This window comes from Balaenoptera physalus, assembly GCF_965194825.1.
Source record: "Balaenoptera physalus genome assembly, chromosome: 12".
Lineage (NCBI taxonomy): Eukaryota > Metazoa > Chordata > Mammalia > Artiodactyla > Balaenopteridae > Balaenoptera > Balaenoptera physalus.
In genome coordinates, this window is record NC_138897.1 from 40271958 (window position 1) to 40848673 (window position 576716).

The window sequence follows — 576716 nt, forward strand, 5'->3', positions numbered from 1 at the left end:
ATTACAAGAACAGGATAGATGTGCCATTTTGGGTATTTAGTAGGGTAAAATCCAAGGTGTTATATATGTAAGAGTGTGTTTAAAGAATTCCACGTGAAAAATTTATATCTGCGGACTTCAGTGGTGCCCCAAAGCCTCTAAGAATGAACAGTTGTGACTCTGATAAAACATGATGTGCATGGACTTGGGAGATAAGAGAAACTCACTGGAAGCCAAGTTGTCCTTAAAAAATAAAAACAAACAGATACAAACAAAAACCCAAACCTACAAGTGATGAAGGCCTGATGGACCAGACTTAGCAACAGACAGTACTTGGGTATGGGAAGGGCTTTGGTTCTCAATGAACTTAGAAGCTGTATTTGAACCCTCCCTGATCCAGACACCAGTAACTCAAATATTTAGGGAAAGAAAAAAATGAGCAGTAAAACTGACAAAAAGACTCAGTAAAGGTGAAGCTTGTAACAAAGCAATATGTGAGAAAGGCAAAGTGTTTTCTCATCAGAGGGAAAGAGAGGTGAGTGTGAGATATGCAGAACAAGTGGCAGTGGCACTTTAGGGGAGAGTAATAGAGAGAATTGCTGGCCCCAAAGACTATGGGTACTAAGAAGAGGTGAGAGTCACCATGTGGGCAACCCTGGAGGAGCAGGTGATATAGGAAGACAATTTTTGACCAGCGGGCAAAAATTGAAAGATTATCTTAAGGTAAGAAAGCAATAATGATGGTAGGAGAGAAAACTGATATATTTGGTCATGTTGGAGGATTGAACCCAGTCCCACCATGTGGACGCTTCTGTCAGAAAATCAGTGGTTCACGCACTGCTAAAGTTACCTCACAGTCTTGGCAGCCTAGAGAGAGGAAATAGCAGCTGCAGCAGAGGGGTTAGCAGAACCACTGCAGGGAAATATCATGCCCTGCCTGCCCCATCTGCTGCTCTGGAGCCTCTGAGAAGGTATTAAAAAAGAGGAAAATATTGAGCTCCAGAATTTGCTGGCTAGCAATATTGATTCCAGTTATTGAGGGGTCAGTTACTAAGGTGGATTTATCTATGATCCATAGGCACACTCTTTTTCAGATATGCACATTTACTTCCCCAAAGTTAGCTTATCAGTACTGTTTGCATGAGGTAGTTGATTTCATAAATCTTTTCTTGTATTTTTATTTTGGAAAAGATGCAATTTAAAATTCCAAGAAAACCAACTTAATTATATAATTTTGTCATCTGTTCCTCTTACTAATGTGTCAAAACACTTTCAAGAATGGCTATCGTCAAGTAGAGGCCCAGGTGGTTTCCAGGAAATGGATGCATCGAGAGACTTCTGGCATTGAGTCATGTATAATGTTGGAAAAATGTAGAAGTTTATCCCTTTGGGAAAGGTGCCTGAAGGGAAACACTCGCATTTGTTTCCTTTCTGTGTTGAGTAGAATGCCCAGAAATTACAATAGCTCAGAGACTTTTTCATACTGCCTTTGTCAAATAGATAAAGATAGGTACTTCTTGTATGACTAGGCTTTGACTAGTGGGCAGTGAGAGAGGGGTACCCATGAGAAGAACACTGCTTAGTTTTGTTTGCATTTCAGTTGGAAGAGACCAATACCTCAGAGCCAGCTTGTTACTATAAGAGTGACTGTGGGAAGATGCTCAAATTTGACAAACAGAAGTAAGGCTAAATATTAAGGCATCTTAGACAAATGAGCTACAATTTTTGTTTCTCATAACTGTACATTTCCCATCTGATAAAACACTCATTAACATAATATATCACTTATTATATTAGAGCTGCCAAATTTATCTTGTAATGTGAACTAATCACACACATAACTTTGTTTAGGAGTTAAAGTTCTGTCCAACACACACACACAGACACACATACATGCACAAACACACACAAGACAAACTGAAGTCTTTCAAGAAGGGGGCATGTCTTCTAGCTCTTTGGATGCTTTAATTCACTTATGTATTTAATTATTTAACAGATAATTTTTGAATGCCTATTATATGTTAAACACTATATTTAGGTTCTTGGTATACAAAATAAATGGATATCAGCCCTCACAGAGCTTGAAATTTATGGAGAGAGTAGACAAGTAAATAAGCAAGAGATGGATATGTACTTCAATGAGGAAACCATGAGATGCTAAGAAAGTGCACAGGAGAGACATTGAACTTGGTTGCAGGCACTCAGAGAAGACTTCCTGAGGGTGATGAAATGGGGAAATAAAGTATGAATAGAAATTATTCAAATGAGGATTTTGGAGAGAAATATTCCAGAAAGAGGAAACATCTTGTGTGATGGCTCAGCAACAAGTGAAAGTATGGTCTATGACAGGATCTTAGAGAAATGCATTGTGGCTGGAGTGTAGAGAGCAGGTGGGGAAAGTAGGAGGGAAAGATGAGAAAAGAGAGAAAAATCAAGGGAAGGGTAATCTCAGTTATGAAAGTCCTTATAGGAGAAGTTAAGGATCCTGGACTTTATCTTAGACATTGTGCCATCTGCCTGTACCACTTTCTTACAATTCATGAGAACTTGAACAAGTTACTTAACCATTCTTGTCTACTTCCACAACTCTACGATGGATCAAGTGATCTAAATGACTGTGTCTTCACATGACTCTGTCAGGATTTGCTCTCAGAGCCTCTGACATCAACGCACCAAGGCTTTGTGTATCATACTACAGGTCTTTAACTTATGAGTAAATTAAATTATACACTTTTTCAATATCCCTAATATATAAAATATGGGTCTACTTGTATTTTTACTTTTGTCCAAAGAATGATGATTAGAATATTTAATTTAGAGAGGAAAGTCTTAGGGGAAATATAACTTTTTCAACTATGTGAAATCCTGTCATTTTAAGATATAATGAGAATTTACTGCCCCAGAGGGCATAGTAGGATATATAGATCAAATTTACAAGTAGATTTCATCTCAACTGAAGTTTTGAATAATTTGTCGTATTCTCAAGTGCAATAGGCTTCTTCAAAGATAATGAACTTCCCATCATGGGAAGTGTCTAAATAGAGGCTAGATGACCATCTGGCAAATATGTAATAGGGAAATGGGAATTTGGAATAGGTGACCCTTATGGTAGACAGATAGTGGAGTTACTGCCTTGACTAAGTATTTCTCAGAGAAATTGATTTTACCCACAATTTCAGCAGAGTGGTCAAAAGGCCACATTATTGCCTCTATTTCCCATGACCACCACCTAACGTCAAAGTTAGGTCACAGATAATTGAATACAGGTACCTAAATAGTACCAATCATATTGCACTTTAAGAAAGCAAGTTAATAGATTATCTGAATTATCACGGGATGGTCCATTCTCAAACAAAATTCCCTATGATGTTAGAACCACATAGAAACATGGTACCAAAGCCAGGTAAGGTTCGAGGAAGACAGAGAAACCATACATAAACTGGGGACTTCCCTGGTGGTACAGTGGTTAAGAATCCGCCTGCCAACGCAGAGGACACGGATTCGATCCCTATTCCAGGAAGATCCCACATACCACAGAGCAACAAAACCCGTGTGCCGCCACTACAGAGCCTGTGCTCTAGAGCCCACGAGCCACAACTACTGAGCCTTTGTGCCACAATTACTGAAGCCTACACACCTAGAGCCCGTGCTCCACAACAAGAGAAGCCACTGCAATGAGAAGCCCGAGCACCGCAACGAAGAGTAGTCCCCACTTGACGCAACTAGAGAAAGCCCACACACAGCAACGAAGACCAAATGCAGCCAAAAATAAAATAAATAAATGTAAAAAAAATTTTAAAAAGCATACATAAATTGAAAAAAAAAGGACTCCAGAGGTAAGCAGGGAACGACACAACCATGCAATGGAATTCCAAGCAGCCCCATGAGAGACTAGGAGAACTTTTAGTTCCTGATATCCTGAATTTTTATCACATTCAATTCATTTTTAAGATCTGGCCTATTATAGAAGAAAGCTTAATTTAGAAGTTAGTGCAAAAACTAAAGAGGCAGAGGTCATAATACTCATAAACTGTTTGTTCCTTTTATATCTTCTCTTCCTTACCCTTAAACCTTAAAAATAAGGGAGGACAAGGAGGGAAGGAAAAAGAAGGAAAGGGAAAGACATATGGGCATAATCCTTTGCACTGGAAAGAAATGGAGACTACTCCACTTGCAGGAAGTATTTGGACCACTGGAAGGTCCTTTCGAGGTGGATGGTAGACTTTCCAATGATATCTGTCCTACTTGGGTTGGCCTAACCACTGCTTTTATCCTCTCCTTTGGGTCTAGTTTTGCCATGGACATTAACATTCAGACCATGGTCCCGTCATCTCAGTGCTCATGAGGACTTCCTTCCTGCCCTGTTAGCATGTTGGTTTTCAATAATGACACATAGTTCTTGTTTATTTCTACAGATAGTTCCTTCTGGTGTACAAAGCACATAATATAATAAAATAATAACCCAAAAAATGTTTTTAAACAAATTTTTTCCCTGGTTAGGGGCATGGGAAGTGGTCAGCAAATATCAAAGTAACTGCAAAGGAATTTTTCTTGCTCAAATACTCCTATACTTGATTTTTCTACTTTCATTGCTTATGTGGTCCACTTATATTTAATTTCCTATTTTTGCATGTCCATGAGATTAAATCCTAGGTCCTCTAAAATATATATATATTTTTAAAAGCTTGGTTGGTATATGAAAGTTTCATTCCTTACCAAAATATTTCCATAATTGAACAATCTCAACATTCAGAAATTTCAACCTAGAAACTTCTGGCATTGCAAAAGTAATTTGATGTTTAAATATGCCTGAACAACAATAATAATATCTTACATTCACATGGTGTTTTAAACTTTATACAATAAATTCTTAGCAACTACTGCCTTACTATTGACAATCACAATTAGAGGCTATCTTTATAAATAAAGCCCTATGATTTTGGACTATAAGCAGTCATAGAGGTTTAAGGGTCTAGAAGTTCAAGCCCATTATTTAGAGGTGAGAAAGCTGAGATATTTTACTTATGTGACCATACACACTATAAGTAAAATATTGAAATGGTAAATGTTGAATTTTTGTTAAAAAATTTCAACAAAATATAGATTCAATGATTTTTACTTTAGCCCACATTACATTTTAATTAAATCATGGTGAGTGGATGTTGTTTCAATGATTTGAGTTACTGGATAAGACTGGTTCATTTGGTTGGGGGACCTTTTAGAGGCAATGACCGTGAAAATACTGGACCTGCTTCTAAAACCATCCAACATCCCTAGTCCTGACATTCCTTGCCTGAGCTTCCCTGGTTCTGCCATGGTAGTCTCCTTCCTTTGATTCTACACAAGTACAATGTTTATTAACCTCTCCACTCCCCATCTTGATAAATCTTTTAGAGTTTGAGACTTTGTGTCATGACTTAATATTACAGAGATTCCATAAAGTATGCAAAGTGGTAGTAATGGAGGAGGTATAGGTAGGGAAGCCTGCCGTTGCTACCAACATTATCACTCTCTTTGTTGTGCTCAAATGATACCTGATGTACATTCAAAATGTAAATTCCATCTCTGTTCAATGGTTTAAAGCTAGGAGTGGCTTAAAATTGATCTTCAAATATGTTAAGAATTGTCTGAAATAAATATTCCACCTTTCCTCTGAACTGGAGAGTGGTCACACTGAAACATGAGATACTCTAGTCAGACACATAGTACATGAGATACTCTAGTCAGACACATAATACAAGATCTATCACATGTATTTTTATCTTTTTCTTCTTCACCAATCTTGCTAATTGTTCTATAATCCCTTTTAGCTTAGGTTCAAATTTTCTGACTGATGTCAATGTGTCCCAACCTATTTAGTTTTTTGTACGACTTAAAAATCTCTGAAAAGAGAGAAAAGCAAGTTAGAAAGGAAGGAGGGTAAGATAGAAATGTAGCCCTAGAGAAGGACAAAAGTTTGAGAGAGAGGTATAAGCTGAGGTATAATGACAAAGGTATTTCCCAGCATCATGAAAGATCTAAGGGCAAGTTAATAGAAGGACTGTGGAGAGAAACACGAGTGTGAAGTCAGTCAGGAAGAAGGAACACTGGTTTTTACATTCATATTATTCATTTAATAGATCTTAGCATCTTTGATGGGTTGGCTGTTAGGAAGTTTTATTGATTATTCCTCTTTTGTATCCCTGTGTTTGAGTGTTAATCTGATATATTTCCAGTGTCTTGCATTTCAAGATTTAATTGGGTCACCAAAGTTCTGCTCAAAATGAGAAAAACAAACACAGTATAAAATACAATACTGATATTGTAGGTAAATTCATTTTGCCTTCCTGCAGTGTGCTAACTTAAACCACAAGGAATTATTTCAGTGCATTATATTTATAATTTATTTGACTATTTTTAAAACTCTATTTTAATTTGTTCCTCTAAGGCAATGCAATCATAGAATTATTTAGATTTTCCTTTACATTCCTTCTTCAATTTAGATGACTGCTAATTAGATATTTTTCTCTTCCGTGCCCCAGAACATAACTGTCTAAATTGTATATGGAAATATACATGAATATATAAGAGCTAAGAGTTTTTGATTAATATACATAGATTTTTATATGAGAAATGCAGTTTTGATATTTAAGTAAGTATTTCAGTTTAGAAAATTTATTTTTGTAATAGTTGATTAAGATTTTCCATTGTTGTTGTTACAGGTGACTTGGAGTTCAGGCAAGGGAAAACACTGTCCAAATGCCAGGTGGAGGGATAGAAAGGGAAGCTTAGCCTTTATTTGATTGCCTCATGTAAATATGTAGACTTATTCTACCTCTGATCAGTTTCACTGACCAAGATGAACTGGTAGATCAGTGAAAAGAAAGATCATAAGCACCATTTTGCCCAAAGGTACCTACATAACTAAAGGAGACGAAATATTCCTCCCAATTTTCCCTTCTAGTCTGTCTGGCTTTTGGGAGAGTCAACCAGTGAAACCATGTCCCCCTGAAACCAAGTTCATCTGTTGAGTGTATGATTAACCTCTCTATCCAAAATGTCATTCTCTTTCTTGTCCAATACCTATTCTCCTCAAGACTGAGGAGTATCAAAGAAAATGGGGAACTGAAACCGAGCTGGACACTGTGGGGCCATCTCAGTACCATTCTACCATCTCAAAAACCTTTCCATGTCCCCCGTTTCTTGTTTTTGTAGGGAAAAAGTTTCAGCCTCCTAGACCTTCCCTGAGTTTCAAAGGGCAGATTCAAAAAGTTGCTAATCAGGAAAGTGAGGGTATGCAGAAACAAAAGAAAAACAGTCAAACAGTTGTGCAGTGAAGAAGCAGAGTTCCTCCTCAAGGGATATACATGACAATATATCTTTCAGTTTTTCTACAAGAACCCCAACCCCCAGGTAGAGAGGGTGACTTCAGGCTGAGCACACAATTTCTGGAACACCACCTGGTTACCTCACCACTAAACAATCAGAAGAAAGTCACAGACCATATAGCCCTCATCTCCAATTTTGCCTATAAAAGCTCTTCCCCCAAAACCATTGCTTGGCCCTTGTTATAAAAAGTTCTTTGCTCCAAACTCCAATGTTTTGGTTTGTTTGGCCTCACTGTGGGTCAGGCACATGAATTTGTGTTCAACAACACCAGTTTAACTCATGTAACCCAGTTAAACTCCCTGTAATCCATCTCCATATTTTAATACTTACATTGCCTTGATTGACGGTACAGTGCTCTCTCACACCATAACACAGCTCATTCTAATTCCTCCTTTGTAGTTTCTATTTAGTAGAATTGGAAAGTAGCTGGTCTGCAGACTCTGTAAAGCTACCTCTTGTGTTCTTGAGGATCATTATAGAGCCATTACATTAAACTCACATAAATTTGACATTGTTGAGAATGATACAGATAGCATTTTTGCATTAAAATAAAAGCATCATTCAAACTATATACATACTTGGAAAGGATAAGTAAGAATTAGTAATATAGTAGTAACATGAGAGGATGAAATAGTATGGAAAATAAACCATTTTGCTTTGTACAACATCCTGTTTGCTCACAAAAATTTCATAATTATGTATTGGAAATATTACTATGAATGTCCTTACTTGTTACTCACTACATACCCTCTTGTAGCAAATTTTCATTCAGGGGAAATGAATTGTCTGGAGAAGTTAAGCAACTTATTAAAAAGTATACTCTATATAGATTGCAAAATTCATTTGCCCTTTGCCCACTATTTAAGTTTTCTTGACTCATTATCTTGTAAAGATGCTCATATTGCATATGGATTATTTCTCTAGCTTCAAATATCACAAGAGAGAGCAAAATAAAGTTGTAAGAACTTAGCTTTGTGCTCAGAGAGCCTGGATTCAAATCCCAGCTCTGTCACTTACCAGCTGTGTGACCTTGGGCAAGCTACTTAACCTTTCTGAGCTTCAGTTCTATATGTGAAATTGGAATGAAGATAACATTTACCTTTTTTTTTTTTTTTTTTTTGGTTATGGCCAAACTTTTTATTTAGTATTCTGTAGTTGCTTAACACACACTTAAATGCTCTTATTGGGGAGGGGGAAAGGGGAGGTTCTTGTAGATTCCCAAGGAAATGTCAGAAAAGCAAAATATGGCCAGCATTATCCATTTGCTTTTTTGGGTTTACTGGGCGAATAGCATTTTCCTTACAATATAAGCATCTGATCTCAGGTTTTTCATACTGAGAACACTGAGATTTCAGTTTGAAGACACTCTGAAATCCTAAGAGTAGCATACCCCGACCATCCTCTAATAGCTAGCTTGTTTGTATAGGCAGGAGGATTCATCTCTCCATTTTAGATGAATAGATATTTTGTGAAAGACCTTAGAATTGCTTGCCCCATCATTTACTGGGGAAAATCTTATAGAAAGTGGCCATTAGGAACACTTTTACTTGGAAAATTACAATACTAGTACACATGTCATAGTGGCTATATCAGTTTACATTCCCACCAACAGTGCAAGAGTGTTCGCTTTTCTCCACAACCTCTCCAGCATTTATTGTTTCTAGGTTTTTGATGATGGCCATTCTGACCACTGTGAGATGATATCTCATTATAGTTTTGATTCGCATTTCTGTAATGATTAATGATGTTGAGCATTCTTTCATGTGTTTGTTCGCAATCTGTATATCTTCTTTGGAGAAATGTCTGTTTAGGTCTTCTGCCCATTTTAGGATTGGGTTGTTTGTTTTTTTGTTATTGAACTGAATGAGCTGCTTGTAAATTTTGGAGATTAATCCTTTGTCAGTTGCTTCATTGGCAAATATTTTCTCCCATTCTGAGGGTTGTCTTTTGGTCTTGTTTATCGTTTCCCTTGCTGTGCAAAAGCTTTTAAGTTTCATTAGGTCCCATTTGTTTATTTTTGTTTTTATTTCCATTTCTCTAGAGGCTGGGTCAAAAAGGATCTTGCTGTGATTTATGTCATACAGTGTTCTGCCTATGTTTTCCTCTAAGAGTTTGATACTGTCTGGCCTTACATTTAGGTCTTTAATCCATTTTGAGTTTATTTTCTGTAAGGTGTTAGAGAGTGTTCTGACTTCATACTTTTACATGTAGCTGTCCAGTTTGCCCAGCACCACTTATTGAAGAGGCTGTCTTTTCTCCACTGTATATGCTTGCCTCCTCTATCAAAGATAAGGTGACCATATGTGCGTGGGTTTAGCTCTGGTCTTTCTATCCTGTTCCATTGATCGATGTTTCTGTTTTTGTGCCAGTACCATACTGTCTTGATTACTATAGCTTTGTAGTATAGTCTGAAGTCAGGGAGCCTGATTCCTCCAGCTCCATTTTTCGTTCTCAAGATTGCTTTGGCTATTTGAGATCTTTTGTGTTTCCATACAAATTGTGAAATCTTTTGTTCTAGTTCTGTGAAAAATGCCAGTGGTAGTTTGATAGGGATTGCATTGAATCTGTAGATTGCTTTGGGTAGTAGAGTCATTTTCACAATGTTGATTCTTCCAATCCAAGAACATGGTATATCTCTCCATCTATTTGTATTATCTTTAATTTCTTTCATCAGTATCTTATAATTTTCTGCATACAGGTCTTTTGTCTCCTTAGGTAGGTTTATTCCTAGATATTTTATTCTTTTTGTTGCAATGGTAAACGGGAGTGTTTTTTTAATTTCACTTTCAGATTTTTCATCAATAGTGTATAGCAATGCAAGAGATTTCTGTGCATTAAATTTGTATCCTGCTACTTTACCAAATTCATTGATTAGCTCTAGTAGTTTTCTGGTAACATCTTTAGGATTCTCTATGTATAGTATCATGTTATCTGCAAACAGTGACAGCTTTACTTCTTCTTTTCCGATTTGGATTCCTTTTATTTCTTTTTCTTCTCTGATTGCTGTGGCTAACACTTCCAAAACTATGTTGAATAATAGTGGTGAGAGTGGGCAACCTTGTCTAGTTCCTGATCTTAGTGGAAATGGTTTCAGTTTTTCACCATTGAGGACGATGTTGGCTGTGGGTTTGTCATATATGGCCTTTATTATGTTGAGGAAAGTTCCCTCTATGCCTACTTTCTGCAGGGCTTTTATCATAAATGGGTGTTGAATTTTGTCGAAAGCTTTCTCTGCATCGATTGAGATGATCATATGGTTTTTCTCCTTCAATTTGTTAATATGGTGTATCACGTTGATTGATTTGTGTATATTGAAGAATTCCTGCATTCCTGTAATAAACCCCACTTGATCATGGTGTATGATCCTTTTAATGTGCTGTTGGATTCTGTTTGCTAATATTTTGTTGAGGATTTTGCATCTATGTTCATCAGTGATATTGGCCTGTAGTTTTCTTTCTTTGTGACATCTTTGTCTGGTTTTCGTATCTGGGTGATGGTGGCCTCGTAGAATGAGTTGGGGAGTGTTCCTCCCTCTGTAATATTTTGGAAGAGTTTGAGAAGGATAGGTGTTAGCTCTTCTCTAAATGTTTGATAGAATTCCCCTGTGAAGCCATCTGGTCCTGGGCTTTTGTTTGTTGGAAGGTTTTTAATCACAGTTTCAATTTCAGTGCTTGTGTTTGGTCTGTTCATATTTTCTATTTCTTCCTGGTTCAGTCTCAGCAGGTTGTGCATTTCTAAGAATTTGTCCATTTCTTCCAGGTTGTCCATTTTATTGACATAGAGTTGCTTGTAGTAATCTCTCATGATCGTTTTTATTTCTGCAGTGTCAGTTGTTACTTCTCCTTTTTCATTTCTAATTCTATTGATTTGAGTCATCTCCCTTTTTTTCCTGATGAGTCTGGTTAATGGTTTTTCAATTTTGTTTATCTTCTCAAAGAACCAGCTTTTAGTTTTATTGATCTTTGTTATTGTCTCCTTCATTTCTTTTTCATTTATTTCTGACCTGAACTTTATGATTTCTTTCCTTCTGCTAGCTTTGGGGTTTTTTGTTCTTCTTTTTCTAATTGCTTTAGATGTAAGGTTAGGTTGTTTATTTGAGATGTTTCTTGTTTCTTGAGGTAGGATTGTATTGCTATAAACTTCCCTCTTAGAACTGCTTTTGCTGCATCCCATAGGTTTTGTGTCGTCGTGTCTCCATTGTCATTTGTTTCTTGGTAATTTTTTATTCTCTCTTTGATTTCTTCAGTGATCACCTCGTTATTAAGTAGTGTATTGTATAGCCTCCCTGTGTTTGTATTTTTTACAGATCTTTTCCTGTAATTGATATCTAGTCTCATAACGTTGTTGTCGGAAAAGATACTTGATACAATTTCAATTTTCTTAAATCTACCAAGGCTTGATTTGTGACCCAAGATATGATCTATCCTGGAGAATGTTCCATGAGCACTTGAGAAAAATGTGTATTCTGTTGTTTTTGGATGGAATGTCCTATAAATGTCAATTAAAACCATCTTTTTAAATGTATCATTTAAACCTTGTGTTTCCTTATTTATTTTCATTTTGGATGATCTGTCCATTGGTGAAAGTGGCGTGTTAAACTCCCCTTCTATGATTGTGTTACTTTCGATTTCCCCTTTTATGGCTGTTAGTATTTTCCTTATGCATTGAGTTGCTCCTATGTTGGGTGCCTAAATATTTACAATTGTTATATCTTCTTCTTGGACCAATCCCTTGATCATTATATATTGTCCTTCTTTGTCTCTTGTAATAGTCTTTATTTTAAAGTCTATTTTATATGATATGAAAATTGTTACTTCAGCTTTCTTTTGATTTCCTTTGCATGGAATATCTTTTTCCATCCCCTCACTTTCAGTCTGTATGTGTTCCTAGGTCTGAAGTGGGTCTCTTGTAGACAGCATATATATGGGTCTTGTTTTTGTATCCATTCAGCCAGTCTGTGTCTTTTGGTGGGAGCATTTAATCCATTTACATTTAAGGTAATTATCAATATGTATGTTCCTAGTCCCATTTTCTTAAATGTTTTGTGTTTGTTATTGTAGGTGTTCTCCTTCTCTTGTGTTTCTTGCCTAGAGAAGTTCCTTTAGCATTTGTTGTAAGGCTGGTTTGGTGGTGCTGAACTCTCTCAGCTTTTGCTTGTCTGTAAAGGTTTTAATTTATCCATCAAATCTGAATGAGATCCTTGCTGAGCAGATTAATCTTGTTTGTAGGTTTTTCTTCTTCATCACTTTAAATATATCCTGGCACTCCCTTCTAGCTTGCAGAGTTTCTGCTGAAAGATCAGCCTTTAACCTAAAGGGGATTCCCTTGTGTGTTATTTGTTGTTTTTCCCTTGCTGCTTTTAATATGTTTTCTTTATATTTAATTTTTGATAGTTTGATTAGTATGTGTCTTGGCGTGTTTCTCCTTGGATTTATCCTGTATGGAACTCTCTGTGCCTCCAGGACTTGCTTAACTATTTCCTTTCCCATATTAGGGAAGTTTTCAACTATAATCTCTTCAAATATTTTCTCAGTCCCTTTCTTTTTCTCTTCTTCTTCTGGGACCCCTGTAATTCGAATGCTGGTGTGTTTAATGTTGTTCCAGAGGTCTCTGAGACTGTCCTCAGTTCTTTTCTTTCTTTTTTCTTTATTCTGCTCTGCAGTAGTTATTTGCACTATTTTATCTTCCAGGTCACTCTTCCATTCTTCTGCCTCAGTTATTCTGCTATTGATCCCTTCTAGAGTATTTTTAATTTCATTTATTGTGTTGTTCATCATTGCTTGATTCCTCTTTATTTCTTCTACGTCCTTGTTAAATGTTTCTTGTATTTTGTCTATTCCATTTCCAAGATTTTGGATCATATTTACTATCATTATTCTGAATTCTTTTTCAGGTAGACTGCCTATTTCCTCTTCATTTGTTAGGTCTGGTGTGTTTTAACCCTGTTCCTTCATCTGCTGTGTGTTTTTCTGTCTTCTCCTTTTGCTTATCTTACTGTGTTTGGAGTCTCCTTTTCGCAGGCTGCAGGTTCGTAGTTCCTGTTGTTTTTGTTATCTGTCCCCAGTGGCTAAGGTTGGTTCAGCGGGTTGCGTAGGCTTCCTGGTGGAGGGGACTAGTGCCTGTGTTCTGGTGGATGAGGCTGGATCTTGTCTTTCTGGTGGGCACGTCCACGTCTGGTGGTGTGTTTTGGGGTGTCTGTGGCCTTATTATGATTTCAGGAAGTCTCTCTGCTAATGGATGGGGCTGTGTTCCTGTCTTGCTAGTTGTATGGCATAGGGTGTCCAGCACTGTAGCTTGCTGGTCATTGAGTTAAGCTGGGTCTTGGTGTTGAGATGGAGATCTCTTGGAGATTTTTGCCTTTTGGTATTACGTGGAGCTGGGAGGTCTCTTGTGGACCAGTGTCCTGAAGTTGGCTCTCCCACCTCAGAGGCACAGCCCTGATGCCTAGCTGGAGCACCAAGAGCCTTTCATCCACATAACTCAGAATAAAAGGGAGAAAAAATAGAAAGAAAAAAAGAAAGAGGATAAAATAAAATAAAGTAAGATAAAATAAAGTTATTAAAATAAAATATAATTATTAAGAAAAAAAAGAAAAAAAATTTAAGTAAAAGAACAAACAAACAAAAAAAAACGGACGGACAGAACCCTAGGACAAATGGTGAAAGCAAAGCTATACAGACAAAATCTCACACAGAAGCATACACATACACACTCACAAAAAGAGGAAAAGGGGAAAAAATAATATATCTTGCTCCCAAAGTCCACCTCCTCAATTTGGGATGATTCATTGTCTATTCAGGTATTCCACAGATGCAGGTACATCACGTTGTTTGTGGAGCTTTAATCCGCTGCTTCTGATGCTGCTGGGTGAAATTTCCCTTTCTAGTCTGTGTTTGCACAGCTCCCAGGGTTCAGCTTTGGATTTGGACCCGCCTCTGCGTGTAGGTCTCCTGAGGGCGTCTGTTCTTTACTCACACAGGACGGGGTTAAAGAAGCAGCTGCTTCCAGGGCTCTGGCTCTCTGAGGCCGGGGGAGGGAGGGGTATGGATGTGGGGAGAGCCTGCGGCATCAGATTCCGCCATGATGTTGCAGCAGCCTGAGGCGCACCGTGTGTTCTCTCAGGGAAGTTGTCCCTGGATCATGGGATGCTGGCCGTGGCGGGCTGCACAGGCTCCCGGGAGGGGAGGTGTGGTAGTGACCTGTGCTTGCACACAGGCTTCTTGGTGGCGGCAGCAGCAGCCTTAGCATTTCATGCCCGTCTCTGGGGTCCACGCTGATAGCCGCGGCTGGCGCCCGTCTCTGGAGCTCATTTAGGCGGCGCTCTGAATCCCCTCTCCTCTCGCACCAGGAAACAAAGAGGCAAGAAAAAGTCTCTTGCCTGTTTGGCAGCTCCAGACCTTTTTCCGGACTCCCTCCCGGCTAGCTGTGGTGCGCTAACCCCTTCAGGCTGTGTTCACGCCACCAACCCCAGTCATCTCCCTGCGACCTGACCAAAGCCCAAGCCTCAGCTCCCAGCCCCCGCCAGTCCTGGCCGGTGAGCAGAGAAGCCTCGCGGGCTGGTGAGTGCTGGTCGGCACCGATCCTCTGGGCTGGAATCTATCTGCTTTGCTCTCTGCACCCCTGTTGCTGCGTTCTCCTCCGTGGCTCCGAAGCTTCCCCCCGTGCCACCCACAGTCTCTGCCCATGAAGGGGTTTCCTATTCTGTGGAAACCTTTCCTACTTCACAGTTCCCTCCCACTCATGCAGGTCCCATCCCTATTCTTTTGTTTCTGTTGTTTTTTTCTTTTGCCCTACCCAGCTACGTGGGGAGTTTCTTGCCTTTTGGGAGGTCTGACGTCTTCTGCCGGTGTTCAGTGTGTGTTCTATAGGAGCAGTTCCACGTGTAGATGTATTTCTGATGTATCTGTGGGGAGGAAGTTGATCTCTGCATCTTACTCTTCCGCCATCTTCTCCTCTCAGCATTTACTTTTTGGATTAAATGAGTTCTAGTCCATAAAGTGTTTAGATCAGAGCCTGGATTATTTGTAATCACTCAATAAACATTGGCTATAACAATTGTTATTATTATGTTAAAATTAAAAAAAAGCCTTTGTTGAATGTAAGAAGGAATGTGACCTCTAAAAATCTTCATTATGAAATTGTAGGGGAGAAACAAGATAATTTTCACTCTTACCTTCTAAGTTATCTGCTAGAAATCCTGTAACAAAAGACAGATTAACAAGAGAAAAACAGAAAATTATTAACATGTATACCTCATGTCTACATAGGAGATATTCAGGAAAAAAATGAGTAACTCTCAGAGCTGGCTTAGAATGTAGGCTTAAATACATTCTTCAGCTAAAGGCAAAAGAGAGAAAAGTAGGGGTAGGCCAGTTATGGGGTGTGTGGGGGGTGTTAGGAAAAGTATTGTAAATAAAAATAAGGTTTGTTATGCAGATTTATGTCAGTGTCTTCTCCACTGTTAAGTTTCATGTATCCTTTTCTTCTTGGTACAGAGGGGGAGACACCCCTACAAATGGAGATTTAGAAATAAATAAGATTTATTAATAAATGGAGAAATATAAATAAATGTAGTTTTCCCTTACAAAAGAGTTATATTTGGGGGAGACATATTCTGCCACTCTACAAAATGATGGAATTGAAGAAATGGTATATAACCCAAAGACCTGCTTTTTAGTTATACAGCCATACCCTGGGGGTTAGGATTATAATATATTATCAAAATGTAAATATATTTTTGGATCTTCAAACTGAGTACTGGGTAAATTGTTATTTTCCTTACCCATCTTGAGGTGATGGAAATTTGTTTTTTGTTTTTTCTTCTGGCCATCTTTGACTTATTTTGCCTAATTTTCTAGCCAAGGACAGTTTTGACCTAATTCCTAGAGTTACAGTATGGAAGAGTCTTGTAGGCTGAAAATTGATATTGACAACCTGCCTGAATGATTACTGTAAATCCAAAAAAGCAACTAATTTTCAACTTCTCAACCCTCCAAATACTAGGTGGCTGAGCCTTATCACACACACACAAAAAAGAAGAATTAAAGAGAAAAACCTTGATTAGTTAACACTTGGGTACCTAAAAATGTAAATTAATTTGATGTAATTTCCCCTTTTGTTAATTAAACAAATTGGGTATGCTTAAAAAGAGCAAAATACACAAGACTAAGATATAACATATGAATGATGACAAGAGGGACTTAAAGTCAATGTTTTCCATACTTGTAACACAAAACTGTTACCCATATATGCTCAGCCATGGCACGAAATACCTTCCCTTTAATGTGAACTTATTGGATATTATAAAAAGATGTCTTCAAATTTTCAAGGTGGAAATAATCTCAGAGATCACCTAAAATGTTCTTTATTTTACACAGGAGGAAATTGTGCCTTTAAAAAGAATGCTATGGTTAATTTGGGAGAATCCAGGTCTCAACAATCCAGCTCACTTTTCAGAGTCCCTTCCTGTTAAGTAAGCAAATGATACACACTTTCTTCCCTGTTTGAGTTTTGCAAGCGGGCACTCCTTAACTCTTTGTCAGCTTTATTAAGCTGGGCTAACTTCCTAGGGCTAAACATACAACCATTTTTCATTTCTTGGCAATCTGTTCTATTAAATTTCCATATTCAAATATGCAGCATTTATGTCTGATCTCTAAAAGAAAACTCACTAAATTCCTAGTAGGATTATTCACTCTCTTTCTCTTTGGCTAGGGACAAAGGTTTGAGTAACAACTGAGAGAGAAAGCAGAAGTTAGGCATTGCTTTCATAAATGAAATTAGCAAGTTTCTACAATTTAAAGGTTCTATTTGTAATTCAAAAAACATTTTTCCTTCCTCCCTGCTTAGCTTCAGGCATGAATAAAAGTTTTGGGAGGGAGGAATGTTTGCTTTTCTTCCCCTTAATGGGTAAGAGATAACTAAATGCTGAATTTACAAAATACTTTGCTGGTTTGGATATTATGCATAAGCACAAGATGAATATCATGGCTTGGATCTTAACTGAGTACTATCTGCAAAGTCACTTTGCTGTATACATGAAAAATCTACATTGTTTAATTTGACAATCTTCTCAAATGATATCCACAAGTATTTAGCATTAAAAAGCTCAGTTTAGAATTTGAATTTCTAATGTTGAGTTTCCAATTCAAGGTTCTACAGTCCAAAACAGGCTTGAAAAGGAAAAACAAAAAAGAACAAGCATAATTGAAGAGAAACGGTAACATTGGCTCCCACTTGGTTAAGTTGCTTCCAGGAAACCTAAGGGGTCCTCACTCTGTGTGACTTCCAATTGCCTTACATTCTACCATGCTCTGGGGTGGAACATCCTAAAGAAAATATTGATGTTATGTTATCCAAGCTGAAAGAGAAAAAATGCACTCATACCAATACATATTAAACTAAACAAAATCCCAACATGAATTTTAAGAGGGAAGAAATCAGTCAGCTTCTCACACAAATTCACTGTTAATCATCAACTTTTGTTCTCTCATCTTCCTCTCTTTCTTCCTGCACCCCATGTTAGGAATAAAACCTCTGTGCTTGTTCAGAGTTGTGTGTAAAAAATGCAAAGTCTGAACATTTTCTTTGTGTTCTACTTTTTTTTCCTTCTCTATAGATTTTTCTTCTTTCTGTGGACATACTTCCTTCCTAGAATTTGCCTTACGAAGAGGATTTTGCATTAAGTTTATTCTTCATTTCTCTGTAGAGAAAAAAAAGTTTCTTGCCTTTCCAATCTGCAAAGATCAAGTCACTAGCCACTGCAGGTGCAGACCTGTAGTATACACTGAAAGGAATTCTAGATAAGGCACTCTGTGCTTTGCGAAAACAGGAAAAACAAACCCTTAGATAGTTAGATATATTTCAGGAGAAATTTCTATGAACCCAAATTCTTGCATCTTCCCATACTTAGCAAAGTACTAAAACTATTAACTGCTATCTGACTAGCAGTGACCTTTTATGGAGAAGCATATTTGACTGCATGGATCCCCTAGCCAAAATCGCATATATACTGGCCTTTCCCCATACCTCTTTGGAGCAGTCCCTGATAGCTATCAGAGAGGCTGTCTCCCAGGCTGTAGTACTCAGTAAGACACTGAATAAAACTCAACTCATAGCTCTTACATTATACTTTATTTTTCCCCCCAGTCAATGTCTCTAAGAGTAATGATATTACTTTTAGGAGTTTAGTTATCATCACCAAATTTCTTATTTAGAATCATTCAAGAAACTCTGTAGCTAATTGCAATGGAAATGAAAAGCATTCTGTGATTAGTCAGTCTATAGAATGAATTGTTTCTAAATTCAAAGACAACTGAAAAATGATAGATGATAGCAGACAATACAACAGGGAAAAGATCACATAGGAACCTTATTTTGTATTCCTTTATCCATGTTAAAGGGCAATTTCCAAAAAAAAAGTAAAATCATGACTCTCAAAGAAATATAAAATGAATGTGAGTCAAAGATTTTATTTAACTCATTAATTAATGAGTGTAGTAGTAAGGTGTTAAAACTAGATCAAAGAACACCTGAAGAACAAATATATATATATATATATATACTATATATATATATATAGAACATATATATATACTATATATATATATAGTATATATATATATAGAACATATATATATACTATATATATATATAGTATATATATATATATATATATATATATATATATATATATCTCAAGAATATTCAAAGACCAAAGAAAGTTTTGTCTTGGTTCAAAGAACAAACTTTAATCAGTCTCCTCTAAGTCCTCTTCACAACTATGGTTCAATATTGGGCTTCTGTGTCTGTAGTTGTTTGACATCTGTCCCCCAATGGTAGCAAGAATCCTGCTGAGTAAGTTTAGAGAAGCTTCCTCACCCTTGATATCTAATCACCCTCCATATCATGTTAAGTTTATCACCCCCTACCCCTGGCATCTGATCACCCTAGTTGGCTTTCAACAAGAATTCTGTCAAGTAGTTTTAGCCAGAATCCCCCCTTACCCCTGATGTTTTCTCTTAGAATTTTCCATCCAGTGACAGTCTCCTCGACCATGCACTTGTCTATGTTGTATTAGGAATTTAACCTAGTTTTATACTGAGGTCTCTATTCAACTATTGTGATAATTCCTGAATAAAATCTGGTTTTTACCACTTAAACTACTGTTCAGCTCCAGTTTTCTTTAGCAGAAGTGAAAATCAATTGTATCTCTATTGGACAAATTCACATTTTTCAGGACAAAATTGATTTGTGTTGACATCAGTTTTGTACAGTTTGCAGAATTGTGAAATTTGTCAAAGATGATGAAAACAGTAGACCCCCTTATAGAAACACATAACCCTGAAAGGTCTACTAGACTATGCTCTACATTCCATTAAAAGGATATCCAGTAATCATTATGCCCATGTCAAAAACTTTCCCAATTTTTCCTTACCTCAGATCCTAGAATATCTGCCATAGTGAAAGCTAGGTAGTCATCTCTCCTCTTCATTTCCGTTCAGTAGCTGTTTCCTTCAAAAGGCTACACTTGTTTCCTTTAGCTCATTGGTCACTCTTTCTAAATTCATCTGAGAGACTCTCCCTGAAACAACGTTTATTGAAATGAATTATACACTTTGTAAAGGTGGAAGCACATGTTGGTAACCATTTAAGGTTCAGTTCTCTCAGAATACTCTCAGGATTCTTATATATTTTTGAAACATTGCACTTAGCAAAAGAGAAATCATAAAATTTCGATTATTGATAGAAAATAATTACTACCTATGGTAGGCAGAATAATACCTGTCAACTAGCCCCTAGATTTTGTAAATATGTTAAGTACATGGAAATTAAGGTCACTGATGGAATTAAATTAGCTAATCAACTAACCTTAAGAAAGGAGAGTATCCTGGATTATCCTAGTAGGCTTGAAGTAATCCAAGCATTCTTAAAAGTGGAGATGAGGGGAGGAAGAGATGAATTAGAGTGACATATGACTATGGAAAAATGGTCAGAGAGATGTAAGTCGCTGCTTAAAATGGAGGAGGAATCCAGGAGCTAAGGAATGTGGGTGGTTTCTTCCCTAGAATCTTGAGAAAGGAATGTAGTCTTGTCGACAACTTTTGATTTTAGCTCAGTGAGGTAATATAGATCTTATAAATCTAAACAACAGATTTATAAGATAATATGTTTGTGTGTTTAAGCTTTTAATTTTGTGGTAAGGTGTTATAGCAGTAACAGGAAACTAATGCACTATCCCATAGTTAGATAATAAGGCAATGGTAGACGGTGGTGATGCACCCTCAGAATAGTGGCTCTAGTCTAGAAAATCAGTTATGATCTGTGTCCTCCAATTTGCAAATAAGGTATGAGAGTGAGAATCCAATAACACTTGGATGAGCAGATAGGCATATTATAATGTAATTTTTGGAAAAGTAAACTCGTATCTCTCAGGGAAATAGAAAATAAACACATGTCAAATCTGTTCTTTAAATCATTATTTAGTGTGATAACAAAGAAGATGTTAGAACCTACTAGAAGAACACCTGAGAATATTGGATATTTAGAGGTACGTTAGCAAATAAATGTTAGTATAATATTGCTGAGTTAGATATAAATTCGTTAGTGTCCAACAAGCCATACATCACTGAAATCCTCTCTTCTACCAACATGAAATGATTGCATCTTGACTGGACAAAATTCTCCAAGTTAACAAGTCACTTCACTGAATCTGGAACCTTCAGTCTAATATTATAAACAATGAGATAAACTCTATATATTCTCCCCCAGATGTCAATGGGAGGAATTTGCATCTGTATAACAAAATATGCCACCCAAATTTTTCATTTCCAACTTTTAGATACATTTTCTGAAAGGGGCAGTAAAGAACATATTGTCAGTTGGAAAAGTACAATATTGAATAGCTATTTTGAAGTCAAGAATTGCTAAATAGCAAAATAAACAAATAAATAAATAAATATACTTTAAGTAAGTGCATAGCAGAAAGAAGGAAATGGACTATCCTGTAAGTAGAAAGAAAAAGACAACTATGAAAATATTTCACGCCCTTAAAGAATATTTTATAATTTATTTATTTTGTGTTTTTAAAGAAATGAAAGAGAACTGGACTATATAGAAAATGGAATAATTAAGAGGAAAAAAGAATCTAGGAAAATTAAAAATACACTGGTCACCCTCTTTCAATTTTAACACATAGAAATATTGAAGAAATATTTTGAATAGTTATAAAATATACATAGTAAAGCTTGAAAGAAATGGAAACAGCAGTGCCCCAGAAACAAAGAGATAGTCCATAGTTGTGAGTTTATATTTCACTTAAATTGAAGATAAAGTGACCACAGTGGGACCAGGATAAAACACCAGCTTTAGGAGCTAGGGTTTATATGCCTCTATGGCAATAATAGTAAATGACACAGAAGCGCTACAAGGAAAGAACCTTTTTAAATGAATACAGAAGCTTCAAAACACTCCCTATGTAAATGGGAAACTTACAATTTCTGCAAACCAGCCCATGGTCATAGTTAGAATAAAGATACGTGGACTATGCCATAGATAAAAAACAAATCAGTAACCGAAGATTAGAATTCCAAGTCAGGAATATATTTGTCTTGAAGATGGAATGGTTGGTGAGGCAGAGACATAAACTGTAGACTCTAATAAATTAACATGAAATCCAGATTGGACCTGGTGAAACTCATAGATACCAGAAAGATGAAAATGTGAGTTGGTCCTACAGGAATACAGAAATGCTTCCATAATGTAGTGCAACCCCGGTCTATGGCCAATGCTAATCCTTGATGGAAATAAGAATATAGACAAAAAAAAAAAAAGAAAGAAACTTGTTAGACAGTGCAATTCCATGAGCAGCACAATGCCATTAAAAATGTTTATTAACTAGATTAATTTCTGTGTTACTAGAGACAATATCAAACTCATAGGGATTTTAATACTTAAGAAATGTATCCATACAAATTTAAACAGATGTGTAAAAGCTGATTACATAGGAATCTTGGAAATGTGAAAATATTATCAATAATTTTTTTTTAATTATTATATAGGGTAAGTTGTAAGAGTATTAAACAGCAAACCTGGCCCTGCAGAGGCTAGAATTGGTGAATTAGAAGATGGAAGAGAAGGAGCATGACCAAGATGGCAGAGTAGAAAGACCCTGAGCTCACTTCCTCTCATGAGCACACCAAAATTATAACTATCTGCAGAACAGCCATTGATGAAAAAGACTGGAACATACCAGAAAAGATCTACAACTAAAGACATTAAGAAGGAATCACAATGAGATGGGGGGGGGGTACTCACAATATAATCAAATCCCATACCCTTAGGTGAGCAAACCAAAAACTGGAGAATAATTATACTGCAGAGATTCTCTCATGAGAGTGAGAGTTCTAAGTCCCACGTCAGCTTCCACAGCCCAGGGGTCCTGCACTGGGAAGACAAGTCCCCAGAGTATTTGTCTTTGAAGGCCAGTGAGGCTTAACTTCAGGAAGCCCACAAGACTGGGGGAAAGAGATTTCAGGCTTAAAGGGCACACACAGAATCTCACGCACTGGGACCCAGGGCAAAAGCAGTAATTTGATAGCAGCCTAGGCCAGACCTACTTGTTGGTCTTGAGAGTCTCCCAGGGAGGTGAGTGTGTGGTTGTGGCTCACCCTGGGAACATGGACACTGGTGGCAACAATATTTGGGAAAATTCTACTGTGTGAACACTGCTGCTGGTGTCTGCCATCTTGGCTCATTAGCATCAAGACCTGGCCACACCCAAAATCCTGTAGTTGTCAGTGCTGGGACGTCTTAGGTCAAAAAACTAACCAGGCAAAGACAGCCCCACCCATCAGCAGATAGGCTGCCTAAAGACTTCCTGAGCCCATAGCTACTTCTACATGTGCCCCTAGTCATGATGCTACCCACCAGAAGGCCAAGACCCAGTTCCACACACTGGTGGGCAGACCCTGGCCCATCCCTCCAGGAAGCCTGCAGTAGCCTCTAGACCAGCCTTCTCCACCAGGGGGCAGACATCAGATGCAAGAAAACTATGATCCCACAGCCTGCAGACTCAGCCCACTCACAGCAGGCCAGATCCTACCCTGGGGTCAGCTGGGCTCTGGCCCTGTCCACTAGCAGTCCAATACAAGTGTCACAACACGCTAGATCCCATACCCTACTGTGTCAGGAACTCCTGCCCCACCCCTCCCCCCACCACACACACACACACACACACACACACACACACACACACACACACACACACACCAACGATTTGAAATGAGTTCTGGGATCTCTGGAACCTGCAGCCAGACTCCAGTAACCAGTTCTCCCTACCAGTAGTCCAGCACTAACTCCAGAACTTGGCTTCACCTGCCAGTGAGTAGGCAACAGTTCTGGAATCTTTAGGACCCTGACTCTAACCACCAGTGAGCCAGAACTACCCTGGGGCTCCCAAGGGTTTTGCAGCCAGCTGCCTCATAACCTGACCCCACTAAACAGCATCCAAGAGCATCTGCACAAGGCAAGGCCTGGCAACCAACAAGGTTAGGGGCCAACCAAGCCTGCAGACTGCCTACATAATCAGCCTGCCACAACAGAAGGATCCACACAGCCCTCTTATGGGGAAGACCTAGAACATATAGCTTGGGTGATGATGAGAGGGAGGGCACTGTTGGGATACATAGAACATCTCCTACAGAAGGCCTTTTCTCCAAGGATGAGAAATATAACTAAACTACCACATACATAAAAAAACAAATAGCAACTTAGACAAAATGAGGTGGCTGAGGAACATGTTTCAGACGAAGGAATGATATAAAACCCCAGCAGATAACTCAGTTTCGATGGACCTAGAGTCTATCATACAGAATGAAGTAAGTCAGAAAGAGAAAAACAAATACCATATGCTAACACATATATAGAGAGTCTAAAAAAAATGTGGTACTGATGAACCTAGTTGCAGGGCAGGAATAAAGAGGTAGACATAGAAAATGGACTTGTGGACATGGGGTGGGAGGGCAAAGCTGGGGCAAAGTGAGAGTAGCATCAATATATATACACTACTGAATGTAAAATAGTTGGCTGGTGGGAAGCAGCAGCATAGCACAGGGAGATTGGCTCAGTGCTTTGGTGTATGTATATGGCGATTCACTTTGTTGGGCAACAGAAACTAACACAGTATTGTGAAGCAGTTATACTCCAATAAAGATCTATTAAAAAAAAATTAAAAGAAAACCCGGCAGAATTAAGCGAACTGGAGATAGGCAATCTACCCAAGAAAGTGTTCAGGGTAATGATTGCAAAGATAATCAAAGAACTGGGAAGGAGAATAGATGCACAGAGTGAGACGTTAGAAGTTTTTAACAAAGAGAAAAGGTAAAGAACAACCAAACAGAGATGAAGAGTACAATAACTGAAATGAAAATACACTAGCAGGAATCAATAGTAAACTAAATTATACACATGAAGAGATCAGTGAGGTGGAAGATAGAGTAGTGGAAATCACTCCTACTGAACAGAAAAAAAGAAAAAAATACCTAAAAAGAAAGGAAGACAGTTTAAGAGACCTCTTGGACAGCATCAAGCACACTAATATTTGCATTATAGGGGTCTCAGAAGGAGAAGAGAGAGAGAAAGGGCCTGAGAATATATTTGAATACAAAATAGCTGAAAAATTCCCTAACCTGGGGAAAGAAACAGTCACCCAAGTCCAGGAAGCACAGATAGTCCCATAGAGGATTAACCCAAAGAGGAACACACCAAGACACATTGTAATCAAAATTACAAAAATTAAAGATGAAGAGAAAATATTAAAAATAACAAGGAAAAAGGAACAAATAATGTACAAGGGAACTCCCATGAGGCTATCAGCTGATTTTTCAGCAGAAACTCTGCAGGACAAAAGGGAGTGGCATGATATACTTAAAGTGATGAAAGGGAGAAACCTACAACCAACAATATTCTACCCAGCAAGGCTCTCTTTCAGCTTTGATGGAGAAATCAAAAGCTTTACAGACAAGCAAAAGCTGAAAGAGTTCAGCACTGTCAAACAAACATTACAACAAATATTATAGGAATTCCTCTAGGCAAAAGAGTAAAGGACACAACTAGAAATAAGAAAAATATGAAATGAAAAATCACAGCACTAAAGGTAAACATAAATGTAGAAATCATCCACACACAAAGCCAGCAGGGAGGTTAAAAGACAAAAGTAGTAAAATACTCTATATCCATGATAAGAAGTTAAGGGATACACAAAAGAGTTAAATGTAAAATATGATATCAAAAACAGTAATTGTGAAGCAAGGAGAGTATAAATGGACAGTTTCTAAAATGCATTTGAAATTAAGAGATCAGCAACTTAATCACACACACACACACACACACACACACACACACACACACTTATAGTTTTCCAAAACCTCACGGTAACTGCAAATCAAAAATCTATAACAGATATATACAAAAAAGGAAAGAAAAAGGAAACCAAACATAACACTAAATATAGTCATCAAATCACAAAAGAAGAGCACAAAAGCAGAAAGAGCAAAAAAGACCTACCAAAACAACAAAATGGCAGTAAGAACATACATACTGATAATTACCTTAAATGTAAATGGACTAAATGATCCAATCAAAAGTCATAGAGTGGATGAATGGATACAACAAAAGATTTGTATATATGATGCCTACAAGAGTCACACATCAGGTCTGGAGACACATAAAGACTGAAAGTGAAGAGATGGAAAAAGATATTCTATGCAAATGGAAATCAAAAGTAAACCAGAGCAGCAATACTTATATTAGACAAAATACACCTTAAAATAAAGACTTTTGCAAGAGACAAAGAAGGACACTATATAATGATCAAGGGATCAATCCAAGAAGAATATAAAACAGTTGTAAAGTATGCACTCAACATAGGAGCACCTTAATATATAAGGCAAGTATTAACAGACATAAAAGGAGAAATCAGTAATTACACAATAATAGTAGGGAACTTTAACACCCTACTTACATCAATGGGCAGATCATTCAGAGAAAAAATCAAATAAGAAAACACAGGCCTTAAATAACACATCAGACTAAATGGACTTAATTGATATTTATAGAGCATTCTGTCCAAAAGCAGCAGAATACACTTTTCAAATGCACATGAAGCATTATCCAGGATATATTACATGCTAGGCCATAAAATGAGCCTCAGTAAATTTAAGAAAATTGAAATCATATCAAACATCTTTTCTGACCACAATGCCATGAGACTAAAAGTTAACTACAAGAAAAAAAAAAAGAAAACTGCAAAAAATCCCACAAACACATGGAGCCTAAACAATACACTACTAAACAACCAATAGATCACTGTAGAAATCAAACAGGAGCTTTAAAAAAAATACCTAAAGACAAATGAAAATGAAAACACTGTGATCCAAAACCTATGGGACGCTACTAGAGCTAATCAATGTCTTTGGTAAAGTTGCAGAATAAAAAATTAATATACAGAAATCTACTGAATTTCTATACATTAACAATGAACTATCAGAAAAAGAAATGAAGGGAACAATCCTATTTACCATCACATTAGAAACAAATTAAATACCTAGGAATAAACTTACTTAAGGAGGCAAAAAACCTATACTCCAAAAACTATAAGACACTGAAGAAAGGAATTGAAGATTACACAAACAGATGGAAAGATATACTGTGTTCTTGGATAGGAAGAATTAATATTGTTAAAGTGACCATACTACCCTAAGCAATCTACAGATTCAATGCAAGTCCTAACCAAATACCAATGGCATTTTTCACAGAACTAGAGCAAATAACTTTAAAATTTGTATGGGAAGAGAGAGGACCTAAATAGCCAAAACAGTCTTGAGAAAGAAGTACAGAGCCAGAGGAATCACACTTCCTGACTTCAGAATATACTACAAAGCTACATTAATCCAAACATTATGCTACTGGCACAAAAACAGACACATAGATCAATGAAACAGGATAGAGAACCCAGAAATAAACCCAGGCTCTCATGGTCAATTAATCTATGACAAAGGAGGCAAGAATAAACAATGGAGAAAGGACAGTCTCTTCAATAAGTGGTGCCAGGAAAACTGGACAGCTACATGTAAAAGAATGAAATTAAAACATTCTCTAACACCATATGCAAAAATAAACTCAAAATGGATTAAAGACCTAAATATAAGAACAGATACTATAAAACTCCTAGAGGAAAACATAGACCAAACACTCTTCAACATAAATCAAAGCAGTATTTTTTTGGATCTATTTCCTAGAGTAAAAGTGGGGGGGGAAGCAAAAATAAACAAATGGTATCTAATTAAACTTAAAAACTTTTGCACAGCAAAGGAAACCATCAGCAAAACAAAATCACAACCTACTGAATGGGAAAAAAAAAATTTGCAAATAATACGAGTGATAAGAGGTTACTATCCAACATGTATAAATAGCTCATACAACTCAACATCAAAAAAACAAACAACCGATATAAAAAAAATACGCAGAAGAACTGAACAGACATTTTTCCAATGAGGAAATGCAGATGGCCAACAGTCACATGAAAAGGTGTTCAACATTGTTAATCATCAGGGAAATGCCAATCAAAACCACAGTGAGATATCATCCCACACTTGTCAGAATGACTATAATCAGAAAGAACACAAATAACAAAAGTTGGCAAGGAGGTAGAGAAAAGGAAATCATCCTACATTGTTGGTGGAGAAGTAAATTGTTACAGTTACTATTGAAAAATCTCAGAGTAGAACTACCATATGACCTAGCAATTCTACTCCTGGATGTATCCAAAAAAAAGTAAAAAACAACAACCAGACAAACAAACAAAAAAAACTACTGATTTTAAAAGATACATGCACCCCAATGTTCATAGCAGCACTATTTACAATTGCTAAGATATGGAAGCAACCCCAGTGTCCATCAACAGATGACTGAAATGAATGGTTAAAGAAAAAGCAGATGTGGTGTATATACCAAAATGGAATATTACCCAGCCATAAAAAAGAATGAAATTTTGTCATTTGCAGCAATATAGATGGACTTGGAAAGTATTATGCTAAGTGAAATAAGTCAGAGAAAGAAAAATACTATATGATATCACTTATATGTGAAATCTATACAATACAACAAACTAGTGAACATAAGGAAAAGGAAGCCAACTCATAGAGAACAAACTAGTTGTTACAAGTGGGGAGGTTGTGGAGGAGCAATACAGCAGTGGTGGACTAGGAGACACAAACTATTGGTTGTAAGATAGCCTCAAGGAATATAGCCAATATTTTGTTATAACTGTAAATGGGAAGTAATCTTTAAAAATTTTATAAAAATTAAAAGGAAAAAGATGGAAGAGAAAAACTATTCCAAAGGTCAGCACAATGAAATTAAGGAAAGAAAAAGATTGAAAAAATAGATATTAGAAGACATAGAGGATAGATTGAGAAATTCCAACATAATTCTAATAGGAGATCCAGAAGGAAAACTTAGATTAAGTAAAGGTAATAATTGAAGAAATACTGGTGATAATGTTTTGGAAATGAGAAAAGACAAATCCCCAAATTGAAAAGTATCATTGGGTGATGATTAAAATTAAAAAAATAAAATGTATACCTAGAAACACAAGAGTGAAAATGTAGGATACTAAGAATGAAGAGAAAATCACCAGAACTACCATAATGAAATACTATCCATATAGGAACAAAAATATTGAAAGTAGATTTTTATTAGCAACAGCAGAAGAGTTAAGAGAAAGAGAAGGGAGAAGATAAGTAAGAGATGAAATATATTAATTCTTCTTGTGATTTTAGCCACAAGCTGGAAATAAAATAATAGACAAGCTTTACCATGAGAATTAATATGATTGGTGGGAAAATGGCAGGTTTCTTATTTTGTTTGGAAAGAAAATAAAGACATCAGCTAATTTTAGATTTGTTACCCACACACATACCTAATCATATAAAGAAGCATACTAAAATGTTAAGGGTAACCAGTAAAATAATAGTAAAGAATTGGTAGCATTCAACCTGTTATACTTTGTAGAACAAAGTACATTTGATTACTCCAAGAGAAAGCAAGAAAGAGGAAAAAATTAGGAGAAAACATGGCACAGTTAAAACAAAAAATAATCAAAATAACTACAAACAGATTATATTCATGAGGTTAAACTTACTATAGTAGATTAGAAAAGCTACTTTTTTGTCACATTTTTTAAAAGACCTATTTTTTATAAAGGACATATATAAAACAAAATAACACTATATGTTAAAAATAATCATATAATGCTTCGATAAAATGTGAATATCAGTTAAAATTGAATTTCAGCTGATATTATTAAAAGTGAGAAGAGGAGCATTTCATACTAAGAAAATATCACAAAGTGAGTATATTAGCCATAATCTAATATGAACCTGAATACATAGTTTCAAATCTAGGGAGAAAAAAAAAACATTAAAAATAGTATGTTGGAGGATAACAATGAATTTATATTCATATTGAGGCATTTTAACCAGGAAATAGTAGTGCAATAAGACGCAAAGCAGGTAAGTAAAGAAGACCTGAAAATGCAATTTATAATTTTAATTTAATATAATCCAATAATGGGAATGTACATTTGGTAGTCATTCAAGAATATTTACCAAAATAGACCAATGCAACAAATAGCTAGCAAGAACCAACTTTATACATGCTTTGTTCTCTGACCACAGTGCAATACACTCAGACATAGCCAATCAAAACATTCCTTTAAAAATCAATCATATATTTATATTAAGGAGTTAACTAAAGAATCATATTAAGTGGAAATAATGAGTTCAGTAGGAAATTATGAAGCATTTAAAAATTAAATCACCATAATAGCAAAAACTGTGGAATAAAACTTGACCAGTGTTAGGTGAAAGTTTTATTGTCTTAAATGTATTAATTAGAAGAGATGAGTGACTGAAAAGAAATGAATTGAAGCTATAAAGTTTATGAGGGTGATTGTGTCCAGCTCTATAAACACCAGATATTTTTTGTTGTATAATCAATGAAAAAGTTGGATCAATCAAATGTTGTTGTATAATCAAATGTTAGATCATTTGATGAGTTAGCATCTGTGCAACAATATTGAAGGCTCTGAGAATCTCAACAATATAAACACTATGCACAAAGTGTATAGTTCACTTTTAAAACAGATGCCAAGAGGGCCCAAGTCAAATCAAGAGAACAGATTCAATTCCTGATCTAAAAAGCCCATAGAACCAGATAGAAAATAGTGACCATTAAGTTATATAATTGTCTGATTACTTTGTTTTCCACATCTTTTAGTAATATTAAAGATACCAGGGGCAGAGTCAAGATAGTGCTGTGGGAAGACACTGAGTTAGTGTCTCCCCACAGCTAGGGCACATGCCGGGAACTGGTGGGTGACCCTGATGCTCAAGGAGATGGGAGGAACCCCCAAGTGAACTGGTAGGACATGGGGGGACAGAGGGGGGAGGAGAAGTGGAGGGCAGATAGGATCAGCTTCCCTGAGTCCCGGGAGATCAGGAGAGGTAGGTGGGAGGGGCCCTCCTGGGAGTAGTGGGAGAGGAGTAGAGGTCAATTGTCCTACCCTCTCAGGCACTGGGGAGCCTGCTGAGCTCCCAGGCCAGTCCCGTGTCATCCAAGACACCCTCTTCCCCTGGGTGCATTTGTCCTGGGGACATAGGAAGGAGGCTGAGGGGAGTTCAAGAGAAACAGGCAGGAGGGGCCCACCAGGAGGGAGGAGCAGGGGAGGAGAGGAGGGTGTTTGCCCCGCCTCCTCGGGCCCTGGGTGCCTGCTGAGTTCCCCTGCCCTCCATGACCCCTCCCTCCCTCCCAGATGCATTGGTCCTGGAAGCATAGGGAGGAGGCTGAGGGGAGAACAGGAGAGGCAGGTGGAAGGGGCCCTCTGGGATGGAGGAACAGAGAGGAGAGGAGGTCCTTTGCCCCACCCACTCGAGCCCAGGAAGCCTGCTGGGGTCCCAGGTGAGGTCCCCCACCCACTGAAACCAGGGGTGGGGGCACGCCTGGACCCCTTCTGTTCTTTGAGCCTAAGCTCCATCCCCCATAGGCCCCAGGACATTTTCCAGCCTTGTGGGTCTTAAGCATAGGTCTGTCCACTGCCCAAACCTTGCCTTTGCTTAGGACCCTCCCTCCACAGCCAAAGCCTTTCCTCCCTTTTTTTTTTTTTCTTTATTTTTCTTTCTTACTTTTTTTTTTTTTTTTTTCTCTTTCCCCTCCTCCTCTTTTCTACTGTTTTTGTGCTGTTGTACCTTCTGGTTGTTGATTTATATATATTTTTATTTTTATATTCTTTCTAACATATCAGTTAGTTTCCTAGTATAATTTTATTTTTTACTTTGTTATTGTTTTCTCTTTTATTTTTTTGTTTTTTTTTTTTTTGCAACCCCACGTGTCTTGCAGGATCTTTGTTCACGAGCTGGGGGTTGGGCCAAAGCTCCTGCAGTAGGAGCTCTGTGTTGGAACAACTGGAATAACAGAGAACCTCAGACTCCAGGGAATATTCAACTGAGTGAGGTCACAGAGGTCCTCATATCAGCACCGAGACCCAGCTGTACCCAACAGGCTAAAAACTCCAGTGTTGGAAGCCTCAGGCCAAACAACTAGTAGGAGGGGAACACAATCCCACTCATTACAAAAAAGAAAAATGAGACAGCAAAAAAATATGTCATGGATGAAGGAGCAAGGTAAAAACCTTCAAGACCAAATAAATGATGAGGAAATAGGCAATCTACCCAAAAAAGAATTCAGAGTAATGATAGTAAATATAATCCAGTATCTCGGAAATAGAATCGAGGCACGGACTGAGAAAATACAAGAAATGTTTAACAAAGATCTAGAAGATCTAAACAAGAAACAAACAGAGATGAACAACATAATAACTGAAATGAAAAATACACTAGAAGGAATCAATAACAGAATAACAGAGGCAAAAGAACGAATAATTGAGCTGGAAGACAAAATGGTGGAAATAACTGCAGAGGAGCAAAATAAAGAAAAAAGAATGAAAAGAATTGAAGACAATCTCATAGACTTCTGGTACAACACTAAACACACCAACATTCGAATTATAGGGGTTCCAGAAGAAGAAGAGAAAAAAAAAGAAAGGGTCTGAGAAAATATTTTAAGAAATTATAGTCAAAAACTTCCCTAACATGGGAAAGTAAATAGTCACCCAAGTCCAGGAAGCACAGAGTCCCATACAGGATAAACTCTAGGAAAAATACAGCAAGACACATATTATTCAAATGAACAAAAATTAAATGCAAAGAAAAAATATTAAAAGCAGCAAGGGAAAACCAACAAATAATATACAAGGGAATCCCCATACAATTAACAGCTGCTCTTTCAGCAGAAACTCTACAAGCCAGAAGGGAGTGGAAGGACATATTTAAAGTGAAGAAAGCGAAAAAACTACAACCAAGATTACTCTACACAGCAAGGATCTCATTCAGATTTGATGGAGAAATTAAAACCTTTACAGACAAAAAACAGCTAAGAGAATTCAGCACCACCAAACCAGCTTTACAACAAATGCTAAAGAAACTTCTCTATGCAGGAAACACAAGAGAAGGAAAAGACCTACAAAAACAAACCCAAAATAATTAACAAAATGATAATAGGAACATACAAATTGATAATTACCTTCAATGTGAATGGATTAAATGCTCCAACCAAAACACACAGGCTCACTGAATGGAAAGAAAAGCAAGACCTATATATATGCTGTCTAGAAGAGACCCACTTCAGACATAGGGACACATACAGAATGAAGGTGAAGGGATGGAAAAAAGATATTCCATACAAATGGAAATCAAAAGAAAACTGGAGTAGCAATACTTGTATAGGATAAAATAGAGTTTAAAATAAAGACTGTTATAAGAGATAAGGAGGGGCACTACATAATGATCAAAAGATCAACCCAAGAAGAAGATATAATAATTATAAATGTTTATGCACCTAACAAAGGAGCAACACAATACATAAGGCAAATGCTAATAACCACATAAGGAGAAAACAACAGTAACACAATAAGAGTAGGGGACTTTAACGCACCACTTAGACCAATGGACAGATCATCCAAACAGAAAATAAATAAGGAAGCACAAGCTTTAAGTGACACAATAGACCAAATAGATTTAATTGATATTTATAGAACATTCCACCCAAAAGTGGCAGAATGCACTTTCTTCTCAAGTGCACAAGGATCATTCTCCAGGATAGATCACATCTTGGGTCACAAATCAAGCCTCAGAAAATTTAAGGAAATTGAAATCATATCAAGAATATTTTCTGACCTCAGCACTATGAGACTGGAAATCAATTACAGGTAAAACATTACAAAAAACACAAATACATGGAGGCTAAACAGTGCACTAATAAATAACCAAGAGATCACTGAAGAAATCAAAGAAGAAATAAAAAAATACATAGAAACAAATGACAATGAAAACACGGCCACCCAAAACCTATGGGATGCAGCAAAAGCTCTTCTAACAGGGAAGTTTATAGAAATTCAATTTCACATCAAGGAACAAAAAAATCTCAAGTAAACAATCTAACCCTACACTTAAGACAACTAGAAAAAGAAGAACAAAGAAAACCCAAAGGCAGTAGAAGGAAAGAAATCATAAAAATCAGAGCACAAATAAATGAAAACAATAGCAAAGATCAATAAAAGTAAAAGCTGCTTCTTTCAGAAGATAAACAAAATTGATAAACCCTTAGCCAGACTCTTCAAGAAAATAAGGAAGAAGATGCAAATCAATAAAATTAGAAATGAAAAATAAATCACAACTGACACTGCAGAAATACAAAGGATTATAAGGGACTACTAAAAACAACTGTATGCCAATAAAATGGACAACCATGAAGAAATGGAAAAATTCTTGGAAAGATACAATTTTCCAAGACTGAACCAGGAAGAATTAGAAACTATAAACAGACCTATCAGAAGTAATGAAATTGAAACTGTAATTAAAAATCTTCCAACAAATAAAAGTCCTGGACCAGATGGCTTAACAGGTGAATTCTATCAAACATTTCGAGAAGAGCTAACACCAATACTTCTCAAACTCTTCTAAAAAATTGCAGAGGGAGGAACACTCCCAAACTCATTCTATGAAGCCACCATCACCCTGATACCAAAATCATGAAAAGATATCACAAAAAAAGAAAATTATGGATCAATATCACTGATGATCATAGATGCAAAAATCCTGAATATAATACTAGCAAACAGAATCCAACAACACATTAAAAGGATCATACACCACGATCAAGTGGGATTTATCCCAGATATGCAAGGATTACTCAATATATGCAAATCAATCAATGTGATACACCACATTAACAAATTAAGGAATAAAAACAATATGATCATCTCAATAGATGCAGAAAAAGCTTTTGATAAAATTCCACACTGATATACGACAAAAACTCTCCAGGAAAAGGGTATATAGGGAACCTACCTCAACATAATAAAGGCCATATATGACAAACTCACAGCAAGCATCATACTCAATGATGAAAAACTGAAAACACTTCCACTAAGATCAGGAACAAGACAAGGAGGTCCACTCTCACCACTATTATTCAACATAGAATTGGAAGTCCTAGCCACAAAAATCAGAGAAGAAAAAGAAATAAAAGGAATCCAAATTGGAAAAGAAGAAGTAAAACTGTCACTGTTTGCCAAAGACATGATACTATACATAGAAAATCCTAAAGATGCCACCAGAAAACTACTAGAGCTAATCAATGAATTTGATAAGGTTGCAGGATACAAAATTAACTCACAGAAATTTCTGTCATTCCTATACACCAACAAAGAAAAATCAGAAAGAGAAATTAAGGAAACAATCCCATTTACCATTGCAACAAAAAGAATTAAATACCTCTGAATAAACCTGCCTAAGGAGGCAAAAGACTTGTACTCAGAAAACTATAAAACACTGTTGAAAGAAATCAAAGAAGACACAAACAGATGGAGAGATATACCATGTTCTTGGATTGGAAGAATCAATATTGTGAAAATGACTATACTACCCAAAGCAATCTACAGATTCAATGCAATCCCTATCAAATTACCAATGGCATTCTTCACAGAATTAGAACAAAATAGTTTACAATTCGTACGGAAACACAAAAGACCCCAAATAAACAAAGCAATCTTGAGAAAGAAAAACAAAGCTGGAGGAATCAGCCTCCCTGACTTCAGACTATACTACAAAGCCACAATAATCAAGAGAGTATGGTACTGGCACAAGAACAGAAATATAGATCAATGGAACAGAATAGAAAGCCCAGAGATAAATCCACACACATATGGTCACCTTATCTTTGATAAAGGAGGAAAGAATATACAGTGGAGAAAAGACTCTTCAATATGTGGTGCTGGGAAAACTGGACAGCTACATGTAAAAGTATGAAATTGGAACTCTCCCTAACACCATATACAAAAATAAACTCCAAATGGATTAAAGACCTAAATGTAAGACCAGACACTATAAAACTCCTACAGGAAAACACAGGAAAAACACTCTTTGACATAAACCACAGCAAGATCTTTTTTGACCCACCTCCTAGAGTAATGAAAATAAAAACAAAAATAAACAAATGGGGCTTAATTAAACTTAAAAGCTTTTGTACAGCAAAGGAAATCATAAACAAGACAAAAAGACAACCCTCAGAATGGGAGAAAATATTTGCAAACAAAGCAACTTGTAAAGGATTAATCTCCAAAATGTACAAACAGCTCATGGAACTCAATATCAAAAAAACAAACAATCCAGTTAAAAACTGGGCAGGAGACCTAAATAGACATTTCACCAAGGAAGACATACAGATGACCAAGAGGGACATGAAAAGATGCTCAACATCACTAATTTTTAGAGAAATGCAAATCAAAACTACAATGAGGTTTCACATCATGCTGGTCAGAATGACTATTATCAGAATTCTAGAAACAATAAATGCTGGAAAGGGTGTGGTGAAAAGGGAACCCTCCTGCACTGTTGGTGGGAATGTAAATTGATACAACTGCTATGGAAAACAGTATTGCAGTTTCTTAAAAAGCTAAAAATAGAACTAGCCTATGACCCAGCAATCCCACTATTGGGCATATACCCTGAGAAAACCATAATTCAAAAAGAGACGTGTACCACAATGTTCATTGCAGCACTATTTACAATAGCCAGGACATGGAACCAACCTAAATGTCCATCAACAGATGAAAGGATAAAGAAGATGTGGCATATTTATACAATGGAATATTACTCAGCCATAAAAAGAAATGAAATTGAGTTATTTGTAGAGATGCGGATGGACGTAGAGACTGTCATACAGAGTGAAATAAGTCAGAAAGAGAAAAACAAATACAGTATTCTAATGCATATATATGGAATCTAAAAAAAAAAAAAAAGGTACTGATGAACCTATTTCCAGGGCAGCAATAAAGATGTAGACATAGAGAAGGGACTTGAGGACATGGGGTGGGAGGGGGAAGCTGGGGCAAAGTGAGAGTAGCATAGACATATATACACTACTGAATGTAAAATAGCTAGTGGGAAGCAGCAGCATAGCACTGGGAGATCAGCTCGATGCTTTGCGATGACCTAAAGGGGTGGGATAGGGAGGATGGGAGGGAGACACAAGAGGGAGGGGATATGTGGGTTTATGTATGTATATAGCTGATTCACTTTGTTATACAGCAGAAACTAACACAGTATTGTGAAGCAATTATACTCCAATAAAGATCTACTAAAAAAAAAAGATACTAGAGGGCCTGCAGGAATGTAAGTTCAACACTTTTTTTTCTTATGGCCATAGATATTCTCCTTCCAGAGTATAGTGTTTTATCTAAGAGAATAGTTTGCAATACTACCTTTCTGATTTTTTTTAACATGTTATTTCAAAAAAAAAAGTTAGAGATTCTCAGGAATTGGCAAATAAATGTGCAGTGAGATCCTGTGCATCTTTTACTCAGCCTCACCCAGTGTTAATATCTCATCACTGTAGCAAAATATCAAAACCAAGAAATTGGCATTGGTGCAATTCACAATTTTTATTCATATTTCAATATTTATACATGCACTCACCTCATTTGTGTGTGTGTGTATGTGTGTGTAGCCACCACTTCCCTTCTGTCCCTAACTCTTCCTCTTTGTCTGTAACCAGTAATCTATAATTATGTTATTTCATTAATATTATTCAAATGGAATCATGTATTATGTACACTTTTGAGATTTGTTTTTTCATTCAGCATAATTTCCTTGTGGTTCATCCAAGTGTTTGCTTGTATCAATAGTTTATTTTTGCTGCTAAGTATTATTCCACAGTATGAATATACTACAGCTTCTTTAGAAACCCTGTTATTTTTCAATGAGCATCCATCCTCAAAGTAACTTTCATTTGGAGGGCAACACTTTATGCCCAAAACCATTAAACATAAAAAAATATTGTGAGGTTAAGCTAAATTATTTGTCTGCAATTTTTTGTGTAGCCCTTGACTAGCTATTATCTATAAAGTTCATAAATTGTACCATTTTCCATTTTATGCTTTTTTTAAAGTGTGTTACCTTTAGAGCTTTGTATTCCAGAATTTTCAATTTTATTTTGCTTGAATACAACAGATTTCTGATTGGTGGCTTTCTTCACAGTTGACCAGCTAAATCTGCTTTTTTAAATGACCAATTTAATTTAGTAATATAATTGATGTGTTAACATCAATATATTAAGAGTTAATCTAATCAAGAAAGTAAATGGAGTTATGGACACAAATCAAGTTATCCACTTTTTAATACTAGGTTTGTAGGACCACAAAAATGGACAATTCAATTAGATTTATTTTACCAGATAGGTTTTAGAGCAGGGAACAGCAAACTTTTTCTGTAAAGGCCAGATAGTAAATATTTTCATTGTGTCATTATAGCCAGAATGCATCCATAGACAATATGTAAACAAAGGTACACATCTGGATTTGGCCCACAGGAGGTAGTTTGCTGACCCTTGTTTTAGGGTCATTGCAATATGTAGTGCTAACTACAATGGGGAGTGAAAAGTTACCCAATATGTTGCTCATATATTCTGAGGAGTTACTACAATGCAAAAATGTTTATGGAGTGAATAGGCATTGACTCTGATATTGGAAATAATCTGTAAAATCTTATATCTTGTCACCATATTTACAATTGTTTCCTCTGGCCTTATAAATTTATAATTTAGTTTGGATATGAAGATATAACTCAATTAAATAAAACTGAAAGATCAAATGAATTATGTAGATAAGTTTCATAGGTATTCAAGACAGGGGGAGGTCATTTGAAGTGAATGGATCGAGAGAAGATTAAATGGGAACTGGAACATGAAGGACAGACAGCATCTGGACTGGAAGAAGAGAGATAATAGATAGTCTAGAGAGACTCCTGGCACGTCTGAGTAAATCTCTTCATACAGTACCCTGCACAAAGTTAAGTAAACAAAATTGTATACTTTTGCTGCTCTTGTTATTATGAATAAAATGATTATGGAAGAGAAGCTTCTAAGGAACTAGAGTTGAGTGTATCAAAGGTTGATGCTACTCAAACAAAATATGAAAACATGAATTTGATTCTCACTTTTGATTCTCAAACAATATGCTGTTTATATGTGGTCATGGCTCAAATGGGGACCAAGTTTCTAGAATTTATACCATCTTTCTTAGCTGTAAGATCCTAAGAATATATCAGTGTAACTTTCTCTGACCTAGCATTTAAACCTCATTTTTTAAGGTTTCTTGAATTTATTCTCAGAGTGCTATCAAAATATATGACCATAAAAATCACATTCTTTTAATTCACCTACTCATATTTTATGCTTTATTGTTTATCTTCATAAAGAAAGATGAACAATAAATATTCATGTTTTGATGTTTTGCTAACCTTGTTTACCTTTTCCAGCAGAAAAAAAACAAGCCAAAAACAATGGCTTGCTGCCTAAGTGAAGAAGCATAGTCTAGAGACACAGGGGAATGCTGCCGTGAATAACAGATGGACTTTTTTCCTTTGGTTAATTGCCCTTAATTTGTAGTGCTTTTTAAGGGCTTGAAAAAAATAGATCTTTTCTCGTGTGCCAAGTATTCAGAACCAATGTATTAGTCACTATATTCAGAACTATGCCTCTGTATCTGAGAGAAGAGCAGTCAGGAGGATGAAATTCTTCAATATCTGTTGTGGTTCTTTCAGTTTCACCCCAGACATAAACATAGAAAGGCTCAATAATTTGTTTGTAGTTCTGCATCTGTCTCAACACAGTGTTCTTCTCAATATATATCCTTATTCTCACCCCTTCTCCTGTTCCTTTTCTTCCTCTTTCTTCTTATTTATACCACCACCACTACCACAATGATCATCTTTAACAGTCATTGATTCCTGCAGTTTTAGGAACCTAGGGATGAAAAATGCCATAAGACTTGGCTTTTAAATACCTTTAAGGATTATACACCATGGTGGGAGAGAGATCTTATACAAAAAATAGATCTATTGCAAAACAAGGTTACTAAACTAAGTCAAATGAATATTAAAATCAATACATCAGAAGGCAAATGGCTCACTGATTGCTCTAGGTGTTGGGGTGATTTTATGCTCTCTCTCTCTTATCTCTGTGCCATCCCTTGACCTAGAGCATCATTTCTTCTCATACTATCAGTCTGAATCTCCTCTAAGAAGAATTTTTCTTCCTTCCGTCTTCCTTCCTGTCTCTGTTAGGTATACCTCTTACGTGCTTTTAAAACACAATACGCAGAACCCCAACAATATACTTATTTCTTAATGCTTATATATTTCTTACCAAATAAATAGTAATATTCTTGAAGACAGAAATGACATCATTCTATTCTAAGTACAGTGCCTCAGACTAGAAACTACTTAATAAAGAGTTATTGAGTGAATGAATGCTTTTGGATGAAGGAGAACTTTCTTTAAATGGTGGCTTCATAAAGAAGAACAATAAATATTTAGCAAGGAACTTATACATAGAGAATGCATGCATTCTAGATAGGAAACAATGACTACATATTAGAGAAAATAATATATGGTAGTGATTAAGAACTTGTATTCTGAAATTACTTAGACTTTGGTTTGTACTTCAGCTGACACTTACTAGGTATATGTAGCCCTTTTATAAATTACTCAAATTTATAAGTCTTTAAGTAATCTGTATACTGAGAATAATAATATCAACCTCACAGATATTTGTGAGGATTACATTTAAATATGCTTTAAAAGTGTTTAATAAAGCATATAGTGAAAAAATCATGGCCTTAATAACTAAATAAAAACTTAAGCCACATGGTATGTCATTGTCATGGTCACATCCACATTTGGCTGACTGAATTTTCCTATCCCTTATATTACCACTGCAGTTTACAACATAGAAGGGGCCTTTTTAAGACTACTTTAAGAATTACAACTGATTCTTATCATTTCTAAAATATCTAGACCCCCAAACCATGAAGCTCCATTTAAAATATAGATTTCAAGAGTACACACACCAGACCTATTGCTCCAAGTGGCACCAGGACAATAGCATTCCCTTTTACAGTGATTAGAAAACAAAGCATGAATATCTTATAGTTAAATTTCTGCAAGTTTCAAAGAGCAAAGCCAAATGATGAGAGATTTGGCAGGTGTCTGGTCTAAACCAGAAGGATAAAGAGAAAAGGGCCAAAATTGACCATGATCATGCCAACTGGTTCCTTCGATGTTAGGAGGGGCATAGTAATGTGTGCCAGGGCACATGGGATATTGTTCATTCCCTGCATGTGAAAAAATGAGAACTTTAGGCCCCTAAACAGCTGTGGTCTCCCAGCTTGGAGTCAAAGATGGTGCTGGATGAAAATTCAGTTGTGCTCTAGGTCTGAAGGAAAGGTTTCAGGCCCTCACATGCACAGTAAACTGTTGTGTCTTCCTTTGCTTTTGAAAGAGTTCTAAAATATGGAATAAACATTTCCAAAATGCATCTGTCCACCCTCAAAATTACCTAAAATATAAAATAAATATCACTAGGAAGTCAGGAAGCAAAGAATTTAGAGAACAGAATGACTCCCAAATTGGTGAAAAGAAGACAAGGAACAAATGCAAAGCAGTCTGCTCTCAGTGAAACCAAACTGCAACGTTCTATTTTGCCTTGGTACAAGAATCAACAGCGGAACATAGGACATATTCAGTGCACACAGAACAATGTCATGCATTTTTTATTTTTTTAATTTAATTTTATTTATTTTTTTATACAGCAGGTTCTTATTAGTTATCCATTTTATACATATTAGTGTATATATGTCAATCAACAATGCTATATTAATGTGTGCTTCAGAGACCAGTACTGTAGAAGCTCAGATCAGGGAATGATGAATAAGGGTTCTGAGCAGCATTCATAGAACAAGACACTGAGGGATGGAGAAGATGGGGCAGAGAGGACAAGAACTCTATAAACACAGGAGAACTGGAGAGAAAGCACACAGAAAGGAACAAATATAATATTTGTTTCCAGGATTGACTGAAAGCTGGAGAAAGCTACTGGATGCCTTAGGAATTCTGGATACTTGCCTGGCATCTCTGTTCCCTGAGATTGCACCTACTTTTTATAGTGGCCAAGGATTCCCTTTGGAAATCACAACTTTTTTCTGCCTAGTTTGTTCTTTGGGATTGGCTTTCTTAATGGATTCTTTGACCCCCATTTTCTCTTTCTTCAGTTAATAGGGTGCAGTGGGAAATCTGGAGTGTGGAACATGAGATCCTTGGCTTGAGTCCTGACTGCCACTGTTTGCTGATTTCTCTGAACTTCACTTTCTTCATCTATAAACTTAAAATGAATGTAACAATAATACAACAAAATATGTGTCTACTAGATTGAATTCTGCTATTTAAAACTCAAAAGAACTTAAGTGTGTTAAATTTCTCCATATTTAAGTATATATTTTTTTCTAGATTCCATATATATGTGTTAGCATACGGTACTTGTTTTGCTTTTTCTGACTTACTTCAATATGTATGACAGACTCTAACTCTATCCACCTCACTACAAATAACTCAATTTTGTTTCTTTTTTGGCTGAGTAATATTCCATTGTATATATGTGCCACATCTTCTTTATCCATTCATTTGTCGATGGATACTTAGGTTGCTTCCATGTCCTGGCTATTGTAAATAGAGCTGCAATGAATATTTTGGTACATGACTCTTTTTGAATTATGGTTTGCTCAGGGTATATGCCCAGTAGTAGGATTGCTAGGTCATATGGTAGTTCTATTTTTAGTTTTTTAAGGAACCTCCATACTGTTCTCCATAGTGGCTGTATGAATTTACATTCCCACCAACAGTGCAAGAGGGTTCCCTTTTCTCCACACCCTCTCCAGCATTTGTTGTTTGTAGATTTTCTGATGATGCTCATTCTAACTGGTGTGAGGAGATACCTCATTGTAGTTTTGATTTGCATTTCTCTAATAATTAGTGATGTTGAGCATCTTTTCATGTGCTTCTTGGCCATCTGTATGTCTTCTTTGGGGAAATGTCTATTTAGATCTTCTGCTCATTTTTGGGTTGGGTTATTTGTTTCTTTAATATTGAGCTGAATGAGCTGTTTATATATTTTGGAGATTAATCCTTTGTCCGTTGATTTGTTTGCAAATATTTTCTCCCATTCTGAGGGTTGTCTTTTTGTCTTGTTTATGGTTTCCTTTGCTGTGCAAAAGCTTTGAAGTTTCATTAGGTCCCACTTGTTTATTTTTGTTTTTATTTCCATTACTCTAGGAGGTGGATCAAAAAAGATCTTGCTGTGATTTATGTCAAAGAGTGTTCTTCCTATGTTTTTCTCTAAGAGTTTTATAGTGTCTGGTCTTACATTTAGGTCTCGAATCCATTTTGAGTTTATTTTTATGTATGCTGTTAGGGAGTGTTCTAATTTCATTCTTTTACATGTAGCTGTCCAGTTTTCCCAGCACCAATTATTGAAGAGACTGTCTTTTCTCCATTGTATATCTTTGCCTCCTTTGTCATAGATTAGTTGATCATAGGTGAGTGGGTTTATCTCTGGGCTTTCTATCTTGTTCCATTGATCTATGTTTCTGTTTTTGTGCCAGTACCATATTGTCTTGATTACTGTAGCTTTGTAGTTTAGTCTGAAGTCATGGAGTCTGATTCCTCCAGCTCTGTTTTTTTCCCTCAAGACTGCTTTGGCTATTCGGGGTCTTTTGTGTCTCCATACAAATTTTAAGATGATTTGTTCTAGTTCCATAAAAAAATGCCATTGGTAATTTGATAGGGATTGCATTGAATCTGTAGATTGCTTTGGGTAGTATAGTCATTTTCACAATATTGATTCTTCCAATCCAAGTACATGGTATATCTCTCCATCTGTTGGTATCATCTTTAACTTCTTTCATCAGTGTCTTATAGTTTTCTGCATACAGGTCTTTTGTCTCCTTAGGTAGGTTTATTCCTAGGTATTCTTTTTGTTGTAATGGTAAATGGGAGTGTTTCAATAATTTCTCTTTCAGATTTTTCATCATTAGTGTATAGGAATGCAAGAGATTTCTGTGCATTAATTTTGTATCCTGCAACTTTACCAAATTCATTGATTAGCTCTAGTGGTTTTCTGGTGGCATCTTTAGGATTGCCTATGTATAATACCATGTCATCTGCAAACAGTGACAGTTTTACTTCTTCTTTTCCAATTTGTATTCCTTTTATTTCTTTTTATTCTCTGATTGCCGTAGCTAGGACTTCCAAAACTATGTTGAATAATAGTGGTGAGACTGGACATCCTTGTCTCGTTCCTGATCTTAGAGGAAATGCTTCCAGTTTTTCACCATTGAGAATGATGCTTGCCATGGGTTTGTCATATATGGCCTTTATTATGTTGAGGTAGGTTCCCTCTATGCCCACTTTCTGGAGAGTTTTTATCATAACTGGGTGTTGAATTTTGTCAAAAGCTTTTTCTGCGTCTATTGAGGTGATCATCCGGTTTTTATTCTTCAATTTGTTAATATGGTGTATCACATTGATTGATTTGCATATATTGAAGAATCCTTGCATCCCAGGGATAAATCCCACTTGATCGTGTATGATCCTTTTAATGTGTGGTTGGATTCTGTTTGCTAGTATTTTGTTGAGGATTTTTGCATCTTTATTCATCCGTGATATTGGTCTGTAATTTCCTTTTTTTGTAGTATCTTTGTCTGGTTTTGGTATCAGGGTGATGGTGGCCTCATAGAATGAGTTTGGGAGTGTTCCTTCCTCTGTAATTTTTTGGAAGAGTTTGAGAAGGATGGGCGTTAACTCTTCTCTAAATGTTTGATAGAATTCACCTGTGAAGCCATCTGGTCCTGGACTTTCGTTTGTTGGAAGATTTTTAATCACAGTTTCAATTTCATTACTTGTGATTGGTCTGTTCATATTTTCTGTTTCTTCCTAGTTCAGTCTTGGAAGGTTATACCTGTCTAAGAATTTGTCCATTTCTTCCAGGTTGTCCATTTTATTGGCATAGAGTTGCTTGTAGTAGTCTCTTACGATGCTTTGTATTTCTGCGGTGTCTGTTGTAACTTCTCCGTTTTCATTTCTAATTTTATTGATTTGAGTCCTCTCCCTCTTTTTCTTGATGAGTCTGGCTAATGGCTTATCAATTTTGTTTATCTTCTCAAAGAACCAGCTTTTAGTTTTATTGATCTTGGCTGTTGTTTTCTTTGTTTCTATTTCATTTATTTCCACTCTGATCTTTATGATTTCTTTCCTTCTGTTAACTTTGGGTTTTGTTTCTTCTTTCTCTAGTTCCTTTAGGTGTAAGGTGAGATTGTTTACTTGAGATTTTTCTTGTTTCTTGAGGTAGGCTTGTATAGCTATAAACTTCCCTCTTAAAACTGCTTTTGCTGCATCCCATAAATTTTGGATTGTCATGTTTTCATTGTCATTTGTCTCTAGGTATTTTTTGATTTCTTCTTTGATTTCTTCAGTGATCTCTTGGCTATTTAGTAACGTATTGTTTAGCCTCCACGTGTTTGTGTTTTTTACATTTTTTTCCCTGTAATTCATTTCTAATCTCATAGCATTGTGGTCAGAAAAGATGCTTGATATGATTTCAATTTTCTTAAGTTCACTGAGGCTTGATCTGTGACCCAAGATGTGATCTATCCTGGAGAATGTTCCGTGCACACTTGAGAAGAAAGTGTAATCTGCTGTTTTTGGGTGGAATGTCCTATAAATATTAATTAAATCTATCTGGTCTATTGTGTCATTTAAAGCTTCTGTTTCCTTATTTATTGTCATTTTGGATGATTTGTCCATTGGTGTAAGTGAGGTGTTAAAGTCCCCCACCATTATTGTGTTATTGTCGATTTCCTCTTTTATAGCTGTTAGCAGTTGCCTTATGTATTGAGGTGCTCCTATGTTGGGTACATATATATTTATAATTGTTATATCTTCTTCTTGGATTGATCCCTTGATCATTATGTAGTGTCCTTCCTTGTCTCTTGTAATAGTCTTTATTTTAAAGTCTATTTTATCTGATATGAGTATAGCTACTCCAGCTTTGTTTTGATTTCCATTTTCATGGAATATGTTTTTCCATTCCCTCACTTTCAGTCTGAATCTGTCGCTAGGTCTAAAGTGGGTCTCTTGTAGACAGCATATATATGGGTCTTGTTTTTGTATCCTTTCAGCCAGCCTGTGTCTTTTGGTTGGAGCATTTAATCCATTCACGTTTAAGGTAATTATCGATATGTATGTTCCTATGACCATTTTCTTAATTGTTTTGGGTTTGTTTTTGTAGGTCCTTTTCTTCTCTTTTGTTTCCCACTTAGAGAAGTTCCTTTAGCATTTGTTGTAGAGCTGGTTTGGTGGTGCTGAATTCTCTTAGCTTTTGCTTGTCTGTAAAGCTTTTAATTTATCCGTCAAGTCTGAATGAGATCCTTGCCGGCTAGAGTAGTCTTGGTTGTAGGTTCTTCCCTTTCATCACTTTAAGTATATCATGCCACTCCCTTCTGGCTTGTAGAGTTTCTGCTGAGAAATCAGCCGTTAACCTTATGGGAGTTCCCTTGTATGTTATTTGTCATTTTTCCCTTGCTGCTTTCAATAATTTTTCTTTGTCTTTCATTTTTGCCAATTTGATTACTATGTGTCTCGGCATGTTTCTCCTTGGGTTTATCTTGTATGGGACTCTCTGCACTTCCTGGACTTGGGTGGATATTTCCTTTCCCATGTTAGGGAAGTTTTCAACTATAATCTCTTCAAATATTTTCTCTGGTCTTTCTCTCTCTCTTCTCCTTCTGGGACCCCTATAATGTGAATGTTGTTGCGTTTAATGTTGTCCCAGAGGTCTCTTAGGCTGTCTTCATTTCTTTTCATTCTTTATTCTTTAGTCTGTTCCGCTGCAATGAATTCCACCATTCTGTCTTCCAGGTCACTTATCCGTTCTTCTGCCTCAGTTATTCTGCTATTGATTCCTTCTAGTGTAGTTTTCATTTCAGTTATTGTATTGTTCATCTCTGTTTGTTTGTTCTTTAATTCTTCTAGGTCTTTGTTAAACATTTCTTGCATCTTCTCGATCTTTGTCTCCATTCTTATTCTGAGGTCCTGGATCATCTTCACTATCATTATTCTGAATTCTTTTTCTGGAAGGTTGCCTATCTCCACTTCATTTAATTGTTTTTCGGGGTTTTTTTCTTGTTCCTTCATCTGGTATATAGCCCTCTGCCTTTTTATCTTGTCTGTCTTTCTGTGAATGTGGTTTTTGTTCTACAGGCTGCAGGATTATAGTTTTTCTTGCTTCTGCTGTCTGCCCTGTGGTGGTTGAGGCTATCTAAGAGGCTTGATGGGAGGCTCTGGTGGTGGGTAGAGCTGACTGTTGCTGTGGCGGTCAGAGCTCAGTAAAACTTTAATCCACTTGACTGTTGATAGGTGGGGCTGGGTTTCTTCCCTGTTGGTTGTTTTGCCTGAGGCAACCCAACACTGGAGCCTAACTGGGCTCTTTGGTGGGGCTAATAACAGACTCTGGGAGGGCTTACGCCAAGGAGTACTTCCCAGAACTTCTGCTGCCAGTGTCCTTGTCCCCATGTTGAAACAGAGCCACCCCCCGCCTCTGCAGGAGACCTTCCAACACTTGCAGGTAAGTCTGGTTCAGTGTCCCCTGGGGTCACTGTTCCTTCCCCTGCGTCCTGATGTGCACACTATTTTATGTGTGCCCTTTATGAGTGGGGTCTCTGTTTCCCCCAGTCCTTTTGAAGTCCAGCAATCAATTCCCACTAGGCTTCAAAGTCTGATTCTCTATGAATTCCTCCTCCTGTTGCCAGACCCCCAGATTGGGAAGCCTGACCTGGGGCTCAGAACCTTCACTCCAGTGGGTGGACTTCTGTGGTATAAGTGTTTGCCAGTCTGTGAGTCACCCACCCACCAGTTATGGGATTTGATTTTACTCTGATTGTGCCCCTCATACCGTCTCATTGTGGCCTCTCCCTTGTCTTTGGATGTGGGGTATCTTTTTTGGTGAATTCCAGCATCCTCCTGTCGATGATTGTCCAGCGGCTAGTTGTAATTCTGGTGTTCTCGCAAGAGGGAGTGAGAGCACGTCCTTCTCCTCCGCCATCTTGGTTCCTCTTCCCATATTTAAGTTTTATTATCTACAATTTGGAAATTATAATATTGCCCAGTTTATCTCCAAAATTAGTCATGATGATTAAATGAGATGATATAAATACAAGTACTTTGAAAAGTATAACATTTTATATAAACATTGTGTAATTGCATTGTGTCTTCATAATTTCAGTTCTTTTGCTTCTTTCTTAAAATATTGGCTCTTCCCATTACACATTCCTTTCTTATCCACATTTCAAATCCCAGCTTAATAAACACCCCTTCCTTGAAGCATTCCAGGGTAGCTCAGAACCCAGTGCTGTCTCTTAGATGGGTAATTACATGAGATCATACTAGCAATTACTGTACCTTATCTGTCATCTTTTGTTAAATGCTTTATAACATTCCTCTATTCCTAAGAAAAGCTGGTCTTTCTCTCCTTACACTCACCTGGGCATGGCACTCACTGGCCCCTTTCTCTAGTAACCAAGTGGTCTGGGCATCAGCCAAGGGAATTCCCTAAACCCGAAAGGAGGTTTTCTGGGGTGTCAGGGAGGAGAACTTCAGTCATTAGGAGACAGTCCTCCTTGTAACATACAGTCATGCTTCCCAGCTCCTCCTTTGCTCAGCTAGAGTAGTCCATAGTGACTCAAGATGGAGTCTGTAGAGATTCAGATTATTTTAAAAACCCACCTCTTTTATACTTTTTTTCTTTTAGGCTGACACAATTTATTATATAGAAATACATCTATAAACTATGTGTGTCACTATATTAATGTATTATTATATTATCAAACATACACTGATGTAGTAGGAAAGCTGATATTTTCCCCACACATATAGCTGATTCACTTTGTTATACAGCAGAAACTAACACAACATTGTAAAGCAATTATACTCCAATAAAGATGTTAAAAATAAACCCCAACACATTAGGTTACTATTGTATGCTTTTTATATTCTATCCTTTTCTATTGATACCTTGATGTTGGTAAAATTTCACCTCAGTTTGCAAATATTCTCATATTGTGTTTTTTTCTAGTAACAGACTTCATGTCACACTTGCTTGTTACTGATGGGAGTGACTTACAGGGTGTACCCAGACCACACAATGGGTGAGAGGAAATGGTCATTTTGACTTGCAGAGTTGCATTCAGATGGAAAAATAAAACTGGATGTGTACAAATACTTTCCTAAGGGATGTCCAGTTTAGGGGAAAAAAACTCTTGTGTCGTTCAGCAATTGGATACTTGACCTTTGATTCTTTCTCAAGTTACTATCTAAAGGACTCATGATAAATTACTTGGAGACTTGGCAGCAGTGGTGAAGTTTGAGTGTCCAGCAAGTCCAATTATTGACTAGCTGACCCTGAACATCACCCTGACTACAATTGACATATACTGTATCTCATTTGCATTGTATTCATTTCTGTTAAATAAATCAATTCCTTCTTTTTTAAAAAAGACCAAAAATTAGTCTACACCATTTGGAAGGTTAATTCCACAGACCCAGACCAGGAATCGTGTCCCAGATTCATGAGCTGACATAGGAGCCTGTTGTCTTCTGGGATTGTGTCTGTTAGAGTTAAGTTAAGCACACAAATTAGCACCCAAGTTACTCCTGAGCAATGCACCTATATTGTGCACTCAATGTAGAGTGACCAGGAGTCGTGGTATACTAGGGGCAGTCCTGTCTTACAGTTGCTCTCCTGGAATAATTATTAACAGTGGCTCCTTTCACTATCGTAAGTGTCCTAGTTTAGGAAATAAATTATGTGGTCGCCCCTGTTCTAGGTGCCCAATCTGAAAATCAAAAATTGAAAAGGAAACTCTGTACATGCCCAGACAGAAATCTCTTTGAGTTTCTTAAAATGTGTCCATACATTATCAGCCTATACAAAAGTTCAAACTTTACTCATTCCTTTTGGGGGCCAATGACATTTGGTATCAGTGGCTAATAGTAACTCTTCTTGTTCAGAACAAGTAAGAAGACTGAGAAATATAAGTAACTTATTTTCAAATGGTTTTGTAAATATAGTGGAGAGAGAGCAAGAGAATGCAAGCAAATGTTGCAAGATGTTAACATTAGTGGGTTCAAGTAATGGCTATGTAAGTATTCATTATATTGGTCTTTCAAATTTGCTTGTAGAATTGGAAGTCTTCAAAATTAAAACTGGGTAAATGTAGGGGAAGTAGCCTTGGGACTAAAATGGCATACCAGGTACCAGGGCGTCCTTAAGTGGTTGACAAATGAGACACTACCTCTGGATTATACTCAGGGAAACATGTTTGATAACATCGGTATGTATTAATAGCAGGGGCTGCACCCCTTGACTCTTGTTGATCCCTCATAGTTCTGATTGTAGAATTGTGATAATGTATTTTGAAACGACAATAAAATGGATTTCCAATGAAATTTTGGCAAATTCAACAATATGTGTATGACCAGTTCTGTTAACATTGCATTGTTTATTTTTTTTTCCTTCCCAAATTGTGACTCCCAACTTCCCTAATTTCTACGATTATTTTCTTTTTCTTGTCAAACATTAAAACATAAAGCTACCACAACTAAACTATGGGAGAGGGGTTCTCCTCATAATACTGTATCATAAGCTGTTATCATTCTAATGAAACAGGTAAATGAATTAGCTATATTCAACCCAAAGAACTTAAATTGATATTGAAGAGAGTTGCACGTGAGGAATTGAGGTGATGGGTTTGAATATAAATTGAAATTTACTAACACTGTGAAAGGAATAATGATGGCAGTCTTCCAAAATATTTGTTCAAAGCAGGTTTGATATTAATGGATGTATAAATTTATGTACACTTTACAGTTAGCATTTTGCGAAGTGTTCTTTGAAGTAATTATCAGTCCAACACCATACCCTAGCTAATAACATTTAATAACAATAATAATGCTTTGTGCTTTTGCCAAAGATCACAATAAGTTATCAAGCAATTCATTATCCTGCAACATCCTGGCTGCATGAAAATGCCTCTATAACTTGATTTTGCAAATGGAGAAACTGACATCCAAAGTGTAATGAGGAATATTCTCAAAAGTCTTTAAAATTCCAAGGACAAACAATTGATATCTGATGACAGGTGTCCCTCCCTTGCAGCAAGTATAAAATTTAGAGTAAGATAAATTGGAGGTAATTATTCCTTATGCTAATTATTGTACAGTTTTCCCTTGAACAACATGAGTTTGAATTGCCATGGGTCCATTTATATGTGGATTTTTTTCAACAAATATGTACTAAGTACTATAGGATCTGTGGTTGGTTGAATCCATACATTCAGAACCACATACACAAAAGGCCAACTGCAACATTATACATGGTTTTTCAACTGCATGGAGGGTCAGCATCTCTAACCCCTGCATTTTTCAAGGGTCAACTTTAATATATTTTAATCCAAATATTCTGAAACATTAGAAATGAATATTGATTGAACCCCTCTTTGAGGTAAAGCCAGTTTTACCTGCATACAGAGCAATTGCTTACATTAGCTCTGAATGACTGCAATACATCTCCCATAGCTTTTTTGGAGAACCTCACTAGGTTTAAGGTTTTCTACTTTAACTGGACCTATACCAATTATGGAGATCAAAGAAAGGATAGAAGACCTCAATAATTTATACTATATCAAACACTGAATATACATATCCTCTTTCTCTTTTTCTGTCTCGATCTCTTTATCTCATGCTCTTTTTCTTATATGTGTAGCAATTTTACTCCAGTCCTTATAATTTTCCTACTTTTGAAGTGTAGATTTTATCCATGATGACCACAGGAGCTAAATATTCACTTCTCTCCTCTCTCCTCAGTGTGTGTGTATGTGTGTGTGTTTTATAGCTATATGGTGGTATAATTGATATGCATTAAATTGCACATATTTAAAGTATACAGTTTGATAAATTGACATACATCTGTGAAACCATCAACAACATCAAGATAACAAACATATCCATCACTTCCAAGAGTGTTCTTGTGACCCTTTGTAATCCCGCCCTATTGCCCTTCGTTAGTCCCCCACTCCCAGGCAACAATTGATCTGCTTTCTATCACTATAGTTTTCATTTTCTAGAATTTCATATAAATAGAATCATGCAATATGTACTTTTGATGTTGTTCAGTTTCTTTCACTTAGCAGCAGTATTTTGAGATTCACCAATATCTTTAGATATATCAATACTTCATTCCTTTTATTTCTGAATAGTATTTCAGTGTGTGTATGTGTATGTATATATTTATATATATGTATGTATATATATATCACAATTTGGTTATTTATTTCAAAGAACAGAAGATCCTAATACTACTGGTCTGTTTTAGGATAAAGATTATTATTTTATGAATCATGATTTTAGTTTCATAGCTAATAACTTTGCCTACACAAGTTCACGAAGATTTTTCTCCTATGTGTCTTCTAAAATGTTATAGTTTTAGCTTTTACATTTAGATATATTATGAGTATTTTTTTTTATCTTGGAGCAAATTGTGGCTTAAAAGTTTATATTTTTATGTATGGGTATCCAATTTACTCAGCACTTTTGTTTTAAACACTTCCAATTCTCCAATGAATTGTCTTCACATCTTTTTTTAATATCTCTCTCTCTCTATCTATCTATCTATGGTTTATTGACTCTTTTCCATTGATTTTTTTCTGCCTTGCCAATACCTCACTGTCTTAAATACTGTAGTTTTCTATTAAATCTTAGAGTCAGATCATTTAAATTCTCCAATTTCATTCCTCTCTTTCAAAGTTGTTTTGATTATTCTAGGACCTTTGCATTTACATATGGATTTTAGACCTGACTTGTCAATTTCTCAAATAAAGCCTGCTGGGATTTTGATTGGGATTGAGTTGAATATATGGACAAATTTAGGAAGAATTAGCATCTTAAAAATATTGAACCTTTCGATCCATGAAAATGGTATATTCATCTATTTATTTAGGTCTTCTTTAATTTATTTCAGAAATATATTGTAGTTATTAATTTACAGGCCTTTCATATCTGTCAGAATTTCTCTTTGGTTTACATATTTTTGCTACTACTTTAAATAGCATTTAAAAATAATTTTCAGTTATTCATTGCCATCATAGAGAAATAAAGTTGTTTTTGGTTACAGTTATTTTATCCTACAACATTGACAAAATCGTTTATTAGTGTTAGCAGTATTTTAATTAATTAATTAATTAAAGCTTTTCCCCCTGGCTTTGTACAACAAGCTCAGTAGAGGGGCTGAGCGCCTACAGCCATCCTGCCATTGTCACCACGCTCACTGTCAGTATTAAGGTACAGCAGCCTGTTGATAAGCTCTGTTTGGTAGAGTACGCTGTGGGGTCAGGGACAGGGCAGGTCCCTGGGAGAGAACTGACCACAGGCATATGGTGCTGGAACTGGTGCTCACAGCTTGCTAGCCTATGGGAAGCAGGCCAAGGTCATGACCTAGAACCTGGATTTACCACATTTGGGCTTGGGAAGAGGACAGCATTTTTTATTTGTTCCATAATGCTGCTTAGAACCACATCCCAGATAATCGTGGAAAACTTTTCAGAACCTGGAAAATGTTGAAAGCAGCCATTCCTATTGAAAATAGTGACACTTTTACTTCTTCCCTTCCAATTTGGATGCCTTTTATTTCTTTTTCTTCTCTGATTGCTGTGGCTAAGATTTCCAATCCTAAGTTAAATAGAAGTGGCAAGAGTGTGCACATTTGTCTTGTTTCTGATTTCAGAGGAAAGGCTTTCAGTTTTTCACTCTTGGATATGATGTTATCTGTGGATTTGTCATAAATGACCTTTATTGTTTTGAGATATGTTCCCTCTATACCAACTTTGAAGAGAGTTTTTTTCACTTTATACACTAATAATAAGCTATCAAAAAGAGAAAGCAAAAAAACATAATCTTGTTTAAAATCACATCAAAAAGAATAAAATACCTAAGACTAAACTTAACCAAGGAGGTGAAAGACCTACACTCTGAAAACTATAAAACTTTGATGAAGGAAACTGATGACACAAAGAAATGCAAAGATATCTTACGCTCTTGGATTGGAAGAATTCATATTGTTTAAATGGCCACATTACCCAAAGCAATCTACAGATTTAATACAATCCCTATCAAAATACCAATGGCATTTTTCACAGAGCTAGAACAAATAATCTTAAAATTTATATAGAACCACCAAAGACTATGAATTGCCAAAACAATCTTAAAAATAAAAAACAAAGCTGGAGGTGGAACACTTCTTAACTTCAACCTATACTACAAAGATACACAATAAAATTAACAGGATACTGACACAAAGACAGACACATAGAACAATGGAACAAAATAAAGAGTACAGAAATAAACCCATCCACCTATGGTCAATCAAACTATGATGAAGGAGGCAAGAATATACAATGGAGAAAAACAGTCTTTTCAATAAGTGGTGCTGGGAAAACTGGACAGCTGTATGTAAAACAATGAAACTAGAACATTTCCTCACACTGTATACAAAAATAAATTCAAAATGTATTAAAGACCTAAATGTAAGACCTGAAACCATAAAACCCCTAGAAGAAAACAGGCAGAACACATTTTGACATAAATCGTAGTACTAATTTTTTTGGATCTGACTCCTAAGGCAAAATAAAAAAAGCAAAAAAAAAGAAAAAATAGGACCAAATTAAACTTAAAAGCTTTTGAACAGCAAAGGAAACCATCTACAAAACAAAAAGACACCCTACTTATTGGGAGAAAATATTTGCAAATTAGACGACTGATAAGGGTTTATATCCAAAACATATAAACAACTCATACAACTCAATATCAGAAAAACAAGCAACCTAATTAAAAATTAGGCAGAAGACTTGAACAGATATTTTTCCAAAGAAGACATACAAATGGATAACAGGCAATTGAAAAGATGCTCAACATTGCTAATTATTAGAAATATGTAAGTCAAAACAACAATGAGATATCACCTCACACCTGTTAGAATGGCTATCATTAAAAAGTCCACAAGTAACAAATGTTAGTGAGGATGTGGAGAAAGAGAATCCTTATATACTGTTGGTGGGAATGTAACTTGATGCAGCCACTATGGAAAAAAGTATGGAGATTCTTCAAAAAAACTAAGACTAGAACTACCGTATGATCCAGCAAATCCACTACTGGTATATATCCAAAAATAAAAACAAAAACACTAATTTTTAAAAGATGCATGCACCCCAATATTCATAACAGCATTATTTACAATAACGAACATTTGGAACCAAAGCAAGTGTCCATCAACAGATGAATGGGTAAAGAAGATACAGTATATATATACTATATACAATGGAATATTACTCAGCTATAAAAAAGAATGAAATTGTACTCTTTGCAACAATGTGGATGGACCTAGAGAGTATTAGGCTTGGTGAAATAAGTCAGACAGAAAATGACAAATATTGTATAGTGTCACTTACATGTGGAATCTAAAAAAAATAAACAAACAAATATATATAAGAAAAAAGAAACATGCTCACAGATACAGAAAACATCCTAGTAGAAACCAGTGGGGAGAGGAAAGGCTGGAGGGGCAAGAACAGAGTATGAGATTAAGAGGTACAAACTACTATGTATAAAATAGATAAGCAACAAGGATATATTGTACAGAACATGAAAATATAGTCATTATTTTGTAATAAATTTAAATTCGGTATCATCTACAAAAGTATTGAATCACTATGCTGTGTACCTTAAACTAACACAATATTAGAAATCAACTATACTTCAATTAAAGAAAAAAAAAAAAAAAAAAAAGAAGTAGTGAGAACAGGTATCCTGGCCTTGTTTCAGATCTAAGTGGAAAGAATTTTCTTCCACCAATAAATTGAGTTTTAATTCTAGGTTTTTAAAGGTCTGTTTTATTAGGTTGAGGATGTTCCATTTTTTTCCTAATTTGTTGAAAGTTTTTATCATATATGGGTGTTTGATTTTGTCAGGTTTTGTGCCTATGTGTGTCTATGAAGATGGTCATATGGATTTTGTCCTTTATTCTATTAATACAGTATGTTATGTTAATTGATTTTTGGATGTTAAACCACTGTGCATTCTGAGATAAGTCTGACTACCTCATGCTATATATTTCTTTTCATATATTGCAAGATTTGGTTTGCTAATATTTTGTTGAGACTATTTCAATTCTAAATTTGTTATTTTATTTTACTTTTTGATGTCTTTTTCTGGATTATATTTTAAGATAATGCTAGTTTCATAGATGAGATGGAAACTGTTTCCTTTTCCTCTAATTTCTGAAAGAGTTTGTTAAAAATCTATTAGTGATGCCATATGAGCCTGAGTTTTTTATGATGGGGAAATTTTACTTAGTATTTCACTTTTTGTTGTTGCTATAGTTCTATTAAGAATATCTAATTCTTCTTGAGATAATTTTAGTAATTTTGCAACTTTCTTTCTATGTTTTTCACTTTAAAAATCTCTTTACCGCCTTCCTTTATGTTAAAAAGATGTAAAATGTACTGTTTTAATTCTTTCTTTTTTTTTTTTTTTTTTTGAAATTTTGAGTTATTTTCTTAGTGGTTCCTTTGGGAATACAGTATAGATGTACATTTTGTCTACATTACTGCCATGAAGCCATTCATAATTTTCCTTTAAAATACATATTATTCTGAAGGTTTTGAGAGTGATGTCCCCTCTTTCTTTTCTAATTTTGGTAACTTTTATCTTCTCTTATTTTCTTGTTTAATCTAGCTTAATGTTTATCAACTTTGTTCATTGTTTTTAAGAATAAAATTTTGGTTTTGTTTTGTTTATTTTCTCTATTGATTTTATTATTTTTCATTCCAATTTTTGCAATTTTCCTATTATTTTCTTCTTCTGCTTAGTTTTGTTTTAATATGTTCTCCATTTTCTAGTTTCTCAAGGTGGACATTTAAGCTTTTGATCTGAGACTTTTCCTTTTTTCTGATATAGGGATTTAAAGAAATTTTTTTTCAAACATGCTATAGTTGCATCTTATAAATGTAGACATTATTTGATTCATTGGTTATTTAAGACGATGTTGATTAATTTCTAAGTATTTCTGAATTTCCAGAGTTTTCTTATGTTATTGACTTACAATTTGATTCCATTGTAGTTAGAGGATATACCTTCCATTGTTTCAATCCCTTTAAATTTACTGAGATTGTTTTATGGCTTAAAATACAGTCTATCCTAGAGACTGTTCCATATTCACTTGAGAAGAATGTGTATTCTTCCTTTGTTAGGCAGACTGTTCTATAGGTATGTAAGCCTTCATTTATAGTGTTATTTAAATACTCCTTATGCATGCTCATTTTCTGTGTACTATTCCTACTCATTATTGAGAGTGGGGTATTTAAATTTCAAACTATTATTTTTGAATTGTCTAATTTCACTTTGAATTTTGCAAATTTTTGCTTCACAAAATTTGGGTCAATATAGTTAAGTATATAAACGTTTATAACTGTTATATATTCCTGATGAATTGATACATTTTATCTTAATAAAATATATAGTTTTCTTCCCAGTAATATCTCTTGAATTAGAGTCTATTTTGTATAATATTAATATAGCCATTCCAATTCTCATAGGGTTACTGATTTCAAGTTTTTCATTTTTTACATCCTTTTATCTTTTATTTATTTGTTCCTGTGAATTTAAGGTGTGTCTCTTATGCACAATACTTAGTTAGGTCTTGTTTTTATTCAATCTGACGAGCTCTTTTGTTTGTTGTATTTAGTCCATTCACTTTTCATGCAAACATAGCTTTGGTTGAATTTATGCCTGTTATTTACCTCTTGCTTTCTATTGTTCTTATGTTTAAAAATATTACTGTAATTCTATTTTACTACCATGTTATGTGTTAAATAAATATATTTCAAGAATGCCATTTTATTTTATTAAAAAATTTTTTTAACATTTTATTGGAGAATAATTGTTTTAAAATGGTGTGTTAGTTTTTGCAGTATAACAAAGTGAATCAGCTATACATATACATATATCCCCATATCCCTTCCCTCTTGTGTCTCCCTCCCACCCTCCCTATCTCACCCCTCTAGGGGGGTCACAAAGCACCAAGCTGATCTCCCTGTGCTATGAGGCTGCTTCCCACTAGCTATCTATTTTACATTTGGTAGTGTATATATGTCCATGTCACTCTGTTACTTCATCCCATCTTACCCTTCCCCCTCCCTGTGTCCTCAGGTCCATTCTCTATGTCTGCATCTTTATTCCTGTCCTGCCCCTAGGTTCTTCAGAACCATATTTATTTGTTTTTGTTTTTGTTTTTTGTTTTGTTCCAGATGTAGGTGTCAACATACGGTATTTGTTTTTCTCTTTCTGACTTACTTCATCTCTGTATGACAGTCTCTAGTTCCATCCATCCCACTACAAGTAACTCAATTTTGTTTCTTTTTATGGCTGAGTAATAGTCCATTGTGTCTATGTGCCATTTCTTCTTTACCAGTTAATCTATCGTAGGACACTTAGGGTGCTTCCATGTCCTGGCTATTGTAAGTAGGGCTGCAGTGAACATTGTGGTACATGACTCTTTTTGAATTATGATTTCTATCTTTAGTTTTTTGAGGAACTTCCATATTGTTCTTCATAGAGGCTGTATTAATTTACATTCCCACCAGCACTGCAAGAGGGTTCACTTTTCTCCACACCCTCTCCAGCATTTCTTGTTTGTAGATTTCTTGATGATGGCCATTCTGACTGGTGTGAGGTGATATCTCATTGTAGTTTTGATTTACATTTCTCTAATGATTAGTGATGCTGAGCATCCTTTCATGTGTTTGTTAGCAATCTTTGTATCTTCTTTGAAGAAATAGATATTTAGGTCTTCTGCCCATTTTTGGATTCGGTTGTTTGTTTTTTGATATTGAGCTGCATGAGCTGCTTGTATATTTTGGAGATTATTCCTTTGTCAGTTGCTTCATTTGCAAATATTTTCTCCCATTCTGAGGGTTGTTTTTTGTCTTCTTTATGGTTTCCTTTGTTGTGAAAAAGCTTTTAAGTTTCATTAGGTCCCATTTGTGTATTTTTGTTTTTATTTCCATTTCTCTAGGAGGTGGGTCTAAAAAGATATTGCTGTTATTTATATCATGGAGTGTTCTGTCTAAGTTTTCTTCTAAGACTTTTATAGTGTCTGGCCTTATATTTAGATCTTTAATCCATTTTGAGTTTATTTTTGTGTATGGTGTTAGGGAGTGTTCTAATTTCATTCTTTCACATGTAGCTGTGCAGTTTTCCCAGCACCACTTATTGAAGAGGCTGTCTTTTCTCCACTGTATATTCTTGCCTCCTTTATCAAAGATAAGGTGACCATATGTGTGTGGATTTATCTCTGGGTTTTCTATCCTGTTCCACTGATCTATATTTCTGTTTCTGTGTCAGTACCATACTGTCTTGATTACTGTAGCATTGTAGTATAGTCTGAAATCAGGGAGCCTATTCCACCTGCTCTGTTTCTCTTTCTCAACTTTGCTTTGGCTATTCGGTTTCTTTTGTGTTTCTATACAAATTGTGAAACTTTTTGTTCTAGTTCTGTGAAAAGTGGCTTTGGTAGTTTGGTAGGGATTGCATTAAATCTGTAGATTGGTTTGGGTAGTAGAGTCATTTTCACAATGTTGGTTCTTCCAATCCAAGAGCATGGTATATCTCTCCATCTGTTTGTATCATGTTTCATTTCTTTCATCCGTGTCTTGTAGCTTTCTGCATACAGGTCCTTTGTCTCCATAGGTAGGTTTATTCCTAGGTATTTTATTCATTTGTTGCAGTGGTAAATGGCAGTGTTTCCTTAATTTCTCTTTCAGATTATTCATCATTAGCATATAGGAATGCAAGAGATTTCTGTGCATTAATTTTATATCCTGTTACTTTACCAAATTCAATGGTTAACTCCAGTAGCTTTTGGTAGCATCTTTAGGATTCTCTATGTATAGTATCATGTCAGCTGCAAACAGTGACACTTTTATTTCTTCTTTTCTGATTTGGATTCCTTTTATTTCTTTTTCTTCTCCAATTGATGAGGCTAAAACTTCCAAAACTATGTTGCATAATAGTGGTGAGAGTGGACAAACGTGTCTTGTTCCTGATCTTAGTGGAAATGGTTTCAGTTTTTCACCATTGAGAACAATGTTGGCTGTGGGTTTGTTATATATGGCCTTTACTATGTTGAGTAAGTTCCCTATATGCTTACTTTCTGGAGACTTTTATCATGAATGGGTGTTGAAATTTGTCAAAAGTTTTTTATGCATCTATTGAGATGATCATATGTTTTTTCTCCTTCAGTTTGTTAATATGGTTTATCACATTGATTGATATGGGTATATTGAAGAATCCTTGCATTCCTGGGATAAATCCCACTTGATCACGGTGTATGATCCTTTTAATGTGCTGTTGGATTCCGTTAGCTAGTATTTTGTTGAGGATTTTGGCATCTATGTTCATCCATTATATTGGCCTATAGTTTTCTTTTTTTGTGGCATCTTTGCCTGGTTTTGGTATCAGGGTGACAGTGGCCTCATAGAATGAGTTTGGGAGTCTTCCTCCCTCTGCTATATTTTGGAAGAGTTTGAGAATGATTGTTGGTAGCTCTTCTCTAAATGTTTGATAGAATTCCCCTGTGAATCCATCTGGTCCTGGATTTTTGTTTGGTGGAAGATTTTTAATCACAGTTTCATTTTCAGTGCCTGTGATTGGTCTGTTTATATATTTTTTTCTTCGTGGTTCTGTCTCAGAAGGTTGTGCTTTTCTAAGAATTTGGCCATTTCTTCCAGGTTGTCCATTTTATTGGCATATTGTTCCTTGTAGTAATCTCTCATGATCCTTTGTATTTCTGCAGTGTCAGTTGTTAATTCTCCTTTTTTCATTTCTAATTCTATTCATTTGAGTCTTCTCCCTTCTTTTTTTGATGAGTCTGGCTAATGGTTTATCAATTTTGTTTATCTTCTCAAGTAACCAGCTTTTAGTTTTATTGATCTTTGCTATTGTTTCCTTCATTTCTTTTTCATTTATTTCTGATCTGATCTTTATGATTTTTTTCCTTCTGCTAACTTTGGGGATTTTTTTGTTCTTCTTTCTCTAATTGCTTTAGGTGTAAGGTTAGGTTGTTTATTTGAGAAGCTTCTTGTTCCTTGTGGTAGGATTTTATTGCTATAAACTTCCCTCTTAGAACTTTTTTTGCTGTATCCTATAGGTTTTGGGTTGTCATGTTTTCATTGTCATTTGTTTCTATGTATTTTTTAATTTCCTCTTTGATTTCTTCAGTGATCCCTTGGTTATTTAGTAGTGTATTGTTTAGCCTCCATGTGTTTGTATTTTTTACATTTCTTTTTTCCTGTAATTGATATCTAGTCTCATAGCACTGTGGTCAGAAAAGACACTTGATAAGATTTCTATTTTCATAAATTTACCAACGCTTGATTTGTGATTGAAGATATGATCTATCCTGGAGAATGTTCCATGAGCACTTGTGAAGAAAGTGTAATCTTCTGATTTTGGATGGAATATTGTATAAATATCAATTAAGTTGATCTTGTTTAACGTACCTTTAAGGCTTGTGTTTCCTTATATATTTTCATTTTGGAATGATATGTCCATTGGTAAAAGTGGGGTGTTACAATCCCCTACTATGACTGTATTACTGTCAATTTCCCCTTTTATGGCTGTTAGCATTTGCCTTATATATTGAGGTGATCTTATGTTGGGTACATAAATATTTATAATTGTTATATCTTCTTCTTGGATTGATCTGTTGATCATTATGTAGTGTCCTTTGTCTCTTGTAATAGTCTTTATTTTAAAGTCTATTTTGTTTTATGTGAGTATTGCTACTCCAGCTTTCTTTTGATTTCAATTTGCATGGAATATCTTTTTCCATCCCCTCACTTTCAGTCTGTATGTGTCCCTAGGTCTGAAGTGGGTCTCTTAGACAGCATATGTACTGGTATTGCGTTTGTATCCTTTCAGCCAGTCTATGTCTTTTGGTTCGAGCATTTAATCCATTTACATTTAAGGTAGTTATTGATATGTGTGTTCCTATTACCATTTTCTTAATTGTTTTGGGTTTGTTATTGTAGGTGTTTTCCTTCTCTTGTGTTTCCTGCCTCGAGAAGTTCCTTTAGCATTTGTTGTAGAGCTGGTTTTGTTGTGCTGAATTCTCTTAGTTTTGCTTGTCTTTAAAAGTTTTTAATTTCTCCGTCGAATCTGCATGAGATCCTTGCTGTGTAGAGTAATCTTGGTTGTATGTTTTTCCCTTTCATCACTTTAAATATGTCCTGCCACTCCCTTCTGGCTTGCACAGTTTCTGTTGAAAGATCAGCTGTTAACCTTATTGGGATTCCCTTGTATGTTAATTGTTGCTTTTCCCTTGCTGCTTTTAATATCTTTTCTTTGTATTTATTTTTTGGTAGTTTGATTAATATATGTCTTGGCATGTTTCTTTTTGGTTTTATCCTTTATGGGACAGTCTGCATTTCTTTGACTTGACAGACTATTCCTTTCCCATATTAGGGGAGTTTTCAACTAAAATCTCTTCAAATATTTTCTCAGTCCCTTTCTTTTTCTCTTCTTCTTCTGGAACCCCTATAATTCGAATGTTGGTGTGTTTAATGTTGTCCCAGAAGTCTCTGAATGTGTCCTCAATTCTTTTCATTCTTTTTCTTTATTCTGCTCTGTGGTAGTTGTTTCCACTATTTTATCTTCCAGGTCACTTATCCATTCTTCTGCTTCAGTTATTTGGCTATTGATTCCTTCTAGAAAATTTTTAATTTCATTTATTGTGTTGTACATTATTGTTTGTTTACTCTTTAGTTCTTCTATGTCCTGGTTAAACGTTTCTTTTATTTTCTCCATTCTATTTCCAAGATTTTGGATCATCTTTACTATCATTACTCTGAATTCTTTTTCAGGTAAGCTTCCTATTTCCTCTTCATTTGTTTGGTGTGGTGGGTTTTTACCTTGCTCCTTCATCTGCTGTGTATATCTCTGTTTTCTCATTTTGCTTAACTTACTGTGTTTTGGGTCTCCTTTTTGCAGGCTGCAGGTTCGTAGTCCCGTTGTTTTTGGTGTCTGCCCCTAGTGGGTAAGGTTGATTCAGTGTGTTGTGTAGTCTTCCTGGTAGAGGGGACTGGTGCCTGTGTTCTGGTGGATGAGGCTGGATCTTGTCTTTCTGATGGGCTGGACCATGTCTGGTGGTGTGTTTTGGTGTGTCTGTGAACTGATTTTGATTTTAGGAAGCCTCTCTGCTGATGGATGGGGTTGTGTTCCTGTCTTTCTAGTTGTTTGGCAAAGGGTGTACAACACTGTAGCTTGCTGCTTGTTGAGTGGAGCTGGGTCTTAGCACTGAGATGGAGATCTCTGGGAGAGCTTTCACCATTTGATATTATGTGGGGCTGGGAGGTCTCTGGTAGACCAATGTCCTGAACTCGGCTCTCCCACCTCAGAAGCTCAGACCTGACACCTGGCCAGAGCACCAACACCCTGTCAGCCACACCACTCAGAAGAAAAGAGAGAAATAGAAAGAAAGGAAAAATAAATAAGTAGAATTAAATAAAATAAAGTTTTTAAAATAGAAAAAAAAATTAAAAAGTTAATAAAAAAATGAAAGACAGAAAGACAGAAGAGAGCAACCAAACCAAAAAAACAAATTCACCAATGATGACAAGTGCTAAAAACTATATTAAAAAAAAAAAAAAAAGAAAAGACAGACAATTCTAACCTTAGGACAAATGGCAAAAGCAAAGATTTACAGACAAAATCACACAAAATACACATACACACTCACAAAAAGAGAAAAAGGAAAATATATATATATATATATATATATTTTATATATATATATGAGAAAGGAAGAGAGCAACCAAATCAATAAACAAATCTACCAATGATAATAATCTCTAAATACTAAACTAAAATAAACATAAAATCAGAAACAAATTAGATGCAGAAAGCAAACTCCAAGTCTACAGTTGCTCCCAAAGCCCACCACCTCAATTTTGGGATGATTTGTTATCTATTCAGGTATTCCAGAGGTACAGGGTACATCAAGTTGATTGTGGAGATTTCATCCACTTCTCCTGAGGCTGCTGGGAGAAATTTCCCTTTCTCTCCTTTTTTCGCACAGCTCCCAGGGTTCAGCTTTGGATTTGGCCCCACCTCTGTGTGTAGGTCACCTGAGGTCATCTCTTTCCAGACCAGACTGTACGTGGTTAATGGAGCAGCTGATTAGGGGGTTCTGGCTCACTCGGGCAGGAGGGAGGGAGGGGTATGGAATACAGAGCGAGCCTGCAGTGGCAGAAGCCAGCGTGATGTTGCACCAGCCTGAGGTGTGCTATGTGTTCTCCCGGGGAAGTTGTCCCTGGATCACAGGACCCTGGCAGTGGTGGGCTGCACAGGCTCCCAGGAGAGGAGAGGTGGATAGTGACCCTTGCTTGCACACAGGCTTCTTGGTGGCTGCAGCAGCAGCCTTAGCATCTCATGCCCATCTCTGGTGTCCACACTGTTAGCTACAGTTCGTGCTTGTCTCTGGAGCTCGTTTAGGTGGGGCTCTGAATCCCCTCTCCTCACACACCCCGAAACATGGTCTCTTGCTTCTTAGGCAGGTCCAGACTTTTTTCCCGGACTCCCTCCTGGCTAGGTGTGGTGCACTAACTCCCTTCAGGCTATGTTCATGCAGCCAACCCCAAGCGTCAGCTCTCAGCCCCCACCAACCCCGGTGGGTGAGCAGACAAGCCTCTCAGGCTGGTGAGTGTTGGTCGGCACTGATACTCTGTACGGGAATCTCTCACTTTGCCCTCTGCACCCCTGTGACTGTGCTCTCCTCCATGGCTCCGAAGCTTCCTCCCTGCCCACCACTGGTTGCTGCCAGTGAAAGGCTTCTTTGTGTGTGGAAACTTTTCCTCCTTCACAGCTCCTTCCCAGAGGAGCAGGTCCTGTCCCTATTCCTTTGTCTCTGTTTTTTCTTTTTTCTTTTGACCTACCCAGGTACGTGGGGAGTTTCTTGTCTTTTGGGAGGTCTGAGGTCTTCTGCCAGCATCCAGTATGTGTTCTGTAGGAGTTGTTCCACATGTAGATGTAGTTTTGATGTATTTGTGGGGAGGAAGGTGATCTCCACGTCTTACTCCTTTGCCATCTTGAAGGCCCCCAGAGGCTTCTAGAATGCCATTTTAATCCCTTTGTTGATTGTGTTATTATTACTTCAAGTTATTTTCTTAGTGACAGCTCTAAGATTGCATAGTCATCTCAACTGATCACAATCTACTTTAGAGCAGTACCCGTGCTCTCACCTGTGCGATTCCAGATAAGATGATTTTCCCCCTTTGGTTTCTTTTAAGATTTTTTTTTTCTTACCTTTGATTTCTGAAGTTTCAGTATGATATTCCTAGGTGCTTATTTTATTTTATTTTATTTTTTTATATTTCTCCTGCTTGGTCTTCTTTGAGCTTTTCAGTTCTGTGGTTGATGCCCAACATTAATTTGGGGAAATAGACTTAATTTCTTCAAACACTGCTTCTTTTCCTTTTTCTTTTTTCTCCTTCTTGTGTTGCTACTATGTGTACATTACATCCTCTGTAGTTGCCCAACAGTTCTTGGATATTCTACTCTCTTCTTTCAAATTTTTCCTTTGCTTACCAGTTTTGGAGGTTTCTATTGTCATATCCTCAGCCCAATGATTCTTGTCTCAGCCATATCCAGTCCACTAATGAAGGCATTCTTCATTTCTATTACAATGTTTTTGCTTTCTTGTATTTCTTTTAGATTCTTTCTTAGAATTATTTTTTTCTCTCTGCTTAACATTATCCACATGTTCTTGGTCTACTTTCCCCATTAAAGCTCTTAGCATATTAATCATAGTTTTAAAAACTTCCTGGTGTTATAATTCCAACATTTCTGACATATCTGACTGGCTCTGAGGCTTGATTGGTCTCTTCAAATTGTGATTTTGCCTTTCAATATATCTTGTAATTTTTGTTGAAAGGTGGTTGTCATATGCTGAGTAAAAGGAACTACAGTAAAAATTCCTTTAGTAATGTAGTGGTAAAGTGTGGAGGGAGAGGAAGTGTTCTATAGTCCTGTGGTTAGATCTCAGTCTTTTGATGAACCTATGCTCTTGCTTGTGAACTTTACTAGTACTTTTCAGTGTCCCCCACCCCATATTAGGTGGAACAGGATGTCTAGAGGGAAGTGGAGTTGGATATTTCCCTTCTTTTATGTAAGTTAGGCTCTGATAATACCCCAATAAATTATGTTCTGGCAAAATTGTTTCTCCTGAGGGAAGGCCTGCTTAGGAAAAAGCAGAATGCTCTGGTATATTTCAAAATGTTTCCTTTTTCCCTCTTCCTGCCAAAAGCCTGAGGGTTTTTTTTTTTTTTTTTTTTCCAATCTCTTATGTCAGAATCTGGTAGAGCTCATGGAGGCATAACTCACAAAACATAGGGCCTCCAGGACTGTGTTGCCATGGTGCTTTTACCTCTCAGATTGTCCACACTGAGACTCCAGCCATTCCTCAGTTACAGGCCTGGTTCCTGAGGAAGTTTCTGCTCCTGAGTTTCTGCTCTGGTAAATTCTGATTTTTCTATCTGCCTGTTTATCTCTCCAATTTTAGGGGAAATTATTTGCCCAGTGACCTCATGTCACTGACAGATCTAAGTAGAGTTGTTTTTTTAGTAAAAAACTTTGACAAGATTTTACTCGTTAGGTCATAATGGTCACTTCTAAGCTCTTTATATGCCAAATTGGAACCTGGAAGTCTTTGCTGTTTTTTAATTATTATTATTGTACTTCTGGTCCCTTTGTTTGCATTTAGTGTTTTGTTATTTCTAGGAACCATATAGTTTACCCTCTCTTTCACTAATATTCATCATTCCTCCCAACAGGAGTTGTTCTTTGAGGTGAAAGAAAAACTGGGTTATTTTAATGCATACTGAACCAAATCCTGTGAGACTGCAGCAAATTAATCTATAATTAGATAACACATTTCTTATGTTCTGAAGTTCCTAATTTTCCTATTTTGAATTAAGGGATTAATTTATTTATTCATTCAACAATAAATTATTGAGAACCTGATATATATGATGTTCTGTTATGGATGCTTTGGATAACTTTTCTAAACACTCCTACCCAAATACAGTATCTGTCACTGAATAAATGCAAATTTAAGTCTGACTACTTAATTGAAATATGAAAAAATATTTTGATTGAATATGAGGAAGTAAAAATAATACTTTTAAAAAATAATAGCATATATATCATGGGCATGTCTGGAAATATACATATTTTATTTTTTATTGTTTACTTTGCTACTTGTTAAGAATTCATATAATCACTGATGTATTAAGATAAATAGAAACCTGGCATTATATAACATTATATTTTAAATATGGTTTAGTCAAAATGAATTCTGACAAGCTTTAATAACAGAATATTCTTAAATCAATTTGATTAGATTATTTTCTAACATATACCAACTACAGATGTTTCTCCATCCTAAATCACCATTTAAAACTTTCATCTGCAGTTTGATTTTCACACTCCAAATGCCTGCTGGGCATACCTACTTTACCAAATTCATCCTGTTTAAAAGCAAGAAAGTTGCCTCCATGCTTAAACCCTCTTTTGCTTCTAACTTGGCTGTTTGTTAATGGCACTGACATAACTCAGTCACTCAGCATCAAAACCTCAGATTCATTATGGACTTGTACCCACTCTCCATGTCCCAATTCTAAGAAAGAATCTTTATTACTTCGGTCTTAGTTTTAAGTAATAGAAACTTTAGAGGGGGTAATGTAGGAAACTGGGGAGGAAAAGAGAGCACAGTCTCTAGTCACTGGTGCATCGCCAGCTAGATGTTCTTGAAAAAAAAGAAAAGAACAAAGATTATTTCATTGCCTAGAGCAGCACTGTCCAATAGAAATATATTGTGAGTCACAAACATAAGCCACATGTGTAATTTTAAATTTATGAGTAGCCTCATTAAAAAGAAAATTTAAAAAGAAACAAGTAAAATTAATTTTAATATATATTTTATTTAACCCAATATATCAGAAATAGTATTTCTACATGTAGTCAGTGTATAATTATTAATGAGATATTTTAAATTATTTTCTTCTCACTAAGTCTTGGAAACATGGCAAGTATTTTATACTTACAGCATGTCTCAGTGTCCTTTAGTCACACTTCAAGTGCCCTAAAGTCAGATCTGGTTAGTGATAACTCTATAAAATAGGCCTAGAGTGTATCTCACCATTCTGAAATGTAGTAGCCTAAAACATGGGGTTTATGAGAGCAGGGCCTGAAAAGGAACATCAGAGAATGTAAAAACAATGAGTTGTTCTGGAGTTAACAGTTAGATTCAGTCTCAGAAGATGTGGAATCAACCCAGGCTCATGAGCAGGTAAGACCTGAAAGATAGTTATTAAACCAAAGTGGAAAATCTGCATTTCTTCCCCTTAGAGACACATCCCAATTCCTTCAGAATATTGAATCATACTTCTCACTCTGGAGTCTAGACTCCTTTGACTATATATATATCTGTGTGTATGTGTGCGTGTGCATGTGCATGTGTGTGTGTGTGTGTGTGAGAGAGAGAGAGAGACAGAGGAGAGAGAAAAAAACATTGCATGTGTATGGGTAAATGTATGTTTATAGTAGTTTTAAAGAAAAAATAGGATTGTTTTCTAATTTGCTTTTGTCACTTGGCCATACATGTTGGAAAATTTTTCATATTGCTGCATAGAAGTCTATCTTAACATTTTTTTTTAATTTAATTATTTTTATTTATTTATGGCTGTGTTGGAACTTCGTTTCTGTGCGAGGGCTTTCTCTAGTTGTGGCAAGCGGGGGCCACTCTTCATCACGGTGCGCGGGCCTCTCACTATCGCGGCCTCTCTTGTTGCGGAGCACAGGCTCCAGGCGCGCAGGCTCAGTAATTGTGGCTCATGGGCCCTGTTGCTCCGCGGCATGTGGAATCTTCCCAGACCAGGGCTCGAACCTGTGTCCCCTGCATTGGCAGGAAGATTCTCAACCACTGCGCCACCAGGGAAGCCTATCTTAACATTTTTAATGGTAGCTTTAACTAATATATAGTTTCTGCCATTCTGTTAATCAATACCCTGTCAATATATGTTTAAGTTATTTTGAGGGTTCCCACAGCTAAATAAATTGTGGTCATGTATATTCTTGTCTACATTGTAAATGTGTCTTACAGAATATATTCTTAAAATGTAAGTTGCTGTTTGAAAGACTATGGGCATTTCAGTTTTTGTTACATTGACAAATTGCTTTCCAAAATAAACATGTTTATACCCCACCTACACGGCAGCACCTGTCAATTTCCCTGCATTTTACTTGTAGCATGGGATACTAATCTTCAACACTTTTGCCAATCTAGTGGGCAAAAATAGTATTATCTTATGGTTTTGATTTAATTAAAATTTTTTTTTTTACTATTTCTTAAGATGAATAAGTCTTTTTATATTTGTATTGGAAATTAATAGTTTTACTGAAAATTGTTTAGTTTTATATTTGATTGCTTTTTCATGTACTTCAAAAGCACTTCATAGATATTAATACTTTATGTATTATAAATGTTACAAACATTTTACCCTAGATTGTCATTTGTCTTTTATTTTTGCTTACAATATATCTTTTATAGATTTCCATATTTAGACCTTTATTCTATTGAGAACTTGCTTTGAAATATGTAGGGACCTAACTTTAATTATTTTTTCTAATGTACAACCAATTTTCCTGGTACCATTTAATTTATTTTGTGTTGTTCTTTTAATGATCTATTATATAATCTTAGACATGCAATATTTTGATTCCTCAGTGAGTTTTATGTATTTCCTAGATGTTGTATCTTTCCGTGGTCTCCACAGCTCACACTTAAATTGTACTTGGCTCATAGAATGTAATAAATATTTTCTCACTGACAGAATAAGCAAGGTGATTAAATTCTGAATATTAATAATAATAGTGCCTCACATTTACATAGTCCTTTGTCATATACAAAACAATTACACATATATATTTAATTCTCATAACAACCCTGTGAGTTAAATGGGGCAGGTATTATATTCTCCAATTTACAATTGAAAAAAACCAAGGCTGAGGAAATGAAGGAATTTGTTCAAGTCACACTGATACTGTAGGATGAGTAATGATCCAGAAAACAATTCCACATTCAGTGCTTTTATTCCCTTCCCCAATCAAACCTGCTCAGAAATCATTCACATTTAGTCATTTGTTTTTTCAACAATCACTGACTGAGGACTAGAACAGAGACTCAGTAGCCTCTCCAGCATCCATCTTTCCCCTCACTTCTAAAAGAATTTTCATTATATTCAGGTATCTACCTTTCTCAGGACATAGCTCAGAGGAAGAGTGGATCCTGTTAGGATCATCTATCATGATAATCCCATTCTTTCCATGTTCAGAACCAGTATATGATTTTTTTCAGTCAGTGTGTTGTATAAGGAAGTGTACTTGGGTTAAGGGGTAAATCTTTACAATATTCAAATCTGAGAAACACTGTCTTGTAGTATAAGTCTTCTTGAGGAAATTTATGTTTAACAAAAACCAAAGCCTTCATCTTTAAGGATGGAGACACACCATCTACTAATAACTAAGAGAGGGCTTTCCAACCTTGAGACCCACCATGCTACAACAAGGTGGAAGAGTCTGAGTGTCAGAGTGGCTCAAGTTGAAATCGCAGCTCTCACATACTTGCTGTGTGATCTTGGTCTAGCTCCATATTGTCTCTTAAACTCAATTTTCTCAAGTTAAAAACAATAGCAGTGTCATGCAATTGCTGCCATGGGATTGGATAAGATAACATATGTAAAAGGTCTGACAGAACCTGACTTATGGAAAACACCTAAAAAAATGAAATTTCTCTCCATTTTCCCCTTTTCTTAAAATTTTACCTGGTTGGCTAAGTAGTCTGCTTTGTAATTGGCCTCTGCTTTCTCCATTATTGTCACCAGATAGCATTTTTCTGAGGTCCCTCGGGACAAGGATCAATGCATGCAGTGCAAATATTTCTGAAGTGGGGGTTTGTAACAGGCACCCTGACTGCCGAGACTGCACATTCTTGGGGTCACACCTCTTGGTTGCCTATGGCCCCACTAACTGCTTGGCCTTGCTCCAGGGTAATGAGGTTCTTTCCTCAATGCTTTTCCCAGGTAAGGCATGCCCGGTGTCCTCACTGCTGTTGCATGTCACTTGCCTGCTGTCCTCTTGCCCCGTAGAACTGCCTTCTATTATTACCCTCCTGCTACCCTTTCCCCTGATAATTGTCAGTGAATGACCTCTATCGGCCTTCTCCCCCTGGCTAATTGCCTTCTATTTCCCCTCCTCATTGGTCACATGCCTGGTCTGCCCTCCTGTCACCCTTTTTACCTGCTAACCTCTGCTTGATTTGATGCCTGGACTAGGCAGCAAGAGCCTTTCTGCCCTTCAGACTGCCTGCTGCCTGCTGATTTCCTGCGCTGCTCGCCCCACCTGCTGTGTGCCTGGGGTCACCTTCCTGCTGCCTGCTCCACCTGTCCCAGGGCTGTTTGATTTCGCCCCCTGAAATGCACAGATGGGATCTCTCCAGCTTCCCTGTGATTGTCTAATGGGGAAGTGGGATGCAAATGACTGTGTAGAATAAATGGAAAGAAAATAAACAACAACAACAAAACAAAATGAAACAGAAAAAGGCAAACACCCAGATAGTTATTAAGAATACAGTGTATTTTAGCTAAAAAAAGTTATGTCTATCTCTGAATCCAGCACACAGACACAAGATGGAAAGCGGGAAAACGTAATTGGGAATTGGTTAAAATAACCTCTCCACTGTGTGGGAAGCAGCCAAATGTTGCAGGTAAGTGCCCAGAGGGTAACGGTTCCTCTTCCATGTCTAACCCTGAAAATAAGAATCAAGCTTTAGGACACAGAGGTCTGTTCATGGAAAGTGATTGAATTTCATTGCATGGCATAATTTAACTGAACACTGGGGACCCTTAAAACTACCGCTGAATATTTGCAACCTGTATCTGGAGTATAGATTTCCATATCTATTTTATATCCTCTATTGGTACAATGAGCAGGAATCTCTTTTCAGAATGATGTTTTCCTTTGATTTTTTCCGATTGTTTGTTTAAACTGGCACTAAACACTCACAAATTGGGCACAGTTGAGAATTAATAGAATCTTTTATTGAGAACTTTAGTCTCAAAGACAGAGTTCCATTTACAGCAGAGAAACTTCTCTTAGGCCCAAAATTAATTATATTATCCAGAATACAGAGATTTTTTATATTTGAGAGAGAAGGTGCCGCAGAGATCAGATGGCGGGTCCTCAAACTAGGCTAAGAACACAAAGAGCTTGTGAGGAAGGGTAGGTGTGAAAGCTGGCTTTGGACGTTATGTCTGAAATATGTTTTTCTTTAAGACTAATGGCTAGTTCTTCATTTGTAGCCTTCTCAAGCAGGAGAGATTTGAAGATGCATATATCCACATACTTAGAGGTTGCACTATCTGTTACTCTCTGTTTGTTCAAAAAGTTCTACTTTGAAATAAAATCAATTTGTTACTTCTAACCAAAAAACTTGTTACCTTTCTCCTTAAGCTGACAACCAGACCAACCTGATTATTATCACATTATTTAATTGTTAAAGTGATTTCCCTTCCTTAAAAGCAGTGATTCCTTGGTAGCGATCTTAATAATGACAACTGTCTTCAAGCTGCCTCCTCAGTTTCCTCATTTGTAAAATGCGGTAAAGGTCAGAGAAAACCAGACATTCTCTTGAGATTCTACTGAGCTTGAAGATACTGGAATAGTTTTGTATTCTGAAACTCATGAGACAAAATTATTGAGTTATTTCTGAAATATGCCCGTAGTCCCCATTGATAATGATTAGATACTGACCCCTACATTTGACAGATTTCCTAGTTTTGATAGTCCTAAAATGTGAGGAAACAAGGCTGCAGCAGATCCAGCTAGTTTCTCTGGGAGATGAACATGCATAAAATTAAATCTCCAAGGATACAAGGAGAGATGCTGAATATGTCAATACAAATCATAGAAAGTCAGGTGAAGGAAACATCAGTGATATCTAATCCTGTTTCTTTATGGCGTAGTGAAAGTAATCAAAGTCTCAAGAATGCAAGTGACTTGCCTGGTGTTGATACCAGAATAGAACTAGAGCCTTTGCTCTCTAGTTTTGGTCCATATTCTTAACATAATTTCTTTATGTAGGATTTTCAGATAACCCCTTTCTACTTGACCCTTTGTATTTGGGCTGGTGACAGTAATAATTATTGAAATAAATCAAAAGGTCTTGCTGATTTGGCAGATGCGAAAGGAAAAAAACATTTTATAATTTTACTCCTTGGCTTAATTGAATAAATGCGAGATCAGGTCACAGTCCATAGCATATGAGAAATATGTGTGCTGACGCCTTCAACTTGACACAAGAGTCATTTACCATCTATCTCCCATCTCACAGTAATTAAGCACATTGCTTCCATTGCTCAGCACTATTTCAATTTTCCACAACAGGTATTTTTAATTGTCTGTATCCTTAAACGAAAGGAGAAATAAGAAAATAATGGAGCCAATAACTTGTTCCAGTGAATGACTCTTGAGAGAGAGAGAGAGAAAGCGATACTTAATTGTCATAGTTTTCAATTAAAATTAGATTTAAATAATTTAAACAATGCTTTTAGAGGTTCCTAGTCATACGTACTGTGTAAAACCTTGCCATAACCATTCATTCCTGGAACACTGTTGTGCAGAACATGGTGCTATCGCTCACCAAAAGATAATCAGAAATAAATAAACAGTTTATTAGGTAAAGCTAAGTTTATTAGACTTGCTGCAGTAAGGGAAAACACCAAGTAAATAGTGTCTCAAAGTGGAAAAATTAGGGGGAGGTAATTATAGGGCCTTGACTGGCTGATTGTGACAGTGGTCTTGTGAGGTGAGCTGACCAAAGTTGGGCAGAGATTATGACCTAATAGTTTTGGATTGGTGGGTCCAGCAAGGTGAGTGCCTCCAAGTAAGCCTGGATGAGAAGCTATTTTTGTTATTTTGAAGCTTTATCTTCTAGGAGTAAGTACAGTTAATCCTCATTTTTCACAGATCCGGTATTTGTGAATTTGCCTACTAGTTAAAAATTTATTTATAATCCCCAAATCAATACTTCTTGTGCTTTCACCATCATTTGTGAATATGTACAGAATGACAACAAATTTGACTTGCTCAATGCACATGTTCCAAGTGGAGATTAAATGAGGTGACATTCTGCCTTCTGTTTCATCTCTCGTCATGTAAACAAGTGTCTTTTTTTGTGTTCTATTTAATGCCACATTTTGATCAGTTTACAAAAATGTATTGACCAGAGGCTATATTTCCCCTAGGAACAGTGGTTCGGTATTCCCTAAATCAGTGCTTGCAGAGAATTTATTGAACATAACTGCTGCAAATAATGAGAATCAACTTGATTTTTTGCTAAGTGTTTTTTTAATGTCCTGTTCCAGTATTGTTTAATGCAGGAATAGTAAATGATGTTCTCAGTTCTCAGTGACTTTTTAGCCATGTCATGAGGCAGCAGTTCCTTTAGCCCTCAAGTGCTTGTTCAGGGCATGGGGTGTCATGGACCTTTGGTTTGTTAATTTCCTAAAGTGAGTAGCCATATTTAAGGCTTCCGGTAAGGTGATTTTCAGTGGAGTGGGGTTCAGAATATGTGTCCAGTTGTCTCTCAGGTGTTGGGCTTTGTGATTAACACTGCATTGAGCACAACCAAAGATGTGCTCTACCACACAGTCACCTGTTTCAGGATCTGCTTTCAGGGACGACCAAACCAGCTGCCAGGTGACTACTAAAAACAGAACCACTTTCTGCAAATTGGAACTCTACCTTTATTTTGAATTATTTTTATGACAAAAGTTCAATTATATTTGAAATCATTTCACATTTTCATAAGAACACTCAACACTACATTTTTCAATGGGAAAATAACTCTTTTATAATATATAAGTATAATTTCAACTTGAAAATTTTTCTGAAGTTACAAAAATACGATATAATACTTTTATCACTAGTGCAAAGTTTCACATTGTATGTATCTATGACTAATTTGAAGAGATTATCGTTAAAAAACAATTACATTAACAATCACAAATATATAACCTAATAAAAAAAGTTACATCCACAGATGCACACTCAAGCTTCTCATTAAAATGAAAACATTTTATATGGGAGTTTTATACAAATTCAATATTTAATATCTTTCCTGATACTTTATATTTAATAATTTTATTTTAGTGGATATGTTATTTCTCCCCCTTAAGACCACACCCCTTACTCCATCCAAACTCCTATTCTGTCAAGTGTGTTGCCTGCTGATGGCTCTTAGCTGAGTCCCTCCTTAAAAATTGTCCTTCTCCAAAGGGAGTTGCCTCGGCCAAGGTTATATCCTCTTCTCAGAGAGCGTTTAACTCCAATAACTTGTTGATGTAAGGGTACAAAAGCCTAGCCCCCTTGCCACAATTTGGAAAACTCTGAGGGACTACTCCAGCTCCGAAGCTCTCTACAGGTAGGATTGGCCAAGACCTCTGCTAGACCACATCAGAGTTTAAATTCTCCTCCTGCCCAATTCTGCTTCTCTAACTCCCTTGCATGTATTGACCCAGAGAACATGCCCCAATAAACCTTCACCTCAACGTCTGCTTCCCAGTGAACTCAACCTATGACTCTTACCATAATTATATACTGCAAAGCAAAAGTAGTGAACTTATTTTACTAAGTCTCATATAGCCCTAATTCACCCAAGCTTACCACAATGTGCTTTTCAGATTTTATCATTTTGTATAGGTGCTATTTCATACAAAGATTAAGGAAGAATTGCTCTAAGGGAAAGTAACACAAAGAAACATTATCCATTTTTATAATTCAATACTCTCTGACTTCCAAATGTATATATATATAGCCCAATTTTCTCTTACAATATCCAGTCTAAATTTGCATATCGAATTGCCCTTTTGACATCTTCCTGTACATTTACCATACAGTTACTAAACTTACTATGTTAACTGAAACTCCTGATTCTCTCAGAACTTGAACCTCCACGAGCTACTCAGCCTACCATTCTTTATCACAAGAGTAAAAGGTTCTGCCACCAGCCAGTTGTTAGAGACAGAAATCTAGACCCAATCTCTAATTCATCCCTTTCACTTATGCTCTCACTCCCTGACCCATCAGCAAGCTCTGTCTATAGAAAAATGAAAATTTTCTATTCTTTTATTTTTTCACTAGGTCACCACAGCTCTAGGTATAGGACAATTACAGCAACTTCTTGAACGGTCTCCTTTCTTCTACTCATCCCCTTCTAACTTTTTTTTTTCATATGGCAGAAATAGTGATTTTTAAATGCTAATTAGATTAGGCAGACCTTATGCTTAATATTGCTTAATATGCTTAATATTTGCCTTAGGTCAAACCCCTCACAATGACCTATAATGCCGTGCACATCTGGTACTTGCCTGCCTTTCCCACTCAGCTCCTACCACTCTGTACTTCCTTTCCTCTGTCCACTGGTCTTTTCTTGGTCCCATGAACAAGCCAAGCTTCTTTCCTGCCCCTAAAGCCTTTGCACATGTTTTTCTTTCTGCTTGATGGTGCCCAGCACATTCACACTTAGTATATTATTTACTTTTTATAATCCTTGCTTAATTGAGCATAAATGTCTTTCATTATGTGGTTTTCCTCAATCAGCATCTCTAGAAGTATTACTTATTATTTGTTATCTATTTCAGTCAAATTTGTTGTTACCTTTATACAATTCCTCACAGTTTGAAATGATCTCTTTTGTTCATTTGTTTATTGTCTCTCTGCTCTATTACAATGCTACATGAGGGAGGAGCTTTATCTGATTTATATACTATCATATCCCTAGTGCCAAGCACAAGACTTGACACAGAGTTGGCATTTGCTAAGTATATTTTGGGTTAATGAATGATTAATTAAGTGAATTATGCAACTCATGGCTATATGAGATACTTACTCTCTAGACCCTGACTTAACTGGTCTGACTTATAAACTAATCAGGACAAAACACTCTCAAACCTTGAAAACAAAATTTCTCATATAAAGTCACACTAATTTGATACCTTCTTTTAGTGAGAGACACAAAATGTTTAGAGAAAAATATGTTTCAAAATATAGAATTTAATAACACTTCTGAGGAATCAACTGGGCATGATGTTTTCTCATAATTTAAATCTTGTTTGGGATTTGAATTCCAAAGAAGAAATTCAGTAAATAGCAGACATGAACCAAGCAAGAAAAATATAACATAATATTAAGTGGAAATGGACTGATGAAGTTCAGCTACAATTTCAACTCAACTGTGTCTTTTGACTATGATCAGCAAATCAGCTATTTAAGTATGGCCATTAGTTGATCAACATTACCTATGAATTACTACTGCCTGCAAGTCATTGAGTAAGTAACTGGAGATATCAACATTAAATACAAAAGCCCCAACTCTCTAGGAACTCAAACTTAAATACATGAGAAACTCATAGTCACCCTGAGACCTCATCAAGAAAATTTAGAAGATCCTGCATTGGATCCACGAAATATGTTCAATCTAATATTAAGTCTTAATACATGTCAGACACTATATCCAAGGAGTCTCATCCTCACTTGGACCTGATTTAGATGATGAGCTCTGAACTATGAGTAGATACTGTAATGGGATGAGACCCTTGGATGCTTTACAAGAGTATCAGTGTGTACTCTTTACAAGAGTATCAATGATCCAGATGGGGGAATGGATCATTGGAGGCCATAGGATGCACAGTAGCAGACAGATGTTAGGGTAGACACTCATGATTTTTGCCTCCTGGTGCTCAATCCCTTGTATGATTGCTTCCTCTTAGTGTGGGTAGGACCTGTGACTTCCTTCTAACAAATAGATTGTGGCAAAGGTAATAGGATGTACATGATTACATGTGTGTGATTACATGGTTATGTACATAAAATTATAGAGCCCATCTTGCTGGAGTCTCTCTCTCTCTCTCTCCCTGACTTGATGAAGCAAGCACCTATGTTGGTGGCTCACATGGCAAAGAATTGAGGGGACTAAGGATTGAGGGTTGCCTCTGGTTGACAGTCAGCAAGAAACTGAAGCCCGCACTCCTACAACAAGAAACTCTAAAAACAATATGGAAAAGCAATTGCAGAGAGAGGAAGTTTAGTGGTAAAGTAAAAACCAAGTATGTTATTATCATAGTCCAGGGAGAGATAGATTCAGTTTCAACTAAGGAGCATGGGGGAAGAGAGAAGGAGATAGAGACACTTCAGAGGTAGACTGTTAGGATTAAATGACTGGAATAGTGGCTATGGGAAGGATGGAGATTTTGATCATTATTTAGCAAGTTTTTAAAATTACAAAATGGCATGGATGTAATTTAGTTTCCTGAATCTAATAAGTGCCTCCTTAGGCTTCCGTTCAGAGAGTTTGACAGAGAGGTCAGGATTTTCTCTTTCCTTCTCTTCTTACCACTTTAGCATAGGTAACAGGAAGGAAGAAGAAGCATAGGCGATCCTGAAGATAAAGCAAGGGTTGGTATATAGGTATTACTGGAAAGAACAGTGATAAAAAATGAAATTTCAGGTACAGACTGAGGAATATCTTTTCCTTTGAGATGAAAGCCTAATGTTTTTGACAAATTTAGATGTAAAGAGTTTAATAACTTTGGAGAAGTAAAAGCATTCATATATTTTTCATTGGAATGTAAAATGGTGCAGCCTCTTTGGAAAACATTTTAGAATTTCCTCAAAAAATTAATAATATAGTTTCCACATGACCCAGGAATTCTAAGTATATATCCAATGAAATAAAAATGTATGTTCAGACAATGACTTTTCACAAATTTTTGTAGCCCCACTATAATGAAATATAATGAAAACATTATGCTAAGTGAAAAAAGCTAGACTCAACAGATCACATATTATATAATTCCATTGATATGAGATGTCCAGAAAAGCCAAGTCCACAGGGACAGAAAGTAGATTAATAGATACAGGGGCTAGGGACAAAGGAGAAGAGGGAGTGACTGATAGTGGGTATGGTTTTTTTGTGAGGGATGGTGAAAATGTTTAAAAATTAATGGTTATGGTTGCATAACTCTGTAAATATGTTAGAAATCACTTTAAAGGGTGAAATTTATAATATGTAAATTATATTTTAATAAAGCTGTTATATACATGAAAAAAAGGAGATATATTAAAAGATCACCCTTTTGATGAGCTCCGTTTTCTCTAAAAATGTATATCAAAACTACAGTGGTAAAAATTCTAAGAATTTTCAGGCATTCTTGTCAACATATGTGCATTAAGAGAAAACATAATATTTCCTCTCCTGGCTAAATCTCAGTAGGTGAGAACTGAGTTTTGTAGGACCTACTCTTTTCTTGTGTCCAGACTCTTTGGAATGTTGCTGCTTCTTGTGATACATATATGAAGACAATCTCTCGTTATGTTTCTCATGTCTTTAAGATAGGGTTATCTGTGTTTCAAATGTTTCCCATGTCCTTAGAGTGATCTGTACTTAGAAATCTCATATTCACACACATTTGAGGTGGATTTGACCCAGGAAGCACAGTGTTTTAAAATAGTAAACAAAGGTTTCATTAGCCTCTGAGAATAAATTTCACTCTCTTTTATATGAGTTAGCCTTATGTACTTAATCTGTAAAGTGGAATTCAGGAGAGTTCTCTAATTTAGTAATGAGTCACTGACTCTTCCCCATTTTGACATTGGTATGTTATAAACTAACCACCCAACCAACCAACAAATGGTTCAGAGATATTTAGAAAGTAAAACCAAATTTCTTATCAGGGCTCTCAGATTTGATCAAAAATGTCTAACAGGGTCACTTTAGTTTACACTGTTTTTTAGATTTTTTGTCAAGATGGAATAGTGGTAGGAGGACTAGGTTATGTGGAAGGGTAAAAATTCACTGTCTAACCAAGAGAGGAGAGAAAAAAATAAATCAACATTTTTCTGAACACTAAGTGAGAACTTAAACGGTTTATTTTCTAAGAATACTCTTTTCAATATTCTACTCTTGTGTTCTTTTAATATGGTCATTAAAGTAAGTGTGCTCCTTGTTTAGTCACCCAGAGAACAATCTTCACATGGCATTCTCTGGGTACAGAACAGTGTCATAATGAATCTCTTCCTTCCCATTAATGTCTTTTACTAAATGTATAAAACATTTTACTTCTTACTAATGTCATTTATTAAATTAAAAAAGAGAATTTGTATATTTCTAATAAAACTGGTGGGATCCAAAATTCACTAAAAAAACCCCACTCATGATAATATATATGCTACATATTTTTATCAGTGTACCCTAATCATAACAAAGTAGAAATAGTTTCACTTGATAACATCAAGACAAATTGTGCAAAGAGGGAAAAAAAAAAAAAAACTGTTTTGGAAATTAACTCTGAAGAACCCAAATCCCCTCCTCTACATCTTCTCTAGTAAGCAGAGACTTTGGCAAAAACTCCACTGGAAGTTAATTTTCAAATCACCGCTTCACCAAGTTAAGTACACCAGTGTATGTATTCCCACACAGGAAGGTGCACTGATCCACCATAAGTTTGTGAGAGTTTATCTCCTATTTTTTATTGTTTTTGGCTCAAATCTGCTGTCAACTGTCCCCTTGTCTCTTCCAAAAGAGGAGAGATAAGGAGCCTGAAACCATCTCTGTAGGCCAGGATACTGCTAGCCCTAGATTTTAGGATTCTCTGTTCCTCTTGGATTAGAATTATTACAATTATAATTATGTGTGTAATATTTACATTCTCAACTACAGGATAAGCTCCAAGAAGACAGTGCCAAATCTGGTTTGCTCAGCATAACATAAAGCACATTGCGATTCCCAATACATATATGCAGATTGACTGACTTGGATAAATGACATGGAAGTCACACTGATAACTTCTTGTCCACTTACACAATATCCCCAAATTCACATCTGGTTTTCACTGCCATCACTCCAGGATGGCCTCATTCACCTTGCCAAAAAGTGAGGAGTGGTATCAGATAGTGGGATCTGACCTCTAAACCCTAAAGATGGGTGGTGACATACACCCCTTATATGGGCAGAATCCTTATTCCTACTCTATGAGATTTACACTGTATCTTCCTCAGAACTCCTTTTACATTTTCTATATTTTTCTTTTCTATGATTTTGAACCTCAACTGATTTGGGATTGTCTTATATATTTCCATGACATCAGAGCTCAACCAAGAGTTCATAAAGAGGCAGCAAAAGTGAATTTGACAGTTCTAGTTGGGTATCTGTGGCTTCTGAGAGTGACTATGCCCTAACTCCAATTTTCCTTATATGAACAAAGTTCTGGTAAAGAATCATCAATGTTCTCTGGGAATTTGGCTTCATTATTTGGTCTATTGTAGACAGGTCTTATCAACCCCACCTTGATATGTACCCAAAATAGGACAATGAGGCAATTTTTATAGACTTATTTTCTGTTTTTAAAGAGTGTTTGGATTTAACAGCATTATAACTTTCAGAACAGTTTTCTTCCTCACTTTTTAAAAATTTTATCCTTAGAATTGAAAATCCTGCTGCATTTCAGACCTTCTTATAGCTTCATTGATTAGTCTTCTAGGAAGTGCAGCTGTGGCAATAATCCCATCTCTGCATCTTTGCAAGCAGGAGGGAAGGCAGGAGATAAGAGTTGCCACAGGGAGTCTATATTTAATCTACAACTGACTTATCCAAGTGTTTCATTGCTCCCTGAGGGACTCAACACATGCACTATTGTTAGAAAAAAATGATAGAGAAGGAAGGAAAGAAAAGTTCACCCAATATTGGTCTTCAACTAATTAATTCATTTCAGAATTGGCACAGGAGAAGTTTTTACTTTGCTGGTAATGCAGACTCTGAGAAGACTAGTACTTCTTGATACCAGCACAGCTCACCTTTCTGGCTTTTCCCTGTGGCTGCTATTGGGGGATGGCTGAGCTTTTTCTTGGCAGCTACTGTCAAGGCTGCTGGGAGACATCTGTAAATGGTAACTTCAGTAGCTCTATCAAGGAAACCCCACCGATCTACACTGCAGATTTTTATGGGCATTCACACAGTGGAGTAAAGTGGGTACCTGAGACAATTATAAAATTAATTACAAAATAAATAAATACCTAAATAAAATGCAAAACAAAGTAAGTAAACCTTCAGCCTCAAAGGGAGAAGTAGAAGAAAGTTATTCTTCTTTAACACAGCTTTTCTTATCATTCCATTTCTTACAAGTCTACAGTGATTATCTACCTTTTTGACATCAAATCCAAAACGTGCTTGACTTTGCCAGTCCTCTATCATCTGGCGTATTCTAAAATGAAACCTCAGTCCAATATCATTGTCATAAAATCACACCCCATTTGTACCTACCTGAGAAACTCTGTGTCTGAGAATCTCCTAGAATGGCCTTCCTCTTGTGTGTCTATCATAATTTCTTAAGAATGAACTCAAATGCATTTCTTCCTTAAAACTTACATTGACTTATTACCCTTTCCTTCTATGAACATTTTTAGCACATATATGTTATTATTTTTATTATTAGTCCACAGAATTAGAATGCAGTGGGTGGGAGGTTGGGAACCAGTTGGGAAAAAATTAAGGTCAGTTAAGGCTGCACAATTAAGGTGCTTGTCCTGATTCACTGGGTGCTATCTGCGCTGATTATGCACAGAAAAGAATTAAATGAGAAGATCTCAGTTCTTTCCTTTTATGAGTCACCAACAATTATAATATATCTATTTTTTTAGACTATGTTTATATTTTATTTCTCTAGAACAAAAAGTAAGACATCTTAAAATCACTGAATAAAACTTTCATAGGAACTAAAACTCACTACCATCTCTTATTCCTAGAAGAGACTGCAGGGAACAGAGGCAATAGAGCTCTTCTTTGGAGCCAGCAGAAGCTAAACAAAATAAACCGTTGACATCTGCAGGTATAGAATTCACAAAACACAGGAAAGGACCAAGACTATAGATCCTGTCATTGAAGTCATGAACTTCTCTATTAATTATGCTGTAGAGCAGATGATGCACCTGAAAAGAGAGGGGGTAGGTACTGGATAAAGTAAATATGAAAAGACTGGTAGTATAGAAGGATGAGAGAGTAGGATGTCTTCCCTCTTGGTAAAGTGCAAAAGGTTTTGAAGAGCTCCACACATGACACTCCCCAGCTACACTTAAGTTCAGCATTGGGACAATTGTCTGGACTTTACACTCTTAAGGGTACTGAATTGGGATATTTACCTGCAGAAGACACCATAGGAGAAACATTGGTGAAAATGAGACTCTGCCTTTCTTCTCTGTGTATAAGGAGGTCCTATCTCAGGGTAACAAGGAGAGAGTATCTCCAACTTTCTGAATACTAAACTAAGGACATCAATATATTTGGTCAAGGCTATTTATTTGGTCAATCCAATGATATTTAAGGAAACCTGCTTCCTTAAAAAAAGATTTCATGTTGTATAAATTAGACCCAGATATTCCCCCACCAAATTCATTATGAGCAGGTTTCGATAGTTTTAAGAATGGACAACATTTTCTCAAGTTTCAATTTTTCTCTCATAAACCACAAATATTTGATGTCTGTCATAACTTGTTTTTCTAGCAAAAAAAGCAGGCAACCAACCAAAACAAACAAAGAAACAAAACAAGAATAAGAAGCAAACATTGAAAATAGTGGATCATACTTAGATTGATGTACTTTAATGAAAACAATGTAATATGATTAGTTTCTGATTGGTGGTTTATAAGATGAAATAGTACTCACCAAAAAGAGTATCATAGACTTTGCCAGATGATCAAACTTGGAAATTAATTTCCAGAATTTTCATTAAGTATGTGTAATTTAGATGTTCCTATTAGCTAAGCATTATTTAGAAGCTCTGGCCATAATAGTCTGTGAATGTGCTTGCATGTAGATATAATCTAAGCCAAAATCCATTTCTTCTCCCTAAACACTATACTGCCAAAGATCTTTAGTATCATAATCACCATCATTAATCAAAATGAAGATTTCTTTGTCCACATACTGTATATATCATACAGAGCAGCTCTTCTTGCTCTAAGCTGAAGGTCCTCAAACTTCTGTCTCACTTTTCTTCTGGTAAGACTCATTTGAATGGTGTTTCCTAGTGTCTTTCAGGTGCCTCATCTGCAGTTAGTTAGTTTAGTTTGGTTTGGTTAAAAATAATCAGCATTGTGTAAAGAGAATACTCATCAAAAATCCTGTATTTTTGGATAAAGAAAATATAGAACCAAATAAAAAGCAAGAGAGTATGCTTGCAGGTGTGGGTGATGGTGTTGGGTGTTTCTATTATCACCTTTGCACAGATAAAATTGCACTTGCCTGGTTGGCTCCTTCATTACTGAACTACTCTTCCCTTTGCTTTCCATAGGCCTACTTTTCTTCTCATCTAACACCACTTTCTACAATACAAGCATACTTCATTATATTGAGCTTCACTTTATTGTGCTTCTCAGATACTGTAGTTTTTACAAATTGAAGATTTGTGGCAACCCTGAGTTAAGCAAGTCTATGGGAGCTATATTTCTAACTGCATTTGCTCACTTCTTGTCTCTGTGTCACATTTTGGTAATTCTCACAATATACCAAAATTTTCGTTATTATTATATTTCTTAAGATGATCTGTGATCAGTAACCTTTGATGTTACTACTGCAAAAATATTGACTTGTTGAAGGCTCAGATAATCGTTAACATTTTTTAACAATAAAATTAAGAAATTTATATTGCTTTTTATATGTAATGCTATTGAGCAATTAATAGACTACAGCATAGTGTTAACATAACTTTTATATGCACTGGGAAACCAAACACTTTGTGGGACTCGCTTTATTGAGATATTCAGTTTATCATGATGATCTGAAACCAAACCCACAATATCTGCGACGTATACCTGTATTTTCTGACAATGGGACTAGATTAAGATCTATCTGGTATTCACCGATATTCTCTACTTTTCTTTTGTAGCAATCAACATACTTAGGATTATTTAATTATTTAAGAAAGGAGTAAAATAATCAATGTATGGTTATTCACAGCCTTCTTGTCTGCTTTCACACACCAAAGCAAATTCAGTTTTTGCTTGCTCATCAGCTTTTAAACTTGTATTCTGCTGATTGTAGAATTCGGTGAAATGGAGAATTGGGGACGTAGGTGAAACAAGCTTGATTTATATTGCAGAGGGAAGACTTACTCTAGAGAAAGGAAACAAAATTTATTGCCACCCAGAACAAGGGAGGCGTGTTTCAAGATGGGCTATTGGGTTGGAGATAGTTTTGGGGGCATAGACGGGCAGTTTGGAAGGAGAAGGAAGAGATTTTAGAGTATCTGCCATATATGGGAGTTATTAAGAATGAGATAGGTGGCTTAGTTTCTTTGAGTCCTAATTTACTTACTTATTGAATGTCTTTCTTTTCTAATCAAGTATGAAGTTACATTAATGGAGAAACAATGATCACACTCCTCCACACTATACTGTCAGCACTTTATCAAGTTCTGAATTATTAGAGGTACTTGCTAACAATTCTCGATTGATATTTAACTTTCTGTATGTGTGTTTCTAAGTTACTTAATAATCTATAACCATGAGCTTCATTCAGTATATACTATTAGGACACAGATAAATTATGGAAAGAGTTCTGACTCCTTGAAGTGAAGTTATACACATATAACCTACTAGATTTTGATTTAAGTTCAACTGGTTGAGTGACATTATTTCCAAAATAATGAATTAAGTGAATTTGTGCTGAAGTTGTCAAAGAAGTATTCTCAGAAAGGATAAGTGTTAAATGTAGAAAGACCACAAGAAATAGAACAGGAAGGAAAAAAAATTTTCATTCTTTAAGTAAGAGAAGGCATTTTATGTATAATTTCAAGAGTTTGTATTTCTTTCAGTTCAACATTTCCTTATTGCAATAGGTTAAACCAAACAATTATTTTGTCTTAAGTCATGGGGCACAGGAATTAATTAAGAGGACTTTAAGTGTATGACAGATTTGTGTTTAATTTGATTTTGTTCAAAATAAATAATCTCTTCAGGCCACATTTTCCTTTTGTGGAAAAGAATATACAACAGGGTTTGGCAAATTTTTTCTATAAAGGACCAGATAGTAAATAAGCTATTTATTTATTTATTATTTATTTATTTATTTATTTATTTATTTATTTATGTTTTTCAAACTCTTTTTACTGTGATGAAATGGAAGAAATATATTTTGCAGTACAACTTAGCACATGCACAGACATACAAACAAAAAATAAAATAAATTTATCCCTATCATGAATGAAGTGCTCAGTTTTATTCTTTACTTTCTATTTTATTCTGTTACAGTCAATTGCATTTTTTCCTTATTTTATTGTTAACATCTTTATTGGAGTATATTTGTTTTAAAATGTTGTGTTAGTTTCTGCTGTATAACAAAGTGAATCAGCTATATGTATATATATATCCCCATATCCCCTCCCTCTTGTGTCTCCCTCCCACCCTCCATATCCCACCCCTCTGCTTACTGCAAAGCACAAAGCCTATCTCCCTGTGCTATGTGGTTGCTTCCCACTAGCTACCTACTTTATATTTGATAGTGTGTATATGTCAATGCTAATCACTCAGTTGGTCCCAGCTTACCCTTCTCCCTCTTCAAGTGTCCTCAAGTCCATTCTCTACATCTCCGTCTTTATTCCTGTCCTGCCGCTAGGTTCATCAGAACTTTTGTTTTTAGATTCCATATATATGTGTTAGCATAAGTTATTTGTTTTTCTCTTTCTGACTTACTTCACTCTGTATGACACTCTCTAGGTCCATCCACTTCACTACAAATAACTCAGTTTCATTTCATTTTAGGGCTGAGTAATATTCCACTGTATATATGTGCCACATCGTCTTTATCCATTCATCTTTTGAGGGACACTTAAGTTACTTCCATGTCCTGGCTATTGTAAATAGAGCTGCAATGAACATCGTGGTACATGACTCTTTTTGAATTATAGTTTTCTCAGGGTATATGCACAGTAGTGGGATTGCTGGGTCATATGGTAGTTCTATTTTTAGCTTTTTAAGGAACCTCCATACTCTTCTCTATATTGGCTGTATCAGTTTACATTCCCATCAACAGTGCAAGAGGGTTCCCTTTTCTCCACACCCTTTCTAGCATTTATTGTTTGCAGATTTTTTGATGATGGCCATTCTGACCGGTGTGAGATGATATCTCATTGTAGTTTTGATTTGCATTTCTCTAATGATTAGTGATGTTGAGCATTCTTTCGTGTATTTCTTGGCAATCTTTATATCTTCTTTGGAGAAATGTCTATTTAGCTCTTCTGTCCATTTTAGGATTGGGTTGTTTGTTTTTTTGATATTGAACTGCATGAACTAATTGTATATTTTGGAGATTAATCCTTTGTCAGTTGCTTTGTTTGCAAATATTTTCTCCCATTCTGAGAGTTTTCTTATCGTCTTGTTTATGGTTTCCTTTGCTGAGCAAAAGTTTTTACATTTCATTAGGCCCTATTTGTTTATTTTTGTTTTTATATCCATTTCTCTAGAAGGTGGGTCAAAAAGGATATTGCTGTGATTTATGTCAAAGAGTGTTCTTCCTATGTTTTCCTCTAAGACTTTTATAGTGTCTGGCCTTACATATAGGTCTTTAATCCATTTTGAGTTTATTTTTGTGTATGTTGTTAGGGAGTGTTCTAATTTCATTCTTTTACATGTGGCTGTCCAGTTTTCCCAGTGCAAGTTATTGAAGAGGCTGTCTTTTCTCCTTTGTATATTCTTGCCTCCTTTATCAAGCATAAGGTGAACATATGTGTGTGGGTTTATCTCTGGGCTTTCTATCCTGTTCCATTGATCTATATTTCTGTTTTTGTGCCAGTACCATAATGTCTTGATTACTGTAGCTTTGTAGTATAGCCTGAAGGCAGGGAGACTGTTTCCTCCAGCTCCGTTTTTCTTTTTCAAAATACCTTTGACTATTCACAGTCTTTTGTGTTTCCATACAAATTGTGAAATTTTTTGTTCTAGTTCTGTGAAAAATTCCATTGGTAGTGTAATAGGGATTGCATTGAATCTGTAGATTGCTTTGCTAAGTATAGTCATTTTCACAATGTTGGTTCTTCCAATCCAAGAACATGGTATATCTCTTCATCTTTTTGTATCATCTTTAATTTCTTTCATCAGTGTTTTATAATTTTCTGCATACAGGTTTTTTGTCTACTTAAGTACGTTTATTCCTAGGTATTTTATTCTTTTTGTTACAATGGTAAATGGGAGTGTTTCCTTAATTTCTCTTTCAGATTTTTCACCATTACTGTATAGGACTGCAAGAGCTTTCTGTACATTAATTTTGTATCCTGCTACTTTACCAAATTCATTGATTAGCTCTAGTAGCTTTCTGGTAGCATCTTTAGGATTCTCTAAGTACAGTATCATGTCATATGCAAACAGTGACAATTTACTCTTTATTTTCCAATTTGGATTCCTTTTATTTATTTTTCTTCTCTGATTACTGTAGCTAAAACTGCCAAAACTATGTTGAATAATAGTGGTGAGATTGGGCAACCTTGTCTTGTTCCTGATCTTTTCGGAAATTGTTTCAATTTTTCGCCATTGAGAATGATGTTGGCTGTGTGTTTGTCATATATGGTCTTTATTACGTTTAGGGTAGTTCCCTCTATGCCTACTTTCTGTATGGTTTTTATCATAAATGGGAGTTGAATTTTGTCGAAAGTTTTTTCTGCATCTACTGAGATGGTCATATGATTTTTCTCCTTCAATCTGTTAATATGGTTTATCACATTTTTTGTTTTGCATATATTGAAGAATCCTTGCATCCCTGGGATAAACCCCACTCGATCATGATGTATAATCCTTTTAATATGCTGTTGGATTCTTTTTGTTAGTATTTTGTTCAGGATTTTTGCATCTATGTCCTTCAGTGATATTGGCCTATAGTTCTCTCTTTGTGATATCTTTGTCTGGTTTTTGTATCACTGTGACAGTGGCCTAGTAGAATGAGTTTGGGAGTGTTCCTCCTCTGCTATAGTTTGGAAGAGTTTGAGAAGGATGGGTGTTAGCTCTTCTCGAAATGTTTGATAGAATTCGCCTTTGAAGTTATCTGGTCCTAGGTTTTTGTTTGTTGGAAGATTTTTAATCACAGTTTCAATTTCATTGCTTGTGATTGATCTGTTTACATTTTCTATTTCTTCCTGGTTCAGTCTAGGAAATTTGTACTTATTTTTTATTAAATATTTTATTCTGTTGATTCTATATCCCTTCTCTCTTTTTTTTTTAATCAGTCATCAATTTTATACACATCACTGTATACCTGCCAATCCCAATCGCCCAATTCGAAATTTGTACTTTTTTAAGAATTTGTCCATTTCTTCCTGGTTGTCCATTTTATTGGCATATACTTGCTTTTAATAATCTCTCATGATCCTTTGTATTTCTGCTGTATCAGTTGTAACTTCTCCTTTTTCATTTCTATTGAATTGAGTCTTCTCCCTTTCTTTCTTGATGAGTCTGGCTAATGGTTTATCAATTTTGTTTATCTTCACAAAGAACCAGCTTTTAGTTTTATTGATCTTTGCTAGTGTTTCCTTCATTTCTTTTTCATTTCTTTCTGATCTGATCTTTATGATTTCTTTCCATCTGCCAACTTTGGGTTTTGTTTGTTCTTCTTTCTCTAGTTCCTTTAAGTGTAAGGTTAGATTTTTTATTTGATGTTTTTCTTGTTTCTTGATGTAGGCTTGTATTGCTATAAACTTCCCTCTTAGAACTGCTTTTGCCACATCCCATAGGTTTTGGGTCGTCGTGTTTTCATTGTCATTTGTTTCTAGGTATTTTTTCATTTCCTTTTTTATTTCTCAGTGATCTCTTGGTTATTTAGTAGTGTATTGTTTAACCTCCCTGTGTTTGTATTTTTTACATATATTTTTCCAGCAATTGATATCTAGTCTCATAGCGTTGTGGTCGGAAATGATACTTTATATGATTTCAATTTTCTTAAATTTACCAAAGTTTGATTTGTGACCCATGATATGATTTATCCTGAAGAATGTTCCATGAGCACTTGAGAAGAAATTTTTTTCTGTTTTCTTTGGAAGGAATGTCCTATAAATACCAGTTAAGTACATCTTGTTTAATGTATCATTTAAACCTTGAGTTTCCTTATTTATTTTCATTTTGGATGATCTTTCCATTGGTGAAAGGGTGTGCTAATGTCCTCTAGTATGATTGTGTTACTGCCGATTTCCCCTTTTATGGCTGTTAGCATTTGCCTTATGTATTGAGGTGCTCCTATTTTGGGTGCATACATATTTACAACTGTTTTATCTTCTTCTTGGATTGATCCATTGATGATTATGTAGTGTCCTTCTTTTTCTCATGTAATAGTCTTTATTTTAAAGTCTATTTTTTCTGATATGAGACTTGCTACTCCAGCTTTCTTTTACTTTCCATTTGCATGGAACATCTTTTTCCATCTGCTCACTTTCAGTCTGTATGTATCCCCAGGTCTGAAGAGTGTCTCTTTTAGAGAGCATATATACAGGTCTTGTTGTTGTATCCATTCAGCCAGTTTATGTCTTTTGGTTGGAGCATTTAATCCGTTTACATTTAAGGTTTTTATCGATATGTATGTTCCTATTACCATTTTCTTAATTGTTTTGGGTTTGTTATTGTAAGTCTTTTCCTTCTCTTGGGTTTTCTACCTAGACGAGTCCTTTTAACATTTGTTGTAGTGCTGGTTTGGTGATACTGAATTCTCTTAGCTTTAGTTGTCTGTAAAGTTTTTAGTTTCTCTGTCGAATCTGAATGAGATCCTTCCTGGAGAGAGTAATCTTGGTTTTAGGTTTTTCCCTTTCATCACTTTAAATATGTCCTGCCACTGCCTTCTGTATTGCAGAGTTTCTGCTGAAAGATCAGCTGTTAACCTTATGGGGATTCCCTTTTATGTTAATTGTTTCTTTTCCTTTGCTGCTTTTAATATTTTTTCTTTGTATTTAATTTTTGTTAGTTTGATTAATATGTGTCTTGGTGTGTTTCTCCTGAGATTTATCCTGTATAGGACTCTCTGTTCTTCCTGGACTTAACTATTTCCTTTCCCATATTAGGGAAGTTTTCAACTATAATCTCTTGAAATATTTTCTCAGTCCTTTTCTTTTTCTCTTCTTCTAGGACCCCTATAATTCGAATGTTGGTGGGTTTAATGTTGTCCCAGAGGTCTCTGAGACTGTCCTCAATTCTTTTCATTCTTCTTTCTTTATTCTGCTCTGCAGTAGTTATTTCCACTGTTTTAACTTCCAGGTCACTTATCCACTCTTCTGCCTCTGTTATTCTCCTCTTGATTCCTTCTAGAGAATTTAAAATTGCATTTATTGTGTTGTTCATCATTGTTTTTTTGCTCTTTAGTTTTTCTAGGTCCTTTTTAAATGTTTCTTGTATTTTCTCCATTCTATTTCCAAGATTTTGGATCATCTTTACTATCATTACTCTGAGTTCTTTTTCAGGTAGACTGCCTATTTTCTATTCATTTATTTTTACCTTGCTCCTTCATCTGCAGTTTATTTCTCTGTCTTCTCAGTTTTCTTAACTTACTGTGTTTGGGCTCGAGTTTTTGCCAGCTGCAGGTTTGTAGTTCCCATTGTTTTTGGTGTCTGCCTGAAGTGGGTGAGTTTGGTTCAGTGGCTTGTGTAGGCTTCCTGGTTGAGGGGACTGCTGCCTGTGTTCTCTTGTGTGAGGCTAGATTTTGTCTTTCTGGTGGGCAGGGCCGAATCAGGTGGTGTGTTTTAGGATGTCTGTGAACTTAGTATGGCTTAGACAGCCTCTCTGCTACTGGATGGGTTTGTTGTCCTGTCTTGCTAGTTGTTTGGCATGGGACGTCCAGCACTGGAACTTGCTGGCCATTGGGTGGAGCTGGGTCTTAATGTTGAGATGGAGATATCTTGGAGATCTTTTGTCAATTGATATTACATGGGGCCACAAAGTCTCTGGTGTCCCTATGTCCTGGGCTCGGCTCTCCGACCTCAGTGGTTTGGGCCTGACACCTGGCCAGATATCCAAGACCCTGCTAGCCACACGACTCAGAAGAAAAGGTAGAAAAAAAAAAGGAAAAAATAATAATAAAATTTAAAAAATTAAAATTAAAAAATAAAATAAAAAAAGAAGAGAGCCACCAAACCAATAAACAAATCCACCAATGATAACAAGCTCTAAAAACTAAACTAGGATAAACATAAAAATCAGAAACAAATCAGTTGCAGAAAACAAACCCCAAATCTACAAGTGCTCCCAAAGTCTACTGCCTCAATTTTGGGAACATTGGTTGTCTATTCAGGTATTCCACAGATGCAGAGATCATCAGGTTGTTTGTGGGGATTTAATCCACTGCTCCTGAGGCTGCATGGAGAAATTTCCCTTTCTCTTCTTTGTTTGCCCAACTCCTGGTGTTCAGCCTTGGTTTTGGTCCTGCTTCTGTGTGTAGGTCGCCCTCAGACATCTGTTCCCTGCCCAGACAGAAAAGGGTTAAAGCAGCAGCTGATTAGTGCTCTCTGGATCACTCAGGCCTTGGGGAGGGCAGGGTATTGTAGTCATAATTGTAATGCGGGGCAAGCCTGTGGTGGAAGTGTCTGGAATGATATTGCAACAGCCTGAGGCATGCCATGTGTTCTCCTGGGGACATTGTCCATGGATCTAAGGATCCTGGCAGTGGTGTCCTGCACATGCTCCCAGAGGGGTTTGGGTAGTGACCTGTGTTTGCACACAGGATTCTTCGTGACAGCGGCAGCAGCAGCGTTAGCATTTCATGCCCGCCTCTGGGATCTGAGCTGATAACTGTGGCTTGCACCCATCTCTGGAGCTTGCTTAGGCAGTGCTCTGCCTTCTGTGGGCACAAGGGAAAGGAATCCCCTCTCCTCGCACACCCCGAAACAATGGTCTCTTGCCTTTTTGGCAGTTCCAGACTATTTCCCTGACTCCCTCCCAGCTAGTTGTTGTGCACTAGCCCCCTTCAGGCTGTCTTCATGCAGCCAACTCTAGTCCTCTCCCTGGGATCTTACCTCCAAAGCCTAAGCCTCAGCTCCCAGCCACCACCTGCCCTGGTGGGTGAGCAGGCAAGCGTCTCAGGTTGGCGAGTGCTGATCAGCACTCATCCTTTGTGCGGCGATCTCTCCGCTTTGTCTCCTGCACCTCTGTTGCTGTGCTCTCCTCCATGACTTTTCCCTTGCCCACACTCCGTCCCTGCCAGTGAAGGGGCTCCCTAGTGTGCGGAAACGTTTCCTACTTCACAGCTCCCTCCCAGAGGCGCAGGTCCTGTCCTTATATTTTGTCTCTGATTTTTCTTTCTTCTTTTGCCCTACCCAGGTATGTGGGTGTTTTCTTGCCTTTTGGGAAGTCTGAGGTCTTCTGCCAGTGTTCAGAAGGTGTTCTGTAGGAGCTATTCCACATGTAGATGTAGTTTTGATGTATTTGTGGGGAGGAAGTTGATCTCCACGTCTTATGCCTCTACCATCTTGAAGGTCTCCCCTAGACTATTTATTTTTAAATAAATAGTATAAAGACTTTCCAGACCATATGGTCTCTATTGCAACTACTCCTCTTTGCCATTGTAGTGTGAAAACAGTTACAGGCAATATGTACACAACTTAGTGTGGCTGTGTTCTAATAAAACATTAATTACAAAAACAAGTGATTGGTCAGATTTGGCCTGTAGGCTATAATTTGCTGACCACAGATATATAACAATAAATATTTAATGGATTGGTCATATTGAATAAATAATTGAAAAAATGACTAGCATAATGCCTGGAGCATAGTATAACCACTGAATAAATTATATTATGGTCATTAGGCAAAATGTGTTTTATATGGCATGTATTTACTTATTAATTTAATTATATATTAATATTTACTTAGTTTTTATTTTATTTTATTTTAGGTTCTGTATAGTAAAATGTAGTCATGAGAGATAATAATTAAAAAATCAAGCATATTAAATAAATCATGAAAATAAAAACAGTACAAAGAAAATTATGCTTATAAAAGAAGAACTGGTATCGTATTTGTCCTCTCACCTTAAACAATTAGAGAACTGAGTACAAGATATGAAACAACTACTTGCAGACAATGGACATCAGGCAGCACACAACTTTGATATTTTTTTAGAAAAACAAAACAAATAAAATGAACCCTTTGATTACCACAAAGTTGTTTTTTTCAAAAAGATTCACAAGATTTATAAGATCCTAGCTAAACTGATTGAGAGAAATACAAATTACAGATATTAATAACACAACAGATCCTAAAAACATTAAAAGGATGAAAAGAAAGTATTATAAACAATTTCACACCAACAAATTTACCACTTAGAATAAAACTTTTTCTTTCAAATTATTTTCAGTTAACCTAATTCTTCTTTCATTTATGTCTAATCTGCAGTTAAATTTATAAGGGAAGTTTTTGTCTGAATTTTTTTGTTTGTTTCCAAAGTTCTATTTTCTTTCTAAATTTGGGTCATTTAAAAAAGTTTCTATTCTCTAGTTATTTTTACCTCACATTTTATTTATGTAAATATAGTGATACTGAACAGGACACTGTGGGACTCCTGGGCACAAAAGCCTTTCTTTGTCCCCTTTTTCTTGATTACAGGAAATAGGCTTCATTTAGCCTCCATGACCTTCCATAATTAAGGAAGGGAGGGGTGCAGAGGCAAGGGAGGAACAGTCAAAAGAAACAATAGTGCAGGTTTGGAGCAGGGTCTTTTTTCCCCCATCAAGGTGTATACATGACAATATTTTTGAGCTGTTTTGATATACTGAAACTCCCACCAGGGGGGGAAATTAATGGTATGCTGGCCAATGGTATGCTGGCTCCTGGACTAGTTGAAACCAGGTTGATGATGCTGACTCCCACTTACCTCACTATCAACCATTCAGAAGAATGTCCATGAGCTGATCATGCCCTATTTGAACCATTACTGTAAAACTTCTCACTACCCCCTCCAGGTTGGGACACACAGTTTTGAAGGCATTAGCCCACTGTGGTCCCCTTTGCCTGGCAAAGCAATAAAACTATCCTTTTCTACTTCACTCAAGACCCTCCAAGATTTAATTCGGTGTCAGGGTACAGAGGCTGGATTCAGCTTCAATAGTAAACAGTTGTTTAAAATCTGTGTTTGATTATACAAAATCTTAAATTCCTTTCCAACTTTTGTTTCTACTTGTCCTCACTCATAGTATCTTGTTTCCTTTCGAGTGAAAACTTATTTTTCTTAGAAAGTTATATAATTATTTGAAGCCTAACATGAAAATATGCTCTTCTAGAAAGCACTTTCATCTGTTTCTCGCAAGCACATGTTGTATCCATTGTCCACTTTAAACTAAATTCATGGCTTGAACTTATTTGGACAACCCTGGAGATAGGAATTTGTGTTTCAATCTCAGCACTGCAAGCTGTGATTATGAACTCTTAGGATATAATTTCTCTTTTGATCTTCTCGGATGCAAGACACTTTCCTTTGTAGCACATACATGTGCTGAATGGGGAGTGAGAAACTCTTTATTCTGATTCAGTCTCAAATTGAGGGTGAAGCCTTTTGAGATACAATTTTTTCAAGGAAGTATGTTGTAGTTAGACTCCTTCCTTTTGGCAGGCCTTGAGCTATGCCTTGTTTCTCACGCTCTTCATAAAATGCATGGATGGGTTTTGAAGTCAAGTTTTTGAGTCAGCTTTGCTACTTACTAACCATGAGTCCTTGGTCAAGTTAACTTTTCTGTGCTTCAGTTACCTCAACTGTAAGATCGAGGAAACAGTATATCTAATGAATATGATCATTTGCATTAAATGGGATAATATATATAAAGCTTATAGAAAATTCTGGGCATATGAATAGTATTCAATTAACAATAAATGAATGGATATAGGCTTTCACCCAAAGTAATTTATGGTCTAGGAGGAGAGTTGCAAGATGCATATAAATAATTCTAATAAATCTAATCTGTTATGCTCTAATAAAAGTGATACAATAAAGTTGTAAAAGTTTAAAAGAAGGAAAGGATATTTCATGAAAAATACCACAAAATACTTGTGGAAAAAAATCCATCACTATAAAAAATAGTTATATTTTTATGCATTAAAATATTATAGAGACAAAAATAGATTAGTCACTTGCCCTTTCCCCAGAACTATTTAACAAGTCACACAGACAAACAGACACAACAGATTTACAGGCAAACAGACCCTCACTCACATATGTGTTCTAAATGGTTGCTGTGGATATCATGCTGTGGCCTGCAGTTTGTTTATTTTGTGGTCTTTGTATCTATGAAATTTATATATATATAAAAGAGTATTGGAGTCTTTCCCCAAATGTATAAAAACATTTGTACTTTAAGCTTTTAGAAAAGTCATGGGTATCTACCCTTAAATATGGGGAAGAAGGCAAATTGTCTTATTTTATTATGATTATTATTATTATTACTTTTGGTCACAGCTTTGAAATTGCCAAGGGATAGTTCTAATGCAGCTCTGGCCACAATACCCTGGATGCCCTCCTCCAGCATCTGCCTTTAATCACAGACAATATGCTTTGTGTTTAGAATCGAATGACTGCCATCATCTAGCATTAATGTTCTCTGTCACAGGGAGTTAACAACCCATTTGGGGAACACTCTCAGAGACTTTCAAATTCAATATTCTCTCCAAACTCCTGGCTTTTCATTAACCGTGCCATGTGGGTTTCCAAGGCACGATGCCCAATGGTATTATTTTATTTTTCCAAAGAGGTCATTGGAGAGAAGTTTTTTTTTTTTCTTTCAAATGTATATTTCAGCACATCTAAACATGCAAACCCACCCTAGTCCCTATGTAGAAGTCTGAGTTCACAGATAGCCTACATTCAGGACTCAGATTTTACAATAGAAAGTGCACATTCTTTTGGATTGCATAATATGTAATTACCCAGCACATGATTGAACTGAATTACAAACTGTTGTTGATTTTCTGCATGGCGCTTACTTGGCCCTTTGATATATATTTTCTCATTAGCTTTCCCCTGATTTATTTATGATATTGTTATGCATATAAAGGGCAGATTGCTGAAGTTCACATTGCAATGACCGAATTAGCAGTTGAAAAATTCACGGTTATGATGTGCAAATGATTCCTTGAGTGTTCTGAAGGTGTGTTCCAGTCTCTTCTGTAATTGTGAAGCTGTCAATTCTATATTTACAACACCTCTCACATCTATCTTCTCTTTACCTTTCTCACGACCACCATTTCAGAACCTCATCATCTCTTACCTGGAAAATCTCCTGCCTGTAATAATTTTCTAATCATTTCCATGCATACAGTCTAATCCCCTTGAAGTTTATGCTTCTTAGTGATGCAAGATTGATCGTCCCAAATCACTATCCTGGTTATGTTACTTTCAAATCCAAGAGGAAAGATTTAAAAAGAGAGACACAGGAGAAAAGAAGGTAAAGCAGAAGGAATGAAATAAAGTTAAAGGTGAGAGGAGAGCAAGGAAGTTCTCTAAGGAGAAAATAGGGTGGCAAATAGGAAGGGAGAGGGTAGGGAAAGAAACAAAGGCTGAGAGAAAGGGACATGTGATAGTGGAAAAAGAGAAATGTTCTGTACAGTTGATTTCTGTCTGATACCACCTTTTTCTAAATAGGATTCATTTTTATGCAATAGGAATATAGGCCGATGATGGCTTCTGCAGTTACACTCTTATGTGGAACGTTTCTATTTAATCTGCCTAACTAGGTATTTCTCCACCTAGTTAGGGGTGTCTAGGTGTATGTCTCTTCTCATCTAAATGGAAGGCTATTGTCACTGCATCCAAACACAAGACATTATAATTAAGCCAATTTCAAGTATTTATGGGAAAAAGAAAGGCATCCTTCTCTCACCCCTTCTCAGCAGGGGCCGTTATTGATTGGATAGTGATGAATTAGTGAGATGTGCTGGGAGGATTGGTAGGGGGTGCAGAGAACTTTGTTGTTAGTGCCAATTATGCCACATGCATTTAAAATCTAAGGCACACAATGAGAGAAGAAAGTTGGTTAACAGCTTTAATTTTCCCATAGCCTAGGTAATTGACTGCATCAGGATATGGGAGAAAATAAAGAGACCATCACACGTTGGAGGTGGAGGTGATGTTTCTTTCTTTTTTATGATTTTCAAGGCCAATTTATGAAGAAGAGCTATATAAGCAGCTTTAAAAATTCTGAATTGTAAGATCAAGATTTAGTGCCTCACAAAATTAAATTGGAGAAGTAGAAATCTTAATAACTACATTTTTTTTTTTAAATGAAGGAAACAAGGAACTGAAAATGTTATAGGAATTCACTAATATTTGTATTTATGAAACAGAAAACAATGAAATATCTGAAAAGAGATCAGCAAACTGTCAGTTTCTTTTTTGAGAAAAGTGATGGGTGAACAAGTTAAATCATGTGGCTTTACGTATCTTTCCATAAAATCATATTTCAAATAATAGAAACACAAACCAAGAATAAGAATATAGAAAGGAAAAGAACATATTTCCTTAATTAAAATAAATATTACTACCTTTATCATCTTCATTCTAATGACACAAATTCCTGAACATAAGGATTAAATATATGTTTATTTTTTCACCACAGTATCTCTATTAGCTCAAAGACAAGAATGTACCATTTACTCAATTATTGCTATTTGCATGAATAAATAATTTTGTGAGCTGCATTGTGTCCTCACCTTTCTCAGGGACAGATGAAGAATGGGATCGAGCATTACTTTTATTTATGATACACTGATTAGCTTAAAACCCTTGCTGAAAAAATTTTATATACAAATTATATTTGAAAGTTAAAGAAGAGGGAATGTATAATTCTACAGATTTTTTTAAGGGAACGTATTTGGGTATTAGTGATGGACACCAGTAGATCTTAAAATGAAAGTGATCTATTGATTCTAATTTAGGATTAAAAAGTGAGGTCACAACAACCAAGATGTCCTTTAATATGTGGATGAATAAACAAACTGAAGTATATCTATACAATGGAATATTATTCAGTGATAACAAGAAATAAGCTATCATGCTATGAAAAAACATGGAGGAAATTTCAATTCCTATTGCTAAGTGAAAGATGCCAGTAAGAAAAGGTTAAATACTGTATGATTCCAACTCTATAGTATTCTGAAAAAAGGCGAAGACAGTTAAAATATCAGTGGTTGCCAGGGGGTTAAAGGGGGGACTTGTGTCAGTACTGCCCATGACCAGTAGATGCCAAAACATGTTTTCCCCTGCATGAGCACTACATTACCAATCCAGAGTCAGCTGAGTTTGTGCAACGTCTTAATTATACCAGTTGTACTCAAAAACTGCAAGTCTTAAAAAAGTAGTGTCCAACTGTGAGAGAGACACTGTATAAGAAAAAGAAAGAATCTAGGCACCTTAAAATTTTTCTCTTCATTTTAAAGGAATTATCAATAATGAGTGTGGCATTTAAAAAACAAAAAAAACTCCAGTCAGAAAACGCACCATTCAAGTAAAGGCTTTGGTTCTACATTGAAAATCTGGCAAATGAAAGTTGATGCCTATACTTAAAATTAAAATATGCAAGGAACACAGGTATATTTTCCATCGTTCCCAACTTATCTTAACTTTTTCTATTATTTGACCAAATATAGGTCTCAAATATGTTGAATAAGAAAAAGAACTTCTATTACACGTTGGTATCTAATGTTTATCTTGTTGAACAAAGCCAAACAGAAATGTCCATAGTATGTGTGTGTGTGTGGGGGGGGCGGCTGGGAAGAGTACATTTCTCAGTTTTCTGCCTTTTATTCCTGGGGAAAATTAGAACACACAGATTTGTTCCATGACCAAAGATAGTACCATTTGCTTAGTGACAGATAGTAAAATTGAAGGAAAATGGCTAATAGGAACTAGCTTCTATAATAGTTGCCTTCACGTTGTGACCAAAAAAATTCCAGGACATCTTAGGAACTTTCTTGTGGGACAAAAGTGGGGGGACAAAAGGAACAGAGAGCTTGTGCAGGATGCTGAGGACATGGCATCTACTATACCAAAACAGCTCCATTTACTTATTTTAATATTTTATATGTATGCATATGATTTTGGTCAAATCAATGCTTTCTTGGCAAAAAATAATTAGAAAAGGTTGGTTTTATGCTTTGAAAATTCAGCCTAGTATATTAAAGGCATATGTCACAAAATCAACTGTAGGAACAACCACGTAGTAAAATGAAAAGAACAGTGTGAGATAATGCTAATAAAAGTGGGATAAAGGTGGAAAATGTTAAATGGGTTTTACAAATGTATACTGAAGAAAAAATATTGTAGAAAAATAGGTCTTCTAACAAATGAGAACAGTCACTGAAAAGCAATAATTTTTAAACTGTTGCAATATTAGACTTACTTAAATCAATTTAACAGTAATATAAATTTAAATTTTATCCATTGGGAGGATCTTTTAAAATATATTTTATTATATACTTGTAGAAATTTATACCTGTATAATTCCATATGATATTTTTATATAAACAATAAAATTTGGTTTCATTTTAAATAAATCATTTAAAATTTAATTTATAGATATTTTTTCTAATTTAAAGGATACACTAAAAGGTACACTCCAGAATAAAGAAAAAATAAGTTTGAAGTGTGTTGAAAGTGGCATTACTGTAACAGGCAATTATTGTAATAGGCAAGAAACATAAGATATATTCCAAAGCTTTTAGAATCAAAGACATTTAAGGCTAAGGTGAAGCAATATGTATATATTACATACTGTCTTTGGGGCCAGTTTAAAACTCCTTAGCCTCATATATGTTTTTTTCTACTAACTGACCCAACATTCATTCTTTGTTCTCACTATGTACAGGGCAGTGTATGGAATGATATGCATATTATTTTAAGTTTTCATTTTGTTATTCATTTTATATAAAATGTGTGCCACTTACTCTTTTCTCATTTTGAATTCTGTTAATTCTTTAAAATCTATCTCCGGTCTTGTTCCATGGAGTTCTCTCAGAACACTAAGGCTCACAGAGATTGTTCCTTCTTCTGAATTCCTAAAACAATGAAAACATGACTGTTACATGGTGTTTGACTATGTTATTTCATGTTCTCTAGCAATTTCATTTATGTCTTATCTCCAACTGAGTTTTAAGTATTTGCTGAATGTTTAATGAATAAATATTTGTTGTGTTGAATGAATTATAATTCCTCGAGATTAAGGTCTTTGTCTTTTCTTTTTATTTCTTCAAAAAACTGCTACATTACATGGCTACTATAATGGTGAAGAACATGGAGCCATGGGTGAAGAACATGGAGCCAAGCTCATTTGGCAGAGGGTATGGTGCAGTTACACGTGATGAGGATGCAGGACCAAAGAAGGACCCAGTGACTGGGTGAGGGAAAGGACTCTAGAGTTGACATAAGATGAGGCTGGAGAAGTAAACAGGGACCAGATTGTGCATGGACTCCTGGGTTTGGGGAAATGGGTAGGTTCTATGGTTCCATTGCAAAGGTCATGGAAAGCTTTTAATGGCTTTAGGCAGAGGAGTAACCTGATCTAGTATCTGTTTTTTAAAGATTACTCTGACTGCTGTGGGAAGTACTGATAGGAAGGAGGAAAGTGTGGCTGTCACATGGCACCCCTCACTGGCCTCTGATAACATCTCTGACTGTTATGTTGATTCCTTCCACCTGACTCCTAGACATGGGTTTCTTTATGTTTTGTTTTCAAGGCAAGTTTTTTGTTTGTTTGTATTTATTTTTCTTTTTTTCTCTTCTTGCACTATCCCTTGAAAATCCCACCTAGTGTCATGGTTTTAGAACACACTGACAGCATAGTGATTTCTAAATCTAAATCTTCTAGATGAACATCCTCCTGGCTTCTGTCATATACATCTGCTTTCTGCCTGAACATATTTATTTGAATATCCATGGATGGCTAAAATTCAAATGCCCAGAATAGAATTAATTCTTTTGTCTTACTTAGTCTGACTCTTTATCATTTACTTTCTGTCACAATTTCAGGAAAGCAAAATAACAATTGTCAGTTCAAACTCAAACATGAAATTCATTCGGACTTCACCCTCCCACCATATCTGTTAAATCATGAATTCCAATGTAATTCTTCTTGAATCCTTCTGCTTTTCTTCAACCCCAGCATAACAACTCTAGTTCAGGTACTTATGCCTCTCTTTGGGCTTGGAAGCACTCATGCTTTTCTTGTGTTCCTTTGCATCTAGGCTCACTGTTCTCAATCAGATTCTTCACAAAACTTTTGAGCTTTCAAAACTCAACTTTGGAAACAAAGATCAAGCAGAAGGAATCCACAAAGCAGTTCAAGATTTATCAGAGGCAGTGGTGGTAGTGGGAGGGTTATCTAGAAAAAGAAAATCACTAGAGTATCTCCCAAACATCTCTAGTGAGCCCCCTTTTCCTTTTCCCTGATGTTGCTGCCTTTGTGTAGGTTTGGATCTTCTCCCTCCAGGACTCTTGCCTGGATACACTGGATCAGTTTATCCCATTGCCAATACACTCTTTATGCAGTCTTTCTAATACATAATTTTGATTATAACAACCCTCCGTTTAAAATTTTATTTTATGGTTTCTTATTTTATACAGGTTCAGGTCCAAACACCTTAGCTTCTCTCTAGGATAAACTTTATCTTATAGTCCCAGTCTTGGATTCTGACTCTCCTGACTTGCATTGTTCTCTTCACTCAGACCAAACCAGAGGCCCATTGTTACTTGAGACTTCCTGTTCATTCATTCCTATCTGAATGTGCTCTCATCCTATAGACAAACATATAATCATATGTCAAGAGGAACTCAAATTCGACTTCCACTGTGGAACTCTTCCTCTCATCAGAGTATGTACAGACTGCCATGGAGTCATAGACAAAGCAGCAGCCAACACTGTATAGCACAGCTCACTGTGAAATGCACAATGGAATTACAGTGAGATCAAGGACCATGTCGTATCTTATTTGTACTTCTGTACTTGCATAGCACAAATTTAACATTTTAAGTGTATAATATGTGTTTGTGGATTGAATGAATAAATGAATGGAAAAATAAACAAATGAATAAAAATGTAATCATAGAGTTAGGAATAAATTTCAATATTACTTGGTTAAAAGGGATAGAGAAAATAATGAGAATATTAAAAATGAGATTCATTATGTGAAAAAAATGCCTATCAGTGGGGAAAATCAAAACCAAGATAAAAGCAAATATGACAGAAAGAATTTAATGCTTTTACCAGGTGAGATAAAACAGAATGGTGGGGGTAGGTATAACAAGTTGATCACACAGGAACCTTATGGCATGTAAGCAGAAATTCCAAATATATCAGAAAGAGGCAAAATTTGAGAGTAGAGGAAGAAAAAAGGAACGTGAAGAAATACTCTAAGGGAGGACACAGCATCGCTGAGAGAGAACACCTGAATTACAGGAGTTTAAGATGAGGTATTTTAAAAAGCAACATAAATCAATTTTGATTAGGATTTTTCACAGAGTAATTTGTTCTCCGTCTCTAATGAGATGCAAACCCTCTTCTAGCTTTGACTGGCACTCCAGTTTCTAAGAAAGACCTCTGCAGAGTGAAAATTGGATTAAACTTTTAAGAATAATTTTTGTTTTTTAAAAAATTACCACTACAGAAAAGTTTGTTATAGTACAAATAAAATAAAATAAATGTCATGGTCTGAGTTCGGGTTGGAAAAGAATTTCCGGACACAAGGCAGAATGTAAGGAAGATAGAGGTTATTAAAGAAAAGGGTCACGACAAGAACAGTGGGCTGACTTCCTGGTAGCCAGATGAAGAGCATGGGTTGCTTGTCTGTTTTTATAGCCAGGGAACAAAGGGACTTGTGAGTCACCTGCTGATTGGGTAAGGTCTGCATATTTCCAGAGGGTTGAATACCTTTCTTTATATAGGATGGGAAAGGAGCAAGGCATGCTGCTTGGGAAAGCTCAAGCATGTTGCAGTGGTTGCTGCATGATAGAGTGATAAGTGTCTGGTAATTCTCTGTTCCAGCGACGTTGGCCCTTTGAATTTATCTTGTTCTTTGTCCTTGAAGCACGCCACATTCCCCCCTCTCTTTATTTAAAGGGCCAGTTCTTTGACCCTGTTGGATACCCTGCTCATGTCTCTAACTGCCTAGCTCCCTCTCAGGAGTTCGGTAACCTTTTTGTAAGGAAAAGAGGTGACGATCTCTCTGGTTACTTCCTGCTGGGCAGGGGCATCATAGGGGCCCTGCTCTCTGCCAGGGTATATCTAGAGAGGGATAGAGGCTCCATGGAACGTGATGGCAGCTTGTTCAAGTGTTGCCCAAGTATTGACTGGCTGGTATTCTTGTCACCTTACCATTTGGACTTTCATTTGTTGTATTCTAGAAGAGATAAACTTAACAAGGAGGTTAAATATATATGGCCTGAAGATCAGTAGAAGTAGGAAGGCTATAATAAGACCTAGGAAAGGGGTTAGCCAAGAGAACCAGGACCAGATATTAGTCTTGAAATGATAAAGTAGCTTTAAGTTTTCTTAAAAGTCCTGGCCTAACGGAAGTGTAGGACAGGCCAGGAGGTCTAGGAAGGAGTGTGTGAATAAAGTATTTTCAAGAGAACAGGGTAAGGGAGGTGTTAAATGGCCGTAAGAGGGTTGTCCATCTATCCCTGTTAGGAGGATTGAGGAAAGGCGAGTGGGAACAGAGAAGGATGTCAGGACTGAATAAGTAGCCCCAGTGTCAATTAGAAATGTTAGAGTAACCCCTGCCACATCCAGGGTTACTCAGGGCTCCTCCAGTCTTACGGGGAACATGGGGCCTGTAGGTTGAGCCCAGGCATCTTCAAGAGCCCTAGATCTAGAGTGCAATCCGGTTCTTGCTCTTTATAGTTAACTGCCACCGACAGAGGCAATTGGCCTTGATTTTGTCCCGGGGGTCCAGGTCCTGAAGTACCCAGGTATTGGATCGTTCTGGTGTTGACCTACCTGCTTGAGGGCAGGAGGGATAACTCCTTCTCCAATGGCCCTTTTGGCGACAGTAAGAGCATGGGGTATCAGGTGGTGGGGTGTGGCATTTCCTGACAGTGTGCCCCTGCTGACTGCACTTATAGCAAGTCAGTAGTGGTTTCTGAGAAGAAGGAGGGATTCCTGTGGTTCCCTGTTGGGGTGGGACTGAGTAATGGCAAGGACCATATATTGAGTGTGTCGCTTTAGTTTTTCTTCCTCTCTTAGTTCTCGCCTTTACCTGGAAACTTCCTCCCTGTTGTTAAAGATCTTAAAGGCCGTGTCAAGTAGGACAGACAATGGGGTTTGTGGGTCCAGTTCTAATTTCTGTAGTTTTTGCCTGATGTCAGGCAGAGGTTGCTTGGCTTATAAAGTGAGCTGCAAGTATAGCCTGACCTTCAGGGATCTCAGGGTCTAGGTTGGTGTATTTCCTCATAGCCTCTGCTAATCGGGCCTGAAAAAGGGCTGGGTTCTCAGAAGGTTCCTGTGTAACTTCTCTGAGTTTATTATAATTGACAGGTTTGGTGACTGGCTTTTTCATATCTTCTAATAGACAGGTAATCATGTAATTTCTCCTAGTGCGCCCTCCTGTTGGCCCATATTCATTTGCTTGGTATTTGCATCCTGGGTCCACCCATGGGACTGCTTCTCCCCCCACTCGGTTCTCATTAGGATTTTGAGCGTGTGCCTCATCTGCCCAGGCCTGAGCCATGGCCCAGATCCTGGTCTTTTCTTCATGAGTACAGCAGGTAGTTAGGAGCACATGACTATCTTGCCAGGTTATGTCAAAGGCTATGGTAAGGGCCTGAAATTCCCTGATAAAAGTGGAGGGTTCCTGGCTGAAGGAGCCTAGTTCCCCTTGGATATGAGAGAGATCAGACATGGGGAAGGGTACATGAACTCTGATAGTGTCTAGGTCTCTGTTAACGACCTCTCATAAGGGAAGTATATTGGGACTTGGCTCGGAGCATTGGGCTGTCCATGACCGAGTGTGGGTAGGGGAAAGAGGGTCCGTGTTCTGGTAAGGAGGTGGGGGTTGGGGAGCAGAAAGTTGAGAAGGAAGTGGTTGAGAGCCTGGACAAGAAGAGTTTTCTAAAATATCTGATGGAAGGGGAGATGGAGAAGGGCGAGGCGGTAAAACTGATGAAGGGAGAGAAGGGGGTGAGCGAGACAGTAGAGCAGCAATGGAGAGACATATGCAGCAGGAGTCCCTCAGGCTCCGATTCTGACTGAGGACCATGAAGGCCTGGATGTACAGAACCTCAGAATCCTTTCCCAGCCTCCAACAATAAAGATCAAGTTGGAGGATGGTGTTATAATTTAGTGTTCCGTTAAGAGGCCATTGTTCTTGGTCCCCCAGTTTGTACTGGTGCCAAGTCGTGTTACAAAAGAAAATGAATCTCTTCTTTTTGGGATTGTCTGAGTCTAATTCCTTCTAATTCCTGAGAATACAACCAAGAGGTGTGCCTATGGGAATAGACATAACTGAACCCATTCTTAGCCCCACTGCTGTAGAATGAGGGTACTGAGAAACACTGATGGGCAAAAGGCATCCCTCTTTGTCTCAGTGACATCTCCGTGCAACTAAGGCACCATTGAGAACTGTGCAACTAAGGCACCAGTGAACAGAGAGGGGAATTCCCGGTGGTCAGCCAGGAATTGAAGAAGTTCTCAGGATGATCTAGAGATGATGAGGTCATTTGAAGTCAGTCCGGGTCAGAGGAGAGGAAACGGAAGTAACAGGAAAAGAGGGGTGAGGATTCTGCCTTCTCATCCTACTGAGGAGGCAGTGGCCAAGGGACTGTGGGCTTTGTGTTTTGTTTCAACCTTTATGTGCCTCACATTGCATGGAAGTTGTCTTGATGGGGGCAGATGCTCTAATAGCCTGGTCTGTTCCCTGACCCCCTTTTCCTTTCATGGGAGTCTTCAATTGGCAGGCACCTTAATGGCTTTGAAATGCCTGACCCGTGCCCACACAATATCAATTGACCTAGTCTTCAGTCAGAAGGAAGACAGAGGGGCCCTCACCCATTCTGGGTGGCAGTTACTGGGGCCAAGTGAGCTGTGGAGCCTTCAGAACACACGAGGATGTGGCTCTGGCCAGAGTTCCTTTGTTGTTTCCACAGCCACTCACCTGTTTGCAAAGGGTCCCAAGGAATGAGAGGAGGAGGTGGGGGAGGAGATCCCCCCAAGAGATATCCCCATACAGGCTACCAAAATGTTGTGGTCCGAGTATGGGTTGGAAAAGAATTTCCAGACACAAGGCAGAATGTAAGGAAGATAGAGTTTGTTAAAGAGAAGGGTCGCTGTAAGAACAGCGGGCCGACATCCTGGTAGCCAAGGAAAGTCGATGATGAGCATGGGTTGCTTGTCTGCTTTTATAGCCAGGGAACAAAGGGGCTTGTGAGTCACCTGCTGATTGGGTAGGGTCTGCATATTTCCAGTGGGATGAATACTTTTCTTTATATGGGATGGGAAAGGAGCAAGGCATGCTGCTTGGAAAAGCTCAGAGATATGCAATGGTTGCTTCGTGAAAGAGTGATAAGAGTCCAATAACTCTCTGTTCCGGCAATGTTGGCCTTTGAATTTATCTGGTTCTTTGTGCTTGGATCACACCACAATAAACGTTATTATTTTCCTAAATCATTTGATAGCAAGTTGTCAACCTGATGCCCGCAAATGTTTTGATGTGTAATGCCTGTAGACAAGGCTATCTTCCTTCATAGCCACGATATAACATTTAAAATAAAGAATTAGCATTGGTACATTTCTGCCATCTACTCCTCAGACTCATTCAAATTTTGCCAGTTGTCCCAGATCCTGCCTGGGGAAAGGACCCACTCAGTATCATGGACTAAGTTTTCATATCTCTTTAGTCTACTTCAGTCTGGAAGAGTTCTGTAGGGTTTTTTTGTTTGCTTGTTTGTTTGTTTTTGTTGTGTTCTGTTTGTTTGGTTTTGACTTTTAGAACCCTGAGGCCTTTGAAGATTATTTTTGAGATTATTTTGTAAAATGTAGGTTTGTATGATGTTTCCTTGTGATTGGGCTCATGTTATGATTCTTTGGCAGGAAAATCACTGTAGAGTTGTCAGCTTCTCAATGTGCCCTATCAAGTGGTGCATAATTTTATTTGCCCCATAACTGATGATGTTCACTTTTCGTTTTTTTTTTTTTTTTGACCACACCTCACAGCATGTGGAACTTCCCTGACCAGGGATCAAACCTGCGCCCCCTGCAGTGGAAGTGAGGAGTCTTAACCACTAGACAACCAGGAAAGTCCTGATGTTCATTTTGATCACTTGATTAAGGTGTTGTCATCCTTGTTTCTCCTAGTAGTTATTCTTTTCCCTTTTGCAATTAATAATTATTTTGTGAGAAAGTACATTGTAACCATATTGTTCCTCATCAAACTTGCACATTTATTTTTACTTATATCTGTATGCACTCACAGTTTATTCTTTTATGATTTTATTGAACAGAATCATCAACATTCATCTGAGAACTTGTTATAGATACAAATTCCCTTGCCACATCCTGAATTTACCTAATTATAAACTCTGGTGATGGGGGCCAAAAATCTGCATTTTAACTGTCCCTCTAGGTGGTTGTGAAGCATACATAAGTCTAAGAACCACTCAAATACTGGATTTCAACCCTAGCTGTACATTAAAAATCACCTGCTGGAACCTTTAAAAACTATCGATTCTTGGGTCACATCCCTAGAGATAGGCAGAAATTGCTCTAGGATGGGGCTTCACCATCAATATTTTTTATTTCCTAAAATGATTCTCATGTGCAGCCAAAGTTTAAAACCAACTGAGGATTTTAAATGAGGCAGTGGTTCTCAAACTTAGCTCCACATTGTAATCATATAGGGTGCTCTAAAAAATACTGGTGCCTGGGTCTCACCCATAGAAATTCTGATTTAATTAGTCTGGAATGCAGCAAGAACATCATAATTTTAAAATATTACAGTTACCTGGAGAATTTTCAAACCTGCTGATGCCCAGTTCAGACCACTCCTTATACGAATTAAATCAGAAGCTCTAGTAGTTGGATACAGCATCAGTGGTATTAAAAACTGCCCAGGTGATTTTTTCAGTCCCTTCTTTATCTGCAGGGGATGCACTCCAAGATTTTCAGTGGATGCCTGAAACCACGCATTCTATTGAACCCTATATATGCCATGTTTTTTTCCTATACATGCTTGTGATAAATTTTAATTTATAAATTAGGCACAGTAACAGATTAACAAGAATAGTAATAAAATAGAACATATATAACAATATACTGTAACAAAAATTACGTGAATGTGAAGTTACTTTGTCTGTCTCTCAGAATAACTTATTGTACAAATTCAATGCCTTTTCTAACTTAACTAAGCACTTAACATGACTGTGACCGTAACTTCTACAGTTTAATGTGTGACAGCAAAACTAGCATGAATTTCTTTTTCATTCTTCCCAATATTATGGATAGAAGATTCATTCTCAAAGTAGATCTTAGGAACCTCAGCATATTATTTTTTTTTCTTCCATATTAAGTTGAGAACTTTCACTTTTTCACATAAAAGTAGGACTTTACAGCTTCTCTTTGGCAGATTCAAATTGCCAGCATTGCTACTCTTGCACTTTGGGTTCATTATTAAGTAAAATAAGGGTCATTTGAACATAGCCATTGTGATACCACCACAGTGGATCTGATAATCAAGACAGCTACTAAGTGACCAACTAGAAACACTAGACAACAGGATGATTCATGTCCCAGGTGGACGGAGTGGCACTGTGAGAGATTTAATCCGCTACTCAGAACAACTTGCAATTTAAAACTTACGAAAATTTCTGAAATTTTCCATTTGACCTTTACAGATCAAAGTTGACCAAAAGTAACTGAAAACGGGGAAAGTGAAATCACAGATACAGAAGGACCACTGTACAATACTTAGCAAGTTTGAGAACCAGTACTCTGGGTCCTCTACACCTCGCAGTGTCCTATTCCATAATGAGGCTACTCCCTTATAATAATAAAACTATCCCTTATTGCAACCATAATGTGTGCTAGCATGATGCTAAAAACCTCACACTTAAATAAAATTATCACAATAACTACTTGCAATTTATGGTATTTTCACACCATACAAATGAGGAAATTGAGACTCAGGCAAAGACTTATCTTAGCTCAATTCATACAACCAATCAGTGGAAAAGCAAACATTCAAACTTAGCCTCTGCAACGCTACAACATTTGCTCCTAGCAGTTACACTCCATCTCTTTTCACCCCTTATGTGTGAATCTTGTCTTTTGTGGGCTCATTTAGTTCACTTTAACAAACATAGTTTGATTACAATATGTATTGAACTAGTTTTCAGATATGCAGGAATTAAGAGAACAAAGTAACATGGACAAAGATTCAGAGGTACAAGGAGCTTCGCTTCAAATGGGAAGAGCCCTGGTTTGTGTGGCATCTTAAAAGTCTAATACCACATTGTGACTCAGCAAGGATGAGTGGAGTTAATAGCTCAGGATTTGGAGTCAGGCAGAAATAGGACCAATCCTGCCTTTGCCAATATCTCTATGATTTCTTCAACTCTTAAATAGGAAAAGAATAACCATTGCCCAGGATTTATGTGAGATTTAAATGATGAATAATAGTTAATGCATCATGCCTGGCATGTAGAAGATGCTTATTAAATTAGCGTGGCTCCAAGTCTTCTTGTATGAAATTGCTCTCTCCCAGGTGTAAGGGAGATTGGAGGGGTAGGAGAAACAGACACTTGGATAAACTTAAGCATCCTCTTCAGACCAGCAACATTGGTATCACCTAAGAGATTATTAGAAATGCAGACTCCGTGTTCCACCCCAGATTTTGTATTTCAGCAAGAACCCCTGGTGATTTGTATGTTCAATAAAGTTTAAGCAGCTGTCCTAGCAAATCCTGGATAGAACAAAGCACATATTGGTTAAGTTTTGATGGAACATGCGGGGAGGTTGGACATGAGGATGGGGTGGATTTGGAAGAGAGTTTATAAAGATTTCAGGATATTAAATTTAAGCCTCAATTACACAAAATTCTCCTTCAAGGCAGTCCTAAGCCACTATCTTCTTTTTTCAAGAATCTGCCTACAGGTTTTAAATTTCTTTTCTTATTACTATAAAGTTAATAAAGTTCTACCCCAATTCTATTGTGATTAGCCAACAAATCATGTTGACTGGTTGCTGAGGGTTTTCCTTTAAACTTTTGAATTAAGTTGATGTTTACTTTGTTTATTCCTCCCAAAATAAAATGTTGGAGGAGGAAATGAATTAGTCAGGTGTTTTTATTTCCCTATGTGGTAAGGATAGTTCAGCAGTGACAGAATGTATATCTTAGAAGGAATTGTATACCATCCTGGGGCCACGTCCTTGTGATAGAAAAGAGAATATCATCCAGTCCCAAGATAATGACTGTCATAAATAAGGGAAAGAGAATGGCAGGGACAATTAACCTGCATTCTCTTTATAATGTTAAGTGGTTTTTCTCTGTTAAGGTTGCTCTATGTCTATAGACTTGTACACTTTCAAGGTAGAATTTTCAAAATTGTAATTATGAAATTTCTAGTATTGTGTTTGCAACTACTTGAAATTTTGATCACTCATGTTCCAGTTATATCTATTGCCTTGTGTGTGGTTCTTTTTTTTTTTTTTTTCAAGTGGCATTAAATGTTTCTCTTTGTAGAATATTTATTAGGGAAGAGAAAATGTCATCAGAGAAGAACCTCAATATAACACCAAGAAAAGGATAGCATATTGTAAGAGGCACTGATATGGTAGATGGTCCTTATTCAATGAAGAATGAATCTAGGCCTAATGACCAGATGGCAGAGCTGAACACAGAAATTCCATATGTGTGATGGCAGTGAGGGATGGCCATTGACATACTTGCTTTTCCAGCCAAATGCCTCAGCAGATGCAGAGTTTTACACTTTAACATGACAATATGGCAGTAAAACCCAGGAGAAGAGTTAGATGCAAGACTGAAAGCTGATTTAAAGTGGCAGAGTTTAAATCAGATCGGATCCTATTAGGGTGAATGCTATGAAGAGAAAGTGAGGGGAGATTAGCACTCTCTAGGATTGTAGTTTAGATCTGCTGTTTTCACCACATTGTCTAAAGAAGAGCTAAACCTGGGCATATTAGTTATAGGTTTCTTCCTGTCCCCAAGCCTTCCTAAAATAAATAATTAAATAAAAATCTAGTATCAAAAATGGATTATTAAAGGAAAGCAGTATTAATGTGTTTTGCCTGGAGAATGAGAGCTCATAATGTGAGTTATTCTCCACTCTGAATAAACTGTGAGATGTACTTGAATTAGATGTACTTAAATTAGATTTTAATTTAATTGCGTTTTTCTGTGTGAGGGGATAGAAGCAGCCATCTTTGTGGAAAAGGGATTGTGTCCGTGTTGCACTGCTTAGTAAGCCCTAAGAAAATGTTAGCTTAAAAAAATTAACAGCACCCAAAGACTTTTACTGTTTTAATACATATATTTTTGGGAATATTGACAAACATCAAAGTTTTTTGAAATTGTTAAGCTGTGGGCCAGAAAGTCACTTTCAACCTCTCTCCTCAGGTGTCACTTGTCTTCCACAGGAAGATGACTGCCAAAGGCAGCAACAGCAAACTCATTTTCCCAAACATATCTTAAGTTGAGCAAGGAAAGAAATTATCTTCCATGCTCTTTGATGTGTTGTACAAACTTCATTGAAGGCAATAATGTGAGTATCTAAGGTCCTATTTCACTTGTTTCTGCAATGAGTCCTAATCGTCTGCTGAGAGTAGTAAATGTCTTCTGTGACCACTGCCTTCCCTTTTTAACTAACTCCCTCTATTTTCCTATGTGAATCTTAAGATTCAGGGGTGCAAAACTGCTATCCATTCACTGGACATACTTGGTATTTTCACATCATTGCGTTTTTCTTCATGGTAGTCCACTGAATGTTATACCCACTCTTCCGTATTTTATTGTTTTTGTGTTTTTTTTTTTTTTTTTTTAAACATGAATAAATGTGACCATGGTTCCTTGGAGGACAGGAATCAAGACTTTAGTTCTTATTTCCCCATGGTGCCAGGGGCACTGATATTTAATTAGTATTTGTGGAATTGCGTTAATGATCATGAGACTTATTGGCTCCATATGGTACACTATGAAAACCTAAGGGAGGGAAGGGAAATGGCAAGAAATAAAGTTGTGTTAGTATGATTAACATGGTAGGGGACACTAGGGTACAGCTGGATGGTACAGATCATCTGCTGCTGCCTGCCGTAGGTTTGATGCCTACTAGGAGCAATGCACTCACCATGCTTATTACACTATTCCCAGTTCAAGTTTCATCTCCTGCAAAAGCAATCTCTGGTGACACTAATGAGTGATTATTTCTGTCTTCTATAACCTCCCAAAATAAATGGTTTAAGAATAACAAGCAACAACAGTAAGTGTGCTCATAGTAATAATAGCAATAATTAATATTTATGAGCATGTACTACATGCCAGATACTGCAGTATAATGCATTATCTCATTTAATCTACCCCAAAATTCTATTTGATAGGCATTATTATTTTCTTTAATTTTAAAGATTAAAAATCTTAGATTTAAGGGATACACATTAGGGAGATTACCTGATATATATTAAGTAGATTATGTAATCTCTCTGTGGTTGCAGATCTGGTAAATAATAATACTGAGAATTAAAGCTTGCTCTATTTAATTCTATAACCCAAATCTTAATTGTATAGCATTATAGAAAAATATAATCATTGGGCACTTTTAACCAAATTTGTGTTGAAATCCTTTTAGGCTAAGTTTCATAGCCTGTTTTAGTCTATTTAGGCTGATGTTCAAGGCCTTCCAAGTCACATGAACACAACCAAACACTTCTATTTATTAGCTCCAGAACATGGCCTTAGCACATTCCAATGTGCATTTGTTTTCATAGCCTCTTTTAGTCTATTTAGGCTGATGTTCAAGGCCTTCCAAGTCACATGAACACAACCAAACACTTCTATTTATTAGCTCCAGAACATGGCCTTAGCACATTCCAATGTGCATTTGTTTTCATAAGCTGTTTTCCTTACCTGAGATTTTTTTTACCCCCTCCCCAGCCATATAGTTGTTTTTTGTCTATTTCTCAACATTCAACTCAACTTCCAAATCTACATAAAAACTTTTTCTGACCACTTAAGCCCAGAATGATCAATTTATCTGAAGTAGCTTTAAATCTCTTTACCTCCCTTGACCTCCTTAGCCATTGCCCTAATCCATACTGCTGTGATTTCTCACCTAGACCATTATATATACCCCTTAATTGAGTACATTGTTTCTATACTGTCTTCTCTCACTCTGATCTGTTATCTATTCTTCTTCCAAAATAATCTTTTCAAACTATGTCACCCACCCTGCACCCATATTCTAGTGGCTTCCCACTGCCTTTATGCTATAGGATGAAGACTTGTATCATTAACCTAGGCTATATCTCCTGGCTCCTGGCTTTCTGGGTTCAGCTGCCCTAGGCATAACACCTCACTCTTTGTGCTCACTCACACAGACCTTTTTTTCTTGGGTCTTCCTGCTTCCCTTTCTGTCACTTACCCCAAGACTGTACACAGGCTATTCATTCTCCCTGGATTTGTTACACCTCTTGCCTAGTTTACTCATGAGCATCCTTCAAATTCAGAACACTTTGGGTATAAAGGAGAAGAACCAACAACTTCAAAGACATATGCTAATTTTGGCCCCAAACTAAAGCCAGTAGTAACACTGAAATTTTTTTCTAGCTTGAGTTAGTAAGTTTTTAGTAAGTTGCCCAATATTTTAGAGTGAGGATTGAGAATCAGCAGCTTTCCCCCTCCTTGGAGGGTTACATAGACATCAGGACTCATAATATTAGCATGTATTGCCTGATTCCTTGTTCTCTATACCTACATATCTTAGCACGTTGCCTAAAACAATATCTGATATATCAAATGCTCTTCTTACCATGTGACCTTGACATTCCTCCCATTCAGTGATGGGGTTTATGACCCATTTCATTGATCCTGGGCAGAGTTCTGTGACTGCTTTAACCAATAGAGTACAGTGAAAGTTAAAGTGACGCCCTGTGACATTAAATTAATCAAACACCTATATTTAGCTTCAAAACATGGCCTTAGTACAGGAGTAATGGCATACATTTCTCCGTTTCATTTTTGGGAGCCTCATTCTTGGAACCCAGTTGCCATTGCTGTGAACAGGACCACAGGAAAGTTATGTGACGAGACCACAAGTAGGAGTTCCAATTTTCAACCCATTTGAGGTCCCAGTTAACAGTCAGCACCAACCACCAAGTATATGAGTAAGGATACTGAAAAATGACTCTAGCCGCCTGGCTTTGAGCCACTCCACCAACATAAGGGGGACATAGATTAGTTAACCCCATTGAGCCCTGCTTAAATTCTTTATAGAATGTGTGAATATAGTAAAATGGTGATTTTATATCAGTTATTTTGGGGCTGCTTTGTTATGTAGAGAGAGTAACAACACCTAACTTTAGTAGTGATCCCTGAGTTCACTGTCCTCCCTCAAACAGGTCAAAGTCATAAAACTCCTAAGGAAAGTACTATGGGTCCAAGACCAGTGATAATGATTTCATTCAGAAAGATACTTCCAGAAAATTCCCTCTTCTAGTATTATGTTCTCCTTTAATATTTTCTTTTCCTCTTCTATGGTGTCTTTTCTGTGTTGCTGCTCTGTTAATACAGACCTAGAGCCAAGATCCACTTTGGAAACCCTAGCAGGCCCACATTGGGGTCCAGGTAAAGAGGAATGAATTTGATACCTTAAGTCAGCTTGGCTTTAGGGAAGAAGCCTGGTTATCCTTGGCATCATTTTTTTTTCTTTTCCTTGCTCTCTATTTATCATGAAAAAGATTTATCTTTAAAGTCAGCTTTTTGTTAGGTAACTACAATTAATTTGCTTTGGAGTTTAAAACAGAATTATCAGTCAATGTTGTCTTAATTTGGGCTGATATAAAGAACTGTAGGCTGAGTGGCTTTCACACAACAGAAATATATTTCTGACAGTTCTGGTGGCTAGAAGTCTGATATCGGAGCGTCAGCATGATCAGATTCTGGTGAGGACCCTCTTCCGGTTGAAGGCTGTTGACTTCTCATTGTACCATTGATGACAGAAAGAGGGCAAGAGAGATCTTTGGGGTCTCCTTTATAAAGGTCCTAATCTCATTAAGACGGCTCCACACTCATGACAGAATTACTTCTCAAGGGCCCCACTTCCTAACGCCATCACATTCAGGGCAAAAATTTTGACAGACGAATTGGTGGGTGGAGGTGGTGCACAAATATTCAGCCCATGACAGATATGCAGGCTAGGATTGGAATGTTTATTTACCTGGAGTATCTTTTCTTACATAAACTCCTGTGAAAGCTACAGCTAAGATGGACAAATGGATATCCACTGGTCACGTGTTCATGGAGTCTGTTTTATGACTTTCCTCATCTTGAATACATGTTTAAAGTTACACTGTTCCTTTTTCTTTGCTTTTGCACACAGACACCATTTTTGTTTAAGCTTTATGTTTTCTATCCAGGATACTGGAAACAACAAATGAACGAACAAATAACAAATAAGTCCTGATCTCCACACTTCATTTAATTTTGTCATATGACAGAAACCAAGGTTACATAAAAATGATTAAAAGCATAAGAGTAAGAATACCTGAGGTGAAATTCTGGTTTTGCCTCTTATAAGATAGATAAGTTTAATAAAATTTTATAACCACACTGAGTCTAAGCTTAATCATGTGTAATATAGAGTGAAAAATAGTGCCAACCTTATAAGGTTGTTGGGAAGATTAGACAAGCTAAAGCAGGTAAATTGGCTAGAAGAGTGCCTCACCCACAGTAAGAGAACTAGCTATATAGTAAAACTTAGGATGTGTGGAGATCAAGAGGTAAGAATACAAAAGTGTCAGATGTAAAAGATTAATAATTGTGTCAATATACATGATGTATCTGCTCTAATCCAGGAACTTAGCTAGGAATATAAAAATTAATTCTACAGTTTCCCTACCTATAACGTTCAAGAGTTTCAACCCTAAGAGACAGACTCTATGGTGGAAATGTTAGATAAGATTTTAGCTATGGACACCTTGATTTGCGATCTCATTGATTCATCAATGTAGAATTGTGAAGAATTAAAATTTCTTTCTCATTGATTGTCTGCTAGAGTTCCTCTACTTCTTTTCACTGCAGCTGAAGAATGTATTTAACTATTAAATATTAATTGCATTAATTACAGCTATTTATGTTGTTCTGTACTTGATTCTTGTCTTGCTTTACAAACTACATTGAGAATGCTTGGAGACAGGATTACGCTTCCTTTGTTGCACCTGCCACAGCACTTTAAAATTTTTGAATGCTGTGTCAAGAAAAGTCATCCAAAGTTTGGCTATAAGGCAAAAAACAAAAGAGCTAGTGTTTTCAGTGTCATTCTGGTGTCACGCTCACATAAAAAATTATTTAATTCTTTAGGAAATTGCACCTGAATTTAACTTTGCTCTTTATCGTTTACTTAAAGTCCAAAGATTTTGAACTTATATATTTACTAGTAGATTCTGTCTGATAGAAAAGAGAAATTCACAGATTATTACCTTGTAGGAATTAACCAATTTTGTATTTAATCTACTAATTTTATTTATAATATTCATTTTAAAATTACCTATACTATCCCGTTTCTCAAATGTTTTTGTAACCAGCTTTATCAACTTACTTGTTCCCTTACTAGTAACTTAAGGAATCTTTAACATATATTCACTCTATATTTGTATTGGAGTTGTATTTTTAACCTTTTAAAAATCATGTTCTAACTATTGTGAATTATATGTGAACCAAGAGTTAAAAAGGTATTGAAGATTATTGACTATAGCTATATATCAATACTTATGACTATAAATTTCCCTCTAAGCACATTTTTAGCTGCACTTTTTGAGTTGCAGAATTTTCATTATCATTCAGATTCAAATATATTCTAATTTTGATTTTGAATTCATCAATAGAACTGGGGACTATTAAGAAGTACATTTTTAAATTTCCAAACATAGAGTGATTCTGTAGTTCCTTTTTATTACTGATTTCTAGCTAAATTGCATTGTGGTCACAGAATGAACTATGCATGACTTCAATCATTTTAATGTTGATGGGACTGATTTTATTTGCCAGCATATATTTTAATTTTAGAATAATTCTGTGTGCACATAAAAATGTACGTTCTACTGTTGTAGATCATGAAATTAAATTCTCACTATATGTTAATTCAAAAGTAATTATGAGTTTTGTATTATTAAGACAATATTTAGAACAATTTATCAGTTTCCTTGCTCCTGTTGCATTTCCAGCCACCATTTGGAATGATTTTTCTTCGCCTAAAGAAAACTCTATTTCCTTTAATACAATTCTGATGATTTTCTTTTTTTTCAGTTTTTTCCCCATGTTTAATTTTCTTTCAGTCTGGAAGGGTAAGTTTTTCTGGATTTAGATTCTAGGTTGGAAGTTAGTTTTTTCAATGCTCTACAGATATTTCATGTATTTTGGCTATATTGTTTCTTTGCTGAAGTCAGATGCTGTTTGGGAAATCTTTTTTTTTTTTTTTTTTTCTGATGATTTTAAGATTTTCTATTTGTTTTTAGTTTTTAGCAGTTAATACTAATGAGCTTAGATGTGGATTTATATCTTACTTAAGCTTTTTAGGGCTTCTTGTGTGTGTGGCTTGCTGTCTTTCTCAGTTTTGAAAATTATGAGCCATTATATCTCATCCTTATATTACTTTTATATATTGCTATGTTACTTTTGCTTCATTCTCACTCCTCTTCTTCTAGGACTCCAAGTACAAATAAGTAAAACGTTCTTGCTGTATTCCATGTCCATTTTATACTATATTTTAAATCTATTTTTTCTCTATTCTTCATTCTAGGTATTATTTTCTAGTTCATTAATTATCTCTTCAGCTGTATGTAATTTGTTAAATTCATTCCCTGAGTTTCTGTTTTCAATTATTGCACTTTTCAGTTTTAGGATTTAATAAAAGTTGTTAGATTTCCAGTTCTCTGAAAAATATTCTCCATCTTTCTTGGAGTAGTGACAGATATTTTAAAGGTCACAACTAAAATCCAAATCTAGAGCATTTGAAAACTTTTTTCTGACTAAAATGTTTACATTTTATTTTTAAATCTCCAAATAAGTCTTGCTGTGGTTAACTGTATGCTGGAGATGGCATTAGTAAAAGCATTCACAGATATATTAATACATAGTATGAAGTTTTTCTCCAAAATTATTTACATTTCCTCCTGCTAGGTACCTGGGTCCACTAGAAATCCAAGGTCTTCTTTGTCCAACTTGAGAAGGAAAGGTATATGGAACTGAACTGCAGTCTTTAAAAGGGTCTTTCTACTTTTGAAGTTCATAATTATTTTTCAATGCTATTCTTTTGTGGGATCCCAAAAGACGGGGCCTCACACCCTCTTTGGAGTGCCGTGGATATCAATATTTCTATCCCTAGCTTCTCTTAGCTGTTGAAAGTGCTCCTCTATCTCCTAGGTTCCATCTCTGGAACGTATAATTCCCTACAGGAAAAACAGACACAAATTCTTCATTTGCTTCCACTCTTCCTTCATACCCAGAGGGGAATTTCTCACAATTTTGTTAGCTCTTTGTACTTTGCGTTTTAAACACACACACACGCAAACACACACATGCATGCACACACATAAATGTACACACACCACTACACATATCAAGTATATTTAAATTTTGTCCAGTATTTCTAGTTGTAGTCAGGTGGAATATTGGTCTGAATTATCTAGTATACTCTTACTAGAAAGGAAAATTTCCCTTCCCCACTTTTCCATAAGTCTCTTGTCTGATAAATTGCACTTTCTCAAAATCAGAAATGCAATCTAAAATCTATAAGCACTCAAAATAAATATCACAAAGTTGCACATTCATTTCTTTTATTCACAGTAGGTTAACCTCAGACCATGATGTGATTCACAGATTGTACTGTATCTACCTTAATATTACACACATATGTAAAAACTTTGCAATCTAGTTTTCTAGTCTATAAAACAAAGTAACAAATTCAGTAGGAGAAATGGTAAGTAGAGTGACTTTGCTAGAGTTAAACATAAAAATTGCATCTTGAAGTAATGGTTGTCAAGGAAGAATTAGTCAAACTTCAAGAGAATAGTCAAAGTTCAAAACATATAGCTATGAAAGAAAAAGCAGTTGTTCCTACTTCAATACCATCTAAGAGCATTAATGGGCAATACTGAAAATTATAATAGTGTCTCCATGTCCTGTAACAAAATACCAAAAGCTGCTTAGTAAGTTCTACCTTTAAAAGGTAGTGAGGTTTGTGATGAATTGATTATGAATTTTGTTATGAATTTCTAAACTTAGATTGGAAATTTCAATTGTATTTACCTATTTGAGCAACTCTTTTTATGATTGCTATTGAAAAAAGTTACTTTCTTTTCATTATCTTCCTTTCCATTACCTTCTTACATTTCCAATACTAACTAACCCTTTAGAATACGTTTCTTTATTAGTTGTAATAAAATAATTTAATTTCTATTTACTGTGTGGCTATATTTTAAATCTTTAACTATTCTTGAAGTTGGAATACATTTTTCAAGGCTTTTTTTTAACTTTATAAAAACTAGCACTGAGCTGTTTTCATTGCAGAGAGAGGAAATAAAATATTGCTGATATAGCAAATCTCTTTTTCTGCTGAGTCTTTTATCCATTTTGGCCAGTGGTACACAGTGGAGTCTCTAAATTATTACTTTCCAGTTCACATAACCATGATGTATAATGAATTGGACATTAAGCTGAATGAATGTACTTACTTATAAATGTATTTATTTATTTAGATCACTAACTAAACCAATCTAGTACCCTAACTGACCTCAACTAAACTCCTAGGGAACTGGATATATTTCTAAACAGATGGGAATTTGGCCAAGAAACACTCTTAGGTTTGCTCTACCAAGCATATTTATAAATGGAAATGTAAAAGAAAAAGAAAAAAAAAAGGAAGGCAAGAATAATATTTGCAAGCCCAGCATATTTTGCTGGCATACACCAGTAGTCATCCATGCTTCAAGAAGTTGGCCTTTTGCTCCTATCCAAAAGGTCACTTTATACTTGGGATTATCTAAAAACTGTTGCATAAGTGCTTGGAATAACAGTGTATAATGTAACTGTAATACTTGAAAAAGACATTTGAGATTTGTATTTTCCCCCTCTATTTTACTGAGTTTAAACACTATTATTTTGAGAAACTTAGGCAAGTCTACAATTCCAGTTTAAAAGTTATGCATTTTAAAAAGGCTAATTAAAGTTATCCAATCCCCACCTTCAACTCCTAAACATTACATCTTCTTCAAACACATGTGCATTTCAAGTTGGAAGGGTAGACAACTTCAAAATATCTACTGTGAGGATTGTCTGAGGCTTGCTGCTGGTATTTAGTGCCCAGACATTAAGGATGCTAGTCACCTTGCAACATGTGCAACAGTCACTTATAAGAAAAGAATCAAACAAAACCCCAAATTAATAGGTGGATGGAACAAGATTTTTGAAAGAAAGGAAGAAATTCAAGAACATAGAATCTATGGGAGAAAATTATGGGCATTGAAATATCTTGAACACTCAGGAGATAGAACAAGTGTTTCTGGGAATATAAAAATAGAGCAAAAGGTATGGGAATAGAACCCTGAGCTGCAAGGACACTGAAGACAAAACGCTCGCCCAAGACTGACTTCACTTACTGGAATTTGAAAGAGGGTTAAAAGTTTGGATTTTGAGAAGGCTGCCGCTCACCTCCCTGGACAGATGGTCCCACAACAGTCACCACCACCACTGCTGGCACAACAAAGAGTGAAGGAACGTGAGGGCCTGAAATCTGCTCGTGTTCCCAACAGTGTTTCCCCATTAACTGTAAAGACCAAGGTCTGAGGCATACAGTGTCCCAGAAAAAGACTGATTAAAGTAACTTCATGGGTGAAGCTTCAAGATGGTGGAGAAGTGAGACATGGAGATCACCTTCCTCGCCACAAATACATCAAAAATACATCTACATGTGGAACAACTCCTACAGAACACCAACTGAACGCTGGCAGAAGACCTCAGACTTCCCAAAAGATGCCTGAGGATGACCTACATGCAGAGGTGGGACCCAAACCAAAACTGAACCCCAGGAGCTGGGCGAACAAAGAAGAAAAAGGGAAATTTTTCTGTGCAGCCTCAGGAGTAGTGGATTAAATTTCCACAATCAACTTGATGCACCCTGCATCTGTGGAATATCTGAATACACAACAAATCATCCGAAAATTGAGGTGGTGGACTTTGGGAGCAACTATAGACTTGGGGTTTGCTTCTGCATCTAATTTGTTTCTAGTTTTATTTTTATCTTAATTTAGTATTTAGAGCTTATTCTCATTGGTAGATTTGTTTATTGATTTGGTTGCCCTCTTCCTTTATATATATATATATATATATATATATATATATATATATATATATATATTTGTCTCCCCTTTTTCTCTTTTTCTGAGTGTGTATGTGTATGCTTCTTTGTGAGATTTTGTCTGTATAGCTTTGTTTTGCCATTTGCCCTAGGATTCTGATTGTCTCTCTTTTTTTTCTTTTTTTTTGTATAGTTTTTAGCACTTGTTATCATTGGGAGATTTTGTTGCTCTCTTCTTTTTTTTTATCACTTTTTAATTTTTTAATTTTTAATAATTTTTAAATTCTTTTATTTTAATAACTTAATTTTTTTTTTCTTTCTTTTTTTCTCCCTTTTCTTCTGAGCCATGTGGCTGACAGGGTCTTGGTGCTCTGGCTGGGTGTCAGTCCAGTACCTGTGAAGTGGGAGAGCCAAGTTCAGGACAGTGGTCGACCAGAGACTTCCCAGCTTCACATAATATCAAACAGCAAAAGCAATCTTGAGAAGAAAAACAGCTGGAGTAATGAGGCTCCCTGACTTCAGACTATACTACAAAGCTACAATAATCAAGACAGTATGGTACTGGCACAAAAACAGAAATATAGATCAATGGAACAGGACAGAAAGCCCAGAGATAAACCCATACACCTATATGGTCACCTTCTTTTTGATAAAGGAGGCAAGAGTATACAATAGAGAAAAGACAGCCTCTTCAATAAGTGGTGCTGGGAAAACTGGACAGCTACATGTAAAAGAATGAAATTAGAAAACTTCTTAACACCATACACAAAAATAAACTCAAAATGTATTAAAGACCTAAATGTAAGGCCAGATATTATAAAAGTCTTAGAGGAAAACATAGGAAGAACACTCTTTGACGTAAATCACAGCAAGATCCTTTTTGACCTACCTCCTAAAGAAATGGAAATAAAAACAAAATAAACAAATGAGACCTAATGAAACTTAAAACCTTTTGCACAGCAAAGGAAACCATAAACAAGACAAAAAGCCAACCCTCAGAATGGGAGAAAATATTTGCAAATGAAGCAACTGACAAAGGATTAGTCTCCAAAATTTACAAGCAGCTAATGCAGCTCAATATCAAAAAAACAAACAACCTAATCCAAAAATGGGCAGAAGACCTAAATAGACATTTCTCCAAAGAAGATATACAGATTGCCAACAAATACATGAAAGGATGCTCAACATCACTAATCATTAGAGAAATGCAAATCAAAACTACAATGAGGTATCACCTCACACCGGTCAGAATGGCCTTCATCAAATAATTTACAAATAATTAATGCTGAAGAGGGTGTGGAGAAAAGGGCACCCTCTTGCACTGTTGGTGGGAATGTAAATTGATACAGTCACTATGGAGAATAGTATAGAGTTTCCTTAAAAAATTAAGAATAGAACTACATATGACCCAGCAATCCCACTACTAGGCATATACCCTGAGAAAATCATAATTCAAAAAGAAACATGTACCACAATGTTCATTGCAGCACTATTTACAATAGCCAGGAGATGGAAGCAACCTAAGTGTCCATAGACAGATGAATGGATAAAGAAGGTGTGGCACATATATACAATGGAATATTACTCAGCCCTAAAAAGAAATGAAATTGAGTTATTTGTTGTGAGGTGGATGGACATAGAGTCTGTCATGTAGTATGAAGTAAGTCAGAAAGAGAAAAACAAATACCATATGCTAACACATATATATGGAATCTTAAAAAAAAAAAAAAAAAGGTTCTGATGAACCTAGAGGCAGGACAGCAATAAAGATGCAGATGTAGAGAATGGACTTGAGGACATGGGGAGGGGAATGTGTAATTTGGGACGAAGTGAGAGAGTAGCATTGACATATATACACTACCAAATGTAAAATAAATAGCTAGTAGGAAGCAGCTGCATTGCACAGAGAGATCAGCTCAGTGCTTTGTGACCACCTAGAGGGGTGGGATAAGGAGTGTGGGAGAGAGACGCAATAAGGAGCATTATGGGGATATATGTATACATATATTTGATTCACTTTGTTATACAGCAGAAACTAACAGAACATTGTAAGGCAATTATACTCCAATAAAGATGTTAAAAAAAAAAAAAAGTTTGGATTTCAAAAGGTTTTTTCTGCCAAAAACAGAATTAAAGTGAGAGAGTGTATGAGATCTAAGTAGAATGACTACTTACTGACAATGGCTGTGAAAGTAAATTCTAATCCAAATAAACTCTTGGGGAAGTTTCTGTCTTCAGATAATTAGTGTTCTCTTAGTTCCACTAACTGTTATCCCAAAGGTAGGATACCCTTATCCTGAAGTACTGCATCTGGTCCCTGGAATTCTTAACAGCAAAATTCTATGAAATTCAAGGGCTTAAAAACAGCATCCAGGGAATACCTCTTGCAGTAATAGCAAACTAGATGTTTTGGACTGCTATTTCTTTTAGAGCAACTAGAAATGTTAAGCAAAATATTAAGAGTAAATTTGTAGGAAGACATTAGGGAACATACAAAGTAGTGACAATTTGGGGTAATTTTACCTTGGAGAAAAGTAAAACCCAGAAAGGTGAGCCCAGATTTTGGCATTCTGTTTTCTCTTCATTTTCTTATTCCTAAATCTACAGCTGAGGGTCCAATGAAGCTGAACAGTGTTTTCTGTAGACTCATGGGGACAAACATTGAAATTTGGGACTTCCAAGAAGTTATTTTTGAAAATAATCTGTCACACTTCCTGATAATTGCTTGAATGTTTCTCTTTCAGTTGGATTGAAAGTATGTGAAATTATTGAATTTCAGATAGTTTTTGTTTGTTCATTTTTTGTTTTGTTTTGTTTTGCTTACTCCTCTATTTAAAAACTGTTCCTATGTAAATTCCCAAGAGTACAACCGCTTTCTCAGGTTAACAAGTTCTATTCTTCTTCACGTTTTCACTGTTTGATTATTACCTAATTTTTTCACTTAGTTTCCACTGTAATTTATGGTAACTGACATCTGGTCCAGTGCCCTCACAATATTTCTCAATTTCTTCCTTAATTTTCTCTAAATGTTAGCTAATAGAAGACTGATATTGCATTGCTGTTTCTTAATGGGCTTAGTGATGTACAAGACTGAGTACAACATATGTCATCAATAAATATTTCTTTAATTTTTGATTAGTTAATCCTTTGGTCCTCTCACACATCACTTATTGTCTCTACGATCTATTCTAGGGTGATATCACATAGTTTCCTAAATTCTCTTATCCAATACACATTTATTGAATTCCTACTGTATTCCTGGCACTGTGCAATTATCTGGAATGTAAAAAACATTAAAAAAACAGTGAAATACTCCAAGAATCTCATAGCCTAGTGAAGAGATAAAACATATAAATACCACCTAGAATACAATTTTTAATTACGTTGAGCCAAATGAATATAAAAATATCCTTTAATAATGTGGTAGAGATCGATGTAAAGTGGTCTCTTAGGGACAGAACATAAAGCCTAGAAAATGAGATACATAATTGGTGAAGACATGGTGTCCATACCAGACCCCAAACCGAATAAATCATCCAATCATCAAAATCATGGTATTTTGAAACGTGATTATTTAAATTATTAAAAGGATTATAAATTATGAAACCTTCAAATAATCTATGTTTTCTCTTCAAAATTGACAGTAAATGTTTGTTATGTATATTTAATGGGCAGCAAAATGTTAGGTTTGGACCAAACCCAAAGAAACATATGACATAACCTCTGTTGGGTTTAGTTTTCTTTGGAAGAAACATAGATAATTATTTGAAAATGGTTCAAGATGTACCAAGCCCTTTGTGATCTTACTTTTGCCTGTCACCACCCATTACTTTCACTTAGTAGTCATACTGAGTCTCTAGAAGTTCCTTGAACACTGTTCTGTCTCATATTCCACGATTTTTGTCTCTGCTCCTTCTTTTGCATAGAATCCTTTCTCCTTGTCTTCATCCCACTCCTAACCCCTTTTCTCAGCTCACTCTACATATCAGTCAAAACTCAGACAGCAACTACAGCAATTTTTTTTTTACCCACCCTTACTGGGCACATATATAAGAGTTTTCTCTGTTTGGATCATGGAGTGAGGATGAGAGAGTGGTAAGAGATAATCCTAGAGTGATAAGAAGGGGTTATATAATGGATAGTCTTTTAAGTCATTTTAACCAATTGGATCCCATCTTGCAAGTAATGATAAGACACTGAATAGTTTTCAGCATGGCAGAACATTCCAGCCAATTATACTCTACCTTCCTCTTACATTGTCACGATCAAGTTCATATTTTCCTAAAATACCAGTGAGAATATTTTGAGGATTGGAATCAAAAGGTTATCTAAATTAACCTCATGGGAATGTAAATTGATACAGCCCCTATGGAGAACAGTATGGAGGTTCCTTAAAAAACTACAAAGAGAACTACTATATGACCCAGCAATCCCACTACTGGGCATATACTCTGAGAAAACCATAATTCAAAAAGAGTCATGTACCACAATGTTCATTGCAGCTCTATACAATAGCCAGGATATTGAAGCAACCTATGTGTCCATCAACAGATGAATGGATAAAGAAGATGTGGCACATATATACAATGGAATATTACTCAGCCATAAAAAGGAACGAAATTGAGTTATTTGTAGTGAGGTGGATGGACCTAGAGTCTGTCATACAAAGTGAAGTAAGTCAGAAAGAGTAAAACAAATACCGTATGCTAACACATATATATGGAATCTAAAAAAAAAAAAAAAAAAAAAAAATGGTCATGAAGAACCTAGGGGCAAGATGGGAATAAAGATGCAGACCTACTAGAAAATGGATTTGAGGACACGGGGAGGGGGAAGGGTAAGCTGGGACAAAGTGAGAGAGTGGTAGTGTATATATGGACATATATACACTACGAAATGTAAAATAGATAGCTAATGGGAAGGAGTCGCATAGTACAGGGAGATCAGCTCGGTGTTTTGTGACCAGCTAGAAGGGTGGGATAGGGAGGGTTGGAGGTAGGGAGACGCAAGAAGGAAGAGATATGGGGATATATGTATATGTATAGCTGATTCACTTCATTATAAAGCAGAAACTAACACACCATTGTAAAGCAATTATACTCCAATAAAAACGTTAAAAAATAAAAAAATAAATTAACCTCAATACATATTCATATTGTTAATCTCTCTTTTGTATTTTTAAAATTTTTTTATTGAACTATAGTCGATTTGCAGTGTTGTGTTAGTTTCAGGTGAACAGCAAAGTGATTCAAATATATATATATATATATATATGTATATATATTCTTTTTTAGATTCTCTACTGTGTTTTAATCTCTCATTTCTATCTGCTTGCTTTGCTTATGGGCAATTTCCACTTAAATATTGTTTCACATCAAGATAGGCCTATGTTATGTAAACTCATTAATGCTGTCCTTGTATGGCCCTATTTCAGTTAAAAGTAGTTCTCTATTTCTGATATTCCAGGACTGAATTTGTTGTTGTTTTTGTTGTTGAAGTATAGAAAAATCATAAACTGAAAAGCAGAAAACCTACTTAAATTACTTAAATTGTTGTGCTGCTACCCAGGCAAATTGTTTAGGTTTTCTGAACCTCACTATTATTATCTACATAATGAAGACTTGAAGTAGAAAACTGATACCATGGCTGCCAAGACTGCTATATTTTTTATTCTATAACTACTATTCCTTCATCATCCTTATTCAACTCTCTCAGTTTTTTTTTTTTTCAGTTCTATTTATAACTATTCAAGTCTATTTCATTCTCATTGCAACTGTTCCCTGCCTATAGCCCTGACTGCCCGTGATCTCACTCCCTATTAAAATTGGAACTATTATTATCCCATCCTTGGACAATCACACTAGTTTCCACAATGGATCCCTGGGTTCTTTTTAACCTCTGTTTCAAGCGCGTGTACCTTATGTCATTATTCTTGTCAAAAGGATTTCCTTGCTTATAGAATAAAATTAAAATCTGTAAATTGGATTCATATCCTTCTGAGAAGCATTGTTTCCTTTCACATTTTCCAAAATGCTTCTTATACAAATCTCTATACCAACCTCAAAGAGACCCAGATGCTTTTACTTTTTATGAAAATATTCTCAATTCCTTCTTTCTGCAGATTGAAGTCCTTCCCATTGGCTAAGGACCTGGTAATTTCTAAATCTCCAGGGAAGTCTCCACTGATGAGGAACCCTATCCAGGAAAACTATTTCAATCCTTTGTCCCTTTATGGCAGTGATTCTCTCTTCTCCTAGCTTCACTTTGTTAATCTGAAGGAAATAATTGATGTCCAGTATTATCTCTGGACACATAATGCTGATGGTGGGTTTTCAGGGTTGACAGATGATGAAGCAAGTAGACAATATTTATTTTCTGTGGCAACAACTCCCAACTACATACTGTTTTACAGATTATGAAAATATAGATATCACTTAAATGATACACATGGCCCGACGATAAGATGTTGTTAGATGAAGAAACTGAGCTTCAGAGAAGTTGTGTGGTTTGCCCACAGAGTCACAGATAGTAAAGCAGAGCCAACACTTGAACCCTGATCTCCTGACATGAACGTTTAGGGCTTTCATGGTAACCAGTCCATATATGTATCAAAGAACTTGCCATTTTGTACGAATAGAATCTTTGAGGCCAATAACTATGCCTTAATTCTTATATGATCAGACACAATAACAGTGTCTGAAAACATTTCCAGTTGTTCTCTGTTAGAATCTTTGTCTTGTTGCCCCTTCTTTCCTGAGGCCCAATGACTTTCCTTAAATACCCAGTATTTTAAACTGAATCCAGGATGTCACTTGTCTTAAACCTCTCATTATCTCCTCTTTTCAAGTCACATCTCACCTGTGGATTTCCTTTTTGAAGAGGCCGATATTAGGTAGGTATAATGGGAAAGAACTGAATCCCAATCACATTAAGTGTTAATTGTTGATTGGGTTTATTGTGTTTCACTTTCAGTTTAACTAGACATAGTCCTGTAACTTGCAGGAAACAATTTCTTATAAAGCAATACTAGATAATTTAGTAAAGAGACAGGGGAGATGTTTTTGAGTGAGATTCCTTTAAATCACATTCATAATGATTACCTATTTGGCCTCAATCTAAAGTCAGACATGGTTTCAATGTTAATTTTTTTCTTTTCTGTTTTCAAACAATCGTGTACATATTGTGCATGAAGATAAAACAATTGGGATTTTAAAAGTTTAAAGAAAGAGACAGGCTGATTATATTTTTAGATAGTTTAGTTCATTCTTGCACAGTTTCACTTCAACAGCAGTAGTCGCTATCTCCACTAACCCTACATCTGCAGAAGGAGAGGGCTACTTTTCTACCTACTCAATTTGCATACTATCAGAGCCTCATTCTTTCACTTTCTTTTGTGTCCTCTCTTAAAATACATAACAATTTGGGGATGGTTGCATGTGTATTTGCTGGTGAATAAGGTTTAGGAAGAGAGTGTCTACACTTTAAGTGAGGCCAAATATTTACACACAAATTAAAATAATAAACAGTAAATTTTTTAATAGACAGTAAATTTTGAGAAAGAAGTCACAAAGCACTAGTAGAGGCAGAAACAAGTGGTTTGATGGAATTGAATAAAGCATTTAAGAAGGAAGGGAAAATGAGAGACCCTGGAAGAGAACATTTGCTTTAGCCTTGAGCTGGCAAAATTTCACCACTGATAATACAAGATGGTTCCATGAAATCAAGAGGGTGACCAAGAAAAGTCAAATAGTATGTTTTTTCTGTTCAATACATCATCTCTCATTCTTTATTTTCTCTCAAATACATTTTCTGTGACAAAGCACACATTCTAGAAAATAAAATGTTCAAGCTACAAAATGACCTCTCAATTACTTGCACATTCAGTCATTCTTACAAGTAAAACAAAATTGATCAATAATTTTTGCTGCAGTGTGCTCCATTAAGCAGCTTTTCTTCCTACCATATTTGCATAAAGCTTTCTATTCCCAGAAGGACAAAGATTGAAAGAATAACAACAAATATATATCAAGGAGAAGGAGAGTATATGGTATGTTATATCTCTTTATGCTAATCCTAAATTATCCCTTCCAAAGTGAATAAAATGAAATTCTGAGAATGTGTACTTCTTCTTCATATCTTTAATTTCTACTCTGAAAGTTTTCTTTCCTGGGATGCATTTGGAGGAGACAACAGTTACTGACTTGATATACCAAATGTTCACTTTGCTCTTGATTTCTCTGACCTTTGTATATTAATTTTGACTAGTCATTTTGACTGTTTCTTAATTTATATAATATAAAATTTCCACTTCTCTCTCTCTTTCCCCAATATCTTTTACTGCAATTTTAGCTATGGTTTTGCAGAAATATCAAAAAGTAACTTTAAACTTGGTAGGTGATCCAAAAATAAATTTTTTTCATCCTCTCCACTTTTCCCTTCCCTCTGCCATTCTGTTCACACACAATATATATTCTTTAATACAACTGTAAAAAGAAAACAATAATAGCAAGGGATATTTTTTTGATTGACTTTATAACTCTAGTAAATGAGAAGGAATAGTATTATCTATCATATTTATTTTTGTTTCATTACTTTTCTGTTCTTTCTCTTTTTCATTCTTTTTTCCTCTCTCTCTTTTGTGACTATGAGCTTCTAAAGGTCACTAATCCCAGTACCAGGTATATAGTGTGTGCTCAAGAACTGATTGTTTGCTAGGAGTTTTTTAATTACAAATTCAATTTCATTACCATTGACTGGTCTGTTGATTGTTGAATCAGTGAATAAACTCTATATTGTAACACGACATAGGCCTCTTTGCCATTGTTTTCTAACCTTTATTAACCTCTTCTTATCCCTTCTGAAATTTATAAGGTCTATGATAACATTATATTGAACATGATTTATACTTATTGGGCACTTAATAATGTGCTAGGTATTAAGGATATGGCAATTAACAAAACAATAATCTTTGCTATCTTGATATTTCTTTCCAGTGAGGAAAGAGAAGAAATAAGCACAATTAACAAGTAAACTACACAGTATGTAAATTGGATTAAATATAAAAGAGAAAAGCAGGGAAAATGGATAAGGAGTATTGAAGGGGGTTGCAATCTAAAATGATCAGTGAAGTCTTCACTAAGAAAGTGCCATTTGCAAAATAGAAGAAAGTGACGGGTGAGCTGTGCTGGTTATGGGGTACACGGCAAACACAGTGGCCTGTAGCATGTGTCTGCTTGGCACATATAATCAATATGGTCAGAGTGAGTCCGCAAAGGGGAGTATAGTCGGAGAGCAGATCATGCCCTTAGGGTCTCTTCAGTGATTAAAGCCTGTTTTAGTCAGCTAAGGCCACCATAACAAACTACCATAGACTGAGAGGCTAAACAACAGAGATTTCTTTTCTCACAATTCTGGAGGCTGGTGAGTCCAAGCAAGGTGCCGGCTGGTTCAGTTCCTGAGGAGCACTCTTTTCCTGCTTTGCCACCTTCTCTCTGTGTCCTCACTTGGCAGATAGAGAGAGCTCTCTGGTATCTCTCCTTAGAAGGCCACCATTCCTATCAAAACAGGACCCTACTGTGATGATTTTATTTATCTTTAATTACCAACTTAGAGGCCCTATCTCCAAATACAGCCACATTGGTGGTTAGAGTTTCTACATATGAATGTTGGGGGAACACAATTCAATGATAGCAAAGCCCAAAGGAGGAGCACAAGCCCTGGGCCAGTGTTACTCTGGAATTCTCTGTGCACTGGGCAAATAGTCACTAAATGGCTCCTGCATCTCCAAAGGCTAGGCAGCTAGAGATCAATTTCTGTCTTGCCTCAGTGATTTGTCTGGAGCTGCTTGTACATGTGCACATTCACAACAGAATCTGCTATCCTGTGTTAATTATTAAAACACCTGTAGTGCCCTATTGAGCACATGTTGTGTTTCTTACATGTATATCTTGATTCTCTGTTGAAGTGTACAGTCCTTAAGAAGCATCTTTTATTATTTTCCTAACCACCACAGTTCCCAGGCCAGGGTTAAGTTCACAATAGAAAGTCAATAAAGGCCTTCAGTATAGGGATTCTTTATTTTTATTTTTTTATTAGGAAAGCTTTAATAGCCAGGATATAGTGAAAGATTCATAAAATACAATTAGAGCTCTAAATGTGTTTTTAATCTCATATATTCATATTCACATGTGAATCTGTGTGTATATATAACACAACAACAGCTATGAAAGAAGCAAACGTTTATGTATAATTTTGCTGCCTGAGATATTACAATGATCATTCCAAATTTGTCTTTTCCAAGGATAAGTTTGGATAAATAAAAATGCTCCATGAATATTCAGCTGTGCTTTTGGATCAAAATTTCTACAGTTCTGAAAAAATTCCAAGAGTATTTCTACGTTTAAGGTTCTATTACATCTTGAAAGTCTAGCTCACTGTAGGGAATAGAGTTTGATTTACTGATTATTTTAAGGCAGGTCTGTGAGGTGAGTCAAAGATATCAGCTGGAGAAATAGTTGTGTTATAGGCATATTTTATGCCTTTGGGCATTTCTAAAGAGTTAAATCTTTTTACTTTTAAGATATGGGAAATTCATTCTTACCATTAATTTTCTAGCAATCAAGCAGTTATGGCATGAGTTGATAAATATATTTTATAATTCATAAAGAGCATATCATTTGTTAGATCCCCAAACCTAACAATTTTGGAGCTACTACACTGGATCCCAGAAGAAAATTATAATGAATGATAACCCAGTTAACACAGGTAAAATTGCTTGAGATCATTTGACTTGAGAAGAAGAAAAGATTTGGGTTCTACTCCTCTTAAAAACCAGGTGAGTGGCTTTGGGCAAGTCATTTCTGTTTCTTTGAGATGCTTTATCTGGAAAGAAAATAGAAAATGATATTTCCCTGATGATGATCTTAGGAAGATTCAATAAAATGACATAATGTGTAAAATAACATTTAGTAAACTGAGTAATACTATTCAAACTAAGATATTTTAAAAATCATCCAAAGTAAGAATCTCACCTTCAATGTAAAGTTCGCCCTCTTACTGCTGGGAAGGGAGACAATTCAAATCTATAATTTAAATACAGATCCAGAAAATGGAAGGTTGTACATACTGAAATAAAGGTTCAAGTGGCTCCTTATCACTTTCAAAATTGACTATTGAAAGTCATCACCCATTAAAAACTTCTATATAAACTTTTCTTTTTAAAATTTCTGAACTTTCCTTGTGCAGTAGGAATGGGATTGGACAGACATCTGGAATCACCCATTATCTTGGCTTTGATTTGGCATCTCCCAGGATGGCTCATATTAACATATTCCTGGATGGCAGGAGTCATCATATGCCTTCATAGTATAACTTTCATATTTTGGAAGTCATTTCTGAGAACAGATTTTTTTTGACAATGAACATGCCAAAGGCTTGACATGAAAAGTACTATGCCTAATGTCTGTCATTCTCTCTCTGCCAGTTTATCTTTCCTGGGCTGGCCCTCTGCCACACTGGCACCTGAAATGCAGCAAACAATGTCATTGGATGCTGAAGGCGTAACCGTAAGTTGTGGTTATCTTCCAAGCAATTACCATATGGTGTGCAATTCAGCTATTCATCTCCTTGTTTGATGAGAGAATAATAACAGTAACAATAATGTCATTTAATAATGTATTTTATCTTTATGGTCTATTTCATTCCCATATTTCTGTGTGTTTGAATAAATTGATGTAGGGGGACCTAAGGCAACCATTAAAGTTTAGTCACCTCTCCAGTGTGGGAGGCTATTGTATATAAAACTATTCTAAAGCAGACTTAATGAAGAAACCAGGGAGATTAGCATATTCAAACAGGATTAGGGAGAAATTTAAGAAAAATAAATTACCAAGTGAAGCATGCCTTTTTACAAAGCCGACCCTCTGTCCCAGCTTCTTTTTGTCACCATCATTCCTGAGAAATATTTTGTAAAGTGTCTGTAGGACAAAATAGAAAAGAAAAGCTTTCTGGAGGTAAGATGCCCTCATAAATATGCATTGGGCTCTCTATCAGACCCCAGACTCAAGGTCTACTAATGTCAATTTTATGAAACTGGACCACAGTTTTCACAAAATTGCAAACAAGGAGATTATTATACCCAACTCATAGAAGACTGACTCAAGTCTGAAAGATCATTCAAAGTTTATTTAGCCAGTAAATATTTAGTGAACACCAATGTGTTGAAGATATAATGGTTATATAGGTTCTGGTCCCCACAATGAAGGATTTTGCATCATCGTAATGGAGACTGAAAATCAAATCAAGAATTCTGATCCAGCACAAGAAAGGCTATGGTAGAGCATATAGCAAGTGTGGGCATCCATGAAGTCTTCCTAGATAAGATGATCACTGTGCTGTATTTTATAAAGAAAATTCGAATTCATCATATAAAAGAAGAGAATAGATTTTTACACACAGAAAACAGCATGCACATAGTTATGGAGAATTAATCTCCACTATATATTCAAGAAACTAAAAAAAAAAAATAGATGGAATAAAATATATGATTTGTTTTTAAATATTTTATCTCTACTGATTTGTAAAAGAGCCTTGTCAATGGAAAGCATAGGCATTCTTCTTCCCTTTTTATGGAAGAGAACATGGTCGTTCAAGAGGTTAAGTTACCTGCCCAAGTTAAACTATAATGGAGAGGAGAACCTGGTCCTAGAATACTGGTCTTCAGATTTCCCATGTAGTATTGTGTGTATACATTACCTTCACAAGGAAGATGGGCTATGATAAAGGGATGCGGGATGAGTAGTTTATAAAATGGGAATAGACTTTTAAGAAATCTCCAGAGAAAAATATGCACGCCTTCTCCCTATTGCAATCTACTGAGAAATTCTTCCTTGCCCCCATAGACACTGTTTATTTGTATTATCCTATTTATGGCATTAAAAATTAATTTCAGTGAAGCCCTTCATATATTTAAGCACTGATAAGTAACAGCATAGCCTTCTCTACCAAGTGACTGGAATTATACATTCAATACAATTTCACAAAGTACTATTGAATTACTTGTATCTACAAAACATTTTGGAGTTACTAGGAGAAGTGTATGAGAAAGTAACAAGTATGAGCATGTAACTATCCCTTCCTGTAGTAGCTGGTAATCTAATAAGAAATACTGGTTGACAAGGAGTTCGAAGTGAAGACAGAATAGGCACAAAGAGCATAAATATACTCTCAGGATTTGAAGAAAGATGATTCTAGATTAATTGTGAGGAAACATGGAAGATTTCTTAGAGGAAGGAGTGTTTATACTGGAATCTAAGGGATAGCCATAACTTTAATAGATGTCATGACATCAGAACAGTTGCAGAGAGAAGGCACAAAGTGAGGAAAAACTAGGGATCAAGAAAACCTAGGTTATATTGCATAAATAGAGTAAGTGGGACTATATGGTGATAGAGCCACCTGGAAAGCTTAGATATTATAGAAATATTTATATTCCAGATAATTATTAGGAATTGAAATCTATAGTTGTATTAGAACTTATTATTTTCCTTCAGAAGATGTGTGCATGCGTGTGTGTGTGTGTAGGTAAATATGTCATACACACACACACAAAACATAGAAAGAGTTTTTGTCTGACTTCCATCATTTATAGATGTCTAAACTGATGCCAGAATAAGTAAAGGGGGTCATACAAATTTATACAGGTTGTGAGCAACGAAAATATTCTATAAACCAAGTGTGAATTATCCAGCCTCTGGATGGCATTGTGCTCAGGATAAAGTCCCCAACATAGCAAAGAAGCTCCTCCTTCTCAAACTCATCTGAATTTGCATTCCTGGTCTCATCTCACCTCAACACACTCACCGCTCTCCTCACGTTTAAATCACAGTGTAACAGCTCCCCAGGCCTCTTTTCAATATCTTCAAGCCCTTGAACATACCATACTGTTCCTTTCCCCAGGAAGTTCTTCTTTTGCATGGGTATTCACATATATCCACTCAGTTTTGTGAAGAAAAAAAGCCTTGATGTGAAGAAAGCTTTGACCCTAAGTATGCAGGATGGAATGGGGATGGGGTGGGCAAACCTTGAACTGGGTGATATCTGGATATTACCATGAGATTTATTAATTTATGTAGTTATAATTTATAACCTGATTACTTCCAGAAAGGATTTGAGTCAGCTAGCTAAAAGTTAAAATACTGGCACAAATCCTATTTTGAAGTTCTTTGATGTGAAGATTACTGCACAAGTTGGCATACTGAGAGTTTTTCATCTGATTTCTGCCTCATGTCTGATCCATTTCAGCAGTGCAATTGCTTGATGATTTTTTTTAAGCAAATTTAACTGAACAATTCACACTCTCAGCAATGCTTTGATTTTACTTTGGTTTGTGCTCAGGGCAAAGATTTTTGGCTTCAGTTTTCCCATCCACAATTGAGAATTCACTTTAAGTGAAATGCAAGGAGAAATCAATGTCCAGTGTCTTGGCTGAAAATTAAATGAAAACAAACATTCTGGATGCACTAAGCATCCGGGTTTCTGTAACTAAACTCAATCAAAAGACCAAATGTGAGGAACCTGGGGGAGTCTATTTTTCTCCATTAGGAAAAGCCCAAGGGCTAGTAATTAGAGAGCTAAGATGCTCTTCCTCCCCAGTGCCAGCCCTAACACTTTGTGCATGAGGTGAGAGATCTTAAGTTGTCCTAAAAGTGGTTCTCTGTATATTGGACATTTAAAGTGTTTTAAAGCTCTCTCTTCACATTTCTCCTTCTCTCCTTACTCTTGAATTTGGGTTAAGGTTATTGAAGGACCCTCCTGATGTAATATATTTTTCCAGTGAAGGGACTTATAATGAAGAAAATTAAAACCTGGATTAATTTTTGCACTAAATTCTGTAACAATCTAATTATATAACATAAAATTTACTTTTGTGGAGTCTTAAGAAAGAAGCATGGCTTTCAGGTGCATCTAAAAGCTGCAATAATAAGTAATTTGTAGCTATTTTATTTAAAAAGAAAAGCATCCAATGAGGAGAGCTTTAGAATGACCAACTCATAGTAACACCACACACCCACCCAAAAAAAGAAAAATAACCAATCACAGTTGAAAAATTAAAGAGCAATTTGGAATTTTTGAACATGTCAAAGGAAGTGGTGAGAATTCATTAGAAGATCTGAGAGAAAGAGATGAGAAACCTGGAGAACAGAGGCTAAAGACTAAAAGGAGCTATGAAAGAATCACTTGAATCTGAACTTGAGTTAAAATAACAAGTCCTGCTAGTAAGTCTTTTGTTCTTGATTTCAGGTTTTTTTGCTACATAAAGTAATCTTCCAAGTTCCTGCCTAATTCCTGGTGCATTCATTCTGTCCTTCTCTGTCACAGGCATTGCGTCCGAATTAACTTCCAAACATCTAGGCCAAACTACCAAACATGTCTGCTGAATAGAATTTATGCTTCTAAACTTTTGTTCCTTCCACAGGTTTTCACAGCTTTTCCTCTCCTATCTTCTAAAGAGAATTCTGGAATAGAAAGTGCCAAATGATGAGAAAAGCTATGTTGGTTTGGATTAGAAAGAATAAGGAAAAGTCAATTTGGACTGGAGTTGAAGAAGAGAAGCAAGAGATTTAGAGGGAGTAGACTGTGAGAAAGAATAAGGAGAAAGGCTAAAATGGTCTCTGGGGCATGTGTCAAAGAATTTAGCTCCCTCTTCAATATGCCTTTGAGAGATGTCCATTGTATTTCAGTATTTTTTGGAAATTATATTTTGTGTTGTGTTTCTGCATCACCATATAGGTCTAAGAACACTGATCAGAAGAGACATAGTTCTTGACCTTATGGAAATTGAGATACAAATAAATGATAACAACCACCCCACAGCTATAATGACAACATGCCAATAAAGTTCTTGACACTTTATATTCATTATCTCATTTAATATGTTCTGTAATTTTTTTCATTAATGTCTAGATATGTAATATCTTTTTTATTTTATTTTATTTTTTTTGTCACACTGCATGGTATATGAGATCTCAGTTCCCCAACCAGGGATCAAACCCATGCCCCCTGCAATGGAAGTGCAGGGTCTTTACCACTGGACCACCAGGGGAGTTCCTAGATCTGTATTGTCTTTAAGGTTCTGTCAATCAGAGGGAAATGTCCATGGAGCAGGGTTAGGGAGTGTGAGTTCTCCTTATTCCTAACATACTTTGCTCTGTATCTTATTTATTGCCCAATATCTTCTTTATTGCTCAAAGATTTGAAAATGTCAAGACAGAACATCCTGATTCAAGTCTTGAATTCTCATCTTTACTCCCAAGCTTAAAACATTTACTTAAGTGCATAATATTAATTATCACTTAGATTTGTCCACTGCTTTTAAGTAAACCATCCATAGCTTTGGAAAAGGAGTAATGCATAAAAATATCAAAAGTTGTTCTTCCCTGTCACATAGTGTGGACTGTACAAATTCTATATTTGTCTGCCACATTAGTTATGGCCTGGTTTTTAACAATCATAATCTCAACCAGTTGCCATATGCTCCATAACACGTGCTAATTGATACCAATAACAGTGAACAGCACAGAGCACTTACTATTTGTCAAGCCTGCTTATGAGCATTTTAAATATATTAACTCATTAAATTCTCCCAATAACCCTATGAGGTAGGTTATTACTAACTTTTTACAGGAGGGAAATGAGGCAAAATGAGTCAAAATAACTTGCATATAGTAGCACAGCTAATGATAGAGGTAGAACTCAAACCCAGGCTTTATGGCTCTAGATTGTTTTTAATGATTGAATTCATTCCCTTATTAATGCATCAGTTGACCTTGGGATCATCCTCACTCTTATTCTAAGAGGACAGGCGTCAGTCAGATTGATATGTGCTAATATGTTTAACAGAGATCCTGGTTATGGCCAGTCCCCATCTCCTAAACAACCATTTCTCCCCTCTTTATATTTTAATAATGGCCTCTTGGAGACAATTTATATTAGGTTCAGAGTTGATAAGAGCATCTTAATGTAATTTCTTCATTTGAATCCTTTTCATGATCAGCTAGTGAGGTGGGTACCAATACCCTTCTATGTCAGTGATGGAGCTTAAATATCAGAACTTTTACATAATACCTTTGGTCACAGAGTTGGTCTGTTCTATAGCCCAGAATCAGACTGCACTTTTTTAAAAGATTTTCTTTTAATGTGGACCATTTTTACAGTCTTTATTGAATTTGTTACAATATTGCTTCCGTTTTATGTTTTGGTTTTTTGGCCATGAAGCATGTGGGATCCTATCTCTCCAACCAGGGATTGAACCCGCACCCCTGCATTGGAAGGCAAAGTTTCAACTACTGGACTGCTAGGGAAGTCTCAGACTGTATTTTTTAATTCTTGAGCTCTGCTATGGTCTGAATATTTATGTCCCCCCAAATTCATATGTTGAAATCCTGACCCCCAAGGTGACAGAACTTGGAGGTGGCAGCTGGCAGGGGGATGAATGGGATTAGTGAACGTGATTAGTGCTCTTATAAGGGAGCCCTCAAAGAGCTCTCTTGCCCCTTCTGCCATGTGAAGGTAGAGCAAATAGACAGCTATCTATAAAGTGCGGTCTTGCCAGATATCAGACCTGCTGTCACCTTGATCTTGGACTCCAGAACTATAAGCAATAAATTTGTGCTGTTTACAAGCCACCCAGTCTGTAGTATTTTGTTAGAGCAGCCCAAATGGACTAAGACAGGCTCTTTCTTCCATCTTATATCCATAGTTTAATATCTGATAAATATACTAATTGAAAACCTAGCAGAAGATACAACTAATAATTAAATGCGAGGCAAATGTTGTTGTAATAATGTAACTCTTTTTTCTTAGCTCAGCCTCAGATATTTAGCTATAAAGTTAAGATAGGTCTCAACATGACCATGAGTTTTTTCTTCACAAAGGAAGTTTGATACACTAATAAGTTAAAGTATGAATTATTTCAAGTTGATTGATTGAATCAAATTATAGTAATGTGGTGGTAATGAGTTGATAGGACTAAGCAAAGAAAATTTTACTAAGAATACCACCAGCAAAATTTTCAGACCTAGCTGCCAAAATATAAGCAGAAGACAACTTCCATCAATGAAAAACAAGAAACAGAAAATGTTGATGCATACGTTTTCAGCTGACAAAACAAATTAGCAAATATTATATGATAGCATCTTCATCTGTGACCTTACCTCTTACAGAATCCAGAAGATTTTCAACTATGACCATAATCTTGATCTTAAAGAAAGTAATGTGGGACTTTTTCAATCTTTCATTATTTGATTAATTTCTAAATAAATATTTTTATCTGTCTAATGATTTTGAGAAAGAGGTCATAATAAATTCTACCACAACTGCAATCCCCTCAACCCCTGTATTTTGGTTCCAGAAATAAATAAATAGAACTTGTTCCCTTCCTGTCAAGTCAAAATTGAAAAATTTAGCAGAACTTGAGATGTGGAAGATATGTTATACTTTATACTCAGATTTAACTGAAATAAGCATGAGATTGAATTAATTCTCCTTTTTTTTGAGGGTATATGTGTATGTATGCATGACCATAGAAATATTGATGTAATTAGATTTGTGATTTAGCATTTTCAAAGGATCTTATTTGATAGATACACATAAATACATAGAAAGATATTTTGCATAAGTAAAGGTAAAAGAAAATCACAGTAGCTGAGTCAAGCAAATCTACTTAAGTGACTATGATACAAGTTAAAATTAAATACATGATTTGCTTATAAGGAATTGGTCTGTGCAGCAACGGGGATCATAACTCATAAATTATTAATTATTGATTTATCTTAAAGTCAGAATGATGTTTTTTTTTTGAAAAAGGGAGGAATAAATGTAGAATACAAGTGATTATTAGAAGTAAACATAGCTTACAACTGGTTACTTTAGAATGTTTCGTAGTTTGAGAAAGAAGTTTCAGTTATGGACCACAGAGACTGACTTTTGAGATTGAAGGACAGAATGGCTCAGAGATAGGGTGAAGTTAACAAAACTTTATTTAAAAAAAAAGAGAAGACAGAAAAGTATAGAAAGTTAGGTTTGCATAATAGAAGTTACTGAATAATTTTACTTAAAAAATAAGATATCTTATCAATGATACTCAGAGATACTAAGTAACCAACATATCTCCACTTCATCTTACATTGAATAAGCATGGCTTCAAAGGCAATATTACATTGAGAAATGAAGTTTGCTATAGGAAAATAACAGTGGTCAAGGCTGCTATTCGGGGTTTCAACAACAAAGGAGCCAGGAGATAATTACATAGGCAGATTTTCTCTACTCTGTCTCATGTTGAATAAAAGCTATACCCACCACAGTCCTTTGTGGCTATGTGGAACTTACATTTTAGTTTTATCATGAGTCTTTGCTCTTCTACCTCTCATACACTTAATTCTGGTTAGACTGGAGAATTTAGTATAGGGGTGTGTGTGCACACGCGCACACCCCCTGAAAGGGGTGGTGTGGGTGGAACTGATATGAGGGTTGGGTGGAGAGGTTTGACGTGGCAAGAAATAAAATAGAAAAGGAAGCAAGGGTAAAGAGGTTCTGTAGCCTGTAGTATAGAAAAAAGCAGAGCCTTCGAGGTCACCTGTGAAATTACAAGCAGCCCTGAAGGACGAGAGAAGGAGGAACTTAACTTGGTGGAAAGGGCCAGGAGGAAAAGGCACCTTCCCCAGACCCCCTTCTTAGTGCAGAGGCACTGCTGCAGCCAAGGACCTCACCAATTTTAGCAAAACAAAGTTCTGTTAGATTAGCCATTTTAATTGCATTGATCAGCAAATTCAGTATAACATCAGTTTATCTGACTTTTAACACCTACCTCTCTTAATCAACCAGTGTTTTAGGTGGAGTGGCTGGTCATATACATTAAAATTGCTGAGCCAGCAGCAATTTTTCAAATGATTTGAAAGACGTTGTGGATATATCAAGTGGCAAATTAAAGAGTTGAGAGTCTTGTTAAAGAGATGAGAGCATTTTTACATGACTCAGTTCATAAGAATGTATTAGAGTTTGCTTTTATAGTGAGTGAGATGAAGAATGCCCAGGTTTTCAGTCAACCATGTTAGATAAGGTTGTGTTTTCAGGGATATGATTTGCCTGACTGGAGAAGCAGAGTTACAGGATGAACTATCTAAAATGAAAAGAAAATTCAACTGAGCTCGCAGTCATTTGTAAATAATGATCAAAGTGAGGAACATTTTTTGTTCAAACCAAGGAGAAGGACACCATGTTCAGAAGGGCCTCCTATTCCATTTAATGTTCTGCTGTTGCCATTTCAAAATTCTTAATATTTTTTGAACAAGGGACTCCACATTTTCACTTTACACTGGGCTCTACACGTTTTATAACCAGTTTTGCAGCTGTAAGAAGTGTAGGAAAGAAGATCTTGATATAGAAACCTTGCTTAATTTCTTTCCTTTTTAAAAAATATTTTATTGATGTATAGTTGATTTACAAAGTTGTGTTTAGGTTCAGGTGTGCAGCAATGTGATTCAGTTATGCATATATACATCTATATGATAGGGACAGAGTAAAGGGACAAAGTAAGTGAAAAAATAATTAACCCCACTAGGGATTGTAAGTAAAGGAAAAGTATGGGAGACCCCTGTAAGTTAATGATCACTCAAGAAAGCAGGTTTGCTTAACCACAAAACCAAGCAGTAAAAAAAACATGCAACAGAAACATGAGACATGCCCCCAAATAATAAAATAACGGTGGCATGAGACTCACATCCTGCCCAGTGAGCTCAGTAAGTTAATGACCCCTAGGACATGCTCTCTGCATACATAAAATGCAATAATTTATGGAAAGGTGACATTTCAAAGTGAAAGACCCTCATTGTATTGAGACCTGAAATAATTTTTCCATAGTGCCATGACAGTCCTGGATTGACCATGTAGGGACAAGAAAACTCCCCTGCCCAAACTGTGGGAGAAGTTGATGATGGAAGCATGACATCTACGCAAGAATGAGGAAGAAGGTGGTCTTTTCCCCCTCCCCATTTTTCCTTTGATTATAAAACTAGCCAGCTAAGTTCATGGGGTGAGGCACCCTCTCACACACCCACTTGTCAGCCTCAACAAGTGTTCTATTCTAATAAATCACTTCTTCTCTATCACTTTCCCTCTTGCTGAATTCTTTCTGCTCTGAGACATAAAGGACTGGAGCTCCTTGGAGCCCCCCAAAATACCACTTAGAGTTTCTATATATATATAGAAAAAATATATATTCTTTTTTAGATTCTTTTCCATTATTGGTTATTACAAGATATTAAGTATAGTTCCCTGTGCTATACAGAAGGTCCTTGTTGGTTATCTATTTTATATATAGTAGTATGTATATTTTAATCCCAAACTCCTAATTTATCCCTCCCCTTCTCTTTCCCCTTTGGTAACCATAAGTTTGTTTTCTATGTCTGAAACCATGCTTAATTTCAAATTACAGTTTCTAAAATGATGGAACTGGCTTAGAAATCTATACCACTCCCTCCCAGACCTAAACACTTATTTTTACTTATAAAATTAAGGAATTTCCTGGGCTTATTTTTGAAATGATATTCTGGTCCATGTGTGGGGGAAACAAAACAGGAATTATGAATGTAAAATTTCATTAAGATCCTCCCTTTAAACTTTATACAGTAGCAGTTCTTTGTTTGGCAGAATACCAGAGAGAAAGTTGCACAACCTGGACAGTTCACATTCACTTTCCTTGTACCAAGCAGGGAAACTGGTTATTTCATTTTCCAGGATATTGAATTGTTATAATTACATTGCATGTTATAATAATATTTAAAGAGCTCCCAGTGTTTGGCAGGTGTTTATCTTTTTTTCTTTTTTTTTTTCTTCAAGGGTTTGTGAATGTTGTTCTACCCAAGAATACTTTGTGTAGCAAGTTGTGAGAATGTTTGGGAGTCCTTGGGAAGGGTTGTTCCTTGACCTACTAAACACACAAATCATCATTCAATTAAAATAACAAATGGGATAATGTTCTCCATTTTCATGACTCTAAGAAAACCACTTTCATCATCAGTGTAGATTGTGTCCTATCAAAATTAAGAGACTAATTATTAACATTTTTCTCTGTGATTAAGGGCAAAAACTAGAAACCAATATTTTTGTTAAGTAGGGAATTTGGAATTGACCTTTTCTTTATCTGAAGATCAACACAACTTTTTTCTCATTCCCACATTAAAAAACAAAAACTGTATTGTGTTGATTTTATTTCTGAAGCATCCCTAGATCTTTCTGTTCATTATTCCAACTGCCATCCTCTTGGTCCAAACCAGATCCATATCTCAACTAGGCTACTGGCTAACATGGGTGTCATTGTCCTTCAGTCTCCCTTCTCTCTAAGCTATTCTTCACATTGCAGCTGATGTGCTCCTCTTAAGCCACAAATCTGATCAGGTGACTTCCCTACTAAAGTCAAACAACTAATGTCTTTTTACTCTGCTTGTAATAAAATCCAAACTCCCCAGTTCAGTATCTAACACCTGTCTACTTCATGATCCTCATATTTTATCTTTGGTATTTTCACATTCTATTTTCTTGCTTTACTGAAACTCTTACAGTTTCCCAACTGTGCTATACATTGTTTCCTTATTCACAAAAGATACAATGTTTTTTGTCAATTCTGCTTCCTTTTTCACCTCAGATCCACCCTCCAAATGTGGTTGGCTGATACTTGCTCTTCAAGTATAACATTCATGGATCCATTCAACTTATATTCATAAGCTTTTCAATCTCTAGAACTTTATAGACACTGTTTTACAGTGAGGATCAAGAAAGAAAAGCCTTTGTTGCATGGAGAATATATTCTAGTGCTTAAGAGATTAATATAACAGAGAAGTAATATAATAATATCTGGTAATGATTAGCGATATGACAAAAATTTAAATTAATCAAAATAGAAGGTGACGTTTTAGATTGATGACTAAGATGAATTTTCTGAGATGTTTACATTTGAATGTACAAAATATGCCAATTAAAATAACAAAAAAATGAGCATTCCTGGGATAGAAAACAACAAGAAAAGAGACAAAAACTGCAAGAATTCCTGCATGGTCAGAATGGAGTAAACACAGGCAAGAAGGGTTAAGGAATGCAACTGAGAATCCGAATTTGTAGGAACTGGGAGGTCATGGAGAAGACTTTAAATTTTAGTCTTAAGTGTAATGGGGAACCACTGGTAGGATGAAAGTGGGATCATCATATGACGTTTTCAGGTTTTTGAAGCTGCCTCTGACTCCTCTGAGGAGAATATAGTGTAAAGAAAAGAGTGGCAGCAGGGAGGCCAACTAGAAATTAAGTATTCATTGAGATAGTCCAAGGCAGAGGTTCATGTGGCTTAGACAAAGAGTAAGGTAGTTAGATTTGCAAAAAACTTCACTGATAGAGTTGAAGCTTAAGAGAGCCAGGCATTATGAATGACTACAAGGTTTTTGCCTGATAAATGGTAAATGATTGTAACATCTACTGAGAAAGAGATAAAGGATGGGGAAGATTTGTGGGTGGTGGAGAAAGGTATTATATACTTCAGTTTAGAACATAAGAAGTTTCATATGTTGTTGCAGAGACTGGCTAGAAGCTTATCAAGCCCATTCCTTCTTCCTGGGAATATAGTACTAAAATATTAGTCAGCCTCCCTTGCACCTAGGTTGGGACCTAAAGTGTGGGAAGAAGTCACATAAGCCACTTCTGAGCTATTTATCTTGTTTCTATGTTTCTCTGTCTCTCTTCTGAACACCTGGAAGTGAAAGACTCAATATAGAAGAGGCAAATTATGGAAGGGGTCCTCATGAGGAGAGCTACTTGAGGGAGGAGAAGGGGATCCTGAATCTATGCTATATTGTATCAATCAGGGTTGATAACATGACAAAAAACACAGTGATATGAACAGGTAAATTTTGATATAAAGAATTATTAGCTTATAAAAGAGAATCAGAGGAACAAGAGTTTGGATAGGAAGAATTAAGAGAATTGTAAAGACTATAGAAATAACAACTATAGGGAGTAGTGTCTATCCCTAGGGATGAGATAAAACACAGAAGGAAGAACCTTCATCGTTGGACTAAGATCCAGAATTATTGGTGATTTCATGATTTTGGCTCACTGAATGTAAAAAGAATATATATGGTGCTGCTTTGGCAGAATGTAATGGAAATTTACTATCTGGACCTTTCTAGAAATATGGCCTCTAGGGTGTCAGGAAAGGTTGCTCACAACAAGTATCTCACTGAAGATATTCTGCTATTAAACATCCCAACAGAGTTGCTGGAGGAAGCTCCAAGCTGCTTGGTGTTGCTGATGACTATTCACATCAGTAGCCGTATGGAGGAAAAGTCATCCACACATTAGGAGATGAGCACAGGAAAAGCCATGGGCACTGCAAGAACCTACTAAGAACTCATTGGAGTCCCAAAATTACTTCCTTCTAAAAGGAAGTAATTTCCTCTGATGTCTTCTGTGGAAAAAACTTAGCATCATACTGACAAGCAAAGGAAAAATAAAGGGCCCAGTTCAATTTTCATAGATAAAGATATTAAGGGTCACTTTGGAACTGAGAGAAAATAAATTGATAACAGAACATTACTCCATTTTCTTCTAGCTTGCTGGGTTTCTGACAAGAAGTTGGCTGTAAGTCCTGCCTTGTCCTCTAATTAAAATGTTCCTTTTTTTCCCTGTGATTGTCTTCAAGATATTCTTTGTTTTTTGTTTTCAGCAATGAGTAAGATATGTCCAGGAGGATTTTTTGGAGGCTGGAGTGATATTTATCCTATCCTGCTTGGTGTTCTTTGAGTATCCAGGATTTGTTGTTTGGTGTCTGTTGTTAATTTTGAAAAATTCTCAGACATTATACCTTCAAATATTTTTAACCTATTTTCTCTCTTTTCATTCTGAGAATACAATCACATATATATTAGAGTATTTGATACTGTCCACAACTCTTGGATGCTCTTTTTTCCCTTTTAAAATATTTTTCACCCTTTCTATCTCTTTACATTTCAGTTTTGGTAATTTCTATTGATCTATCTTCAAGTTCTTTGATTCTCTCCTCCATTGTGTTGAGTTTATTGATAATCCCATGGAAGGCATTTTTCATCTCTGACACTGTGTGTTTTTAGTTCTAGGACTTCCATCTGTCCCTTTCTTATAGTTTCTATCCCTTCCACTGACACTAACCCTCTGATTTGCATGTTGTTCCATATTTCCATTAGAGCCTTTAACACGTTAGTCATAATTACTTTAAATTTCTTGTACAGTAGTTCCAACATCTTTGTCATACCTGAGTTCAGTTGTGATAATTGTTTTCTTTTTCTGAGTATCATTTTCTTGCACTTTCTATGCCTTGTTGTTTTTTGTTGAAAGTTAGACATGTTATATAAATCAGTAGAGACTGAGATAACAAGGTTTTAAGCCTGGAAATAAGCATAAGTTCTGCTAGTCTTCTGATGGAGGCTTTGAATTAGTTTAGATAAGAATTGGGCTGGGTTTAAAATTTGTTGTTTCTGTTGTTGCTGTAGTTCACCTTTGTGAACTGTCACAGGCTTCAGTTAGTGTAGGTGTTGGTTTGTCAGGATAATGTCTATTCAGTTTTGAATTTTAAGTCTTCCTTTTGTGCTGTGCCTTGGAGTGGGTCTCTTTGTTCATTCTTTTACCTCTCCTGTGTTTTTTTCCTGCAGTATTTGTTGTCTTGAAGATCATTAACTTGATGGTAGAGGCTATGAGGGAGTGTGTTCCTTGTCATTTTGATTAAATCTTTAGGAAGCATTGTGTTCCTTGATCTTGGGGATACAGGCTTCTCAACTCTCCTGCCCTTCCCTCATTTGTAGCTGTGGGTCCAGTCTACAATCTTGTCCTTTTGTTTTTCCCCTCCTGTTCTTTTCTCCCAGAAACAGTGATTTTTCCTCAAGGCTTTATGATATCAGCACTTGTTGTCTTTTCCCTCACAGTGTAAGATTTTGTTCTACAGTAGAGATAGGGGAAAAGAGTCTAAGCAGAATTTCCTACTGTTCCTGCATGGCTGCTATTTCATTTTCTAACTCTGTACCACAATAGGTACTTTTTAACTTTCTATCTGGTGGTGTTTGTGAATAAAGAGCTTATGACCTCCCAAATTTTGCTGCTCTCAGGTTTTCATGCTGTCCTGTCAACACACGCTTGGCCTTAAAATCAAATTATCATATCTTAAAGCTTAAATATTTAGCAGTCTCTATTGCTTCTTCCCAGTATAAGAACATGCTTGCATCATTTCTGTCCCTACAGGTACCAACTCTTTTTAGATTTTTGGGACAGTTGTTTGCTCTCCAAATTTGGTACTCTAATTGGTTCAAATAAATGCATGAATTTGAAGTTAGTCTGGCTCTTTTCCCCTGCAAGGGTTAGAGTGAATCTTCTTCCATTTCTGCAACCTGGGTCAGAAGCCCAAAATTCCACGTCAGGTTTTTTAAATAAACATTAAATGTATACCTAAGATGGGTAGCTCTCTAAACATTAAGAAAATATAATGTGCTAAGCAAAACAAATAGTATGACAGAAATTATATAATTTTTAAAACACACTGAGCAATACAAGATAATGTTTATGTATATAGTCATATACTAAAAGTGTAAAAAAAGACTGAAAGGGTCCACAACAAATTTATGGTAGTGATTACTCTTAAGGAGAAGGTAATAAAATAAATTTCAACTTTATCTGCAATATTCTATTTCTTTTATTTAAGAAAAATAACTTTAATGTCCAACTACCACATGAAATGAAGTATCCCTAAGGCCAAAAGCATCATCTATTCCTTATGATGTGCCACTATGAGCTTAATTAGTAGCTCAGCTACAGAAGCCATTCTGCAAGCAGTCGATAGACAGTTGTCTTTAATACATAGTGTTGAAGGTATTCCAACTTTATCAGCATAGACCATACAGCATAGACCATACAAGAATTTCATATATTTTAATTTTATGCTCAAGCTCAGCATTATCCCAATAAACCTCACATTTTTCTTCAGACTCTGAAAAGGACAGTAAGGGAACATTTTTTTCTTAAGTGCATGTCATAAGTATACAGGAATTATGTTAAAAATATATAGTTTTAAATATATATATATATATATATATATATATATATATATATATATATATATATATATTTCTATTTTCCTGACAAGATAAAAGAGACCCAGAGAAGTTAAATAACTCATCTAAGATATGTTTAATAAGATAATAATAATAACGACAACAAGAACAACAACACACATCAGAATCAATTGGAAGACTTGTTAAAATACAGATTGCTGGGCCACATCCCCAAAGCTAGTCTGGGGACCACACTTTCACAAGTACTGTTTTAGGATAGCTTGATTCTCTCACTTATCTCACCTATGATATGTGAAATATGGACTCCTTACATATTGAGATATTGTGATTTATAATAAAAAAATATATATTTTGTCTTTGTCCCTGTTTCTGGCACTGAGCTCCTAAAGCTCTTGGAATTTCCTAATTGGTTAGAAAGTAACAAAGCTGTCTTTTGTTATGCTAATGAAGCAACTTTTGGACTACACCTAAGGATGGGTTCTGGTTGCCAGGAGACTCAACCACATGATTAGAGGGTTGGAACTTTTGGTCCCAACCTCTGACCTCCAAGGAGGGGAGAAGGTCTGGAGGCTGATTAATTGCCAGTGGCCAGTGATTTAGTCAATCATGCCTATGTCATGAAATATCCATAAAAATCCAAAAGGATAGAGTTCAAAGAGTTTCTGGGTTGGTGAACACCTGCATACTTGGGGAGATTGGCAGTTTAGAGAGGGCATGAAAACTCTGTGGCTTTTCCCAATACCTTGCTCTATGTATCTTTTTCATCTGGCTATTCCCAAGTTATATTATTTTATAATAAACCAGTAATCTAGTAAATAAAATGTTTCTCTTAATTCTGTGACCTACTCTAGCAAATTAATCAAAACCAAGGTGGGGGGCTTTGGAACCTCCAAGGAGAAGGACAGACACACAGATGGTAACCTGGGCTTTCAACCAGTGTCTGAAATTGGGGGAAGCAGTCTTACAGGACTGAGTCCTTAACCTGTGGGATCTGATGCTATCTCTAGGTAGATAGTGTCAGAATTAAGTAGACTTGTAGGACACTGCTGGTATCTGGAGAATTACTGGCGTGGGGAAAACCTTCTTCCCCAACAGTAGAACTGGGTCTCAGAATCACCTGTTAAATAGGTACCAAGACAGAACAACAATGTCAATCAATGTATTAAAACATTTTTGATATTTTATCTAAGAGATAAATAGAAGTTTTTCCCACAGGCACCTAAATGTCTTGTACATTTTCTAGGGTGCATTTTTTCCACTTTGAAGCCCACATGATACACATCTGCAGACCCTAGACCTCCAGAGAGTGCTCCACATGAAAGTTCCCTCCTTTCTTACAGCTACAGCTTTCCTATCATCTCCCTGCATTTCCTCTCTTTGTAACTACTTTAACTCCCTGAAAATGCTTCCTTCTCTTTCTAGTCATTTGAGGATGCTTCCTCAGAATTAATTAGCTTTCCAGGCTCCTGTGGGTCTTATAAACTCCATGTTATTTGTTGCCAGGAAAAATGGGTGGGCTGAGTTTGGCCACTAGTTGAGTCAGATAAAATGCCAGAGAGGCCCTCCATACAAGGTCACTGTTAAAAGTCAGATACATTTCAGAGATATAGGATTAATATCCTGGTTAAAACTCATACAGTTCCTTTGTAAGCTATTATTATTCCTACTCTAAACTTTGACTTCACATTAATTAATTAATTAATTCACCTCTTGATGTGGGTTCTACTGCAGAACTCTCTTGCATTAATGTGATGAAAAAGCACCATGCCCAATAGCTACTCATTGCTAAGAGTCTGCATTCTTGCTGAGGAGAAAAAGTTTACAAATATTAAACCATTACACAACCATAGGAGGCAAAATTAGAAATATGTTGGAAAGAATGTGTTATTCAGTAAGTAGTAAAAATATCACATTTTAGTCCACAGAAAGTTCAAGACATCAGAAGAGGGATACATGTGGGTAAGCAAAGCTCTTAAGAGAGTCTTCAAAAGCTGAAATGTAGTACTAGAAGTTGTCCTCAGGATCTCCTCAAAGGAAAGATATAAGACCTTTCTCCATCATTATAACTCTCACTCTTTTTCAGTGGTATATAGTTAAAGACATTAGAGAATGGTTGATGATTATGAAAAAGTAAAAATTTAAGTAGGAAAGTTAAATAATAACTATTTTCTTTACTCATTGTATTTTTATCTAGGAATATTGGAATGATATAATTATATTATAGAGTAAACCAAATTATTAAAAGTTCATAAAATAATCATTAGTTTTATCTAAATAAGTTAGGCCAGTTTTGTCATTGATTTATACTGAAGATTCATTGCAGTGGTGGAAAGGGCAGTGCATAGTTACAGCTATAATAAATTAAACAAATTAGTTTATTTTAAAGTACTTTGAATGTTTTTAAAACAACTCATTAATTAAGTAACTGTGAAAACAACTCTGCTTTTCTGTGTATGATGAAGCAGATACCAAGTACTTTAGGTTTTGAGAAAATGGACCAACTCAACCAAGGAAAGCCAAAATAACCTGAATTCCTTAAACTTTTAGAAAAAATAAAAATGAGGTGAAGGGAAACATTATCAGTGAAGGCTTTGCCTCTGTTTCTCCTCTTATCTTCTCTTACCCAGGAATGCATGGGCCACAACAGGAGTTAGATGTCCAGTTTTATACTCTTTTAATTATTTTGTTTCAGAACTTAATCTTTATTACTGTGCCCCTCAAAAATAATAACAATAAATAAAAACAACAAAAATAAGGGGAGAAAAAGGAAAGCCCTGCCAAAATCCATTTTCTTCTCTTTGTTGAACTCCTGGTGGGACATTTGTATTCATGTCATCCTTGGTTCCTCTCAACTCTTTTCCTTGCAGGAGTGCCTGTTTTGTCCCTGTGCAGAAAAGATAGCACATTAAGTGCTAAAATGGGAGATGCCTCACATCTCAGATGATTATTGTGTCAGTATTACTAGGAAACATAGTCAGTAAGAATCAAACCCCAATGATTTCACCTCTTCCCCACAAGCCCGCCTTGCCTCCTGCCTGAAAGAATTCACTCCAGCAGCTCCCTCTAGTACTTGAATCACATGGGTCAGTGCTGAGAGTGACAAGTCTGTGTGTTGTCCTGTTATAAGGGGTGAGCTCTTATCCACAGTCAAGAGCATTAATATGTCTCAAGGGTTTTATATTTCTGGAGAGCAAAGAATAAAATGTAACTACAGAATCATTTTTCAGTGAGCTTGAAACCCACACTACACTCTATTTCCTCTATGGAGTAAATACACAATTAAGTGGAAGACAAAGAAATAAAAACAACAAGGAAAATTTATTGTTCCTTAAATGTGGGAAATTGACAACAAAAAACACAATGTGTTCAGCCAATTCAATTAATTGTCTATAATGTAATGGGAAGATTCCTAACTGGCCATAATAAAATAAATCTGCCTTCTCTAGTGACCAAATAAATTAAAGGGAAGGAGAGTCCACAATCAAGTTAAGGTTATTATTGTTGAATGGTATAGATAAAAGATAATTTAAGGCCAATTAACTATACCATCGTCATCCTTGTCTCAATTAGTCAGGTAAGAGTGATGAGATATCACCTTGATTTGCATGATAATTATGTTGGTAGAACACATGATATGGATAACAGCCTTCATGACCTCCAATAAAATTGTTACTTGAATCTGCCACATCAGTAATTAAAATGTTTTTCTATCAACAACCAAGTCAGAGCTTTTTCTTCCAAATAAGATGGACAAATATCATATGATATGCTTATATGTGGAATCTAAAAATATATATATATATATATATATATATATATATTACAAATGAATTTATTTACAAAACAGAAATAGAGCCAGATGTAGAAAACAAACTTATGGTTACCAAAGAGGAAAGAGGGGTAAGGGATAAATTAGGAGTTTGGGATTAACATATACACACTTCTATATATAAAATAGATAACCAACAAGGTTCTACTGTATAGCACAGGGAACAATACTAAATATTTTGCAATAACCTACAAGGGAACAGAGTCTGAAAAAGAATATATATATATGTAAAATGGATTTATATTATTTTTATTTACTCATATATTTATTCATTTTATAACCTGAATCACTTTGCTGTACACCTGAAAATAACACAACATTGTAAATCAACTATACATCAATAAAAAAAAAAAAAGATGGAGTAATAGGGACTGGATTTAAATTTCCACATGAAATAACAGAAAATGAAAGAAGAAGAAGAAAAAAAGAAACCACAGTTTCCAAGATATTAGACATCAAGTAATGAAGGACAGTGATATCTGAGAGATGAGGGCAGGAAAGGAAGTTGAACCCTATGACTACTCCAGTTTACTGCCTGGCACATATTTCTAGGCTGTAGTGCAGGCAGGAGAAACCCAGGCAATGGCTAGCTGTCTCTCAGAGCTTAGGAGACAGACCTGGGAATTTAGAGAGACCAGTATGTCCAGGGTATAAAGAGCATATTACCAGAGAAGATAAAGTGGCACAGAGAGACAACTCTGGACATATGAACGGGATTCACCTTGAGTAATAGAGTACTGGTCAGAGCATGTGTGTGAAGAAATTACACAAGGCCAGAAAAAGAGACCAATAAGATAAAAGGAAACAATAATCAAAGCACAGATATGGCTGGTCATAGTGTCTGTTCTCTGTAGCCAGAGTGGTAAACCTCATAATTCATGGGACCTCTTTGACCACTAAGAAGTTATTGCCATAAAAGTGGGGGGAAATTTAACCTAGACCAAATGTTGCTTTAGTACTACCCAACAAAGCACTTAAAAATCATGATCAAAAATGATCAAATAACTTCATCCAGTACACACAAAAATAATATCTATAAAAATACAAAAATATCCAGCACCCAACAAGGTAAAATTCATAAATTTTTACATTGAATAAAAAAGTACTGGGCATGAAAACTTGGAAATAAATTCCATAAAGGAGGGAAAACATGATCCATCAAAACTGAGCCATAAATTAAACAGATGACAAAACTGATAGAAAATGGCATTAAAATGGTTATTATAACTATATTCTATATGCTCAAGAAGATAAAGACAGAACATATTAAGGAGAGACATGGAAAATATAAAAAGACAAATCAAACACTAAGACATGAAAATTATTATGTCTGAGATCAAAAATACAATATATAGGATTACTCAGTAGATTAGATAAGCAGAAAAAAGTGGTGTACTTGAAGACATAACAATAGAAACTATGCAAAATAACAAGAAATATGGAGAACAAATTAGTTGTCACCAGTGGGGATAAGAAAGTGGGGAGGAACAATATAAGGGTAGGAGATTAAGAGCTGCAAAATACTGTGTATAAAATAAGCTACAAAGATATATCATACAACACAGAAAATATAGCCAATATTTAATAATAACCATAAATGGAGTATAATCTATAAAAATTTTGAATCACTATATTGTACACTTGAAACTAATATAATGTTTTAAATCAACTACACCTCAATAAAAAAGGAAAAGAAAAAGAGCTGAAAAACAAACCAGCAAACTAAAAAGTGCAAGTAGCCAGAAAATCAAAAATATAGACAATTTGAACAACATTATTAATCAACTTGGCCTAATTGACATTTATAGAACATTTCATTCCAAAACAACAGAAGTCTCAAGTGCATAGGCAACGTTTACAAAATGAGTTCATATTCTTTGCCATAAAACAACTTTGAATCAATTTAAAAGGAATCAAGTCATACAAAATGTATTCTTGGACCACAATGCCATTAAGTGAGATATGAATAAAAGAAAGAAAATGAGGAAATGTAAAATATTTGTAAACTAAATAACACATTTATAAACAAGCTAAGATTAAAAACTTAAATAAAAAAGAAAATCAGAATTTAGTTAATTCTAGTTAGAATTTACTCAAAAGTAGTATTTTGAACTGATGAGTAGCAGAAACTCAATATATCAAAATTTGTGGTATACAACTAAGGAAGTACTTAGAGGGAAATTTATAGCAATAAATGACTATTTTAGAGAAGAAGAAACTCTCAAATCACTAACTTCAATTTCCACCTTAGGAATCTAGGAAAAGAAAGAAAGTAAATAAAGCACCAAAAAACAGAAAAAAAGAAAAATCCTTAACAAAGTCTAGACAACATATTCCTAGGTTCCAAGGATTAGGATGTGGACATCTTTAGGAGTCATTTTTCAGCTATGAGTAATTACTTTCATATACTAGAAGGACTTATTTAAATCTGTCTCATCAGTGATACAATATGGTAAAGGTCAATTAAATGGTGCTTTCAGTGTTCTAAATGAACCACTCCATGAACCAAGAATTTTATACTCAACCAAAATATAAACAAATTATAAGATTTAAAAAACTATTGTCAGACATGTAAGAAGTGAAATTTTTTTCATGGATTGCTTAAAAATTTGTAGTATTTCCAGGAAAAAAAAGTTTAAAAATCCAAGAAAGAAAGTGACATAGAAATCACAAAAATACATACTACACTGAAAGTACAATATGAAGAAATCCTGTGACTGAGAATATTCCTAAAATATAATTGGAACACACTAGAACAGAAAGTCAGGTCTCTGGAAAGGATGGCTTTAGGAAAGAAGCACCCAGTGCATAGTGAAAATGGTTGGAGGATGGACCAACTCAGGGATCTAATAGAGGAGATTGACCCTAATATTTTAGGATGAGAGTGTTGAAACTAATGTTCCAAATATAAATGTAATCAATAAACTTGGGCTATATCTTCACAAACAAGTGAGAGGACTTCTATGCATCTCAAATACTCATGTATTAATTACCAAAGAGTCAAGAAAGCAGGCTATAAAGGAAGCCTCAATAGTTCAAAATGTTAATATCACAATTATTATGTATTTTAATCACAATCCAATAAAATCAAAAAATAAAAACACAGCTAAGTAGATCCCATATGTTGGGGCAGCTAAATAGCATATAATTAAATAATTCTTGTATTTAAAAGAAATTATAAAAGAATTAAGAAATACATAGAAGTAATTGGTAATAATAAAACACAACCTGTCAAGATCTGCAGAATGCAGAAGAAGATTTACTTAGATGGAAAAGCATAAGTAACAAGAAAAAGTAAAAACAAAAAACAAAAAAAAAGTAGGCACTCAAATATTTGAAGGAGAACAATAATGCTAATCCACAAAAAGAAAACAGAAGAGGGCTTCCCTGGTGGCGCAGTGGTTGAGAATCTGCCTGCCAATGCAGGGGACACGGGTTCGAGCCCTGGTCTGGGAAGATCCCACGTGCCGCAGAGCAACTGGGCCCGTGAGCCATAATTACTGAGCCTGCGCGTCTGGAGCCTGTGCTCTGCAACAAGAGAGGCCACTATAGTGAGAGGCCCGCGCACCGCGATGAAGAGTGGCTCCCACTTGCCACAACTAGAGAAAGCCCTCGCACAGAAACGAAGACCCAACACAGCCATAAGTAAATAAATAAATAAATTTTAAAAAATTAAAAAAAAAAAAAAAAAAGAAAACAGAAGAAAGAAAATAACAAAGAAATAAAGGAATAAATCAACAAAATAAAGAATAAAAGTGATAAGAAAGTTAATAAAATTCTGGTCTTTTGAAAAGTTTAGCAAAATAGGAAGAACTCTCATAAGACTGAGAAAGAAGGCAGACAATGCAAATTAAACGAAATACTAAAATGAAATGCAAAATAAAGAGGACAATTATAAAAATTTTAGGCCTTACATTTGGAACCCTAAAAAGAAATGGATAAATTCCTAAAAAATATATAAAATACTCATCTTGATGAAAGAAAAATTAGTGAAAAGTAATAAAGAAATTAAAATCTTAATCAAAATTTTGCCTTTCCTCTGAATTCAGGCACAACTGACTGCTACCATATTTTAAGTAACAGATAATATCATATGTTTATTATTTACATGATAGATAGATAGATAGATAGATAGATAGATAGATAGATAGATTTACTTATATTTCTTCCCCCTAGAAATACAGTAAAAATTGTGCAGCTCATTTGTGAGGCTAATATAATTTTTATCCTACAGTAAGTAGATAAAGTCAATGAAACAAAATAGAAATACAGGCTTATTTACCTATGAAGATAATGGAAATTATACTAAATAAAAGAAACCAACAGTATATTAAAACTGTATTTCACAATCATGCTTGGGATTAGTGTTTTCCTTACATAGAATAGAGTATAAACAAGAGTGAGGGGGAAGGGAGGATGCTACTTTACAGTGGAAAAAACCTGGCAACAGAACCTTAACTGAGTGATCCAAGTTAGCATCACCAGTGAGAGCATGTGGTTATTATATACCCTGGATATATGTTAACCTAGCCACTCATGAGAAAATAAATCAGACAAACCCTAATTAGGAAAAATTCTACAAAATATCTGACCAATACTCCTCAAAACCAACAAGATCATGAAAAACAAATCATGACTGACAAACTATCACCAACCAAAGGAGATCAAGTAGACAAGGCAACTAAATACAACGCAGCATCCTGCATTGGGTCCTGGAACAGGAAAAAGATGTCAATGGAAAACTGTTGATATTTGAATAAAAGTTGAAGTCTAGACAATAGTTATGCAATATTGGTCTTTAATTTTGACAAATGTTCCATGATAATTAAGATCTTAAAATTAGAGAATATTTGGAAATTCTCTGTACTATCTTTGCAACTTTTATATAAACATAAAATTGTTCTAAATAAAGATTTTATTTAAAAATAAAACATTTTATTGGCATGTAGTTGTTCATAGTAGTCTCTTATGATCCTTTGTATTTCTGTGGTGTTGGTTGTAACTTCTTTTTCATTTCCAATGTTATTGATTTGGGCCCCCTCGTTTTTTTTCTTGGTGAGTTGCTATTGTTTTCTTAGTCTCTATTTAATTTATTGCTTTATTGCTCTATTTCATTTATTTACTGCTCTGATCTTTATTTCTTTCCTTCTACTAACTTTGGGGTTATTTTTTTTTGTTGTTCTTCTTTCTCTAATTCATTGCTAATCATCAGAGCAATGCTAATCAACACCATAATGAGGTATCACCTCACACCTTTCAGAATGACTATCTTCAAAAAGAAGACAAATAACAAATGTTGGCAAGGATTTGGAGAAAAGGGAACCCTCCTACACTGTTAGTGGGAATGTAGATTGGTACAGTCACTATGGAAAACAGTGTGGAGATTTCTCAAAAAACTAAAAATAGAACTAGCATATAACCCAGCAATTTCACTCCTGGATATATATCTGAAAGAAGCAAAAACACTAATTTGAACAGATACATATACTACAATTCATAGCAGCAATATTTTCAATTACCATGGTATGGAAGCAACCTGTTTTCATCAACAGACAAATGGATAAAAAGGAGGTGATATATATATATATATATATATATATATATATATATATATATATATATATATATATACACACACACACACACATACGTATACATACAATGGGATGTATAGATACAATGGGATACTACTCAGCCATAAAAAGAATGACATTTTGCCACCTGCAGAAATATGGAGGGACTTGGAGGGTGTTATGCTAAGTGAAATGTCAGACAGAGAAAGACAAATACTGTATGATATCACTTATATGTGGGATCTAAAAAATAAAACAAACTAGAGACTACAACAAAAAAGAAACAGACTCACAGATATAGAGAACAAACTAGTGGGTAACATTGGGGAGATGGAAGAGGAGGGGCTATGTAAGTGTAGGGGAGAAAAAGGCTTAATATGGCATTACATGAAATCATGTGTGTGAAACTTTTGAAAATTGTAAAGCAGTATAGAATTTATGGGTGAGTAATATTCCATTGTATATATGTACCACATCTTCTTTTTCCATTCGTCTGTTGATGGACATTTAGGTTGTTTCCATGTCCTGACTACTGTAAATAGTGCTGCAATGATTATCAGGGTGCATGTGTCTTTTTGAATTACAGTTTTCTCTGGGTATATGCCAAGTAGTGGGATTGCAGGGTCATCTGGGAGTTCTATTTTTAGATTTTTAAGGGACCTCCATACTGTTTTCCATAGTGGTTCTATCAATTTACATTTCCACCAGCAGTGCAAGAGGTTTCCCTTTTCTCCATACCTTCTCCAGCATTTATTGTTTCTAGATTTTTTTGATGATGGACATTCTGACCAGTGTGAGGTAATACCTCATGGTAGTTTTGATCTGTATTTCTCTAATAATTAGTGATGTTGAGCATCTTTTCATGTACCTTTGGCTATCTGTATGTCTTCTTTGGAGAAATGTCTATTTAAGTCTTCTGCCCATTTTTGGATTTTTTTTTCTTTTTTTGATATTGAGCTACATGAACTGTTTGTATATTTTGCAGATTAATCCCTTGTCAGTTGCTTCATTTGCAAATATGGAATATTATTCAGTCATAAAAAGGAATGAAACTGGGTCATTTGTAGAGATGTGGATGGACCTAGAGTCTGTCATACAGAGTGAAGTAAGTCAGAAAGAGAAAAACAAGTATCATATATTAACACATATATGTGGAATCTAGAAAAATGGTACAGATGAATTTATTTGCAGGGCAGGAATAGAGATGCAGATGTAGAGAACAGATATGTAGACATGGGAGGGAAGCAGGGGTGGGATGAATTGGGAGATTGGGATTGACATTTATACACTACCATGTGTAAAACGGATAGCTAGTGGGAACTTGTATAGCGCAGGGAGCTCAGATCAGGGATCTGGGGTGACCTAGATGGGTGGGATTGGTGGGGAGGGTGGGAGGGAGGTACAAGAGGGAGGAGTATATGTATACATATAACTGATTCACCTCGTTATACAACAGAAGCTAACACAACATTGTAAAGCAACTATACTCCAAATTAAAAAATTTAAAGAATCTTTCATTCAATAAAAAGTAAGTTAAAAAATAAATAAAATTCTTGAGTTTTGCTCTTGTGATTTGTCCATTTTTCTAAATGTATATTTCAATTAAATGTTTACTTTAAAAATTCAATATCTATTTATGATTTAAAAAGCACTATTTAACAAACAAGAATAGAAATGACTGCCTTAACTTGGCAAGGGTTCTATATCAAAAAATTACAGTAAAATATTTATAGACAAAACATTAGATTATCTCTTAAGGTTAGGATCAATATACAGATGACATTATCACCACTGTTTAACATAATGTAATATTGGCGGTAGAGCCTTTGTCGTAATAATGGTCTAACCAGAAATCAGTGTACAAAAAAATATTTTTCATAAAAGCAGCATGAATTATCAATTACTTACAATTTATCCTAATCAAAAATATAAAATAATTTCTTTGGAGAAAAATTTAATATCCCAATAAAAGACATAAAATATCAAACTAACACAATATTGCAAAGCACCTATAGTCCAATAAAAATTAATTCAAAAAAGTTCAAAATTAATTCCATACTCTTGGATGAGATGATTTAAGGTTTTAAGATGCTGGTTCTAACAAGTTATCTGTATAGCAATATTAAAAGCCATTTCCATCAGATTTTCAATTGAACTTTTTTAAGAGCTTGATAAATTCATTCTGAAATTATATATGGAAGAATAATGCAACTTTGAAAAAGTATACATCGGGATAGGGAGATTGCCTCTCAGAAATTATGACCTACTATAATGACATAGCAATAAAAATTAGTCTGATATTAGCACAAAAATAGACAAATAGACCAAGAGAACAGAGTAGAAAGTTTAGAGACAGACCATTTATGTATGGGAAATTTGGGAACTTAACACATAATAAAACTGATACTTAAATCAATAGGGAAAATAAAGGCTGTTTCTCTATCTCACCATATTGAGATAAATAAATTTAGATAACTGATAATGACCATTTACAAATGAAATTCAGGTGGATTAAGGACAAATATGAAAAGTAACAGTTTTAAATTAATGGGGGCAAATATACAAAAATATCTTTGTGATCTTGTTGTGGGGAAAGGCATTAAAAATTCCCAAACCATGAAATATAAAGTTTGTTTAAAACTGTTTTTTTGTTCCCAGTGGACAAAGCTTACAAATGAATAACAAATTGGGAAAAGATATTTTCTATTTCTAAAAATAGCAGGGGACTAATATCTAGAACATAAAGGATTTCCTGAGAATAAACAAGAAAAAGACAATAACCACAAAAGAAAAATGGCCAGAGAACGCAACATGTAGTGTGGGAAGAGGAAACACTAAGCATATGAAGAAATGCTCAAGCTCATTACCAAAGAATATCACTTTGCCCATGTGTATAGATATTAGGGCTTTTTTGTTTGTTTAGTTTTTTGTCAGTGGTCTCATGTTTAATTGAGAGTGCAGAGGTGCTGCATTGCCACTCAAAGAGAAGCCCAAGGCAGCCTAGGTTCCAAGCTGAGCATTTGTTTTTTTCAATTGAATAAAAGAACATGGCATTACTTAAACAACTTAAGGCCCTCCTGCCCCAGTCCTGGACTTGAGGGGAACACAGGGAGTGGCTAGGCTTTCTCTTTGGGACATGTCACCCTCAGCCCTGGGTCTGGGAGTCCTGGGAGCCTCTCCACCCAAGCTGGACTTCTGAAGTCAGTTCCTAAATGGGGAAGGGATTATGGCAGGGACAGCCCCCAACCAGTGATGGGTAGGGAGCTGGGATCCCAGATACCCACAGTGGTGAATCCCCTGCTTCCAGCCATTTTGGGAACAAGTGAGGCCAGGATGAGGTAATATTAGAGTGGACGTGTGCACAGGTGCAATTGTCCCCAGCAGCATTCTGGCAGAAATTCATCAATTAGTAGGCACTTTATGAGCTAGTAGTTTTCCTCCTAGATATACATTCCAAAGGATATACATTGCTAAAGGGGATAAGCAAGTAGATGCTCACCACAACATTATTGTACAAGCTAGTGGGAGGTCAGAGAGCATCCACAGCCTGGGGAGTGACTAGGTGGAATGTGATGGAGGACCATGCAGTTAGATGCAATAGACTAGATATTCACAAAGCAACATTGGGTGCCTGGTGATATAAGTAACAAACTGAGATCTATAGCAGAGTATAAAATGCACTCATGCTCATGTAGCAATAATAAACATTTCACAAAAGAATTTACCAACAAAAAGGTACACTTTAGCTATTAGAATGATTGTCCATGATGAAAAAAATTGTCAGGAGGCAATGGTAATAACAGGGAAAATTAAATTACAGTAGTCTCGCCTTATCTGTGGGGAATAAGTTCCAAGACCATTGTTGGATGTCTGAAACCACGGGTAGTACGAACCCTATGTAGACTATGTTTTTTCCTATACCCACACCCTTATGATAAAGTTTAATTTATAAAATAGGCACAGGAAAAGAGGAACAAAAATAACTTATAATAAAATAGAACAATTATAACACACTGTAATAAAAGTTATGTTAATGAGGTTTCTCTCTATCTCAAAATATCTTATTGTAAAAATGTAAAGACTTTTTCATCCTAAGTACGTATCATGAACTGTGGCCATAACTTTTGCACCTGAGGTATGACAGCAAAATTAACACAGATTTTTTTCCTTCTTCACAATTTCTGTTAGAAGATTTGTTCTTACTGTAGATTTTATCAACGTCAGCATACAATTTTTTTCTTTCTTTGTCACCTTTTCACTAAAAGGAAAGACTTTGGGTCTTCTCTTTGACAGATTCGAGTTGTCAGCATTACCACTCTATCACTGTGTGTTCATTATTAAGTAGAATAAGGGTCACTAGACACAAGCACTGTGATACCAAGATTGCCAAGTGACTATGGGAGGGTAGTGACTATGGGCTGGAAAGAGGAATGATTCACATCTGGGTCCCGATGGAGTGGGATGAGATGAGATTTCATCTCACTACTCAGAAAAGAGGACAAATTTAAATTTATAAATTGTTTATTTCTGGAATTTTCCGTTTAATATTTTCAGACCAATGTTGACCACAGAAAGCAAGACTATGGACAAGGGGGGCTACTCTATCTGTAAAAAAAAATAGATGTCTGAGGGAAGAAAATGTTAGCAAAAAGAGCAGCTTTCTCTAAGAAAATAGTGATGATAGTCGTCAATGCTTCTACATTTTATTGCAATACAGGCATACCTCATTTTATTAAACTTCATTTTTTTAAAAATTACTCTTCAAAGATATTGTGTTTTATACAAATTGAAGGTTGTGGCAATCCTGCATTGTCAGATGATGGTTAGCATTTTTTAGCATAAAGGGGTTTTTAATTGAGATATATGCATTGTTTTTTTTAAAGACATATGCTATTGCACACTCAATATACTATAGTACAGCATAAATATAACTTTTATATGCACTTGGGAAACCAAAAAAGTCATGTGACTTGCTTTATTGCAATATTCACTTTACTGAAGTAGTCTGGAACAGAACCCACAATAGCTCCAAAGTATGCCTGTGTAATAGGGAAGAACAAATCTGACTCCGTATTGGATCTACTTTTACTTTAACCTTTCTGTTCTATTGTTTTTGCTACAAGTTCATCACTAAAGGGGTGTTTCCTATAGCTTAAAGTATACATAATTGCCCATCTCCAGGAAACCTGTCTCCCATGCCTGAGTGTGAAGCTAAAATACCTTTGTTTAAGCTTGCAGGAAACATCCTGACCAGGTCCACTTATAAATGGCTGCAGGAAAGAAGATATTAACACATCCCCTCTGGAGTCCGGCCAGAACAAGGAAATATTTATCACCTTATCAACTTTTTTACTTTACCTCCTTACCTCCCCCTCTTTGTTCTATAAAAGAAACTAGCATCCAAACCCAGGCAGGATGGTTCTTTGGGACACAAGTCCACCATCTTCTCAGCCTGCTGGCTTTCTGAATAATGTCGCTATTCTTTGTCCCAACAACTGGATTTATTGGCCTGTCATGCTTCAAGCATTGTGAGCTTAGACTCAGTAACACCTGTACATAACAATGTTTGTGTTGTTTTGGCTCCCATGAACTGTGTGATGGTTAAGAATATATCCAGCTATTTATTTGCTTACTTCATCCTTAAATCCTTGAAAACCCCTGACTCAGTCCAGGAGTCATGATGCAACTCCTCATTAAGCAGTTTAAGAAAGAACTTTAATTAGGTGGTTCAATAAAAATTCTGACTCATAATAGAATATGTAGGCTTTCTGCTCTGTAATAATTTTAACGACTAAGTGAATCTGTTGAGATTAGCTCTCTCTGGTAGCTTAATAAATAAAACATGCATCAGAGAAGCACTTCCTTTATCCACTCCTCTAACTCATTTACCCAAATGTGACAACTCTGTGAACAGTTTTGCAAAAGCTTCAGAAGTGCTTATTTATTTTGCTTTGATACTATTTTATGATCATAACAGGTATCTCCTCACCTCTCTATTTGTGAAAGTCTAAAATTCCTAATTAGATTTTTTAAAAAATTTGAACCCCCAGAATTATCTTTCATATAATATTTGTTACATATTTTTATGAAAGTTCTATGCTTTCTATAAAGAATTAGATATACACATCTAAGAGGTATAAAATGGACTGTCATAAATAACAGTGGGCAAAAATTTTCCTTGTTTTTCTATAAATTATCTACTCATGTATTTTGGTAGGTAACATATTCTATTTCATTTCAAGTTATGCATTTTATCCTAGAAATACTTCTTTTCCCCCCCAGGAAAACTTAAATATTCTAATCATTGACATGTTTGAAGCTTAGTCACTTTGGTTTAAATACTATATCTTTCAGATTTTATCTACTATGTCCCCCAACCTGGCCCCAAATCTTAAATGTTTTCTCTTTCTTCTACTTCCCAGGGTGATGTTAGGCCGGTATTCCCACCAAGTTCTGCAGAGGCAAGTATGCCAATCCATATCATTCTTGTCCCAACTACACATATGCCAGGTCTTTCAGCAGATTTTTCCATATCACACATAAGTGTTTGAACCTTATAATTTTATAATACCGCTTAATGTATAGTAGTAAAAATTTCTTCTTTCCAAACTATCCTTACCCACTGATCCTCCCATATGAATTTTATAATCATCTTATCAATTTCCAAAATAATCCTTTTTAATTTGTATTGAAATTGCATTGTACTTATAAATTCGTTTGTGAGACTGACATCTTTACAACATTTTATTTTCAATTTATTTAGGACAAAATTTATATCCCTCAGGCAAGTTTAGTATTTTCTTAGATACCTTCAAATTGATTTTTTGTTAAGATTTTTTTCTTAGTTATGTTTTTTTGTTCACTTGCAAATGTAATTTTATTATATTTTTGAATCAGTTGTTCCTACTTCTCATAAATACAATTATCTTTATATACTTTCTGTACTTGTCCACCATATTATGCTTTTTCAATAGGTTATTTTAGCTTTTTTGAAAGATAACTGTATTGTCTAAAAGGTGACAATTTTTCCCTCTCTGTTATATGCCGATATTTTTCCTGTCATATATACTAGAGCTTCCAAAAACTTTCAAATATGCTAGTAGATAAATATTTTGATCATAAATTTTAATGTAACTGGCTGTAGAGATTTATGATTACATGTAATATTGGAGGTAAGTCTGAGTGGTAATTCTTAATCATATTATTGAATTACTAGTGGTATCTGATTTTAATTTCCCCAAAGCCTTGGGAGTCACTGAGGGTGAGGTGGGGGTTTATGGGAAGTAAATGCAGGAGGTGAGAATATATTCATAAGCTTGTTTTTGTTTGTTTGTTTGCTTTGTTTTTAAAGAGGGGAGCCCTGATCTGAACCATGCTTCTTTCTCTTCAGAACCTTTAGCAAACAACCACAAAGAAATACTTGGTTTGGTTAACTAACTCTACAGTTTGCTAGGTAAACAGTGAGGCTTACTAAATCTGTACAAACTACTCATTGGGCATAAAAAGATAAAACATAAATAAACAATATAGCTGTCATCAAACATTTGAAAGTTTAGTGTTGACATGTGTTTTCTTTAATTCCTCCCCTCACACACACACACACACACTCACGCATGCACACACATATGCACACACATACTCCTGAGAGGTAATTACTATTCCCTTTTTACAGGAAACTGTGCCAACAAGACATTAAAGTAACTTGTACACAGTTACTTAGCTATTAATACTGGTATTTGGATGCAAAATTCTGTCATTTTCACTGTAAGATAAGGTTCCTGACACTGCACCACTTTTGACTTATACAATAACCAGAATACAAATAGCACTATGGAGATATCTGGGAGAAAGAGAAACATTTCAGCTGAGGAAATTCAAGAAGGCTTCCTATGTACAATTTAAGATGCTAAAAATGATTTCAGCAATGGACATAATTAGATCATATTCAAGGACATTCTTCTTTTTAAATCTTTATAATGTTAGAATTCCATTAACTTACATTTAGATCAAGAGAATAATGTTGTGTTTGAGAAGTCCATGTAGCATCTGTAAAATCTGATAAGTAGATCCAGCCTGATAAGTACCACAGATTTCTGTAACTTAACTGCCCTTCCCTTATAAATTTCTAAAACATCTAGGCTGATTTGTTTCAAATGGTGTTATACTAAATAGTGAATCTGCTATAACTCTATAGTAATTTCAAGACAGTACCTGCTGCGAATCTGATTCTGTCGACTCAAGAAATATATATATATGTTGTCCTCATTCACCATCAATTTCTAATTACTGAAAATCCACTTTAGGTCTGAATAAAATCCTAGAAGCGGTTCCTAATGTCATATACTGTACAAATTGTTCTTGTTCCTTTCCTTACATATGTAATGTGTGTGTGCGTGTATGTGTGTGTGTATGTGTGTGTGTGTGTGTTGTTAATAGAGACATGTGGAAACATTTAGACTACGTTAATAGAAACAGAAATACGATGTCCAGGAAAAAGTTTGCATTTGTTCAACTCTCTTAGTTGGTTGGCACATTTAGATTATCTTATTTAATTCTGGAAGATACAATTCACAAGTAATATTGACAAACATTGATGCATAGAGTCACTGCACAGTATGCAGGGATCTTATCAATAGTTCTCTGCCCAGGGATGGAACCCGTGCCCCCTGCAGTGGAAGTGCAGAGTCTTAACCACTGGACCACCAGTAAGTCCCCAGGATTCCCTTAGCTTTGGATAGACATAAAACTTGGCCATATGACTAGTGTAATGAATTTGGCATTTTATACTGCGAGAACATGAGAATCAGGGAGATGACATAGCTGTCTTCAAACTTTGAAAGGCTGTCATGTAGCAGAAGAAAAACATGGATTCTGTGTGTCCCAGCAAGGCATATTAAAGCCAAAGGATAGAAATTACAGGGGAGAGAGAGGGAGATTATGGGAATAGGTCATCAGAGAGAGGAATCCTGGGGACACCAATCAGAGAGAGGGATACTGGAAAAACCCTCAGAGGAAGGAATGTCAGGAACATATCACCAGAGGGAGGAATCCTGGGAACACAAAGTAAGAGAGAGGGATGTTGGGAACACTCGTCAGATAGAGGGATGAAAAAAGGCTACAGTGGCAAAGAATTCAAGTCTATCCCTCCTGATTTATTGAGAAAAAAGATATGCTGATCTTAGCAGGCACTGAGTTTTTTGTTATCAGAGGTATTCAGACCAAGCCATGAAATGACATGTTGGAGAGATTCATTCCTTCAGTGGAGGATGGAGTTAGATAACTCATGATATTTTCTGACACTGCATCCATGATTATATTAAAAAATCCACTCATAATCAGTTTCCTAATTTCCATGATGATACTTTCAATCATGTTCAGCAATGATTCAAACCTCAAGGCTTTTTCAACCAGAACCAACACCTTTTTCAAAATTCAAAGGTTTTCTCCTCTCTTTTATCCCCTTGGCTAACGTAACTTCCTGTTTTGAAGAGGGGGAGAAAAACCCAAAGGTATCATACACATCAAAGAGCTCTTGAAATATAACATTTTGATGAGTTAAGAAGTAAAGCAGTAAGAAATAAGAATGGATTAAATGTCTCTTAAAAAATGGGTGTTAAAAATTGATGGAACAGCACCTAGCAAACCACACTGCAGATTTTGCCAAGCCCCAATGTTTGAAATATTCTTTGTTACACTTGACAAAGTCAACCCTGCTGGGTGTCTCAAAAGATATTGCCACTACAAGTTGGCAAAGCAACCCATAAATACACAGTTCAAGTTTTGAAACAATCTCTTCAGTCCAGAAACAAAATACAGTCCAATTCCTTTGAAGTAAAAGACGGTTTCCTGGACCATTTCCAATTGGGGGAAATAAATTTGGAAGAACACAGCTTTTGAAAATAGCATTGCTAAAAAAAAAAAAAAAAAAAAAAAAGAAAATAGCATTGCTGATATAATTATTGCCCTTCTAATCAATGAAAAACTCATACTTCAGTTTTAAATAGTACACTGTGTACTTGTTAGTTTTGTTGTTGTTGTTTTTTTAATCCAAAGAGAATATATTGCTCTGTATATATTGTTCTTTCTAAAATCACAGCATTACTGTTATGGCCACCATCTTGCTCCTTCCCTCAATTTCTTCTTTTTTGTCTTCTTTCTTGTATCTTCTATGTTCTCCTCTCCCTATCCACTGACCCATCCCCTATATTCTATATTGTACCCATTTTCCCCATTTAACCTTTTCTTTTTCTGTTGCCTGAACTACAGACATGACAGTAGGATCTTCAGCAGCCATACTGTGCTCTGAAGTGAACTTAAGGATGGAAACCAAGCACTGAGAATGACAGAGAAGGAATCCTCGTCATTGGCGACTATGGAGCCACTGTATCAGTCATAGACTCACCCTTCCAAATTCTTTTTATTTGTGAGAAAATTAATACTTCTTTGTTTAAAGTACTGTTGAGTTTTCAGTTAAATATAGCCAAAATTCATTCTAATTGATTTATCAATGGGATCAGAGAATAAGCTAGAGATAATCCCAATTTATTTCTCAAGCTCAAACCAAGTGACTTCTGCTCTGGGAAACATTAATTGATCCCAGAAAACAAGTAGCATTCCCCTTTCTCTGTTCTCTTATATCACCTCTGTGACAAGATTTACAGAAGTATTGTGATTTTTGGATTATTTGTCTCTCTCATTTACTGTAGAGGACTGGTATACCCAGAGAACTGAAAAAGTGACAGAGAACCTGTAATGCAGGAGGTAATGAATATACAATAAATTAATGTATTAATAGAAAGATCCAAGAAGGTAGGCAAGCCAATGGTCCATAACAGGAAAATGTGGTAGCCAATAATGTGGCTTACTTACAATGCTGGTAAGACAGTGCCAGTGAGGAAACAAGGGCCTGGGAGGGAGAACCAGAATGTCAAGAAGGCTAGCAAGTCAGCTCTTGGGCAAAGTCGAAAGGCAGAGACCCAGACATGGGGACTGACATATGAGAGGACACCTGGTTACAGAACAAAGGCAGCAGCACATCGATGGCAACCAGAGTAGAAGTTTATGCAAAAATTGATTCAGCTTTAGTAAGGGATTCTTTAATTCCTCCAAGGGTCAGGATGTTGGAATGTGATTGGTACAAAATGAGAGCACTGAAGATAAGAAATATCCCAAAATTTTCGTAGCATTTTTGTTTTTGCCTGCTGTAATCCCACTCTGCTTATATCAATGATAAACTGATAACAAAAACTCCTTCTTAATCCATTCCCTAAACTATCAGAAACCAATATTTTTTAGGCTTCTAAAATATTAGGGTACTTTGGAATTCTGCCCTAATTCCTTTTCACTTTCATTTAATATACATGCTGTACATAATCCTATATATCCCATGGCATCAATTACTATCCAGATCAGGATAAATGAATGTTGCAAATATATTGATACTTACACTCCCACTCTTCTCTGTATGTATGCCATACCTCACTAATCAATTAACTCATTTTTACAACTATGAAAACATTTCACCTCAAAGTCCTTGTCAACATAGCACTCTAGAAAAATGCCAGATTATTTCGAGATAGAAACTCAGGATAAAATCTTTTTGCCATTCCTGTGCCATATATTGAAAGCCACCAAATTTGCATCTCCATTGGATCTCCATTCTTAGCTTGAGAGACACAGAGCCAATTGCTTGTGTGCCCAAAATTAATGCCTGAAACTGAAATCAGTCTTTCTCCTTCACCCCAACACTCTCCTCCTATGTTCTCTGTCTTGCCACCACTAATGGCACCACCATCCTTTCTGTTGTCCAACACAAATTTCAACTTTAACTTTGTCTCATCTTTTCCCTTCATCCCCACCTATAATCAATTATAGGATTGTGTTAGTTCCACCTTCTAAATATATACTTAGTCCTTCCCCTACTCTTCTGTTAGTACCCTAATTCAGGGTTCTGGAATTGCTTGCTTAGATTACTAAAGCAGACTGAAGTTTTGGTTATTTACAGTTGGTCCTCCATGTTGAAGCCACAGTGATATTTCTAAAATAAACTCCTCTGCTTTTTGTTCTGAAAAATTTTCCCGCTGACTTTAAAGTCCAACTCCGTAATAATGTGCATAAGTATCTTTATGATCCTCTTACCTCTCTACATTTCCTCTGTCTTTCCCATCCTCATCCAACTCTACACTACAGAGACTTCCAATATTTGGTGCATTCTATTCCTTCTACCTACTAACTCTTCTTCATATTTTGATGCATAGTTTATGTGTCATAGATCTATACTTTCCTCATTAATTTATTCAACTAACACATTTTGAACTTATATCATGTGCCTGGGCATTGGGCTGGTGAACAAGTGTAAGAATAATACTGTTCCTTCATGCACACAACTATTATTTACTGAAAAGTCAATAATTGCATAAGTAGCTATTTATAATAACTACTGGATAAAATATATTTTAAACATTATACCAGTAATCTTTTTATCTACTGACTTTGGAACAGATGATCTTTGATAAAAGAAAAAACAAAAACACACACTTACATGACCTCCCATAAGTATATAAACCCAATGCCAGTCAGCGGCCCCTTGCATGGAGAAAGGATATAAACGGATCTTGATTCTCTGTGTGTGTGTGTGTGTGTGTGTCCTTAAAAAAGACCCTAATCTGGTATTTAAAGCTCAGTGGAAGGGTTGGAACTTTTTTTTTTTTCCTATGAAATTGAAGACGTTGATAATAAGAAATGGAACTGAATATCATCCTCTTCTCTTTAGGTATGAAAATTCATGAAACTTGCCAGAGTTCGCTGGGTGATCCTGGCTAATGTTCACTAGCAGAAGAAGATCTTAAAGGGGAACTCACAGTGAGGGAACAGAGTCCAAGTTGTTAACCTGGTCACTACATAAGGGCTCAGAATTCATGAAAATCAACTAATTCTGCAAGAACATAGACATGAAGTGTGAAGAGTCTCTGTGCCCAGCTCTAGTGTCATTTAAAACTGAGCTTTGGGAATATGAATGGAATATTGTATCTCAATTATGGACTAGAAGAAACCAGAACAAGAGGGACATAGCCCTTCTGTGTATGACCCGTATTTAACAGGGATACCAAGTGTCACAACCAAATTCATGCTGTGGGAGTATTGCTTTTACATCCCACTTATCTCTCCTTTCAAACCTGACCTTTGGAATCACTCCTTCGGACCGACTAATCCTTGAGGGACTTGGTTATTTCAAATAAGAGTTCTCAAGAGAAAGATAGGAAACTTCCTATAAAGAAAAGCATGTGAGATAATAATTGTGATATGATGGTTTTTGTATTCCAAATTAGCGAAGTATTTTACACCAGTTTCAGTATGAATTGTGAAAATTTCTATAAAAAAAAAAGTTACAAAGAGCCACAAATGAGTATCAGTTTTTCTCTAGAAAGTGGGGAGCCAGAGATTTGCTTGAGCAGGGGATTGTTGTGATTAGACGTGCATGTAAGGTGTATAAATCTGTGCATAAAGGATGGATTTGCAAGGGATGAATCATAGGGACACCCAGCATTGGAATGAATAAGGGAGGGTTATTTCTGTAGTCACAAGGTAATATAGCTTGTATTAGTCTACTGTCCTATTAAGAAAATCACCTCTTTTCCCTGTAACATCTAACATATAAGTTAGTTATAAAAATAAGACAAACAAAAAAAGAATAAAGTAAACAAGTGATCAAAGACAGAACAAAACCAAAACAAATGTTGTACAACTTAAACAAATATGAGAATCATCCTAGGGTTTATCCCTGTACTTCCCTCTGTTCTCACTCAATCTCAAAAAGAAGAGCTATGGAGAAGTTTATCTATACTTGTCAGAGGTAAATGAAGAGTATAAATTTAAAGACTGATAAAGTTCAACAAAATCTCCAGATCATCTATTTCAAGTCTCTCATTTACAAAATAAGAGCCAACCTCTAGGATAAAAGTGGCAGATCTGGAACCAGAACCAAAATCTTTTACTTCTCAATAAAACAATGCTGCAAGGGATTCTTTGGAGGAGGCAGAGTGAATCTTTGCAGAGGCTTCACAGAGAAAGTGCTGATCTTTTGCTTTCTCAGGGGCCAAGCTCCATAAACTGTAATTGGGCTGATCTGGAACTGCTCTCAATCTTTCTGTTGCAGCGAAAGGCATAGCAGAGCTACTCTGTTGACACTGATGATCAGAACACTAGCAGAGGGCAGCGAGAGGCGCTTCTCTAAGCCTCTCCTGAGACAAAACATAACAGGCCTTCCTGGGCAAAAGGAAAAAAATCCAGCCCATTAAAAAAAGAAAGTTTTCTCTGACATTTTGTACCCCTCCTTGCACATTTCCCCTCTTGTCTTCGTTTCTCAGCCTGACTGCCTCATCTCACCTTTGCCAGGAAGGTCAACATAACTTCATGGTTGACACTGATTTTTCTAACAGCAACAATTTTAACCCAGTAAAAAGTATCCCCAAAGCACAAACGTTAGCAAATTAAAGCACTTCTCTAACAACTTGATACCGTGACTAATTCACAAAGGCCTAAAGTGAGGGAGGTGTTGTTTTGTTCCTGGCTTTTGCAATCAAGTGGGTGTTCACCTGCCCTTGTCCACCACTTAGCTTTTATGAACAATCTTTTTTTAAATGGGATGCTTCTGAATCCAAGAGTCACATCTGTGCATTTGTTCTATAGTCTAATATCTGTCTTCATATTTTTGCTGCTATAATTATCTTTCTAGATGATGCATATAAGTTCAAATGCACTCAAGGATCCACCTCCCTGCATTAACTTTAGCTTTATCATGGAAAGTTTCAAACCTAATCAAAATTACAGAGAATAGTATAATTAATAACCATGAATATTTCATCTATGTTCAACTTTCATCAACTCTTAGCCAATCCTTTTTCATCTATACTGCTCTCCCTCCTTTACCTCATTCCATATTATTTTAAAGCGAAACCCAGATATTATATCTTTTCATCTGTAGATATTTCAATAAGGCATATTGGAAAGATAAGAAGTCTTAAAAAATAAATTATCATACATCTAGGCTACCTAAAAATTAGTAAGAAGTGCTTCTTATGATCATATATGCCAATTATATAAATAAATACTTTAAAAATTTTTTGTTTAATCCAAATTCAAGAAGGGTTTATTTACTGTGATACTTGATATGTCTTTAGTTCTCTTCCAATTTGTAGATTGCTCCTTCATTATTTTTTTCATTGAAAATTACTTATGAAACTGAAACTTTGGCCTATAGAGTTTCCCACAGTATCACTTTTGATAATCATGTTTTTCATATCATTGTTTCATATTTTCTCTGTCTCCTTCATTTTCTAAAAATTGACCAAGTTTTGATCAAAAGATTTAATCATATTTAGATTTGATCTTTCTGAAAATTTTACTTGTTTAAGTGGTATCATGTATTTCCATTAGGAAGTATATAATACCTAGTTGTCTTTCTTTTTAAAACTATGTTTTCTTCCCCAATATTGAATTTGTCTACAACCTAGATTATTTAAATTATATCAATTTAAATTAAAATTTCTTATAAAAAAATTCTTATGACAATACTTAATTGCTAATTTTACACAATGAATTATATTGCTGAACCTGTCCTCTTCTGCAACAATCAAAGAGATGTAAATGATGGAGAATGGAGAGGCAGAAATAATAAGGGAGGCAATGAAATAAGTATCTTGAAGGAATTGATATTTCAAATCCTAACTCTTGAAAAATTAATATGCAAGTAAAAATGGTACTAGTAACTCTGAGGTTGGCATTGAAAGTGTCTGCATGGACCATGCTCATTGATCTAATCATAGTTCATCTTACACTTTAATCACATCCCTAAGGAAAACAGCTCTGTGTTGATGTTGGAGATAAATAATGTCCAATGTCCAATAATATATACTTTTGAATACCTGGAAAAAAATACACACACACATACATGCATGTGTATAAATTAATGCAGGCTTTTAATTAAAGTATAGCATACATTGACAAGAGTATATAAATTATATCAGAGCTTGATGAATTTTTTTGTGAATTTGAAGATGTCATATAACCAGCACTTAAATAAAAAACACAATATTAATATCCACCCAGGTGCCTCCTCATGTCCCCTGCTAATCACCATTTTCCTTTCAAGGGTAAACACTATTCGGACTTCTAATACCATACATTGTTTTACTTGTTTTTGAACATTATATAAATCGAATCATATATTATATGTTTTTTGTGTCTGCTCAACAATTTTATTGTGAAAGTAATTTATGATGTTACATGTAGTTGTGTAGCATTGCTGTATGTATAGTGTTCTGTTGTGTAATTATATCAAAATTTATCCATCCTTCTATTGATTGAGAATTGTGCTGTCTCTAGTTTTTTCTTATTACAAATAGTACTGTAGTAAACATTTTTTATGTATCATTTGGTGAAAAAATGTATAGATTTCTTTTTTTAATTAATTTTTATTGGAGTATAGTTGCTTTACAATGTTGTGTTAGTTTCTACTGTACAGTAAAATGAATCAGCCATACATATACATATATCCCCTCCCTTTTGGACTTCCTTCCCATTCAGGTCACCACAGTGCATTAGGTAGAGTTCCCTGTGCTATTCGGTATGTTCTCATTAGCTATCTATTTTATACACAGTATCAGTAGTGTATATGTGTCAGTCCCATCTCCCAATTCCTCCCACCCACCCACATTGCCCCTTGGTATCCATACATTTGTTCTCTATGTCTGTGTCTCTATTTCTCCTTTGCAAATAGGATCATCTATACCATTTTTCTAGATTCCACATATATGTGTTAATATACAATGTTTGTTTTTCTCTTTCTGACTTACTTCACTTTGTATGACAGTCTCTAGGTCCATCCACATCTCTACAAATGACCCAGTTTTGTTCCTTTTTATGGCTGAGTAATATTCCATTGTATATATGTACCACATCTTCTTTAGCCATTCCTCTGTTGATGGACATTTAGGTTGCTTCCATGTCCTGGCTATTGTAAATAGTGCTGCTAAGAATATTGGGGTGCATGTATCTTTTTGAATTATGGTTTTCTCTGGGTATATGCCCAGTAGTGGGATTGCTGCATCATATGGTAGTTCTATTTTTAGTTCTTTAAGGAACGTCCATACTGTTTTCCATAGTGGCTGTATCAATTTACACTCCCACTGACTGCTGGGAACACTGGACAGCTACATGTAAAAGAATGAAATTAGATTTCTTTTAGATATATATCCAGAAGTGAGATTTGTGAACAGAAAGATATGCATAAGTTCAGGTTTACTATATATTGCCAAAGAGTTTTCTGAAGCAGTTATGTCAAGTTAAACTTCCACCAGACATGTATGAGAATGCAAGTTGATTCATATCCTTGCCTTTGTTTGGTACACCTATTTTACATTGTAGGCACTCTGGCAAGGTTTTTTCTGGTATCACATTATGGTTTTTATTTTTCCTTTTTCTGGTGCCTAGTAAAGTTAAATCCTTATGTTTACCTCTCTTGCTAATTACCTGTTCAAGTCTTTTGCCCATTTTACTGTTGAGTTGTTTTTGTTTTCATCAATTTTTCTTAAGACTCTCTTTATATGTTTGGCATTACTTTCTAACCTAGAGGTAAAGAAATATGAGGTGATATAAGAAAGAGCAAGACTATTAGTTTTTATAACTTTTATCAGTTTTTGCACTGCCAAATTTAGCTGAGCGCATTAGCTGTAATTCTAAAACATACTTGAAACATTGTTCTTCAGTGATAAAGGGTGTTTTCTCCTCAATGTGATCTATTACACTGATGTGCTACTGTAAAGATTTGATAGAAGAAAATAAAATCATAGGTACAGAATAATAGCAACAGTGGTAAGAACAGTTCAGGCAAAAGGAGTTTTATTTATTATAAAAACAATTTATTTAAATATTGTGAGATTCAAGCGAATGTTTACCACCAGAATATATATGGAGAGAGCCATCCCTGCAAATGACCTGCCTGGCTATCAGAAAGGCTGAACAGAGACAAGGACAAGGGAGACAGCTAGCAATGAGAATGTCTCTCTTCATCTATTGTAATCTTTAGTGAGGAGAGAGGATCACATGGGAACTGTCCCTGTGATACATATTTTCCCATCAACTACTTATGTAACTATTTTGTCATCATTTATATATGGGTTTAATTTACTTTTAACAATTGGCATATTGCTTGTTTTTGTTTGTTTGTTTTTGGTTTGTTTTTGATCCAGCTCTTGGGTTCACACTTACCACTTAAAATGTCCCATTCAAATATGAGTAAAGTTATCATATATTGGCTACCTATGTGTCTGTCAAAACACAAATTAAAAGAATGCTAACTGGAATATCCAAAATGGTTAGCTGTTTTCAATATTACAAGGTAGTTATCCCCCTCTCCTTCCTCCATAAAACACAGCTCTCAATAGGTGAGTCAAGTCTTATATTAGTATATTATAATCATCTCTTAATAGGATATAAATCTTTTGGTTTTGAAATACCATTTTAAAATTGTCATTAAAACATGATAGAGTACCAGTTCTTAAGATATTTAACGACTCAGTGTGAAATTGACCCAGTTGCTGGGTTGATAAGGGAGCAATTTATTTATACCTCCTTAATGAACATTAAATGTCTTTCTGGAGTGATGAAGTAAGGGATAGTAATACAAGAGGTCTGAAGATGGCAAAGGAAACTGGGCATTCCTGAAAGGGTCATGCCCTCCTCTGGGCTCTGTGTGCTACAAGTAGGACTTAGTACCTTGATCATCTTTTTCAGAGATGTTTACGTATTCATGAGAATAGGTAAATTACCCCTAATTTAAGTTAACCTATACCAGCCTCCCAACACCAGGATTTGAAATCTGAACAGTATTTTAAAATATTTTCTCCAACTTAATCCCTATATGCAATGAGGCATTAAGTTCTGTCCATAACACTACCATGACATTACTCCTTTTCCTTTTCTTTCAATTCCCACTGCACCTTCCACAACACAGGCGTTTAGCTCTGTCTTATACCATTTTTGAAATCTTCTTTTTAACTTGTCTAATTCATGTCTCTCCCCTACCCACTCATTTTCAATAAAGCAAGTCTAATGTCTGACTTTGACATTGATCACATCAATCTTTGTGTAAAAGCTTTACTTAACTCCTTATTGTCTGAAGAGTAAAATTCAAATTCTTGACCATGCATTCTCTCTAGCTTCACTTATCTCCACCCCTTCACGCACTCTAGTATCCAAATAAGCGTATCCAACTTTTTGGTGTTTTTGTTCAAACGTGCTCAAGGAATATGCAACTCCCATCTGTACTGGTGCCTCACTATCAGAGAGGGATGGGCAAAAAAGATCCAATTTCTAGAGAGGTGTATCTCTTCTTCACATCAAACAGATCCCTCTTTCTCTTTCTTCCTACCCTTCTCTCTTTCATCAAATTTCCTCTTTTCCTGCAGCCTACAATGACCTTTTCTCCCCATCCAAATGTAAGACTCACTTCAAATGCCTCATTGAATGATAAAATAAGAAATATAAAATGAAAATTACTCAATATAAACACAATTTTACAAATATTGTCTTACAGATCACGTTACTGAAAATTTTGGTAGAGACTACTAGCTCTTTACCAAAACCAGCTTTCTATTTTGGGGCCCAGACAGGTGACATTTCTTAGTTTCTCCAGCATTTAGGTATAACCAGGTGACCAAGTATTTCTCAAGGAGTGTAAACAGATAATGTTCTGTGGCACTTCCGGATCTATAAAACCTTCAGGTATGTTTCTCTTTGCACACTCTTTCTGTGTTCTTTCTCCTCTGCCAGTGAAAAGAGGAAGATGAAAATGGAAGGAGTTGGAGAGTCTGTATCAGGATTCTCCAGAGAAACAGAAATATATATATGCTTACATTTTATAGTCATTCATATAAAATATAAACATATATAAAGTGATTTATTTCAAGAAATTTGCTCATGCCATTGTGGGAGCTGGCAAGTCCAGAATTAGTAGGGCAGGCCTGCAGGCTAGAAACTTGGGAGCAGATGCTTTAATCTTAAGGCAGAATGTCTTCTCCTTTGGGGAAAACTCAGTTTTTTTCTTAAGGCCTTTACACTGAGTAGATGAAACCCAACACATTACAAAAGATAATCTCCTTTACTTAAAGTTAACTCACGGTAGATGTTAACCACATCTACAAAGTACCTTCACAACAGCACGTGGATTAGGTTTGATTGAATAACTGGATATTACAGCCTAGCCAAGTTGACACATAAAATTATTCCAGAGTTTCTACATGACTACGTGGAAGTAGGCTCCCTTGACAATCTGGGCATGCATACAGAAATGTTATGTAAGTAAGAAGTGAAAGCTTATTGTTTTAAGCCATTGAAATTTTGAGATTTGTTTCCTCAACTAAACTGACTCCAAATAATATACAATATATTACTAGATAGAGATCTTTCCAGTCCTACTTCAAAGAATAGATGAAAGTAGCCCATAATTAAGCATTGAATGTTGATATGCTAGTAAATTTTACTCTGATATTGAAGTTGGTTTGTTATCTTTAGCAAGTTAAACACTTGTTAAAATGTGGATGATGCTTTAATTGGTCCAAGATGAACATATTTTTCATGGTACTATTTAAAGGTGAATATCCACCAAGCTTCATTTTGGATTATCGCCTCTTTGAAATTAGTGGAGTGAATTTTACTGAGGTTTTAAAAATGTTGTGATTTTTGGATTAAATATTTCCAGAAGAGAGATAGCTATTAGCTTGGCCCTAAACTCTTGATGTAGTCCTCAGCAGTTAAAGGGGCAAAGTTGCAGTAGCCACGTGGTTTTAGGATGTAAACCTCAAAATCGCCGAGGCAATTACTTGCTTGATTTGGTTGATATTTAGCCAAAATCTATGAGCTCATGTTCACTGCCATTGACTATATTTACTACTACCAGAATGATATTCAAATCATTCAGTGTGTAGCCCTAATAACAATCCTGTATGACTAGGGGCTGCTTCTTCAACATTATTTCCACGTAATTTATAATCAAGATGTTCAATTAATAATTTCAGCACTTTATGCAGTGTTAAGTCAGCTGAAAATATGTGATTTTTCCACTTTTCATTTTTCACAATGCTGAGGAATGCATAATAACATGACAAAATAGGGATGCCAGGAAAGCAACGATTATTAACAGACTAATGGGAAAAGGAAAGGATTTGAAGAGAAAAGCTGAAAAGTTGATTGAGTTCCGTAAAAATGTAAAGGCACAAATCTATTGCAAAAATAAAGCAGCCATGTCTGTAACACTTTATTATAATTATTAAAGATTGCTTTGGAAAAGAAAATTGATCCACGTAGGTAGGACAGTGACCATTTTTGGTGCTTTCTCAGTGGAATCTGACAGAGATTTGCTGAAATCCCTTCATTTGTCTTGACTCAGTCCGTGTTTATTTAGACTATTGTTGTTGCTTTCCCCATCCACCTTCTTGGGTGCTATTTTTCTTTATTTTTAATCTAACCAATTAACAAGTGTTAATCCAGTTTAATTCAACTCATTATTAATTTGACTAATACTTATGTAAAATATTTGTCTCAGTGCTAAAGGGATGAAAAGAGAAAATATAACAAGTAATGTAATAATGGTTACCATTTCACTGTGCTAAGTGCTTTACATTGAATTCTCATAATCCTATAAGGTAGGTACAAATAAAATTCTATGAAAGTGAAGATTCAGAAAAGTTAAATTTAAGCTGTGTTTTAAACCTGAGTATGTGGGAGCAGTGACTAGTCTAGTTTGAGTGGTGGGTAGAGACAGTATATGGAATTTTAAGAGATAAACCTTCAAGAGAACTGGAGGGCTATATACTGTATATACTACCACAAGACAAATCAGCACTTGGCTCAAAATAATATATTGACAACACTGTTAGGTCTTTCGACAGCTGAATCATTTGAGCTAAGGTGACACACAGCTGCAGTTTTAGCATTTCAGGGAGAGTAAATAAGACTTATTCCAACATTCATCATTTATATTATATTAGGAACATATTTCCATTTACCTAGGATAATTAATCAGGGTTCTTGAGGGAATGGTACACAGAGGCAGTTCCCTTAAGGGAATTGCTCATGTCTTGGCAAACCTAGATGAAACATCATCTGTGGGGGCCACAGGAGTGAGAGTGAGGGCTGGGAGGCATGGAGTGAAGAGTCTCCTCTGCACTAGATACTTGACAGAGGGGTAGTAATAATGAGATAAAGGTCATTGGAAAAAGGAGACATAACAGATTTAAGCTGTCACAGTGCATCCACATTCTGTTCTGCTTTCTTGTGAACATCAAGGTCTGTCAGAAGAAGAAGGCCAAAATATACAAAATCTGTTCTTAAAAAAGGAGATAAAACCAACTTTCCCAAAAAAGGTGATATTGTTCACTGTTGGTATACAGGAACACTACAAGACTGGACTGTTTTTGATACTAATACTGAAACGAATTCGAAGAAGAAGAAAAATGCCAAGTTTTAAGGTTGGGATAGGCAAAGTTATCAGAGGATGGGATGAAGCACTCTTGACTATGAGTAAAGTAGAAAAGGATCAACTGGAGATTGAACCAGAATGGGCTTATGGAAAGAAAGGACAGCTTGATGCCAAAATTCCACCAAATGCAAAACTTATTTTTGAAGTGGAATTAGTGGATATTGACCGAAATAGTAAAGACATCAGCAACAATAAAACACAGTCTTGAAGAAATTTAGGTGTCTAATTATAACTGGTTACTATTGTAAGGGAAGAATCAACTGGAAAATTCAAGAAGTTAAGTTAGAACTTGTTTACTTGATCCCCAACTTTTAAGAAATGTAATCCATTATAAATCCTTGAAGTTTAAAATATTTTACTATAGCTGTGTAGAATATCACTTAAAGGGAACTGACTTGTCTTTTACCTCATGTTGTAAACTAAAAGGCTCAATAAAAATTTATCCAATGTCCTGAAAAAAAAAAAAAAAAGAAGGCCCCTTCAAAGGAGGACTAAATTAGGAACAGTATCCTTACTTCACAGATCTAAGCTGGGATGGGAGATTCAGACGTTATTTCCTTCTTCTGGATCTAGATTTAGAGCAGTGCTAGATTACATAAACTGCTTCTGGGGCACAGGCACTACTTGAGCAAAAGATTAATAAGCAAATGAGATAATGGCACATGATCCCCAGAATTAATAAGCTTTCCATTTTTTTTTTTTTTTAAGAGGGAGAATTTTAGAACTGTTAGAGTCCAGAGAAGTGACATATCCATGTGGACCAAAGGAAATTTTTGAGATCATTACCCAACTCTCCATTTAGTTTTATATTGAAGAAAATTATATACTTATAAATGAGGAAATTGAGGCACAAGCTTAGTAGTTTGCATAAAGTAACATCAAATTAGTAACAGTGTTTTCCAACAAATACTCCATTATGCTCTACTACCTCTTAAATAAGTCTAAAGAAAGAATTTTGTTTTTTTTTCTAAAGATATGAAGACAACATGAGAGTTTTAAGTCAAAGCTATAAAACTTTCTGCTGACACTGCATCAATCTTGTACATGATTAGTTCTTACTGATGAAGCAGGAAATTCCTGATGAAAATTAATTCCCTTGGTATCTAAGAAGCCAGAAACTCCTTGGAGGGTGAAACAAGAGATACCATTGACTTTGTTGAATATACTCCAATGCTTACTGTACTAAGTCCAAAACTTTGAATGAGGAGGGACTGCTATGGATTTTTATTTTATTAGAAAGAAAAAAAATCATTTTTAATAGACATTTCCAGAGGTGGAAATGACTTTTTATGTAAACTCAGCTAAGCTTTTGGAGTTAGTTATTGAAAGATGGCCTTAATCATTTTCAAGGTCAATTGAGAGTGAAATGTAATTCCCCAAATATTAATAATTTCTATTCTGTTAACAGACTGTTAGGTAGACTTGGAGCACCTATAAGGTATGATCTGGGTTTGCCAAAAGTCTTCATCATTTCCAGATATTTTCCCCACCATTTTCACCAATGTTTGAGAAGAAGATGTGGCACATATATACACTGAGATTAAATCTTTGCACATTTCCCCTTTGGATCTCAAAGTTTAGTCTTCCTAAATTCCTTCTTGAAATACAAATATCTACTATGAGCTAATACTTTAAACCCTTATCAGCTAAAAATCCCCTGGAATTACTTAAGTGTTAGTTGGAAACACATAAGGAAAGAGGGGCACCAAGTGTAGGAAGGGAAATACTGAAAACCGGGAGCTAGTGCTATCAAAAATGAACCTTCAGGACAGCATTATTTTGCCTGGGCTTATTCTGACCTCAGAAAGGACAATATGGGTTGTTAGGTGTATCATAGTGTTAGCATTTTTTCACAACTGTCCTGAGTGGTATTAAATATCACAAATGTTTTAAATTAATTTCTTCCCCTATGAAAAATATTTAACAATTGCTTATACTATATATGCCTTGACATTTTGAAGGATTATTTTAAATCTTTTTGTATTCAGGATAATGACTTCCAAAGCACTTACCATCTTGTGTTAATCAAACAAAAACACTTTGTTCATCACTTGGTGGTATTAAATATTGAATATGTAAAAATCATAGGTAAATGGTGACGTAAAATGAAGAAAAACTTAATATTTAGAATTGAGTAACCCCAATCTCGGTCTCTAATGACTCCTAAGTGGTTAGATGTCCTGAATTTTAAGTGAGATCCTATATCTTTCTTAATTTTTAGGAGGCTACTACCATATATCTATCTATCTATCTATCTATCTATCTATCTATCTATCTATCTATCTATCTATCTCATCATGGCTTTTGAAGACTCCAGAGAGGTGGGTGGTAGATGCATGCCAAGGCAAACAGAATGATTAATGAGGCCTCTCACATGCTGTTTTATGCTCCATTGCACCCAGGGGTCTGACTTTTGTACCAATCACTTGACTGCTACTGGTTTCACAAAGATTGCTTGTGACTTTTTAGTCACCTAAATACCTGTGGCAAATATATTTACATCTCTCTTCTTTCCTTTATCTCCTTGTCTTCCCTCTTGCATCTTCTATATATGGCTTTGTTCACAATGTTTGCGTCTTGAGTATTCCACTTTTATGAGAAATCATAAAGTCTTAATCCTAAATTTTACATTGAGGAGGTATTATTTTGTAAATGCAACTGAAATCAGGGAGGGGGAAAAGAATTTTTGGAAGTGAAAGAAGAGTAATTTTCAATTGGTCATCTACCATTCAACCTCATGATTTTAACCACTACATTTATAGTAACAAGTAACCCCCAAATTGTCTCTTTTTTCCAGATTTCCTTTCCAATTATATCCATGGAACTTTCATCTTGGATGTCCTAAAACGATCTCAAAATGTTGGTTAATATAAGCATACTGTCTTCATAATTCTCCACGAGGCTCAAGCCGTTGAAATGTTCCTTTCTTTCTATGTCTCCCACATTAATTCACTGAATCTTTTCAATAACTGATTTGTAAGGTTTCTTGTAGCCTTATTTTTTCCACTGCCAGAATACTAGTTCCAGTCCTTATATCTTTGTGTCTAGATAAATTATGTGAAAGATATTTATTGAACACTGAAAACATATACCATAGTTCTAGATGACATTGACTTTAATATAGACACAGATCCTATGCTTTAAGGAGCTTGTAGTCTGAGAGACATTTGACTCCTTTTTCCACTTACCTTCTTTCTAATACATTTTGCTTACTACTTCCTTGTTTATTTGATCAATATACCTCTTGAATCTTGCTCCTTTCATGCTTTAAACACCTTCAATATTTACCTATTTCAGAGAGGTGGACCTTAGGTTTTGAAGGCTTCTACAGTTTTACCCAAATATATCTCTTTAATGTTATCACCTCTTTTTATTTTCCATAAAATCTGAAGTCATCAGACTTTTTTATTCCTTGTCCCTCAAAGATATCATATGTACTTTGTTCTCCACAGTCCTTCTTGACTGTCTCATCATCACTGTTGTGAGTCTAAAACTCTTGCATCTTCCATGGAGCTCTCCCTTCCTACCGTATACAACTTTAATAATCTTCTTCCCAGTAATTCCTTGATCATCCTCCAGACACCACCCAACACTGAGCCTTCTCTTTTATTTATTTATTTTTTGGAATAAGTCACCATTTAAAAATCTATACTTTTCAATTATTTATCTTGTTTATGGTGTATCTCTCCATGAACAAGGTCAGTAGGATGTGAGCTTTAGGAAAGCAGGAAGTTTTTGCTCACTGCTAATCACCAGTGCCTGAAATAGTTTTTTATCACATACTAGTCACTCAATAAATTCTTTTTGGAAAGAATTAGTGGATTAATTAATTCAATCTTTCAGGTGTTTGATTTTCTTTTGTTTTTTTTTTTTTTGCCTCTGTAAAACAGCCTTTATTTATTTATTTATTGAAAGTCTTTATTGAATTTGTTACAGTATTGTTTCTTTTTTTTTTTTTAGGATTTGAACAAATGTTTATTGGAATCGAAAGCTTGTAACTTTTAACTACAAGATATTACAAAATGTTAGTTGTCATTGATATTGGTATTACATTTAGACCTCCTGGGTTTTTTTTTTTTTTATTCAAACAGAAAGTCACAAAAATTATAATCATGCTCATCAGTTCACTCAGTCCCATGTAATTAATTTTTTTTTCACCTTGATCTTTTGTTAGCACTTTTATGAATTCATCACTTTCCATTAGAGTTCTGAAAATGCTTATTCATTCAGTTCAGCAGTATAGTCAGCTACCAGAAACCTGTACTTATCAGAGTCTTTTCCATAAATTCCTTGAAGATGAAACACTTTTATAGGAACATTTTTGCAAAACCGTCAGAGTACACTCAGAACTCTCTGTAAATGACAAAAGACTTAAAAATGACCACGGTTAAAGATTTGAAGAAAGTTCGTAATAATGCAATTGACAGGGAAATTTAGTTATTTCTGAGATATACATTTTAAAGTAATAACTAGAATTATGACATAACATTATACCAGAACATATTAGATTTTTAGAAATTTCATGTAATGTCTGAAACGTTTATATTAACATATATCCATACAAATAATCCAAAGAAAGTTTAGTATTAGTTGTTTTTTTGTTTGTTTTTTATACTGCAGGTCTCATTAGTCAACAATTTTATACACATCAGTGTATACATGTCAATCCCAATCGCCCAATTCAGCACACCACCATCCCCATCCCACCGTGGTTTTCCCCCCTTGGTGTCCATACGATTGTTCTCTACATCTGTGTCTCAACTTCTGCCCTGGAGATCGGTTCATCTGTACCATTTTTCTAGGTTCCACATACATGTGTTAATAAACGATACTTGTTTTTCTCTTTCTGACTTACTTCACTCTGTATGACAGTCTCAGGATCAATCCACGTCTCAACAAATGACTCAATTTCATTCCATTTATGGCTGAGTGATATTCCATCGTATATATGTACCATAACTTCTTTATCCATTCGCCCGTCAATGGACATATAGGTTGCTTCCATGACATGGCTACTGTAAATAGTGCAGCAATGAACATTGGGGTGCATATGTCTTTTTGAATTATGGTTTTCTCTGGGTATATGGCCAGTAGTGGGATTGCTGGATCATACAGTAAATCTATTTTTAGTTTTTTAAGGAACCTCCATACTGTTCTCCATAGTGGCTGTATCAATTTACATTCCCACCAACAGTGCAAGAGGGTTTCCTTTTCTCCACACCCTCTCCAGCATTTGTTTGTAGATTTTCTGATGATGCCCATTCTAACTGGTGTGAGGTGATATCTCATTGTAGTTTTGATTTGCATTTCTCTAATAATTAGTGATGTTGAGCAGCTTTTCATGGGCTTCATGGCAATCTGTATGTCTTCTTTGGAGAAATGTCTATTTAGATTTTCTGCCCATTTTTGGATTGGGTTGTTTGTTTCTCTAATATTGAGCTGAATGAGCTGTTTATATATTGTGGAGATTAATCCTTTGTCCGTTGATTCATTTGCAAATATTTTCTCCCATTCTGAGGGTTGTCTTTTTGTCTTGATTATGGTTTCCTTTGCTGTGCAAAAGCTTTGAAGTTTCATTAGGTCCCATTTGTTTATTTTTGTTTTTACTTTCATTACTCTAGGAGGTGGATCGAAAAAGATCTTGCTGTGATTTATGTCAAAGAGTGTTCTTCCTGTGTTTTCCTCTAAGAGTTTTACAGTGTCCAGTCTTACATTTAGTTCTCAAATCCATTTTGAGTTTATTTTTGTGTATGGTGTTAGGGAGTGTTCTAATTTCATTCTTTTACATGTAGCTCTCCTGTTTTCCCAGCACCACTTATTGAAGAGACTGTCTTTTCTCCATTGTATATCTTTGCCTCCTTTGTCATAGATTAGTTGACCATAGGTGCATGGGTTCATCTCTGGGCTTTCTATCTTGTTCCATTGATCTATATTTCTGTTTTTGTGCCAGTACCGTATTGTCTTGATTACCGTAGCTTTGTAGTTTAGTCTGAAGTCAGGGAGTCTGATTCCTCGAGGTCTGTTTTTTTTCCTCAAGACTGCTTTGGCTATTCGGGGTCTTTTGTGTCTCCATACAAATTTTAAGATGATTTGTTCTAGCTCCGTAAAAAATGCCATTGGTAATTTGATAGGGATTGCACTGAATCTGTAGATTGCTTTGGGTAGTATACTCATTTTCACAATGTTGATTCTTCCAGTCCAAGAACATGGTATAGCTCTCCATCTGTTGGTATCATCTTTAATTTCTTTCATCAGTGTCTTATAGTTTTCTGCATACAAGTGTTTTGTCTCCATAGGTAGGTTTATCCCTAGGTATTTTATTCTCTTTGTTGCAATGGTAAATGGGAGTGTTTCCATAATTTCTGTTTCAGATTTTTCATCATGAGTGTATAGGAATGCAAGAGATTTCTGTGCATTAATTTTGTACCCTGCAACTTTACCACATTCTTTGATTACCTCTAGTAGTTTTCTGGTGGCATTTTTAGGATTCTGTAGGTATAGTATCATGTCATCTGCAAAGAGTGACAGTTTTACTTCATCTTTTCCAATTTGGATTCCTTTTTTTTCTTTTTCTTCTCTGATTGCCATGGCTAGGACTTCCAAAGCTATGTTGAATAATAGTGGTGATAGTGGACATCCTTTTCTCGTTCCTTCTCTTAGAGGAAATTATTTCAGTTTTTCACCATTGAGAATGATGTTTGCTGTTGGTTTGCCATATATGACCTTTATTATGTTGAGGTAGCTTCCCTCTTTGCCCACTTTCTGGAGAGCTTTTATCATAAATGGGTGTTGAATTTTGTCAAAAGCTTTTTCTGCATCTATTGAGATGATCATATGGTTTTTATTCTTCAATTCGTTAACATGGTGTATCACATTGATTGATTTGTGTATATTGAAGAATCCTTGCATCCCTGGGATAAATCCCACTTGATTGTGGTGTATGATCCTTTTAATGTGTGGTTGGATTCTGTTTGCTAGTATTTTGTTAAGGATTTTTGCATCTTTATTCATCCATGATATTGGTCTGTAATTTCCTTTTTTTGTAGTATCTTTTTCTGGTTTTGTTTTCAGGGTGATGGTGGCCTCATAGAATGAGTTTGGGAGTGTTCCTTCCTCTGCAATTGTTTGGAAGAGTTTGAGAAGGATGGGTGTTAGCTCTTCTCTAAATGTTTCATAGAATTCACTGTGAAACCATCTGGTCCTGGACTTTTGTTTGTTGGAAGATTTATAATCACAGTTTCAATTTCATTACTTGTGATTGGTCTGTTCATATTTTCTGTTTCTTCCTGGTTCAGTCTTGAAAGGTTATACCTGTCTAAGAATTTGTCCATTTCTTCCAGGTTGTCCATTTTATTGGCATAGAGTTGCTTGTAGTAGTCTCTTAGGATGCTTCGTATTTCTGCGGTGTCTGTTTTAAATTCTCTTTTTCATTTCTAATTTTATTGATTTGAGTCCTCTCCCTCTTTTTCTTGATGAGTCTGGCTAATGGTTTATCAATTTTGTGTATCTTCTCAAAGAACCATCTTTTAGTTTTATTGATCTTTGTTATTGTTTTCTTTGTTTCTATTTCATTTTTTTCTGCTCTGATCTTTATGATTTCTTTCCTTCTGCTAACTTTGGGTTTTGTTTGTTCTTCTTTCTCTATTTCCTTTAGGTGTAAGGTTAGATTGTCTACTTGAGATTTTTCTTGTTTCTTGAGGTAAGCTTGTATAGCTATAAACTTCCCTCTTAGAACTGCTTTTGCTGAATCCCATAGGTTTTGGATCGTCATGTTTTCATTGCCATTTGTCTCTAGGTATTTTTTGATTTCCTCTTTCATTTCTGCAGTGATCTCTTGGTTATTTAGTGACATATTGTTTAGCCTCGATGTGTTTTTTCTTTTACGTTTTTTTCCGTGTAATTCATTTCTAATCTCATAGCATTGTGGCCAGAGAAGATGCTTGATATGATTTCAATTTTCTTAAATTTACTGTGGCTTGATTTGTGACCCAAGATGTGATCAATCCTGGAGAATGTTCCGTGCGCACTTGAGAAGAAAGTGTAAACTGCTGTTTATGGATGGAATGTCCTATAAATATCAATTAAATCTATCTGGTTTATTGTGTCATTTAAAGATTCTGTTTCCTTATTTATTTTCATTTTGGATGATCTGTCCATTGGTGTAAGTGAGGTATTAAAGTTTCCCACTATTATTGTGTTACTGTTGATTTCCTCTTTTATAGATGTTAGCAGTTACCTTATGTATTGAGGTGCTCCTATGTTGGGTGCATATATATTTATAATTGTTACACCTTCTTCTTGGATTGATCCCTTGATCATTATGTAGTGTCCTTCTTTGTCTCTTGTAACATTCTTTATTTTAAAGTCTATTTTATCTGATATGAGTATAGCTACTCCAGCTTTCTTTTGATTTCCATTTGTATGGAATATCTTTTTCCATCCCCTCACTTTCAGTCTGTATGTGTCGCTAAGTCTGAAGTGGGTCTCTTTTCGACAGCATATATATGGGTCTCTTATTTTTTTTTTTTTAACATCTTTATTGAAGTGTAATTGCTTCACAATGGTGTGTTAGTTTCTGCTTTATAACAAAGTGAATCAGCTATACTTATACATATATCCCCATATCTCCTCCCTCCCGCATCTCCCTCCCTCCCACCCTCCCCATCCCACCCCCCCAGGCAGTCACAAAGCACCAAACTCATCTCCCTGTGCTATGTGGCTGCTTCCCACTAGCTATCTATTTTACATTTGGTAGTGTATATATGTCCATGGCACTCTCTCACCCTGTCACATCTCAACTCTCCCCCTCCCCATATCCTCAAGTCCATTCTTTAGTAGGTCTGTGTCTTTATTCCCATCTTGCCACTAGGTTCTTCATGACCCTTTTTTTCCCCTTAGATTCCATATATACGTGTTAGCATACTGTATGTGTTTTTCTCTTTCTGACTTACTTCACTCTGTATGACAGACTCTAACTCCATCCACCTCATTACAAATACCTCCATTTCATTCCTTTTTATGGCTGAGTAATATTCCATTGTATATATGTGCCACGTCTTCTTTATCCATTCATCCGGTGATGGACACTTTGGTTGCTTCCATGTCCTGGCTATTGTAAATAGAGCTGCAATGAACATTTTGGTACATGACTCTTTTTGAATTATGGTCTTCTCAGGGTATATGCCCAGTAGTGGGATTGCTGGGTTGTATGGTAGTTCTATTTTTAGTTTTTTAAGGAACCTCCATACTGTTCTCCATAGTGGCTGTATCAACTTACATTCCCATCAACAGTGCAAGAGTGTTCCCTTTTCTCCACACCCTCTCCAGCATTTATTGTTTCTAGATTTTTTGATGATGGCAATTCTGAACGGTGTGAGATGATACCTCATTGTAGTTTTGATTTGCATTTCTCTAATGATTAAGGATGTTGAGCATTCTTTCATGTGTCTGTTGGGCATCTGTATATCTTCTTTGGAGAAATGTCTGTTTAGGTCTTCTGCCCATTTTTGGATTGGGTTGTTTGTTTTTTTGTTATTGAGCTGCATGAGCTGCTGGTAAATCTTGGAGATTAATCCTTTGTCAGTTGCTTCATTTGCAAATATTTTCTCCCATTCTGAGGGTTGTCTTTTGGTCTTGTTTATGGTTTCCTTTGCTGTACAAAAGCTTTTAAGTTTCATTAGGTCCCATTTGTTTATTTGTGTTTTTATTTCCATTTCTCTAGGAGCTGGGTCAAAAAGGATCTTGCTGCCATTTATGTCATAGAGTGTTCTGCCTATGTTTTCCTCTAAGAGTTTGATAGTGTCTGGCTTTACACTTAGGTCTTTAATCCATTTTGAGTTTATTTTTGTGTATGGTGTCAGGGAGTGTTCTAATTTCATACTTTTACATGTAGCTGTCCAATTTTCGCAGCACCACTTATTGAAGAGACTGTCTTTTCTCCACTGTATATGCTTGCCTCCTTTATCAAAGATAAGGTGACCGTATGTGCGTGGGTTTATCTCTGGGCTTTCTATCCTGTTCCATTGATCTATATTTCTGTTTTTGTGCCAGTACCATACTGTCTTGATTACTGTAGCTTTGTAGTATAGTCTGAAGTCAGGGAGCCTGATTCCTCCAGCTCCATTTTTCGTTCTCAAGATTGCTTTGGAGGATTAACAAAGATGGCGGAGTAGAAGGAAGTGCTCTCACTCCCTCTTGCGAGAGCACCAGAATCAAAACTGGCTGCTGGACAATCATTGACAGGAAGACCCTGGACTTCACCAAGGAGGATACCCCTCATCCAAGGACAGAGGAGAAGCCACAGTGAGACGGTAGGAGGGGCGCAATCAGAGTAAAATCAAATCCCATAACTGCTGGGTGGGTGACTCACAGACTGGCGAACACTTATACCACAGAAGTCCATCCACTGGAGTGAAGGTTCTGAGCCCCACGTCAGGCTTCCCAACCTGGGGGTCCGGCTACGGGAGGAGGAATTCCTAGAGAATCAGACTTTGAAGCCTAGTGAGAATTGATTGCAGGACTTTGACAGGACTGGGGGAAACAGAGACGCCACTCTTGGAAGGCACACACAAAGTAATGTGTGCATCAGGACCCAGGGGAAGGAGCAGTGACCCTGGGGGAGACTGAACCAGACCTACCTGCTGGTGTTGGGGAGTCTCCTGCAGAGGCGAGTGGGGGCTCTGTTTCACCGTGGGGATAAGGACACTGGCAGCCGAGGTTCTGGGAAGTTCTCCTTGGCGTGAGCCCTCCCAGAGTCTGCCATTAACCTCACCAAAGAGCACGGGTAGGCTCCAGTGTTGGGTTGCCTCAGGCAAAACAACCAACAGGGAGGGAACCCAGCCCCACCCATCAACAGTCAAGTGGATTAAGGTTTTACTGAGCTCTGACCGCCAGAGCAACAGGGAGGGAACCCAGCCCCACCCATCAACAGTCAAGTGGATTAAGGTTTTACTGAGCTGGGACCGCCACAGCAACAGTCAGCTCTACCCATCACCAGAGCCTCCCATCAAGCCTCTTAGATAGCCTCAACCACCAGAGGGCAGACAACAGAAGCAAGAAAAACTACAATCCTGCAGCCTGTGGACCAAAAACCACAGTTACAGAAAGATAGAGAAGATGAAAAGGCAGAGGGCTATGTACCAGATGAAGGAACAAGAAAAAACCCCAGAAAAACAACTAAATGAAGTGGAGATAGGCAACCTTCCAGAAAAAGAATTCAGAATAATGATAGTGAAGATGATCCAGGACCTCGGAATAAGAATGGAGGCAAAGATTGAGAAGATGCAAGAAATGATTAACAAAGACCTAGAAGAATTAAAGAACAAACAAACAGAGATGACCAATACAATAACTGAAATGAAAACTACACTAGAATGAATCAATAGCAGAATAACTGAGGCAGAAGAACGGATAAGTGACCTGGAAGACAGAATGGTGGAATTCACTGCTGCAGAACAGACTAAAGAAAAAAGAATGAAAAGAAATGAAGACAGCCTAAGAGACCTCTGGGACAACATTAAACGCAACAACATTCACATTATAGGGGTCCCAGAAGGAGAAGAGAGAGAGAGAAAGGACCAGAGAAAATATTTGAAGAGATTATAGTCGAAAACTTCTCTAACATGGGAAAGGAAATAGCCACCCAAGTCCAGGAAGCGCAGAGAGTCCCATACAGAATAAACCCAAGGAGAAACACGCCGAGACACATAGTAATCAAAGTGGCAAAAATTAAAGACAAAGAAAAATTATTGAAAGCAGCAAGGGAAAAACGACAAATAACATACAAGGGAACTCCCATAAGGTTAACAGCTTATTTCTCAGCAGAAACTCTGCAAGCCAGCAGGAAGTGGCAAGATATACTTAAAGTGATGAAAGGGAAGAACCTACAACCAAGATTACTCTACCCGGCAAGGATCTCATTTAGATTTGATGGAGAAATCAAAAGCTTTACAGACAAGCAAAAGCTAAGAGAATTCAGCACCACCAAACCAGCTCTACAACAAATGCTAAAGGAACTTCTCTAAGTGGGAAACACAAGAGAAGAAAAGGACCTACAAAAACAAACCCAAAACAATTAAGAATATGGTCATAGGAACATACATATCGATAATTACCTTAAACGTGAATGGATTAAACGCCCCAACCAAAAGACATAGACTGGCTGAATGGATACAAAAACAAGACCCATATATATGCTGTCTACAAGAGACCCACTTTAGACCGAGGGACACATACAGACTGAAAGTGAGGGGATGGAAAAAGATATTCCATGCAAATGGAAATCAAAAGAAAGCTGGAGTAGCTATACTCATATCAGATAAAATAGACTTTAAAATAAAGAATGTTACAAGAGACAAGGAAGGACACTACATAATGATCCAGGGATCAATCCAAGAAGAAGATATAACAATTATAAATATATATGCACCCAACATAGGAGCACCTCAATACATAAGGCAACTGCTAACAGCTATAAAAGAGGAAATCGACAGTAACACAATAATAGTGGGGGACTTTAACACTTCACTTACACCAATGGACAGATCATCCAAAATGAAAATAAATAAGGAAACAGAAGCTTTAAATGACACAATAGACCAGATAGATGTAATTGATATATATAGGACGTTCCATCCAAAAACAGCAGATTACACATTCTTCTCAAGTGCGCACTGAACATTCTCCAGGATAGATCACAACTTGGGTCACAAATCAAGCCACAGTAAATTTAAGAAAATTGAAATCATATCAAGCATCTTTTCTGACCACAACGCTATGAGATTAGAAATGAATTACAGGGAAAAAAACGTAAAAAAGACAAACACATGGAGGCTAAACAATATGTTACTAAATAACCAAGAGATCACTGAAGAAATCAAAGAGGAAATAAAAAAATACCTAGAGACAAATGACAATGAAAACACGACGACCCAAAACCTATGGGATGCAGCAAAAGCGGTTCTAAGAGGGAAGTTTATAGCTATACAAGACTACCTAAAGAAACAAGAAAAATCTCAAGTAAACAATCTAACCTTACACCTAAAGAAACTAGAGAAAGAACAAACAAAACCCAAAGTTAGCAGAAGGAAAGAAATCATAAAGATCAGAGCAGAAATAAATGAAATAGAAACAAAGAAAACAATAGCAAAAATCAATAAAACTAAAAGTTGGTTCTTTGAGAAGATAAACAAAATTGATAAGCCATTAGCCAGACTCATCAAGAAAAAGAGGGAGAGGACTCAAATCAATAAAATCAAAAATGAAAAAGGAGAAGTTACAAAAGACACTGCAGAAACACAAAACATCCTAAGAGACTACTATAAGCAACTTTATGCCAATAAAATGGACAACCTGGAAGAAATGGACAAATTCTTCGAAAGGTATAACCTTCCAAGACTGAATCAGGAAGAAACAGAAAATATGAACAGACCAATCACAAGTAATGAAATTGAAACTGTGATTAAAAATCTTCCAACAAACAAAAGTCCAGGACCAGATGGCTTCACAGGTGAATTCTATCAAACATTTAGAGAAGAGCTAACACCAATCCTTCTCAAACTCTTCCAAAAAATTGCAGAGGAAGGAACACTCCCAAACTCATTTTATGAGGCCACCATCACCCTGATACCAAAACCAGACAAAGACACTACAAAAAAAGAAAATTACAGACCAATATCACTGATGAATATAGATGCAAAAATCCTCAACAAAATACTAGCAAACAGAATCCAACAACACATTAAAAGGATCATACACCACGATCAAGTGGGATTTATCCCAGGGATTCAAGGATTCTTCAATATACGCAAATCAATCAATGTGATACACCATATTAACAAACTGAAGAATAAAAACCATATGATCATCTCAATAGATGCAGAAAAAGCTTTTGACAAAATTCAGCACCCATTTCTGATAAAAACTCTCCAGAAAGTGGGCATAGAGGGAACCTACCTCAACATAATAAAGGTCATATATGGCAAACCAACAGCAAACATCATTCTCAATGGTGAAAAACTGAAAGCATTTCCTCTAAGATCAGGAACGAGACAAGGATGTCCACTCTCAGCACTATTATTCAACATAGTTCTGGAAGTCCTAGCTACGACAATCAGAGAAGAAAAAGAAATAAAAGGAATACAAATTGGAAAAGAGGAAGTAAAACTGTCACTGTTTGCGGATGACATGATACTATACATCGAGAATCCTAAAACTGCCACCAGAAAACTGCTAGAGCTAATTAATGAATATGGTAAAGTTGCAGGATACAAAATTAATGCACAGAAATCTCTTGCATTCCTATACACTAATGATGAAAAATCTGAAAGAGAAATTATGGAAACACTCCCATTTACCACTGCAACAAAAAGAATAAAATACCTAGGAATAAACCTACCTAGGGAGACAAAAGACCTGTATGCAGAAAACTATAAGACACTGATGAAAGAAATTAAAGATGATACCAACAGATGGAGAGATATACCATGTTCTTGGATTGGAAGAATCAACATTGTGAAAATGAGTATACTACCCAAAGCAATCTACAGATTCAATGCAATCCCTATCAAATTACCAATGGCATTTTTTACGGAGCTAGAACAAATCATCTTAAAATTTGTATGGAGACACAAAAGACCCCGAATAGCCAAAGCAGTCTTGAGGCAAAAAAATGGAGCTGGACGAATCAGACTCCCTGACTTCAGACTATACTACAAAGCTACAGTAATCAAGACAATATGGTACTGGCACAAAAGCAGAAACATAGATCAATGGAACAAGATAGAAAGCCCAGAGATTAACCCACGCACCTATGGTCAACTAATCTATGACAAAGGAGGCAAAGATATACAATGGAGAAAAGACAGTCTCTTCAATAAGTGGTGCTGGGAAAACTGGACAGCTACATGTAAATGAATGAAATTAGAATACTCCCTAACACCATACACAAAAATACACTCAAAATGGATTAGAGATCTAAATATAAGACTGGACACTATAAAACTCTTAGAGGAAAACATAGGAAGAACACTCTTTGACATAAATCACAGCAAGATCTTTTTTGATCCACCTCCTAGAGTAATGGAAATAAAAACAAAAATAAACAAGTGGGACCTAATGAAACTTCAAAGCTTTTGCACAGCAAAGGAAACCATAAACAAGACGAAAAGACAACCCTCAGAATGGGAGAAAATATTTGCAAATGAATCAACGGACAAAGGATTAATCTCCAAAATATATAAACAGCTCATTCAGCTCAATATCAAAGAAACAAACACCCCAATCCAAAAATGGGCAGAAGACCTAAATAGACATTTCTCCAAAGAAGACATACAGATGGCCATGAAGCACATGAAAAGATGCTCAACATCACTAATTATTAGAGAAATGCAAATCAAAACTACAATGAGGTATCACCTCACTCCTGTTAGAATGGGCATCATCAGAAAATCTACAAACAACAAATGTTGGAGAGGGTGTGGAGAAAAGGGAACCCTCTTGCACTGTTGGTGGGAATGTAAATTGATACAGCCACTATGGAGAACAATATGGAGATTCCTTAAAAAACTAAAAATAGAATTACCATATGACCCAGCAATCCCACTACTGGGCATATACCCAGAGAAAACCGTAATTCAAAAAGACACATGCACCCGAATGTTCATTACAGCACTATTTACAATAGCCAGGTCATGGAAGCAACCTAAATGCCCCTCAACAGACAAATGGATAAAGAAGATGTGGTACATATGTACAATGGAATATTACTCAGCCATAAAAAGGAACGAAATTGAGTCATTTGTTGAGACGTGGATGGATCTAGAGACTGTCATACAGAGTGAAGTAAGTCAGAAAGAGAAAAACAAATATCATATATTAATGCATGTATGTGGAACCTAGAAAAATGGTACAGATGAGCCAGTTTGCAGGGCAGAAGTTGAGACACAGATGTAGAGAATGGACATATGGACACCAAGGGGGGAAAACTGCGGTGAGGTGGGGATGGTGGTGTGCTGAATTGGGCGATTGGGATTGACATGTATACACTGATGTGTACAAATTTGATGCCTAATAAGAACCTGCAGTATAAAAAAACAAACAAAACAACTAATACTAAACTTTCATTGGGTTATTTGTATGGAAATATGTTAATATAAATGTTTCAGACATTACATGAAATTTCTAAAAATCTTATATTTGTATTTGTATGGAAATATGTATGGAAATATGTTAATATAAATGTTTCAGACATTACATGAAATTTCTAAAAATCTTATATGTTCTGGTATAATGTTATAAGTAATAATCCTAGTTATTACTTTAAAATGTATACCTCAGAAATAACTAATTTTCTTGTCAACTGCATTATTATGAACTTTCATCAAATCTTTTACCGTGGTCATTAAGTCTTTTGTCATTTACAGACAGTTCTGGGTGTACTCTGATGATTTTGCAAATATGTTCCTATAAAAGGGTTTCATCTTCAAGAAATTCATGGTAAAGACTCTGACAAGTACAGGTTTCTGGTAACTGACTGTACTGCTGAACTGAATGAATAAGCATTTTCAGAACTCTGATGAAAAACTGATGAACTCATAAAAGTGCTAACAAAAGATCAAGATGAAAAAAAAACAATTAATTACATGGGACTGAGTGAACTGATGAGGATGAGTATAATTTTTGTGACTTTCTGTCTGAATTTAAAAAAAAAAAAATCCCACAAGGACTCAGAGGCAAAGAATATACAAATCAATTTTCACTGCAAAGTAAAGGAGCTGTTACAGTGGAGGATTACTGGACTGAATGTCAATATTATGACATAGTATGAGTGTGTTTCATGTTTGGTAATTGCAATCATTGTTGCTTTTGTTGTGGTCATCCATGTACAATGCTTGGTGTCAGTCTATCTCTTGTAAAAATAAAATGCAGTGTGTGTGTGTGAAAAAAAAAAAAATACAAACACCTGGGGAGAAAAAAAAAAAAAAAAAAGATTGCTTTGTCTATTCACGGTCTTTTGTGTTTCCATACAAATTGTGAAATTTTTTGTTCTAGTTCTGTGAAAAATGCCTGTGGTAGTTTGATAGGGATTGCATTGAATCTGTAGATTGCTTTGGGTAGTAGAGTCATGTTCACAATGTTGATTCTTCGAATCCAAGAACATGGTATATCTCTCCATCTATTTGTATCATCTTTAATTTCTTTCATCAGTGTCCTATAATTTTCTGCATATAGGTCTTTTGTCTCCTTAGGTAGGTTTATTCCTAGATATTTTATTCTTTTTGTTGCAATGGTAAACGGGAGTGTTTTCTTAATTTCACTTTCAGATTTTTCATCATTAGTATATAGGAATGCAAGAGATTTCTGTGCATTTATTTTGTATCCTGCTACTTTACCAAATTCATCGATTAGCTCTAGTAGTTTTCTAGTGGCAGTTTTAGGATGCTCTATGTATAGTATCATGTAATCTGCAAACAGTGACAGCTTTACTTCTTCTTTTCCGATTTGGATTCCTTTTATTTCTTTTTCTTCTCTGATTGCTGTGTCTAACACTTCCAAAACTTTGTTGAATAATAGTGGTGAGAGTGGGCAACCTTGTCTTGTTCCTGATCTTAGTGGAAATGGTTTCAGTTTTTCACCATTGAGGACAATGTTGGCTGTGGGTTTGTCATATATGGCCTTTATTATGTTGAGGAAAGTTCCCTCTATGCCTGTTTTCTGCAGGGCTTTTATCATAAATGGGTGTTGTATTTTGTTGAAAGCTTTCTCTGCATCTATTGAGATGATCATATGGTTTTTCTCCTTCAGTTTGTTAATATGATGTATCACGTTGATTGATTTGCATATATTGAAGACTCCTTGCATTCCTGAAATAAACCCCACTTGATCATGGTGTATAATCCTTTTAATATGCTGTTGGATCCTTTTTGCTAGTATTTTGTTGAGGATTTTTGCATCTATGTTCATCAGTGATATTGGCCTGTAGTTTTCTTTCTTTGTGACATCTTTGTCTGGTTTTGGTATCAAGGTGATTGTGGCCTTGTAGAATGAGTTGGGGAGTGTTCCTCCCTCTGCAATATTTTGGAAGAGTTTGAGAAGGATAGGTGTTAGCTCTTCTCTAAATGTTTGATAGAATTCGCCAGTGAAGCCATCTGGTCCTGGGCTTTTGTTTGTTGGAAGATTTTTAATCACAGTTTCAATTTCAGTGCTTGTGATTGGTCTGTTCATATTTTCTAGTTCTTCATGGTTCAGTCTCGGTAGGTTGTGCATTTCTAAGAATCTGTCCATTTCTTCCAGGTTGTCCATTTTATTGGCATAGAGTTGCTTGTAGTAATCTCTCATGATCGTTTGTATTTCTGCAGTGTCAGTGGTTACTTCTCCTTTTTCATTTCTAATTCTATTGATTTGAGTCTTCTCCCTTTTTCTCTTGATGAGTCTGGCTAATGGTTTGTCAATTTTGTTTATCTTCTCGAAGAACCAGCTTTTAGTTTCATTGATTTTTGCTATTGTTTCCTTCATTTCTTTTTCATTTATTTCTGATCTGATCTTTATGATTTCTTTCCTTCTGCTAGCTTTGGGGTTTTTCTGCTCTTCTTTCTCTAACTGCTTTAGGTGCAAGGTTAGGTTGTTTAATCGAGATGTTTCCTGTTCCTTGAGGTAGGCTTGTATTGCTATAAACTTCTCTCTTAGCACTGCTTTTGCTGCATCCCATAGGTTTTGGGTCGTCGTGTCTCCATTGTCATTTGTTTCTAGGTATTTTTTGATTTCCCCTTTGATTTCTTCAATAATCACTTCATTATTAAGTAGTGTATTGTGTAGCTTCCATGTGTTTGTATTTTTACAGATCTTTTCGTGTAATTGATATCTAGTCTCATAGCGTTGTGGTTGGAAAAGATACTTGATATGGTTTCAATTTTCTTAAATTTATCAGGTTTGATTTGATTTGATATGATCTATCATGGAGAATGTTCCATGAGCACTTGAGTAAAATGTGTATTCTGTTGTTTTTGGGTGGAATGTCCTATAAATATCAATTAAGTCCATCTTGTTTAATGTATCATTTAAAGCTTGTGTTTCCTTATTTATTTTCATGTTGGATGATCTGTCCATTGGTGAAAGTGGGGTGTTAAAGTCCCCTACTATGATTCTGTTACTGTCGATTCCCCCTTTTATGGCTGTTAGTATTTGCCTTATGTATTGAGGTGCTCTATGTTGGGTGCATAAATATTTACAATTGTTATAACTTCTTCTTGGATCAATCGCTTGATCATTATATAGTGTCCTTCTTTGTCTCTTGTAATAGTCTTTATTTTAAAGTCTATTTTGTCTGATATGAGAATTGCTACTCCAGCTTTCCTTTGATTTCCATTTGCATGGAATATCTTTTTCCATCCCCTCCCTTTCAGCCTGTATGTGTCTCTAGGTCTGAAGTGGGTCTCTTGTAGACAGCATATATATGGGTCTTGTTTTTGTATCCATTCAGCCAGTCTGTGTCTTTTGGTGGGAGCATTTAATCCATTTACATTTAAGGTAACTATTGATATGTATGTTCCTATTCCCATTTTCTTAAATGTTTTGGGTTTGTTGTTGTAGGTGTTTTCCTTCTCTTGTGTTTCTTGCCTAGAGAAGTTCCTTGTGCATTTGTTGTAAAGCTGGTTTGGTGGTGCTGAACTCTCTCAGCTTTTGCTTGTCTGTAAAGGTTTTAATTTCTCCATCACATCTGAATGAGATCCTTGCTGGGTAGGGTAATCTTGGTTGTAGGTTTTTCTCCTTCATCACTTTAAGTATATCCTGCCACTCCCTTCTGGCTTGCAGAGTTTCTGCTGAAAGATCAGCTGTTAACCTTATGGGGATTCCCTTGTGTGTTATTTGTTGTTTTTCCCTTGCTGCTTTTAATATGTTTTCTTTATATTTAATTTTTGATAGTTTGATTAATATGTGTCTTGGCATGTTTCTCCTTGGATTTATCCTGTATGGGACTCTCTGTGTTTCCAGGACTTGATTAACTATTTCCTTTCCCATATTAGGGAAGTTTTCAACTATAATCTCTTCAAATATTTTCTCAGTCCCTTTCTTTTTCTCTTCCTCTTCTAGGACCCCTATAATTCGAATGTTGCTGCGTTTAATGTTGTACCAGAGGTCTCTGAGACTGTCCTCAGTTCTTTTCATTCTTTGTTCTTTATTCTGCTCTGCAGTAGTTATTTCCACTATTTTATCTTCCAGGTCACTTATCCGTTCTTCTGCCTCAGTTATTCTGCTATTGATCCCGTCTAGAGTATTTTTAATTTCATTTATTGTGTTTTTCATCGTTGCTTGGTTCCTCTTTAGTTCTTCTACATCCTTGTTAAATGTTTCTTGCATTTTGTCTATTCTATTTCCAAGATTTTGGATCATCTTTACTATCATTATTCTGAATTATTTTTCAGGTAGATTGCCTATTTCCTCTTCATTTGTTAGGTCTGGTGTGTTTTGACCCTGCTCCTTCACCTGATGTGTGGTTTTTTTTCGTCTCATTTTGCTTATCTTACTGTGTTTGGGGTCTCCTTTTCACAGGCTGCAGGTTTGTAGTTCCCATTGTTTTTGGTATCTGTCCCCAGTGGCTAAGGTTGGTTCAGCAGGTTGTGTAGGCTTCCTGGTGGAGGGGACTAGTGCCTGTGTTCTGGTGGATGAGGTTGGATCTTGTCTTTCTGGTGGGCACGTCCACGTCTGGTGGTGTGTGTTTTGGGGTGTCTGTGGCCTTATTATGATTTTAGGCAGTCTCTCTGCTAATGGATGGGGCTATGGTCCTGTCTTGCTAGTTGTTTGGCATAGGGTGTCCAGCACTGTAGCTTGCTGGTCGTTGAGTGAAGCTGGGTCTTGATGTTGAGATGGAGATCTCTGAGAGATTTTCGCTGTTTGGTATTACGTGGAGCTGGGAGGTCTCTTGTGGACCAGTGTCCTGAAGTTGGCTCTCCCACCTCAGAGGCACAGCCCTGATGCCTGGCTGGAGCACCAAGAGCCTTTCATCCACACAGCTCAGAGTATAAAGGAGAAAAAAATAGAAAGAAATAAAGAAAGAGGATAAAATAAAATAAAGCTATTATAATAAAAAATAAGAAAACAAATTATTAAGAGTAAATGTATTTAGAAAAAATTTTTTTTAATTTTTAAAGATAGATTTATTAATTTTTTATAATCAAAAATAAGAAAAAAATTATTAAGAAAAAAATTTATTAAGAAAAAAATTTTTAATTTTTTTAAATAAAAAATATGAAAAAACTTATTAAATTTTTTTTTAATTTCTAAAAATAGAAAATAAGGAAAAAATTATTAAGAAATCTTTTATTAGGAAAAAAAATTTTTTTAAGTAAAAAAAAAAAAAACAAAAAAAAAACAAAAAAAAAACCGGACGGACCTAACCCTAGGACTAATGGTGAAAGCAAAGCTATACAGGCAAAATCTCACAGAGAAGCATACACATATCCACTCACAAAAGAAGGAAAAAAGGAAAAATTAATATATCCTGCTCCCAAAGTCCACCTCTTGAATTTGGGATGATTTGTTGTCTATTCAGATATTCAACAGATGCAGGCACATCAAGTTGTTTGTGGAGCTTTAATCCGCTGCTTCTGAGGCTGCTGGGAGAGATTTCCCTTTCTCTTCTTTGTTCGCACATTTCCTGGGGTTCAGCTTTGGATTTGGACCCGCCTCTGCATGTAGGTCACCTGAGCGCGTCCGTTCCCCGCCCAGACAGAACGGGGTTAAAGGAGCAGCTGCTTTGGGGGCTCTGGCTCACTCAGCCTGGGGGGAGGGCGGGGTACGGAGGCAGGGTGAGCCTGGGGCGGCAGAGGCCAGTGTGACATTGCAGCAGCCTGAGGTGCGCCATGCGTTCTCCCGGGGAAGTTGTCCCCGGACCACGGGAGCCCGGCATTGGCGAGCTGCACTGGCTCCCGGGAGGGGCGGTGTGGAGAGTGACCTGCGCTCACACACAGGGTTCTTGGTGGTGGCAGCAGCAGCCCTAGCGTCTCCTGCCCGTCTCTGGGGTCCGCGCTGATAGCCACGGCTCGCGCCTGTCTCTGGGTTCCGCACTGTTAGCTGCAGCTCACGCCTGCCTCTGGGGTCCGTGCTGATAGCCGCGGCTCGCGCCCGCCTCTGGGGTCCACGCTGATAGCCGTGGCTCGCGCCAGTCTCTGGAGTTCATTTAGGTGGCGCTCTGAATCCCCCTCCTTGCGCGCCGTGAAACAAAGAGGCAAGAAAAAGTCTCTTGCCTCTTCAGCGGCTGCAGACTTTTTCTCGGGCTCCCTCCCGGCTAGCTATGGCACACTAGCCCCCCTCAGGCTGTGTCACACCGCCAGCCCCAGTCCTCTCCCTGCAATCCGACTGAAGCCCGAGCCTTGGCTCCCAGCCCCCGCCCGCCCCGGCGGGTGAGCAGACAAGCCTCTCGGGCTGGTGAGTGCTGCTCGGTGCCAAGCCTCTGTGTGGGAATCTCTCTGTTTTTCCCTCTGCGCTCCTGTTGCTGTGGGATCCACGCTGATAGCCGTGGCTCCGCCCGTCTCTGGAGCTCGTTTAGGCGGCGCTCTGAATCCCCTCTCCTTGCACACCACGAAACAAAGAGGCAAGAAAAGGTCTCTTGCCTCTTCAGCAGCTGCAGGCTTTTTCCCGGACTCCCTCCCGGCTAGCACCAAAGCCCGAGCCTCAGCTCCCAGCCCCTGCCCGCCCTGGCGGCCAAGCAGACAAGCCTCTCGGGCTGGTGAGTGCTGCTCAGCACCGAGCCTCTGTGCGGGAATCTCTCTGCTTTTCCCTCCGCACCCCTGTGGCTGCGCTCTCCTCCGTGGCTCCGAAGCTTCCCCCCTCTGCCACCCGCAGTCTCTGCCCACGAAGGGGCTTCCTAGTGTGTGGAAACCTTTCCTCCTTCACGGCTTCCTCTCACCGGCACAGGTGCCGTCCCTATTCTTTTGTCTCTGTTATTTCTTTTTTCTTTTGCCCTACCCTAGTACGTGGGGATTTTCTTCCCTTTTGGGAGGTCTGACGTCTTCTGCCAGCGTTCAGTAGGTGTTCTGTAGGAGCAGCTCCACGTGTAGATGTGTTTCTACTGTACTGTATCTGTGTGAAGGAAGGTGATCTCCGCGTCTTACTCTTCCGCCATCTTCGGTCTTGTTTTTGTATCCATTCAGCAAGACAGTGTCTTTTGGTTGGAGCATTTAATCCATTCACGTTTAAGGTAATTATCGATATGTATGTTCCTATGACGATTTTCTTAATTGTTTTGGGTTTGTTTTTGTAGGTCCTTTTCTTCTCTTGTGGTTTCCAGTTAGATAACTTCCTTTAGCATTTGTTGTAAAGCTGGTTTGGTGGTGCTGAACTCTCTCAGCTTTTGCTTGTCTGTAAAGGTTTTAATTTCTCCATCAAATCTGAATGAGATCCTTGCTGGGTAGGGTAATCTTGGTTGTAGGTTTTTCTCCTTCATCACTTTAAGTATATCCTGCCACTCCCTTCTGGCTTGCAGAGTTTCTGCTGAAAGGTCAGCTGTTAACCTTATGGGGATTCCCTTGTGTGTTATTTGTTGTTTTTCCCTTGCTGCTTTTAATATGTTTTCTTTATATTTAATTTTTGATAGTTTGATTAATATGTGTCTTGGCGTGTTTCTCCTTGGATTTATCCTGTATGGGACTCTCTGTGTTTCCAGGACTTGATTAACTATTTCCTTTCCCATATTAAGGAAGTTTTCAACTATAATCTCTTCAAATATTTTCTCAGTCCCTTTCTTTTTCTCTTCTTGTTCTGGGACCCCTATAATTCGAATGTTGCTGCGTTTAATGTTGTACCAGAGGTCTCTTAGGCTATCTGCATTTCTTTTCATTCTTTTTTCTTTAGTCTGTTCTGCAGCAGTGAATTCCACCATTCTGTCTTCCAGGTCACTTATCCGTTCTTCTGTCTCAGTTATTCTGCTACTGATTCCTTCTAGTGTATTTTTCATTTCAGTTATTGTATTGTTCATCTCTGTTTTTTTGTTCTTTAGTTCTTCCAGGTCTTTGTTAAACATTTCTTGCATCTTCTCAATCTTTGCCTCCATTCGTATTCCGAGGTCCTGGATCATCTTCACTATCATTATTCTGAATTTTTTTTCTGGAAGGTTGCCTATCTCCACTTCATTTAGTTGTTTTACTGGGGTTTTATCTTGTTCCTTCATCTGGTATATAGCCCTCTGCCTTTTCATTTTGTCTATCTTTCTGTGAATGTGGATTTTTTCCCACAGGCTGTAGGATTGTAATTCTTCTTGCTTCTGCTGTCTGTCCTCTGGTGGATGAGGCTATCTAAGTGACTTGATGGGAGGGACTGGTGGTGGGTAGAGCTGACCGTTGCTCTGGTGGGCAGATTTCAGTAAACCTTTAATCCACTTGACTGTTGATGGGTGGGTCTGGGTTTCCTCCCTGTTGGTTGTTTGGCCTGAGGCGACCGAACACTGGAGCCTACCTGGGCTCTTTGGTTGAACTAATGACAGACTCTGTGAGGACTCATGCCAAGGAGTACTTCCCAGAACTTCTGCTGCCAGTGTCCTTGTCCCCACTGTGAAACAGCCAACCCCCGCCTCTGCAGGAGACCCTCCAACACTAGCAGTTAGGTCTGGTTCAGTTTCCGCCGGGGTCACTGCTCCTTCCCCTGTGTCCCGATGCACACACTACTTTGTGTGTGACCTCCAGGAGAGGAGTCTTTGTTTTCCCTAGTCCTGTCAAAGTCCTGCAATCAATTCCCACTAGGCTTCAAAGTCTGATTCTCTAGGAATTCTTCCTCCCATTGCTGGACCCCCAGTTTGGGAAGCCTGACGTGGGGCTCAGAACCTTCACTCAAGTGGGTGGACTTCTGTGGTATAAGTGTTTACCAGTCTGTGAGTCACCCACCCACCAGTTATGGGATTTGATTTTACTGTGATTGCACCCCTCCTACCGTCTCATTGTGGCTTCTCCTTTGTCTTTGGATGTGGGGTATCTTTTTTGGTGAGTTCCAGTGTCTTCCTGTCGATGACTGTCCGGCAGCTAGTTGTGATTCTGGTGTTCTTGCAAGAGGGAGTGAGAGCACATCCTTCTACTCTGCCATCTTGGTTCCTCCTCTCTGATTTTCTAATCTGGAAAATAAGTTTTAATATATATAATATTTTTATATAGGTATATATTATATATTTATGATTTTTGAAATATATGTAATATAGGCATGTCTTTATTTTGGAATGAATCACCTATTATTAAATAAAATTGATTCTTGGCAGAAATCCAAAACCTAGTATCTTGTTTATGTAATTGGGGAGAGGAGAATTTAGGGATAAAATTGGTTTTAAATTAGAGGGTTTCCTTAGATTAGGGATTCTCAATTATTTTTTTTTTTTTTCAGTGTTGACCCCCTAAGGAGACTTTCTATATATAGTTTTTTCTATTTGCCTCTCTCACTCTTAATACTTTAATGCCACAGATAAACTACATCTGTTTGTGTACAGTGGCTCTTTGAGGACAATAGCTATTGTAACATCTAAGATTTTTCCCATCACCACCCCCCCCTTCAAAACAATTTTTTCTCATTAGGGACAAAATCTCCTTTTGTTGAGAGTATATGCCTCAGATAGTACAATAAATATATTTTTTAAAATGAAAGCAAACATAAATCAAATCCTTTGTCTAAAAATGTCCCTATGTTGTAGATTAATGGTTCTCATCCTTAAGTGTACCACCTGGAAGATTTGTTAAAGCACAATTTGCTGGGCTCAACTCCCAGAGTTCTTGACTCACTAGGTCTGCGTTAGGGCCGAGAACTTGGATTTCTCGCAGGTTCCCAAGTGATGCTTATTCTACTCAGGAAATCACATTCTGAAAACCAGTGCTGTGTTTAATGGTCGTCAGGGGAGAAAAATGTTACTAAATTTATGTTTGAAATGTTCTGCTGTTATAATAACTAAAATTTCTTCAAGGTTTTAGTGGATTCCTAATGGTCATGGCTAAATCTTTTTCTTCAAGACATCATGCTAGTGATTACCCAGTGGTGATTGTAGATCGGAAGCCAGAATGGAGTTTGTTGTCTAACAAGCCAATGACTTCATAAGTAAGAGACATCTGTGTTGGCATTTTAGGCCTAAAGCGTCTTTCTGAAGACCTTCCACTTTTATTTTAAGGGTAGCAACCTCTTTTGTACATTTAATACCTACTCTGTTTCCCTTTACTCCCTAAATGAACTTATTATTATTTCTCAAAGAAAATTTAGATGAGTTTGTGTAAAGAAATGCAAAATTTCATGGTTTCTTCTAAGTGGTTTGGATCCTAGGAATGCAAACAGATGATTACAGATCACAAACTGTGTGATCTGCCTTGATGGAGCCACAGGGAACCTTGAAAAGGATAAGAATTCTTAGGTAAGAGATGCAGTGAAACACATCCATCCATTGGAGAATGAGTGCATGATATAAATATGTTCTTCTTTTCAGGATAGTACTGAAAAGAAAGGTGGATTACAGAAGTTATAATGGAAATATTTCCAAAGTCCAAACACATCTCCAAAGAACACAAAAAGTCAACTCCTATTTGATATTTAAGGAGTGCTGTACAACTCTATCTCAAACTGCGATTTTGTGTCTAAAAAAGCCCAGCTACAAATTAGCACTGACTTGCCTTTATTAGGCCAAGTGGTATTTAGCCCAGACCACTTGGTCTTTTACTTGCATGACCAGCTTTAAGAAGCAAGACAAAGTGAAATTTTAAAAATAGAGCTTCAAAGCCTAAATAACAAAGCAAACAGAAAGCCCATTTGATTTGGTCACTTCTCTGTCTTAAGGATCATGCTATTGATCTATTGCACATAGATTAACTCTGATGCACTACCACTCATTGTCTGGGATAATCTTGTATTTGCACACAGCACCCTACCTGGTCTCTTGGATAACAATACCCAGGAAATGAGGGAGGCTGTGAAAAAGCCCTGCATAAAGCAAGACACGGCTCTTTGTTTCTCATACCTCACAGCCTTCTCAGATTTTCCTCCTTCCACCTTTCATTTCTATGTTTGCCAAAGAAAAGAATTAATAGAGTGGAAGTTTTAGATCTGAGGCAGGTTTCATTGGCATCGATGCTTTTTCCCAACTTATTCTCAGCTAATGGCAGGTCACTGGGAGACTGTCTATATGCTAAGTTGCTCTTTTGCTGAAGGTTTTTCCGAGAGGGGAATTATTATTCGTCAACTGCTGGAAAGCAGACATTTTGTGTGTCCTTACTTTAGAAACCCTTTACAGTTATTTATTCCCACGTTGGGACTGAACAACAAGTTTAAATGACCAGAAAAATAAGTCATGCTGTGAATGTATACAGCAAGTGTCCTTCACTGTGTGCTCCAATCTTCAGCCTATTTTCAGCCTCCCTCTTCCTTGTCCCTGTAGAATGGGCATCACTTCACAGCGTGCTTAGGAGGAGGATGTATCACTATTCTTAATACAATTTATGAATCTCTAACATGTTATTACGGTTGTGCAATTCTACCTGAAATGTAGCTGGGCATTCTCATTGGTTACCTCCTTAGTAGTCTATGGACTACAGTTTTTCCAAGTCTTAAATGAGTAGTTAGGTGAGCAAATAAACAATTATGTCTAGACTGCAAATGCAATTTGAACACCTACAACTGGAAATGAGAGATTTGTCACGCCCGACTATTCACAAGGCAGAGTTTCACATTTTTCAATAATCTAAGGCAAATTTTCAGTTTTTGTCATTGTACAACAATCAATAGCTCCAGATTCTTCTGTTCCCCACACCTTGTAAACTCATACCCTCATTCTTCCATCAGACTAGCTCACTTTAGATTTAAACTTTCTTCTTCCCCATCTATTTGAAAACAACAAATGTTTCATTTTTCTCAAAATTCAAGTTTTAAAAAATTACTTGATGGAAAAGAATATTTTCTTTACTACTTAGTTTTATTTGGCCTGTCTATATGTATGTTTTCTGAAATATAAACTTACTATTTGTTTGGATAAGTATCATATAGATATAGTTGAATACATTCACAGCAGTTAATATATAGATATATATAGGTGATGCACATTCTTAGATATTATATACACGTGTGTATATAGAATAGATTGTATGTATGTATGTTTGCACACTTGTTTTTTTGAAATAATTAGAATATGGTGCTGAATCAGTTTCATTTCTTGGTGGGACATTTCAAAATAAAGAGCAATCAGGTAAATAGCAGGGTCAAGTTCAAAGTTTCAGTTTGAGATTTGTAGACATCTTCAAATTTGTGAAGTCACCATCAGTCAGGGACATCTGTTATGTTCATAGGATCAGAAATTAAGTATCAATATCTGGAGATAATAATAAATTAAATTCACATGGGAACATTTGGCAACTCAAGTGAAACCCTGAGTTAGAGGCTGATCCTCCGTGCTCTTCATCCCGCCTCGTTTCAGGCCCTTTTCTGCTTCCTTCTAAGTCACTGTCCAAGCCTCCTAACCAGTCTCCACTATCCTGAAATTTCAGTTTTTCTCATGATGTCTAACTACCCCAGTTACCTTTGTTATGCTTACAATTTATCATGTTACAGCTCAATGTAAAAAGCTGTGCTTGTTTCTCAGTATGTGAGGGTAAAGTGAAGACACCTTAATATATCACATGATGACTTTTTCAAACTGAGTCCACATTTTCCAAGCTAATCTACCTCACTCCATTTTATGAACTCCTTCTTCAGATCACACTGAAAACTTTATTTTTTCACAGAAAATGCCAGACTTTCATATCTCCCTGACTGGTCACCTCTGTTTAAAAGTAATATTATGCCATGTTTTCTCCTTTCCCATTTAGAAGATTTTATGAATTTCCTGATTTCTTGATTTTACACATTTTTTATAGCAAGCTATACATTTATTCATCCATCCCATAGGTGTTGAACCCAAGCCTAGAGTTAGAGTAGTAGAAAAGACCAATTCCATGTCCTAAAGCAGCTTACATCCCAGTGAGAGGAGACAGTTAATGGTTAAACAAAGCTATAGGAGATAAATTTAAATAGTGATAAATAATGAAGGTGTAGAGAGGCTAGCTTGAGGTTACCATTGATTATCTAGTCAGAAAGGGCCATTGTCAGGGGTAATTCATTTAAAGTAAAACCAGACTTACGAGGAAGCAAGCCTGCAAAGTGGCAGGGGAAGAACATTTCAGGTGGTCGTGGGGAGGAAATATGTGAAATTATCCCCAAATATTTGTGTTATCAACAAAGAGAAAGCTTAACTGGAGAGTAGAAAACAAGGATAGTAGGTGATCAAGTCAAGTTGAAGGGCATTTTCCAGGTCATGTCAGACTTTATATGCTGTATAGTCTATGGAAGAACATTTTTATTTTATTCTAATTGAAATAGTAAGTCATTGGTGGGTCATAAGTGTATGTATGTTGGAGAGGGTCTGATGTGTTCAGTTGCATGCTCTCAAAAGATTATTCTGGCTTTTGTATAAAACCAGTGGAGAAAAGATGATGGAGAGGAGTAAGAGGAGCCAGGTGGGAGGCCATTTTAGTTGTCTTGATGGCAGGTGGTGGTAGTTTGGATTAGAGGTACAGTAATGATAAGAAGTGAGCAGATTCTAGATATATTCTACAAATAGGATTGATAAGACTTGTTGATGGTGAAGGAAGGGTAAGAGAAAACATCCGAGTCCTAGCAGCATGATGAATGGTAGTGTCACATACTGAGTTAATAAAAACTGACAGAAAAAAAATTTTGGAGTGTAAAATTAAAGAGTTCTGAATTAGACATATTGATTTTAAGATGCTCATATAGATCCAAAAAGAGGTATCATGTATTCATTGAACACATGGGTTTTAAACTCAAACATTTGAGCTGGAAATATATTTTTTTATGATTCAACATTATAGAAACAGTATTTAAATTTATTTAATTCATTAATAATATATATTTTTTAATTCAGATGACCTCACCTAGGGATAGACTGTGGTTAGAGGAGAAAGCCAAAACCTCAGCTTAGGACATTCAAAGGTTAATATGTTGAGCAAAAGAGGATGCAGAAATGGAGGTTGATAAGAAATGTTGAAAAAGAATGGAGACATAAGAAAAAAAAAATAGATAGATTAGTTTTCCCCATAGAAAAACTTATGGGGAAATGTATTCTAGAAAGAGGGAGTGGTCAGCTGTGTCAAATATGGATACAAAGTCATCTTGAGGAGAATAGAAGATTACCACTCAGAAATGTCAAAAGTGTGGTCCTTCAAGGACAATGGTGCTTCAAGGACAAAGGACGACCCTGCCTGGAAAAGTTTCAGCGTTACACCCCCTACCAGACTCTTAATCACCCTCCCCACCATGTTGCGATGGTTACAAAATTTCTGAGCCCACTTGGGTTACTCCCACCTAGGCAACGGGACCTGTCCCAAATAAGGAAAGGCATCTGGCCTGTCCCACTCCCACCCTATAGAAGGAAGGTATATGTGCCTTGACCAATCATTAAACGAAATTTTCACCTCGGACCATTCCTTTGTTTTCTAGCTATAAAAACTGATCTATAGCACATGTTCTGGCTAGACTCTCCCAGACTACTAGGAAGTCCACCCGCTGTTCTGGCAGCGGCCCTTCCTGCTAATAAATTCTATCTCCTTTACATTCTGCCTTGTGTCTGGAAATTCTTTTCCAACCCGCGTTTGGACCACGACAAAGAGGGAGATCATTTGTGACATTGTTAAGAGCTATTTACAGAGAAGTGGAAATTTAAATGGAATAATAGTGATTGGAGAGAGAATGTGAAGTGAGAAACTGGAGACTGTGAATAGAGTAAATACTTTATTAGTTCCACTCTTAGAAGAAGCAAAAAAATGAGGTGAAGGATAGAAAAAAGAATGAGATCAAAGGAGGATTCTACAAAACATTATATTAAGGCATGTTTTCATAATTAAGGAAAATATCCTGTTTTAAGGGAAGACCTGATGATGTCAGAGAGGTAGGTGAGGGGAGAATTGTAGTCAATGTTTGGCCTTGAGGACTAGGAAAGTGACAAGGATTCATGGCCCATCTGGAAAGGTTAGCTTCATTATAATGCAGGAGAAGGCAAAGTAATTTGGGCAGAGATGTATGTAAAGTGATGGACCACTTGATGGATAGATAGGTTATTTTTCTTTTTGTTTATTTTCTTAAAAAATGAGATGATGTCATGAGTTGTGAGTGACAGACTGAAGAAGGGGCTTTAGATATTTGAGAGGAAAGTAGTGTGTATAAAATAGTAGTTTTCTAAAATAAGAAAGAAATTTGCTAGGAAGGTACAGTAAGACTATCTTGACATGTTGATAAATTCAAAGTGAAATCAATCAACAGAGTTGTGTGATCTCCTATAACCATATTCAGCTTTTCAGGTATACACATAGAGTAAGCAGTTAGTTAGACTTAAAGAGGATTGGACTTTTCAAGGAGCATTTATAGGGCAGAGGACAGGAGTGCAAAGGGTATTTACATGTGTGTGTTTATATTACTGAACCACAAAACCTCCATAGCTTAAAAATGGAGACAAAGATGTGATTGGGATGACAGGGAGTAGAAAAGTTGCAAAGTCAACTGACTGTGTGCAGAGGACTAGAGTAAATAATCTGGGATGAGAGAGGTGATTGTAAGATAATAGGATTTAATATTTCAGAGGTATAGGTGATGGTAAGGTCAAGATTATAACCACTGAACTGAATGGCTCATGTGATATGGATGGAAAGCTCATTGGAAGTGAGGAGGTCAAGGAACTGAGAAGCTGGGATTTTGCATGGGTAAGTGGATTTGAGGTATCTCTGAGGTTAAAGGTAAACTATATTAGTAAGCAGTTTGAAATCAAGCTTTTGGAGGGATATGCTTATTGATTCTGGCATGTTTATTTTACTCTCTTTCCTTTTCTTTTCTCTATATTACTAAGCAGTAAGTTCTCAATGGTGTGAATACCTCCTTCTTCAAAATTGTCTTACAAGGCCAAGGAAAATACTTAATTTATGCAAAAATATACAAAGAACGAAGAAAAAATCCTCAATAACTAATAATTAATAATAACCAAGAATGAATGGATAAACAGATGAATGGGTGGTAATCCTTAGCATTTTTGAGATAAAAGGAGAAGGGGCATGCACTTCAATAAACTTATTTTATGTATAAAATAATTGACACCCATAAGATAAATTACTTAGGATTACATGGTTTATTAGTGCATGAAATTAAACTAGATCCAGATATAAAGACCAGCGTGTTTTCTAGGAAAAAAACTCTTAAATACATGGTCAGTACTTAAGTTTCAACATTATCAAAAGTAGATAAATAAGCAAGAATAGACTTTGAATCAAAATTTAAATATCATTGATGGGATAGAGTTTATGTGCAAACTAAGAGCCAAGAACAATTTTGTCCAAAGTTTTGGAAACTCACAATTCCAGTGTATTTCTGCCTGCCCTCTTGTTTATTTGCAAAGCAAATTTGCATTAGAAATCTCATATAATTCTGTGATTGCTCTAAGTAGCAGGCTAGGGAATCTAAGAATTGAATCAAAGTGTTATTTTCACAATGGTATATGAAAATCCCTGGCCAGATGTATTTGCTGGTGGAAATGAGAAAGAAACTGGGTACATCAATAAAACATGAGAACAATTTGAGGGCCACAGTAAAATAGGTTATGGTGTCAATACCTAGGGGCTTTCACCAGTGGAAGGACCACATCACTAGAGAAAGAGAGAGAGAGAGATGGACAGATTCATCATATATTCTTATTTTTCCCCACCTCATTATGTTGGTTGCCTTCATGATTGTGTTGATCAATACCTGAGCACCTACCTGTATCATAGCAAGTTGTAAACTTCAGGTTCACAATTCCATTCACAATTGTTGCAGCAAGGTCTTGGCCTTACTTCTTTCTTCAATTGGAAAGACGTTTAAATTAGCACATTTAATTAAGACGTTTAACTCCTCCCCTGTGCTCTTCAGCTTAAGAGTTCTCAAGTGTCATCTGTAGACTTTAAAGGGCTAGTCGGTTATCATCAATAAACATTACTCAGTCTAGTTTTGTTTTTATGGTATGAGTTTTCTTATTTAGTAACGATTCAAATAGCTTCTATTATCAGAAAAATAAAAAGATAAGTAAACTGAAGAGAGATTGAGAGGCAGATCAGGTGAAATGACTGACTCTCTTTTCTCATTTCCTCCTTCTTTTCCTAAGAGGTAAATTCTATCTGTTTCTGGTGAGTGTTCTGGTGAATGTGTGAGTGTACACGTGTGAATATATCCATGTGTGTAAAAGAAGAAGAAGGCAGTGGCATATTAATTTTATAGATAACCATGGCACTGGACTCAAACTGGCAAAAGAAATTGACCTAGGCAAAATTTAAAGTCAAGAAATGTTATTTCTGAAAAAAAAATTAATAATGTGTTTAATAGAAAAAATCTATGGCTGTTGGAATCAGACATTTAAGGGGTAAATTCTAGGTCTACCACATTTTACTCCCTTAAGTTTCCTTCCCTATAAAATGGGAACATGTTGTCTACCTTACAGGTGTGTCTGGCCCAGTAAATGTTAAATAAATGTTGGTTCCTTTCTTCCATTCCCTGGACTTGGAGACAACCTATCAATGGGTCAAGTGTTCTAATAAATCAAATGCAATTGAGATATCTATCAGTCATCAATCATGGCACTGAAAAACATATAAGTACATAATATTAAACCTATCCTTAAAATACTTAACATTTTGCTGAGAAAGTAAGATATTCACAGAAATAATGATTATAATCGTTACAAGAATAAATGTTCCAAAACTAAATTAGCATTTCAAACACTGCATGTGAAATGGTAAGATTACTATTTATATTAATGCATGCAAGATTGATAAAAATAGAGGTTAATATTACACTTACAAATTCTTAGAGTTGAGGAGGTCATAGTGATTATTTCGTTTAACCCTCCCATTTTAAAATGAAGAGACAGAGTTCATGTATATGATGCGATTTGTCCAAATCATGCCTTTATTAAGTATCAGAGAAATTAAACAAAGCAAGAGCAGAAGCAGGATCTATAGATGTAACGTCACCAAATTACATTCAGTGGAAGAGTGTATGTTCCAAGTCTGCTTAATTTATTTTTAATTGCTTTAAGATACAAATATATCCCTTTGGTTCAAGTAACATTACTTTTACACTTAGTCCACTTCATTGTGATGAACATTAAAACCATTTAAACAAACAGGAGGCAACATGTTTTGGGTGTTGTATGTGGGAGAATGATTCATCTTTAAAGCTACCTAATGAGAGATATTAACTGCTGTCACCCACTTTGGCTGGGATATTCCATAGATACCAAAGTTCAAAGACACTACTAGTAGTTTCAAAAGGAATTTCCAAATTGATGATTCCTTTATACCAGGAGGGACACAGTGTTTGACATCAAAGCTTGGTATTGTGTGGCTTCAGTTAATCAAAACTTCTTTGGAAGAGGGATGAAAAGTAAAAATATTAGAAGATTTACAAAATAGGTATCCTAGTTATTAAGATGAATTGGAAGCCAACTTTTGTGTTTTTATGGTTAGCAAAAGCTAATACTGTGTGTTAATAAGGAAGAAACAAGATAAGATGAGCCTTCTCCAACTGGCAATTTTGGTCACTAGTCGTTGCTATTATGTGAAATATAGAGAAATCTAAGAAGAAACATTTCATGTAACTCATTTCCCCCCAGTGACTTCTACATTTGCAAGTTCTTCCTCTTTCGTCCTTCTGGACCCTAGGCCAGATACCCACAACCCATCAGAATGGAGTTCAATAAAACATATACAGGAAAAATAAGAAGCTGCAACATCCCTAGTCTTTAAAAATATGTCAGGCAGCTCCCCATCACATATATATATATATATATATATATATATATGTTTTTAAAATTTCATCTTTATTTATGACCGAATACAATGAAAAAAAAAAAATTCAGATGTTATCCAAGCATATGTTTTAGGGCTCTTTGCAAGCATAGATGCTGGGCTGAATAAGCTTTACGTCTCACCTAATATATCACCTTCTTCTTTCTGAAGCCCTCCTATGATGCTTAAGTACAATTTAGTACTTAAATATATAGTATCTAATTATCACTTGTTATTGAATCCCTTGGGTTAATCCTGTCACTTTAACTGGATTTAAAGCTTCTTAATAACAGAGCTTATATTCTATTTTTCTTCTTACTATGTGTCTTTCATAGTGACTAAGTCAGGCCTTCAAGATATGGTAGGGGCCTGAGGAGCTCCTGTATCTCTGAATTGAATAACATAGTCTTGTTTATACCTTTTTTAATCCACAAGAGACAGTTAACTGGTGTTTTAGAGAATGTAGAACCCTTAATAAAGTAATACAAATGAAATGTACCCTCTTACTTTATGGATGGCTTGCAGTAGGTGAGGGAGTTTGGGTAGAATTTGGCAGAGCGCTCCTTCCCTGGCTCACTGACTCCTTCTCCGAGTTTATGTCTTCCTATTTGTGTGATTCTTGATATTTTATTCTGAATGAATTATATGTTCTCACATTTAAGATGTCATTATTGTTGTAGTTCACATCTGTCCAAATAGCCATAAATACCATTGTCACTACTTATTTCCTTCTTGAATAAGTCAGTTATACGAGAAAAGAGAAGGCTCCGCAATACAAGTTTTACATCTGTTCTAGGTAGCTCATAACAAAATACTCACTGAATATTCTGACTGCAGTCAGAAAATGTTCAGAGCACCTTTATGGAATAGAGACCTTACACTCTTCTGGTCTTAGTGCTAGACAATATTTTGGATCACTTAATATTACAGAAGAGAAAAGCATAGCCCAGAAATGGAAAATAACTTGACCGAGGGCACACAATCAATTCTTCAAAATTACTGTGATTGCAATAGCAATTGAATAGACTTATTTGGGCCCCCTGGGGCAGTGCTTAGACTAGGGGTGGTTTTGACTACCAAGGGACATTTGGCAATGTCTGGAGACAACTTTGGTTTTCACAACTTGGGCAGAGATTCTACTGGCAACTAGTGGATAGAAGCCAAAGATATTCATAAACATCCTACAACACACAGGACAGGCCCCACAGTAAAGAAATATAAGGTCCAGAGTATCAACAGTGCTGAGGTAAAAAACTCTACAATTGAAGAAAAAAAAAAAAAGGAGCAAAACAAAATCCTGTATGATTTATATGATATCTCTCTCTCAAACTAACTTCCATGTTTTCTTATTCTGTATCTATGGTCAGGTGCATTTCTATCAACTCCTTTTGCCCTACAGTTCACTCTCATAACCTTTAAATTGGGGGTGGTGGTAAGGAAAGATAGGATTTACTGCCAGGAAGAACAAAAGTAAGCTTCATGTCTATATCTATATTCTATTACTTAAAGGAGGTTCAATTAACCCCCAAATCCTGTTAATAACTCTGTTTTCTCTTAGAAAACCAGCTGAGTTCTGGAAACCCTTTTGGGAATATCAGGGAAATTTTCTATTAACATAAAACACTATAAACACCAATGAAATCAAAGGTTTATGTGGAAACATCAAAATGCCTGCCTCAGGCTTCATTTTGACCTTTACAATTTTCAGACTCCATAGCATTTCAGTGTTTTTGATTGTTAAGGATACCATTTGGTCCTAAGTAATAATTCTGGAATCTTAACAAAATTAACATCTGACAGTTCATAAAACCAAATTATGGGTCCCTTAAGACAGTCAGACATAGGGGTCCAAATTGAATGTATATAACTTTTTTTTTCTCTATATGATATTGTTATTGCTAGGTCCTGTAGCTGTGTTTACATTTGTAACAGGAAGTGAAGATTAAAGATAAGGATCAAAATTCTACGGTTTAATCAGCATGGTGAGGTGGATCCTCATCACTCCCAAGTTCTGTTGTCTTTTCATCTTTTCTCTCTATTCCTTTTAGATGCATTAATGTTCTGAGATTCTAGACAGAAGAAATTAAGCTTTAAATGTAAGTGAGAGGGGTATGCCTAGGTCAGTATGTTGTGAAGTTGGATGAAGTGTGGAAAGACAAGTTGGTTTGGTTGAGGAAGAAATCATAGGCAGAGCAATCATGTATTAAGATACTTTCTCTCTTCCCTTACTGCATTCTGTATTTTCTCCAATAGCCTTTTCTCTCCTTTTCTTCCATTTCCAGTTTTCTTCTCTTAAATATCCTCAACTTATAGACCTGTAATGTAGATACTCAGTGACGTTTGTTCGATAGGTTGGTTACATCTTCTTTTGAACCTCCATCTAAACGTTACGTTACTTAGCAGCAAAAGAACAGCTGCGTTTACATAACGTGATCCTGGACAATTTTCAGACATTGTAATTGGATTACCTCTCCAAATTATTGCTGTCATTAGTAAACATGAAACAGGTAGACCAGAACCCAAATTCACATGTCTGTCCTGGAAATCAACAGTTATAGCTCATCCAAGGCGGAAAGGGGAAATGGAAATGAGGAAAATCTGACTTTGAACTTTAGATTTACTCATACCATCACTCAGATAAGGTTCTACACAGTCTGATTTCCTTAATTACTTGATCTTTTTTTCATTCAATCCCCAATCACCCTGAATAATTTTCTTTTTTTTAATATGGCATTCGACTTTTAATTCTTCCTATTCTAACTTTAGATATAGTGGCTGATTTGGTAATTCAAAGATTTTCATTAAATTTTTTTTTAATCCTTAATTAAAAAGAGGTACTTTAACAAGGAAAAGTAACTAAATAATTAAAAATAAGGGGAGATAAGATGGATGTGGTAAACAAAATGCTATTTCTTCTAAGGGTATATATTTCTATTAGTTGAATTGAAAAGTTAAGTGATAAAATATTACAAACGTGTAAAAAGGAAATTCAAACAAATTTTTATTCATGCTTCCAGTTCTTTATAGTACATTACATCAGTTAATGGCAATTTGTATAATTTGTGTAACGACATAAATTGTCACAAATCCTCACTCAGTGAAGTGCTGCAGAGTCATAAATCAGGAAATAGTGAACATTGGGAAGCACAGTCTATCAGCCTTAGGGTGAAAGAGGAATGGGTCATGGTGGTAATCATTCAGTGAGTAACTGTGCAGGATTGAGAAGGAAAATGAATGGAATGGCAGGAGGAAAGTGTGACTGAGCCAGAGTTGATGAGCTAATCCTCCACATCAAATGGAATCATGCTTCATGGCTACATGTTGTTTTGCTCAACTTCTAAAATTACTTTCCCTGACTTATGATTACTTCTTTACAGGGGTCTAAGGACAATGTTGAGAGTAAATCTTAAATCCTTTCAGACACTTTCCAAAACAGGCTACTTTTTTTTAAATTAAGACACATATATATGTATATGTAAGAAATATATGTATTTCTCAAGAACTGTCAAGGGTTTGAGATTTTATCCTACTATCAGGCTAACAATTTAGCCTGCCACAATGTCATGGATGTTAGCAGAAGACATGAGTCTCCTGGGTCAAAGACAAAGGACTATGTTATTTAGGGCAATAGCAGCAGCCAGATTATCAGCATTTTCTTGCACCAATTCCCTAAGCCTCAATTCCCACTTCATGACACAGAGAGCCCACTGACACAAAGATATCCAGATGAGTTACATTACAGGAGAGTTACATTACACAGTATCCAAATCTTTCAAAATGGGCAATAAACATGCCTACCCTTTGTTCTAGAAGTAACTCTATTTTTATGCTCCAAGGTTACAAGCAAACCTGCCCTTGGCTCTTGAGGGAGACAAAATCTCTATTTTCCAAGGCTGTTGAGTATATAAACATCCTTGTAAAGATAATCCAAAGCAAAGGTAATCAGTGTCTCTGCTTGCAAGAAATGAAAATCACAAGACACACATGAAAAATTGTTTTCCAACACTTTTTAAGTGGAGAAATGCTCTGATAAAGCCCATGACTTTGACTCCCCTTGGGATGTGAATCTATGTTCTCTTACTCCTGGGGGGAAACTTCCCACTTCCCACCACTCCCATTCTTGGAACTAAGGAACTTGAGCTACCTAGACAGTGGAAAATGAAACAAAACATTAACTTTGGTCTCTTAGCATTGGCAGAGGGTCTAAAGCAATAATCCTTGGCACTTATCCCTTTACCTTTTATTATCTAAGCACTTTGTGAAATTATCTAGTTAGTTAATCTTCCTAACACCTTTGTGAATGAGGTTAAATGATGCAGTTTCTAAAATAGGTATATACAAATTATAACTTGATAGGTCTAGTGTTATAAGTTTGGAGTATAATTGTTCTTGGAGTTTGATGGGATTACAGCCATTTTACAGGCCACTGGTTGTAGTTTCTTCTACACGTCATCTGTTTTTATGGTCTAGCATCTGAAGGAACAACCTAAAATGGCTCAATGAAACTACTGTCTCTTCTAAGTAAGCCAATCTTATAACATAATTTTTTAAATATTTTGAGATTTTTTCCTACTATAGCTGGTCTCAGTTGTAACTCTATTTCTAATTCCAGAAGTAATTAACTGAACAAAAATTATAAAACCTTAAAATTAGATAAGAAGTTGAAAAGATCACGTAAGTTTCTTCAATGAGTAAATTCTTCAGAACTGATAATTTTTTTGAAATAAAGTGTATATTAAATTCTTTAATCAATCAAGTAATAATATAATTCATGTTTCTTTAACATTTTGTTAATGTAACCTAATATTATTCAGACTTCACAAGGTTGTTAGTACAAAAAGGGTCACAATATCTCAAATTTCACAGGATTATGGGTTTTTTGTCTGTTTTATTTTTCACTGATGAATCCCCAATACCTAACTCAAGAGTTCACAAAGCATGCACTGTAAATATTTGTTGAATGAATGTTAGAATAAGCTTTTAACCTTCCAAAAAGTCACTGTGTCACATCAAGCCAAGTTTACCTCTAAATCCATATTATAAAAAGCGTATGCCATTTTGGATAACATTCCTTGTTCAAACATTATTCCTGTTTCCTTCATTTTCCATCTTACTCAGCAATTGCTCCCAGGGATCCACATAGAAATCCCAAACCCCTCACGTTGCCAAGTGTAAACTGGGTTCTGGACAGGACAAGCAAGGAGGATTTTCTTCCCCACTCAAGGATATATCTTGCCACTCATGGTGTCCAGCAAAAACATTTGGATTGATGTCACATAAATCTTTGTGATTTCAATTTCTTCAGCCCCAGTCTAAAACCCTGTTCTCCAAAGCCCCAGACCTCATTCACACATCCAAGATGGGGATTCTTTGCTATCCTCCCCCACTTACCCTTCTCTCTTCTCTCTACCTTACTGTTTCCACACACCACCGTCTCTATGCAGGCTGTCTTACCCATGATCAGATTAACTCTCGCTCCACAGACACTTGTTCTTCACAGGCAGTGATATCTGGATTTTATTTTCACTTAGCTGCAATATCATCTTAAGTTAACAGATATAAGTTAATATATATTCCAAGGAATGCTTTCTCTTTTTAAGTGGTTACCTTGTGCAAAGCAAAACATTTACTTCAACTATACATTGGTCAAAATCTTCCTAGGGATGACACAATTTAGTCTCTTGATGGTGAACCTAAATTTTTGTAAGACCTGCTTATAATTAGGCCTGGTAAAGACTGTTGTTGATTACAACATATAATACAATCTTTTTTACTTTCTCTCTTCTTTTAACCTCCTTTAAAAATAAATTCATGTAATGAACACATGTTTTCTAGTTGTATCTGAATGATTGAATCTACACAATATTTATTTTATTTTTCTTCATGTCAATGATCACATCTGCTTTAGGTAGATTTTTTAAAAACTTTATATCCATTTCTTCATATTTGCAGTCTCTTCCATTCTTCCAAGTCCAGGTAAATGACGATGATGTGATTAGCCTCATCACCTAAACATAAATGACTCTGACAAAAAAAGCCTGTGCCCTAAGAAATAAAAGTTCAGCCTGTTTTTGACATAAGTGTCAAGACAATCCAAGAGTTGCCCTTGCAACAGATAATTAAGGAAAACTGTCAAGCCTGCAGCTTAATCCTGTGTACATCTGCTCAAAGTCAGCTCTGAAAACTGTGGGATCTTGGAAGACAATCTTTTGTAATTAGCCAAGGCCACTATAATCCATAACAACATCTGATCAAATTGATTTCCAGTCCATCAAGTGGTATCTGTCAACAGCAAGCTTACCGATCATCCTGGAGCTGTGACTACCTCATGTAAACCTCTAAGGTCATTTAAAGGTTCCTTTGCCTTGTAAATATAAAATCATTTTCACATTTTGACAGACTGTCTTTTCATGTCGGGCAGCTGGGTAGCGGGAAAGTAGGAAAAAATGGACTGTCAGTAGCATTCACAAATCATTCACATCAGGGAGGCAGAAATCCACAAAATTTCTTCTGTAAGATTAGTGTTCTAACTAAGTAGCCAACTATATTTGTAATATATGAAGACAGATAATTATATCACATCTACTTCTGCACTTGAGTGAGTCTGTTGCATAAGAGACTTTACTCTTACGGTGTGCATTGCCGAACAGTGCACCCATGCCTATCTCGCTACTTGGATGTACTACTTTCACCTCTATTCCACAGCTGTTACTCTTTCCAAGCTCTAGTCTCTAGACAGTCTCAGATACAATCTATATCTTTCTTAAACTCAAGTTTTAAGAATGGATTGAATCATGCTACTTTTCTGCCTCTCTCTTGTCTTCCATGTATATTCTCTTTTTTTTTCCCAGCCTGGTGTCCTAGGCATTTCATGTTCTAAGCTTCGTGACTTTCCCCTTTCTCTTGCTTTCTTGATGGCCATATATAGTGCCTCTCATATATAAAATTAAATTATCCTCATTCATCTAAAAGTGTCAACCTCAGATCAGTTTAAAACCTCCCCCACCTCCTCTGGATCCTAATTAGATATGTTCTTAATTACCCTTCAGTGTGTATAACTTAATGAAATAGTCCAACAGTTTGCTTCACTTTGTTTTCCCTCACCCAGACTCTCTGAAAGCTCCTTAGAATGCGCCTCATTCCTTCTTGCAACTTTTCTCTCCTAGCCTATGCAGTAAGACACTTTTCTGCCACCTTTTTCACTTTCTCTTTTCAAAGATCCCTTTGAAAGACCATCCCCTAAGTGAAGGATACTCCTGGAAGAATTCCAGCCCTCAGTTTTCTGTCCTTCTTTCCACATTTCCCCATGCCTCCTAGTGCCTTCTCTAAGTTGATGACTCTCATTTTGTGTCTCCAGCAGCTTGCACTTTCGTCCCATACATTCAATTGCCTAAAGGTATCTCCATGTAAAAAATCATATTTGTGCAAATCTCACCATATTCAAAAGTAAATTAACCTTCTTCTCACACAACTGGATTACTTTTTCAAATTACTTCATTCCAGTAAGGCAATTGTCCTGGTTGGTCTCCTTCCCTTGCTGTATTTTCAATTTGTTACCAAGTTGTTTCATTCCTTCTTTCAAATTTTGCCAGATAAATATTACTGCTTGTCTTTTTTTATTGCTGTCACCCTAGCAAATGTTTTCATCACCCTCCTCCCCAAATTAGGAAACCTTATATTAGATTTCCTATTGAGATATAATTCATATGTCATAAAGTTCACCATCTTAAAGTGCAAAAATTTATGTTTTTTAGTATGTTCACAAAGTTGTGTAACCATCACTATTTTCTAATTCTAGAACATTTCATCATCCCCAAAAGAAACCTTGTACTGATTAGTAAGTAGTCACTCTCCATCCTGCTTCCCCTCTCCTCATCTCTTAGCCCCTCACTAATTTTCCTATCTGTCTCTGAGGATTTTTGACATTTTATATAAATGAAATCATACAATATGTGGTCATTGCGACTGGCTTCTTACGCATAGCATAATGTTTTGAAGCTTTATCCATGTGGCAGCATGTATCAGTACTTTATTCCACAACAAAAAAATTGGGTGACAAGTATTCCATTGTATATATTTTGTTTGTTTGTTCTTTCATCAGTTGATGGACATTTGGGTTGTTTGTGGCTATTATCCTAAGAAAATACAGTATTTACTATAATAGGTAAAAAGATATGGGAATGTATAAATGTGTGAAAGTGGAGATGGAGAGAAAGCTTGGCACATATATATGGAAGTAGGGTCAACTAGATTTGTTGATGGATTAGATGCAAGGGATGAGAGAAAAAAATAATCACAGATGAATCCATAAACTTATGAATTCTATGCCTTCCTTCCCTGGTAGGGGGAAATTATTTAATGACATAGAGAAAATTATGCTTACACTAAGGTTTCTGGAGTCTGATTGTCTGTAGGTTGAAGAGAGGACACTTGTTCTATAACTTTTCTTTGGTAGCGATTACCTATGCTTACAAATTTAAGTCCATTTATATATGTATGTGTTTATATATATATATACACACATATATATGTATGTGTGTATATATATATATATATATATATATATATATATATATATAATGGTTGGTAGGATTGGTTGCTCCAGGATGGGGCAATTACAAAGTTCTAACTGAATATTTTTATGTGAACCTCTAAATACAAAGTTAATGTCAAACTTATAATAATGTCTCTGAAAGACACTCATCAGGGATGTGACTTTTTATCTTAGTTCTATACATCAACATCCACCCCTGTCACACATACATACCATTTAAACTCATGCTTGGCTGTGACCTTTATCCTAAATCTGCTTATGTCACAATGTGTCATCAAGTCCTGCTCATTTTTTCTCTTAAGTACTTTCTGTGATCCACTTCACTCATCCCCTTGCCCTCATTCTTATCATTTCTTACGTATATTGTCTATGCCATATCCTTCTCTGACTCCAGACTTGTAGCCTTCAATTTATTATCAGAACTGCCAGCAGTATCCAGATAAAGTGCAACTCTGACTTGTCTTGACACTTAGAAATGTTCAGGCATTTCCCATAGCCAAACCTCAGCCTGGGTTAGTGTCCTCTACTTTCCCAAAGAAACTGTATAATACTACAGTACAAATGGTACATGTGGTACATTGCATCCATCATATGTATTGCAACTATCCTTTCATATATTGTCTTATTTGTTTTTATCCTAAGATAAAAATTAAAATTCTGGGCTATTGCCTAGAATCTGACTTATACTAGATCTCGATTAATGCTATGCAAATGAATAAGTTGTATACATTAGGCTAGACTGTTATGGGATAGATTGTGTTTCTAAAATGTTATTCCTATTCCAAAGTTTTTCACACTAGTTATAATTAAAACCCTCCTAGTTCTTACAATCTATCTAACAAGAATAAAAATAATAATATTGTCTGGAGTGTTGGAGAATGATACTTCATTTTAAAGATTTAACACCTGAATTTAGGTCCCTTAAAGCTAAACTTGGTAATACTTATTGGAATGTTGTACAACAGGGCAAATTGAAGTATAGGCAATTATAAAAATATTTCATAAATTAGTGCATAATGTGAAAATATTTGTATGTTTTCTCATTTTCATACAGGTTACTAAAAAAATAAATAAATAAGGAAAAAAAAGGTTTTCCAGAAAATTGTCTGCTATAAATATATATAAACATATAGCATACATATTATTAGGAGAAGAAAAATATGTTCAGAGCTCCAAATCACATTTCAATAAAGTGAGCTTTATTGAACATTTCCAGAGAAAAATTCACACTGAGTCATTCAGAACCTTGTTAGAACATACAGACTGATGGTCTCAGGGTTTTCTGATTTTTAATTTAGAAAACCTTTAGGCAATACCTGGTTTGTTGTAAAGTACAGCAAAAACCAAAAACACTCAGAGATAAAAATTTAGACTATGTGTTTGTGTATATGGTTCTTTTCAGTTCTGGGACTTTGTAATCTTGTTCATTTGGATTTGGCTGTTTGTTGGGCTTCATACTCCAGCATGGGGCAATTATAAAGGTTCTACCATTCACAAAATTCTCCTCCAGTTTCCAAATTAGTGTGAATATACTAGATTAGTACATTGATCTCATCACTCTACCTCCACCACTCAACCAAGGCTCTGATAATTCATGTTAACACTTTTCAGAGTTGGTAAAATCCTAATCTCTTTCAGGAATCCATCTTTAATTTAATCACTGTTTTAATTAACATCTTCCTCTCTATTCTCTATACATTTGAATTTTCAGTCTGTATTTTATCTGTTTGAGCTTTTGTTATGACTATTTTCCCACTATTTCATCCAGACTATAAATGTAGGGTTTCTGTTGATACCTACTCCATCTTTAAGATCCTCTAAAGCAAAGCTCAAGTCCCAGCACACTTAGTTTGCCAACTCTTTTTTTTTTTCTTGATTGAGGTCTTTGGTACTACAAGCACTTTCTTCACCATTAGCAAGCATAATCCGGAAGGGTAGGGAAATACATGGGCAAAAGTTATCAGTAGAAACATGGCCCAATTTCCCTGCCATTTGAGGGAAGATTCAAAGGTACAATTGACAGTTTCTCAGAAAGTCCCTAAAGGTATTGAACATCAGTTAATTTGCACATTAATGTACATTTTTTATAGTATTTCCATTCTCACTATTATCCTCTACTTTCTTATCTGTGTTTCCTGGAATCACCTCCTAAGTAAATTATCTGCTCTTAATTCCTGCCATAAAGTCAACTTTTGAGGAGTTTCAGTTTAAGAAAGCTGTAAAACAGTAGGTGTTCAATAAATTCTTATTGAGTAAACCAGCAGAGTATAGTAAGTGACACAGGTATCAAATAAATGTGAAAGATCTGTGTGAGAACAATGGAAGTACTACCATCATATTATTATATAGACAACGTTTTTCTTCAGAGTTTTTCCACTTCCTTGTTCTGATTTCTGCTCCCTCCCTTTAGAGACTCAGTATTGTTTTTTACCCACCTGTTCTCTTGGGCCAAGTTCCCTTCTTCTTTAAATTTCCTTTCCTCAAAAATTTCTTACATTACAACTGTTTTCTCCAGGATCTCCCTAAATAAACACATCCATGTGCAGTTCCAAGGGATATCATATCTCTTCACAGTGACTTGCCTTTTAATAGGGATCTGTAAGAGATTCATTTCTATAGCCAATCCATGAATTATATACAAACATAAATTCTAACTGGAGAAATTCTGGACACTGTGGTAGGTTAGTAGAAGATATAATTTTCAGAAAGCAGGAGATATTTTATATTACCCCCAATATATAGTGGTTTATTCCACCTGCTTACTGGGTTGGATTTGGCTTCAGAAAAAAATTCTGTCTATACTAAAGTTAAAATTTCCCCTCCACTATGACTGAGTTGTTCTCTTTGTTCCCTCTGCTGCCTCTGGACGTAAGTATGAAGTAAGACTGGTTGAGCTACAGGGTGGTAGAAAGCAACAGGAAAGACTGTGAACATGCTTGGCCTTGTCTTCCACATTTGACAAGATAGGAATCTATCTCCTCACCCAATAAGTGGGCTCTATAGCTTTTCATCCCAGGTGCAGAAATCGCTGCATTTTTACTGTTGAGAATTTTTGGGTGCTTATGCTTTCACCATTATTATTTGAGAATTCAGTTTATCTTCAATTTCATAATGATCTTAATGTAAGGATAGTGTGGTAAGGATTTCAACTTTAGCTTAAAAATGTCTTCACATCCATTTTGTCTTTAAAGGTATTAGATTTTCCCCATGTTATTAGCAAGGACCTACAGTTAATTTATTTGTTAACCCTGCCTATAAATTCAGGATATTTGGCTTCTGAAATACCTCACTAGTGAGTTAGTTCTATGCGTCAGAATGGAACACAGGTCTTTGGCCTAATTTTAGCACTTGCCATATCATATCACACCCGATATTCTCAATAAACTCATTAATCAATATGCTGCTGTTGTCAACATCTGGACTAGAGCTTTTCAACATGATGATCCATGCCTTCCTACTACTTGGCATTATCATAAATCACAACTCTTGAGGTGTAATAATTCAAGACATTAGGAAGACAACCTATTGGACACATTTAGCTCAAAGCGGCTTAATTTTATCTATAAAGATATTTCTTTATAGCATCTTTTTAATACCCTCTTTCAGAGGATAGTCTAATTTAATGTTGTGCTTTACTGTTGAGAGATTTTACTTTTACCACTTTTCCCAGAGATTTGCCATTATTTATGATTTCTTAATGCTCATCAGCTTTGAGAACTCTTTAGAAACTTCACACAGGATCCTGGGATCTAATCTTCTGACTTGGGCAATTTGAGCACATTAAGAAAGCCAGAAGGGGCTTCCCTGGTGGTGCAGTGGTTGAGAGTTCGCCTGCCAATGCTGGGGACACGGGTTCGAGCCCTGGTCTGGGAAGATCCCACATGCCACGGAGCAACTAGGCCCGTGAGCCACAATTACTGAGCCTGTGCGTCTGGAGCCTGTGCTCCGCAACAAGAGAGGCAGCGATAGTGAGAGGCCTGCGCACCGTGATGAAGAGTGGCCCCCGCTCGCTGCAACTAGAGAAAGCCCTCGCACAGAAACGAAGGCCCAACACAGTCAAAAAGAAAGAAAGAAAGAAAGAAAGAAAGCCAGAAAAGTGGAGGGATTTAACATTTCTGAGTAGAGGCAATGTGTCAAACACCATGCTAAGAACTTTGCACCACTTGTTTAACTTCTGTAATGCCCAGAGTGTTATTATGTTTCCCAGGTAAATAAGCTGCAGATCTGAGTTCCAGTGATCAGCATGAGGTTCAACTGGTAGTAAGGATTCCCACCCATAGCTGTTGGACTGATCCAGGCCTATGCCTTAACAGTGAAGCAATTAACCTCTCAACTCTGGAGTTCACTTCTCTCTCCCCAATGTCTGATTTTTTTTTTTTTTCTTTTTATTCATCTGAGGTCAGAAACAGCATCAGGAATTTTACTTTTTATTACCTATTAACATAACATCATTGGCCTCAAGAGTTGAACTAATCACTTCCTTGAATATTCGTAGGGGAGGAAAAAAATTATATATATTATATATAAATTATATATATGTATACATAATTTTTATATATATTTACCTTGTGTCTTTATTTTATTTTTTGTTTGTTTTTCATTAGTGTTTTTCTGTAACCTTTATTTATTTATTTGTGACTTTGAGGCACAACCTATAAATATAAGATTCTTTTTTATGTTCATTCTATACTATAGTCCTGGTCCTTTCATCTAAGCAAGCTCTTTCTCACCCAAGCTCTTTGAAACGTCCCTGTAAATTGACACCATTGTTATTATTTATTTTAGTTATATTTTAAAGAGATTTATTGTTTAACTGACATATGATACACTGCACATATTTAAAGTGTGCATTTTCATAAGTTTTGGTTTATATATAAACAACTGAGAAGACATCACTGCAATCAGGAGAATGAGCCCTCAGAATTTTCCTCATGCCCTTTTAATATCCTTCCCTCCTGCAATGTCCTTCCTCTAACACTCTATCCTCAGGCAAACACTGGCCTATTATCTGGTGCTATACATCAGTTTTCATCTTCTAGAATTTTATATGAATGGAATAACACAATATGTACATTTTTGCCTGGCTTCTTTTATTCAACATTGTTACTTTGAAATTCATCCCTGTTATAACATGTATCAACAATTCATTTGTTTTTACTGCTGAGTATTATTCCTTTTTATGAATATACCACATTTGTTTATCCATTACCTATTGTTGGACATTTGTGTTGTTTGCAGTTTTGAACTAATGGAAATAAAGCTGCTATAATCATTCATGTACCAATCTTTGCATTGATGTATGTTTTCATTTATTGTGGTTAAGTACCTAAGTATGGAATGGTTGGGTCATATATTACATGTATGTTTAAAAATTGAAGAACTTGACAAATTATTTTCTAAAGGAGTTGCAACGCTTTACATTTTCACCATTAGGGCATAACATTCTCACCATTAGGGCATAACAGGTTCAGAGTCTCCACATTTAAGCCTAAACTTTGAATTCTAGCCTTTGAAATATGTGCATAGTCATATCTCATTTTGGTTATAATTTGAGTTTTCCTCTTGACTAATGACTCTCTTTTTATGTGCTTATTTGCGATGCATATATCTTCTTTGATGTAAGGGAGGGAAGTAACTGTTCAAATATTTTGCACATTAAAAAAAATTGTTATTTTCTTATTAAGTATTTTTTTAACATCTTTATTGGAGTATAATTGCTTTACAATGGTGTGTTACTTTCTGCTTTATAACAAAGTGAATCAGTTATACATATACATATGTTCCCATATCTCTTCCCTCTTGCATCTCCCTCCCTCTCACCCTCCCTATCCCACCCCTCTAGGTGGTCACAAAGCACAGAGCTGATCTCACTGTGCTACGGGGTTGCTTCCCACTAGCTATCTATTTTACGTTTGGTAGTGTATATATGTCCATGTCACTCTCTCACTTTGTCATATCTTACCCTTCACGCTCCCCATATCCTCAAGTCCATTCTCTAGTAGGTCTGTGTCTTTATTCACGTCTTGCCACTAGGTTCTTCATGACCTTTTTTTTTTTTCCCTTAGATTCCATATATATGTGTTAGCATACTATATTTGTTTTTCTTTTTCTGACTTACTTCACTCTGTTTGACAGACTCTAACTCCATCCACCCCACTACAAGTAACTCTATTTCGTTTCTTTTTTATGGCTGACTAATATTCCATTGTATATATGTGCCACATCTTCTTTATCCATTCATCCAATGATGGACACTTAGGTTGCTTCTATATCCTGGCTGTTGTAAATAGAGTTGCAATGAACATTTTGGTACATGACTCTTTTTGAATTATGGTTTTCTCAGGGTATATGCCCAGTAGTGGGATTGCTGGGTCGTATGGTAGTTCTAATTTAGTTTTTTTAAGGAACCTCCATACTGTTCTCCATAGGGGCTGTATCAATTTATATTTCCACCAACAGTGCAAGAGTGTTCCCTTTTCTCCACACCCACTCCAGCATTTACTGTTTCTAGATTTTTTGATGATGGCCATTCTGATGGGTGTGAGATGATATCTCATTGTAGTTTTGATTTGCATTTCTCTAATGATTAATGATGTTGAGCATTCTTTCATGTGTTTGTTGGCAATCTGTATATCTTCTTTGGAGAAATGTCTATTTAGGTCTTCTGCCGATTTTTGGATTGGGTTGTTTGTTTTTTTGTTATTGAGCTGCATGAGCTGCTTGTAAATATTGGAAATTAATCCTTTGTCAGTTGCTTCATTTGCAAATATTTACTCCCATTCTGAGGGTTGTCTTTTGGCCTTGTTTATGATTTCCTTTGCTGTGCAAAAGCTTTTAAGTTTCGTTAGGTCCCATTTGTTTATTTGTGTTTTTATTTCCATTTCTCTAAGAGCTGGGTCAAAAAGGATCTTGCTGTGATTTATGTCATACAGTGTTCTCCCTATGTTTTCCTCTAAGAGTTGACAATGTCTGGCCTTCCATTTAGGTCCTTAATCCATTTAGAGTTTATTTTTGCGTATGGTGTTAGGGAGTGTTCTAATTTCATACTTTTACATGTACCTGTCCAGTTTTCCCAGCACCACTTATTGAAGAGGCTGTCTTTTCTCCACTGTAGATGCTTGCCTCCTTTATCAAAGATAAGGTGACCATATGTGCATGGGTTTATCTCTGGGCTTTCTATCCTGTTCCATTGATCTATATTTCTGTTTTTGTGCCAGTACCATACTGTCTTGATTACAGTAGCTTTGTAGTATAGTCTGAAGTCAGGGAGTCTGATTCTTCCAGCTCCATTTTTCATTCTCAAGATTGCTTTGGCTATTTGGGGTCTTTCGTGTTTCCATACAAATTGTGAAATTTTTTGTTCTAGTTCTGTGAAAAATGCCAGTGGTAGTTTCATAGGGATTGCATTGAATCTGTAGATTGCTTTGGGTAGTAGAGTCATATTCACAATGTTGATTCTTCCAACTCAAGAACATGGTATATCTCTCCATCTATTTGTATCATCTTTAATTTCTTTCATCAGTGTCTTATGATTTTCTGCATACAGGTCTTTTGTCTCCTTAGGTAGGTTTATTCCTAGATATTTTATTCATTTTGTTGCAGTGGTAAATGGGAGTGTTTTCTTAATTTCACTTTCAGATTTTTCATCATTAGTGTATAGCAATGCAAAAGATTTCTGTGCATTAATTTAGTATCCTGCAACTTTACCAAATTCATTGATTAGCTCTAGTAGTTTTCTGGTAGCATCTTTAGGATTCTCTATGTATAGTATCATGTCATCTGCAAACAGTGACAGCTTTACTTCTTCTTTTCCAATTTGGATTCCTTTTATTTCTTTTTCTCCTCTGATTGCGGTGGCTAACACTTCCAAAACTACATTGAATACTAGTGGTGAGAGTGGGCAACCTTGTCTTGTTCCTGATGTTAGTGGAAATGGTTTCAGTTTTTCACCATTGAGGACAATGTTGGCTGTGGGTTTGTCATACATGGCCTTTCTTATGTTGAGGAAAGTTCCCTCTATGCCTACTTTCTGCAGGGCTTTTATCATAAATGGGTGTTGAATTTTGTCGTAAGCTTTCTCTGCATCGATTGAGATGATCATATGGTTTTTCTCCTTCAATTTGTTAAGATGGTGTATCGCATTGACTGATTTGTGTATATTGAAGAATCCTTGCATTCCTGTAATAAACCCCACTTGATCATGTTGTATGATCCTTTTAATGTGCTGTTGGATTCTGTTTGCTAATATTTTGTTGAGGATTTTTGCATGTATGTTCATCAGTGATATTGGCCTGTAGTTTTCTTTCTTTGTGACATATTTGTCTGGTTTTGGTATCTGGGTGATGGTGGCCTCGTAGAATGAGTTGGGGAGTGTTCCTGCCTCTGCAATATTTTGGAAGAGTTTGAGAAGGATAGGTGTTAGCTCTTCTCTCAATGTTTGATAGAATTCGCCTGTGAAGCCATCTGGTCCTGGGCTTTTCTTTGTTGGAAGATTTTTAATCACAGTGTCAATTTCAGCACTTGTGATTGGTCTGTTAATGTTTTCTATGTCTTCCTGGTTGAGTCTCGGTAGGTTTTGCATTTCTAATAATCTGTCCATTTCTTCCAGGTTGTCCATTTTATTGGCAGAGTTGCTTGTAGTAGTCTCTCATGATCGTTTTTATTTCTGCAGTGTCAGTGGTTACTTCTCCTTTTTCATTTCTAATTCTATTGATTTGAGTCATCTCCCTTTTTTTCTCAATGAGTCTGGCTAATGGTTTATCAATTTTGTTTATCTTCTCAAAGAACCAGCTTTTAGTTTTATTGATCTTTGCTATTGTTTCCTTCATTTCTTTTTCATTTATTTCTGATCTGATCTTTATGATTTCTTTCCTTCTGCTAACTTTGGGTTTTTCTTGTTCTTCTTTTTCAAATTGCTTTAGGTGCATGGTTAGGTTGTTTATTCGAGATGTTTCCTGTTTCTTGAGGTAGGCTTGTATTGCTATAAACTTCCCTCTTAGAACTGCTATTGCTGCATCCCATAGGTTTTGGGTCATTGTGTCTCCATTGTCATTTGTTTTTTGGTATTTTTTTATTTTCCCTTTGATTTCTTCAGTGATCACCTCGTTATTAAGTAGTGTATTGTATAGCCTCCCTGTGTTTGTATTTTTTACAGATCTTTTCCTGTAATTGATATCTCATAGCGTTGATAGTCTCATAGTGTTGTGGTCGGAAAAGATAGTTGATACAGTTTGAATTTTCTTAAATCTACCAAGGCTTGATTTGTGACCCAAGATATGATCTATCCTGGAGAATGTTCCATGAGCACTTCAGAAAAATGTGTATTCTGTTGTTTTTGGATAGAATATCCTATAAATGTCAATTAAGACGTTCTTGTTTAATGTATCATTTAAAGCTTGTGTTTCCTTATTTATTTTCATTTGGGATGATCTGTCCATTGGTGAAAGTGGGGTGTTAAAGTCCCCTACTATGATTGTGTTACTGTCGATTTCCCCGTTTATGGCTGTTAGTATTTTCCTTATGCATTGAGGTGCTCCTATGTTGGGTGCCTAAATATTTTCACTTGTTATATCTTCTTCTTGAATTGATCCCTTTATCATTATATAGTGTCCTTCTTTGTATCTTGTAATACTCTTTATTTTAAAGTCTATTTTATCTGATATGAGAATTGCTCCTCCAGCTTTCTTTTGATTTCCTTGGCATGGAATATCTTTTTCCATCCCCTCACTTTCAGTCTGTATGTGTCTCTAGGTCTGAAGTGGGTCTCTTGTAGACAGCATATATATGGGTCTTGTTTTTGTATCCATTCAGCCAGTCTGTGTCTTTTGGTGGGAGCATTTAATCCATTTACATTTAAGGTAATTATTGATATGTATGTTCCTATTCCCATTTTCTTAAATGTTTTGAGTTTGTTATTGTAGTTGTTTTCCTTCTCTTGTGTTTCTTGCCCAGAGAAGTTCCTTTAGCATTTGTTGTAAAGCTGGTTTTGTCGTGCTGAATTCTCTCAGCTTTTGCTTGTGTGTAAAGTTTTTAATTTCTCCATCAATTCTGAATGAGATCCTTGCTGGGTAGAGTAATCTTGGTTGTAGGTTTTTCTCCTTCATCACTTTAAATATGTTCTGCCACTCCCGTCTGGCTTGCAAAGTTTCTGCTGAAATATCAGCTGTTAACCTCATGGGTTTTCCCTTGTGTGTTATTTGTTGTTTTTCTCTTGCTGCTTTTAATATGCTTTCTTTATATTTAATTTTTGATAGTTTGATTAATATGTGTCTTGGCGTGTTTCTCCTTGGATTTATCCTGTATGGGACTCTCTGTGCTTCCAGGACTTGATTAACTATTTCCTTTCCCATATTAGGGAAGTTTTCAACTATAGTCTCTTCCAATATTTTCTCAATCCCTTTCTTTTTCTCTTCTTCTTCTGGGACACCTATAATTCGAATGTTGGTGTGTTTAGTGTTGTCCCAGAGGTCTCTGAGACTGTCCTCAGTTCTTTTCATTCTTTTTTCTTTATTCTGCTCTGCAGTAGTTATTTCCACTATTTTATCTTTCAGGTCACTTATCCATTCTTCTGCCTCAGTTATTCTGCTATTGATACCTTCTAGAGTATTTTTCATTTCATTTATTTTGTTTTTCATAGTTGCTTGTTTCCTCTTTAGTTCTTCTAGGTCCTTGTTAAATGTTTCTTGCATTTTGTCTATTCTATTTCCAAGATTTTGGATCATCTTTACTATCATTATTCTGAATTCTTTTTCAGGTAGACTGCTTATTTCCTCTTCATTTGTTAGGTCTGTTGTGTTTTCACCTTGCTCCTTCTTCTGCTGTGTGTTTTTCTGCCTTCTCATTTTGCTTATCTTACTGTGTTTGGGGTCTCTTTTTTGTAGGCTGCATGTTCGTAGTTCCTGTTGTTTTTGGTATCTGTCCCCAGTGGCTAAGGTTGTTTCAGTGCATTGTATAGGCTTCCTGGTGGAGGGGACTTGTGCCTGTGTTCTGGTGGATGAGGCTGGATCTTGTCTTTCTGGTGGGTAGGTCCATGTCTGGTGGTGTGTTTTGGAGTTTCTGTGGCCTAATTATGATCTTAGTCAGCCTGTCTGCTAATGGATGGGGCTGTGTTCCTGTCTTGCTAGTTGTTTGGCATAGGGTGTCCAGCACTGTAGCTTGCTGGTCATTGAGTGAAGCTGGGCCTTGGTGTTGAGATGGAGATCTCTCGGAGATTTTCACCATTTGGTATTACGTGGAGCTGGGAGGTCTCTTGTGGGCCAGTGTCCTGAAGTTGGCTCTCCCACCTCAGAGGCACAGCCCTGATGCCTGACTGGAGCACCAAGAGCCTTTCATCCACATGGCTCAGAATAAAAGGGAGCAAAAATAGAAAGAAAAAAAGAAAGAGAATAAAATAAAATAAAATAAGATAAAATAAAGTTATTAAAGTAAAATATAAAAAATAATTATTAAGAACAAAATTTAAAAATTAAAAAAAAAAAAAACGGACGGACAGAACCCTAGGACAAATGGTGAAAGCAAAGCTATACAGACAAAATCTCACACAGAAGCATACATATACACACTTACAAAAAGAGGAAAAGGGAAAAAAATAATATATCTTGCTCCCAAAGTCCATCTCCTCAATTTGGGATGATCCTTTGTCTATTCAGGTATTCCACAGATGCAGGTACATCAAGTTGTTTGTGGAGCTTTAATCCACTGCTTCTGAGGCTGCTGGGAGAAATTTCCCTTTCTCTTCTTTGTTCGCACAGCTGTGGGTTTTCAGCTTTGGATTTGGACCCGCCTCTGCGTGTAGGTCGCCTGATGGCGTCTGTTCTTCGCTCAGACTGGATGGGGTTAAAGGAGCAGCTGCTTCCGGGGCTCTGGCTCACTCAGGCCGGGGGGAGGGAAGGGTACGGATACAGGGCGAGCCTGTGGCAGCAGAGGCCTGTGTGATGTTGCAGCAGCCTGAGGAGCACCATGCGTTCTCCCGGGGAAGTTGTCCCTCGATCACTGGATCCTGGCAGTGGCGGGCTGCACATGCTCCCGGGAGGGGCGGTGTGGATAGTGACCTGTGCTTGCACACAGGCTTCTTGGTGGTGGCAGCATCAGCCTTAGCGTTTCATGCCCATCTCTGGGGTCCATGCTGATAGCCGCGGCTCACGCCCGTCTCTGGAGCTCGTTTAGGCGGCGCTCTGAATCCCGTCTCCTTGCGCACCAGGAAACAAAGAAAGAGGCAAGAAAAAGTCTCTTGCCTGTTCGGCAGCTCCAGACCTTTTCCCGCACTCCCTCCTGGTTAGCTGTGGTGCACTATCCCCTTCAGGCTGTGTTCACGCCGCCAACCCCAGTCCTCTCCCTGCAATCCAACCAAAGCCCGAGCCTCAGCTCCCAGCCCCCGCCTGCTCCGGCGGGTGAGCAGACAAGCCTCTAGGGCTGGTGAGTGCTCTTCGGCACTGATCCTCTGTGCGGGATTCTCTCCGCTTTGCCCTCCGCACCCCTGTTGCTGCGCTCTCTTTCGTGGCTCTGAAGCTTCCCCCCTCTTCCACTCGCAGTCTCTGTCCACGAAGGGGCTTCCTAGTGTGTTCTTATTAAGTTTTGATAATTTAATTTATTTATTTGGGGTACAAGTCCATTATCAGATATATGATTTGCAAATATTTTCTCCATGTCTATTGCTTATCTTTTCTTACAAGGTACCTATTGAAGAAAAGTTCCACAGCCTGGAAATTCTCTCAAGGCAACAAGCTGAGCCAATCACAGAGTTCACCTCACCTGGTTACTGTTTCTCAGACATCATTGTCCCTTATTGCTTGATACCCAGTGTCTTGAAAACACGTGTTCCATATATTTTTGTTTGCTCCTTTGGTTGTTTCATTGGGAAGGTAAATTCAGTCCTTGTTTTCTCCTTCTTGAATGGAAACTAAAACTCCCTTGATCCACATGAATATTTTAGAGACTCTTTCTTTTCTCTTCCTCAGGAGGATTTGCAAGTACTTGGTCAGAATTTAACCTCTGTAAGACATTCTGTCTTTTTCAATATATCCTTCCTTTTAAGTCCCCCTCCCCAAGCCTAGAGCTTAACCAGAATTCTAATGTCACTTTATGATTCAAGTGAGATTATTACCTCTCCCAAAATGCTACAACCCACTGAAGTTAGAGGACATCTCTACACCAGGAGCCTAGTGCTTGATACTCAAGTTTCACACAGCATCATGAGCTTCTTCTTTCCCAAACTCTCTGAAGCATTTGATATGATTGGGCTCTTTTATAATAAAATATTTTTCTCTATCTACCTATGTCTAAGTCTCTAAATATTTCAGACTTTTGTTTCATCAGACTTTTACTGTTTCTATTCTATATCTTCCTAAGTTTATTTTATCCAGATTCATCTCTATGTTGGTACTCTAAAATTATTTCTCTCCCTTTGATCTCTCCTTAAAAATCAGTCACGTATCCAATGCTGACTTAACCTTTCCATTTGGCTGTCTATATCTCAACTCAATCTCAGTCCTTAGTCCTTAACATTTCTCTTTCCTCTTATCTCCTGCCTAATCAACAAATATACAGGGCTCTACCTTTACAGTAGCTCAGGGATCTGACCACTTCTCTCCTTCTCACAAAGTCTAGTTGTAGCCCATGTCACCAGCGACTCTCATCTTGGGTTATTAGAACTATCTCCTTACTGGTTTTCCTTTTCCAATCTTTGCCCATCCTGTACTTACACAATAGTTTTTCTGCTTCCTCTTTGCCTCTCTATTAATTCAGTCTCATAATAACCAAGTATTTTTTTTTAAACCTCCATCATATCATATCGCTGCCCTGAAGACAATGTTTTAATGGATTCCTGTGTTATACTTAGAATAAAATCCAAAAGCCTTTACCTGGTTCACAAGGCCATACCTGTTCTGGCCTTACCCCATTTCTCTACCTTGCTTTGTAAAATATAACCTCACAAAATATTTTCTTTTTGGTAAATGAGTCAAGCTTTTTTCATTTCTAAGTAACCTGGTGCTGGCTGATTTCTGCATTTCTTCCATGTGTTCACATGGCTTTCTCATTCTGTCATCTAAATCTCTGCTCATGTGTTACTTCCTTAAAGAGAAATGTCCTGACTCCCTTAGCTAAAGTAGACTCACACACTCTGCAACCCTGGCACCTATCATTCTACTGTCCCCTTTGATGTTCTTTCTAGAACTATCTAAAGTTATATTATCTATAATTATTGATGTCTTTGTTAATTTTTTTCCCAAAGGAAAATAGAGGAAAAAGTTTATTATTACTATGTTTTCCTTATATACCCTGTGTTTAAAACAGTGCCTGACTCTGTTAAATAGAAAATAGATTCATATTTTTTTTTCTACTGCTTGAATGTATTTACTAAATTCTAAGGCATGTCATGACCATTATTATGCTTCTTTCTTTATTACACATTGATGGCCTGTTTACTTCTTTCTGGTATTTCTGTCATTTTCTCTTATTCCAGTGTTTCTATGTAAGGTGGATTTATTGAAGAGATAGACCAACTCTCCACACTTCCATCTGAACCTGCTCATTCCTATGTGACTTTCTAGTTCCTTCTATCAAGATATCTTTTTTCCTCATGCTTTGAGTTTGAGCTGAACTTACGTGGTTTTTGTCAATACTGAGAAGGCAGCAGAACCAACACTTCCAGTTTTGATCTGGGACTAAAATGCTCTTTCTCTCTCAATCCCTCATCCTGTCATTTGAACAAGGCTGAGATAACCTGCTAGAGGAAGCAAGACCTAAGGCAAGAGTCCAGATGTTCCAGGTGAGCCATCCTGAACCTGTGTAGAACCAGCTGATAACTAGACATATAAGAGTGTTTAGCCAAATGATGAGAGATGCTTACCTGACCCACAGTTGATAATAAAGGAATAAGCTCACCCATAACAGGAACAATCACTCCTCCCAGTCATAGATTTGTGAGCACTAATTAATGCTTATTGTTCTACACCACTGAGTTTTGGAGCTGTGTGTTAGCAATAGCTAATTTATACACTCTCCTTTCCACTTCCTCCTTCTTGTCAAAATTGAGTCAAGTATCAATTCTTATATAAGCAGTTTAATGGATTTCTATAAGAAGTTATATTTTATTGATATACAAGTATTTGAAAATTGTACTTATATATGTTAGAATCTCAAGTTCATTTTGTTTGCTCCCATGCTTTGTGTATTTTCCTCATAAGTTCCATGGTGGCAGGAGCTAGATTTCTTGTTCACTCAACATATAGTTTAGTGCTTGGAACGTGATGAATGTTTAGCTATATATTTATAGAAGGAATAAGCAAATATTGATATAATGAATAAATAGGGGTTCTTAGTGGTCATCCCAATGATTTTTCCAAATAACCATTCATATTTTAGTGGCAATCTGATGCTTTCTATTGTGTCTAGTTTGAAATTTTTTCTCCTTCTGAATTTATTTATTCTGGTACAGAGATTTGTGCTGAGTTTCACTAATGAACAAGATAGGCAAGGTTCCAGCCCTCGTGAAAATTAGACTGGATTGTAGACAATAGATTTTAAGTATATGCATTGAGACTTACTGTAAATAGTACACACTTATTCACTTCCTTTTATAATCTTTACTCTCATATAGTAAATTCTTACATGTATTAATTTAAACAGCTTCCTCTACTGGCTTCTGAACATAATGGTTGGTAGTGCTTTTAGAATACCTTTTCCTTTGTCCACCTCAGTTTTGTATCCCAATATGATATCTCTTTCAGTTCTTTTGTTCAAGATTTGGCTTATTTTTTTTTTTTTAAAGCAAGTATAAGACTCTGTGCTGAATGCTGTCAGATTGTACAGGAGGAAGGACTGCCCTTTTCCCTCAGTAATGCTTCTTACTTTTATCAATACTTCTGTCTTGAGCTACCTTGAGCTGCACCTGAGCATTCCAGAAGGGAGGAGCTGGATTAACCTCAGGCAGTTGTGAGCACAGAAGATCTTGCCTCTGTGTGTGTGTGCCAAGAGAGGGCTGGGAGTGACAGGCTTCTTCCAGCACCTGTGCTAAGACAACATTGTTCTCTGTATTTATTATATTTGTTTGTTTTATTTTTTAGGTTCCACATAAATTGTAACATGATGTATTTGTCTCTTTCTGTCTGACATTTCACTAAACATAATACCCTCCAAGTCTATCCATGTTGTCACAAATGGCAAGATTTCATTCGTTTTTATGGCTGAGTAATATTCCGTGTGTGTGTGTGTGTGTGTGTGTGTGTGTGTGTGTGTCTGTACTACATCTTTATCCATTCATCTGTTGATGGACTCTTAGGTTGCATTCATATCTTGGCTGTTGTAAATAATATTGCTATGAACAAAAGAGTGCATATATATTTGCAAATTCGTTTTTTAGTTTTATTTGTTTATATACCCAGGAGTGAAATTGCTAGAACATATGATAGTTCTATTTTTAATTTTTGAGGACCCTCCATACTGTTTTCTATAGTGGATGTACAAATTCACATTCCCACCAACAGCTTACTACAATTCTCTTTTCTCCATATCCTGGCCAACAATTGTTATTTGTTGTCTTTTTGATAATAGTCATTCTGACAGATATGAGGTAATATCTCATTGTAGGTTTGATTTTCATTTCCTTAATGATTAGTGATGCTGAGCATTTCTTCATGTGCTTGTTAGCCATCTGTATGTCTCCTTTGGAAAAATGCCTATTCAGGTCCTCTGTCCATTTTGGTTGTGTGTGTGTGTGTGTGTGTGTGTGTGTGTGTATGTGTCCATTTAATATTAAGTTGTATGAGTTTTTATATATTTTGGTTATTACCTTTTGTTAGACATATCATTTGCAAATATATTATCCCTTTCAGTTGGTTAGCTCTTTGTTTTATTGATGGTTTCCCTTACTGTTCATGAGCTTTTAAGTGTGATAGTTTGATTAGGTCTCACTTTAGTTTTGCTTTTGTTTCCTTTGTCAAGAGGCACATGAAAAGGTGCTCATCATCACTAATTATTAGAGAAAGACAAATCAAAACTACAATGAAGTATCACTTCACACCAGTCAGAATGGCCTTTATCAAAAAATCTGCAAACAATAAATGCTGGAGAGGGTATGGAGAAAAGGGAATCCTCCTACACTGTTGTTGGAGTGTAAATTTGTACAACCATTATGGAAAACAGTATGAGTGTTCCTTAAAAAACTAAACAAATGCTACCAAATGATCCAGCAATCCCACTCCTGGACATATATCCAGAGAAAACCATACTTCAAAAAGATACATGAACCCCAATGTTCATTGCAACACTATTTACAATAGCCAGGACATGGAAGCAACCTAAATGTCTATCAACAGAGGAATGGAAAAAGAAAATGTGGTACATATATACAATAGAATATTATTCAGCCATAAAAAAGAATGAAATAATGTCATTTACCGCAGCATAGAAGGACCTAGAGATTGTCATACTGAGTGAAGTAAGTCAGAGAGAGAAAGACAAATATCATATGATATTGTTTATATGTGGAATCTAAAAAGAAATGGTACGAATGAACTTATTTACAGAAGAGAAATAGAGTCACTTATGTAAAAAACAAACTTATGGTTACCAAGGAGAAAAGTGGTGGAAGGATAAATTGGGAGATTGGGATTGATGTATACACACTACTATATATAAAATACGTAACTAATAAGGACCTACTGTATAACACAGGGAATTCTCAATACTCTGTAATGACCTATATGGGAAAAAAATGTAAAAAAGAGATGATATATGTATATGTATAACTGATTCACGTCTTTTGTATGGCAGAAACTAACACAACATTACAAATCAACTATACTCCAATAAAAATTTTTAAAAAGAGAAGGCATATCTAAAAAATATTGCCAATTCCTATGTCAAAGAGGGTACTGCTTATGTTTTCCTCTAGGAATTTTATGGTTTCAGGTGTTACACTTAGGTCTTTAATCCATTTTGATTTTATTATTGTATATGGTGTGAGAAAATGTTCTAATTTCATTCTTTTACATGTAGCTGTCCAGATTCCCAGTACCACTTTTTGAGGAGACTACCTTTTCCCCATTGTATATTTTGGCCTTCTTTGTCATAGATTAATGACCGTGTGTGTGTGTGTGTGTTTGTTTCTAGGCTCTCTATCCTACTGCATTCATCTATATATAGTTTTGTGCTGGTACTGTTTTAATTATTGTAGCTTTGTAGTATAGTCTGAAGTCAGGCAGCATGGTACCACCAGCTTTGTTCTTTCCTCTCAAGATTGCTTTGGCTATTTGTAGTTTTATGGTTCCTTGCAAATTTTAGGATTATTTGTTTTAGTTCTGTGAAAAATGTCATGGGTATATTAGTAGGGATTACATTAAATCTATAGATTTCTTTGAGTTTTAATAGTATTAATTCTTTCAATCCATGAATGTGGGATAACTTTCCATTTATCTGTATGAACTTCAAGTTTCTTCCTCAGTGTTTTATAGTTTTCACACTATAGGTCTTTTATCTCCTTGGTGAAATTTAGTCCTAAGTATTTTGTTCTTGATGTGATTGTAAATGGGGTTATTTTCTTGATTTCTTTTTGAAGCTCATTAATAATGTATAGAAATTTAACAGATTTCTATATATTAATGTTCCCTGCAACTTCAGTGACTTCATTTATTAGGTCTAAGAGTCTTTTGGTGGAGTTTTTGGGGTTTTCTATACATAGTATCATGTCTTCTGCAAATAGTGACAGCTGTACATCTCCCCTTCCAATTTGGATATTTTCTATTTCTTTTTCTTGTCTGGATGCTATGTCTAGGAATTCCAATAGTATGTTAAATAGAAGTGGCAAGAGTGGGCATCCTTGTCTTGTTCCTGATCTTAGAGGAAAAGCTTTCAGCTTTTCACCATTGAATATGATGTTAACTGTTGGTTTGTCGTAAATGGCCATAATTAAGTTGAGGTATGTTCTCTCTATACCAGCATTGTTGAGAGATTTTATCACTAATTGATATTGAATTTTACCAAAAGCTCTTTCTGAGTTTATTGAGATGATTATGTGATTTTTATTCCTTGTTTTGTTAATGTAGTGTATGACTGATTGCTTTGTGGATCTTGAAGCATCCTTGCATCCCTGCAATAAATGTCACTTGATCATGGTATATGAATCTTTTTACGTATTGTTGAATTCAGTTTGCTAAAGTTTTGCTGAGGATTTTTGCATCTATGTTCATCAGAGATATTGGCCTGTAATTTTCTTTTTTTGTAGTGTCTTTATCTTGTTTTTGAATGAGGGTAATGTTGGCCTTGTTGAATCAGTTTGAAAGTGTTCTTTCCTCTTCAAGTTTTTCAAATAGTTTTAGAAGGATATCATTAGCTCTTTAAATGTTTGGTAGAATTTATCTGTGAAGCCATTTGGTCCTGGACTTTTGTTTATTGGAAGTTTTTTGATTACTGATTCAATTTTGATACTAGCAATCAATCTACTTAGATTTTTCTATTTCTTCCTGATTCAATCTTAGAAGATTGTATGATTCTTGGAATTTATCCATTTTTTCTAGATTGTCTGGTTTGTTGGTGTATAACTGTTCTTAGTATTCTCTTATGATTGTTTGTATTTCTGTGATATTGGTTGGAACTTCTCCTCTTTAATTTCTAATTTTGTTTATTTGGGCCCTCTATCTTTTTCCTAATGAGCCTGGCTGAAAGTTTATCTATTATTTTTCTTTTCAAAAAATCAGATCCTTGTTTCATTGATCTTTTCTATTTTTTTCTTTTTTGATCTCTGTTTTATTTATGTATACTCTGATCTTTATTATTTCCTTCCTTTTGCTGACTTTGGACTTTTGTTTTGTTCCTCTTTTTCTAATTCTTTTAGATGGAAACTTAATCTCTTTGTGATTTTTCTTGTTTCTTGAGGTAGGCCTGAATTGCTATAAACTTCCCTCTTAGAACTGTTCTTTGCTGTGTCCTGTAGATTTTTTTTTTTTTTACCATAGCTTTTGGAAAGTTGTGTTGTGTTTCTGTTTTCATTCATCTCAAGTTACTTGTGATTTTGTCTTTGATTTCTTTATTGACCCATTGGTTAGTCCCCATGTGCTTGTTTTTTCTATTTAATTTCCTGTAATTGATTTCTAGTTTCATATCATTGTGGTTGGAAAGATTCTTGGCTTAGCATGTTATCTATCATGGAGAAAGTTTGCCATGTACTTGAAAAGAATGTTTATTCTGATGTTTTTGGATGGAATGTCCTGTAGCTATCTATTAAGTACATCTGGTCTGATGTGTCATTAAGGCCACTGTTTCCATATCGATTTTCTGCCTGAATTATCTTTCTATTAATACAAGTGGGCTATTAAAGTCTCCTGCTATTATTATATTACTGTCAATTTCTCCCTTTATGTCTGCTAATATTTGCTTTATATATTTAGGTGCTCATAAAATACTTGCATATATTATTACAAATGTTATATCCTCTTCTTGGTTAGATCCCTTCATCATTATATACTGGCATTCGTTGTTTTTGTTCTAAAGTTTACTTTGTCTGATGTGAGTATTGTTACCCAGTTTTCTTTTCATTTCCATTTGTGTGGAATATCTTTTTCTATCACTTTATTTTCAATCTGTGTGTGTCTTTAGCTCTAAAGTGAGTTTATTGGAGACAGCATACAGATGGATCTTGTTTTTTTATTCTAAAAATCTTTTGATTGTATCATTTAGTCCATTTGCATCTAAAGTGATTATTGATAGGCATGTTATTGCCATTGTGTTACTTGTTTTCAGTTGATCTCTTCTCCTTTTAGTCTCTTCCTTTGTGGTTTGGTAATTTTCTTTAGCATTATGTTTGGGTTATTTCTCTTTGTTTTTTGTGTATCTGTTGTAAGTTCATGATTTGTGGTTACCATGATATTTACATATATTGACCTATAACTACATCTACTTGTTTTCAATGTATAGTTATTTAAGTTCAAATACCTTCTAAAATCTGTACTTTTAACCTCCCCCCAACATTCAATGTTTTTTATGTCATATTTTATATCTTCATGTCTATCCCTGAAGTGTTTATTATAGTCATAGTTGATGTTACAATTTTTATCTTTTAACCTTTATACTAGCTTAAGTGATTGATCCACTGTTTTTACTATATATTTGCCTTTCCCATTGAGACTTTTCCTTTCATATATTTTCTCTTTTTTTAGGTTTTAAAAAAATATTTATTGAAATATAGTTGATTTACAATGCTATGTTAGTTTCATGTGTACAGCAAAGTGATTTATATATATATAGGGTTGGCCAAAAAGTGCCTTTGGTTTTTAAGTAAAAAAAAAAGACACATTTTTTATTTTCACCAAAAACTTTATTGAACAATGTATTCATCCTTTTGTTACACTACCTTCTGCTATTTTTCAGGCAACTTCATATTTCCACCTTCCCAAAACTTTTAATATTTTTAAGCAAAGAACTGTTCCAGGTACCTTACACAGTCTAACAGGGAATTTAAATTTTTTCCATTAAGATAATTTTGGAAAGACTTAAATAAGAGGAAATCCAAAGGTGCAATGTCTTCTGAATACAGTGGATGAAGCAGAAATTCCCAGCCAAGCTGTAACCATTTTTGCCTGGTCATCAAAGAAACATGTAGTCATGCATCATCCTGATGTAATATTATGCGTTTTCTGTTGACTAATTCTGGACGCATTTCATCAAATGCTGCTTTCAGTTGGTCTAATTGGGAGCAGTATTTGTTGGAATTAATCATTTGGTTTTCCAGATGGTGCTCATCATAGTGGACTCCCTTCCAACCCAACCATATGCACAACATCACCTTCCTTGGATGAAGACTGGCCTTTGGTGTGGTTGGTGGTGGTTCATTTTGCTTGCCCCACAATCTCTTCCATTTCACATTATTGTACAGTATTCATGTTTCATCACTTGTCACATTGTTTTAAAAACGGAACATTTTCTTTATGTTTAAGTAGAGAAATGCACGCAGAAATAAGGTCAAGAAGGTTTTTTTTCTTGCTTAATTTATGTGGAACACAAACATCAAAGTGATTAACATAAGCAAGCTGGTGCAAATGATTTTCAATTCTTGATTTGGATATTTTGAGTATGTCTATCATCTCCCATGTGGTATAAACTGATTGTTCTCAGTGTCTCAATTTGACTGTTATCAACTTCAACTGGTCTACCCAACCATGGAACATCGTTCAACAAGAAATCTCCAGCACAAAACCTCGCAAACTACTTTTGACACTTTTGATCAGTTACAGCAACTTCTCTGTACACTGCACAAATCGTTTCTTGCTTTTCAGTTGCATTTTTATCTTTCTTGAAATAATAAAGCATAATAATGCCAAAAATGTTGCTTTTTTCCTTCCATCTTCAATATTAAAATGGCTACAAAAAAATTAACCAATTTTGATGTGTTTTTTTAAATGCACGTTGATATGACAGCTATCACATACAATCTAACCAAATTATTTCTAATGAAGTTAAAGACAACTGCTACTAGAGCCATCTTATGGAAAAAAACAAACAAAACTTTTGCCTAACCCTATATATATACACACACACACATATAGGTTATTACAAGATATTGAGTATTGTTCCCTGTGCTATACAGTAGGTCATTGTTGGTTATCTATTTTATATATAGTAAATATTTTTAAACAAATTTATTAGAGTACAATTGCTTTACAATTGTGTGTTAGTTTCTGCTTTGTAGCAAAGCGAATCAGCTTTACATATACCTATATTCCCATATCTCCTCTCTCTTGTGTCTCCCTCCCATCTTCCCTACCCCACCCTTCTAGGTGATCACAAAACACCAAGCTGATCTCCCTGTGCTCTGTGGCTGCTTCCCACTAGCTATCTATTTTACATTTGGTAGTGTATGCCACTCTCTCACTTTGTCTCAGCTTCCCTTCCCCCTCCCCATGTCCTCAAGTCCATTTTCTATGTCTGTGTCTTTATTCCTGTCCTGCCCCTAGGTTCTTCAGAACCTTTTTTTTTTCTTTTTCTTTAGATTCCATATACATGTGTTAACATGTGGTATTTGTTTTTCTCTTTCTGACTTACTCCACTCTGCATGACAGACTCTAAGAGGTCCACCCTCCTCAATACAAATAACTCATTTTAATTTCTTTTTATGGCTGGTAATATTCCATTGTTTATATGTGCCACATCTTTATCCATTCATATGTCGATGGACACTTAGGTTGCATTCATGTCTTGGCTATTGTGAATAGAGCTGCAGTGAACATTGTGGTAGATGACTCTTTTTGAATTATGGTTTTCTCAGGGTATATGCCCAGTAGTAGTATTGCGGGGTAGTATGGTAGTTCTATTTTTAGCTTTTTAAAAACCTCCATACTGTTCTCCATACTGACTGTATCAGTTAATATTCCTACCAACAGTGCAGGAGGGTTCCCTTTTCTCCACACCCTTTCTAGCATTTATTGTTTGTAGATTTTTTGATGATGGTCATTATGACTGGTGCAAAGTGATACCTCATTGTAGTTTTGATTTTCATTTCTCTAATGATTGGTGATGCTGAGCATCCTTTCATGAGTTTGTTGGCAATCTGTATATCTTCTATGGAGAAATATCTATTTAGGTATTCTGCCCATTTTGGATTGGGTTGTTTGTTTTTATGATATTGAGCTGCATGAACTGCTTGCAAATTTTGGAGATTAATCCTTTGTCAGTTGCTTAATTTGCAAATATTTTCTCCCATTCTGCGAATTGTCTTTTCGTCTTGTTTATGGTTTCCTTTGCTGTGAAAAAGCTTTTAAGTTTCATTAGGTCCCACTTGTTTATTTTGTTTTTATTTCCATTTCTGTAGGAGGTGGGTCAAAAAGGATCTTTCTGTGATTTATGTCACAGAGTGTTCTGTGTATGTTTTCCTCTAACAGTTTTATGGTGTCTGGCCTTACATTTAGGTCTTTAATACATTTTGAGTTTATTTCTGTGTATGGTGTTAGGGAGTGTTCTAATTTCATTCTTTTACGTGTAGCTGTCCAGTTTTCCCAGCACCACTTATTGAAGAGGCTGTCTTTTCTCCATTGTATATTCTTGCCTCCTTTATCAAACATAAGGTGACCACATGTGTGTGGGTTTATCTCTGGGCTTTCTATCCTGTCCCATTGATCTATATTTCTGTTTTTGTACCAGTACCATACTGTCTTGATTACTGTAGCTTTGTAGTATAGTTTGACGTCCAGGAGCCTGATATCTCCAGCTCTGTTTTTCTTTCTCAAGATTACTTTGGCTATTGGGGTCTTTGTGTTTCTATACAAATTGTAAAATTTTTGGCTCTAGCTCTGTGAAAAATGCCACTGGTAGTTTGATAGGGATTGAACTGAATCTGTAGATTGCTTTGAGTAGTAGAGTCATTTCACAATGTTGATTCTTCCAATCCAAGAACATGGCATATCTCTCCATCTCCTTGTATCATTTTTAATTTCTTTCATCAGTGTCTTATAATTTTCTGCCTACAAGTCTTTTGTCTCCTTAGGTAGATTTATTCCTAGGTATTTTATTCTTTTTGTTGCAATGGTAAATGAGTGTGTTTCCTTAATTTCTCTTTCAGATTTTTCATCAGTAGTGTATAGGAATGCAAGAGATTTCTGTGCATTAATTTGTATCATGTTACATAACCAAATTCATTGATTACCTCTAGTGTTTTTCCGGTAGCATCTTTAGGATTATCTATGTATAGTATCATGTCAACTGCAAACACTGACAGCTTTATTTCTTATCTGATTTGGATTCCTTTTACTTCTTTTTCTTCTCTGATTGCTGTGGCTAAAACTTCCAAAACTATGTTGAATAGCAGTGGTGAGAATGGACAACCTTGTCTTGTTCATGATCTTAGAGGAAATGGTTTCTGTTTTTCACCACTGAGAACGATATTGGCTCTGGGTTTGTCATATATAGCCTTTATTATGTTGAGATAAGTTCCCTCCATGCCTACTTTCTGGAGGGCTTTTATCATAAATGGGTGTAGAATTTGTCAAAAGCTTTTTATGCATCTATTGAGATGATCATACGTTTTTACTCCTTCAATTTGTTAATATGGTTTATCACACTGATTGATGTGCATATATTGAACTATCTTTGCATTCCTGGACCACTTGATCATGGTGTGTGATCCTTTTAATGTGCTGTTGGATTCTGTTTGCTAGTATTTTGTTGAGGATTTTTGCATCTATGTTCATCAGTGATATTGGCATGTAATTTTCTTTCTTTGTGACATCTTTGTCTGGTTTTGGTATCAGGGTGATGGTGGCCTCCTAGAATGAGTTTGGGAGTGTTCCTCCCTCTGCTATATTTTGGAAGAGTTTGGGAAGGATAGGTGTTAGCTCTTCTCTAAATGTTTGATAGAATTCGCCTGTGAAAACATCTGTTCCTAGGCTTTTGTTTGTTTGAAGATTTTTACACAGTATCAAATTCAGTGCTTGTGATTGGTTTGTTTATATTTTCTATTTCTTCCTGGTCAGTCTCAGAAGGTTGTGCTTTTCTAAGAATTAGTCCATTTCTTCCCGGTTGTCCAATTTATTGGCATATAGTTGTTGTAGTAATCTCTCATGATCCTTTGTATTTCTGCAGTGTCAGTTGTTACTTCTCTTTTTCATTTCTATCTATTGATTTGAGTCTTCTTCATTTTTTTCCTGATGAGTCTGGCTAATGGTTTGTCAATTTTGTTTACCTTCTCAAAGAACCTGATTTTAGTTTTATTGATCTTTGCTATTGTTTCCTTCATATTTTAAAAATTTATTTCTGATCTGATCTTTATGATTTCTTTCCTTCTGCTAACTTTGTGGTTTTTTCGTTCTTCTTTCTCTAATTGCTTTAGTTGTAATGTTAGGTTGTTTATTTGAGACATTTCTTGTTTCTTGAGGTAGGCTTGTATTGCTATAAACGTCCCTCTAAGAACTGCTTTTGCTGCATCCCATAGATTTTGGATCATCATGTTTTCATTGTCATAAGTTTCTACGTATTTTTTTTTTCCCTTTTTGATTTCTTCAGTGGTCTCTTGGTTATTTAGTAGTGTATTGTTTAGCCTCCATGCATATTTATTTTTCACAGATTTTTTCCTGTAATTGATATCTCCTTTCATAGTGTTGTGATCAGAAAAGATACTTGATATGATTTCAATTTTCTTAAATTAACCAAGGCTTGATTTGTGACCCAAGATGTGATCTATCCTGGGGAATGTTCCATGAGCACTTGAGAAGAAAGTGTATTCTGTTGTTTTTGGATGGAATGTCCTATAAATATCAATTAAGTCCATCTTGTTTAATGTATAATTTAAAGCTTGTACTTCCTTATTTATTTTCATTTTGGATGATCTGTCCATTGGTGAAAGTGGGGTGTTAAAATACCCTACTATGATTATGTTACTGTTGATATCCCCTTTTATGGCTGTTAGCATTTGCCGTATGTATTGAGTTGCTCCCATATTGAGTGCATAAATATTTACAATTGTTATATCTTCTTCTTGGATTGATCCCTTGATCATTATGTAGTGTCCTTCTTTGTTTCTTGTAATAGTCTTTGTTTTAAAGCCTATTTTTTCTGATTTGAGAATTGCTACTCCAGCTTTCTTTTGATTTCCATTTGCATGGAATATCTTTTTTCATCTCCTGACTTTCAGTCTGTATGTGTCCCTAGGTCTGAAGTGTGTCTCTTGTAGACAGCATATATACAAGTCTTGTTTTTGTATCCATTCAGTGAGTCTATGTCTTTTGGTTGGAGCATTTAATCCATTTACATTTAAGGTAGTTATTGATATATATGTCCCTATTATCATTTTCTTAAATGTTTTGAGTTTGTTATTGTAGGTCTTTTCCTTCCCTTGGGTTTCCTACCTGGAGAAGTTCCTTTAGCATTTGTTGTAAAGCTCGTTTAGTGCTTTTGGTGCTGAATTCTCTTAGCTTTGCTTCTCTGTAAAGGTTTTAATTTCTCTGTCGAATCTAAATGAGATCCTTGCTGAGTAGAGTAATCTTGATTGTCGGTTTTTCCATTTCATCACTTTAAATTTGTCCTGCCACTCCCTTCTGGCTCAGAGTTTCTACTGAAAGGTCAGCTGTTAACCTTATGGGGATTCCGTTGTATATTTTTTGTTGTTTTTCCCTTCCTGCTGTTAATATTTTTTCTTTGTATTTAATTTTTGATAGTTTGATTAATATGTGTCTTGGCCTGTTTCTCCTTGGATTTATTCTGGATGGAACTCTCTGCAGTTCCTCTGCTTGATTGACTGTTTCCTTTCCCGTATTAGGGAATTTTTCAGCTATAATCTCTTCAAATATTTTCTCAGTCCCCTTCTTTCTCTCTTCATCTTCTGGGACCCTTATAATTTGAATATTGGTGCATTTAATATTGTCCCAGAGGTCTCTAAGACTGTTCTCAATTCTTTTCATTCTCTTTTCTTTATTCTGTTCTGTGGTAATTACTACCACTATTTTGTCTTCCAGGTCACATATCAATTCTTCTGCCTCTGTTATTCTGCTATTGATTCCTTCCAGAGCATTTTTAATTTCATTTATTGTGTTATTCATGATTGTTTGTTTGATCTTTAGTTCTTCTAAGTCCTTGTTAAACATTTTTGTATTTTCTCCATTCTTTTTCCGAGATTTTGAATCATCTTTACTCTCATTACTCTGAATTCCTTTTCTGGTAGACTGCCTATTTCCTGTTTATTTGGTCTGGTGCGTTTTTACCTTGCTCTTTCATCTGCTGTGTGTTTCTCTGTCTTCTCATTTTGCTTAACTTACTGTGTTTTGGGTCTTCTTTTCACAGGCTGCAGATTCATAGTTCCCGTTTTTTTGGTGTCTGCCCCCAGTGGCTAAGTTTGATTCAGTGGGTTTTGTAGGCTTCCTCATAGAGGGGACTGGTGCCTGTATTCTGGTGGATGAGGCTGGATCGTGTCTTTCTGGTGGGCAGGACCACGTCTGGTGGTGTGTTTTGGCGTGTCTGTGACCTTATTATTATTTTAGGCAGCCTTTCTGCTAATGGGTGCGGTTGTCTTCCTGTCTTGCTAGTTGTTTGTCATAGGGTGTCCAGCACTGTAGCTTGCTGGTCGTTGAATGTAGCTGGGTCTTAGTGCTGAAATGGAGATCTCTGGGAGAGCTTTCTCTGTTTGATATTACATGGAACCGGAGGTCTCTGGTGGACAAATGTCCTGAACTCGGCTCTCCCACCTCAGAGGTTCAGGCCTGACACCCGGCGAGAACAGCAAGACCCTGTCAACCACACGGTATCTAAAAATCTTCTGGTAGAAACCGCTGCATGGCTGGCTTCTTAGCAGTTGCGGTCATAACAGGAAGCTTATTCCTCCCTACGGATGGGGCAACAGGTTGTCCTGCAGGTGCGAGGGCACCTCCTTTGTCCTAAGGAAACTAACTTCTTGTCCCCCTCACTGTGGACTAGGCGCCGACATTCAGTAAATATTTTTGAATTTTTAAAAAATGCAGAGAGTGGGGTTGAACACAGATTTAGGAACAAAATGGACAATTACTGTTACTGGATTTTTTTTTCTTTTTTCTAATTTTGATTTACAATGTTGTGTTAGTTTCAGGTGTACAGCAAAGTGATTCAGCTATACATATACATATATTCATTTCTTTCCAGATTCTTTTCTCATATAGGTTATCACAGAATATTGAGTAGAGTTCCCTGTGCTATACAGTAGGTTCTTGTTGGTTATCCATCTTATATGTAAATATTTTGGGTATGCCAATCCCAAGCACCTGATTTATCCCCCTCACCATGTTTCCCTTTTGGTAACCATAAGTTTGTTTTCAATATCTGTAAGTCTATTTCTGTTTCATAAACAAGTTCATCTGTACCATTTTTAAATTAGATTCCACATATGAGTGATATCATATGATTTTGGTTTTCTTGGACTTATTTCACTTTGTATGATAATCTCTAGGTCTGTTGCTGCAAATGGCATTATTTCATTCTTTTTTAGGATTGATTAATATTTCATTGTATGTATATAGGTACCACATCTTCTTTATCCATTCCTCTGACAATGGACATTTTGGTTTCTTCCATGTCCTGGCTATTGTAAAGAGTACTGCAATGAACACTGGGGTACATGTATCTTTTTGAATTATGGTTTTCTCCAGGTATATGCCCAGGAGTGGGATTGCTGGATCATATGGTAGTTCTGCTTTTAGGTTTTAAGAACCCTCCATGTAGTTCTCAATAATGGCTGTACCAGTTTATATTTCCACCAACAGTGCAAGAGGGTTCCCTTTTCTCCACACCCTCTCCAGGATTTATTGTTTGTAGATTTTTTGATGATGGCCACTCTGACTGGTGTGAGGTGATACCTCACTATAGTTTTGATTTACATTTCTCTGATAATTAGTGATGTTGAGCATCTTTTCATGTGATTTCTGACCAACTGTATGTCTTCTTTGGAGAAATGTCTATTTAGATCTTCTCCCCATTTTTGATTAGGTTGTTTGTTTGTTTTCATAGAGAGCTGCATGAGCTGTTGGTATATTTTGGAGATTAGTTCCTTGTCTGTCACTATGTTTGCAAATATTTTCTCCCATTCTGTGGGTTGTCTTTTCATATTGTTTATAGTTTCCTTTGCTGTTCAGAAGCTTTTAAGTTTAATTATTTCCCATTTGTTTATTTTTGTTTTTTTTTTTTTACTGTAGGAGGTGCATCAAATAAGGTATTGTTGCAATTTATGTCAGAGTGTTCTGCTTATGTTTTCCTCTAAGAGTTTTATATTATCCAGCCTTACATTTAGGTCTTTAATCCATTTTGTGTTTATTTTTGTGTATGGGGTTATGGAGTGTTCTAATTTCATTCTTTTACATGTAGCTGTCCAGTTTCCCCAGCACCATTTATTGAAGAGACTGTCTTCTCCATTGTATGTTCTTGCCTCCTTTGTCATGGATTAATTTACCATAGGTGCATGGGTTTATTTCTGGGTTTTCTATCCTGTTCCATTGATCTATATTTCTGTCCTTGTGCCAGTACCATACTGCTTTGATTACTGTAGCTTTGTAGTATAGTCTGAAATCAGGGAGTGTGATTCCTCCAGCTCCGTTTTTCTTTCTAAGTATTGCTTTGGCTATTCAGGATCTTTTGTCTCTCCATACAAATTTAAAATTATTTTGTTCTAGTTCTGTGAAAAATGCCATTGGTAATTTGATAAGGAATGCATTGAATCTGTAGATTCCTTGGGTAGTATAGTCTTTTTGACATTATTGATTCTTCCAGTATATATTTTCTTATTTCTTATTATGACCTTTTCTTTTTTGGTTAAAGAAGATGCTTTGACATTCCTTGTAAGGTCCATTTACTGGTGATGAACTCTTTTAGTTTTTACTATCTGGGAAATGTGTTACCTCTCCTTCAATTTTGAATGACAAACTTGCTGTGTAGAGTATCCTACTCTGTATATGTTTTCCTTACATCACTTAAATATATCATGCTACTCCCTTTTGGCCTGCAAAATCTCTGCTGAAAAATAAGCTGATAGCCTTATGGAGCTTCCTTTGTCTGTGATTCTTTTTCCTTCTCTCACTGCCTTTAAAATTCCCTATTTATCTTTAACTTTTGCTATTTCAATTATTATGTGTCTTGGTGTGGGTCTCTTTGTGTTTACCTTGTTTGGGACTCTCTTTGCTTCTTGGACCCAGATATCTGTTCTTTCTTCAGGTTAAGGATAAGCCATAATTTTATCAAATACATTTTCTTCTCCTTTCTCTTCTCTTTCTGGGACTCCTATAATGTCAAAGTTAGTATACTTGATACTGTTTCAGAGGTACCTTAAATTATCCTTATTTTTTAAATTAATTAATTAATTAATTAATTAATTAATTTTACTTTTTGCTATTTTTATTGGGTTCGTCCCACTATTCTGTCTTCCAGGTCACTTATGCATTCTTCTGTATCACCGAATCAGCTCTTAATTACTTCTAATGTATTTTTCATCTCAGTTATCATATTCTTCAGTTAAAACTAGTTCTTTTTTTATATCTTCTCATTTATTATTGAAGTTCTCATTGTATTCTTCTATTCTTTTCCTGTGTTCATTGACCATTTTTATTATTACTGTTTTGAGCTTTTTATCAGGGAAATTATCCCTATTTCATTAGGGTTTTCTTCTGTGGTTTTATCTTGTTTCATTTGAAATATATTCCTCTGTCTTCTCATTTTGTTTGACTTTCTCTGTTCGTGTCTATAAAATTAGGTGAAACTGGTACCTATCTCAGTCATGAGAGAGTGTCTTTGCATAGGGGGCATCCCTGTGCAATCTGTGTGTTCCCAGTGGTTTTTGGTGGAAGAACTGGATCTGAAGTGAATGCATGTTGCCTCTTCCCTGGTTATACTGGCAGCCATTTCCTTTGAAGGAGGTGGGGCTGGCACTGGGGTGACTAGAGCCAGAGTCGTTTGCAAGCTGAGACTTCTCCCAGGCTCAAAGATGGCTGCTATTCTACTGGAGGATGGTGCCAAAGACTGAGGGGTTAGAGCAGGAGCCTTGAGGGAGTTGGGCTTTTCCTCAGTGTGATGGCAGGTTCCACCTTGGATGGGACATAGCCAGGACCTGAGGGCTTGGACCTGCATTTCAGAGCTTGCTCTGCTTTTCCCCTGCTGTGTGCATGTGCAATGGTGATGGTGGTTCCCATTTTGGTTAGAAATGTGGTTGGGTCCTGAAGAGATAGAGCTACACTTCTGAGCTGGCTCTGCTTTTTTTCTGGTGTGCATACATACACACAATGGCAATGGCAGTCTCTGCCTTAGCAAGGAGCCGTGCTAAATCATGTGCCTGATGTGGGCTGGGGGTGTACTGGGGAAGTCCTGGAAGGCCAGCCATAGCACCAGGCACTTTTCCATCTGCTGCTTCTAAACTGGGACTGGGAGCAAGCAAGTCTGTGAATGTGCTCTTTAAGAATGGAGACTCAGTTTCTTACACACTTCTAGTAAGCCCCACTGGTTTTCAAACCAGCTAAGGAGGCTCATCTTCCTGGTGCTGGAACTCAGGGATGGGGTGCCTAATATGGAGCTTGAATCCCTCACTCCATAGGGATGATCCCTGAGCCTGTGATATCTCATCTAGGTCACCCAATCAGAGTGTGGTTCCTGACTACATTGCTGTCCTTCCCTCCTACCAGATTTCATGTGGTTCTTTCTTTACGGCTACTGTAGAAAAACCATTCTGCTAGTCTTCAGGTTGTTCTCAGTGACAGTGGCTGTATATGCAGTTGCAGTTTTGATGTATTTGTGTGGTGTCCTCCTACTCCATTTGCTTGATCCCTCCTCTCTCTCTTTCTTTTCTTTTCTTTCTTTCTTTCTTTCTTTCTTTCTTTCTTTCTTTCTTTCTTTCTTTCTTTCTTTCTTTCTTTCTTTTCTTCCTTCCTTCTTTTCTTTTTTTCTTGGTATGTGTCAAGCTCTGTGCTAAATATCATAGGAGTATACTGAATAGACAAAGCAGTTGCTTGTCTTTTTATAATTGACAATTATTTGGAAATTTTAGGTTCCTTAGGCCTATTGATTCCTATCAAATCACAGTACACAAGGATCTACTATTTATGCTTATGGCTAGTTATACTCAATGTAACTACACAGGTGAAACAATGATCGGATCATTGTAAAGAAACTTTGTGGAAATAATACTACCCTTTATCACTTTTGTGCTTTAAAGTCTTTAAAATGATTTTATAAGCATTTTTGTTCCAAAAACCCAACACTCTGAGAAGACAGGATGTTGTGATGGCTTTGCATTGTCATCTTAGCTAAGTTGAGTCTACATTTCCTTGAGTTTCTTCCTTGTGCAGTTCTGAGTTAATGTGTCTACATTTCCTTGACCTTCCCTCCTTGTGCAGTTCTGGGTTAATGTGAGATCCAAGAGACGGTTTGCATTAGAGTTAAAAGGTTGAAGTGAACGGCCCTATTCCTTTAACAATCACATGGTTGATGCAGGGCTCTTGTACTACTTGAGCACACAAATGTTGCTTATCTGCTGGCTCATCTCACTGGCATGGGGCATCAACCAGCTCTGCAGCTCCTTTAACTACTGTCAGGTCTTGCCTCAACATGTCTAACTAACTCCTAGATCTGATGCATATTAAAGTCCGTGAGAAAGGGTACCAGCTTCTTCTTTACATACCCTGCATCATCAATGTTGGAGGCTTGGAAGTGGTGGTGAGACATCAACATGAATTCCATTATACCCTGTGGTCCCAGTTTGTCCTTGTTCTTCCCCATTTTGTGTCCTTCCTTTCCAACTGCTGACATCAAGCCCCAGAAACATAAGCACAGATAACACTCTTACATAGACCGTATAACCTGTTCCCAAGTTGTGCAAGGTTACATTCCTATAATACATCCTTTATTCTATATCACTTATGGTAGTTCTTCTTTTCTGACTGAAACTAAGAGATAGATATGACTAGGCTACATTTGTAGATGAGGAAATGAAATCTCATAAACAATTACATAGTTAGTAAGTGACAGACACTGACACAACCAAGGTTGATGTAAGACAATGCACAATAATAACTTAATGAATTAAGGGATTATGGTGAGAAGGAATGGCTTGGGAAATTACCTGAGGTACTGGAATCATTACTTATATTATCAAAAATAGAATGAGAATGTATACATGAAGAAGAAGAATTTGATCATGAATATAATCTAAACTTTAGGGCTTCCATGTTTAATATCTCCAATGAATTCTCTTTTCTTCTCTTAGATTGCTGTTACCATTCTTGCTTTACTAAGCATATGCTTCAGGTTACTTCTAGAATCTATCAGCCTTTGAATTGAATTTCTACTTTGAACAGCAATTCTTCCTTGCAATATCTTCTCAGAAACAACTCTCTCCTTTATAACTCTATAAATATAGAGTTATTGCTGAGATCTATACTTATACAGGCAATATATAAATATAAGTATAAGATATATATATATTCTTGTTTTAATTTTTTTTTCTTGTTTTAATTTTAGATCATTGTTTTGGACATGACATTCAAGGTTAGGAAGTTTCATTAAATAAGAAGAACTAAGAGATTAACAAAGCAATTCTTGTATTGCATGTTGGTAGACAAGAGTTTCCAATGGAACATCTCATCTTCATTTCAAATAGTTCACATAGAGACAAAAGCAATTTCTTGAAAAAAGAGAGAGAAAACAATATATTTCTTTGAAAACAGTACATTAACTTTTCAATATAATTCCCATTTAATTTAATCCCAAATTATTAGTCTTGGATAATAAATGTTTCTAAATACATTTTTATAGTTTGACATAAAATTTAGTATAACTGGTTCAATTTCTCACTTTATTCTCGTTGTTAAATTAAATATATAAATATTAAAAGTACTGAATAATAATCAATGTCCATCACAGGGTGAAAAATTAACAAATGCATTAATCAGAGTTTGGTAACATAATTTTATAATGGATAATCTGTTACCTTTAATATAGTACAGAAGTATATGGAATATAAGTTTAAGATTAAGACATATATTTTCTTAAATAAGCAAATATGCCTTTCTGAAAACAATTTTTGCAAGCAAATGATTAGCTTGGGAAAGACAAATAGATACAAGGTCTACATTCATTCACTTGGCAAACATAGTCCCTGCTCCTCACCCCTTAAGTAGGAGAGGGCTACATAAACACTTGCATTGTTCAGTGTGTACAGATTATGATTGATAGAAGAGTCCTCAGATAAGGTGAAGAACTCAAGGAGAGACCAATTCACGCCTCTCAAATGAACCAGAAAAGGTGAATAGAGAGAAGTTTGTTCTGGGCCTTGAAGCATAGAGGTTACTTGTGCTTTCAGCCAAATGGGATTACAATATGAGAAAAGTCAATCTATGAAGAAAAAGAAAGATGGAAAACTGTATGTCTTTCCATGTGCCTAGAACACAGAAGAGCATAAGGAAGAAAAGCAGACTGTACCTTTAGAGAAAAGGATGAGGGTCAAAACATGGTTTATCTTTTCAAATAATTATTTTACAGTAAATTGTTAGAAAAGTAAATTGCAGAGAATTAGTCTTATCAATTAATTCATATTTTCACCTTAACTTTTTATTTAGTATTAAATAAACCAGAATATAGGCCTGAAGATGATATTAGTGTGTGCATGAAATGCATTTGCTTTCTTGAAAAGAAAACCATGTTTTTAAAATTATCATTATTAAGTCAAACCACCAGATTAATTTTGTCCTTTGATCTTGAAACTAAAATAGTAAGTTTTGTAAAAAGTGTAGCTTTCCAATATTTAAGCAAAGGTTACATTTTTATAAGTAAGTACTTAGTTTCTCAGAATCTAATATCATATGTACTAAGGTGGAATATAAATTCTAATAGTGGGTGATGGTTCCTGAACTGCAAAACTGACAAGATGGTCTTGGTGAATATTAGCTCACATTCCTAGTTCTTTCACCTCCCACCCACTAAAAGCAGAATGCCACAAATCTGTGCTAATTGAGATCCAAGTTACATGAGCAGATCAGAGAGGAGTTGGTATACTCATCAGAAGAGAAGAAATGAAGCCTATATCCCAAAGGACTCTGCCATTCTGGTCGTATGGGTTGTAGGGAAGCGTATTGAATACTAAGGCTCTTTGGTAGACATTGTTAATTGCAGAAAATAAAAAAAATAAAAAGAGTTTGAAAATTCCCTGTCAGTGGCAGTAGAGCCAATGCATAGCAAATCCTTTGGGATTCATTTTTCATCAGTGAAGATCTAGACAACAGACAGCACGTATCTTTTCAAACTCAAGTGCTCATGCTCACCTTCTCCCACCCCAACACACATGCTCGTAACAAGGAACCATATATAAATCCTATGAATTTCACGGTAGAAATAACAGTAAAAAGGTATCCAAATCTTTGCCAATAAAAACTCTGGTTAGATACAGGAGCTTCTTTAAAGAAATCATATGTGTCTTTTAGATAGCCCCCAATCTCCTAGCTTTGCCACAGTATAAACCTCTGAGAGAGAGAGATTCTCTCCTTGCTGTTTGACCTTGTCGAGTTGCAGAAGTTAAATGGAGCATAGGTTGGGAACATCCATTGTTCTCATCCCAGCTGCTCTGAACTCAAAGAGCACATTGTCAGTGAAATGGAAAAGAAATTAGCAGCTTATTTTGTGCAACATGAACTTTCTCTCTCTGTCTCACTCATGCTTGATAGGCACACTCTCTTTTATAAATCAGTCCTTATGTCTTATTGCCATGCAAGAACTGGAAGTATGAAATGTCAACAGCACTCCCCTGCTTCCATTAGAACTAATCAAGTTTTTCATCTGCCAAGGTAGTAGTTAACTTTTATTCAGATGCCCCCTGTTTTGGGGGGGAGGATCAGGTTTAGAGGGCAATTACAAACACAGTGGAGGACAGATCACTCAAATGCCCCAAACTCTGAGTCATTGAAATAGTTATTTGCTCTGTATGTTAGCAGCAACTGTGGTAAAGGGTTGATTCTGCACGCTGTTGTGAGGGAACTGTATCTCACTGCACACCTCTGGCCTCCTTGCACACAGAGTTCAATTATCAGTTAAGAATGAGTGCAAATAGATTTAAAGAATTAGTCCTTTTTGAGACCTTTATTGGGAAATTTAACTTGGTTGTCTTTTCAGCCAGCCAAAATAAGAAAAGAAAAGAAAGAAAGTCAGCAGGAGCTAGCTGAATGTGCAGATGTGGCATCATCAGAGCATCTAGAGATGAGGGCAGGCTGAGTATCTGCTGAGTAGCCAGCAGTTCCAGGACAGTAAAGTCTGTTTCAAGGTCATAGGAATCACTGTCGAAATGCAGTGCCTTGGCAATAACAAATATCCAGGGAAAATTGGTACTCAACAAAGACTGAAGGTCAGCATATCTAGGAAATGTTTTAAGTGACTATGTTTCTTTATAAATTTTCATTCCATGAATAATGCCTTGGAAAATGTAACCTCCTCTGGCAATCCTGTATGAGGTCACTAGTCTTAACCACTCTCTTCTGGGTCTCCAAGTGCACAGCCTTCAAATGATAAAAACGTTAAGTTTTCTACAGCTATGTCAGAATCTGTTCTGGGCCCATTAACAAGAGAGTGAGTGTTTGGAGATAAATAAATAGACCACTGGTTTGGATGATTCCAGAACCTGAGAGATCTGGGATATTACATATTTCACTTCTTTTGTCCTGGGTAACAGTTTAGGTAGACCTGGACAGGAGCTTGTTCATCAGCAGCAGCATCATAGCGGTCATCTGTATCAGTTAGAAATTGAATGTGGGTTCATGATACAGAGACCTCAATAGAAAATCAGAAGTTAGGTCTTAACATAACTTAACATAACATAACATAAAGACATCAAGAATCCAAGTTCCTTATACCTTTATGCCTCACATCCTTTGGCATACATATTTTTCCATTTACAGACTCACAAGAGAATAATCACATTCATATTCCAGGCAGAAAATAGGAAGTACCCTGTTATGGACCCTAAGTTAGAATTCAACCTGGCAACTTATGATTACATCTCATTAGCCAGAATTTTGTCACATGGCCACACTTAGCTATAAAGGAGGCTAGAAAGTGTAGTCTTTTACCAGAGTTCATAGTTGATTCAATAAAACAAGGGTTGCTGGGACATTGGATATTAGTTAATCAAGTCAAAGTTTCTGATATATCATCATTCATTAAAAAATAGTGAGACTTAAACCAAACAGCAAAGAACTTAAAATATTATAGAATGTTATGGAGATATACACCATAGTAAATAAATCCACATAGAACAGCACCTGTACATAAATAAAGGTATAAAATATCAGTAACAAGGCCAGTATTGAATAATAGTAAATATTCTAATGCCTAGTGATAAATAATTATTAAATAAGTGCATCAACACATATATTTATTTACTGTTTGTAGAATGTCTACGAAATGCCAGGAGCAATGCTAAGGCCTTTTTTGAGATAAAGACTCAAAGATTATTATGACAGAGAAGGATATTCATAATGAAGAAAGTATTCATTCATAAGGAAGATAAAACAATTATAAATTGATGTAATTAAAAACAGAGGCCCAAAATATACAGAGGAAAAACTGGTAGAATTAAAAAGAGAAATAAACCATTAAATAATAGTAGTTGGATAATTCAATATATTGTTTTTAATGATTGATAGAACAAAAATTAAGAAAATTAGCAAAGACATAAATATTTGAACAATATTGTCAATCAACTAGACCTACCTGTCATCTATAAAATACTCCATCAACAAGAGCAAAATATACATACTTTTCAAATGCATGTGGTATATTCTCCATGTCTTAGACCAGATAACCAGTCTCAACAAATGTATGAGTTGAAATCATGCAAATTAAGTTCTACTACCAAATTATAATCAAATTAGAAATCAATAACAAAGAAATTGAAAAGTTCCCGAACCTTTGGAAAAATAAACAAAGTACCTCTATGTAGCCAATGGGTAAAGTAAAAAATCACAGAGGAAATTAGAAAATATTTGGAAGTGAATGTATATGAAGTCAAATTATATTATAATTTCTGGGATGCAGTCAAATAGTTATTAGAAGAAAATTTAAAGGTCGACAATAGAAAAAAATGTCAAATCAATTCAGAAGTTTTCATTTTATTAAACCAGAAAAAGAAGGAACTAAACCCAATGAAAGAAGGACAGAAATGATAAATATTAGGAGAGAAATCAATTAAATAGAAAATAGAAAAACAATAGAGAAAATTTGTGAAATCATAAGTTGGTTCTTTGTAAAAAACAAAAAAAAACTACAAAATTTTTATTAGAATGAATAAGAAAAAAAAGGAAAAGGAACAAATACAAAAATTAGTAATGAAAAGGGAACATCGTTAAGGATCCTACAGAAATTAAAATAATTTTCAGGAAATAACGTGAACAACTTTATGTCAACAAATTAAACAATTTGGGTAAAAAGATAATTGCCTAGAGACACATTATAGAATTGACTCAAGAAGAAATAGAAAACTGGAATAGACCAATAGCAAAGCAATTTGATTGAAATTAAACATTTCCCCACAGAGAGAAGCCCAGACCAAAATGCATAATAAATTCTAGCAAATATTAAAGAACAAATAATATCAATTATTCACAAACTCTTCCAGAAGATAGAGAAGGATGGAAGATTTCCCAACACATTCTAAAAGGTCAGTATTACCCCCCAAAAAAGCTATATAAAGACTTTAAAAGGAAATAATAGATAAATATACTTAATGAATTTAAACACAAAAGGCTTCAACAAAATTTTAGCAAACATATAAAAGGGACTATATACCATTGACCAACTACGATTTATACCAGAAATGTAAGACTGATTTAATATCTAAAAATCAATGTGATACACCATATTAAAAAACACAGCTCAAAAAGTACTTTATCACCTCAGTAGATGCATAAAAAGGCATTTGAGAAAAATCCAATAACCATTCATGATTAAAGCTCTCAAAAAATTAGAAATAAAAAGGAACATCCTCAACAGTTGAAAGACACTTATGAAAAACCTACAGCTAAGTTTATAGTTAATGGTAAAAAAAAAAAAAAAAAAAAAAAATTTGTTTCATCTAAGATTAGAAAAAATGCAAGAATGTCCACTCTTGCCACATCTACTTAACATATTACTGGCTGATCTTGCCTGTGCTAGAAAATAAGTAAATAATTATAGATTAACAGGACTTTGCAAAAATAACACACAAAGGTACTACTTGTTACCCAGTGGTAACATCTTACATGTCTATAGCACAATATTAAAACAAAGGAAATTGATACTAGTATAACCCCCAGAACTTATTCAGATTTTGCCATTTGTACTTGCACTCATTTGTGTGTGTTTTTCTATGAAATTTCATCAGATGTGGATTTGTTTAATCATGACCACCATTAAGACACAAAACTGTTTCCTTAACATAAAGATCTCCCTTGTGCTATACTTTTATAGTCAATAGTCTGATCTCACTGTCCCAACATCCTTAACCTCTTGTGACCACTAATCCATTCTCCATTTCTATAATTTTATCATTTGGATAGTTTGTATAAATGGAATCATGGATTATGTAATTTTTTGAGACTGGCCTTTTTGCTTTTTGTTTTTTTCTCAAATTAATTCCCTTAAAACATATTTGTTGTGTATATTAGCAGTCTGTTCCTTTTTTTACTGCTGAGTCTTATTCTATGATATGGATGTAACAGTTTGTTTAATCATTCCCCCATTGAATGACATTTGGGTCATTTCCAATGTTTGGCTATTACAGATGAAGCAGCTATGAACATTCATGTATAGGTTTTTATGTGGACATAAGCTTTCATTTCCCTGTGATAAATGTCCAGGAGTGCAATTGCTGGGTCATATACTGAACAGTGAACATGTGTTTGGTGTGAACATGCTAAACTATTTATAATCTACATATGAGTCATTTGCCAGTTATGAAGTTTGCAAATATTTCTCCCAATCTGCATCTTGACTTTTTATTCCCTTAACCAGAGCTTTTGCAAAATTTTTAATTTTGATGAAGTGCAATTTACTATATTTTATAGCTCATAATTTTTATGTTGTGTCGAAGAACTCTTTTCCTAGCCCTAGGGCCCAAGGATTTTTTTCTATGTTTTATTTTCTAAAAGTTTATAATTTTATATTTACATATAAACCTATTATCCATTCTGAGTTAAATTATGTATAAGGTATGAGGTTTAGGTGAAGGTTCAATTTTATTTTATCTTTTTTTTATTTTTTAATCTATTTTTGCTTGTGGATGTCTGATTTTCTAAGCTCTATTTATTGAAAATATTTTATTTTCTATTTCATTGAGCTTTCTATCATGTCTCCACTAACACTACCCTGCCTTGAATACTGTAGCTTCCACTGTAAGTCTTAAAAATCTGGTTGATTTATTCCTTCACTTTATTCCTTTTTTTATTTAATCAAAATTGTTTTAGCTATTGTAGTTCCTTTGCCTTTACATACAACTATTAGAATATGCTTATCTACATGAAAAATCTTGCTGGGATTTTGATAAGAATTACAGTAAACTTATAGGTTGCCAAGAATTGTCATATTTACTGTTTAGTTTTCCAATCATAGTACATCTCCATTTATTTGATTTCTTTCTTCAGGGTTTTTTAGTTTTAAGCATAAGTACTGATTACATTTTGTTACATCTGTGTTTTATTTGGAGTAATTGAAGTGGAATTTTATTTTATTTTGGTTTCCACATTTTCATTGCTAGTTTATAGAAATACAGTTGATTTTTCTATGTTAACCTAGTATCCTATGACTTGCAGCACTCATTTACTAGTTCTAGAGTTGATATTGATTTTTTAAAATATTTTGGGTTATTCTATACAAACCATCATGTCAACTGTAAATAGTGTAGTTTATTTCTTCCTCTACAATCTATATGATTTTATTTGTTTTTCTTGCTTTATTGAAATGGCTAGGGCTTCTGGTATATATATGTATATATATATATATATATATATATTTTTTTTTTTTTTTAAATTTAGCTTATTGATAAGCTAAACTGTCTTTTGAATATTGACTCAGTCTTGCATCCCTGAAATAAACCCCACTTGGTTCTGATTTTTCACTGCATTAAATATAATAATATTTTGTTAAGGATTTTTGTACCTGTGTTCATGAGGGATAATGAGCTGTAGTTGTCTTATTTTTTAATTTTCTTTTTTTCAGTTTGGTGTCAGAATGATAAAATTCTGTTTGACAATAATAAAGTTAAGTTTGATAGTCTCCCCTCTATTCACTTTTCCGTAAGAGATTGTGTACAATTACTGTTGATCCTTCCTTAAAAGTTTGGTAGAATTCTCCAGTAAAAAACTCTGAGCCTTGAGATTTCCCTTTTAAGAGTGGTTAAATTGTAATTTCTACTTATTTCATAGTTATAGAATTACCTATTTTATATTAGATGAGTTCTGGTAGTTTGTGATTTTCATGGAATTGGTCTATTTCATTTAAATTGTTAAATTTATGTGATTAGCCTTATTCATAATATTCTTTTTTTAACTTTTTTATGCCTTTGTGTTCTATAGAGATGACCATTACTTAATTCATGATATTGGTAATTTGTATTTACTCTCTTTTGTTAGTCTTGCTAGAGGTTTGTCAATTTTATTGATTTTTCCAAAGAAAGAGCTTTTAATTTTATTTATTTTCTCTATTGTTTTTGTTTTTAATGTCATTGATTTGTGTTCTTTATTATTTCTTTTGCTTTTGCTTTCTCTGGGTTCATATTGTTCTTCTTTTTAAAAATTATTAATGTAGGAGTTTATATTATTGATTTAAGCACTGATTTATAAATTAAGCACTTCATCATAAATGTTTGTTTTAGCTGCATTCTGCATGTTTTGATTCTACATAATATATTTTCATTTTTAATCTGTTTCAAGTATTTTTAAAAATTTCACCTACGACTGCTATTCTCCACTGTTTGTAATTTAATTAGCTTTATTTTTCTTAATATGTAGTTTAATAAAAGAACAGTACAGTGACTAAGTTTTAGTCATCTTGCCAGATAATTTGAATCCCAAGAAAAACCATGGAAAGTTTGGGGAATGACTCAAGGTAATTCATGTCTGAAGGATCTTTAGTTGATGATTTCTTACCAACCTATTCCAGTAGTTAAACAATTGTCTTGTGTGTTTTTTTTTGTTTGTTTTTGTTTTTTGGTTCCAGTTCTTGCTTAGTGTTCTTTCAGAATTTTTTGATTCTTAACCATTTCAAAGAATGGACATTCAACTTCCCACTTATTTTGTGGAACTGTACTCCCACACCAATCATCTTTCATCAAAGTCCATGTTTAGAGAGGAGTAATGATTTGTAGTTATCACAAACAAAACCTGATTGTGATGATAAAAGGATTTTTCTTATTTAGAGTGTGGAGTTGCTAGAAAAATAGTGTATTCTAGTGTTTAAAAGTTCAGGCTGTCACATACTACCTGTGAAACCTTGGGAAAGTTACTTAGCCTTCTCATTTTTCAACTAGGATTAATAATACTCCCTACTTCAATGAGCTATATTCTGAGCATGAAATGAGCTAATACTGCTAAAGAGCTTGGAACATTGTCTAAATTTTATTAAACATTCAGAAAATACCAGAAACCCATTTCTATCAGTTACTTATGAAAAGCTTCACAAAAGATACCACATTTTAGAAAAATTTTGAATATAGGAGAGGGTAAAAAACTTCTAATTATTATCTTGGGAGATGTTTTGAGTAAGAAAAGATGAAAAATATCAAATCATTAAGAAATTAAATTTCTTAGACAGACATTTAAGAAACTGAGTTAAATTTGAAGATAATCAGCAAGTCTCTTCAGGTAATAAGAAGACAAGGTCAGTGAAAATAGGGAAAAACAAACTTTACTTCTGGTGCCAAAGAAATACTGAAGAAGATCATAAAAGATCCCACACATCTGCCTTAGGCATCATTCAAAACCAAGCTTAAGTCTGACTTCATTCCAGACCTTTCCCAACAACTCTACCTTCTTCTTGACCTCATGAAGCACAATTTACCTGGCAATTAATTATTGCCTGAAGGAAATCTTTGGTGAATTTTGGTTCTCTTTGTCCTCTTTCTTTGCATTTATTTACCTCTGAATTATCTGTCCATTCATTAGCTTTTCTTTAATCCCGTTACTATTCCTATAATTTAGGCCCCATTCATTCTCATCTTGACTTCACAATAGCTTCTTAACTCGTCTTCCCACTCTAGACTTGACAACCCTTCCCCAATGACTTATCTTTATTTCTATTCCTTTTCCTATCTATCTGTAGTTTGTCACCAGAATAATGTCACAAAGTCCACAATTGCCACTTTTCTCCAAAACCTTTTCAGATGTCTGTCTCTTACTAAACAGAGCTGTTACGTTTTATATGCCCTCTTTAGCATTTAAATAAGAAGATCTATTACAAACTGAAAAAATATTCCAGTTTTCCAACTATTTTTTGGCACATTTTGAGTACTTCCAAGCAAAGAATCTATCCTAGCACTATTTATTTCATAGAGTAGTATTGCCTAAGTTTACCCTAAATTAAAATAAATTGCTGTCTAATTGTTACTTATCTGTGTATCTTATCTTCTTACTTTTTCTTCCTTGAGGTAGGAGATCAGACCATATTTTCTCATTCCCTCCATAGCACCTAACAAAATACTATGTCTGAAGATTCATTACATTGTTAAATTGAATTAAGTTGAATTGGAAATTTTAGGAGCTGGAAGAAGAGATAGTCAAGTTCTTTTTCTTTGATTTTTTTTCTTACTTATAGTAAATTTTTGGATCATTCACCTAAATACACAGAACTTCATTTTCCTCATCTCTTAAATGTCAGTGATGATATTTTCTTTCCTTCCTGGGCCCTTTTGGAAATAATTAATGTATTTTGTAAGGGTTTGGAAAATGCTGAAGAAGAACACTATTAATCATCATCAGTAGCAACAGGAGAAAATACTTGCTAAGTACTAATATATGAATGATTCTCTGCAGAGCAAGATAAGTAGGCAAGCTTCTTGTCTTCTGTGAGCCCAAAATTAAAAATGCACAACAAATCCAGGTGTAATATATTCAAAGAAAAATATACTCAAGGGCACCCAAAGACAAACGTTAAAACCAGACTGTGAACTTCCTGAAGCCAGGAATTAATACACAGTGCAATAAGAAAATTATTAAACTAACCATATCTTGAGATAATAATTTCATCATTGGCATATATTAGATAGACTTGGAACCAACTCATACAGACACCTTAGCAATGAAAGTTAAATGAAGTTAGAATCAAGTCAGGGAAAGAAGCTTCAGATTCATAAACAATCCTGAATTGACTAGGCTGCTGGAGTGGAACCAGAATGGGGTGTGTGTATATGTGTATGTGTGTGTGCCCTGAGGAGTGATGGTGGTGGGGATGGTGATGAAGAGGGCAAGGATTTAGAACAAACATCAGGAGGAAGCAGGTTCTCTATATAAATGTGGACCATTAATGATTCTTGAAACACAATAAACTTGTTTAAGGAAAGAGGAATGCCCACATGGGTTAAATCTTGGCAGAAGAAGTTCTTTGGCAATAGCGATGTCATAAAGGATTTGGGTTTGAACAAGACTGTAGAGTTGGGGTAATAGGTATTAGATCCTAACCTCCTATTAGCTAAACAGTGAGTCTGTCATTCTATTTCCATGCTTTGGACAGATCTCTGGCACCTTTAGGAGAATAAGGAATAATCAAGAAAGGGAATCTTTTACTGAAATTATCACATAATTAATTAGTTGCATAAAAGGAAAACAATAATGAAAGGCCAGACTGAATAATTTGATAGAACCTTCAGTTTCTGACCAGTCATGCTAGCCATGTGTCAACATGTGGCCACTGCACTGTTTCCTATTAATCCTGGGTTTAAAATGGTTCATAATGGTGTTAGTCCCAGAAAAATTGAGTAGGACTACTTAGCCCCTGGCTACAATGGGCAGCTCAGGTCCAAAGTGACTGCTTTTTGAGTCTATTCCAAGGGGCTGGCAGGACCCCAGGCATTTCACAACTGAATCACTTTGACCCAAAGTCATTTGTTCAATCATGGTTGACAAAAGGTAACAGAGACTTTCTACTGTTCAGAAAACAAATGGATCTCTTGGCTGTTTTCATAAAGATCGACGGGGACTTAAAGTAGCCTGAGGTTAATATTATAAATCTTTCTAAAAGAGATTTTCAGAACATACTCTTTATCCCAGCATTGGATCAATCTCACAAAATGACATATTTTCAAACTACAGTGACGCAAAACAAGTTACTCTTGAAAAAGTTGAAAATATTGAGAAAGCTTTTCCTTTCCTTTTTTTTTTTGTTTATTTAACATTTTATTCTTGAACATCAACTAAAGCAAGAACTCAAACAGAAATGCATGTTGAATATGGATTGACCTTTTCAATAGCTTTGTGCCTATTCATCTAATCTTTTTTTTAAAAATTATTATTTATTTATTTATTTATTTTTGGCTGTGTTGGGTCTTCGTTTCTGTGCGCGGGTTTTCTCCAGTTGCGGCAAGCGGGGGCCACTCTTCATCGCGGTGTGCGGGCCTCTCACTATCGTGGCCTTTCTTGTGGAGCACAGGCTCCAGACGCGCAGGCTCAGTAGTTGTGGCTCACGGGCCTAGTTGCTCCGCGTCATGTGGGATCTTCCCAGACCAGGGCTCGAACCCGTGTCCCCTGCATCGGCAGGCAGATTCTCAATCACTGTGCCTCCAGGGAAGCCCTATTCATCTAATCTTTATTGGTGTCCATAGATTCCTTGGATGCTCACAGTGGGTATAACTCTATGGTAGCTGGCATGAAGTGTAGGCTTTTAAAACTGTATGGGATAAGAAAAACAAAAACAAAACATGATAAAAGAATCCAATCCTAATTCATGTAAACATAAGCACCCACTGTAAAATTAAGATTCACTGGGAATGCTGACAAGTAAATATTACATAAGCACCTACTGTAAAATTAAGATTCACTGGGAATGTTGACAAGTAAATATTTTGGCAGTATCCTATACATGTCAATTAAATAAGAGGAGAGTTAATAATAAAAATTAACTTTGCACTTTGGCTTAAAGGATATTTTGAGGAGACATGAGGGAATCTAAATTAAAATTGAGAGTGAGCATAAGGACAAGACTTCAGGAAACAATAAACACTGTAGACAAACAGAGCAGACTATATCATATTTATACCACTTCCTGATAGGTCTTACAGTTTTATTTTGTAAAATACTAAACATTTGTCCCATTTTCCCTCTTGTATTTTCTATTCAAACTTGTTGGCATGTCCTCTTACACTGGAAAATTTTTGGAAGCAGAATGATCTGACTTTCAGCTGTAGCAGCAGCACTTACTGGTATAACCAAAATGAATGAACGTTCAAATTGTCCTCTGAATAATACGAAGCCATGTTTACATGTTTACAGCCCTGACTCTGTTCCCCTCCTTACATGGCTCACAGTCTCAGTTTGCTCATTACTCCTGACCGTGTCTTTGTGTGTTCAGAGATATGTGAGAATTGTTCCCTATCCCACCTTAAATCTAATTTAGGGCTGAAAGCAAGTTTCAATTTCATTCCCTTTGAGGTTGGAGGACACCATAGTGGCTACAATCATCAGTTGTTTAAGAATGCTTTGTCTTTTTGCCAGATTGTCTGGATGGGGAACTGTACCATGAAAGAAGTCTGGAGAGTATCTTCATCAGCTACTATCATCTGGCCATAAGAACTTTGTTAGGAAGATGATCCTTCAATTCTTCTTGTTTTGCAAAAGAAAACTTGGTCAAGAAAACTCTCTATGAAACAGATAGATTAAATAAAGTTGTTTTTAGTGATAGTGACAAAATAAAGAGCCAACGAAGAGGTCTACTAAGAAGGTGGTTTTTATACAGAAAATATAAATTTTAGAATTTTTTTAAAAACTGGAATCAGTTTGAAGGTATTTTGGATATTTGATACAAAATGAGTCCTCTGTATATGAGTGTGTATATGTAAGTGTGTATGTGTTTATGCACACACATACTTACGTGTGTGCGTATGTGTCAAAAATAACCTGACCAGTATAAAAATTCTTATCAAATAAGAGATAAAGGTTGATGAAAGTTGGAGAGTCAATCTATCTATAGTATAAGGACATGCATAGGAAACTCTTGTATCTCAATGAAAATGTAATTCAAGAGAAATTTATTTTAATGTCTTTAGTCTTGTATTTATAGAGTCACTAAGGGTGTGAAGGGGTCCCTTAAATGTGTAGTATACAGATGGGGGAATTTCCATGACAATAATATTATCTAATTTGAAAATTAAAGAATGATTCTCTTTTCCAAATATCTATAGGGGATGGTCTTTCTTTTTTGAAAACCTGCTGCATTTCTATAATGTCTATTATAGAATGAAAGGAATGAGTTTTTTTAATCAAAATGTTGACTCTAACAGAGCCTGAAGAGAAGTTGCTCTGACCCTCCTCCAATACTTTGAGATGAAAGTTGTCTTTAAGTTTTGGTTTCCAATCTGGCTCTCTTCTGCCACTTCCTAGCCATTCTGAGTCTCAATTTTATCATCTGCAAAATGAGGTAATTGAGTGTAATCATCTCTAAAATCATTCCTAATATCAAAAGAGAAAAATAAAAACGAGAATAAGAAGAAGAAAGAGGACACTTAGAAATACTTGGATACTTTTGCTTCATGATCTGGTAGAGAGAGACACCATTTGTCATCCACAGATCGTGCCCTGCAGTAAATGTAGCGAGGTAGCAAGTGCAACTCATAGCTCTGAGGCTGAATGCATGCTCATTGTTATGTAATTTTCTTTGGGGCCAGGTGGGTGCACTGTTTGCCAGGAATTAATACTTCAAGAATACAACAGTGCGTACCCAGACAAAGAGCTTGGTTGGGATGTCTTTGCTCAGGAAACAATTAAAATGTATTTGTACTGAGTGATAAAAACCTTCCCCAAATGTTAGGCACTCCAGCAAAGTACAATGTTTGGTTGTACTTTTCAGGTAACAATATAAATGCTATTCCCTTTCACATGTCGGTTATTATAGGACTAATGTATTGACATTAAAAAAAAAATGAAAAGTTTTAGAAGAACAATTCATCAAGTGCCCAAATGTCCAAATGTTTAATATATTATGATTTTTAACTCCACATGGAAGTAGAGACTTATGAAACTATATGAGATAAAAGGAAGGGACATAGGATTGATCATTTGAGAAGCGTTCTTGATCCTACAAGTTGTCAATTGGAATATCACTCTCCTTTGACAGAATAGGAACTCTTAGTCCATTTCAAAAGGGTTTTTGCAAAAGCAAAGGTCTTGCAAAACCCAGGGGCCAAGATAGTCCTTTGGCCATATGTCTTGTTTCCTTTGGCAACTTTACTACTGAGACACAGGAATGCTTAGCCCCAGATCCTAGATCTAATGAGAACAGAAGAAAGAACTGCACCTCCTACAGATGAGTCCTCCTGTTAGCAGTAAGGTAGGTTTTCTTCACTGTAGACGTCAGTCACCATTTTCAATGTTGGCTTATGTTTTTCTAAAGTTTTCCAAGGCTTTCTTGCCTATTGCAGTCTGAAAACAAAAGAGTTTTGGAAAAACTTTCTTGGATCTACAAAGCAAACCCTTCCAACATGATTAGTTTGTCAGAGGTTGTACACTTTGTACAATGCTTGACAAATTGTCTCAGTCATAGCCACCCTTTGTTTTCTTCAGAGCAAATTTTGCAGCATCACTTGTGATAGGAGCCACTGTGTGCTCACCCAAACCAAATAGTCTCTCATCCAGAAGGAGAACATCAATTTTAATTCTTCAAAGAAGAGCAGTAAGTGGTATTTGTTATTTATATTTAAAGAAGAGTCATTAAGCATATTTTTTCTCTCCACCTAGGGGCTTAAAGAGGGAATTTACAGGAAACAAATAGATGTGGGTTAGATTAAATGTAAGACCAATTTAGATATAAAGGCCAAGTATCAGACAGATGACTTTAACATTCTGAGAATAATCTTAAACCCAGGGTTGAATATAAAGGGAGAGTCTATCGGAATATCTACTGTTATTTTAGTGGCAAATTCAGTAGGTCAAACCACTAAACTCAGATCTGGATTGCGGTTTATATTTTTATGTGACAAAGTTTAGCTTTCACACAGATGAAAATTTTGTTCACAATGGAATGCCACTTTCAGCAATGAAAATTCACGTATGTTACAACATAGTTACATTCAGTTACAGAAAATAGTAGGAAGTAGGCACTCAATATTTGTCCAAATGAATGCTTACACAATGCATGTTCTAGGGAATGTGGAATCTCAGGTGCCTTATTTTATGCTGAAGACAGTATATGTTATTTTCAGCTTTAGTTAACGTTCCATTCTTGATCTTAATTTTTTTTTTTTCTGAGAGAGGCTATTTAATTCATCATCTAATGAACATGTGATAGTACATAAAATATGAAAATGTACTTATAGGCTTAAAAGTACTAACAGAGTTATGCCTTCATTCTGGGACCAGGCATTCCATGAACATATCCCAGAAATATGATGAGAGTTTCAGATAACTATGTTCTGTTGGTGTCAAGAAGTAAAATCCATGAAAAACAAGCAGTATAACAACACAGAGAATAGTATAAACATATCTATAGGTGACAGAGAGCAAGATGAGTGGATCAATAATTAGGCAGATGTTTATGTTGAACACTTACAATAGACTTGGCTTGTAGTAGGAATATAGTTAATATTTTTAAAGAATGAATAGGTATTTCAATAAATAGATTGATGACTGTCATATAGCATAGCACAATGCATGAGAACACAATTTAGTGTCAGACCTAAAAATTGAGTCTGAGCTCAGGTATTTCATACTTTTGCAATCTAGGGCAAGTGACCTTGAACTTTAGTAGTTCATTAACTATTTCTCTAAATATACATTCAGCATCTCCTATGAACAGAGTTCTTACCTATATGCTCACTGGGTTTCTGAAGAAATGTCCCAGTTTAATTGAGGAGATAAAAACTAAACACATTAAACCTGTGAGACTCAACCTGGAGTCCAAAAACCTCCTAAAAGATTCATGTGTAAATTTCAGTGGGTTATGAATTTGGATGGGGAAAATAAATTGCATCTTTCTCTTCATTAACTTCTAAATAAAATTTAGTGTTTACTTCAATTGTGAATGTAGGCTACAAACCACAGTATTATTAACAGTTCCTCAGGCTGTCCACAATAGGTACCACAGATATTTTCACATTGCATTACTGTTGCCACAGATACCTTGAGATTTCACTCAAAATTACAGTAGTTATTTGAATTGCTGCTGAATTTTGTTCTATGTGAGACAATCATACACATAACTCATCACAATTTTAGATTTTATAATATATTGTAACTGAATTTTAATGTAATTGGTTTCTTGTGTAATCTTATATATTTTATTTTATCACTTAAAATTATTATTCTGGGAATGAGTCATAGCCTTCACTCAGCTGTTAATGGAATTCATGGCATAAAAAGGTTAAAAATCTCAGGAATAAAGAGATGAGTTGGAGAAGAAAGAAACATGATTATTGTCTAATGATTGAATTATACTATACAAATAAATTAGTATGCTAGGTAGCTCCAGAAGAAAACCAGACTTCCTGAATGTTGAAAAACAATGGTTACCTATGAGTGTTAGGGTGACCTAAAAGTGATGGAATAAACTTAGCATAATTGGTAATGTGTTCTGGCAAAGAGATGTTCACATTAATTTGGTTATGTACTCCTTAAAAGAATACTTTAAGTTGGCTTCTAAATTTTTTATTATAAATGTAGTTAAAATGAGTATAAATGCTGGTGCACTGTAAGTAATAATACTTTTAAATAAAACTATTAAAGATTTCCAATGAAATACAATGACAAAGTAGTTTAATACCCACCAGATTTTATTTAACATGGTTTACAAATTAGTTATGATTCTATAGTTGGAAACTTTATATCCATTCTTTACTTTTTAAAATCACATTTCCATTCCTCTTCCCTTGCAGAATTATATTTTTTAAAAAATAGTACATATGCTATTATTGATTTATATTTTATTGATTGACTTAACATATTTTTGAAACAAATTATGTACATAAATTGAATTTTTAAAATATTTCTTTAACCAAAGAGCTCTAAGTGTTAAAAAATAATACTTACAGAACATGTTATAATGATTATTATTAGACACTATCAAAGCATAAATGTAATATAATTTTATTTTCATACAAAGATGTGTTTTTATTTACATTGTATGCTGGAGTAATAGAGCTTTCTAAACATACATTTACACAAACTTTTTAAACTTTTTCTTTTTTTGGTAATTATTGCTGTTGCTATCATTCAAAGTGTCTGATGTATTAGTTTCTCATGGTTGCTGTAACAAGTTTACACAAAACTTTTGGTTTAAAACACAGATTTATTCTCTTGTAGCTCTGGAGGTCAGAAGCCAAAAATCAGTATCACTGAACTGATATCAAGGCATCAATAGGGTTGCATGCTCTCTGGAGGTCTTATTGGAGAACCTGTTCCTTGACTGTTCCAGGTTCTGGTGGCTGCCAGCATTCACTTTGCTGTACAAATGTAACATAATTTTTATAAATACATTTTCATTAAAAAAGTAATACACTATTTGAAATGCATCGTTTAATGAGATGGTTGGAGGCATGTGGTGAATGGTTTGAAATGATGATCACAATCTTCCTTCCCATCCTGCAGCCCCTCTGCAGTGTGACTTTGTATCTCATCTCATTAAAATGTAGAGTCTAATTTCCTCCCCTTGGGTATATGCTGGCTTGGTGACTTGCATTGACCATGAAATGCAGGTGAAGTGTAGGCAACTTCCAAGACTAAATCTTGAAAGGGCTTAGATCTTCTATCATTGCCTTTTTCAAACACTTCCATCACCAAGTTAAGAAGCCCCAATTAGTCTACTGATTTCTTAGGAGAATATGGGGAAAGAAACTCTGAAACTACATGAGAGGGTGAGCCCAGCCCCCCTAGGATCTACACTGAGCACCACTCTTGCCAACCCATCAGCTGATTATAGCACCATGAGTGGGCTCAACCAAGACAGGCAGAAAGACAATGGATAAATGATCATAAGAAGTAAAAAAAAAATATTGTTGGTTTTAACCACTAGGTTTGGGGATAATATGTTACATGGCATTAGACAACTAAAATAAAAGAACAATTACAGTTTCAATTACATTACTTGTGATAGGTCAGTTTATATTTTCTAATTCTTCCTGGTTCAGTCTTGGAAAATTGTACCTTTCCAAGAATTTGTCCATTTCTTTGTGGTTGTCCATTTTATTGGCATATAGTTGTTTGCAGTAGTCTCTTATAATCCTTTGTATTTCTGCAGTGTCAGTTGTGATTTCTCCTATTTAATTTCTAATTTTACTGATTTATGTCCTCTCTTGTTTTCCTGATGAGTCCAGCTAAAGGTTTATCAAAATTATTTATCTTCTCAAAGAACCAACTTTTAGTTTTATTGATCTTTGCCATTGTTTTCTTCATTTCTATTTCATTTATTTCTGCTCTGATCTTTATGATTTCTTTCCTTCTACCATCTTTGGGTTTTCTTTGTTCTTCTTCTTCTAGTTGCTTTAGGTGTAAGGTTGGATTGTGTACTTGAGACTCTTCTTGTTTCTTGAGGTGAGATTGAATTGCTATACACTTCTCTCACGCGTCCCACAGGTTTTGGGTCATCATGTTTTCATTGTGATTTGTTTCTATTAATTTTTTTTATTTCTTCTTTGATTTCTTCAGTGATCTCTTGATTATTTAGTAGTGCACTGTTTAGCCTCCATGTATTTCTGTTTTTTACAGTTTTTTTCCTGTAATTGATTTCCAATCTCATAGTGTTGTGGTCAGAAAAGATGCTTGAAACGATTTCAATTTTCTTAAATTTTTCCGAGGCTTGATTTGTGACCTAAGACGTGATCTATTCTGGAGAATGTTCCATGTGCACTTGAGAAGAAAGTGTATTCTGCCACTTTCTGGTGGAATGTCCTAAAAATATCAATTAAATCTATCTGGTCTATTGTGTCATTTAAAGTTTGTGTTTCAGGAGAGACCTTCAAGATGGTGGAGGAGTAAGACATGGAGATCACCTTCCTCCATACAAATACATCTGAAATACATCTGCATGTGGAACAACTCCTACAGAACACCTACAGAATGCTGGCAGAAGACCTCAGACTTCCCAAAAGGCAAGAAACACCCCAAGTACCTGGGTAGGGCAAAAGAAAAAGGAAAAAACAGAAACAAAAGAATAGGGACAGGACCTGCACCTCTGGGAGGGAGCTGTGAAGGAGGAAAAGTTTCCACAACTAGGAAGCCCCTTCACTGGTGGAGACAGGGGGTGGCGGGGAGGAAGCTTCAGAGCCATGGAGGAGAGGGCAGTAACGGGTGCAGAGGGCAAAGCAGAGAGATTCCCGTACAGACGATTGCTGCTGACCAGTATTCACCAGCCTGAGAGGCTTGTCTGCTCACCCACTGGGGTGGGTGAGGGCTGGGAGCTGAGGCTCTGACTTTGGAGGTCAGATCCCAGGGAGAGGACTGGGGTTGGCTGTGTGAACACAGCCTGAAGGGTGCTAGTGCACCACAACTAGCTGGGAGGGAGTCCGGGGAAAAGTCTGGAACTGCCTAAGAGCAATAGACCATTGTTTCCAGATGCACGAGGAGAGGGGATTCAGAGCACCACCTAAATGAGCTCCAGAGACAGGCATGAGCCACGGCTATCAGTGCAGACACCAGAGACGGGTATGAGATGCTAAGGCTGCTGCTGCAGCCACCAAGAAGCCTGTGTGCAAGCACAGGTAACTATCCACACCACTCCTCCCGAGAGCTTATGCAGCCTGCCGCTGCAAGGGTCCCATGATTCAGGGACAACTTCCACAGGAGAACACACAGCACACCTCAAGCCTTTACAATGTCATGCCGGCCTCTGCCACTGCAGGCCTGCCCCACATTCCATACCCCTCCCTCCTACCTGCCTGAGTGAGCCAGAGCCCCCTAATAAGCTGTCACTTTAATCCCATCCTGTCTGAGTGAAGAACAGACACCATCAGGTGACCTACATGCACAGGCCAGGCCAAATCCAAAGCTGAACCCCAGGAGCTGTGCAAACAAAGCAGAGAAAGGGAAATTTCTCCCAGCAGCCTCAGGAGCAATGGATTAAATTTCCACAATCAACTTGATATACCCCACATCTACGGAATCTATGCAATACCTGACTAGACAACAAATCATCGCAAAACTGAGGCAGTGGACTTTGGGAGCATCTGTAGACTTGGGGTTTGCTTTCTGCATCTAATTTGTTTCTGGTTTTATCATTATCTTAGCTTAGTATTTAGAGTATATTATCATTGATATGTTTGCTTATTGATTTGGTTGCTCTCTTCCATATATATATATATATATTCATTTCCTTTTTCTCTTTTTGTGAGTGTGTATGTGTATGTTTCTTTGTGTAATTTTGTCTGTATAGCTTTGTTTTTACCATTTGTCTTAGGGTTATGTCTGTCCGTTTTTTTCTTTTTTTTTTCCAGTAGTTTTTAACACTTGTTATCATTGGTGGGTTTGTTTTTGGTTTGGTTGTTCTCTTCTTTCTTTCTTTCCTTTTTTTTTTTTTTTTGACTACTTTATTATTTTTTTAATTTTTAATAATATTTTTTATTTTTTATATTAATAACTTTATTATATTTTATTATTTTATTCTTTCTTTCTTTCTTTCTTTCTTTCTTTCTTTCTTTCTTTCTTTCTTTCTTTCTTTCTTTCTTTTTCTTTCTTTCCTTCCTTCCTTCTTTCTTTCTTTCTTTCTTTCTTTCTTTCTTTCTTTCTTTCTTTCTTTCTTTCTTTCTTTCTTTCTTTCTTTCTTTCTTTTTCTCCCTTTTCTTCTGAGCCCTGTGGCTGACAGGGTCGTGGTGCTCCAGCCAGGTGTCAGGCCTGAGCCTCTGAGGTGGGAGAACAGCATTCAGGACATTGGTCCACCTGAGACCTCCCAGCCCCACATAATATCAAATGGCAGAAGCTTTCCCACAGATCTCCATCTCAACTCTAAGAACCAGCTCCACTCAATAACCAGCAAGCTACAGTGCCAGACACCTTATGCCAAACAACTAACAAGACAAGAACACAACTCCCCCCATTAGCAAAGTGGATGCCTAAAATCATAATAAGTTCACAGACACACAAAAACACACAACCGGACGTGGTCATGCCCACCAGAAAGACATGATCCAGCCTCATCCACCAGAACACAGGCACCAGTCTACTCCACCAGGAAGCCTACACAACTCACTGAACCAAACTGTAAGAAACTGATGAAAGAAATTAAAGATGACACAAACAGATGGAGAGATATACCATGTTCTTGAATTGGAAAACTCAATTTTGTGAAAATGATTATACTACCCAAAGCAATCTACAGATTCAATGCAATCACAATCAAAGTACCAATGGCATTTTTCACAGAACTAGAACAAAAAGTTTCAAAATTTGTATGGAAACACGAAAGACCCCGAATACCCAAAGCAACCTTGAGAAAGAAAAACAGAGCTGGAGGAATCAGACTCCCTGAATTCAGACTATACTACAAAGCTACAGTAACCAAGACAGTATGGTACTGGCACAATAACAGAAATATAGATCAATGGAACAGATAGAAAGCCCAGAGATAAACCCACACACATATGAGCACCTTGTTTTTGATAAAGGAGGGCAGAATATACAATGGAGAAACGGCAGCCTCTTCAATACGTGGTGCTGGGAATACTGGACAGCTACATGTAAAAGAATGAAATTAGAACACTCCCTAACACCATACACAAAAATAAACTCAAAATGGATTAAAGACCTAAATGTAAGGCCAGACACTATAAAACTCTTAGCAGAAAACATAGGCAGAACACTCTAAGACATAAATCACAAAAAGATCCTTTTTGACCCACCTCCTAGAGAAATGGAAATAAAAGCAAAAATAAACAAATGGGGCCTAATGAAACTTAAAAGCTTTTGCACAGCAAAGGAAACCACAAACAAGATGAAAAGACAACCCTCAGAATGGGAGAAACTATTTGCAAATGAAGCAAGTAACAAAGGATTAATCTCTAAATTTTACAAGCAGCTTCATGCAGCTCAATATCTAAAAAACAAACAACCCAATCCAAAAATGGGCAGAGGACCTAAATAGACATTCCTCCATAGAAGATATACAGATTGCCAACAAACACAGGAAAGTATGCTCAACATCACTAATCATTAGAGAAATGCAAATCAAAACTACTATGAGGTATCACCTCACACCAATCAGAAGGCCATCATCAAAAAATCTACAAACAATAAATGCTGGAGAGGGTGTGGAGAAAAGGCAACCCTCTTGCCTGTTGGTGGTACTGTAATTTCATACAGCCACTATGGAGAACAGTATGGAGGTTTCTTAAAAAACTAAAAATAGAACTACCATATGACCCAGTAATCCCACTACTGGGCATATACCCTGAGAAAACCATAATTCAAAAAGAGTCATTTACCACAATGTTCATTGCAGCAATATTTATAATAGCCAGGACATGGAAGCAACCTAATTGTCCATCGACAGATGAATGGATAATGAAGATGTGGCATATATATACAATGGAATATTACTCAGTCATAGAAAGAAACGAAACTGAGTTATTTATAGTGAGGTGGATGAGCCTAGAGATTGTCATATAGAGTTAAGTAAGTCAGAAAAAGAAAAATAAATATCACATGCTAACATATATATATATATGGAATTTTAAAAAAAAAGTTCTGAAAAACCTAGGGGGAAGACAGGAATAAAGATGCAGACTATAGAATAGACTTGAGGACATGCAGAGGGGGAAGGGTAAGCTGGGATGAAGTGAGAGAGTGGCATGGACTTATATATACTACCAAATGTAAAATAGATATCTAGTGGGAAGCAGCCGCATAGCACAGGGAGATCAGCTCAGTGCTTTGTGACCACCTAGATGGGTGGGATAGGGAGTGTGAGAGGGAGACGCAAGATGGAGGAGATATGGGGATATATGTATATGTATAACTGTTTCACTTTGTTATAAAGCAGAAACTAACATACCATTGTAAAGCAATTGTACTCCAAAAAAGATGTTTAAATAAATGAATAAATAAATAAATAAATAAATAAATAAATAAAGCTATGTTTCCTTATTTACTTTCTGTTTGGATGATCTGTCCACTGGTGTAAGTGGGGTGTTAAATCCCCACTAATATGATGTTCCTGTCGATTTTCCATTTTATGGTTGTGAGCATTTGCCTTATGTATTGAGGTGCTACTATGTTGGGTGCATAAATATTTATAATTGTTATATCTTCTTCTTGTATTGATCCCTTCATCATTATGTAATGTCCTTCCTTATCTCTTCTAACAGTCTTTTATTTTAAAGTCTATTTTATCTGATATGAGTATTGCTACTCCAGCTTTCTTTGGATTTTCTTTTGCATGGAATATCTTTTTCTATCCCTTCACTTTCAGTCTGTATGTGTCCGTAGGTCTGAAGTGTGTCTCTTATAGGCAGCATATATATGAGCCTTGTTTTTCTATCCATTCAGCCAGTGTGTGTCTTTTGATTGGAGCACTTAATCCATTTACATTCAAAGTTATTATTAATATGTATGTTCCTATTACCACTTTCTTAATTGTTTTGGGTTTGTTTTTTGTGGCTCTTTTTCTTCTTTTCTGTTTCCCGCCTAGAGAAGTTCCTTTAGCATTTGTTGTAAAGCTGGTTTGGTGGTGCTGAATTCTCTTAGCTTTTGCCTGCCTGCAAAGCTTTTGATTTCTCCCTAGAATCTGAATGAGATCCTTTCTGGGTAGAGTAATCTTGGTTGTAGTTTTTCTCTTTCATCACTTTAAGTATATCCTGCCACTCACTTCTGGCTTACAGAGTTTCTGCTGAAAGATCAGCTGTTAACCTTATGGGGATTCCCTTGTATATTTTTTGTTGTTTTTCCCTTCCTGCTGTTAATATTTTGTCTTTGAATTTAATTTTTGTTAGTTTGATTAATATGTGTCTTGGTGTGTTTCTCCTAGGGTTTATCCTGTGTGGGATTCTCTGTGCTTCCTGGACTTGGGTGAGTGTTTCCTTTCTCATGTTAGGAAAGTTTTCCACTATAATCACTTCAAATATTTTCTCAGATGCTTTCTGTTTCTCTTCTTCTGAGACCCCTATAATTAGAAGGTTGGTGCATTTAGTGTTGTCCCAGAGGTCTCTGAGATTGTCTTCAATTCTTTTCATTCTTTTTTCTTTATTCTGCTCCTTGGCAGTTATTTCCAGCATTCGGTCTTCCAGCTCACTTATTTGTTCTGCTGCTTAAGTTATTCTGTTATTGATTGCTTCTGGTGTATTTTTCATTTCATTTACTGTGTTGTTGATCTCTGTTTGTTTGCTCTCTAGTTCTTCTATATCTTTGTTCAACATATCTTTTATTACCAAAAAACAAAAGTCCAGGACCAGATGGCTTCACAGGTGAATTCTATCAAAGATTTAGAAAAAACACTGATCCTTCTGAAACTCTTCCAACAAATTGTAGATGGAGGAATACTCCCAAATTCATTCTTTGAAGCCACCATCATCCTGATACCAAAACCAGACAAAGATATCACTAAAAAAGAAAATTACAGACCAATATCACTGATGAACATAGATGCAAAAATCCTCAAAAAATACTAGCAAACAGAATCCAACAACACATTAAAAGGATCATAAACTGTGATCAAGTGGGATTTATCCCAGAAATGCAAGGATTCTTCAGTATGCACCAATCAATCAATGTGATACACCATATTAAATAATTAAGGGAATTAAAAGCATATGATGAGGGCTTCCCTGGTGGGGCAGTGGTTGAGAATCTGCCTGCCAATGCAGGGGACACGGGTTCAAGCCCTGGTCTGGGAAGATCCTACATGCCACAGAGCAACTAGGGCCGTGAGCCACAACTACTGAGCCTGTGCGTCTGGAGCCTGTGCTCAGCAACAAGAGAGGCCGTGATAGTGAGAGGCCCGTGCACCGCGATGAAGAGTGGCCCTCGCTTGCCACACCTAGGGAAAGCCCTCTCACAGAAATGAAGACCCAACACAGCCATAAATAATAAATAAAAATTAAAAAAGAAAGCATATGATGATCTCAATAAATGCAGAAAAGGCTTTTGACAAAATTCAACACTCGTTTATGATAAACACTCTTCAGAAAATGGAAACAGAGGGAACCTACCTCAACATAATAAAGGCCATATATGACAAATGCACAGCAAACATCATACTCAATATTGAAAAACTGAAAATATTTCCACTAAGATCAAGAACAAGACATGGATGTCCACTCTCACCACTCTTATGCAACATAGTTTTGGAAGTCTTAGCCATGGCAATCAGAGAAAAAAAAAAGAAATAGAAGGAATACAAATTAGAAAAGAAGGAGTAAAACTGTCACTGTTTTCAGATGACATGATACTATACATAGAAATCCTAAAGATGCTACCAGAAAACTACCAGAGCTAATCAATGAATTTGGTAAGGTTGCAGGATAAAAATTAGTGCACAGAAATCTCTGGCATTCCTATACACTAACAATGAAAAATCAGATAGAGAAATCAAGGAAACAATCCCATTTACCATTGCAACTAAAGAATAAAATACATAGGAATAAACCTACCTAAGTAGGCAAAAGATTTATACTTAGAAAACTATAAAACACTGATGAAAGAAATCAATGATGACATAAACAGGTGGAGAAATATACCATATTCTTGGATTGGAAATATCAGTATTGTGAAAATGACTACACCACTCAAAGCAATCTACTGATTCAATGCAATCCCTATCAAATTACCAATGGCTTTCTTCACAAAATTAGAACAAAATTTTACAATTTGTATGGAAACACATAAGACTCCAAATAGCCAAAGCAATCTTGAGAAAGAAAAACAGAGCTGGAGGAATCAGGCTCCCTGACTTCATACTATACTACAAAGCTACAGTAATCAAGACAGTATGGTACTGGCACAAAAACAGTAGTATAGATCAATGGAAGAGGATAGAAAACCCAGAGATAAACCCACACACATATGGTCACCTTATGTTTGATAAAGGAGGAAAGAATATACAATGGAGAAAAGAGAGCCTCTTCAATAAGTGGTGCTGGGAAAACTGGACAGCTACATGTAAAAGAATGAAATTAGTATACTTCCTAACACCCACATAAAAATAAACAACTCAATACGGATTGAAGACCTAAATGTAAGGCCAGACACTATAAAACCATTAGCAGAAAACATAGGCAGAACACTCTATGACATAAATCACAGCAAGATACTTTTTGACCCACCTTCTAGAGAAATGGAAATAAAAAATAAACAAATGGGACCTAATGAAACTCAAAAGCTTTTGCACAGCAAGGGAAACCACAAACAAGATGCAAAGACAACCCTCAGAATGGGAGAAAATATTTGCAAATTAAGCAACTGACAAAAGGTTAATCTCCAAAATATACAAGCAGCCCATGCAGCTCAATATCAAAAAAACAAACAACCCAATCCAAAAATGGGCAGAAGACCTAAATAGACATTTCTCCATAGAAGATATACAGATTGGCAACAAACACATGAAAGGATGCTCAACATCACTAATCATTAGAGAAATGCAAATCAAAACTACACTGAGGTATTACCTCACACCGGTTAGAATGGCCATCATCAAAAAATCTACAAACAATAAATGCTGGAGAGGGTATGCAGAAAAGGGAACACTTTTGCACTGTTTGTGGGAATATAAATTGATACAGCAACTATGGAGAACAGTATGGAGGTTCCTCAAAGAACTAAAAATAGGACTACCATAGGACCCAGAAATCCCACTACTAGGCATATACTCTGAGAAAACCATAATACAAAAGGACTCATGTACCCCAATGTTCACTGCAGCCCTATTTACAATAGCCAGGACATGGACACAACCTAAATGTCCAAGGATAGATGAATGGATAAAGAAGATGTGGTACATATATACAATGGAATGTTACTCAGTCATAAAAAGGAATGAAACTGGGTCATTTGTAGAGATGTGGATGGACCTAGAATCTGTCATGCAGAGTGAAGTAAGCCAGAAAGAGGAAAACAAATATGATGAATTAATGCATTTATGTGGAATTTAGAAAAATGGTACAGATGAACCTATTTGTAGGGCAGGAATAGAGACATAGGCGTAGAGAATGGACATGTGGACACATGGGGTGGGACAAATTGGGGGATTAGGTTTTACATAAATATGCTACCATGTGTAAAATAAGTAGCTAGTGGGAACCTGCTGTATCAACAGGGAGCTCAGCTCTGTGTTCTATGATGACCTAGATGGGGTGGGAGGCGGGACGGGGCGAGGAGGTCCATGAGGAAGGGGATATATGTATGCATATAGCTGATTCACTTCATTGTACAGCCGAAACTAACACAACATTATAAAGCACTTTTACTCCAATAAAAAAATAGAATAATAAATAAATAAATAAATAAAATTGTAAAATAGCTAAAATACCGTTTAATAGGTGATGGTTAAACAAATTGCAGTACATCCATACTATGGAATATAAAACAATACAAAAAGAATGAAGTATTCATACATGCAACAACTTAGATGGATCTTATACATTATTATCCTGAAATGACAAAATTTTTGAGATGAAAATCAGATTAGTAGTGGTGAAGGGGTTAGGGATGGTTGGGCAGGAGGTGAGTATAAAAGGGTAGCATGTGGGAGATCTTTGTGGTAATGGAAGAGTTCTGTATCTTGGTTTCAGAGGTGGTTTTAAAAATCTACACCTGTGACAAATTGATAAAGAACTATACGCACATTGTACCAAAAAAAAAAAAGCAATTACAGTACCCGATTAAAGACATGATCTAATTGCCCTTTTTTTTGGTGCTCTGCTGGTTTTCCTTTTGTCAATGAACAAAATTATGACTGTGAAATGGAGATAGGAAAGGAGTAGCTACATCACAAGTAGTTGAGGTTCTGGATACCACAGTGAGGATCTGGAAATTAATTCTCTTGAATCTATCCATTTCTTTTACCTCTTAGAAATTTTTTATACATCCCCAAGTTGAGGACCGTTCTTTCAGCCTGATGGGCTAGATAAAACAGGCTGTATAATAGTGATAAGGCATTTCTGTTGGAAGAGTAATAGAAAAACAGCAGGGTCTGAATAGTTTGTTCCGTTGAGGAGATACCCTGAACTATTCAAGAGAAAGTTCAGAAGAATGAACTACATTTGGGCAAAGTATAAGAAACAGAGGGGTAGAAGCAACAGAGTATTTGATTTTACCCAAAGATTTACTCTGTATTGACTAGCTTATATCAGACAACACCATGAGTACAATGGATACCTTTCTTAGGGTAATGTTGCAGACAACATGGGGCCTCAAACTGCAAGTATATTGATATAAAGCATTGTCATTTTTTGATCAACTACTTGAGCACAAAATGTATGTTATTTCTATATTTCAAGACAATTCTGTCTTATGGTGTTATTACCATTCCGTAAGTGAGAAGAATCAGAAAACTTTAAATAACTTATCCAAGAAAACACAGTCAGTGTCCAAGATGGACTCAATTCCAGTTTTTTATGATGCCAATGTCATGCTTATGCTACTGTGAGTAGGAGATTGGATTCACTCACTTCTAGCTTCTTATCAGATAGAAAACCTATCTTTATGCCAAAGCAGATAATATGCCAGTGTAAGGGAATCATCATGAGCATATGGTGCTGTGTGAGGTCAGTTAAGGACAAGTAACTGTAGGCTGGCTGTCCTGGAGAAGGTTTCTGGAGGCTGTGTGACCTGAAGTACAGTGTGTAAAATGTGTAAGAGTGGGTAAATGGAAACCCATAAGGACAATTCAGAAAAAAAGTAATACATTAAGGATAGGCATAAAACAGAAATTAACCTTGCTTTCTAGAGGATTCATTGAGAATACTGGCCTGACTAAAAAAGAAGGAATGCATAAGGGAAAGAGTGAGGTTACTTATGACAAACTAAGGTTACAGAGGATCTTGACAGCTAGGTACTTATAATCACATAAATGAAAGGGGGAATTTGACTAATGAAACATTAATGATATTAGTTCAGCAGACAGATTTTTTATTTTTTAATTTTTGCCAAAGACCTCAAGGAATATTTCATTCAAAAATGTTGTTTTCACATTGAATCTAAGGGTAATGCATAGTGTATAACACCATCAATTTCCAACATTTTATACATACACATACACACACATACATATATTTGATTTCTGTTCTTGGAGCAGTGGGTTTGCTCCTGTACCTTTAAGCCATTGAACAAATGAAATCAGCCAAGGGAAATTTTTTTTTGCTTAGTTAATTAATTAATTTATTTATTTTTGGCTGTGTTGGGTCTTCGTTTCTGTGAGGGCTTTCTCTAGTTGAAGCAAGTGGGGGCCACTCTTCATTGCGGTGCGCGGGCCTCTCACTATCGCGGCCTCTCTTGTTGTGGAGCACAGGCTCCAGATGCGCAGGCTCAGTAATTGTGGCTCACTGGCCTAGTTGCTCCGCGGCATGTGGGATCTTCCCAGACCAGGGCTCGAACCCGTGTCCCCTGCATTAGCAGGCAGATTCTCAACCACTGCGCCACCAGGGAAGCCCCAGCTAAGGGAATTTAAGGTAAAATAAACATAGAATATCTGCAGTCCAAAAGAAATCAGGGATTGAAGAGAAAGAAGCCAAGTAAGATTGTGGGAGGTCTCAGACAAATGCCAGGATATGGAGAAGAAAGAACTGCAACAAAAGGCAAGAAAGAGCCAACAGGTAGTAGTGCTGGGAGCAGCTAAGGAGAGTTCAGGAGAAGGCCAAAATGATTACCGCTCTAAAGCAAAGCAATATATTGATGATTTTTTTCTTCGTTTTTTTTTTTTTTTTAATTTGAATCTTCCAAGATTAATATGAGAAAAAATATCATGCTGGTTTGAGTTTTGTGGGTAAAGCTTTAGGTCTTAAATGATGAAGATATTTTCTTTTGTTGTTCTATGTTTTGAAAGACCTAAAAAATCCTATTTTAAAGTATGCATTACTTTGTCTTTGTAAAGGGAAAAATAGGTTCCTTTTGGCCTGCCTTTCTGAAAAACAGAGGATCACAGAGCTGAAAGTAACCTCAGAAAGTTATTGTCTCCTGCAGAAACAACATGGAAGGCCCTAAAATTTGTCTTTCTGCACACACGTTCATTATTTCACACTATGTATTAGCTTCCATTAACTGAACAACTGGTTTTTCTAGATACCTTGCTTATCCTTTAATTCTCACCGTTGCACTGCAATGGGTATATCATTCCCATTTAAGGTATCTCATACCTTAAATTCCCTTAGCTGATTTCACTTGTTCAATGGCTTAAAGGTACAGGAGAAAACCCACTGCTCCAAGAACAGAAATCAAATATATGTATATGTGTCTGTGTATGTGTGTGTGTATGTACAAAATGTTGGAAATTGATGGTGTTATACACTATGCACTACCCTTAGATTCGATGTGAAAACAAAATTTTGGAATGAAATATTCCTTGAGATCTTTGGCAAAAATTAAAAAAATAATTAACTTCAGAGAATTAATAAGGCAAAATAAATAGCCACAGTTTGTAGCAGAGCTGAGATTGGATTCAATGACAGCAAACTTTCCACCTGTCGTGTTGATATCACACGGGGTGACCCGTCTTTGTGGTCCCTTGAAATTTCCTGTGCCCTCATGTTCTGGTATTCCTATCCTCCTCAACTCTCCTCTCCTCTCTTGCAGGGATGAAAGATCCATTTTGCATACATTTCACTGAATGTGGTTACCTTTATGAATGTTGCCTGTTCTTTTAATACTGCGTAATGCAAGACTTGACTCTATGCTTTAATCTTAAAATTTCCTAAATCATCCCTGTTTTGAAAGATCCTCAGGGATGGGGTTGCTATATACTCCCTCAGTTACCTTTCCAGTCTTTACTCTTCAGACCAAAGCTAACAAAGCTGTTTTAAGCCACATTCATTTGGACCTAGGGTTGTTCCTGCAGGCATAAGCCTGTCCTTGAAGTGCTATTGTCAGCCCATCCATCTGGCTGACAGCATCTTCAAGCTGGTATAGTTCCTGGGTCTGCTTTCTTTTCTATCAAAATTTCTTTCTATTGTCAAAGTTGATCTAGGAAAAGGGGGTAGGTATTCTTGTTAGTGTTTGGACCCCCTTCTGTTCACCAGTATGTAGAACTTACTACATTCTGCCTTGTTTGGAAGTTAGCAGTTAGTTGTTTATTAGTTGATCAGGTGTTTTCTTTCCTGGCAATAATCTCAACACTCTTAAGATGTCTGAGCCCTCCCTGAATAATTTAGGTAATAGCTATCTGGGTATACAGCAATCTTTCAATCCCATCCTATGAACTATGGAAATCCCTATGATTTCTTTAACTCTCAGGGGACTGTGGTCCTAAGGTCTTCTTTCATTCACATCTCTGTTTCTGATGAACTCTCCTCACTCAAGTCACCATCTCCCATAACAGTGTATTCCCTTTGTGTCTACACTTCTCTAAGATGAACCCAAACCATCCTTGGCACAAGATACTTATTGTATTCAGGCAAATACTTCTGCAAGCATGCATGCAGAGAAAGGGAATTCAATCCATGAATAACAGGGCATATTGCAGGACATTTTGTAACACAAATTCTGCTTCAAAAACCTCATTGCCTCCCACCGTCACAGGCCTCGTCCTTGGTCTTCATCTGTGGGGATGCTGTTTCTGCCCTATTGCTCAGACTTCAAATGCTTCCTTCCTTCCTCTCAATTTTTTCAGGTGTTCCTTCTTAACCTTCCTTCCAAGGCATAATCACTCTTCTCTCCCAGGGCATCTTAAGGATATGTCTAATTTTAAAAAGTGGCAATAATAAATAAATACACACATACATAATAAAACTTTGCAAAAATAATTGTCTAGAACAGTTTTCTTTCCCTTCACTTCATTTTTCTGCCTTTTCTACCCCTTCTCTGACTGGCTTCCCACAAACAAAACAATCCTTCAAGGTCTTTTATTCTTTCCTTGGTAGCATTATGCTGATGATGGAATTTTGGAATCATACTAAAATGGACAACAAAATAATTGTGGTTACATATATTCTATTGATAATATACCCATATTATAAAATATTTTGTAGCTATTAAAATTTGTTCTCTCAAGTAATAGTCAATTATATTAAAAAATATTATGTATGTATATATATATATATATATATATATATATATATATATATATATATATATGCCATACATATGTATTCCACAAAGATATAGGTATATAGTTTTTTTAAATTTTTCAAATGAATTAAATATTCTATTAAAGAAACATTTAAACTATTAATAAAAGGAAATGTGCAAGTAAGAAAATATATCATTATTCACCAGAACATACCTACCAAGTTATATGTCTATCTGTATCTTTTAAAAGTACAATTTACCTAAGTACTTACCACAATTGTTTTTGTAACTTGGAAATGTAAATATTTGCCAAACTGATTGCTGGAACTTATTTGTTCTCATAACTTAATTCTTTGATCACCAGTGAACACCCTGAAGATTGAATAATCCTTCAAGAATATTAAAAGTTTATATTCCTTCTTTTGTGTTTTGTCTACTCTTTTCCTTGAATCTTTTAAGTGGATATTCAAATTTTTTAATTGACTACTAAGTTTTCTATATTGAAGAATGTTAACTCACTGGCAGCCATGTATATTTACTCATTGCTTGCAAGTTAGTTTTCTCTGTGTGGGCATATAGTCAAATGTATCCAGTGTTTCAGTTATAAATGTAATGGTAATGATATTTACAAGGGTTTTCTGTTAGCCAAACACTCTGTGAAGTGCTTTACACTCATTGTCTCCTAAGAACTTTATGACGGAAGTCCTGTTATTCCCAGGTAGCTGCAGGTAGATGGTTTAGAAAGGTTAAGTAGTTTGTCCAAAGTTATATAGTTTGTCAGTAATAGAGACAGAATTAGAATGAATTAGAATGGTTTGACCTCTGAGAGTATTTTTTAAATACTATACAATCCTATCTTTACAGTATCTATTTTTGTGTCATTGCTTAAATAAGTTCTTCTTCATCCTAAGATTGTATACACAGATATATTCATTTCTTTCTAGCTTTCTATGGTTTGTGTTTTGTATTTCAATATTTAAAATATTTTGTTTAATATTGGTATAAGCTGTAAAGTGTATATTCAAGTTTATTCAAAAAATTATTTTGGGCAAACCAACTGACCTTTTAGAAGAAAAAATATCTATCACTTTTGCATTGAAAAAAATGAGACTTCAGTAGAGACGATGCATTAAAATAGAGATAGATATATGTGATAGGATACTTTGCAGTTAGGGCTTTGTGTAAGCTGAAGCACACGATAAATATGATACTATGAATGAGAAAACTGTAGAAGCCAGCTTAAGTGACATACAGAATTGCACATTAATATTGGAGAGTTAAATTGTATCCTGGTGTTAAATGCAGCCTTTTCTATGGCATTCTGATTAACTGAGCATGCTACTTGGAATCCATGAATTAACAATTATTCCATGTGTATGCCTACATCCTTAAAGCAAAGTTAGAGGTACATGTATAATGTTTTTGATATCTCCTCTCTCAATAACTCTGGGAAATGTCTGTTCCTATTTGACTAGTCTCAAACAGAAAATAGGGTAAAGAGTGACCTCCCAAGAGAAACAATTTCTTTGGTAACATGAAACAAAAATGGAACTATAGATTGAATGAAAACATTGGCCTAATATCATTTATTCAGGGAAATAAATATGTAATTTTTATGTATAATCATGGCTTATATTTAACATTGATTTTTGGTTTATTTTTTTCTTGAGAGCTCTACCAGCATAGTGAAATATGGTAAGAAGCTTTTCTAGTTCTCTATTCCCTTCCTCCTCTTCTTTCCTAGACAAATAGATAAAGGTAATTTTGCTTCTGTGATCCTGAAAAGTTTGGTTGCTGCTTTAAGTCCTGAGCTTACCTCTCTGTCAGAATCTAAAATACACCTCACTAACTCTAGAGAAATTCTTGCCTCTGGTTATATTTTTAAATATGGTCCTGCAAAGTCACAACAGGCCCTCCCAGATTCAGTGACAGCTTCCAAATTCATGGCAACCATAAGAAACACAAATCTGCATTCATGGCTTTATAGACTGAGAAAAGGAAACTATTTCAAGTCAAAAATGACTCAGTAAGGCAATTTTTGTTGGGCTGGCTGAAAGGAGGACATAATTTCTATTAGTCACCATTTCTTGGGGAACTTTTCATTTCACCTAATGCTCTAGTTCTATTATAAGTGGATTGTTTGTTTTTAATTGGCTCAGGATATAAAGGCATTTAATTAACACATCAGAATAACTCTGAACAACTTACCTACTATGATGTACGATTTTAGGAAACCTGTGCTGTCATCTTAGGCTGTCCATGCACTATTGCCCATCATCAGTGAGAACAAGTTTTACAATGAGTTATCTCTTGTAGCTATTTAGGAGCATTGTGACAGGACAACAGAAAGACAAAATCTTTTTATTGAGAGAGAAGGGATTAAATGAAAGAAAAAGAAAAAAAAATATGAGGAAAATATTTACTCTACTTTAGTGGGCTGATTCTCACTCAAGAAAAATTCTTGGTTGAAATGTTTAAACCAGAAGTTGACATGACAATAAAGCAGAAAACTCAAATCTTATTTATTTCTGTTTGGGTTAACTTTAACTATGTTTGTATAGAAGGGGACAGTACAAAGCAGAATGTGGATCTTAACCTCAAGTGTTTGTTAATGTAATTGGCCAATACGGAGATGGCAGATAATCCCAAATGAGCTCTGTGAAGCTACGGAGGCAGTTTCTTTAGAGAAATATGCCATTTGCATGTCATTTTTTTTTGGATTATAATTGCTTTACAGTGTTGTATTAGTTTCTGCTGTACAGTGAAGTGAATCAGCTGTATGTATTTGGCTTCAAGAACAATATTATTTTTTCAAGAATAAAATTTTTTCTAAGAAGAAAAAGCCCTTTCTAAACTTCCTCCTCCGTAACCCAAATTAGACTTATTAGAAGTTTTAGACTCTGAGTTGGCCTTCAGTAAATATGTGAGTTTGAATGGACTGTGCTGAATCCCCAGTTTTCTAGAACTGGAATGGAGGATGCTCTTATCTCTAACTTTCACCTAGTTCTTTGTTTCCTTAAAAATTTTTTTCCTAGTTTAATTTATCATGTGAAGACAAGCTAATTTCCAGCAAGAGGGCTAATATTTGTCACCCATATGTAGGTAATCAACAAGAAGGGAAACTGACACACTTGACAGCCTCATGCTTTTATTAAAACTTTTTTTTCCTAGAGATTTTCTTGAGGTGTCTGGAATCATAGTAAAATAAAATAAACACATGAACTTAGGCTACTAAGTAATTAACTGAGATATAATTACAATAATAAAACTCACAGATTTCTCAAAGAATTAAAGAGAAAATTGTGTGATTTTTTTCTATCTTGGGGATCATTTCTATGTGAGTATAGAAAAACTGTAACCTCCACTGGGTATGTCAGTATAAAATGGTGCTTACTGACAGGATGGAATCTCAGAGCAGGCAAACCACCATGGAGCATATTCTGATACAGTATAGAAAAGTCCTTTTATAGAGGCAATGGAGTGTATTTCTTTTGAAGTCCAGAAGATGGCCTGCAGTGGACTTTTACAGTTAAGTAGTCTAAGACTTTGCATAGATAATGAAAAATGGCCTGCTTACAGTGCAACAGTAGCAATAAAATGTGTGTGTGCATGTGTGTGTGTGTCTTTTGGAGTCAGAAAAGACTGGAATGACTAAGGAAAACATCCTTGAACAAAATTGATTGGACAAAATTAATACATATTTTTATCACCCTCAATTTCTAACAGATTGCAAGAAATGACTAGATGAAAAGTCAGTGCATCTCTAAAGAACAGAGAAAAGTAATACTAAGCCCTGGTGAGTTATTAGGTATGGTTGAGTAGAACTGATTTTATACAGCCCTTAATATATACATCTATGTCACAGGATTTCTAGCAGATTCGATAGATGTAATGCATAAAGTGAGCCAAGAAAATTTGTCCAAAATAAGATAAGGTACAGGGGTGGAGAATAGTTAGATCCATTTGAAAGTGTATTTAGATCAAACATATATTATCTGGCTCCAAATTAAAAAACAAACAAACAAACAAAAACCTAGAGAGTACTGTTTTGCTGACAATAGTTTATAAGTGATATTAGAATCTGTCCATGTCACAACTGTACTTAGTACAGTTCCAGTCAGGTCAATGTGCTGCTCTTACCTTCACCTACAGACTAGGGGTTTAAATATATATTTTTTTGAGTAGGTGACTTATTCTTGAACTCTTAAACTTAAGATGACTTATTCTTAAACTCTTTTCATTGTGGCAAATTTCCATCAGATTCCCGACCACTCTTCACCCACTTGCATTGGCTTGACCTCTGAGACTTTAGTATTTCTAATCAATAAGAATAGATTCTGATATGATTATTTACTTTGAGTCTTGAAACCTACCTGTTTCTAACTGCTGCCTGCCTGCCTGCGGCTCCCGATTCTGTTCTTAAATCAAATTCTAAGAACTCCTTGGGTGTGGTTTATTCTCATGATAGGTCCCTTCATTTTATTTTCATCTTTGCCTGGCAATCTTCAACTGGTAATTGAGATCACAGATGTGCCACTCTTATAAAGCAGGATATATAAATAATTTTAGCTAAATTGATATCCTATAATAGACATTCCTGTTGTGCTGCTAATTTTTATCCAAAACAAAGCATTATCATTCTCCATCTAATCTTTTGCTTACACTGCCCCACCTACCTGAAATAATTCTCTTTTAACTCCCTTTATATAACTTCTTTATCTTCTATTTTTATTTCTTCTCCCCCAGTCTTCCTACCTTCCTTATTCCATTCTCCTCCACCACTTTTGGCGATTTACTATTTCATGCCCTTATTACCTCACTCTACCTTGATTGCAGATGTACTACCCAGAGCTATAACGATATCGAGTAAAGGAGAGGTAATAGTTATGGAGCAGAAGCCAACACACTTAGAATGCGACAACTGATAAAAATGATCTGTGTCCTTGATGGCATAGCTAGACCTACCATTTGTTCTTATTATGGGAGAATAACAACAACAACAACAACAGCGAAAACTATTTATTTTAGCCAATCTTACATTTTCCGTTAATTTCAGACAAATATTTTTCTAACTGATAAAATAATTGTTGACCAGATGAATAAATGAATGAATGTAGGCTTGTCCATTGTTCTCTTTAGCTCCCAATGATGTTTCTTTCATAAACTCCTGTGTATCTTGTTTGATGCCATTCTATATAGAATCATTACTGGGTCTTCTATGCATATGTGCTATCCCTTCAAAATGACTTTTCAGAGGCAGAGGATGTGACTTAACTCTTCTTTCTATCTCTACTAGCTCAGTGTGTAGCAAGAACTTGACGATTATGATGAGAATGATGGTGATGAGGCTGATAAAGATAATACCAATAAAACGTCTGCAGTGAAAATAATTCTACTGTCAACAGCTTCAAACCATGATTGACTCTATTCTATTATTTCCAAACAAAGCCATTATGATACACATTGGAGTTTGTTGTAACTATAACAACAGCAGTTGACCTTAAATTTGCTTCTTCAGTCCCATGTTGAAGAGATCTTAAAACAAGGTCTCTGATGGAAACCAGCTTTGGCATGACCCTCAAGCCTGCAAATGTGCCTGTACAGGCTTACAGATAGTCTGGTGATCTTCAGACAGAAGAACAGTTAGTCTGGCTAAATTTATTACCAGCACAGCCTATTCTTTTAATTAAAGGGTTTTTACTCTCAGTTTTGCTAGCAAAAATATGGTACTTTTCCCCACTCTATTCAGGGTCTTTCTGCCTTGCATAGAATAAAAATGAATAATGATGGATCCAGAAATATAGAAAAATGAGAAGACTTCTTCACTAAAATATGCCAGAGAAATCAGAATTTTTTTTACAGTCAGTGTCTGTTGAAAATTATTCTATACTTTCCTCATCTCCCAGTCTACCACACATTATGTCACAGCTCCGTTACCCACAAATAGTTCTTAACTAGGTTAGGTTAAAGAGTTAGCACAGCTTTCAGTGGACATTCTTAAGTCTGAGCCTTTTCATGAAACCTACTCTACAAATACCAATTTAGAAAAAATTGGAACCTTCTAAAGTCACTACTTAAAGTCATTTAGAAGGAAAGGTTGTGGGTTATTGATTCCCTTTCACCTTTTCTGTTAGTTGTTTTTGTAAAGTATACATTAGGCCTTATTAACTTTAGACCAGACATAGTCATCATAAGTTCTGTTCTTGACCAGATAATTTTACCCCAAGTGACTATTAAACTCTAGAAATAAAGCTATTTAAGGACAAGAGGTTGTTGGGTTGCTTAGAAAAGACTGAGGATGAGGTTTTGAAAGTTTGTCAATTTGGAGCAAGATTTAATCTTGCTAATCAACTCAAACTGTTATCTTAAGCATGAAGCAGATGTTTCTCCTTGCATTTACTGGTTTACCACATTCACATAGTACAAATACAGGCAGTTTTTCTCCAGCTGCCAGAAGAGCTTGGCCACCTCCTATTCTACCCCATCACATGTCTATTTTCTTGTGACTTCTAAGAGTTATGCCTTTTCTAGTTCCTGAAAATAAGCAATTTCTGAGCCATTGTAAATAGCTCAATATAAATTTTGAACGTTTAAGAGACCAAAAGACAAACAAATGAATCTAAGATATTATGAAGCAAAGCACATGTGCATTAAGGATAATAATGCCTTACTCTGTTCTGTCTTTTAATAAGTCCCCCCAAAAATAGTTTCTTTTTTTTTTTTTTTGATCCTCAAAACAACTCGGGGTGATAGGTAAAGAAGAAAAGCTCTTCTGAGACTCTAGATGAGGAAGGTGAGATTCATACAGGGCCTTTTCAAAGCCTCACAAATATTAAGTGGTGCAGCTGGAGCATCACCTTGGTCCTTCTGATGCTGAAACTGCTGCCTGTGCCACAACCTGTGCTGCCACTCAACCTCCATGAGACACTGGGGTGTTCGCTCCCAAACATCTTGAAAAACCAACTGCATTTTAACTACTCTTCCATGATTCATAAAAGCCAATAGTGGTTCTTTTCAGTCCTTCACAAATAGCAGGTGTTGAGAGTATACAACCATCCCAAATACTTAGTAAGACACTTACATTAAAGTAGTTTGAATATGCAAAATTGTGCACCACAGAATTCAAATTCATCAGCATGCTTTTTGTGCCAGATCATAGCAGGTTTCTGATGCCCCCTTTTCTGTTTCTTCTTAATTTTTTCTAGGCAGAAAAAGAGGCCACACCAATTCTGAGTTGTCAATATGGTCATTTCCAGAGTGACAAACCAGTTGGAAAAATGACCCTTAATAAAAACCGTAACAGTCAATCTCTCTTCTACTATGTGTATGTGGGGATACGTGTGTATAATTATTACTATTTATGTAGGTGATGTGAATGATAATTAATGTTCCATTACATTAATTTAAAATTTTTAATTCTTTAATAAATGAAGATAGAGGTCAATTTTTTTTAAAGAAGAAAAGAGTATTAACTCTGTCAATGCAATTTCTATAAATGTAAAAATGGTTTATCTGATGAATAATTACATAAAATCAATTAGCATTACCTATAGAAAGGTTATTTTCTTTAAGTCAGTTTATCACAGTGTGTTAGAAAGAGTATATAAATGGTGGGACAAAAATACTGAAGGCAGGGGCTTCCCTGGTGGCGCAGTGGTTGAGAATCTTCCTTCCAATGCAGGGGACACGGGTTCGAGCCCTGCTCTGGGAAGATCCCACATGCTTTGGAGCAACTAGGCCCGTGAGCCACAATTACTGAGCCTGCGCGTCTGGAGCCTGTGCTCCGCAACAAGAGAGGCCGCGATAATGAGAGGCCCACGCTCGGCGATGAAGATTGGCCCCCACTTGCCGCAACTAGAGAAAGCCCTCACACAGAAACGAAGACCCAACACAGCCATAAATAAATAAATAAATAAATAAAAATTAAAAAAAATAAATACTGAAGGCAGAGGGCAATTTTCCATTTTTCCTGATATCTGGGGTACTTCTTCAGCACCTGTTCACAACAAGCATGTACTATTTATGTTCAATGCATAGGTAGAATCATATAATTTTGAACTAAAAAGGACCATGGAAGTCTTCTCATACAACCCTTCACCAGAGCAACATTCCTCATAACTCTTTCCACACACACATACACACACATATATATATATACTATCTTTGCTTGAATATCTCAGTAAGAGTAGTTCTGTGCTGCATCATACAGAGGACAGACTCTTCAATTGTTGAAAACTCATTTGAGTCAAATCCAGAATCCTTGTAACTTCCTTGCAATGGTTTAAGTTAAGTTGTTTGCAAGAGAAGAAATAAAACATTTTGCCTTTCTTTTTGTCAGTGTTTTTTTATATTAATGACCCTTAGTTTAATCTTCAGGCTGAATATACCCAGTTTCTTTGATAGTAATTAGAGCAATTTAATTTCTAGACAGTTTTCAATATTGAGCAACTTCCTCTGACTCCGACTCTTCATTTTGCCAGTGCTTCCCTAAAATGCAGAACCACTAGTGAGGCATGAGCTTCAGAGGTGATATAATCTATGTAAAATGCAGCAGAACAATGACTTCTCATTACGTCAACAAAATCCATACATTAATGAAGTCTAAGTTCAATTGCATTGCAATATGGCTTCCTATTAGTTGGCCTTGAGCTAAAAATCTCAGATCTTTCTACATGACAGCTTTTAAACCAGTTTTTCACTACCCAAAACTTTAAAAATTAACCTTTTTGGAGCTAAATTAAAAACTATGAAATTTATTCCAATTTTATGGTATCCTATTGATGATGCATTAATATCTCAGTCAGGAGAACAATTTTGAATCTAAAATCACCTATGGCATTATTTATTTTTCTTATAGTTTGTATAACCACAATTTTGATAAATAAACCTTTGATATTTTTATTTAAATTTTTGATGTATCTTTGTTTTGCAAGGCCAAGGGCAGAAGTGTAGTAACTCTTAGGTTGGTAAAGACCTATTTATGACATTTTAAATGGGAGAGCAGCTGGAGTAAATTTTTCACTAATTATAAATCTACATATTGGCACTATCATATAACTCACATTTTCCCACTTAACAATAAGGACGTTACGTGAGACATTGGGAGAAGTTATACAAAAGCAATACAACCTAGATCTAAGGAATTCACTGTTTCTAACAATGTACCTTAGAAAATGTTTGCAAGGACAGTTTGCCATAACAGATCCAAATGAATTCATCAATTATCTATTTAATAATATACTATAGAATTTCAATATAATAAAACAACAATATAGCCTTTTTATTCCCAATATCCACTTTTTTTGGTTTCTTTATATTTTGTTTCGACAGGGGATAAATTTGTATAAAGTGGAAGTGATATAATTGTTTGATGTTTGACATTTTCTGTTCTTCAGTTATTAATCTTTTTTAAGAAAAATATCTTTCTCTTCAGGATTTAAAAACTTTTTGTCAATTATCCTATAATACAGTATTGTCAACATTTATTTTTTATGTTTATTTTTTAATTTGGAGAGTTTAAGCTGATGAGATGCTGAACAACTTTCCATTTCCTGGTCTCAAGTTTTTCCTACAGCATAAAATGTGAATAAAAACTTCGTTGTGGGAGAGCTCCATATGACTCTGCTTTCTCTCTAACATGTTTTGAAGTTACCTTGTTTTCTTCAAGTATTAGAAGAGGTTTTCTTCTTCTTCCCTATAGTATAGGCTTGTTTGGCTTTAACCAACTAACCAACTGTAAAAACAACACCACCTCAGCATTACCACGCTTATTAAGTCTTGCTCAAAATAGTCAAAAATAGTCCCTTAATCTTCATATATATATATATATATATATATATATATGTATATGTAAATATACATATATATATTCGTATCAGATTACTTGAGCATGAAATATGAAACAGGGAAAAAAAATATCTTCTGCACCTTTAAAGTTCATTTTTGTATCCATAAAGATAAGAGTAGAAGTAAAGGAGAAAAAGCATGTATACCTACATGCACAGATTAGGTGACCAGGTTAATAATATAAAACTGCTTAGAAAATGTGAATGATGGGTGTGGACAGCATTACTAGAAAGTACAAGGGAGAGGTCTCTTTTGGATATGTATTGGCAGGTGAGCATTTCCTCTCCACTTTATGCCCTGGTCTTGTGATGAAGTGTAGTTTTGCAGAAAAGGCAACAGGGCCATGGAGGAAAGTAACAGAAGAGGAGAATCAGAAATGTGTCCATGTGTCTTTGTGTCTCCACTTTCCAACCATTATTAGGTCCAAGTTTATGCTGTGGGGCAAATGGATAAGCCTTTAGAGTCCACACTCTAAACAAACTGCTGTGGTTTGGATGCAGAACTCTAGTTTTTCAATAATTAGGACAGCATCCAAAGAGAATGTAAATGACTCATCCACTAGTTTTACTGATATGCAGCTGCAAAAACATTGAAAAAGACATGGTGAAGAGGAAGAAGAAAGATGACTGCATAGATCTAATTAAGAAGCAGAACTGAGTGTCATCTACTGAAATACTACAAACCGATACAACACTTCAAATATTTTTGGACTAGATTTCTTTAGGGGTTAAACTTCTTGGCTTTGTGTAAAACTTGGCTACTTATAATGGCATTGCAAATGGATTTATCTGTGTTATTATCTTGATTTGAACTCACTCATTCTTCTCTTTCATTGTGCCCCCCATTTTGCCAAGAAAATTCACTTTCAATTACACATATATCATAACACTTAAACATTAGTTTCACTTGCCCTGGTTAATAACTCACCTTATATTCAAACATCCATCAATATAATATCAGCATAACAACTTTTATGAATCCCTTTATCATCAGCACATTCTAAATGCTTATACAATTCGTTCTCTGGATTCATATAGGAACTTGCTTAATAGCCCTTAAAGTTACTATAAACCTTGGTTGCTTTCAATCATAGGAATATTATTCATGTTTTCAGAGTGAGCACAGTTTTGGTAATTGTTAAAGTTTAAAACCATTGGGATATAGACACAGTTATCCCTATAATACAAAAAAAAAAAATCTTTTTTTCAAATGGTTATAGAGTCTCTAGAATTTTCAGGTGCCTTCCATCCACTAATAATTCTTCACATGCATTCTTGAATCTGGATATATATATATATATATGTGTGCATTAAAATGAGAATTTTCAATGGAAGAAACTTCTGAACGTCTTACATTCTGGTTTGGTAGGACAGTGGAGCAGGAGTTTCTGTTTTGACTTGAGATTAACTCAGAGACTGCTGTGGAACCTTACCTCAGTCCTCAGTTGCTTCATGGTGGAAGGAACATGTTCAAGTGAATTGGTTTTCAGGTAGCCAATAAGCATTAAACAGGCATTAAGTGTGGACAAAGGGATATTTCTGAAAGGATTAAAGGAGCATGAAAAGGGAACACAGAAAGATAGCTAATGGCATACTTTTTTTTCTTCATTTATACACGGGGCCATTCTTGAATGATACTAGCTGTTTTTCTTGAGTTTCAGCAATGATTCATATGGAAATGGTGTAAGCTATTTCAAAATAAGTACATTCATTGAAAATGGCAATAAATATGACAACAATAGATAGAAAATAAATTTTTCATGTCATAATTTTTCTGCCTGCCACTAGCATTTTACTTTATCTAGATTGTCAAAGAGTAAGAAATAATTTACAAAGTATGATCCATATAATCCAGTTGTAATGTTTCATATTAAGCTCCGTCTATATTTTCAAGATGACATGTAGAAATTGCGTGGGAAGAAATAGAACAACATATAAAACTTTCACGTTTTCCTTCATTCTTTCAACATAAACTTGTGAAATAACCCACTGTGTGTCCACTCTATACATACTTGTATTAACTACTATAGGAAAGTTAAGAGAAGTTGATGTTGAGGTCCTCCTCTTTGAGGTCTTCACAGTTTAGCAAAACAATATTTAAACTGGATATTATCATAATCAGTGAAATATGTTTACTCTATTGATACAAACTAGTGTGATGACCTTGGGCTAGTCACAGCTCAAGTATGATTTCAAGTTTTCTGTCTCTAAGTTTCCTCCCATACCTAATTTTGATGCTTATATGCTTTTATATCCTGATGAATATTATGTGCAAATGCAGTGCTAATTTCTGAAGATACAAAGAAGATACTTAAGATAATTGCCTTTAGTTAGGAAGAGAGGATATATGTTTTTCTTCTTATGTTGTTTTTATTTGCCTGTTCTCTTTTAGCTTTTCTCTTTTTTAAATGAAAGGGTTGTATGAATAATCAGATTTTTTTACTGTAAAATGGGTAGGCTTCCACTGTTTAAAAATAATCTTTAAAAAAAAAATATTTCGTGACTCGATCAGTGTTGTCACTCTCTGAGACTCATGGTAAATGAAACTGCTCTTGCAAAAAAGGTGAATAATTTTGCCCAAAGAGTTTCATTTTCATAAAGGTGTTCTAGAAGTGAAGATTTTTGACTCCTAATGCCCAAAATTTGAAGAAGACCTAGTCACTGAACAGGGTGACTGCCCCCAAAGTTTGTAGAAGGAATAGACCATGAAACTCTTGTATAAATTGCCCTGAAAATCAAGAAGTTGATCATAGACCTTGGCTTAAGGTAAAGGTATAGGAGGCACTGGGAGGAAAGCTGGTTCCAGTCAGGGAAGTGGCTGAGACTGGAAATTATCTCCTAGCCAGTCCCTGTGGCTAAACCAGGCCAAATGTGGTAAAGAAGGGTAACTAAAACTAACCCATTATTTTGTGATTGTCTTGTAACAGAACAGAATGGGGGTACACACGGTCCTGTAATACATAGGGAGTTTGACAATGGTGCATTGTTGATGAAACTTAGTCTGAAGGAACTGGATCCTTTTCCTTAAGGAATCCCATTGCCTACACAATAAACTAAATGAGTCAGGGAGATATTGCTGCAAGACCCAGCTCTTAAGGGTCACTCTTTAACTGTCAGATCATGTGAGAGTAAGAAGCAATGTTGGAGGTAGTCTTATTAGACTCAGCCCCTACTCTACCTCCAGGCTTGGGTTATGGGGATGCAGGGTGGCTGAGACTCAAAAAAGAGAACGCATTCTTGTTAGGAGCTCTTGAGAGAAATAAAATATTAATTAGAAATATTAAAGTGCCTGAACTGTATTCGTGGTCCATGTTGTGAAGCAGATTGTAACAGTTATAAAGTTGGACAACCAGATGTATAAAAATAGAGTAAATGGTCTACCTTGAATTGTTTTTCAATAACTCAATAAGGTATGGATGTTGAGTTCTAAAGCTGCCCAGGGAAAGATCAACTATGTGAGGGCAGAAGGAAGAAGGCCCCCTGATGAGACTGGAATTTGTAAATAAGTTTGTCTCTCAAAGCCTGGAAGAGTTCAGAAGAGCAGAGACGATGTGGAAGAATATACCGATCAGGAGAATGACATAAAGAAAGGCACAGAGAAAATAATATATATACATATATAACATATATTTAGAAATAATGAGACTATAGTAAAATATAAAGCACAGAGAAGTAGTTTATGTGTAATTGCCAAAGGGATAGAACATAAAGAAAAGTATGAAAAAAATTGACCAAAATAGATATTTTATTATAAAATACTATAGTACATAGCACTGATATTACATGTGGTGTATGATTTTACCATCAATGGACTTTATATATTATATACATAGTGTCCAGTCATGTACCAGATTGATATTTATTCATATCACTAGACCAAGCCCCAGTTCCACCATTTGAATGGAATAATGACGGTTGTTGGTTTCAATAATTCAGAACCCAACAGACCCTATTCGGGTAATTACTTTCCCCAGTTTCAAAGGGCATCACTCATCTTCTGTTCTATTGAGCACCTTACACCATGTGTGTCAGTGGGTAATGACCCTGAATGCAACACCTCTTTCATTACCTGTGTGTGTATGAGTGTGTGGGATACCAAAGAAATAGATCTGGCATTTCAAATCATTCTTATGGGCTTTTTACAGATGTCATTCTATGTAATTTTCACAAAATCCTTATTGGGTAGATAGCATATCCCTCATCTAACAGATGAAAAAACTGAAGTTTGGGCCATCTCTTGGTCATAATCACAGTTTTGTGCTTGGTGAAACTTGGTTTCATACCTAGATCCATCTTAATCCTTGATATATCAAGATATTTAGTGTGTGTGTTTTCTCAGGAGATGGGTTGCAATTATTATATACATAGTATTATTTTATGGTATGAATAAGATTACAAATGGCATAGAGTAGAATTTGTTCTCAAAAATCTTACCCAGAGAAAACAAAGACAAACAGATATGATGTTTAAATTACATTGTGAAAAATTGAAAAGAAAAATGAAGAAATGAAATTATTAAGGAATGAACCTTAGCGACATTAACTATTATGAGATTATGTCTTAAAAGAGAAAGAGATCATTTATTCATCTATCCAATCACTCATTTCTTGGGTATTATATTGTCATATAAAGATTAGCAAGGCAGTAAGTAAAGAATTATTTTTTGCTGTTGCTTGTAATACAGAAGTTAGGTTTTTCTTAAATTTTTGCATGAGGATATTACTTGAAGGCTAGAAGCCTCAATAGTAGAAGCAGCACTGCAAAATCCCTATTCTCCTATTTTATCATTTTATTGTTGTTGCTTATTTCTGCAAACATAATGTCCACCTGTACAGCAGATAAAGCTAGCACAAAGTTTCTTTGTAAATTGAATAATACATACAGCAATTTGTGCTTACAACCATGTAATGTATTGGGCACTGGATGCTTATTACTTGTCCATCTCTCCCACTAAATTGTAAGCTCTTTAAGGAAAGAGATCGTGCTGTATTCATTTTTAAAATCTCCCTCACTTTTTGCAACAGTTACTGATAAATATTGTCTTAATACATAAATGAGCCAATTGCTTGTATGTAATTGGCAGGGCTTTTATTCCACACCTCTCTGTTCTTTTCCAAGTCTTTGGATCAGGGAATTTTTTAGTTTCTGAAATGATAAGTCTATGTTACTAAATATAATATGCAGCTAAGTACTATTTTTCCATTTTTCTGATTTCATGTGCATGCAATTGTCTTCTAATTAAAAAGCAAGTTCTGTGGACAGTTGAGTCTAAGTGATGAACTTTCCTGCATCTCCTACACCACTGACCCTTGTACAATGCTAGACATATGATAATATATATATTGGTTGATTCTTTCTATCTCTCTTGTCTCTCTGTCTCTCTCTCTGTGTGTGTATATATATATATATATATATATATATATATATATATATATATATATACACACACACACACACACACACACACACCCCATATATGTACATTTGTACTTGTATATATTTTATACACTCTGAACACAAACAATGGATTTTAACTCAATCATCTGATAATACTTTATCTTACAATGATTAGTGCTCTTTTTGAGTTAAAATAGAAGAGAGAAGGCAAATGAGCAATGCTCTTATTTCAGGGTGACCTCCAAGGGTAATGATTCTCCTCAAACTGTTTGGGTTTTCATAAACTTGTCTGCAAGACTTAAAGTTCTTTGATCCTAAGGCTCCAGAATACAACAGAGAAAATAAGCAATTTGGTGCACAGGACTGCTGGCATAAATGTGAATTAGAGCTTTGTGATATGAGTAATATTGTGTCTTTTTACAGTTATCCCCATCATCGTGCACTAAAATTGCTTTATCTGTTGACACACTCATCCAATCATTCTTGCAGTACACATCTTTTTAAATGTCCTCTGGCTTGAAACAGAGAAATACAGTCATAATCAAATCTTGTTCTCTAGTTTCCTTCAATGTAAACTTTTTCTACTTCAAAGAGAATTTTGTCAAATGAGTGTTACAGTAATTATTCAATTCTTGGCCACAAGCATTATTTCACCAAGACAGTACTTTTCCAAACTAGTGGACAGTATTTTTATAGTTACTTATAGAAAAATGAAGTCACTTACTACAATTTGATTTTTCTGTTGCTATGGTTCAATAGAAGCTGGGGTCAGCCACCTTGCTTTCAGAATTGAGCTAATTTGAAACAGTTCACAAAAGCTGATGTTCTCACAAAGGAAAGAAATAAATATAAACATGGGGTCTGATTGTAGGGCAATCAAGACTCTAAAATATACAGCCGCAACATGAATACTTGAAATCTGTTTTTATAAAGTTGAGCTTACTAAACACATACCTAATTTGACTTTGAGATGCCATGTTTTTCAAAGCTATTATCTTTTTTTTATTGAAGTATAGTTGATTTACAGTGTTGTGTTAAGTTTCAGGTGTACAGGAAAGTGATTCACTTTATATATATATATATATATATATATATATATATATATACACATATATATGTATATATATATATATACTTTTTCAGATTGTTTTCCATTATAGGTTATTACAAGATATTGAATAGTTCCCTGTGCTATAGAGTAGGTCCTTGTTGTTTATCTATTTTATATTTAGTAGTGTGCATCTATTAATCCCAAACTCCTAATTTATCCCTTCCTCCCTTTCCCCTTTGACATCCATAAGTTTGTTTTCGATGTCTGTGAGTCTGTTTCTCTTTTGTAAATAAGTTCATTTAAATCATTTTTTTTTTTAGATTCCTCATATAAATTATGGCATATGGTATTTGTCTTTCTCTGCCTGACTTACTTCACTTAGTATGATCATCTCTAGGTCCATCCATGTTGCTGCAAATGGCATTAATTCATTCTCAAAACTCTTGTCTTAAAACTTCCTTATCTGACCATGCAATGTTCATCCCTGCTATAAAGATAGTCACTTCTGGCAAAAGAGGTTTATTAAAATGAAGTGATGATAGAGATAATGATTCTGGAAATGGAAAGGGTTACAGGAAAATGGTGGTGTCCAGGAACAGGGCTCATTGGGATAGAATGTATGGCTTTGGTTACTCCTCCAGTTTTTAGGATGAAAACCCTAAATTCTTCACTGCATACTTTCTATGCCACAACATCACTAGTGAATACCCCATCAAGTGTTATATATACTTGGAGATTGGAATCAGAGTTTTAGCAACTGTATGTCCTTGTGCAAGTTACTTTCCCTCGATGTTGAGTCTTTATAATATATGGTTTTTGTGAGGATGAAATAAAATATTTATATTAAATATTCCCAGTGTCTAGTTTATGATAGGTGTTCAAATAAATGTTTTCTCTTCTTCTTTTTTTTTTAATAAACTTTAGCTCCTTAGGTGGCTGGTGGGGTGGTTGTTCAGCAGAGATTAAAAGCAAATTGGGTTCAATTCCAGCTTCTACTAATTATTAACTCTAAGACTTCAGGCTTCACATCTCTGAACTTCAGTTTTTTCATCTATAAAATGGGGAACATAAGACTTTCTATCTTATAAGATTCTTCTGTAAAGTCCATGAGGTTACAGGTCTTAAATTCTGATAGTAGTTACTGGCACATAGTATACACCATAGAAAGGCTTACTATCTAAGAGAATGATTATGTGCCCCAGGACCCCATGCTCAGAGTTTGTGATTGATGGGAACAGGAGAGTGGCCATGAATACGTGCCCGGATAAGTCATGAAGGAAACTTCAGGAACTGAATAGAGACAGGATCCTGAACCAGGAAAGGCAAAGTATGTTAGTCACCTCTCTTTGCAAATTAGTTGAGAATTCAAGATTTTAGAAATGCAGAAAATTGGCCTTATGGAAAGGTGGATGAGAATGCAGATAGGAAGACTCAGAAGTTTTCTGATCGCTGTAAAGAGTTTGTGTTGAAGATAGGTCACAGTTCAGATAAAACCTTCCACTGCGTTACTTCCTTCTTAGGAAAACTGAGCTACATCCAGCCTAGAAGTCCAGCTGAAGAAGCTGGACCTCAAAAAGGAACAAGCTCGTCTGGGACAATAAGATTAGAGAAAATTATGCTCAAAATGTGCTTTTGGGTACACGAAATATTGAATCAAGGGCAAAATAAGATTTCTAGAGCCCAGACTCAGATACACAGCACTGAATAAAACAATACAAGAAAAATAATTACTTCATAATTTGGGGCCATGAGTTGGATGAAACTGGAGTTGCCTTGGGATTAAGCAAACACACACACAAAGACACACAGACACACACACACACACAAAGCACTAGAACAGAAGTTCTGGAGCCAGTCACAAAACTGTCCAATTTGCCTTATCTAGTGTAATGTTGAAATGAACCTGAAATGGATATTCTTTAAAGGATGATACCGAAGGTAATGTGTGAGATGCAAAGCATTTAATATGCAAGGTCTAACAAGAGTGAAAATAGATGAGAAATGAGATGACATCAGGATTCAGGTCAAAGTCAAGTTACTTAATCACTCCTTGCCTTATCTTCCACTGTAAGAAACAGAGGTTATCTTTTCTCTCTGCCCTTCCCATACGGACTGTGTCAAGGATGTCTTCCAAATAGATTGTGTGATAATTGTATGATCAATGATCATATGTGATCTCTCCATGATGTGTGATGTTCACATTTCCACAGGAGACTCTGAGGAAAAGGGCAACTGTTTAAAACACACAAGAATACCCTTGTAATGGATTTCAAAGCAGAGCATCGCCATTTGGGAGGAAGGTGGTCCTTCCGGTCACATTCACTCTGCCTTCCCAAAAGACCAGCTCCAACTCTGGCCACCTGCTCTCCCCTCTCACAGATCCCCTCTGAGTGAGAGAAGAACATTTAGGTCATTCAGCCTGGAACATTAAAACAAATGCTGATAGTTCAAGGTTAATAGATGCATAAAACAAAAGTAATTCCGTGTCAAAGCTGAGATGACAGGCGATTTGACTTGAGGCAGCCTTACAATCACTCTTTTACATGTGCTCCATGCTGAGACCAGGCAAAGGCATTATGTTTCTGACATTTATTTGTCAGGAAGGTATGACAATAGAGATTGTTTCTATCTCTGCTGCTCCCAGATGTTAACCTTCCAGCTTTAGTTTGTAATTGGGGTTCTGTGGAGCTTTAACATTTTCTATTGATTCAATAGAAGCGATAACATTTCCAATCATAAGACAGCATTATAAAAATATCAGGCAATTCACATATCAGAATGTTTGATAGCTGGGCTCACTGCATTAATTTCTGTCACCTTTTCCAGGAACCCTTTATCCTCTTTTTAATTCTGAAGGACAACTGGGAGTAGTTGCTGCCACTTTTATTGTTCAATAAAGTAGACAAAAGTTTCAATTAACAACCAAGGGGCCTCTAGGAAATTGTGAATGAGAATATATTTTACTCATTTTACTATATTTCTTTTTTCTAATGGGCCATCTGTGACTTGGAGGATGTACCTCACTTAGAAGACACACACACACACACACACACTCACAGTCCTCCTAATTCCGTTTACATTTTATTAAGACATTCAACCAAGGAAAGCCAAGTCAGGTCCAGTGAGGATATGGAGAGCAGTTGGAAGTAAGTAAAAAGCTCAAGCAAGTACAACCAGAGCAATGGATTCTCCAGGTTTGCAGAACTGTGAGGCAAGAGGTTCCTGAAATCCACATCCTTGCCTTTGACCTCGGGACTAAGGTACCCAGGAATCCTCTTGCACTGAGTAACTGGTGCCTCTTCAAAAAGAAAAAAAAAAAGTATCCTGTGTCACTTATTCACTTAGATTCCCATTCTTTTATTAAAGATTTGTATTATAGGTTTTTAGAAAATTATTAACTGCATTTTGAAAATAGCTAATAAACAGGAAAAAGCTCTGAGATTTAAAAAATGAAATTAAACATGTGACAACATTATAATTTTTCAGGTTGTGTTGTTTTGACTCAGTTCAACACAATATTTGCACCTCCTCATGGGTAGACTCTTGCCTGTTGCTACAGAAGCCATGCACATATTGATCCTACACCTTTCCTTGTTATATTCCTTTCAATTTTAACTAATCTAAACAAGCACTGTCACTTGTCCATTTGTCCATCAATTCCTGCACGTGGACAAACTCCAGCCCCACCCCCTTTGATGGAACACTTCTCAGCTCTCCCCTCTGTCTTCATATCTTGGACTATTTAAGAATGATTCTTAGCTTTTAGAGGAAAAACACTCCTCTGAGAGTCTGATAAATTTTCCTCATAAAATTATACATTTGGTTATATGAGTTAATGTATTTAAACTTTGTTGTTGACTCCAAGATAAGGACTGTTAAATAAAAGCATTAATTGCTGTTATTTATAAGTTTAATATATGACTTATTGTAACTATTAAAACATCAACTGTATGTATCAGTATATCCACAGTAGCTGTTAATGTCTTTGCTATCTCTCACAGCTCAATGCTATATAGAATTTTTGATGCCATTGTCTTTTTTATTATAATTATTATCAAATATATTAATAAAAAGGAACATACATAACCCAGAAACTAGTCTAATTCTAGAAATTTCTATCCAGTGTACCTCAACCAATTAATCACCCTCATTTTGATATGATTTTTCAAATACTAATTGGTAAAAACAAATTTCCTTTGTTCTTAAATTTAATGAGAGAGACATTGTCGAATGTCTTGTGGAAATCTAGACTTGTTATGTCTACTGCCAAAGAAGCTAAGCTATTGGGATATGACTTGTGTTTAGTAAATTCTCAGGAAGTCCTCCTTTTGTGACTTAGGCACTTACAAGCCAGCCCTTCAATAATTATTCTAGAATTATGTCTGGAAGTTAGATCATTCTTACTGATCTATAGTCTGTAATAATTTCTTTGATCCCTCTTTTGAAAATAACAATGACTTTTTTTCATCTCCTTTCTTTGCATGAATGAAAAAAGCCATGCCTAAGAGAAAGTAAAATAATAATGCCATAGCCCTTAAAGAAGAGGGATTTGATATTGTCATCATTACACAGAGATGAGCTTTGTGAACAGACATTGGAATTGTAGCAAGGAAAATGCAACATTGTTTTTACTTTGTCAAACTTACTTATTAATGCATTATTTTGCCCTACTCACTGTGCTGGTGAAGATACTGTACATGGATTTCAAGTTCTTTGTAACATCTCACTTTCTTTAAGTGTGCTGAATGGGCCAGTACCACTAATAGCACATGGGAACAGGTTAGAAATGCAGATTCTTGGGTCCAACTCCTGAATCAGAGTTTGGATTTTATCAAGATTCCCCCAGAGCGTATCCACATTAAAGTCTGAGAAGCACTGGTATAGGTAGTCTCTCTGCCTGTCTTCAAACTTGTTACGTTCACTCTAAATATCCCTGCAACCAATCACCTTCCTGATCCATGTTTTATCTGACCAACAAATTTGTCTGCATTATATAACATGGTCCATATATCGTCCAAACAATCCTCAACAAGAACAAGTCATTCTCCCCAATATAATCTTTCCCGCATAATTAAGTGGATGGTGGCCTCCCAGAAAATCTCTTTTAAACTCAGGTAAAGGCCAAAAGCTAAAGTCCTGGTTGTTCTTTTGAATTGCTTGACCAGTTTTCCATGAGATAATTCTCTCTTCAAAGGTCAGTTGTACTGATTTAGCCACCTAGAAATCCAGGTCCTACATCTTTAGGTTGAACCACATAAGAAAAATATTACTTAATATGATCAATGTTTGGGGATTTTGTTAAAGGCAAATTAATCATGTCATTATAAATTTTGAGTGTTCAAAAGATCTTAACAATAATTATGTGCTCAATAAATGCTTATGGAAATAATTAGAAAACTTAGGGGGATTTGGGGATGTAGCAATATAGATAAGACACAGCACTTCAGATGGAAATACTGTGTGTGGACTTATCCCATTGAATAGTAATTACATAGATAAAGGCTCTTTTTCTTTATGGTCCATCCAGTTGGCCTCTTCCACCTCCACCAAAGAGAGAGCTCTTATATCTCAGAAGCTCTGTAATGCAGGAGACAGACATTTCCCTCAGTCATACTATAGAAGCCAGACACCATTTTTTTCAAACCAAACAAATACACAGTTTGTCAGTCTGCAGATAGATGTTTCTGCCTTCAGATTCAAAATAGTTTTCATTTATTCATGTAAAAAAGAAGAATTTCAATTATAGTTGTAATATTTACTTACCTGGTTTCCTCATGATGGATAACAAATGTATTCAGAACTTCCATGCCTCAGAAAGATGCCACTTCATAAAATGGTAATACAATTCCATATTACAATAAAAACAGATACAATTCAAAATGCCTCAAATAGTTCCAAAAGCAATTATGCCATTTCAGAAGTAAACATTACTTACAAATTCATAACCACCCATCAAAATTATTTCACTAGGGTAAGTTAAGGAAGCATCTGCCACAATTTATGCATTTGAGTCTTTCTTATTTTTCATAGCCAACTATGAAAAAAAAAAAAAATGCTTCCAGCAAGTACTTCAGTTCAGAGTGAAGTCAAACAGTTTTCCATTTACCTAGGAATACGTACTCTTTTTAAAGCTCCAGTTCAATCTTTTTACTGTAGTAAAGGCATAAAATTCACATTTCATCCACAGGAACTAGATCTGACCAGTACCATCTGCAGGGGAACAGTGTCTAAGATTAGCAGTCTTATTTCTTTGCCTAAAAGAGTAGCAGAATAAGTTCCTTTTATATGCTGAAAAGATTCATTCTTCATATCCTGTCTGGAATAATGTTGAATTATTTCTCAACTACAAGTAGTGTTTCATAAATCATAAAAAGAATAAATCTTATTAAATCAGTTGTAGATTACAAAAACCTAAAGGCAAGGTCCTTTCTCCAAAGGACAGTGCTGTTCTCACTGATATTTTATCCTTATACTTATTTAAGAGGAGACAGCTTCTATGAGACATGCTCAACGGAAGAGTTTTTTTTTTTTTTCCTTCTTTTTATAAGGTGTCAAGTGACAAATAACCATGATAGAACAGTTCATCCACTAAATGTCTAAACATTACAAATTTCAACAATTCAATAGATATGTATAATGGAGAGTGTATATATAATGTATAAAGTCCAAATAGATAATTTTAAATTAAATTTTTGAAAAACTAATTGCCATGTCTGCTACATTATTCAGAAGATTAACAGAACAAAAAATTGATATACTCTAAGTATGTTGAGAAAAATAATCTTTACAATTAACACAAAATGCTATACTAATATCTATTCTTTAATAGTCAAAATATTTTGTAATCTAGCTCTTAGTCATGCAGTGTTATATTCACAAAAGTGTAGTTTTTATGTTTTAGGAAAAATAAACTCACTTTTACATGTCACAGAACAAAATATGAAGGAAAAAGTTATGGTTCTTTTAGAAATGTGAACTTTGCACATTACAAATAACACATTCAACAGGTAGATATTTTATAGTCTGCTTAGGGATGAAAAATTCAATATGCATATATTTATGTATTGAGTAGATTTATAGCTAACACGTCCACTGCCACTTGGTCTCAGTTCACTTTCACGTCCCTGAAAAGAACACATTTCACACATTTTAAAAAACATTTAGAAAATTTAGAAGCATTTGCCAATGTCACAAAGCAACAGCAAATGGTGTACGCATCTCTAATAACTTAGTCTAGGAATATGGAATATGAAATGTGCGATGAGGTGTTCTGTATTCTGAACTGAAAGTCTTCCTAACTTTATTGACTCGAATTTAGGGTGAGGACTGACTTCACAATTTTAGGGATGTGTGGGTTTCATTTTGCTCCAACCTGGCACAAATATATCTGCAGTTGAGAAGTGAAGCTTTACTAAGGATACTCCTCCGTAATAGGAAATGGGTTGCAACCAGTTTAGGATCATATTTCATGGCATACAGTATGCTTTTACTCACCATTTTGAAATGATAATATAGAATGTGACATAATAGAGGTCTTTATTATAAGGTATATTCACCACATATGTAATTAATACTAGCATATAGAAAAATATAGTTGTGGGAAAAAGCTTAACTTTGTCCTCCATTATCAATCCTATCAATGCTTTAACTCCACTTGTTTGCCCACAGTTTATTGTCCTGTTATGTTCCCTGGTTCCCTTTGTGATCCAGAGAAAATGTTTTCCTCATTAATGCATTCAATGAACATTTATTAAGCACTTACCATGTTTCAGTCACTGTACTAGACTTTGGGGATGGAGTTATGAACAGGCCAGTCACAGTCCCACCCTTAAAGTTTACAGCATAATGAAGAAAACACACATATAAACAGGCACTTAGAATATGGGGTGTGATGAATGCTATGGCAGGAGAAGTACAAGGTCTTATGAGGGCCAGCTGAAGGGGCACCTAACAAGAACTTGGAAGATGAGAGTAAGATTTCTTGAGGAAATAACATTGAAGCTGAGAAATAGTGGTTGAGTAAGATTAGGAATGATCCAGATAAAAAAAGAAGAGAAAGAAGCATGTTCCTTAAAGAGTAGTTGGCATGTGCAAGAGACAGATGATTCAGAGAGAATGTAACCCAACTGAGATAATGAAAGACATTCCATAAGGCTGAGATTCAGCAGTCAAAGGGAAAAGTTAATAAGAAATTCACAGAGGACGTGCAGAGAAGGACCAGATTAAGAAGAAATATTGAATCTAGAATTTTAAAAGTATAGAAGATGTCATTAAGATAGGGAATAAAACAGTGATATGACACGATCACATGTATTTTAAATGGTTCTATCTTGCTGCAATGTAGGGATTAGATTGGTGGAAGCAGATGATGAAAGGCAATAGAGAGGTAATTTTTGTAACTCAGGAACATATTATGGTGGTCTAGAAAGAATAAAGGCAAAAAAAAAATGGAGGAAGGAAAGAAAGACTGTATTACACATGGTTGTTAAGGTTAAGGTTGGGGGAGGATTTGACTGCTAATGGGTAACTAGAGGGCACTTCTTTGTCATGATGGAAGTGGAACACTATAGTATCATCTTAAAAAATTTTTATTGGATCATAGTTGATTTACAATGTTGTGTTAGTTTCAGGTGTACAGCAAAGTGAATCAGTTATACATGTACACATATCTGCTCTTTTTTAGATTCTTTTCCCATATAGGTCATTACAGAGAATTGAGTAGAGTTCCCTTTGCTATACAGTAGGTCCTTATTAGTTACCTATTTTATATATAGTATATTTTTTAATAAAAAAGTGATTTTTTTATAAATGTAGAAGAGAGGAAGAGAAGAATTTTACAAAAAAAGAAGTTTGTCATGAGCCTAGATCAGACAGCTCTAAGTTGCCTCTCCCAGATCTTTCTCAGCTGGACCAACCCCTCTTGCCAGAAGAGGTTGAGGCTCATTCCACGTTTGCCTGCTGTTGGACAGTTGAAGAGGGACCCAGAGGATGGAACCCTGAAAGAGAAACAGACCATGACTTGATACCTGATGCCAATAAGTGACCTTGACCCTGATCCATTCTTGTCCGTGAACCTCCTCATTACATCTGAGCTGGTTAGGGTCAGGTGAAGAGGAACAGGCTGGAGCTTTCCCTAGTGACCTGAATAATGGAAGAAGACATAGAGAGTTACTGAGCAACATTGTAGAGAGGTTTGTCAGTGTTTCTAATTCTCCCAAAACCAAACCAAACCAAAACAATGATGCCATGGAAATGAAGAACTGTCACATTCTTGATGCAAATTGTATCTATGCTGGATCACTCATACTAGTTTGGTTTATTCATGGAAACAGACTTTTGTGAAAATTATTTAATTACAATAATAACCAGATTACCTGATGATTTATTTAAACAACCCATTATTTTTCTAAATTTGAGATTTTTTTTCTTTAAAATATTTCCCATGGAGAAACCAATAGAGAACTAGAAGTCTGACATTCTTCCTCCTACACTTTCAGATTTGCTAGCAGTCTCAGTTTCTCCAGGGCAGAAGCAAGAGCATGAGGCTGGTCCCAGGGGAATATGCTCTGGGCCCATTCTGAGGGGTTACTGACTGCCTACCCTATGGGTAGGACACCTAATAGCAAATTTATTTTGATGCTTGAAAATCACTCATCTCTCATTTTTGTTTCTTTCTGTTTGTTTTTTGTTCTTCTGTAGGTCCAGTCCCATGACCTCCTTAGTGAATTCCTTTCCATGGTTAGTAAATTTCCACAAATTTACAGCAATGTGGTAGAAATACTAGCTTTCATAACTATGAATTCTAATATGTAGGAAATAATGTTCTAGTGCGTTGCCCCTGTAATAATATAAATGCTAATCACTTTTTTAAACTACTGAATTCCTTTATTTAGTGAAGATTTCTATAGTGAGATTCCAAAGGAATTATAGAAATACTAATTATTTTGATTAGCACAAAAGAGAGAGCCTATTAAAATTTCCTGAAAATAGTTACTCCTTTAATTTTATATGTTTTTGTCTTCTTTTAAGGCCAAACTCAAGCTATATGTCAGGATTTTATTTTTTATGTAAATAGTTTCACTCAAAATGTCCTCCCAAGTTCTTATTTTAAAATTGTCTCTATGTGAGAGACTGAATCAATATCTATTGTGTATTTCAAATCTCCATAATTGTATTGAATAGAATGAACAGTTAAGTGGAGAAATTGATGAATATTACTTTGGGAGAAGGAGCTGGTATTATTTGAAAATTTGTTTGGTGTGTATGTGTGATATGTGATTGTTTAAAATGTTTCAAATGAAAACTTCAAAGTATTTAGGATTTTTTTTACAAAGAAAATCTGCAGTCTAAGAGTATGACTATACAGAGATAAATGTTCTGGGTCTAAATAAATCCAAAATAACACGTTAGTTTGGTATTTTCAATAAAAAAAATGAGCTGTTCAATGAAAATATAATTTCAGTAGGACTGGGAAGAGGGGGATCAGGGAGGTGGGATAATTAATGATTAATAGAATGAACTCTGGAATCGGATAGCCATGGACAGAATCCCAGCTTCACCACTTTCTGTGTGATTCTGAAAGGTGTTTTCTCTTTTAACTCTTTAAGTTTCAGTTACCTTATCTGTTAAGATCAAATGGAATAATTCATGCACCACCACCCCCAAATTACACAATATCTGGTACATAGGAAGTGATTAGCATTTGTGTTACTATTGCTAGTTACACTATGACTAGTGTTAGCATTTGATATTGCTAATATTGTTGTTGTTACCTTCACTGCAACTGCTTTACCATTAGCAAAGTACCCCCAATGGAGCAGTCCTTTATCTACCTTTTTTTTTTTTTTTTTAATAAATTTATTTATTTATTTATTTTTTGCTGTGTTAGGTCTTCGTTTCTGTGCGAGGGCTTTCTCCAGTTGAGGAGAGCGGGGGTCACTCTTCATCACGGTGCGCGGGCCTCTCACTGTCGCGGCCTCTCCCGTTGAGGAGCACAGGCTCCAGACGCGCAGGCTCAGTGGTTGTGGCTCACGGGCTTAGTTGCTCCGTGGCATGTGGGATCTCCCCAGACCAGGGCTCGAACCCGTGTCCTCTGCATTGGCAGGCAGATTCTTAACCACTGTGCCACCAGGGAAGCCCTATCTACCTTTTTATTTCCTATTTTCAAGCACTTCTTTTGGTTTTACCAAATTCAATACAATTCATAAAGTATAAATTACTGAACACCTACTACATGTCAGGTTTTCTGATAGGATGCACATTTACAAAGACACAGGAGATGGGGAACAGCCATTTAGACAAACAGCACACTTTGAGAAGTGTGGAATGGAAGTATCTGTGGGGATAAGGAAATACGAGAGGGCTGGCTCTGTGGAGGGTGACAAGGAAGGAAGCTGAGGGAAAATGACATCTAAATTCTAAATCGATCCTGGAAAAATGATAATGAGAAACTCCTTAAGGGAACAAGGGAGGGAGTGGGAATCTAGGCAGAGGGAACAGTATTTTGAAGGCCTTGAAGTTTAATAAAGCTGGCCTTGTTTAAAGCATTTACTGCGTTTAATTGTTATTAAAGAAAACACGCAAGATCAGAAAGTCGTGGCACATGCATTTGCAAACTTAAGCTGGGACCTGATTGTGGAAGGGGTCATGATGAAAGGCTTAAACTTATTCAGTAAAAATACAAAGTAATTGAAAAGTTACAAGTGGGGCAGCTAATGACTGTGGATGACCCTGCAGAAAATGAGGTGAAAGATGTGTTTTGGGGGCAGTACTTAAAATGGAAGAGGAAAAAATATATGAAACTGTGATAAAAATCTTGGGGAAGAAAACAAAGAAGAGAGTAACAGCGAAAGAAAGTAACAGAGAAAGATTCCAAAAAAAATTAGAGGTTGACATAAACAGGCCATGATGGCTGACTTTGCATGAGGGGTTTGGGAGTCTGAAAAATGGAGTGGAACTCTGGTACCAGTCACAGTTAGCAGAACAGGAGGGGTACTTTTAACTCTATGGCTGGTATGAAAGCCTGAGCCCACCCTTTCCTCATGCTGAGTAGGGTTTTGGCTGTAGACTGTGAAGCCCAGAGAAGAGGTCTGAACCAGAGATTTAGCTCTGAGAAATACTAGAATAAAAGGAACTTCACTGGGAAAGAATGGAGAGAAAGAAAGAAAAAAGGAATGAGGTTGATACTGTTAGTATCACTGAAGCCAGCAATGCAGAGAAAACTCACGCAGCCATGAAAGATGGTCAACAAAGCCTAAAAAAGGAGGTTCTGAATGCAGGGAGTGGTCAGCAGAGTCCAGTCCCACAAGGTGAGATGAAGTTAGGTGTGAAAAATGTCCATTAGGCAGGTAGTTAGTGTGATCTTGATGAAGACAGTTTCAGTCTAAAAAAAAAAAAAATATGTTACTGATGAACCTAGTGGCAGGGCAGGAATAAAGACATAGACATAGAGAATGGACTTGAAGACATGGGTTGGGGGTAAGCTCGGGTGAAGTGAGAGTAGCATCGACATATATACACTACCAAATATAAAATAGTTAGCTAGTGGGAAGTAGCAGCATAGTACAGGGGGATCAGCTCAGTACTTTGTGACGACTTAGAGGGGTGGGATGGGGAGGGTGGGAGGAAAGCACAAGAGGGAAGGGATATGGGGATATATGTATGCATATGGTTGATTCACTTTGTTGTGCAACAGAAACTAACACAGTATTGTGAAGCAATTATACTCCAATAAAGATCTGTTTGAAAAAAAAAAGAGAGAAAGGTAGTGAGCAAAATCCAGATGGTCACATTTAACAAATTAATGAAGGGGACTGAGAATGCTGGTAACTCCTGGACATGAAGTTGTAATTCAGTGTCAAGAATGGCACTAACAGAGCTCCCTCTGGCCAAAGTCACACATCTGATGTAGCAACTGCTGTGCTGAATCTCAGCTCACATTTTTTATTGGTCACCATCGCAGCAAATTGTCAACAAGAGCACTGCTTTGCTGTGTCATCTGCTATTAAGGAGGGCTAGAGAATGCAGGTAAGTGTTCTGGCTTCCAACATCAATCAAAGATTTGAGTCTTTGGTTACTTACTATTAGCTGTCAACTTGAAAATGGCTGGTCTGGAAACGTTTAGATCTACAGCCATAATCCCAGTTGGAATATCCACACTGAACGAAGTGTGTCTTTCTAACTTTCCAAACTGTTTCATTGGCCTAGAAGGGTAAAGTACATTATCTCCTGCTATTTCATTTTTATTAAAACTGTTTGAACTTGGAAATGAGGCCTGATGGTCCCATTTTCAGAAGGCTGAAGGTCACTGGGTGTTTCTGTTCAAAAAGAGACAACAATGTGTAACCCCTCTGACTCCATAATCGAAAGAAATAGTGCAGTGATTACAGCCCTGTGCTGAGCTGGCGGCTGCTACAAATACTGGAACCGAATTTGATAGGATCTGGTATTACCTTATAACAGAGTATCATTCTTTACAGTTCCAAGGTCAATGTCTCTTTCTCAAATAACATTTTGGACCTATAATTGTTCATATACATGCTAGCAATTATGGGGAAATTGATCAGTCAGTAATTAATGTCATGCTATTACATTTTTTAATTTGTAGATTATGCAGCTGCAAGCGTTCTCACATTTTTAATTTGTATATTATACAGCCACAAATGTTTACAATGCCCTTTTCAATCTCCTTACACTACCACTGCCATTATTCACTATAGATTAATGATACCCCGGATGCTGGGGTTTATTTCATTTACCACTCTTACCAGGAGAGCAGTTAACATTACTGTGCTCTATTACTTAATGTCTTACTGCAGCTGCTAGTGAGCATTGGTTACCCTTTAAAATATTACCAGTCAGTTATTTTTTCCTTATTTTTTTAGCTCTCTTGTCACCAATACGACTGTGGTAATATTACCCTTTATTTCCAAATTTACTTCAACTGGTTCTATTGGAGATATTTAAATAATTCATTCTAAGTAGCACAAGTGACCTGAACCCCTCTTTATCTATCTTTGTCTATCTTAGAGCCTATTTGGGGTTATGTGACCAATACAAATTTTTCTTCTTTCTTCCAACTCCTATTATTTCCCTGGACCAGAAGCCAAGTAAATATAAAGAAACATTCTTGAAAAAGTACTTGACTTCTTTTCAACTAGCCAGAAATAGATATTCTCAATTTTGACTGAGCATAATAAGTCTTAATAGTTGAAGTTGATGCTGCTGACTGAGGCTGGGGTTATTGTCGAGCATGTGTCTCCCTTGGTTTTCCTCAAGGTGATCCACAGTTTCAGGGGGGGTCATATCTGTCCCCTTGATAAGAAGTAGTGACAACTTTAGTTCTGGCACTACCCTTAGCCATCAGGACACACAATGTGCACATCACAGCACAATTCTATGAAACAGATCATGTACACAATATTCTATTAGTTACTGAGAAGGATGCACAGAAGTAAAAAATAGAGTATCTGTCAACAGAGTATTGATATGAAATAGAATCTCATATAATTATGAGATTATGTGAGAGCACAGTAAGCAGGTTGTACTAAGCCATGTGATAAATGGACAGAAAGGCTTTATGACCAAGTAGAAGAATGGCTTTTCAGAGGGAGGAGAGAGTGAACCCAGGATGGTCAGCTTGAGCTAGACTCTGAAGAAGGAGGTGGGGGGAGGCAGGCTGAGAGTGGAGAGGGGCTTCCTGAAAAGAATTCAAAATGTATAAAAACTTCAGGCGTTAAAAGTTTGTTATACAGACAAGGGACGGTAAAGAGATGAATATGGCTTGAAGAAATTTCTTGCTGAGGAGTAATACGACTTGAAGCCAGGCATTCTGACATTTAACAATGGGCCTAGAACACCAATATAAAGATTTTCAGCTTTATTCTGTACAGAGTTTCTGTGGGGCATTTTTGATTGGGTATTTTTTGTTTCTGTTTTTGCTTTTTTTGTTAATTTTTTGGTATGGGAGTGCCATCAACAAAGCAGTATTTTGAGGAAAATAAAAAGGTAAAGGCTGACATTAAGATCATTTAGGAGGCTGATGAGTTAATTTAGGTGTGTGGGGATAAAGGGATGAACGCTGATAGTGTTTACCCAGAAGGTCCCAGACACTTGGGATGTTCCTCCTGTCTCCTTCTTAACTCTGCACTCCTGACCCCTCAGCTCCTCTACAGCTCTGTAAATCCTGTCCACTTTTAAAGTTTCAGAACTTGAATGCTGCATGACCTTTTAATCACTAAGAGATTTATTGTTTTTGTATTTTAATGTAATATTACACATGTATATGTCTTGCTTCCTAAAATAAAGTAATATAATCATAATAATGATTATGGGTCAGGCACTATACTAAACATTTTATGTGCATTATTTTATTTCATTCGTACAATTGCCTCAGAGGTAGGTGCTTTTGTTTATTTATTTATTTATCTATTTATTTATTTATTTAGAAATTAACTGAGGTTTAGTAATTATTACTCAGTGATGTAAATGGCAGACTCATAACTTAAACACTGATTTACAAATTGTATTTATTTATTTGTTCGTGGATTTGTTCTTTCAATTATTCATTCATTCACAGATATTCATTTCATTAAGTGACTAGCAGTCTTTGATACCAGCTTTGATCTTATATTAGGAATACTTCAGTGAACAATAATAGATGAGAGCCCTGTTTCTTGGTGCTTATGGCTGAGCAGCAAGTAAGTGCAACCTGTATGTTGAACGAGTTCTAATAACAATGTAATCGGAAAATACATTTATTGTCTGTCTCCCTGTATCTCTTTAAATTTATTATCATACTCCTGGTAAAAAGTATGTAAATTCCCATGATTTGGGGGTGATTTTCAAGTAATAAAAGGTCCCCTTTTAGATAACTAAATTTTTTCCAATTTTATGGAAGAATAATTGACATATAATTGTATATATTTAGTGTACAACATGATGATTTGATGTACATATACATTGTGGAATGATTAACAAGATCAAGATAATTAACACACCCATCACTTCACATAATGAACTCTTTTTTATTTTACTTTTTTGGTGAGAATGCTTGAGGTTTCCTCTCAGCAAATTTCAAGTATATGATACTGTATTATTAACTATAGTCACCATGCTGTACATTAGAACCTCAGAACTTACTTATAACTGAAAGTGTGTTCTCTTTGATCTACATCTCTCAACTCCCTCCCCACAGCTCCTGGCAACCACCATTCTATTCTCTGTTTCTATAAAATTGACTTATAATTTTTTAATATTCCATATATGTGATACCATACAATATTTGTCTTTTTCTGTTTGATTTCCAGTCATCATAATGCCCTCCATTTTCATCCATGTTGCTGCAAATGGCAGAATTTCAGTAGCTTTTATGACTGAATAAAATATCAAAATATCAAAAAAAACAAACAACCCAATCCAAAAATGGGCAGAAGAACTAAACAGACATTTCTCCAAAGAAGATATATAGATTGCCAACAAACACATGAAAGAATGCTCAACATCATTAATCAGTAGAGAAATGCAAATGTCAAATGCTTTTTCAACATCAATAGAAATGATCACGTGATTTTTGTCCTTTATTCTGTTAATGTGGTATATAGCATTTATTCATTTGCATATATGGAAGCATTTTTTTTTTTAAAGAGATTGGAGTTTGTTTATTTATTTATTTATTTATTTATTTATTTATTTATTTATTTATTTTTGGCTGTGTTGGGTCTTCGTTTCTGTGCGAGGGCTTTCTCCAGTTGTGGCAAGCAGGGGCCACTCTTCATCGCGGTGCATGGGCCTCTCACTATCACGGCCTCTCTTGTTGCGGAGCACAGGCTCCAGGCGTGCAGTCTCAGTAGTTGTGGCTCGTGGGCCCAGTCGCTCTGCGGCATGTGGGATCTTCCCAGACCAGGGCTCGAACCCATGTCCCCTGCATTGGCAGGCAGATTCTCAACCACTGCATCACCAGGGAAGCCCTGGAAGCATCTTTGAATCTAAGGAATAAATCCACTTGATCAAGTTGTAGGATCCTTCTAATGTGCTCTTGAGTTTAGTTTGCTAGTATTTTGTTGAAAATTTTTGCATCTATTTTCATCAGAGATATTGGCTGGTAATTTTCTTTTATGTAGTGTTCTTGTCTGGGTGTATATCCAAAATAAATAAAATCAGTATCTCAAAGAGATATCTACACTCCCACATTCATTGCAGCATTATATGCAAGATATGGGAACAACTTAAATGTCCTTCAACGGATGAATGGATAAAAATGTGATACACAGACACACACACACACACACACACATTCACTGGAAAGGGGGAAGGGTAAGCTGGGACAAAGTGAGAGAGTGGCATGGACATATATACACTATCAAACATAAAATAGATAGCTAGTGGGAAGCAGCCGCATAGCACAGGGAGATCAGCTCAGTGCTTTGTGACCACCTAGAGGGGTAGGATAGGGAGGGTGGGAGAGAGAGAGATGCAAGAGGGAAGAGATATGGGGACATATGTGTATGTATAACTGATTCACTTTGTTTTATAAAGCAGAAACTGACACACCATTGTAAAGCAATTATACTCTAATAAAGATGTTAAAAAATAAAATAAAATTACAATAAAAAAAGCATTTGACAAAGTTCAATTTCCTTTTTATGATAAAACTCTCTCAAATTAGGTATAGGAGGACTGTACCTTAACATAAAAAAGGCTATATATGACAAAATCACAACTGATGTCATACTCAACAGTGAAAGTTAAAAGCCTTTCCTTTAAGAACAAGACCAGATACTCACTCTCATCATGTCTATTCAATGTAGTACTAGAAGTCCTAGCCAGAGCAATTAGGCAAGAAAAAGAACAACAAGAACTACTAAAATTTTCTGTTTGCATACAGCATGATCATATTTATAGAAAACGTATATAGACAATTAATAAGTCCAGATACAGTAAGAATCAAAACCTTACATTTTATTCAGTGTTATAGTTGCTCTTCTTTCCTAGCCCAGCAGGCTATAGACAAAACCTTTGCAATGCACGAAAAGTAGCATGGCTGGCATCCGCATGCCCCTGGCTTACAAATAGCTTATTCATTTTCCAGTTTGTTAACTTTGACTTATGCTGATCCTTCCAGGCTCAGAGCTAAGAAAGGAGGAGCAGGTAGGTGAGTGGAGTCCTTACTTGACTAATAATGTGAGATAGGTCCACTCTCTGTGGCTGGGTAAGTTGGTAAAACTGATTTGCTCAAGTGGGCTCCTGGGAGACCTGTCATTCCGTTTATGTGGTTGATTCTCTCTCCTACAGCTGGTTGCTCAGAACACCCTCTTTAGCCTAAGACCATCCATGAGGACCTTCTACTTCTTTCTATGAAGTTTTTTTGCCTTTCTTGAAGAACTTTAGGGTGGGATTTAAGTGTACACCATGCGGCCTAAGGGAGATGCTTACCATACCTGTTTTTCCTCTTCAAAGTCTAGGAGCACAGATCACCCAATGTATCCAACTACTTTTCCGCCCTTTCACTGCCAGAACAGGTAACTAGCCCATCTCTCACACTTGAGATTCTCTCAGACACAAATCCAGTGTTCTACACATGGTAATTCTCAATTCTTTGAGGTCTTCTGTTGTCATTTGGGATGATGAGGAAAACATTCCCATCCTTACCTAAGGAAGAGGGTGAGACCCAGAGCACGTCCGCCACCTCCTCACTTCATTTTTCTATTATACAGTGCTTTTCCAGGCCACTCAAACTTCTTTTATACACTGGAGTTGAATGATTCTGCAAGGGTACCAAATAGTTTTGTTTTTTGTTTTTTTTTTCTATCCTCCTTTTACCGGTCCTGTGGCCAGCCTTGCACCCTGCTTTAGAATAAGGCATTTATTGTCTTAGGACTTCAGTTTCAGTCTATTTTCTTGATAGATACAAAAACAAGTAAGTTAAAATAGTAATGATCACTATTAGGAAAATTAAATTTAACGTGGGAGAAAGGGATGAGGAGGACAACATTGAGTGGTGTGGTCAGGGGAACATCTCTGAAGGGATAGTATTTTACAGGAACCTGACTGACTAGAAGGAAGTCATGCAAAGATCAAGAGTAGGTACCTTCCAGGCAGATAAAGGGTTAAAAGTCCTGACAATAGAATTGTATTCCCAGGTTAAAAGATCAGAAATAAATTATGTAGGGTTGGGACAAACACAACAAGGAAAAAAAGGGCTGTGGGTCAATAAGCCCAAATTCTACCATGCATCAGAATCACCTGGGAGGGATTGTTAATACGCCAATTCCTGGGTTCCATCCCAGTGATTCTGACCTAGAGTGATGCTGATCCCAGGTGACACTGCCTTAATTGACTGGTAGTGTTATGAGAAAAAGCAAGAAAACAGATAAATGATTTGGGATTTTATTTTAATTCATTGGGAAAATTTAAGGCAGTAGACGGCCATGATCTAATTTGAAATTTCTAAAAATCTGGCTGCTTTTGGACAAATGTACTACAAGGATTAGTAGGCAGGTGTTGGGGGAGGAAGGACATTCACAAAGCTATTTCTTTTGTCCAGGTAAAGAATGATAGTGGTTTGAATGAGTATGGCAGTGGTGGAGCTGTAGAGAAGTAGCAGAACTAGAAATATATTCCGGAGGGTGTGATGACAGGAATGGATTATGGATTGGTGTGCGTAGAACATGGGAAGTAGGAATCTTCTCTAAAACCTAGACTCATGACCACATCTAGTTTGCTTGTTTGTTTGTTTTCTTTTTAGGAATAATCATTACATTTAACACTGTCTTTACCTCTGCACAGTATCTGGCAGATGGTTTGAACATAGTGAGCACTCAGTAAATGAGAAGATTGAATCAAACAAAACTCAAATGATTTCTACATTAACAGTTCATTATATATAGTGTTTGCAGTATTTTTAAACATAAATAAATTAAATTAAATAAGAATTAATCCAGAAAACTTGGTGGAGTTAATCCAAGTGGAATTTGAGAACAGATTATTAATGTTAGTAGTTTGGGGAAAGTAAATACAATGGAGTTTGGGAATAGATTAATTTCAGGAATTGCTAAAGGTTAATGTTACCTATTTCTAAGGAAATGACAGTGGTAACAATTTATTCCACTGGAGGGAGAAAGAAAAGGCTTTGGACAAACCTGAAGCATTTGGCCCAGAGCATATAGCACAGTGGGCTCAGCCTTTGCATCCTTCTCTTTTCCAGTCATATTTGTTCTTATATTTCAGGTAAGTGGAACATCAAGATCAATGTTAGGACTTAAACCATGAATAAAAGAAAAAATAGATTGTAAATAGTATATCTAAAAGTTTTTATATATGATGAGAGTTATGACACCAGATATAGAAATCTGAAGAAAAAGGTTATGGGTAAAGCACTCTCAATTTCCAGGTTAGTGTGGCAGCTTCATACATCTTTTCTCAATCTCTTCCATTTTGTACTTCCCAGCCTAATGAGCTCTGGTGAAGTGTTACCTTCACTGTGCTCAGCTATTTAGAATTCTCAGTAAAACATTTTAGAACTGATCTCGTTAAGGAATAAGACTATATTAACATTAAACTCTAGGAAAAGTTTTGGACCTTATTTTTTCAAGTTTGCTTACAAAACTCTAGGTAACTACTTTATCTAAGAGAGATTGAAAAATAATACAATTCTTTAAGGACATCTCTGCAATGGTAACAAAATTCTATCCCATTGCCAATATGTCCTTCTCTTAAGGACTTAAATTTCTAAATCAAGGCTGTAAGATTTATATAGATGATAGTGTTATTTATTTTAGCATATAAACCTCAAAATTATGATTCTGAGTAAAAAGGCACAAGTCACTGTGCTGTAACTAAAAGTAAGACTATTTGATAAAAAGTCTCATTTGAGAGATAATCTATACTTTGGAGTTAAGTTGTATAAATTTTATCCCCCAAATTGCATTTATTTCAGGATGTCTCCTTATTAACACCACCCTCATCTACTTTCATCCTCCTACTCTTTATAATCTCTATCATATTTATCCAAAATTTGTGACTCCAAACTTTGTTGGCTCCTTCTTGTAAAGGAAAAGGAAATTAGCCCCTGGTGATGACAAATATCAGGGAACCTCATTCAGTTCAGCTTGAAAAATCACAAGTCACCATTTTTTCACTGAAATCGGTTTATGGAGAAATGTTTCTATCCACTCATCTTTTAGCTTTTCAGGTTTGAACATGTGAAGTTTTCAATTATGATTCATACCAGTAGTGGGATTTTAAGAACATCCCCAAGCCCCTTAAATTGGTTTCCTTCTCACCCTCTCCCATCACCTCCTTTCCTACTGAGATTAAGGAATTTATAAAATACAACCTGTTACTGCCAGGAGGGATTACTACTATATATTATCACTCACAGCTCATTAACCTCGAAACCCTGCTAACTAAGAAAATCCTCTCTAATGAGGTTTCCCTTGACTGCACTAAAGAACAAAAGGTCTAAAAGTTTTCCCTATTACCAATGTTCCTCAAATTATTGCACAGTAATTAAAATGTAACTTTGAGACCAAAGAAGAAAAAAGAGGTTTTAAATTTGATTTAAACTCTAAAAAAGACTTGTAAAATAACTTCTGCCTTGTCCTTTGGTAGCATCTAAACCATATAGGAAACCATTCAGTTTGGGGCAGATGATTTTTCACAGTATACTTGGATTGTACCTACATCACTCAAGAGAGGTAGACATGGATCCATATCATTCAGACAGAAATACTTTTGTAATATAGAAAGTAAAAGTAAATTTCTCACCTCAGTGTTCTAAACAGACTCCTTCTTTTGGTAAAGTAATCCCCTAGATAATAACACAAGTCTACTATCCTTTACAGAGAAAGACCTAGAAACCAGAATTGGGATTAGTAAATTGATGGGTCTTAATGTATTTCTTATTCAGAGCACTAGAGTCATGTTATCTGAATGGTTGTATCACTAGAATCTTAAGGAGTAGAGATGTAGATAAAGCAAACAGAAGGAGCTGTGTTCCCAGGAGAAATTTATAATGTGGTGAAGGAGCTAGAATTAAGTATCCTCACTTCTGAGCTTTGAGTTTTTAAATGCCCAAAATACAAATAATAATTACCTCCTTTAGCTTTCTTGGAAGCCTGATTTATGTGTGTAGCATATCCTCAGAGGAAGAGACTAAAGAGTTAGGGACTCTTAGTCTGGAAAATGAAGGCTAGGAGGAGAATAAAACTACTGCTTTTAAAATGGTGAAGGGACCAGCTTGAGGGAATACAACCTTGACCACTGAATCCTGGAAGACTAATTAATAAGCTGAGACTCTCTTGAAACTCAAACAATTTAAATTTTAAACATTAAATATGTCTTACTACACAAAGGAAGAGTAAATACATGACACTCATTAAGTAAAAATCCTTGCAATTTGAAAAAAGACAAAACTTCCAAATTTGGACCATACTCTCATAACAAGATTCTAAAGGGTACTAAAATATTTAGGACGCATCCCTGATCTTAGCATTCAGGTCAAGAAGAAAAACCTATGGACCATCCTATGGTGCAGCAAGAAAATTCTGGGTTATACCCTTGGAACTGCAGAAATGGTCTGTTAAGAGATAGTGCTAAAGCAATACAATGAGAGATGTCTTCACCATGTGCTCATGAAGGGAAAAGGTAAAAATTGAATAAGCAGAAGCCACGCTAAATTCTAATCACTTATACCACTGGCTTCATAGGTTCTTTAATTAAAACAATGTTTTTCAAAGTACAAATAGTTAATGAAAATTGAAAGTGAAACTTGCCTCCTGTCAAAGAGCTTGCAATTTGTTTCATTTTGTTAAAAAATGGATTGTGAAACCCAAAACATTCATTCGAGTCCTAGTGTTAGCGTTAATTTTTACTAATACAAAAAAACTGCTTTGTCCACATTGCGCTAAAATTTCTTTATGCTTTATTGGAGAAAATAATACCTATCTTCCCATATCACCAGATAAATTTAAAAACTAAATATAATTAAATATAATTAATCTATACATAAATAAATTTTAAAAGAAAAATGCAGTTGATGTAAAACTGACATAGAAATTTTAAAAAACAAAACTAAAACTAAGTATAATAAACACTATGGAAGTGCTTTGAAAAATAAAAGACACTCTACGAACACTATACAAATGCAAAGTATACCTGTTAGTAACATTATTATCGTATTTCAGAAATTTTCCTTTTGCTCTACTTATGCAGGAATTTTATTCATGGTCCTTGCCTCATAGCTGTTTTTAATTTTCTATAGAAACAGCCAACCACCCCCAAATGATTAGAATCCAACATAAAAAGTGTGCAATTGCGTATTAGTCTTTGTAAGATAAATTTTAATGAGTTAGAGAGGAAGAAATTTTGAGAAATTATAGACAGCTAGGTAAGCTCCAAATGTTTATATTTCCCACTCTTTATTTTCCCTTTTATAGTGAGTTGTGGCAGGAGGCAGAGGCCCAGCTGGGGTATTTCCAAGCCCCCTTGCATACAGGGGGAGCCGTGTGACTAGGAGCGGAATGCAGGCATGCCTTCTTCCCAGTCTCTCACACCTACCACCGACTGACGTTCAGCACAGAACCCATGAGTCAATAGGAGAAGGTGGAGCCAAAAGGTACAAGACTCCTTGGCCTCTGGATCACAGCCCAGAGGAAAGCCACCTGTAGACAAGAAACACCTGCACCAGTCTCCTGCCTAAGTCAGAGATTATCTTTTACCATGTTAATCTAGCATATTTTGGAGGTTTATTTGCATAGCAGCAAGGCTCCCCTATTTCATTGGTTGTTAAAAACAAAATAAGTTGGACATAATTGTTCATTAAATAGAATTCCCAAAAGAAATTATTCCAAAGAGTTAATTTTCACAGAGCAACAAAATATGAGCCAATTTACCAAAATTGAGAGTTTGAGGGAACCATTTCTTCCATAAAACGAAGGTATAACTACAGGGATTAAGATGATTCAGACAGAAATTAAGAAATGGAGGTCTAATCCAGAATTTAATTATTTTAACAACTTTCTGAGTACGGTGTAAGGTAGAAAATTCTCAGTCAGCACAATGGCCCTTGTTCTAAGTACCAGACAAGGCTCCTGAAGTATGACTCCAGTGCCCCTGTGAAAGGCTCCTGAGTCCTGGAGAGAGGGGTAAGACTGACACTGCATGAAGAATTTAGGGCCAGATCCAATGTAGAAAGCACAGATGTAGAAAAAAAAAAAAAAGGCAAAGCACAAAATCTGAATGATACATTATACAATATCAGGGGCAAGGGGTGGGAAGGTAGATTTTGTTTTAGGAACAGTTTTTCCAAGACAATGAGTACTGCTTCCCCTGAGGAAAAACACTGAAAGGGAATAATGATGGTGGGTTTGAGCCCTTTTAGTGCAGGACCCAAGAAGTACCTCACGTCTGCCTGTGTCTCAAACAACCAGCTCCATGCTAGCACTGACCCTGAATATTGAATACTTATGGAGTCCTTGCTAATTCCGGAGAGCTTCTCACTGCTTGATCATAATCAGCCCCAGGAATAGTGTCTGGATTAACAAACTATTGATTAAAAAACAAGCTAGATATACATACATATTTTTATATAATCATACATATGTATGTACATACATTCATATACAGGTATGCTGCTTATAATATTTCTTTCAGTTTTAAAACATTTTCTGGCATTTCTCATAAATACGAAGTCATGCTCTTTTGTTGACGAAGTGTATGATAACACATACACATGCACACACACACATTATTAACCGAGGATATTTAGTCTCCAGAAAGCTGCTATAACTTGGCATTGCGTGCTTACCAGTTAGAACAGATTGTTGTTATTTTTCTCTGTGGTAAATATTTGCTCCGTGGCACAAAAAGGTGTGAAAGCAAATGCTGGGGAAAACCACAAAGTCCTCTATGAATTCGTACAGTTGCACAAGGAGGACACAGGTATTTCAGGCTTTATGTGTAACGATGCTGAGCTAGTCTAAGGAGAACAAATTATTTGTGGGGATCTCAAATTCACCCAGCCTAGATGCCATAAATGGTTTGATTCTTTCATCTCCCTGGAAAGTGGAGGATGGGATGCTTTCACCGAGAGGGGAATACAATATTCTCAAACAAAATGGTATTGATGCTCCTTCTGATACACACACACACACACAAACATACAATTACAGTCTCTTTTCTTTTCGTAATTTTTCCATTAAAAGGGCAGGAGAAATCATAAACATCTGTGAAGGAGGCAACTGCTCAATGACGTGAAGACCTTAAAATATAATTTTACTTTCATTTTAATCGACACATGCTCCATTCTTTTCTACACATCAACCTTTATTAGTGTTGGTATCTTCTAAAATGGCAATAATATAGACATCTGCTCCCACCCATATCAGTGTACCTCACAGCATTGTTGTAACTTTGAAATGAAATAAGACAGGTACAAACCCTTGTCAGTTTTTACTCTTAGAATTGGGATACATGACTGACTACTCTTGCTCAGGCAGAGAATATGGACTACAACAAATCAAGATGTAAAGTCTCAGTTATTGATTTTATGGAAATGAAACCATGTAAATGTTCATGAAGGAAATAAAATTATTTAATGAATAAAATATCTCAAAACTTAATGGCTTAAAAGAACATTACATGTATCACTTCTGTTACTGTGGGGCAGGAGTCCAGGAAATGATTAGTTGAATCCTTTGCTTCAGGGTCTCTCAAAAAACTGTTATCAGGGGTTGGGGTCTCATCTACAGATCACCTGCAGAAAGATCTACTCCCAAGCTCACTGTAGACTGTTGGACTCAGGGCTTCAGTTCATTGCTGGCTGTTGGCTAGAGGTGGCCCTCAGTTCCTTGTCGTGTGGGCCTCTACAACATGACAGCTTATTTTATCAAAGCCAGCAAGACAGCAAGTCTACCAGCAGAATGGAAGTCCCAATCTTATATAGCTGAATCACATAAGTAGCATCACATCACTTTTACCACATTCTATTCATTAGAAGCAAGTAACCTTGTCTGTCCCACACTCAAGGGTGGAGAATTGCACAGGACATGAATACTCAGAATCAGAGATCATTTGAAGCCATCTCAGAAGCCACCTGTGACAAATAGCATAATAATATGAAAAAATCACAATCATAATACCATGTTTTTCTTTCTAAAATTCACTTACTGCTAGAATTAAGCAAATTTAATGTTACATTTCTTGTCTAACCAATACAAATTTGGAACTATGATTTTTTTCTATGTTCAAATTCTGAACTCATAGTCTATACATAAAATTAAATCAGCAAATCATTATAATGCATTCACTAGTAAAGAGCCACAGTGCTAGAGGCTATAGAGAAGTCTAGCACATAAGGCACTGTTCCCACCCTCATCAAGTTATAACTGAGAAGGAAATTTAATTTTATATATTTTTAAAATTAAATAATGCTATAAGATGTTTATAAATCCTAAGCCTCTACAAGGTAAGTTGAACAAAAAAGCAACAGAGATATTAAATGCTGTGATTTCTGGGGGTAGAATAATAGAGTAGAATAGTCTATGAAATTCCTTGGAAGGGAGAGGATTATATGGCTAGATTATCAGACTATTTTGTATTTTAAAACAGGAAGAGGACAGAGAATACCCCAGATGTGATACGATACGTATACAAAAGCAGCCAGGATGAAAATGTACACAGTACCTTAGGGAAAACAGTGGAAGGACCATTTTAACTCCATCAGAGGGGTTATGCACTGGGGTAGTAGAAAATAAGAGAAAGTTAGCACAAGTCCAGATTGTGGAATATTTTAGAAATAAAACTACAGAATTTGGCCTTAGGTCTTTCAACATTGTGGAACTAATAAAGATGTTGAGATATTATATGCCAAGGTAAATTTTAGGTAGCTTGAATGGTTAGTACTCTGAAGGATGAACGGTTATTTGCATCAGAATAAAGGAGATTTATCTGTAAGTACAGGCATAGCGTAGTGTTAAGAAAGATGATTTTTGGTGTCAGGTTGACTTGAGCGTAAAATGTGGCTATGCCGTTTAGTGGCTGTGTGATCTTGAAAGTATATATAATCTGTATAATAAGGCTTACTTTTCTCATCTGCAAAATGGGGGACAATAGTTGTATCTACCTTTTATTATATCATATAGTAAACAAAAAATGGATTCTAGGATCTTAGTAAAATATGTGAACTAAGTAAGTTCTTAATAACTGTCACTTCTTATCACCGTCCTCTTCCTCATTATTATTAGTATCATTTTAAAGAGTTAAGCAGAATTAAACACTAAGGAGGTAGACAACTAAAGAATTATACATTAGTCAGACAAAATTCAGTTTTCTGTATGTGAGAACTCAAGCATTAATGACCTAAATAGAAACTAAAAGATGACACTCACACCTGACTTTTTTAAGTGGAAAGAATGTGTACACAGTGCCAGGTAGAACTTGGTTTAAGTTCTAGTTCTGCTGATTATCAGCTGTGTGATCCTGGTCAGGCCATCTCGCCCATCTCAGTTCCTTCTAGGGCATTATTTTGTTTTCCTCAGTTGACAGGAGTTAAAGAGGCCTCACTACACTAAGTAAAGTGCTGTTAGTAGAAACTAAGAAAGTGAACTATTTGAATTTGAGATAAATCTGAATCTTTCTCAAAATCAGTGGAAGCATATATCTCTTGATGAATTCAGATGTTGTTACATAAGTAAATATTCATTGTTTATGGATTGAGATTGTGACCATATCTTGTTTTGTTTTCTTACATATGTTTGGTTTTCTTTTCTTTCTCTTTTCCTTTTCCTAGTAGTGTGGTTTAACCCAAAGCTCAAAGTGTTTTAAGCCAGATAGATCATGTTACTTCTTTGACAGGTTTCTTCTTGCTCCTATGTACTTTGAAATGTACCTTTAGGAACAGGAGCTAAGAAGAGGCAGTTTGTTGAGAATGAAAGAGGGTAAGAAGATCAAGTAGGATGGTTTCCCTTGATTATAAAGTTACCATCTCAGGATGCTTGGTGTAAGTAGATTTTGGCTTTTGGTGTGCTTTTGTAAACCAGTGTAGTTGACTGGGTTTCAAATTTTGAAGTGCAGTGTTAGCCAGAAATAGAATAGGAAAGTGTTATCCATGGTCAGCAGCATTATTGAAAACATAGCCACCCCTCTGGCACTTCCTTCAGCCTATATGTCGTAGAAACAAGGGTCAGACTCTGAAAGCTTTACAGAATGTGGAATTGCTTTTACTATAATTTGACACAAAAAGGAGGTTCTCAAATGACATTTGTGTTATAGTTAGTTTGGGTAGATATTAAAGAACAGAAAATAAAATGCTTTTGCTTCACCACCTTTGATACGTGATTGAATTTCTAAATCACTATACTGGGTCCATTAAATAATAACTATGATGTTCAATACAGTAATTAATGAGAAATATTTTTATTTAAGTTTAATATTCCAATGGAAATAGTTTTCCAGATCCAAGTGGCAAGGTTAGTCTTCCTGTAGCCCTATGTTCTTTAGCAAAACTGAAAAGAAGTTCCTGCATAAAGTTTATCCCATCACTGTTTGTCAGCCACCTGGAAGGTGAGAGTATCTTGTGACATATCAGGGGAAAGAAAGTTGTCAAGACTACTAGAAGAAAATATTTAAACTTAGTGTTTACCAAGTATCTCAGCATAAGTATGTGGCAGAAATCTCAACAAAACTTGTTAACTAGAATTTCACAGGCCCATACAGGGAAGTTAAATAGGGAAAATATGTACTCTTTTTTTAAAAATTTATCTTATTCAAGTGTAGTTGATTTACAATGTTGTATTAATTTCTGCTGTAAAGAAAAGTGATTCAGTTATTCATATATATATATATATATATATATTCTTTTTCATATTCTTTTCCATTATGGTTTATCACAAGATATTGAATATAGTTCTCTGTGCTAATCAGTAGGACCTTGTTGTTTATCCATCCTATATATACTTGTTTGCATCTGCTAATCCCAAACTCCCAATCCATCCTTCCCCCCACCACCCTCCTCCTTAGCAACCACAAATCTGTCCTCTATGTCTGTGAGTCTGTTTCATAGATAAGTTCATTTGTGTCATATTTTAGATTCCAAATATAAGTGGAGAATCTGTACTCTTGATGTATGAACTTCAAGTCAGTTTGTCTCTGCTATAGCTTTCTCCATCATTTTCTTGATTATGTTTCTGAACCGAGTCTGTGAGCCTCTCCAATTCCTTCTCATGTCTAAATTAGTCTTCTTACCTCTATTTCTATTTACTATAAAATTTTTACTCAAGATTATATTTACTGTGCTTTCTACTTGTGCCTGGAACCTGAACTAAACAATTGTCTATTTGGTTTACCATTTGGTACTGGTTTTTCTAATCCTTAACTGGTCCCCAATGTCTGAGAGTCATTTTGTTAGCTATTACAAGAAAGGAAAAATTTGAATAATTCCAGGCACAAGAAACAACAGGAGACAATACATGGATGGTGGGATAAGATGATGTAACTGAGAGGTAATTCACCTGGTTTGAGATGAATAAGACAGAAATATAGTGGATGATTTGTATTACCCCTCACTATCTCCACATTATAATGATATATTGTGGTGGTTTGATTTAGCTTAGAATAGTTGGGCTGACTTACTTTTCTTGAATTTGTTCAGAGGTTGGAAGTACATCACAACATTCTTTTCATGAATGGTTAAGATACAAACTCATTGCACTACTATTTTTTGTACTAAAAATGTCACCTTGATATTATCTGGGTCCTATTTTCCAACCTGTCCTTTTAAAATTGATATGATGTCAATTGAAAATTCCAAAGTGACTTTGGTGGCTATTTGCTATCTGGATATCCCATGGAAGTCTTTGCCAATAGGAAAAATTTTTTTCAGGAAGCTAAGGTTAGAACCTCAATCCTGTTGGAAATACCTTAAGATAATTCTAAAGATCAAGAATTGATGAATCAGGAACAATTTCAGGGACAACCTACCTATGGAAATAGAAATTCTGAACTAAGAAGAAAGCATTCTGTTTATGCCACTGGATAAAAGTATGCTACCAAAAAGAGCGGAGTTTTAAAGCTTTTTAAAGCAATGTCTTGAAATCAGCAGATAAAAGACGTTTTTTAAAGAAGTAAGTATTATTGTTTTCCACCAACATTACTGTTTGTGGGAAATTTATTGCAAAACTATTGATAATATCTCCTTTCCCTGAATTTACAAGTCTCATTGATTCCTTCCATTTGGTCAGTGTATAAAGAATCAAATGGAAACTTTTACAGCAGTCTACTCTATATTTTAAACCATTTTTTCACCTTTTTCATCTGATTGGCAAATATACTGATTTCAAGTCACTGTCAGCAGATGCTGTCCATAAAGTGCAAGGATTAGTTCTGTGCCTGAGAGCACCCTCAACCCAAGTCCAGAGAATAATTCATCAAGGCCTTCCACTATTCCGGGTTTACAATGCACATTAGTTTAAGAGAATTTTCAATTCTGAAAGAATTGCTTGAACATGTATTACAATGGTCAGCAAACTTTCCTGTAAAGGGCCAGATAGTAAATATGCAAATATGGCATTATGGACCATATAGCTTAGTCCCGACTACTCCACTCTGCTGTAGTAACACAAAGGCAGCCATCAACCACAGGTAAACAAATGAGCATTCTCTTGTTCAAAAAAAAAAAAAAAACTTTATTTATAGGCACTGAAATTTGAACTTCATAAAATTCTCAAGCATCATGAAATATTATTTTTCGTTTGTTTTTTTTCAACCACCTAAAAATGCAAAAAAATATTATTAGCCTGTGGTTGTATAAAAACAATCAGGTTTCAATTGTGGGCCATAGTTTGACACTCTCTTATGTGTTCTAATGTGGTATATTAAAATTTTCTTGCTCTAACGCCTATGGCAGCTGTAAAAAAATTAACCAATTTGGGTACATTATATAATAAAAAACGAGAAGTATGACTGTGCGCAAAAGTAATGTGTATAGGTAGAAATGAAGGTATGACTGAGAACCCTTAAGAGGCTGAATTTGTTACCTCACCCAGTCTTCCATCTCTAGACAAGTACTGTTACCCAAGGATTATATAGTCTTCTTCCAAAGACCATTGTCTTAGTGGTTCACCTGAGAGAGAAGAACTCCCTTAGGTTGCAGAAGAAGGAAAATTTGTATGGTATAATGTGAAGAATATCTCTATTGGCTTTAGTCTTGCTTCAAAAAGTAAGACATACACTTTGTTCTCCAGCAGGGTTCTTTTTTTGGGTTCAAACTAATGTCATTCCCTTCAGTTGAGTATTTTGTAAAATGAGCATACTGCTTAGTTTTCTTCTTATGAAATCTGTATTTTATGAGTAAGTACTCATCAAGGTGACTTTCTTTGGAATTCCTATAGATTTTGTCATTTACAGTCTATATTATTTATTTGGTAAACTGCCTGGTATTACCACCTGTAATAAGGATAACACAAATGAACATGCCTAACACAAGGTTAGTCACTCAGCAAATGCTCAACAAATGTGTCTTAATTTTTATCCTGACAGCAGTGTATCCCAAGTATTCAACAGTGTGTATTTAGCATACCTTAAGGAATTTCTAATGTTGATGACAATGAAAGAAACATTCCAAATTCTTTAACATAAACAATTCAATTGTGTGCTTATGTGTGTTGTGTGTATGTGTTGTCAGAGGAAAAACATAACATAAAACAGTCTGGTGGAGCAGTGACCTTTCCTTTCCATGCCTATTATTGTCCAATGAGAACAAGCCTTAAAAGGGAATTTGACATATATTTATTTTAGGGTCAGTTTAGCCTTTTTTTTTTTTTTTTTTTTTCTCTAGTCCCAATCTCATAGCCTGAATGAAATAATCCTAAAAGAGTTTATTCTGATCCTTGACAATGTTATACTATAGATTACAATGGAGTAATCCATAGAAGACTAGAAAAAAACAAAAAAACAAAAAAGGACTTTCTGTATCAAATAGAGAATTTTTTTGAGTTGAGGTCTACTTCACAGGTTTTCTGTCAGTGTTTCTACATTTCTGTGGCTGCTCTTTGTTTTTATTCTACAAAAAGGACAGAGTTCAGAGAAGGTCATAGTCTTGCTTTATGCCCAGTCTAAGTATATTTCTGGATTATAGTGGGTCAAGAATCCTACACAATTTCTAGATTTGATAAACTAAATTTCAAGACAAAAAAGAAACAAATAACATCTGAAAATAAAGTTTTGGTCAAGCAAATTATTATTTTTACAAGGCAAAAAATATGATTCTCTGCTTTACAATTTTTTTCTTGGCTACATAGTTATCAGGCTCAAGTATGAGAAGAAACAGAGAGTAAATGTTAATGGAGCCTTATTAGAAGACATTAGAAATGAAAAGATATATGCTTTTTTAGTATACTGCAAATGCAAATGTTGTGAAATCTGTAAAGAGTTGGAGGAAATTGAAAAATTTATCGTGCCATCTTTTAGGGAATAAATATGGGTAAATTAAGAAAACCAATTAAGATATAAAAACAGCAGGCTTGATGGTTTCAAGGCAAGAGATAGCAGATAAAATTTCAGGGAGAGACAGAAAGATCTCTTAGCTTGCAACAAAGAATAGCATATGAAGTTCATCAGCTTTAGCAGAAACTAATAGGAGGTGAAAGCATAAAAAATGAAATGATCAGAGAAAATGAACATGGACCTTCAGAGTAGTTTCCTACTCTTGGGAAAATTTTCCTGTAGTTAATGGACAACTACAAAGAGAAAGATACAAAGAACAAAAGTTGTATTAAGGATAAATGTTTTGGCAAACATGAATCAAATAAAATAGAAGCATCCAAGTGTACCACCTAGGAGTTATGTTTCTTTTCCTCAAAACCATATCAATCTTCTGAAAAAACAGAAAACAAGGGATCAAAATATGTCCCAAGTCTTCTCCAATAAACAGTATGTAAATGTATAACCCAGATCACCACCTTTAAGGTTTGTGGCTGATTGTACAATGTAAATCAATCCAATTTGAAAAGCCTGTGCTAGAAATCATATTGTTATTTAAACATTCCCTGTGGTAGATTAAAGATAGCCATGCATTATTTGATACTGCTCCCATTGAGAAATGGAGGGTCTGTGCTTTTGAATCTGGGCAGTTTCTGTGACTGTTTCACCAAGAGAATACAGAGAAGTGATGTTGTGCCAGTTTCTGGGTCCGGTCTTTAAGTAACAGATAGCTTCAATTTCCTGTTCCTCTATCTTAGAGTCCTGAGCCACCAAGTGAAAAACCCAACTACTCAGTTGAACAGAATACTGAGAAAAGCCCTGATATTCCATGCAGGAGAGAGGCTCATATTAGCCAGTTTTCCAGCCATCCTCACTCTGGTGCTAAGCCTGGCTGTCTGCTTAACATCAGCTGAGTCTTGGACATGTTCCTGAGGCACAGAATGATAAGATGAAATAAAATCATTATTTGAAGTCATCACATTTTGGGGTTACTTCTTACTCAGCAATAGACAACTAAAACAAACTTGGTTTCTGGAAATGGAGTGCCACTGTACACAAATCTAAACTATGTGCACTGCAGGCTTGAGAAAAGAGGTCCCCCTTTAGGAAATGGTCAAAAGATTGTCATCACAATTGCCTATGGCAACATGGGAAATAGAGAGCCCTGATGAAGTCATGGATAGATTTCACTGTATATTTCACTGGATAGATTTTCAGGAAAGGACATAGAAATTGCCAACTGAAGTTTTCCAGCTGCCTAAGATAAAATATGAGAAAAGAATTTAAGTACTCATTAAGTTATTGAGCAGAATTTAGACAAAATATAAAGAACCCAAGAGCTGAAGGGTTGGAAATAGGAATGTTTCTCATTTCTGGTCTCTACCAGAAAATAGATTCTCAAAGTAAGAAATGGCTTTAGGCAAATACCAAATTCAGTGGACTATCAGAATAGAATGGCCTGACGCTAAAGGTTTCCATGACTTGACTGTAAGACCTTATTGTTTTAGACCTCAGGAAGATTTAAGGGTATGACTAATAGGGCGTCTAATCTTCTTAAGAGCGTGTTTTGTAGTTAAGCAATAGGGTTTCTAAGAATATTAAAGGAGTTGTTCCACTGTAGCCTTATTGGGGCACAAAATAGCCTATGTTGATAATATTAGCTTTGAACAGATTTTATTTGATTCATAGAAACTCTCCTAATTTTTTTAAAGTAATTAGCTAGCATGGACTGAAAAGTACAGAAATAAGACAAAATGAAAAAAAATATCTTTTGAGCACCTAATTCTCTACAACAAAAGAAGCTTAAGAAAACCACTTAGCTGCAAAAATGGAGTATTTCTGATGGAAAGTAAAGGGTGATTCTGAATGAAAAACCAAAAGCCATGGTGAATCATTTCCAGAGAATAAGACTGAGAACTAATCAATGAACTGACAGCATGTACCTAGCTATGATTCAAAAATGCTGTAAGCCAACGACTTTTATGTATATCCTAATACTTCCTTTACTCAATGGAAGGGTCTACTGTAGTTATCCTCCTTCACATCATATGTTATGCATGTAGGGTCAGATAACTTTTCTTTAAAATCATGAGACTTGGAGTACAACTGCTATGCTGCATGGAAGCTCCAGCAGCCCCTTGGCAAAGGTCTTTTGTAGAAGAAAAAAGACCACCAGTCTAGATCTCAGCTGACAGCCAACACCAACTTTCTAGGCATGCATGTGAACCATTTAGAAATTGATACTTCAGCCTCAGTCAAACTGCCCATCTGCTGTCCTGTAAAGCAGAGATGAGCCATCTCCACTGAACCCTGCCCAAATATAAGATTCATTAATAAAACAAAGCACTGGCATAATATTAAGGCATTGAGTTTGTCATATAACAATAAATAATCTGCAGAGTTTTCTGAGGTAGAGGAGAGAACAAATCTACTATCTCCAGGATTATAAGCAGACAGGACAAGAAAGAAAGCCATAAAAATGGACAGATCTCCACATAAACAACACAAACATGTAGTTCAGAAAGGAAGGGAAATAAGTGATGTGTTGATATCAGTGCAGATAACATGACAGTTACCCATGAATACAAGATATAATAGATATAAGATGATTCAGAAGTTTCATAACATTACAGATAAAAGGCATTACTATGGCAAAGTTGAAACTACTACATTAAGTTGTTCTCATATATCTCTGAAGATCTGAGTATCTGTAGACAATAGATTCTATCAATATTGGATGCAGCAGAGTAGAGAAGCCTCTAAGCTGAGAATGGATAGTCCTTACTAAAATAAACGTGGGGGGGGCTTCCCTGGTGGCGCAGTGGTTGAGAATCTGCCTGCTAATGCACGGGGCACGGGTTCAAGCCCTGGTCTGGGAGGATCCCACATGCTGCGGAGCAGCTGGGCCCGTGAACCACAACTACTGAGCCTGCGCTACTGGAGCCTGTGCTCCGCAACGAGAGGCCGCGATAGTGAGAGGCCCGCGCACCACGATGAAGAGTGGCCCCCACTCACCGCAACTAGAGAAAGCCCTCGCACAGAAACGAAGACCCAACACAGCCAAAAATAAATAAATAAATAAATTTTTTTAAAAAAATAAAATAAATAAAGGGGGGAAAAAGAATGTCCAAGAAGGAAAGGTATTATAAGCAATCCTGGGGTCAAAATGCATTTGGTTGTAGGTGGAGGAGATCACTCTTGTCTTGAAGAATACCATTTCCTTAGACAGATGATAAGAAATGATCTAAGAGTAGAAATTATATAAAATCTACTGGTAAACAAGCTGGAGGCTTTTGAAATTCATGAAAAATGAAAGTGAATTGGGTCTGTATCCCAGGATAACATAAAATGTACTGTACCTAGGAGTTTAAAGAATAGACTTATTTTATACACAATATAGCTTCTGCCATTATTTTCTGAGGCTGTCATTTGGAGGATTAAGAAAATATAAGAGAACAAAATGAACTACGAATATAACTATATTCATTTAAAAATGCTGAATCTTTGAAACAAAAAGCTTCTCCCTGATAATTATGGTAATAGAATTTCAGAGAAGAATGCATGTCACTTCAAAGCCACATTCTTCCGGGGAGCAGACATATCCTGTACTCTCCCCAGCTAAGGTTAATTCTATTGGGCAGCTGGATTTTATTTATCACATAATCTGAAGTATATTTGAAGGGAGAATTAAGGGACATACTTTACGTAAGATTGTGTTTAAATACAATCAAATCCAGTATAGAAAGTAAACGTAAACACAAATGACATGTGTTGGCAATAGTCACTTTGAACTCATTGAGCTCTTTTAGGAATAACAGGCCATTCAAATAGCCTCTCACTGAAATTGCTGTATATCTTTAGTTTAAGAATAGATGGAATGAAAAGGTACTCAGTTAATTTAGAACATAAGATTCAATTACTGAAAATAAAATGAATTAGGTTTCTATTTATGAAACTACTCAAGGTCTTGATCTAAATCAACTAAACTAGGAGAATCTAAATGCTCATGTTTTTATCATGGTTTTTTAAAATCTCATCAAAAATGCATTAGAGGTAAGATAGTGATAGTACATGAGTAAGTTGGAAGGAAATGGTTCTGTATCTCCTATCCAGTGTCATATTTGTATGTTCCAGTCACTCAAATTAATGTGTACTGGGTATCAAATATTCCCACATTCCTTCTCCAGTAGCTATGTTCCATCTAGAATTCCCTCTTCCTTGCTCTCTATATCCTTAAGTTTTATCCATAAGATGAAGCAAATGTCACTCAAACTTTGAGAGGCCTGTTATGGCTACTTGTTCTTGTGGGATTATTTTTCTCTTCTAAAAACCTAGAATACTATCACACATATTATGTATATATCATTATTATTTATAACTTTGTATAATTATTTGATGGGTTTGAGTATGCATTATCTTCCCAAAGACACAAGCAACAAATATTTCTGAGATGACTAAATGACCAACAAATAGAAATGTACTATAATTAACCAATCAGGAAATATTTACTTAAAAATCTACTATATGAAATAACTAGGTAGAAGCTGTTTTCTTGCCGGAATTCTCATCTATATCAATAAATACATGATTCTTTAGTAGTAAATTTTCTTCACAGCCTGAAGAATACTAGACATAGTCTTTTTCTCCGAAGATCATCGGTTTGAAAGGTATAAATGTTATTTTGTTGGTGTTTTAATTTTCTTTTTTTGATTATTGAGAGGATGAACATTCTTAATGTTCATCCTCTCAATAATATTTATCGTTATTCTCCATTCTACTCCATAGAGGAAACAAACATTACATTTTATGATTGTACTGGAGAGAAAACACACCCTTCTCCATTTCTTGTTATTTTTCCCATACTCTAGGTTTTCATTAGATCTGGTCAAGAAAGACCAGATGCTCCCATAAGACTCACTACTCTTATGACTACACGTTTCCCATGTTTCTCTGAGAGCTTATCAACTTTCACTGTCCCCTGGGCCCTCTTCATTTGATGTGTATATCGTGGATTTTACCAGTTTTCAGAGGATAAGATTGCCTCAGAGTTAAAGTCAAATGAATGTGCAAAATTTCATGTAGGAGAATGATTAAGTCAATACTAGATAGCTTAAAAACAACCTTGATCATGGGGGTGGAAAGAAAGATGAATATGTTCGAAAGAGAAGTAAGCACCTAAAGCACCTAAAAAAAAGTTATAATTTGAACATCTAGAAAGAAGCTTAAAATTTAAATTTACCATTGGTGGATTATGAGCCTAGGCTCCCTTTTGTGTTAAACAGTGACCATATTAGTTCCCGGCCAAATTTCCCCACAAGGTTTATTGCAAGGATCCAATGAGAAAACATCATAAAGCTGCAAAGTCTCAGAACTTAAATATATGTTAGACATGATTAAGTATTGAATGATTAAAGCAAAATCATGGGAGCATAAGTTGGAAGGAAAAGTGATATAAAATCTTTCCATCATATCTATGGTAATAAGCAGACACCCAAGGAGTTAAAAGTTGGCAGCTTTAACTGTCATGTTTATTCTTGCTTGTTCTAATGCAACACAATCTTCTTTCATATCTCTCAGCATGAGATGGGTAAATTCAATGGGATACTTGATACTTTTCTATGCAAGTTACATCTGTTACGATTTTTAGCATCTGAAACCAAGGTTGTTAGTTTCATTTCAGAACCATAAAAGAAGATGTGGTATGTTGTGTTCTTGGCAGAGCTGGGTCAAGACTCATCTCCAATTGCCGTTCTCTGGGAGGTGAGCCTGAAGGGTTTCTATGGAGCAGAATTATTTCAGTAAAGCCTATTGCCTTTTAGTCTTTGGGAATCAGGAGAAGGTATACCATTCCTCTGCTCCACTTTCTAGAGTCTGAACTAGTGTTATCATTTGGGGAATACATTTGCCAATTAGTCCTAAACACAAAATGTTATTTGCATAAAGCAAATCTTCAATTGCTCTTGAGGGGAGAGAATGTAGTCTAGTGTTGTTTTCTGCTGTGTCTAATGCAATGGTGTTTAGCAGCACTTAAGAGGAGCTCATGGTGGGAGAGTTGGAGTTGCTCAGCTCAGAAAAGGAAGGAACTTGAAAGTCAGATCAAGACAGTTCTAGATACTCACTGGATGCATGCTATTTCAGTAATATTTGCCCTGATTAAAAAGGAAAAACAATCACAAGGGGAGCTTCCAAAAGTGTCAGTATCTTCAAGAATTTAAGGTACTGGCATCTGCCAGGGAAAATGATATAATGCACAGGAACCACAGAAAGAAGGCACTGGGGAGAATATACCCAGGCTAGAATCAACCTTAACAATTGTCTTTTAAATATATTTCATGAAAAAATTTTTTTCCAAGATTTAAAAGAAAATGTAGCAAAAAGATATCAAATGGGAATGAAGGAAAGAATTCCATGGTTTATAGTAAAAAGGGGCCATGATAAAGGTCAAAGGTGGCACTGCCTAAGTTCTGGAGTAGACATATTTGGAATCTGGATAGGAAACTCTCATCTTTATCTGGGAGTCATATTTAATTTTGGGGGAGTTACTGGGCAGAAAACAAAATGAACCCTACAAGACAGAACAGCCTAGAGATGAGGATCATCACTGCTCCAGTACAGGAGGACCTGTCTTCAGTGAGAAGGGTGCCCCTCTCTCCAGGTTCTGTTTCCTGAGGACCTCAGAGCAAAAACAGCTGAGCTATGAAACAGAACTCTGTCCTTTTTGGACCACTCAACGTTAATATTAGGGTTGGGGTTTTTTTGCCCTGGAAACAGATTTCTCACTGGGGCAGGTTGTTCTAATTAGGAGAGGTGAGATACACAGTAATCAGGGCAGCAGAAGCAAAGGGTCTTTATTCACTGGGGCTCTTAGCAAGAAATCTGGCTCTAGGTGTTTCAGCAAACTTCAGCCCGGTTTATGTTTGAATGAAATCCAGACACAACTATCTTCATACTTCTTGGAACTTGGCACCAGTACTATTGAATTATTTATTATTTTCACCAATTTCCACTGCTCTTTTCAGTATTTACTAGTAAAACCCTGTTTGGTTCAGAGATAGATAGCAAGTTAATAAAGAAACTAGAAATATTCTCAATTTTTCACGGACTCTTAGAAGAAATTAGTTTATATTGACTATGCAGAGTAGTGAGAGATGATTATGCACAACTCTTCCAACTTTGCAATGTGATACATGTTGGCAGCTTGAAGGCCACAGTGAGAGTATTCACACCAAAGAAATTGGGAAATGCTACATATCAGTGTTTCCCCCCAAGAGACAGAGAGCCAGTTCTTAAATGTTTACCAGTGTACAACTGATGGTAGGTGATGGCAGGTAGAAGGGATCAGATATGTCAATCACTAAAGCCTGCAGTCAAATTGAGGTCACTGATGCAAAGACATGTCAGGCCAGTAAATAATCTAAAAAATGTTTAATGTAGGAGACTATTCTTCAAACACCAATAAACATATAAATAAATAAATTCAAACAAAACTGTGGCTAATTACATAGTTATAAGAGAAAAAGCAATGCTTATCTTTACATTGCACCTATATCCTCATATAGCAGTTTGCAGAGTACAGATAGCAATATCATCCTAATTGTTATAACAATAGAACTAATCATACTGAAAGTTATTATTTTCCATATTTTACAGGTGAGAAATCTTAGGCTCATTAAGGTTAAATGTTGCCCAAGGTCAGATAGCTGGTATATGACATAAACAAGAGTAACATTTTTCAGTTGATTTTTACATTATTTGAGGTCAGAGGATATTATGTATATTACAACTCAAGTGTTTTCCTAGAAGTCAACTATTTTTATTTCAATACTGTTCTTGGTTCATTTTATTTTCTTAGGTATGTGTGAGGAGACGAGCCACAGCCCCACGCTCATTCCTCTTCTACTGCACATGCTCAGCTTCATTGAGGTTCCGCACTGGTTGTCCACCAGAGGTTCAATGTTATCTCCCTACTGAAGGTTGTGACAAAACCCCAGAGAGTAAAATGATGGCAATCTGTCAACCAGTCATCATTATATTTTTTTTTTTCATTTTCCATTATTCTCCACCTTATATCACTGTTTTTAGTGTATGAACTGCTCATTGTTTATTTCTGCTCATTTCTTTCATCACTGTTTTTAATTTTAATGACATTCAACTGCTGAGAATATTCTTCAGAGCAAAGCTATACTTGTCTCCAGTAAAGAGAAAGACAACAAGGACATGTCCATTACTCTGAGAAATCCAGAGATGTAGAATATTTGCCATTGACAGGAGGAAGTGTGATGAATGCCCTGATTTACATTTTAATCCCATCAGATTGTTGCTGAAAATTATGATAGAATGGTTATTTATCCACTAAAACTCTCACAATTTAATTGAAAAAGGTTGAATTTGAAGCATCCTGCAAGCAACCAGAATTTTAGTTCAGTACTTAGAAGTGTGAAATGTTAAACTATTATCTCATATTTGTTCTTTTCTGCTTGCCTACTCTTTCTAAATCTAATTCAATAAATCAACAGACTTTATTAACCAAAATTAAATACCAGCTAAGTACAGGGTATACAAACATGAACTTATCAACAAAGTCCTATCCTAAAGGAGTTCATGCTGTGTCCCAAGAAAATTATAAATAAAACTGTTTATAACAAAATATGATAATAGACACATTAGAGACAGGTACCCAATAACTATGGGATAATAGAAGAGGAAGTGATTAATTTTCAGCAGGAACTTAGCAAGTCTTTATAGAACTAATGATATTTTATCTGGACTTTGAATTATGAAAGCATTTTTTTATATGTGTGAGTTAAGAATGGTGTTCTGCATACTAAGTGAAATATGGCTAAAAGTCACAGAAGAAATGTATGTTGTTCTGATAAAATAACATGCAGTGGATTTGCTGCAATGGTAGGAGATAAGGATTAAAATTTTTGTAGAATTTTTGTGAAGAATTTTGAATGCTGGGCTAACTTTGCAGAAATTTATCTAATAGGTGTTGTTGTCCCAGTTGGAAATTTTAAATCATTCTCCTTGTTTATTTATGAGTCCCACAAAAGATTGGACTTTAATCTCATTCTGACATACTCTGAATATTAAGTAGAAACAACATATCCTTGGTTGAGTAAGCCTTGAATAAAAATCCTCTGTTCAATTAATTTATACTACAAATATTTTTTTTAAGTTTTTCCTCTCTACCTCAGATTATGCTTGGTAATGAAGTATAGTGGGAAACAGTACAGGCAAGGTTTGGGACATGATAGGATTACTCTTTGCAACATTAATAAAAAACTTTATTCTGAGTATTTATCTAACTATACAGAATGGTTTTAGCTTGAATATTTAGAATTTAGAAAAGGCTTTGAGATTTTTCAAAAATGATTTTTATGCTTGCTTGCTCCATTCATTCCATTTGGCACGTGTGAAACCAACTTCTTGCTGCTGAGTCAACAAGCAGTATGATTAATTTTCAAAATCGGTTGGTCAATAGAGGTATTGACTATTACCAGAAGATTAGCACATATAGTTGCCTACCATTTATTGCATGACTATTAGAACCCAGGTCCTGTACTTGTTAGAAATTAGTTAAGATGACCTTATAAGTTGGGTAGTATTGTCACCTCTACTTTGTTCACCAGTAACCTAAGGTTCTGAGTGATTACATAAATTGGCTTCCTTGTTGTCGGTAACTTCTGCAAGTAAATTAAAACTCAAATTTGTCTGGATCCTAAGACCAACCTTTAACATTTTATGCATATATTTATTTGTGTCTGTTTATTTGTTTGTTTGTTACATAGGGAGAAGAAGAAATCATTGAACAGGATGGAAATAGGTCTTTCCATTTATATCTACATAAGTACTAGTAATCAAATAACCATTAAATCTGAATTAAACACCCACTAATCCACCTCAAAAATATGAAGATTAAATAGAATCTAAGTGATGTAATATTTTATTGTTTTTTCAGGAAATGACAGATAATTTTTCCCAAACCAATCAAATCTGTTACATAAAACCAGGTCTCTATCTCCCTTTTAATAAGAAAATTGTGCCTCAAAAGATTCATAAAATCTTACCCATTTGATGTAATCTAAGTAATTCCTTCTAATTAACACTCAAAAATTAACCTTATTACTCCAATTAAGTGAAAAATTTTGCTAATCAATAATGTTTCTTTTAAGAGCAAAGATATTCATTTAATAAAATCAATATACTAAAAAGCAACATACACCTAACTGAAAAATTATATGATGGAATGTATCTTCTTAGAAAGCATGAAAAATGCATGCAAATCCAATGTAACTGTTTTGCTTCTAGAAAGAAAGTGGAGTTTCACACAAACATCGTTTCCTTTTTCAATTAAAAAAAATAAGAATTCTGACTATATATATAGTCAGAATACACAGGTGGATGGATAGATGAATAGATATTGAAAAGATGAAATCCTAGCAATTAAACTATCCAGAGATAGTTGTAACATTCTACTATTAACAGATACTTTTTCCAATAATCTTCATTTTGTGTTATAAATATTGTACTTTTCATAGGACATTAGCTGAAACCTTATCCACACCTCTTTTCTGTCTCAGTTCCTTAAAGCTCTGTAGACATCAGAACAATTCTGCTATTGATACTGAGGATAGGAACTTGAAAAAGGCATTTTAAATGTAGGTGCAAATTGAGTCTGGTAAGGAAATTCTTCTGCTTACCCATTCATTGTGGACAAGGTTTTCTTGTGTGGGTATTGCAGGGTTAAAAATGGGAAGTGTAAATTTATACCTCCAATATTATGATCTGTGATCATTATAAATAATAACACTAGAAACCCTGGATATCAAAATAAAAATGTCCCTACTGGGCCTATTACACCAGCTCTTTTTGTTCGCTTTTTCTTGAATTTCCCATTATTTGCTCATCTGAGATTACATAGCATAGCTCTTTCTGACGAGCTGCTGACCTCTTAATAGGTGATAAGATAAACTGCCAAAAGACAAGCTAAATAAATGGATTTTTAACCAGGAACAGGCTTCTACCTTTAAAAGGTATTAAAATGAGAAGTGTACAAATAATCAATGGGTTCCAGCCTGTGAGATGGAGATCTGATATTGGATCTCGATTAGCTGCTAGTAGGTCTTCAGTGAAAGTTGCTTCCTTTTATCCCCAGAGATATCCTGTAACCATGAATATCAGGCTATTTTAACTCATTTCATGATCATCCTAGGAAAGGACATAGTGTGTTATTCTCTTTGCTGGACTCTTCAGATTCATTTGCATGCATTAACCTTCATGGTATTTGTTGAGTTATTCGACTCTTTGTATATCATGAATAATTTCATTAAACATTAAGAATTTACCCACACTGTATCTTTGTGTATTTTTAACTATTTACAATTTGTAATACCGAATAAATATGTAATACGTGGGGTAGTGTTTCCAGGTTTCAATATTGCTTAAACCTGTCATGTACTATAACCTTTGGGGGCTTATATAATATTCAGCTCCTTAATTCAGCATCAGAGCTGTTATCATATGTTGATGGGAAAATAACAGCCATGTTGGGGCTCTCCAGTCACTAATAATTCCTATTCTGATTTGATTAGCATATAAATGTTCCTAGGTTTATGCAGTGTCAGGGGAAAATGTATTAAAAATACTCCTCAGGGTTCTCTCTTTCTCTCATTTTAATCAGGCAAGAGAGAAAGAATATTGTCATGCATAAAGCCTAACTTGCCTTTCTTCAAATCCTTGACTCATGGAAGTTTCCAGAACTTTTGGTAAAAGATGACATGAAAAGAAATTTTATTTCACAGTTTATGAGCAGGAATCACTAATGAAATAGACCTTTCCTGAAGTTTGGCTTTCCCAGATGTCCATAATGTGGTGGAAGAGTGGATAAAGATTCTGCTCATAGAGACATCTCAACTAAGCTCTGACCAGATCACCTAACTAATGGCAAAGCTTTGCTTGTAGTAATCCTAAATAATGAGAGTCCAGTCGACCAAACTTATGGAATTGTTTTGTGCACATTTCTTTCTCTAATACATTGAAAAGCCAAATGTATTGGTTGTGTCTCCAGTCCCAAGTTATAAGTGCTCCTCAAGTATGTGACCAAATAGAATTTAAGGGGGACACAGCCCCTTAAAAATCTCAGTATTCATTGTATTAGAGAGAGGTGAAAATGGAAAGGTAGAGGCAATGCATTGATAAGCATCAAGTTTTGATGAGCATCAGAGCACCCTTGTTCTGTAAGTGCACCCACTAGCTCTCAGCACTGAGCCCTTTCCAAAAAGGAAAATTTTAAAGAAACATTTACCCAAAACATAAGAATAATCAAATACAAACTAATATATTATAATATACCTAGGGATGAATAGGTCATCTCTCAATAAATACACCAGATTAAAAAAATTCTAATTCAGGTAAAAAATAAAATACAAAATGAATCAAGGATAGAGATCAAAATAAGATATAGTTTAGAAAGATATGCTTTAAAAATGTGATTTGAAAGTTATGTTTAGAAAAATGTTCAATGAAATTTTTATCTCACCCTGTGCAATTAAGTTTATATTTGTCTTTCTGACTAGTTTTATACTTTTATGTGTTTTTTTGATTGCTGATCATTTTTTTAAATGTTCTTGTTCTGAGCATATCTTTAAGATCAAATTTTAAAGATCCAAGAATTTTTATTCCAAACTTTATCTCATTTTCAGTTTAATCTAACACTATTCAGTGAACCCTTTGGACACCATTGAGACACATATCAGCACATATCAGACAGATACATGATACCCGCTTATAAAGTTATTTTGCTCTTTTTCTTCTTGCCACGTGAAACACTTGTTCTTTAAAAATCAGCCTTTTTTTTCCTGCCAGGGGAACTTCATTGTCCTCATAGGCTACTCCCAATTCATTCTTCTTACCAGTGTCATTTAAAAAATGGTATCCTCTGAACCATTTAATAGAATAAGTATAAATCTCTGTATGAGAATTTTGTTACTCTTTTGAGTTTTTAAAATTAAATACATGTAAAACTACATACCTTTTATTTGAATGATTTGCAATTTATCTTTGTAAGTCTAGGGTAAAATCTATATTTCCTGTCTGGCTATCAGAGACTAAAAGATTTCATGATAACTTTCTCCCAAGGTTCTTAACATCTGCACTCCACCAACTTATTTCTCCTTATTATGCATAATTAGGGCTAGAGCCATAGTTCCCCCATCATTTCTTTACATTTCTGAAAAATGAAATTATCAACTGGTATATTAAGAACTTGTCAGATTAATCAGGATACAGCCCCTAAATTGAAAACCAGGCAGACATTTTACAAATATTTATTACATGAAAATATGAATATGCCTAATGGCACAATTTCATAATAAATAAGAAGGTGCAGGATTTTATGTGCAATATGTAGAACTCTTTGGGAATAATTTAAGCTATGCATAGCAGAAAAGCCTAGATGTATGAGTTCAGGTACAAGACAGCATGCTAAATACATGCTATATGTTTTCCCTATATACTGGAAAAGGCAAAAAGCATTTTGGCAAAGAAAGGATTATGTGTAGAAACAGAACAAGATGGGAAATATCAGAGAGACAGAAACTGAACTGGCAGGATTTGGTTAAAGAGAACAGCCTAGACAGTTGAAGACATTTCAGGAGAGTAAGAGTTGTAAAGACAGGAACAAAGCTAAAGATTTCATGTCTACAGGAGATAGAGGGCATAGATATGAGCAGCCTGTTGGTCAATTAACAGAGGTAAGGATTCCCGTAGTGGTTGCAATCAGGCTGACCAGGCCCAAATTATAGTTGATCCCTGAAAGAAAGCAATTTCAACAAGATTTCATGATGTCTGGCAGGAGCTAGGGATACAACATTGGGGCTATGCCTTATGTTATGGGATTCCTTGGAAGGAATGAGAAACAGTTGATCTTAAAAGACCATCAATGGAGGCATCTACATGATAGTGTATTCAATCCTTTCCCCAATGTTCTAGAACTCAGCTAGGATCATTTGCCCTGACAGTAGATTTTGTTCCATATCCCAAGTGGACTGCACAAGAGGAGGATGCTGACATTCTTAAAGAATTGCTTAAGTGTATGTATGAGTTCATGTAGTGGAATCAAAAGATATCTAAAAACAACCAGTGCATTCAAAGAGAAAAATGTATGCCCAAGAAAAAGATCTAAATGAACAACCATGAAAGGAGATAAAATGAGTAAAATTAAGTATGAGGTGTGGCAGATACACAAGATATAGAGTGGTAAGAAAGGTAAGAATAGGGAAGAATATATAGAAGTCAAGAATAAGTAATTTAAAAAAAACAGCTTAATACCTTATAATTCAAAGATACTATTGCTTATGAAAAAAATGAATAGATAGGTTGAGGAGCACAACACACAAACCTCAATGGGTTTATTCAGTTGATGAATGAGTAGCACAATAGAACAAAAAAAAAAAAAGTCCAAATTAAATAACTAGAAGACAAGATCAAAGGACACCACAAAAATAAATCAAGTAGAAATAGAGAAATGGAAAGTATGAAAAAAGGCTAAGGATATACATTCCAATGCCAGTATTAATCTAATAGACATACATAAGGAAATAAAAGAAGGAAATAATCATTGAAAACTTCCAAGAAATTCATCAAGATGTGAGTAGAATAACAGGGACCTCCAAGTAGCATGTGATAATAAGGAAAAACACATACAGTTATATCATAGTGACATTTTAAAACTTCAAGGTCAAAGAGAAACAAAAAAATATATCAGAGTAAAAAAAAAATGTATTACCATATAGTCACAGGGATTGACAACTAATTTTTCTATCAGTAACACTGGCTATAAGAAGATAGGGAAAAACTGGCAGAGTATTAACACTTTTGGCATTATTTTTTCCATAAAGTCTGCATCTAAAATTTCGGGTAATATTAATATTAGATTAAAATGGAAGAAGAGACGGGCGAGATAAAGATATAATTGAGTTGTTGCATTATATGATAAAGGGTAAAGTTAGTTAATGAAACGCTCAAATAGCATTTTAGGAAGAAAAATAACATTACGTATGTTTTAACATTGTGTATGTCATACGTATGTTTTAACATTGTGTATGTCAAATTCTGTTTCCAGTAATGGTGGGATAAGTAATCTGGACCACTGTTTTTACTAAGAATCATAAAACTATAATGAAATCGTTTTTAAAACATATCAATACATTTAAAGGCACAGGAAAATTATCAAAAGAGTGAAGAATTACAGGCTCAAGATCTAGGAGACAAAGAAAATCTAGAAAGGAGAAACAAGTGTTTGAAACCACTGGTTCTTAATATTGGCCAATATCTAAGGAAGGAAATTGAAAGGCTGAGAAATTAAACACAATCTTTGATGGATCAAAAAGGGCTCGGGTTTCAAAACTAGAGCTCGGTGTCTCACACTGTGGAGTGAGGGGTTGTGGGAAGACTGAACCTGGAGCAGAAATATTCTCTCTTAGGAATTGAAACCCAGATTAGAAAAAAAGTTTGTATTTTATTGAGGTTAATTAGCATTATAAAATTCCATATGCGCTCACCTCCTGCTTCATCTTTGGGATGTGCATTTTGCCCAGTTTCCACAGTGAGTGCTACTTCAAGGAGGCAACCCTGAGAGAGGAGTGTGGGGTTGAGATCATCTGGACAGAGTACACGTGACTCAAGGCAGCTGTGTGACTGACAGGGTCTTGGGGATCCAGTCTGGTGTAAGGCCTGAGACTCTGAGGTAGGAAAACAGAATTCAGGACATTGGACCACCAGAGACCTCCTGGCCCCACATAATATCAATCACTGAGAGCTCTCCCAGAGATCTCTGTCTCAAAGCTAAGACCTAGCTCCACCCAACAGCCAGCAAGCTCCAGTGCTGGAGGCCCCATGCCAAACCACTAGCAAGACAGGAATGCAACCCTACCCATTAGCAGAGAGGCTCCCTAAAATCATAATAAGTTTCTGCCCACCAGAAAGACAAGATCCAGCCCCACTCACCAGAACACAAGCAACAATCTCCTCGACCAAGAAACCTGCACAAGCCACTGAACCAACATTACCCACTGAGGGCAGACACCAAAAACAACAAGAACTACAAACCTGCAGCCTGTGAAAGGGAAACCCTCAAACACAGAAAATTAAGTAAACTGGGAAGACAAAGAAATATGCAGAAGATGAAGGAGCAAGGTAAAAACACACCAGACCAAACAAATGAAGAGGAAAGAGGCAGTCTACCTGAAAATGAATTCAGAGTAATGATAGTGAAGATGATCTAAAATCTTGGAAACAGAATAGAGAAAATGCAAGAAACGTATACAAGTACATTGAAGAACTAAAGAGCAAACAAACAATCATGAACAGCAAAAATAAATGAAACTAAAAATTCTCTAGAATGCATCAGTAGCAGAATAACTGAGGCAGAAAAATGGATAAGTGACCTGTAAGATAAAATAGTGGAAATAACTACCACAATAACTCCAATAACTACCACAGATAAAGAAAAAAAGAATGAAAAGAATTGAGGACAATCTCAGCGACCTCTGGGACAACATTAAACACAACAACATTCAAATCATAAGGGTACCAGAAGAAGAGAAAAAGAAAACGTTTGAGAAAATATTTGAAGAGATTATAATTGAAAACTCCCCTAACATAGGAAAGGAAATATTCAATAAAGTCCAGGAAGCACAGAAAGTCCCATACAAGATAAATCCAAGGATAAACACAAGACACATATTAATCAAACTATCAAAAATTAAATACAAAGAAAAACTATTAAAAGAAACAAGGGAAAAGCAACAAATAACATACAAGGGAATCCCCATAAGGTTAACAGTTGATCATTCAGCAGAAACTCTGCAATCCAGAAGGGAGTGGCAGGACATGTTTAAAGTGATGAAAGGGAAACACCTACAACCAAGATTATTCTACGCAGTAAGGATCTCATTCAGATTTGAAAGAGAAATTAAAATCTTTACAGACAAGCAAAAGTTAAGAGAATTCAGCACCACCAAACCAGCTTTACAACAAATGCTAAAGGAATTTCTCCAGGCAGGAAACAAAAGAGAAGGAAAAGACCTACAAAAACAAACACAAAACAATTAAGAAAATGGTAATAGGACCATACATATAGATAATTAATTGAAATCAAAATGGATTAAATGTTCCAACTAAAAGACATAGACTGGCTGAATGGATACAAAAGCAAGACCAGTATATATGATATCTAAAAGAGACCCACTTCAGACCAAGGGACACACACAGGCTGAAAGTGAGAAGATGAAAAAAGATATTCCATGCAAATGCAAATCAAAAGACAACTGGAGTAGCAACTCTCATATCAGACAAAATCGACTATAAAATAAAGACTATTACAAGAGGCAAAGAAGGACACTACATAATGATCACAGGATCATTCCAAGAAGAAGATATAACAATTGTAAATATTTATGCACCCAACATAAAGGCACCTCAATACATAATGTAAATGCTAAAGGCCATAAAAGGGGAAATCAAAGGTAACACAATAATAGTAGGGGACTTTAACACCCCACTTTCACAAATGGACAGAGCATGCAAAATGAAAATAAATAAGGAAACACAAGCTTTAAATGACACATTAAAAAAGTTGGACTTAATTGATATTTAGAGAACATTCCATCAGACAGAACAACAGAAAACACTTTCTCCTCAACTGCTCATGGAACATCCCCCAGGTTAGATCATATCTTGGGTCACAAATCAAGCCTTGGTAAATTTAAGATAATTGAAATTGTATCAGGTATCTTTTCTGACCAAAATGCTATGTGACTAGATATGAATTACAGGAAAACAAAAAAGTAAAAAATACAAACACATGGAGGATAAACAATATGCAACTAAATAACTAAGAGATCACTGAAAAAATCAAAGAAGAAATCAAAAAATACCTAGAAACAAATGACAATGAAAACACAATGATCCAAAACCTATAGGATGCAGCAAAAGCCATTCTAAGAGGGAAGTTTATAGCAATACAATCTTACCTCAAGAAACAAGAAAAATTTCAAATCAACAACTTAACCTTGCATCTAAAGCAATTAGAGAAAGAAGAACAAACAAAACACAAAGTTAGCAGAAGGAAAGACATCATAAGATCAGATATGAAATAAATGAAAAAGAAATGAAGTAAACAATAGCAAAGATCAATAAAACTAAAAGCTGGTTCTTTGAGAAGATAAACAAAATTGGTAAACCATTAGCCAGACTCATCAAGAAAAAAAGGGAAAAGATTCAAATCAACAGAATTAGAAATGAAAAAGGAGAAGCAACAACTGACACTACAGAAATAAAAAGAATCATGAGGGATTACTACAAGCAACTATATACTAATAAAATGGACAACTTGGAAGAAATGGACAAATTCTTAGAAAAGCACAACCTTCTGAGATGGAACCAGGAAGAAATAGAAAATATAAACAGACCAATCACAGGCACTGAAATTGAAACTGTGATTAAAAATCTTCCAACAAACAAAAGCCCAGGACCCAATCACTTCACAGGCAATTCTATCAAACATTTAGAGAAGAGCTAACACTTATCCTTCACAAAATCTTAAAAAATACAGCAGAGGGAGGAACACTCCCAAACTCATTCTACAAGGCCACTATCACCCTGATACCAAAACCAGACACAGATGTCACCAAAAAAGAAAACTACAGGCCAATATCACCGAAGAACATAGATGCAAAAATCCTCAACAAACTAGCAAACAGAATCCAACAGCACATTAAAAGGATCATACACCATGATCAAGTAGGGTTTAGTGGGGTTTATTCCAGGAATGCAAGGGTTCTTCAATATGCACAAATCAATCAATGTGATATACCATATTAACAAGTTGAAGGATAAAAACCATATGATCATCTCAATAGATGCAGAGAAAGCTTTTGACAAAATTCAACACCCATTTATGATAAAAACTCTCTAAAAAGTAGGCAAAGAGGGAACTTACCTCAACATAATAAAGGCAATATATGACAAATCCACAGCCAACAACATCCTCAATGGTGAAAAATTGAAACCATTTCCTCTAAAGTCAGGAACAAGACAAGGATGCCCAATTTCACCATTATTATTCAACATAGTTTTGGAAGTTTTAGCCACAGCAATCAGAGAAGGAAAAGAAATTAAAGGAATCCAAATTGGAAAAGAAAAAGTAAAATTGTTCACTGTTTGCAGATGACATGATACTATACATAGAAAATCCTAAATGGGCCACCGGAAAACTACTAGAGCTAATCAATGAATTTGTTAAAGTTGCAGGGTACAAAATTAATGCACAGAAATGTCTTGCATTCCTATACACTAATGATAAAAAATCTGAAAGAGAAACTAAGGAAACACTCCTATTTACCATTGCAAAAAAAAAGAATAAAATACCTAGGAATAAACCTACATAAGGAGACAAAATACCTGTATGCAGAAAATTACAAGACACTGATGAAAGAAACTAAAGATGATACAAACAGATGGAGATCCATGTTCTTGGATTGGAACAATCAACATCGTGAAAATGGCTATACTACCCAAGGCAATCTACAGATTCAATGCAAGCCCTATCAAACAACCAGTGGCATTTTTCACAGAACTAGAATGAAAAATTTTTAAATTTGTATAGAAACACAAAAGACCCCAAATAGCCAAAGCAATCTTGAGAAAGAAAAATGGAGCTGGAAGAATCAGGCTCCTGGACCTCAGACTATACTACAAAGCTACAGTAATCAAGACAGTATGGTACTGGCACAAAAACAGAAATATAGATCAATGGGACAGGATAGAAAGCCCACAGATAAACCCACGCACATATGGTCACTTTATCTTTGCTAAAGGAGGCAAGAATATACAATGGAGAAAAGACAGCCTCTTAAATAAGTGGTGCTGGGAAAAATGGACAGCTACATGTAAAAGAATGAAATTAGAACACTACCAAATACCATACACAAAAATAAATTCAAAATGGGTTAAAGACTTAAATGTAAGGTCAGACACTATAAAACTATTAGAGGAAAACATAGGCAGAATGCTCTACGACCTAAATCACATCAAGATCCTTTTTGACCCACCTCCTAGAGAAATGGAAATAAAAACAAAAATACACAAATGGGGCCTAATGAAACTTAAAAGCTTTTGCACAGCAAAGGAAACCATAAACAAGACCAAAAGACAACCCTCAGAATGGGAGAACATATTTGCAAATGAAGCAAATGACATCAGATTAATCTCCAAATTATACAAGCAGCTCATGCAGCTTAAAATCAATAAAACAAACAACCCAATCCAAAAATGAGCAGAAGACCTAAATAAACATTTCTCAAAAGAAGAATTACCAATTGCCTGGAAACACATGAAAGTATGCTCAACATCTCTAATCATTGGAGAAATGCAAATCAAAACTACAATGAGGTATCACCTCACACCAGTCAGAATGGCCATCATCAAAAAATCTAGAAACAATAAATACTGGAGAGGGTGTGGAGAAAAGGGAACCCTCTTGCACTGTTGGTGGGAATGTAAATTGATAGAACCACTATGGAGAACAGTATAGAGGTTCCTTAAAAAACTAAAAATAGAACTACCATATGACCCAGCAATGCCACTACTGGGCATATACCCTGAGAAAACCATAATTCAAAAAGAGTCAGGTACCACAATGTTCACTGCAGCACTATTTACAATAACCCATACATGGAAGCAACCTAAGTGTCCATCGACAGATGAATGGATAAAGAAGATATGGCACATATATACATTGTAATATTACTCAGAAATGAAGTTGAGTTATTTGTAGTGAGGTGGATGGACTTAGAGTCTGTCATACAGAGTGAAGGATGTCAGAAGGAGAAAAACAAATACTGTATGCTAACACATATGTATGTAATCTAAAAAAAAAACCCAGAAAAAATGGTTCTGGTGAACTTAGGGGCAGGACAGGAATACAAACACAGACGTATAGAATGGACTTGAGGACACTTGGAGGGGGGAGGGTAAGCTGGACGAAGTGAGAGAGTAGCACTGACATATATACACTACTAAATGTAAAATAGATAGCTAGTGGGAAGCAGCTACATCGCATGGGGAGATCAGCTCAGTGTTTTGTGACCACCTAAGAGGGTGGGATAGGGATAGTGGGAGGGAGACTTAAGAGGGAGGGGATATGGGGATATTTGTGTACATATAGTTGATTCACTTTGCTATACAGCAGAAATTAACACAACATTGTAAAGCAGTTATACTCCAATAAAGATGTTAACATAACATTTAAAAAAATAAAATAAATAAATTTCCATAGCCATGTGCAAATAAATAAATAAATCCTCTTGACATTTCTAGAGGAAGATATTATCTAACACCTGAGATAATTTCTTTCATAAATAATATCTGACTATCAGTCAAAAATAATCATGTTAGCAGAGATGAAACAACAGTATTAAAATCCAGGAAAAATAACAGACAATGGGGTGAAATTCATAGTTATCTAAATAATGGAATTATTAGACATGACTAAGATAATTATACTTATTATGTTCAGGAAAATAAAAGCTTAGACTAAGAATTTGTCAGATGAATTGAGTCTATATAAAAGATCAAAATGGATATTCTAGAAATGAAAACAAAACAAAATACCTAAAACTAAAGGTAAGAACTAACATTTGGGATTAATGGAAAATTACATGCAGCAGAAGAGAGAATTAGTGAAGTGGAAGGTAGATCAGATATAAATATCCAAAATAAGGTATATAGATTAAAAACAAACAAACAGAAAACTATAGTTGAGCATAAGATATACAATGTAAAGTTCTAATATATATTCAATATCAGTATGAGAAGGAAAGGATCACAAGCAATGTTTGAAGACAAAATGGCAGAGAATTTTCAAAAACAAAAATAACTTCAAACCATGGCTTTAAAATGTACTACAAACCCCAAGAAGAATTAGTAGGATAAATATAAATAGTAAAACTGCCAGAATCCAAAAGCAAAGAGAGAATACTAAACATAAAGAGAATGAGAGAGAGAGAGAGAGAGAGAACCGTTGAAGGTACAGCAGTAAGATTTAAAGGTGACTTAATAAAAGAAACAATGAAAGAAAGAAGATAATAGAGTAATAAAATATTACAAGCAATGAGAAACATATTAACATCAAAAGTGCATCAGTAAAATTTAAGATTGTTAAAATTAAATGCTTATATTAGAAATAAAAATCTAAGGCCAGCATCAAAAAATCTACAAGCAATAAATGCTGGAGAGAGTGTGGAGAAAAGGGAGCCCACCTACACTGTTAGTGGGAATGTAAATTGCTACTGCCACTATGGAGAACAGTATGGAGGTTCCTTTAAAAACTAAAAATAGAGCTACCATATGATCCAGCAATCCCACTCCCGGGCATATATCCAGAGAAAACCGTAATTCAAAAAGATACATGCACCCCAATATTCATTGCAGCACTATTTAGAATAGCCAAAACATGGAAACAACCCAAATGTCCATCAACAGAGGGATGGATAAAGATGATGTGGTACATATATATACGATGGAATATTAGCCATAAGAAAGAACGAAATAATGCCATTTGCAGCAACATGGATGGCCCTAGAGATTGTCATATTGGGTGAAGTACGTCAGATATAGAAAGACATATCATGTGATCTCATATGTGGAATCTAAAAAAAGGGTACAAGTGAGCTTATCTACAGAACAGAAATAGAGTTTCAGATGTAGAAAACAAACTTATGGTTATGAGGGAGGAAAGAGGAGGGAGGGATAAACTGGGAGATTGGAATTGACATATACACACTTCTATATATAAAATAGATAACTAAAAAGGACCTACTGTATAGCACAGGGAACTCTACTCAATACTCTCTAATGGCCTACATGGGAAAAGAATGTAAAAAAAGAGTGGACATATGTATATGCATAAATGATTCACTTTGTTGTGAAACTAAAACAATATTGTAAATCAACTATACTCTAATAAAAATTTTTTTAAAAAGTAATATCTAAAATTGGTAGCCTATGCTTCCACCTTAAGAGACTAGAGAATGTAAAGCAAAATAAACAGAAAGAAGAAAAGCATACAAATTGGAAAAAAAAAACACAATAAAATAGAAAGGAGAAAAACAATTAAGGAAATCTATGACACCCAAACGCTTGTTTCTTGTAAAATCATCAAGATTTATAAATTTGTTGTCAGATTGATCAAGAAAAAATGAGAGAAGCCACTGATTACCAATATCATGAAAGAAAGGGGAACATCATTACAGATTCCACAAACACTAAGAGGATAGTGAGTGAATACTGCCACTACTTTATGAACATAAACTTGACAACTTAGATCAATGGCCACTTTTTGAAAGATATAAACAATCAAATCTCACTCAAGGAGAAATAACTAACCTGGATACTCTATGCTTATTAAATAAATTAAATTTATAGCTAAAAATATTCAAAAATAAATTAAAAGATTCAGAATATTTCACTGATGAGTACTTCCAAATATTTAAGGAAGAAATAGTATGAATTCTAAATGATTTCTTTCACAAAATTGAGGAGACAACTTCTTTCTACTCATTATTTGAGTCAAGCATCCCCCTGATACAAAATCCTGGTAAAGACATCACCAGAAAAGAAATCAAAGTCTAATGTCCCTCACTGATACATAAGATCCTCAATAAATTTTAGCAAATTGAATCCAGCAATATATGACCAACTATATCATAAACGAAGCTCATTCTATCAATGTAAGACTGGATCGATATTTAAAAGCAATTAACAAAATTCACCATAGGAACAGATTAAATATGGAAAACCAAATGAATATCACACCAGATGCAGAAAAAGCATATAAATAAATCCAACATACATTTGTGATAAAAACTCTCAGAAAACCAAAAATAGGATGAGGTTTCCTGAACTTAACAAATATTATTCAAAAAATAAACAAACAAAATCTCCACAGCTAACTTCTATCTTCTGTCATGACTCAGACATCCTACTGGAAATCTTAGCCATTGAAAGCCAAAAAATAAAATAAAATTTTAAAAAACCTTGAAACACATATGTCTCAACTTATACACAATTAACTTAAAACAGTTCATAGTTTTAAAGGTTAAAAATAGAACATTAAAAAAGAAGCATAGTGGAAACCTTTGTGAACTTAAGTTTGGTGATGATGCATATTTAGTTATAACATTATAAGTGAAATCCATAAAAGAAAAAAGATCACCCATTGAAATTTACAGAAATAAAAACAAATGTTTGCTCTGTTAAGAAAATTAAGTCATGTGACACATTTAATTATATGACACATATCTGATAATGGACCTGTGTACAGAACTCTTATAATTCAAGAATAAGGAAACAACCAAAATTTTAAAAGTAGGCAAAAAATCTGAACAAATTTTTCAACAAAGAAAATATATAAATGGAAAATAAGTATATAAAATTGCTCTACACCATTAAATATTAGGAATAGGCAAATTAAAACTATAATGAGATACTACTACACACTTATGAGTGTTGTTAGTATCAAAAACACTTTCAATAACAAATGCTGGCAAGTATTTGTAAAAACAGAAACTTTCATTCATTGCTGATGGGAAGGCAAAATGGTATAGCTACCTTCAGAATCATTTTAACAGGGGAATTTCCTAGCGGTCCAGTAGTTAGGACTCCGTGCTTTCACTGCCAAGGGCACGGGTTTAATCCCTCATTGGGGAACTAAGATCTCGCAAGCCACTCAGCACAGCCAAATATTTTAAAAATTAAAAAACAAACAAACAAACAAACCCCCAAATCAGTTTTTCAGTTTCTTAAAAATTTTAAACATATGGTTGCCATATAACACACCTCAACCTCTTCTAGGTATTTCCTACGGAAAAATAAAAACTTAAGTACAAACATGTATGAAAATGTTTCAGTAGCTCTAACTCAAATAGGAAACATTCTTCAGCAGACAAATGAGCATACAAACTGTGGTACATCTGTATAATGGGATGCTACTCAGCAATAGAACACAACTATTGATTCACACAAAAACACAAATGAATCATAAATGCATTTTTCTAAGTGAATGAAACCAAACTCAAAAGACCATATATTGTGTGATTCCATTTATATAACATTCTGAAAATGGCAAAACTTTAGGGATGGAGAGCAGATCAGTGGTTGTCAGATTGTGGTTAAGTGTAAGTACATAAGGAGATTTTAGATTATGGAAGAGATTTTTTTCATACTGTTCTATGCATTTGTCAAAACTCTTATAAGTGTATACCACAAACAGTGAAATTTACTATATGCAAATAAAAAAATCACCAGATTGCTGGGGAATCCTAGAACAGAATGTTGACTGTGACATGAATCTAACTGTATTGCAAAAGTATGGCATTGCTTTACTGAAGAGATGGGGAAAAAAAGAGCTGAACTAAGTTTGGTAAATATTGTTTGACTGGATACTGTAAGGCTATATGAAAAATAACTACACATATACACTATATTCTAGTTGGTAAATTTGTTTTTCACAGAGGAATATATTATTAATTCTGATATTATTTTACCTGCAAACTAGGGTTGAACAAATAAACAATTTGTTCATAACAGGAGTATTTTCTCACTGTCAGGAAAGAAGATACAAATAAGCATGGACAGAAGACTATAATGAAACTTGTATTGCTGGATTATGGTGTGAATGTATGGACTTATAGGCATACATATATGTTCTATCATTGTCCACTGAAAGAGATTAGAAGCAATGACACTTAAGTAGCAAAAATATATCCAGTGTTCAGATCTTGGTTTCCAAACAACAATCTCCAGATAAAGGAAGCAAAAATGGCTAACTCTGGAGCTGAGGCAGAGAAAATACCAGGTGATTCTGGAGCATCTGCTAGTTCCAAAAATTAAGGAAGAAAAGGAGAGGTTATACCAAAAGGACACAGGAGACTCTCTGAAAGAACTTCCAATGGCTAAAGCAATGATAATTTGAGCAACAAAATAAATATGGAGATTATTAGATGATAACCAAAATATATAGAAACATATATACATATATAAAAATAATAATTATGTGACAGTCTTCTTTCAAAAAAACTATCAATAAATAAATGTAGAAGAAATGAGAGAAATAGAAAATATTAGAACAACAGAGTAATAGTTACTATAGGCAAGATTAACTGACAAAATCTAAAATTAGTAAGTAAAAGAATATTTTTGGAGCTTGGCATAGATGGTGGAGTAGGAAGACCCTGAGCTCACCTCTGGTCATGCATATCTACTTACAGAGCAACTATTGATGAAAAAGACCAGAATCTACTAGAAAACATATTTTATAAAGAAAGATATAAAGTAGGAACTACAAGATGGATGGGGGGGATAGAGTCACGGTATAGTCAAGACCCATACCCTCTGGTGGGCAAGCCACAAATGGGAGAATAATTACAATTGCAGAGTTTCTCCTCAAGAAGCAAGGGATCTGAACGCCACATCAGGTTCCCCAGCCCTGGGTCCTGGCACTGGGAAGACGAGTCCTCAGAATGTTTGGCTTTGAAGACCAACAGAGTTTACTTTCAGGAGACCCAGAGGGTTGTGGAAAATAGAGACTCTACACTTAAAGAGCACACAAAATTCTCACATTCTCTGGAACCCAGGGCAGAAGCAGTAATTTCAAAGGAGCCTGTGTCAGACACAGCTGCTGATCTTGGAGGGCCTCACAGAGAGGCACGAGGCAACTGCAGCTCACCCTGGAAACACAGACACTAGCGGCAGCCTTTCTTGGGAACTTGTTCTACCAGATGGACACTGATGCTGGCAAACACCATATTGGAATTCTCTCTCTAACTTTTTAGCCTTGGGAGCCAGCCCTATCAGCATATAGCGCTTATGACCAGAGAGGAGTGCACTGCTAGGATGCATAGGACATCTCCTATAATAGGCCATTTCTCCAAGGTCAGGAAATGTAACCAACCTACCAGACATATAGAAATAAAAACAGTAAATCAAGCAAAATGAAGCAACAGAGGAACATGCTCCAAATGAAACCCAGGAAGAAGAATTAAGGGAAGTGGAGATAGGCAATCTGCCCGATAAACAATTCAAGGTAATTATAAAGATGATCAAAGAACCCAGGAGAAGAATGAATGAACAGAGCTAGAAGTTAGAAGTTTTTAAGAAAGAGTTAAAAAACATAAAAAATAAACAGATAAATAATACAATAACTGAAATTAAAAAAATACATTAGAAGGAATTAACAGAAGCTTACATGATACAGAGGAAGAGAACAGAGAGCTGGAAGACAGTGTAGTGGAAATCACTGAAGCCGAACAGAAAAAAGAAAAAGAAACAAGGACAGTTTAAGAGACATATGGGACAACATCAAGCATACTAACATTTGCATTATAAGGCTCCAAGAAGAAGAGAGAAAAGGGCAGAAATAATAGCTGAAAACTTTCCTAACATGAGAAAGGAGACAGACGTCTAGATCCAGGAAGAACAGAGAGTACCAAAAAAGATCAACTCAAAGAGGACCACACCAAGACACTCTGTAATAAAAAAAGGCAAACAAAGATAAAGAGAGAATATTAAAAAGAGCAAGGGAAAAGTGATGAGTTATGTACAAGGAATCTCCCATAAGATTATTAGCTAATTTTTCATCAGAAACTCTGCAGGACAGAAGGAAATGGAACTATATATTTAAAGTAATCAAAGGGAAAAACCTATAACTAGGAATATTCTATTTGTCACACTTTCATTCAGATTTGAAGGAGAGATCAAAAGTTTAAAGACAAGCAAAAGCTAAAATATTTCAGCAGTTAGTAAACCAGCTTTACAAGAAATGTTAATATCTTCCAAGACTAAACCAGAAAGAAGTAGAAAATATGAGCAGACCAATTACCAGTAGTGAAACTGAATCAGTAATTAAAAAATCAAAATTTTCCAACAAACAACAGTCCCAGAAAAAATGGTTTCACAAATGAATTCTAGCAATTATTTAGGGAAGAGTTAACCCTTCTATTCCTGAAACTATTCCAAAAAAATTTCAGAGGAAAGAGCACTTTCTAACTCATTCTATGAGGCCAGTATCACCCTGATACCAAAACCAGACAAAAATACCATACAGCAAAGAAAATTACAGGCCAATATCATTGATGAACATAGATGCAAAAATCCTCAACAAAATATTAGCAAACCAAATCCAACAATACATTAAAAGGACCATGCATCATAATTAAGTGGGATTTATCCCTGTGATGCAAGGATGTTTCAATATCAGCAAATTAATCAATGTGATACACCACATTCACAAACTGAAGAATGAAAATGATATGATCATCTTAATAGATGGAGAAAAAAGCATTTAACAAAATTCAACATTCATTTATAATGAACAGTATTAACAAAGTAGGTATAGAGAGAATGTTCCTCAACATAATAAAGGCCATATGTGACAAACTCACAGCCAATAGAATATTCAACATGAAAAAGCTGAAACCATTTTCTGTCAGATCAAGAACAGGACAAAGATACTCACTCTCACCACTTTTATTCAACATAGTTTTGGAAGTCCTAGTCACAGCACTCAGACAAGGCAAAGAAATAAAAGGAATCTAAATTGGAAAGGAAGAAATAAACTTGTCTCTGTTTGCAGATGACATAATACTGCACATAGAAAATCCTAAAGATGTCACCAACAAACTACAACAGCTCTTCAACAAATTTGGTAAAGTTGCAGCATACTAAATGTACAAAAATCTGTTGCATTTCTAAACTCTAACAACAAACTATCAGAAAGAGAAATTAAAGAAACAATCCCCTTTACAATTGCATCAAAAAGAATAGAATACCTAGGAATAAGTCTAACTGAAAAGATAAAAGACCCATACTCTGAGAACTATAAGACACAGATGAAAGAAATTGAAGATGACACAAAGAGATGGAAAGATATGCCATGTTCTGGACTGGAAGAATCAATATTGTTAAAATCACCCTACTACTCAAGGCAATCTACAGATTCAATGCAATCCATATCAAAATACAAATGGCATTTTTCCAGAACTAAAACAAATAATTTTAAAATTTGTTTGGAAATAGAAAGACCCCAGATAGCCAAAACAATCTTGAGAAAGAAGATCAAAGCTGAAGGTATCATGCTTCCTGACTTTAGACTATAGTAATCAAAACAGTATGGTACTGGCCCAGAAACAGACATATAGATCAATGGAGCAGAATAGAGACCCGAGAAATAAACCCATGCACTTGTGGTCAAACAATCTATGACAAAGGAGACAAGAATATACAATGCCGAAAAGACAATTTCTTCAATAAGTGGTTCTGGGAAAATTGGACAGCTACCTGTAAAAGAAAGAAATTAGAACATTTTCTCATACCATATACAAAAATAAACTCAAAATGGATTAAAGACCAGAGTGTAAGACCAGAAACCATAAAACTCCTAAAAGAAAATGTAGGCAGAACACTCTTTGACATAAAATGTAGCAATATCTTCTTGTATATCCTAAATCAAAAGAAACAAAAGCAAATTAAACAAATGGGACTTAATAAAACTTAAAAGCTTTTGCACAGCAAAGGAGACCATCAACAAAACTAAAAGACAACCTACTGAAAGAGAGAAAATATTTGCAAATGATGTGATTGATAAAGGGGTTAATACCCAAAATATATAAACAACTCATACAATTCAATACAAAAAAAAAAAAAAAAACTGATTAAAAAATGGACAGAAGGCCTGAATAGACATTTTCCAAACAAGGTATATGAAAAGATGTTCAAAATTGCTAATCATCAGAGAAAGGCAAATCAAAACCACAAAGTATCACCTCATGCTTGACAGAATGGCTATTATCAAAAAGACCACAAATAACAAATGATAGCAAGGATGTGGAGAAAAGGGAACCCTTGTACACTGTTGGTGGGAATGTAAACTGTTGCAGCCACTGTGGGAAACAATATGAAGGTTCCTCAAAATCTAAAAATAGAACTACCGTGTGCTCCAGTAATTCCACTCCCGGGTATATACCTAAGGAAAACAAAAATACTAATCGGAAAAGCTACACGCACCCCAATTCATTCATAGCAGCATTATTTACAAATGCCAAGATATGGAAGCAAGCTAAGTGTCCATCAACAGAAGAATGGATAAAGAAGGATGTGAGATACACACACACACACACACACACACACACAATGGAATACTACTCAGCCATAAAAAGAATGAAAGTTTGCCATTTGCAACAACATGGACTGACCTGAAGGGTATTATGCTTAGTGAAAATGTCAGACAAAGACAAATACTGTATGTTATCTCTTATATGTAGAATCTAAAAAAATAAATAAATGGCAATAACAAAACAGAAACAGACTCACAGGTATAGAGAACAAAACTTGTGGTTACCAGTGGGAGGAGGGAGGGAGGAAGGGCAAAATATGGGTAGAGGATTAAGAGTTAGAAACTACTATACATAAAAAATAAATAAACAAAAGTAAAAACTGTACAACACAAGGAATATAGCCGACATTTATAATAATTTTGAATGGGATATAATCTATAAAAATTTTGAAAAACTATGTTGTACATCTGGAACTAATATAATATTGTAAATCAATTATACCTAAATTAAAAAAAAATTTAAAAAGAAAATACCTGGAATTGCTCACTCCTAAGAGGCAGCCACTACCCATATGTGACTACTGAGTACTTGAAATATGGTTAATCCAAATTGAGATGTGCTGCTATTTACACACTGAATTTCAAAGACTTAATATAAGAATGTAAAATATCTCATTAATAATTTTTTAATGTGCTTATAAATTGAAATAATATTTTGGGTGTATTGGATTAAATAAAACGTATTATTTAAATAAATAAATAAATAAATAAATATAAATAATAAAAGTAGTGAGTGAACTTGGAGAGTTAGGACATTTGCACATTCTTAACATGATTGTTCATAATATGTTTTAATGACTGAGGTGGTTTTAACATATGTTCTAATTTCTTTTATACTCTTTCAGGAGGTAGAGTTTAATTACTCTCCCTCTCACTATGGGCTGGGCTTATTGTCTCACTTACAAAGAACAGAGTATGGAAAGAGAAAAACTTGTAACTTTATAATGGAGCAATATGGCAGACACCACCACAGCCAAGCGATTAAGTGTAACATCTCCAGGAATAAGCCATTTAGATATCATGGATTCCCTGATATGATGCATTATGGGACACTTCACCTCTCAGGTACATTTCACAAAAATCCATAGTCCCAGTCTAATCAGGAGAAACCATAAGATAAAGGCAAACTGAAGGACTTTCAATGAAATACCTGACCAGTACTCTTCAAGTGTCAAATTCATGATAAACAAGGAAATACTGTCACTAATTTAAGGAGACTAAAGAGACATGACAATTAAATGTTATGTGGTATTTTGAACTGGATCCTGCAACACAAAAAGGACATTAGTGGAAAAAATGATGAAATACACATAAATCTGCTAGTCGTTGTCTGGTATACATTCTCCTCTTGTTCCTTAGTAATAAAATATTCCATTTTTATCCATTTACATTGTTAAGCAGTTGAGATTACATTTCTCAATCTCTTTGTAGCTTTACCTGACCATTTGATTATGTGTAGTTCAACAAGGTTTGAGTAGAAATGGTGTATATGACTTTAAACGGCTTCCTCAAACTGAAGAGGCATTCCCTCCCATCCCCCAACTCTCTAATGTGTGGAACAGGACTCATCCTGGACCATGAAGTTGAATGTCAGAACAAAGGGATGGCGGAGCAGAGAATTGGAAGACTCCTGGGGTCTTTCAACCACATGGAACTCAATGTCCCCAGACTGCTTTCTTTTTAAAAGAAATATCTATGTTGTTTAAGCCATTATTTTTTGGCTCTTTTTTCCTTGAATCTAACTGGTACATGTTAATTTATAATTGTTTCATGTCTTATTTTATTCTTCTTCCTTAACAATACTGTAAGTTTCTCAAGTGACAATTGTACCCCCTCAGAGGGGGGCAAAACTTAATACCCATTCCATAATGATAATCAAGAAAAACTCATTAGATTAATTGATTAATCATTATTCTATGCCCAAAATAACTAAGGACAAGACTGCAAACTGTGACAAAATTGTGAAATAACTCCAAAGCGCAACTTTGTAAATCATTTAAGTTTTACCTTTATCTGTGAAGTTTCACCAAACTGCTCTTTAGTGCAGCTATGACTCCCCTGCTTCTCAAGGTATTTCAAATCCACATAGCAAATATTTAACTCTATGAGTTCACTGTTAAGAACCAAAATGGCTATTTGTGTCTCTGCTCATATATTGATACGACAGCATTTATTGATTTGTATGCTCAGCTTATCACTATGACATTAATCCTTATTAACACAAATGCAGCTTACCATAAGTCTAATTAAGATTTAGAAGGATAAAAATTAGATTGGGACAATTCTTATTTTTGCTTAAACCAGCTTTCCCATTCCCATTTATAGCACTTTCTCTGTTCATCTGTTGAGACTGTTGCTTTTCATTAACTCTGCAAAGTAATATGTCGTTTTGATAGAATGGGGCATGAGAAAAATCAAATGATATTTAAAAAATTCATTTGTGAAAATAGAGAAAAATGAGCACATGAAGAGAATCAAAGAGCATTATTATCATTATTAATAAAAATAAGTACCTTTGAGAATTTTTCTTCATAGCTGGGAATTACATTAGCTCTAAATCTAACTGCTACAGTGCTACATGGAGACAATTAAACTTTTACATATTGAGGGGTAGGGTTAGGGGAGACTTCACTGTGATGGTCACTTAGTTACATGATGTGATTCTGGAAATAGAAATAGACTTACCCCCTCATTTGCATTCAATCAATATCCCAGATGTGGGTTTCTTCCTATTGACCAGTAGAGATGGAGTCTTGAAATAAATTTTTCCCAGAATTTAAAATTCTAAACATATGATCTAGTCTACAAAAGTTACATCACACAGTAAGAGAACCATCAAGTTTTTGCCTCTCAGTAATGTTCATTTTAAACCAGTTGTATTCATATAAGACTTGCATAGAAAATTCCATAGAGAAAAGTTGAGCTGACACCAAACTATAATAAATTGTGGCTTCTGAACATTAGGATTCCACTGTCATTGTAATTTAATACTCAACAATAATGAGAAGACTATTTTCCATAGAGATGCTAAAAGATGTTGAATTCTCAAGCAAGATTTTTATCCCAGGAGACGTTTAAATGCATGCATGAATCAATATACAGATATTTTTGAAAATATCTGGAATAAGCACCCAATTTTCTTCCTTTAATTAATTGACTTTTTTTCTTTTTATGTCAGTCTGAGTGGGTTTCCCATCTATTTTTAAAGTTAACTTTACTTACTTTTTAATAGTCAATACATAAAAACAATATATAATACAAAAGATGAAAAGGTATATGGTATAAAAAGAATTGTTTTCCTCCCATTCTTTTGCCAGGTCATATAGTCTCATGTCTAGGGGTAACCACTGTTACCAATTTCACAAGTGTAAGATCACAGAAAATTTGTGCATATGAAGATATGAAATGTATACATAAACACATATACAAATGGCAGAAAGTAATATGTACATCTGGAACTTTGATTATTATATTGAGCAATAAATCTTGTAGAAATTTCTATATAATTACATGGGGAGACACTATCCTTAATAAGTACATGGAATTCCATTATGTGAATATAATATTTAAGTTGATTCTAATCTTTTACTATGATCAACAATGCACAAAGGAAATTTTTATGTATGTGTGAACATACCTGCAAAATAAATTAATAGAATTGCATTTGTTAGGTCAAACAGTGTTTTGTTTTGTTTTTTAAATTTAGCTAAATATTGTCAAATTGCAGTCCATAGAGAATGTACCAATTTATACTCTATCAAAAATTTGTAAGAATACCCATTGTCTGGTATTCACACCAACAGTTTGAGGAATAATGCATTTTGTTTTATTCCAGTAGGGTGGTTTATGAAAAGTATCTCATTATTTTAATGTGAATTTGAACTGTTTTGCTTGCCAAATTTTGTTTTTTGTTTGTTGGTCTTTTACTTATTTATATTTAAGAAATTACTTGATATATTATGTTATTTATCTGTTAAAACAATTAATACTCTTTGTCAATGAGTTGCAAACACTTATATAGTTTTTAAAAACTCTTTTACATTAGATATGGTTTATACACAAAATTTAGATTTTTATGTAACTGAATTCTATCAATACTTTCTTTTATGGCTTCTTCAAAGACAAAGTCCTTCCAAACCCCAAGAACCCATTTAAAAACAATGATGTTCTTCTAGTCTTTAATGCTTTTTTTCTTATATTTGAATTTTGTTCCATTTGGCCTTTATTTGGGGTTACCTTGAAGTAGAAATTGAGCTTATTATTTTTTCAGATGACATAAAGGCCATATACAAAAAACCCATAGCAAACATTATTCTCAATGGTGAAAAACTGAAAGCATTTCCTCTAAGATCAGGAACAAGACAAGGATGTGCACTCTCACCACTATTATTCAACATAGTTTTGGAAGTCCTAACCATGACAATCAGAGAAGAAAAAGAAATAAAAGAAATCCAAATTGGAAAAGAAGTAAAACTGTCATTGTTTGCAGATGGCATGATACTATACATAGAAAATAATAAAGATGCCACCAGATAACTACTAGAGCTAGTCAATGAATTTGGTAAAGTTTCAGGATACACAATTAGTGCACAGAAATCTCTTGCATTCCTATACAACAACAGATCAGAAAGAGAAATTAAGGAAACAATCCCATTCACCACTGTAACAAAATGAAAAAATTACCTAGAAGTAAACCTACCTAAGCAGGTAAAAGACCTGTACTCAGAAAACTATAAGACACTGATGAAACAAATCAAAGAAGACACAAACAGATGGAGCAATATACTACATTTTTGGATTGGAAGAATCAATATTGTGAAAATGATTATACTACCCAATGCATTCTACAAATTCAAGGCAATCCTTTCAAATTACCAATGGCATTTTTCACAGAACGAGAACAAAAAAATCTTAAAATTTGCATGGAGACACAAAAGACCCTGAATAGCTAAAGCAACCTTGAGGAAAGAAAAACGGAGCTGGAAGAATCAGACTCCCTGACATCAGACTATGCTACAAAGCTACAGTAACCAAGACAATAGGGTACTGGCACAAAAACAGAAATATAGATCAATGGAACAGGATAGAAAGCCCACAGATAAACCCAAGCAACTACAGTCAACTAATCTATGACAAAGGAGGCAAGGATATACAATTGAGAAAAGACAGTCTCTTCAATAAGTGGTGCTGGGAAAACTGGACAACTACATGTAAAAGAATGAAATAGAACACTTCCTAACACCATACACAAAAATAAACTCAAAATGGATTAAAGACCTAAATGTATGACTGGATACTATAAAACTCTGAGAGGAAAACATAGGCAGAACACTCTTTGACATAAATTGCAGCAAGATATTTTTTTGACCCACATACTACAGTAATAGAAATAAAAACAAAAATAAACAAATGGGACCTAACAAAACTTAAAAGCTTTTGCACAGCAATGGAAACTATAAACAAGACAAACAGACAACCCTCAAAATGGAAGAAAATATTTACAAATGAAACAATGGACAAAGGATTAATCTCCAAAATATACAAACACTCCATGCAGCTCAATATCAAAAAAAAAACCAAACAAACCAATCCAAAAATAGGCAGAAGACCTAAACAGACATTTCTGCAAAGAAGACATACAAAAGGCCAAGAGGCACATGAAAAAATGCTCAACATCACTAATTAGTAGAGAAATGTAAATCAAAGCTACATTGAGGTATCACCTCACACTGGTTAGAATGGGCATCATCAGAAAATCTACCAACAATAAATGCTAGAAAGGGTGTGGAGATAAGGGAACCCTCTTGCACTGTTGGTGAGAATGTAAATTGATACAGTCACTATGGAGAACAGTATGGAAGTTTCTTAAAAAACTAAAACTAGAATTACCATATCACCCAGCAATCCCACTACTGGGCATAAACACAGAAAAAAACATAATTCAAAAAGACACATACAATTGGTTCAGAATGGTGGAGTAGAAGGACATGATCTCACACTCTCGTGTGAGAGCACCGGAATCACAACTAACTGCTGAACAATCATCAGCAGAAAGACACTGGAACTCACCAAAAATGATACCCCACATCCAAAGACAAAGGAGAAGCCACAGTGAAACGGTAGGAGGGGCACAATCGCAGTAAAATCAAATCCCATAACGACTCGGTGGGTGATTCACAAATTGGAGAACCCTTATACCACAGAAGTCCACCCACTGTAGTGAAGTTTCTGAGCCCCACATCAGGCTTTCCAACCTGGGAGTCTGGTAACAGGAGGAGGAGTTCCTAGAGAATCAGATTTTGAAGGCTAGCAGGATTTGATAACAGGATTTTGACAGGACTGGGGGAAACAGAAACTCCACTCTTGGAAGGCACACACAAAGTAGTGTGCTCATTTGGACCCAGGGGAAGGAGCAGTGATGCCATAGGAGACTGATCCAGACCACCTTCTGGTGTTGGAGGGCCTCCTGCAGAGGTGGAAGGTGGCTGTGTCTCACCATGGGGACGAGGACACTGGCGACAGAGGTTCTGGCAGGTACTCCTTAATGTGAGCCCACTCAGAGTCCACCATTAGCCCCATCAAAGAGCCTGCAGACTCCAGTGTTGGGTCAGGCCAAACAACCAACAAGGAGAGAACCCAGACACACCCATCAGCAGACAAACAGATTAAAGTTTTACTGAGCTCTGCCAATCAGAACAACAGCCAGCTCTACCCAGCACCAGTCACTCCCACCAGGAAACTTGCACGAGCCTCTTAGATAGCCTCATCCACCAGAGGGCAGACAGCAGAAGCAAGAAGAACTACAATCCTGTGGCCTGTGGAACAAAAACCACATTCACAGAAAGATAGACAAGATGAAAAGGCAGAGGGCTATGCATCAGATGAAGGAAGAAGACAAAACCCTAGAAAAACAACTAAATGAAGTGGAGATAGGCAACCTACAGAAAAAGAATTCAGAATAATGATAGTGAAGATGATCCACAACCTCGGAAAAAGAATGGAGGCAAATATTGAGAAGACACAAGAAATGCTTAACAAAGACCTAGAAGAATTAAGGAACAAACAAACAGAGATGAACAATAAAATAACTGAAATGAAAAATACACTAGAAGGAATCAATAGCAGAATAACTGAGGCAGAAGAATGGATAAGTGACCTGGAAGACAGAATGGTGGAATTCACTGCTGTGGAACAGAATAAAGAAAAAAGAATGAAAATAAATGAAGACAGCCTAAGAGACCACTGGGACAACATTAAATGCAACAACATTTGCATTATTGGGGTTCCAGAATGAGAAGAGAGAAAGAAAGGTCCCAAGAAAATATTTGAAGAGATTATAGTTCAAAACTTCCCTAACATGGGAAAGGAAATAGCCACCCAAGTCCAGGAAGCGCAGAGAGTCCCATACAGGATAAACCCAAGGAGAAGCATGCCGAGACACATAGTAATCAAACTGGCAAAAATTAAAGACAAAGAAATATTATTGAAAGCAGCAAAGGAAAAATGACAAATAACATACAAGGGAACTCCCATAAGGTTAACAGCTGATTTCTCAGCAAAAACTCTACAGGCCAGAAGGGAGTGGCATGAAATATTTAAAGTGATGAAAGGGAAGAACCTACAACCAAGATTACTCTACCCAGCAAGGATCTCATTTAGATATGATGGAGAAATCAAAAGCTTTACAGAAAAGCAAAAGGTAAGAGAATTCAGCACCACCAAACCAGCTCTACAACAAATGCTAAAGGAACTTCTCTAAGTGGGAATCACAAGAGAAGCAAAGGACTTACAAAAAAACAAAAACAAAACAATTAAGAAAATGGTAATAGGAACATACATATAATTACCTTAAACATGAATTGATTAAATACTCTAACCAAAAGACACAGGCTTGTTGAATGGATACCAAAAAACCCCATATATATGCTGTCTACAAAAGACCCACTTCAGACCTAGGGACATATACAGACTGAAAGTGAGGGGATGGAAAAAGATATTCCATGCAAATTGAAACCAAAAGAGAGCTGGAGTAGCAATACTCATATCAGATAAAATACACATTAAAATGAAGAATGTCACAAGAGGCAAGGAAGGACAATACACAATGATCAAGGGATCAATCCAAGAAGAAGATATAACAATTATAAATATATATGAACCCAACATAGGAATACCTCAATACATAAGGTAACTGCTAACAGCTGTAAAAGAGGAAATCGACAGTAACACAATAATAGTGGGGGACTTTAACACCTCACTTACCCCAATGGACAGATCATCCAAATAGAAAATTAATAAGGAAACAGAAGCTTTAGAAGACACAATAGACCAGATAGATTTAATTGATATATTTAGGACATTCCATCCAAGAACAGCAGATTGCACTTTCTTCTTACGTGGGCACAGAATATTCTCCAGGATAGATCATATCTTGGGTCACAAATCAAGCCTCAGTAAACTTATGAAAATTGAAATCATATCAAGCATCTTTTCTGACCACTACATTATGAAATTAGAAATCAATTACAGGGAAAAAAAGGTAAAATACACAAACACATAGAGGCTAAACAATACTTTACTAAATTACCAAGAGATCACTGAAGAAATCAAACAGGAAATCAAAAAAATACCTAGAGACAAATGCCAATGAGAAAACGGCAATCCAAAACCTATGGGATGCAGCAAAAGCAGTTCTAAGAGGGAAGTTTATAGCAATAAAATCCGACCTAAAGAAATAACAAACATCTCAAATAAACAATCTAACTTTTCATCTAAAGGAACTAGAGAAAGAAGAACAAACAAAACCCGAAGTTAGTAGAAGGAAAGAAATAATAAAGATCAGAGCAGAAATAAATGAAATAGAAACAAAGAAAACAATAGGAAAGATCAATAAAACTAAAAGCTGGTTCTTTGAGAAGATAAACAAAATTGATAAACCATTAGCCAGACTTAAAGAAAAAGAGGAAGAGGACTTAAATTAATAAAATTAGATATGGAAAAGGAGAATTTACAACAGACATTGCAGAAATACAAAGCATCCTAAGGGACGACTACAAGCAACTCTCTGCCAATAAAATGGACAACATGGAGGAAATGGACAAATTCTTAGAAAGGTATAACCTCCCAAGATTAAACCAGGAAGAAATAGAATATATGAATAGACCAATCACAGGTAATGAAATGGAAACTATGAGTAAAAATCTTCCAAAAAAAAAAGTCCAGGACCAGATGGCTTCACAGGTGAATTCTATGAAACACTTCAAAAAGTGCTAATACCCATCCTTCTCAAACTCTTCCAAAAATTGCAGAGGAAATAACACTCCCAAATTCATTGTATCAGGCCATCATCACCCTGATACCAAAACCAGACAAAGATACTACAATAAAAGAAAATTACAGAACAATATAAGTGATGAATATAGATGCAGAAATCCTCAACAAAATACTAGCAAACAGAATCCAACAACACATTAAAAGGATTATAAACCATGATCAAGTGGGATTTATCCCAGGGATGCAAGGATTCTTCAGTATATGCAAATCAATCAATGTGATACACCACATTAACAAATTGAAGAAGAAAAAACATAATATCACCTCAATAGATGCAGAAACAGCTTTTGATAAAATTCAACACAAATTTATGATAAAAACTCTCCAGAAAGTGTGTATAGAAGGAACTTACCTCAACATAATAAAGGCCATACAAGACAAACCCAGAGCAAACATCATTCTCAATGGTGAAAAACTGAAAACATTTCTTCTAAGATCAGGAACAAGACAACGATGTCCACTCTCACAACTATTATTCAAAATAGTTTTGGAAGTCCTAGCCACGGCAATCAGAGAAGAAAAAGAAATAAAAGGAATACAAATTGGAAAAGAAGAAGTAAAACTGTCACTGTTTCCAGATGACATGATATTATACATAGAGAATCCTAAAGATGTCACCAGAAAATTACTAGAGCTAATCAATGAATCTGGTAAAGTTGCAGGGTACAAAATTAATTCCCAGAAATGTCTTGCATTCCTACACACTAATGATGAAAAATCTGAAAGAGAAATTAAGGAACACTTCCATTTACTATTGCAAGAAAAAGAATAAAATACCTAGGAATAAACCTACCTGGGGAGACAAAAGACCTGTATGCAGAAAACTATAAGACACTGATGAAAGAATTTAAAGATGATACAAACAGATGGAGAGATATACCATGTTCTTGGATTGGAAGAATCAATATTGTGAAAATGACTATATTACCCAAAGTGATCTATAGATTCAATGCAATCCCTATCAAATTAGGAACGGCATTTTTTACAGAACTAGAACAAAAAATCTTAACATTTGTATGGAGACACAAAGGACCCTGAATAGCCAAAGCGGTCTTGTGGGAAAAAAACAGAGCTGGAGGAATCAGACTCGCTGACATCAGACTGTACTACAAAGCTACAGTAATCAAGACAATATGGTACTGGCACAAAAACAGAAATATAGATCAATGGAACAAGATAGAAAGCCCAGAGGTAAACCCACGCATCTAAGGTCAACTAATCTATGACAAAGGAGGCAAGGATATACAATGGAGAAAAGACAGTCTCCTCAATAAGTGGTGTGGTGGAAACTGGACAGCTACATGTAAAAGAATGAAATTAGAATGCTCCCTAACACCATACACAAAAATAAACTCAAAATGGATTAGAGACCTAAATATAAGACCGGACACTATAAAACTCTTAGAGGAAAACATAGGAAGAACACTCTTTGACATAAATCACAGCAAGATCTTTTTTGATCTGCCTCCTAGAGTAATGGAAATAAAAACAAAATTAAACAAATGGGACCTAATGAAACTTAAAAGGTTTTGCACAGCAAAGGAAACTACAAACAAGACTAAAAGACAGCCCTCAGAATGGGAGAAAATATTTGCAAATGAAGCAACTGACAAAGGATTAATCTCCAAAATATATAAACAGCTCATACAGCTCAATATTTAAAAAAACCAAAATGGGCAGAAGACCTAAATAGACATTTCTCCAAAGAAGACATACAGATGGTCAAGAAGCACATGAAAAGCAGCTCAACATCGCTAATTATTAGAGAAATGCAGATCAAAACTGCAATGAGATATCACCTCACACCAGTTAGAATGGGCATCATCAGAAAATCTACAAACAACAAATGCTGGAGAGGGTGTGGAGAAAAGGGAACCCTCTTGCACTGTTGGTGGGAATGTAAATTGTTACAGCCACTATGGAGAACAGTATGGAGGTTCCTTAAAAAACTAAAAATAGAATTACCACATGGCCCAGCAATCCCACTACTGGGCACATGCCCAGAGAAAACGATAAGGCACATGCATCCCAATGTTCTTTGCAGCACTATTTACAATAGCCAGGTCATGGAAGCAACTTAAATTCCCATAGACAGATGAATGGATAAAGAAGATATGGTACATATATACAATGGAATATTACTCATCCATAAAAAGGAACAACATTGGGTCATTTGTAGAGACGTGGATGGATCTAGAGACTGTCATACAGAGTGAAGTAAGTCAGAAAGAGAAAAAACAAATATCACATATTAATGCATATATGTGGAACCTAGAAAAATGGTACAGATGAACCGGTTTGCAGGGCAGAAATTGAGACAGAGATGTAGAGAACAAACCTATGGACACCAAGGGGGGAAGTGGAAGGGGGGTGGTTGTGGTGTGATGTATTGGGAGATTGCGATTGACATACATACACTAATATGTATAAAATGGATAACTAATAAGAACCTGCTGTATAAAAAAATAAAGTAAAATTCAAGTAAAAAAGACACAGGCACCCCAATGTTCATTGCAGCATTATTTACAATAACCAGGTCATGGAAACAACCTAAAAGATGTGGTACATATATACAATAGAATATTACTCAACCATAAACAGTAAAAAATTGGGTCATTTGTAGAGACGTGGATGGACCTAGAGACTGTCCTACAGAATGACGTAAGTCAGAAAGAAAACCGAATATCTTATATAAATGTATATTTGTGGAATCTAGAAAAATGGTACAGATGAACCGGTTTGCAAAGCAGAAACAGAGGCACAGATGTAGAGAACAAATATATGGACACAAAGGTGGGAAGGAGGGGTGGGGTGAATTGGGAAATTAGGACTAAGATATATACACTAATATGCATAAAATAGATAACTAATGAAATCCTGTTGTATAGCACGGGGAACTCCACTTCGCTCTGCAGTAGAATCTAACACAACATTGTAAAACAACTATACCTCAATTAAAAAAAGAAAACACAAAACTTTTTTACCTTACATATGGTTTATTCACAAAATTTAGATTTTTATGTAACTAAATTCTATTAGTACTTTCTTTTATGGCTTCTTGATAGACAAAGTCCTTCCAAACCCCAAGAATGCATTCAAAAACAATTATGTTCTTCTAGTCTTTAATGTTTTTTTCTTATATTTGAATTTTGCTCCATTTGGCATTTATTTTTGGGTTAACTTGAAGTAGAAATTGAACTTATTATTTTTTCAGATGACTATTCAGCTGTCTCTAAAGCGAATATTGAACAATCTTATTTTTTAGTAATTTGAAATTTGATCTTTACCATATACAAAATACTGATGTGTAAGCTAACTTAAGAACACTCATGAGAGACCAGGCCTACCCTCAGCACTTTCTATTTAATAGCTCATTGTATTCTCCAAATTATTTCTTTCTAAATTTCTATGTAAGTCATGACATGCTAGAGCTGGCTTATATTGGTTCCCAAGAGCAAATTGTTAAATTTCTAAGATTTATTAAGCCAGTTTTCAAACACAGCCATTATTAAAAATTAAATTATATCAGCATAAAATTAAACAAGTAATTAAACAAAAAATTAAGCAAGTAAAAATAATAAATATTAAAATCTTTTTCTATTAATTTTACTATTATTTATGCTCTTGAGTTTATGTCCATCTGCAGATATGTATAACAAATATACTACAGATTGATGTGCTACTACACATCCTTCCAGTTTCGTGTTTGAGAGTGAAAAGACCATCTACAGACTGGATGAAAATATTTGCAAATGTCATATCAGACAATGGACTTGTACTCAGAATATATAAAATATTTTCAAAACTCAACAATACAAAAATAAACAGCCCAAGTAAAAATAATGGGCAAAGTGTTTGGAAAGACGTTTACCAAAGAATATATAAAAATGGCAAGTGAGCATATGAAAAGTTGGTCAACATTTATCATTATGGAATTGCAAATAAGAAACACAATATTGTGCCACTTTTAGAATGGTTTTAAGAAACCCTGACGATATAAATGTTGACAAGGATGAGAAGTAACTGGGATTCTCATACATTGGTGGTGAGAATAGAAAATGGTGTATTCACTTTGGAAAAGAGTTTGGCTGTTTCTTTTAATGTTTTACTTACATTTACGATTTGACCCAGGATTCTACACGTAGGTGTATATCCAACTGAAATTAAAACTCATGTTCATGCAAAAACTTGTATAAAAAATCATTGAATTGTAGATGTTAAATGAAGGAATTTATAGTATTTGAAATTCAATAAAACTGTTCCATAAAAAAAAAAAAAGAATGAGACACTGATACATGTAACAACATGAGTGAATCTCAAAGGCATTATGTTGACTAAAAGAATCCAGTATCAAAATGTTACATACTGTATGATTCTATTTTTATCATGTTCTGGAAAAGACCAAACAAAAATAGAAAGCAGATCAAGTGTTAAATCTCATAGATTGCATAACCAAAGAGATTATTTTTTTTATATATAATTTTTAAATAAAAAAGATGAATAATATTTGATTCAGAAATTGGACATTTAAGAGAATTTTATAAGACCCACTTCTCTTGACCCATACATTTGAAGATAACCAAACTGGGTTAAATAATATAAAGTACTAGGATCTAATCTCAGCTTTGCTACTTAATGTTTGATTTTGGACATACTATTTTATCTCTTAATCCCCACCTGTAAAATGAGGATACTAAATCCTACTTTACAATATTATCATCAGGATTAAAAATATATGTGAGTGGGTGTGAAAGGGTGTATTATGTGCATATAATAGAATTGGTATATTTTCTCTTTATATTACTTGAAATATAGTCTATGGGAACCTATTAGATTGCAGCTGCTATCATGTCATTGTTATTTAAAAATTTATTCAGAAGAATAAAGAAGTTTTCTTCATAGGTGGTGAGTTTTTATTCTACTTATATTTGTGTCTTAGGGCACTATTCATAAAACAGAAATATATGGCACCAGATATTGTATGTTGCCAGATGAGTCAGGATTAATTTGTAAGATATAAGGGGAGGAAAATTTTGTGGAGAGCTAAATTGTTCATATTATTTATTGATATACATGCTACTCTCTCATATACACCAACTAGTCTAGATATTTGGTTTATTTTTATAAATGAACTTGATAAATATTTGAATATGAAACTGCCCCTGTTATTCTGTCCTTGGACTCCTGGGGCATTAAGAATTCATGCCACTCTTGATCTGTAAGCTTCTACTCCTATTCCAGCAGTGCCGTGCGGCATCTGAGGGGGCTTGTCACTCAAGCTGAATTGTATAGTGTTTTTCTGATGTGCAAAATGTTGGCCCTTGAGAAGTCTCTGGACTCATTTTCATTAGTGATCTAAACACATTTGGAGAGTAGGGTAGGTGGTGGGCAAACGATTGTTTGCCTCTGAGCACGGCAAAACTACACTTACTGTCACTGCCCACTTGCTCAGAAGAAATTGGCCTCCGAAGTCTGATTGTCCCTTGTTCTGCTTTGCGACGGGCTGATTTGTGCTGCTATCTGGTTGTTGACAGCTGTCAGTGAAAGCCAGATCCCCACCGATTAATCAGGCAAGACAGAGCCCCGAGGAACAGGGCTGGTTGTTTGTATTCATTTTGAGTTTTCATTTGCACCTGTCTTGAGTTCTGTGCAGAGTAAGAAGGTCTAGTTTTTAATAACATTGGATGCAACCTTGTGTTGAGTAAGTTATCCGATTCTTTGTTACTTAATTATTTAGTATCTATGAACCAGCCATTAACGTGTTAGAAATTGGAAATCTTTTTCTTTTCATGTTGGTTTTTAGGAATCATTATCCTTTGTAATAGAGACAGTGTTTAGGACCCAGCTTGACTGTAGCACCCTAATATAAGCATTGTATTTTTTGACCTATTATAGTCTGAAGGAAAGCCATGAGGTTAGGTATATTGTAGCCTCAAGTTAGAAAGGAGTAGTTGTGGTAGAGGTGAGCTCAGCAAGGATGATATTCTATAATGGAAAATGTTGCCCTGGATATTATAAAAGTCAGACACATAGAGCAGCATCACTTCCAGACAGAATGTGTTGGATAGTTTCCCATTATTTGCAAAGGAGAAAAAAAAAAAAACTTTCTTCTCTTTTCTTCCAGAAAAGAATTTGGTTTTCTTTCTGAAGCAATTTCTGTCATTTATTCCTGTCTTTCATCCATAGAGATTATTTTTCCCACTAAATAATTTCTTTAAAAAGCCCAAATAGCACAATGGAAGAAAATTGTTTAAAGTCCATTGGAGCACCCATCATATTAATTTCCAAATTGATCCTGGGATTGTTGGAGGTCTCACATCAGACTTGGACAGGGCTGTTGAACAAGTGGGCCATGCAACAGCAAGGGCTCATCAGGCCAATCCTCCTCTCAGGTCCCAGGGGATGATCACTGGTCAAGGGCTTCCTGCTGACCTCTGCTGTGTTTGCTTACAGTGTCTCACAATCTCTCTCTCTCTCTCTGTGTCTCTCTCTTCAGCTTTTTTTTTCCTTTTTAACCGAAAAAGACAAACTTTTATTCTAGCTCTCACTGTTTTTGAAACAACTGGGGTTTCACTTTGCTGGGTGGGGGGCACATTCCCCAGACTCAATCCACAAAGACTTTGATAAAAAATGGGGAGGTGTCAAAGAATCTGCATTTTAAAAATTATTTGAGTTGATTCAGATACGGAGCAACAATGCTTTAAGGGAAGGAAACATTTTTTTAAATGTTTTACTAAGTTTAATTTTGTCAGGATGGTATAAAATGATTTATATTCATTACCTCATTTAATACTCACAAAACCCCTGTGAGTTAAGTATATTATTATTAACTGTATTTATCAGATGAAAAAAAAAAAAAGTAACGTTAAGGAACTTTAAGTACTTGCCCAAGGTTACACAGCTAGCACACAACAGAGCTGAGATGAAAACCCACGTCCCTTTGATTAAAAATATACTGTGTCATGCTGCCTTCCCAGATAAGACATTGCCAAGATGCTTGCCAATGAATCTGGCACCCTCTTACTCTGGCATTCTCCCACTCTCCTCTCTATATCTTTCTGTAATTCTATAAAGACTAAATACTCATATATTTTTGGGCTTTGCTGAGGCCAAAGAAGATTGAAACTACATTATCTGCTCTCCAGGATTATGCATTTTATTGGCAAAGACAGGTGTCACACATAACAGTATACACAGAGAATAAATTATAATAAATGTAATTATGAATTGGGACTAAGTTTTGAGATAAATATTGCCCTGATTTTTACTTAAAATTGATGTTGATGTTATAGAGATTTCCTATTTAGCAGTAAAGGCATGTGTCAAGGTCAAACATACAAGTTTCTAATACTGGCTTTATCAGTAAAATCTCTAAAAATACTGTGTCTCCTAAACTTTATAGGACACATTACTTCTGAAGAAATCCTTTGAAAAAAGGAAATCTGAGCAGCATTTCACAATTAAAATCATAACATATCAAAGATAAACATTATTAAATTAAGGAAATACTGATCACCCTGGTAGACTGAACTGATGAAGAAAGGACATTCTCTGACTGAAAATACAGGAAATGTGCCACAGGCAACAAATACACATCCATACCAAAAGAGTCAATGGCGCCTGTACAGAAACCAGGATTTTTAGAACCTTAAAAACAGAACGTAATAAAATGATCTGAAAGACACTATAAAATAACTATGAATGAAACACAAATTTAGAACTGAGCTCTAAAGAAGAGAAATACCAAGGTGCTAAAATTGAAGAGAGAAATCAAGGCAAAAACATGAAAGAGTAGCTGCACTCCTAATATCTACAATAAGCTATAGAAAAGCCTTCAAAGTTACAGTTTCCAACACTAAGAAACCAGGCAAAGGAAATAAGAGTTTGAACCTGAACAGAGTGATATTACATTAGAATCTCTTGAATAAATCCTAGGACTCGAATTCCGCCTGTTATTTTGGGAAAATACTTGTTGACACTGCACTGCACTATTGAGATCCTCCCAGGAATAAAAGAGTTATTTCCCCAGCTCCAGCTACAGAGATAGCCCTCACCTATTTTTTCCCTTTGGTAATTGCCTCAGCTGAAGCGGGACACTTTTCCCAAACTCATGTTCCCTTCCTGATCTGGTCAATGTCCAGTGGCTGGGCATAGGGCCATATAGACCTGGTTTCTCAACCCAACTCAGGGCAAATCTGTGGGGCATCACACCCCCAGAACTTCTCATTGGAGGAGCCAAGTCTTCTGTTGGGAATGCAGAGCTTGAATGCTCCCTCTGCTTAATCCTGCATTCTTCTCTTCCCTGCAACTGGTGCTGATTTCAAGAGCACTCCTTAATAAACATTTTTTTTCCCCAGGAAAAAACACCTGCAAAATAGTTAAGGAGTACTTCCACATTTTTGTGCTCTAAGAAATGGCTAACTGCAAAGGACTGCCTTGTTCTTACATGTTCAGAGATCAGACCTATCTCTATTCTTCCTCCTGAATCTCATAAAGACCATTTTCTTTTGCTTTGAAAAGTTTCTAATTAATGAATATCCTCTCTATTGTAATAGCTTAAATAAAATTATCTCCTTAATTGTCTGTTGTAATCTGTCTCTCACTGATTTGGTGGCATGATTCAGGTAGCCTTGGTCCTTGGCTTCAGATCACTATTTACTCAGCACAGGTAAGGAGCCATCTTGGAGTCCCTTTACTTTGTCTCTTGACTGGTGATGTGGGAATCCAACTGTGAACCCAGCTCTGCATCCTGTGTTCCTCACATTTTCTTTCATCTGCTTCATGTTGAGGAACTGATTTTGATTCCTTCTGACTACTCACTTGCCTTCAAGTACCAGCACTTTTTCTCGTCGTTGTCTAATCATTTTGCAATATCTGTGAATAGATTGATGGTTTATAAAGATTACTCTACATGTTGGGAGAAAGAGAATCTGGTTACTTAGTGTTGTATTTTTGTTTATATATTTATTTTGAGCTAAAACAAATGAAGAATTTCATGCCCATCAGGAAGTGTATATATGGATGGATAAGATTGATTTTGTGTGTTTAGTTTTGACTCATGGCTAAATTTTAGAATTAAAATAATAGGCCTTTGGAGGCTGCTTGAAGATGGCGGAGTAGAAGGACGAGCTCTCACTCCCACTTGTGAGAACACCAGAATCGCAACTAACTGCTGAACAATCATTGACAGGAAGACACTGGAACTCAACAAAAAAGATAACCCACCTCCAAAGACAAAGGAGAAGCCACAATGAGATGGTAGGTGGGGCGCCAATCACAATAAAATGAAATCCCATAACTTCTGGGTGGGTGACTCACAACATGGAGAACACTTATACCACAGAAGTCCACCTACTGAAGTGAAGTTTCTGAGTCCAATGTCAGACTTCCAAACCTGGGGGTCCGGCAACAGGGGGAGGAATTCCTAGAGAATCAGACCTTGAATGCTAGTGGGATTTGATTGCAGGACTTCAATAGGACTGGGAGAAACAGAGACTCCACTCTTGGAGGGTGCACACAAAGTAGTGTGCTCATCGGGATGCAGGGGAAGGAGCAGTGACCCCATAGGAAACTGAACCGGACCTACCTACTAGTGTTGGAGGGTCTCCTGCAGAGGTGGGGGGTGGCTGTGTGTCACCGTGAGGACAAGGACACTGGCTCCAGAAGTTCTGGGAAGTATTCCTTGGCGTGAGACCTCCCAGAGTCCTTAATTAGCCCTACCAAAGAGGCCAGGTAGGCTCCAGTGTTGGATCAAGCCAAACAACCAACAGGGAGGGAACACAGCCTCACCCATCAGCAGACAAGCAGATTAAAGTTTTACTGAACTCTGCTTACCAGAGCAACAGCCAGTTCTACCCACCACTGGTCCCTCCCATCAGGAAACTTGCACAAGCCACTTAGATAGCCTCACCCACCAGAGGGCAGACAGCAGAAGCAAGAAGAACTACAATCCTGCAGCCTGTGGAACAAAAACCACATTCACAGAAAGATAGACAAGATTAAAAGGCAGAGGGCTATGTATCAGATGAAGGAACAAGACAAAACCCTGGAAAAACAACTAAATGAAGTGGAGATAGGCAACCTTCCAGAAAAAGAATTCAGAATAATGATAGTGAAGATGATCCAGGACCTCAAAACGAATGGAGGCAAAGATTGAGAAGATGCAAGAAATGTTTAATAAAGATCTAGAAGAATTAAACAACAAACAAAGAGAAATTAACAAAACAAAAACTGAAATGAAAACTACACTAGAAGGAATCAATAGCAGAATAACTGAGGCAGAAGAACGGATAAGTGACCTAGGAAGACAGAATGGAGGAATTCACTGCTGCGAACAGAATAAACAAAAAAGAATGAAAAGAAATGAAGATAGCCTAAGAGACCACTGGGACAACATTAAACAAAACAACATTTGTATTATTGGGGTCCCAGAAGGAAAAGAGAGAGAGAAAGGTCCCGAGAAAATATTTGAAGAGATTATAGTTGAAAACTTCCCTAACATGGGAAAGGAAATAGCCACCCAAGTCCAGGAAGCACAGAGAGTCCCATACAGGATAAACCCAAGGAGAAACACACTGAGACACATAGTAATCAAACTGGCAAAAATTAAAAACAAAGAAAAATTATTGAAAGCAACAAGGGAAAAACGACAAATAACATACAAGGAACTCCCACAAGGTTGACAGCTGATTTCTCAGAAGGAAATGTACAAGCCATAAGGGAGTGGCATGATATACTTAAGGAGATGAAAGGGAAGAACCTACAACCAAGATTACTTTACCCAGCAAGGATCTCATTCAGATTTGATGGAGAAATCTAAAGCTTTACAGACAAGCAAAAGCTAAGAAAATTCAGCATCACCAAACCAGCTCTACAACAAATGCTAAAGGAACTTCTCTAAGTGGGAAAAACAAGAGACGAAAAGGACCTAAAAACCAAACCCAAAACAATTAAGAAAATGGTTATAGGAACATTCATATCAATAATTACCTTAAATGTGAAAGGATTTAATGCCCCAACCAAAAGACACAGGCTTGCTAAATAGATACAAAAACAAGACCCATATATAAGCTGTCTACAGGAGATCAATTTCAGACCTAAGGACACATACAGACTGAAAGGGAGGGGATGGAAAAAGATATTCCATGAAAATGGAAATCAAAAGAAAGCTGGAATAGCGATACTCATATCAGATAAAATAGACTTTAAAATAAAGAATGTTACAAGAGACAAGGAAGGACACTACATAATGATCAAGGGATCAATCCAAGAAGAAGATATAACAATTATAAATATACATGCACCTAGCACAGGAACACCTCAATACATAAGGCAACTACTAACAGCTATAAAAGAGGAAAACGACAGTAACGCAATAATAGTGGGGGACTTTAACACTTTGCTTGCACCAAGGAACAGATCATCCAAACAAAAGTAAAAAGGAAACACAAAGTTTAAATGACACAATAGACCAGATAGATTTAAATGATATTTATAGGCCATCCATCCAAAAACAGCAGATTACACTTTCTTCTCAACTGGGCATGGGACATTCTCCAGGATAGATCACATCTTGGGTCACAAATCAAGCCTCAGTAAACTTAAGAAAATTGAAATCATATCAAGCATTTTCTCTGACCACAGCGCTATGAGATTAGAAATCAATTACAGGAAAACAAAAGCAGAAAACACAAACACATGGAGGCTAAACAATACTTTACTAAATAACCAAGAGATCACTGAAGAAATCAAACAGGAAAACAAAAAATACCTAGAGACAAATGACAATGAAAACACAATGATCCAAAACATATGGGATGCAGCAAAAGCAGTTCTAAGAGGGAAGTTTACAGCAATACAATCTGACTTCAAGAAACAAGAAAAATCTCATATAAACAATCTAGCCTTACACGTAAGGGAACTACAGAAAGAAGAACAAACAAAACCCAAAGTTAGTAGAAGGAAAGAAATAATAAAGATCAGAGCAGAAATAAATGAAAAAGAAGCAAAGAAAACAATAGGAAAGATCAATAAAACTAAAAGCTTGTTCTTTGAGAAGATAAACAAAATTGATAAACCATTAGTCAGACTCATCACGAAAAAGAGGGAGAGGACTCAAATCAATAAAATTAGAAATGAAAAAGGAGAAGTTACAATAGACACCTCAGAAATACAAAGCATCCTAACAGAAGACTACAAGCAACTCTATGCCAATAAAATGGACAACCTGGAAGAAATGGACAAGTTCTTAGAGAGGTATAACCTTCCAAGACTGAACCAGGAAGAAATAGAAAATATGAACAGACCAATCACAAGTAATGAAATTGAAACTGTGATTAAAAATCTTCCAACAAACAAAAGTCCAGGACCAGATGGCTTCACAGGTGAATTCTATGAAACACTTAGAAAAGAGCTAACACCCATCCTTCTCAAACTCTTCCAAAAAATTGCAGAGGAAGAACACTCCCAAACTCATTCTATGAGGCCACCATCACCCTTATACCAAAACCAGACAAAGATACTACAAAAAAGGAAAATTACAGACCAATATCACTAATGAATATAGATGCAAAAATCCTGAACAAAATACTAGCAAACAGAATCCAGCAACACATTAAAAGGATCATACACCATGTTCAAGTGGGATTTATCTCAGGGATCCAAGGATTCTGCAATATAGGCAAATCAACCAATGTGATACACCATATTAACAAACAGAAGAATAAAAACCATATGATCATCTCAATAGATGCAGAAAAAGCTTTTGATAATATTGAACACCCATTTATGGCAAAAACTCTCCATAAAGTGGACACAGAGGGAACATACCTCAACAAAATAAAGGCCATATACAACAAACCCACAGAAAACATCATTCTCAATGGTGAAAAACTGAAAGCATTTCCTCTAAGATCAGGAACAAGACAAGGATGTCCACTCTCACCATTATTATTCAACATAGTTTTGGAAGTCCTAGCCACAGCAATCAGAGAAGAAAAAGAAATAAAAGTAATACAAATTGGAAAAGAATAAATAAAACTGTCACTGTTTGCAGATGACATGATACTATACACAGAGAATCCTAAAGATGCCACCCAAAAACTACTAGAGCTACTCAATGAATTTGGCAAAGTTGCAGGATACAAAATTAATGCACAGAAATCTCTTGCATTCCTATACATTAATAATGAAAAATCTGATAGAGAAATTATGGAAACACTCCCATTTACCAGTGCAACAAAAAAAATAAAATACATAGGAATAAACCTACCTCAGGAGAAAAAAGATCTTTATGCAGAAAACTATAAGACACTGATGAAAGAAATTAAAGATGATACCAACAGATGGAGATATATACCATGTTCTTGGATTGTAAGAATCAATATTGTGAAAATGACTCTACTACCCAAAGCAATCTACAGATTCAAAGCAATCCCTATCAAATTACCAATGGCATTTTTTACAGAGCTAGAACCAAATATCTCAAAACCTGTGTGGAGACACAAAAGACCCTGAATAGCCAAAGCAGTCTTGAGGGAAAAAAATGGAGCTGGAGGAATCAGACTCTCTGACTTCTGACTGTACTACAAAGCTACAGTAATCAAGACAATATGGTACTGGCACAAAAACAGATATATAGATCAATGGAATGAGATAGAAATCCCAGAGATAAACCCATGTACCTATTGTCAACTAATCTTTGACAAAGGAGACAAGGATATACAATGGAGAAAAGACAGTCTCTTCAATAGTGGTGCTGGGAAAACTGGACAGCTACATGTAAAAGGATGAAATTAGAACACTCCCTAACACCATACACAAAAATAAACACAAAATGGATTAGAGACATAAATGTAAGACTGGACACTGTCAAACTCTTAGGGGAAAACATAGGAAGAACACTCTGACATAAATCACAGCAAGATCTTTTTTGATCCTTCTCCTATAGTAATGGAAATAAAAAGAAATATAAACAAATGGGACCTAATGAAACTTAAAAGCTTTTGCACAGCAAAGGAAACCATAAACAAGAGGAAAAGACAACCCTCAGAATGGGGGAAAATATTTGCAATCGAATCAATGGACAAAGGATTAATCTCCAAAATATATAAACAGCTCATGCAAGTCAATTAAAAAAAACAAACAACCCAATCAAAAATGGGCAAAAGACCTAAATAGACTTTTCTCCACCGAAGACATGCAGATGGACAAGAAGCACATGAAAAGCTGCTCAACATCACTAACTATTAGAGAAATGCAACTCAAAACTACAATGAGGTATCACCTCACACCAGTTAGAATGGGCATCATCAGAAAGTCTACAAACAGTAAATGTTGTAGAGGGTGTGGAGAAAAGGGAACCCTCTTGCACTGTTGGTGGGAATGTAAATTGTTACAGCCACTATGGAGAACAGTACGGAGGTTCCTTAAAAAACTATAAATAGAATTACCACATTGTCCAGCAATCCCACTACTGGGCATATACCCTAAGAAAACCATAATTCAAAAAGACACATGCACCCCAATGTTCATTGCAGCACTATTTACAATAGCCACCTCATGGAAGCAACCTAAATGCCCATCAACAGAGGAGTGGATAAAGAAGTTGTGGTACATATATACAATGGAGTATTACTCAGCCATAAAAAGGAATGAATTTTTTTCATTTGTAGAGACATGAATGGATCTAGAGACTGTCATACAGAGTGAAGTAAGTCAGAAAAAGAAAAACAAATATCATATATTAATGCATATATGTGAAATGTAGAAAAATGGTACAGATGAACTGGTTTGCCGGGCAGAAATTGAGACACAGATGTAGAGAACAAACATATGGACACCAAGGGGGGAAAGCAGAGGGGGGTGGGGGTGTGGGTGTGATTGGGATTAACATGTCTGCACTAATGTGTATAAAATGGATGACTAATAAGAACCTGCTGTATAAAAATACATAAAAAATAAAAGAAATAATAGGCCTTTCTTTTTATATCTCTGTATAGTTATATGTCTGTAACTCAGAAAGGCCTCTACCTCTCATGTGAGTATGTAATATTTTCCTACCTGTAAATGTATTCTCAAATTTAATTATATAACTTTTTATAGGAGTTCTATTGTAACTAATGTAGAAATAAATATGCACTAATGATGCATATAATGAATATTTCTAAACTTTTCAGAAAAAATTAAATCTCTACTACTTTTAATGTAAAAAATAAAAATTATTCTTATATCTAAATATTAGTTTAAGAATTCAAGTTTATAAAATTTAGGCAAATCTTTCACAAATGAGACTACTCCAATATGTTTGGTTTAATAACAGCAGCTGTATCTTCTCTGATTTGTCGGTATAATATACAAGAAGATTTATCTTCTGCTTTGGCTTATTCTCTCTAAACTTATATAGGGTTACTGAATGAATAAGCTAATATTACTTCTATTAAATGTTTAAGATTACTGGAGCTGTAAATTTGTGAGAGCAAATTGAATCCTATTGTGATAAATTTTATTTCAATAGCAAATATGTTTTATAATATGTCAGCTTTAATATAGTTTTGAAGATCTTTAGGCAACTGAAAAACTTGAACTTATACTAAATTGAGTTAGTTAATGGATATTCAGTTAATACCTAGAAGTATGATAAAATAGAATAATGAAATGTTAATTGCTAAGCATAAGTTGAAATTTACATATATTTTTGGGCACATTTTTATTTGGTGAAGAATATGTACATTTTGCCACCTAGAAATTTTGTATTGTAAGGGATGTATAGAGAAACAGAAAGGCATACATATTTGTGAAAAGAGAGTTTTACTTATTATGGTCAAAACTGGCTAGGGTTTGTTGGGTTTATTTATAAGTCTTTGAAAAAGACCATTAGTATTAAATATTATACTAGTAAAACTAGAATTTGGTTTTCTCTCTGTTAAAATAAATAAATAATTTTGGATATTGGTCTTCCCTTTAAAGAGACTGAAAAGATATACTTTACCTTCTGTGTAATCTGCCTAGATAATAAAGACTCTGTCTTAACAGAATAATTTTCTATGCTTTATAATTATTTTATTATATCCTTGATTATTTAAGTAAACAGAGTTTTCTCACTTAGGAAATACTAAGGTTCTTTAAAAATAAAGTTACATCTTTTTTTAAAAAAAGTATTTTCGTACCTCTTTGGTTAAATGGGTAGTAAAGTGTTGCACAGCAACCCGTGATCCTATATTAATCAAGTGTTCAAATATCATGACAATGTTTGGTACTTTGTCTTCTGCAAAGATATCTTTGCATCTGAAACTGTCCTTTAGAGATTCCAGATGATTCCTGGATAATCACAAAATGTGTTCTTTCATCTTAAAAAAAGTGAGGTGTTAAAAATAATAAGATTTGATATGTTACTATTAATGAATTAAGTGGAAGGATTTGTCAAATTAAAAGATATGCTTAACCTTCCCTAGGTTAAATTTGTATAGGTAAAATGATATTAATACAAATAGTTCATAAATTGTATACTGTATGGGAAGTTCCTAGGGATTTGCCAATGCCCTTACCAGTCTCTATTTATCATTTGTGATGCTATGTTGCCTGATATTAGACAACAACTTTATAAATTATCAGTCATAACTTCAGTGATTTTTAAAAATGTGGTTAGTCATATCTTTTTCTAATTTTTTATTTTATATTAAAATATAGTTGATTAACAATGTTGTCTTAGTTTCAAGTGTACAGCTAAGTGACCCAGTTATATATATACATGTATCTATTCTGTTTCTAGTCATATTTTTTATTAATATGAATCTAGTATCTTTTAGATACTTATAATCTTACAATTGAGGATTCACATCAGTCACCTATTTTTTATTTTATTATTACATAGATGTTTAAGAGTTCAGTTATTTTTAAATGAGCCCCTTAATATTTTTGATATATTCTAGGTGTATTCTTGGTATATTGGTATGCATAGTATACTATGCATGTTATACTATGTCTCATGATTATTTTATGTTATATTTGAATGTTTTTATTGTAAAAATTATTTATCCATTTTAAAAATTTAGATACCATATCCATTCTTTTATGAAAATAAGGTTAATCATTATATTTACATTATATTCTAATTTTTTTGATTGATTTTACACTCTTGTTCTACATGGCACAGAAAGAACCAAATTTCTTTGTCAGTTGTATTATTTTTGTAATGAACAAAATAAAAAACAGCTAAAGTGAGAATTATAGGACAGATTTAACAATTGTTAACTATTTACCTCAATGCATCAGAGAGGTAAACTAATGAAACTTTTGGAGAGTGGTGAAGCCTACATTGTCACTTCTCCACTCATTCCTCTTACTCATTTGTATGTGAATGATTTTTTTATTGCAATCTTTGTGGCTCTTTGCCTGAGGGAATTCCCTGACTCCAGCAGCCAGACTCTAGACCACACACAGAAAATACTACATATGTGAAGAAACTAAAGTACATGGGAGCAGCTTCAATAAATGTTATATGGCAGTTGGTGGATAAATGCCCCATGTTTTAAGCTATGTTCAACAATACGCCCCTAGAGGTCCCAGTAATATTGAACTCTAGTTGTTCAAAATGGTAATCTGTTTATGATTTCACCCAGTATTGACTTCCTTCCTGTATTAGTCTGTCGTGGCTGCCATAACAATGTGCCACAGGCTAGATGACTTAGACAACAGATATTTATTTTCTCAGTCTGGAGGCTAGAAGTCCAATATCAAGGTGTTGCTAGGGCTGGTCATCAGCTCCTCCTCCAGGTTGGGCAGGGGAGTCTTCTTGTCCCTACATGGTCAAGCTAGGACTGTCACAGCACTATGGAAAAAATGTTTGCTTATTAGACTAGAGAGAATGACAGAGAGGTATTTGAAAATATAGTAGTTTACAACTTTTGAAAATTGTAGAACAACGTGAATTTGCAGATTAAGGATTACACTGAGTTCTGACTAGGATGAATGAAAACAATTCCTTTGAAGTATGATTTATTAGTTAGGGTGCATTAAATTGTTCAATAAATATATCCTAAAATACAATGGCTCAAACTCATTGAGACTTATTTCTTCCTCACAAAGCCATCCAAGGCAGTGATCTTGGTTTATGAGTGGCTCTCTTCTATGTGGCAATTTATGTACTCCTAATCCTACCATTCTGTAGATCTATCTTTGCTTGAACTTGTTGTCATCCAAAGCTAGACAGTAGAATGGGAAAGGTAATGAATACATACGTATTCGCTTTTCCTTCTTTTCTTCTCTTTCTCTTTCTTTCTTTCTTTCTTTCTTTCTTTCTTTCTTTCTTTCTTTCTTTCTTTCTTTCTTTCTTTCTACAACAATAAGTCTAGTTAACATCTGTCCCCATACATAATTACATTTTTTTTTCCTCTTGTGATGAGGACTTTTATGATCTATTCTTTTAGCAACTTTCAAATATGCAACACAGTATTATTAACTATGGTCACCATGAAGTACACTACCATGACTACTTTCTTAAAATCTGCTCCAATCTAGAGAAATTTGTCCCTTGACTATACTTAACCACAAGGATGGCTGTGAAATATGGACTATCCATGTACCTGGCTATCATATTATTTCTACAAAAGTAGGAAACATAGATTTCAGTGGATACCAAGGGTTTTTGCCTCATGCACCATTATTGGCATTATACAATAAAAATTGCAAAGGCAAAAAAACAAAACAAAACAAAACAAAACAAACAAAAAAACACAAGAAGCAAAAAAGAAATCCTGAAAAATTATTATGTATCAGATAGAGAAATATACTATTTATAAAGGAATAGCAATTAAATGACAAGATAATTTGCATTAGAATCAATCTTCAAAATTGTGTGACCTTCTCATTATGAATTTTATACCTAAATGATCAATATTAAAAGGTAAGAGTGAAGTTAAGCATTTTTACTAATGAAGGCATCATATCAAATATATGCTATTGAATGCAAAAATATAGAGTAATGATGAAAAATGGGAGTGATTAAACAAGTTGTATCTGGAATGGTTGAAAACATTATATATCCTTTTCCATGTCAAGAATTTGTTTCCTGCTATGTTAGGGGATATGCGTTGTTTTACATGAAAGTATTTGAATTTTATCAAATGGATTTTCTGTATCTCTTGAAGCCATTTTATGATTATTTGCCTCTAATCTTTTAGTGTTTTGGATTATATCAATCTTTTTTCTTATACTAAATCATTTTCCATTCAACTTAAATCCTCTGTTAACTTTTAAATATATATCAAACATAGAAATCCAAAAATAGAAAGTACACCTCTGCTGTCTTATGTATAAAAACAATTACAAATAATTTTCTCCACATATTTGACCACAAGGAAAATATCAAAAAAGCAAAAAAAATTGAAAAAATAAAAATAGCAATCAGAAAAAAATAGTAATTGATAGCAATTTTTTTCTAGAACTATATAAAAATGAAAATAAAAAAAGATCAGAATTTCTAGAAACTAATGATAATAAAAGGGCCATATTACAATCTACAGGATGTTGGTAAAATAATGCTTAGAAGAAAATTCCTCACATTAAATATCTGTATCAATGAATAAAAAAAAGTAAATATCCAATTCAAATATCTGGAAAAAAGAAACAAAATAACCAAAGGAAGCAGAAGAAAAAAATGTTAATAAAAACAAAAGCAGAAATTATGAGCTAAAAAAATACAAACTTAAATTTAATAGGTAAATAAAAAGATGACTGTTAAAAATCAACAAAATGTAAAATTTTAGTTTAAGTTATAAAAAAGAAAATATAAAAATTAAAGTAGAGAAATTTCAAGTAAAATACAAAAGAGGAACTCTTTACAAAAAAATTCTGTAGGTCTTTTGCACAATTCAACTTATGCATTTGAAAATCTGGATGAAATGGATTACTTTTTAGGAAAATGTAACTAACCAAAATTAACATCAGTGGAGATCATCTAAGCTGAAAATACACCAGAAAAGGATTTGAGAAACTATACTATGAATGGCATTTCCATAAATAAGATGCATAAAAGGTTTTACAGGGAAGTTCTGTCAGTTCCATAAATGTCACATGATCCAAAGAGGAGAAAAATAATAAAAACTTCAAAATTCTCATATACAGCAAATATACTATGGTTACAAAAATATCATTGAGAATGAACACAAAATAAAATTGATGAAAAATCTCAAATATCAATATTTTTTCTTAAATATTAAATAAAATAGAAGCAAAGATAATGCGACAAAAATAATATATTTTGACAGACTGATTCTATATTGATTATAGAATTGTAAGATTTTTTTAATATTAGGAAACCACAAAATACAATGTATCATATTAATAGATCTATGAAGAAAAAGTAACAATGATTACCATAAATTCTTACAAAGTACTTGACAAAATTCAACGCACTTATAGATTTTAGCACCAAAGTATTTTAGTAAAATATTTAGGAAAAAAAGTTAACAAAAAATTTGCATAATTTATATAAGGAAAATTTAAACCACTGTTGAAACAAACAAAACTATATTTAAGAAAAATGGAAAGAAAGCTTGTTTTTGTATATTGTGATTTTTGTGACCACAAAAAGTCAATTCTTTTTGAATTACTTTTTGAGTTAACCTTGATTGAGCTCTATAAAAATACCAATATTTATTTTGCAGTTAGAGAACTTGATTATAAAGGTCATATATAAATATGTATTTATCTTTATAGATATAAATCCAAGAATAGTCAGAAAATTCCTTAAAAAACAAAGCACTATGTTCAGCTAGAAATTAAAATATATTATAGAGCCTCTATTATACACAAAGATGTAATATTTATGTATCTATCATTAGCCAGGCCAATGAAGTAGAAAAAGTTGAGGTATAGAAATAGACTTGAGTGGATTTAATAATTTTCTATATGATGAAGTTTCAACTAGGCTGGGGATTAGCCCCACCTACCAGCTTCCCCATAGGATTGGTCCTGCCTCAACAGAGGGCCCACACATAGGGGGAACGTGGAGCTCTGATGACCATGGTGGAGTGTGTGCAGCTGGGCTCAACAGAACATGTCCTACATGAGGCTGCTTCCTCAAGGTCAGGACATGTAACCAACATACTTAGTACACAGAAATAAACACAGAAAATTAGTCAAAATTAGGACACAGAGGAATATGTTCCAAATAAAGAAATAAGACAAAACCCAGAAGAAAAACTAGGCAACATGGAGATAAGCAATCTACCCAATAAAGAATTCAAGGTAGTGATTATAAAGATGTTCAATGAAGACAGAGAAGAAAAGATTAACACAATGAAAATTTTAACAAAGAGAAAATATAAAGAAGAACCAAACAGGGCTGAAGAATACAATAACTTAAATTAAAAAAATACACTAGAATGAATCAACAGTAGATTACATGGTACAGAAGAATGCATGAGCAAACTGGAAGACAGAGTAGTAGAAATCACCCAGGCTGAACAGAAAAAAAGAAAAGAAAATTAAAAATGAGGACAATTTAAGAGACATCTGGGACAACATCAAGCATATGAACATTGATATTAGAGGGGCCCCACAAGGAGAAAAGAGAGAGAGAGAGAGAGGTAGATGATTTACTTGAAAAAAAAAATAGCTGAAAACTTCCTTAGTCTGGGAAGGAAACAGACATCTAGTTTCAGGAAGCACAGAGAGTCTCAAACAAGATGAACCCACACTAAGACACATTATAATTAAACTGGCAAAAATTAATTATAAAGAGAGAATCTTAAAAACAGCAAGAGAAAAGCAACTGCTTACAACCAAGGGAACTCCCATTAAACTACCAGCTTATTTTTCATCAGAAACTATGCAAGCCAGACAGGGTGGCAGGATATATTCAAAGTGATAAAAGAAAAACATCTAAAACCAAGAATATTCTACCCAGCAAGGTTATCATTCAGATTTGAAGGAGAGATGAAGAGTCCTACAGAGAAGCAAAATCTAAAAGTTTTCAGCACCGCTAAACTGGCTTTACAAGAAATGATGAGGGGACTTCTCAAAGTAGAAAAGAAAAGGCCACAACTAGAAATATGAAAAATATGAAAGAATATATCTCATTGGTAAATGCAAATATACATTAAATGTAGATCAACTACTTATAATACTAGTAGGAAGATTTTTTTAAGTAGTAAAATCATCTATATCCAAAATAAGTAGCTAGGTTATAAACAAAACAAAACATTATAAAATATGATATCAAAAACAATAAATGTGGGCAGGGGGAGTAAATATGCAGGGTTGTTAGAATATGTTTGAACTTAAGAGATAATCAAATTAAAATAATCACATAAGTATATAGGTTGTACTATATGAACTTCATGTTAACCACAAACCAAAAATCTATAATAGATACTTATGCAAAAAAAGAGAAGGAAATCCAATTATAATATTAAAGATAGTCATCAAGTCATAAGGGAAGATAGCAAAAGAAAAAGAAAGAAACAAAAAGAAGTACAAAAACAAACCCAGAACAATTAACAAAATGTCAGTAAATACAACCCTGTCAATAATTAATTTAAATGTAAATGGACTGAATGCTACAATCAATGCTACAATCAAAAAACAGAGAGTGGCTAAATGGATTTTTTTTTAAAAAAGGACCCATATTAATGCTGCCTACAAGAGACTCATTTCAGATCTAAAGACACACACAGACTGAAATTAAAGGAATGAAAATTGGTATTCCATGCAGATGGAAATGAAAAGAGAGCTGGGGTAGAAATACTTAGACAAGATAGACTTTAAAACAAAGACTATAACAAACGACAAAAACAAAAAACAAACAAAAAAAACCATTACATAATGATCAAGGGATCACTCCAACAAGATGATATAACAATTGTAAATATATATGAACCAAACATAGGAGATCTAGATACATAAAACAAATATTAACAAACAGAAAGGGAGAAATTATCAACTCAATAGTAATACAATCATACTAGAAGATTTTAACATCCCATTTACATTAATGGACAAATCATTTAGACAGAAAATCAACAAGGAAATACTGGCCTTAAAGGACACATTTGACACATTAAGATGACCTTAATGGATTATATATATGGAACATTCCATCCAAAAGAAGTAGCATACACATTCTTCAGGAATAGGTCTCATGTTAGGTCACAAAACAAGACTCAATAAATTTAAGAAGATTAACATCATATCAACCATTGTTTCTGACCACAATGTTGAGAAGTCAACTTCAAGGAATAAAGTACAAAAAACACAATTATGTGAAAGCTAAACAATACAGTACCAAACAACAACCACCTGGTTACCAAAGAAATCAAAGAGGAAATAAAAAAAAATATCTGGAGACAAATTAAAATGAAAACACATCTATCCAAACTCTATGGGATGCAGCAAAAGCAGTTCTAAAAGGAAACTTTATAGTAATACAAGCCTACCTCAGGAAATTTTTTTAAAAAATCAGTAATAAAAAGAAACAAACAAAAAAACAATAAACAAAAGTCCAAGACCAGGTGTCTTCACAGGTGAATTATATGAAATATTCAAAGAAGATTTAACTCCTATATTTCTCAAACCATTTAAATAAAATGCAAAGAAAGAAACTCTTCTGAATTCATTCTGTGAGACCATCAGAAAAAGATATCACACACACAAAAATTACAGGTCAATATCACTGATGATAAAATATGCAAAAATCTTCAACATAATATTAGCAAACTGAATTCAACAATATATTGAAGGCATCATACACCATTATCAAAGTGGGATTTGTTCTAGGGATGCAAGGATCATTTAATAGCCACTGGTCAATCAGCGTGATACCTTACATTAACAAATTGAAGAATAAAAAGCATATGCTCATCTTAATAGATGCAGAAAAAAGTCCTTCAACAAAATGCAACATCCGTTTATAACAAATTCTCAATAAAGTGGGTATAGAGGGAATATACTTCAAAATAATATAGGCCATATATGACAAACACAGAGCCAACAGTATACTCAACAGTGAAAAGTTGAAAGCATTTCTTTTAAGATCAGGAACAAGACAAAGATGCCCACTTTCATCATTTTTATTCAACACAGTATTGGAAGCCCTAGTCACAGCAAAGAGACAAGAAAAACAATAAAAGAAACCCATATGGGAAAGGAAGAAATAAATCTGTCTCTATTTGCAGGTGACATGATAAGAGTTTATCCTAAAGACGTCACTAAAAAACTATTAGAACTCATCAATGCAGGGTTCAAAATTAATATACAGAAATCTGCACTTCTATACATTAACAACAAACTATCAGAAAGAGAAATTAAGGAAACAATCCCAGTTACAATCACATCAAAAACAATAAAATACCTAGAAATAAACCTAACTAAGTAAAAGACCTGTACTCTGAAACTGTAAGAAACTGATAAAAAAATAGAAGATGACACAGATGAAAAGATATACTATATTCATGGACTGGAAAAATTCATAATGTTAAAATAACCATTCCACCTAAGGCAATCTATATCAAAATACTAATGGCATTTTTTTGAGACCTAGAACAAATAAACCTAAAATTTGTATGAAAACACAAAAGACACTGAATAATTAAAACTATCTTTATCTTAAGAAAGAAGAAAAAAGCTGGAGGTATCATGTGGTCTGATTTCAAAATAAACCACAAAACTATAGTAAAAAATGCAGTATGATACTGACACATAGATCAATGGAACCAAATAGTAAGCTCAGAAATAAACCCACGCTTATATGGCCAGTTAACCTATGACAAACAGGGCAAGAATATACAAAAGGGAAAAGACAGCTTCTTCAATAAATGGCGTTGGGAAAACTGGACAGCTTCATGAAAAATAATCAAACTGGACTATTTTCTCACACTATATACAAAAATAAATTCAAAATGGATTAAAGAGTTAACTGTATAACGTGAAATCATAAATAAAACTAGAAGAAAACTTATGCAGTACACTCTCTGACAAAAATCTTAGCAGTTTTTTTTGGATCTGTCTCCTTAAGCAAGGAAAACAAGCAAAAATAAACAAATGGAACCATAACAAAGTAAAAACTTTGAATAGCAAAAGAAACTTAACAAATGCAGAAGCAGCCTACTGAAAGGGAAAAGATGGTTGCAAATGATCTATCCCATAAGGGGTTAATATCCAAAATATACAACGAACTGACATCTAAAAAAAATATAACCTGATAAAAAAATGGGCATAGGACCTAAATAGACATTTTTCCATAGAAGATACACAGAGACAACAGACATGTGAAAAGACATTCCACATTGCTAATCATCAAAGAAATGCAAGTCAAAATCACAATGCTATATCACCTCACACCTGTCAGAGTGGCTATTATCAAAAAGAAAACTATAACATGTGTTAGTAAGGATGTGGAGGAAAGGAGACAGTCACGTGCTGTTAGTGGGAATATAAATTGGTATGGTCATTGTGGAAAATAGTATGGCGTTTCCTCAAAAAATTAAAAATAAAACTACTTTGTGATACAGCAATTCCACTGGGGAGTATTTTTATGAAGAAAACAGAAACATGAATACAAAAAGTTATGTGCACCCCAATGTTCATAGCACATTATTTATAATAGCCAAGATATGGAAGAAACCTAAGTGCCCATCACTAGGTAAGTGAATAAAGAAGATGTGAGATACACACACACACACACACACACACAATGGAATATTACTCATCCATAAAAAAAATGAAATCTTGCCATTTGTGACAACATGAATGAAACTAGAGGTTATTATACTAAATGATATGACAGAGAAAGACAAATACCATATTATTTCACTTATATGTGGAACCAAAAAACAAAAAAAATGAGCAAACCTAACAAAATAGAAGAAGACACATACTCATAGGTACAAACTGATGGTTGCTGGGGGGTGGGGCTGGGGCAGTTTAGTATGATAGGTGAGAGAGATTAAGAGGTATAAACTTCCAGTTATAAAATAAGTCATGGGAATATAATGTACAGCATAGGGAATATAGTCAATAATAATGTATTAACCTTGTATGGTGACAGTTGTAACTAAAGTTATCATAGTGATCATTTTGTAATGCATAGTAATATCAAATCACTATGTTGTATACCTGAAACATATAATATTCCAAGTCATTTATACTCTAATAAAAAGCCAAAAAAATTAAAAAGGAAATTGAATACTTACCTAGAATAATATGTAAAATCATGGTCAAATATCACACCATATACCAATGTAAATTTCAAATAAATCAGAAGTCTAAATATAAAAATGAAAATATAGGAGTTCTAGAAAAAAAAAATGAGAGAATTACACCATTAGCTGAGACAGAGGAAAACAGGAGTCAAACAAGAAGATAATAAAAAAGAGAGAGAGGTTTGATTATATTTTAAATAGAAAACTTTTGTATGGAAAAACACTGCATGCAAAGTCCAAAGAAAAAGGACAAACAAGCAGAAAATATTTGCAACGTTTATTACAAATAAAGGGCTTATAGTTTTATATGTCAAAACTTCTACACATTAAGGAAAATGTGGCCAGCAATCTAATATAAAGTGGAGAAAACATATCAATATAATCAGTTCACTGAACAAGAAAGAAAAATTCTTAATCAAGTGAAAGAAATATTCAACCTCATGTATAATAAGAAAAAAGCATATTAAATCATATTGATAATACTTTCACATTATCTAAAAGATCGAAATCTAAAAGATTGGGAAACAATCCTTATTTACAAGGCTGTAGGAAAATGGACACTTTTATATATTGGTTCTTTGAGAAGATCAAACAAATTGTGATCACATTTAAGCAGACAGAACAAGGAAAAAAAATAAACTGCCCAAATTAGGAATGAAAAGAGGACATTGCTACAAACCCTACAGAAACTAAAAGGGTTATAAAGGAATACTATGAACAGTTTTATGCCAACACAGTAGACAGTTTAGATGAAATGAACAAATTCCTGGAAAGAAACAGATTAACAAAAACTGAAAAAGAAGAATTAGAAAATCTGAATGGTCTTAAGTAATGAAATAAAATAATAATTTAAAATATTCTCAGAAAGAAAAGCCCAGGCCCAGCTGGCTTCAGTAATGAGTTCTGCCAAATATTTTTAAATGAAATAATAACAACCTTTCTCAAACTCTTCCAGAAATAGAATATGAGACAACACTTCACATCTCATTCTATGAGGTCAGAATTACACTGATACTAAAGTCAGACAAAGTATTAAAAAAAGAACCTCAGATCTATATCTCTCATCAATACAGGCATGAAAATCTTCAACATGATAATAGAAAACTGAGTGCAACAACATACAAAAAGATTATATACCACGGCCAAGAAGAATTTATTCAAACAATACAAAGTTTTTTTAACATCTGGAAATCATTAATGTAATGAATTATATTAACAGAAAAAGAAAAAAAAATCACATGATCACCTCAATAGATAGAGGAAAAGTATTTGACAATGTCATAAAAACACTCAACGAATTAGAAATAGAAGTGAACTTTCTCAACATGGTAAAGGACATCTATAAGAGACGTAACATCACAGTTAATAATGAAAGACTGAATGTTTTCTGTGTGACATAGGAACAAGACAAAGATGTTCACTTTTGACACTTCTATTCAACATTGTACTAGAATTCTAGCCTGTAAAGTCAGGAGACAAAAAGAAATAAAGGGCATTCAGATCAGAAAGGAGTAAAACTGTCTTTATACGCAGATGACATTATTCAGTATGTTGAGAATCCTAGGCAATCCACAAAAACAAACACCCTCCTGATTAAAAAAAGAACCCAAACTATGAGAACTAGTAAACAAGTTTAGCAAGGATGCATAATACATGATACAACAATTGTATTTCTATATTCAATCAATTAACAATCAGAAAACAAAAGTAAGTTATTCCATTTTCAATTACATCAAACAGACTAAAAAGTTTAGGAATAAATTTAATGAAAGAAGTGTATGACTTGTACTCTGAAAAACTATAAATCTTTGCTGATTGAAATTAAAGTCTAAATGGATGGAAACACATTCATGGATCTGAATGGATTTCAAATATATTCATGGATTTGAAGACTCATCAAGATAGGGAGTCTTCCAAAATTAATCTAGTTAACTTTATGTATAGATAAGCTGATCCTAAAATTTACATGTAAATACAAAGGACCCCAAATAGGTAAAACCATACTAAAGAAGAACAGATTTGAAGGACTTATACTTCTCAATTTCAAAACTTACTATAAAGGTACAGTAATCATGATAGTGTGCCATCTGCATATACATATATATATATATATATATATATACATATATATATGTATATGCAGATGCCTCTCTATATGTCTAGAAAGCCTCTATTTGTCTAGAATTCTAGAAAGTCTAGAAATTAATTCTTACACTAACAGTTGACCTTTGACATAGATACCAAGGCAAGTCAACGGAGAAAGGATAGTCTTTTCAACAAGTTTTGCTGAGTAAATTATATATTCACATGCTAAAATACACACATATAATACATAATACACAAAAGATAAATTATAGTGAATAATATAATTAAATGCAAGAGCTAACACTATGAATACCTTAGAAGAATACATTGGAAAAATATCTTCATGACCTTGGGTTAGGCAAAAATTTCTTAACTACAAGACCTAAACACAATCCATTAAAAAAAAGATTAATTAAACTCTATGAAAATTCAAAATTGCACTTCAAAAGACATCATTAAGGAGTTAAAAAGATAATCCAGACCTGGAAAAAGTATTTACAAATCATTAATCCAATAAAAGACTGTGTCCAGAATTTGAAGTTGAATAGGCAATTGAGTAAATACTTCACAGAGGAAGATACACAAAAGGCCAATAAGCTGATGAATAAATATTACACATTATTTGTCATTAGGAAGTACAAATTAAAATTACAATGATATAATGCTTCACACGCACTGGAATAGCTGAAATCAAAAAGACAGGGAGCATCATGTATTGGTGAGGATCTGGAGAAATTGTAACCCTCAGATATCCCTGGTAGGAAGTAAAATAGTGTTTACCTACTTTGGAAGACAGTATGGGATTTTCTCTAAAAGTTAATTATAAAATTATCATATGACTATCAATTCCACTCCTAGGTATCTATTCAAGGAAATGAAAACATACATCCACCAAAAAAAAAAACCTTATATTCAAATATTTACAGCAGCGTTATTTATAATAGCCAAGAACTGGAAACAATTCTATCAACTGGTGACTGGATAAAGGAAACGTGTTACATGCATACAACGGAATGCTATTCAGTACCCAAAAGGTAGGGAGTACTGAAATATGTTACAAAGTGATGAACCTTGAAGACATGCTAAGCCTAGGATAGACTTTTTCTCTAAAAGGACAGATCATAAAGTCTTTAAATTTTGGAGTCCATAAAATTTCTGGTACAACTATTCAACTCTGACCTTGTAGTGGGAAAGTAGCAATAGATATTATATAAATGAATGGGTAAGGCTGTAGTCAACACAACTTTATTTTTTAAAAAAACGAGGTAGGCAGGATTGGCCTGTGGGCTGCAGTTTGCTTGTTTCTGTGCTAAGGGGAAAAAACCAGATGCAAAAGACTACTTACTGTATGATTCCATATATGAGATGTACAGAATTGGCATCTTGGAAAGGGGATTGGCTGTGAAAGGCATTTAAGAGATTTTGGGACGGGGGTGTGATTTAACGTTCTGAACTTGAAACTTGGATTTTGGTGATGGTTATGCAACTCTGTAAATTTATTAAAAATCTTTACATTGTAAAGGTAAAAATCAATTTTATGATGTACAAATCATATGATAAAATATTAGCATTTGTTAAATATATGTAGTAGATATATGATTGTAATATCATTTGGTACCCTTTTCTATATTCTTACAATATTTCATAATTAAAACGTGAAAAGATAATTATGTTATGTTCCAAACCCACATATTGAACAGAATTAAAATAAGACCCAGAGAAGCTACATTACTCATTCAGAATTATATAACCAATTAATGCAGAGTCAAGACTTAGATTCAGACCTCCTTATGTTCATTTCTTTTGCACTGAATTTCATTGCTTTATTTTCATAGGGGGGAAAAACATGGAGGCAATAGAGTATTTTATTCTTTGTTCTCTATTTCTTTTCCTATTTTCTCCATGTTGAGCTACTGTATAAGAAACTAACTCACAGAAACAATAGTAAACTCCTAGAATTTTACAAGGGTAAATGTAAACATCAGATATGTAAATGCTGTGTTTAGGTGGCATCTTCGGTCTTTGATAACTCTCTGTAAATATTATTTGTTAATATAGTAAAACTTTGGAAAGACATCATCTTAATAGCATACTGGATTTTTTTTTCTTTTTTATCATCTTCCTTCAAACACTTAGTGGCAGGCTAGATACAAATTCAATGATTCAGTTTCCCAAGGGTTAATATCTTTTATTAAACATGTGCAATCTTCAAGTACTGTTAAAGAAACTATTTTTGGAAAATTTATCAACTGCCATGACATACTAGTGCTTTGTGTGTGTGTGATTCTTTCAGCTTTTAAACACCTGCCCCTTCAAAAAAGAAGCACTTTAATTCATCCCTATTTGCACATTTTAAAACTTTTAGAATTATTTAAATGTTAGAATATGCCAGAACACTAAAATAAAATCTTGATGAAAAGTTCAGTACCCATGATAGTTATTTATTATTATTCATATTGATTGCATCCCATTTATATGTTTGCCTTTGACATTCCTTTAAATTGGAAAAAGTCATTAGTGCAATTACTTTCTGTGTTGATTTATACAGCTTGTTTCCTTGCTTGGCTCTCGGATACTGACGTCGTTTCTCATGAAGAATACTACAGACCATTAAGTTTAGCGATCTGGTTCCCAGTAGTTTTGAACCCAAATTGCATTTTAAAAAAATTTTGTAAGAGACTGTTTTGTCAAATTTTCACATATTAGTTTTTAAGAAGGAAAGAGGAAGGTTTAGCAAAAATATGAATCAATTTCTGTAGACCTCAACAATTGTTTCTCCCACTGTGTATATCTATGAGTAGAGCTATGCAAAAGGAGTGAGATTTGGGGCATATTTGGAGCAATTTCCCATTCCATATTTCTCATCCTTCTCTATTAGAAAGTAAAAATATAAAGTGAAGTGAAACAAAACAAAAACATTAAAATCAAATAAATGCAGATCATGGGAATGTGTACAGGTGGTCAAGAGAAAGTACTTAAAATTTTCTAGAAGAGACTCAAGCTCATTCATTGACAAGTTGAGTTGATTGGGATAAAATGGTGTTGTTCATGTTATTCTAAAAGGTTGGATCTGAAGTTATTAATGCAGGAGATTAGGTCAGAGTATACTATAACGCCAGCCAAATTTCATCTAAGTTGTTTATTTTTACTTCTCTCTTTAAAATATGTATGCACATATATATAAAATAGCTGACTGCATATGGGATTTTATATTGGTTTTAAATTGCTCTTATTTGCTAAGAGTGTTTAGTAGCCTGGATAGCCAAAAATCTGTGAATTAGTCCTTGTCCTAGCAAAGCTTTGTTAAATTTAGAGACACTCTATTTCCTTCCCTACACAAAATGAGCACTGTGACTTTGGCTCCTCTTTACATAGTAAATAGGCTTTAAAATATTGGGTTGCTTAACTGGCAGTAGGTTTTAAAGAAAAGCAAAAACAAAAACACAACAAAAACAAACAAACAAAAACATTTTTTTTCTGCTAAGTTTTAAGGTTATCATTTAATTATGTATGGAGAATGGAAAAATTTCATGAATTCTGGATACCTCATAACTCTGTTTCCTGAAAGACTCTGAAAAGGGTATTCAGTGTAAGTTCACAAAGTTGGGAGGTGCTTTCCCCCAAGAACTTTTTTCACCCCTTGAGATGATAAGTCTGGCAAGAGAAGAGACTCTGGATAAAAATAGTGGGGAAAGTGGTAGATGATGATCCCAGCCACATAAATGCTAACAGCTTGTGACTCCTGGCATATGTCTCATTAATTGTTTTGCACCAAAAAAATGTACTGCTCAATTTAATTACCCATATTTTTTCAGCAGTCCCCATCTCAATTCCAATATTAGCTAACTTTTTACAGAGGTTTGTTTGTTGTTTTTACGGTATTACAAGCACTATTTGAAGCCTTTAAAGTTTTAAATATATTAATTTATTTAATTTTTCCAGTGACTCTAGGAGGTTGATACTATTTTATTCTAACTTTACAGATGGGGAAATTGAAGCACACAGAAGGTAAGTGACTTGCTCAAGTTCATCCCAATTTTAAGAGACAGAAACAGGACAAGCATAGGCTTTTGCATCTAATTTTACCTTTAAAAAAAAACTTGTAACTTGGTTATAATAAGGACTATTTGAAAGGAATACATCATCAGCTCAGAATGAAACATTCAAAGGAGCATTCAAACTATGTTTGGAACAATGTCAGATATTTAGAAGTTTGTATCCTCACAGTTTCACATTTTTTTTAAGAACAACACTCCTATGGATGCATAGGACATTTATTTTTCAGAAACAAAAGCTGCATCATCTTTGTCATCCCTCTGATGCTTGTAAAAATGTTTTTTTCTCTGAGAAAGTATCTTTCACCAGGCTATCCCTCCAATCCCAACACATATACATACACACACACACACACACACACACACACACACACACACACACACACTCTCTCCACTCCAGCCCATCTCTCTGTGTCTTTCTGTATGTGAGGGTTGTGTCAGATTCTCCTGCAAACTCATTTGCTCTGGGAGACTTTTGTAAAGAATCCCACCTCACTCCAATTAGTAGATCTGAACCCTGCAATTTGTCACTAAGGTCAAAGCTCATGAGGACATTGAGAGGGACTTTCTCTAACTTAGGTCTGAAGGCTGCCCTGCCTTGCCACCATGTCAAGTAGGCCAGATAGTCAGCATATACATGTCCAGATTCTTTGACCTCTGGCTAATCAGAAAGGAAGCCTGGATAATGAGAGCAGATTAATGCAGATCTGGAGATCTGCATGTATGAACACTGAGCTTCCCACTCTGGTCTAAAAGCATTAAGACTCACGGGTGGTAGGGTCAGTACTTACTGTTGATCTCAGTAGCCCTCAGCTTCCAGCTCAAACCCACCATATTACATAAACATCATTATTCATTATAAAACTGCCTAGCCCTTCTACAGCACAGCCTTGTGGTATTTGACTCTGTGACCTATTCTTAAAGTGACTCTTAGGGGTTGACTCCATGCTGTGTGCAGAGAACAATTTTTTCCCTTTATTTGTTAAACTTATTTCAATCATTAACCTCTTGTTGTAACCCTTTGATCTCCTCCTTCCACTATTTTCATTATATGAGTGAGAAATAATTGACCTGTTGTCTGGAACCATCCTAATAGGAAACCCCACAGTGAAGCCTTCTTGGAAGAAATTTCCCTAGTTGAGCATAAGCTCTCCTGACCAAAACCTTGCCTTAATGTTCTCTTCACTGGGGGTCAATTCATGCCCCCAAGCTGTCCAGCGGTTGGTAAATCATCCCACAGTTTTCTACGGAGGGAAATGATCACATATATGGGGGTCTGGGTCACATTCTCTACTCTTAACCTACATTTCTGACTAAGTTTTCTGTAATAAAAAAAGGACTATATTTTCAAAGAGAAAGTTAAATAAAATCTCTTTGTCAATCAAATTCCCTGTTTGACGTGGAGGCCTCCAAGAAAGAAGAATGTACAGGTTACAGGACCCAGCCATGTCCACCAGCAGATGGGTCATGGGTGGGAGGGCAGACCACTAGGGTCTGTCACTTGGTGCCAGATCATCCCTCCTTAACCTGAAAGATGTGCAGAAGTCCTCTGAAAGTGTCCATACAGTGCATTTGGAAAAGTACAATATCCTCCTCAAAATGTTGGACAGTCACTGTGCTGCATTCTGTTAGTGGGAAGAACATTTCCTTGGCACTGAGTGGTTGATATATACTTTTATCCTAAAAATAAAAGTATCACTCCAGAAACTCTGAATGTTTCCAGGCTTTAGTTATTTATTTTGTCAAATTAGAAGATGGATTAGGACCAAAGATTCTTAAAGTCTGGAACCCAGAAGACAACAGCAGCAGAAGCATCTGGAAACTTGTTAGAAATGCCCAATCTCAGGTCCCACCCCAGATATATTAAAACAGAAACATTTTGAATCCTTATTTCCTACCATATTTTGGAATCCATTTTTCAACTAGAAAAACACTGAATCTCATCTTACTGTGTCAGCTCATTACGCCTACACCTTAACTAGTTTCAAAATAACTCCCTGATGATCTGTGGTTGATAAAGACTTTAAACATTGTTCGAGCCAAACAAAACCTTGAGATTCCCAGGGGAGCCATGCTATGGTAATAAAGGTTATTTGATGTGGGTATGTCTGGGTGTGTGAGTGCTTAGCATGTCAGTGTGCCTATGGTGATGGTAAAATTGAAGAATTTATTACACAGAGTATAGTACATAGAATAAACAATTGCCTACTCTGTTTTCTTATAAGTTCAACCTTCAACTGATTTGGATCTTAAAAAATTACTTTTCCACCTATCCATATTCTTGAGTTAGCCTTGATAATTACCAGGTATGAGGCTCTGAGGCTCAGAGATACTTCTCACTTTCTCTGGGGTTCTATAAACCATCTGGCATCACTGAACTAGGGAGCCAGAATCTCATGACTACCTCTAATGGCACTTTGGGGTAGATAATACGGTTGAGCTACTTGTAGGCCATGAAATTGTCCCATTCTTCTTGGCTTGGGACAGGTTTTATGAACCTGTTCCCATTTAGTTTGTTGGTTGCTAATGGCATGAAAGAATGTAGGAAATTAGGGATTGAAGAAGTCTGGAAAACAACTTGGATACTTTTATAATTTTACACAACCTAGAGATTGTTCATCCTGGCTTAGTAAGGACTGACTAGCCATGCAACACTTAATGTTAAGTATATATTAAATTACTTTTATGCCCCAAAAAATGAAGTTAAGAAGATGATGCTTAGGTCTCTCTCATGTGTTGTTCTTCCTGATTCTCATGTTTTTACTTTCTTGCACATCACTTGTCCTGAAGGCCCCTGGACTCCTAGGTCTCCCTCTTCTCACTGTAGTGCACGGCCAGGCTTGCTTCACACCCAACTCCTTCTGGTAAATTCTTTATCCTAGATTTTTCTTTTTCCTTCTCCCCTGCTTGCTTTCAGAAGGATTAGTTATCTTTCTCCATCCATCAGCACCAGTTTTGTTAAACTCTAATAATTTTCCTAATTTTATTAATTTATTCATTCAAGTAGGACATATTGAACCCCACTTCATGCAGAGTATTTTCTGGTGATTGGGATTCTCAGAGAATCAGGGCATTGTAAGAGTGACTACAGGGAGAAGCCTACTTTACACAGGGGTCAGGGAAGGTCCTTTCTCTAGGATGACATTTGAGATGAGACCTGAATGTTGAGAAGGAGTCAGCCAAGTGGAGATTTTGGGAACAGAACTCCAGGGAGAGGAAACAGCAAAGTCAAAGCTGTTGAGGCAGGAACAAGCTTCTCATGTTAAAGGAAAGGCCTGCAAGTGGGCAAGTGGGTGGAGATGAGGGAAGGTAAGAGTTCAGGTTCAATGCAGCAGGTCAAGGTAAGTAGTTTGGATGTTATTCTATGTACTTGGAAAAACTGCTGGAGAGTTTCATCAGGTGGCATGATGTGATTTAAAGGATCAGTCAGGTTATTGGTGGAGGAAGGTGGCAAAGGGGCAACTAAGGAAAACATGAGACCAGTTAGGAACATAATACAAGACAACAGACAAGACACAATGATGGCTTGGCTAGATTGATAGCAGTGGAAATGGAAGTGGCCAGATCCAACACACATTTTGGTGACACGGTTTCTAGACCCTGCTGATAAATTAGATGCACAACAACAAGACAAGCGAGTTACATCCCAGTGGAATTAGCCATTTAAAGGAAAACTCTTTAAACCTGAAATGCCTTAACCCAGATGAATGCATTGTTAATGGTGCAATTCTGTTTAGGGGCATTTTAGGGCAGGTGTCTTTTACAATCTCTCAAATATCACCCATTGCTGGATTGAATGCACTATTTAATGCTCAGTAACTCACTTGACCAAATCCAGCATTTTCCTCATCTGCATGACAAACAATGGCTAATTACTCTTGCTAAATGACTGCAATTCGTTGAGAAATAAATAACAAAAAGCTGTTACAAAACAAACAAACAAATAAACAAATAAAAAATGGGGGTAGAAAGAGATAAAGAAAGAAGAAAATCAAAGTCCACCAGATTGGTGCACCCTGATTTAGGCCTTAACAGGTCTCATGTTCCTTGACCACCATGATCTGCCCACAGCCTGTGGTCTGGAGGCAGCTTGCCCAGGGAAGAAGCAAACCCTGTTAACTTTGGTTAACCTTCCTATCACTTTCAAAAAAAAACACAAAACAATAGCAGCCGCAGTAGTAGCAGCCATAAAATCCCCTGGCCTGACTCTCCCTCCCTTTTATTTTCCTCCCCTCCTATGGCAGGAAACACAAAGGACAAATCTGTCATTAACTATTTGCAAATGATCAGTTACTCACTGCAGCTGTTTGCTCACCAGATTACCATGCCAAGCACAGCTGCTCAGATGCGCCAGCCCAGTTTGGCTGAGCCACTCACCACCCACCCCCGACTGCCCCCAAAATGCCTCAGGAAGAATGGGGCAGGCCGAACCCCAAATCGGCAGGGTGAATTGTGGTTTTTCACTCCCAGATGAGCTCAACTTTTCCACTTCCTCGGCCTTCTTGGACCACATGGTGAGACTGGCTGAGAAGCGCTTGCCAGCAGTCTCACCTCCATGGATGCTGCTGGTCTGTAGTCTGAGAGGTGATAACTCTTCAGAGGTTACCGGTCAGTTCCTAAGAAAGGCAGCCTAACTGCTGCCTGGGTCCTCTGGTCGCAATTTTTAAAAGCAAGAAGCTTTGTGCTTCTACTTATTAATTTTCGCCAGCTTCTAAAGGTCAACGACCTGGCAAGCGGAGATTCACAAATAACAGGTGCAGAGACTCTGCCGCCTGCCTCCACGGGACATGGCTCTGTCACTTTTATTTACTGAATCAATCCACCAGTGTCCAGCAGGAGAACAGCAGCTAAATGGCCATTAATTGTGGGCTGATGTGCAGATGAAACCAATCTCCAAAGGGACTGTAAACCTTTGTTCCTTCACCTCCTCCTGCTCTTGCTATGGGATTAGCAGTAAATCATTCAGCAGCCTCATCTCCTTATTATAAATTTGACATTAGGGGCGTCCCAGGTGAGCTAGTGCTAACCTAGCTCTCTGTCTCTTCTCCTCTATCCTTTCCTCCCTCCCTCCTTTCTCTTTCCTCTTTCCCCTCTTTTCTTTCTTTGTCTTCATCTTTTTCATCTCCCTTTTCACAATCTTTCTGTCTCTATTTTTCTTTCTTACACACACATATGCTCATCCCCAAACATAATGGCCTTTTATTAAAGTAACCTCACTGTCCCAGGGAGCGTCATTTTCTGCCCACGCTAACATCTATCTTTGCCCTTTTCCCACGTGTGTATATTTAGAGAAAGAGTATGGATACAGCTGGGATTCCTATGCAATTTAAAAAAGACAGAAAAAGTTATCTTCAAAAGGAGTTCTTCCTCTCCTCCTCCTTTCTGTCATTGTTCTTCAGAAAAGCTCTTTAACTCCTCAGAGTCCAAAAGGAGCTTAATTAAAGAGTAAAAGGGAATTTGAAAGTAAGCGATAGACAAAGAAGAAATACAATGGATCTGAGCTCTGTCAAAGAGTCTGGGGAATGCACTGTGAATTTTTTTTTTTTTTTTTATCATCTCTAGGACACACACAGCACCGACTTGGCCCCTGGTGACCAGCCATTGGTACAGTTTGATTTGAGAGGCATCAGGGAGGCAACCCTGAGCCCCAAAATGAATCGCTAAACTGGTCTCCATAATAAGCACAAATCCATAATGGATTTCAATCTGATTACATATTTGTATTAAGCATCCTCTTTTTCATGTGTCCTTTAAAAATAATGTATATTTTATGTTAATCAGTCATCTATACCTTAACTTAAAGATTTCTCTCTGCAGTCATAGTAGGATTGAGGCGGGGGAGGACTGACAGAATGAACGGGGGTGAAGTGGGTATGCCTCCAAGAGGACCTGTCCTCAAACAGAGCAATGGTGCAGAAAAGCAGGAAGGGAGAGGGGGGCAAAAAGAGTACACTTTCCATAATTCATACCAGGGCTAAGGAAAAGCTCTGGCAGTAAGTCCCGGTAAAGCCAGTCTTCAGAGTTGGGGAAGGGAGGAGGGTGTAAATCACACTTGCTTAGTGGTCACTGCTATTAATAAAGTTCAATTACTGATATTCATGACACATTTTTGTAGCTGCATGACATGGCACATTGCCTGGGACACAGGAGAAAGCAAAACTAACATGCACTAGTGTGTATTGAGGGCTAGACATATTCACAGACAGGATTTCCAGGTTATCCAACATTCCAAAGTAACTGAAAAGTAACCAGATTTTAAAAATTCATATTGAAACTGTGTATTGAATAGTTTCCTTACTAATGTTTATAAAATATTTTGGAGAGGAAATGTAGTATAATTTTAAGAATATCATCTCTAAATCTAGACATCCTGGATTTATACCTACCTCACTGTGGAACCCTAGGTATTTTGAACTTTTATGAATTTATTTGAGAAATAGTAAGAGTTTCTAGAGCTAACACAGTGAACAGAAATGGACAGTGGCCCTGCATCCATAAGCCTAAAAGTAAAATCCTAACTCTATAAAGTGCTAAGAGGTATAAGATGCCATAAGACAGGATATTTTGTTCTTGACCTACTGAAGAAAGGTGAGTTCTTAGCATATTTCCCACATCTGGGCTGAGGGTATAAATGGGTTACAGGTGCCCAGACTTTGCTCTCAGAGTGACTGGGTAGGACTCAGGCTGGATGGAGACCCAGAGACAATTGCTTCTCCTTCGAGTAATCTCCTCATTTTTCTTCAGTGTTTTTGTTTGTTTGTTATTATCTGGGAATACCATCCTGTGAAAAAGTTTGTAAACTACAGAGTGAAGGAAAACTTCCCTGACAGATTGATTATCATGCTAAAATCTAAGTGATGACTAAGCATTGACCAGCTCAGGGTGCAATCTAAGAAGAAGAGCATGTTTGCTGGTCTGGAAGCCAAGCGATTAGGGTTTCTCCAGGGACTGTGGAAAGCCAGCATGACAGGAATGCCAAGTTAAAGGTAGCAAGGAATGGAAGGGGCGTGAGAAGAGGTGGAGGCCTGAGGATGCAGGGCCTGTGGAGGACATTTTGGGCACCTTGGCCTCAGGGCAAGGGTAAGCATTTTAAACAAAGGTAAAGACTCATGGAACTTTCCACAGCCTCATAATCATTGAACACTGTGCGACATTACCTGGGTCTCAATACCACCTCAGTTATAAAGCAACTTTTAAAATTTTGATCAACCACATAATATTTTTGTTACTGTTTCCTCCTCTCTAAACTCAGAGATTTTAAATACATTTTCTCTAAATTGTTTCCAGCTCAACAATTCTGATTACCAGGGTTATTGACAGAGATTCAAAAGGGTCAAAGGATTCATCTGAGAGTTAATCCAAGAATATACCACAAAATTTACTTTTCTGTTTTTTGTTTTTGTCTTCTAAATACATACTAGCAATTAATAACTGTGTCATTTGACTCAATAAAACAGCAGTAAGTGGATCTTGCTGTAGCCATAAAATGTAGTCATTAATGAGAGCAGACAAGTGTCTAGATTTCAGCAGAGGCTTTATCCTTAGATAAGCAAATCCATACAATTTCTCAAACTTCTTAAAATATAGGAATAGAGAAATTCCAAATATTGAGTATTTCTTTTCAAGCATTTTTAAAAAACCCTCAAAGCAACTGCAGAATTATAGGCAGACAAGGAAGCTAGGACTACTCAAGATCCTAGAAGGAAAATTCCAGCCTGGCTTCCATGAACACCAGCCAGCCCTTTGAATTCTGTATGTGTGGAGTAGAGCTGAGTTCTGATCAGTGATGATTTATGTCTGATCCCCAGTTGGATATATATAAAGATGAAGCTAGTATACAGATTATAAGAAATCCTTGGCTAGAACAAGCCATTTAAAACAAACAAAAAAAATTATGTGGAGAAGATAAAACATGTTGGTAAAGCTTTATGTAAACATGTGGTCATTCTGAAATGCAAACATCTCAATTACTATGTAGCTTATGTCCATAGGTCCTCTCAACATCCTTGGTGGTAATGTAATTTTATTTTCATGTTACAGAAGGAGCAAAAAGTCATGTCAGCATTCTTATTAGGAAAAAAAATGTTTATTTTCCCTCTTACTGCAAGATAGAAACAGCTATATTTAACTGAAAAACCTACCTAGATCATTATGGAAACTGTTAATTTCATAATTCACTTATCAAAGAAAATTTAACGATTTATTATATGTCATGTCCAGTGCTTGATGCTAATATACAAGATAGACATAGTTTATGCCCACATGAAGTTTCTAATTTGAATACTCTGTATGGAAACTAGGGCATATAAGAGCATATAAAAGGGAACACTAGCCTGCTCTCGGAAGCCAGGAAAAACTCTGAAAAGCAATGTTTTGGGGGAGATCTGAGGGAAAAGTCTGTGAACAAAGCCTGAGAACTTAGATGGGAAAAGTTTCAACTTCCTAGCAATTGAGCCAATCAATCTTGAAATTTCATCTTCATTTTGAGAACACCATTCAAGATGCAAGCTTTACCAAGCTTTTGACAGTGAAAACTTTACCCGCAGCACTTTTTAAAATATCTCCTGGGTATCTCCACATATATTTCAGCCTCTGCACCATTAAGGGATTGGACATGAATATTCTTTAAACCTTTGATCATTTCAAGAGGGTAGGACAGGATAGGAGGAGTCTTTCATGCTGGAAATTCTTATGTCATTGTCCAATGTAATACATAACACACCTGTCATCTTCACAGGAAAAAACCCAGTTGCCTTTTAAAAATTCAGCCCTAAGGGTCTCTCCTGTGATATGTGACCTAGAAGACAGATAACTAGGGGGATTCTTTGAGTGAAGGAATCCTGGATTTCATTACTTTTGGATGTAACCACCTCCAGAGCTATGGAAGTATTGCTATTTAATTAGAGAGATTAAACTAGGAAAGTACTTTTCTCCTAAAAAAGGAGAAGACTGAGGGCTCAGGGGAGTTCTGGGTGTCTATGCCTTGTGCAGGGGCAGAATTGGCTTCTTTAAAATGACTCACCCATATGTCTGAATCTGGCTCTCCACATTCACCTTGTTTTATTTATACCTTGTTTTATAACTGTCCAAGAAATAGTGGGCACATTTATTTATCTGTCCTCACTGGTGTGGCTGGGTTTGTAATAAAAGGCCTCTAGATTGCTTAATAGAATAATTGTGATAGAAATACCTGTTTATATAAACCAGGTTAGAAAAAAAAATGCCTACTTATTTTTGTGGATTTTGAGGGGTTTACAAAAGGATTTCTACCTGAGAAATGTATTTTCCTTTGACACTTGTTTTTCCATTATTTAAGAAAGAAGCGATGTAGAGATTTAAGAGATCTGGGAGTTAGAGGTGAGAATGAGACAGAAAGGTTTGGTTGGGATTAGCTGTGTCAAGATTTTTGCAGTGTACTTACCAAGCTATAGAGACCCATTGACATTTTGACCAAGAGATGGCCATATTCCAGCCTTCACTTTTATAAAATAACAGCAATAGGATCTGAGGCGAAATCCAGTAAAATGTATCTGAGCACACTTCCTGTTGTTAGTATATGAATGAGATCCTTATGCTGATTAGAATTTCAGAGTAGACCAGATGGCCTGAGGGAAACTCAAATGACAGCAAATATAGTTGTAATGGCTACCATCTTGCTGCATTAGACAGATTTAACCCCTCCTAATCATGTGCAAACCACTCAACACTTCATTTCACCTATAAATCCAATTTTTATTCTATTTAAGACCTCTCACCAGGTAACCCCACTCTATTCCTTTAACCTCAGCTATGGCCTTTGCCTCTACTGTATCTGAACATCCAGTTCTGATAAAATCTTTGATGTTGTTTTAACTCACATGTACTTTCAAACTTCCATGCCCTTGTATATGGTGTGCCCTTCACTCAGAATTATTTATTTATTTATTTATCTTCTCTTCTGTTATCAAATTCCAGCTTATCTTTAGGACTCAGTTCAAACACTGCTTCCATTTTAAAGAACACTTCACTCTCTCAATTAGGTTTTGTACCTCTGCCTCCACAAGACCATGTTTGTGCTCAATTTTAGCACTTCATTCATTTAACAAATATTTGTTGAGCAACTATTATTACCACTCAGGATACCACAGTGAGCGTGTAATGCTCCATTGATTTTTTTTTTCCATATGCTACTTCTCCCCTAGACTATGGATATCTTGATGATGGACCCTATTCTAATCATCTTTATGTCCTAAGTACCTAGCAGATTTCCTGTTATGTAATAAAGTCCTCAGTAGTTACCTGATTTAATAATTGATTGAATAAGTATATTTTTAATGGGCTCCTGATTCTGATCATATTAATATCATTTGCATCCATTGTTATCTAACTACTGTACTTTTATGTACTTTATGTTTCAGAGAGTTTGTAAAATCATTCACTTATCAAATAAATTTTGAGCTGATAATCCAGACCTTTCCATTATTCTCTCCTTTCCTCATAAAATCTTGCTTTTTTCTTGTCCTCTATGTAATTTCCTTAGGATTCAGACATTGTAAACCATTTTTTTCCCCAAGTAAACAAAATAGAAATAAGGGATTAAAAAAGGTCTTTTGGAGATTACGCATTTTCTACATACTATGGGACTATAAGGAGTGGTGAATCATGTCACAAGACATCCACGTTTCATGTTGTATTAGTTGGGGTTTATAGAATTAGGGGATTGTAGATTTAAAGAGATTTTGCAGGTGACTTAATCCCACATCCTACCACAGCTTCTATTCATCATTGATAAGGCTCCCAGGCTCCATTTGAATGCTTCCAGTGAGGGAGGCCACACTGTGTCTTAAGACATTTTAATTCATTTTAATGTTTCTAAAGTTGTTTTTGTTGTTTTTATATTGATCCAAAGTCGGCCTTCTAATCACTACCTGGTGCTAAAAAGTCATTAGAATAGATAATAGTTAACATGTTAACAATTCACAAAATCTTTTAGGAAAATCCTAACTCTCATTTTAGAAAAATGTTGTTGAGGTAAACTTCAGAGTCAGTGTGCCACTGTTCCAGGCTGAGATCCTACCCTGTATTTACTTCTGTGACCCAAAGTAAGGGGCGAGTGTTGATAGTCCGTAAAGCAATCAAGGACTCTTTTTGCAAGTTCCTGCTCTGTTGCATCACTAGAAGCTCCAACTCACCCCTTCTGGGTAATTAACTTGCCTGTTGGATCTTGGCCAGTGACACATTTTACTTTTCTAGTTTGTGTCAGTTAATCAACACTTACAGAGTGCCTGTTGTGACAGGACTCTGTTCTAGGCTCAGTAGAAACATTACCCAACAGTGGCCATGGCAGTCATGGCTCTTTTTTTCTTTTTCCCCAGGGGCTCTAATTAAACAGAAAGGGAAGAAAAACATGGAACACAACACTCAATTTATCATTCTTAGTCTTCTTTCTAAGAACTTCGTGGAGCATCCTACTGAGGTTAACAACATATCTCTTCCGGGAATCCCTGGGGCTTAGGTTGTGGATATTTAATTAAATATTCTTTAAAATATAAGCATATTTTTTATTTATTTAGAATGTCCAACTCTATAGAGAAAGAGCCAGTGTCTGACCATGTTGACCTCAGATACTGAATTTGTCAATGAGTGGGGATCATATCTGGCCATATCAGAGTCCTTAAACCAAGGGCCACAGATACATATTATATCATATTATATTGACAACTGGGCTCCATGCTTTAACCTTCCCCAAAATTGTCTGCAAATTAACATGCATGCCAAATTTTTGAGTCTGAGGATGTTCATGACTTTCATCAGAAAATGAATGCTCGGTAATAGAAGCTGCACAGAACCATGACAAACAGACAGCACCTTCTCTATTACCAATAACTGTTTATTCAAGTAACTAGTTCTGTCCTTATTGTGGCTTTACCCTTTTACTCTGTACCTAAAATGCAGAACAACAAAACAAAATGAATACATAACATAACAACAGCAACAGCAACAACACATTTTTTGTGGAGCTATCTATTTACAATACTGTGAGAATGCTGGGAAAAAATTAATTTAATTTTAAAATTTAAATTAATTAATTAAATGTAATTAATTTTAAATTAATCAATTGAATTTAATTAATTTTTAAATTTTAATTAAAAAATTAAAAACAAGGTTATTCAGATTCTAAAACATGCATAACTCTTCAGTTGAATTTAAATTCAGGGTCACTATATATTCAGAATTAATCTGATGGTGTCCTATTATTATTTACCAAATGAATATAAATATAGATCTTTAAATGGAACAAAAAGTAGAAAAGAAAAAATATGGAGTTGCGGTTAAAGATAGTGACCAAATAGGTCAGCTATCAAAGTTTTGCTTGATAGATTTTTTTTTTTTCTGTGTTTCATTTTTTCTGGGGCCTGTCAGTTGCTCTAGGGAGAGAACTGTGCTCTTATGAGTTTTACCGAGGAGGGGAAAAAAAAAAAAGGCAGTTAAAAGGCTTTTGAGTTCAACAAATGTGTCCTGAGAGCCAAATGGAACAAGGGTGAAATCCTAGCTAAAACCCGTGGGGAATAATTTGTTGTTAGCAGCATCTGGAAAGGAAGTGTGGCAAGGGCTGCAGAGTATTGTTTAGAGAACAAATGGAAGCAAAATGGCTTTAAAAAGGTAGCTTTGAAGGCAAGAGGGGGAGGGAGAAAGTGACGGAGGCCTCGAATGAGTTTGGGGATTTAGGAAGGAGATTTAATAGACTGAATAGCAGGTCACCGCCAAAGAAGTGAAAACCTGAGCAAGAGACATCAGTATTATGCGGCGTTAGTGCTGGTGCTGCACACCTAAAAGCAAATCAGATTAAGTAGTTTATTATTCCTCTGGCTCTCCTACCACTAATAATGTATTTTCTTCCAAGAACTGAGTATTTTGAAAATCCATATTAGTCATCGAGACCGGTGTTTGCACTTATTCGTGGGCGGCCTATTGTCGCAGCCGCCTTAATTCTCGCGCCGCTGCTTCTTCCCGGACACAGGGAGATGCTGGACTGACCAGGAGGACCAAGGACCGCCACCCGCCACCGCCACCAGGCAGGGGCCCCGGGCTCAACACAGGACCAAGCTTAACGCTCTCCCATCTGCTGCCTGGGCTGCTGGCAGAGCACCCTGCTCTCGGCTCTTCGTTGTAGGAACGATCTGTCTATTACAGGAAAAGGGGAATATAAAAGCCATAATTTCTGCGACAGAGAATGTTCTATTCTAAACGGTCTGTGGCCCTCATCCTAACCTTGCCTTTTCATTCCTGCATCCCACCGCTTCTCTTCCACAGGCTGTTCAGACAGAGTCTGGGCAAATGGAGAAGGCAAGAACCCGTGGCCACGGTGTGGTCTCACTACAGCCAAGGCCACATCTCAGGGGTTCAGTCAAGGCCATGGACCACCCAAGCTGCTCGGGGATTGGTGCCTGGCTCCTTAAGACCAGTTCTACCGGAGAATTATTTTGTCCCATTCTGTGAAGCTCTCACTTTCCAGTGTGTGGGGTAAATAGCTGTAAAGAGTGATAGAAATGAGTCCCAACTCACAATTCACTTTTGGATCCTTGTACCTTCGTTCATCTCTTCCTAACTTTGGAGCTTTGTAGTAACCCTCTACTTCAGATGAAGCTTATGCTTATTGCTAACAGACTCCCCAGAATGCTCTATGTGAGTGGGAATAGGCTGGTGCTAGCCTTCTTATGAATATTTGGGTATTACAGCAGATTTAACCCAATGACAGCTATCATTTATTGGCAGGATAACATAGCACAGTGTTCACTGCCTTCCTGGACTCTGGGATCTGAGGGCCTGAGTTTGAATGTATATCCCCCACTTTGTTGTGAGATTTCAGGCAAATCGCTAAACCTCCCAGACCTTCAGTTCCCTTATCTGTCAAACGGGTTGTTGCGGAGAATTAGTTAAGACATGTTGATTGTTTAGATCATTCAGTGTTAAGAGCCAGAATCTTAAGTCTCACTACATGGGTGTAATATTTTATTATTGTTTGTTCCAACATTGTTATTATCATTGTGTGATTTTTACTGTAAAGGTACTGTGTAAAGTTTACATATGTTGCTTATTTTATCTGAAAAATATCATGTGGTATGTATTTCACTTATCATCCAGTTTACACATTAATAAGAGGCAGAGCCAATATTTGAATTTGGGTCTGTCTGTTTTCAAATACAGTGCTTTCCTCACTATGCAAGTATTTCAATTATAAAGAAGTTAAGTTAAAATATTAAAATTTCTGTCATGATGACAGATGACAGAAAATATCTTAGGTAACTAGTAAGATTTTAGATAACTGATAATATGTTTTTCTTTTTATTTATTTCTTTTAATTACTTACTCTCGGGCCAAGCAGTACATAAAACCATCAATATTTCATATTATTATAACAAGAATCCTACAAGGCATCTTTGATTATTATTCCCATTTGACAGATAAAGTATCTAAGGTTTAATGAGTTTTTGGAAACCTACATACAGTTACAGAGCCAGCAAATGATAAAGGTGGAATTTACAGTACTCTTGAGAACCCAGATTCTTTACAAAGTGCCTCCTATAGAAAATGGCAACCTTTGTATGTTCAAAAGACAACGATTGAAGAGGATGAACTATTGAATGTGAGTTGAGATTATTGATGACTAAAGAAATCCAGAAGTTTTGGGGCAATGACATTCAATAAGACAATTTGATGATAATTTGATGCTGAATAAAAAGGTTCTCATTAGAGGTTCAGACCCGTGCCTTTTTCCTAATCTTCTAGAGCACCATTATCACCATTACAGACATTGTCTTCTTAATAATAACCTAATGAACATTGCTTTTTATATATTTTGAAATAGCCTCATGTACAATATCTAATTTCTCTTTCACTGGATACCTTTGTGACATTTAGTATTATTCCCATTTGAGACAACAGGAAACCGAGACACAGAAAGAGTAAAGGACTTTTTGTCAAAGCTAATGAAGATACGGTCCAAATCTCTTGATGACTCGCTCTATTCTCTTAACATTTATTCTGCTCCACTTATGAGAAATACACCAAAAAAAAACAAAGAATGAAAGGAAAAGAGGCCATTTCTCTCCCCTCCCCCTCCACCAGTAACTCCCAATTACTGGCTGAGATTTACAGTGTGTGTACATGGGTGTGAAAGGCAAACCATGTGGCAGAATAATAAAACAATAAAAATCTCTATTAATTCTTCTCATTTTTAATTTTGTTGCCTTCATTAGCAAATATACTTTGAGCAATTTTTCTGTACTAGCCAGAGTTTAGTTGCAGATATGAATAGATATGATGGTCATGGCCTCTGATCTCAAAGATTCAAAAGTCTGTGAGTAAAACAGATACAGATACAAATCACACTGACACAATATTTTAATAGAGGTGTCAAGAAGACTATGAAACTGCTAAGGATGAACAATGGGTTCTGTCTTAGAAATCTAGGGAGCCTTCAGAGAGGAGAGGGATTACATGTAAATCACCATGCAGAAAACGGATGTAAAGAAAGGTAGGGGTCATTAACAGTGTATGAAAGAAAGGCACAGATACATGACCATTACCCAGGTCATCTCTCCTGATTAGAAAGAGTTCAGTGATATTAGTGTCTAGAATAATATGACCACAGTCAATCCTATTTACATACTCCATTTGATCAAATGACCTTGAGAAGAGTACAGACTTGCATATCAAGAGAATATCCAGTTTTATATCCTTGATTTGCCATTAATTGGCTGTGTGACTTTAGGGGAGTCGATTTACATATTAGAACCTTTGTTTCCTTATCTGTAAAACAAGGGAGTTGATATAAGTTCTATAAAATCTTGTAATTTCAGTGCCAAATCCTCCAAAAAATGACAGAACCATTTTTCCCCCAGCAGATTCTGTGGGTGAGCATATGATCATTGGACCCAGGTGTTTTTGTAATTGTGATAAATTGAACAAATACTGAATGCTCAGTGGCCTTCAAAATCATCCTGCCACCTGTGTGGTAGGACGCCCTTCTAATAGCAGTAGAAGAAACCACCCAGCCACCCATTGCCCACTTCTACTGCCTTAGGTCTTTCAGACACAAAATTTTGTGAAACTTTAATGGGACAATACATTTTCCAGAATAAAGAGAATATCTATCTATCTATCTATCTATCTATCTATCTATCTATCTATATTTTATGGAGTTATGCATCTTGATGTCCTGTGGAAGGATGTATTACTCTAGGGTAAGGAGGATCAGATTATAATGCAGAACTAACTTAAAATTTGCAGAGTCCTGCAGGTAAGAGAGCTACCCATGCCAACTAAAGGAGGCAAAGGGCCTCTGGTGGTCAGGAACCAATGAGAAACCAAGAAAAAGTGCACTAAAAGGATTAATAGTTTAAAACCAAGCTACACTGACCTATTCCAAAAAGGAGACCTCATCTAAAATAGTAGACATTGTTGGAGTAACCAGCTGATTAAGTTTACGGTAATCTGCTGTCATCCTCCAGGTTCTATTTGTTTTTGCCTTAGCTTAAGTGGAAAAATAAATAGGAACATTTATTCATTTTTTTGGGCAATTATTTACTGAGCATTTAATTCATACCAGTCATGTCTTTTCCTACTACAGCATGCTTGTCACTTGAGGTCATCATGAAAAAAACAACAGAGCCAGTGCTGGGGATAATACTGTGAATGCAGAAAGCCAAGAAGAAAAATGAAGTTTACCTTGAACCAAATAACTTGACTTCTCTCACCTAGTTTTTTCTTCCCTGTCCCCTCCATACCAACACTACTGCTACCACCATCACCCTTTCTTGGCAAGAACACTTGGAAAGATACATGCACGGAGAGGACAAGTATAACTAAACAAATGTGCATTGCTCTCTGAGAATTTGGCCTCCATTGTTTACTCAAGACTACACCCCCTTTTTGGCTAGATCTAGATTTCAAAACCCAGCTCTAAACAAGCTTGAAAGTCTGCATTTCACACTGTCAACAAAACCTAGACCTGCATTTGAAATTGTAAAACTTCAGTTGAAGAAAGGTTTATGCAGTCCATACTCATGGGAGAAAAAAATCCAGAAAAAAAAAACAAAGGGAGTTTGCTACTGTGGCTGTTAATACAGCCTAGGCCACCTAGCAGGCTTTTTAGAGGAAAGAGTCATTATTTCCCAATGAGTAGATAAGGTTAATTTTCAGGGGAGGTGGATCTTGAACAGGACCCTGAAGAAAGAATAAGAATTGAGCAAGCAGAGCAAAGAGGATAGAAAACTCTAAGCAGGTAGAACACCAAGTGAAAGGCACAGAATGGCCACAACTCTGGAGAACTTACAGGACACAGAAAAGAGGTTAGTTTGGTTAAAGCAAAGGATACACTAAGGGTAAAGCAAGAGCAAAGGTAAAAGGAGCCCATGACATTTTTGAGCCAGAAGGAAGACCACAGTTAAAGTTCCCCATCAGGAAGACTAATATTGGAGCAAAGCTTAAGATGAATAGAACTGGGCAGTGACTGGAAGTAGGGATACCAGTCAGGAAACCACTGAAAAGATACATGTAAAAAACAGGTGATAAAGGCTACTCAGGCAGTTAATATGGAAAGCAGACAATGAATGGGAGATGTTTTAGGAAGGTTGAAACTATTGAATTGGAAACAAAGGCAGTGTTATGGGAAAGGAAAAGGAAAAAATCAAAATGATGCAAGGGTGAGAGCTTAAACCTGAGATCCTGGGAGGAGTGTTGTGCCATTATATAGAAAGAGAATGCACAAGCAAGAAAAGTTTTGCAGGCAAAATTATATATTCATATTTAAACGCATTGAGTTGAGAATGTCTGCAGAATACCCCAGATGAGAGTTCTTGCAGAGTATTAGAAATGTAGAAATGTAGTTCAAGAGAGAGCTTAGGTGTGCAGCATTTTTTATAGAGGTGATTTTAAATTTATGAGTGGATTATATTTTTCATATAGTTAGTGAAGAAGGACAAAAATGGAGGAGGGCAGATCTCTGGAAAACATATATTAAAGCATAGGAAAAAAAGGAACTAGAAACAAGAAAGTGTAATGTCAGAGAAAGAAGTAATAATATATAAGTTGACAGGTATTGAAGGACACAAAGATTGAGGATGATGGAGAATTAGAGAAAAGAGAAAAATATATTTTACATTTATACATACAAGAGTATTGTAACATTCAAAACAAGCAGTGTATGATTTGAATAGTGGGGGGAAAAGCCAGATTATGAGAGATTAAGAAACCTGTGGTTAACAATCAATGCAATGATATGATCTGTTCTCAGTCTGCAAAGGGGCTAACGGTCTGGATATGAGGAATCTCCCAGCACCAGTAGTCTGTGATTTTTCTTCACTTTGTGCATCTGATTTGAATTGAGTTCAGACCTACACTCTTCTAAAGTGATGTACAATAGCAGCATAAAACTGATTCCCAAAATATTTAAAATCTTGCCAAAAATAGTATGGGTTATAGAATAAAATATGCCACAGACTGTATCTATAGGATACCAACATATATGTCAGTTATCCCTATTCGTCAGAACTCTGGGTTCTTAGTGTATAAAACAAATTTATTAACTATTGTTGAGATAAAACAAGGTGATTTATTAAAGACTTCTTTTGTTTTCAAAAATATTGATTTTTTTGCATTCTTTATTAGTTATTTCAACAGCGTGTTATAATCAAATTCCAGCATCAGTAGATCAGCAGAACATTTATTGCAGAGCAAGGGTGGTGAGAATAGTGATGATGTTAATAGCTACAATTTCAGGGGCACCTACCATGTTTCAGGTGGTTGACAAGATGACTTATGCATGTTATTCTTGTCTCCTACTTGGGGATCCAGAGGATGCTATGTTTTTTCCAGAAAGCTTGTATTTGTTGGGACCATGTCCCTCTGAGCTCATTAGCTTTCAGCAAGCATGACATTATAGTGATACTATTTAGCACTTCCTATCTTCAAAATACTTGGCAAATATTAGATAAGTAGTTCTTCAAACACTCATGAGAATTTCCAAGTATGTATTATTGTTATTACCTTGTCACATATGAAGGCTATCCATCTACATAACTTTTCTAAGGAATTGGAAGGCATTATTGGTAAAGCCAAGAATCTAACCTAAACACATTTGTTTTGATTCTGTCTTCTGGCCCGAGGACGATATGTCTTACTTTCTATGGAAAACATTTACTAATATGATGTAAGTAGTCATATAAATTTTACAAAGTATAGCTGAACTGTGATAACATAATGTTAGTTTATTTCATAGGCATTTACAAAGTTCCCCTCCTCTGCATCTGTCCAACACAAAAAGTGGAAATTATCTTTATATGTTGTTTGATGACCTTAGTCTCTAACTCTTACTCATGGTTTAGGCATCACTAAGGCTTCATACAGAAGAAAAATGGCCTCGTTAGAGGTCATGAAGGCTCTCTTCTTCCCATTATCTCCTTACTGACTAGGTCCTTTCTCTACCACTCCTTACTCCAGTTTTGATTTAGTGAAGGATTCAATGAAAGTAAAATTTATGGTGAAGGATACTGTAGCTTCCAATCCCTAATAAGCCTGATTATTTTAAACTCTAAGACGACATCCATAAACTTTTATGTAACTTTATATAACTTTCAAGCTGCATATCATTTCCTTCTTTCATATTCCTGATCAAAATTAACTTTCCTCATAAACTTTTCCAAATTAACTTAAAAATTTCCATCCACATTTAAATTCTTAAGCTTCCTTCCCAGTTTATTTTTGTGTCTCTCTGTTTAACATCAGCCTTAATTGAACTAAAATAGAATTGTTTATATTCCTTACATATCAACTCTTCTTCTCAATTTTCCTCTGTCAATGGTGCTGTCTTTCTCCAGGTTGCCTGGACCCATACCCATGGATTTGCTACTTCCTGTATGACTCCTTAAACACCCACAGAAACAAAATAATATCCAATCTTCTCAATATACCCTGGCGGTATGTACTATTTCTTCCTCCCTGTTTTATTCCCATGGCTACCCACTCAATACAAGCCCATCATAATAGGTTTTGCATTCAAAATGTCTTACCATGATTAAGTGATCTAATTTTATATATAACCCAACTCGAATAATCCTGTATTATTCTAGCAGATACCAATGGAGGTAAGTCCAAGAGGGTAGAAACTGACTAACTCTCTCTGGAAGCTAATAAAAACTTCATGGGTTGTATCAACTGGCATCTGAAAGCTCCTTGGCTTCCAACATCTCTTCTGTGCTGGAGGATATGCTCTCTAATCTCCTGATGGGTATGTCACCAGTCCAGCAATAGAGAATTCTAACAACCAGATGTAAAATAAAAATAAAAAATAAAGCAACAAAAAACAAACAAAAAATAAGCCAAGCAAGCCACAACCTCCCCCCTCTCCCCACACAACAAAACTATGGAAGCTTCTGTTCCAGAAAATTCCCTAGGGGTGTATTAGCAGGATCCAGGTCCTGAGAGATGGTTCTCCAGAATTAGGGAGGGATGACAGGGAGGCATCCAGTTTTTGTATATGTGAGGGGATATCTGTTTTCTAGTATCATTTCAATCCTATTTATTATTGTCAATATTTTACTTGCTGGCTACCCTTGTTTTGTTTACAGTAAGTCCCCTACATATGAACGAGTTCCATTCTGAGTGTGTATTTGTAAGTCCAAATTGTTCATAAGTCCAACAAAGTTAGCCTAGGTACCTAACTAATACAATTAGTTATATAGTACTCTACTGTAATAGGTTTATAATACTTTTCACACAAATAATAGGTAAAATATAAAGAAAACATTTTTAATCTTATAGTACAGTGCCTTAAAAAGTACAGTAGTACCAGCTACATCACTGCTGCTTTTATGTTTGCTTCCTGACATCCTGGGCTTGAAATAATGATACTGTATTACTGTACTCTATACAGTACTGTACAGTAAAGTACACAAAATCCCAACCTCTTGTAGAGGATGCACGCAAGTGACAATGCATGCCAGACATGTGAAATGACTTACGTGATTGGACTTGTGAATGCACGTTCGCATCTTTGAAAGTTTGCAACTTGAAAGTTCGTATGTAGGGGACTTACTATACTTTGTTTTGGTTTGTTTGGGGTTTGTGTTATTTGTCTGTTTAAACTGAATTCAACAATTGTTTTGTATTTTCTTCCCTAAAGAATCTGATTCCATTGTGAGACCTTGGTAGACCAGTCTGCCTAACATAACTGAATCCTAGGGGACTGAAGACCCCATTGGGATTGAGGATTAGTGCTTATAACATCAGTTCACATCCCTGCAGAAATACAGAAAGTGACTGAGATTGGCCCTGCTATGTGCTCACCCCAGAACATTCTTTTCTTTTTCCTTTATTTCTGTATTTCTTTTCTTTTGTCTGGTTTCTTGTTTATTGACATTTTGTGTAGAAACAGCACCAAGCAGAAAATGGCAGTCATTTGGGCAATCTGATTGCAGTGGTTGCTTTCTTGTTAATCGGGTGGTTGTGTGTGTGTTCATAAGCCTTCAATCTAATGTCTGCTCTCTTATATAGCTCTGCTCTACTTTATTAGTCCAGTGTCAGCCATTTGAGTGTATGTTCTTCAAGGAATGGCAAGCTAGTGTAGAATTTAGCATAATATTCATGCTAAATGGACCTGGACAACATTATAGATTAGCAGTAAATTCTTATGAATGAATATATGAGACTGTAGACAAATGTATTATGTAAGCCTCAATTTTTGCCTATTCTAATCCCCAGGAATTATAATAAAAATAATATATAGAACAAGTTCTTGTACTTAGGGAATGTTTTGGGGAAAAGAGAATATGTATATAAACTAGAAAAAACTAAATAACACCTAGAAAATATCTTGATGTGTACAGTGGAATATATAGCTGAACAGTTAGTGAATTTAAAATATATGAATGGTCAATGTGAGTGTTAAACGATCTAGGAAATTTAAATAAAAGTCTGTTCCTTCTTACCTCCTCCTTATTATTTCATCTCTCATAATATCCTGTATTTATTTATACTAATTAGTTCAATATCTTTACAGGTATTGTACTGCTACTATATGTAGATAGGTGTGTTTCTAAAAAGGTTGTAAATCATACTCATTCCTTTAATACTAACCTAGAAGCAAAAAGGGCCGCTATCATTGCAGGTTATTATTCCTGTCCAAGAGATGACAGGAGAGGCAGAAACTATTTGGAGCTCCATCTGAATTGCAGTTTTAAGCACATCTGACGTAGTACATGTCTGGAGGTGGCATTTCTAACCTTTTTATCAACTGGGTTCCATGGATCAGAATAAATGATAACAATAGCTCACCGCCTTCTGCTGGACAGACTTGCTACTTGAAAAATGATCAGGGACCTATTAAGAGAAGCCACCCCGCCCTAATAGGGAGCAGATCACAGTTCAGGTCTCTCTGCGGTTGTATCTCTCTGTGTCAGGGGACATGACCTTGCCTGTCTTTTTCCCTAGGATCAGTTGAATGATGGACTTCTTTTCTTTCCCTGAATTGTTACAGCAAGAGGAGAGGAAGGATTGCAGATTTTTTTTTTTTTTTCTTTTCCTTCAGAAAAGAGACATGGCCCATTTTAACATCCCCATTATCTATGTGTCTGTCCACAAAAGCTCTATTTGAAAAGGCCCTATGGTTTCACGATGAGGACAAGCCATTTCTAATGCCACTCTCACTGACCACAGTGTACCTGGGGCTCCATTTTTATATGTGGAATGGCAATGCATTTACTTACTGCCCCCAGACCTTCCTTAAACTGACCCACCCCTCAGATTTTGCTCTGCTCTTCCCTTTCATGAATCAGATCCTGTTCCTCCTTTTATGTCCATATTGTAGTTCTCCTTCAAGGCATAATTCAAATTCTGCATTTTCTCTGAAGCAATCCTTACCCATTCTGACTCACAATACTACCTACATCTTTTGAACTACTATATATTATTCTAAGGACCCAGTATAGATACTGAAACTTATTATTATACTGTGTTCATTTATTTATGGTACACGAATGAAAGAACTGATCTTGTTCTATTTTATTTGATTTTCTCCCCTTCATTCTCTATCCCCTCCTTCATTTCCCCCATAATTGCCCAGTTTTATGTGTTTCATTCATAATCTTAAAAACATATGCATCCACTAAATTTTTATTTTTATTTATTTATTTTATTGGAGTATAATTGCTTTACAATGTTATGTTAATTTCTGTTGTACAACGAAGTGACTCAGCTATATGTATACATATATCCCCTCCCTCTTGGACCTCCCTTCCACACCCACATTGAACCCATCTAGGTCATCACAGAGCATCTGAGTTCCCTGTGCTGTAGAGCAGGTTCCCACTCGCTATCTATTTTACACATGGTAGTGTATATATGTCAATCCTAATCTCCCAGTTCAACCCACCCTCCCCTTCCCCACCCCATGTCCACACATCGGTTCCCTATGTCTGCGTCTCTATTCCAGCCCTGCAAATACGTTCATCTGTACCATTTTTTGTAGATTCCACATATATGCATTAATATATGATATTTGTTTTTCTTTCTGACTTACTTCACTCTGTATGACAGACTCTAGGTCCATCCACATCTCTACAAATGATCTGATTTCATTCTTTTTCAAAGCTGAGTAATATTCCATTGTATATATGTACCACAACTTCTTTATCCATTCATCTATTGATGGACATGTAGGTTGCTTCCATGTCCTAGCTATTGTAAATAGTGATGCAATGAACATTGGGGTGTATGTGTCTTTTTGAACTATGGTTTTCTCAGGGTATATGCCCAATTGTGGGATTGCTGGGTAGTATGGTAGTTTTATTTTTAGTTTTTTAAGGAAACTCCATACTGATCTCCATAATGGCTGTATCAATTTACATTCCCACCAACAGTGCAAGAAGGTTCCCTTTTCTGCACACCCTCTCCAGCATTTATTGTTTGTAGATTTTTTGATGATGGCCATTCTGACCAGTGTGAGGTGATACCTCATTGCACTTTTGATTTGCATTTCTCTAATAATTAGGGATGTTGAGCATCTTTTCATGTGCTTCTTGGCCGCCTGTATGTTTTCTTTGGAAACATGTCTGTTTAAGTCTTCCACCCATTTTTTGATTGGGTTATTTGTTTTTTTGATATTGAGCTGCATGACCTGTTTGTATACTTTGGAGATTAACCCTGTGTCAGTTGCTTCATTTTGCAAATATTTTCTCCCAATCTGAGGGTTGTCTTTTTGTCTTCTTTATGGTCTCCTTTGCTGTGCCAAAGCTTTTAAGTTTAACTAGGTCCCATTTGTTTATTTTTGTTTTTACTTTCATTACTCTAGGAAGTGGATAAAAAAATATCTTGCTGTGATTTATGTCAAAGAGTGTTTTTCCTATGTTTTCTTCTAAGAATTTTATACTGTCTGGGCTTACATTTAAGTCTTTTAGCCATTTTGAGTTTATTTTTGTGTATGATGTTAGGGAGTGTTCTAATTTCATTCTTTTACATGTAGCTGTCCAGTTTTCCCAGCACCACTTACTGAAGAGACTGTCTTTCTCCATTGTGTATTCTGGCCTCCTTTGTCACAGATTAGGTGACCATAGGTGTGTAGGTTTATCTCTGTGCTTTCTATCCTGTACCATTGATCTATATTTCTGTTTTTGTGCCTGTACCATACTGTCTTGATTACTATAACTTTTAGTATAGTCTGAAGTCGGGGAGCCTGAGTCCTCCAGCTCCGTTTTTCTTTCTCAAGATTGCTTTGGCTCTTTGGGGTCTTTTGTGTTTCCATACAAACTGTAATTTTCTTTTTTCTAATTCTGTGAAAAATGCCATTGGTAATTTAATAGGGATTACATTGAATCTGTAGATTGCTTTCAGTAATATAGTCATTTTCACAATATTGATTTTTCCAATCCAAGTACATGGTATATCTCTCCATCTGTTTGTCATCTTTGATTTCTTTCATCAGTGTTTTATAGTTTTCTGAGTACAGGTCTTATGCCTCCGGAGGTAGGTTTATCTTAGGTATTTTATTCTTTTTGTTGCAATGATAAATGGGAGTGTTTCCTTAATGTCTCTTTCTGATTTTTTGTTGTTAGTGTATAGGAATGCCAGAGATTTCTGTGCACTAATTTTGTATCCTGCAACCTTACCAAATTCATTGATTAGCTGTAGTATATTTCTCGTGGCATCTGTAGTATTTTCTATGTATAGTATCATGTCATCTGCAAACAGTGACAGTTTTACTTCTCTTTTCCAATTTGAATTCCTTTTATTTCTTTTTCTTCTCTGATTGCCATCGCTAGGACTTCCAAAACTATGTTGAATAACAGTGGCAAGAGTGGACATCCTTGTCTTGTTCCTGATCTTAGAGGAAATGCTTTCAGTTTTTCACCGCTGAGAATGATGTTTGCCATGGGTTTGCCATTTATGGCCTTTATTATGTTGAGGTAGGTTCCCTATATGCCAAATTTCTGGAGAGTTTTTATCATAAATGGATGTTGAATTTTGGCAAAAGCTTTTTCTGCATGTATTGAGATGATCATATTGTTTTTATTCTTCAATTTGTTGATGCAGTATATTACATTGATCGATTTGCATATACTGAAGAATCCTTGCATCCCTGCAATAGACTCCACTTGATCATAGTGTATGATCCTTTTCATGTGTTTGTTGGATTCTGTTTGCTAGTATTTTGTTGAGGATTTTTGTGTCTATGTTCATCAGTGATATTGGTCTGTAATTTTCTTTTTTTCTGATATCTTTGTTTGGTTTTGGCATCAGGGTGTTGGTGGCCTTGTAAAACAAATTTGGAAGTGTTCCTCCGTTTGCAATTTTTTGGAAGAGTTTGAGAACATTGGTGCTAACTCTTCTCTAAATGTTTGATAGAATTCACCTGTGAAGGCATCTGATCTTGGACTTTTGTTTACTGGAAGATTTTTAACTACAGTTTCAATTTCATTACTTGTGGTTGGTCTGTTTATATTTTCTGTTTCTTCCTGGTACAGTCTTGGAAGCTTGTACCTTTCTAAGAATTTGTCCATTTTTTCCAGGTTGTCCATTTTATTGGCATATAGTTGCTTGTAGTAGTCCCTTATGATCCTCTGCATTTCTGCAGTGTCAATTGTATTTTCTCCTTTTTCATTTCTAATGTTATTGATTTGAATCCTCTCCCTTTTATTCTTGATGTGTCTGGCTAAATGTTTATCAATTTGTTTTTCTTCTCAAAGAACCAACTTTTGCTTTTATTGATCTTTGCTATTGTTTCCTTCCTTTCTATTTCATTGATTTCTGCTCTGATCTTTATGATTTATATCCTTCTATTAACTTTTTTTTTTTTCTTGTTCTTTCTCTAGTTATTTTAAGGGTAAGGTTAGTATTTTTATTTGAGATTTTTCTTGTTTCTTGAGGTAAGATTGAATTGTTATAAACTTCCCTTTTAAAACTGCTTTGGTCGAGTACCAAAAGTTTTGGATCATTGTGTTTTTGTTGTCATTTTTTTCTATGTATTTTTTTATTTCCTCTTTGATTTCTTCAGTGATTTCTTAGTTATTTAGTAGCATATTGTTTAGCCTCCATGTGTTTGTGTTTTTTACAGTTTTTTTTCTGTAATTGATTTCCAATCTCATAGAGTTGTGGTCAGAAAAGATGCTTGATATGATTTCAATTTTCTTAAATTTACCAAAGCTTGATTTGTGACCCAGGATGTGCTATATCCTGGAGAATGTTCCATGTGTATTCTGCTCCTTTCAGGTGGAATGTCCTAAAAATATCAATTAAGTCTATCTGGTCTTTTGTGTCATTTAAAGCTTCTGTTTTCTTATTTATTTTCTTTCTGAATGATGTTTCCATTGGTGTAATTGGGGTGTTAAAGTCCCCCACTAGTATTGTGTTACTGTCAATTTCTCCTTTTATGGCTGTTAGCATTTGCCTTATATATTGAGGTGCTCCTATGTTGGTTGCATAAATATTTATAATTGTTATGTCTTCTTCTTGGATTGAGCCCTTGATCATTATGTAGTGTCCTTCCTTGTCTCTTGCTACAGTCTTTATTTTAAAGTCTCTTTTATCTGATATGAGTATTGCTACACCAGCTTTCTTTTGATTTCCATTTGCATGTAATATCTGTTTCCATTCCCTCACTTTCAATCTGTATGTGTCCCTAAGTATTAAGTGGGTCTCTTGTAGACAGCATATATATGGGTCTTGTTTTCGTATCCATTTAGCCAGCCTCTGTCCTTTGGTTGGAGCATTTAATCCATTTATATTCAAGGTAATTATCGATATGTATGTTCCTATTACCATTTTCTTAATTTTTTTTGGTTTGTTTTTGTGAGTCTTTTTCTTCTCTTGTTTTTCTTGCCTAGAGAAGTCCCTTTAGCTATTGTTGTAAAACTGGTTTGGTGGTACTGAATTCTCTAAGCTTTTGCTTGGCCGTAAAGCTTTTGATTTCTCATTGAATCTGAATGAGATCCTTGCTTGGTAGAGTAATCTTGGTTATAGGTTTTTCCCTTTTATCATTTCAAATGTGTCCTGCCACTCCTTTCTGGCCTGGAGTGTTTCTCCTGAAAACTCATCTGATAACCTTATGGGGATTCCCTTGTATGCTATTTGTTGCTTTTCCCTTGCTGCTTTTAATATTTTTTCTTTGAATTTAATTTTTGTTAGTTTGATTAATATATGTCTCTGCATGTTTCTCCTTGGGTTTATCCTGTATGGTACTCTCTGCTCTTCTCAGACTTGAGTGGTTGTTTCTTTTCCCATGTTAGGGAAGTTTTCAAATATAATCTCTTCAAATATTTTCTCAGACCCACTCTCTTTCTTTTCTTCTTCTGGAGCCCCTATAATTTGAATGTTGCTGCTTTTAGTGTCCCAGAGATCTCTGAGACTGTCCCCATTTCTTTTCATTCTTTTTTCTTTATTCTGTTCCTTGGCAGTTATTTCCACCGTTCCATCTTCCAGCTCATTTATCCATTGTTCTGCTTCAGTTATTCTGCTATTGATTCCTTCTAGTGTATTTTTCATTTCAGTTATTGTGTTGTTCATCACTGTTTGTTTGTTCTTTAGTTCTTCTATGTCCCTGTTAAAATTTCTTGTACTTTCTCCATCTTTGCCTCCATTCTATTTCTAAAATTTTGGATCATCTTTACTATCATTACTCTGAATTCTTTTTCAGGTAGCGTGTCTATTTCCTCTTCAATTATTTTGTCTTGTAGGTTTTTGCCTTGCTTTTTCATCTGTAACATATTTTTTTGTTGTCTTATTTTTTTTTCTGATGGGTGGGGCTGTGTTTCTCTCTTGCTGGTTGTTTGGCCTGAAGTGTACAGCACTGGAGTTTGCAGGCAGTTGGGTGGAGCCATGTTTGGTGCTGAGATGAGGACCTCCGGGAGAGCTCACACCAATTAATATTCCCTGTGGTCTGAGGTTCTCTGTTAGTTCAGCAGTTTGGACTCAGCACTCTAACCGCAGGAGCTCAGGTCCTATCCCCAGCCTGAGAACCAAGACCCCACAAGCTCTGTGGTGTGGCCAAAAAAAAAGGCAACAAACCCAAAAGATCAGAGCTATAACAAAAATAAAAAGTAAAATAAAATTAGAAAAGTAAAAAGTATATTAGAAAAAATTTAAAATGAAACAACCAAGCAAAACAGAACCATATCAGCTAAAAAAAAAGTCCAAAAAAGGCCTTGGTGTTGGGGGGAGTTGGGAGGGCTTAGTTTCAGGACCTTTGTGGTCAGAGAGGACCCCAGAGGGTGGAGGTTCAGAAAAAGGACACCAACCAGCTTGCCGGGGCTTAAGCTGGCAGGGGAGACACTGGCCGCTTTCGCCTCCAGTCCCCAGATTCCCCTGAAGTTCTCTCCCTTTTCCCTCTGATGCCCTCACCATGAGTGTACACCTCTGAGTGTGGAAACCCCTCCTCTCCCCCAGCTGCCCCTCAGCGGTGCCAGTCCCATTCCTCCTCCACTTTTCCTTCCTCTCCTTCCCCTCCACGTCCTACCCTGTCATACAGGGATTCCTCCTGTCCCCTTAGGTGTCTGATGTACCCCGCCAGTGCCTGGTAGGTGCCCTAGTTGTGAAGAGATGAGAGCTCTGTGTCCTCTTACTCTGCCATCTTAACTCTGCCCACTAAATTTTTAGAGTGTTATTTTGTGGGTGTATGAGTTTTTCAAAAAATGTATATTTAAATTATAGTGTGAAATATTTCTTATTTTCTTTCTTACATATTACTCTACATTAAAACAGTAGAAAAAATTAGTTAGCTAGATGACAGATAAATAGATGGATAGATATATGAAGGAATAGATAAAGAAGGAGAACAAGAGAGAGAGAGAGAGCACACAAGTTAGAAAAAGAGAGAGAGAAAGAGAGATGGATAGATAAATAGGTAGGTAGTAGATAGATAGATCAGGGAAAAATTCATAGACTCATTTCAAAGGGCCAGTGGAACCAACGTGGGAGCAGAAAACAATTAAAGTCAAACTGTCTTATTCACTATGTAGTCCTCATTTTAAACTTTAGACAAACAAACAAATGGAGAATCCTTGGCCAGGAAAGGTCAAGTGTTTCTAGAAAAGTTACATGACCCAAAGAAAAATGAATGAGTTTTGATTTTAATCCCACTTTTACTTAGACACAAGAACCAATGGACCATCACAGAGAGAACTTCTCTTACCTACATTTTTAGAAAAGTTAGTGTGTGTTTCGTCCAAGATTGACTGTGGAATGTTCACATCTGACAGTTCCTCCATCTTAGACAGAATAAATGTGCAAATTCTGAGAAGTTCAGAACTGAGACTCCTTCAAATATGTAAATAATTTTATATAGAGTGAAGACAGGGTTGTATTATGACTTTCGTGCACCCTAAGCACTTTTGTCTTTGTGGACCTGTTCTTCCATTTTACAAAAAACAACCAACCGGTAATATATATTATATATATTTATGACTGTTGGCATAAGATGAGTATAATCAGGATGAATTCATTATATATTCATTATGTTACATTAATTTTTCTTCTGATTTTAAAATAAATTGAAATAAATTAAAACTAAACATTTCCCTGGCCCCTAAAATTGTTAGTGATCTTATGCACCATGCCTACTATGCCCAGGGGAGAAGTCAGCCCCACGTCAGGGGAGGGAGATGAATTATCTCTCATTCCAACAACTTCAACAATTCACACTAACAATTTACAGTTTGTAAAACATTTAGGTATCATCTTATTTGGTACTTACAAAAACTCTGTATAATAGGTATTAATGGCACGAGTTTTAGAAATGCTGACATGAGAGTCTTGCCAGTTGTAGTGCTATCACAACTAATAATTAGTAAGCAAAATAATTTTGCAAGAACTCACATCTTAGTTCTTAAAGGGCCAGTGCAACTTATTTACCCCTTTGTAGGATCAGTGTTAGATTCAGAATTGCTTCTGTTTTATGAGTGGTCATCTCATCTTGTCACGTTACAGACAAATTAATTTCCCCTTTTGATGTGAAGCACGGCTCTCTCTCCTCCCTCATACATGATTGATCAGATATGTAAATATACATATTTGTTGAATATATGAAGAAAAACATAAAGAACACTCTTTATGAGACTAGCTTTTTATTAATGACAACTGGTACCCCCACCTTACCACCCTCCAAAAAACTGAAAACAATAATTTTAACTTTCCTTAGGAGAATTTATTTTTGAAAATTTGGATGCACCTCAAAGCTTCAAATAGTTATGGGATTGACCTATTAACACATTCCCCTCTAGGGAATGTGTGTTTGGAGGAAAAAAACTTATTTTTTAAAATATCTGAATTCTATAAGCTTTGTTCCTAAATGAAATAAAAGTAGCACAAGTTTGAATGTTTTTAGGAGTGTGTATGAAAGTGAAGCTCTTCCTGCTGTTGGAGAGTAGTTCTCTTGTTTTTGTGGAAGAATCTATTACAGATAACAGAGTCTCAGGCCTCTGTAATGCACAACACCACTCATCTGTCAAGCTCTTTCATTTGAAAATAATGAGCAGCCAAGAGTTTGAAAAGCTAAATCTATTAAGAATATTTATGCAGGAAAACTATCACTAAACACCTCCATTCACGCCTGTAATGAGATTGGCATCACTATAAAATTCTTGTCTTGTAAGATAACGATCTTATGGCTTTTTCTGGCTCTTAAACCAAAGATAATTGGGTTAATCTCTGTGGGAAGTCCATCTGTTTCCAGTAAACCATTTTAATTGTGGATGACTTTATTTCAGAAAAGTCGAAAAGGTCTTGCCACTAGCTTCCTGATATTGGGAAATATAAGAATGGATATCAAAATTCAAAATGTAAATGTGCAGAAAATAGGACTGCCACAGTGGATTTGCCAGTCTGTACATAGTGTGATGCGGGCAATATTATACTATATTTGTTTAGTGCTTTTCATTGATGATTTAAACATTAAGTTTTGGGCATTAATACTTGTGCATCACTCCTGAGACAAGGACACAAGGATGTATTAATGTTGCATGGATAACATGAGACTATGCACAGGCAAAATTATAATACTAAAAACATAGGTTGTGTTTGTGAACTTTCCATATATGGTGCCACACATGTTGCGTTTGGTCATATAGCAAAATATATTGTGACATATTCTAATTGTTTCACGTGTGAGGAAGCAATGTATTCGACTCAATTTTGCAAGCTCATTAAATGTAGAGTCTAGGTATATGCATTATACCTAGCTCAGAGTTTCTAGGCATATATTAGGTGCTTAAGAAACGTTTAAATATTTTTTTGAGCAATGGATTAATTCATAGTTGAGTTAGATCAGCAGTAATTGTTTCAAAAATGCAATGGATTTACTTAGTAAGTTAGAAAAAAATTCCCCAACACATTTGCCTTAGTTCGTGTTTTCTTTTCATATATGCTAGAACATCACTGAATGAAAAGAAATATATAAATACATTCTCCCTTCCAGACTCTGGGTCTAAGCTGGTGGATTTAACCCAAATCAGTTAATAGTGGCAGCAGCATACAGCATTGTTATGATGACCAAAAGTGTTCCTTTTGTATGGTAAACACTATGTGAGTGTTTGGCTTTTCTGTAGCCATGTTATCAGTATATGATTATGATTATTGAGAGTGTCATGCCTGGTTCACAGACTTCTGATTGTAGACAAGTTAATCTGTGCCTAAGTGAGAGGAAGTCTAGATCAAGAAGCAAACTCTGCCCCAGTAAAACTCATATTTTAGAGTTAGAAGACATGCTTTGGTCTATATTTCTTTTTTACTAAGCATTACTTTGTTGGAAAGTAATGCTTAATAAAATTGATCTGCTTGCTGTCATACAGATAAAAGGTAAGGCTTCCACAAAAAGAAGATAACAGGGAGCACAAGATAATGACTTTGGCTTGACTCATTCAATATATATTAATTGAGCATCTGCCACATGGCAGGTACTGTACTGGAAGCTGAATCAGAGATGTCTCTGATATTCTCTGCCACTTACAGTCTCGGGGAAGAACCAGCCAGTACTTGGAGTTACACCCATGAAGACACAGCTACACCTCTGACCAGGACTACAAAGGAGAATGACATGGTGGCCAGAGAGTGGGTCATAGAGAGATTTAACCTGGAATGAGTGCTCAGGAAAAGTTTCTTTGAAGTAGTAATGATTGAGGTAGAATTTGTGCTGGCTACCAGGGAACAGATGGTGGTCAGGACAACGCTGGTTGTAATGTTCCAGAAACCGGGAGCATTATGTGGGAAGCTTCTTTGATGGAAGGTAGCAGGGCATATTTGAGAGACTCTGTAGTGTAGGGATGAAAGGTGACTGTAGAAATACATAGAAGCTGTTCCAGGGCTTAAAACCATGATAAGGAGTGTGTTCTTTATCTTAAAGGTATGAGAGCACCACTGAGCATTTTCTTTTTTTTTTAATTAATAAATAAATTAGCTTATATTATGGTAAAACATACATAACATAAACTTTTCCACTTTAACTACTTTTAAGTGTACATTCCATTATCATTATGTGCATTGAAAATGCTGTGCAACCATCACCACTATTCATTTTCAGAACATTATCATCATGCCAAACAGAAGCTTTGTGCCCATTAAATAATACCTCTCCATTCCTCCTTTCCCTCACCCCTGGCAACCTCAATTGTGCTTTCTGTCTCTATGAGTTTGCCTATTCTAGGTACCTCATATAAGTGGAATCATATAATATTTGTCCATTTATATCTGACTTATTTCATTTAGCATAACGTATTCAAGGTTCATTCAAGTTCTTCATCAAATGTGAGAATGGAGTCAAATGTGTGTTCCTGAATTCCTCTTTAGAGGCAGGATGGGTAATATAGGAGATAGATACAGGGAGACCTTCTAGAAGGGTGTTGTGATTCTCATGGTGAGAGACAATGCAGTCTGGATAAATATATTTAGCAGTTGAGGGAGAGAAAAATCAGTGGATTGAGGAGATATTTAGGAAGAAACTATGGTCTTTAATGAGCTGACCATCTATTTTGGGGACATGAAGCAAATAGAAAGCACAACAATGCTAACTTGTCATAACAATTACAGGGCTATATACAGATATAGAGAGTCAACAGATATTGATTTAATAAAATTGTGCCTAAGGATTGGATAAGCAAATCCAATAAGCAAACGATAAGCAAACATCATTCAGATGAGAATAACAGACATACAGTGTGTAATAGTGATAAAACAAGATAAGGCAGAATGATCAAATGTCAAACTCTGGAATTTATTTTTTTTTATTTTTATTTTTTAGCTTTTTTTTTGTTAGTTATCTATTTTATACATATTAGTGTATATATGTCAATCCCAATCTCCCAATTCATCCCACCACCTCCCCACCCCGCTTTCCCTCCTTGGTGTCCACACGTTTGTTCTCTACATCTGTGTCTCTATTTCTGCCTTGCAGACCGGTTCATCTGTACCATTTTTCTAGATTCCATGTACATGTGTTAATATACTATGTTTTTCTCTTTCTGACTTACTTCACTATGTATAAACCCTAGGATTTAGAAAAGCCCCATGATAGCTATAGAAATTCTGAGAAGGGGAAAACAAATGGGGAAATCAGGGAAAGCTTCAGAAGAAGGTAGGACCGAGCCGACCCTGGTCACAAGGTAAGGTTTTGTGACATAGAGGAAAAGGATGAGCTTATCGCAGAATGACAACGTCAGAGTGTTAAGAAAATGCCACATTAGTCCAAGGACCACAGTAAAATTTCAGAAATGGATGAGAACTTTCTCAAGGAAAGAGAAGCAACATTTCTACATGTATTTAGACAATAATAAAAAAGGCAGGATCAGAAAATCAATTTAGTGAAAGACAATCCTTCTTTCAACTTATCCCTTGGATATCCTAAAATGCTTGAGGTAGACACTCTTTTGCTCTGAGATGACTCCATAGGGATCAGCAGAAATCTTTTAATTTGGAGCAGCATCACCAGATCAATGTGAAGACAAGTTTCCATTTTCTAACTAAGCTTAATAATGTACTTGAAGTCTAGAACAAATAGCCAGAAAATAAATATTTTCTGTAACATGCTGGAAAACTCAGATCTGACTGTCAAGGAACTGAATCTACTTCACATTCTCAGGAAAACTTCATTAGTATCTGAAGCAACTAATATCAGTAAGTGAAGAAGATAAGTAATGAGGCAGAAAAAAAACAAGAAGACTGGATGTACAAAGCAATCCATGGTGAGGCAAGATATTGATTGGAAATTACAGTTAATTACACTGGTAAGGGGTAAAGAATGCAGCATTTCCTCAGATGTGAACAAGTGACATTTCAAAGCACTTTCCATGTGTTTGAACTCAGACCTCTCATCTGCCTTTGTGTTGGTGCAGAGAGGAGAGAGAGGTAATTGCATGAGGTCAGATCCCTTTGTTTAGAAAAAGGCATTTTCTGGCTAAAAGCTCCATTTAAGGCTTGAAAAACGACAGATGAAAATATATTGTCATCAGGCCACAACATTTTCCTTTGACTTCAACTACTAGTTTCTCCATAACTTTGTTTGCTTCACTTTTACATTGGTTCTATCAATTAGTCAGTTAGTTCCACATTATATACTGGTGCCAAAACAACACCAGATCAGGCAGATTACTAAGGCCACCTCTAGAGAACTGAGTGCAGAATGCAGTATTATAAGTCAAATAAATGGTATGGAAACAAATGTTATGGGACTTAAACAGTCACTGTAGACAGATGGGCTCAAAGAAAGGTTTTATGGACCAGGTGGACCTTGAGTGGCGTCTTGAAGGGTTAGAACATTCTATCAGGCACACGGAAGAAGATGTGCTTCCAGGAGGGGCAGGAGTGTGAGCAAGGAAAGATGAGGAAGGTAACAATGAGGGCTTGTTGGGACCACAGTTCTTTCAGAGAAGTCCTGGTTGGAAGAGCAGAATGAAGTTCCATGGAAGGAGTGCTGACTCTCAGGTTACAAGGAGAGTATGATTTTATCATATGTAAGTATACAGGGCCCCAGTGACTGTTTTAGAAACCTAGATATTTAATAAAATGGGCTGTTTTAATGTTTACCTAATGGGAAAAATGTAGGCTGGAAGACAAGTTCAAGGCAAAGGGACAAGGTTGGATACTTTAGCCCTGGTTCAGGCGTGAAGGAGTCATGACCTGATTTATGTCAGGCCAAGCAAAGTAAGAGGAAGAAGCAAGGGTGGGAGCCATCAGAACATGACCAGCCTCCCCTTCTCTGGTGGACTCAGGCTATGATCTCAGACGAGTTGGGCTCAGTTGCCAGTGAGATATTTGCTAAGGAGTTAGGAATTACAAAGTCAAAGCTTGAGAGGACTTGTGTAGGAGGTAGAAAATGTCCACTGTCATTTCTACCTGCTTGGGTGCTGCCGCCTGGAATGGTACCCCTGAAGTTGTACAAAGATGAGGCCCTGGAGACAGAGCAACTGAATGTCAGGAGATCAGGGGTGTGGTTAGCAGGTCTACGGTCATTGAATGGGGGCAGAAGAGTATTGATTTGTGGTTCAGTCAAAGACAACAGTCACAACAATTCCCTGTGACTTCATTAATCCCCATGATGGTTGCTAAAGGCTGCTTTCTCATGGGGACCCCTTACACCTCAGCAGTTCCTCTCCAAGTTGTCTTTGTTATTCAAGCATCTATCCAAGTAAAGATGTTGATTCCACAGAGACAGAGATTGCTGGGTTTTAAGTAATGAAATTCCTTCCTGAGAGATAGTGGTTGTCAGGCTTTCTGGATATTCAGAGATGACTCAAATTATTCTGAAACCTAACTGCACTTTAAAACCACTTCAGGGGCTTTTAAAACATGATAGGATGGGATCTCCCTGAGCTAATTAAATCTGAATCTTTAGGGTGGGCAGCATTGCTATTATTATTTTTTAATTGGCTAGATGATTCAAAGGGGCTAACAAAGTGTCTTGATGGATGTTTGCTTCAGCAGAAATTATTCGCATCAGACTCACTTCAGACTCGCATGAACCAGTACAGTGCATACACCAAGCAGGGAAAAGAGTTTCCAGCCATGGCAGTGGACTGTGGTCAGATGAGCTCAGTGTAAAGGAGGACAAGATGTTTGGACACTGGACTAACAGCCAAGAGGGAGTTGGTACCTGCCTTTTTATTGGTGCCCCAAGGAGTTGATGTAAAGCTAAGGATGAGGCTTACCCTGGACTTGGTTTAACTGACTACTAGAAAACATTGCTAATCATTTTGAGTTGATTTATCAAATTCTGGATGATTGCATAGCCCTGTCAACAAATGTACCAATCAGACAAACTACCAGCCTCAGGAATGTAACCCAGAACTTGGTCAGAACACTGTCAATAAGGCAGATTCTTCATGGTCTCTGGCTGTGGGCTCTGCATTTCTGAGAAGCACTGCATTCTGATAACTAGTAGCATAGAAGAATGAAGATGCCCTTGGACACCCCAATTGATGGGTTCTAAGTAAGGTCTGGAAGCGGGGTTTTTAAAATGAGATTTTTCTCGAGTATTTTCTTTGGGAATTCTGAAACCACAAAACCAGCTTTAAAACTCTTCTCTGAAAATGTATAATGATACCACGGGGTCCTGAGCTTACATCCTGAGTAGAGGCTGGTGCCTTTAGTTGCAGAGTTTTCCCTAAACCTGCCATATCTTTCAAATAAATGATGACTGAAATCCTTGCAGTCCCAAAGATATTAGTAAACTTAGCCCTGAAGAAATGTCTCTAACAGCACTGTCACCTACAGACATTCACTGAGAACCTCCTGCTCATAGGGCACAGAGAAAGGCCCCTGAAACATCAGGTGTACAAAACACAAGCATGCACTAAGAGATATTAGAGTCACATTAGAAAAGAAAACCAAACACAAAAAATGTAAAAATGTACTTTTTCTAAATTTGTATTTTAGCATTTCAGATTTGGAAACTGAGATCAAGGATTTAGTTTATTTATTTTTTTTCCATTTTACATCAGCCACATTAGACATATCACTTGATCTAATAGCCCCTACAAATATAACCTTTCTATGGTTATGACAATAAAACACATGATTTGTTTAAATAACCATAGTTTTAAAATCCATATTTTTGATTCAGAATAAAGAGATCACAGTCTAATGAATCTGGCTTGTAGATTCATCAGTCTCTGGGTGCACCTGCCTTTGTTACAATCAAAAAATTGACCCCAAAAGAGGCCTGTAATTCAGTCCTTGCATCATTTTGAAATGTGTTGGCTTTATCATATTTACATCATACATGTAATTTTCCTGCCAAGGAGTCAATTTTTTCATTCTTCTTCTACTTTTTTTTAATACACAGTTTATATTCCAGGAAGAAAACCCATTGCCTTATAGTTTTCTGTTCTCATTTTCTTTGCTTGTACTTTTTAGCATGCTTCAATCAACTTCCCCTCCCCACAGAGTTAGCAAACATCTCCCACATTCATGAAGCCACTTAACGATCAAATATTTTATATTTACTGCCCACTGGAATCTAAATCATTATCATTATCATTAACCAACTGCTCTGAAGCATGAACCAGCACAGTGCATACATAGAGCAGGGAAAACAGTTTCCAGCTGTGGGCAGTGGATGGTGGCCAGATGAGCTCAGTGTAAAGGAGAACAAGATGGTTGGACACCAGACTAACAGCCAAGAGGGAGTTAGTACTTGCCTTTTATTTTTGCCCCCAAGGAGTTGATATAAAGCCAAGTATGAGGCTTACCCAGAACTTGGTTTAACTGATTACTAGAAAACACTGCCAATCATTTTGAGTTGACTTATCAAATCCTGGATGATGGCATAGCCCTGACAACAAATTTACCAATCGGACAAACTACCAGTCTCAGGAATAAATGGGATGTAAACTTCCATTGATCACTGTGAAATCTATTTATATTAAGTTACTAAGTGACTGGGATTGAAAATACCCGTGTGTTCTGTTATGGTTGTTTAATTTATGTTTTATATTAGGTTTAGGATTACTTCAGTTACTGTCGTGAATCTTTCTCACATGGATAACTGAAGGGAAGTGGTTTGCATAAATATTAAGCAAAACAAAATCATTTCAAACTTTCTTTCCCATTCTCTAATCTCTCTCTCTCTTTGTCTCTCTCTTTCTTTCTCCATCCCCACTCTGTTTCAATTCCTTAGCTTCCTAAAGAAGAAATACACACACAAACACACACACACAAACATACATAAACACATACAATTTTTTACGGAAAGGAACTTATCTCTAGTATGAATCTTCATATGTTTGTTTGTTGGTTTGCATGCAATATTCTCATTTAGTTCCATAGAAACCTACTGAGACTCATGCTAAGCACTAAGCCAGATGATGAGAGTACTTATATCAACAAGATCTGAATGCCATGAACATCACATGAATAGAACATAGGTAGCTGTATGACTTACCCTTTTTGTATCACTTACATATCAGACATCTAATGTACATTGTATAGCTTACTTTTCATTTTGGCATTCATGCTGAGAAAGCAGTGCTGCATAATGGAAAGTTCATTGTCTAGGCAACAAAGACCAGAAAGTTATTTATTTGATCTTGGGAAAGTCATAACTTCTATGGTTCTCAGAAACCACATATGTCAATTTCAATGACTTGTCTATCTAATGGGATTGCAGGTGAAGATCCAACTGTAAAAAATAATAGGGACATTTCAAATTATTTTTAAGAGAGATAGATTATAAATAAGTAAATGCAAAAATTCATGTTTTAGTGACAGAAAGTTTAAAGGATGACTGCTGATAGAAATATATTTTTGCAGTAAACAGGTGAGCAATCTCAAGCTCCATCCCATATGTCCTCCCTTTTATATATGCAGTTGTTTTACTTTTCTTCAAAATGGAGACTATGCTCAGGATGGCAAACATATTTTCTATTTCATGGCTCTTCAAACGCTTGCTAGTAGCTTCTGGGGTTGGTGACTGAAAGATTCAGATGTCAAGTGCAAGGTCAATAGGTGAGTGTCCTGTGAGGTGGGCGAGGGACACCAGGAGTTGTTGAGCACGTGCTGATGCCTGAGAATCCTGGTCCAAAGCATGGGCACTGGAGTCAGTACCATAGTGAGAAGACCACATTTTGAATTTTTTCTCTAGTTTTTCTCATCCATTATATGCCTTTTTCAAAGGGAAGACAAAAAAGCTATTTTGATTATCCATTTAGCAGCTGGGTAACCTGAGGAATGGGATGAATCACTTCCTAATACCTTCTCCCCACAATTTGAATTTCATGTTTTCTAAAGAAAACTAAAGGGGATGAAAGTTCTTCAGGTGGGCATTAAATAAGCATAAATTGAGCACTCTCTGTATACATAGACCTCATACTAGATACCAAGGAAGGTGTTGTGCTTATCCTGCCTAAAGAGGATAAACTCATCTCAAAATTTGCTTTGGCTGTCAAGACTGATGATTTCAGATACACACTAAGAGACTATGAAAAGGCTTATTGCTTCCATAATGAGGCTTCCTGAGAACAAAGCATGCCTCCCAAACATTTATGAAAATGGCTTGAGTAAGCAAGGAAATAAGACTGGTTTGAGGTTTTTATTATGGTTAAAGGGTGGATCCAGAATGAAGGTACCCATGGGTGGGCAAGAGCAGGAGTTTGCATGATTCAAAGCAAAGAAGGGAGCCCCTGACTTTCCTAATCAGTTTCCCCAGACATAGGGTAGAATAGGAGGAGAGAGGAGTGTGGCTTCAAAGCTGCCAGTCATCAAAGATCAAAAAATGAAGTTAGATTCTTTTATAAATGTTTAAATCCTATTGCCAAGACACGTCTAAAATGTAATTTAGTCACTGTAAGTCACGGTTAAAACTTTATTTAACAAAGAAAAAAAGTGCAGTTAATATCAACTAGTCATAATTTGATTAACTTTCAAAATATGTTTCAGATAATAGGCAACATATGGACTTTGAAGATGGCCAAATTGAGAACTAGAGTAATCACAAATGTTCTGGAAAGTTGGTAAATTAGCCAGGGCTTGAAACATGGTTAGGATTTGACCAAGCCAAGAAGATAGGGGAAGATTTTTCAAGCAAAATGCCCTTCTCAGTCTCTCCTGAAACATATCCAGGTTGTTCATGTCTTTTTTTTTAAGCTCTAAGTATATATATACACATAGAAAAAAATCAGCTTTGAACAAATTTTATGATAGAATGAATATATGGCCCACTGTGTATAGAATGTTCAGAGACAAAGAAAAATTTATTTTAACTTTTGAATCGAGTGGTTATTTTTTATGATTGCTTCCCTTTCTTCTTCATTCATTTTCATTTTGCACGTTTGTTTGGAGGTTCTCACAGTTAGGTTTTAAGGTAGGTAAGCATAGATGTCCAGACCATAAAGCAGCTTTCCCTAGGGTCAAAGCAAATCACTGCATAAATCAACATACATGAGAATTTCACAGTCTCTCAGCCTCAAGAGGACTTTTGAAAACTGACATGCTGGAGCTTTTCAAGTTGTCTTTGTATAATGTGCAGGATATTCTCAGCATTACTCCCTCACTACTTCCTACAGAAATGTTAGAAAACTTCAGAAGACAGATTTTCCTTTGAATTTTTTGGATATTTTTCCACCTACAGCTTTGTTTTTGAATCTTGACTGCTACAAACAGCCTTATAAACTGGATTGCCAGAGCCCAGGGATAGTGCACCCCCAGTCGGCGAAATATGAATGAGATTTTACTGAAGAGTCTCCTGGTCAGCTCCCCATACCCTAAAATGAGGATTTGGAAAGGACTCGAAAGTCTTCCCTTTTCTCTCAAAAACTGGGCCCATGGGGCCTTGAACAATTTGTAAAACACAACAACAAAAAAAATCAAGATAAAACTCTATATACCTTTTGGCAGGGTTTTATGCATTCATACACAATTTCAGTGGGTATTCTATATTTCTATGGGGGAAGTTGAGCTGCAAAGAGATGCTTTCCTTGCTTTTTTGTTTGTTAGTTTTATTTTGTTTGTTTGTTTTTTGGTTTGCTTGTTTTGACAGAGAAGCAGTTCCATCATTTAGGTGTTAAATTGAAAAAAAAATGTATAAAAAAATCTTAATTTAGTTTGTTTTAGCTTAGATCATCTGTGGGACAGTGAGGCAAAATAGTAGTGGCATTCAAGGAGATAACCAGGTTTCCCCTGTTGATGGGAAAGCGCTTCATTTCTCATCTGAAAGTTTTTACTCTTAGGGACTGACAACACCTCCAGTTGTTTCCCTTACCTGGAAGAGTGTCTATAGACCTAGTAAAAGTCATTCAACACGTATTTATTGACACTTGCTGTTTGCTATTTATTCTATTTGCTATTCTATTTTCTAAGAATATGAAATTGAATACAACTTTTTTTTTGTCTTCAGGAAGCTCCCAATTTGGTGTGAAAATGGGTATGTAAACAGTTGTGAAATAGTTTGATAAATGTAAAAAGAAATCTGGTAGTGTGTGTGTGTTTGGGGGTGGGGGGCGGTTTGGAGAGGCTACTAAGAAAGGAATTTTACCAAAATGATGTGCCAATCACATAGGCCAGACAGAGAGATGGTATGCCAAATAACTCATAAGCAATGGTATTGCTCTATATGTTTTATTGACAAGGTGGAGATGATACACAGACATATACACACATAATATTTTAAAGAAATGAACAAATAACTATGAAAGAGGTCATGTTAGAAAACAATATATTTCTACAGCATTTTACTTTTTCAAAGTCCCTCTCAAAGACTTAATGGGACATTAGTTATTGACATTTTTGTTTCTTAAGAAAATAAGTTAATTGGGCACCATCACAAATTACATTGAGTAGAGAATTTTGATTTCCAATTTCCAGTTTTCTAACTTCTAGGTGAATACTCTTTTTAACAACTTTTGCTTCAGTCAGGAAAAAATTTTATTGGAATAGAGACAAAAAGAGGACCAAGGTATAAAGTAAAGACATGAGCCAGGGTCTGCTTAAGGAGTTGTAAGTCTGGGTAATTTGATTAAGTTGAGAGTTTAGAATAAACCGTGGCCTCATCTTGACATTCTAGTGATGAGAACATCAGCAGTCACTTCTAATCAAGTGATAAAATATACAAAAGGCAATTAAACAATAGAATATGTTGGGTTGACCAAAAAGTTCATTCAGATTTTGCCATAACATCTTACGGAAAATCCGAATGAACTTTTTTGCCAACTCAACAAAATAGCAATATATTATAAAGCAAATTATAAGATCACAAGTCCTGAGCATACTGATAAGAATATCCAGTAGAGATGGGGAGACTCAGTGACTATCCAGACACTGACTGGTATTGGATATCTACAACTATGCCATACCAGAAGCAGAATATATGAGAACAGGAAATAAGTGTCCTGGTTTGGAACACTGTTTTGGACTAATGTGAAAAATAATAGGTGGTAGTGGGGAGAATTATAGTTAAATGAGTAGATTTCTGAGAAAGCAAATCTCTGCTATAAGATGACAAGATCTAAATAGTTGTTATGAAGGATAGAAATTGTGAGTTTTTTAGAAGTAAAGACAATAGAAATTTAGGAATGGAAATAATGAGTGTATGTTGTAATAATCATATTTATAATAAAGACATTAAATAATACAGCCCAAACAAAATACCAGTAAAACATAGGTGGCAAAACATCTTCAAAATCTGAGAAATGTTAATAGAGGCATATTCATAGTGTAAAGTTTAATTCACTTCTATAAGAACTTTAAAAAAACCATAAATATGGGTATATATAATTTAAATTGTAGAACCAATGTACCCAATCTATGAGATGTAATTACCTTGCAGTCAACAAATAAATAAAGACATTATTTTGTGCATATGAAAGATTTAAAATTCATCATGTACTTGGTCAAATTGGAAATCTTGATACATTCTTGAAAGTAGAGAGCTGAGAGTCTAAATTCTCTGATGATGATGTTGCTGTGCAGATATAAATAAAGTTATCACCAAATGACTTTAACCATTTCTTTCTTCAAAATAACCCATAAATTTTACATCAAAACTTAGAGAAGTGGCTAAAGGTTAAAGAAGAGAAAAATATGTAACCTTTAATTTGTGTTACTAAGTAAAAAGATTGAAAAAACTTCTGTCTAAAGCAAGTAGATACAGGAAGGAGTTAACATACTTGAAAACCAGGGTAACAAAAATCAAAAACATACAGTAGATTCACAAAAACCAAAAAGAAAGGAACTGAGCATAATATAAAAGAAAACCATCAAACCACAAATGGAAAAAATGAGAAGAAGATGAAAGGAAGAAAGAAGAACTACAAAATTAACTGGAAAGCAATGTTTAAAATGGCAGTAAATATAGTTATCAATAATTACTTTAAATGTTAATTGACTAAATTCGTGGATCAAAAGGCATAGAGTGGCAGATTGGAGGATAAAACTAGAACCTACAATATGCTGTCTACAGGAGACCCACTTTAGGGAGAAAGAGACATAGAGATTGAAAATGAGGGAATGGAAAAAGATATTCCATGCAAATAGAAATGACAAGAAAGTGAGGATAACAACACTCATATCAGACAAAATAGACTTTAAAACAAAGGCCAAAAAGAAAGACAAAGAAGGACACTATAACATGACACAGGAAGAGGATATCATACTCATTAACATATATGCACCCAATATAAGAGCATATAAATACATAAAACAAATACTAGCAGACATAAAGTGAGAAACTGATGGGAATATAATAATAATAGGAGACTTTAACACCCCACTGACATCAATGGACAGATCTTGTAGACAGAAAATAAATAAAGTAAAAGAGATCCTGAATGACATAATAGAAGAGTTAGACTTAATGTCTACAGGACACTACACCCAAAAAAACCCAACATACACATTCTTTTCAAGCACACATGGAACGTTCTCTAGGATAGACCACATACTAGGACACAAAACAAGCTTCAACAAATTTAAAAGGATAGAAGTTATTTCAAGTATCTTTTCTGACCACAACAGCATGAAAATAGAAATCAACTACAGAAAGAGAAATGAGAAAAAAAAAAAAAAAAGATTACATGGAGATTAAACAACGTGCTACTAAAAAATTAATGGGTCAATGATGAAGTCAAAGAGGAAATAAAAAAATACTCTGAGACAAATGACAATGAAAACACAATCATACAAAATCTATGGGGTGCAGCAAAAGCAGTACTAAGGGAAATTTGTAACTATACAGGCCTTCATGAAAAAACAAGAAAACTGCCAGATAAACAACCTAACGTACCACCTAAAAAAATTAGAAAAAGAAGAAAAAACTAAATGTAAAGTCAGTAGAAGGCAGGAAATAATAAAGATCAGAGAGAAAATATATAAAATAGAGATTAAAAAAAAAATCAGTGAAACCAAGAGCTGGTTCTTCGAAAGGATAAACAAAATCAACAAACTTCTGGCCAGGCTCACCAAGAAGAAAAGAGAGAGGACCCAAATAAACAAGTTAACAAATGAAAGAGGAAAAATAGCAACCAATACTGCAGAAGTAAAAAATACCATAAGGAAATATTATGAACTGTTATATGCCAACAAAATGGACCACCTAGAAGAATTGGACAAGTTTCTAGAAAAATATAGCCTGCCAAACTGAATCAAGAAGAAACAGATAATTTGAACAGACTGATCACTAGAAGTAAAATAGATTCTGTAAAAAAAAACAAAAATAAAAACATAAGCAAACAAAGAAAAAAGCTCCTTGCAAACAAAAGTCCAGGACCAGATGGCTTCATTGGGGAATTCTACCAAACATACAAAGAACTTATATCTATCCTTCTCAAACTCTTCCAAAATAACAAAGAGGAAGAAACACTCTCAAAGTCATTCTATGAGGCCCCCGTCACCCTGATACCAAAACCAGACAAAGACGCTACCTAAAAAGAAAATTACAGGTCAATATTTTTGATGAATATACATTCAAAAATTCCCAACAAAAAATATCCTGTCTTCATCACAAGCCACTATAAATATCAATAGAATAACAATATTAACTAAAAGAAAATAATAGAGGAAAATTAATGACAAAATTGAAAATTAATAAACAATAAAATAAAAAGTATATTTGAATTAATATAGTTAAAATGGTCATACTACCCAAAGCAATCTACAGATTTAATGCAATCACTATCAAATTACTCATGACATTTTTCACAGAACTATAACAAATAATCCTAATATTTATATGGAACCACAAAAGACCCAAAATTGCCAAAGCAGTCCTGAGGAAAAAGAACAAAGTTGGAGGCATAAACCATCAGGACTTCAAAGCTACAGTAATCAAAGTATATTTGATTAATAAAAGTGGTTGGCCAAAAAGACAGTTTAATTAGGTCCCTGTGTGTATATATATATATATATATATATATATATATATATATATATATATATATATATATATAATTGTGATTAGGAATATGATCTCTCTATCTATCTTAACCATAGATAGAGTCATTTGAATTTTAAAAAGATTACATGTGAATTTATATGAATAAATTTGAAAATCTAGGTGATTTTCTATAAAAATATAAATAAGTTGCCTCAAGAAGAGGTGAAAAAACCTAAATAGATTGTTTTAAATTATAGAAAAATATATAGAAAATTTTTATTAAATAATTGGCATTTTAATTAAACCAAAACAAAAAATATTTAGAATTTGTTCTATATTTCTAGTATAATTTCTAAATCAATCAAATTATTCCAGGGCATAAAAATAATTACAAAGATCCCATCAATTCATTTCAGATAGCTTACATTTAATTTAAAACTATTCACTCTCTCTTACACACACACACACACACACAAACACACACACACACACACACACACACACACACACACACACACACACAAACACACGCATATGCCATTCTCATGTATGAACCAGGAGGAAAAATCCTAATAATAGGTAAAAACTTTGGGCTTCTGTATCATGATACACAGAATTTCACAACTGTTAATATGATTCTTTGATTAGCCTCTGATTATTAGGTATAGCCATTATTATCTTTGTTTTATAGACAGGGAGCTAATTCAGAGAGACAGCACGACTCTTCCAGTCTCCCTCAGTAGGTGAAAGGCGAAACTGGAACCTCAACGACATAGTTTAGAGCAGCGGTCCCCAACCTTTTTGGCACCAGGAACTGGTTTCGTGGAAGACAATTTTTCCATGGACTGGGGAGGGCAGTGGTTTCAGGATGATTCAAGTGCATTACGTTTATTGTGCACTTTATTTCTATTATTATTACATTGTAATATATAATGAAATAAATATACAACTCACCATAATGCAGAATCAGTGGGAGTCCTGAGCTTGTTTTCACTTGCTTCTTACTGATAGGGTTTTGATAGGAGTCTGCAAGGAGTCTGCAATTGATTTATTATGGTCTCTATGCAGTCAAACCTCTCTGCTAATGATAATCGGTATTTGCAGCCACTCCCCAGAGTTAGCATCACCACCTCAGCTCCACCTCAGATCATCAGGCATTAGATTCTCATAAGGAGCATGAAACCTAGATCCCTCACATGTACAGTTCACGGTAGCGTTCGAGCTCCTATGAGAATTTAATGTCGTTGCTGATCTGACAGGAGGTGGAGCTCAGGCAGTAATGCGAGTGATGGGGAGTGGCTGTAAATACAGATGAAGCTTTGCTCGCTCGCACTCCACTCACCTCCTGCTGTGTGGCCTGGTTCTCAACAGGCCATGGACCGGTACCAGTCTGTGGCCCAGGGGTTGGGGACCCCTGGTTTAGAGTCTGCTTTGTTCTGCAAGGCAGGCACTCGGTCCTGAGTGGGTGTAGGGTTCAGGCTGCAGACTTTATCCTTCCTCAGCTGCTGTGGTTGGCTCCATGGTGTGTTTTTCCTCCCACTGTTGACTTCAGTAAGAACACTGTCCATCAGACATCAGCACAGTTGCACTGGTACTGGTTAGCATGTCTCTGACACTGGCTGATGTGAGGCAGAATCAGAAGCAAATCATAAGACAAGATGCAGGGGGCCCCAAGGCAGAATGGGAAGGAAGAAGATTACCTGGGGGTCATTTTAGTACACCATGGACCTATGATCTTGAGCATTTCACAGACGGATATGAGGGTGGAGCAAGTCATGCAGAAACAGACTGTAAGTACAGTGTGTTGCTCCTTAGGTGAGAGTAGAGTGGGATGGCAAACATTTGGATCAGCAATATAGAAACTTTTATTGACTGATTCAAAATATATTTCTTAAGCACCTGCTATACATGTCATTCTTAGCTACTAATTCATTAAATACACATATTTCTTGCTCTTGTGGAGCTTAAAACTGATAAGGGGAAATAGAATGTAAGCAAACAATGAAAAAAAAATAATGAAATTTTGTTCCAGTACTGACCGCTGTGCTAAAGGTCAACTAACACTTGGACACACTTTAGGTCATAAGATTACTGAGAGATTGTTTAAATTTTCCAACCATATATTTTCATCAGCAGAATGGAAATAAAAATATTAGCTGTGTGAACTCTATTATGGTCCTGATAAGATATGCATGAAAGCATACTTAAAGAAAGTAGTGCCTCTATTAATGAAAGTGAGGATTATTAGTGGTATTATTTTCCAGATAGTCAAAGATAAATATGCCTGAGCATTTTAAATTGTTATTTGAAAACCATGTAGTGATAGTATTTTCTTTTTTTAAATTTAGGGAATAAACTAATTACTATTAACATTATAATATCACTGTAGAATCATTACAAGATAATTATATGGATAAAGAAAATTTTTTTTTTTTGTCTCTTGTAATAGTCTTTAAAGAAACCATTGTTGATCAAGTTCTATAAGTTTAACAAATATTAAAGAAAATAAATGATTTCATCATGGTACTTTAGCAATTTTTGTAATTAATATTCTTATTTCTTTTGTTTTAAATTTTGGCCATTCAACAGGTAATTAATTGCTCCATGAAGAGAAGATGAGTTAAGGGGCTAGAGAATGAGGGTAGAATTCAGACTAATTGCCAGCTAATGTGTCCATGTAGTTCAGAAAGAATTGAAAACGGTTTTAAGAAACACTCATTCATGTCAGCTAGCACTAATTTTTGGTAAAACAATCCACATATGGAAATGAAATTAGAAACCCAGGGGAAAAAAAGTCAAAGCTAAAATGAAAGCAAATTGCATAGCAAATATTACTTCCATTATGATCTCAAATAAGGGAAAACAGTACAAGAAATGAAGCCACATGAGCAAAAAGAAGAAATTTGATTTCTATTTGCATGTCCAAACTCCTTTTACTTAGATGCAAATCTGAAGGCCTAACATTTGACCCTTCTGAATTTGCTCATTTCCACTTCCCATTAGTTTAACTGACTATATCTTAAAAGCAAACATCATTTTTGTAAATAGTTTGATGAAAATAATTGTCTCATTATATAATTCTATGAATATCTTAATTGCATCCTCAGATGAGAAACAGGATATTATAATGAGACCACAAGGCAGAACAAGGAGGATGCCATGTTTGCTGTCCTAACAGATATTTAGGATAGATAGTTGGGTAAATTTTAAGCCATGAAATGCTAGAATTCGGAGAAACTGTTAAACTTTTCCCTCAAAGATGACTCATTTTTTTTGTCTATACACAGTACAACAAGCCTTATCTAATAACAAGGGAGGATGGGCACTCTGTAACCTTACCACCTGAGGATAAGAACGTATTCCTAAAATTATTATTGTATAAAAATGATAATAACACCTCACATCTATGTATTATTTTGTATAACACAAAACACTTTCATATGTATATATAACACAAAATACTTTCATATATATATATTATTTTCAAAAGTATTTTTAAGCCTTAAGATAGACTATGGAACACATAAATTTAAATTAGTTTCAACAAACAAAACCAGAAAAAATATCACAGACACTGCACTAATATTATTGCTTTCTCTACACTTGAGGTTTGTCAGTAAATTGATTTAACCTTTCAGCTTTCTTTTTTTTCTGATCCTTTTATAATCTTCACTATTTTCCAGAAAATATTTATTATTAATACCAGTTAATTTTCAATGTTTTTAAATTTTAATATTTCCCAATTCTATTTTAAAATAAACTTTATTTTCTTCCATTACAAAGAAATATATACAGGTTATTAAAATCTTAGAAATATGAAAAGAATATAATGAAGAAAAACATCTCTTCCCCCATCTGAGCTTACCACAGGGCGAGAATTACATTTTAGAATATTGGTGCATTTACTAGGAATTTTTTCTGTACATGTTTGAACAGTGGTATATGCAACATTGGACCTATGGAATGCTTAAAAAATAATGTTTATCTGTTTTATAAAAGTTATCCAATATTCGTTTTAAGTTTACAAGTTCAGCATGAAAAAAATATAGGCTGAAAAGAAGTTGTTAAACATTTTCTCTCCCACCCCCGCCCCCCAAATTTTATTTCTATACTGAGAAATATATGCAACTAGTCTAAATTTAGTGAAAAATCTGAATTTTGTTTCTGTATTATATAGACACCAAACAAACACCTTTGTTTGTTTACAGCATGAGTTTTCACATTTTTGAGTCCATAATACTTATTCCTCATTTGTCTAAAGCCTTGGTTACAAAACTGTTTACTGTGGTGCTCAAGGTGCCACAGGTGGGACATCTCAGTTGTTTTAAATTTTTGAGGGAAACACAGCAACATCTATTAAACCCTATCAGCTTGAGGTAGTTCACAGTTTCAACATTAAATCACATACATATCTTTGTAAAACTGGGTTTTTCAGGAGATGCAAAAAGCAAATATTACATTACAATTATAATTTCACTGGAAATAAGAGTGATGGGATATTATCTGACTTCAGTGTTTGAGAAGTTATGCAGTGTCCAACAGGTGAAAACATCCCGCTAATAAATAATGGTGGTTATTTCATAATGAAATAAAATATCGTTTTAAAATTTCTATGTGTTATTTTTTAGACATCTCTAAGTTTTAAAACATAAATATTTAAGTTATGTGAATCTAACTTAAAAACAGAGCAAATAGGTATTTATTTTGATATAAATGTGAAAAATTACTGAGACAATAGTGTGTCTTTAGATTGGGAACATCTGGCTTAGAGCATCTATTCAAGTAGCATTTTAAAAATTATTAACTAGTGATAATTATTTAAATCTTTACACATTTAATATTTATTTTTAATGCTGTTACTCATACAAGATAATTCAGCTGGGTATAAAATATTTGAATTGTAAAATTTCACTCTCAAGCCACTATAGATCCATTTTCTCTGTTTTTAAACACTGAGTAAAGAGGTACATTCATAAGTCAAAAGTATATTTAATTTTGAAAATTAACTTTGTTTAGTTTTAGTGAAACAAATATTGAATTTGTACAAAAAAAGTATTGACAGAATGGAAACTATAAACTATCTCAATTAAATACAGTGTTAATAAAGATTTCTTTACAAGATCAGTATTTTAAGCTTGAATCTATAATTCACCGAAATAGGGTATATTTTTTTATGATGTACATTTTTTTCTTGAAAGGAGCCAAATCTTCCATTAGTTTTCCAATGAGGTCCATCATTAACCCTGCATTCCACTATCAATACTTTTTCCCACAAAGTTCTATATTTTACAGCTGCTAAATCAACAAGTATATATTTTATTTTATCAGAATCATAATATTTTGAATAAACTCTATTTTGTTTATGCACTTCCTTTATTGTAAACATTCTTTGTGATACATAAATTGAATAAAATCCATGTGAATGTTTTTTTCAATCCTCTGATTTTCACACTGAGATTAAATATATAGAAAGAAACAACATAAGATAATTTTTTTTCTTCTGGTAAATTTAAACATTGCTTCTTTTCTCTGTGGCAAGGAAAGCAGCAGTTCTGGGAAATGAATGTTTTTTGACTAAACTATTCTGTAGATACTGCCACAAATAAGCTTGAAATAAAGTCACAAGAATAAAAGAATCCTACAGACGCAGATTGTTATAGGAAAAGCAAGTTGCTATTCTCAACCTTGATATTTAAAACCAGTTGCCATCCTGAGTAGGTTCTGGCTACTTTGTGGTTCTGGCATTGCCTAAGCTGTTAAAACACAGCATGTTGGGTTCACTGATATTCATTTAAATTACTCATTTGGGCTCCCAAGGGCCTGTACTTCATATTCATTTGACTTTCAGGCATCACTGAACCAAAAATAAAAAGCAAAGAACAGCCAAAACCATAGCATCTCATTTCATTTTGAAGATTGAATTTGGGAATTTGCAAGAGAAATGATCTTGACACAGAGAAATGCCCAGTATTGTTGGGAATTCTTATAAAAGCCAAGAATCTTTTCAGGAATTGAGCCTGATGAGTTGGTTGATAACATAGTAAAGAAACCAGTTAAATATCAGGTGATTATCACCTGGTTTGGGGTTTTGCAAACATTTTGCAGAGCTCTAACTGTGATGTGCATTAGTCACGCTACTGGAGCAGAAAATCAATAAAATGAGGTTCCAAAAATAAAATATTCGTTTGGAATGTTGCTCTGAACTAATTAGCAATGAGTCATTTAAAAGGACTTACCTGTCATTAGGGAAAATAAAAAGTATTTACCATAACCAGTTTCCTGGCAAAACATTTTTTTAGATTGAAGGGGAGAAAAAAGATTAAAAACTTTGAATCACAAAGTGACTTTTATTTTGATAATAAATCACACAGAAGTCACATTGTGAAATGAGAAACTTAATCATTTTCCTGTCATATTGTTTGTCAAAATATAGAGAGGAAAAAATGATAACTCATAAATAAAAGGTAACTTTTCTTTTTTGCTATTTGAAAGTAAAAGAAATAAAAAAGCCTCATTTGTTAATGATTTGGGATCAAATGCAAACAGAATGAAAACAGATCTCAGTTGCTTGATTATTAATTTTGTTTGAAGTTAAACTTTTTAATTTGCTAAGCCTTCTAAGTAGATGAAGTCATTTTTAATCAAATAATTCTTGTGTTTTCCATTTTAAAAGTAAAATTTAGCATTACAAATATATAATGTCCACATGGAGCAAGGTTTCTATCTTCAAATATATAAATGAATATACAGATATATATATTAAATTCACGTACAGTTAATGGATTTAGCATTAAACACTCTTTAAATAATTTTTAGATCAGTTAGAGTTGCTTCACCTGCTTTTTCCATTCAGAAATTTGTCTTTAAAATATGAAATTTCTGTAAATCTTAGAACTAGTTAAAAGCGACACAACATAATCACCTTTAAACATTCTCACTAATAAAAGACACTATGGTACAAATTTCCAAAATTTTAGATTATTTTATTTAAACAGATTTGAAAATGAAACGTACTTTATATGTGTTTAAATAATAGTAGTGCTTCAAATATTCTGAGAATTTGCAACTTCTCAAAACAAAAGTGACAACAACCAGCAAGCAAACTGAGAATCTGTGATTACTCAAATGATGGGAATATCTACCTGTTATTTCTTTCTAATCAGTTATTCTTTATCTGTTCCCCACTAGGTCACTTCTCAAACTGATGAAGAAATAAATAGCTTAACATGAATATCCCTTTCCAGCTACCCTTCTCCCATTTCCTCTCTTTCTCTCTCGGTCTGTCTCTGTCTGTTTCTCTCTCTCTCTGTCTCTCTTGTTTCCCCCTCTTCCTTTCATGATACGTTCCTGTATTTCTCCAGAGAGAGGCTTCTGTTCTGATTCCTCATTCCAGACACTTGAAGCCTGCACTTGTTGGCACCAACACTACCCCATCATCACACGCAGTCTTACACATCCACACTCTACGTGTGTGTGCACATCTACTGAGTCATGCCCCTGTTTCGGAATCACTTATCCCCTGGCTCAAGTGAAAAGAGACAAAAGAAGGAAGAAAGCAAGTCCAGGAGAGTCATCTGCCTGAAGACTGGGTGGAAGGAATCTAGAGAAGATTGAAAGAGGAAAATGGACAGAAGAGAAGGGCTGGGGGTAGGTGAGCAATAGAGCACAGTGTGAAGGGGTAGACAGATCCACAGAGAAAATAGCAAATTCTGTTTTATAATATTTCCAATAAAACATCTGTAGTTTCAAACATATATAGAAATTGTCAAGGGTACTTGTCAGGCCTGAACATCAGATCAAGCATTTTTATTGTCCTGTTGAGAATTATTTAATTGAGAAGATAAGTAGGACAATGGACCATATTAATGACATACACTTGTTAGTTAATAATAATAATAATAAAGAACAAAAGTGCTATTTAAAGACTTCTGGGCCTATAAAAGAATGGTAAACTTTGGATCTCATTTATTTTAAAAAATATTTCTTGTGTATTGAAACCCCACAATAAGAAGGGCCACCAACCTTTTTGGATACATTTAGTGGAATCAATTTCGCAAATCAGCTTCTATTAGGATGAGTGTTTTTAGAAATTTCTTTAAAAAATAATTTTAAAAGAATTCTAAGCCTGAGAACTGACAAATAAAGAAGTTACTATCAATTTAATTGTTTAAAGCTATTCAGGATTAAAAAACAAAATCACTTCAGCCAAGAATTGAGTGAGAAAAGACAGACTAATGACAAATGGTAATATATGCATTTGGGAAAGGTACAGTGTTAAATCCTGCATTATTTAATATTTTAATGAATTAGAAATACATTAAATTGTGGATCATATTACATTGAGGTGATTCTAATCCTACAGAGACTAAATGAATCTTCTCTGCTCTAAAAGCTGAGCTTTCCCTTCAGTTTTCTTACTTAATATCTGTGATTTCATTCTAACTGGTTACGTTTTGAGTAGAGGACAGGTGAAGCCAGATGGAAGCAAGGATTCAGGAAACTCTTATTAGCATACATACACTCCTATGGGACTCTTTCCTTATTAGTTGTCACATAGATTGTCAGTATCAATATTTTCTTGTATAAGATGGAATGAACAATATCTTTCTTATAAAGATATTTTGTTTTAAGGGTAAAATAAGTAAAGAAATACCCAGGCCCATTTTAAAAATTGTATGAAGAAAATAGTGAGTAGAGTTGTTTAATAGATACTAGTTTCTTTTCTCCCTTTTAAAAGTATATAGTCCAACATGACAATTTTTCAGATGGAGAAAACACAGCCCAGAGAAAGGAAGATGACTGTTCAAGTAAACATGCATAATTGGTTACAGAGGCAATCTGAAAGATATAAAATATCCAAATCATAGGCCAGCCACCTTTCCACCTTACGATTCAATCTTTCACTTTTGCTTCTTTACTCTTCCCCCAATTTTTGTCCTCCAAAAAGCTCATGATGATAAAAACATTGTGTTATTTTCATTATTTTCATCATAGTCATTTTTAAGATCCACAGGCAAAAGTCTTTACACTCCTGTGTTCTACTTTATCTGCCTGCAAGCTATATCTACTTGCATGTCCTAACTCAGGTAAAATTTATTATTAGAAAATATCTAAGATATTTTTTCTTCAAAGTTTTGTCTCCCAAAACTTCTATCATTGTGAATATTAACTTTATTTTACATTACCTAGAAGCAAATCCTTAAAGTTACTTATGAACTCCACTTATTCTTTATCAACACATTTTCATGAAAAAATTGCATTCTGTTTTTTTAAGTTCTTTTTTCCATTTATTACATTTCCATAACCACCACTGAATTCTAACCTCATCACATATTCACTTGTGTAGTGAAGATATTTCTATACATTTTAATAGATATGTTTTCCAATATAAATAATTTATTTTCATGTACAGTTTTCCCTCCTAATACCTCCATCTTTTAAAACAAATATTATTATCTATCATTGTAGGAAAGACAGGCCACCATAAACATCAAAAAAATAAATGACCAAGAGAGTTAATTTTTGTCTGTTGAGCTTTAAAACCTAAATCCTGAGGATAAATAATAGAGTTTAAACATATTAGAGAAGCATATTTATTCAATTTTATTTCATTTGTCTGCACCTGAGGAAATATACTTACTTTTCTGGAATAGATAAGAAGACATGATTCAAATATAAGAGAAATAAGGTTCTGCTTTCAGTATGTTGGTGCCAGTTTCTAACAGACCACAGATACCAACTATAAACTCTAAACAACATGTAAAAAGAATTACCTGAAGGATCTGAAATATGAACAAAACTAGACTAATTTTGGTGGTAATCTAGACTTGGAGGATGCAGACAGCATGGTGTGAGTTTTCCATTGTTACGGCTTCAGTGTGAGGGCAGACATCAGGTATGGGGCAGTATGGCTGAGAATGACTAAAACTCTCATAGAAAACCTAAGTTTTTATGGTCTGAAGGACCAGAGGACAGGGCCAGAGTCAACACAGCTGTGAGAATATTAGGGTTGGGGGAATGTCTTAAAGGAGAGAAGCAGAAAAACAGAGCCCTCTGTCCAAGTATCTGGATAATACCTATATCATGAATGAGCAAAGCAAACTTAAAGCAACTTTTAGCTAATAGAAAGAATTCAACTGATATTGAGTTGTCCATTCTTGGTGAGGCAGATATTGCTGTTAATAGCTTGAAAAAAGTGAAGGATTACAACAGAATATAATATCTACAATTCAATAGCCATAATATTCGGAATATGATTTAAAATTACACAAAAAACAAGGAACAGGAAAATATGACTCATTCTCAAGGGCAAAATCAATCAACAGAAGGCAACAGTAAGATGACAATAGAATTTTCAGACAAGAAATCAGCTTTGATATAAATGCTAAATGAGATGAAGGAAAGTACAATTGTAATGAATGAAACTGAAAAATCCCAGCATAAAAATATAATTAAAAACATAAACATATAAAATTTAAAACCACCTATAAAGGCTCAATAACACAATGGAGAGGAAAGAGTCAGTGACCCTGTAGTTAGATAAAAAAAGATTAAATCTAAAGAAAATTTTTTAAAAAGAAAACTGAAAAAATGAATAAGACCCACAGGGACCTATAAAACAATATAAAAATATCTCAAATAATTGGATTTGGAATTGTAGAAACAAAGGAAATACTCAAAGAAATAGTTGCTAAAAACTTCTCAAACTCGGTAATAACAAATTTATAGATTCACACGGGATAAGTAAATATAAAGCCATGACTAGGCACAACATAGTCAAATGGTTGAAAACCAATGATTAACATACAATTTTGAAATTAACTGAGAAGGAAATGGCACATTACCTACAAAGAAAAAATAATTAAAATGACTACAGATTTCTCATCAGAAACTATGGAGACAAGAAAGACAATGAAATATTAATTTTAGGGTTCTGAAATAAAAAAGCTGTTAATCATGAATTCTATATCCAGAGAAAATATCCTTCAAGAATAGAAGCAAAATTAAGGTAATTTCAGGGAAAAGAAAACTAAGACAGTGGACTGACCCAGAAGAAATGCTAAAAAATATTCCTCAGGGTGAAGGGAAATGACACCAGAGGGAAACTTGGACCTTCAGGAAAAAATGAAAAGTGGAATTTATAAATAAATAAGCAAACAAATAAATAAAATATGTAAATGTAAAATAATATTAATTTTTATAAAATACAACTGACTAAAGAAAATTATCATCTAGTGATATACATAGAAATAATAAATATTGCAGATGTAGCATATACAATACCAAATGGATATTAAATGGACCTATATGAATAAAAGTTTCTACATCTTAAGTAAAGTGGTAAAATTACTAACTCTAAATTGTCTGTGAGATGTTAAGAATGTATATATTATTTCCTAGAACAACCACTAAAAACAAAATAATAATAATATGAAAACAGGTAGAGCTAAAAAGGCAATAGCTGCAGTTTAATGGAATTCTAAAAAAATACTCAATACAAAAAAGGCAAGAAAAGGGGAACAAGTTAACAAACAAACAAACAAAAAACAAAGGCAACAGACAGAAAACAAAAAACAAACTTAAATCCAACTATATTAATAATGATATTAAATGTTATTCACTAAACATGCCAACAAAAAGGCAGAATTTCTCATTATGGAAGAGAAAAAAAAAAACAATATCCAGCAGTAAAGGTCTAATTAAAAGAGATGAAATGGACTGAGGAAGGCATATGGCTTTTCACAAAGGAAGCCTGACTATTCTGGCACTGCTCAAGTGAGAAAATTCACTGATGGTCACTCAACCCATTGGTTAGCTTTTAACTTATTAGATTATTTAACTGTATTTTGAAATAAAATACATTGTATAAAGAAATGCAGTCCTATGTGGGCAGTTGGTTGAGATAAATGGTTTCCAATGCAGATTAGAATAGTTAAGAATTGAACCCTGGAGTTTGACATTTAAACCTTTCCAATTTGATGTTTCTCCATAAAATGGTAAAAATAACAACATATATTTCAGAGGGTTGTTATAAAAATTTAAGTAAATAAACTGTTTGTAAATCATTTATTAAAGAACCAGTAAATAAGAACATTCAATAAATGTTTATCATCATCTTCACCATCACATTTCTCATTTGTACTATCACCAACATTATTATCATCATATCTGGTACCATGATCAACGTTATATGGAGTTTCTCTTTTCAAAGCTTCACATTCAGAGTCCATTAGTATGAGTTTTTCTTCTTGATTCTGTTAGAATATCCTCTTCTTTTTCAAGGAAACCCTATTTTGTTAAACAAGTTTGAATGGATTTTAGTTTATTGTGATCATATGATGCCTATATAAAAATCTTATTTGCTTTTCAACATATATCCTTACGTAAAATCAACAGGTAGGTTGCTTTTGTTTCCTGCCCATGTCTCAATTCTGATGTTTTCCTATGCTGACTCCCTTCCTCTGATGAGCCACTGTTTCCTCATTTTCTATCAGAACAAATCTGACCCATGCTGCTTCAAAGACTACTGAAATATGCTCTCATTCATTAATTCACCTTTAACCTGATCTACTCTCATGAATCAATCTATTTTCTGAAATATTTTGCCACTAAATATACCTGCACCACAATCTAGCCATTGCATAAGTACTTCCTTTTAGTTTTTCTTTAGCTGTTGTCTGTCATATCTTATACCCCAACGAGAATAAAAGTCCTTTGGAGGTCATAATGAAGTCTTTGAATTATCTCTCATTATTCACAGTACACAAAACAGGTACTGGTAAAAGCAGTTTTTAGTTACCTAATAGTTACTAACAAATTAGATAAGCACTGTCTCTTACCTCTGGAAGGTCTCAGTACAATGTAAGATGCATTAATTAACCAGCTAGAACAATGGTCGAAAAAAATGCTGTCAGGGATGTACAGACTTCAAAAGGAATGACTATATTGTTAATCAATTCCCTAGCCTTTGGAAAGATAATGACTTAAGTGTCTCCAAAAGCTGATTAAAATCAGTAACCTTCCCCACAGGTATCTGTACTTATTCTTCTTGCTTATATTTTTGTTGGTTCTTTTAATAGATAAAAATGTAAGATGTTGGTTGAAGAGACATCTTTGGGATTTATTTGCTTGTTTGTTTATTAATTTGAAGCAATACATTTAAAATATCATGTTAGTTAGAGTCAAAAGACCTGGATTTTTCATAATCTTATTTGGCCATTGAATTGTTATGTAAATTGGGACAAGGCAATTAACCACATAGGGCCACAGTTTCCATATCTGGGAAGAAAAAAATATATATAAAATCCAGCTGGACACATTGTGTATTTCTCATATGTGCCTCAAATGCAGTTAGAGGCTAAGATATGATGTTTTCTAGCTCAATCATTATATAAAAGATCTAACATTTTCATATCATTTGAGAAGGGAAGTGCAATACTATTGATACCAAATATTTTAAATGCACTTAGTGTCTTAATTAGAAAACTTTTTTTTTTTTAATATCTAGGCAAGCTCAAATTCAGTTCACTTGTAAAAATTATAAGTAACAAATGTTTGCACTTACATGACACAATCTGGGAAATTCACACTATTCTGTAAGCTAATTAAAGAAGACCCATCAAATAATACTTAGTTAAAACAAAGTAATGAAAAATAATGGATTCCAGGATTGACAAATTGCATGTCTTCATTCCAGCATTAAAAGTCATTGACTATTAAAATGCTCTCTTTCAATACCATGATTATCCTACTATCAATAAAATCCAAGGAGTCCCCTGTCAGGAATTTCATGGAGCACCCTTATCCAAGGTCATCCATGTCTTTTCATTTTGGACTAAGTTTTTAGAAATGACATATTTTTGTGATGGCTGATAAATACGAAGTCTGTAAATTAGAGCTCAAGTATATAGGGAAGTTAAGTGATTCACAGAAGATTTTCAAACTTATGACCTTAACCTTCTTAGTACAATATTTTAGTCTATTTAAATAAGCCACAGGTACTCCAGTATGAATATATATATATATATATATATATATATATATATATAGTGATAGATATACATACAGATATAGATATAGATTTAGATTTAGATATAGTTATGTCTGTTTATGTGAGCATACATACATAGCCTGTCCATACTTATTTGAGATGCCTTTCTGAAGAAAAATACCATCCTGACAAGTTGCTAAATACAAAGCATTACTGCTTTCTATAGACATCAATTCATTGAAAAATAAGAGTTAGCATATATAAAAAGGTAATGTGTCAATTTTACTTAAAAACAAGATTTTTAGCTAGGTTATACTTCATTTATCCAGTATATCTTACATAATCCAACATATGTAATATTCACCACAAGAGGTGAGACTCACTCAATATACTTTAATATCTTCTCAAATTGGAGACTGCTGGTTATTAGACTATAAAGCTTGATTTGTTTTTGTTTTTTTTTTTTTAATTTTTTATTTTTCCCCTGCTCTTACAGTTAAGGGTTGAGTATTCACTGGTTTCATGTAATAGCCATTCATGATTCTGTAACTTATCACTGATTCCAGCATTTTAAAATTAACTTTTCTTGAATGTGCAGGTCAAAAATCTAAGGGATATTCTCAACTCCTTTTTCTCTTGCAGAATGCTTCTAAACATCTGCAAATGCTTTCAGCTATATCTTGAAGATACATGTCAACTTTACCCACATATACTTACCTTTACTTCTACCACCCCTAGTTTAAAATATCAACAGTATTCTCTGGAATTCAATATTAGCCTCATATTTGGTCTCATTGATTGTAATCAGCATCCTCCCTCATGGCTTTTTTTGGGTTTTGTTTTTTGTTTTTTTCACCATGCTTCAATCAGAGTGATCCCTTCAAAAACATATTAAGAATGTCATTCCCCTGATGATAACCTCCAATTATTTCCCATAACAATTAGAATAAAATCCCAAATCCTCACTGTAGCCACCATGACCTACCCCATGACTAAAGTTTCCTACCATTTTCCTCTTCTTTCATTTCTTTCCTGTCACAATGTTCTGACCTTTCTTAGAATTAGCATAGTCCTAACTCTGGATCTTTATACTTTCTGTTCTCTCTCAGTCTCTTTCTCCTTTTCTTGCTTTATTTCATTAAGATCTTTGCTCAGCTATTACCTTCTTAGCTAGGCCTTATGTCACATATATTTAAATAGTTTCTCCATTTCTTTCTATCTACTTTTCTTGCTTTAATTTTCTTTATAGCAAATCTCATTCTATGAAATAATATTTTATTTTTGATTCATTCATTTACATATTGCCTGTAAGCTCCATAAGGTCAGGGAATATTCTGTTTTGTTCACCACTCTATCTTCAGTACCTAGTCAATGGACACACAATACTTATTTGTAAAATGAATAAATAACTTATATAGCCTCTCAGTGATACCTTCTAAAGGAAGAAACTGAGTTTATTTCATATATATGTATTTTATATAATGCAAATATATTATATATTATATAAATATAAATATAATATTTAAATGTAGTCTTTGCATTTATTATTTACATCAAGATAAACTAAAGTGTATAACCATGTAAGCACCATTTATCATTTAATAAAATGTGATCTTCTTTACTTTCAATATTCATGTTTTCAAACTGAAAAGTAAGAACGTATATATTTTATGTCACATTGTCCTATAAAATTATTTCATTTACTTTTATTTGAGCTTTCTTATACTCTTTCTTCCTTGGTATATAAGTCAGAATTTCATCCATTTTCTCAAATAAGTTTTGTTTTGATTAAGGAGAAGAAAGATGTTCTATGTTTTAGATTTTTTAATCCTTTATTGAAGAGTTCCAAGTTTGCTTGGTTCTTGCCATTAGTTATACACATGACTGAGGTTCTCAGATAACATTCTGACTCCTTTTTTCTTTTCCTGGTATTTAATCTCTTCACATTCAGTCTGATTAAAGAGGATATGGTGATTCTCCTTATTGGAAAGTTTACCTGAAAAACTATCTATCTTCACTGGATGTTTCCACATGTCCCTTCTGCCCTTGACTTAGATATGTTAAACATCTAAATACGATTGCATTTAAATCATTCTTTCTTTGTCAATGTGCCATGAAATTTTGTTACATCAGAAATTATTTAAGTTAAAAAATGGCTTTTGGCTAATTGTGCCTGATGCAGATGCCCTTAACTTCCTTAAAATTAAACAAATGAAACAAAATCTCTGAAAGCCAATTAGAGGGGAAAAATTTGTTTTAAATGCATTGAAGCTAAACACATATACTAGCAGACAATTTATTGCCAGAATTGGTGAGTGATAATTGGAAAACTAGATTAAGAAAAACAGTTAGGAGCTACCTATGACACATTACTGAAATATCACATCTATGTCTGTGGGTAAGAAGATATGAAGAAAATTCATATCTCATCAACTTGCTGTCCCTAGTGCAGAAAAACAAGGTTTGTGTCAAACAGAAAAAAATCGGTAGGTGTTATCTCTGGTACTTCTGAGCATCCACTGTGCTGCTTTATGCTTGCTGTTAACTTTTACTGTCCATTCAGAGGATATAACTCCTTGAAAACCAGCACAGGTAGCAGTGTGGGAAAGGAGGGTGAAATATATCATCCCAGGAAGTATACAGTCCCATAAGTAGAGTGTTAAAGAATATGAAGGGATATAAAGAGTCTGATATTAGTGAATATAGGAGATACCAGTTTTTACATGATTTATTAATTCCATGTCCCAAAATATGGAAGTGAGTTTATGATATGATCTGTCATCTCATTAAAACCACAGTTGGTGAATATTTTTCAGCATTTGAGAATCTGGTGAGCAGTTGTACACATCAGCAGTTGTGCCAGATGTGAGTTTATAAAGGAACCCAGAATCAAATTATCAATGAGTCATCAGAGGCTGAATGAGAGAAACTGGACTTCTGTTTTCACCTGTCAACAGTGAGATGGTGCCTCCAATACTCTACAAGAAGAGTGTCAAAGATACCCACCTAAAACAGAAGGTTTAAATAAGATCCAGAGTCTTAGGATATTATGCAAAAATGTCCAGATTTCGATAAAAAAAAAAATCATCATTCATCATACAAAGAAGGAAGATCTCAAACTGAAGAGGGAAAATAGAAACAATGAATTATATAAATATATATACATAACATCAATATGACACAGATGTAATATATCAGAAAAAGATCTTAAAATAATCATGATAGAAGTATTTTAATGAGCAATTATGGACATGCTTGAAACCAGTGAATAAATAGAAATCCTCAGCAAAGAAATATAAGATATATAGAAGAACCAAATGGAAATTTTGAACTAAAAAGATATATTATAGCTGAGATAAAAAGTCAGTGGACAAGATCAACAGGAGAATGAGACTAACGAGGAAAGAATGAATGAACTGAAAAATAGAACAACAGAAATTATCCAATCTAAATAATAATAAAAAATTAACTGAATAAAAACAGATTGTCTCATGGACCTGTGGGATTATTGCAAAAGATATAACATTCATGTTAGCAGTGTTTCAGAAGATGAGATGAGGGTGGGGCTTAAAAAGTACACAGAAAAAATAATGGCTGAAAACTTCCCATATTTGCAAAGACATAAACCTACAGATTCAAGAAGATAAGCAAACCCAAATGAAATAAACTCAAAGAAAGTCAAGCCAAAACACATAATAATTAAACTTCTGAAAATTAAAGACAAAGAACAATACTTGAAAGCAAACAGATAAAAAAATAACACCATACTGATAGTAGAAAAAATAATTCAACAATAGTGGATTTTAAAATTAGAAACCATGCAGTCTTGAAGGAAATGGCACAATATTTTTTAAGCGTGGAGGAAAAAAAACTACAGTTAACTCAGAAACCTATGAAACTATCTTCCAGAATGAAGGGGAAATCAAGACATTCTCAGATAAAGAAAAACTTGTAACCAGGAGATTTACTGTAGAGGAATGGCCAAAGAAAATTCTCTAAACAAGAAGGGAGTGGTAAAAGAAGGATTATTGGGGTGTGCAAAGGGAAGAAAACATGGTAATCAACAATCTAGGTAAATACCATCGACTTTCATTTTCCTCTTGAGTACTGTAAGTTATGTTTGATGGTTGAAGCAAAAATTATAACAATATCTGATGTGGCTCGAAATGCATGTAGAGAAAATATTTCAGACAATTACGTTATAAACAGGGAATTGTAAAGAGATGTAAAAGGAGGTAAGGTTTCTATACTTCACTTGAACTGGTAAAATTATGACACTAGTAGACTGCTGTTAATTATGTATATACAGTAGACCCTTGAACAACATAGGTTTGACATGCATGGGTCCACTTATACGAGGATTTTTTCACTAAATATGTAGTACAACACTACATGATCTGTGGTTGATTGAATCCATGGATGCAGAACCAGGGATACAGAGGGCTGATTGTAAAGTTATACATGGATTTTAAACTTCACAGAGGGTCAGCACCACTAACTCCCATGTTGTTCAAATGTCAACCATATAATGTAATACCTAGATAACTCAGTAAAAAGGTATATAAAGATATATACTACAAAACAGTACAGATACATCAGAAAGGAATTCTAAAAATTGTTCAAGTTATCCACAGGAAGGCAGGAAAAATGAAACAGAAAAACATAAACTATAAAAAAAAAACAGAAAACAAAACAAAACAGCAAAATTAATCTATAGCATATCAATAATTACATTAAATGCAAGTGGTCTAAATATACCAATTGAAAGACAGAGATTGACACTGTGAATCAAAAAACAAGACCTGATTCCATACAGTTTATAGGAAAATCACTTCAAATATAAGAATACAGATCTTCCTCAACTTGCAATGGAATTACAGTCTGATAACACATTGTAAATTGAAAATATTATAAATTGAAATATATTTAATACATCTAACTTACTGAACATTATAGCATAGCCTAGCCTACCTTAAATGTGCTCAACACACTTACATTATTCTATGATAGGCAAAAACATATAACACAAAGCCTATTTTAAAATAAAGTGTTGAATACCTCATGTAATTTATTGAATACTGTATTGAAAGTGAAAAAACAGAATAGTTGAATGGGTACAGAATTGTTGTAAGTGTGTTGGTTGTTTACCCTCATGATAGCATGACTAACTGGGAGCTGTGGCTTGATGTCACTGACCATCATCAGGAGAGATTATCATACCACATATTGCTAGCTCAGGAAGAGATCAAAATACAAAATTTGAAGTATGGTTTATACAATGAAGTTGAAAAATTATAGGTTAAATCTTTATAATTTGGGGACCATCTGTATATGGAGATTGAAAGTAAAAGAATGGAAGAAGATTTATCATGCAAACATTAACTAAAGGAAAGTTGGAGTGGCTATATTATCATCACATAAATTAGACTTCCAAGGAAAGAGAAAACATTATATAATGATAAAAATGTCTGTCAGTGAAGACAACATAACAATTCTGTGTTTATACAACAATCTACCTAGCTATAAGATATGTGAAACTAAAACTGGAAGCTCCAAAAGGGGAAATAGAAATAGAAAGTAAAAATAGGAAAAGCAATATACACATATATGAAAAACTCAATTTCTCTTTCTTAATAATTGAAAGAACAACTATATAGAAAATCAACAAGCATACAGAAAAAAATAACATTAACTCATAGTATCAAATTGGCATGAGCAGATCACCCCACCAAACAAATTCAGAATAAAAATTCTTTTGAGTTGTCCAAATATATATATCAAGATAGATTATATTATAGGCCATTAAATCAAGCTCAACATATTTATAAAGTCAAATTTTGAATATATTTAAAGGTAAAAAAAATGTTTGAATCAATGGATAAACCTACCATGGTTTTAAGTGGAAAGATTAAATATTTCTTTTAAAGATAAAAATTCTTTCCAATTATTTAAAAGTGGATGGAAATTGTAACCAAAATCAGATCAGTTGTTTGTGTATTTTGCTTTTCAAGAACTTGTATGCATGACTCAATTTCATCTGGAAAATAAGTGTGGTGGTCATTCTTAGTTTTTGTAAAGAGAATAGTCTTTCAAGAGAGTTGGATTCTAGTTTTGACATCACAACTTATTTCTAGTCATTTTGTAGACACTAAATCTTTCTAGGTTTATTTTATATAATTCATATAATTGACATAATCATGTATAATTTACAGTGTTATTGTGATTATTAAACATCCGAAGAAATCATTTAGCACAATACCTGACATAGTTAACACTCAATAAACGGTAGAGTTTTTTCACTACATTTTTCAAAGCTGGATAGCAGCCACTGAATTTTACCAGAAATTCTTGCCCTTCCGATGAAGACTGAAATTTATTTTTGGTCCTTTGGAAATGTGTGTCACGGGCTTTTCAGTACTGAAACATAAAGCATGTAATAAAGATGTGACCTCACACTTTTGCTTCAGAAAAGAACGTTCAGTGTAATATTTAGGTACATCTTTTACTAGAAATATCCTTCAGCATATTTTTAAAAATTGTTTACCAAATCTGAATTTAGACTGCTTTATGCACATAAATATGTATGTATTTTTGGGTGAATGTTTTTGCAGAAAATATGAATGTAGCTAGAGAGGACAATACATTTTACATCACGATGGGAAAAAAAAAAGGTCGTGAGTGACAAATTTATTTAGTTGGTACAGTGAAGCCTGGGCTGAACTGTTTCATACAAGATGTACTTTAAAATCAAATAACTTATTCCTAGGTAATATACTGTCAGAAGGTTAACAGGTAAGATTTTCTTTGATACTAGGGAATAGGGACAGTACTAGGTCTGGAGATCTGGGTTTAAGGAAATACTTGGATAAGAGAAGAAAGAACTTCTCAGTTTAGTGGAACTCAGAAGTGGAGAGGCATGGAGAATTTAGAAAGTTGAGCAAGTGTGCTGAGGGTTAGAGAGAAAGCAGAACAAGTGTGAATCGGGAAACCAACCTGGCGAAGATATGGCCAGATCTATGTGGTAGCATTTAGTTATTCCCCTCCACTGGTTCAAAACCTTCTGCAAAGTTTTACCATTCCCATCAGTTCACAATTGGGCTATAGAGAATCAGAAATGGGTATAATATATTGGGTTGGCCAAAAAGTTCCATAAGATGTTATGGAAAAACCTGAATGAATATTTTGGCCAATCCAATACATCTTCTGTTGGGTCTGTTGAAACTATCTATTGCCTTTGTTTGGAAAATGATCTTTCCTTCACTAAACAAGTAGTTTCAACTGGTGATATGAACGCCCTCAACTCACCCTAACTCTGCACAAAATGGATTGAGTTGATTGATGAAGGCATGGATACCCCAGGTTACTTTAGTTCTCTATCCCTGCCCACAGATGATAGATAAAGGGAGAGGAAAATAAATCAAAGTGAGACAGCTAGAATTTTTCTGTAAGTTATTTGAACTTGAGCTCAATATCCGTCTGGTATTAGTCAATAATGGTATGACATAAAAATTGTCAGTGGGCAAAGTTATGTGGCATAACCTAAATGAGAAGATGAAGCTCACCCCACACCTCAAAGGACTGAGAGCATCTATCACATATGCTGCCCAACCCAACTTTTTAGGCCCTGATGTGGAATCTATGTGAGTAACCCACAAGCTCTCTCCCTTATTTTGAGCTTTGATCTAACCAGAGTTATGAATCCCCATGCTCCATCAGGTTGGATACTATTGAATTTGCATGCAGGAAACAATAGATACAAAATGATGTACCCTGGTCATACATGAATGACCCTGCTCTAAGGCTGACATGTTTGCCAGGGAGAAACATCAATAAACAATAGGTGCTTTGTCTCCAGGATAGAATATCATATCCTAATAATGAAACATAAAAGGACACAAAAACTTCCATGCATGGTTTTTATAGCTCCTTTTCTGAGTTTCTGGGAGATAAATTCTCATTCCTCTTGGTTCTGATATCACTGACTGGTAGACATGTCACTGGATTTTCCAACAATTGCCAGTTTCCAGAAAATTATTAACAACTGAACTTTCTAGATTATTTTAGTTAAAAGAGATTAAGAAATGATCAAATCAATGTCCTGTCTAGTGTTGAGAGTACACTTATATCACTTTATTTGGTATTGTTTAATGCTAAAAACAGTACAGTGAGCTGTAGTGGGGACATCTTATGTTGGGAAATTCACCTTAATATCTAATAGTCTCTGGAGATTAATATTCTTCTCCTCTAGGAGTGGTGGCACTAGATTCAAGTTTTTTGCTTTACATACACCAAAAACTGCTTAAGTCATAGCTATACCACTTAATACTGCCTTCTACATATATTAACAAAATCTTTATTCTTATTTAAATACTTTAAAATATAGTTTCTTTCTTGAAATGATATGAAATAATATATCGAATAATGGAGATATTTAGATATAGCTAGTTATGGGCAAAGTGGGCTGGAACTTAAGGGTTTTTATTCTTTGTCTGGTCTTTTCTGAAAACTCTTACTGCCTCTCAACTGAAAACAAGATATATTTTAAAAAATGAAAAATGTAAACCTAAGATTCTTTTTCATTTGTTTCAAATTTGCATAAAAAACATATATATCTATTTTTATGTCCTTCTAGGTCTGTTCATTCATTCTTGGAATAGAGTTATTCCTCCCTTCCTACCCCTTGCCTACTTGGTAGTCTAGGAATTGGTACAAACAAAGTTATCTATCAGTAGTAGTTCTGAACCATGACATTTCTATAGGTCAATTTAGGAGACAACAATGTATGCAAAGACACCTCTGCAACAATGAAGAAGAAAGCTATTAATATTTACTGCAAAATAGAACCTCCCATGTAAGAGAGGTTGTCTTAAAATACATAAAAGTCTAAGGAAAACTTCTAAAAGCTGTAAGTACTGATCACACACTACCAATCCATAAGATTAAATGCAGAGAGGCCAAATGGTAGAATTCAGTAAGGGGAGAAAGAGGATGAAAGAAAAACAGAAAGAGAGTCTCCAAAAATAAATTCTAACTTTTTGAGAAAATAAGTTAAAAGAGAGAAGGCTTTTCAGGCTATATTCAACAGCAATAATCAGGATTCACAAAGCAGAGGCATTGTTGGTAGTTATGGAAAAGCTGTTTTAGAATGTGCTCTGAAATGGACTCTATCTTTGCTTTCTTCACTTTCTTTTCTGATTCTGTACATTGTTTCTTTATGGTGTTGTCACTCAGTTGCCTGTGTTTGACCAAGGACACCCTGAGAAAACTCAGCTCTGTTGCTAAATTCCCAGGATTTGTGACTCTTGCTTTGACTCCTTTCTGTGACACATTTAACATCTCTGACCCTTTTCTCACCTTCCTTAACATGGACCCAATTAGGGGAAATTTTTTTCCTTAACAGAAAGATTGGGCTAGTTCTGCAGCCTGGATTCTGTCTAAATGCTGGTGGCATTTCTTTAGCGTTTCTAACTAGTACAAAAATAGAACTTTCTCCTCACATAGGTGTTGGGAGAATTAATTAATGTTTATGAAGCACCTCAGATCCTTGGATGAGAGGGCCCTGAAGAATTCTCTCATTTGAATGTGGTATTATTGCATCATCTGATCCTGTGGTGAAGCTGGAAGATAAAAATAGCCTCAAGTACAGTGACCAGCTGTAACTCTGTGAGGGAAGTGTACTCTCTGTTCAGGGTCTGGGTAAAACATTTATTAAGCATTTCCAGAGAAAAATTGACTCTATGCACATTTTAGAATTGTGCAATTTTCTTTCACAAGAGAAACTCCCAATTCCATGCTTTTCTTTCTTGGGTGAAGACCTTACGTCTTCCCTAAATATAAACACCAAGGACATACTATTTTTTACTTCTTCTCTTTTGAAATTTGATAGCAAAAAATATTAGTAGTTCACATACTAGTATAAATAATTGGTAAAGCTTAAACTGGTACTCATAGAATGAGCACTCATTCACATCATAAACTTCATACCCAAAGGAAATAATAACCAGATAAATGAAAGAATTCTCAAATAAGGAGATTTCAGAGTATTTTGATTGGCTAAGGTAGTCTTGCTGCCTTCTCTAAATTCAGAATACATTGTCTGACATTATGTAAAAACCAGATAAGATAGAGTTAATGGTAGAAAAAAATCATTGGAACTTAACACTTTTTCTCTCCTAGAACAATTTTTGACTACTCTAAGATACTCTTTATTTCAAATCATAATATCTGCTTTATTTCAAATCATAATATTTCAAAAGTAATATATGCTTTAGATTAGGAAACTTTATTTTCTCACAGTACTTTCCTGAAGGTAAAACAATAGATGTGAGTTTATCAATAATAATAAAAATTAAAATAGCATTTATAAGCTAATTATATCTCAAGATCATTTCTAAGCCCTTCATCAATATTATCTTATTTAATTCTTGTAACCTGAGAGGTACATGCCATTACTGCTTTACAGATGGAGAAGCGAAGGCACAGAAAAGTGGTGGAGGCCAGGTATAAACTCAAGCCATTTGACTTCAGAGTGCTGGTGGGTATAGAGCCTTATTGTGTAGCGTCATGAAGGTGCTTTGATAACATTTGATAACTAAACTCTGAGTGTGAGGAATTTTAAGCACTTTGAAGAGAGATGACTCTTGAGAAGTACATAATTAAATAAAATGTTTAAAAGGGAAATTTATTATTTTCCTTCCTTTAGTCAGTGGTAAACCTCTCTGCATTTGAAAAATATAGGCCCCCATGAAGTAGGAGCATGGCTTTCTGCCAAATGAGAACTTTAGGGTTAACAGCAGGACAGACTGTGAGCCCACAGACAAAAGAGGACTATTCATGCTTGTCCTCTATTTGGGCCCATTCCATCTTTTCCAGACACAATTGTGTCCTTGGATCTCTATTTGAAGAATTCACAGTTGGCATTCTGTTATTGAGTGTCTGGAGAAGTTTGGTTATCTCTCCACAAGGAATCCTAGGGCTGGACTCATGACCTTGTCACAAAGACTAAGCCTTGTGCTACCCCTGAAAGAAAATAAACAGATGTGTCTCCCCTGGTTTAATGGGATGTAAAACAGCACTTAGGCTTGTCACTGTTCCTCCCAGTATTCATCAGCATCTCACTACTAAATAGCATGCTCCTAACTCAAGCAGCTGCCATCAAGGTAGGAGGTGACAGGCTCTTGGATGGCAAGACGAGATTTCAGATGTGGAACAGTCAAGGTGCCGACTTGAGGAACCTGTAGGGGGATTTAACCATGGTGCTTTTATTTTCAGTGTAATGAGTCAAAGGGAAGGGCCCACCTATGCAGACTGCATCCACGAATGAGACTAGCAGTGAGATTAGGCCAAAATCAGTATTTTCTTAAGAGACCTGGGAAACTTGCTTGTTTTTTCATATATCTAATTATTAGATGGTAATGAATCATACTTAAGAATGCCTGTTTGAGGATCATTGGATACTTGGATAGCAAGACCACTAAAGTGATTATCAGCAGAGTTGGGTATCTGACCACATGCCATCTCATCCCTTTGGCTGTCTTCCTGCAGGTTTCAGAATAGATTGAGGAGGGTTATTCACTGACCCTACTCTGGGCAGAAGCCTTACTGTGCCCAAGGAGACACTGTCCTCATACCTGAGAGCACTCACAGACTCAGAGAAGAGACAATGCTCTAATTTCAATCCTTGATGAGTTTAGGGTAATGTCGGCCAACAAAAATAAAGGCCAGAATGTTATCTGCAGAATGTCATCCATGAGAGCAAATCCTTCTCAAAATTCTTTGGCTTTCATGCTTTGAATTAAATATTCTGAATATTTCTATTGATTGAATTTATCAGAAAACTTAGATTTCTATTGCAGTATGTGCTGCATAATGATAGGAGTAAAATGCTAACTAATGATAACATTTATTCAGTAGTTAAAATGTCAAGTTTGAAATTCCTTGATTCTCTGTAGGTATCCCACCCTTGTTTAAGCTTTTGCCAATAATAGATCAGTCCTTCAAAATCTCTATTCTCAGGCATGGTACAAGTAGAAAAGAAGAGAACAAATATAGAATACGGTCCCTGAAATGTAGGCGCTTACAGTGTGGCTGGAGAGAAATTACTCAATAATATTAGGGAAAAAGAAAAAAAGGAAACAAAAAGGAAATAACACAAGTATTCATGATTTTAGATCATAGAGCTTAGGAATTCAGAATTTGGACCTTAAAGGACTGTCACCCACATAGCAATAAAGACTTACCACTTGCTAGGCATGTATCCTTATGTATCCTTATTCATCACATCTCTAGAGTAAACAAAGAAGCATGTACAATCACAGGGTTATTGTGAGGATTAAATGGGTCAATGTAGAACAGTGTTTAACCAAGTACCTGGCACATAGTACATATTCAACATGCATTATATAACAATGGCATTAATATTACTGTTATTATTTCCCCTTAGATAAATTATAGATATTATGACCCTGTAATACTAAGGACTTCGAAATCTACTGATTGTATCTATGTTGTTTAAAATCCAGGTTCAGTGAATAATAACAAATGACCTTTGATCATTCTCTCTACATCAATCTGCATACCTAATTCTAAGTCATGTCAATTCCTGTTCATATATATTTGTATTTTAGACACAGATTCTAAAAGATTCACACAGACCCACCACATACCGGCTTGTGAAATGTGGCATTTTCACTTTGTTGAGCTTATGTTTATTGCTTACTTTTCCTACAATGAACGTGTTAACATGTATTGTTTATACTATAGAAAAACAGGATAAATATTTTTGAATTATTTTTCTCCTCCCCAATTTTACTGTTAATTCCTTAGTTCTGTTTTTTACAACTATTTTTTCAGCCATAGTGTTGCAGCAGCTCTCTTGATGACTCTCTTCCATGCAGTAACTTTGGTGGGAATTCCCAATTGCAACTCTGTGTGACCCCCATAGCCCTGGAGAATGTAGGCCATGGGTACTCACTTTGTATAAACTTTCAGACAACTCTAGCACAGGATATTATAACTGTCTCTGTCTTTCTGCTTCTCTCACCTCTCTATGAATGAAATAAATGAAAGTGGAAAACATTTTGCCATCAAGTTACAATATATTCTCAAAAGACTATAGTTAACAGGGTATATGTAAATCCATAGCTTTACACTTAAATTGAATTTCATTTTTGTAGTTTGCATTTTTTAAGTTGAAAATTTCCACCCAACAGAAGTTGTATGGTAATAATTCACTTTTTCTAACTATGTTTAAATTCATTTGAAAATAAAATGAAATGAAAGAGCTCAAAAGAATTATATCTCATTAACTTTGAAGAAGGAAATGATCAAGATTTCACTACTTTTTTCCTTATATAAACTGCCTGTTGTACTGCAGAATGTCAGTGTCTGGCATGCCTTCCTGCCAACATGCAGAACAGATGTAGGAGGGCACCTTGGGGACCATACATTATAAAGTATGGCTGAAGAACTATTTTCACACCTCTCCCAGCCCTGTCTTCACCTGTTTATGCAGGAAACAGACCTGTGGATTTTAGTTCATCTGGTTCCATGCCAGTGGAGTCCCAGCGGCTCCAGACAACTGCTTTCTCATTTGAAGTTCTGTTCTTTTCCTCCTAGTTTTGGCTGACAGTTGCTCAGGTTTGGCTGCTGGCAGGATGTCAGAGGCCTCTTTGCTACAGGTTGCTTCAGTTTAAGAAGAAGTTGGTAATAAAACAGATTTCTAAGAATGAGACTCAGAAATAAGGCTGGCATTATTTTAATGATGAGGGAGACTTCTACGTAGGCACCTTCATAAAGAGGAGCAGACGTTTGGTCCTTCCTGGTTCCTGTCTATTACCGTGAGGCTATGAATGCAGGGAGAGAAAGTTTAAACCTATAAACTCTAGGCATATATCCATACCCATCAATTAGTAAAACCACACAGTGTAACAACATCTAAACAGTATCCTGTAACTAATGATTTTCGTGTGATGTACTCAGCCAAGTAATCAAATGCCCCCAACAACCTCAGGTCATATGTGTTAAGTTATAATATTAATTGCATTAAAGTCTAATAATTAAAAAAGAATTAGCCATGAACTCCTAAGAGGCAGAAAATTCAAACTTTGATGCCTTATGGATCAGAATGGATAGAGGCCAACAATAAGCTGTAAAAAACAATACAGACCAAAATTCAACATTTCTGTTCCCTACATTTTTCTTGGCATGGGGAACATTGCAGATGCCTTCCCTAGAGTGTGGTAATTAGTGCCATAAGAGCTCTGTTATCTCACTTTTGGAATTTTATTCCAGAGATGCTCACACAGGTGATGTGAACTTGGTTGGAAAAAAGTCCTTATTCACTTTTAGAGACTCTCTTTGGGTGCAAAAGATCTGAATGATGAGGCATCTGTGTTTTCTTTCTCGATTTCCATCCTAGTGGAGTTAGAATGTCTTTGGGAAAACAAAAAAATGCTGCCAGATACTTATAAATTACGCTTTTGATGTGACTCTGAAATAAGTGTCAATATATCATATGTGTGCATGTTCAAGCTTTAAGCAACATGGCATGGGTGAAGACTGGAAAAGAGAGGACAAGATGTCTCATAACAGACTTAATTCTTTTCTTTTTTTGTTAATGTTATTGTATGGAGACCAAATTGATGAAGTGTCAGTAGCTTACAAGGACAAAATTAGAGGTCTTCTAGGACCAAAGGTTAAGAATTATAAGCCATCTTGATAATGTTCTTTTGCCCTCCTTCCCTTTATCACATGGATACCTGACTAAAGAAAAGTGCCTTGGGAAGTAGTAGTGATATTGGCACTTCTATTGTTACTGGGAACAACTCCCACCAATTCGAAACAGGATTGGATTTACCACTTTGCCACATTCCCCAGATATTGGAGGTAATCCTTCAGCATAATAAAATATTTAATATTCTGTGGCCATAGATATTTTTTAGAGCCTGGCTATCCTTAAAATGTGAGTTTCTTCAGAATGTGAGTAACTAGGAATAGAGCATTACACCAGTCTCTGAAAGGATACCAAGCAGTCTAGACTAGAGATTAGCAAACTTTTTTTTTTTCTGTAAAGGGCCAGGGAGTAAATATTTTAGGCTTTGCATGCCACCATGCAGACACTAGGATACTTATTCAACTCTGCTCTTGTAACTCAAAAGTAGCCATAGATAATACATAATAAATATCTAATTTGGGGCGTCTAAATTGCAGTAGAACTTTATTTACAAAAATAAATGGCCAACAGTATTGGCATGTGGTCTTTAGTTTGTCGATTCCTGACCTAGACTTCTGCCCACAGTAACTTCACAGTCCAATTGGGCAGATATGGAGGCATGTGAAGAGACAATTAAAGGTAATAACATGAGAAAAAACAAAGCAGTGGAGATAATGATATACACAAGTTCAGAGGAACAAGAAATACTTGAGAATAATAATTATATATTACATGAGCCTTGGATAAGATCACCGATGTTCTTTTACATTCTGTAATCTTAAAACGTACCATCATTATAGCTTTTTCTCTGTTAAGTAGATTTCCATTCCTGGTAAGTGTACCTCAGGAGAGTACATTTTTATTAAAAGAAGTGGGTGGAAAAGGTCTAGAAGAGAGGTACAGAAAATAAAGGACTTCTGAAATTTAAGTGGTTGATTAAATAGACTTGAAAGTACCATAATATGAAGTTTGTGTAATTGCCATCTTCTCTATTTTACACATCCCTGACAAGGACCTGTGAGCCTTAGAGTCTGATGATTGTTTCATTTAAGAAAGCCATGTAGGATGATTCTTGGAAATATGTTGGCTTTCTGTTTTCATTACAAGCAAATATGGAGCTCCTTTCAGACTAAAAATCAAACTTATAACTCCCAGCTAATATTGTGGCCAGCACATTTATTTCTGATAAAAACGAATGTCAATTTAATTGCAAATGAGGCACTCTCCTTAGACTCATGGCAAATTGCAATCCTGGCCCTCAGTTCTGAAAGCTTGGGTTTTTCGTGCTGGATTTTCCTGAGCTGGCTTAGAAAATAACGTTCTGAGTTTCACCAAGCAATATTTAAAAAGGCATCCTGTGCAGATGGTTTTATGGAGATGTGAATGAAAATGAGTTGAAGATGTCTCAAAGCAGCTGTAGTCTCTCATTCAGAGCAACCAAAGACATCAGAGACACTGCATGAAATCAGAGGACGTGGCCATCTTCCTTATCAGGGAGCTAAATTTCCTATCAATGAAAAGAGCTTCTTTCTTTTAATGTGATCAAGATGGGGTCCCTTAGGGTCATAGTTGAAGTACGTTAGTGGAGAGATTAAAGCCTACCTTCTGCTCATCTATGTTTAACCTGAACACAAAAGATTAAGAAGATTTTAGACTGGTGAGCTGACTCATTCTTATTCTCTCTCTCTCTCTCTCTCTCCATGAACACTGAATTTATCATTTAAATGTTAAAAAGGGAAACCAGATGCTATAGTTATTAACTTTTGGAATCAACTATAATCTTCCTATTAAATTCTTCCATCCAGGTACAGGCAATTATTTGCTTGATCTTGGGGTGCAGAAAATGCAGGCACACAGGGTTTCAGAAAGTCCAGTTTAACAAGACAGGTGGGTAACTAATAATGTGGAAAATTACCTGCAGATTGAGGATATTGGGAATGACTAATGGCCAAAACTAAGTGAGTAAATTAGTTGCAAAATGATACCATTTGCAGTAGTTGTGTGAATGGGGGACAGGAAAGCACAGTGGCATGTGGCAGTGAGCAGAGCTGAACAAAGTTTGAATGTGGCCCAGACACAGGAAAGCATGCCGTCTACTTATGCCTTCCCCCACCCCCACCCCTGCCCTGTGGCTGCCTCTGGCCTTCATTTACTTATCTAATTTTGCCCATCTACTGATCTACTTTTGCTTATCTACTTTTGCTCATTTTGTGCTGGGAGAGTAAGTTTTAACAGTGCCGGCTGTGAAGTCTAGTTAGCTTTATAAAGTCTAACACAAAGTCATCATCAAGGTCAAAGCCATCAGTTACAGAGCTTGAGTTTGCTTCACAAACCCAGTAGATTTCAGACAGTCAAATATGGTCAGAATTTGTAGAAAAGGGCACAGGGTGGGCTTTGGAACAATCAAAACTTAAGGTTGACTGTTATTAATTAGAAATACGTTGGTATTATCCTCTAAGACAGGTTTGTTGAGCAAATATAACATGAAAAACTTTTGTTTAAAGATATTTTAAAATGATGAGTGTCATATAATTGGTAGATTTGCTTTATGTGTTGTTTTTTCTCTTTTCCTCATAGAATTTTTAATAAATTGATAGTATGTTTTCAATTCTATGATGCCTTAAGATAGAAAATATACATATCTTGTTGATATTACATCCATTTTAGAACAGACTTGCTGAGCTACCCATTTTTCCTTCTTCCAGATCCTCTTTGAGATCCCATCCAGTACTAGCAGTTCAAAGGAGGTAACAAATAACATTGCAGTCCATTGTCTAAACTTACCTCAATGACAATAGAATGACACTTGAGACAACTTTAATCAATAAAATGTTATTATTATCTATCTTAGAAACTGTATAAATACAGGAAGATCTTCTCAGATCTAATGTTCTTGCTGCTGAAGTGGTAACAATCTGAAAATAAGGCTAATTGACTACTTAATCCATTTTCTTTGATAAATGTTTAGTTTAAGCTTACCATGTTCTGCCCATGGTGGTAGAGAGAGGGTATTGAGAGGTGTTTAAGAGAATCACAAAACAAGATGTCTGCCCTCCAAATACTCATAAAACTAAGATGCTCAATTGTATGAAAAGTGTGTCATTAAGTGCTGTATAGTGTAATATATTCCCCTAAGTCACATGGTAGGACATTTAAACTTTCTCCATAGCTAAATTGAAGACATGAAAAACATAATTAACTTTTTTATATCTTCACTATCAAAGAACAGGTTTTCAGTACTTCATGTATAAAAGTCAGCAGTTACCTTATACTCAAGCTGCAGAATATATAGACATATATTTTGGCTGTCTAATCTAACTAACTGGTTTAAAACTTCCTTGTGTTGACTTTACTAGTAGACACTGTCCTCCTTCTCCAGGTGAGTTGATCTATCTGTCCAATAAAAGGGTTACATAATTCCCTGAGTGTTTTGATGACCAAACAATTCATGGACTTTTGTAACATGGCATGAAAGACTTCAGACTACAATGCTAAAATCCATGGATTAATCCCCTTTTCAATGTTCTTTCTACAGTAGTTGGTAATTCAGGTGGGCAAAGAAGAAGAGCTGCCTTTTGCTGAAATCTGTCTTTTGATATTTTTAGGATTAAAATACGAGTCACAGGCCTAGAGAACAAGAGTCCAAAAGGATAAAAAACACTCTATTGCATTAGGGCATGCACATCTCAGTTTAGTAGGGCATTTTAACCATTGCAATGAGCATTATATGAAACAAAACTGCAACTTCATTAGCAGTTACAAAGTAGAACATAATTCCTTTAAAATGTACTTACTGGTTTACGTACTTGATATGAAGTCAGATCTTTTCCTTGTGTAGTTTACATGCTATGGTGATACACAATATACAGATGAGAAAGATAAAAAATTAAAAACATGCTTTTGTAAAATGCTTTTAATTTGTTAGAAGACTTTGACATTTATTATCCAATTCATCAAAATTTTACTTCCAATGTTGAATTCATAATCTTCTATCCAAAGCAGTCACTTCCCCTGCTTTTCTTCCTTGTTTTAGTTAGTCATACCTAAATCTTGGAAGCCATCTTGATTAGCTATAAAGTACTATTCTACAATGTCTCTTACACCTGAAACTTTGTTTCCATTTCTATTGCTGCTATTCTATTTATTACTATAAAATTTTCCTGAATCTTCTCCCATCATTGTTTACTGATTTAAAAAAAAGTATCCTAAGAGGATAGAACTTATCTGCAGCAGGGTGATTTTCATACTCAAAAAAGTGCATCCTCATTGTCTACAAAACAAAGTTCATGTTACTAGTCAATCATTCAAGGTAGATGGAATCAACTTTGCAGGAATTCTCTATCGTATGTACCATCTGATTTAGGATTGAAACTGAATTTTAAGATAGATATACTCTTTTCTACTCTCTTTACTTCTTTTTCTCTTTCTGCTACACCTATGTTGTAGGACTTTTTTTATTGTTTCCGAAGAACTAGTGACTGCCCCTGAAAATGGTCTCTTCCTCTACTTGACATCGGCTGGTTTAAACATGTTCATGAATCATTCCTCCAATTCTTAGTAAGTAAGACAGGGTCAGGAGGCAGAGTTGAACTGGCTGCTGTTCTTGTAACTTTGGTTGGTATTGTAAGTCAGATGTAATCAAGGGAAATATAGTCAGTTACAACAACATGTTCCCTGCACTTGGGATGCAGAGCAGCACTGCCCTGTTCTTAGCTTCCTACCTTCATATCTTCACACTGAGAGGAGTGCATGTTTTCTCAATAAACCAATGGATTATATTATGACAAGTGATCAGTTTTAGTGAGAAAAAAAAGGTTTTTTTGCCTTGAAGCATGTGAAATTTTAGGATGAACAGGAATTACGTGTTCAACTACGAGGGACCTGGCATGAGGAAGCAGGGGCTCTGCAAAGACTAGATAGAACAGGAGAGAGGGAGGCTGATCAAATGAAGGATGGAGGCCCTGGGCACCAATGGGAAGAAAACTCTAAATGAAATGAAGAGGCTGCTGGGAATAGTAATAGATTGTTATTTCTTTTTGTATCATATCTCTACTTTAAGGTAGTTCTCAATCGATTATCTCCTAAATGGTATTTCCAGTTCTTGACTCTGTGAACCTGTTGTGGCCACTGTATATAAAAAAGAAGGACCCCTCACATAAAATTTGCTTTGCTGTCAAAACTAATGACACCACACACATGCACATACACACCAAGAGAACATGAAAAAGTTTATTTCTCACATAATGAGGTTTTCTAGGGAAAGCAGGGTGGCTCCCAAAAAGATATGAAAATTGATTGAGAGATCAGAAAAGGAGACTGACTGAAGGTTTTTATGTTGTTTAGGAGTGGTAGCTGGGATGAGGCCTTGTATGTATGTGCAGAAGATTGCCTTGTTTCAACTTCCCACCTGTGTCAAATAAGGGAGTGCCTAAGGTTAAATATCAGCTTGTCCAAATGTGGGGCATAAGCAGAAAAAGGAGGGGTTGAGGCTTAATAGCTGTCAGCAGGTAAACATCAAAAAGTAGAGTCTGACTCTTTATTACAGAGACATAACTGCCTGAGTGAAGTATCAAAGGTGGTGGTTAAAGTGGTCCAGCTCAATGGGAAGAAGCATTTTACCACTGATATTGTTTAAGATTGCTGGTGACTGGTGATAATAGAAGGCATATCAAATTTTAACCAAGCCTTTATTATTAAATATTTTTTCTGGAGAAAGAGTACCCCCTCTTATCTGCACATCTCCCAAAACATTCTCTCCCCACTACCCTGGTATATTTGTAGCTACAGGAACACAGAGTCTCTGTCTTTTATTCTACAAAAATATTTCCCCATTGTATCTAAGGCTGGACCCTCAAAATAGATCCATGAGGTGGTTTGACCTTGTAGAGGGGTGTGGCAAAAGTTTGGGGTAAGTTTCTGCAATAGATGTTGCAGACTCCTACAAAAGCAGTCATCTTTTATTCACGCAGAAGTAGTATCCTTAACTTCCACAATCTAACAGAACTTTGTTCTTATCTCATGGATATTGTCGTACCTTGATTATATTATAGTTATTGTGTGCTTTTGAATTTTTCTGTAAACTTTTTATTTGGGGATAATTTTAGATGTCTAGAAGAGTTGCAAAAATAGTACAGAAGTTTCTATATAGCTCGTACTCAGTTTCCCCTAATGTCAATATTTGACATTACCATGGTTTTTGTCAAACTAGAAAACCATTATCAGTGCATTAAAGTCCAGACGTTATCTGACTTCCCAGATTTTTCACTAATGACTTTTAAAAATGTTTTGTTCCAAGATCCAGAACAGCACATTGCATGTGTTTATCATGTCTCTTTAGTCTACTCTGGTCTGTGACAGTGTCTCAATCCTAACTTGTTTTTCATTACCTTGACAATTTGAGGATAACTGGTCAGATATTTTATAGGATGTCCTTCAATTTAGGTTTGACGTTGATCTCATGGTTAGTTTGGAGTTATGGACTTTTGGGAGGAATACGATGAAGGTGAAGTGCCTTTTTCATCATATCATACCAGGGGATGCTAGCTTTCATTTGTTTTAATATTTCTTCTGCTAGACTCTACAAAAGCTCTTTGAGGTGAGGAAGTATGGATTTTTCACTTTTATATCCTTTCAGCCTGGTTAATAAAATATTTTCTAGATAGAAGGTACTCAATATGTGTTTCCTGAATTAATTAAAAAATGAATACATTCTCATACTACTTCCTATTTGAAGGAAAGGGTAGGGAGTGTAAAATTTTAAATTAGAGTCAAGAAAAAGGAGACCCAGGACATAAAGTTGGTAATTAGCCCTGTTAGAACAAGAAAACAGGTTTTTGGCACTTGCATATTTATGCCCAAATCATGGAATCAAACTGATTTCTATTGGTAAGTGGCATGCCTAGTTCCTCATATCCCAGAGTTTGTTTTTAGAAAGGAATTGATTAGTTTTCTGCTTGGTAAAACCCCCAAAATTCAGGGAAGTGAGCCCGCAGTACAATTTTATTTTTTATTTATTTATTTTTACTGTTAGGGTAATTAAAAAAAAAATTTATTGGAGTATAGTTGCTTTACAATGCTGCATTAGTTTCTACTGTACAGAAAAGTGAATCAGCTATACGTATACATGTATCCCTTCTTTTCTGGATTTCCTTCCCATTTAGGTCACAGAGCACTGAGTAGACTTATGTGTGCTATACTCTAGGTTCTCATTAGATATCTATTTTATACATAGTATCAATAGTGTATATATGTCAATCCCAATCTCCCAGTTCATCCCACTCCCCCTTCTCCCTTGGTCTCCATACGTTTGTTCTCTATGTTTGTGTCTCTATTTCTGCTTTGTAAATAAGTTCATCTCTACCAATTTTTTTCAGATATAACATATATGCATTAATATATGATATTTGTCTTTCTCTTTCTGTCTTACTTCACTCTGTATGACAGTACGATTTTAAAAGTTAGGGAAACTAGTATGTTAGCTGATGTGGTATACTGCTCAGATATACCCATTTAAAATCAACTTTAAGATAAAACATTCATGGGGGATTTCAAGATTTCTACTGGTCCAGGAAGAGTAGATATTTGTGACCTTGAATCTTTTAACTTTTTCTGAATGTTAGCTGTTTCATCTGTTTGCATCTTATTTGCTCAGGCTCAGGATTAAAATTGAAGACACATCTCATCTCCTGAGGAATTCGGGGGTTCAGCATTGACTTTTTAGTCTTTAGCATACCAATTTTCCCTGCCATCCAGACTTTTATATATGAATATTCTTTGAACCCATTTGATGTGAACCAGAAAACTAAGATAAAACCCTCTCATTCAAGAAGCAGACACACGGACAAGGAATGCTGCCGTGAACATGCATTTCTTGAAATACTTTCTGTAATTCCCTGAAGTCCTATAACATTCCTTGACATCAGCGAAAATTATTAGTTTTGTTCTGTGCTGTCGTGTATCATGGTTACCTCTAATTGAAATGGATGTGTTCCGAATAGCACAATCAGTTAAGAATCTTGCCAAGTGCCTCATTTGGATAATTTATAGTAGGATTCGAGGCTGATGAGTTCAGAGCCCATGAGTCCCCAGAGTCCTTAATCTTTGATCATATTTTGTGGTGGGACAATGCTTGATGAGAGAGGACTTTGAAGAGAACTGCTCCCTGAAAATGTATTTATCAAATACCAGTGTTCCTAGCAAAGTGATTTGAGATGGGGATTACCTATCACTGGAAATGAACCACAAGGAGTATCTTAATTTGAAGAAAGTACAGGCTTGATACTTTTTAATAAATTTCTGATATTGAATAAAACGTAACACAGCTCTCAAGTTTAAATGACTTTTTTCATTAGAGACAAGTAAAAAGTTGGAAAAGGGCTAAGAAAGAAATGAAGGAATTAATATCTTTGAAAAAGATTCTGCTGAGAAGTGGCAATGATAAGGGTAAAAAAAAAGTTACTCTGCATCAACTCAGGGACATATTCCAGTCCTATTTTCCATGTATTACACCAGGAGTTTTCAAAGTGGGGTATACCAAGTTCAGGAAATTTGCAACACAATACCTTAGGGCATGATAATAAATTATTAAAACATGATAGTTCATTTTTTTAATCTCAGCCTACACTGAGGGAATTTGTTTTATAGTGTATATAATATTTTATAGTAAAATGCATATAAATATACATTTATTGGGAGTGCATATTGTAATTTTTAAAAATTGAGATAGAAGTGTGATGAGAACATTTTGGGGAACAGTGTCAGACCATCCTGGTATGACTTGTGGTAGTGTGAGACTGTTCTTTAAAATGGAAATATCTTTCTAAATATTCATCTTTTCTTTCATTTATCTATGGATGTTTACTACCCATGGATATACCTGAAAACTGTCTAAATCTGTGTCGTTAGCGTGTGTTATTTCTTGAACTGAGATTCATATGCTTACTAAACCCTGAAAAGTGGTATTACCATAATTTATTATATTTTTATTTCAAGATTTATTGCATAGGAGTGCTCACACTCATTTTAGTGCTCCGGTTTCATTCAGAGTTTCAGGCTTCTTTTTTCTATTACTTTTTATAATCTTATGAATGATGAGTATAAATACTTTTTAATTAGTCTTCATATAATCAATTTCTCCATTTGATCTTTGACACTTTCCATTGTTTGAAACTTCTTGAGATATTTTTACCAGAGTACTTTGCAGTATTAAAGATATAGACATATATAAAATATTGGTTTAAAAATGTATGTCACTATTAGTGTTTAGATAGTATGACTTTATTTATTCTTTCATTTAACACATATTTATTGAGTATACAGTTTCTGCCTGAAATGTGCTAAGACATGATTATTAACTTTGCACAGAATATAGGCTGATAAGAAATAGGCCTTTCCTTTCTTCACCTGTGATAAGAGCTATGAATTAGAGATGCAAAGAAGAAAGCCTGATTTAGAGGTCAAGAAAGGTTTCTAATGGAAATTCTTACACTTAGGTGAAGATGATGATGCTCAGTATGATGATACATGATGATGATGAATATGATGATACTATGCAAATTTGTATTGAATACTTCTAAGTATCAAGCATTCTCCTGAGCACTTTCTGTGAATTAATTCATATAATCCTCATAGTAACCCTAAGAATTACTTTGTATTATTATCCTCATACTTCAAGTGAGGAGATTAGAGAACAAAAATGTAATAACTTATCCATAGTCAAACAACTATCATGTGGTGAAACTAAAATTTGTATATTATCTACCTGATTCCAGACAACATTTTTAACCACCAAGATAGCTGTACTACCAAATAGAACTAAAGGACAATAGGAGTAAGACTGAGATCTTAAAATAGTTGAATCGTGAAGAAAGTAGCACATGTGATTAAAATAAAAAAGAATGCAGGATATGAAATTTGGAGAAAATTTAAGACAGGCAAGAGAGGAATGGGGGGAGTAGACCATGGATTGACTTGCAGGATATGTGAGGGATTTTTATTTATATTATGAAGATGATGGAAAGACATTTAAGGGTTTTAAATATATGTGGTGTATAGGGGTGCATATAGTTTGTGCATGTGAAGATAGCTGGTATTCAAAAGATTATTCTGACCGCCATACTGGGAATGGACAACCATAGGCCAAATGTGGAGGTAGACCAATATCAACCAGGAGATTATAATAGTCCTTAGAAATATGATTTGGTGGCTTAGAATAGGATGGCAATGATGGAGATAAGGAGAAGGAAATCTATTTCTATATGTTTTTTCAGGACTTAAAACCAACTGGATCAGTGATGTGTTAGATATGAGGAAGGAGGAAAGTGGAGTTATGGAAGAAATCTTAAAGTTTCTGCTTTGTATAACTGGATGAACCACGTTTTCATTGCCAAGTTCAAAACCACTGAAAAAGTAATAAACCAAAGGCAATTGTGGGTGGCAAAAAAAAAAAAAAAAAAAAAAGACACTAAACTGAGCCTTAAAGAATGCCAACTTCCTGGTTGGGAAGTGGATAAAAATCCTATAAGAGGGGCTAGGATGCAATAATTAGGAAGGTTGTGAGAAAATCAAGAAGTGTAATTAAGGAAGTTAAGGGAAAAGTTTGGACTAAGAAGGAGGGAGTGGTAAATGGTCAATCAATTGAATGATATTCAGAAGTCAAGAAAAAGGGCACATGGATTTGAATTTAGTGTCATAGGTGTCTGCATAAAACTTTCAGTCTTGTTAATGTGTCAAATATTCTAAACTTTGACTCAAGCACTGATTGTGTACACTTTATATTCTGAAGCTTTTAGTTTATTTACTTGTAATTTAGAAAAAATAAGAGAAGAAGAGAATTATGATAATCTCTGAAGTTCTTCCTAGTGTTAAAATTCTATAATAACAGCTAAACTAATTAAATACAGAAAATAGAAGTACAAATATCAAGAGAAGTTTGGCACTCACTGAAAAGATTCCTTTGTAACAGGGCCTACTCTACTAATAAATATTTTTCAAAATAACCCTGATTATATCCAAACACAGATGATAAAAATGGTTGAGTGTTCCAACTGGAAAACTATGAATTGAACAAACTGCTAATATTTGCAGAGATAGCCTCCTTTCAATGATTAAGAAGAAAAAAGTCCTGGAAAAGAAGAGGCCATCTACTTTCACTGGAATCAGCTGGAAAACTGCACCTACAGGTGAGACCTTTAGTAGTAACACAGCTATTTTGGGAGTTTTGTTGTAACAATTGTAGGCGTGGGAAAGAGGACTAAGAAAAGAACGTTATTGTAAATTATAGTAATATCAGTTTGTTGCCAAAGTAATCAGAAATCTCAGACATTTTACTTGATTCAAAGTAGTCTATCATTTCAAATGAGATACATTTATTTTGTTTATAAGCTACATACTACATTAAGAGATAAAGGGCAATATAATAAGAGACCCACAAAAGATAAAGTAGTAAGTCACAGCTTGCCCATAGTAAGCCTCAGTTTCCTGGCCTGTATATTAGGGGTATTTATAGATAAACAATTGGATCATAAAAACTTTTTTAAGGATTCATTCATTTACACAGATTTTTTTTCTGTGTAAATACATGTTTATTTTATGTCATTTTTTTGTGGGGCACTGGGGCCTTCCTTCTTGAACTTACATCTCAGTTGAGGAAACAGGCAAGTAAATAAACTTTGTCAACACAGAGTTAAGGGGTCCCTACACAGGAGTACTCATCTAGATAAATCAGAAGAGTCTTCCCAGAGGAAGCGATATGTAAGCTGGGTCTTAGAGATGAATAGCCAAGAAGCAGTAGGTGTGGGGGGATAGAAGGGACAGTCAGTGGGATTGTGTCTTGGTCTTCTTGGGATGCTATAACAAAGTACCATAGACTAGGTAGCTTACAAACAACATAAATTTATTTTTTATAGTTCTGAAAGTGGGATGTCCAAGATCAGTGTACTAGTATGGTCAAGTTCTGGTGAGCACCTTCTTTCAGGCTGGGGAAGCTAGCTCTTTCATGACTCTTATAAGGGCACTATTCTCCATCATGAGGGTTCCACTCATGACCCCATCTAATCCTAATACCTTCCAAAGGGCACACACTGTAATACCATCACGTAGGGGGGTAGGATTTCAATAAATGAATTTCGGGGGACACAGGCATTTAGTCCTTAACATATGTGGAACAAACAAGGAGGAAAATATAGTGCTTTCCATCAAGACCAAGTAGAGTTTGAAGTGTCATAGAATATTCAAGTGGATAGGTTTAGTTGGAGGTTGGATATATATGTGATTAGACTTCAGGAGAGATTTTAGAAAGTAAGAAAGGTAATAACTGACTCAATGGAAGTAGAATTGACGTTTTCCAGGGGGAAAGGGGAGAAAAAACCCTGAGGGATATATCATACAAACAATAAGCAGATGAATAGAGAAAATAAAGGAAATTTAAAAGTAGAAGAGGGAAAAAAATAATAAGTACAGTTTAGAGACATAGATGCCAAATGTAGAAAAATCTTTCAAGAGAAAAGGAGTTGTCAACAATGCCAAATGATATAATAAAGATAAATTTATTGGATTTACTAAATACAAAACCACTGACATATTTTGCAAAAAGAATGTTTTTGCTCATGGAGTTAAATGCCATGTTGTTTTGCTCTGAGACATGAGAGGGATACTAGGCAAAGAGTAAGGACATTTGCATCAAGAAACTTGTCTGTATTAGGTTATTTGATTCATTTCAGTGCTGACAGTGTAACCGAGCAGAACCCTAAGGAGCCTTCCCAGAACAAACCACCCCCACCCCTGTCCCCAGCCTGCCTTTTGTCTGTAGAAAAACTTTAGTCAAAGAATAAATTTAATGAGAGAAGTGAGAAAATGCAGAAAGAAAGGAAAACAGTCATTAAACAAAGTCAAGGACCTTTATTTCCTCCTCAAGTGCTATAGATAGTATTCTGAGCCATGTCCTTTGAGCTGTTTTGCAGGTACTGAAAACCCCACAGATGGAAGAAGTTAACTGTATGCCGCCCACAAACACATAGACCCCAGACTGATTGGAACCAGATGGTTGATGATGGTGAGTCCCAATTACCTTACCACCAACCAATCAGAAGAATATCCATGAGCTGATCACACATCCCACAACCCCCCTCCTTTACCCTCACTTTAAAACATTTCTTTGAAAACCTTCGGGGAGTTTGGGCCTTTTAAGCATTAGTTGCCTGGACTCCTTACTTGGCACCCTGCAATAAATGCTGCATTTTCCTTCAGCACAACCCTGTGTCAGTAGATTGGTTTTACTGCGCTTGGGCAAGTGGACCCAAGTTTGGTGCTTAACAGTAGGTGCCTATAAGAGAAGAAGCTAAAAAGTGTGCATGATTGAAGAAGTGGTTATCTGAAGAGAGTTAATTTCTTCTGGAGAAATTTTCTTTTCTCTCTGCAGAAAAGAGAGAGATGCATATTTGGATAAATTATATTCTAATAACTGACTGGCTTAAATAGAGAAGCAGTGTTGTTACATGCTTCATTTGGTTAGAAAGTGATCATTTCTTTGAACCGCCTCAATAAATCATTTCCATGGGGAACTCAGCTTAAGGAACCATGGAGTATCAGGAGCAAAGTGAAAAGGTCAACAGAAGGGTAAACACACACACACACACACACACACACACACCCCAGATGAAATATTGTTCGCATAAACAAATACACAGTAGACCCACAATCCTATACATTTCTGGGCAGAGGTGTAAAAGATGAATACATGAACAAGATGATCAAATATCCAAAGATAGTATACTGCTGCCCCTAACTTCAAGACAACCAATCAATTCAGTGTAAAAAATCCATTAACCTCTGTGTCTGGCAACTTATAGACACAGACAAAGCAGTCAGACAAACTTGGACTTTTCACTTTGCAGTTGATGGGGTTGTTGTCCTATAGACTCAGATGAAAATATTCATTTTATTAAACCAAGACTTCTCCCCAACCCCCATCACACAAATCTCCACATTTTTATTTTTCTCATGTTAAAGCCTTCATAAATAACCAATTTATCAGCTAGCCAAGTAAGGGTGGTGGAAGCCATAGGGAAAGAAATGTCTTTTGTTTTTTGGCATAAGTACCCTTTTGAATTCACAACAGTATGTGAGCACGCTCACAGCATTTCAATATAACATTAGAGTGTGAAAGAGAAAAGGCAATGATCACCCTGAGAGAAATGCTATTGAGAATAACAGGAAAAAAGTCATTTTCTTCATGGTGAGATTCACAAAGTAATTCCATGGCAGAAAAGTCAAGGTAAATATTTACTCCAAGTTTCTTAGAACCTGCAGGAGGCTAAAACCTTCAGTATTTCTATTTTAATATTTATCTCATGCTTTCGTAAATTAGTTTCATGACCATCATTTCCCAAAGGGTCACTATTTGAGAAAATTAGTGCATGGGGACAATGCTCTGATGCTGGTATGGAATAAAAGTTTCTTTTTTTTTTTTTTTTTTTTCAATATGAAGAAAAATATCCCCATTGGCCCTTTGGCATAGTTGAAATCTGGCTTTTCTGTATATGTTCTGGTTCTCTCACCCAGAGCTTGGGTCACCCATGTCACATGGGAAAATACATAATACTTAGCTATTTAGTTTGTGAAGAAAATAGAAAGTAATCCCTGTGAGGAAAATATCAGAATGGAGGGGTAGTGGTTAAGCCACTGAAGAAGTAAACTTAAATATTGCAAAGTATTGTTGAGTTTTCAGGGTCCAATGGCATAAAACTCCTGTGAGTGTTTAATTTCTGCCTTAACGAAGGGGTACAAAGAAATTATGTGATGTAAAACAAATTATTTTTGCTTTCTCTCTCCTCTGCCACTATGCTCAGCTCTGTGAACATTATCTGAATCTATCATAATAGAAGCTGTACATGAGTATTTAGGTGGTGTTTCTTTTGAATTTATTCAAGGGTACAAAATTGTCAATCATTTATCAATGTAAAATTCAAACAATGAACTTATTTTGTATTAAATCAAGTGTCTCTGAGTGTATGAGTGTATGTAGAAGTTACTTTTCATTTTCCTTAAAATTCTTAAATCAGTGCTGTTTGATGTCAGCCAGATTTTGGAAAGGAATAAATGAAGCAGGAAGGAAGAGTGAAGTTGTCTTCATTCTCTTCTTTGCAAGGAATCAACGGAGATTGTGGAGAAAAGAAACCACGGAGACAGCTAGCAGCCAAAAGACTTAAGAGCAAATTTTGATACATTATTTATCTGGATTACAGTTGGTTACATCACAGTTTTGAGGTAAAAGTTTAAGATTGCAGGTTAGATAAAATCCAGTATTTGAACTGTGCCTTCACCACTTAATATTAGTGTAATCTTCAGCAAGTTGCTTTAACTCCATGAACCACAGTTTTCTCATCAATAAAATTGAGGTGAGAATATCTACCCTATTGAGTTGCTAAGAAGGTCAAATAAAATAAAGCTTGTGAAAATCCTTTATAAATTATAAGAAGTTATACAAATATTAGGAATATTACATGTTGAAAAATCTTCAAATATATATAATCTTAAAGATTTTTCCCACATTTTATTTATAAAAGAGATATATGTGGATGGCTCGATTTCCCAACTACTTTACTGACAGAACACCCAGTGTCTCCCTCTTGACTATTGAAAAACACCCAGGGCGACACGTAGTCCTAAAAGGGGGCTGTGTTCAGTTTTCAGTTTATAATTGGAAAAGAGTTGGGATCTGATCAGTCCACTATTGCCAGAATTTTTTGCCGTGACGTGGTATTGCTGCTAAAAATTGATAACACAAAATCTGCCTGCTTGTGCTGGGCCACTGCTGATATCCCATTAAGGCTGACATGGCTTTGCAGGGAGGACAGTCCTACTCATGCTAAACTCAACCAAATGCTCTGCATTGACTGCAGCAATTAGAGAGTTCTAATCTTTTCTATAGATAGTTCACATTTTCATTTCTGTATCTTCCAAGGCATAGCCAGGCCCAAAAGACCCAATTCGCTTCAAGTCTACTATCAACCACATCACAGACCCAGACTTGTCATCCTTTTCTCCTACACTCCTTGTACTGTGATGCACTCTCTAGTCCTATGGGATGAATGAATTTGAATTTGGGATAATTTACTTCTCTAAGAATATCTTCTAAAATCATTTTGTTACCGAATCCAAGCTCATACTGCTTGCAGAATGACAGACTGATAAATCGAGAGACAAGTTGTTGGAACAAGAAATAGCAACTTTACTCAGAAAGCCAGCAGACTGAGAAGATGCTCAACTAGTGTCCCAAAGAACCATCTTACCAGAGTTAGAATTCAGGCTTCTTTTATACTAAATGGGGAGGGGGTATGGCTGGTTGTTGCAAACTTCTTCCTGCTGGAATCCTTTGTTCTTGCAGTTGTCCATGTAGGTCTGGTAACAAAGTTTTTATAAACTTCCAAAAAGACAAATTTTATTCTTTGTTCTGCAACTTTTTATCTCTATATGAATAGGAAAATGTCTGAAGGCTAGAGCCTTGAGAATGGGCTACCTCATATATTTCAGGCTACAGGAAACATTCTTTTACAAAAGATGCAGAGCCAGCGTGTCTAAGCACAGGAATAGAGTACAAAGGTTAGAGCTAAAGGAATAGAATCAATATGGAGTCAAGTTAGTTCTGCTACAATGTCAATAAACTCCACACCTACCTTTCAGGAGAACCACTTTTAGCCATCTCCAGAAGATCTTCTTTCATGCAAGAAGATAAAACAAAGACCAAGCAAAACAAAACTCTTAAATTTAATTTCACCCCTCCAGTAGGATACATAATTAACTCAGTTTGCTATAGCTTAAGAATTTTGAAGATCCCATGTATTAGTTGGGTAATACAAGATGCTATAACAAACAAACCCCAGAATTTTAGCAGCTTAAAACAATATACATTTACTACTTTCTCATGTAACTACCCAGTGTGGTTCCATTATGCAATACATTAGGGCAGAGAAAATATCTTGGCTATTTAAATTGCTTCATAAGTGATGTCACCTATGCTCACACTTTATTGATGAAGACCACTCAACCCCTTCTCAATCCAGGAAGTGGAAGTGGGGGCATTGGGAAATAAAGTCCTTGGCTAGATAACTGCTAAGTAACAACAACGTAATAACATACAAAGGAAGCATGAGACTTGTAGACAGTAAAGTATCTTTGCAATGTGATGTTTATGCTGCTGCCCTCTGAGCTCTTTAAATTTTTCCACAGTAAAACCAATATCCGTCCTTGCAACTCATCTGCCCTCCCTTTTTGATGTTCTAGGAGAGGAGTCAAACCCCAGATTCCAAATTTGGCTGATACAAGTTAACTACAAGTGTATTTTAAAGAGGACCCAGCCTTGTGCAAGATCCTAAAGGTACTCTGGCATTTGAACTTTGAATTTAAGGCTACATGACTTATGGAGGGATGTGCTACTAAAAGGCTGAGAGTCAGAGAGAAACTAAGCAACACTGATGCCCACCAACAATTCCTAGGTTCCAATTTTGTGAGGAATATTGAAAAATATTACAACTATTATCAGTGAGTTTATTTAAATTATCTATTGGGATAATCAATTAGTTTAGACATTAAGAGTCTGTAAGCTTTAGGTGATCATTGTATTCACTATGAATAAAATTGTGTACATGATTCTGAAATCTACTACCAGTTTTTCTCCTAACTTACTTTCTGATAGAAAGGCTAACAGTACATATATGGGACTCTAGTGGATTCAATGAAAGAGTGAATATAACAAAGGACATTCTTGCCTTACGATACTTATGTTGTAACTTTTATTTTGATAAATCAGTGAGACACAGTCTTTCCAAATTCATCTGATACCATTAGTCTTTTAATTTTTTTCTTTTTCTTTTCATATTCCAGAGTTTTTCCAGGCTTCCAGGCTACCAGGCTCTGTGTTAGATGTTCCCTCTGCTGGGTCTTCCCTTTTCCTGCTTCTTGGCATCATCAACTCTTCTCATGCTTTAACAGCCTCAACATTCATCTCTCTGATCACAGCATCTAAAGTCACATTCCCCCAAACTCACAGTTTCTCTAGAAGTTTTCCATCAGTACCATCTTATCTGAAATTATTTATGCAGTCATGAATCTCTGGTTATATAGTCACATATTCAGTTGCTCTAGAAATGGAGCTTTCTGCTTTACTTCTTTTTTTTTTTTTCTATAACCAAACTGATTCCTGTTTAAAAAGCAGAAACTTTATCTCAGTACATTTAGGAACACCCCTGCCTCTTCTTCCCTCCTCACCAGACTCCAAATGGCAACTAAATTTTAGGGGTTCCCCAAATGACCCTTGTTAGGTGGTAGAATGTGGTGTGTATGTGAGAGGAATCTTGTTATTTGTCCTTTTCTGTGAAACTAAATGAAACTTGAGCTTCATGACTCCTCCATGTCTTTGTATCCATTTCTGTGTTCTTTGTATTAAAAGAGAATTGTGCAAGCTTTAGGTCCCACAAAGCTGAACCTACTCCTAACAATATCCTTACAAAGGCCATAGAAATAAACACTGTATTTTAAACTAATTAATCCATCTATACAAGTCTCATTTTTCACTTGGGGAGCTTCAAATTATCTCTGTCATTTGAGGGAGGCTTGACAGTTCTACTGAGATGTTTATCCCAAAGAAAAAAGCCTTTGTGACCACAGTGGCTGTGTTTAAAAGACTGATGGACTCTCATGCAAAAGTGAGGTACAATATATTTTGATAACTCCAAAGGAAGAAATTAGACAGAGAAGGAAACAAGGAAGGGAGCAGGGTTATTGGGGACCACATATTTGCCAGGCACTTTACATTTCCTCATTACTTCTTACAGACAGGGAAATATATGATAGACACTTTATTTACATCTCTTTACAGAGTAAAAAGATAAATTAAGAAAAACTTCAGAAGAATTGAATTTCCTTCCCAAGGTCACTACTAGATATAGTAAGTGGGCAAACAGACACATTCACTCCTTTATGATTCTAAATCTTTACAGGTGCAATAAATACCCTGTGGAATGTATCTCTGTTACTACAATATGCTTAAGAACAGAACTGTTATATAGTATGAATATCACATTTATTTTTTAATAATAAAATGATATTTCTTACATTTATGTGAATTGCGCATTCTAGACATATTATTGAAATATCCTGTTTTGACCACAGCAACCACACAAATAGGCAAATTAAATAGAAACACAAATAAGTAGATGTATGTACATAAATTACCTTTTGTACCAGAGACATGGGGAAAAAACTGTGCACACAACAATGCCACCTGTGGCCGTAAGAGAACCATTCTGAAAAAAGATAGAGGAAATAAGATTGGATGTGGATGGGCATGGCAGGGGTGGGAATCCAATGGCCAGAGAAGAGAAATCTGCTTTGGAAAGAGGGATAAAGGGAGCAATATAAAAAACAAACTCACAATGAAAAGATTCAAAATAAAATATAGTGAAGCTCTTCCATTATTTTGAGTCCCATAGGAGCCTGCAAAACAACAACTTGCTGTCAGAATGAAACTCTGAGTGTTCCCATCAGAACTCAGTTACATTAAACAGGAGGAGCAGTTCTCAACGTATTATGCTGCTGTCATTTCTTGGTAAATCCATGTCATTAGCATTGATTTCTCAAGGAGAGATTAAAAGAGGTTTAGTTAGGAGAGTAAGGCAGGAGTGGATATTATCCAAGCTAGTGCAGCTCTGGGTCTCAGAGATGACATTTTCCTCTCTGCTTCATTAACTTGCAGAGCTTGTCGAGCTTTGGCTGTTTCTAATTAATTCTTTTACTGGCTTTTTTGAGTGTGTATCATCGCTGGCAAACCATATAAAATGAAGAAATCTCTCTAAGGTTTTACCCTTTTAATTATTATTTTTATTGCTTAAATGAAGCACCAGAATTGCAAATGTTGACATTTTGGTTTATTCTAGTTATTAGAGTTTTCAAAGAGGGGAAAAGAATAAAGAAAGGAAGAGGAGGAGGGGAAGCATGAGGAGGAGAGGTGGTGTTGAGCAGAGGAAATGAGGTGAGGTTGGGTCTCAATCGTGCAGACAAACACTGAACAGGGAAAAACAAACAGGTTTGTCTAAAGTGACCTCCATGATGATTTTGCTCTTGTGAAAAAGAAAAGGAAATGAAATATCATTAGAGGTAATTCCTAGTGGTCTCTTACACCAGCCAGTGTTCAGATTACACAGGGCTTGATGCTGCATGTGACATTTGTTTTGATGTAAACAAGTAGTTCCAAATATGGTACACCGTCTTTTTGTGTCCATTTGTTTGTTTCCATTTGAGTATTAGAAATACAGAGCATAACTTTTGGGAAAAATAAACTTCAATCAAAACAAATTAGTTAACAAGTAAATTTGCTTTGGTGATACACAGAGCAGTTGCTGAGAAAAGCCACCTCTGGTGGGCCTAAGAAGTCAGTTTCAACCAATATTAATTGAACATCTATGTAAAAAATACTATGTTGGATATGTGTATAGCTTGAGTGTTATAAGGAAACTCTAGAGAAATCTGTCTTTTAGTATTTTAGGTTGAGTCTGTAATATAAGATGCATTCAAATAAAAATGTAACACACATTATTGCCAATAGTCTCTTTCCCATATATTGAAAAGAAGTTTGATTTACAAGTGCATTTTTGAAGTTGGGAGGCATTTTTCCCACAGAAAAGTATTTTAGACATGGTGTATTAGTTCCCAATCCACTCACAAAAGCCTATTTAAGTCATAATGTAGCTGAACTACAGTAATGTCCTAATAACACTATGGAAACTAAATACAAAGCATAACAATGTTTCTATGGCATAATGCATTCAGAATTTAAATTTGTATCTCCAGGAGTGAGTCTCTGCTGCTGTGTTGGAAGGGGAGTTATCTTAGCTCCAAGTCCTCAGGGCCCCTGTCATTTGCACTCAGCAATTCAGCAGGGCAGAACCTGCAGACATGTATATAGGAGTAAGTGCTGAGGCCCAGAAGGGAGGTGTAAGAGCATGGTGGTGAGGAGTCCTGAGAAACGTTGGCTACTGGTCTATATTAATCCCTGAGGGCGTGGCTTGGCCTGACTGGCTCCTGGTTGCCAAGTTGTTTTTCATTTATGTCCCCCAAGGAAAGGATGGGTTTCTATTCTGGCTGTCCCCCAGGATTGGTCTCACAATTTTTCTCTCCTTTTATCCCTGAAGGGATTGTATACTTCTTTTAAGAATTTTTAAGATTTGTTTGCCATTTTTTTTTCTTTTAACTTCTTATGTGAAGGCAAGGAAGATGCAGAAGAAAAGGTTCTTTCCCTTTCTACTTCTATACCCATCTCCTCTCCCCTCAGTGTCCGTTTTCATATTGTAGCTTAGATCTTAAACACAAAGCCAAAATCTATGCATAATCATTTCCATTTCAAAGAACAAAACCAGTCACGCCATTCCAATCTAGGAAAGGAGAGAATTGAGAGGATAACACATTAATATAAAAATAACTCATATTTATTGATCATATACTATGTGACAAGTAGTGTTTTAGGTAATTTGCATGCATTAATTAATTTAATCTTCCTAAAAAGTAAGGACAATTATTATCTCTTGTGTACAGATGAGAAAACTGGGGCACTGCCCAAGACCACAGAGCTTCATAGGCGATGAGGTGATGACACGTTCTTCAAAGGGATGAGGCCCAAGAATTCTGCTGAGACCAGTGCTGAAACCAGAATACCCCTGCTAAGAAAGGCCTTGTTAAGGGAATGTTACTTCCTCCCAACCTACTTTTTTTCCCTAATCATCCATCACAGTTTAGCACCTACAAGTTTGAATTGACTCTAAATCTAGCAAGGTGAGGTAGCAGGATGAATTTTAGAGTTTCATCTCACGTGTGTAAGAAATACCTTTTCCTTATTTCTCTGTAACTAAATTTTATTTCTAAATATGATTTCCCATCCTACCAAGTGTTTGGAAGTTTAGTTTAGTTGTTCTTGGAATTTCCCTAAGGTGATATAGGATTCTAGGATGTTATGTATGGGTTGAAGATTTGGGGAGATGCTGACACCCCATCATCTATCTATATAGGTTACCTCTGAGGCGTCCATAATTCCTGGGTACATGACCTCTTCAGGCTCCCAGGCTCTATGCTGTCTCAGACTCATGCTTGGGACTTGGGAATTTTGATTAAGCCTGAGAACCTTGTGCCCAGAACTCACCAACTCTGCTGCCATTCCAATTGGAGGATCTTGCCATTAACCAGCAATGCTGTCCAGATTTAAGGACCAGAGCTTCCTTGCTGTGAATTTCCAGAACTATCTTTCCCCACATTCTATTTTCACATTTCTTCTTAGTGCTTCTTTCACTTCTTTCACTTGATCTTTGAAAACATTCTACCTTCTCTGAACAATTTAACCCTTTGAGAAAAAAAATTAGAAATACTTGTAGGCTACTCCATCCTTCCATCATGAGGATGGTAACAACAGAATCAGAGAAGTAGTTCAATGAAGGGATGGAAAAAAGGAGGCAATAAGGAAGACAAGTAAAAGACAATGTTTTATTAATATTTAAAAATGTTTTCCAATCACAGCAAGAATAAGGAGGGATTACCAGGCAAAGATTAAAAAGTCAGAGAAAAGGAAGATGTAAGGGAAGCCAGTCTCTTGTGGCAGCAACAGTGAGTAATGGGGATTTCTGCAGCCACAGTATCTATTAGGGAGGCACAGACAATCTCTAGCTTTAGGTGAAGAATGGCTGGAATGGAAAGGTTGGATGGTGGAATTACTGAGGAAGGACATGGGGTTTCTTCTGGATTTTAAAAGATGAATAGGATTTGGAAAAGCAGGAACAGAAAGGGAAACATGTTCAATAGCAGACTGTCTAGTAAAATTCAGCATGTGGCTTGAGTAGGGTCAAGTATAGCCCATCAGCAGAGACAAGAGAGTCAAACTAGCACTGGACAAGCATGAAGCTCAGAATAATGTACCTGTCCTTGCTTTGCCACAAACACAACCTTGTGCATGGAGGTCAGGTTTCTCCTGTAGAGCAAAGGAGTTTTCTTCTTGGATCCATCTGCTTCCTTCTACTTCTGCCCTTTTGTGTGTGACACTGAAAAGTGTGATCCACCATCCAGATATTGGGCATGGAAGTTGTCAATCTTCTTACCTGCGAATTATGAAATGGGCACATTGTGTACTCCCTTCTCTCAAGGAATTTACAATCTCAAGGTAAAAATTACCATTAAAAGTAAACATTCAAGGAAGCAAAATATTATTTTTTTCACTTTTCTGGTCTGATTTCCAACGTCATCCTTGCCTTCTTTGATTCCTGGCATAAGCCACAAAACTTACTTTTCAGACTATACCTTTCTTATTGTTCCTCTTTCGTATCTCTGTGAAATTAGTCTCAGTGAGACCGTGGCCATGAGTATAAGTGCGTAGATGACCCAGTGAGGAGCTGGTACAGCTTGTACGGCGGTACTAATGAACTGATTCTCTAAGTACAGAGACGTTGGCATAGAGCGTTTGTTGTGTTCTACACAGAACAAATTAATTTTCCAGGGTTACAGAATGGTCCAACTCTAAAATGTTTACTTTCACTTCTCTCCGACCCTGGGCTCCATTGTTCACCTCCCTCTTAATAAAACCCAAGAGTTGCAGGCTTCAAACTACATCTTCCCTTTCCTTTGAAATTTCATACAGTTTCCTCCAAGTATCTACAACTTTACAAGGAGACTTCTCTGTAATTTTTTTCAAAGAAATAAACAAAATGCTTGCATGGGGTTTGGCAAGATGGGAGGATTTTTCAGCATCATTCAAAATTATTTCTTTCTGGTATCTTGAGATTTAGTTTAATTATTTTCCATCAGTGTGGTTTTATTTTTATTTATTTATTTTTTTGCCTCCACTGTGAAACAGAGGAGAATTAGAAAAGCTGAGTCTGTTTGCACTTGGATTTGCCCTTACATAACCATCAGGTGCTCTGGCAACGGATGCTGCCGAGTTTGAAGGAACACTGGAAAGCAGTCATCTGGAAGAAAATAAATTGGAGATTTTAAAAAGTCTATTTTTTTGCCATAGTGGTTTTCTGAATCAAACACCTTTGACTTCCATGAAGATCATAATGAATAAATACAGAAATGATCCACTGTTGATGAGTGTGTGAGTTTTGGAGAAGGGAGGCAGGGAGGGGCCAGAGAGGAGAATTTGCTGGTGAGTAAAACTTCTTCCAGGCAGGTGGCTAAATCTTGACAAACTGCCAAAGCACTTTAACAGCGGCCACCATTGCTCAAGGCACTCTTCCATGCTTTTAATTTTTCCATACTGAAATACCTTGAGCAAAAGAATCTGCCAGCAACTGCCATCAACGGACGGTTATATAAATGACAGAGAGGTTGAGTTAGTGTCTGAGCAGGTTAGGCAATAGGTGGGCCTTCTGGTGATGGAGAAACAGCAAGAAACAAGGTGAATGGGGGTGGCTGCATGAACCTGAGTGTCTCAGGAAAGCATGGAATCTGCTCTTTGATCTTCATAGAGGACACAGAAAGTGAAATCTTACTAATTGTGGAACAGGGATCATGCCTATTAGTCCACTGGTATGACTCCCTTGTCTGGCATATAATTATAAATATTAAATATTGATTGAAAAAGTGGAATCGAATTTATTTGGAGTAAGAGCGACTAGAAGGGCACAGTAAGCTGAATTAAACTGGGTGACAAGCTGTAAGCAGTTCCAGTTTGTCTTGAAAGCTGGAGCACTTGGCCTGGAAGTCTGACTTTTAGTTCCACGTCTGCGCTATTTGGCCATGGGACTTTGCATGGCCAGGTGGCTTTTCCAGCCCTTAATATCTTAATCTGTTAAACAAAAATAGCAATAAAGAATGATTAAGTCATGTTTAGCATAACTTCTAGGTCTGATACTCTATTTTATTTTTTTAGGAGAGACTTTCAAAATGACAGATGTTCAGGGAGGGAAGACAAGAGAAAGTGTGTTAAAACATGATTAAAGATAATATATAAATGCAATCATTGCAAATGGAAATGCCAGCATCAATGAGGTTACCTGCCTACAGGAGGAAGTGAGCTATTATAAAACATATCCCTGACTCTCCATTAATATTCACATGATTGAGAATTTATTTTTAAACTCAAGCACTATAAGATTTGGCCTGTAAATGTGCCATGATGAAATGAGCACCTCAAGCAGGAGCAGCTTTGAGAGAGCATACTATCTTTAGGTAAGTTTAGTAAGACTTACATCTTTAGTTGTTGGTTTCTTTAGTATCTGGAAGATCATTTGCAGGAATAAAAGTCCCCTGAGCCTTCCTTCTTCCTAGCTTATCTGCCCACTCAGCAGGCTTATGTTCATCAGACACACATCCTCATCAACTATGGAAAATATTAATACACAACATGGGACAGAGATTCATTCAAAATGAAATAATCAATATTTTCTTTTGGAAGACTAAGAGATTGTAGGGAAGATCAAACACATAGCCACTAGGGTAATGTAGATGTGGGTTTTCCAGGAAAGTGTCCAGCCCTAGAATATACTTTGTTTACCGTCTCAAAGAAACTGCTTTAAAATGGTGCAAATATTTTTTTTTATTTATTTATTTTACTTATTTATTTTTGGCTGCATTGGGTCTTCCTTGCTGCGTGCGGGCTTTCTCTAGTTGTGGCGAGTGGTGGCTACTCTTCATTGTGGTGTGTGGGCTTCTCATTGCGGTGGCTTGTCTTGTTGCAGAGCACAGGCTCTAGGCGCATGGGCTTCAGTAATTGTGGCACGTAGGCTCAGCAGTTGTGGTGCAAGGGCTTAGTTGTTCCACAACATGTGGGATCTTCCTGGACCAGGGCTTGAATCCGTGTTGCCTGCATTGGCTGGTGGATTCTTAACAACTGCACCACCAGGGAAGCCCAGTGCAAATACTTTTTTCCCCAGTATCACATTCCAACAGCTTATATTCATGCTGGAGCGTAAAAAACAGGATAGCCAGTATTATTTGAGGTCAATTTGAAGAGGAGGTAGTGAAGCAGTGGGTGCTGCCATAAGGTATACATGTTTAATATTGCAGCATCATCACCATAATTTTGTCACAAATTGTTTTTAAAATAAAAGGTCAAATAGCAATTAGTCAAATATTGTATTTTATTTTAATTTACTCTAGTTTTTAAATTTTATTTGAAAGGATTTACATACAACCCAGCAGGAAATACAGATCAACAGCATGTTATAATAGAAAAAGCACTGTTCCTGAAATTAGGAGATTTAAATTCTAGACTTCTGGCCTTGGGCGACTCAGTATCTCTGAGCTTCTCTTCTTTTTTTGTCTTTGTTTGTTTGTTGTTTGGCTTTTTTTAATTTGTAAAATATAGGGAAATAATGACAAAGATCTCTATGGACATTTTCAATCTTAAATTTTTCGACTGCCTATATTTAAGAATTAAATTGTATAGTATAACATTTTAGATTCAAAAAGGGCATCGTCACATATGCATAGGATGCCTAGGGACAATAGAATATTTAATTTGAGACTGTAGGTTACATAGGTAGGTTTGAGTCAACCTAGGGAGAACCCTGACTGGCATAGGAATTCTGACTTAGTGCACTTAATTTCATCCTCAGCCAATTAGCATACAAGTGACTTCTTGGGGAAGATGAATCTGAAAGACTTGAGAAAGTGTTGATTACTAGAATAGTCACATTGTTTAACCGATCTGTTTCTTATCCCACGCTCTGAGATAGGATTCTATTATAATTTCTACCCTACAGATCAAAAATTATAAACCAACTAATTAAAGGATTTTTACCAATATCTCAAAGCAAGTTAAGTGTCATAATCAGGACTTGGACCCAAATCTCACAATTACACATTTAAAGCTAAAGGAGCCTTAAATGTTGTTTAGTTTAAGAATCCAAGTACAGTGCTACTTTGAGAAAACATAGGTCAAGAATCTTTTGCTTAAAATAAAAATAAAGACAGATTCAGGAGATATATTTTACGATTATATAACTAAAATTTCCCTTTGAAAAATACCTATTTTTCTTTGCCCAACATAACCTAAATAGGGTATTTTCCGGACAAGCTATAACACTTTCAAAATTCGTCTTCCTTGACCTCATTTCCATTTCCTTAACCATTGTCTCTCTTCCACAGTAAAAATTTCCCTTACATCAGGTCCTAACAACCTACCAGTATTTTTCACTCTGCCTAACCAATAATCTGTACTTCATGGTACCTTATCTCTGGCTGGAATTTTCTTACTTATTTTTGTTTATTTCTTATGATCTTAAATTCAACAGAAAGTAAATTCCATGAAAGCATCGCTGGTCTGCTAGCCTCGCCATTTCACCATCTCCAGCCTCAGTGCAAATCTTGGCCTCCCCTCATCCTGTTTCAGGACACCCAGACACATAATTGATACTTGCTGGCTCAGTTGACATTAGTTTAATTTATATTGTAGATACTGCCATATTGTGACTAATTCTAAATGATGCCTTGCATGTGCCCTAATACAATCTCCAGTTTTTAATTCCCTATTTATGCCTTTGTGTGTAGTTGGAATCTAACCTTGTTAATTGATGAACTGCTTGTCAGGTGCTATGCTCCCATATTTGTCTATAAGGTGGAGCTGGAATAAGAAGATATGAATAAATACTTGTAAGAATGTTCACATATTTGAGGTATATATCCCTTTGACCTTATAATGTTCTTGTATTTATTCAAAAAAGTGTTTTTTATATTATTTCCAAGCTATTTCAGTGCTCATTTAAAGAGAATATAAGACAGTGTCTACCTTCAAAATATTTACAGTTTAATTCTGGAACTATTTCTGATTGGAAATGAGAAATAACAATATATAAAAATGAGTTGCAGTAGATTTAAAAATGGCTAAATGTCACTCCCCTTAGAATCCGGGTAACCTCTGTGGCTGTTTGTCCAAAAGAATGCAGTGAAAATGACTCTGTGCCAATTTATGGGCATGGGTTTTAAGAGGTAGGAAGTTTACATTCCCTCTTTAAATACTCAACTTTGGAACCTAGCCATCTTTCTATGAGGGGTTTCCAAAAGCCCAACTGATAGGCTCATGTAGAAATGAACTAAGGCTCTGAGCTGAAATGTACAACTGACAGCCAGGACCAGTTTGCCAGCTATATGAGTGAGCCATCTTGGAAATGGATTTTCCAGCCCCAGGAGAGTTGCTTGAACTGACACTGGTGTGGCACAGATAAGTTACTGTAACAAAGCCCTGTGGAAATTACAGCTCTCTGAGAAAAAAAAAAAATGATTATTTAAAATATTAACTTATTAAATTTGGAGATGGCTTATTAGGTAGCAAAAGGTAAGTGCAGCACCAAGTTTTGTTTTGTTGTTATTATTTCTACATTCTTTTCTCTCCCTAAGTTCATTTAGAATTCTCTCAAACTTAACTCTTCAGAGGGATCTTCTCTGACAATCCTACCTAAAGTCACACACCGCTACCTATTCTCTATAACTTTGCTTTATTTTTTTATCATAGGATGCATTTCTACCTTAATTATTATATGAGTCTATTTATTTATTTCCCTCTGCCTCATTAGTATATAAGATCCATGAGAAGAGGAACTTTCTTTTTGTTTATTGCTGTGTCCTCACTTCCTTGATTAGGGCTTGGCATATAGAAAATGCTTAATAACTATTTGTGAATAAATGCCTGATAAGTGAGATGCAAAGTGCCAGGGTGGCTCAGAGATGAAAGAGATCATAGTGGCTTCTCAGACTAAATAACAAGGAGAAATTTGTTTACCAGCTGGACTGGAAGTAGAGAAGGATTAAGGAATGTAGATAGGGAAGGAGAGGAAAAATAGAAGAACTTTTAGTTGAGAGAATTAGAATAAACAATAGATCAAAAAAGAGAAAGTTCATGGTATAGTTAAAGAAAGTGGGTAAACTATTTGGAATGGAAAAATGATGCATGGTCATGAAGAATAAAATTTTTCTTTTATACTGAAGACCACTCACTTCTTTAGACAGTCACCTTCCCTGGAGTGGAGCGGTCCTCCAAGATGAGCCACCTTGTGATATTTGTGCTTTTTGTAGTCCCACACACACTGAATGGAGCTGATGTGTGTAACTCATAGGATTGTGCAGAAATGATAATGTGTGACTTCTGAGACTAGGTCACAATGATGCTATAGCTTCTTCCTTTGCTCTCTTGGATCACCCACTCCCAGGAAATTTAGCTGCCATATTGTGCCTCTCCTTTATGAAGAAGTCCATGAGGTGAGAAGCTGAGGCTTTCTTGACAATAGCCACATAAGTGAACTGCCTTGGGAGCATATCTTTCAGCCTTATTCAAGCTTGCAGTGACTGCAACCCCAGATGATATCGTGGCAGCAACATCATGAGAAGATCTGGAGTCAAAACCAACCTGCTACGCTGTTTCGAAATCCCTGACCTACAGATTGTGAGATAACCCATTCTTATTGCTGTTTTTGCTAAGCCATTGTGTAATAGTTTACAAAGTAGTAGATAACCTGTACACCTGGATTTCTTAACGCTCTCTTCTGATCCCTTTCCTCCTTCTCTGGATGCTTCTTGGTTCCTTTTGTGTATCTTCTCTCTCTGCATTTTTTTAAAATTAATTAATTAATTTATTTGTGGCTGTGTTGGGTCTTCGTTTCTGTGTGAGGACTTTCTCTAGTTGTGGCGAGCGGGGGCCACTCTTCATCACAGTGCGCGGGCCTCTCACTATCACGGCCTCTCTTGTTGCAGAGCACAGGCTCCAGACCCGCAGGCTCAGTAGTTGTGGCTCACGGGCCCAGTTGCTACGTGGCATGTGGGATCTTCCCAGACCAGGGCTCGAACCCATGTCCCCTGCATTGGCAGGCAGATTCTCAACCACTGTGCCACCAGGGAAGCCCCCTCTCTCTGCATTTTTAATGTTGCTGTTTCCCAGGTCATCATCTTTGATCTTCTCTCTTTTCCATTTATAAAATATCTTAGGAAAATCTTTCCCATTCCCATGACTTCACTTACCACCATTATGTTAATGTTTCCCAAATCTATATTTTCATTGCAAATGTATACTCTGATTTATAGATCATATATCCAGGTTACCTCCAAATATTTCCACTTGACATTATAACTTTAGACATGACCTCAAATTCCTGTTATTCTCAGCATGTACCTTCCCCACCAAACATGATTTTCATCTAGTATTCTTTGTCTGAGTGATCACTTTGTCACTCATCCTGTCGTACAAATTAGAAATTGGAAATTAATCTCATCTTCTGCAATAGATGCCAAGTCCTTTGGTATTTCTTGTTTATGATATATTTCATATCTATTCCAAGTTTCCATTTCCATAATTACTGAAGTGTTTTAAACCTTTATATGTCTAGTCTAAATTATTAAACTATGATATTAGCAGGTATCCCTGACTCTTGTTTCATTTTTTTTTCCAATTCAGTCTCTATTGTGCTGCTAGAATAATTGTGCTGAAAGGAAAATCCAATCCAAACACTTCCCTGATTAAACATTCCCCATAACATTCATGCTAAACTCTAAAATCATTGCCTAAGATCCTAAAACTGTGTAGGACCTAGCTATGTTCCAATCTGAGCCAGTTATTAGTGCTGTGTTACAAACCACCCCCAAACTTAGTGGCTTAAACCAATAAATCCATTTATTTTGTTCATAAAGTACAACTTTTGTAGAGCTGGGCAGGGACAGATCATCGCTGCTCAGTCAATATTAGCTGAGGCAGCTCAAAGGCTGAGGCTTAGAACCATCTGAGGGCAGACTCACATTTCTATTGGTAAATGCTGGCTGTTGGCTGGGAAGACTCACACAGTCCGGGCAGTCAGTGAGAACATTTACTCATGGACTTTCTAAGTTTCCATTTGGCTTTCTCACAATACAGTGGAAAGATTACAAGGGAAAAGAGAGAGCCAAGTGGAACCTGTGGCCTTTTTTGACTTAGCCTCAGTCATGTAAGGTCACTCTCTCTACACTGTATGGGTTAATTACAAGCCATCCTGGCTTCAAGGGGTGGGAAATGGATTCCCTTTCTTAACGGGAGAAAGGCAAGTTTCTGGAAGAGTACATGGGGTCCGAAATACCACTGTTGCTATTTTTGCAGAAGCTAATCTTACACACAGTTCCATTGTTTGACAAATGGACATTATTATCTATATTTGAATTAATTGCAATTTCCAAAATAGATAACACATTTAGTATATTTTCCTCTGCACATGTTCATCTCTTTGGTTGGAATATGAGCCATTTACCTCTCTCTTATGCCCTATTCTTCCTCCAAGATTCAGTTTGGCTGACATTTTATCTTAAATTCTCTTCTTAAAACCCTAGCTCCCATTAGGCTCCTTCCTCTGGGCTATTTTAACATTATTTTCAATCTTATCTTCTATGTGTTTGCCCTGACATTGTACTTTCTTGAGTACTCATCTGTCTTTTCTATTGGACTCTAAGCAACTTGGAGCAACTGGTAGGGATGCAATATCTGCAGTTAAATATTTAATGAATGTTTTGGGTAAAGATGTTTGGGGTCCCATTGCCAAAGACCTTGAATGTCAGACTAGAGTTCAGACTATATCCTTGTTTTCACTAGTTAATGATATTTATGTTGATAGCATTAATCAAAGAAAGAATATAGAACTAACATGATAACAGAATAATACATTATAGGCCAAGGGTTGGAGGTAGAGTGTTCTCTGATGATCTATCTAAAAAACAACAGCAACTAGCTTGCTTAGATTTTAGATGCAAGTTGAGGAAAAAACTCAAGCTTTAAGATCTGTTGCAGTCCTATGATAATACTGAACATTCTGTCTAAATGGTTATTGTTCCATTGCAGAGCCTTAATTGCTAAACTGAATAATTTCTGACCTGATTTTCTGGAAGTTGATGAGTCACACACACAGAGACTTAGAGGCTTTATTGGTGTGGGTCATTTGTAATGCGTAGTGCTTGCAGCTTAATTTAGCATGGCTTTTGCAGATCCCTTAATATGCATAATCTGACCCAATATGGAGATGGTCTTTAGAAAGAGAGAGTTATGGGGAAATATATATATGAAGTGATTTTACAAGATTTCCCAAGTGCTAGCAGACTAATTTGAAGGACCTTCACTGAATTCTGATCAGAACCTCTCCAAATCTCTCTGTCACACCTGGATTTGGCCATCTGGCTACTTCATTTTAATATTTCCCAAGCATGGCTCAACAATGGGGATGTCGGATTTGGGTGCAAAGAGAATGATTTTACTCTTTAAAAAAGATGTGAACAGTGAGATAAGATTTGAGAAAAAAGGAGCTTGTTTGACTGACATTGCCTACCACACAATTAGTAAAAACATCAATATATGACTTTATGGATGTAAGAAATGATGCTTTTATTCCAAATAACTATTTGGCATTCATATGTAATATACTGATAATGAAAAATAATATTTAGTTAGAACCTATTATGCATTAGATAATATAGAGATACTAGACAAGAGACCCAGTTATTACCCTTAAGACACTAAAATATGTTTTGAAAGATGATACATGAGAAATAAGAATCCAAAGCAGTGCGTGACAATTGTGTATACCAATACTATTGTGATACTAAACTTGAAAACATTTTGAAGAAAGGAGAATTGAGGCTACTTCATGCCAAATCCTTACATATTTATTTCATCTAACAATTACAATAATGCTTTAAAGTTCTTATTATTTTAAGATATTACCCTATTTTCAGATGAAGAACAGGAAGTCATGCATTTGAAGAGTTCAAATTGAAACATGGATCTTATTTCAAAGATATTTCCCTTTCCAATTTGTCATTCTGTCTCTCATGTATTTTTAATGACAATGTAATTGATGTAGAAGATAAATATTATGTAATTTCATAAAATCAATTTCTAAACAAACTGGAATTAGGTTGACTTCACACCAGATGTAAGGAATTAATCTGGCCCTGAAAGATGGGTAAGTTTGGAGAGGTGAAAAGGCAGATGGTTTAATTAAGGAAAAGGCATGATTGAACAAATGGAAACCAGAAAGAAATGCGGATTGCAGGAAAGGGGGTCAATGGGAATCCCTCCCATCTTGATTAAGGATCAAGCAAATGGATTGTCTAGGGATTGTAGTAAGGTGCTGACCATGAGGCCAGGAAAAGCTGATACCAGGCCAAGGAGTTATGACTTTAAAAATGTATGCATTTTTTGTTAACAATGCAAGACAGCCAACTACTTTTTGTTTAATAAAGGTTATCTGATAGTGTATAGTCTGGTTGATCTGTAGTATATATATTGACTGAAGGTACATGAACTGGAGAACATATATTACTTTTATAAATTTCAAAAAATTAATAACATAATTAGTGGAGGAAGCAAAGTGAAAAGCAAGTAAAGGTGCAAAAAGTAGGATTGACTGGCCTCATTTCTGCTTCCCATCAGAGCTAAACCCATTCTTTGTAAATCATGGTAGAATGGATCCTTTCCCAAGCTATGCTTTTATGATTCATGTTTGGAAGGAATTGCCATGAAAAAACATCCAAGTCAAAAGTAACTCACTGTAATATGGAATGAGAAGGCAAAGAAAAACTGATTCCAAATTTCCATTCCAGTTTCATCCTTAACCACTCTGTACCAAACACCAAAGTTTCCAGGATGAAACTATATCAAACTATACCAAAGCACCTGACTTTTCAGTTCATACAAACACGTAAGTCCCTTCACTCGTCATGGCACTTATCAATACCTGAAAGTTTTTTCTCCCCTTTTCCATTAGGAAAACTAATCTCGTCTCAGCCTTTCTTTGCTTCAGGAAACTTAATTCCCTTATTTTCCTACCTGGGCATCTCCTAATGGTACATACCTATTAAAGACTTTATCACATTGCAAAACATTTGTTTGTTTCTACTAGAATATGAAAAAACTAACTTTATTATATTTCTTTCCCTCCTAAGTTTTCTAATGATGTTTTGGAATAAAAGAATAAAATGTTCTTGAATCTGGAAATATCTCTGTACTTTAAATCATGATGATTCTGAGAATAACCCTAACAGATAAAATTAAGTAAGGAAGAAGATGTTTATTACTTTTTCTGATAAAGATGACTTCTGAATGGTAATCTTGAAGGGATGAACTGAAACTTTGAGCCTTAAGACATACTACAAACAACATTACTGTCCATTTTAAGCAAAGTAAAGATGACAGTTGCTAAGCATACTTTTCCAGCAGGTAAGTGTGGAGAGAGGGCAATGAGGAAGAAGAGAGAGAAGTTGAAAGGAATTCTAACATGAAAGTAACATATTTAGCTTAAACAGAAATACTTGTTAAGCCACTGAGAAGCCCTAAATGTCCTGAGAATGTTTTCATAGAGGAATGGTGTAGAGCCCCATGCCTGGAGGCAGTGATGGAAGCCATACGATGCCCCACAGTAACCCCTCCACGATCGTACTGGAGGCACAGAGGGGTCTTTTTTATGTGGTTTCTGCCAAGAAGAAATATGAAGACACCTAAATGTAACTGACTCCAACACGTGGGATTGCAGGCTCCTTCCCAGCTTCTGTAACAAAAATGACCTTTCAAGTAGCAGGAGTTTAGGGAATAAGGTAAATAAGTAAATAAAGTCAAATAAGCCAAGCTGTCTTCAGTGCTCTCTCATCACTTCCATTTTGATGCTATTTCCCATTCCTGGAGCTCTGTGTTCCTACCCTTCTCACCTCTTGCTCTTAGACAAGGGGTGGTCCAGTGGAAGAAATCTGGATTCAGAAATTGAAGCCCTCCTTTCCTTGCAAACTCACTAGGTTTTCTTGTTCAAACTTAGACTTCTTGGTGTCTGCACTTTAAACCTGAAAATTAAAAGATTGATTTACAGAAATTGTAAAGACTCTTCCAACTCTACTTTTCTCACTTAGGATATTTTTAGGGTTAATGCTGAAGGTAGAAGCTTCAAGGTGAAGTCAACCCATTGTTGTCTTGTTGAATTATCAGTTTTATGTTTAATTTACTGAATTCCTCTTCCTTCACTTCCTCAGCTGCCATGCTGTGTATCAGAAGCTCACATCCTCCTGTCCCATTTTTTCTCCTCTTCATGCTTCTTTGCTGTGGGAGACCTACAAGTCAGTCATCATCCAGGAAAAGGTGATTAGAGGGCTGGGGGTCTCAAAGGGGTCCAACCAGTCCTATACTCCTAAGAGGGGTTGAAGCCAAATAAGCTAGGTACTTAGCACTCCGTTCAAACTTAGGAGCATTAAATAAGCCGTAAACCCTCCTCGAGAAAGTCAGCAAGGGATGATGGTGTTAAGGATGGTAATGTGAAGCATTAAATCAATGTAGGTGTCATTCAAGGGTTAGAAAGGTAAAGACAGAAGAGAGGACTAAGGTCTGGGATCAACAATAACATTTAGGATTTTCTCCCAGAAGGTGGTGTTGCTGCTGGAAAATAATTTCCACAGTGAGTTCATTAATGACCTTCTATGATGACATCTTAGCCCAGTTTTAGAGACAACTGGCTTGTGGGGCGTAAGCAGAAGAGGTTGGGTAAGTCTGGTCTTCTGCAGCAGGTGTTCAATTTTAGCAGTGCTGAAGTCTCTGAGACTTTGTTGCAGCCACCTCTTTGGGGTGAGTGAAGACTCAGTCAGGGCCAGATGGAACAGGTAGAAAGCAGGCCTAGATTTCATTTTCTCACACTTTGCCTTTTCTTTTCCATTTTCTTTTCTCCCCAAAGCCAGCAGCATGATGTCATTGAGCCCAGGTTGTGATGGTAAGGTCAAGATTAGATTAGAGCAGAAGAAATCATCCTGATTACTCTCTTTTCCTACATCAATTTTGATAGTTTACTCTGCATATATGGGACTTTGGATGTCTAGATGGGCAGACAAGCCTGGGACCTAGAGCTCAGGGTTTTTTGTTGATCTTTTATTTTAAAGATATTATGCTTAACAGGGAACTCTGCTCAAGGTTATGTGGCAGCCTGGATGGGAGGGAAGTCTGGGGGAGAATGGATACATGTATATGTATGGCTGAGTCACTTTGCTGTGGACCTGAAACTATCACAACATTGTTAATCAGCTACACTCCAATATAAAATAAAACGTTAAAAAAAAAGATATTGAATATAGTTCCCTGTGCTATACAGTAGGTACTTGTTGTTTATCTATCTTATATATTAAATAAACTTTTAATTAATAGAGTCTTACAGCAATCATGGTTTGCATGTACTACATATAAGAGGAAAAATAAATTTATTTTTAAAAACCTTAAAAAAAAGATATAATGCTTAAGTCAGTAGTGGCAAAGCCAGTCTAGAACAAAGAGAAATTTTCTTCTTTCTAAGTAATTATAAATTTGACAAACTTTATGGGAAAAGAGGTCTTTAGTGGCTCTTGTGAAAAATGGAAACAGGGTGCAAATGTTTGGTTTCACAGTGTTGACTCAGATACAACCTTCATGTCAGGTGCCCTGGATTCTAGAGGATTGAGAGAATCTCTTAAATACTTTGGAAAGTTCTAGATGTCACTAAAGTTAAAAGTTGATTAGAAGTTTATTAAAAGATTAAATTTAGGGTTAAAATTTGTCTGAATCAGGACCTGAAGGTTGACTGACAACCACCTTGGCACTACCTCCTTTGCACTGCTTTGTGATCTCTGCCAGGGTCTGAAACATGATGGGGACCACCTGCATGACAGGGGTCCCCTCATGGGTGGTACTGTCTTTTGTTTCACTCTTTCTTTCTCTCTCTTATTTATTTATTTATTTATTTTGTTAATACAGAAACTTTACTGTGGAAAAGCCTGGTAGGACATCATCTTGACCAAATTGAGAATCATGATTAATGAGACAAATGGAAATAATGTGCCAACCAACAGACTACAATTAGAAGAATGCGAGATCTCTTTTTGTGACATCCCTGCCCCCCCAATACATAACCTAAATATTTTCATGAGGAAAAATCAGAAAAACCCAAATTGAAGGACATTATTCAAAATATCTGGCCTGTAATCTTCAAAATATCAAGCTCATGCAAGTCAAGGAAAAACTAAAGAAGTTCTTCAGGTTGAAGAAGACTAAAGACACATTATAACTAAAACAATACATGATACTGGATGGGAATAGTTTACTAAAAAGGGCATTGTTGGGACAATTGGCAACACTTGAATAGGCATCAGTGGATTCTATAACAGTAATAAGGCAGTCTTAGTATCCTGACTTTGACAGTTCTATTTTGGTTATTTTGGAGAATATCATTGTTTGTAGGAAATGCAACAGAAATATTTGAGGATGATAAGAGATCACATCAACAGCTTCCTCTCCAGTGTCAAGGGGAAAATAAGATATTTATCTGCACTACTTTTGCAACTTTTCTGAAAGTTTACAATTCCTTTAAAATTAAGTTTCAAAAAGGTAAAAAAAAAAAAAAAAAACATCAAATATCTATAGACTTAAAGGTACAAGGGATTCGAGTTCCTTAAAGGTTACTACTAGAAAGTTATGTGGCTATTCACAACCCTTCTGACACCAAATGTATAAGTTTTCTACACCAAGCAATTGTCCAATTCTTGTGGACACCAACTGGGTGTCCTGAAATTTAATTCCATTCTGACAATAACTATCCAGAGTTCAAGCAGAAACCACAGGTTAAGGGTTCAGTACCCTAAGACTACTTCACTTCAGACATCAGTTGCAAATATGGGTCTCCAGGTTACACACAACTTTTGTCCAACTGCGTTACAAATTCAGAATTCTGACACCCTCCTCAGTTTCATTAATTTGCTATGACAGCTTACAGAACTCACGGAAACTCTTTACTTATGATTACCAGTTTATTATAAAGGAAATTATAAAAGATTCATAAAATGAAAGATAAAATTAACAGCCAAATGGAAGAGGTAAACAGGACGAGGTCCAGAAACAGCCTGAACACAGGAACTTCTGTCTCCTTCAGGTTTGAGGTGCACCACTCCCCTGGTACGTGGATGCATTCACCAACCTGCAAGCTCTCTGAACTCCTTTATTTAGGGTTTTTATGGAGGATCTATTACATAGGAACAATGAGTAGATCATTGGCCATTGGTGATTAATTCAACCTTTAGCTCCTCTCCCCTCTTAGGAAGTCAGGGAGGAGGATTGAAAATTCCAATCCTCTAATCATATAGTTAGTTCCTCTGGCAAGCAGCCCTCATTCTAAAGTTATCTAGGGGTCCACCAAAAGTCATGTTATTAGCATAAACTCAAATATGGTTGAAAAGGATTTGTTATAAATAGCAAAACATGCTCCCCTCTCCCTTACCACTCAGATAATTACAAGGGTTTTAGGAGCTCTGTGCCAGAAACCAGGGAGAAAAAACAAATATACATTTCTTATTATATTACAATATCACAGGTACCCAATCCTTAGAAACAGAGTAAACCATGTGGGATTAATGTGCATTTATTTTAGCAAATATATTTCATATTGGGAAATGAGATACTAAAGTCCAAAACTCACAGAATTGGCACGACTGAGCCTTAATTCCATGTCCTCCATGGACAGAGGCCTGTGTGAGAATTTACTTCTGACACTCAGCTTCCTCATCTGTAAGTAGGGACCACTCTCCAACTTTGACAAGAGAAAGTTCAGATTAATTGGTATATATGAAAGTGCTTAAAATGCCTCCCCAGGTGAAATGAAGGACCACTATCTTTGGGAAAGCTACTTGAGTTGATTCTTAGATAAAAGTAAACATGTTTTAACCTTCTTTCTAATGTGACTGTCTTTATTATCACTTTCATATTTTGTGTGTAGACCCAGACTCAGATTAAGCAAGTTCTAGTATTTCCAAAAATGAGTTGTTTTGTTCCACTGACGTTTAGGACATGGGGCTTAATGGTAAGCTTTTGCCCATCTCTCACCTGAGGCACTGACAGAGGAATCAACAAATACTTAGATTGTTCATTTAAATAATGTGTTTTCCTGACCTTTTGATCACAGAAGAATCATGGATTAGAAAGATGACTAGGAAAGGGAAAGAGGTTTATTGCATTAATTACATCAAAAGAGGCTGAATCTGTTCCTGCTTGGGCTCTTAATCAGACTGGTAAGATTAGTGGTCTGTGAAAAGTGCCCTCCCAGGTAACAACTCCTTCAATTTTTGTCACTGTAGATTAGTTTGCATTTTACAGAGTTTTATAAAAACATAATATCGCATGCATTTCTTTTCTTTTCTTTTTTTTTTTTTTGGCTTGGCTTCTTTTATTCAACATTTTCATTGTAAGTTACATTTAAGCTGTTGTGTATAGCAAGAGTTTATTTATTTTTATTGCTGATTAGAATTACATGGATACTCCAAAATTTGTTTATCCATTCAACTCTTGAAAGGCATTTGAGTTGTTTCCAGTTCTTAGCTATTACAAATAAAGCCTATATGAGTATTCACGTACAAGTGTTTTTATGAATATATGCTTTTTTTTCTTTGGTTTAATATCTAGGAATGGAAGAGTTGGATTATATGGTAGGTAAATATTTAACTTTTTAAGAATCTGTCAAAATGTTTTTTCAAAGTGTATATAACATTTTACATTTTCATCAACAGTGTCTGAGAGCTCCAATTCCTCCACATCCTCACCAAACTTGCTATAGTCTGCTTTTTAAATGTTTGCCATTCTAATGGGTGTGTAGCAGTACCCCGTTATGGTTTTAACTTTCATTCCCCTAATGACTGATGATGTTATCTTTTTCTGTGCTTATTTGCCATAAATATATGTTCTCTGGTAAAATATTGGTTCCAATCTTTTGCCCATTTAAAAATTGTGTTATTTTCTTATTATTGAGCTTTGAAAGTTTTATATATATATATATATATATATATATATATATATATATTCTTTATATATGTATTATGATCTTTGAAGCTGTGGATGGTCTTTTCATTTTTTTTCTCTCTTGTGATTTACTTATTTTTATTGACATATAGCTGAATTAAAATGTTGTGTTAATTACTGCTGTACAGCAAATTGACTCAGTTATAAATATATATATATACATATATTTATGTATACACTCTTTTTCATATTCTTTTCCATTATGGTTTATCACTGGATATTGAATATAATTCTCTGTGCTATACAGTAAGATCTTGTTGTTTATCCATTCTCTCTCTCTCTCTCTCTCTCTCTCTCTCTCTATATATATATATATTGGTTTGCCTCTGCTAATCCCAAACTCCAGTCCATCACTCTCCTATCCCCAGCCCCTTGGCAACCACCAACCTATTCTCTATGTCCGTGTTTCTGTTCCTGTTTCATAGATAGGTTCATTTGGGTCATATTTTAGATTCCACATATAAGTGATATTGTATGGTATTTGCCTTTCTCTTTCTGACTTCTTAGTATGATAATCTCTAGTTGCATCTATGTTGCTTGGTCTTTTCAATTTTTAACAGTCATTTTTGAAAGCACATAGTTAATATTTTGTGTCTGATATGAGGTATAAATTTTTATTATTATTGTTTTGCATATGTATATTCAATTATTCCAGCACCATTTGTTAATCTTGGGTTTTTAAATAGGTAAAATGAAAGTTTCAATTTCACCAAATAAAAATTACCAGGTTCCATTACCATTATATTTTAATGGTAGTATATAAAATACTCTTACAACTGTTTTCTGAAGATTTCTAAAGATTCCAGTTAAATTAGAGACATATAATTTAGACATATAAAACTTGCCTTTTCTGATGTTATTTTAAAGTTAATAACTGTTAATTTCAACCACAAGAAAATGCTCGTGTGTTTCCAGAGATAAGAATTATAATTGTTAAATATTATATATATATACATAGTACTAAAAAATCAGCACACTATAATGCACAAGGATATACCCATGCTACTGCTTTTAAACTGTTGGAACTTTGTGGTCTTCATGCATGAGGTCTGAGTATCCTTTATTTTTCCTCAGTGTCAGGGTGTCAATTGCAGTTTTAAAATGCTTCATTGTATCTACATTTAACAGTTGCCTGAATTACATTTTTCTAGTTTGGGATTTCATATTTTCAAGAGTAAAATAGTAAACAACATATACAAGTCTCAAGTCAGTTGTCAGACAATATAAAGCTTTAATAGAGATTGCATGATGGCTATATTAAAAGTATTTTTGTCTTTTTCTATTTTTTCAGAAGAATTCACTATGGTAATCTGCACAAACCCTGACATTTGAGGAAAGGAAGTAATATTTTCTTACTTGTATATAACACTTTGTATTTTATAAAACAATTACACATATTAATTCAATTCTATAAGCATTAATATATATCATCCTATTTAATTTACCCCACCGTCATTATATAATTCAGTATTTAACTACATCTTTAACTCTGAAGAATAAAGTCCAGTACTATTTGTGGAATCAGGAAGTCAGAAGCAATCTAGGTGCCCATCACTAAGGGAATGAGTCAGTAAGATGGGGTGTATTCAAACAGAAACAGTAAACTAGAGCAGGATTGTTTACCCTCTGAAAGAAATCAGGTAGAATTCAGTGAACCAATGAAATTATATTGGGAAAAAATACATCTTCATATTCACAAATATCTAACTGACATTTAGTATTTCATTTAATTAAGAATGAAGACAACAAACCACAGTTCTATTAGCAGTATCTTGACTTTGTCACTAATAGAAGTCACATTTTTTTTAAATTACTTGTTTCAGACATTCCAAAATATTTCATGTGTTAGTCACCATAATGGAATGATGATAGTTATTAAACTGGCCACTAGATTGTATTATTTGATGTATTAATACATAAATACATATATTGCTGTGCCACACATTTGTTATTTTATTATTTTGATAAGTGTATTTCAGTATAATTCGTCTATTTTGTAATCCACTGTACTTGAGTATACCTATCACAAATATTAAAGACATTATGATCCATAGGGTTCCATAAAAGATTATTTTGGGGAGTCTAGACTGCCAAAAGATCTCCAGAACAAAAACGTTTATAACTCCTGATGTACAGGATCAAGGATAGATGTTAAAATATAGTCTCGATTATTAAAAGCACAAATTAGAGGTTTGATGCACAGTGCCACTTACATATATTGAAATATCAAAACAACACTATATTTAAAAAAAATACATGCACACAGACATGCATAAACACACTAGAGAGGAAAGTGAAGAGCATGGGGGAGGGATTTAGGTAGACAGATCAAGCATATGAGATAAAGTACTAAAATAAAGACCTTGTAAAGGCCAGTGATGATAGGTATCTGCATATGAGGACCAGAAAAGAAAAATAAAATTAAGAAGATTAGGAAGTTGTTTCCAAACCCATAACCCTCAATAAGCCAATAACCTCTGAGAGAATCCTTGAGAATCCTATATCTCTGGATTTATAAATGTCATATTCTACTTATGTAAATTTTTTAAAAAAATAATTCTCTCTCTTTTTCTTTCTTTCCAACATGAAGGGGTTTAACATATGTATTCTCTTAGAGTTTCCTATTTCTCCTCTCATCAACAGAGACAATAATTTGTCTTTCCTTCACCATTTGTGACTTTATTAACCCTTAAAAGCTCATAACAATCCCTTTTCTAAAATATGTAAGACTTGGGGAAAAAAAAGATGACGGAGGAGTAGGAGGATGTGGAGTTGCTCTCTCCCCACAAACACATAAAGAATACATCTACAAATGGAACAATTCTCACAGAGCACCTGCTGAACACCAGCAGAGGACCTCGGACGCCAAAAAGGACAAGAAAGATCCCCACATAACCGAGTAGGACAAGAGAAAGGAGGAAAAAGGAAGAGGAGAGGAAGCAGGACGAGACCTGAGCCCCTGGTGGGGAGCTGAAACTGAGGAGAGGTTTCCACATCTGGGGATGCCCCTCACTGGCAGGGAGAGCAGCTGGGACAGAAGGGGAGCTTCAGGGGCTTGGAGGAGAGCCCATCAACACATTTGTGGCAGGCAGGACAGAGTGAGACCTAAACAGATGGTCCATGCCACAGCACTGCACACAGCAGCCTGAGATGGGTGTCTGCCAGTGTGCACAGGGGCTGGGTGCTACATTGTAGAGTTTAGAGAGCAGACTGGGAGAGGGGACTGCTGTTGGCTGTGAGGAGACAGCCTGAGGGAATGGGAGTGATGAGCTCCACAACTGGGAATGATCCTGGAGAAAGCCCAGACCACCACAGAAGCATAGTACCATTCTTGAGTGATGCACAAAGAGTGGGGCCGCCATTGCAGCCTCTTTCCTCACAGGCCTGCCCCTGCCTTCATAGGCACTAGAGGACGGCTACCACTAGAGACAGCTTGAGTGACCCTGTCATCACCTCCTTTACCTCCCCCCAAACCTGGGTGACCCACTCACCCCAATTGCCGACTAACAATCTCATGCATTCCAATCGCTACCCCAGCACCCTCCTTCCTGGGTGGTCTGCTTGCCCCAATCACCTCTTCGGCTCCTTCCTCACTGGCAGGTTCCTGTGCTCTGGCAACCTCTGGAGCTGACTCTGGTGACAGGAACACACACAGAGGTGGGGCTGAAAACCCAGCTGAGCACCAGGGGTCATGTGACTAAGGAAGAAGAGCTGAAATCTTTCCTCACAGATGCACGAACCATGGAATTACACCTCCGCTGACAGCTTCCTAAATTCAGCACCTGTGAAACATCTGAAAGGACAACAAGTGCTCCTACAGCTGGGACAGGTCTGGCTTTAGCAGCTGTGGTCTTTGTGGGCATGTACATCTGGGGCCTGGGCCAGGCCAGAGTTCAATCTGTCTCCATACCTCCCACAGCAGGTCCAGGTGCACAACTACTGCAGTCCTGGGACCTGACATCAGTGGATCTGAGCCAGTGGCCTGGTGAAAACAATGCCTGAGAGTCACCAGGGCCAATTGCCAGCATACCCACAGTTAAGGTGGGACCAAGAGCAGTGACAACAGTGTACTTTGTGAACCCACATAGTGGGCAAAAGGAGACACAGAAGAGCACATTCACAGGTGAACATCTCCATAGGAGGAATACTCAGTGGCTTCTCTCCCAGTGTGAGTGATCCAATCCCGCCTACCTTGAATGACAGATCAGAAACACAGCTAAGAAACCTAAGAAACAGATCTAGGAGCCTCTACTCCAACAACTAAAGAGCAGACCCTGCCCCTGAAAGGGCATGACAACAACAAAGCAAAGGGGAGGCCCCACTCAATATCCAGGGCAGGCTCTGGTCACCACAACACCAGTCAAACCTCCTATCAAGAGGATAATGGCACAAGCCTCTGCACCAACCTCACCCACCATGGGGCAAACACCAGAAGCAAGAAGAACTACAATCCTGCAGCCTGCAGAAAGGAGACCACAAACACAGTAAGTCAGACAAAAGGAGATGACAAAAAAAATATGTTGCAGGCAAAGGAGCAAGATAAAAACCTACAAGAACAACTAAATGAAGAGGAGATAAGTAATCTACCCAAAAAAGAATTCAGAGTAATGATAGTAAAGATGATCCAAGATCTCGGAAAAAGAATAGAGGCATGGATCAAAGAGATACAAGGAATGCTTAACAAAGACTTAGAAGAGATAAAGAACAAACAAACAAAGATGAACAATACAAAAACTGAAATGAAAAATACACTAGAAAGTATCCATAGCAGAATAACTGAGGCAGAAGAACGAATAAGTGAGCTGCAAGACAAAATGGTGGAAATCAGTGCCACAGAACAGAATAAAGAAAAAAGAATGAAAAGAAATTAGCACAATCTCAAAGATCTCTGGGACATTAAACACACCAACATTCAAATTATGGAGGTCCCAGAAGAAGAAGAAAAAGAGAAAGGGCCTGAGAAAATATTTGAAGAGATTGTAGTCAAAAACTTCCATAACACGAGAAAAGAAATAGTCATTTAAGTCCAGGAAGTGCAGAGAGTGTCTCACAGGATAAACCCAAGGAGGAACATGCTGAGACACATATTAATCAAACTAACAAAAATTAATTACAAATAAAAATATTAAAATCAACAAGAGAAAAGCAACAAATAACATACAAGGGAATTCCCATAAGGTTATCAGCTGATTTTTCAGCACAAACTCTGCAGGCCCGAAGGCAGTGGTATGATATATTTAAAGTGATAAAAGGGAAAAATCTACAACCAAGAATACTCTACCCAGCAAGGCTCTCATTCATATTTGAAAAAGAGATCAAAAGCTTTACAGACAAGAAAAAGCTAAGAGAATTCAGCACCACCAAACCAGCTTTACAACAAATGCTAAAGAAACTTCTCAAGATGGGGTGGTGGGGCACAACTAGAAACAAGAAAATCACAAATGGGAAAACTTACTGGTAAAGGCAAACATACAGTGAAAGTAGGAAATCATCCATACACAAATGTGATATCAAAAGCAGCAGCTGTGAGAAGAGGAAAGTACAAATGCAGGAAATGGCAATTGCAGTTGAAATTAAGAGACCAACCACTTAAAACAACCTTGTATATATATAGACTACTTTATCAAAACCTCATGGGAAGAGCAAATCAAAAAACTACAATAGATACACACAAAAAAAAGGAAAAGCAACACAAGCACAACACCAAAAATGCTCATCAAACCACAAGAGAAGAGAATAAAAGAGGAAGGGAAGAAAAAAGACCTACAAAAACAAACCGAAACCAATTAAGAAACTGGTAATAGGAACATAAATATCAATAACTACTTTAAATATAAATGGATTAAATGCTCTAACCAAAAGTCATAGACTGGCTGAATGGATACAAAACAAGACCCATATATAGGCTGTCTAATGGAGACCCACTTCAGACCTCGGGACACATACAGACTGAAAGTGAGGGGATGGAAAAAGATATCCCATGCAAATGGAAATGAAAAGACAGCTGGAGTAGCAATACTCATGTCAGAAAAAATAGGTTTTAAAACAAGGACTGTTATAAGAGACAAGGAAGACCACTACATAATGATCAAGGGATCAATCCAAGAAGAAAATATAACAATTGTAAACATATATGCACCCAACATAGGAGCACCTCAATATATAATGCAGATGCTAACAGCCATAAAAGGGAAAATCAACAGTAACACAATACTAGTGGGGGATTTTAACACTCCACTTTCACCAATGGGTATATCATCCAGACAGAAAATTAATAAGGAAATACAAGCCTTAAATGACACATTAGACTAGATAGACTTAACTGATATTTATAGGACATCCCATCCAAAAGCAGCAGAATACAATTTCTTCTCAAGTGCACATGGAACATTCTCCAGGATTGATCACATCTTGGGTCACAAATCAAGCCTCAGTAAATTTGAGAAAATTGAAATCATATCAAGCATCTTTTCCAACCATAATGCTATGAGATTAGAAATCAATTACAGGAAAAAAAAACTGCAAAAAACACAAACACATGGAGGCTAAACAATATGTTACTAAATAACCAATGGATCACTGAAGAAATCAAAGAGGAAATCAAAAAATACCTAGAGACAAATGACAATGAAAACACAATGATCCAAAATCTATGGTATGCAGCAAAAACAGTTCTAAGGGGAAGCTTATAGCAATACAATCTTACATCAAGAAGCAAGAAAAATCTTAAATAAACAACTTATCCTTACACCTAAAGCAACTAGAGAAAGAAGAAAAAACAAAACCCAATGTTAGTAGGAAGAAAGAAATCATAAAGAGCAGAGCAGAAATAAATGAAATAGAGATGAAGAAATAAATAACAAAGATCAATGAAAATAAAAGCTGGTTCTTTGAGAAGATAAAATTGATAAACCATTAGCCAGACTCATCAAGAAAAAAGGGAAAGGACTCAAATCAATAAAATTAGAAATGAAAAAAGGAGAAGTAACAACTGACACCACAGAAATACAAGGGACCATAAGAGACTACTACAAGCAACTATACACCAATAAAATGGAGAACCTAGAAGAAATGGATGAGATCTTAGAAAGGTAAAATCTTGAAAGACTGAACCAGGAAGAAATAGAAAATATGAACAGACCAATCACAAGTACTGAAATTGAAACTCTGATTAAAAACCTTCCAACAAACAAAAGTCCAGTACCAGATGGCTTCACAGGTGAATTCTATCAAACATTTAGAGAAGAGCTAACACCTACCCTTCTCAAACTCCTCCAAAAAACTGCAGAGGAAGGAATATTCCCAAGCTCATTCTACAAGACAGCCATCAGCCTGATACCAAACCAAAGATAGCACAGAAAAAGCAAATTAAAGGCCAATATCACTTATGAATATAGATGCAAAAAATCTCAACACAATAGTAGCAAACTGAATCCAACAACACATTAAAAGGATCATAACCATGACCTAGTGGGATTTATCTGAGGGATGAAAGGATTCTTCATTATATGCAAATCAATCAATGTGATATACCACATAAACAAATTGAAGAATAAAAACCATATGATCATCTCAATATATGCAGAAAAAGCTTTTGACAAAATTAAAAACCCATTTATGATAAAAACTCTCCAGAAGTTGGGCATAGAGGGAACCTACTTCAACATAATAAAGGTCATATATGACAAACCCACAGCAAACATCATTCTCAATGGTGAATAACTGAAAGCATTTCCTCTAAGATCAGGAACAAGACAATGGTGTACTCTTCCCACTATTACTCAACATAGTTTTGGAAGTCCTGGCCACAGCAAACAGAAGAAAAAGAAATAAAAGGAATCAAAATTGGAAAATAAGTAAAACTGTCACTCTTTGTGGATGACATGATACTATACATAGAAAATCCTAAAGATGCTACCAGAAAACTACTCGAGCTCATCAATGAAGTTGGTAAAGTTGTAGGATACAAAATTAATACACAGAAATCTCTTGCATTCCTATACATGAACAATGAAAGTTCAGAAAGAGAAATAAAGGAAACAATCCCATTCACCATTTCAACAAAAATAATAAAATACCTAGGAATAAACACACCTAAGGAGGCAAAAGACCTGTACTCAGAAAACTATGAGATACTGATGAAAGAAATCAAAAGTGACAAAACAGATGGAGAGATATAACATGCTATATCAATATGGAACATATGGTATACCATGTTCTTAGATGAAAAGAATCAATATTGTGAAAATGACGATACTACCCAAAGCAATCTACAGATTCAATGCAATCCCTATCAAATTACCAATGGCATTTTTCACAGAATTAGAATAAAATAATTTACAATTTGTATGGAAACACGAAAGACCATGAATAGCCAAAGCAATACTGAGAAAGAAAAACAGAGCTGGAGAACTCAGGATCGTTTCTTCAGACTATACTACAAAGCTACAGTCACCAAAACAGTATGGTACTGGCATAAAAACAGAAATACAAATCAATGGAACAGGATAGAAAGTCCAGAGATAAACCCACACACCTGTGGTCCCATAATCTATGACAAAGCAGGCAAGAATATACAATGGAGAAAGACAGTCTCTTCAATAAATGGTGCTGGGAAAACTGGACAGCTACATGTAAGTGAATGAAATTAGAACACTCCCTAACACCATACACAAAAATAAACTCAAAATGGATTAAAGACCTAAATGTAAGGCCAGATTCTATAAAACTCTTATAGGAAAATATAGGCAGAATACACTTTGACATAAATGCAGCAAGAACTTTTTTGACCCACCTCCTAGAGTAATGAAAATATAAACAAAATAAGCAAATGGCACCTAATTACACTTAAAAGCTTTTGCACAACAAAGGAAACCATAAACAAGATGAATAGGCAAGCCTCAGAATGGGAGAAAATATTTGCAAATGAAGCAACCAACAAAGGATTAACCTACAAAATATACAAACAGCTCATGCAGCTCAATATCAAAAAAACAAACAACCCAATCAGAAAATGGGCAGAAGATCTAAGCAGACCTTTCTCCAAAGAAGACATACAGATGCCTAAAGGCACATGAAAAGATGATCAACATCACTAATTATTAGAGGAATGCAAATCAAAACTACAATGAGATATCACCTCACACCAGTTAGAATGGTCATCATCAAAAAATCTACAAACAGTAAATGCTGGAGAGGGTGTGGAGAAAAGGGAACCCTCTTGCACTGTTGGTGGGGATGTAAATTGGTACAGCCACTATGGAGAACAGTATGGAGGTTCCTTAAAAAACTAAAAAATATAGCTACCATATGATCCAGCAATCCCACTCTTGGGTCTATATCTGGAGAAAACCATAATTTGAAAAGATACATGTACCCCAGTGTTCATTGAAGCATTATTTACAATAACCAGGAGGACATGGAAGCAACATAAATGTTCATCAACAAAGGAATGGATAAAGAAGAACTGTTTCACTTTGCTGTACACCTGAAACTAACACAACATTGTAAATCAGCTATACTCCTATATATATATAATGGAATACTACTCATCCATAAAAAAGAATGAAATAATGCCATTTGCAGTGACATGTTTGGACCTCGAGGTTGTCATACTGAGTGAAGTAAGCAAGACACTTATATGTGGATTCTAAAAAACGTGTATGAATGAACATATCTACAAAACAGAAATAGAGTTACAGAGGTGGAAAACAAACTTATGGTTATTATGGTTACCAGGGGGTAAGAGGGGAGGGATAAATTGGGAGATTGGGACTGAAATATGCACACTACTATATATGAAACAGATAACTAATAAAGACCTACTGTATAGCACAGGGAAATCTACTCAATACTCTGTAATGACCTATATGGGAAAAGAATCTAAAAAAGAGTATATATATATATATATATATATATATATATATATATATATATATATATATAAAACTGTTTCACTTTGCTGTACACCTGAAACTAACACAACATCTTAAATCAGCTATACTCCAATAATTTTTTTTTTTTTTAATGTGAGATTTGTCTGCCTGGCACAATTGGCTTTTTTAATAGCTCCTTAACACAAAAAAGTATTGGTCCACAAGTATGCCTATACATTGAATGAAAGTGTAAATGTACACTATTTCTATATCAGAGATCACTTTCTATATTTGACTTATATTCCTAATAGCATTTCATTTCAATCTAGACCACATGATACAGTGCCACAAAATTCTTGCTAATTGAATATAATTTAGGATTTTTTGGCAGCAAATAAGACAATTTTCCATGCATAAATGGTGGTTTGTTTACATCTTTGGCTATGCAAAAACCATAGAAGGTCTTCCATACCTGAGAAAATTTCTTGTAGTGGATTCAAATGAGTATACAGTTTTCTCATCATTTACCAGAAATATATCCTTTCCTCCTGTGAATTCATGAGCTTGACCAATGTCAGAGTCTCTTGAGCTATCTTGTTCACCTACTAGTTTGGTAGCCACTTTTGTCCTTCACCAGGCTGGTTGTTCTGCATCTGAGTGTTTGCTTACATTATGAGTAAGAAAGAGAATCTATAAGAAAATGTTCCATCTTCATCTATATAAAATTCACTTTCTTTTGTCCTCCAGAATGTAATTACTATGAGGGCAGGATTTTTACTCTTGTTTCTCTTATGTAGCCCCATTGGCTGGTCCTCAATAAATATTTGTTGAATTAGGTGTATGAGCAATAAAGGAAAAAATAAAATGATAAATTTATATATTTGTTTGTATATTCTTGTAGCAGTCACCAACCTTCAGCCCTGAGATAGGATGCCAGATGCTGAGGTTGTTAACTATGTATGTAACCCTGGTGATGGTGATTTTCTTCTTTATGCATCTATCTATTATCTCCAATTTCCCATAATGGGGGTTTACCATATGATTTTCGATTAAAAAGTTTAAAAATATAAGTTTGCTCTTTTTTCAGTGGTTACCTTGCTTACAACCTAGAAAGTTTTGATAAGTATATTTATTATTTTAAGAATTTATTCAGGAGTTGATGAAAGCAGAATAGCATTACCATCTCTGTAATGTGTTCTAATTATTTAGAAAAAAATATTACTTGCTACTCTAAATCACATATTGTATAATGCTTATTTTAAAGTATACATTAATGCTAGTGAGAAAAGATGAAAATCTTTGGTTTATTCATCTATCACTCATTCTTTTACTTAATTTTCAAACTCATGTTGAGATATCAATGCTTTATACTTTCATAATATCTCATTCTCAAAGTGTTTCCCTATGTAGTTACTGAAACTAAAATAATTTCACTAGTTTCACTAGATTTAATTATATATTGAATTCCAGATCTAGATACTCCCAATACCTGTATTCGTTAGGCAAGGTTTGTGCCCTAAAATGTGCCCACATTACCCACCGCTACAGTTCTTCCCAACAAGTGATTTATGTAGAGTGTATAGGTAGCACACTGTTCCAAATCAAAGCTATATGAGTTCTATAAAGAAAAATTTTGTGCACATAATCTACTGAGACTATTAAAGAAGATAAATCTACATGTAGGTAAAGACAAACAATATATGTGATCTATTTGGATTTTAAAGATTTTGTGACAGTGTTAGATCCAGTTAATAAAGAGGGAGAAAAAAAGTGAGAATAGAAAACAAATGTGTATGTTCTAACAGAGCCAGGGGATAATTAAATTAGGAAAAGTGAACAAAAAATGTTTGGTTGTAGGAGGGACAAGAACAGTGGCAAGAGACCAATTTTATGAGGTCAGTCTGTTTCTTGCCATTCTTCTTTAAAATTGATCGCCTTCCAGATTGGAAAGGTGAGTTTCTAATTAGCTCCTTTCTCATCAGTCAAGGCTCAGTCTCTCTAAACAATCTTTGGGTAATGATCATATCGCCACTTTGATCAACATTAAGGAAATTGCAGAGCCAAATATTAAACAGGTACTTATGTAACTGTGCTCAACCACCTGTTCTCTTGACCTCTAGCTGACCCAGTTAACAAAGACCGGTGTACTTCAAACAGTGCAAATATAATCAACCTCTCATTAACACTGGACTCTTTTCTCTCAGTCTTTCAATCTTATTTTCTCAAATTAATCTTCAGTATATTTTTATAACTCAGTGAAAGATCACTAAGAAACTGTAACTTGGTCCTGAAAAATCTATGTATAATATTGACTACAACACTAAGGACTACAATCTTCCCCCACTTGAATTGCATATTTATTTAATTTGCTTATATTTATTTGCCTTGGGGCTAAAACAACTGTCTATGTAAATCTATTAAAAATTTTTCCTTATGTTAAAAAAAAAGTTTCACTGGCATCCATAGCAACCTCTTAGGGGTTCAGTTAAAAAAGAATTCCAGAACTCAGATCCTGCCTCAGAACTAGGGAATGAGTATCTTCAATGGTGGGGTCTAGGTGTTTGTAACTCTAACAAGTTCACCAGGTGATTCAGATATAGACCAATACCTGAGAAACATAAGAATGAACTTACATAGTTGACCCTTGAACAACAAGGGTAGGGGGTTAGGGGCCCCAACCCTCCACCAGGGTTATACGAAAATCCCCTTATAATTTTATAGTTGGCCCTCTGACTCTCCATATCCCTGGTTCTGCATCCCTGGGATTCAACCAATCCAGGTCATGTAGTATTGTAGTATGTATTGACGGAAAGAAATCCACAGATAAGTGGACCTGCAGAGCTGAAACATGTGTTGTTCAAGGGTTGGCTGTATTTAGAGGATGTCGACTTAGAACAAAGCATCACAGCTTTAGGTTTCTGTTTCTGTTGTGTAGTAATGGAACTATTTCCTAACAAAGAAGAATCCCATAAAAAGTAGATGAAAAGTGGTCAGGTGAAAATCTAGGTAGATAAGAAAACAGAGGAGCATTACTCTTTACTTGCTCTCTATGCCCATCTCAAATTAGTTCCATTTTTTCACTCATTCTTAAAAACATACCAAGTGTCTATCTTTGCCAGGAATATATGTATGTTGGGACACAGGTGGGAACAAGAGAAATGCCATCTTTATGTTATGGAGTCAAAATGTTGTAGCAGTTAAGGGTTCAAGTTCTGTAGTCTGACAGCCTGCATTTGAAACTTGGCTTTGCTATAAAGCAACTGGGGTAAGTTCTTTTTCTGGTCTAAACTACTTAATGTGTTTTCATCTGGGAAATGGAATTATTGATACATATTTAATAAAGTTGACAAAAAGATTAAATGCTTGGCTCATAGATATTGCTCCATATATGATTATTTATTGATAAATAGATAATGCTATTTTTTCACATAACTTCTGCAGCTTGGGGGTTGAGGACCCCTGCTCTAAGTAACCTGGGAGTGCTTAGCCATCTATCTTCTAAGCATTCTCAAACTCCAGTGTGCATTCAGAATCACCTGGAACCATCTTCAGAGTTTCTGATTCAGCAGTTCAGGTGTGGAACTTTATAACAAGTCCTTAGGGGATGCTGTTGCTGTTGGTTTGGGACCAGACTTTGAGAAACTCTGTTTTAGAGCACATATTATGTCTTACTTCACAAGGATAACCAAGACTCACCTCTTTGTGTAAACTCATTTGTCAGCCACTTTGGCGGTCCTCCTTTTTCCCGCTGGGAGAGCTAGTGATGGCTGCTGTCATCTGTTGCCATTTCTAAAAAAATACATTAAGAAGGGTGTTTTGTTTTTGTTTTTTGTGTTTTTTTTTTTTTGTTAGGGACTGTTTTCTTTACTATCTCCTTTACATATAGGTAGATAAATGGAGATCCAGGGATTATCTAGCATGCTGAAAAATCATAGGCAAACCTTGTCTAGATTTCTTAGAAAAGTTGACATTTAGGGTGAACATTGAAGAACAGAGGATAATGAGAGACAGAAAATGAGAACCAGGGACTGACCTAGTAAAATCATTTCTTGTCCATTGCAGCACATTCTTCACCTCCACATTAAAAAAGAAAAAATAAAAAAGAAAGAAAGAAAGAAACCTAAAAGAGCAATTAACACCCTGGAAAGCACTTTGGAACTGCTCTCTAAACTTGGTGTAATATAAACAAATGGACATTTTGATTAAACAGATATCATTAATATGACATGTTATGATCTCAACCCATGGTTTAATGATCTAATTAAGACCAAGAAAAATTCATTATGGACTCTCAGATCAAATAATTCATTTTACAGAGCCATGGAAAAAGACTATCTGTTTGTTCAGGATAGGAAGACTGTCCCGGATGAATGAAGAAACGAAATTTAACCCTGAGAAGTTTATGTGTCTTTATTTCTAAGAGGAAAAGATAACAGACAAAGCCAACAATGAAAAGTGCAAACTACGAGGAGGAAGAGGATGTAGGCCCTGGAGGTACTTTTGCCTTCAGCTACTCTTTGCTGTATTTTACCTCAGCTTGTCCATTACAAAGGGAGAAAGATTTGGGAGAAAGATAAGGTGGATGAACTAGGATAACCAAAATCCCATAGCTTTTGGAGGTGTAAGTGTTATCATATCCAGGGAGTTAAGACAAAGGAAGAAGTAAGAAAGCAGGTCAAACGAGGGTGAGAAAAGGCAAATTGCACAGAGGAGGTCAGGGGGAAGCAGTGGTAAGAAGCTGGGAGGTAATAGAGCAAGAACTGTGACAGTTAATTTTTTTATCAACTTGACAGGGTAAGGGATGCCCAGATCGCCAGTAAAATATTTCTGGATGTATCTGAGAGGGTGTTTCTGGAAGAGATGAAGCATTTGAATCAGTAGACTGAGTTAAAGAAGATTTGCCTTCACCAATGTGAGTGGAATTATCCAATCTATTGAGGGCACAAGTAGAACAAAATGGTGGAAAGCAAACTCTTTCTCTCTCTTCTTGCAGTGGGACATTGTTCCTTTCCTGCTCTCAGACATCAGAGCTCCTGATTCTTGGGACAATGGACTCCAGGACTTACATTCTCAGCCCTTCAGTCTCCAACTGAAAGTTATACCATTGGTGCCCTGGTTCTCAGGTCTTTGGACTTAGACTGAATTATACACCATTGGCTTTCCCTGTTCTCCAGCTTGCAGAGGGAATATCATGTGACTCTTCAGACGCCATAATTGAGTGAGCCAATTCCCACAATAAATCTTATCTTACATATCTGTATCTATATATCTGTATCTACTGTTGGTTCTGTTTCTCTAAAGAACTCTAATACTGTAACCAAAATATTGAAAGAAAAGGAAAATTGAATGGATTAAAATTAAAGCATGAAGCAGCCATGAGATTTCTATGGAATACCACATGTAGTTTTCTTGGAGATAACGTTTCCCCCTCAAAAGTTGAATATCACTGAAATCTGTACTCTAAAAACTCATTACATTCACAGGTTTATTGCATGACTTCTTGCTGAAGTCTTTAACTAAATATCTAAAGAGAAAGCAAAACAAAGCACTATTAGGCTATTGAGTAATTCTCACTTGAAAGCATTTAAGATTAATTCACCTAAAACCTTAAAAAACAAAAATTTAACATTGCCTGTGGCTTTTCCAATGGCAATCTATCTGCTGTGTTATATCAGGGGACACTGAAGCGGGATTATAGCTAACTGCTGTCAGTCTTCTTCCCCTTTTGAACATAATATTTCCAGTGGACCCATTTGACCGTGCCTTATTCTTCTTAGGTTTACTGCATGGATGGTTAGGACCTCAGCCACATGAGCAAGGAAGGGAAGAGATGGAATTTGAATTGGACAGGATGATGAATGGGGAAATTAGTCTAGTTATAGATGTGACCCCTTAAAGGTAGCCAACTGGTGGGCAAATTTTGTGAATTCTGCTTGATTAGACTAAGTGTTAATGTCTGAGAAGGTTCAATACAGAGTGAAATCCAAATGCTAAATAACACCCAAAGCCAAACCAATGGTGATGCTGTAAGTGCTATTATGAGAATAGAAAGTATAAACAATGGTTTTGTTCAGGGGGTTTATGAAAATTAAGCAGAATGTCAAAACCTCTATTCTTAGAATAGAGGGGTATGCAAGAAAACAAGGAGAAAACTGAATCAAAATAATTGGGCCATTGTGACAGGAAAGTACCTAAATGCTGTGACTTAGGTACTCACGGATACCAAGGTTTTACTCCTGGCACACTGGACTGCCAGAGAGTCCACTGTTTAGAGAGATGAACTTGCTGATACCCTTTTGGTCTAGTTCCCATTAGTTGAGATGGTAAAAGCATCTATCAGTGTAACCAGCAAGATGGGAAAGGCAGGGGTGGACAGAACATACCACCGCCTGTTAGAGGTCATTGTCTCTGCTTCTTTCTGCTGATGAAGCTGCCTGTTTGCTAGACTACACAGTCCCATGAGTTGTGCAACTACTTATTCCAGTCACCTTCATTTAACCTTGCTGCTAATTCCTTCACAGCCAGAACAGAAAGGAATCCTCTGTCTTTCTTAAAGACTGAACTTCAAAATGACATTCCCATGAGGGCCTGTGGTAGAGGAGATAAAGCACAATTTTTTGAATTCATGCAGAAATTGAGTTCAAATGAGTAAATGTTATGTGCATCCTGTTGGTAATCTGAGTCTTAGTTCCTCATCTCTGGACTAATTTAGCATTGTCTGTTTCATGGTGTGACTGAGATGATTCAATGAGAGGAAAAAAAAAAGTTAAAATGCTTAGCTCACTAGCTGGCACTCAACAATTATGAATTTCCTCTACCCTTTACCATATCATCTTTTTTTTTCTCTTATTTAGGGTTTCTTGACACTCACCTACTTCCTACTCATATACTCATCTTTGTGGCCCTTTGTAGCATCTTACCTTCAAGCACAACATGTCGTTGAGTTAATTTTACTCCACTCTAGCCTCTCGTGGCTCATGGTTAAAAAAAAAAAAAAATCCTGTTCAACCAAGTCATTACCAACTCAGATTGTTCAATATCTGAAATTAATAATCAGTTGTTGGATAGAAGTAGAATTTAAAAGTCAGGAGTCTGAAAAGACAGTTTTGACATTTTATATATACCTTGAAACTTTTTATATACCTTTGCAGGAGTAACATGAACTTCATTTCATGTCATTCCCATCTTATTCTAAAATTAATACAGTAGGAACTCAATAAACCTGGAATCTTATTAACTGATGTAAATATAATATAGCTAACCTTTCCTTTGCCATAGGGTGTTTAGTTGTTGTTTTGATATATTTTATGTTGTGTTGTTTCATTCTGCCTTATATTTCTTACAAAGAAAAAATGTTAAATTATCTTGAAGATGAGAATATCAATGAGTAATGTCTAAAGTCTGTTATAGAGAAATAATGTAATGGGTCAGAATCTTTGCATTATTTTGCCATTGTTCAAAACAATAATTTTACTGACTGTGAGCTATCTTCCAGGAATATATCAGGTCTGAGAGGAGGCAATTTTTAAACATTTAGGAATATTTAGGACGATGCTTAACCAATAATTAGAGAATTGGTGTAGTCTATTTCAACCAAAATATAAAGGAGGTCCCCAAACCTCTTTTGATAGGAGAGATAAAGTAGTTTACTTGAAAATATAGGCCTATTCAATTCTAATGGGGATATTGTAAGAAAAAGCCAAAGAATCAAAGCCCTCAGTAGAGGAGGAGTTTGAAAAGACTCATGTTGTGAGATAATGGTGAGACATATGGCCACTTAATGAGGAAGGCTATCAGAGTCTATACACCAAAGAAATTAGCTTCTCATGGTGATGGGTCTTCAGAACAGGAAGCTTTGGGGGAGGAATAGCATCATGTTGGATAAATATCAGCTCACAAAGCAGGACTTGAGCCTTTCCAGAATAGGATTTTGTTATTTTTCCTATTGAAAGATAAAGGGGTTACCTCTGAAATCTCAGAAACTCTTCTAGATGGGCTAAACATGAGGTTTCTCAGTGGAGGGTGGTTCCAAAATTGCAGGGGGGTATAAGATGGGCTGTATAGTAATTTAGGTGTAAGGCTACAGTGACGAATTCAGGGTCCCCTTTTCTAGAATTTTTAGGAGAAAATTAAACAAAAGTATTGATTTACTTGCATAAAAGGTGGGGACTGACTGTAATATAATATCTCCCCTCACCTTGTATAGTGATTTGTTGATAGGGAGGTGAATTATTATATATCTCTTCATAGAGTGTGTTGAGTGGTAAAAATAAAGGAAGGATGCCTTATGTCAACAAAATATCTGCATAATTACTGGTGGTAAATATACCATTTTCCTAAGACAGCATTCTCCAATAGAAATAGAATGCATAGCACATATAACATTTTAAATTTTCTAAGTACGAACATCAAATAATTTAAAAGCAGGTAAAATTATTTTTAATTAAATAATTTATTTTGAGATAATGGTAAACTCACATGCAGCTGTAAGAAATAGTATATTGAGATCCCTGTACCCTTCAGCTATTTTCCCCCAGAGATAAGATCTTATAAAACTAGAGTACAATACTACATCCAGGATATTAACATTGATGCTATCCTGTCACAGTCAAAACGCAACAGTTCAGTCACCACCAAGATCCCTATCTATCTCAGTTTCCTATCTCCTGTGTCCCACATTCCTAACCCCTAGCAACTTATCTATCTTCCATTTCTATAATTTTAGCTAGAAAAATTAATTTTAACAACATATTTAATATAGCTAAACTATTATCATTTCAATGTATAATCAGTATAAAAATATGAGATATCTTACAATTTTCCTGTATTATTATAAGTCTTCATGTTCTAAGGTGTATTTTATGCTTACCGTACATATTGATTTGGACTAGTAACATTTTAATGTTCATTAGCCACATGTGTCTCATGGGTATTGCATTAGATTGCTGAGGTCTAGGGGATGAATGTTTGCTCTTGGATTGTCCATGCCATCCAGTGTAGAGGTTTTACATTCAGGGAAATATGAAAATATGGGTATATTGAACCCTTGGAAACAATCTGAATATTTAGCAGTAAAGGAATGGTTAATTGTATATTATAGACATTAATTTTCATTTACAAAGAAGACAAAATAACATGATGTAGGGTGACCAACAATCCAATTCCTGGGTCTGAGGGGTTTCTTGAGATGTGAGACTTTCATTGCTAGCTAACATAATTGGAACCCTAACTCAATGAGAAAATCCTCATAATAGTGGAAGTGTTTTATATAAATATATACATGCAAATATATATACATATATATCACACATATATTATATATATATGTGTGATATATATGTATAGATATGTACAATGTATATGTGTACAACATGTATATGTCTCACAAAGAAAGAGTAATAATATTCAAAGAAAAGCATTTTAGAAATAAATATAGTAGATGATCACTTTTAAAGTAAAATCTAAGGTATCACATTCACAAAATTGAGCTTTGCAAGGCAGGTATAGAACAGGAGGGAACCTAAGGGTCTCAGTCTTTTCTTTGTAAAATTACAAATGGGAATAGACAATCTCTAATATTCATTCTAGTTCTAAAATTCTACAATAATAATTCCAAATAAACCTTTGTACAGCTCAAAATTACTATAGAAAATCAGGATGCAATTTCATTATTCCAGAAAATGTTCATAGAAGATGCGAGAAGTACATATGACTTTGAAAGATCAGGTGAATTAGGTGAATTTGGTCTATGTGAATGGATAAAAGGAGGTAATTCAAAGCAAATGAATAATAGTAAACTCAACAAGGCACAGTGATAAAACAATTGAGCTAAGGTCCTTGTTAAGGGGAGCACTTCAGGCATGAAACATTATTTTAAAAGAATCTTATTGATCACCCTTAAAGCATTCCTCTCTGTGTTAATAACTGAGCATTTTACGTTTGCCAAAGAGATTATAAACAGAAGTGATGAGTTTAAGGCAAATGATCACTTTTTTAAAAGCATTCTTTTAGTTTACATCAACTATTATTTAAAACTCTTATCTGATGTAAACACTAAGAAATAAATAGCTTGTGATGCAGGTGGGGGATGTATAGATGGGAAACTTGCCTTTCCAGATCATGTCCATTTCAAAAGACTAATTCTTCCATTCTGCCATTATTCAATCATAACCCATGTTTGCATCTAAAAAAGGCATTTGATACCCCTTACTCTCACAATAAAAGATTCAGTGATATGTGGACCAGTCACTCTTTTATTGTTTCTCTGAATTAATGGTACTCGGTCATCTTTTGGAAAAAGAAAAAGAAAGAGACTGAGACTTGATCATTTAGCAGACTTATAACAATAGTAGACCTGAGAATGGAGTAGTAGTATTTGAGTTATGTAAAGCAGAAGAGCAAAAAGTCTGCAAGAAGAGAGAACACAAACAGAAAGGACTGAAGAGGCATGTTTCTACAAAACCACATGTCTGCTAGTCAGAATGACTCCTGACAATTATGTTATTGGTCCGTTCAAGCATACAAAGCGAGAGGTAGCATATAAAGAAAGAGTACTGCTACCGTAAGGCAAGGACAGAACAAAAATGTATTAATGAGCAAACATTAACTCTACGTTTGGAACATTTCTAGAGGGGAAAAACATAGGTCTTGGGTTTCTAGAGCAGGAATTTGCTCTTAAGAAACTTTGCGATATAAAAATCCAGGTGTATTGGGTTTCCTTCACATGGAGGTATGTGGTACCATCTGCTCCAGGGACAAAGAATTTTGTTTTCCACTTAAAGATGAATGGTTTGAAAGTATCCTGGGTAACGTGATGGCAGGCTAGGCAGTGATTCCAGCTCTTTCTGTGCCTGTGTGTAAGAGGTTGATTTTGATGAGCTTGCCAAAGGACATAGACACTTCTCCTCCTCCTCTAAACATCTGTGGGTGATCCATTCCCCCCGAAATGACAGTATCTGTCTTCCTGCTAGCTGACTTGAGAGCCAGTGTGCCAGACTCTCACAGCTGTGGGAGCACAGCTGACAATCCATCTTCAAAGTGCACCACATGCCAGTTGTTTGGATTGAGGTAGCTTGGAAAAGTCACTTCTTGGGAAGAAAACTTTATCTGAGAGCTGATCTTCTCACAGGGAGTATATTTCTACTTTCCCCTCAACTTCTGCACGTAAAGGGGGCATCTAGATGAGAAGTGCCCATCATCAGATAAAGACCTTGCCTTTGGGGGCTCTTTCTAGCTATTAACAGCATGACTGAGTCACCTGGGCTGAGAGCTTTGATGAGCATTCTCTACCCTAAATAAAGGTCATTCTCATTTTCCAGTGCATGTTAGCAGCTAGACCTTATGAAAATTACAGTTGTCTCCCATAAAAGTTTTCACCACTTTTGCTCACAGGAAGAACATGAATTAATAGACCTTCACTTCAGCAATAAGTAGATCCTAGGTATTCTTTCATTTAATTTATTATTTACTATTTCAAAATCTATGTTGTATTTTGAGGAAAATTCCATATATTTTTTATTTTTTAAATATTAATGCAAATATAATATAAATTCATTTAGTAAAATGTGTCCTAAGGCATCCAACAAAGTAACAGGAGAGATGTGGATGTGTTTATCTATAGATATCATATATATATATATATATATGTATATATATATACACACATACACATGTATACACACATATACACCCATACATATGTAAAACATACAATAAATACATACGGTCATATAGTTTGTATATGCATACAGACTTAAAAAGACACATGTACTCTTAACCGTATACAAAAATATCACTTTATTAAGTAACATAACACTGAATGCTCTAATTATATGATTCATTTGAGCATTTTGTATAGATTCTCATGACAGTATCTCTGTACCCGCCTTTTAGTATGAATACATGGTTGCAGAGGGGCAAATAGCAAAACACTGATGTGATTTTAATACCTTTAAGTATGGCTGAGTTAATAAGATTGACAAATGCATTGATTGACATTTCCGTCAATTAAGCAGTTCTTTGGGAGAATTGATGGGTTACACCCAGTGGAGGCCAATTACTTCTCTACCCAAAAAATGACCCTCCTTAGAGTTTAGTGCTTTTGATTTACCTAGTGAATATGGTTTCACTGGTTCTTATCTCATATTATCTACAAACGCGTCACTGATGCCTGGTGCACATTTATTAACAGAGTAAAAAATGTAATAAAGCTTGTAATAAAATAATCATTTAATATTCTGTTGTAGCTTTTTTCTTTTAATTAAAAGATCCATTATGCATAAATTACTTATCATAATTCTTGGCACAGAGTAAGAGTTCAGTGAGTGTTTATTACTGTTTTATTAATATTATGAAGCACCACAATACCATGTCAAAAAGGTCAAATCTAAATATTATATTTTGCATTCTCTGTATTAGGGAAAATCATAAGCAGAGGCTGAGTGAAAACTGAGTATACTCCATAGAGGGACCCATTAAATGGCTCTGTAAGGACCTAAAAGATTTATGTTGGCTTGTAAATACAGGAAAAGGCCAGATTCTGAAGGATAGAGAAACAGGCAATGCATCGTTGCTTTTCAGTAGATACAAGTTCAAGAGATATAATAAAAAAGAGGTCAAGCATTCTAGCTGATTTAAAAAGGCTGTGGTTATTGTTCTCATATAAACAGTATTGCTGCTTCAGTGGTCGAATCTTTAAAAAATAAATGCCATGTTTGAATATATAAAATCCACTTTTGCGAATGGAACTAACACTTTTGTTAACTTTATGTTTTATGTTTTGAAGTTTTAAATGAGATATCATTAGAACAATTGCACTGTTTAAAATATTTGAAAAGCACCAGTCTAAAGACTAGTATATTATATTTATAATATGATAACAATTACTGCAATAGAAGTAGGTACACATAGGATGTGACATTAGAATAAGGCAAGTCAGAAGTAGAGTTCTCTGCATAATTTAAATAGAAAGTTATAAAACATTTACCTTTTTGTCATTACACAGGTCAGGTTAATCAAATGTGAATTAACAGAGAAGATTATCTAAATAAATATTATATATATAAGTATGCAATATGTGAATATATGAATATTTTAAAGTTAAAAATCAAACTGTAAGCTTAGGTTAGTACTTTTGAGACTAGTTCTGGTTGATTTCCTAAAGACAGCAATTCCTTATATTCATGAATTCATAATGATATCTTAAAAGAATTTCACATGTATTATTTTTTATTTGCCTCAGAAGAGCCCCATAATATGTAGAATATTTATAATTTATTTTGGATAAGTGCAACTATAGAAACTATACGTAGTTTACCAGAGTTTATAGAGCAAGTTGCTTTCAAAAGACATCTAGAGAAGTCTTCGGGAGCTAGAAAGGGACAGCTATCTCCCCAGGGACATCTTCCCTTCAGAAGTAAAGAGTTTTGCTTTGCCCCAACCCACATTGGCAATGCTTGATTAGTGTACCCGTTTTCTCTCTATAGTCACTTTCCCAGGTAGCATATGTCAAAAGCAGACTTGGACAAAGCTCAGAAGGAAACATGTATGCAAATCATTTTCTTTGGAGAAGAGAGAATGGGAGAGGAGAGGTATGGCTTGGGTGTTCTCCTTTCTCAGAATGATAACTCTATCTCTCCTCTGAATAATGAAGGATATGATCCCAAAGAAAGCGCTTCCCTCCTGGCTGACCTACAAAAACAGTCACTACAGCAAACTTCCAGGGAAAGGAAAGTGTCCTTTTCCTTTTGACTGATAAGAGTTCACGATAATTTCAGAATAAGCAGTGATTCTTTACTGTCTTTGTTAAGAGTATGATGAATGTGGGGAGGGCGATAAGGCAAGGGATAAACAGAGGAGGCAGGGACCAGCTCGGGAGAGAAACGGGCTGCCATGTGAGGAGGTGGAAATGGTTACAAAGGACCTCGTCTTCAGAAAATGATCCTCCTTAGTATGCTGATAAACTTTACTACAAGAAGAGCTGCTTTGCCTCTTTAGGAGTTTACTTCTTATAATCATCTTTGATGGAACAGCTGATCCACATAGTTACCTTAGGTATTACCTAAGTGGAGATAGAATTACTTTTATATTACCACCAAATGTAAAAAAAGAAAGAAAAAATTCAAACTTTATTGTCAACGTCATTTTCTTTCCTTATATCTGTTTGAAATAGTAACTAAGTACTTATTTTAATCCTGTTTAAACTGACTTTCCACAAATATACTAAATATAAGATTTAAACACTTAGAAAGAATTGGAAGATTCCATTGAGCAGAGTAGCACTCATTAGCTAACCAAAAGAAAAGAACTTTGGAAGAAAAAGAAAAATCACAAATGGCAAGACTTTGAAGAATCTACTTGTTATCTTTTCCACTCTGGTGATTTTAGATTTTCACACCAAATTGAAACACCATTTTCTGAACAATAATGTAATATATATTTTTACATCACAAAAGAATGTTTTTAAGGCATAAAAAATGCATTTCCCTTATGTAATCAAAAATAAAAAAAACTATAAATTACAATGCAATAAACAGTCCAATTCCTCTATTTAATGTATTTAAAAGATATATGCTGATTAAGCTCTTAGTCATTTGTGTTAACTGGCTAGTTGAAAGCTTTCCGAATCTGGTTTAACCCATATTAAATGTCCTAGTGGTGGCCCTCAAATAAAAAGAGAAGGGGAAAATTAGTCTTAGCCTTTTTTTCATTATATATTTTAATAAATGTTGCTGTACATTTATAATACATTTATGTCTCACACAGAATGCCAAATGGTTTGATTTTTTTTCCAATGGAAAAGCCAAGAGCAAATTTACACATTAAAATGTAAAGCAATTCAACAGTACAAGCTTTGTCTTCCAGAATATGATGTATTTTCTCTGCTTCTTCATAACTCTTTATAGTCATTTCAGCTTTATATATAAGTAGGCTTTGCTAAAAGTTTGCAGAGTATCCTTTTTTTTTTCCTTTGTTCCCTTCTGCCTTGCTGAGAATGTCTTAGGACTGTCTTGCACATTCATACATTAATAGATTCTACTTCTTTAACATAATGATTTACAAGCTGATAGTGACATTTGTTAGATTTTGCCATGAAACCTCTTTAGGCAGAGAAAAAAATAAAATTATATTAAAATAAAAAGAATATCTCCATAATATTATTAGCAAGGATGCACTTAAGAAACAAAATACAAAAAGGCATTGCAGGAGACCACAACATGCCCATTTCTGGACATCTTTAAATTGAGATAAGGTAAAGGGGGCTGACAATCAAAAATGATAAAATAAAATATAATATTATATAATATAATATAATAAAATAAAGAAGGCTTCCTGTAGATAGTACAGCCTCCAGCTTTCTAGTTGACAGCACTCTGGTTTAAGAAAAAGAAACAGGCACAACTATAATGTAGATTCAGTTCCTATACTTAAAAATGCAATTGTCTTTGGGAAACAAAATGCAGTTAGCCAAGTTGATTATAGTTTAAGAAGTCTTCTGACATAGAAAATTAGGCAAGAGGCACCCTTCAATGGTAAATGTCTGCTGCCTAGTAAAGTGGTAGAAGTGGAAATGAGACATAAAATAAAAGTAGATATGTAAAAGGAAAAACAGATGGGGACATTAAGACCAAGCTCATGGGCTGTGTGACTTGGGACTGATTATTTAACACTCTACGTCTCCTTCTTGAACTTTCTTGTAATACTATCTAATCATGAAGATCTCTTCCAGCATAAGGTTTTATGTGTGAGGCGACTAATCTCACCCTTTGCTGGAATGTCACATGAAAACTGAAGGCCTTCCTTTAGCTAAGACTCAATCCCACTGTAGGAGTAGGAATTTTGGCTTGGAGAACCATAGTTCCAACCACATGGGTGTTCTCCAACCTGACAACTATGCTGCAGCCTTTCTTTCTCTGCCCTAGAAATATTTTTCACATCTGTATTTTTTCATTCTAGGGAATCTACTTGGTTCTTAGATTGGAACATTAAATAAAATCTACCTATTTCAACAATCTAGATGACGCTAGAGCAGGTAAATTTTTCTTATCCCCCTTGCTCACTCATTCTCCTGTGCTTAAAGCTTGTCCTCTGCATTGTTTCTTTCACCAGTTCCCTAGTTCTTCCCAGTTTTGATATCTGAATTTACAAGTTTAATGTGGTAGGTATTTAAGAGAAATCCTATTGCACCAACTGGGTCATCACTTTCCATTTTTCTATGTAAGAACACGTCCATTTTCAGTAGTAATGTAAGAGAGCTGACTGTTTGCCTTATAAGAGGACTAATATAACTAAAATAGAGTATTTGTAAAATTAAAAGATAGAAGTAGAAGAAATCAATTGATTAATGACAATTAGCATATGCTAGTGTGCCCTGTGCTCTTTCTGCGTTAAAGGCAATGGCTAGTGCCATTGACTACCATTCATGCACATTTACTGTGTCTGTGAGTAGCACGAGCTCTGAAACCATACCTCTTGGGTTGGACTCCTCACTCTGACACTTAGTGGCCTTTAGTTATTTATCTTCTCTGTGTCTTATGTTCTATTCACAGTGGGGGGCAGGAGTATACGAATAATAATACAGATCTCATAGGGTTGTTGGCAGTGTGGATTACTGTAATAGTTATAAAACATTTAGCACTATGCCTGACACAAAAGTATATGAATTATTATTTTCATTATTAATTTTATTAATAGTCTTACATAAAACTAATCTTAATTATAATTATTCATATTGTTAGTTAAATATAATTAATATTAGTTGTATACTTATGTTAATTTATTATATCAATTAATATTATTAAGTATTATTGTCATAGCTATTATTGAGAACATCCTTATTAATGTATTAATTTATTAATTTAATGTCTAAATTATTTGCACATTGTATGAATTTACTATGCATTACTTATTATACTGGTATTATTTTAATTAATCTTCCCTTGAACCTTATGAGTTAAATATCAATGATATTGAAATCCTTGTTTTAAAATGAGAAAATTGAGGCATAAAGAAATTAAGTAAATTGGTCTAGGTTAGATAGAGAGTAAATGGTAAATCTCATACCTATTCACAGATTCTTCTCTGCCTTTTCCCACTTTGAGTTTCAAGTTCTTTCTGCTTGGCCTGTTCCTTGAAATAATCCACACTTGCCACTTGGTCTCCACCTAGGACTGTGGACCACATCAGTGAACCTGTCTGATTTCCAGGACTGGGTTCTTTAACATCTGGCCTATCTAGTTTTTACGACCTTCAATATGAAGACATAACAGAAGTAGTGCTAAACTGTTATTTCTTAGCATCTTGGAAAGATTTAGGTAGCTCTTTTTTTAATTCTTTCAGAAACTCATGCCTGTAAGTTGTCACTGACTATAAATAAATTGGTAAAAAATTATAGTGGTTTATCCTTTTAAAAGATAATGCTTCACATCACACATGCACACACACACACTTCAAAATCTACTGGTAAATTTTTAATCTATGTATTAGGGTAGAAGGGTAAAAATTTGTGGGTGAGTATTTGTTCCTGAAAGATAATCTATTCCATTCCTAAAAATATTAGACATCCTTAAAAATAAATATGTTGGGATTACATAAAGTAACCACCATAGTCTCTGACACATAGAAAGTTTTAAACAGTTTCTTTCAACTCTTCTTTATATTCAATATCTGAATGAAAATAAACAGTCATAATTCCTCTGGTCTTTCAAATTCTATAATTTATCTCCTTGGGGTTGGGTGACAACAACTGAAGTGACCACCTCTTCCTTTGCTGCTGGCTTGGAAAATGTGGGAAACTGGCATTTCTGAAGAAGCACGATCATTTATACCTCTGTTCCCTGTGCTAATAACCACTGTTGTAGTGAGGAATACACATTTCCCTCATTCACACTATGTGCTGCCACTGCACACTGCTGCCTTTTCCATCTCAGTTTTTTACTCAGAATCCTGTGGTACATATCTTCAAAACTTTTATACTTTAGTGTAACATCCTTTCCTTATGTTTTTTGTTTCTTTTGTTTTAATGATGATAGAATATACATAACATAAAATTAACCACTTTAGCCATTTTAAAATTTACTATTAAGTACATTGACATTGTAGTATAGCCATCAGCACCAACGATCTCCAGAACTTTTTCATCTTCCCAAACTGAAACTCCATAGTAATTGAACAACACTTTCCATTCCCTCCCTCCTCTCATCCCCTGGCCACCATGAATTTGACCACTCCATGTATCATAGAATCATACAGAATTTGTCCTCTTGTGATTAATAACTTATTTCACTTAGCATAATGTCCTCAAGTTTCATGCATGTTGTTGAATGTGTCTAAGGCTGAATACCACATAATTGTATGTATATAACACACTTGTTTATCCATTTACCAGTTGATAGACATTTGAGTTATTTCTGCATTTTAGCTATTCCTTAGGTTTCAAATATTCATCTGCGGAGCCTATGTTGAAGGAGATTGTGTTGATGACATGAATTCAAAATTACAGACCTTTCCTCAAAAATATTATTTTCTAGACAGACTTACTTTCCTTATATCTCTTTTCTTTTATGGAGAGTTCCTCATCATGGTGTTCCTCTTCTATTTTTCTGAAAACAATCATATTATTAACAATAAAAACAATAAACAACACCAAGTTCAATGCCAGTTGATATGCCAATCTGTTTTGAGGAACTCTTTTATTGAATCCTTATAAAAATCCTATGAGATGGATATTAATAATCATAGATACCATGAATGAGGAAACAAAAGTGCAGAGCAGTTAAGTTATATTTTTAAGGTGATACAGTTAGTGTATAAGAGAGTGAGATAACAGAAAGGGATCTGAAGGTCCTTTTCAGATCAATATAACATGATAAAGTGTCATGGCCAGAAGTGTATGCCTACAAGAAATAGATGCGAATGCTAGTAATTTCAAGGAAATGGCGGGAAGTATGAAAAATGGTAGAGGGCTTTATACCTACCCACTGTACAAACAATCTCTCTGACCTCAATAAGTCACTTGATCTTTCTGGGATTCTATTTCTCTTATAAAAAGATATGCATGTTCAGCCATGTCATTTTCAAAGTTCATTTCCAATCTAACATTGTGTGCCATATTTTAATACTTTCCCAGCTATTTCCTGCTTATGTTAACTACATTTTAATTGCTTATATAAGATTCATAAGATCCAGCAAAAAGATTCCATGAAAAGTTACCAAGATGGAATTTGATAATCCTTATCAAAATTCCAATGACATTTTTCACAGAACTAGAACAAGAAATTCTAAAATTTGTATGGAACCACAAAAGACCTCAAATAGCCAAAGCAATCTTGGGAGAACAAAACTGGAGGCATCATGCTCCATGATTTCAAACTATGTTACAAAGCTATAGTAATTGAAACAGTATGGTATTGGCATAAAAACAGACATACAGATCAGTGGATCAGAATAGAGTGCCCAGAAATATATCCACACATACATGGGCAATCAATTTTTGACAAAGAGTCAAGAATATACAGTGGGGATAATAACAGTCTCTTCAATAGATGGTGTTGGGGAAAACTGAACAGCAACACACAAAAGAATGAAACTGGACCACTATATTATATCATACACAAAAATTAACTGAATAGGATTAAAGACTTGAATGTAAGTCCTGAAATCATAAAAAAATCCTAGAAGAAATATTGGATTTGATGATTTGGTTTATGATTTTTAACAGCACATCTAATCACAGACAATTTAATAGTCTAACTATATGACTGTATTTAGTTAATTGCAGTGTTAAAAATTTTAAGTGTCTCAAATTAAAGATGTAAATGATTACAATAATTTATACTAGTATATGAGGTGTGCTCACTCTTCTTTCTAGTTACAACATAGGTGACCCTCAAAAGTGCCATTGGTTCCCTTATAATTCAGCGATATCATCTACCCAGTACAACTAGAAATCCTCTTCCATGTCTAAAATCCTATCAGGAAGAAAAAGCCACACCTCTGAAAAGAATTCTTACCTTCTTCAGCCCCAGTGTGAATAAAACACAAATCAGAAAATGAGGAAGTTAGAATTATACATGTATGTCATTTCATCACTGATTAAAATCATGAGCTCATCTGGAATTTTCTGGTGTGGGTCATTTTGAGTAAAGATAGACCATCCACCAAACTTATTTGCTTTCTTCATATTTCATATACAGTTTACAACAAGAATCAAGGAGAAAAAAATGAAACAAATATGAACAGCAATAAAATCAACAATTTGCCAGACAATTCAAGGGGAAAAGTAACTGTAAAGAGATTGAAAAGTGCCAGCAAAGAATTTCAATGTGCTAATCCTTCCCTATCTCCCTCTCTCTGCTTTCAAGGATATTCCTTCCAACTTCTGCAAAGGTAAACCCCCAAGGATTTATGAACACTAATGAAAAAGATAATTTCCACTTTTATTTGGGATTTTGATTTTTCAGATAGATAGGCAGACAGACAGACATATAAATAATGGAAAAAAATAGTTGATTCATTTGCAGTTCCATCTCACCACTCAGTCACTCACTTATGACTCATCTGGGATGTTAGAAGTTTCTTCAGCAGTAAATGAAACACTATTTGCTCAGCCGACTTCAGAGGTTGCTATGTCTTAAATGATATATTTGAATGATTTGAAGCACCTGAATTTGTTGGTTTTCATTGTTAGCTTTAGAAATCGTTGTATAAATCCCATTTATTTAATAGCACTAAAAAAATGCTTTATTAATATGCCAGAAGAATTTTGGATTAGTAGAAAATGAGCATCATGTTACCTTCAGTTTCTCATCTAGAAGATTTTCTCCTTCTGTGAAATGATATTTAAAGAAGAGAGACTAAATGGTTTGTCCAGCCTCCAGTCTAAACATTCAGGTAGAGAGCAAGGATCATCTGTAGCATCTCTGTGTCACTGACAGACAATCATAGGATCATAATAATGGTTCTGAAAATTTCTTCAGATCACTAATTTTTTTTCTTTTTTCATTTTTTCTTTCTTTTATTATTTTTTATATTAATTTTTATTTTTAAATAATGGCAACCAACCTTCAAATATTCAATTCTTTCTGAAGAATACAACTCACTTGAAAAATCTCTGAGGTCACCTTGAATGGAACAATATTGAGAAATATTACCAGTTAAACCAGCATTAAAAGTATAAATATTTGTGTAGACATTGCCATCTGATGATAGAAAAACCACCATAAATGCCAATGGAAGAAACTTCACAGAGTTAAAAATCAGTGTATAATAATTTTTATTTCCAGATTGTTTCCATATGAAATCTGCGTCCTGTATGTATTTTGTAAAACCTTAACAAATATCATTTATCCTGAATAATGCTTCTTTTCTATATAGCTAGTCATAAAATCTCATAAATAAGGATTTAACTTAGAAATGTGGCTCAGGAGTTGGAAAAATAAGAAAAAAAATCCTTAATGTCACTCTAGAAATTTGCATCTCTAACAGGTAAACCTTTAGTCAGAACTGTGAAAGCAAAATTTAAAAACCTCTTGACCTTACATTTAGTGGTGGTATTTTACTTGTTAATGTAAGTTACATTTAGAAACTTAATTGAAAAATAATACATTATTTCTCCTGATAAGAAAGGAATATATATTTTATTATAGAAAATGTAGATGATCAAAAACAGAAAAAAACAAATCACTTTTAATCTCATCATGTAGAAATAAACACAAACGCTTTTGCGAGTGTAGCATTCTAGAAGTTTTTATGCAATTCTTATTTACTAACTCCATCTTTTTAAAAGATTAATTTACATTTATAGATATATAATTGAAACATAACGTAATGTTAGTTTCAGGTGTACAACATAAATATTCAAGATATGTATATATTGTAAAATAATTGTCACAATAAATCTAGCTAACTTCCATCACCATACCTACTTAATGTTTTCTTTTGTGATCAGAAGTTTTAAGATCTCTCCTCCTAGCAACTTTCAAATATATGATACAATATTATTAATTATAGTCACCTTGCTGTACATTATATCCTCAGGACTTATTTATTTATTTATTTTTGGCTGTGTTGGGTCTTCATTGTTGCACGCTGGCTTTCTCTAGTTGTGACAAGTGGGGGCTACACTTCGTTGTGGTGCATTGACTTCTCATTTTGGTGGCTTCTCTTGTTGCAGAGCACGGGCTCTCAGCTTCAGTACTTGTGGCACACAGGCTCAGTAGTTGTGGTGCACAGGCTTAGTTGCTCTGCGGCATGGGGGATCTTCCTGAACCAGGGCTCAAAGCCATGTCCCCTGCATTGGCAAAGAATTCTTAACCACTGTGCCACCAGGGAGGGCCTTATTTACTTTTATAACTGGAAATTTGCACCTTTTGACCACTTTACCCATTTTACTCCCCACCCCAGCCCCTGCCTCTGGCAACCAATCAATCTGTTCTTTGCAGCTATGAGTTTAGGTTTTCTTTTTGTTTGTTTGTTTTGTTTGTGTTTTTATGTTTTTTAGGTTCTACATGCAAGTGAGATCATACAATATCTATCTATCTCTATTTGGCTCATTTCATTTAACAATGCCCTCAAGTAAATTACATTATTAAAAAATATTGGCAGAACTTTCTTTTTTTATGGCTGAATAATATTCAAATGTATGTATATATACCACAAATTCTTTATCAATTCATCCCTTGATGGATACTTTGGATGTTTCCATGTCTTGGTTATTATAAATAATGAAAAACTGAACATGGGTTGAAGGTAACTTTTCCAGATAGTGATTTTGTTTCCTTTGGATAAATGCCCAGAGACAGAATTGCTAGATCATATGATAGCTCTATTTTTTTTATTATTTTTGAGGAACCTCCATACTGTTTTTCATAGTGGCTGCACCAATTTACATTTCCACCAACAGTGCACAAGGGCTCCCTTTTCTCTACAACCTCACCAATTTTGTCAGGTAGAGTATTATTGGTTGGCATTTTTTTTCTCTTTTAGCACTTTGAATATATTGTGCCACACCCATTCTGGCCTGAAAAGTTACTACTAAAAAAATCTCTTTTTTTTTTTTTTTTATTGCTTTACAATGGTGTGTTAGTTTCAGCTTTATAACAAAGTGAATCAGTTATACATATACATATGTTCCCATATCTCTTCCCTCTTGCATCTACCTCCCTCCCACCCTCCCTATCCCACCCCTCTAGGTGGTCACAAAGCATAGAGCTGATCACCCTGTGCTATGTGGTTGCTTCCCACTAGCTATCTATTTTACATTTAGTAGTGTATATATGTCTATGCCACTCTCTCACCCTGTCACATCTTAGCCTTCCCCCTCCCCATATCCTCAAGTCCATTCTCTAGTAAGTCTGTGTCTTTACTCCCATATTACCACTAGGTTCTTCATGACCTTTTTTTTTTTTCCCTTAGATTCCATATATATGTGTTAGCATACTGTATTTGTTTTTCTCTTTCTGACTTACTTCACTCTGTATGACAGACCCTAACTCCACCCCACTACAAATAGCTCACTTTCGTTTCTTTTTATGGCTGAGTAATTATCGATATGTATGTTCCATTGTATATATGTGCCACAACTTCTTTATCCATTTGTCCAATGATGGACACTTAGGTTGCTTCCATGTCCTGGCTATTGTAAATAGAGCTGCAATGAACATTGTGGTACATGACTCTTTTTGAATTATGGTTTTCTCAGGGTATATGCCCAGTAGTGGAATTGCTGGGTCATATGGTAGTTCTATTTTTAGTTCTTTAAGGAACTTCCATACTGTTCTCCATAGTGGCTATATCAATTTACATTCCCACCAACAGTGCAAGAGGATTCCCTTTTCTCCACACACTCTCCAGCATTTATTGTTTCTACATTTTTTGATGATGGCCATTTTGACCGGTGTGAGATGATATCTCAGTGTAGTTTTGATTTGCATTTCTCTAATGATTAATGATGTTGAGCATTCTTTCATGTGTCTGTTGGCAATGAGTATATCTTCTTTGGAGAAATGTCTATTTAGGTCTTCTGCCCATTTTTGGATTGGGTTGTTTGTTTTTTTGTTATTGAGCTGCATGAGCTGCTTGTAAATCTTGGAGATTAATCCTTTGTCAGTTGCTTCATTTGCAAATATTTTCTCCCATTCTGATGGTTGTCTTTTGATCTTGTTGATGGTTTCCTTTGCTGTGCAAAAGCTTTTAACTTTCATTAGGTCCCATTTGTTTATTTGTGATTTTTATTTCCATTTCTCTAGGAGTTGGGTCAAAAAGGATCTTGCTGTGATTTATGTCATAGAGTGTTCTGCCTATGTTTTGCTCTAAGAGTTTGATAGTGTCTGGCCTTACATTTAGGTCCTTACTCCATTTTGAGTTTATTTTTCTATATGGTGTTAGGGAGAGTTCTAATTTCATACTTTTACATGTACCTGTCCAGTTTTCCCAGCACCACTTATTGAAGAGGCTGTCTTTTCTCCACTGTATATGCTTGCCTCCTTTATCAAAGATAAGGTGACCATATGTGCGTGGGTTTATCTCTGGGCTTTCTCTCCTGTTCCATTGATATATGTTTCTGTTTTGCTGCTAGTACCATACTGTCTTGATTACTGTAGCTTTGTAGTATAGTCTGAAGTCAAGGAGCCTGATTCCTCCAGCTCCACTTGTCGTTCTCAAGATTGCTTTGGCTATTCGGGGTCTTTTGTGTTTCCATACAAATTGTGAAATTTTTTGTTCTAGTTCTGTGAAAAATGTCAGTGGTAGTTTGATAGGGATTGCATTGTATCTGTAGATTGCTTTGGGTAGTAGACTCATTTTCACAAGGTTGATTCTGACAATCCAAGAACATGGTATGTCTCTCCATCTATTTGTATCATCTTTAATTTCTTTCATCAGTGTCTTATAATTTTCTGCATACAGGTCTTTGTCTCCTTAGTTAGGTTTATTCCTAGATATTTTATTCTTTTTCTTACAATGGTAAATAGGAGTGTATTCTTAATTTCACTTTCAGATTTTTCATCATTAGTGTATAGGAATGCAAAAGATTTCTGTGCATTAATTTTGTATCCTGCTACTTTACCAAATTCATTGATTAGCTCTAGTAGTTTTCTGGTAGCATCTTTAGGATTCTCTATGTATAGTATCGTGTCATCTGCAAACAGTGACAGCTTTAATTCTTCTTTTCCAATTTGGATTCCTTTTATTTCTTTTTCTTCTCTGATTGCTGTGGCTAAAACTTCCAAAACTATGTTGAATAATAGTGGTGAGAGTGGGCAACCTTGTCTTTTTCCTGATCTTAGTGGAAATGGCTTCAGTTCTTCACCATTGAGGATGATGTTGGCTGTGTGTTTCTCATATATGGCCTTTATTATGTTGAGGAATGTTCCCTCTATGCCTACTTTCTGCAGGGCTTTTATCATAAATGGGTGTTGAATTTTATCAAAAGCTTTCTCTGCACCGATTGAGATGATCATATAGTTTTTCTCCTTCAATTTGTTAATACAGTTTATCACGTTGATTGATTTGCGTATATTGAAGAATCCTTGCATTCCTGGGATAAACCCCACTTGATCATGGTATATGATCCTTTTAATGTGCTGTTGGATTCTGTTTGCTAGTATTTTGTTGAGGATTTTTGCATCTATATTCATCAGTGATATTGACCTGTAGTTTTCTTTCTTTGTGACATCTTTGTCTGGTTTTGGTATCAGGGTGATGGTGGCCTCGTAGAATGAGTTTGGGAGTGTTCCTCCCTCTGCAATATTTTGGAAGAGTTTGAGAAGGATAGGTGTTAGCTCTTCTCTAAATGTTTGATAGAATTCACCTGTGAAGCCATCTGGTCTTGGGATTTATTTCTTGGGAGATTTTTAATCACAGTTTCAATTTCAGTGCTTGTGATTGGTCTGTTCATATTTTCTATTTCTTCCTGGTTCAGTCTCGGCAGGTTGTGCATTATTAAGAATTTGTTCATTTCTTCCAGGTTGTCCATTTTATTGGCATAGAGTTGCTTGTAGTAATCTCTCATGATTGTTTCTATTTCTGCAGTGTCAGTTGTTACTTCTCCTTTTTCATTTCTAATTCTATTCGTTTGAGGCTTCTCCCTTTTTTTCTTGATGAGTCTAGCTAATGGTTTATCAATTTTGTTTATCTTCTCAAAGAACCAGCTTTTAGTTTTATTGATCTTTGCTATCGTTTCCTTCATTTCTTTTCCATTTATTTCTGATCTGATGTTTATGATTTCTTTCCTTCTGCTAGATTTGGGGTTTTTTTGTTCTTCTTTCTGTAATTGCTTTAGGTGCAAGGTTAGGTTGTTTATTCGAGATGTTTCCTGTTTCTTGAAGTAGACTTGTATTGCTATAAACTTCCTTCTTAGAACTGCTTTTGCTGCATCCCATAGGTTTTGGGTTGTCGTGTCTCCATTGTCATTTGTTTCTAGGTATTTTTTGATTTTCCCTTTGATTTCTTCAGTGATCACTTCGTTATTAAGTAGTGTATTGTGTAGCCTCCATGTGTTTGTATCTTTTTACAGATCTTTTCCTGTAATTGATATCTAGTCTCATAGCGTTGTGGTCGGAAAAGATACTTGATATGGTTTCAATTTTCTTAAATTTACCAAGGCTTGATTTGTGACCCAAGATATGATCTATCCTGGAGAATGTTCCATGAGCACTTGAGCAGAATGTGTATTCTGTTGTTTTTGGATGGAATGTCTTAAATATCAACTAAGTCCATCGTGTTTAATGTATCATTTAAAGCTTGTGTTTCCTTATTTATTTTCATGTTGGATGATCTGTCCATTGGTGAAAGTGGGGTGTTAAAGTCCCCTACTACGATTGTTTTACTGTTGATTTCCCGTTTTATGGCTGTTAGTATTTGCCTTATGTATTGAGGTGCTCCTATGTTGGGTGCATAAATATTTACAATTGTTATAACTTCTTGGATCGATCCCTTGATCATTATATAGTGTCCTTCTTTGTCTCTTGTAATAGTCTTTATTTTAAAGTCTATTTTGTCTGATATGAGAATTGCTACTCCAGCTTTCTTTTGATTTCCTTTTGCATGGCATATCTTTTTCCATCCCCTCACTTTCAGTCTGTATGTGTCTCTAGGTCTGAAGTGGGTCTCTTGTAGACAGCATATATATGGGTCTTGTTTTTCTATCCATTCAGCCAGTCTGTGTCTTTTGGTGAGAGCATTTAATCCATTTATATTGAAGGTAATTATCGATATGTATGTTCCTATTCCCATTTTCTTAAATGTTTTTGGTTTGTTATTGTAGGTCTTTTCCTTCTCTTGTGTTTCCTGCCTAGAGAAGTTCCTTTAGCATTTGTTGTAAAGCTGGTTTGGTGGTGCTGAACTCTCTCAGCTTTTGCTTGTCTGTAAGATTTTAATTTCTCCATCAAATCTGAATGAGATCCTTGCTGGGTAGAGTAATCTTGGTTGTAGGTTTTTCTCCTTCATGACTTTAAGTATATCCTGCCACTCCCTTCCGGCTTGCAGAGTTTCTGATGAATGTTCAGCTGTTAACCTTATGGGGATTCCCTTGTGTGTTATTTGTTGTTTTTCCCTTGCTGCTTTTAATATGTTTTCTTTATATTTAATTTTTGATAGTTTGATTAATATGTGTCTTGGTGTGTTTCTCCTTGGATTTATCCTGTATGGGACTCTCTGTGCTTCCAGGACTTGATTAACTATTTCCTTTCCCTTTTTAGGGAAGTTTTCAACCATAATCTCTTCAACTATTTACTCAGTCCCTTTCTTTTTCTCTTCTTCTTCTGGGACCCCTATAATTCGAATGTTGGCTCGTTTAATGTTGTCCCAGAAGTCTCTGAGACTGTCCTCAGTTCTTTACATTCTTTTTTCTTTATTCTGCTCTGCAGTAGTTATTTCCACTATTTTATCTTCCAGGTCACTTGTCCATTCTTCTGCCCCAGTTATTCTGCTATTGATCCCTTCTAGAGTACTTTTAATTTCATTTATTATGTTTTTCATCATTGCTTGAGTTCTCTTTAGTTCTTCTAAGTCCCTGTTAAATATTTCTTGCATTTTGTCTGTTCTATTTCCAAGATTTTGGATCATCTTTACTATCATTATTCTGAATTCTTTTTCAGGTAGACTACCTATTTCCTCTTCATTTTTTAGGTCTGGTGTGTTTTGACCCTGCTCCTTCATCTGCTGTGTGTTTTTCTGTCTTCTCATTTTGCTTATTTTACTGTGTTTGGGTTCCCCTTTTCACAGACTGCAGTTTTGTAGTTCCCATTGTTTTTGGTATCTGTCCCCAGTGGCTAAGCTTGGTCAGTGGGTTGTGTAGGCTTCCTGGTGCAGGGGACTAGTGCCTGTGTTCTGGTGGATGAGGCTGGATCTTGTCTTTCTGGTGGGCACATCCACGTCTGGTGGTGTGTTTTGGGGTGTCTGTGGCCTTATTATGATTTTAGGCAGCCTCTCTGCTAATGGATGGGGCTGTGTTCTTGTCTTGTTACTTTTTGGCATATGGTGTCCAGCACTGTAGCTTGCTGGTAGTTGAGTGAAGCTGGGTCATGGTGTTGAGATGGAGATCTCTGGAAGATTTTCGTCATTTGGTATTACGTGGAGCTGGGAGGTCTCTTGTGGACCAGTGTCTTGAAGTTGGCTCTCCCACGTCAGAGGCACAGCCCTGACGCCTGGCTGGAGGAGCAAGAGCCTTTCATCCACACAGCTCAGAATAAAAGGGGGAAAATAGAAAGAAAAAAAGAAAGAGGATAAAATAAAATAAAATAAGATAAAATAAATAAATTATTAAAATACAAAATGAAAAATAATTATTAAGAAAAAAAGAAAAAAATTAAAAAAAAAAAACAAAAAACCGACAGACAGAACCCTAGGACAAATGGTGAAAGCAAAGCTATACAGACAAAATCTCACACAGAAGCATACACATACATACTCACAAAAAGGAAAAGGGGAATAAATAATATATCTTGCTCCCAAAGTCCACCTCCTCAATTTGGGATCAATCTTTGTCTATTCAGGTATTCCACAGATGCAGGTACATCAAGTTGTTTGTGGAGCTTTAATCCGCTGCTTCTGAGGCTTATGGGAGAAATTTCCCTTTCTCTTCTTTGTTCGTACAGCTCCTGGGGTTCAGCTTTGGATTTGGACCCACCTCTGTGTGTAGGTCGCCTGAGGGCGTCTGTTCTTTGCTCACACTGGACGGGGTTAAAGGAGCAGCTGCTTCGGGGGCTCTGGCTCACTCAGGCCGGGGTAGGGAGGGGTATGGATGCCGGGCAAGCCTGCGGCGGCAGAGGCCAGCGTGATGTTGCACCAGCCTGAGGCGCCGTGTGTTCTACCGGGGAAGTTGTCCCTGGATCACGGGACCCTGGCCGTGGCGGGCTGCACAGGCTCCCAGGAGGGGAGGTGTGGAGAGTGACCTGTGCTTGCACACAGGATTCTTGGTTGAGGCAGCAGCAGCATTAGCGTTTCATGCCCATCTCTGTGGTCCGCGCTGATAGCTGCAGCTTGCGCCTGTCTCTGGAGCTCATTTAGGCAGCGCTCTGAAGCCCCTCTCCTCGCGCACCATGAAACAAACAGACAAGAAAAAGTCTCTTGCCTGTTCGGCAGCTCCAGATCTTTTCCTGGACTCCCTCCCGGCTAGCTGTGGTGCGCTAACCCCTTCAGGCTGTGTTCTCGCCGCCAACCCCAGTCCTCTCCCTGCAATCCGACCGAAGCCCGAGCCTCAGCTCCCAGTCCCCGCCCGCCCTGGCGGGTGAGCAGACAAGCCTCTTGGACTGGTGATTGCTGGTCGGCGGGGATCCTCTGTGCGGGTATCTCTCCGCTTTGCCCTCTGCAAACCTGTTGCTGCGCTCTCCTCCATGGCTCCGAAGCTTCCCCCCTTTGCCACTCGCAGTCTCTACCCACGAAGGGGCTTCCTAGTGTGTGGAAATCTTTCCTCCTTCACAGCTCCCTCCCACTGGTGCAGATCCCATCCCTATTATTTTCTCTCTGTTGTTTCTTCTTTCTTTTGCCCTACCCGGGTACGTGTGGAGTTTCTTGCCTTTTGGGAGGTCTGACGTCTTCTGCCAGTGTTCAGTAGGTGTTCTATAGGAGCAGTTCCACGTGTAGATGTATTTCTGATGTATCTGTGGGGAGGAAGGTGATCTCCGTGTCTTACTCTTCTGCCATCTTCTCTTCTCTCTGTCTGAAAAATCTCTTGATAGACTTACGGGAGTTGCCTTGCATGTAAAAAGCCATTTTTCTCTTGCTGCTTTTCGGATTCTCTCCTTGTCTTTAACATTTCACAATTTAAATGTAACGTGTCTTGATGTGCATCACTTTGAGTTCATCTTACTTGAAGCTCTGTAGGATTCCTGGATCTGAATGTGTTTTTCCTTTCCCCAGATTAAGAAAGTATTCAACCATTACTTTTTTCTTCAAAATTTTATGCCCTTTTCTCTCTCCCTCTCTTCACCTTACAGGACCCTTATCATGCAAATATTGGCCCACTTGATATTATCCCGTAAGTCCTTTAAGTTTTCTTCATGCTTTCAAATTATTTTTTCCTTGTGCTGCTCTGATTGGATGAATTCCACTATCTTGTTTTCTATTTGCTGATATTTTCTTCTACTTCATCTAGTCTAGAGTTGAACCCCTCTATCATGTTTTTCAGTTCAGTTATTGTATTGTATCTTTCTTCATATTATCACTTTGTTTATGCATTGTTCTCCTGAGCTTGGTGAGCATCTTTATGACTTTTATTTTCAACTCTTTATCAGGCAAATTGCTTATCTCCATTTCATTAAGGTATTTTTCTGAGGTTTTATTATGTTCTTTTGTTTGGGACATATTCCTCTGTTTCTTCATTTTTCTTGACTCTCAGTTTTGGTTTCTATGCATTCAAAAAAACAGCCACTTCTCCCAGTCTTGAAAGATTAAATCATGTAAGAGATAAAACTTATTGTTCAACCCTTCCTTCGCTCTTTGTTGCCACTCAAAACTTTGTGATTTTCCAAGAAGGCTACTTTGCTCTAAGTAGTCCCCAGTCGTTGAGGGTTTACCAAGACCTGTCAGTGCCCTGAAGGGGATTATCTCAGTGAGCACCTAGATTCAGTTTGATTGGAAGCAAGACCCTCAGGAAGCAGAGATGAAAGTATGAAAATATACCTCTTTCAGAAGAAGACTGGGATATGGGCATTTCTGTCTGAGCCAGTTAAGTACTATTTTGTTCTATTTTAAACAATAACTATTTTGTTTTGAACTATTTTGTTTGCTACAGAGTTGTTGAACATGTGAACAAAAACCCCTGGGCCACCAGAGCCAGACTCTCAAGGGATGTGTCCTCTAAGCAGCAGCCTTAAAATCTAGAGCACCAGATGTATGCACTAGGTCCTTTCTTGGAAACACTGGCAACCTTGGATGAGGCAGAAGGAGAGCATGAAGATGGTACAAGTCTCTGGAGACAATTGCAATTAACTCCTAGATATATGTTTAATTAGCTCTCTGTAGCTGTGAAAATAACCTGATAGATCTCCTTTATGGAAAGACTGGGTGTTTCTATCTGTTGGAGGGGTTGAAGTAGCTGGCTAAGAACTATTTCTCCATTTGTTACAGTCTTGTGCACTTGCAAATGCAAGCCCTGCTGGTTACCAGAACCAGATAATAAAGGGGTGTCCACTGGGTGGTAGCCATTGAAAACCAGAGCCCCAGATGTGTGCACAAGGCTCTTTCTGGGAGACATCAGCAACCTGGAGCAAGGCAGAGGGAGAGGGGGAAGATGGCACATGCTGGCCTCCATGATCTTTGTTCAGTATTTCAGTTGGCTCCTATATGTGTGTTAAATTAGACACTTGCCCCTCACACCAAGTCTTTTAAGATAAACAAAGAGGTCTCTTTCACAGAAAGACTGGGCAAGTTTCAGGTGGCTGTCTCTGCACTGTGTCTTGGAGCATTAGCCAGAGCAAATCTGATCTGTGTGAGACTTCTCAGAATTGTTTCTCAGTTCACCATAGCCTTTAGGGTCTCATGGATGCAAGTCTTGTTGTCTTTTAGAGCTAGACGTTGTGGGGATCCCTCTCTCAGGTGCAGGTCTTAAAAGATGGGGTGTCAGATGTGGGGTTCAAAACTTTCACTTATTAGGGTGAAGCTGAGAGTTGTGTGTTACTTCCTGATTGTAGGTTGCCATACCAGGGGTGGGTTTATGATGAGATTGTGTCTCAGGCTCTCCTACCTGTTTCAGTGTGTGTTTTTTCTTATTGACCCCGCTAGTTTTTAGGTTTCTTTCAGAGAGAATCATTCCATATGTAGCTGTAGATTCACATATCTGTGAGAGAAGGTGAGTTCATGATCCCCTTATGTTGCCATTTTGAACAAGAACCCCTAAATCCATCTTAATATGATTATGAATCAGTTTTCTTCCAACCTATGTTATAAATATTTTCAATGAAAATAAACTTTAATTATATCATTTTAATACTTGCATAGTATTATATGAATATACCATAATATATTTAACAAGTTCCCTAATTGGGTATAAGTCATTTGCAAGTTTATGAGACCATAAAGCACACTTTTATATACATCTTTTCCTAGAATTTCTTACCAATGTCCTAAGGATAAGTTCCTAAAAATATGATTATGAGTCAAAGGGCATGCCTATTTTTAAACTTTTATCGTTGTGTTTCTCCTGAAAAGATGTACCAATGTAGCTTCTCAACAGCAATGCATGAAAGGTGTATTTTTCTTTAGTCTTGCTCTTCTATCATTACTAAAACAATATTCGCCTGTGAGTTAGTGAATAAATTGCATCTCATTTTAATGAACTTTTCAGATATTTTAGCTTTGGAACTTGTAACAAATTTTAAAAATAATTTTTGTTGTTCCAAAGATATGCAAATATATATTAACGAGTAATTTTTACAGTAATATCTCAAACATTTGTGTGACTTCAGGAGAAACTGTAAATTTAGAATGCTCACCTAGTTGCTTCTGCATATAAGCATCTAAATCTCATACCTTTGGATACTGAGGTAGAATAACAAATTGCCTGCACTTATTCTCATGGGATAACTGAAAACCTTGGGCCTCAAATCACTTCCTCTCTTTCTCAAAAAATCATTCAATTTATTGCATCTTTATGCAAAGAAAATACCCCAGCAACCTAAAATTAGAAAAAAAAAAAAATTTTAAATGCCAACTACCTGAAAGCAAACAGATAAATAATTGGTTACTGGTAACTTCTTGAAAAATTTCAGATCTCTTCTTTAGAAACATTGACATAATATCTTTGAAATCTTTCCAGAATTTTGAAATATCTGTATTTCACTTTGAAGATAGAAGCAGCCCTAATTTTCTTAAATGGTATATTAAAGATATCCCTTCTCATTTCTTGTCCAACACCAGGAAAACCAGGTTCCCTGCCAATGAATGTGCAACAGTGAGATCATGACCTGTAATTTTTAAATAAAGCAGCATTTAGTCTTGACTTTAAAATAACATGGAAATGGCTGAAGCTCATGCAAGTAAACATTGAAATCCTACCCCATGCTAGCCAATCCTAGAATACTTCACTGCTTTCCCAACTGGATCTTCCTTATCCTTCAAATCTCAGATCATTTTTACATCATCTCACGTTGACTTTCCCTATTGCCCAGTAAAAAGTGAGTTACTTGTTACTGTGTCTCAGAGCACTCTGTTTTTTCCTCCTAGTATCAATACTTATCAACACTCTCCTGTCTGAGGCAGGCATACCTCAGAGATATTTCAGGTTTGGTTCTAGACCACCACAATAAAACAAATATCACAATTAAGTGAGTCACACAAATATTCTTAGTTTCACAGTGCATATAAAAGTTATGTTTACATTATAGCCTATTAAGTGTGCAATAGCTTATGTCTTAAAAAACAACATGTATACCTTAATTAAAAAAAATTTTATTGCTAAAAAGTGCTAATCATTATCTGAGTCTTCAGCAAGTCAAAGTAGAAACAACAGAGATCACGGATCACAGATCACCATAACATATAATAACATCAAAAAAGTTTGAAATATTGAGAAGATTATAAAAAGGTGACACAGAGACGCAAAGTGAACAAACGCTGTTGGAAAAATAATGCTGATAGACTTGCCTGATGTGAGGTTGCCGCAAACTTTCAATTTGTAAAAAACACAACATCTTTGAACTACAATAAAGGGAAGCACAATAAAATGAGGTATGCCTGAATACTGGTTTTTTCCTCTCTAATTAGACTATGCCTTCTATGAGTGTAGTTTCACAGCACTTGTCTCATGTTAGTACCTGAACTTAGTGATTGGATAAATGGAACTAATTTGGATCTAATGCCAATAGGGAAGACATGCAAACTAGAAGTATCAATTCACCATGAAATAACAAATCTAAGAAAAGACACTAACTCTTAAAGATGCGTTTTCCACAGTTTAAATAATATTTCTCTTAACACAATGGAGCACACTGCTAAAACTCTATTCAGAAAATGTGAATAGATTAAAAATGAGTTTGATAAATTAATACAGTAAAATACAAGAAAATAAGATGCTCTTATGATCTCTGTAATATTTGAGAATGTGTTCTGAAGAACAACCATTGTCCCTATGATCTAACATTGAACATGTGAACTGGGCTAGGGGATGGGGGGATAACTTTGTAATTGGTGTGAATGAAAGAATCACTGTGCTAAATCAAAGAGGAAAATAAATCATAATTTAACATTTTTTCAATTAAAACAGCATAAAATGACTTTTTATAATTTTTAAAGAGGTTTTTTAATATATTGACAATTAAGATTATAGAAAAAGACTGAAATGAGTTTATTTGAAAGTCATGCCCTAGTTTTAGCAAATAAAAACAAAACAATTCAGCATTTAAATTATTTGCTCTATAAATGTTTAGTATTGCCAAAGCAAATGGACATATAATAAAATGAATATATTATTGGTGTTATGATGTGTACAGATGAGTAATATGTACTTCTAAATGGAAACTCCCCATATCCCTTATTCATACCTGAGAATTTGCTCAGCTTTCTCATAATGCCATCAGAATGGCAAAGGTTGGGGATTCTTTTAGTAAGCAATGTGTATTTGCAGCTACGTGCTACCTTTTAAGCTGGATATAGAATTCACTTTTCAACACTTTGAATATGTCTTTAAGCACTTGGTGTCATCCACTTCATTCTGACCTCTCTGTTTTCTGATGAACAAACAGCTGAAAATCTTATTGAGAATCTCTTGCATGTGATAATTCATTTATCTCTTGATGCTCTCAAGATTATTTATCTTTGGCATTTGACGCTTTATCTTTTAAAAATGTATGATGTGCTAGGTATGGAGTTGTAATAGTTAATTTTATGTGTCACTTTGATTGAGCCATGAGATGCCTAGACATTTAGTCAAACATCATTTTGGGTATGTCTGTGAAGGCATTTTTGGATGAGATTAACATTTGAATTAGTAGATTTAGTAAAGCAGATTATTCTTCCAAATATGGATGGCCTTCAGCCAATCAATGGAGGGCCCAAATAGAACAAAAATATTGAGTGAGGGAAGGTTCTTCTGCCTGACTTATTGAGCTGAGACATTAGTCTTCTGCAGTTGGGCTGGAACTACACCATTCACTCTTCTGAGTTTCCAGCTTGCTGATGACAGATATTGGGATTTCTCAGCCTCCATAAACATGTGAGCCAACTCCTTAAAATACACACACACACATATGCATATCTCCTGAATGTTTGTGTGTCCCCTTAAAATTCCTACACTGAAATCCTAACCATTAAAGTGGTGATGATAAGGTGATAATATTAGAAAGTGGGGTTTTTGGGAGGTGATTAGGTCATGAGGGTGGAGCTCTCATGAATGGGATTAGTGCCCTTATAAAAGAGGCTCTGGAGAGATCCCTCACATTCTTCCATCACGTGAGGACACAGTGGGAAGGTGACATCTATGAACCAGGAAGTGGGACCTCACCAGCCATCATATCAAAGCTACTGACACCATGATCTTGGACTCTCCAATCTCCAGAACTGTGAGAAGTAAATTCTTGTTGTTTATAAACTAACCAGTCTATGATATTTTGTTATACTAGTACAAACAAACTAAGACCAAAAATTGGGTCCTAGATCAAGAAGTGGGGGTGCTGTTTTAACAAGTACTAAAAATGTGGAAGCAGCTTTGGATCTAGGTAATCAGTAGAGGCTATAAGATTTTGGAGGTGTGTGTTAGAAAAAGCCTACTTGCCATCACTGGACTTTTCAAGGCAATTCTGATGAAGGCCCAGAAGGAAAAGAGGAGAGCTATAAAGAGAACCTCAATTCTCTTTGATAATAACTAAGTGGTTGTGAATAGAATGTTGGTAGAAATATGGACAGGAAAGGCTATTCTGATGAGGTCTTAGATAAAAATGAGGTGTATGTTGCTCGACAACAGAGGAAAGGCCATGGTTCTATAAAGTGGCAAAGAAATTAGCTGAACTAACTATGTGTGTGTCCTTGGGTTTTATGGAAGGTAGAACTTTAAAACAATAAAATTGACTATTTGGCAGAGGAAATATCTAAGTAAGTATTGCTTGGCTTCTCTTAAATGCTTAAAGTAAAATGCAAGAAGAGAGAAATGACTTAAAGATTGAATTGTTAAAAGGGAAGCAGAAGTTAAAAATGTGGAAAATTCTCAACCTATCCATAGTGAAAGAAATGAGAAACACTGTTCAGGAGAGAACACAAAGCCTGCTCAAGGCAGAACAATTTTCAAGAAGGGACCAAAGCTGCTCAGCACTCACATTGAAGGTTCTGCACCTTGAATTCCAGTGCCATGCTCCTCAGCTGCCCCAGATGCAGCTCCAAAGGCCCTGGTGCAGCTTGTGTTTTATCCAGTAAAGAAGCGGGGGTGGGGGGGGGGTGGGGGCGGGGTGAATGTCTGCCTCCACCTAGATTTCAAAAGATGGGGCCTCCTGGAACCATGGGTCTACAACCCAGGCAGAAGGCTGTTGCAGGGGTAGGGCCACCATGCAGATTTCCTCACTAGGGTAATACCCAGTGGAGCCGTGGGGTGAGACTGCTCCAGTGAACCCAGACTGGCATGCAAATTCAACCAGGGCAGCAGCAAGTATGTGATTCCAACCCATGAGACCTGCAGCATGGGCTACACTTAGCAATGTCATGGGGGTGGAACTGGTTAAAGCTATAGGAGGAGGATCACTACCCTAGTGTGACCAGAAGGCAGGCCTACCACCTCAGTGGGTCTTAATGTTTTGGACTTGCTTAGGATCTGTTACCTCATTTCTTTTTTCCTTTTTCTCACTTGTAGGATGGTGATTTCTACTCTATATCTTGTCCCACCATTGTATTTTGGAAGCACATGACAAGTTTGATTTCACAGGTTCACAGTGGGAGAGCAATTTGCCTCAGAATGAATTGTCTCACTCACGTGTTATTTAGATGCTAATTTTGACTTAGACTTTTAAGTTGATAAATAAAAAAAAGCTGGTGGATGCTGGAACAGATGCTGGAACAAGTTAAGAATTTGGGGGCTACTGGGATGCAAGGAGGACATGAATTTGGGGAGCCAGGGGTGGAATGCTACAGTCTCCCCCAAATCCCTACATTGAAACCTAACCCCCAATGTGTTGGTATTAAGAGGTGGGGCCTTTGGGAGGTGAATAGATCATGAGGGCGGAGCCCTCATTAATGGGATTAGTGCCCTTATAAAAGAGGCTCTGGAGAGATTCCCTCATATTCTTCCACCATGTGAGGACACAGTGAGAAGCCATGGTCTATGAACCAGGTAGTGGGTCCTCACCAGCCACTACACCCAATCTGCCAGTGCCATGATCTTGTATTTCCCAGCCTCCAAGACAGTGAGAAATAATTTTCTGTTGTTTATAAGCCATCCAGTCTGCAGTATTTTTTTATAGCACCTCAGACAGACTGAGACACACTCACTAATCCTATTGGTTCTGCTTTTCTGGAAAATCCTGATTAATACAGGGCTCTTTGAGTTTATTCCACTTTTTTTGAATTTGTTGAAATTCTTGCATGTGTAGATTAGTGTTTTTCATCAAAATTGGAAAGTTTTCTCCCATTTTGTGCATATTGGTAAGCTTGATGGTATCCCACAGGACTCTGTTCATTTACCTTTATTTTCTTTGTATTCCTCAGACTGAATAATTTCTACTGACCTATTTTCAAGTTTGCTGATCCTTCTGTCTTCTGAATTGTTGTTAAAGCCCTCTAGTGATTTTTATTTAAGTTACATTTTTCAACTCTAGAATTGCCATTTTATTTTTTAGTACAATTTCTAGCTCTTTATTGATATTTTCTATTTGGTGTGACATTTTTCTTATATTTTCTTTATTTCTTTAGGCTTTAGTTTAGTTCTTTGGTTTCCTTTAGTTCTTTGAACATATTTAAAATAACTGATTTAAAGTCTTCATGTAGTAACTCCAATGTCTGCACTTCCTCAAGACAGTTTCTATTGTTTTTTTTTTTTTTTTTTTGGATGGACCATACTTATTTATTTACATGTTTTGTATTTTTTTGTTCTTGTTGTTGAAAACTGAACTTTTTAAATAATATAATGTAGAAAATCTGGAAATCAGACCCCTCTCCATCTAGAAGTCATTATTGCTTTTGTAGTTGCTGTTGTTTAGTAACTTTCTGAACCAACTGTGTAAAGACTATATTCTTTGCTGTGTGTGTCACTGAAGTCTCTGCTTGGTTAGCTTAGAGGTCAGCTAAATACTCTCCTATTAACTTAAATGCTGGCCCAATGATTTCGAAGTACTCTAACCAAGGATTTACCCTGGCTCTGTCCAGATTAAAAAAAACACTCATATAATATCATCTTGGTGCTTCTAATCATCCAGGCTTCTTGTCTTCCCTATAGGCTCTCTATATAGGGAAACATAGACACCCACTTTTGAAACACAGGTTAGGCTATAGAAACTGATTTTTAGTAGACATACATATGTGTGTGTATGTATGTGTGTAAATTTAAAATGTAGGTCTTTGAAAAGAAAAATTCAATAGATAACCCTCCCTAGCCTACTTTGGAGAAAAAAGAGAAAAACAAAAATACCAGACATAGTATAATCTGGAATGTAAAAAGCCAAAAACCCAAAGTTATGAAATAAGATACACACAATTCTAGAAAATAACTTTTTGAAAACTAGAAGAGGTCAACAATTTTCTAGACACAAAAAAATTAACAAAATTAACTTTAGAAAAATAGGTAACTTTTATAGAACAATTACCTTAGAAGGACTCTGATGTTGATTTAAGGTCTGCCATTAAAACAGTCAAAGGCCAGGTAGTTTCACTGTAAATTCTACCTAAGCTTTAATGAATATACAATTCCAGCAATATTTAAAATATCCTAGGTGCTATAAAAAGGTGAATATCTTATCAAGTCATTTGATTAAGATTGTACAATTTTAATCCAAAAATACAACAAAAATAAAACCCCGAAACAAACAAAAGCTTACAGAACAATCTTAATTATAATTATAGAGGGAATTATTCTTCATAAATTGTTAACAAAATATAATGCAATGGTATATAAAAAAATACTATATCTCAATGTTATTTATTCCATGAACACAAGGATATTTCAATCAGTGAATGTGATACATAAGTGAATTCAAGGAGTAAACACATAATTAAATAGTAAATGCTGAAAAGTAATTCCATGATATTAGTCACTTGTCATTAAAACAACAACAAAGGAGGGTCTGGACAAGATGGCGGAAGAGTAAGACGTGGAGATCACCTTCCTTCCTACAGATACATCAGAAATACATCTACACGTGGAACTGCTCCTACAGAACACCCACTGAATGCTGGCAGAAGACTTCAGACCTCCCAAAAG

At 35.7% G+C, this 576716-nt stretch overlaps 3 long non-coding RNA genes across 3 annotated transcripts; 1 reads left to right on the top strand and 2 right to left on the bottom strand.

Annotated features, from left to right (window-relative positions):
- The first annotated feature begins 174556 nt into the window (after positions 1 to 174556).
- LOC309639237 lies at positions 174557 to 457623 on the top strand. The gene is made up of 2 exons (XR_014251543.1): positions 174557 to 176304; positions 436404 to 457623. It is a non-coding gene; the product is annotated as an uncharacterized lncRNA (long non-coding RNA).
- On the bottom strand, positions 275105 to 300155 carry LOC309639245. Its single transcript, XR_014251551.1, has 2 exons — positions 282229 to 300155; positions 275105 to 278345 (listed from the first exon to the last, which is right to left on the bottom strand). It is a non-coding gene; the product is annotated as an uncharacterized lncRNA (long non-coding RNA).
- Positions 316880 to 325303, bottom strand: LOC309639244. Its single transcript, XR_014251550.1, has 2 exons — positions 319444 to 325303; positions 316880 to 319129 (listed from the first exon to the last, which is right to left on the bottom strand). It is a non-coding gene; the product is annotated as an uncharacterized lncRNA (long non-coding RNA).
- Positions 457624 to 576716: the final 119093 nt, after the last annotated feature.